This window comes from Stegodyphus dumicola, chromosome 5 (genome assembly GCF_044657685.1).
Source record: "Stegodyphus dumicola isolate Sdum_Otavi_A_Nest chromosome 5, ASM4465768v1".
Lineage (NCBI taxonomy): Eukaryota > Metazoa > Arthropoda > Arachnida > Araneae > Eresidae > Stegodyphus > Stegodyphus dumicola.
Genome location: NC_140772.1, coordinates 171187832 through 171718111, shown reverse-complemented (window position 1 = coordinate 171718111; position 530280 = coordinate 171187832). Strand labels below are relative to the sequence as shown.

The window sequence follows — 530280 nt, the reverse complement described above, 5'->3', positions numbered from 1 at the left end:
AAAACAACAGTACCTAGAGCCATCAAATTTTGAATAACATACTCCTCCTGAGAATATGGACATCTGGAAGCCCAAATTTAATTTATTATTGGTTTCATATTTTGTTACATTTTAACAAATTTTTTATTAAAAAAACTCAACGATTTCAAAACGAGCAATGGCAACGTTGTACAGGAAAAAACATTTTTCCTCTCTAACGTGCGAGACTGTGTATTGGAAGTTCTAAAGGTATGCTCGTTTTAAAATTATTTTGCGATATTGCTCTTGAACTGAATTTTATGGTTTAAGTGTGAAAAACATAATATTTAATAAATAAAGATAACACACAAAATGTTAAAAAAAAAGTGCCCCTTTAGACGTAATTTAAAATCTGAAACCTTTCAGATTGTTTTTTTTAATTATTTATTTATTTGATTGATGCATTTGCCATATGAGCATATTCAAAGTGTGCTCTGTCATGTTAAGTTTGGAGAGCCAGATAGCCATGAAAGGATATTAAATCTTCAAAACATTTTTAACCCTTTCTGGACGCGTATTCTATGATCACTGGATCTGTCTACAACTTGAGCGAACAATATTGACTAAAAAAACCGGTATGGACAGCCATCACAACTTACCGGAGAAAGCCATTCTGTGGTCCTCAGTTGGTGGGCGGGTGAGTCCATTTGACTTTACTGAAAGGGGACAAAGCTTCAAGGAGCTTTAGACCAATCGCAGTACAGACGAGTGACGAAATTTATAGCGCGCGCTGGCTGAACTTCTAGGAATATTCTCCAATTATTTCACTAACTCACACGCTGCATTTGTAGTTCGAAAAAAATTGCACAAAACAGTAATATGACCAACACGCAGCAGAATATGCTGCTGTGTTATGTGAAGGAATTTAGAGCTAAGAAATAAAGAGTGATATGGGATACCACGAAAGCAATGGTTAATAGATAAGAGTAAATGAATTAAGCTTACTTCAAATCCTTTTAGAAATAAAAAAATTTAATCATTTAAATTTATAATATGATTAATTTGCATTACAATCTAATAGCAAACTAAGGGTTTCCCCCCCCCCATGCTTATATTAAAACTGTTTTTCCGCAATTTACAGTTACTATTGGAAAAATATTTCTTTAAATAAGAAATTACAAAGAAAATATTTCTTCCCTTTTTATATTTTCTTTTTCTATGAAAATTATTTCTTTCAGGAAAAGAAATAAAATTCATTCGCTATGGCCGATTGCTGCTGCATTAGACTATCACACACCATCAAAATGCTTTATTTTAAATAATTTATTCTATAATTAACACGAAAGAAAATATTTTTTCAATATAAAATATATAACCAAAATTAAACTGATCTATCCTGTATGTGTGATTAATTTGTCTTGCAATTTTTGTCACACAATTATTAATACCTTTTTTTTAATATTACATTGCTGTTATTTTAATTTTTTATATATATAATAACTGCTTGGTTTAAATATTCTTCCTTCTCAAAAGATTTTATTCTGTGAAAATAATTAAAAGATAGTAATATTTTCACAATGCAAGTACTAAAGTCTGCAGTTGAAGTCCTTGTCAAACCAGCGTTTCGACATATTTTAAATAGAAAACTAATAATAATCAATATCTTTTTTACAATATAAAAATGAGAATTCTATAAACAATATTTTTTTTTTTTTTTTTTTTTTTTTTAAGTTTGCAAAGAAACAATGATTTTTTAACACTATAATAGGTTACAAAAGTACTATTCCATGAAGAAGAAGAAGATTAGGGCATTCCCCGTATCGAGAACTCAATCTCATTCCAGGTCCACCCCCCCTTTGGGCACGTCGTGGTGGTTCAACCTCCACTATTACCCTCCAGGAGAGCAGCGCACCACCTGGGGACGCACCCCAGGCAGCACCGGTCGTCAAATGCTCCTACCAGTCGCTTGGGCGAGCCCGTCGCAGCGGGACATTACCCAGCGACCCCGGGGAAAACCCCGGGTTACTAGTACCACGCCGCGCTAGGACGTGCCAGACTCCGGGGCCGACCAATAAGTGACCTTTCCCAGAGCCTTCAGAACCGCCAAGTTCATAAATTTTATACCCCCGTGGCCGAGACTGCCTAGGTACAGATCCTAGCCAGTAGCTTCGCAGAGTTCTCTACGTCGACCCCGGGGGGGACTATTCCATGAACAAACCCTCAGTCTTATAGCATAATACAATAATAATGCAGTATAATTCTGCTAACAAGCCTACCAGCCGCCGAGCGGTAGAGTCGCTGAACGCAGGCAGTTTGGTCCGAGGTTCAAATCCCGCGAACGAGCTGGTCGGCGTTTTCGTGGCTTTCCCCGTGTGTAACGTGTATACGAGCCAGTTTTCCTTAGAAAGACCTCACTTAGAAACTAGTTTTAAAACAATAAAATTACACACACACAAAAAAAAATCTGAAAGCCTTTAGATTTTATATTACTTCCAAAGGGCTATTTTTTTAACGTTTTGCGTGTTACCTTTATTTATTAAATATCATGTTTTTCTCACTTAAACCATAAAATTCAATTCAACAGCAATATCATATAATTTAAAAAAAGCATATCTTTAGAATTTCCGATACATAGTCTCAAGCGCTAGAGATGAAAATGTTTTTTTCCGTACAATGTTGCCATTGCTCGCTTTGAAATCGTTGGGTTTCTTAATCAAAAACTCATAAATGCTTTACAAAATATGAAATAGATAATAAAACAAATTCTCAGTTTCAAATTTGGGCCTCCAGATGCCTGTATTAGGATGGAGGATTACGTTATTCAGAATTTCATGGCTCTAGGTACCGTTGTTTTATCACAGTGCGAGAAACATTCATACATTCTGCAGATTCCTCATTATTTAATTTCTTTAAATATAATAGAGTGCTATAATACTTGGTGGCAACAATTTGAAAAGTGAAACTCCATTTATTGTGAAAAGCCACAAAATGGCAAAAAGGAATTAATAGGCACTCTAGGCTAAAACTTATTTTTAAAAGTATCACACTAGTAGTAGTACAGCTACTGAAAAAAATATTATAAAGCCATTTTATAGTTTTATATATATATATATATATATTTAATTTTGTTTTACAGTAGTGTGAATTTCGCGTAATAAGGAACGATATTCCTTTTTCTGTTCACGGTATTACACGTAAGGTATTCAACTGTTAGATTTTAAAGTAAACGTAATTCTTGCTGCACATAAATCGAGTAGAAGCTTATCGGATGTCTATATTTGTATTAAATGAAGAAGGTTTATGTGCTTGATAAACTTATTATCTTCTATATTTTTAAAGCATACAATTACAGTTTATATCTATAATTTCAGGAATAGTATAACCTTTCTTTCAGTAGAAATTGCGTTCTTGTTTTCTGAATGTGGCTCCAAATACTCTCTCAGTTCGTCGCAAATTAAAATAACTATAAATTTTCGCAAACTGAAATGCGCAATGAAAACATTTTTTGGCAGAGCAAAAGCATCAACATATTTTCTATAAATTCGCCACCGATTCAGAGATCTACGACCGTATTCTTCGTATAAATATGAAAAAATCAGCAGCGAAAACACATACAAAGCCATTGTCTACTTAGTACGTCAACTGCACAACCCTGATTGACGACGCGGCAACACTTTTTCACGCGCTTTCGACAACTTCTGTACTCAGAGAATATAGGATGTCGGGCAGACCTGTTTTTTACTAGCAGCGACATCTGGCGGCCCACAACTTGCTGTCGACTCTCGTAGCGTAGAATAACCGTCCTGGACGACACCGGACTCTCGTACCTTGTCGCTATGAGACGGAGCACTGAGTTTCCTTGATGTCTCCACTGACGATGGGTGCTCACTTGCTAAGTCTAATTTTGCCAAAAAATACATTTTTATTTTAATTAACTAGGTTTTTTTTTTTTTTTTTTTTTTTTTTTTTTTTTAATATTACAGAAAATGCATTTACCTTTATGCTTGCTGAATTATAAAATGAAACACATGTAACTTTTGTAGCTATAATCATATGTAAAAACAATGAAAGAGGAATTTGAAAACAAACTATCAGCATTTGTAAAACTACAATTAATATATTTAATACAAAGCAATAAAACTTCACAGAGCACATCCACACATACATATATACATCTACAATGAAATTTAAAAATTGTTTGTGCGATAATTGGTCCACGCCAGTGGCGGCTCGTGGCTAAATTTAGTGGGGGTGCTGTTCCAAAAAAATTTAACCTTTGTTTTAAAATTGTGTAAAAGGAAACAAACATGTATAAAAAAAATTTATTTTGAAACTTTATGAAATCTTACAAGAAAAAAAAATTAAACATTTCTTAATTACTTTAACCAAAATTGTTTAGGTTGTCTATTCATTTAAAAATAAAAATCCATTCTTCTTGTTTTAATTTGCACGAAAAGATCAATAATTTTCTCCTTGATCTCTGGATGACAACTGAGAAATTTTTTCTTTATTGAAAGCAATGCAAGCGCATTTAGTCTTTCGGAGTTCCTAGTGCTTCTTAGAAAAGTTTCCATTCTTTTCAATGTTGAAAAGCAGCGTTCTGCCTCTGATGTAGTCATGGGAACTCTCAAGAGAATTTTTATCAGTTTCGTAATTTCACTAAGAACATCATCTAGATTATTTTCGAAGATAAATTTCGGTAGCTCAAATAATTTGCAGTATTCATGGATATCAGACCTACAATAGAATACTTTTAGTTCAGGTTCAAGCTTTTCTTTGTCAATCCTTGGATATGCTTCAAAGGTCAGTAGAATTTTCATAGTCATTTTCTTCTCTAGAATGTTCATCCCTAAAACTAAGAATTTCTTCTTAAACAATTTAGCAGCTGCTAAGTATTTAGTGGAAGAATATCTATGCATTATATCAATACATAGTATAAAGTCACATATTTCCTTAGCTTCTGCCATCAGTGTCTTTGAAAAATTATCACAGTACTTTTTGAGTTTCTTAATTCTAAAATAGCAGTTTTGAAATTTGTTATATATTCATTAACTTTAAACACACTAATTTCTCTGGATTGCATTTAGTTGTAGTATATTATCTCAACATGAGGCATCTTGATAAAAAAAGCTTTAACCAAAACTTGAAATTATCATCATTTAGATATTTTAACATTCCTGTTGCTTTTGCAATAGTTTGATGTTGACTGAATTTCAGTAAGGCAATTTTTTAAAAGTAGCAAATTTTCATGAACTCTGTTTACAATCCGTATGATGAAGTTCCACCTTGTGAAGGCAGTGGCGTAGCAAGCATAAATGGCGCCCCCCCCCCACACACACAAAAAAAAATTGCAGTAATATAATGTATAGAATATATTCGTAATAAGAAAATAATGCAAATAATAATAAAATGCTGAATCTGCCATAAAATACTCAAAAATATATTAAGAATAATCACTACTTAACTGCACTAGCCTTAGATTCGGAAATGCATCTGTGTCGGCGGAAAATTCAGACATACGATGATCTAGAATTAGTTAAAAAGGTGTTATTTATTTTACATATAAGTGTTTTTAAACAGTTAAAAGTTTAATATACATTATAGATAAATAGATATGGGGCAACTTGCCTACTACAACTCAACACTGCCAGTCTGGTAACCCATAGCAACCAAAAACAAAAATAATATTTATTCCATTCAATTGTTATAATTATTTAACAATCTGTCTCAAAAAATTATTCTACCATAATTGGTGACACGTATTTATTACAAATAGCAACCTTCAATGTTGCACAAATATGGAGTTTATATGTCTAAATTCTGAGCAGCAGTAAGTTATCCAGTGTGATGAGATGCAAGTAAGACATTTTACCTGTCATTTCAAGCGTTGTGCCGCATTCCGATGAATCAATATATTTCTGTCATAATTTCAGCGGATATATGTATCGTCGCTGCATTTGAGCCTCAATTTCCCTGATTTCAAGTACCAAGAAACCGTGTCACTATATACATATTGATTATTTTTCTATACATATTATTATTGTGTATATTTGATAGATCCAAACTGGTTGACAATGATGCTGCTTCGCAATTGGCGAGAGTGGCAGTTAAGCCACTGCCTTTTTTCTCGCCGAGGCCCATCACTATGGTTCATTCAATTGAATGCGCAGTTGAGTCACATTACTGCCGACGAAACTCAATTTTATACAGCGATCGCCGCGTTAGAATCAGAGGTACTGCAATCAGCTCATGAAATAATTTTGAATCCACCGGCGACGGACAAATACAAATCTTTAAAAAAAAATTAATTTCTGTTTATGAAGAATCCGAGACAGTTAAAATCGAGCAGCTGTTGCACGATTTACGGTTGGGTGATATGAGGCCTTCTCACTTGCTGTCTAAAATGTCAGACTTAGCCGCCGGTAACCTAACGGATAACATTCTTAAAACATTATGGATGAATAGACTCCCATCTAACATGCGACCAGTAGCGATACACTTAAAAATCTTCTCGAAATCGCTGATAAAATTCACGAGCTGGACATTCCAGCGCAAATAAACAGTGCAGGCTCCAGGTCCAGGTATTGTGGCGTTACAAGCTTATATTGATGATTTGTCCAAACAGGTTGCTCAGTTAATAGTCATCCAAGCTGAACCTTTTCAGCGCAACCGTTCCACATCACGTGGTCGAAATACACGCCGTAGTCAACTGAGGAAACATTATAAAAGCCCTCCTCCGGGTATTTGTTATTACCAGTTCGTCGTATCCCTCGTGAGAGTAGCACGTCGCTTGCGAGTGCTCGTTCCACCAGATCCGGTTCTTCGATTTCATCATCCTGTCCTAGGCCTAATCGCCGCGCTTGCGTGGCCACGTGCCCAGAGATTTCGAGTTTTGACTATCGTACATGTAAGACGTACATCTGCTCGCTCCTGATTTTGTGATATTAGAACTCTTCTTTTATTATACCTGATCAGAGTGCATGCCGCTGTAACAGTAGGTCGGCATTGCAATAGACTCTGGTTGCTTTCTCCGCTGCTTCATTTTCTGCCATCCGCTTCACCATGGATCGAATGATTGATTTTATTGCCTCTGAGATTACCAACTTAGAATGCATCAAAGAAGCTGATGGATCTCTCTCATCTAAGGACGCACGAGACCTTAAATTCCTTCGACGCCTCAAACTTTTCATTGACAGAGAACTGAACGCTGATCGTTCTTCTACTTCTCTTCCCAAACCAAACATCCCTGCTCCTAAGGTTAATGACAGTGATTCTTCAATAACTGGAATCAACAAAACTAATGTCAGACGAGCCAGCAGCCCTGCGCGCTCAGATGAAGAGCAGTCGAAAAAATATAAAGCACTGAATGAAGACAGCTCCGACACGGACTCAGGTCCTAAAGGAGATTTTACTAGAAGACTAAGAAAATCCTCTCGAAAGTCTACTCTGACGGATTCCTCTGTTTTGTCAGAAGTTTCGACAGCTGAGCCGACCACGGAAATAACTTATGATAATATGGATACAGCCCCAGACGTGGATAATATGGATACAGCCCACGCTAATGTGGCGCCATCTAGTGAGATCCCCGAAAAGCCGGCTGCGAGTACGTCTCAGACGGAAAGCATGGTGCGGCCTATCGGTGCTGCAGATGAGGTCACGTGCCCGGCTGGGCTAATAGGTGATGCTCATGGTCATGAAACTGGTACCAATTCTGCCGAAAATAATGAGCAGGATGTGGATAAATTCATACATCCAAATAAAGTGAGCAATAAAGCTCCCCCGATTATTATACAGGATGGTAAATACTCCTGGTCAAAATATAAGGAAATGTTTAAAGATGCAGGAATTAAGCTAAAATCAGGTATAATGAAAGCTCAAGACCACTATGAGCTAAAAGTTGACAGTATAGAAACTCATAAGAGTTTAACTGCATTACTTAATGCCAAAGGAGTGAAATATCACTCATTTATTTTACCCGAAAACAAGAAGGTTAAAGTTGTTATACGCAGCTTACCGATCGACACGCCAACCTCAGAGATAGCTGATGAACTGATAGATAGAGGTTTCCCAGTTGAACGAGTCTCGCAATTAGTAAGACGCAGAAATGGAGAAAAATTTAATCTGCCCCTCTTTCTAGTTATTTTGAAGAGGAATGAGAAAGCGAGAGGGATACATAATATAACTAAATTATGTTTGCTGAATGTTAAAGTAGAAGCTTACAAAGGAAGGAAAGGGCCGGTACAATGCTTTCGGTGTCAAGCATTTCGTCATGCCCAGGCAGGATGTATGCATGACCCGAAATGCATGAAATGCGCTGGCGATCATTATTCAAAAGACTGGCCCAAGCCAAGAGAAGATAAACCTAAGTGTATAAATTTCCAATTAGATCATACAAGCAACTACAGGGCTATTAAGGCTTCCGGCATTCTACAAGTAAATTTAGCTCCTAGCGCAAATGCTAGTAGTTTCAACGCGGTCAATAATGAACCCAATCATGGATAGGAAAGATAATAATTTTAGGCCAATCAAGATGTTAGTGTGGAACGCTAACAACATGAGAGGAAAGAAAGGTGAGTTGGAGGACTTTATGTATGAGAACGACATTGATATTTGCCTGATCTCCGAGACGCACATCACCCCAGGAGACAGAGTTAGCATCAAAAATTATAGAACCTACCGATGTGATAGGTTACATCACAGAGGAGGTGGAGCACTCATCTACGTTCATTGTAAATATTCATCTTGTTTAATTTCGACTGAAAGAGACAAGGGCTATGAAATTGTGATTGCCTCTATTAGCTTGCCTAAGATTGGAGATACCTTATTTGCGGCAATCTACAACCCCCCTACTAATAGGCTAACTGAGGAAATGTTACAAAATATTATTCCGGATTCCTCAATAATGATTGTTGGTGGCGACCTCAATAGTAAGCATAAAGATTGGGGCTGCCGCAGCACCAATCACAATGGTAAAGTACTGAGAGAGTATATCAGTAACCACCCAGTTGGTATATTTGCGCCTGACGTACCGACGTTCAGGCCCAGCAACATCAGGTACACTCCTGATATTCTAGATATCATCTTGACTAATACAGGAATTAATATGGTGCTGGAGGTTCGAGACGACTTAAGCTCTGATCATACTCCTGTGATTGCTACACTAGGGGTCACCAGTATTAATTATACGAATGTTAAGACCCATACCGACTGGAGAATGTACCACAATGTTGTGAAAGTGAGGCTCCCTAAATTAGGTGCTATGAAAAGCCCTTCTGATATTGACAAGGAGATTGATAAGTTTACTACATGTCTTAATGACTCTTACTATGAGGCCACCAAGGTTACTCAAAGGTCTTGTAAAATCGCTAAGATTCCAAGGTACGTCAAATCTCTCATAGCCGAAAGAAACAGGTATAATATCACCTGGGACCCAATTATTAAAACGGAGTTAAATAGGATCAGTAAGCATATTAAGCTTGAAATGCATAAATTAAAGTGTGAGGCTTGGAATGTTAAAATGGAGGAGTTAAACTTAGACAGTGATGCCTTCTGGCAGTTTACAAAAATGTTAAAGAGGACGCATCAGTGTGATAGGCCAATTATTGCCAACGGCGTGACTGCTTATTCAGATACTGACAAATGTCAGATTTTCGCTTCACATCTTGAAAAGCTGTTTTCTCCCAATCAGACACCTCGTAATATTCACTTTGAGACCCAAGTCAGAATGAAAGTAGAAGAATGACTAGGTGCTCCCACGGCTCTAAATGCCGATGGTTTAACTAATCCAAGAGAAGTTACGGATATTATCTCCAAATTGAACCCCAAGAAAGCCCCAGGTATTGATGGAGTTACAAATTTAATGATCAGGAACCTCCCGCGCGGTGGAATCACAAGACTTTCCAGCATTTTTAATATATGCATTACGTTATGCTACTTCCCGGACTGCTGGAAGTACACAAAAGTTTTCCTACTACCGAAGCCTGCAAAAGACATCACTAAGGCGGAGAATCACAGGCCCATAAGCTTGCTCTCTAATATAGGCAAGATCTTTGAACGAATAATTTTAAGGAAATTCCAGCCTTATTTACAGGTACTTCCGGAAGATCAGTACGGATTTAGGAGCGAACTTTGCACATCTAAACAACTGATTAGGCTTGTGGAATTTATCGGCTCTGCTCTGCATCATAAGAGTTGTACTGCAGTGCTCATGCTGGACTTGGCCAAAGCATTTGACCGTGTCTGGCATGAGGGCTTAATATATAAATTGATAACGATGAATTTGCCTAGAGAACTGATCTTACTCACCAGATCTTATATTGCAAATCGTTACTTTACTGTTAGCTGCAAGCAAAGTCATTCTGGATACAAAACTATCGCTGCAGGCGTCCCCCAGGGGTCCTGTCTTGCCCCAGTACTCTATCTTTTCTATGCGGCTGATTTCCCGCGGGATAAACTCAACAGAAATACATTGCTGGCCTGCTATGCGGATGACACCGCTGTAGCGGTCAGATCTATTCAGCCTAACAGGGCAATTTCTGTTATGCAGGATATAATTATGGACATTGAGGAGTGGTGCTCCAGGTGGAAGATTTCCATCAATGCGACTAAATCACAGCTACTTCTTGTTAGAAGGAAGAAAATACTGGTCTCAGTTCAGCCACTTTACCTATTCGGCCAACGTGTCCCGATGGTAAACAAGGCCAAGTATTTAGGTGTTTACTTGAATCGAAGACTCACGTGGAGTACGCATGTCAATTACATTGCAAACAAGACCAGAGGAATTGCTCAACAATTATAAGTACTGCTAGGGCGCAGCTCGCAGTTAGATCTGAGAAGGAAAAGACAGATTTATATTTCCATTTTAAGACCAATTATGTGTTATGCGTCCCCTGTCTGGGCGACTGCTACGAGCTCAGATATCAACAAATTGCAGGTGACTCAAAACACAATCTTACACACCATGACAGGAGCGCATTTTTACATCCGTAACAAACTCCTGCACGATGATTTACAAGTTGAATATATTGACAAATATCTGCAAAAACTTAACAGCAAGTTCTTTGACAAAGGCTTGAATTGCAGTAAAGGAAACTTTAATGCTGTACTGAACTATGTCTGCATTCCTGAGGACTACAATATCAGGCCTTTCACGGCTCACAGAATGAGGGATCACAATTTTGTCACTTAGCCCACTCGTTTTCAAATATGTAAATAACACATTTTTATGCGTACATTACTTCACTTTCATTTGCTTATTACATGTTCAACACTGTATCCTATGCACATTTCATGTATTTTCATTTCTTTTGCATCTTCATAGCTCCATACACGTGATTATTACTCTTGTCTCAGGGGTAAGAGTTAAGTTACTTTGATGATTGGACTTTGTCACTATGGCCGATGGGCCCTCTTTTCCTTACCCGCTCCGATTTCCTGGCTGGGAACTAGCTGATAGTTGACATTCTGATTGTCCTTAGGGGATTAGATCAATATAGCTTATTAAAGCCCAACTGGGCTATTATAAGCATAAGCAATTAGCATTTAAGCATTAGGATTGTTATTACCACCACAAATTTGGAAGCAAGGCAAACAAATGCCCCCCCCCACCGTGTCGTTATAACGACCAGTGAAACGAGAGGTGCCATTGCTCGAAGTTGTGAACGACAGCGGCCGGAATTTTGCACGCCTTTTTGTCATCGAAAAGAATTCGGGCTTAAGGTTTCTTGTAGTTCTTGTCTTTTGATGTTTTTGTCATTCCACCACGTTTTCACGAACAAAATCGCCTTACCAAGTTACAACTTTATGTAGCAAATGGAACTCCTCTTCAAACATTTGGTGAACGCCTAATATCTGTTGATTGAGGATTGCACCGCAACTTCCAATGGCCATTCATTATTGCTACTGTTTCAAGTCCTATTATTGGCGCTGACTTTTCTCAAAAATTTTCTTTGCTTGTCGATCTTAAGAATCGCCGTTTGATAGATTCCACAACCACCTTAACTTATTCGGAAGTAATTCGCAATAGTCAAGATTTGAGCATTAAACTGATTTCGGGTAACTGCCCATGGCATCAACTTCTCAGAGAATTTCCTACAAACTTGCGCTCAATTATGGGTATTTCCGAACCCAAGCACGATGTATTACATTATATTGAAACTACCGAACCTCCGATTACCGCTAAATCAAGACGCTTACCTCCGGACAAGCTTAAAGCCGCTAAAGAGAAATTTCAATACATGATGGAACAGGAAATTTGCCGTTCAAAAAGTTCATGCGCCAGTCCGCTCCGCTTATTTCCAAACCCTACCCCACTTTTCGAATTTTTGACGTCACGGAAATATCGACTAGTTTCACCTGGCAAGATGCCTACCCCACTTTTGACTACTACGGCGCGCTTTCGAAAGAATTGTGCTGCTGAATAGTGTGTTTAGGTGGTAATTGTGAGATTTTCGCAATTTAAATTATTATGAGTGAGAATTTACGCAAAATCTTTAGTGAATGGTTATTGTTTATCGCCGTAGTGTATTTGAGGAAAGAGGAGAATAAATCACTGCTGATGTATACATTAACAGTATGAAAAATCTGGAAGGTGACACTCGGCAATAAATGTGCTGCATTTCATCGCAAAATTCAGCGCCGCCAGTAAAACAAACGAAAGTGTTCGAAAAACTTATCCACATCTGAAGCCACTATACAAAAATTGTATGATGTGTGCCAATACAGCAATTTAAAAAAAAAAAAAAATTGCAGAAAACTTCAGATCAAGGAATAAGAAAGAATTGCAGTGCCTCTATGTGCTTAAAAACTACGAAGCATTCTGCAGACTTTCGTGCCAAAATCAAGGTTGACAAATAGATTAATACATTTTATTGTTTCTTTTATTGTATATATATTTCAAAATTATTAAATTAACTTGAACAGTTGTTTATTTGCTTAAAACAGCAATAAAGTTCATTTATAAAGATATACAAGGAACTTTATAATTGATTGCTTTGGTGAACAACTGAAATTTACTAAATTACCTAACTTTATAACATTAAATATCTTCGTAACTGTTGTATTATGCTCTGTTTTATAAAAGCTTAACTACTTTATTCATTTGTTATACATTAAAATATTTTCTGATTTATTTACTAAATGCGTAATCAATTATCAGGATTACTAAATGTATTAAGAATTTCCATACATGCTTGTGCAGTGTGAATGCATGTTTGTGTAATGAACTTTGATTTTCATGAACGAAAAAGAAATACAATCTCCGAATAAGTACTTTTTTGTTTTCCAGTTGCTGTGTTTAGCTGTAAAAGTAAATTCACTTCAAGTATGTGTCTGTGCATTTGTGACGATGTAAATGCTGAAATGTATGTATAGTAAAAACTCAACCAAAAAAATATCCGTAAAGTTCTTGAAGTTTTGGATAGCCGGGCATATAAAAAATGAAATATTGTAATAAGTGAATGGAAGAATAAACTACTAGTCTAAAATCATAAAAACAATTCATCTTATTTGTATCAACTTGACTATCAAAAGCCAATATTTAATATTATGCACAATTTTGAAAAGAATGTATGCTGCTGATCTTTGGAATATGATAATGGGTGATTTTTACAATGGTTGTTAAGTGGATTAAGACTGCAAGTTGAAACTTTAAATATGAATAATAGTAATCTGAAAATTTGAAGTAGTAATTTTATATCCAACAATCTCTGCCAAATAACTTCCATGTTTTAAGTAATTAAAAAATATATTTTTAACCACTTATTATTAATTTTATAAAGTGCATTCTATAATTTAAATTTTATTTACTTTCATCTATTTTTAATGTTTGCCATTATAAATTTCATACTATGTACTTTTTTAAGATTTCATAGTTGCTAATTAAACTTCCTTTACAATTTATTTAGTTATTCTATACATACATTTATATTTTATGTAAGAAAGGGATTTATGTGCAACAGATATACAGTGAAAAATCATTTAACATAAAACTGAGGGGACTGAAATATTTTTTCCTGATAAAGAATATTGAAAAGAAAAAAAAAAGCATATATTCAACAAAATTAAGCTTATTAGAGTACATTTTATTTACATAGATATGTATATATGCATGTATTTAATAAAAACCAATGAAACTAAAACATCCACAAGAACTTGATGGAATTTAATACAAAATTTTCAAGTTTTTGAAAAACAAAACATTTATTGAGTTTTGGGAAAATAATCTGATATTTTTCTTTGCATTCTCTTTTTTAGCATCAAATTGTTCAATGTCAAACATTTTGTTATTCATTTCACCATTGGATTGTGCGTCTGAATAACTGTCCATACTTTTTATGATGTTCCTCATTTCGAATGAGGTGGGAACAGGAACTGCATTTTTCACTTTATTTTCGTCATCAGAATCTGCATCAATGATAATTTTTTAGCTTTGAACAAACTCCAAAATAACTTTGTCTGCCATAATTGAGGCCTGTACACACATTATCATAAACTACTGCAACGAATTCTTCCGATAGTTCAGTAGACAGTTCATTAATAAACTTTCTCAAACATTTCATTAAGTGTCAGCTCAGTTTCAATATCCTACCTCTCCATTTCTTTCGGCGCCGAAGAATCTGATACTTTTCAGAATTGTGTGTAATGAAAATAATTTTCATTCATCCTTGGAGTCGCTGAATTCTATGCAGTGCAACATATGAGCCAAACTCTCTAATTTTTACTCACACTGCCATGTATTCATCACTGAATTCCAAAGCTAACTGATGAGAGATGAGATATTTGTGTGGCGTTTGTAGAGGTGGAAGGCGAAAGTAGCGTAGATAAACAAAACTGGCTCGTGTCACAGGCTATTCCAAGGGTATTTCAAAGCCAAATTAGCTTCTTTTCTACGAAACATGTCAAACCACCTCTCTTTCATTTCACACGCCGCTTAAATCTTGCCAGCGATGCCAGTGTTTTCTGTATTTTGTTCATTTCCAGAAAGGATATCTTTTCATGTTAAGCAATTTTTGTTTAGTGTTAAGAGAAACAAATTGCATGAAAATACATAGTAGTTTGTTGGGACCGTTGCATTATTTCGTGTTAACCGATATTTCGCCTTAAGCGTTTTCACGTTAAACGTATTCCACTATATACAGATGTGTTTGGACTATGTATATACAAATAATTTTTTAAAAGGAAAATTTATAATCCTTCCAAAAATTTTTGTGCATTATGCTGCTAAAAATTGATCAGTTAATATATAAAGAAAGAAATTTAGAACCAATTTTTCAGAAAGAATAAAAATTGAAATTCAAATTAACTTGATAAAATCCTGTTTAGACTAGTAAAATCTTTTTAAATTGGAAGATATTTTAAATGATTTTACTCCCCCCTCCCATTTTCCTTTGCTACTGCTGTTTGATAAGAGGTTCTAGTGAAGTTTTGTGTTAAAATTATTTTGAACTTTCAAAGATTTTCCACTGCAGGATTTTAATTTTTTCTACATTTTTAAGGGCATGTTTTCTTTCGTTTTCGATTCTTTTTAGACTAGAAAAATATTTTTAAATCGAAAGATATTTTCAATGATTTTCCTTCGCTTTGAGGAGGACTTGAATTTTTTGGTGAACTATTAAGATAAAAAATATATTGAAATGGTTCATCAGCTGATTCTGGATACAGAAAAGCAAGGATTTTGTTTTAGAAGGGGAAATGTAATTAAATTCGACATACCTCCTCTTGACGATATTATGTTAAAGTTGGTTGGATTCCTCACCTTTCTTGTTCTTTTATACTACTTTTTGGTTTTCCTTGTGATGGTTTATTTTAACACGTTGACTGCCGTGGGGATCACCGGTGACCTGCACTCGACTTGGCTACAGCGCCGGGGGTGCCACTGGCAATGCGACCAATAGTAAAATACATAATTAAAATAAATATTGATACTGATAAATTTTTAAATAGTACCATTGTTACTATAATGGTTTGAAGAATAATAAATCGTAAAAATTTAAATTATAAATCACAAAAATGGTCTACAGATGTTTGGAGGTCGCTGGTGACCCCCAGCATGAAGCACAATTATATAACATTATGTTCTGTAGATAATATTTCAACATTATATCGCATAATAAAAATTTCAAGTTGGCGTCATGCGCAAATCACATAAAATGCACGCAGCAGTCAACGCGTTAATTTTTACATTTTAAATTATTCTTGTTCCACGTTTATAGGATTTGATGAAGATCATTTGAACTTCAATTTTTTAGTCTTTGTGAGAAGTTGTTTCTAAATTTCTTTACATACTATATATAAGAACTACACTCCTAGAAAAAACTAATTTATATATTTATTTATCCCAAATTTTCATTTTGAAACATTTTAGTACATGCTTTTCCTCAATATTTTAAAAGTTGATTTTTTGTTGATCTGAAATATGTAATATGGAAAAATTCTATCAAAAAACATAACTCAGAAACAAAACTGTTAAATAAATCGATGTCATATGAAGAAGCAAGTCGAAAAATAAGAAACTTATCTTTTCACATTTTTTATTGAAACTTAACAACACGTGCACAACATTACTTCGGCATCCATAGCTCGCACACAGAGAAGAGAACTTGGTGTTGCCAATACGGTAAATATAAATGTACCAATCTAACACGCCTCCTTACATTTATATTTACTAATTACAAACAAACATAGATATAAGCAATCTTTTCATCTTTACCATTTACAATTAAGCATAGATATAAACAATAACATTCAACACTTAACACAAATTATTTTTAAAAAAGTTTCTTTCATTAACTTAAATGTTAAAATCAAAGTTAAACACAATTTAGTTTACATAAGGACATTACCAAAATCTATTTCATTTCAAGCAAATATATTTAAATAAACATCACTCAAACAGTACACAAAATTTATTTCAATTTCAAACCTTCCCTAAATTTCATAAATTTAATCTTTCTTAAAGACTTAGTAAAGATATTTGCAATATTTGATTCTGAATCAATCTTTACAATTTCAATTACTCCATTTTGAACATTTTCATGAACATAGTGATATTGAACTTCTATGTGTTTTGAATTTTTAGTGAAGTTCCCATAATTAGCAACGGCCAAAGCTCCTGAATTATCTTCATAAATTTTAATGGGGTGAGTTATATCAGCAAAAACATCATTCACAACATTTTTCAAGAAATTAATTTCTGTCACAGCCTCAGATAGAGCAATGTATTCGGCAAAAGTGGAAGATTTTGTCACACAATTTTGCTTTTTGGATTTCCAGTAAATTGGATTACCAAATAATTCAATAACAAACCCAGTAGTTGACTTTCTGTCAACAATATCACCTGCCCAATCAGCAGCAACATAACAATTCATAATATCAGTTTTAAGATTTTTACTATAGGTTAATTTTAGATGTTTTGTTAAGTACAAATACTTTAAAACTCTCAAAGCATATTTGAAATGTGTCTCATCATAACAATTTTGAAATCTACGTAAATAATTTACGCTGAAAGATATGTCTGGTCTAGTACCATGACTAATATACAAGAGTGCTCCTATTAGATTTCTATATTTGACATTTTGATTTAAATTAGATTGGCTTAGTTTAAGATTAGTCTCCATTGGTGTATCATAAAGCTTTGAATTTTTAATACCATACAGTTTAGCTAAAGATTCAATATAATTTTCCTGACTCAGTGTTAAGATATTACTTTTCTCATTATCATATTCAATATCAATTCCAATGTAGCTTTTTACTTTATTTAAATCCTTCATTTTAAATTTTTTATGTAGTTGTTCCTTAATATCATTAATTACCCGAGTATCTCTGCAACATATCAACAAATAAAAGAATATATACAAATACATCATTTTCAGATTTTACATAAAGACAAAAATCATATTTACTTCTACGAAATCCTAGACTCTCAATATACTCGTTAAAACACTCATACCAAGCATGAGGGCTTTCTTTCAACCCATATAGTGCTTTCTTTAATTTATACACTCTATTCGAATTATCATTATAGCCTTGTGGTTGTTTAACATAAACCTCAGACACAACATAACCATTTAAAAAGGCAGTCTCAACATCCATTTGATGAATATTTAAATTATACTGACAGGAATATGAAAGTAACAATTTTAAGGTTTGCATCTTGATGACAGGGGAGTAAGTGTCCTCAATACTATCTTTTTGCTGAAAACCTCGAACCACTAATCTAGCTTTAAAAACATTACCTGGTTTTCTTTTGAATACCCACTTCACATCCAGAATTGCTTTATCCTCTGGTTTAGTCACTAGTGTCCAAGTGTTATTTTTAACAAGACTGTTCATTTCACTGTCCATTGCCTCTTTCCAATGTCCAGCCTCACTGCATGTTGTCACCTCCTCAAAGTTACCTGGAACTGTAGCATCACAAAAATTTGCACTAACACAGTAGTACCCGAATTCTTCATGAAATCGAACTGGTGGTTTGATTTGCCTTCTTGGTCTCATTCCACATTTTGTTTCATCTTCATTTATCACACTGTCCTTGGAGTTATCATTACTCGATTCACACGACACTTCTTGAGGTTCATTCTTCTTATTTGTATCATCATTTTTATCTTCATCATCACAACCTACACACATTATGTCTTCTTCAATAATATCAACATGTCTGGTAACTATTATTCTGTTATTCATCAAAACTCTATATCCAACTTCTGTATACCCAAGTAAAATTCCAAATTCAGCCTTTTTATCCCACTTCGACTTTCTCTTTTCTTCTGGTATTCTTACATACACTCTACTTCCGTATAATTTCAATTCATTAGCAGATGGTTTCCTATTGAAAAATATTTCATATGGTGTCTTCTTTACAATAGTATTTGTTAATGTCCTGTTTTTCAAATAAGCAGCAGCTTTAATTACTTCAGGCCAGTAACGTCTGTCAACTTTTGCTTCGGCTGAAAGACATCTTGCCATATCCATTATAGTTCTGTTGTAACGTTCAGCAGTACCATTTAATTCGTGTACATATGGTGGGCATGACTTTATCTTGAAACCTTTTTCTCTTGCAAATTTGTATATCTTGCTATTCATATATTCACTACCACTATCACATCTTAGTTCTTTGATAGTCTTCCCTGTTAAATTTTGAACTTCATTTACATATTCAATTAAGCAATCAGAGACTTGATCCTTAGATTTGATACAATAAATTTTTGCCAACTTGCTATAATCATCAATAAAACAAAGTATTTCTCACCATTACATCCAATTGTTCTGTGAGGTCCATTTACATCTGTATGTATAATCTCCAGAATATCTTCTGCTTTTCTATTATTCTTGAATGGTAAATTGTACATTTTATTTTCAATACATATGGCACACTTCATATATTCAGTTTCTATTTCTTTAGGGATTCCTTCTAATAGCTGATCTTTGCACATAATATCCAGATATTTAAAATTTACATGTCCAAATGAACGGTGCAATTTTTCTTTTAACGTTAACTTATTGTTGGTCAAATTAGTAAATATTTTACCATTTTTAACATAACTCTTTACTTTATATAATCTTTCTTCACTACTACTACTAATGAACCATTGACATCATATATTTTAGAAAACTTTTCTTTTGAAACTATTTTATGATTATCAGTAATCTTTGAATAACTTAATAAATTTGCTTTCATTTCTTTTACATAAAATACATTCTTCAATGTTACAATAGATTCAGAGTTATATACAGGAAAAGAAACTATTATATTGCCAACCTTTGTAGCTTTCAAAATCCTTCCCTCACCGACTTTCACTTGAATAGGATCCTTCAAAGTGACTTGCTCTTTGAAATATTCATCACTGTTTATAATGTGGTCTGTGCATCCGCTATCCAGTAACCAATCGATTTCATTTTTATTCGTCACAGTATTTGCACTGGAACTTGTCATGTTACTTTCAATAACAGTGGTGTGAAAACTATTGCCTTGATGAGTGTTTATTCTCTGGTTAGAGTATGCTCCACGTTCACGATGTCCACTAAAAGCACGACTACGTCCTCGATTGTTTGAAGAACTTCGACCGCGATAATTAGTGGAGCCATTACAACGATAGTTCCTTTGATGATCATGCCAACAATTCTTTTTAATGTGACCAGGTTTTCCACAATTATAACAGACATTCCCTTGTGGACCCGATTTACTTGTTTCGATTTTGAACACATTTGATTTTTCTGCTGGTGCACGATCTTCATAATCATTTTTCTCTTCAAGTAATTTTGATTTGATTTTGCTCTTTAGGTAATCGACTGTTCTGTCCTCTGGTAATACATCTACTAAGTCACCAATGTGACTGTAATTTGAAGGTAATGCTCTTAGCATATAGTTCAATTTTTCTTGTTCCGTCACGGTGGCGCCGGCACGTTTCAGTTCGTTCACATACTTCTCAAAATCATCGAAAAATATATTTACATCAGGATAATTTTTCAGTTTCACACATTCTAAGTTATTTCGACAAAAAATTTGTAGAGATGTTGAAGTTTTTAAATACATTGCATCAAATTTCGTAATTATATCAAATGCAGTCTCACACTCGTGAATGTATTCCAATTGCTTGTTTGTTATGGCGCCGTAAATGTAATTTGTAGCTTGTATATCCTTTTCTTCCCATTTTTCCACGTCATCATTTTCACTGACTTTTCGCTGAACCACATCTTTACACTTTTTAAATTGAAGAAATTTCATCATACGCACTTTCCAATTAAAATAGTCCGAACCATCAGATAGCGGTATGCCGATATCGCTGCTTCTTGTACATGCCATTTTTACGCTAGTACCGGTAACTTTTAAAACAAATTATAACTACTAAATTCTTCATTCATATTCACAAACCACGAGAACTGCTACCATGTTAAATAAATCGATGTCATATGAAGAAGCAAGTCGAAAAATAAGAAACGTATCTTTTCACATTTTTTATTGAAACTTAACAACACGTGCACAACATTACTTCAGCATCCATAGCTCGCACACAGTAAGAGAACTTGGTGTTGCCAATACGGTAAATATAAATGTACCAAACTAACAAAAACAGGAGATAAATAGAGATAATAATAATGTGGGATATTTGATTCTCTTCCCCTAATAGTCATTTGAAACATTTTAGCGTGTTTTTCCATTCAGCTGAAACGGTAAAAATATAGAAAAATTCCCACAGAAACATTATTCGGCTGAGAAACAAAACAGGCAAAAAAATGGGTTGGCGTCAGGAAACTGATTGGTCTAAAACAGGCCTTCTTTTCAGTCGTGACCCTTTTTTATCATAGATTTTTTTCCACGACCCAAAATATTTATGAAAATTTTGTGAGACCCCATAAGCATTGCAAAAATCTGACACGCGCGAGTGAAACTGTCAATTTTTCCACTTGTATTGTAAGATAGTATTGCAGTTTTAGGTCATTATCTTGAATTTCTCATTTTAAGACATAGAACAATGTGAAAATTTTAATCAAGTAACAGACGAAATGACAGCGTCACGTGCAAAGCAAGTAAAATGAACATTTATGTTATAAACAGAATGCGTTGAAACATTTTTGTTTTTCTCTTTGTCTGTATTGTCTTATCTTTATATATTTTCAGATACATTGTGTAAAAGTATTGGGTAATTGTAAAATTATTATATTAAGTTTAAGAAATACCAAAACTACTAAAATTTTTTGCGACCCCCTGCTGTAGATGGGGGTTGCGATCTACAGTTTAAGAAAGTCTGGTCTAAAGTAACGTTACAATATTTGATTTTGTTGGAACATTGGATAACTGAGGCCACAGCCAGTGCAGTTATGGCAGGTGTGCGAATTTTGGAATTTACAGAAATATCAAGTAACAAAATTTTTGGAATTAAGGAGTGAAAAGTTTTTAGAATTTAAGACCCACAGAGATTGAATAGCATAACAAAATGTACCTGCTGAAGCTAGGACTCCAGTGCATGGTTATATTCTTATAAGGAGTATATGCCTGAATGCAAAGAGGCATTTTGAGTCATCATCGCTAGGTCACCAGCCTACACAGCATTGTGTGATACATCATTCATGTAAATAAGAAATAAAATTGACTGCATTTTAGTTAAATAACCAATTTTATTCCTTGTAAGTATTATGCAAGAGTATTGTAATTGTTGAATAAGAATACAACACTTGCTTTCTGTTCATCTGAAATGAGATAGATATTCTAGCAGTTATTCCAGCAGAAGTTTTCAAGAACGGATCATTCTGTATTTAGTTAGATAATCAAAATATACAAGCTATGAACATAACATATTAAACCGTAATTCACTTTTCATATTAGACAGCCAATGTTTATAAATTTTCACATAAGTCGTACTTTCTCGTAAATTTGAAAATACTCTATTGTATGCTGTTCTGTTGAAGACAAGCCTGAAATATTTTTTTTTTCAAAATGCAATTGATACTTGTTTTTTTACAAAATTTTAACCTGGGAGTCATGAACAAATTTGTGGGGGGTCACCAAATTCAAAGAAATTTATTTGACAATAAAAGATATACAGAATTTGAAGAGAATTTTGGATGTTTTTTAACATTTGCCAGGAATTTTAAATTAAACATTTCCATATTTTAATTCTTATTTTATTGCTTTCACTTGATTTATGCGTTATGTTCGATGATTTCCAAACAACTCGAATCAAATTTCAAAGCAACTGCATACGCGCAGCTAAGATTTAGTTTTTTCGGCTATCTTGGTAGCGTCTTGCATGCAATTTCTAATTGTAATACACATCATTTATAAACTATGTTTCTTATTTCTAATCAAATTTGTTGTCAAGTAAGCACATAACATTTCCTAAGCATTGGAAAATTCAGTAGTGTCTCAAAGGATAATAAAAACAATTTTGTTTTCGTTGCAATTTTGTTCATGATGGTTAAATGGCCCAAAATCTCTTGTAAGAGAAATGGGATGGATGCACCAACATCAAATAAACTGAGAAACTATTAATGAAAAACTATTAATGAAAATGCAAACAAAAATTTAACCATTGGATCTCTTTCTACTTCTAAAAAAAAAAAAAAAAAGAGTAAATATCAAGAGTTTATTTTATACTGTTTTACATGTTGCATTATCAATGGAAAAAGAATATCCATTGTGTGTTAAAAGCAGTGAAAACTTGGCAAATGGAAAGCATGAAACCTGCGAAATTAAAAATACATTTAGAAACGGTACTTTTCCTATTTTGCCGCCGCAAACAATAAAGTCGCCAACAACGGTGCTACTGATGCCAAACGGAATATCTTCACTGCCAACGTTTTCCGCCTCATTTTCGAAACAAGTCGCAGCCATTTCTTATCAGATTGTTTCTTTCAATACTGGCATACAACTACATAGATTTTTTACAAGATAATTAAAATTTATGCCCCAAGACCATTCACGGTAATTAAGACAATTAGACTGCAATCACACCACTTACCCGAAGGCAAAATGAAGGGTTAAATTCATCAATTCTAATGAGAATGCAGTAGTGAAGCAAAGCATTGCGGTTTTACATAATTTCTGAGTAAGCTATTTGTACGAATTGAAATATTTCTTGCATTTAAACTTGTATTCCAAATTAAGATTTAACTTGAAATTAATGTAGATAATTACTGAGAGAATTAGATTTTTGTAGCGTATTTTACGTGAGATGAGATCACGTGGTGTTATGTGATATGAACCGGCGATTCAGGATGTTGAACCATGAAAACATAGTAAATTCTTAATGTCTTTTTACAAATTTATTATCTTTATTTATTGGCCTTTTTCAAAATTTTAAAAGATATTAAAATATTTGTGCCTTCAAAATAAAAAATTCTTAGAACTAACGTTTGTTAACATTTTTATGTGTATACTGTATGTCGTCAACAAAGTCTGCTTGGCGAGATTTGCGTCAGTGAAACTGAAAAGTACCTCAGAAACTAAACATAAAGATTAAGTAAATAAATCTGAAGAATTTTTTTAAGGAATGAGCTGAGAGCATGAAAAATTAAAATGTATTTTTGAAAAAATATACAACAGTTCCTGAGAAAGATTTACAGGCATCCTTAAAAGTTTCATATTTAATTGCAAAAAATTTAAAGCCTCATACAATTGGAGAATCGACCATTCTTCCTTCAGCAATTAAATTGACATCATTTATGCACGCAGAAAAATATAGTAACGATTTAAAAACAATAGCACAAAAAGAAAGATACTGTTTCTTACCAAAGTTTTGTCATATCAGACACTAGAGAATACAAAATCCAGTCTTTACTATAAAACTTGATGAAACTACCGACATTACTAAAATGTTTCATTTCATCGTTTATGTGAGATATGTTTTTGAAAACGACGCAGTAGAATATTTTTTATGTTGTAATATTTGGGAAGGAAAAGCAACTGGAGAGAAAATATTTGAAATTATTAACAGACATTTTGAAACAAATAATCTTACCTAGACACACTGTGTCGCAGTTTGTATTAATGTAAGCTTTTAAAACTAAGCCAATACTTTGGCAAGGAGAATTGAACAAACAAACAAACAAACAAAAAAAAAAAATCTGAAATGTTTCAGATTTTAAATTACGTCCAAAGGGGCGTTTTTTAACATTTTGTGTGTTACCTTTCTTTATTAAATATCATGTTCCTCGCACTTAAACCATAAGATCCAGTGCAACAGCAATATCGTAAAATAGTTTTAAAACGAGCATATCTTTAGAATTTCCGATACAGAGACTCACGCGCTGGAGATAAAAATGTTATTTCTGCACAACGTTGCCATTGCTCGCTTTGAAATCCTTGAGTTTGTTAATCAAAAATTCGTCAAAGTTTTAAAAAATAGGAAATCGATCATAAAACAAATTTCAAATTTCAAATTTGGTCTTCCACATGCTCATATTCGTTGGAGGATTACGTTATTCAAAATTCGATGACTCTATGTACCGTTGTTTTATCACAATACGAGAAATATACATACATTTATGCAGATTTTTCATTATTTAATTTCTTCAAATATAATTGAGGACTCTAACATTTTGTGGCAACAGTTTGAAAAGTGAACCGACATTTATAAGTCCGACGCAAAATGCCAAAACGAAACTAATAGTCCTTCGAGATTCAAATCCCTTTGGACTAAAAAAAAAAAAAAAAACAGAAACATGCTTTTTCACAATTTACTAAAGAAAATAATACAGATTTCTTGTTTAAAACAACATATGATAAAATTGACAGAAATTTTTTTGAAAAATTTCCAAATAAGGAATTAGGCTGGATCTGTGACCCATTTTGCCTTTGGTATTTTCAATTCCAATGTATCTCTAAATGAAAAAGAACAATTAATTGATATTTTAAGTGACGGAATACTGTGTGTTAAGTCTCTAAATTGCCAAAAATTTTAGTTGATTGGAAACTAATATGCCGATTTAAAAGGAATGAAAGTAAATTAAAATTTTACAAACAAAAACATAAAATTGTACAAATTAAACCTTTAGCTTATATTTAAAACTTCTAAAATGCTTAGCTTACATTTGTCTGTTATTTAAGCATTAAAAGTGGATTTCTCACTGAAATAGAAATAATTTTGCTATTGAATTAACATGGAGAACTTTTTTATTGAAATAATTTTTCTCCGTGACATTAGTTGCATCTACTACAAAATAAAGATTAAAGAATGGTTTTTAAAACATTTGGAATTCGTTGTCATATTGATCTATGAAGCACTAGATTAGTGAATTTTTATAACATTATTGACATAGTTTTTAAACGATCAAAAAATTTTCAGCGGAGATAATTACTTGCCAAATATGAATATGTTTCCAAAGAGGAAATAAATAATAAGTGACAAAAAGAAAATTCAGTTAGAACATTCACATCTCTAACAAAGTAATTTGCTTTGATTTAATCTTTATTATACAATATATTTTAAAATGATACGGCAAAATCCAATGTGAAAGGTTATGCGAAGATTACGATAGTACCTAGAGTATTCACCGTTAAAATAAATTTTATCTGAATGAAGTTTTCTTATTACAGAAACAGTAAAATTATGCATTTACATAAACGAATACACTTTCAGAAAATATACTTAATACTGTTTAGAAGAGAAAGCCAAAGTTCTGTTTATGTTACTTCTCGCCCTTCAGCGCATGCTCAAGAATTACCATCCAAGCGAAACTAGTCGATTTGTCCATGACGTCAAAAATTCGAAAAGTGGGGTAGGGTTTGGAAATACGCGTCCGCTCCATCTAGTTCGGAAACGAAATGGTAAGTGACGATTATCGCTGGTTAAATGCAGCTACAATTCCTGATCGTTACCCAGTCCCTCACATTCAAGACTGTATGCAAGTTTTAGAGTGAAAAGCTATTTTTACAACCATTGATCTTGAGTGGGCGTATCACCAAGTGCCCGTTAACCCAGTTGATATTCCAAAAACTGCGGTTATTACGCCTTTTGGACTATTTCAGTTTCCGGTCATGACTTTCGGCTTATGCAATGCTGCTCAAACGTTCCTAAGCTTCATGAATCAGGTGTTAAACGGCCTCGACTTTTGTTTGCTTTATTTTGATGACGTCTTAATCGCCTCCTCTTCAGAGGAAGAACACCTATCACATTTGAGAACAGTTTTTGAACGTTTTCAAAGAAACGGTGTCAGTCTTAATTATTCCAAATCCGCTTTTGGCCAACCAAGAGTATCCTTTCTTCGTCATGAAATTTCCTCTGATGGCGCTCGACCCCTTCCAGATAGAGTCACCGCTATCCGCCATATGCCCGAACCATCTACAGTGGAAGACTTAAGAAGATTTCTTGCTATGCTCAATTTTTATCGACGTTTCTTTCTTCATGCATCAACCATACAAAGACCTCTAAATTCGTTTTTGGTTGGAATCAAGAAAAACGATAAACGTGTTATAACCTGGACCACAGAATCTCGCGAAGCGTTCCAAAAATGCAAAAATGATTTAACCCCTTAAGTGCTTAAGACGTGTTTAAACGTTTTTGAAATTTCTTTAAAAATGCTTAAGACGTCTTTACACGAATTTCAAATCGCACGAAAAATGCTTAAGACGTCTTTACACGAATTTCAAATCGCACGAAAAATGCTTAAGACGTGTATAACACGAAGCCCGAATTTCGCGAAGATTGCTTAAGACGTGTTTAGACGACGCGATCTGGTCTTCCTTCCCCTACCTTTCTGCAGGCGGCTGTCAGTTGACACGAAGGTCTTAATAGGGTGTGAAGTCTCTTTGAAAGCAGCACTTGAGGAAAAAGTCCTTAGAGTGAAGTATCTTTGTCAGACAGCAGGTATGTATTATCTGTGTGCCGATTAAAAGTTTGCGAAAGAAGATAAATCGCTTTACAACTGTTTGCCTTGTGGTACTTTATACAAATGAAAGTGAAACAGGATCCGAAGTTGTTATAGTACATTGCCGAATTTTAGTAGAAACAAGAAAAAATAAGAATTGTAACGGAGGACGCCTTTATGCCTTTATGTTATAGAATCAAATACTCTATTTTTGTATTGAAAAATGATTACAATTTCTGATTCGTCAGGAAAAAATATAAAATGTTGCAAACAGCTTTCTTGTTTGCCTTCGTATTTCAAATGCGCGTTATTATAATGGTATATTCTTTTTACATTCTTAAATGTTAAAACTGTGCTTTCAGCATGTCTGAGTTTTGTACTCGTATGTGTGGCTCTATGCTCCGTAGAAATGGCGAACTGACATATAAAAATTATATGAATGTTGAAAGGAAGATATTCTACTCGAAACTACAACTAAATGGAATAAATGAATACGCCAAAAGAATTTCTAGAAATATTTCTTTTAAAAATTTTATTATTAAGATTTTAAATCCAAAATGTTTTGGAATCTAAAGAAAAAATATGTAATCCTTGAAACATTTTTGGAAAGAAATCTATCGATATAAAATCTCTTAGAATTAATGGAGTGTAAATGAATTAAAACATTTAGTGTACGGAAAGGTTAGATATACTCCGCACAAAAAATTACAGTCAGAAGATCAGTTATTTAAAGATATGAATTAATTACATTAAAAGAATTTAAAATAAATTAACATCTGTCCAAATGTCAATGCTAACAGCAATAGCACGAATGAAAGTTATTCTTTAAATTCCGAACTTAATTCATCCGTCGGTACGCAATGATTGTGTCTTTCCGATTACTTTTCTTATAGATACTACAAAAGGCCGCCAACGAAGTAGCGGTACAATCGTTGAATACTAATAGTTTGAAGTGGGTTCAAATCCTGACGAATGGATTGCCTGCATACCAGTTTTAGCGAATTTTTGCTGCCATGTTTAATGTGAATATGAGCCAATTTTAGTTAGCTTTTCATGATGACGTGCCTTGACTACGAGTCCTCGCCCGGGTTGTGTTTGGTTTGACTTGTTAGATTATTAAGCACGTGAAGGCGATCTGTCTAAGGGAAGGTATGCTTTCGTGACAGATTTTCTAAGGGAAACAATCTCGCACTACAAAAAGTTAAAACCATAAAAACGCCCATGCAATCAGCTTGTTCACGGGGGTTTGAATGCAGGTTAAACTACCAGTATGTTAAGAGAAGCGATTTCAAGAATGTTTAATTATTTTATTTAGTTTGTCATAAGCTAAATAAAATAATTAAACATTCTTGAAATCTCTTCACATTACTGAAATGGCAATAACTTCGAATTATACTATGCTAGCACTTTTCCTCTAATATGAAATTTTGAACTTTTCCGTTATCGGACAGCCCACCAGCGACTGAGCGGAGTCTAACTGAACAACTGGTGGTTCTGTCCGGGGTTCGAATCCCGACAAACGGGCTGGTTGCCAGGATGATATTCTTAGTTTTCCATATGTGTAACATGTATGCAAGCCAATTTCCGTTAGGCAGTCCTCGAATGAAAGCATCCTTCACCTTAGTCAAATAACCATCGAGTACTTTGGCATAATCAAATAAACCTTTATCCATAACATGCTTCAAATATTTTTATGTTGAAAAGTTTATGCGCCAAAGTTGGCCCCCTTTGAATGAAGTATGTTGTTTATTTTTTCTTTGTTTTTTTTAACAACAATGTTCTTGTTTTCAGAATCTGAATTATCAATAAAATTCTTTTAATAATATGCGATTCTATTTTGTTTTTTGTTTAATGAAAAATTAATTTAAGCGACAAATCTCTTTTATTTAGAAAAATTTTCGATTTTCGAAACAAGTTGCTGTCAAAAGCGCATCTTCTCGTTGCTGCATATATTTATTTAAAGGAAACTGCTTGGCGCGTGTGCTTTTATATTTGAAAAGATTCAGAGAATTTTCAACAGGGAAATAAAGTTATTAATTTTACTGAATTTTGTGGATTCTTTGTGTTTTGAGGTAAAAGTCAAACCATCAGATATGTGACAACCTTAAAATAAGGGTATATATAATCAGGATTTTGCGGCCAGACATTCCCAGCGAAATACATTACAAAAAATTATCTATGTAGAATTAATGTATATTCCGTTTAGTATTTTAATTTATCAGTGTTATTACACATCAGTTTATCAGTGTAAGTTATATCGAGTTTTAGTTGTGTTCGATATAAGAATTTTATTTGGTTTATATAAATCCGATTCGTTTAATAATATTATATTTATTAAATGCTATTTATTAGGTTTCCAAATCTGTCAAACCCAATCAATGGCCTCCTGGCTACTGGGTGAAAGTTTATTTTGTTTTACATATATAAGGAAACTGCATGTAAAGCAAAATAATTCAAGGCACCCATTGTATGTTAATCATTGTACGTCCCCTCAGCTCTTCGGTTGGGTATTAAGAAAAGAAATTCCTATACTGCTTTTGTATTACTTGTATAGTGAAAAATTTGAAAAAAATAGCTTCATATGAAAAGTTTTTCTCCGATGAACGAATACAGCTGAAACATGTTTCTGTCTTCAAGTATATCCACAAAACATGAAATAGTATTTTACTCTTTTGTATTCTATTGCATTTTTATATTACTTCGTGGTAAATTTTTTTATTCTTAAATTTCTCTCTCTCTTTTCTTATAATACACAAGTACTCTTTCAAATATGGCTGACCTATGAACCTAAATTTTTATACTATAACATTTTATATAAAAACAGCCGTAATCATTAGGCACAGCTTTGTGTATATTATATTCTTGAATACATGCTTGCAATTAATACTAAGATGATACTATTGATAAAATTCGTGATATAATTAATAATGAAAATACTGTTTAAGCTAAAAACCGATTTGAATCTTTTTTTCATTATAGGGTAACATGAGCCAAACAATTTTCGTTAGAAATATACAATTATGCTAACTTGATATATCAAATAGAAAATATTTTATCGTCATCATCGGCTATGATAAAAGATTTATACGCTTAAGATTTTGGATTATGATAAAGCACACAGGACCTATTTGTCTAAGGGAAAGAAAGTCTTCAGGGTAGATTTTTTTTTTTTTTTTTTGGGAAACAAACTTAATTCACAATCAATTGTACTTCTGAAAAACTCCTAAGCCTCTCATGCAGCCGCTAGAATTTACCGGTGCTCAGCTATCTTACCGCTTAGAGACTAGTTGGCTTTCTGAACTTAGGCAATATCTATCTGAATTTGAATATTTGCATAAAAAACGAGCAAAATAAAATGACACACTGTAAATAGTACATTTTACTGAAATCAAACTTTCTTTGAAAAAGGAAAAATAATTGTAAGGAATAAGATGGATGCATTTAATTAAACGGCGCGCAATAACAGCGCTGATCATATGTTTCGTATAGAAAATCATTTTCTTCGTGTTATTGTATAACGGAAAATATCCACAGATTATATTTTACAGTTTTTAAGAAGTCATGGGTTATCTGCTTTAAGAGAACACCTTCGTGGGCAATTTTCTAAATAAAATTAGCTTGAATTCACGTTACGCATCGGGAAAATCATAAAGACCACAAGCAGCTAAACTGTTCGGTTGCCAACAACAAACTACCAACATCCAGCAATCTTATTCACTCAACTATAGTGAACTTAAACTAATGTTTGTATATTATTAGTAGTATTAAAATAACGAAAATATTTATTCTAATAAAAATTTTTGTTTGAATATCCTCCCTAGTAAGGTATTTCCTTTGGTTGGAGATTTGTCACCAATAAATGCTATGTTCAAACAAGACATTTATTTAGAGCATAATGCTTCAAAAATGTATGCTGGGTTCCCTAGAAAAAAATATTGCCGGAAAATATATCTCCGAAAAAATATTTAATTATTCATATTCTTATGATTAATTATTAAATAATTAATAACTTTTATAATTATTAAATGAAATGCTTATTTTTACTTTACCAAATGTACAGCAACACTCTTTCTTTACAAAAATACCATATTGAATAAATTATATTGTAAGCTAATAAGTAACAACATTGCTTTGTTTCATTAAGATACAATAACAAGCCGAACAAACATTAAATTGGAAGTCAAACAACAAAAATCAGCGTTATATTTTCAAATTTTCACAATCTAATTTTCATTATATCTTATCTCGTTCATTTGCGCTTTTGCAGCTGAAGATGATGGTTCGGTAAAACCATCGAAACTAGTCCTGTGAAAATTTGAAAATATAACGCTGATTTTTGTTCTTTGACTTCCAAATTAATTGCTTTGTTTGTTATTAATATGTCTCATCTTTCCTATTTCAGATAAAATTTATTAGTGTTTCTTGGACAGGAAAGCAAGAATTTTTAATTTGAATCAATAAATTTATGATACACTGAAAACGGTTTCAAGTTATAATTCCCTTTCTGAATATCTTGAATGTACATGAAAAAGTAAAATGCAAATTTAATATTAATATTATCACCCTTAAAAAACACCCAAATGTTTCGCTTATTACTCTCTTAAAACTACGTAATAATTAAGGAAAAAAAGTAATTATTTAAAATAATTATTAGTTGCATGCAGTTGAAGAATATAGGAAAATGCTGAAGGTTTTACAGATTTTTAATTAATGACAAAAATACAGAAAATCGGAAATAATACGAAATGTTTCAGCAATATCTCAGAAGGAATGAAAGTTGCACCAGATATTTGTCAGAATATAATTTTAGTGATAGCAGTTTAATCAGTCTGCATTGAAATTCCGGTGATAATCAGTGACATACAGATTTAGGTTACTTAGGTTAAAAATGCGTAATAATTTAAAATATAACCGGGTAAATTTTAAAACCAATTTATTTGAAAACTAGCAGCTTCGCTGCGAGCCTTCGTCTGACTTTTAAATGTACCGGAAAAATGGCTGAAGGGAACTCCAAACGTTAAATTTAAAAACTGCGTAGGATTTTACTCTGCAGAACAACTTCATATAAAAAGTTATTACGTATAACAAAATTACAATGAAATAAGCAATATCCCTTAGTACAAATATTAATTATCCAAATAAATAAATTAACCAAATTCCCTTTGCAAAATCTTAAGAACTCAAATGGTATAAAGGAGGTTAAGAACTTTGTTTCCTAAAAAAATCAGTCAAAACTTTTCAATATCTTAAAAACAGTGAAATGAGCAATAAATAAAATAAAGGAATGCAAAAAACAAAACATTCTGAAAAGCAAAGTATAATTAATGATATTTTATCTTATGTTTTCAAGGGAAAAAATTACAATGAAATAAGCTATATCTCTTAATACAAATATTAATTATCCTAATTAAAAAATTAACCAACTTTCCGTAGAACAAAAATCATGCAAAACTTTTCAATATCTTATAAACAGGGAAATAAGCAAAAAATAACATGAAAGCAACTCAAAAAACATAAAATTCCGCGCAGAATTTTACTCCACAAAACAACTTTATCAAATAAATAAATAAATAAAGAAATAAAAATATATTATATTCATACAAAAATGAAAATGAAATATACCAATCTCTTAAAAACAATGACATAAGAAATACGATGAAAAATTGTTGCCAAACCCATATTTCTAAAAGAATGAAACTATTCAAAATGATGCGATTTCATCAAAAATCTATCAACAACAATAAGACAGGAAAATTGTTGCCAAAATCACATTTTTAAAGATGTGAGATGTGAGAAGTGTACTCACTCGGAAGCTTCATTAAAAAAATCTTTTAAAAATACAAAATATTATCATTTTTCCAAAATTCTTTTTGTAAAAGCATTCGCAAGGATGAAAGTTTAACGTGTCCAAAAATCAAAGAAAAATAAACTGTACATTTTTAAAAATAAACTTTTTTAGAAAAAATCCCATTGAAAAAGTGTTACAAGTTCCCTTTGTTAAATAAATTCGTATTTAATCGATTTATTGAAACATGAAATTTATTTTAAGTTCGTAAAATAGCTAAGTGCCTACGTTTCATGACGATGTAAAAATGGAGTGTGTAGAGTAAAATCTCGCTTTCCTATAGCCCATTATGTTTCAAAATGACACGATTTCGTCACAAAACATGAAATAAAAAAAAATTCGACTTCGAATTTCGAAAAAATCGCTTCGAAGTGCACTGGCTCTTATGTAGATGTACACTGCTAAAAAAAAAAAAAAATGGGACAGTCCTATATCTCCCGATCTACTGGGCCGATTGACAAAATTCAAACTGCGTTCTTCATGTCTCGAAAGCGCGACTTACGATATATATTAGATTTATATATAGCACTATTCTAACATAGGTATTTTGACACAAAATCGGACTTTTTCTGAAATAACATACCAATTGTTTTACACATTTCGATTCTACGACTCAAATTATGCCAGAATACCAAGTTTTGTAAAAATCGTACGAGTAGTTTTTGCAATATTAGCTCTCAAAATTTTAGCTCCTCAATGTTAATTGAATTTGGCAAATATTTATTTATATCTCTTTTTTTTATTAAACTTTTTTGATTTTTTCTTTCACATTTCGAAATTTAGGTTCATTCCAAATAAAATTTACTCATTTTTTTGTGTTTTATTTTTTAAATTTCTAATTTTAAATAATTTTTATACATTTTTCGAAAAAAATTTTGAATTATAACCTATAAAATTTTTACCATCATCTTAAAGTAGGTGTATTTTTAAGCATATCTGTAAAAAATTAGACTTTTTTATTCAAAATTTTCTAAGATATACACAAATTTTCATATTTTCGCGTTTTGAAATTTGGCATCTTTTTTTTGAGCGATAATAACGCCAATTGTGGTTTATGGATTTTTGTTACACTGTATTGCCACAGCTATTTTTAACCTTAAATTTCAAGTAAAATTTTAGGGAGAATTAATTATATGACATTTTTTCCTTCAATGATGCGTAATAAATATTTATTAATACTGTATGAAAAGCTATTTTTTTAAATAAATTTTTTAATATTTTTTTTAATTTCGCTCTCTATTTTTTTTTTTTTTTTTTTTTTTTTTTTTTAAATAAGAGTACATTTTTGTAAGAGTAAATTACCTTCGGCGTTTTATCGTCTGCTACTTTACTTCGTTTAAATCGAATTGTCTAAAACTGAGAATTTTCGTTTGATGTTTATTTGAATTTTATGACATTAACTGCACTATTTATTTCTAAACAAAGTGATGCTTTTGAAGTGGCTGAAAGAGCGGCTGGTACTATCATCCATATTTTTAAAGCACATTATATTTTTATAGAAGCATAAGATTTAGAATAATCATTTTTATAAAAGTCAAACTAGGATATAAATATACAACCCTCTAGAGACTGAATTAATGGAAGTTCAATGGTTATGTAGAAATGATCTGCAGCTACTTAATCGCTGGATAAGTCAGCAGATTCCGTGGACAAGTAAGAATAATTATATAAACGACACCCAACATTCTGAATTCAATTAACAATGAGGATACGATGTTTATTAAATGAATTCAAGAAGTTTTAAAACAAAAAATCAACTCATTTTTATCCTAAAATGTATTTTGGTGCGTAGTGTATTTTCATTATTCTAATTTAAAATTCTAATAATTCTTAAAATTCTAATTTAGAATGTAATTGTCAAGAACTGATTCCTAATCATCAGTAATATAATAAGTAATTATTACGGTTATTAATAAATCCTTCTTATAAAGTAATTGCAAATATTTCAAAAAACTTTCTGTCTGAATGCAAATATTTTTCTGTGCAAATATTTTTAATTTTATATTAATGAAGATTGCACACGATATTATTTATTTGCACTTCAATTCTTAACGTCAGTTCTAGTAGAAGTTACAAATCAATTATATTTAATTAAGGATTGGATTGGATTATTTAATTATGGCAAAGGACACGAGGGCTATTTGCCTAAAGGGAGGGATGCCTTCGTGGAGGACTTTCTAAGGGAAACTGGCTCGTAAACACGTTACACATCGGGAAAACCACGAAAACACCCATGCAACCAGCCCGTTCGCGGGATTCGAACCTCGAACCGAACTACCAGTGATCAGCGTCTTTACCGCTCGGCCGTTTGTGGGCTTTATGAAATGGAAGGCGATAACTTTATTTAAAATGATTGTCAGAAATACCAAAATGTTTCGAAAAGTTGGATACTTTTTAATATACTTTCAGAATGCTTAAAGAAAAAGAGAAGAAAAATAAATTTTTTCGTAAAATTTAGTATTTGTATTTTTTTTAATTTAAAACTTTTCAATGTTATGATATTTATTCTTGCGATTTCAAAAATAAAATATTTGACTAAAATATGAATAACATTTTAAGAAACCAAATATAGGATAAAATTGTGTAAAGCAATGGGCACAATGATAAAACTGTTTAAAGCAGTGTATGCAAGTCATCCTAAGTTAAAATATCGGTTATACATCTCTCTTATTTATATATATCTTTTCTGAACGGAACATTGAAAGGCGTGTAAAACTGTGCTTTACTGTATTTTCTCTTTTAATACAGTATGCAGTTTTCAAACTCATCGTAGTCTGGGTTACAAAGTATTCTTCCGAAAGAAACGCAGTTCAAATAAATAAAATCAAATTCTGGAAAATTGATATTAATAAATATATTTAAAATGCTCAGTTCGAAGGAATAAATAGAAAATTTTAAAACAATTATCTGAAGAGACAATGTAACACAAACAATTAAAATAAAAGTATAAAAATTTAAAAATTACCTAAAATAATAACTATGACAAAAAATATATATGAAGAAAACTATTTGGAAAAAAAAAATAAACGCTGCACCTTTATTTACGCAGTTCGAATAGGTAAATAGAAATTTTTAAAACAGTTATTCGAAAAAAAAAAAAAAAAAGAAAAACATGCAACTTAAACAATTAAAATGAAATTCGAAAAAGAAAAAATTACTTAAAATAATAAGTTATAATTAAAAATATAATATAAAGAATATTATTTGGAAAAAAGGAACGATGGTGACTTTTTCTCCTCTCACGGGAAAGGAAACTAGGTTGCCATATATTAAGAAGTTCGCCAAGTGAAGTAGCCTTGGCGCAAACTGACAAAAAAGTGCCAACATAAATTTGTGAATTTCTCCTTAAATTTCGCTCCAAATTTTACAAAATTTCATATTTAGGCGTAATTTGAGTCGTAGAATCGAAATATGTGAAAAAAATAGTATGTTATTTCAGAAAAAGTCCGATTTTGTGTCAAAATACCTATGTTAGAATAGTGCTATATATAAATCTAATATATATCCTAAGTCGCGCTTTCGAGACATGAAGAACGCAATTTGAATTTTATCAGTAGATCGGGAAATATAGGACTGTCCCTTTTTTTTTTTTTTTTTTTTGAGCAGTGTACCTATGTACCAAATTTCGTAGCCGTGGGTCTATTAGCTTACGCGCAGCGCGAACGAAAGGCACACACACAGACAGACTCTTTCTTTTATTATATGTAGAGAAGATATGTAGAGATAAGATTGTTTAAGGGAAGGAAACTTTTAAGTTTCGCAGCTTTACCCTGACCCTTAAGACGGTCATCACGGAGAGTCTATCCTTTTGCAATTCTCTTGAGAGCTCACACCTACCGAGCAATATCTAGTGTAATCAATCTCACTTAGCGGAATCATTGAAGTAAAATTCTGGGAGGGATGGGAAATAACAAAAGAACTGCTTGACAATTTTCAGAGTTTTAGGGTTATTTTCGCGACATTTTACGGGAAGTTCGGTCCAAAACTAGCGACAGTTTTAAAGGGATTCGCAGAAAATCACTCGACAGTCTAAGGGTTAATTTCGGCAATAAATTTGCAGTATCCTTCCGCATCTAAACCATTATCACTCTACGTTTATAAGGTATTTCTCCCGCTTTCCTTGCGTGCCTTCGTGGTGTAGTGGTTCTGCACGCTAGGCCGGTACTCCAGAAGTCCGTGGTTCGATTCCCGGCGAAGGCGTTTGCTAATTTTTCAATCTCTCTTGCTTCCAAATATCCTAATGTCTCTACAGTGAGGCCGAAATAAAAGCGTTGTGGAATGAGGATTCTCCACACCCAGGATTTGACGATTGGGTCCCCTAAAATCCCCAGTTGCCCTTTAGAAAGGGGAGTATATAAGGTATTTCTCCCGCTTTCCTAGCGTGCCTTCGTGTTGTAGTGGTTCTGCACGCTGGGGGGCCAGTACTCCACAGTTCCGCGGTTCGATTCCCGGCGAAGACGTTGCATATTTTTCATCTCTTCTGCTTCCAAAAAATAACCTAATATCTCTACACGTTGACGCATCAACAACAGGTATAGGAGCAGTTTTAAAACAGAAAGATCAAGAATTAACGAAACCACTTTCATATTTTTCTAAAAAACTCTTACCAGCACAAACCAGATGCAGCACTTACGATCCCGAATTATTAGAAATTTATGAAGTTGTCAAATATTTTCGGCATATGCTAGAGGAACGCGTTTTCATGATCTTTACAGAACACAAACCCTTAACATATGCTTTTCAACAGCGTTCGGATAAAACTTCTCCTCGTCAAATGAGACACCTAGACTTCATAGGCCAATTTTCAACAGATATCCGTTATATTGCGAGTTCGCAGAATATTGTAGCAGACATCTTGTCTCGTATTGAAAAACTAGCCATTCCTTCGCTAATAAACTTTGCTGCCCTTGCGGATGAACAAACAACACCAGGATTCAGAACTACAAACCCTCTTGAAAAGCAAATCATCCACCAATCTCAACTTGCAACCTATGCAGCTGTCACCTGGAAAATCACTTTATTGTGATGTTCAGGATTCAAGATTTCGACCTTATGTTCCCTCCGGGTTTTGTCATGCCATTTTTAGTCAGTTACATCGTCTGTCACATCCTGGCATCAAGGCTTAGAGGAAACTGATATAGTAACATTTCGTATGGCCTAGCATGCAAAAGGACATAGCCAACAGGACACGTTCGTGCTTGGAGTGCCAAAGATCTAAAATTGTCAGACACACCACCAGCCAACTTAAAAATTTTAATTTGTCCTCATCTCGCTTCAATGTTGGTTATTTAAGATTGTCATATATATATAACATTCTCAAAAGAATCATCCACTTCTAACAAAAATACATTATGGCAATATACAAAAAGAAAACTTTATTAAAGAAAATCAGACATAAGAAATCTTACCACATTCTACCAAACCATAATAATGAAAAAAACTATCTCTTCCAGATACATTTTTAACTCCTTCTTTTTACAATTTAATTTCAATGTTGCCAAAATATTAAACTTAATATTAACTTAAAATTATGCTTTATAAACAAATACTATCAATTCCCCCTTTATTTGTATTTAAAGATATAATTTTAATCAGTCAGTCATGTCCATACTTTAATAGTTCATCTTTTAATTTCACCCTAGGTAGATACTTTGTTAAAATATCCGCTTCTTGATTTTGTGAACACACAAACTGAGGAATGATTTGATTCATTTCATATTCATCCTTAACAAAGAAATATTTTCTGTTAATGTGCCTTGAACTGCTACTTTGTTTTGGTTTTTTAATCCAATCTCTTAATGCTTGACAGTCTGTTTTAATTCCTATTGGTTTGTCAATTAGATCATCTTGACCCAATTCTTCAAGTAAAAAGATGTACCATTTAACTTCACATGCACATTCGCAGAATGCTAAAAGTTCAGCTTCCATTGTAGATAGAGCAACTATTCTTTGTTTGTTGCACTTCCAATTTATGAAATTTTTGCCTAATTTAAGGAAATAACCTCCAAATGATTTTCCATCTTCAGTGGTACACCAACTTGCATCTGATGTAGCATTTAATTTCCCATTGTCTGAAGTATACACTAAACAAGTATTTTGTGTTCCTTTAATATATCTAAATATCCTCTTTACAGCTTTCCAGTGTTTCTCTCTGAGATCTTGATTATATCTTGACAAATTTCTTACTGCAAAAGCTAAGTCTGGCCTTGTGCCTAAGTACATCAATGAACCTAATGCTTCTTGATATTTTGTCTTCGACACAGGTGGTGAAGATGCTATGTCATCAAGATTTTCACCCAATATTCCTGGAGTCTTGATAGGTTTACATTCATCCATTTCAAAGTTTTTAAGATTTTAGTTATATAGTTTTGTTGACTGAGTATAAGTTTTCCAGATTCTTGCCGGATGTCTATTCTTAAAATTTTTGTGTTTGAGTGACTTCTCGTAATGTGAACGATTTAAATAGTTGAGAGATGATGTCATTTATCTCAGAATTTGAATTTCCAATCACCATTGTTGGATGCATATTTAATATTTGCATTTCTTTTTTTCTTTGTATATTTTATTTCCTCACTGCTTAATTTTATGTTATGATTTTTGCAATAATCTTGTTACTGGCAACGTGCTTTATTTTACTATAAAGTTTGTGTGAATGGCAACAGTTGTTCATGTTTATGTTTCAGTAGAATAGCGTTCTTAGCCGCACTGCGCTGCAGGCAATTTTTCTCTTAAAGAATTTTATGTTTTAGAATAGCAATAAAGTTTATTATACAAAGCTGATGTTTTTTTAGTTCAAGGCAACTATTTGGTTCCCCATGTGAAGAATTTAATGCTATTTAGTGTGTTATTATTATATGCTTTAGAACTGTGTTTAACGAACTTTTAAGTACTGGTACTGCGAATCGTCTACGTGACGTCAGAAAGATAAGCGGAAATATTTTTTGCTGCTTAAGTATCTTGTTGAAGTTATTTGTGATTATTAATCATTATTCATTGTAATAATGACAGAATTAAGTGAATCTGATCTTAAAAGATTAAGAGGACGAACGAAATCTACCCTAACGCGGCTTCACAATAGTTTCAGTAATCAGTTAAGTTTAACGGAATTAAAAGCACGATTAGAAAGAATTGAACAAATATTTAAAGAATTTGATCAATATGATGCTGCTTTACCCGAAGAAGCTTCTGAAATTGCTGAATTCGAAGCTAAATATTTTGAAACGAAAGTAATGTATCAATCCGCCAATGAATCCGTAACGGCCAGAAATGTTTTGATTTCAAATCCCACTGCAGTTGAGGCTAGCTTTAAACTTCCGCGTTTAAACATTCCGAGTTTCAATGGTAAATATACTGATTGGCTTAATTTTAAAGATCTGTACATGGCGACAGTTCATACCAATCAGTTATTAGCGAAAATTCAGAAATTCCAATATTTGATAGGACTTTTAAAAGACGAACCAGCTGCTATTATTAAGCACATTCCGATTTCCGAAACTACATACGATGAGGCTTGGGACAAATTGATGAATCGTTATGATAGAAAAAATCAAATTGTAATGTCGTTTGTCAGAACATTTCTTGAGCAACCCAAAATTACTAGCGCTGATTCTGTTAATCTAAGAAAACTATCTGATACATCTGATGAAGTTATCCGTGGATTAAAATCTCTTGGCGAAAAGGCTTCGTCTAGAGATGTTTGGCTAATTTATTTTTTGCTGCAAAAGGTCGATCCGGAAACGCGCCATTTATGGTCACAAAAAAACGGTGAAGAAGAATTTCCTACCTTAGAATGTTTTTTGGAATTCTTAAACTCAAGATGTGTTTCACTTGAAATGTTAAACACTCATAATAATGAAAAGCGAGTATCGCATAAATATCAGTGCTCTGTTTCGAAGAATGTTTCACATAATAATAAAAATTCTGTTCTAAAATGTCAGCATTGCAATGGTTCTCATTTTTTATAAAAGTTTTATAAATTTAAGGGTGCAGATATTACGACTAGGAAAAATATCATTCGCAAGAATTTATTATGCTTCAATTGTCTCGGAAATCATCAATTAAAATTTTGTTCATCGCAGAATGTGTGTTCTATTTGCAAAGCAAAACACCATACTTTACTGCATGAAGATATTAAGAGTAATAACGTAGTTGTGTCAAATTCATCTCCATCTGATGAACAAATTTCTAATTCAGACGAACAAAATAATATTTCGAGTTTTTCTATTCAGGGTCAGAGTACTTCATTTTCACCAACGGCGGCAGTAATAATTTACGATTCTGCTGGTCAAGGTCACGAATGTATCATTCTTTTTGACAGTGGAAATGAAGCTTCTTTCATCAGTGAATCATTTATTCGACTATTAAATATACGCAGACAAAATGCTCGTATTTGCGTAAAGGAACTTGGTGATTCTGAAGCAGCTTTGACTCGTGGTTATGTAAACGTAAAATTGTTTCCAAAATCTGAGTTGAAAAAAATGATGTTTTAATACAAGCATATATTCTTAAAAAATTAACTTCGCATTTGCCTTCAGTAAAGATTGACAGCAGCAAGGACCTTGATTATTTGAATTCAATTAATCTTGCAGATCCGAATTTCAGTACGCCCAAACAAATAGACATGATAATTGGAGCTGACAATTTCTTTTCTCTGCTTCAGCCAGGGCAGATTGTTGGCTATAAAAATGTAATTGCGCAAAATACTATTTTTGGTTGGGTTGTATCAGGCAGAATTAAAACAGAAGGCAATACTCCGCATCCCATTAGTGTTAATCGCATTAGTTTACATATTGAGGATAACGTCGATGCAACACTTAAGCGTTTTTGGGAGTTGGAAGAATTAACGTTCTAAAATCAGAAATCAACGATTGAAGAAGAGTTTTGTGAGAAGCATTTTAAAGAAAATTATCGAGTAAACGGAAATGGCAGATTTGTTGTCCGACTGCCCATTTTCAGTAATGCTGAAGAGTTAGGCGACTCCAAACCTTTGGCTATTTCTCGTCTTCTATCCATGGAAAGAAAATTTGATTTAGATAAAGAACTTGGTAGGCAATACAAGGAGTTCATGCAAGAATACGAAACTTTAAATCATATGGTTCCAGTTGTTGAGAATGAAGAAAATAAGCAAGTATATTATCTACCACATCATGCTGTTGTTAAACCAAGTAGCTCTACCACTAAACTTCGTGTAGTATTTGACGGTTCATGTAAACCTAAAAATTCAGTTTCTTTGAACTTTGTTTTAGGGGTAGGTGCAACACTACAACGAGATATATTTTCAATATTGCTCAACTTTTGTATACATAAAATAGCTTTTTCTGCTGACATAGAAAAAATGTACCGCCAGATTTTAGTAGATAATGAGGATCAACATTTACAAAGAATTGTTTGGAGAGAATCTGTTAATTCAAAAATGCAGACATATAAATTATGTACAGTTACATATGGCACTGCATCTGCACCATTTTTAGCAACACGCTGTTTGTGGCAAATTGCTTTGGATGCAGAACAGGATCATCCTCATGTATTTTCCGTTCTTAGAAATGATATCTATGTAGATGATTGTTTATCTGGAGCAAACAATTTAGAGGAAGCAGTTGACCTATGTTCTAAGCTTTCACAGCTATTAGAGAAACGTGGATTTAATTTAAGGAAATGGAGATCAAACTGCTCAAAGCTTCTCGAAAATTTATCCATTGATAATCATGAAGAAGATGACCTGGAAGTTCACTCAGATGAATGTGCCAAGACTTTAGGGCTGTTTTGGAACTCTACAGAAGACGTATTTTTATTTAACATTTCTATGGATTTTGGGACTGAAATTACTAAAAGAAGGTTCATTTCTCAATCTTCTAAAATCTTTGATCCTCTTGGCTTGCTATCACCATGTACAGTCAAGTTGAAAATGTTTTATCAGCAATTGTGGTTTTTAAAACTTGACTGGGATGCCCCACTGCCTAAAGAATGGGAAGAGAAGTTGCAGCGACTTCAAGAAGATCTTAAGGCTCTCAAAAATGTTAAAATTTCAAGGTGGCTTCAAACTACGTCTAACCACATCTATCTGCATGGTTTTTGTGACTCGTCAGAATCTGCTTACGCTGCTGTTATCTACTGTGTTCAACCAACATCTCACGACAGAAATGAAGTCAATTTGGTGGTTGCTAAAACCAAAGTTGCTCCCATTAAACAAGTGTCCATACCTAGACTGGAACTCCTAGGTGCATTGCTCCTTGCCAGATTAATCAAAGCTGTCCGTAAAGCCTTCTCCAGTACTGAAATTTCCTTTCACGCTTGGACTGACTCTAAGGTTGTTCTCTGTTGGTTAGCAGCTCTTCCTCAAAAATGGAAGCCTTTTGTGGCAAACAGGACTTCAGAAATATTAGATGCTATTCCCTATCAACAGTGGAGCTATATTTCGTCGAAACAGAATCCTGCCGATCTTCCTTCTAGAGGAATCGATCCTAAAGTTCTACCGAACATATCCCTATGGTGGCATGGGCCATCATTCTTAGCGTTTGACAGTTCAAAGTGGCCTCTACAATGTTCTGTCAGTAATGAGACTAACAGTGATGCAACTGTCTTAACTGAACAAAGGACAAAATCAATTTTTTGTACAACAGCTTATTTGACTAATGACACTCTGGACAATTTATTTCAGAACTGTTCTTCTTTATCTAAAATAGTTAATGTAATTTCCTTTTGTTTAAGATTTATTTCAAGGTGCAAAGAACGGGTCTTTGGTTCTGAAGATAATAGGTTAAAAAGTCCTGCAGTAGTACCTTCATCTAATGAAAGGCAAGCAGCTATGAAGTTGATCATTAAATGGATCCAGTTTGTGCACTTCCATAAAGATATAAAGGATCTCAAAAATAATTCATCTTTAAGTCCTAAAAGTGTTTTAAGCTCACTTTTTCCTTTTCTAGATGATGATGGTGTTTTGTGGGAGGTAGGCTGCAAAATTCTGACTTGTCATTCAATGCTAAGCATCCCATAATTATACCAGGTCAACACAGGATTGCTTTGTTGCTTGTTAAACAATATCATGTAACTTATATGCATGCAGGGCCCAGTTTACTAGCTAACATTTTAAAGCAAAGCTATTGGATTGTAAATGGTAAGAAACTTATTCAGTCTTTTATCCATAAATGTATTGTTTGTCACAGATATAAATTGTCATCTAATAATCAGTTAATGGGAAACTTGCCAAAACAAAGAGTAACACTTGAGAGACCATTTTTTAGCACAGGTATTGATTATGCCGGTCCTGTAATTTTGAAATGTTACAAAAGTCGTTGCTTTAAGACCACTAAAGGTTATATAGCTTTGTTTGTATGTCTAGCTACCAAAGCTTACCATATTGAGGTAGTTAGCGACTTAACTGCAGATTCTTTCATTGCTGCTCTTAGGCGATTTGTATCGAGGCGTGGTACACCTCGATACTTATTTTCGGATAATGGTACGAACTTTGTTGGTGCAAAAAGAAAATTGTCCGAATTGCAAACTCTGCTACTTTCACTTAACAGCAATGAATTGATTTTAAATTATTTGGCTGAAAATACTCTGGAATGGAAAATGATTCCACCTGCTTCTCCCCACTTTGGTGGTTTGTGGGCATCAGGGATAATAAAATTTCGTTTGAAAAGAATGATAGGAGAGACAAAGTTAACATTTGAAGAATTAACTACTTTACTAACTCAAATTGAAGCTGTGTTAAATTCACGCCCCTTATCTAAAACTAATCACAATGATGTAGGTAATTTAGATGCTTTGACTCCATCACATTTTTTTAACTGGGGATGTTCTTACTAGCATCCCAGAACAGGATTTTTCTAATATTCCCAAACCCACTTTATTAAAACGATGGGAATTATTACAGCAAATGAAACAAGGCTTTTGGAAGAGATATTATAAGGAGTATTTAAATTCCTTACAACAAAGATACAAATGGAAGCAACAACTTCCAAATTTGTCTGTAGGTGATATTGTATTAATTAAGGAGGACAACATGCCTTCTGGTGTTTGGCCTTTAGGTCGCATTGTTGAAATCCATCCAGGAAAGGATGGCAATGTTAGAGTTGTTACAGTAAAAACTGTTCATGGTTATTTTAAAAGACCTATAGTAAAACTTTTATCATTGCCATTGCATCGGGAATGATCTATTGTTAATGCAATGGCAAGGGTGGGAGTTAATGTTGGATGCATATTTAATATTTGCATTTCTTTTTTCTTTGTATATTTTATTTCCTCACTGCTTAATTTTATGTTATGATTTTTGCAATAATCTTGTTACTGGCAACGTGCTTTATTTTACTATAAAGTTTGTGTGAATGGCAACAGTTGTTCATGTTTATGTTTCAGTAGAATAGCGTTCTTAGCCGCACTGCGCTGCAGGCAATTTTTCTCTTAAAGAATTTTATGTTTTAGAATAGCAATAAAGTTTATTATACAAAGCTGATGTTTTTTAGTTCAAGGCAACTAACCATTAAGTCATCCACATATACTGCTATGATAAAATATTTGATCTTATCTTTATAAATATAAACACACGGATCTGACTTTAGTCTAGTTAAATTCTTTTCTTTAAGAACTTTACATAATTCATCATACCAGCATTTTCCTGATTGTGGTAATCCATATATACTTTTGTTTACAAGATATACTTTGTTCGGATCTGATATAAAGCCAGGTGGTTGTTCCATGTAAATTGGTTTATCCAAGTATCCATTTAAATATGCAGTTTTTACATCGAAAAATCTTATTTTGTAGTTTTTGTAAACTGCAATCGATAGTAATGTTCTAAAGGTTGCAAGTCTCATTACTGGGCTAAATCCATCTTCATAATCAATTCCTTTTCTTTGATTAAATTCGGTCGCTACTAGTCTTGCTTTGTAAATTGTTTCTAAATTACCCTTTTCATCCCTTTTTGAGAATATCCAGCGGTTTTTAATAACTTTCTTATCGATGGGTCTTTCAATTAATTCCCAGACTTTATTAGCCTCCATTGAACCCAATTCTTCTGTCATTGCTTGTAGCCAGAATTCACTTTCAGCAGATTCTATAGCTTCATCATACGTCTTAGGTAATCCTTCATTTGTATTGTATACTACATAATCTTTTAATTTTTCTGGGGGCTTCGTAATTCGCGCTGGTCTTTTCTGTACAGGATTTCCATGATTATCATTTCCAGGTTCATTTATTTGCGGATACTCGGTTGGCTTTTCCAATGAATTGTTATCATCGGGTTCATCATCACTATTGGATGGCAAAATTTTCTCAGCTTCTTCATCTGTTGTATTATCTTCTCTATAGTATCTGTTAGTTATTTCTGAATTATTTCCATTTCCATTAGTTTGTTCCTTATAAAAAATAATAAGTTCTAATATTTGATTTTTATCGAAATTTAAATAATTTTCTTTTAGTAAAGGTGATCCAAGTTTCTGTTCATCAAATTTTACATCTCTCACTTCTTGAATTTTATTTAGTTCAGGGATATAAATTTTGTACGCTTTTCTCTTCATGCTATAGCCTATCATAATTCCTTTTTTAGCTTTTAGATCCATCTTTCTACGTTTTTCTCGTCTTATATGAACATATGCTTCACATCCAAATCTTTTAAGATAAGTAATGTTAGGCTTGCATCCTTTATATAGTTCATATGGTGTAAACCTTTTATCATTTTTGTGACTCCTGTTATTCACATGTACAGCTACTTTAACGCTTTCAGACCAAAATTTTATCGGTAATTCTGCATCAATTAACATAGTTCTAGCAGATTCAATTACAGTGCAGTTAAAACGTTCAGCTTTTCCATTACTTTCCGGAGTATAAGGGGTTGTAAGTTCATGTTTAATTCCCATTTTTTCAAAAAATTCTTTTATATTTTTAGCTAAAAACTCACTACCATTATCACTACGAATTCTATTTAGTTTCTTTCCTGTTTGTCTGTCTTCTTGAATGATAAGTTTGATTAGAGCTTCTGAAGTTTCACTCTTTTTCTCAATTGTTATCACAAATATGAAATTACTGTAATCATCTACCACTGTTAAAAAATAACAACTTCCATCTATCGATTTCTCAATTGGTCCAACTAAATCTATGTGCCATAATTCTAAATTATCTTCAGATTGCTTAAATTTCACACTTTTATAAGATGTTCGTGTTATTTTACCTAATGTACAAGGTTCACAATTGTTTTCAGAAATTTTTACATTTTCTAATCCAATGACCGATGAGTGTTTCTTCATTTCTATGAGCCTTTGATAATTTATATGACCTAGTCTCTGATGCCATAGTACATCATTAACATAACTAATTTTAGCTTCTTCAACAATATTTCCTTCAACTTCAAATTTATTTACATTTCTGTTAGCTATATATAGAATGTTTCCCTGTTTATTGATCACTTCTGCTTTATTTTTGGTAAAAATTACTTTTAAATCATGATCTACAATTTTTGATACTGACAGCAGATTTTCACTTAAATTCGGTACTTGCAGAACATTTTCTACTCTCAAGATGTTCTTATTTCTACCAGTTTGCATTTTAATGTTACCAATACCAACTGATTTGATCATGGCCCCTTTTTCAGCCGTCAATATTTGTCGTTCTTCATCTTTAAAATTAGTAAATATTTCTTTATTAGTTGCCATGTGAGATGTGGCTCCTGAATCAATAATCCATTTAATTTTTCTATTCTCTTGTTTATTTATTTTATTCTTTCCATCATTTCTATCTTGATTAAGATATGAGCTTTCTATTTTCTTAGATACTTCAAATAAGCATGTAGCTGATTCATATTCTCTTTCCTTGCTTGACATTCTATAAGTTTTATTTGTTACATTTCTCTGCTGTCGGTGTTCTTGTTTAGTTTTCATTTTACATTCAGTTGATTTGTGGCCGAATTTTCCACAGCAAAAGCACTTTATACTATTATTATTATTTCGACATTCTTTTATTAAATGTCCTAATTTAATTAAAGCATCTTCTTTCATATTTTGATTTTATCCAGTTTTCTTTTGCCTTAGAACTTACTTCTATTTCTTTTCCTCTTTGTTTATTTTTTCCTTCTGTTTCTTTTAAAGCTTGTATAATTGAAGCTAGATCTTTCTCTTTATTGCTTTTAATAATTTTAACATCAAATTCAAATTCTTTTCTAAGTCCTTCTAGTATGAAGTAAATTAATTCTTTATCTCTTATTTCATCTCCAACTTGAATACTTTTACTTTTCAGAATAACAGCTCTATTCATATATTCATCTACTGATTCATTTTGACTCATTTTCAGTTGAGCTAATTCTATTCTGCATTTGATTTGAATACCTTCTGTTCTTGCCGCCATTTCATTTTTGATTTTCTCCCATAATTTCTTTGCGTTCTTTTCATTCGCATATTTTAACGCTTGTGGAGCTGTCATAGTTTGATTCATTATATTTCTTGCTATCGCGTTATTATCATCCCATATTTCCCAAGCTTTTATTTCATTTTCGAAATTAACATCATCCTTTTTATATGGTTTGGTGGTTCATCAGCTTCTATCACACTTATCCATATCTTTAAACTTCTTAATTCACTTTCAACTCTATTGGCCCAAATAAGATGATTATCGTCACTTAATTTTTCTATATGACTCAATTTATCATATTATATGCCATATTTTCTAATTTATATTCACTAATTACAATACAAGTCTAATTTATCTCTTAGAGAAATTGGCTATTTTGTTAAGCCTAAACAACATCAATGTTCTATCTGAAAGTTTATTAACAGAGGGGGCAACCACGCTCTGCTACCAAATGTTGGTTATTTAAGATTGGCATATATATATAACATTCTCAAAAGAATCATCCACTTCTAACAAAAATACATTATGGCAATATACAAAAAGAAAACTTTATTAAAGAAAATCAGACATAAGAAATCTTACCACATTCTACCAAACCATAATAATGAAAAAAACTATCTCTTCCAGATACATTTTTAACTCGTTGTTTTTACAATTTAATTTCAATGTTGCCAAAATATTAAACTTAATATTAACTTAAAATTATGCTTTATAAACAAATACTATCATTCAATCACGTGCACCTCGACTTGGTCGGATGCTTATATTTATTAATAATAATATAGTACATGAATAAAATTAGTTATTATGTATACATTTTTCTTACCTTGGATGAAGCAAATTTATCATTTACTTCATCAAAGTCAATACTTTCAAATTTTTCTCTTTCCACACTTAAAAATGCTAGATGACTTAGGGGATCTTGTCCCATCGTTGATTGTAAATATGAGAAAATTTATTTTAATTTGATGAACGAACGTTCACAACTAGCATTTGATAATGAAATAGTAAGTAGTGTTTGAAGTGCGACTCTTAGGGGCGAATTCAAGTGCAACGCTTGTCATGGTAATCGCACTTGCATTGCAAAATCGGATTCAAGTGCAACGCTTTTCGGACACGCCTACTGAAAATACGTCACTACCATAGAGGAATTTTGCGGCTACTCCTGACCTGCCGCAAACTTTTAACAGCGACTGTAAACAAGATGGCTGAGGTGATTTTGCTCAGACGTTTAAGATATCGGAAAAATGCTGATCAAATTCCTTGGCATTTAAGAGACAGTCGTAATGCTTTTGAAATGTCGGAGCGTGAATTCATCAGTTGATTCAGATTAAATCGGTTTGCTTCAATGAATTGAAACCTTTTCTGAAGGCAACTGCCAATGGTTATTCTCTGCAAAAGCAGGTTTGTTTTTACTTTAGATTATGAAAACTGAAATACTTCTGGAAATGTTTCCGAATCAAAGACTATGCTTAAATGACCTATTTGAGAATATTATATATTTTTATACGTAAACACACAAATTTTTAATGTTATTGTATCAGGATTCTTTCTTTTTCATCCCATTTTTTTCGTAGTAATGATCGAAATCGTTAATTACTGCGAATTTTGGAATGCAGTAATAATATCACCATTAATTTTTCGTTTTAATTACTCTAAAACGTAATCTCGGAGAAACTGTTTCTCTAACAGAAATTATGCATATGCCTGTCTTTGAGATATATATATATGTATATATTAGGGATTAGTTTTTTGGAATATAATATATTTTTTCATGGTTTTAGATACGTGCATTTAATTTACATATGCTCTCAGAATTTCAATGATATAGTAAATTAATTCGCAGCAATAATTAATCTTTGATATGTATGCAATTAAAATTTCATAATTTAAATTAACTTTATATGAAGAGAGAATATTTGTTAAATTCAAATTTAATTCTTTGCAGCAATGGCGCATGAGAATTATTTAAATTTAACTTTACTTTTTATTCTTATGAAACAATGTATATATATATTCTGTAACTGTAGGGGAAAAAGCATGACTTTTTCTCAGCTGTTTAAACAGTTCCCATGTGTAAAATAGTATTTCATCCCCCAAAATATTAGTTAATTTTCTCCTAATGTATAATGATTTGCCTGTTCGTACAGTGTGATTAATGTCATGGTAATTTTGGATACTTTCTATAGATCTTGCATAATAACTACACATGTAAGTTATATACACATTCGTAAATCTCTTATGATATGAAAAGTTATTGCAGACTTTCACATAAATATTTATAACTTGATATTCTCGTAACAGGTGACTTACCTTACTTCCGTAGACCATGAGCAGAATTAAATAAACTTATAAGGTTATCATACTAAATTACACGGAAAGCAGCATGACATAAATAAATGCAAAGAAATTAAATGTATTTATTGTACTAATAGATTATTATATTACACGACATTGGTTTTGCCCATGTATAATGGGAATGAAAGCCAGTTTTCCATAGAAAGTCCTCTACAGAGGCATCTGTTTTCTTAAGCAGATTGCTTTTACCACATTTCAGTGACCTTGATTTAAGTATGAAACTGGATAATATTTTCTTTCTGCATGAAATGTGTTAACTGAGTTTTAGAAATGTAAGCCATCTTGCAGTTACTGTGATAATACTAATTTTTGGTACCTCCATATTATACCATCAACCATGAAAGTTGTGCCAATTGCTGCTGTGGAATTCTGAGCCAGACATTTGTATACAGCAGTTACAACAAACCATACATCAGTCTCTCTGCAGAATACATGAAATAGCCCTACTGTGAAAGTATTGGACCCACTTCGTGAAAAAACATTCGTTCATTACTACTGTTTTATTTGCGGTCAAATTTTACCAAAAACTCATTTTAGAATGCTATGAATACAAGTTGTCTACAGGTAATTGTTCTAATTTCTTACTGTTTCGTTCGCTATTTCCACATACAGTAGATGTTAATTCTCTCGACCAGCTGTAAAAGAACTGGAGTGCAATCACAAATGTGATTCTACCTAGCTTACCAAGAATTATTTTGGGTTACATTCAAATGAAACCGCAGATGTTGCGAGTGTGGTGTGATATTAATTTTTGTTTTGTCTTCATTAACCGGAAAAATAAATTTTCCATTAATGGTGAAAAGGTAAGAAATATATGATAATAAGTATAATATTATAGTCATTTCAAATTACTGCAAGAATGTTTTATTATTATTATTATTCAAATAATAATAACAAAAGCTATCTATACTATAATTATAGTGAAGTATTGATATTAAATAATACAAAAGCTTTTAGAATCACCTATTTACTACAATTTAATGAAAAAAGGGTAGCTATAATGTTTTTTTTTTTTTTTTTTTTTTTGGTTGTTGTTTGTTTTAACATTTTATTGCATATTTTTAATAATGAAAAAACAGTGACATATTTTTGTTAAAAATGGAAAGTAAACTCCTTAAAAAGACTGATTTATTAATATATCAACTATATTCAATGTTAAAAATCTGTGTATTAAAATTTCAGATGAAACTTTCTTTTGACTTAGGATTTATGTTTTTCTAGGTATGGGATGCTGGTCTGAGAGTTCTCTATGCTGTAGGACAATGGCCAGGCACTACTCATGATGCATTTATATGGAGTTTGAGTGGACTCTAACAATATCTAGATAGTATTTTGTCGCATCGTGCATATCTTTGGGAGATAGTGGATTATAATCCCATTTTATCATGGGAATATCTCTATAATGAGAAGCACAGAAAAGTTCCTGCAGCTATAGAGATCAAATCAAGATTTAGGGTACTGTATGTTACTGGTGGAACACTATTGTATTCACAAAGCAAAATATGTAAAATGGTCATATCTGGTGGCCATTTTACATAATATATGCTTAAGGTATTGTGTTGAAAATCCTGAGATTGATGTGTTTGAAGATGATGAGTTGGTACCTTCAGAAAGTTTTCAGTCAGTGCATGTTGAAATTGCATTGCACAATGAATTAATTTTAAATTTTGAAACTCGATAATAAAAACCCAAAGTGGGCAACAATGAACCTCTGGCAAAGGTGAAACCCCCTTCATGGATAATAAAGAATGTTATGAAAAAATTACTTTCATAATATATTCTTGGGGACCCACAAGCCATGGTTTATATTTGAACCTGTAACTAAATTCACAACTCTGATTTTAATTGATAATAATAATCCTAAATAATTTTATTTGTCCTGGTTTCAAATGCATACTGACAAATTTTATCATTATTGTTCTTCCCTCTGAATTTCTCGTTTCCATCATTTATGTTTAAAAACTCTTGACTACCAGAAATAACTTAATAGACTCGATATATATATATATTTCAGTGTTGGTATGCCAGTCATGATTTACAATAGTAAGTCACTATGAATTAGCATTGCACTTAATTTATCTCAAACTTAGCAATAAGATTTACTGCATCAAAATTCAGTTTCTTCCAAAAAGTCAAATGTTTCCCTTCCGTGAGACAAGATAGAAAATTTCCATATGACAATACACATTTAATAGCATAAGAACTTCATGCTTATTTATTATAGTACAAGTTAAAGCTGACATATTCTGTCAAAGATATTTAAATGCATTTCCTAAAAACAATTATTTCACTCTATACTGTTTATGTATACCCAGGCTTCTTGGTGGTGGGCAAAACAAATATTGGACAGTTCAATTTTCCTCCACCATTCCTGTGAGCGTATTCTTCGATTAAGCAGGGTTTTGCTGCAATTCCTGATTAGCATAATATGTAAAGAATAAACAGCCTATGATTCATGCCTCCATATCCTCTTGTATTATTTAAAGAACATACATTTTTCCTTTAATTCTAGATTTTAAAACATTAAAGTAAGGGAGAGATTGTTTGCTCAATTTAGATTTATATCATCATTACGCATTCACTATAATAACTTACTGCATACTTACCTCAGTGGGTTTGCCATTAAAAGAAATACATTTAAATAAAATCATGAGTGTATAATAAATTGTTTTTCAGCCAAAAAAAGAGAAGGGGAAAATAATTCAGTCTGATTCACTTAACATTGTTATTGTAAACTAGACATTAGCCATACTTTAATAGTTGTCATCTTTAAGTTACTCTGTATTTTTAGAACTTCGAAATTAGAATGCCAATTTTATCTGCCATTGTTATGGAGCTGCAGGATATCGAATGTTATTTCTTCAATGATAAAAAGAAATGAAATTTTTAATACCACATCTCATTCATATAACTTATTAACATAATTGAAAAACAATTTAATTCATTTCATGTTATATCTGAAAATTAAAATTTGTAATACATTGACTAGATTCATACAGGTCTTATTCCCATTTCCTCCAGGAAAAAGATAATTGCTGTGTAAAATGCATAAATATTTTCACGAGACTTATAATAGTGGTATTAAAATTATTATAATGTTTATGTCATATAATGGATCTGTGAATTTCTTTTAAATAATTTTCATAATCACAAAATTTAATAAAAAAATTAAGAAAGTAGTAAATTTTACAATTAAAATATGAATTCCGCACTGCAGAAATATATACAAGAATGAAAACACTGTAATATTTGAAATGCATGATTTATTTTTTTAATAAATTAATAATTATATTTTGATTTTCTATGACAGCAGTCTGATTTGCAACTGATTGCTTATATAAGTCACATATTTCACACAGTACATTAATATATTCTTCTGCATTTCAATTATTTCCTTTTCTGCAGCTGTAATATCATCTCTCTTCCTTTTTTCTTTTCGGTCTCCTGCTTCAAATAGTTGAGCTTCTATCTGAGGGAAAATTTAATATTCATTCAAATTCAAATATTTTTAATTTTTATATTTCATAATGTAAAACACTTTTTATAATTAATTAAACAATGAAACTTCTCTAAAAAGGAACAATTCATAATAGTGATTTCTTTAACTTTCAATTTTTTTCCCTTTATAATTTTTAAGACTGTTTATAGATCAAGAGGATTTAATGATTATTATTTTAAATTCTTAAAATCTTGTTCTTAATAATAGACATACTCTGTATATAATGTTCACAATAAAAGAATTGAAATAACTCTTTTGTATGAGAAATATTAATTTACATCTGTTATAATTAATTTATACCAGCGGTTCTTAGCCGGTGGTACGCAAAGAAACAAAGTATTTTTAACTATTAAATTCAAAAATCTCATAAAGAAAAGAATAGTTAATAGAAATTTCCTTTGATCGAAATTGACTCGAAAATTTGAATGACACACTTGTTAACTTTTGGCTGAACCGAAAAAAAGAATTTAAAGGCATTTCAAATAAAGCTATCAAATTTGTATCGTCTTTTCGCACAACTGTTTGTGTGAAAAATGATTTTTTCCATGTTAAATTTGAAATATAAATACTCACCAAAATAAAAAGTGGATCCTAATTTACCATTAAATGAAATAATAGGAGACATAAAGAAATTAAATATTAAAGTATTATAACTGAAATTTTGAAAATCAAGTGAATAATTAATTTAATTTTGATAATTAAGTAATCATCAGTTTTTAATCTAATAGTTTTTTATGTGTACATATTTAATACAAAGAGTGTGCAAATGGCAATATATATATATGTTTTTAATATTTCTATTGAGGAATTGAAAAATAATCATTGTAAAATTAGTGGTGGTATTAATGTTTTTCAGTTTTTGCTTAGATGGTATACTATAAGTCAAAAGGTTGAAAACCACTGATTTATACCATTAAAGTTTTCCTGTTGGGAAGAAAAAGAAAAGAAGAATCCAGAAAACATTAGATTTTATGTAATAGATACAAACTTGTCATTCCTAAATGTCATCCTCGTGATAAAAGTGTGGAATTTTCTAATGTAAAAAAGAAAAAAAGCATAAAATAAGCACAATTTACTCAACAATCTTGACTGAAATATACATGTTTTCAGAGATAGCATAAAGTAAGAAAAGTTTACTCAACAATCTTGATTGAAATATACATGCTTTCAGAGATAGCATAAAGTCAGAAAAGTTTACTCAACAATCTTGATTGAAATATGCATGCTTTCAGAGATAGCATAAAAGAAGCACAATTAACCTCAACAATCTTGATTGAAATATACATGCTTTCAGAAATAATATACAAAACATACTGCATAATGAAAGTTATGAGTTTATATACTACGAGATACTATACATGTTTATAATATACCATGTTCCTGTACACCTAACACCTTGTCCACAATTTTCTATACAATTCATTAAAGATAGTTCCTGAAACATAACTGACTTAAGAGAAACATGCATACTTCTAATTTATGCACAATAATTTGACAAGCATTGATTTCAGGTAAAGAGCTATATGTATTATATCAAAGAAAGAATGAATAAGTGTAACTTGCCTTTATCCTACAAATACTTAAAAACATTTGCATTAAAAAAAAAAAATGAATTATACGTAATCGTAGCAAATTTTTAATGAAAAACAAAACAAGAGTTGAAAACTTAATGCAGTTTTTGTCAATATTTTACTCTCTTAAAATTTATATAAATGTATAGAAACTTGAAATGCATACCGCATTTGGCTGGAAAACTTGTGATATTGTACTGCACTCTAGGGAAAGGGGAAAAGTATACAATGAAGCAATCATAAGAATAAAAGATATTTGCATATTATTGAAACCATCTTAATAAAAGTTACCAAATTTTCAAAAATGTGCCAAACTCTGGCAATGATTATGCATCAAAATTTTTCAGGTAACATGCTCATGACAATTTTTCATTCAAGCAATGTCACCATTTTCATATGTGTTCCTTATGTTGTATTTTAAGTTCCAATGGTTTTTAGATACGAATAGTTGTTTTAGATTAATTTCAGATTTAAAATACTGCTTGTGGAGCTTACCATCAAAAGAAGAAGCTGTGTTAAAAGTTCTGCAGGAATAGAATATTTTAGTACAAAAATTTCTAATGGAAACAACTATGAGATGAATTTGGTACATAGACAAGGCATGCAGTATCAAGTTTATGTAATTCTCTGATTTTTTTTTTTTTTTTTTTAGTGAAAACTGATCACTTGGCACAAGCAGTGAAGAACAGTGCTAAAAAATTAGACAAAAAATTTGTGTAAAATGTTATTTTTTTTTAAATTATCATATAATTTTTATTTAATAATTCAAATTAGTATTTTAAAATTTGTTAAATGTTTTTTTCCTTTGATATGTTTGCCAACTTAGATAAATATTGATAGTTTGGTTATGCTAAAAGCAAGCTGCAAAAACAACGTACTTCTCCTGATAAGTATTTTTCTCTTTTCATTTATAAAGACCACCAAACTGATCCAGGTATTTGTGTTAATATGTAAGTACCAAAAAATATTGAAGAATGCACAATGAAAGATGGCAACCAGTATGGTAAAAGATATAATTAATATATGAAATGAAAGAAATCTTCTTAAAAGACGACTTTCATTATCAGCAGAGAAGCATGACACAGTTACAGTAAAGAAATTAAGCTTTTGTTTCTGCACTTGTAGCTTTTAATAGCAAAAAATTGTTTTTTGAAATTTTATGAAATAAATAAATCTGAACATAACTGATATCAAACGAGAATGGGTCCAAACTTTCACTTAAGAAGCAGAAGTGTACTGTAAATGCACAATATAATGAGCAGAACACAAAGCATAATTTATAAGTTAAACCTTTACTCTGGATGTATATATTACATTAATATCACATTAGAACTAGCATCAATTCAAAGTTTCATATAATTTTTATTTATTGTATTATATTGAAATACCTTTAATTTCATTTTTATATTTTCCCAACGATGTACAATATAAACCTTAAAATTGCTCTTAACCGTTGCATCACATAATGAATGTCTAAGGGAAGGAATGCCTGCATGGAAAACTAAGGAAAACTTAGTATTCATGTTATACATTGAAAAAATGAAGAGAACACTCATGCAGCTAGTTTTTTTCACCTGGATTTTAAGAGAGACTGGGATAGCAGTGTTCAGCAGGCTTATCTGCTTGCACATAGATGGGCTTATTAATTACTATATAATTCAAGAACTAGTTAAATTTCATATGGTAAACATGCCTACTGTCACTGAAGAATCATGCATCTGAATTGAACAATAAAAATATAACACAAATTTGAATTTTAAACTAAACTTACTATTAGAAGAATAAAAACCAAATGCTGTAATTTGAAAATGGGAAAAATTGTGGTTTATATTTAAAAAAGCAAGTATTTTTGTCTGAAAAGTAAAATATATTTTACACACACCTGTTGCTCTAGATTACTTTGGAGGGAATCTATAGGATAAAGTAAATAAAGTTGTACACATTACATTACATGTCTGTATATTTCCTTTTTTCAGGACTGAAACACTTCGTTACACCACACTACAACGCAGTAAACACTTCACCATAAGCTCAGAAGAATCATGGGAACTGATGTTTTTTGTTTACATCGACACGCAGTCTCATTGGATATTGATGTAGTTTATCGGACAAGCTCTCCTGGCACGAGAGCAAACCAGCTCCCCATTGCAATTTTGACGTCATCAGTTACCAGAGCGGTAAAGCGTTACAAGCGTCTACGGAGAGAAGGCAACTTTTGGGATCATGAATTTGATCCTCCCGTCTTACGCGCATCTCAGTTCGCGCATCATGTGACGTTAACAGATACGTCAAAAATGTGTCTGTTTACATTTTGCATAACTTCGTGCGTTTTATGCTTCGTTAGTATGTGAATTTTGCTTTCACATATTTATAATGAACTGAAGAATCTCTCAATAAAAGACCCTTCTCACGGCCAAATACTTAGGAATATTGTGAGGATTCTGCTTCAGAATATTAGAATATATAGCACCAATTTAAATGAGCTGGGTGGTGATATCAATGATCATTCAAGACAATAGATCTGAAATTCACATTTCCGCTTTGATTACGATTGGTAACATCTTTCAGAAAACTGTAATTTCAAAATCTTACAACTGTTCTATTTTCAAAAAGTGTTTTTCAAATGCCAGCAATTTATAGCATCATTTGAAGAACATACATTCCAATAAAAAGCATATTTCTACTGCTGAAATATTTAATTCCAATTCAGATCATGCATTTTATAAAGTCGTCAATGGTAATTCGATTTCATATACTTTTGCTTCAAAATCCAGTATAACTTCAAAAAAGTTTTAGCTGCCCTGATTCCAAAAAAATGTTTCTCAAGTAACAGCAATCTAAAATGTCACTGCATGAAATTGCATATATCACAACAAACAACATTACTCAAAGCAAGTAAAAATAAAGTTTTCCAATTTAAATGCAGTTTATATAGTCGTCAGTTCAACAATAATAAAAATTTATTATTTTCACAATCAGATAGTGCATTTACTGCCCTTGAGTGTTCATCATTAAAAAATTATATAAATGCACATTATGTAATGAAGGTTTTCCAAAGGAAAACTTTTCATTACATTTGCAAATGGAACATGAAATAGTCATTGAAAAAGAAGAGAGAGATTTCTCTGTGTTTAATGATTTCATGTTGTGAAAGGAGAATTTTGAAATGGAAACATAATCTAAATTTTTTTAACTTACAAAGAAACATGACCCATTATATGTAAAAGATATTTATTTTGTATGCCATCATTCAGGACATTATTTTATATTAGTGCAAGGCATGGGACATTTAAAAATACAAGGGAGTAACAAAATTAATGCTTATTGCCCAGTAAGCCAGTTTAATAATGGAAAATGTACTGCTTATATAGAAAAACCCATTGTAAGTCATAGAAAGGGTATAGGGCATCTGTCTCTTACAAAATTAGAACGGCAGTTATACCATTCTAATGTTAATTTATGTAACTTAAATTGCTGGAAAAGTATCTTTTGATGAAATTTTAGATAAAATTCAAGATTCTGTATATGATACTGCATCTTTTGACAAAGAATGATTTATGGAATATTGAAAATTCGGTACTCTTCCGTTATCAGAAATGTATGCATGTATGGCTGGATGGATGTGTTCATGTATGCATATATATGTGTACATATGAATGTATACATTTCTGAATCTGGTCCCAGTAACAGAAGTGTACCGAAAATTCTTATAATCCACAATCAAATGCTGTAAGGCATAAAAATGATTGTATAAATGTTAATGAAATGCCTGGGGTTAATGAAATTACTAGTGAGGATAACAACTCTATTTTATTTTATAAGCCTTAAAATAGAATTTTAGAAAGTTATCCTGAATTTTAAAATGATGATTTCACATTAATGAAAATGAATGACTCCCAGAGGCACTTTCTTCAAAAGTTGGGATCAGACTATATATGTATAAATGGTACACATAGGTTGAACGGTTACAGAATTGAATTAATCACTCTGCTTTTACTTGATGCTTTGCTTCACGGCTTTCCCTGTGCATTTATTATTACAAACAGAAGTGAGCAGGAAGTTTTGTCTGTTTTCTTTGCACATCTGAAAGATAAAGTATGTCAGTTAACACCTGAAGTATTTATGAATATGAATACAAGCTAGTTTTGGCTCACCAGCGGCCGAGCGGTAAAGTCACTGAACGCTGGTAGTTTGGTCCGAGGTTCAAGTCCCTCAAACGGGCTGTCTGCATGGGCATTTCCATGTTTTTCCCCATGTGTAATGTGTATACAAGCCAGTTTCCCTTAGAATGTCCTCCACAAAGGCATCCCTCCCCTTAGGCAGATGGCCATCAAGTGCTTTGCCATAATAAAATAAACCAAACCAACAAACTAGTTTTGATTAAAAAGTCTTCCATGAAGGTATTTCCTCCCCCACATGATCTTTGCCATATTCCAGTTCCAACAATCAAATCAACACATTGTTATTTAACTACTTAATTTGAAGATTTTTGGGCCCACCAGCGGCCGAGCGAGCGATAAAGTCGCTGAACACTAGTAGTTTGGTCTGAAGTTCGAATCCCGTGAACGGGCTGGCTGCATGGGCGTTTTCGTGGTTTTCCCCATGTGTAACGTGTATAGGAGCCAGTTTTCCGTAGAAAGTCCTCCACGAAGGCATCCCTCCTCTTAGGCAGATAGCCCTCGAGGCTTTGCCATAATCACACGCACACATTTTGAAGATTTTATAGCAGATTATGAAATATACAATATTATATTGATGCAAAAATATATTTTTTACTCAATTCTGGAGGAGGGGGCAAGTGTTCATTTTCCCATTTCCTGCAGATTCCTACAGTCTAGCATTTTCAAACCTAAAACATGATAACCCTAAGTAACATATCACCATCATTGGTACGCATTAGAGCAAACAGATCACTAGAATTTGCATATCTTCTATGTCTATTTGCTTCAATATTAACCCCTTAACTGCCGTGGGCGTATATATACGCCTTGCTTAGCCGATGCGTTAACTGCCCCAGATGCGCAGCCGATGCGTTAACTTTGCGAATAATTTTAGGTGTAGCAGCACAAAGCAAATGATAGCAGTTTGGAAGGACGTATATATACGCCTGGGGCAGTTAACGCATCGACTGAGCAAGGCGTATATATACGCCCGCAGCAGTTAAGGGGTTAAATCAAAGTCTGTAATAGTTAATGTGAAAGGCTTGAAATAAAGCAGTATGCATGATTGTTTAGAGCTCATATTAGCAATATCATTATTGTTTAGAGCCTGTTCTCTGGAAGTAATTTACAGACTTGCTGGGAATTTTATTAAAAATGATATACTTTTCTGTAGTTGCTGCATAAAAAGTAAAAGCCGTGTGTTGGCCATCCCTGGTGTAGGACGGTAAGGATAAAAATTGCCTTTCTCTCGACATGTTGCAATGCAGTGAATATAACTGAGCTTTAACTTCAAATATCTTGAGTTAGACTTTGTGCAGCAAATGAATGACATATGTGTTATCCCTGTTTCATTCTTACTTTTAAGCAATTCTACTGCAGAATGTAGCTTGAGAGTTATACACCAGAAATATGAAATACTTGTCAGCTGGACTAACACCACAGATTTACACCAGTGGACAGGGCCGTCCCTAGGCCATTGGCTGCCTGTGTACTTTCCTAAGAATACAGTGCCCAAATTTAAAAAAAAAATTCTTAATGATTAGTTGAATTTTTATTTCATACTCACTAAGTACTTATATGTGACAAATTGTATAAAAAGTATTTACATGTGACAAGTACAATGAATTAAAAATATTTAGTCATAGTATCGGGAGTGTTCAGCTGTTGCATAATTTTACAGCTGCACCGCGCTAGGAACGGCCCCGACAGTGGAAGATAACCATGTTCAAATCATGACAAAATTAATTTGGCAACAACACAATCAACTGGCTATTAAATTGCTGGTGAAGGTTACTTATCAAGTTCCTATAATTAATAAATATCCTTATTCAGGACTTAATTTCTAAACTTAGAAGTGCCAGAACCCTATGCTAAACTGTCAGCAAAGGGGAAGAAAAGTAAATAAATAAATAAAATGACTGTTACAATCATTAATAATTTAAAAATTAAATAGTTAATTAATACCAAATTAATTCATTATTTTTTAATTAATATTAATAAGTATCAATTATTTTTAATTAATGATTGTTATTTAATTAAATAAATTATTAAAGTAATTAAAATTAAGTAAAATGTAAAGAGATAAATTAAAGTTTAATAAGCGATTTGTAATACAGTTTTACTGCAAAAAATTAAATGTTTGAGATCAAATTTTTGTTCAGTTGCATAAAAGAAGTGCCGGAGCCTTCTTATTTAGGCTATATTTATGATTTATTCCAAAAACTAAGAAGTACCGGAGCCAGGCTCCGGTGCAATTTAAGCTCTGTCTCTATTAACTTTTTAATAAACTTACACATTTAGTCATTATGAATATCTTAAACTTCCATTAAGTTATAAGGTTATTCTTGGTCTAATAATGGAATTTTAGTCTTATAACCCTAATATAATTATCACTTGAGATATTATGACAAAGCTTTATGAAAGATTTTAAAACAACCTTTTTATTTAAACTGAACTTTTAACAAAACAGAGCATGGCCTGAACTTAAAGCATAACCACGGCTAGTGGCGATGCAAATAAATGCGAACAATCAAATAAATGAAAAATGTTGATCAGTAGTCTAAGACTACATAGTTAATTATTAAGCTAGCCACTAATTTACTGGCACATCAGATTAAAGTATCGGTGGCATGAGAACACAAAGCTGATACTTTTAATTATACTAGAGCTGGAAGAATCTGACCATCCAACACAGATGCCAGCAACACTCTCTAAAGATCCAAAATCCTCAATTTAAATAATGGAGGTAGAAATAAGAGGAGAGGTCGTAACTGGTTTTCCTCGTGTACTGCCCTGAAGCAGTAGTGCACCTCTCGTGGAAACCAAACTATTCAGTGACTATCCATTAAGATCAATAGGTTTTAACATAATCGGCGGTAAACATTTTGTAATTACATCGTAAATATACATATAAATATATATATTTTCTTTTTCCGTAATACTTTAAAGTCATAAGTATGTAAAAAGAAAATATTTTAAAACAATGTTTTATTCTGAGCGGAATTAAATGCTATACTTTCCCAGAAAAGTTTAATTTGAATGAAATATTTTCACAAGTTCTTGTTAATTACATTACAAAGAAATTTTAAGTTAATTTGATTTTATTTGGTTAATGATTACAAAAATTAAGATCAAAGTTTATTATAATACTAAAATCAAAATTATGCATTATTTCTTTCCTATTTACAGAGCTTCTTCCTGAAATACCTTCTCAAATGCAGAATGATTTTTTAGCTTCTGAGGCATCCTTTAAAAATCAGAGTTACTTTATAATTAATGCTCAGTTCGGTTAATTTCAAATTAGAGCAGCTGTTATTTCCATAGTAAAATACGTTAAATATTGCTACTGATTTCCATGTACTTAACTTTCTATGAGTATTTTTGAAATGGATTAAAAAAGTTTATTTTTAATATTGTTTAAAACTTGTAACTGATTTATTACAAAATGTAAGGAAAGAATTCTTTTGATACTTACAGTCAAAAGTCTTTAATCTGGACGTCCATAATCCGGAATGATCTATAATCCGGACCTCAAAGCTACAAACTTTCTGCGCATGCGTCAACACAGAAATTATGGTTTCATATTTTTAATTGTCTAATTTCTGCATGCCATCTTACCAGATTTAAATTTATGATCTATAATCTGGAAAAACCCCTAATCCGGAATCACTGAAGTCCCGACGAGTCCAGATTAAAGACTTTTAACTGTATTATATTTTTTTATATCCTTAATTTCAACAATGCATATTCTAAAAATTATTTTTTACTAATTCCTTAAGTACACATCTGTCTACCTCACTTTTATGTACTTTGTGTGTTTCTGGACAAGTCATGGACACTGCTCATCTGGACATGTGCTCTGCACTTTAATGGTCAATAGCCAGGCATTTGATAGATAAAATTAAGTACACATCTTGTAGACTGTGCTTTACAGCACTTTTTAACAGATTGCTTTCCAGTATGAATAATTGTTGCTGAAATAGCAAATAAAAAATTCCTGCTAAAAAATTTCAATTTATGTTTACAATTAAATGTTAAGGTTATTATATATTTAAATAATATTTATAATCATTATAAATTTAGATATATTTAATAACTAGATTTCTTCACAATAACGTTAACAGGGGTTTATGAAAGAATAAATCCTTCATTTCCAAATACATTTATAATAATTTAATAAATATTTATGTATTTTATGCTTTTTACAAGGATAACGTATACTCATATATTTAATATTTTTCGAAATGTGCAAATCTTAAATTTCTGTGTATTTACTATATTTTTCAAGTAAAGTAATTAACAGTAATGTAGCATACATCAGAATTTTTTACATATGAAATATGTATAAATTGAATGAAAATTAGATGTATTATTTTTTAATATGCACTCAAACGTCAGTTTTGCCTTGAAATTCCTCCATGAAGGCATATTTTCCTTTAGGCATATAGCTCTTGCATTCCTTACCTTATTTAAAAAGATTAACCTGACCTATGTGCCTAATTACAAAGTATTTAAACATCCATAATTTTATATTTACACTCAGCCATCAAGTTTCAAACTTTTGACTCAAAACATGTGTTTGGATACATTCATTATGAAACTCAAATTTTTTAGTAAACATATTTTCACGTAGCATTCAATACCTTCCTTGGCGATTATGCCCAGTTTAATAATTCTCTGATAATATAATAAATAACAACTTTCCATTTCACATTTAAACATTAATCTCATTGTCATCGGATCACAATCTTGATTTCCTTACTCTGCATAATATTGCTTCATTTTTTAAAACAGTTAAAACAACTAATTGATCTGAATTCACAAGTGCATACATTATACAAGTAATTAAAAATATATAAATTATACAAATTTTCACACTTAATACTATTTAGATGTAAGGAAACTGAGGTTTAAAGAGTGTTATATTTTTCCGAAATTTTGACATTTTAAATGTATCTTAAGGTATTTTTCATTTTTTACGCATAACATGAACATTTTGCTAAAATCTATATTTTTGTTATCCAGTAGCTTAGAATTTCCTAAAACAAATTTATAATCAAAATCACTGTTGCAAGTTATTGAAAAATAACCAACACATAATTTTTACATAAATGCCACCAAACTGTACAAAGTACTATCATCCATCCAACAATTGAATGTTTCTTTTATGTAGAAGTGTCCCCCGTTTTCGATTTGTGTTGAACTGTCATGTGTGGAAAAAACACTATCAAAGAGCTCTGGATGTAAAAACAAAAAATACTGCCTCTGGAGACAGTAAGTGAAAATACATGCAAGATCGAAGTACTGTAGGCAGTTCAGGTAGAATGTTATAGCTAACATTCAACCTGAAATGGTCTTTACTAATATCTCAACTATGAACTAGCAATAAAAATGTTGCAAATTTACTAACTGTAGTCTACTACTATACTGTTATGTTACATAATCCTTAGCCATTGAAAGGCTCCTCAATGATAAAATCACGAATATCTGAATTATTAAGTAAACTGCAGCTATGGCTCTTACAGTTATTTTAAAATTAGATACTTCTATTTAAGCTTCATGTCTATTAATTTCATTTTAAAATCCAGGTTGATGTATGTTTTTTAAGACAAAACACAGAGCATCAATGATAATTCTGAGCACCTTGTTCTCCAGCTGTTACACAGACAGTCGATTCATTGGCAGCAACCATCCAGTAAGATGATGTACATAAAAACACGTTATTCATGGATTGATAAACCTCTTTATTTTAGTACTGAGTAGTGAATCATGTTTAGTTACAGAAAGAATTCTTATACTTTCTTTGTCAACCTTGTCCTTGACATATAATATACCTCTTTTAAAATGATAAATTATCACAAATAATACTTAGGTATTATTAGCTTGACATTGTAAATATATTGAGAATAACATGATGAATATGAATGTCTAAAGTATTTATTTTTTCCAAAAAGTAACAGTTTTTTCAAAGAAATTGACTTTAATTTTCTTGTTTTCACACTATTGTAATAACAATTTAATGCATTTGTCTCACATGCACGACTTAATGATATAATTAAAATACAGTACAGTCAGGATATATGGAAAAACAGTGCACTTCATTGCTCTTGTACAGATGATGAAATGTCAATAGTTTAATTCATAGTTGAAATGCCAGATGTAACACCAACTTATCACATAGCTGATGCAACAGAATGTGCTCATATGTGTCGTAAATAAGCTTTTTAATACACTTTAACGCATAAGCTTAGTATAAGCAATAAAGAAATTTCAGGAACAAATAATAGACACTCTCCATCATGGTCCTGTGATTACCTGCTAAGAAATAAACTAGCATAACGTATATTTCCTCATTATTTGCACATGTTTTAGCAATAATTTACAGAAGATAGGCATGCTTAATTAACAACAATCATTAATATTTCATTATTATTTAATGTATATAATTAATTTAATGTATAAAAAGAAATAAACTTTTTTAATGAAAAGTGCACTACTTAATAACTTTCATTAGCAAAAATTTTATTTTTTTATCTCCAAGCATAAATTAATTTTTTTAACAAACACCGATTTATTAATTGAACTGTATTTCACTGTAGATCAAATACAGATGTAATACAATTTCATCCATTCTCAACACATGACGCAAATTTCAAAACCACAAAGTACTTCACGTAAATAAACAAAATTTCACGAAGTGCACGGCAGCATATGCGCAAATTGAGATGCGCACAGGAGGATCAGATCACGATCCCAAAAGTTGCCTTCTCTCCATAGACGCTAGTTAAAGCGTTGCACTTGAATTCGACTTTAGCAGCCGATAGCAGGAACGCCTCTTGCGTGCTAACATTTGCAATTTATCAGAGCGTTGCACTTGAATTCGCCCCTTAGATGTGGAAAAACATTTTCTCTATAGATCTGTAGCAGAGTTTTAGGTTCTATTTCTTTTCTACTGCGGAGTAACGTCATGCAGTTGTGTTGTATTTTATATGTGTTGGGTACTGCTCAGTTATGATTACAAGATGTACACAAACATCGTTTATTCTACATTACTCATCTACTATTCTATATTACAGTTATAGTTAAGATAATAATAGATACAGTTACAGTTACATATATAACATCTCCCTTTTTTATAAAAAATAATAATAGTAGTAAAATTAAACATATTCTTTTAAATAATAAGGTTTCTTAACAGTCCTACCAGATCGAGTGACGTAGTTATGTCCATTTGAAAAATTTGATGATACTATACCTCTTTTGCTATTTGGTGACACAACACTTCTGTTAGATTTTGAAGGACTTACAGGCACATCTAAATTTGAAGTGCTCCGACTATTTTCATGTATCTCGGGCTCATCTATAACTTCATTCTCATAGTTGTTTTGTATTGCAAACTCTTCCTGATTAGTTCCTTTAAGAAGGTCTCTTCTGTTCCTTTCTACAATTCTTCCATCTGTTCTTATAATCCTATATGAACGTGGTCTTTCTGCTTCTTCTATAATTTTCCCTCTTTCATTTAGTTTTTTCCCTTTCTCTTTTATGTAAACATGATCTCCTGTTTTCAGTCGTTTTAATGGTCCTTTTAATTCCTATCATAATAACTTTTTTGTAAGATTTGTCTCTTCAGTAAATGTTGTTTATGGTCTTCATATCGTTTAGCTTGGACAAAATTCTCTTTTATAGGCATCAATCCATTTACTTTTCTTCCAAACATCAATTCTGAAGGTGACTTAATTTCATCTGAAATAGGAGAGTTACGATATTCCAGTAAAACTAAATATGGATCCTTGTTGTCAACTACAGCTTTTTCTAACATTCGCTTGACAGTTTGAATATGTCTTTCAACCATTCCATTAGACTGTGGGTATTTTGGACTTGAAGTTCTGGTTTCAAAATTCCATCTTCTTGCAAAATCTTTATATTTCCTGCAATTATATTGTGGACCATTATCCGAATATACTATTTTCGGAATACCATGTCTTGCAAAAATTGATTTCAATTGCTTTATCACTGCTACACTTGACAAATCTTCCAAATGTCCAATTTCAACATATTTGCTAAAATAATCTATAACTATTAGATAATCCCTTCCTTGAAAGTAAAAGAGGTCTGTTCCCAATACTTCCCATGGACCATTAGGTATTTCTTTAGATATCATTGGTTCTTTAGTATTAGCTTTTTGTAAACTTAAACATGTTTGACAATTCAGTACCAAATCTTCAATTTCTTTGGACATTCCTGGCCAATATAATATTTCTCTTGCTTTGATCTTGCATTTTACTACTCCTAAATGACCATAATGAATTCTGCTTAACATATCTTTTCGTAAACTTCTTGGTACAACAACACAGGAATTTTTAAATATTAATCCATTTGCTTCTGATAGTTCTTCTCTGAAGTTAAAATATGGTTTTGCCAGTTCTGGAACCATACATTTTTCATCTGGCCATCCAGTTTTAATTAATTTTCTTAAAACTTGTAGTTCTTCATCTTTTTCTGTTTCCAGTTGAAAAACTTCCATTTTACCATTAGACATTGGTATACATTCTACAACTAATCCAACATGAGCTTCTATTTCTCCTTCAAAGAAATCAGATCCTTTATCAGTGAATGATCTTGATAATGCATCCGCTATAAAAAGTTCTTTTCCTGGTTTATATTTTATCTCAAACTGATATGGCTGTAATCTTATACGCATTCTTTGTAGTCTTACAGGGCATTTATTTAATGGCTTTTTAAAAATTGATTCCAGTGGTTTATGATCACTTTCCACAGTAATATTTTTTCCAAATATATACTGGTGAAATTTCTCACACGCAAATACAATAGCTAAAGTTTCCTTTTCAATTTGAGCATAATTCTTCTGTGTATCTGTTAATGCCTTAGATGCATATGCCACTGGTATTTTATTCTGCAGTAAGACTGCTCCTAGTCCTTCTTGAGATGCATCTACAGATAAAACTACTGGCATGTTTATATCATAATACTGTAAAACTGGTTTATTTACCAAGACATCTTTTAGTCTTCTAAATGCTTTTTCATGTGTTGCATTCCAGTTCCAGATAACTTGTTTTTTCAACAAATCTCTTAAACATGATGTCAATTCTGATACATTAGGTATAAATCTAGAAACATATGTAATCATTCCTAGGAAAGTTTGTAATTCTTTCACATTTTTGGGTGGTTTTATATCTAGAATAGCCTTAATTTTGTCTTCATCTGGTTTTAAACCATCTTTACAAAATATATGTCCCATATATTTCACTTCATTCAGCCCAAATTTACATTTATTTAAATTAAATTTAACATTCTTTTCTCTGGCTCTGTCCAAAATTTTCTTTAATCTTGAATCATGTTCTTTTTTATCTTTACCCCAAACTAATAAGTCATCTATATATATTTGAACTCCTTCTAAATCACTAAAAATTTCAGAAAAACTTCTGTGGAAAACTTCTGGTGATGAACTCAGTCCATATGGCAACCTTAAAAAACAATATCTACCAAACGGAGTGTTAAATGTAGTAAATTCACAACTTGAATCTGACAGTTTAATTTGCCAAAATGCTTTGTTTGCATCTAAAATACTAAAGACCTTTGCATTTGTCATTTGAGATGAAATTTCTTCAAAGGTTGGTATGTGATAATGTTCTCTCAGTATATTTTGGTTAAGGTGCTGAGGATCTAAACACACTCTTAAATTTCCATCCTTTTTCCTTACTACCACTAATGAATTCACGAATTCTGTTGGTTGGTTAACTTTCTTTATAATACCATCTTTTTCCATTCTTGCTAATTCCTTTTTTAATGGATTTAATAAGCTAAGTGGAATTTTCCTACAGGGTTCTATTTTACCAACAGCTCTTGGTTTTAATTTAATATGATATGTATATCCAGTTAAATTCCCAGTTCCTTTAAACAAATCTTGATATCCTTTTAAAAGTTCTGGTAACTTTTTATTAGAATCAGGATTTACTGTACAAATCCTTTGTATTAGGTTTAATTTTTGCAATGTAGGTAACCCTAAAATAGCTGGAACATTTTTATCACATGCTACGACTTGAAATTCTATTTCATCCTTGTTCCCTTTTGATGTTTCACATAATAATTTACATTTTCCAACTACATCAATTGTAGTACCATTGTAATTATTTAAAGTGACTTTTGATTTAGTCAAACATTTCTCTCTTAAATTTAATTGTTTAAATTTAGGCAATGGTAGCACATTACACTGAGCTCCAGTATCCAACGTAACAAATAAATATTTAGATATGTTTACTTTTAGTTTTTCAAACCATTCGGTTTTATTTTTAGAAAATGGATTTATATCTTCTACTGACCCTAAAATATATTCATTACCATTATTATGTAACTCATGCTCTAAATTATTCTGTACAACATTAACATTTTTAAAAGTGCACATTTTAGAAAAGTGATTTTTCTTTTTACAGTACAAGCAAATCTTATTATAAGCAGGACAGTTGTATAACTTATGAAAAGTTCCACATTTTCTACATGGTTTTGGATTATTGTACTTATTTCCTTGATAGTTTGAAGAAGATTTAGTACTTTGTTTTACATGATAGTCTTTCTTACAAGGCTGACTTTTTTCTTCTGAAGGTCGAAATTTATTACGTTTGATAGCTTCTATTTTATTTTCTTCAGTTAAAGTTTTCAGCTGAAGTTCTGCTAATTCAGAAGCTTTACACATTTTAATACATTTTTCCAATGTTAACTGATCTTCCCTTAATAATCTGTCTTTGAGATTTTTATTTAGAATTCCACTTACTATTCTATCCCTTATTAAACTATCTTTTAATTCTGCAAATCCACAGTTGCTACTTAATTTCTTTAAATCGGTTAAGAAATCATCAAACGATTCACCTACATGTTGTGTTCGACAGAAAAATATATGTCTATCAACAGTTTCGTTTGCTTTCGGTATGCAAAAATGTTCGAAAGCTTCAATTACTTTGTCAACATCCTTCTTATCTTCTTCACTTAAATTAAAAGTATTAAATTTTTCAAGTGCTTCTTCACCAATTATATGCAATAAAATAGCTACTTTAATTTCAGGTGATTTAGTAATACCACCAGACGCTAACATATAAATTTGGAATTTTTGTTTCCATTTCTTCCAATTTTCGCTTAAATTTCCTTCGAAACTTAGATTACTTGGTGGCTTTAATCCATCCATATTTAATTTAGGACATTAAATAGTCTATATATACGTATTTTTAGCCACTTCCAATAAAAATAAACAACTCACTTACCAGCGATATAAGTTTCGATTTCACAGTAAACAACTTCCCATGATGTTTTTGTTTAGAACATCTTTACCGAGGCTGCATGGTTCTTGAAAAAAGATTTTCTTTTTTTTTAATCAACCACGGGCTGCGCCATGTGTTGTATTTTATATGTGTTGGGTACTGCTCAGTTATGATTACAAGATGTACACAAACATCGTTTATTCTACATTACTCATCTACTACTCTATATTACAGTTATAGTTAAGATAATAATAGATACAGTTACAGTTACATATATAACAGCAGTCACATTCGCATATTTTCAAACCCTACCCCACTTTTCGAATTTTTGACGTCACGGAAATATCGACTAGTTTCACCTGGCAAGACGGCGTACCCCACTTTTGACTACTACGGCGCGCTTTTGAAAGAATTGTGGTGCTGAATAGAGTGTTTAGGTGGTAATTGTGAGATTTTCGCAATTTAAATTATTATGAGTGGAAATTTACGCAAAATCTTTAGTGAATGGTTATTGTTTATCGCCGTAGTATATCTGAGGAAAGAGGAGAATAATTCACTTCTAATGTATACATTAACAGTATGAAAAATTTGGAAGGTGATACTCGGCAATATATGTGATGCATTCATCTCAAAATTCAGCTACGCCAGTAAAACAAACGAGAGTGTTCGAAAAATTTATCCACATCTGAAGTCACTATAAAAAAATTGTATGTGTGCCAACACAGATATTTTAATAATAATTATAATAAACACTTGCAGAAAACTTCAAATCAAGGAATAAGAATTGCAGTGCCTCTGTGTGCTTGAAAACTACGAAGCATTCTGCAGACTTTTATGCCAAAATCAAGGTTGACAAATATATTAATAAATTTTAATGTTTCTTTTAGTGTATATATTTCAAAAGTATTAAAATAACTTGGACAGTTGTTTAATTGATTAAAACAGCAAAAAAGTTCTTTTATAAAGATATACAAGGAACTTCATAATTATCAAAATATTTCATTGCTTTGGTGAAAAACTGAAATTTACTAAATTAACTAACTTTTATAACATTAAATTTTTTCGTAACTGTAGTATTATGCTCTGTTTTAAAAAAGCTTAAATACTTTATTCATTATACTTTAAAATATTTTCTTATTTATTTATTAATGTGTTAAGAATTTCCATACATGCTTGTGCAGTGTGATTGCATGTTTGTGTAATAAACTTTGATTTTCATGAACGAAAAAGAAATACAATCTCCGAATAAGTACTTTTTCGTTTTCCAGTTCCTGTGTTTAGCTGTAAAAGTAAATTCACTTCAAGTATGTGTCTATGCAATTTTGACAATGTAAATACTGAAATGATTGTACAGTAAAAACAACTAAAAAATATCCGGAAAGCTCTTGAAATTTTGGATAGTCAAGCATATAAAAAATGAAATACTGTAATAAGTGAATGGAAGAATAAACTACTAGTCTGAACTCATAAAAACAGTTCATCTTATTTGTATCAACTTGACTATTTAATATTATGCACGATTTTGAAAAAAATGTATGCTGCTGATCTTTGGAATATGATAACGGGTGATTTTTTACCATGGTTGTTATGTGGATTAAGACTGCAAGTTGAGACTTTAAATATGAATAGTAATCTGAAAATTTGTAGTAGTAACTTTATATCCAACAATCTCTGCCTAATAACTTCCATATTTTAAGCAATTAAAAATATATATTTTTAACCACTTGTTATTAATTTTATAAAGTACATTCTATAATTTAAATTTTATTTACTTTCATCTATTTTAATGTTAGCCATTATAAATTTTATACTACTTTTTTAAGATTTCATAGTTGCTAATTAAACTTCCTTTACAATTTATTTAGGTATTTTATACATACATTTATATTTTATGTAAGAAAGGGATTTATTTGCAATAGATATACAGTGAAAATCATTTAACCAAAACTGAGGGGACTGAAATATTTTTCGTGTTAAAGGATATTAATATATATATATATATATATATATATACGTTCTACAAAATTAAGCTTATTAGAGTACATTTTATTTACATAGATATGTGTATATGCATGTATTTAATAAAAATCAATGAAAAAAAAAACATCCACAAGAACTTGATAGAATTTAATACAAAATTTTCAAGTTTTTTGAAAAACAAAACATTTATTGAGTTTTGGGAAAATAATCTGATATTTTTCTTTGCATTGTCTTTTTTTTAGCATCAAATTGTTCAATGTCAAACATTTTGTTATTCATTTCACCATTGGAATGTGCGTCTGAATAACTGTCCATACTTTTTATGATGTTCCTCATTTCGGATGACGTGGGAACAGGAACTGCATTATTCATTTTATTTTCGTCATCAGAATCTGCATCAATGATATTTTTTTAGCTTTAAACAAACTCCAAAATAACTTTGTCCGCCATAATTTAGGCTGTACACACATTATCATAAATTACTGCAACGAATTCATCTGATAGTACAGTACAACAGTTCATTAATACAGAAACTTTCTCAAACATTTTATTAAGTGTCAGCTCAGTTTCACTATCCTACTTCTCTATTTCTTTTGGCGCCAAAGAATCTGATACTTTTGAGAATTGTGTGTAATGAAAATAATTTCCATTCATCCTTGGAGTTGCTGAATTCCATGCAGTGCAACATATGAGTCAAACTCACTAATTTTTACTCGCACTGCCATGTACTCGTCACCGAATTCCAAAGCTAACTGATGAGAGATGAGATGTTTGTGTGGCGTTTGTAGAGGTGGAAGGCGAAAGTAGCGTAGATAAACAAAACTGGCTCGTGTCGCAGGCTATTCCGAGGGTATTTCAAAGCCAAATTAGCCTCTTTTCTACGAAATATGTGAAACCACCTCTCTTTTATTTCACATCCCGCTTAAATCTCATCTGCAGTGCCAGTGTTTTCTGTATTTTGTTCATTTCCAGAAAGGATATCTTTTCGTGTTAAGAGAAACAAAATGCATGAAAATACATAGTATTTTGTTGGGACCGTTGCATTATTTCGTGTTAACCGATATTTCGCCTTAAGTGATTTCACGTTAAACGTATTCCATCATATATAGATGCGTTTGGACTATGTATATACAAATAATTTTTTAAAAGGAAAATTTATAATCCTTCCAAAATTTTTCGTGCATTATGCTGTTAAAAATTGATTAGTAAATATATAAAGAAAGAAATTTAGAACAAATTTTTCAGAAAGAATAAAAATTGAAATTCAAATTAACTTGATAAAATCCTATAAAAGTCAAATATCAAATATTATTTTTAGACTAGTAAAATTTTTTTAAATTGTAAGATAATTTTAATGGTTTTATTCCCCCCCCCCCATTTTTCTTTGCTACTGCTGTTTGATAAGAGGTTCTAGTAAAGTTTTGAGTTAAGATTATTTTGAACTTTCAAAGATTTTCCATTGCAGGATTTTAATTTTTTCTACATTTTTAAGGGCATGTTTCCATTTTTTTTTAAGATTCTTTTTAGATTAGAAAAATATTTTTAAATTGGAAGATATTTTTAATGATTTTCCTTCGCTTTGAGGACTAGAATTTTCGGGTGAACTATTAAGATAAAAAATATATTGAAATGGTTTATCAACTGATTCTGGACACAGAAAAGCAAGGATTTTGTTTTAGAAGGGGAAATGTAATTACCGTATTTGACGGCATATAAGACGCCCCTTTTCCCTAAATTTGATCTAAAAAAAGTTACCTGCGTCTTATACGTGAAGGACACAGGTTAACCTTCAATACTGAATGCTATTTTTAGCCCGGATAAAGGTCTAGACACGCATAACTTTTTCTACATCTACATGTGTGTGGCCTTCTAAATAAGGGTGTGTCTTATATGCCGTAAAATACGGTAAATTTGACATACCTTGTCTTGACGATATTATGTTGAAGTTGGTTGGATTCCTTGCCTTTCTTGTTCTTTTATACTATTTTTTCGTTTTTCTTGTGATGGTGTATTTTAACACGTTGACTGCCGTGGGGGGCCACCGGTGACCAGCACTCAACTTGGCTACAGCGCCATGGGTGATACCGGCAATGCGACCAATAGTAAAATCGATATTTATTCTAATTATAATTAGAATAAATATCGATACTGATAAATTTTTAAATAGTACCATTGTTACTATAATAATTTGAAGAATAATAAATTGTAAAAATTTAAATTATAAATCGCAAAAATGGTCTACAGATGTTTGGGGGTCTTCGGAGACAACCAGCATGAAAAATGCATTAAGCACGATTATATATAACAATGTTCTGCAAATAATATTTCAACATAATATATATCACATAATAAAAATTTCAAGTCGGCGTCATAGGCAAATCACGTAAAATGCACGCTGCAGTCAACGTGTTAATTTTTACATTTTAAAGTATTTTATGAAGATCATTTGAACTTCAATTCTTTAGTCTTTGTGAAAAGTTGGTTCTAAATTTCTTTATATATATATATATATATATATATATATATATATATAAGAACTCCTATGCTCCTAGAAAAAAGTAATTTATATACAGTACAAAGTCTTTAATTCGGACTCGTCGGGACTTCGGCGATTCCGGATTATAGATCATCAATTTAAATCTGGTAAGATGGCGTGCAGAAATTATAAAATTAAAAATATGAAACCGTAATTTATGAAATAAAGAGCAATTATGATCTAAAGGGTATCAAAATTTACAACAAAAAAGCTTAATATTTATTTATTTACTTTATTAAACATTTCTTTCAATGTAAGTTGTTTAAGTTGCTTCGTTTTATGTGCTAATACTTTCTCTTTAATTCTATAAACAGACATAATTTCTTGTTCAGTTACAAAGTTTCGCTGTTCAAGTCCTGTAATTGCTGTGCCGAGATTACCGACTAACTTGTCAGTCGAAATTTTTTCTTTTTCACTAACCTCTCTGTCACTTTCTTCATGCCTTTATCCATTTTTTGCAACAATTCCACTTTTTGTTTGATGGACATCGAAACAGGCTTTCGCTTTGTAGATCCCTCCAGAATCGGAAAGTCTTTTTGACATAATCGAAAGTTCAAGCTTACTTTTTATAAAATTGCTCCAACAGCCTGCAAAAAATAATATGCCTGATTCAGTTAGAAGATTAAGGAACAACGCAATCTGCAACTTTAACTGAAATAGATAATTAGATAATTTTAACCTAGCCTATACCGTCTGTTATACATTAAATGCACGCATGTGCAGAAAGTTTGTAGCTTTGAGGTCCGGATTATAGATCATTCCAGATTATGGACGTCCGGATTAATGACTTTATTTATTTATCCCACACTTTCATTTTGACACATTTTAGTACATGCTTTTCCTCAATATTTTAAAAGTTGACTTTTTGTTGAACTGAAATATGTAATATGGAAAAATTCAATCAAAAAACATAATTCAACTCAGAATTGAAACAGGAGATAAATAAGAGATAATAATGTGGGGTATTTGATCCTCTTTCCCTAATAGTCATTTGAAACATTTTAGCGTGTTTTTCCATTCAGCTGAAACAGTAAAAATATAGAAAAATTCCCACAAAAACATAATTCGGTTGAGAAACAAAACAGGAAAAAAAAAAAAAAAAAATGGGTTCCCGTCAGGAAAGTAATTGGTTTAAAACAGGGCTTCTTAAACTTTTTTTCAGTTGTGACCTTTTTTTATCTTGGTTTTTTTTTAACGACCCCAAAATATTTATGAAAATTTTGTGGGACCCCATAAGCATTGTGAAAATCCGACACGCACGTGAGTGAAACTGTCAATTTTTTCACTTGTACTGTTAAGATAATATGGCAACTTTAGGTCATTATCTTTAATTTCTCATTTTAAGACATAAAACAATGTGAAAATTTTAATTAAGTAACAGATGAAATGACAGCGTCATGTGCAAAGCAAGTAAAAAATGCATTAAGCACGATTATATATAACATAATGTTCTGCAGATAATATTTCAACATAATATATATCACATAATAAAAATTTCAAGTCGGCGTCATAGGCAAATCACGTAAAATGCACGCTGCAGTCAATGTGTTAATTTTTACATTTTAAAGTATTTTATGAAGATCATTTGAACTTCAATTCTTTAGTCTTTGTGAAAAGTTGGTTCTAAATTTCTTTATATATATATAAGAACTCCTATGCTCCTAGAAAAAAGTAATTTATATACAGTACAAAGTCTTTAATTCGGACTCGTCGGGACTTCGGCGATTCCGGATTATAGATCATCAATTTAAATCTGGTAAGATGGCATGCAGAAATTATAAAATTAAAAATATGAAACCGTAATTTATGAAATAAAGAGCAATTATGATCTAAAGGGTATCAAAATTTACAACAAAAAAAGCTTAATATTTATTTATTTACTTTATTAAACATTTCTTTCAATGTAAGTTGTTTAAGTTGCTTCGTTTTATGTGCTAATACTTTCTCTTTAATTCTATAAACAGACATAATTTCTTGTTCAGTTACAAAGTTTCGCTGTTCAAGTCCTGTCCTAAATGAAAATTTATATTATAAAAAGAATGCGTTGAAACATTTTTGTTTTTCTCTTTGTCTGTATTGTCTTATCTTCATCTGTTTTCAGATACATTGTGTAAAAATATTCGGTAATTGTAAAATTATTATATTAAGTTTAAGAAATACCAAAACTAATAAAAATTTTTGCGACTTCCTGCTGTAGATGGGGGTTGCGATCTACAGTTTAAGAAAGTCTGGTCTAAAGTAACGTTACAATATTTGATTTTGTTGGAACATTGGATAACTGAGGCCACAGCCATTGCGGTTATGGCAGGTGTGCAAAATTTTGGAATTTACAGAAATATCAAGTAGCAAAATTTTTGGAATTTAGGGGTGGAAAAGTTTTTAGAATTTAGGACCCACAGAGATAGCATAGCACAACAAAATGTACCTGTTGAAGCTAGGACTCCAGTGCATGGTTATATTCTTGTCAGGAATGTATGCCTGACTGCAGAGATGCATTTTGAGTCATCATCGCTAGGTCACCAGCCTACACAGCATTGTGCAATACATCATTCATGTAAATACGGAATAAAATTGATTGCACTAACCTAATTCATGTAAAGACGGAATACAATTACTGTAATTTTTTAATAAGAATAAAACACTTGCTTTCTGTTCATCTGAAATGGGATAGATTTTCTAGCAGTTATTCCAGCAGAAATTTGAAGAAACGGATCATTCTGTATTCAGTTAGATAAACAAATACACAGGCTATGAACATAAAATATTAAACCGTAATTAACTTTTCACATTGGACAGCCAATGTTTATCAATTTTCATCAGGTGAAAATTGATAAATATTGGCTTTGCCGTAAGTACTCTCGTACTTACGGTTGTAGTACGTTTAGTAAGTGTCGTACTTTCCCATAATTTTGAAAATACTCTATTGCATGGTGTTCAGTTGAAGACAAGCCCGAAATCTTTTTTTTTTTTCCAAAATGCAATTGATAACTTGTATTGTTTTTTTACAAAATTTAAACCTGGGAGTCATGAACAAATTTGTGGGGGGGGGGGTCACCAAATCCAAAGATATTTATTTAACAATAAAAGGTATATGGAATTTGAAGAGAACTTTAGATGTTTTTTAACATTTCCATATTTAAATTTTGATTTTATTGCTTTCCACTTGATTTGTGTGTTATGCTTGATGATTTCCAAACAGGTTGAATCGAATTTCAATGCAATTGCATACGCGTAGCTAAGATGTAGTTTTTTCGACTATGTTAGTAGTGTCTTGCATGTAATTGTAATATGCATCATTTATAAACTATGTTTCTCAATTCTAATCAAATTTGTTGTCAAGTAAGCACATAACACTTCCTAAGTATTGGAAAATTCAGTAGTGTCTCAAAGGATAATAAAAACAATTTTGTTTTAGCTGCAATTTTGTTCATGATGGTTAAATGGCCCAAAATAGATACCCAATGTTCACAAGAGAAATGGGATGGATAGACCAACATCAAATAAATTTAGAGAAAAACTATTAATGAAAATGCAAATAATAATGAATCCAATGGCTCTCTTTCTACTTCTAAAAAAAATGAGTAAATATCAAGAAGAGTTTATTTTATACTGTTTTACATGTCGCATTATTAACGGAAAATGAATATCCATTGTGTGTTCAATGCAGTGAAAACTTGGCACATGGAAAGTATGAAACCTGCGAAATTAAAAACACATTTAGAAACGGTACTTTTCCGTTTTGCCGGTACAAACGATAAAGCTGCCAACAATGGTACAACTGATGCCAAACAGAATACCTTCACTGCAACCTTTTACGCCTCATTTTCAAAACAAGTTGCAGCCATTTCTTATCAGATTGACTGTACTGGCATACAATTACATAGAATTTGTACAAGATAGTTAAATTTTATGCTCTAAGACCATTCATGGTAATTAAGTCAATTAGAATGCAATCACACCGCTCATCCGAAGGCGAAAATATAGAAAAGACAAAATCACGGGTCAAATTCATCAATTCTAATGAGAATGGACTAGCGAAGTAAAGCACTGTGGTTTTACGTAATTTCTGAATAAACTATTCGTACGAATTGAAATAATTCTTGCATTTAAATTTGCATTCCAAATAAGGATTTAATTTGTCATTAATATAGATAATTACTGAGAGAATTAGATTTTTGTAGCGTAGTTTACGTGAGATGAGATCACGTGATGCGAACCGACAAATCAGGATGTTGAAACATGCAAACATAGTAAATTCTTAATGTCTTTTCACAAATTTATTGTCTTTATTTATTGGCTTTTTTACAAAATTTTAAAAGGTATTAAAATGTTTATGCCTTCAAAATAAAAAATTCTTAAAACTAACGTTTGTTAAAATTTTTTATGTGTATATTGTATGTTGTCGACAACAAAGTCTGCTTGGCGAAATTTGCGCCAGTGAAACAGAAAAGTACCTCAGAAACTAAACATAAAGATTAAGTAAATAAATCTGAAGAATGTTTTTAAGGAATGAGCTAAGAGCATGAAAAATTAAAATGTATTTTTGAAAAAATATACAACAGTTCCTGAGAAGGATTTACAGGCATCTTAAAAGTTTCATATTTAATTGCAAAAAATTTAAAAACCTCATACAATTGGAGAATCGCTCATTCTTCCTTCAGCAATTAAAATGACATCATTTATGCATACAGAAAAATATATTAATGATTTAAAAACAATAGCATTAAAAAAGAGATACCGTTTCTCACCAAATTTCTGTCATATCAGACACTATAGAATACAAAATCCAGTCTTTACTATAAAACTTGATGACACTACCGACATTATAAAAATGTCTCAATTGATCATTTATCTGAGATACGATTTTGAAGATGATGCAGTAGAATATTTTTTATGTTGTAATATTAGGAAAGGAAAAGCAACTGGAGAGAAAATATTTCAAATTATTGACAGACATTTTGAAACAAATAATCTTACCTAGACACTCTGTGTCGCAGTTTGTACCAATGATGCTGCAGCATTAACAGGTAATTATAAAGGACTAAGAGGGTTAATAATGAAAATTGCTCCCCATATAATATTCCATCACTGTATGACACATACAAAATATCTTGTTGCCAACTGATGAAGAATTGGACATGATATTGCAGGGTTATTACTGCAATTAATTACATTAAAAGGCAAAATCCTAAACAGCTGTCTCTTTTTAATGCAATTTAATTAGATAAGTTCTGTATATGAGACATTATTACCAAAGTCAGTTGGCTTTCACACAGAAAAATAGCAAGACATATTTTCGATTTGAGAAATACAGTTTACATATTTTCGGAAGAAAAGAAACATACATCAGCAAGTTCATTCATTAATAATGATTAATTAGGAAAACTCAGTTACATAGTAGACATTTTCTAAAAACCTAAGCATTTTAATAATGAGCACCAGTATTGAAGCTTTTAAAACTAAGCTAATACTTTGGCAAGGAGAATTGAACTAAAACAACAGAAACATGTTTTTCAGAATTTACTAAAGAAAATAATACAGATTTCTTGTTTAAAACAACATATGATAAAACTGACAGAAATTTTGTGACCCATTTTGCCTTTGGTATTTTCAATTCGGTACTTACCTATTATCGCAACCAGGTTGGCGCGATTTGTAAGTTTGAGTAAAAAAGTATGAATAATAAGAAAATGTACATTTATTAATTACAGCTAATTTTAATACAGTTTTTTATATTATTTTGTTTTAAAATATAAAATAGCAATTAAACCCTTCCGGTTTCGAATTTGAATAAGTTGCAGAATTATTTTTTCGGCGGAAATCTTTTGGCTATTGCTTTTAGCACTGATTGAAAACCGTCTTCGCCATTAACAGCTTGAGCTTGGCGCCATATAAATTCGATAAGGTATGAGTCAAGATGATGACGGGCTGTTCCTCTCTGTTTTTTTGTTGCGCCATTTGGCTGAGCCCCACATGCGCTCTACATGTTGTGTGTGAACGCCCGTGTTGGGATCCACAAAATTATATTTGTGATTAACAGTTCCATACAGAAATCCAGCATTTTCGAACTCACTTGTATTGTATCCTTTCCAGCAATCCATATAAATGCTTCCTTCCTTGATATTTTCGCAAATTTTTTCCATGAGGGTAACGGCGCTTCTGTTAGGTACAGTAACCGAAAAAGTAATTCTGCAAAAAAGTAATTAAAGTATTTCAGGGCATTCAATCTAACCAGTAAGAAAAATAATTTCTTTACGAAAAACTACATATAACACGTAGGGTTGCCGTAAGTAGGGTCGCCAAATTTGGGGATTTATGCGAATTTTGGCCTGGTTGCGTTAATACGTAAGTACCTTCAATTCCAATGTATCTCTCAATGAAAAAGAACAATTAATTCATATTTTAAGTGATGGAACTCTGTGTTAAAGTTAAGTCTGTAACTTGTCAAAAATTTCAGTTATCTATTGGAAACAAATATGCCGATTTAAAAGGATCGAAAGTATATTATTACGTTTCTTACATAAAATTGTATAGCAAACCTTTAGCTTATATTTAAAATTTCTAAAATGCTTACGTAACATTTTTCTGTTATATAAGCATTGAAAGTGGATTTCTCACTGAAATAGAAATAGTTTTGCTATTGAATTAACATGGAGAACTTTTTTATTGAAATATTTTTTCTCTGTGACATTATTTGCATCTACTACAAACTAAAGATTAAAGAACTGTTTTTAAAACATTTCGAATTCGTTGTCATATTGATCTATGAAGCACTAGATTAGTGAGTTTTTATTACATTATTGACAAATATAGTTTTTAAACAATCAAAAAATTTTCAGAGGAGATAATTATTTGTCAAATATGAATGTGTTTTCAAAGCGAAAATAAATAAGTGATAAAAAGAAAATTAAGTTAGAACATTCACATTTCTAACAAAGTAATTTAATCTTTATAATACAATATATTTTAGAATGATAACGCAAAATACAATGTGAAAGGTTATGCGAAGATTATGATAGTACCAAGAGTATTAAGCATTTCGTATAATCCTATTACCAGATAATAATAACATTAAAATAAATTTTATCTGAATGAAGTTTTCTTATTACAGAAACAGTCAAATTATGCAATTACATAAACGAATGCACTTTCAGACAATATACTTAATACTGTTTACAAGTGCAAGCCAAAGTTCTGTTTATGTTACTTCTCGCCCTTCAGCGCATGCTCAAGAATTACCATCCAGGCGAAACTAGTCGATTTGTCCATGACGTCAAAAATTCGAAAAGTGTGGTAGGGTTTGGAAATACGCGTCACATTCACTGCTCAAAACAATTAGGGGATATAGTGGGTTCGGTATGAAATAACCATATAATCGATAACCTTTTTGAACAAAAGAAAATAGAAGAGATTATAAAGGAAAATTATAACGTTTACAAAGTTGGGAATATGCTAATTTAGTCTGTGACGTCGAAAACGCATAGTTTTCGTTAAGGAGTAAGGAGCGACCTGCAGTATTCCTTTTGTAATAGAAGATTAAAAACAATTCAGTGCTTCTTAGCAGTGAATATACGATGTCTCAGCAAGATGACTTAGTTAAATCGGTAGCCAGGAAGGCCATCAGTCGTTTACAGGAGAGTCAAACGCAATCCATTGTAGCGGAAGCGTTACGAATTTCCCAAAATGTCATTTCCAGATTTTGAAATCGGATTTTGGAAACTGGATATATTTGAGAAATTCGGGACAAGGTCGTGTTATCGTTTTAAAATAAAAGAGGGAGATATACAAGCATTTCGTTTAAATATATATCTCTACATTTTAGCAATAAAGTGGTCAGAAAGAACGCTTTGGTTGATGTACTGCAAACATTTTATTACACATTTTATCAGACAAATCAAGAAAATAAATAATTAATTTTATTACAATAGTTATTATTTTTAAATATATTTTCCAGAAATCGATCAAAAAACTGAAATTTTCGGGGAAATCTTGTTTGGAGACCATTTGGCGCCCCTCTACGAGCGGCGCGCGGGGCATCATGCACCCCCCTTGCTACGCCACTGTGTGGAGGAATACCACACGCGCGGAGTAAAAAGAAATCACGTTTTCAAAACAATATGCCAGAATTTCGGCACTGCAAGAGCGACAGTGCTCCTTACTAAGGCTCCTGTAAACCAGGCTGAATCACCAACGTTTCTCTCTTGGCGAGGGAGTGAACGCGCTGCCAATTTTGGCGCGTTTATCGCACACGCTGGCTGAATGTCTGCTGTTTTTTTAAAGATTTATTTTATAGACGCGCGGTATTCAGCGCATATAAACTTTTCGGATAATTTATTAATTCTCGAATAGTATATAGACGTTTTCACTTAAATAAAAATTTCGCGTATATTTTGTAAACATATTCAAAATAACTTATTCTTTAGATGTTTCAGTTTCGTTAGCAGACTATAATAAATAAGATATGAATAAAAACTTTCAATAGTGTCAAATGGGGAAATAGTTAAAGCGTAGAGTGTGCAAATAAATTTATCTTAATGACATTTTAACAAAAATTTCCATAAAAACACTGTAAATTCATACTAAAAAAATAACTTAAGAATATGTTGTCATTTAAGTCTGAGGTACATGGAAATAATTGTGCAAGATTCTGAAGAAACACTTTCTTTTAAATGTGTGAAATATTTCATAACATAATATGGAAGAAGAAAGTACAGCATTCTGTGTTTTAGATGCTTTTCATCAAATGTAATATAAATACGAACTAGAAACCGTAATAAAAAGTCCTTCCTCTTCAATCAGATCACCTTTGTGTTGCATTGTATTTGTAATACTTCTAAAAATCCAGTTTTTACCTAAATTAAAAAAACAGTTATTCCATAAAAGATAATAACTTTGAACGTATATAGAATGAATTTTGTAATTTGAGTTATGTTACAAAATAATTCATAGTTTATATATTTTATACTAATAATTTAGATAAAACCTGTCCAATTTAAGAATGTGTGTTAACCACATTCTTAAATTGTAAAAGGACGACTTAACCACATGTAATTCATTTCAAAGCATAAAAGAAAGCTTATTTTTTATTTTACACAGCAACAGCATTTTCATGCAGTCAAGTTTTTTTAACTGCTAGTTATTATACATAATACTTAATTTTAAACCCATTCTTATTAGAAAGCATAACTAAGAAACTTCTTTTTAAAGCACCACAGTGATTGCAAAGAATGTCGTTAAATTTACAAAAGTATTGAAGATATATTGAACAGCATTATAACAAGAAAGTACTGTACAAAATATGTAAATTTAGCATAACTTCTTTTTTAATATTTGCATAGTTTCCTCCAAATGAACCTTAATGGGAAGTTATCTTGCGAAAATTTAAAAGTATTAAAATGGCCTCTATTTAAGATGTAACTGCATTTATAATTATTTTGTAATTGCGAATAGATTATATTATTGCAATTAGATTATGCACTTACAACATAATTGCATAAAGTAATGAAATTAAGAGTTCACAGATACAATGTAATATAATTACAATGCGATTACCTAAATTGTAATTATAATCACTTATTTCATACCACAATATTATTACAATCACAATGTAATTTAAATTGGGTACTATATTTGCATACCCTCCACTCAAAAGGAGGTACTGATAAGCCTGGAAGTTATTATCAACAAAAAGCCTGTTCAGGACAGTTTGATGACAATTTCCACCGGGCGAAAAGTACATTCTTAAGCCCAGGCAAATCATGACAATAAAAATCATTTAGTCTTATGATTCACTATATTTTAAACCCTAAATTTGAATTCTGCACCAAATTATTTACCTATATTTTAACATACTTTATGAATTATTAGAAGCGATATGGCAAATATCTTCTAAAAATAACTGTAAAATATTTGTATCCATTAATTGATTCAGATACACACTTTTATTATTTAAGTATATCAAAATAACAGTTTCATGTTCCTGAAATACAGAAATTATGGAAAAAGTTAAAGTAATATTCTTAGAAGCATATGATATTAGTCACCAGATGCAAAATTATAGTTAATTTTTTGCCCTAAATACAATTTTATTACACAGTAGTCAAATGTGTAACTTAATAACATGTTATATAAAAAATTAATGATAATAAGTTTATCAGAAATGAATTAATTCTGCAAATAAACTTTCTGCACTTGAAAATTTTCTACACCTGAGGGGAGGGAGAGATCTAGTAAAATTAGATTTATTATAACTTCAGTTGGACCAAACACCTTCTCTCTCTATATATGCATCACTAAAGAAATAAATAAAATTATCATGCTTAAAAAACAGATATACCATACCAGTTTTTTTTCCCCTTGTTACACTTTACATTGAGAAATAACAAACCGTACAACACTGAAAAATACTATCCTTGAAATTTTGTTTAAATGAAGAAACACACACCATCTTTTTATTTAAGCATTACACTTCAAAAACAGATACACATACCAATTTATTTTCACTAGCCTTTATACTGATAACATGCCATATAAAAATGAAAAGAATTATCCTTGAAATTTAGATAATATGAAGTAACACAATGGGAAAATTTATGCACACGGACATCTTTTTTCTATTGCATGTTGTCTGACATGATCCACAAGTGCCTAAAAATGTACCCAAAGAAACGCATTTCAATATTAACAAAAAATTGTTTACAGATTAAAATTCATTCATTTCATACCAGTATTATAAAGATCATGCATGAAACAAATCTGCTTTCCCATACTTTTAAGTAAAACTTTTATACTGGAAAATAGACTATATTTCTATAATTAGAAACAAGAAAATACTAATTTGAATTTTTGCATTCATTTCTAAATCTTTACTCCATTGCCAAATTGTATAATACTGTGATTATAAATAAACTTGCACAATCCTTGCAATTATTGAAGTCAGATTATATATATTTTGTCTCACACTATTCAATTTATTCTATTGACTTCAGATGTCAATGTCAAAATTCTGGAAGTTATTTTAACCAAGAAACAGTAGTGGGCACCGTGCATAAACAACTCATCTAACTTTTTAACAATAGTGATTATAAAATAAAGAAAAAATTATATATCATTCCAACGATATTGCAACTATAGTATAATGTTACATATATCTTTAGCAAACATTCAGATTTTATCTTGACTTTCCAAATTATTATTTATTTTTTAATAAATTTCAATATGCTAATGATTTTCATGTTACATTAGTATAAATTCCACAATTAGCACAGGAAAACAAAATCCGCGCTTTATATTAGAAGAGAAATTTCTTTTCCATATTCAAAACATCTACATTGGCGATGTTTGGCGACGGGTACATTAACCCTAGACTAATTTAATTATAGCTATTATTACAGAAATTAGCAGATACTCAGGTTATTGTACACAAGAATTTCACTTTACTTGCACATTATAAACATCAGAGAAGATATAAACTCTAAATGAAGGCGTAATTAACATTATACTTACTAAGCAAAGTTCAGCGCCTGGACCAGGTTTCCAATTGTCTCTTCGGCAATTATTTACCCATATTTTTCTTCTTTCTTCATTTTTAGGAAATTTTACCAATGTATGACCTTTCCGTGAATGATTTGAACAATTAATAGCTGTACATCCGCCCATTTTACACAAAAAAAACACAAAAAATTGTTGCACCTTAACCACTCAGCCGCCATTAAATCTCCCACTTGGGAGCGCGAATGCCTGATGATTCAGCCTGGTTTATAGGAGCCTTACTCCTTACCATACCCGGCTCGCGTGCTGCTTTCTGTCTGCGCATGCGCAGAACAGCCTAACACCACGTCGCTGGAACTGTGAAGCGCGCAGTTCCAAATAAAGACTTTCGTATCTTTTTCGCAAAGTGGGGGATGGCTACTGACATTAAGGATTATGTATTGTAAATGTATAAAGAAAGAATTAAAGACTAAAGGGCACATTATATTAAATATTAAAAATAATAATGAGTGGGAATAGGGAGTGCTGCAGTTCCACAATGCTTATTACGAGCCGCCACTGCTCCACGCAGAATCCTACATTACAATCATTGCACTGAAAGAAGATATTTCTTCTGAAGTTCACTTCCTCAATGTAGTTTGTGAGCAAACAATTTTATTCTGATTTTCTCTTTCTTCCTATTTAAAATTAGAGATGTAAAATGCCTTTCTGAAATGCGAAAGGGCATTGGTGCAGCTAATGCCCGAAGTTCACTTTCCATTCTTGACAAAACCCTTTCTGTAATTTGTTCAATTACTTTGAATCGAAACTGAAGTAATGATCTTTTCATCCATATTTGCATCATATAAAACATGAGCATTATATATCTTAATATCGAGGAGCCCAAAAATAATTTCTTATACCATTTGAAAGATTTTCTGTAAGATGGATTGTGAGTACTGATTGCATCTCTAAAATCCACTCTTCCCTTACTTTTGTTGTACGATGGTATACTTTTTGTTTTCCCAATACTTTCTCCCGTTTTGTAATTTTGTTTACTGCTAAAGCCACTGACATGACTGTTACTCAGATCTTCGTGTAATAAAGCTATTAAGTTAGCTTACAATAAATATCGCCTTCTTTTTTACATCTTAAAACAAAAAGAAATTTACTTTCACACTAAAGAAAAAACACTCTGCTCTATATATAAAAAGAAGAAACTAACTTAAAACTGCACTAATGTGATATATCCCTTCTGTAGAAAGCCAATTTAAAGAAACATAAATGAATGTGCACATGCATACCCAACACGCTCTTTTTACATTACTGAATCTCGCTATCTATCCTTCAGAATCAAATGAAGCAACCCAAGGTCGAAGTTTAGGGATCACATTCTCATTTTTTGGTTGTATGGCACCATCTGTTAGAACTAATATTTACATTTCATTCCATGTGATTATCATGTAATGTTGCATCCGTCTAGTTATATACTAATAGTATTTGGTTCATCTATGGGAGGTGTCTACCCCTCCATAAATGAACCAAATACTACTGGCTGGCTCGTACAATGCAGCTGTCTAGAAAGGGTTAAGAAAGTTTTATAGTATACAGCAGCGTTTCCCAAAGTGTGGGTCGTGACACGGGCACGGGTCGCAGAAAAATTCAGCTGGGTCGTGGCAAAAATTGTAAAAACACAAAAAATCTCTAACATTTTGCTCTAAATTTAATATTTTTGGAAACTTTTTCAAGTACTGCAGGTGGCAACTCTTTACCACCGCTTCCTACCGGACCGTTTGACCTGGATTATCTTGTTCTTTTATACAAGCTCCTAAACAGTTTGTCCCCTAATATTGTCATTTTAAAGATCCCCTTGGAAACGGACAGGCCCATGTTTTTGTTAGATACGTCAAGAACGGCTAGCCCGGATTTTTGTCTTACGTTCACCCCCAAATGCCTAAGGGGACAAGCATCCCTCCAACCCTGATGAATGACCCTCAATAGCGTGGGAAGTTTTACGATCAAAAACTCTTCTTGATGTTTTACGATAAGGGCGACCTTACACTGGTTCTAAAGAAACAAGAAATTTGTAACCAGTTAGAAAGTTAATAGAAGAAGAAATAAGAATTTCTGTTTTAGACATTGTAAAACAAAATTTTAAAACATTTTTATAGAATAAGCTTTTATAACTGAAATGATTAATAAATTAAAAAAAGAAAAGTAATTTAGCTATTGTTCTGTTATTAGAAGGGATTCAGGAATGTTGTATGCATGTCATGTGCACGTGTCTGTGTATATATATGTGTATGTTCGTATGTACATATACGCGCATACATGATCATACATACGTTTTTTAATCCGATACCGATAACAAAAGAGTACCGTAATTTATTATATAGATCAATAGGAATAAGAGATTAAATAATATTCTTTACAAAATTCATTTACAAATTCATATCATGAATAATAAAAAAAAATGTGGCGCCCTTGATATATTTTTGACATTGGAATTCAATTGTTTGATTTCGTTATTTAATTGTCTGCACTTCTATAATCCGTGATATAAATTGCACATGAATATTGTAAATAAGCTTAATTAATCTCTTGTTCCCATTAAAATATGCCATAACCCATAAATTAGTTTTTGCCTTTGGCTTATTAAGAATTTTATAAGTTTTGAATACAAGCTTATGTTATAACAATTTTTTTAAAATTTTTAACTTCTTAGTCTTAACACATTTTCAATGAAATTTTTCAACAATGAACAATATTTTTTTACTACCAATAAATGCTTTAAATAATCGAAAACATTTTCTGACTTTCAATAATTCACCCAGAAATCAGAAGTTACGTTAAAAATATCATGCAAATTTCAATTAAAAGAATATTTGACGTCAGTGCAAACGTTTAAGTTTTGACTTTTGTAGTTTGTCTTGCAAATGAAAATATGTGCAAAACTTGTGTCAACATTAAATTTAAAATAATTCTAATAGAATTTTATAAACCTTGTTTTACCATATTGTATTATCATCTGCAATCAATATGTTTACAAAATTTAAACTCGATAGCTTATCAGGAAGCAGTTTAAAAATTTTGACGGCCCTCTGTTCATAGCAGCAAATATCATGAACGTATATGTGCTACTTCTTTGCAGAAATATTATTCTATTTAAAAGAGGTTATCAGAAGAATTTTCGCATATTTTTAATTACTTATCTAACTACTTAAGCCTCGTTTCCACTACTGCGTACGAACGCGTTCCGTCAATTGAAGACACGCCTACGGCATCCGTACAAGCCTTTCCACTGCCGCGTATCCGTAGAATATTTTCATTTTCCGCCGCTACTGTAATATTTTGGCGCCAAACAAGCAGTTCGCGAGTTACGACGCTGAAAATCTGAATTTTTCCCGCTTAAGCGAGTATTGTTTGTTTTGGATTTGATATGGATCCTGACAAAAAACGCAGAAAAGTTTTGTTTACTAAATTCCATCTTATTGGAAATTTTTATTTCTGTTTATGAACTGCGAAACTAAAGTACGCTAGCAATTTTTAGATAAGTAAGGTTATAATGCATATTATGAACATCACTAATTCCATAGAAGCTGAAGTAAATTTTTAAAAAAGTTTTGCGTTTTTAGAAGCCTTAAATATTAATGAAATAATATATATAATTATTAAAACTAAAATGTACTGTTAGTGAAAAAATAAACAAATAAATAAATAGAATAAAAAAGTTAAAGGAATTAAAAATAGTTGGTACTTTAAAAATACAGAGCAACAAAGAAAGGTTCACAATATTTACACAAAATTTGCTAAGCTTGTATACCGCTGACTTCAGGGTCATAGCTGGATAATTTATTAGAAATCTCGTTTGTTTTAAAATGCACTATGGGCAGTTATATTTTATGCATAATCCATAATATATTATTTTTAATTTAAACATTTTTAATTCATATCTCTTTTTATAGAAGAAGTTATAAAAATAAGATTTTTCTCTTTATATATACACACAGGTAAAGAAAATGGAAATATTTAATTAATTAATTCCTGCGCTTTTGCTGGAGAGGACTGAATTTAAAAGCAATTCTTATAGTGTTCGATGTTATGCAAATTGTATTTCTTTCTTTGTACCGAGGAGCGGCGCAGACGCAAATTTGTTAGGTTTTTAAAGCTCGAGTTTAGAGCTTTGAGGTTGCTGTGAATTACTGGAGTTTCAACTAAGCAGAGGTTCTTCTGAGTTTGTGTTTGGTAAGCCGCCACTGAAGTCGGAGTTTGTGTGGTCTTCGCCGTTCCTCAACTAACTTACTATTTGAAAGTCAATAAAGAAGTTTCGGTCAACGTTATGACTCTGAGGTTTTTTGGGTTCTATACTGAAGTAATATCAAGTCAATTTACAGTCCACTATTTTTAAACAACGGAACGTACTCGTTTTTTGGTCCATCGGCTACGGAGTCGCAGTAAATTTGGTGAGTCAGTGTGTTTTTTTATCTTTCTTATTAGATAATGGAATTTATAACGCTTAAGACTAAAAAGCGTGTAGCTAAAGCTAAGTTAAGTAAACTGAAAGAGAAAATTACAGTAACTTACGATTCTGCTGATGTTGATCAGTTAGAACTATTTAAATCTAGATTAAATAATTTAATGACCGAACTTTCGGATATTTTTAGCAACATACTTGTAGTGTGTGAAGAAAAAGATATTGATGTATTTATAGAAGAACAACAGGTCATACAAGATACTGTTGATGAGTTAATTTTAATGCTAACCAGAGTTAAGAATGTTAAAGACATTAGTGTGGAAACTAAATCTTGTGAAATAGCGAGTATACGCCAACGAGATATTATACTGGTAGAGAGCGTATTGCAACCTTCAACCGGTTCCAACATTAGTGTCACGTGACTGCTGCGCGAATTCCGAAAGTCCGGAAATACTTTACATTGCTTTCTATGGAACGAAAGACTGCTGCTCTGCTTGGTCACATAAAATTTAAGTAAAAATGGTTATTCGCTGCAGCGCCTACGGATGTAAAGAAAGTATCGTGAAAGGAGGACTTGTAACCTTTCATAGGTAAGTTAAAACTGCATGATTTATTATTTTATTTTCAGTATTTTTGTCATTTTACTATCTCTGTTGAATTGGTTGGAAAGTTTCAGCCATATTGTATAAGAAAATTGCCGCTGTATATGACATATTCAGCATGTATTATTAGCATCAAAATGTATTAAATACTGTGACACTATTTACTGGAATCACCCTTTACAAATAATTGAATTTTATATGTTTTTTCCGTGTATTCCGTTGAAATAGAAAGCTGTGCCCATTGGCGTTAACCTTTTTTCGCCAAGTCGTACGCGTTTTGATTTCATAAACAATTACTGCCTGCGATAAAAAAAGAAAAATGCTATTATTAGCATTAAATTATTGAGAAAAGATTGTGCGATATGTTTACTTTGTTAAAAAAAAAAAAAAGCTGAAGATCTTGATTCATGCAACATTGAACATAAACAGTTAAACAGCATTATTTTAAAAATCAGATTACTTTTATAAAGCTCAATGCTTTATCATTATTTTCTATAAAATCAATTAAAATAAAAATAATCTGGATTATAATTCTGTCTCATCTACGATGCTGTTAGAAATTTATTATAATTGAAAAAATGTGATGTGAAAAACTTATCATATTTTAAATAGTATTTAAAAAAAAAGGAGAGTGAGAGAATTTTTAACTGTAATATCGTTTTGATCCTAATAGTAAATACTGAGTTGAAGTTTGTTACCGTTTGATACATATTCAATATAAAATATTTGTCATAGTTAATAAGATGTATTGATCCCCGCCATGACATACACATGAGTGTGGAAATCAGTAATTAAGATTGCACTATTTTGTCCCAGTAATATAATCTCAAGAAAAGAGACTGCATTATTTTGTTCCAGTTATATAATCTCAAGAAAAGAGAGGCAATCAATGGCATAAATACATATAATACAATGTGATTTTCTTTTTCTCTTTAGGATGCAATGCATTAAAATTAAACGAGATTTCTTTTACCTTCTCAAATATTATAACAGTAGTGCAATTAATTTTTTAACGTTATTCAAAATTAAAGTTTCCATCTCAATTTTTTATTATTTATTTTAGATTTTCTTCCTAAAATTATTTAACCTAAACATCTTAAAGAATGGTGCAAATAATTTAAAGCGATTATTAAAGATATAGATAAAATATTCAGGAAAAAAGGGGTTAAGTTATATCTAAATATAATTGTAAAAAATAGAACAACCTAATTCGAGGCCGTTGTCTGCTGACTGCTAGCAGACGGAAATAAAAAGCACTACCTGCCATATCAAAAGCGGGCCAAACTGGCGATGAACAGCCTAAGCTATCACTCCCCAAGAGCATTAGTCACGTGGTATATGTTGGAGACACCCTAGCAGACGAATTCTCTGTGGGTGAGCCAAGGAGGTTAGAATAGAAGGAGGGAGAGTTCGCAGTTTCCTCCACTATCGGGGAATGAAACTCCATGGAACAAGCGGCGTCCATGTTTGTAACTTCAAAACATTGCATTACGGCAGTGAAACGTACGTTAAGCTGCTCCGTGCATGTATTTTCCACTAAAAATATGTAAAATTTATAATGAAATACTTCGCTATTGTTAGTTTTTTGTTTTAAAGTTACAAAGATGTATATCCGTAATTTATTACATACAGAAAATCATTAAGAAATATTTCGAAATCTAAATGCATGTGCATAACATTAAAGCCTTTAAAAATAATGTTTCTGCATATTTAAAGAATTTGTTTAGGTTTTATTAGCAACCTGTTGGGTGTACTTTCCAGTTTTTTCCTTTAAGAAGTGATATTTCTGATTTATTCACAATATTATAATTTATTAAAGAATCATTTAAAATATATTTAACCTGAAATTAATAGCAGATAATTAGTCTAAAAAATTAGTCACAGGTTGCATTTTTTTTTAATGAAAGTTTTAAATAGATTGTTTTCACAACCAACAACCTTATAACAACAAGAATATAAATATTAATAAAATAAAACAGATTTATGTGAATTCAGTGATTTCAGCTTATGCGCGTTTCATATTTATGAATCTCAAAGAAATTGTCTTGCATTAAGCTGAATTACAGAAATATGTCTATACCTATATTTTTGGACACATCTTTCCACATGTTCAGTTGTGTAAATATTTTACTTACTTTTATCGCTATATTGCCCACAAATTTGTAAATTTATGCAAAAAAAATTTGAACAACAGAAAAGTTAGTTTATCTTGATCAAATGCACAAATTATATTCTTAACAGTTCAAAAAACTTAAAAATGAATATTAAGTAATACATAAAGAAAAGTATTACTTTATTTAACACCTTTATAATTCATAAAAATAGTAACAATTGGTATCCTACTTTTCATGAAAATTATCAAACGAATTACCTAAAACGTTCAAATTATACAGTTTAAATCCTAGCATACATCATTGTATATTAAGGAACAAAGATACCAGCTATAAACAGAAACATTAAAATGTATTTAACATATTTTGATTATTTTTAAGTCCTTTTTTTTACATCTGAAAAGAAAACAGCATGACATTGTGATATTTTTTACCATAGTTATCAAATTACACACACACACAAAAAAAAAAAAAAAAAAAAAAAAATCAATACTTACGCGTGATAAGTAATCCAGGGAATCATTTTCGAAAATCTATTTGTGCATCCAAATACAACACAAACTAACATGCTTCAAAAAGAAAAGAAAAAAATATTGCAATTACAGACTTCCTTGCACAAGTCACAGCGATAACAGGAACATGGCCGCCAAGCTTCACCGTTTGAGTTGAACCTTCCCTCCTTCTATTCTAACCTCCTTGGGGTGAGCCGTCTACCTGTTATATGAAGTCGTTGGTATACGCTTACCTAAGCTAACTCTTCCTGTATTTAGTGGCAGTACTGAAGAATGGTTATGTTAGAGCAACATTCATTTTACTATCTCACCACCAGATGGCTGCACTATGCAGGAAGTAGTCTATTCACAGTTTTGAATATGGCTTGCCTGCTAGCATGAAATTGTGGGAAATAATAATAATAAATTATAAAATAATGATTAATTAGAAAGGAAAAATACTGGTTGATCGTAGATATTGCAAACTGATTTTTTAAAGTGTTTTTTGTAATTTTTGTTATTGTTTATTTGATTGCCTAAGTTCCTAATTTTTCTCTTGTGTTTTTTTTAACTGCAATTCAACTGTAACCTGATGTACTGATAACCATGTGCTCGACCGGCGTGTGTTTTGTTCACGTGCTGTCTTTGATGAAATTATTATTATTCAAATGGGCTAAGTAATATCTTATTTTTTTTTTATTCTCAATCCGTGGACATGTGAGCAAACGACGTGATATGCCCAAACATATTGTTTTCCATAGCACTTGTGGGAAAAGCTGATACTTTCCAGAATGAGCTGAACGCGTGTAACTGTATGTGGTGACCCTTAGGACTCTCTTCTGGAACATTTCGTTCATCATGCCTGACGTACAGCCTTCCATGGTCGAGGATAAGGCCGAGGCTAACAGAGTTAGCGTAAAGATACCTCCTTTCTGGGTTGACAAACCAGAAATCTGGTTCTACCAAGTTGAAGCCCAGTTCGCCATTAGCGGAATAACCAGCGAGGAGACGAAGTTCAACTACCTCGTGGCCCAGCTCGAACCACGATTTATTGCAAATATTTGGGACATAATAAAGGATGCTGGAACCAATAAATATTCTGCTGCTAAAGCGCGTTTGATGCAGATTTAAAGAAAGTGAAAATCTTAAAATCAAACGTCTCCTTACGGGGTTAGAACTGGGTGATATGAAACCCAGCCAACTACTGCGCAGAATGAGATCGCTCGGTGACACGGATGATATTTCCGACAAAGTGCTACGAACTGTTTGGCTTGAAAAAATGCCCGATGTCGTGAAACATGTGCTGATTGTAAGTGATGAGAACTTGGAAAAATTAGCTACGATGGCAGACAAAATATTAGAAATGCAACCACGAGCGGAACTTGCCAGTGTTAACAAGAATACCGTTCCTGTGGACGAGCTGTTAAATAAGATTTCTGCTTTAGAACTTCAAATAGCGAATATGACTGCTCGTAACTCCCGATCACGATATCGGAGTCCCAGTGGAAATCTCAGTACGAGTCGCAACAGATCTAAAAAAAGGTTCAGCCCAAATGGTAAATACTGCTATTATCACTTCAAGTTTGGCGAGAAGTGCTTCCCAGAAAAGTGCAAAGAACCGTGCAGCTGGAAACAATCGGAAAACATGAACCAGCAGTAGAATCGGCGGCAAGTCCTGCTGCAATGAGTCCCGATTGCCACAAATTCCGATTATTTGTGAAGGACAGAAAAACGAGTTTAAGGTTTTTAGTAGATAGCGGTGCTGACGTATCTCTCATTCCAGCAAATTTAAAAGCTGAAAAACCTTGCTCCTACACATTGTACGCAGCTAATGGAACTGAAATTCCAACTTTTGGATTAAAAACTTTAACTCTCGATCTAGGACTACGACGGCAGTTCCAGTGGCCTTTTGTGGTAGCCAAGGTAAGTAAAGGGATTATTGGTGCTGACTTTTTAAATAGATTTCACCTTCTAATTGATATTCACAAAAGAAAATTGATTGATGGTATTACCCGGTTATATGTCAATAGTGATATTTTGTCTATAACTGATGAGCACTGCATTAGCACTTTTGATCAGTCTTCAGAATTTTCTGATTTACTTAAATTATATCCAGATATCACAAAACCTAATATTTTGAGTACCACTGTTAAGCATGGTGTCCAGCATTACATTACTACCAAAGGACCACCTGTTCACTCTCGTGCACGACAACTAGATCCTGCAAAATTGGCATTAGCCAAGCAGGAATTCCAATTTATGTTGGACAATAATATAATTCGACCATCAAAATCTCAGTGGGCTAGTCCACTGCACCTAGTTAACAAGAAAGATGGCACGCTACGTCCCTGTGGTGATTATCGGCGATTAAACGAGCAAACTATTCCTGATCGATATCCCATCCCTCGAATAGAGGATTTCAACCTGATCTTGCAAAATAAAGTTATCTTTTCTAAAATTGATCTTGTCAAGGCTTATTATCAAATACCTATCACGGAAGAAGATAAGCCCAAAACTGCCATCATTACGCCATTTGGTTTATATGAATTCAATGTTATGAGTTTTGGCCTACGAAATGCCCCATCTACATTTCAACGTTTTATAAATGAGGTTTTTCATGGCCTGAACTTTTTATTTCCATATTTAGATGATGTGCTAGTGGCTTCCTCATCAAAAGAAGAACACAAAGAGCACCTTAAGTTAGTTTTTGAGAGGCTGAATACTTATGGTCTTCGTATTAACGTAGCAAAATCCATAATGGGTGTTGACCAAATAGAATTCTTGGGATACCTCATCACAGCCAAAGGATCACAACCTCTCCCTCGAAAGTTCAAGTGATCTTGGATTACAAGTTACCAAAAACCTTGCATGACCTACGTACATTTCTAGGCATGTTGAATTTTTACCGCAGGTATTTGAAAGATGCTGCAAAAACACAAGCACTGCTACATGAAATGCTGAAAGGTGCCAAAAAGAAAGACAGGAGGCCAGTTCCTTGGACAGATGATGCCATTAAACAATTTGAACAATGCAAAAGAGATCTAGCTGATGCTGCACTTCTGAGTTTCCCAACACCTGGACTTCCATTATCTTTGTACACAGATGCTTCAGATTGGACTGTAGACTCAGTATTACAGCAATATGAAGCTGGAAGTTGGAAGCCAATAGCCTTCTATTCCAAAAAATTAAACGAAACTCAAAAAGCGTACAGCACATATGATCTTGAGCTGTTAGGTGTGTACCTGTCCGTGAAACATTTTAAGTATATGTTGGAAGGCAGAGAATTTGTTATCCTGACAGATCACAAACCTTTAACATTTGCATTCAAACAGAAGAATGAAAAAGCTTCTCCAAGACAGCTACGTCAGCTTCAGTACATATCTCAATTCACCACAGACATCAAGCATGTTAGTGGGAAGGATAACACTGTCGCTGATGCTTTATCAAGAATCGAAGTAGTTTCTGCCATTGATTACGAGCAAATAGCTCAGGAACAGTGTACGGATAATGAATTTAAAGAATTGTGTACCAATAATACCTCATTGCATTTTAAGCCATATATCCTTTGGATATATGGCTTAAAATGCAAATATATGGAAAAACTTTATGGTGTGATGTGTCACAAAATAAAATTCGACCATACATCCCGCATAAGTTTCGAAGGATGATTTTCAATCAAATCCACAACTTGTCACATCCTGGCATAAAATCTACTGTCAAACAGGTAGCTGCCAGGTTTACGTGGCCAGGAATAAACAAACAAGTTAAGGAATGGGCTCAAGCATGTATAAATTGCCAAAAGGCTAAAGTGATTAGACACACTAAATCCAAATTTGCACAGCTTGAGGAACCAGATGTTAGATTTAGCGTCATACACATTGACATTGTTCGACAACTTCCACCATCAAATGGTCAAATGTATTGCTTAACCTGCATTGATAGGTTTACTTGTTGGATGGAAGCCATCCCTCTGCCAGACATTACTGCAGAAACAGTGAGCAAGGCCTTTTACGTAAACTGGATATGTAGATTTGGTGTACCAAGCAAAATAATCACAGACCAAGGGAGGCAGTTTGAATCCGAATTATTTCAGAATCTGGCCATAATATGTGGAGCCAAAGTTTTTCATACAACTCCTTACCACACCCAGAGCAATGGAAAAGTCGAACGTTTCCACAGAACACTAAAAGCAGCTATTAAAGCTCATAACAGTGTAAAATGGACTGATGTCATACCAACGGTGCTTTTGGGATTGAGATCAGCGATAAGGGAGGATACAAACCATTCCATAGCACAAATGGTTTATGGGACAAACATTCGACTTCCTGGTGAGTTCTTTCATGTACCTACTTTAAAAATTGAACCTGATACCTTTGCAAGCAGGCTTCAGGGATAGATGGACAGGTTGAAACCAATGAAAGTTCAGCATACAACAAAGCAGACTATCTTTGTTCATAAAGACCTCAGCTCCTGCTCTCATGTGTTCGTACGAATAGACAGAGTTAAAAAACCCCTGGAACCACCGTACGATGGACCTTTTCTTGTAGTGCAGAGACACGAAAAATATTTTGGTGTGTCAATTAAGGGAAAGCAAGTCAACATCTCAATTGACAGGCTTAAGCCTGCCTACTTGTTGAGTACAAATATCAATTATGATAATACACCTGCAATGTCAGTGGGCGACAAAAATACTGAAAGCTCAAAGTCACAAATCCCTCAGGTCATAACTAATGATAATAAACAAACAATGACTAGTCGCTGTGGTAGAAAAATAAAGCTACCTGTACGGTTCCAAGATTAAGATATGTATATATATATCATTGAAAAGTAATCACTTTATTTTTTAAATTTAGAATAATGCTTTGAAAATTATTTTCATGAATAGGTAAACATGTTCTCAAAGCTTAAAGTATTTTTATTACTGTACCTTATTGATATTGCATTTTATACCAGTAATATGTAAACATCTCAATGGTTAAAGTATTTTCTATTGTATGTCATTGATATTGAATTCTTTACTAGGAGATTTTTAGAAACAAAGTTATTCTGATAATTTTTATTAATTTTAGTGATTTGTCATGTTTGCAAAAGTTAAACCATATAGTATTGACTTCAGAATACACTTGACAGTTCTTTTACTGTTAGCAAACAAGATGTCAAATGTTGTTCTATTTAATGCATTTTTTTTCAGTTTCTCTTAAACACTTATTGTGTGAAAAAGGGCAAGACTTTAGTTTCCCTTCATAATTTATGGTTTAATAAGTTATCGGCATATGTTCTATGTATTACAAATGAAAATTGAGCACTTTTTTTTAAATAATTGATAAATTCTATATTTATCTGTTTCTATATTATATCAAAGTAATAGTTTTCATCACATTATATATTAGATAATTACCATATGATAGATAAAATAGTGATGTGTATTTATCATTTGCTATATGACTGTAATTGTTATATTCTATGCCTTATGAAGTATCGTAACTTATAGTTACTGGTGAGGGAGTGATGTTATATTAACATTCACTTTACTATCTCACCACCAGATGGCTGCACTATGCAGGAAGTAGTCTATTCACAGTTTTGAATATGGCTTGCCTGCTAGCATGAAATTGTGGGAAATAATAATAATAAATTATAAAATAATGATTAATTAGAAAGGAAAAATACTGGTTGATCGTAGATATTGCAAACTGATTTTTTAAAGTGTTTTTTGTAATTTTTGTTATTGTTTATTTGATTGCCTAAGTTCCTAATTTTTCTCTTGTGTTTTTTTTAACTGCAATTCAACTGTAACCTGATGTACTGATAACCATGTGCTCGACCGGCGTGTGTTTTGTTCACGTGCTGTCTTTGATGAAATTATTATTATTCAAATGGGCTGAGTAATATCTTATTTTTTTTTTATTCTCAATCCATGGACATGTGAGCAAACGACGTGATATGCCCAAACATATTATTTTCCATAGCACTTGTGGGAAAAGCTGATACTTTCCAGAATGAGCTGAACGCGTGTAACTATAGTTATCATTTTTTTTTATTTATTTAAAACGGCGATAGTGGATAATGACCGTTTATCAGGTGCACAAGAGCTACAATATTTAAAGGATTCTTTAAAAGGAGATGCTTTGCGGATTGTTCAAGCTTTAACTATTTGTGACAGGAATTTCGAAATAGCGTGGCATTTATTGTGTCAAAGATTTTCACATAAGAGAGAATTACTTTCATCGTTATTAAAGAAAATCTTGTATTTATCAAATTTACAATCTGAAATTCCTAGTCAGATATTAGCGTTAGTAGACACTGTAAGAGAGTGTGTATGTTCGTTTGAAAATCTAGGATTCAAAGTGGAGCAATTCGCGGATACTATTTTAATGTTAATAGTACAGTTTAAATTGGATTCTTCGACGAGAGGATGGTGGGAAAGAACATTAAAGAGTGAGGAAATACCAACACTTAATAATCTGCTAGAGTTCTTGAAATCTCATGCCAGAACCTTGCAAGCAGGTAAACCGCAAGGTGTTAAAAAACAAGTTACAAAAGACAAATTAACTTCATTGGCTTCAGAGATTCGCGCGCAGTGTACGTATTGTAACGCCGGTCATTCAGTTTTTAAATGTAATAAGTTTTTAAATTGGAATGTTCAGGAACGCGTTAATTTTATCAAGAGAAATAATGTTTGTTTTAATTGTTTGGTTTCAAATCATAAAGCTTTCGAGTGTAGAAGTACACATAAATGTAAAAAGTGCTTTAAAAATCATCACACACTACTGCATTTCGAAAAAGTTCAAAATGAACCAAAGGCACGTAAAGGAGTTGCGAACAGTTCGAATGAATTATCAGTGACGGCTAAGCCATTTTTCCCTGGGCCAGAACCTCGCGCTCAATCGGCTGGGTCACGGGAGAATATCGCAAGTTCTAGTCCAGTAATTAAATCTAGTGTTTCAGACTTTAATTTTCAGAGTGAAGTTTTATTATGTACGGCTGTTATTAAAGTGTTAGATTCATCGGGTGAATACCAATTGTGTAGAGCCCTCCTTGACCCTGGCAGTCAAGCAAGCCTGATTTCAGAAGATTGTGTACAAAGGCTAGGGTTAGCAAGAAGAAATGCCAAAGTTTTTATTTCATGTTTAGGGTCTTTGGATACGAAAACTGATGGAATTACGGAAATAAACTTCGTTCCGCATTTTCCGGCGAAAGTGTCATTTAAAACACCAGTATTTATCATCAATAGAATTATTGGAACTTTGCCGCATTTTACATTGGATAAGAAGTACGTTGAGGAATATAATGATTTAATGTTAGCAGATCCAACATTTTACAAAAGTGGGCCTGTTGATATACTTTTAGGCGTAGATATTGCCTTACCTCTTTTAAAGGGAGAAATAATTAAATGCGAAGAAGGTAAACCGGTAGCGTAATGGCAGACCGCACATTGAGTTGGACAATGTTAAGCAAATTTCGCTTACTGCGCATGCTTGATGGTGTACCTTTGGCGCGGGGAGAAATATTGGCGACTAGGCAACCCTACGCTAGCTTATTCGTGATCACCATGGCTGTCGAGTGTGTTCGAATGATGTTTACAACTGTAATGTTGTGGAACTTTGCTTATTAGTTATTTTAACGTCCATACCGATTGCACTTGCTTATTTTTCTAATATATATTTCATGGTAATTTGTCAATAACAGTGCATTTAATATTTGTTAACATATGTTCGTAATAATTCGTTATTTAAATGTAATTTGTTTACATGTTATAATTCAGTAATTGTAAACTGGAGTATTTCGCTTAGTTTGTTAGCGTATATTCGCGCTTTTATTTTCTCATTTCAAAGAATTTAATAACTAGCATTAAGGAATTGTAAAATTTCTTCAGTGTTATTTGCAAGCACTTGTTATATTCCTCAGTGTTTCTTTATGTATGTACGAATGGAACGTACGGTAAATCCTGAATTGTTTTTATTGCTTAAAAGTATAATGAATAAATTTTAAACTAATATATCCTAAATTTCAGTCTTTTTCTGAACGAAAATTTGTACAGTTCCAAAGGAATGTGCAGAATTTCATAGGTATTATATTTTACATTTTGAATGCAAACACTCCTTCACATTACTTCGCAATAATTTCAGCTTTCTAGTTGTTTGAGCAGTACAACAAAAAATATTATTTTAACACAGTAATTAATTTACATTATACTCTACGAAGATTTAAACGCCAGATTTGTTTACAATCAGATGGCGGTACATCTAGCATATACCGTATTTATCTTCTTTTCAAATCGCGCCAACACAGTAATTACGGCAAATTGTTTTCTGGGCATGCGCAGTATGCGACATTCGTTTAACACTGTTCAACTCAATGTGCGGTCTGCCATTACGCAAACCGGTAGCTTCTCGTTCTGAACTAGGATGGATTATTTCAGGTAGTGTGAATAATTCAACAGAAATTAATCGTACTATCTATGTTAATAATATACAAGTGGAAACTGATCAGATGCTGTCTGACTTTTGGAAATTGGATGCTGTACCTACGTTTGACATGCTTACTAAATCGGAGAGAGCATGTGAAGATTATTTCAAATCTACATATACGAGAGAGGAAAGTGGGGTATATACTGTGAAATTACCGTTTCACTGTCCGCCTTCTCAGCTTGGAGATTCCAGACAATTAGCTATGCGTAGATTCCAATCTTTAGAAAATTCACTTCTAAAAAGGCCTCAGATATATGAACAGTATAAGGATTTCATGAGGGAATACCTTGAGCTGAGACATATGGAGGGAGTGCCTGAGGGAGAGATTCGTATTGACTCTACGTATTACATGCCTCATCATGCCGTATTAAAGGAATCAAGTACTACGACTAAACTGAGAGTTGTTTTCGATGCTTCAGCTAAAACGACATCGGGTCTTTCATTGAATGATAATTTGATGGTTGGGCCAAGAGTTCAGCAAGAGCTGTTTCCAATTCTTCTACGGTTTAGAACTCACAAAATTGCAGTATGTGCCGATGTAGAGAAGATGTTCAGACAAGTTCGTGTCCACCCAGAAGATACAAATTGGCAACGAATGCTTTGGAGGGATAGTCCTAGTGAGTCCTTGAGTACATTTAGATTAGTGACAGTTACATATGGGACTGCCTGTGCGCCATATTTGTCTACTAGAGTAATGAAACAACTTGCATTAGATGAACAAGTGAGATTTCCTTTAGCATCAAAAATTGCCCTTCGTGATTTTTATGTTGATGATTTGCTTTCAGGGTATTAAGTGAAGAGGAAGCGAATGTTCTAGTTCAGCAGTTGAATGAAATAATGAAAAGGGGTGGATTTCGCTTAAGGAAGTGGATTTCAAACAGTTCAGCTATTTTAGAGAATATTCCCGAGTGCTTACGAGAATCCAGTATTTCTCTTGTAATAAACAGTGACAAGAAAGTAAAAGTATTGGGAATTAATTGGAACAACTCTAGTGATACGTTTCATTTTTCGGTATGCATAGGTGATAAAGAGTTTACTAAGAGTACTATTTTATCAGAAGTAGTCAAAATCTTTGATCCAATGGGATGGTTAGCGCCAACAATAATATACTCGAAAATATTATTACAAGAGTTATGGAACTTACAGCTGGGTTGGGATGAACTCGTTGATAAGAGAATAAGTAGAAAATGGAAGCGTTTCTATCTAGAATTGCCCTTACTTTCAAGCTTACAATTTCCGAGGTATGTCTTGAGTCCGAAGGCAGTAGTTATAGATATCCATGCTTTCTGCGACGCTTCAGAAAAGGCTTATTGTGCAGTTATCTATCTCCGAACAATCAACCTTGATTCGTCAGTCAAAGTCAGCCTTCTGACATCGAAACCAGAGTAGCGCCCTTAAAAACCCAGTCTCTTCCGAGACTAGAGTTGTGTGCTGCGTTACTTTTAACCAACCTCTTACATGCAGTATTATTATGCATAGAACTGCCTATTAACAATATTTACGCATGGACAGACTCGCGGGTTACATTGGCATTGGTTTCGTCCGAACCTCGCCGTTGGCTACCTTTTGTGGCAAATCGAGTTTCAAAAATCCAGGAAGCTGTTCCAGGTATTCAATGGAAGTATGTTGCTGGGAAAGAAAATCCTGCAGACTGTGGGACCAGAGGTTTTATTCCATCAGAATTCTTACAATGTGAGTTATGGATGAAGGGACCGCAGTGGTTAAACGAATCCCTAATTCATGTACAGCAAAATTCAAGTGTAGAATTAGAGGGTGAGGTTATGTTGAAGGAATTGAAAAAGAATTTCAGTTCAAATGTTTCCAAATTTGAAGAGCCTAGTGTGTTTTCAAGATTTTCATCATGGTTAAAGTTATGCCGAGTGTTAGCGTGGTGTTTAAGATTCAGAAATAATTGTAGTAAGTTACCTACAGAGCGTATAAAGGGTTATTTATCTACTGAAGAATTCTGTGAAGTTACTTCTATGATTGTTAGGATTGTGCAGAGAGCCGAATTTCCAGAAGAATTATTCTGTTTAGACTCTGGTAAACCCTTGAAGACATCAAGTAAATTACTGTCTTTAAGTCCTTTCTTGGATTCCGCGGGAGTAATGCGTGTAGGCGGAAGGCTCAGAAACTACAGTTTCAAATAATCAGAAACATCCTATGATTTTACCTAAGAATCACAATATTACGCGTTTAATTATTAAGCATTATCATGACATGTATCTTCACGCAGGTACGCAGCTACTCACTTCTGTCATATGACATAGATTTTGGATTGTGAATGCTAGAGATATTATAAGAAAGTGTATAAACCAATGTGTTATCTGCCATAGAGTTAGAGCGCAAACTGCAACTCAGCTAATGGCAGATTTACCCGCTTCAAGAGTTACTCAAAGTAGAGCTTTTTCTCGTGTAGGAATTGATTTAGCAGGACCATTTAACGTTAAATATCGTCCGTCCTGGTAGAAGAGTCAAAATCTTTAAGTGTTACGTATGTCTATTTATTTGTTTTACTACAAGAGCAATACACTTAGAATTAGTTGGAGATCTTTCAACAAAATCATTCCTCGCGACACTTAAGCGGTTTATAGCTCGTAGAGGCAAACCGTGTGAAATTCACAGTGATTGTGCAACGAATTTAATAGGAGCTAATAAAGAATTAAGAAAAGCCTTTTTTATTGTTCAACGTGATGAACAGCTACAGGGTTATATTTCTTCAGAATATATTAAATGGTTATTTAATCCTCCCTCTGCCCCTCATTTTGGAGGGCTTTGGGAAGCGGGTATCAAGTCTATGAAACATCACTTAAAAGGATGTTTAGGAACACTTATTTTAACATACGAGGAATTTTTGACATTAATAACCCAAATTGAATCCTGTCTTAATTCTAGGCCTTTGGTACCAGCTTCAAGTGATTGTAGTGACTTGGAGGCGATAACACCAGGACACTTTTTAACCAGAGCGGCCTTAAGCGCTATTCCAGAATCTAACCAAATTCAAGAAACCATGAGCTGCAGTGACCGTTGGAGGAACGTGCAAAGGTTATTTCAACATTTCTGGAATAGATGGAGCAGTGAGTATTTATCTAGATTGCAGCAGAGACCCAAGTGGTGCAAGTTACAACAAGATCTGAAGATTGGTGATATGGTTCTTATTAAGAACGAAAATCTACCTCCGCTACGTTGGAAATTATGTAGAATTATTAAAGTGTATCCTGGTCTGGATGATAAAGTGGTGAGTTCGAGTGGTGAGTTTACGCACGTCTAATGGTGAAATAAAACGACCTATAGCAAAGCTATGTGCTTTGCCATTTAATTCCTGATTTAGAGACTTTAATTTTTATTTTTCAGGTTTATGCAGTTCAACAGTTTAAATTTATTGTTTGAACCCCCTTGGGACTTCAAGGCTGGGGGTATGTTCGATGTTATGCAAATTGTATTTCTTTTTTTGTACCGAGGAGCGGCGCAGACGCAAATTTGTTAGGTTTTTAAAGCTCGCGTTTAGAGCTTTGAGGTTGCTGTGAATTACTGGAGTTTCAACTAAGCAGAGGTTCTTCTGAGTTTGTGTTTGGTAAGCCGCCACTGAAGTCGGAGTTTGTGTGGTCTTCGCCGTTCCTCAACTAACTTACTATTTGAAAGTCAATAAAAAAGTTTCGGTCAACGTTATGACTCTGAGGTTTTTTGGGTTCTATACTGAAGTAATATCAAGTCAATTTACAGTCCACTATTTTTAAACAACGGAACGTACATATAGTAATTTTTTGTTAAAAAATGTTTAGGGCATTAATACTGTCTCATGTTAATTGGAATGAAAATTTAGAGTGTTAAACATTCCAAAGTCTGAAAAGCACATAAAAGTTAAAAGAACACATAAAAGTAATCAGAGCACATAAAAGTTAAAAGAAAATATATATATATATATATCTACAGGGTTTGAAAATAAATTAAATTTAAATAATTCTCTTGCGCCGTTGCTGCAAGGAATGAAATTTGAATTTGACAAACATTTTCTATTCGTAAAAAGTAAAGTTAATTAAATTTAAATGAAATTTAATGCAAACAAATAAATGATTAATTATTGCTGCGAACTAATATATAATATCATTTAAATTCTGAGAGCATATGTAAATCAAAGCAAGTATCAAAATCCATGAATAAATATATAATTCCAAAAATTTATTTAGCCTATCATGATTTTAAGGTATATTTTGAGAAAACTATAAATAACACATTGCCGTGATCGTGCCGATTCGTATTACTGTGTCGAATAATCGTATTTCCTGCTGCAATGAAGAAAACGTATCAAGATCCGGAACAAGTAGCAAGTTATGGAGGTTTGGATGCCTTATATCGTGCTGCGCAAGGCAAAATATCGAAGAAAACGATCCAGAAATGGTTGGAAAGTGTAGATGCTTACACACTTCACAAACCCCTTCGCCACAGATTTCCCACGAATCGCGTCATAGTTTATAGTAAAGATAGCGAATGGCAAGCTGACTTAGTGGATGTGTCGCATTTACATAAGCATAATGATGGTTTCCGATACATTTTAACATGTATAGACATTTTATCAAAATTTGCTTGCGCGATTCCGCTCAAACAGAAGCGAGGAGAAGATGTGATAAAGGCTTTTACTGAAATTTTCACGGACCGTAAACTGAAAATGTTGCAAACAGATCAGGGAACAGAATTTAAAAATTTGAGATTTCAAAGATTTTTGAAAGAACATAATGTACGATTTTTCACAACGTTTAATTCTACAAAAGCTTCTGTAGTGGAAAGATTTAACCGCACTTTAAAAACTAAAATGTGGAAGTACTTTACAAGTCACAATACTTTCAAATATATCGATGTGTTAGATAAATTAATGAAAAGTTATAACACTTATCATTCGAGTATTAAAAGAGCTCCTGCAGAGGTGAATGATGAAAATGAGTCAGAGGTATGGTTTACATTGTACAAAAACTTAGAAGAAGCGAAATCCGCACACTGTGTTTTCAATGTAAAAGATGTTGTTCGCGTCTCGAAACGTAAATTATTATTTGAGAAAGGGTATGAAACTAACTGGACTGAAGAACTGTTTATAGTGACGGAATGTATTAAAAGACGAAATCCATTTGTTCATAAAATTAAAGATTTATTAGGAGAACCGATACAAGGTACGTTTTATGCTCAAGAACTTCAAAAAGTGAAACTTAAAGAGAAATTTCCCGTGGAGAAAATTTTAAAGAAGCGTACGCGGAGAGGTTATATAGAGTATTTAGTTAAATTTCGCGGCTATCCGTCTAAATTTGATGATTGGCTCCCTGCATCTAACTTATTCCCAATATAAAAAGCGAAAGCCTGTGTATATCCCACTCAGTTTCCGCCATGAGTTTCTATGTGACGTTGCCGAGCGATAGCTCTATGAGTTATTTTCCTGAAAACAAAATATCTCATTATATTACTCGCTTGCCTGTACCCATTGAATTGCAGGGAGAGTGGGAAGTTTCTGTAGTTGAATTCCTTTACCCTCACACTTGGTATAATATAAATGCCAGTAATAATTTAATTGGATTTGATTTAAATGACGGTAAAATAATCGGGAGAAGGATCCCTCCAGGTTTTTATGACAATGTAGAAGACATTTTAAAGGCGATTCAAATTGATGAAATGCTTAATAAAATTTCATTTACTTTCAATACTGTAACAAAGCATGTTAGTGTAAGAGCTAAAAATGGAGCTCGCCTACTATTACAGGATGGATTATGTCAAATGCTAGGTTTTGAGCCTATGGTCATTTCTTATACGGAAGTGGATACTGATGTAACGGTAGTTAGTCCTTACATAGCTGACCCATGTTGTACTTACCGCGTTTTGTTTCTTTATACAGATGTTGTGAAACCACAGATCGTGGGTGATGTTTTAGCCCCTCTCCTTCGAATCGTCAAAGTCACAGGAAATGATGGAGAAGTCGTCTGTGAACAATATGATAGACATCACTACTTACCTGTTAACCGAAAAATTATAGAGACGATTGAAATTGTTATAAGAACGCACATAGGCGAATTGACGCCATTTGAGCGCGGACGTTCATACGTGAAACTTCACTTTCGCCAAAAGTACTTGTCATAATGTATGTACCGTACCAGTGTTGTCAGAAATCTTTTGAGGATTACTACTTGCAGCAAACAGGAGATGGACTTAATTTTTACCAAGGTGTACCTCACCAGAAGGGATATGGTTTGGGCGGCTTATTTAGATCATATTTTCGAGCAGCAGTTCCTCTTTTCAAGTCGGGCGCTAAAGCAGTTGGTAAACAAATGCTACAAACAGGACTAAACGTATTAAATGATGTATCTCAGGGAAATAATGTGAAACATTCGGTCAATAAACGTTTCAAAGAAGCGGGGCGCGAACATACCGACAAAGCCGCTCTAAAAGTAAAAAACATGACTGGTTCTGGAAGAAATAAAAAGAGAAGACCTGCTAGAAAATCAGTCATTTCACGTCGAACAAACAAGGTGAGAGCATCACCCGATATTTTTTCTTAAGATGACTTCGTTTATTCGTAAAGATTCTCCAGCTTGTGTGAAATCAGAATTGGATTTGTTTCTAATACCTCCTACACAAACGGCTATCGAAAAAGGACAGTATGTTGAATATCACCTTCTCTCGAATATACGTGACGGTGGTCCAGTCGAATTTAACATTTCGGGTACTGGCGAAGACTATCTTGACTTAAGTTCATCGTATATTTATGTTAAAGTTAAAATCGTGAAAGCAAATGAATCTACCTTAACAATCAAGGATTATGTATCCCCTGTGAATTTATTTTTACATGCATTATTCTCACAAGTAGATGTGAGTTTGAACGAAAGAATCATATCAGCTTCTACGAATACGTATCCTTACCGTGCTTACATTGAAACATTACTGAACTATGGAGAAGATGCCAAGAAACGTTTACTCACCTGTGAATGCTTCTACAAAGATACCTGTCTCACCGAAGTGAATCCATTGGAGGATAAACCGAACGAAGGTCTGAAAAAACGATTAGAACTCATCAAAGGCAGTAACACTCTGGATATGATTGGTCAACTTCACTGTGATATTTTTCAGCAAAACAGACTTTTACTCAATTTAGTAGATGTCAAGATCATCTTACAACGCAACAAAGCACCCTTCCGTTTAGTGTCACCCGAAGAAAAAGCAGATGATAATGTTATTCTCGAACATGCTTCCATGTTTATTAGAAAAGTGAAAGTGAGTCCAGGGGTCTCTCTAGGCCATGCGAAAGCACTAGAAAAAAGTACTGCCAAATATCCCATTGACCGAATCTTATGTAAAACATATTCCGTTTCACAAGGAAGTTGGTCATTTCTTCAAGATAATGTTTTCTTGGGTGTTATGCCGAAACGTGTGATCATCACCTGTCTCTACAATGCAGCTATGAACGGACAGTACAAATCCAATCCATTCGTATTTCATCATTATAACGTGACCTTTTTATCCGTGTATATCGACGGACACCCTATACCGGGCAAACCACTGGAGCTGGATTTTGATTCGAACAATTACATAAGAGCTTATCATAGTCTGTTTTCAAGATTTAATCGAGACAAAGGGATTTATTTATCAAGAGATGATTTTTCTGCGGGTTATGCCTTATATGCATTTGATTTGACACTAGATTGTGCAACGATTCTCATCTGAACCTACAGCAACAAGGCAATTTACGAGTAGAATTAAAGTTTTCGAAAGCTCTGACTGAAACTATTTCGGTACTTATTTATGCTGAATTTGAAAACGTGATTGAGATAAACAAATCTCGGCACGTATTATGTGATTTCACAAATTAAATATGAATACAATTCAACTGCATCGCATCCTGTTCTCGAATATTTTTACGCGAGATGCCTTTTTAGGGGTGTTTCCGAGCGATCACTTACCTCATATTGTGATTGAGAACTATCCATCGTGTTTCATCGCTAATGTGGATTCGACAGAAGAACCTGGAAGTCATTGGTTGGCCTTCTATATTCCATCACCCCTGCAAATGGAGTTTTTCGATTCTTATGGTCACCCTCCCTCAACATTTTTAGGAGAAATTTCGGATTTCGCCTCGAGATATGCTCAAGTGGAATATAACCCCATACTTAAGACACAATAACACGCCGAATAAATACTGATTCAGAAGTCAAACAACAAAAATCAGCGTTAATTCACAAAATTTTCACAGGACTAGTTTCGATGGTTTTACCGAACCATCATCTTCAGCTGCAAAACCGCAAATGAACAAGATAGGAAATAATGTTTAGATAAGATAAGAAAGCCTGGACAAGAATAAGCAAGTGGCGCCATCTGTTGGCGAAACCAGAACTAAAACATAATTTCTCTAAAAGCCGAAGGCAAATTTGGATTGGAATTAGGATCGTTAACTAGAACAGAAAGATTTTTATGAATGTGAAATGCCTCTAGAAAATCCAGTTCTCCAATGGAAGATGTTTTTTGAATAATTTTGGCAGCAGAAAAATTGAAAGTGTGATTTTCGGACCAACAATGTTGAGCAACAGAAGACTTCTGTGTTTCCTTTTTTCTAACATATGCCTCATGTTCTTTGACGCGAAATTTTAAGGCTCTCTTAGTTTGGCCAATGTAAATTAAACTGCACTGGCAAGGAATCCTATAAATACCCCAGGAATTCATATCCGGAATGGGGTCCTTGAGTATAGAAGTTGGAATTTTATTGATGGGAGAGTAAACAACCCGAAAGTTAAATTTCTGCAAAATATGTGCAACTTTATAGCTAATTGATGGAAAGAAGAGAATGACAACAGAATTTTTATAATCTCCTAAAATAAGAGTGTGGCTTTTAGTGTGTTGAGATGAGAATTTTTTAACTGCTTGATTAATAATCTTGTTCAATCTTGTTCATTTGCGGTTTTGCAGCTGAAGATGATGGTTCGGTAAAACCATCGAAACTAGTCCTGTGAAAATTTTGTGAATTAACGCTGATTTTTGTTGTTTGACTTCTGAATCAATAACCCCATACCTTTACAAAGTGACGGAACAGCCGTATGTGGACATTATTGTATCTATTTCCTATATTCCAGATGTCGCAGATATTCAATGACGAATGTATTACATCATTTTATTCCTAAAAATATATGTAACGATAGAAAAGTTTATGATTTTATAACCAATCATTTTCGTGTACGCACTCCATTCCTTCAATAAAAATGCATTTAAATGATTATTCATGTGTCATCATTTACCATGGAGTTTCCAAAACTGCAGCATCCTTTTACTATGGTCATCGCAGGACCCACAGGTTGTGGGAAAACATTTTTTGTGAGGGATCTGATTAAATATAAGAAGGATATGTTTTCGAGCGTGCCCGATAAAATTGTCTGGATCTATGGGATCCACCAACCTCTTTACGAAGAAATGGAAGATAATATTACATTCGTAGAAGGACTACCCAAGAACTTTCGCGAATTTTTAGGTGTGCATACTTTATTCATATTAGATGACTTGATGCAAGAAGGAACAAAAGATAATCGTTTAACTCAGCTGTTTAGTAGAGGAAGTCATCACTTAAACTTAAGTATTATTTTTATAACGCAAAATTTTTTTCATAAAGGTAAAGAAATGCGAGATGTGACTTTAAATGCACACTATTTAATACTTTGTAAAAATCGCAGAGATATGAGTCAGATATCTCACTTGGGAAAACAACTCTTTCCTAGAAACTTAAAATTTTTTCAAGAAACTTATGAAGATGCATCTAAGAAACCCTATACTTATTTGCTCATTGATCTGCGCGCCGATACACCGGAAGAATTACGTTTACGTCACAAATATTTTACCTCATCAAACGCAATACGTATATCAACCTAAGCATTATTAAACAGAGTTCATTTAAAAAGATGACAGTGACGGAAGAGCATCAAAGACAGCTGAAATTACTTCAAATTTGTCCTAAAAAATTATTGAAAGAAGTCCTGAAACGTGTCCCCTCTTCGTGTATAAAAGCCATATGTGAATGCTGCCTGAATACTTTAAAAGGAAACGTACCTCTTTCAAAGCATCAAAAAAGACACCTTCGGAAGCATAAACAGACCTTAAGAAAATTAGCGTATGAAAAATCTCCTATTCGAGAAAAACGCAAGTGGATTGTACAAAAAGGTGGTTTTCTCAACGTATTGATTCCTGCAGCTTTAAGTGCCATTACTGTAGTATTAAATGGAACACGTTAAAAAGTACGTTTTAATACCCGAAGGGTCCGTGACCAAACCTTCCGAAAAACATGCCAATGAATTAGATCGCGAAATGTCACGCTTGGATTATCGGTAAAAAGAAATTTGATGAAGAAATGAAAAAAGAAATGCAATCTTCCTCTGAGAAACGTCAAAATAAAAGCTATGAAGATATTGTGATGAATAGTGTTCCTACAAATTTACGGAAATATGGAAACAATATTCTCGACATTTTCAAGAAATATCCCGAAGTTATCAGATGGAATGAACTGGGCGAAATATTCTACTGAGACAAAGTAGTGGAAAATTCTAATATTGTGGACTTGATGGCTATACTTTGTAGGGTTTATATTTATTTTTACTAACATTTATTTTAAGTTTAAACTACCTTTCCTGTCAAGCCTTACTTTCCCCTGGAACTGCCAATGCCAGAGTATGTAAATTTTAGTAGAACGCGCAAGGATTCAAATTATCATCGGAAGTATTCTGAGTTAAATAGAAAGGAAACGAGTTCAAGGTGTGCTGTTCTTACTTCACGAGCGCGGAGGTAGTTAACCAGAAATTGAAGAACCCCGCGTTTCGGCCTGTGTGCTTGCCTGGAAGTATTGTTAATCGTTCAACGTGATCTTCAAGTTTGCTGAATTAGCAGCGGTATTGTAAAACGCGGTGAGGTTAGTTACTTTTAGAGAGCCTCGTAGTTAGAGTCTTGTCTTTAGTTTCTTTTCAGGTTATTATTTTTATTTGACCGCCGAGTTGGTGCAGTTTGTGAGCGTCAAGAGCACGCACTTGTAATTTATTACGTTGAATAAAAAGGGACTTAAACCCTTAACAAGACTCTGTCTTTTATCCAGTTTTCACAGTCACTTCTTGGTTGCGTGCAAGTTGGAGACGCGCAACGCTACATTGGCGCCCGAACACTTATCGAACTGAAATGGCCGAAAATTGGATGGAAGCCGCTGGACAACACCAAGAAATGACAAGCCAATTGGAAGGATTTGGATACCTGGTCCAGACTTTGAGAGCGTCAATCAAGCCAAACGTCCATTTCGACGGAAAAAATTCGGTGGCGTATTTCTAGAAGGTCTAGAAAACCACTTTCAGTTCTACCCTGTTCCTGAAAGACAAAAAGTTGCCATCGCCACATCCGCACTAAGAGGACAGGCCGCGCTATGGTGGAAAATTATAGGCAAATTTTTATTAGGGGAATTTGGAAGCCAGACATATACATTTGAAAATTTCAAAAAATCGTTAGTAAAGGCCTTCCCCATAGTGAAATATCGAGCAAGGCTGGAAGCCGAACTATATAGTTTCTATCAACGGGATATAGAAGATTTGACGGACTTTATTCTACGAAAAATTAAGCTGACGGATATGCTGTATGGGAAGAAACCCGAGGCGGAGATTATTGAAATAATCTTACCAAGATTGTTACCCGCTGTTCAAGACTACTTCGAAATTAGAAACCCAAGCACATTGCAGGAGCTCTTCGAATTGGCGGTGAAGTTTCAAAATCGCAGAATAGCGGAAAAAGCTAGAGGGGCAACGTATTCTCAAAGTACCCGAAGGAAATCTTCAAATGAGGAAACCAGAAATGGAAATCGCTCTTATGGGAGAAAGAGCTATCAAGCTAACTCATCGAAACTCGAAGATCAAGGCCCAAAAAGAAAATTGGAAAATAAACATCCGCGTACCCAGAAGGCACAGGTTGAAAGGAAAGCTTTAAACGAGTAGAGGGACCTGTGAAAGGGAGGGTCCAGACCCCGGAAGTTTTAAAAATACCCTCAAAAAGACATTTAAATACGGTCATTGTAAAAAACTCACATCTACCAATTATACAAGTCCTGGTTGGCGATGTACCAGTAGAAGCCCTCATCGATACTGGAGCAGAAGGAAATTTTATGAGCGAAAATTTCTTCAAAAAGCATTTTTATAGGGTACGATTATTTAAAACCAAAAATACAGAAATTATAGCGGCGCAAGGAAAAACATGTCACTGCATCGGGAAATTATCATTAAACATACAGGTAAAAGAGGAAAGCCTCAAAGTATTAATTTTTATAGTGAAAAATCTGCAAAATTCTCTTATTTCAGGTATGGAGTTTTTAAGGGCCGCGAGAGCCAAATTGAATTTTCAAGACAGTTCCGTGGTACTGGAGATGGACCAGAGGGTGGTGGAACCTGTGGAGACACCGCAAGTGGACCTTAGCCATCTGAATGACCATGAAAGGCAAGCAATACAGCAAGTGGTGAGTAATTTTTCTAATTTGTTTTCAGAAAAACCGGGAAAATGTCAGATAGTTACGCATAAGATACAAGTAACTGCCGAAAAACCTTGTAGGACTAAACCTTATTGGTACGACAAACAAAAAGACGTAATCATCGAAGAACATATTCAGGAGATGTTAAAGAATAAAATAATAACGCCCATAGATAGTGAGTACGCGAGTCCAGTCGTACTATGTAGGAAAAAGAACGAGTTTCCTCCTTCGGATAAAAGGGCTTGGAGGTTTGCTATCGATTACAGAAAACTAAATAGTATTACTAAATTTCCAGTTTACCCTTTGCCGGTTATAGAGGAAATCATTAGACAGATCAAATCGACAAGATACATGTCTACTTTGGACTTAACGTCTGGCTACTATCAAATAGCTATGAGACCCAAAGACATACGTAAAACCGCGTTTATAACAAAATCGGGCACTTATGCATTTTTATGCATGCCCTTTGGGTTGTGTGGGGCCCCATCAACATTCCAGAGAGCTATTGACATTGTTCTAAAGCCTGTCCTAGGAAAATCGACTTTAATCTATCTAGATGATATAATTATAACGAGTAGTACGTTGGAACAACATATTAAAGACTTAGAAGAGGTTTTTAAATTATTAAAAGAGGTCGGTCTTACAATTAACGCCTCAAAATGCAAGTTCGCAACTAAAGAACTTAAATATCTGGGATATAAAATTTCGCAAAAGGGTATAGAAACTCAAGATTCAAAAATAAAAGCAATCAAGAATTTCCCACCTCCCAACACCGCCAAGAAACTTTCTTCTTTCCTTGGGTTATGTTCTTACTATCGGTCTTTCATAAAAGATTTCGCTAATATTGTTGAACCACTCTTAGTAATCAAAAGAAAGAAAGGTAAATTTACGTGAACAGCGGAAGCAAACACAGCTTTTGAAAGATTAAAAGAAGCGCTCATCAATGCCCCTGTTTTAAAATTCCCGGAGGGGGACGAAAACCTGGAAATTGCAGCAGATGCGTCAGACTATGCTGTGGGTGCGGTTCTTATGCAAAATAGCCATCCTCTGGCATTTTTTAGTAAAACGTTGAATCAGACACAAAGGAATTATACAGCTACAGAAAGAGAAACATTAGCCGTATTAATGGCTGTACACAAATTTCAAGTTTATTTCGGCAAAGCACCAGTAACAGTCTTTTCGGATCATGCGGCTGTTGGTAGACTTTACTCGGAGAAAAACCTAACGCCCAGGTTAATAAGATGGGCTTTAAAACTCCAAGAATATAATATCAGAATAAAATATAAACCGGGTAAGGAAAACAATGTAGCTGACGCACTTTCTCGTATAAAACTGGACGATGAAGGAAATGAACTTAAATGCGCTGTGTTGACTTCAAAAATTTTAGATTCTAGAGATACGATTATCACTCAACTGAAAGCTGATCCTGAATTTGGAAATATCTATGCATATTTGAAAGACCCCGAAAGCTTTGAGCACACAGATATCGGTGCGATAAGAAATAGAGAAGAAAACTATGAAGTAATAGATAATTTATTATTTTATACGAAAACAACAAACGAAAATCTTGAGTACAAACCAGTCATCCCAGCCTCGCTTCGATTAAGCATTTTGAGGAATTACACGACGCGAAAACAGCGGGTCATTTAGGGGTCAGAAAGACTTTAAAAAGGGTACGCGAGGCGGTATATTTCCCGCAACTATACAAAATAGTAACGGCGTATGTCAGGTCCTGAAATCAATGTCAGTTAATAAATGATATTAATTACAGCCCGGCCGGGTACTTAAATAGCATTCGCGCTACATTTCCGAATGAAATTTTAGGCATAGATCTTCTTGGCCCCTTCCCCCAGAGCGAGTTAAATAAAAATCGTTTTCTTTTAGTAATAATAGATCATTTTTCAAAATGGACAGAAATTGTTCCACTTAAACGCGCGTCAGCCAAAACAGTCGCAGATGCATTCTTACACAGATACATTTTTAAATACGGTGCACCGATAAAAGTCATTAGCGATAACGGAAAACAATTCATTAGTCAAATATTTGAAAACATATGCACTGGACTTGGCATACGCCATATCAAAATGGTTCCGTATAGACCACAGGCAAACATAGCAGAAAGAGTGAATAAAAACATAGTAAAAATAATTCGCAGTTACGTGAGCACAGATCACAAGCGCTGGGATGGCTACATAAATGAATTAGCTTATGCTTTAAGAACGGCAAATCACGATACTACGGGAAAAACCCCAGCAGAATTATTTTTAGGCAGAAAGTTAATTACGCCTTTAGATAAATTATTCTTTGTGCAACAAAGAGAGCAAGAGTTTAAGCAGAAAGATGTGCAAAAACTTATTGATCGGGCGCTTAAAAGCTCGAATACGGCAAGAAATAAGCAAAAAGCATATTATAATAGAAAACGCCGTGAAGCAGATTTTAAAGTTGGGGATAAAGTATTGAAGCGGAAATTTTCTTTATCAAGTGCCCCAGACAATTTTACGGCAAAGCTAGCTCCAAAATTTGAAGGCCCCTATGTAATTCAGGAAATCAAAGGTGTCGTATTATATCTTAAGAACGAGAGAGGGGAGATCTGTAAAGCAAGTCCCGACCAGGTGAAAAAATACTATATTCCAAATGATTTTGAAATCCTTAAAAGTTTCTTGCAGGACTCAAGTCTAAACGAAGTAGAAGGTCCAGAGATAACAACAACTGTTCCACCACCCAAGAAGCAGAGAACTGAAGAGAGACCTAGCCCTTCTACAACCCGGACGACGGTATCAAAAAGAAAAAATAAAAAATTTCTAACTCCAGCATTTAAGAAAAACAAGAATACAGATGCACCGCGTAAAGAAACCCTGGTAAAGAGCAAAACACCATCTACAACGGATCGCAGGAGAAATTATACATCAAGGAGAACGCGCCCAGGGCCAGAGAGTCATGTGCCAGCAAGGCCGCCGTTCCGGAAACTGAAACGGCAACAGGAGGAACAAAAATACCAGGAACAGAAGAAATTCAAGAAGGACTCCAGGCCGGAGGACGTCAAGACCAGCCGTCCCATGGAAAAAACGGAAACCACAACAGCCCGACGATTACTCCGCCAAGAGGCCAGCATGTAGAGGACGCAAAAGAAAAACTAATGTGGACGACACTCGGAGGTCAGTAAGAAGAAGATTGACGTCCATGAACCCTATAACTTGGGAACAATATTGCCACAAAAGAATGACGGAGTTTCAAGCATAAAAAAACTCAAAGATAAGTTAAAATCTTCTATAAAATTTTTTTCTCTTTTGTTCCGAAATGTTATGCATAAGTACGAAGTTCTATGTTTTGACGAAAGTCAATATGTCTCGGTTGAGACTTAGTTTTGTTTTACTTTATTTAGCTAAGTCAAAGGTATTATTTTCTTTAAGTATAAAATCTAAGAACAAGCAGTTTCTGTTGGTCGAAAGACTAATTCTGTTATGTTAAAGCCAAAATTTGGCCGAAGATAAAAATAACTTCGTATTCTTGTATTAATAAGAATTTTAGTTTCAGTGCCGCCAGCTTGGCGAAGAATGAGTAAAGTAAAAATTTATTTCTCTTATTCATTTTATGGTAAATTGTAAAATTCATATGTATTAAAACTTTGTAAATGTACGTAAATACTTGAATGTTATGTAAAAGTAGAATTTAGTCTAGAAGCATAAAATTTTAGATGCTAAAAGTAAAATGCTCAAAAGGAATGAATTCAAAATTTAAGTATTAAACTGTAGATAAAGTCATGCTTTAGAGCGAAAGCCTGCATGTTTAATGATGAATGAGGGGGAAGTTAGAATGAATGTGTTTTGTAGGGTTCTCCACATACATTTGAATTTTTAAGAATGTTAAAGTAGCTCATTGAGTTGTAGAATGTCGAGTAAGGTGTGCCTATTTGGTCGTTGAATTCTAACAAATCATGGTGGTTAGGGGAAGTGTTGCAAGACTAAAACACGAATATTCCCGTTTGACACCACACATGGTGGAGAGCCAGGGTAAAGTTAAATTAGTGCTTGAAATTTGAATGAATGTGAATTAAGCAATAACTAAGGAAAACGAATCGTTTAAAAACAAAAATTTATTGTGTCAAGAAAGTGTAAATTATAATGTATTTAGAAAGATACTGATACTTATTCCTTCCAGATGCTGGAAGGAAAAGACCAAGATTGATTGAAGAAGTCCAGGAAAAGTTGCTGTAAGTTATAAGTATACACAGAATTTTAGAATACAATTTGTTACATAAGATTTTTTTTGTGTAAACGAGGTTCTCGAGAGTTAGTTCAGAATTATAGAAACTTACAACAGGTCGTTTGTAGGACCTGCTTCCAAGTTTTCCAAATTCTGGCAGCGGCAAATGTAGGGTTTATATTTATTTTTACTAACATTTATTTTAAGTTTAAACTACCTTTCCTGTCAAGCCTTACTTTCCCCTGGAACTGCCAATGCCAGAGTATGTAAATTTTAGTAGAACGCGCAAGGATTCAAATTATCAGCGGAAGTATTCTGAGTTAAATAGAAAGGAAACGAGTTCAAGGTGTGCTGTTCTTACTTCACGAGCGCGGAGGTAGTTAACCAGAAATTGAAGAACCCCGCGTTTCAGCCTGTGTGCTTGCCTGGAAGTATTGTTAATCGTTCAACGTGATCTTCAAGTTTGCTGAATTAGCAGCGGTATTGTAAAACGCGGTGAGGTTAGTTACTTTTAGAGAGCCTCGTAGTTAGAGTCTTGTCTTCAGTTTCTTTTCAGGTTATTATTTTTATTTGACCGCCGAGTTGGCGCAGTTTGTGAGCGTCAAGAGCACGCACTTGTAATTTATTACGTTGAATAAAAAGGGACTTAAACCCTTAACAAGACTGTCTTTTATCCAGTTTTCACAGTCACCTCTTGGTTGCGTGCAAGTTGGAGGCGCGCAATGCTACAACTTTTAACAAACTCAAAAAAATCTCCGAAAGGAAAAGATAAATTTTTAACAGCTAACGAGAATTTAAATATACCATCTCATTATAGTAAAAATAAAAATCTGTATGACGTGAAAAATGTAAAAATGGTATCCGAAGATACTTTAACGGATGTTTCTGATGTTAAAGAATGGTTATCTTTGGAATAAACAAATGACTTTAACTTTTGTGTGTCTCATACTTTTCAAACACAACACTCATTCGATTGACCGTTTACTATCCTACCATAGTAATGAATGTTTAATGTTATCTGTTTACTATCCTACCATAGTAATGAATGTTTCCTGTTATCTGTTTACTATCCTACCATAGTAATGAATGTTTCCTGTTATCTGTTTACAAAGATGATTTATCTGTTGATTAGGATACTTTTGATAATATATAGTAATCCATAAACTAACATTTCCCTAATCCCATGTTTACTATTGCTTTATCTGTTTAACTTGAATTCACTCATTTCGATCAGAGGTTAGATTGATATCACTCGTTAGTATCAAAATCTGATGATTCATGAACAAGGGTCACACGATGGTATTGAAATCAGATGATTATCGAAATCATGTGACAAATGTTCTAGAATGTTCCAAATTAAATCATTAGCATTTGATTGGTTAGAGAAAAATTACCCATAATTCCTGCGATGTGTATATAAAGTCCAGCATGCTCAGACAATCTCATATTGCATCTTGATTTGGTATTATCTATCAAGTATTTCAACTTTTAAATTAAAAAATGGAAAACTTCTATAACGATGTTGCTGCTGACCATGTCATCAGTTTGGTTCCTGAACATGTAAGTTTTTTTTTTTTTTTTATTTTTTTTATTTTGTGAAAATTACTTTAGGGTGGATCACCCTTTTAAGACTTTTTATGTGAGGGAAAATTTTTTTTCATGTAAAATATAAAATTAAATATTACTCATAATTTTTTTCAGTAATTTGCTGGGAATACTAAATGCTTCATATAAATTACGTAATGAATTTTTAGTATTGGTATATGTTTGAGCGTTTGAATTTTTAGTGTCGGTGTATGTTTTGAGTGTCTATTAGGAAAGTTTAAAGTAAACGTAATTTAAAAATGTTTCATATATTTTTGCATTTAAAATGTTTCAGGCATAAATTTGATAATTTTAAAGCTTGAGTGTATCTGTGAGGGAAAAATTTTTAAATGTAAAATATAAAATTAAATATTACTTATAAAGTTTTTCAGTATTTTGTTTTGTTTTGTAAACATGTTTTAGGTATGTTTCATATAAAGTCGGTGTTTAACATTTTTTTAGTAAAGTTTGAGTGTTTGAATTTTTAGAATCTGTTAGGAAAGTTTAAACTTAGAACATCAATTCTTTGTATTAAAGCGAGAATGTAAATTTTAGAAAATGAACTTAGGTAACGCTGAACTTAATGGGTTAAATTTATATTTTGAATATTATTGAATGTGTGTTCAATGTCAAAGGATTAAACTGTGTAAAAGTAATTTATTTCGTTACTGATATTTAATTACATTTGTATAGTTGTTATTTTGCGTTTTAAAAAAGGTAACGGTACGGTATCAGAAAATGTTAACGATAAAAATCGTGATAAGCCTTCTCCGTTTAGCATAGGAGAATTCACAGTTGACATTTGTATAGCTAGTTAAAAGCTATGAGACGAGTTTTAAAAGCATACAATAGCTTACCCCCTCTTTGTTTCTTTCTCAGGTGTGCCACTTGTGGTAAAGGGTTCACGTTGAAACGGAACTTGATTCGTCACCTTAAAACTCATTCAGGGGAAACATCCTTTCTTTGTGATATGTGTGAAAAGTCATTCACTCGCGGCAGTGATTTGGATCGGCATAAGAAAACCCATGAAAGTAATTCTCTGAATTGTGCAACTTGTTCGATGAAATTTACACGAGCTGATAATTTGAGACGTCACGAATTGTCTCATTTGAGATCTTTTGTCTGTGCAGAGTGCTCTCAAATATTTAATAGACATAGCGATCTGTTACACCACATTCGTGTAGAACACAGTGTTACACGAACCCATGAAAAACGCCGTAATACGGATCCTTCTGCCAGCGCTTCGAAACGGATCAAAACGACCCGTGTTCGAGATATTTTCTCGACAGAAACCATATTCCCCAACGCAGAACACAGTCAAGATGTAGACGTATTTTTCGGACATTTGAGACCTCTGTTAAATGAAACATTGCAACAAAATTTAAGTGCCCATCGCAGCTTAAAATGGTACGGGATCATCAATGTTTGATGAGTCGTGATAATGGGGATGGTGAGAAAGAATACGCTAGCCCCTACTTTCGAAGTAAATGTGCGCGCCTCTTAAATACACATGATGTCGAGCCTCAAGTCGAAGAGGCTTTTGAAAAAATAAAAAATAACTTTGAAGAATTTTTGAAAAACGGATCAGGGTGGGTCTTGGAGAAAATTAACAAATTTGAATTAAATGTGGCTCGTTATGAGGTCTTTCCGGGTAGCAGTTACATCCCTCTGCCTAAGAAACTGGCCGATAAAAAGGCCATCTTAAATATTCAAAATTATGAGGACGATAAATGCTTTATGTGGTGTTTAATCGCCCACAAAATGAATATTTCACGAGAAAATCAACCCCATCGCCTTTCTCACTACAAGCCTCACGAATCGAGCATTCAGTTGGGGAACGTCACTTGCCTTGTTCCTCTGCATAAAATTGCGTGTTTGGAAAAGCTAAATAATCTGCGAATAAATGTGTTCGGCTATGAAGACGAATAAGTGTTCCCCCTGCACGTATCTAAACATACGAATGAGGACTGTATTAATTTGCTCCTGATCAGCGAAGAAGATAAGCAGCATTACTGCCTGATTCGGAACATGTCGCGTCTTCTAGGAGACGTCAATAAACATCGTATTTCTTATCATATCTGCTATCGCTGCCTCCACCGCTTTCAGAAGGAAGAGACGTTAAAGGAGCATTTAAAATATTGCGCCGAGCATTCTGTTCAACATGTGAAAATGCCGGAAGAAGGAGAAAATATACTTTCCTTCACAAACATTCAGTTTCAACATCGCGTCCCCTTTATTGTGTATGCGGATTTTGAATCTATAATTGTGCCGATGGACAGTGCGCAGCAGTGTGAAAGTGTTTCCTTTACCAACAAAATTGCACAACACCAGCCGTGTGGCTATGCTTATGTACTGATTGGCCCTGACAGCACCGTTTTGAAACCAGCGAATGTATATCGAGGTGAAAATGCCGCAGAACATTTTGTGCAATCCCTCATTCAAGTGAAAAAAGAACTGGTCGGGCAGCTGACGCACGTCGCTTCCACGATCTTCACTGACAAAGACAAACAAAACTTTCTCTCAGCGATTCATTGTTACATTTGCAAAAACGCGTTGGGGAAAGATAGAGTGAGAGATCACTGCCATATTATTGGGCAATACCGAGGGGTTCTGCACTCCAACTGCAATTTACAATACCAATTGAAAAAGTCCATCCCTGTGATTTTTCATAATTTGAAGAATTACGATGCCCATCATATCCTTCAAGGGCTAAAAAAACGTGAAAGATCACGAAGTAAAAGTAATCGCAACGAGTATGGAAAAATATATTTCCTTCTCGTTAGCCAATAGGGAGGATAAAGTAAGTCTATAATTTGTAGATAGTTTCCAATTTTTGAATACTTCCTTGCAAAAGCTGGTGAACAACATGAAGGACGAAAATTTTCATATTTTAACAAAACATTTTGGAAAGGAAGAATGTCAACTGCTACGCCGCAAGGGCGTTTATCCTTATGAGTATATGTCATCCTTCAAAAAATTTGAAGAAACATGTTTACCACCGAAAGAGGAATTTTACAGTGTTCTCGGGGAGGAACACATTTCTGATGAAGATTACTCCCATGCATTAAATGTATGGGAGACTTTTAAACTCCGTACTTTAGGAGACTATCACAATTTGTATGTTAAATCGGATGTTCTTTTAGCAGATGTGTTTGAAAACTTTCGAAATTTATGTATGAAAAATTATGAGCTGGACTGTGCTCACGTTATGACGTCACCGGGGCTAGCATGGCAGGCGTGTTTAAAAATGACTAAAATTCAATTAGAGCTTCTGACAGATCTGGACATGCACCTGTTCATCGAAAGAGGTATTCGTGGAGGTATTTCCATGATATCTCACCGATGAGCAGAAGCTAACAACAAATATTTACCCCATTATGATCCAGGCAAACCATCCAGTTACATTATATATCTGGATGCAAATAATTTATATGGATGGACTATGTCTCAACCCTTTCCTTATGGAGGATTTCAATGGATCTCACCCCCTGCCATTGATATAGAAGCCATTTTATCATCCCCTGAAGATGGAGCTGTCGGCTATATTTTAGAAGTGGATATGGCATACCCTCAGGAACTGCATGACTTACACAATGATTATCCTTTAGCTCCGGAGAAGCGCTGTATAACCACTGAAGAGTTATCCCCCTATTCAGTCTCTTTATTGCAGAAGGATGGACGCAAAAACCCAGGAAAAATACAGAAATTAGTGACTAATTTGGAAAAAAAGCAAAATTATGTGCTTCATTATAGAAATTTGAAATATTATTTGGAAAAAGGTTTAAAATTAACCAAAGTGCATAAAATCTTAAAATTTTTACAGAAGCCTTGGTTATCGCAATATATTGAATTTAATACCGAAGAAAGGAAAAAAAAGTAAATACCACATTTGAAAATTTTTTTTTCAAATTGATGAATAATTCAGTGTATGGCAAAACAATGGAAAACGTACGAAATAGGGTGGATATCCAAATTGTTAATAATGTAAGAAAGGCACAAAGACTCGTCTCGGCTCCATCTTCAGGGGCGTAGCTAGTTTCCAACGCCTGGGGCAACTGAAGAATTTGCGTCCCTTTCTGTGTGCCAAGAATGGAAAACATTTCATTAAAAAATTTCGTAGCATCAATTTGGCGCCCCTTGGATGCTGCGCCCGGGGACAGATGTCCCCCCTTGTCCCACCCTAGCTACGCCACTGTCCATCTTTCAAGGAATTTAGAATCTTTGATGAAGACTTTGTAGGCATTCAACGTATGAAAAATGTCATTACATTGAATCGGCCTATTTATGTGGGTTTTGCTATTTTGGAACTGAGCAAGCTGCACATGTATAAGTTTCATTACGAACACATGAAGCAAAACTACGGATCAAAAGCTCAACCAAAGAATCTTCTTTGGATCAATTCTTTGGCTCAACTCCTTTTCACTGACACAGATTCATTGACATATTCTGTGCAAACAGAGGACATTTATAAGGATATGAGTCGACATTTAGATTTGTATAATACGCCCGAGTATCCGAAGGAGAACCCCCTCTACAGCGAGAAAAATAAAAAGAGAATTGGCTGCTTTAAAGACGAATTGAATGGAGCACTTGTTTACGAGTTCGTCGGACTAAAAGCTAAAATGTATTCTTTGCTGACTCCCTATGGAGAGAAGAATACGGCGAAAGGGGTGAGCAGAACGGTGTTAAGAAAGCATATAAAGCATATAAACTACAAAGAATGTCTGTTCAATGAGACACGATCACGAGATATGCAGTATCTAATTGGTAGTGAAAGTCAGAGACTATTCACTATGGAAGTCAACAAAGCTTATCGCCCTATGACGCTTATCGCCCTATGACGATAAGCGCTATCTATTAGATAGTGTGAATAGCTATGCTTATGGGCATTATGCTATTTAATTTTTTTATGTATTTAATCTATTACATTTAATTTTCTTCTTCGTAATTTGAGATTATTTAGAGTAGTTCATGTAAAGTTTAATGATATTTGGCATATTTAACTTGTATATATTAAATTTAAGGTATTTTAATGATTTTTCTTAATTTTTACTTTTGTATGTATCTAATTGTCTTTCATATTTAATGCAATTTATGTATTCAGTTTTAACGTATTTGTTCATTAAGTTTTCATAATTTTTTACATTAAATGGAGTTCTGTGTATATAATCTTTTTTTATTTAATGCTTAACGATATTAAGTACATTTAGTTTATAAATACTTTTTTTCTTTAATTTTAAGTTTTCATAACACTATAGGTATTTTAGTATAGTGTTACATTTCGGCCTCTTGAAAAACTTATGGAAAGCTTACATAAAGTTATGCATAAGTTTTTCTGTTCTAAATTGTCGAGGTGCAATTAACTGCACCGGGTGGTGGTGGGGACAATCCTAAAAAAATATAATTTATTTTTAATCTTTTTCTTGCCAATAAGCGACTAGAGATCATAGGCTAGTAGTGTGAAACGGGGGGGATTCAGCAACAGGAGGCGGAGCAAGCTCGCAGGCGGATTGCGGATGAGGCGGTGCAAATTCAAAGGCGGTGCAAGCGGAGGCGCAGCAGATGAGTAGGAATGTTTCGGGATAAAACCGGGATTCGAACCTGTAACAAAAGGAGTTCACAGGGTAGTACTATGATTGACTGCTTTAGAGCACTACCCTATGATCTCTAGTCGCTTATTGGCAAGAAAAAGATTAAAAATAAATTATATTTTTTTAGGATTGTCCCCACCACCACTCTGTGCAGTTAATTGCACCTCGACAATCCCGAAAATTTAGAACAGAAAAACTTATGCATAACTTTATGTGAGCTTTCCATAAGTTTTTCAAGAGGCCGAAATGTAACAAGAGGCTGAGAAAGTTGCAAAAAGCGTATAGGATTCGAACTCACGACCCCCAAAAGTAAACATTATTACCGCCAGCTTTACCACTAAGCTAGCATCACACGGGAATCATATGCATATTTTTGCTTATATACATCATCAAGTAAATCAATTCTTAAAACTAATTTTTTTTTTCCTATTTCAGTGTGCTATCGTCAGAAAAATTCACCAGAGTTTGTTCTTCAGCTTCTAGTACAATTTTTACAAAAAACATTATCTTTTAAAGTGGCGTTCCGATTGAAGTTAAACGGGCTGGTAAAAATATATTTCATGTGCTTACAAAAATATGTTAGCCAAAAAGATATATTTATAAACGGAAATACAAATTTAACATATTCTTTAATGCAGTGGAACATTTAAAAGGCTATCATTTAATTAAAATTAAATTTGATAGTCTCTTAAATGTTAAATAAATACCGTTACTAGTTTTCACCTGTTTCAAAAGAAAAATATATCAAATCTTTTAATCGGTAAAAGTATAGTTTAGGGTACCTCTTGGCGAAACTTGGCGATTTTTGGCTTGCGAAGGGCCGATTTTTGCGCCAAAAATCGCCGCTACGCAAAGCCAAAATAACAAGACAAACAATTGCACAAACTCGGTATCCATGTACACATCAACTTATTTTCACTTAAAAAAAATCCCCGAATTGCATAAAAATGGCATTGCGCATCCCTTTGACTTTATCCATGTACACGTCGACCTATTTTTACTTAAAAAAAATCCCAGAATTGCACAAACTTGCATTGCACACTCTCTTTACTTTGTTCATGTACACATCGATATATTTTCACTTAAAAAGTAAAAGGAGCACCAAATTCTACAAAATAAGCAAACAAAAAATACATAATCTCAATAAAATACATTTTAAAATAAACAATAAAATAACACAAAAAAGGAAAAACATGTTATACATTTAAGCACTACCAAAAGGAAATATTCACTTACCATGATTTTCGAATTCGCTTCGTACACTCAGAGTCACGTAAAAATCAAAATATCAATTATACTCAAATGACTTTTTTCAAATCAGATACTCTTTCTGATCGAACGCTTCACATAGTGACCATCTGAACCTTTCTTCCTACAAACCCATTCAAATCCATCTAAACGGTTTTTACGTTCGACTAGACGCATATCCTTCCTACATACAGGACACTTATAATGGCTACTAAGTAAACCTTCATTTACACACCAGTCAATTATAGCTCTTTTCCCCTTTCGCCCCAAATCGTACTATATTCGGCCATTCTACCGTCTAAAGAATCAAACCAACACACACCACAAAAACGCTTACAAAACATCCCATGATTCAAAATTTCCCAGAATCATGCACCCAGTTACGTCACAATAGGGTTTCCATAACATTCAATACTAGGCTACTAATACTTAGGCTACCATAAATGAAACAACAACTTGGCGATAAATCAAACAACAACTTCGCCATAATACAAGGGGTACCTTAAAGTCTACTCTACCCCTTTTAATCATATCTAATTTGCTATAGCAGTTTGATATAGTCAGATATTCATTTTCATTTAAGCTAAATGAGTATGCAGAACTAGGAAATAATTGTCAGGACAAATTTTGCTATTTCATGGACTTGGAATTATAATTTTTGCCGCTGATTTTCTTGAACTGAATTTATGAACGCCTGATTTTATCTGCGAACAAGTACTGTAGTTGCAGTTATCTTATTTTTCTTATCTTTTTTAACTAAATTCAGCTGATTGCTGTCTTTTTCAGCACGTAGATTTCTCGCTATAATGCTAATTCAGAAATAAGTATTTTTTTAGCAAAATATTCTTTCCCTAAGCGAGCGTTCATCGCTACTTCTGCCGCCATTAATTTTTGGTGACTACACCTGATTGCTCCTTTTTTACCACGTGACACGTTATTTCATGGAACCAAAGGATCCAAATAAGAGTTTGCTTTTGACGAAAGAATGGATACACAAATGTCAAAGAGAAGCTTCTATTAATGTGAAGAGCGGAAAAATCTGCAGCGAACATTTTCTATGCAGTGTTTATGAAGATGATATGAAAAATCGCTTGTTTGAATAGCCACAAAAAGAAACTGTTGAAATGGAATTCTGTGCCGAAAGTAAATTATGATGACAATAATAAATCGAAATTGATGATGACAATAATAAATCAAAATTTAATGATTTTGAAATAAAACTCATAAATGGAAATGAAGATCATCCTGAATGTTTAAGGATAAACAAGAATGCATTGATAATTTGAAGAACAAAATAATATCCTTAGAAAATTGTATTAAATTGTATTAAAGTATTGAAAAATAGAGAAAAGAAAAATTTTAGATTGTTTGTTCAGCGACAAAGAAGGTGGACGACATCTAGACAGAAATTGGTATCAGAAATTAAAATCTCAAATAACGAAATTTGGGGGGGGGAAGCACAAATCGGAGAATTTGGAAAAATGTCTAAAGCCTATTTTTATAAAGACGCAGATTAAAGAACAAAATAATAACGCCCATAACTGGACTTAACGTCTGGCTACTATCAAATAGCTATGAGACCCAAAGACATACATAAAACCACGTTTATAACAAAATCCGGCACTTATGCATTTTTATGCATGCCCTTTGGGTTGTGTGGGGCCCCATCAACATTCCAGAGAGCTATTGACATTGTTCTAAAGCCTGTCCTAGGAAAATCGACTTTAATCTATCTAGATGATATAATTATAACGAGTAATACGTTGGAACAACATATTAAAGATCTAAAAGAAGTTTTTAAATTATTAAAAGAGGCCGGTCTTACAATTAACGCCTCAAAATGCAAGTTCGCAACTAAAGAACTTAAATATCTGGGTTATAAAATTTCGCAAAAGGGTATAGAAACACATTCAAAAATAAAAGCAATCAAGAATTTCCCACCTCCCAACACCGCCAAGAAACTTTCTTCTTTCCTTGGGTTATGTTCTTATTATCGGTCATTCATAAAAGATTTCGCTAATATTGTTGAACCCTTGTTAGTAATTAAAAGAAAGAAAAGTAAATTCACGTGGACAGCGGAGGCAAATACCGCATTTGAAAGATTAAAAGAAGCGCTCATCAATGCCTCTGTTTTGAAATTCCCGGAGGGGGACGAAAACCTGGAAATTGCAGCAGATGCGTTGGACTATGCTGTGGGTGCGGTTCTTATGCAAAATAGCCATCCTCTGGCATTTTTTAGTAAAACGTTGAATCATACACAAAGGAATTATACAGCTACAGAGAGAGAAACATTAACCGTATTAATGGCTGTACACAAATTTCGAGTTTATTTCGGCAAAGCGCCAGTAACAGACTTTTCGGATCATGCGGCTGTTGGTAGACTTTACTCGGGGAAAAACCTAACGCCCAGGTTAATAAGATGGGCTTTAAAACTCCAAGAATATACTCTAATAATCAAATATAAACCGGGTAAGGAAAGAAATGTAGCTGACGCAATTTCTCGTATAAAACTGGACGATGAAGGTAATGAACTTAAATGCGCTGTGTTGACTTCAAAAATTTTAGATTCTAGAGATACAATTATCGCTGAACTGAAAGCTGATCCTGAATTTGGAAGTATCTATGCATATTTGAAAGACCCCGAAAGCTTTGAGCACACAGATATCGATGCGATAAGAAATAGAGCAGAAAACTATGAAATAATAGATAATTTATTATTTTATACGAAAACAACGAACGAAAATCTCGAGTAGACACCAGTCATTCCAGCCTCGCTTCGATTAAGCATTTTGAAGGAATTACACGACGCGAAAACAGCGGGTCATTTAGGGGTCAGAAAGAGTTTAAAAAGGGTACGCGAGGCGGTATATTTCCGGCAACTATACAAAATAGTAACGGCGTATGTCAGGTCCTGCAATCAATGTCAGTTAATAAATGATATTAATTACAGCCCGGCCAGGTACTTAAATAGCATTCGTGCTACATTTCCGAATGAAATTTTAGACATAGATCTTCTTGGCCCTTTCCAACAGAGTGAGTTAAATAAAAATTGTTTTATTTTTAGTAATTGTAGATCATTTTTCAAAATGGACAGAAATTGTTCCACTTAAACGCGCGCCAGCCAAAACAGTCGCAGATGCATTCTTACACAGATACATTTTAAAATACGGTGGACCGATAAAAGTCATTAGCGATAACGGTAAACAATTCATTAGTCAAATATTTGAAAACATATGCACTGGACTTGGCATACGCCATAGCAAAATGGTTCCGTATAGACCACAGGCAAACATAGCAGAAAGAGTTAATAAAAACATTGTAAAAATAATTCGCAGTTACGTTAGCACACATCACAAGCGCTGGGATGGCTACATAAATGAGTTAGCTTATGCTTTAAGAACGGCAAAGCACGATACTACGGGAAAAACCCCAGCAGAATTATTTTTAGGCCGAAAGTTAATTACGCCTTTAGATAAATTATTCTTTGTGCAACAAAGAGAGCAAGAATTTAAACAGAAAGACGTGCAAACGCTTATTGACCAGGCGATTAAAAGCTCGGATACGGCAAGAAATAGGCAAAAAGTGTATTATGATAGAAAACGCCGGGAAGCAGATTTTAAAGTTGGGGATAAAGTGTTGAAGCGAAAATTTTCTTTATCAAGTGCCCCAGACAATTTTACTGCAAAGTTAGCTCCAAAATTTGAAGGCCCCTATGTAATTCAGGAAATCAAAAGAGTCGTATTGTACCTTAAGAACGAGAGAGGGGAAATCTGTAAAGCAAGTCCCGACCAGGTGAAAAAATACTATAATCGAAATGATTTTGAAATCTTTAAAAGTTTCTTGCAGGACTCAAGCGTAAAAGAAGTAGAAGGTCCAGAAGTAACGTCACCCGGTCCACCACCCAAGAAGCAGAGAAGTAAAGAGAAACCTAGCCCTTCCAGAACCCATGCGACGGTACCGAAAAGAAGAAACGAAAACGTTCAGACTCCAGCATTTAAAAAAAACAAGAAAGCAAAGCCGCCGCGTAAAGAAACCTTGGTAAAGAGGAAAACAACACTTACAACGTATCGCAGTAGAAATTATACATCAAGGAGAACGCTCCCAGGGCCAGAGAGTCAGGTGCAAACAAGGCCGCCGTTCCCGAAAATAAAAAGACAGCAGGAGGAACGAAAAGACCACCACCAACAGAAGAAATTCAAGCATTACTTCAGACCGGAGGACGTCAAGGCCAGCCGTCCAGGGGAAAAACGGAAAAGACAGCAACCCGACGACTACCACTCCAAGAGGCCAGCATGCAGAGGGCGAAAAAGAAAAACTAACGTGGACGACACTCGGAGGTCATTAAGGAGAAGACTGACTTCCATGAAACCTATAACGTGGGAGCAGTTCTGCCAGAAAAGAATGACGGAGTTCCAATCATCGCAAACTCAAAGATAAGTTAAAATCTTCTATAAAAATTTTTTTCTTTTGTTCCGAAATGTTATGCATAAATACGAAGTTCTATGTTTTGACGGAAGTCAATGTGTCTCGGTTGAGACTTAGTTTTGTTTTACTTTATTTAGCTAAGGCAAAGGTATTATTTTCTTTAAGTATAAAATCTAAGAACAAGCAGTTTCTGTTGGTCGAAAGACTAATTCTGTTATGTTAAAGCCAAAATTTGGCCGAAGATAAAAATAACTTCGTATTCTTGTATTAAGAAGAACTTTAGTTTCAGTGCCGCCAGCTTAGCGAAGTATGAGTAAAGTAAAAATTTATTTTTCTCTTATTCATTTTATGGTAAATTGTAAAAATCATATGTATTAGAATTTTGTAAATATACGTAAATACTTCAATGTTATGTAAAAGTAGAATTTAGTCTAGAAACATAAAATTTTAGATGCTAAAAGCAAATGCTCAAAAGCAATGAATTCAAATTTAAGTATTAAACTGAAGATAAAATCATGCTTTAGAGCGAAAGCCTACATGTCTAAAGATGAATGAGGGGGAAGTTTGAATGAATGTGTTTTGTAGGGTTCTCCACCTACACTTGAATTTTAAGAATGTTGAAGTAGCTCATCGAGTTGTAGAATGTCGAGTAAGGTGTGTCTATTTGGTCGTTGAATTCTAACAAATCATTGTGGTTAGGGGAAGTGTTGCAATCCTAAAACACGAATATTACCGTTTGATACCACACATGGTGGAGAGCCAGGGTAAAGTTAAATTCATGTTTGAATACTTGAATGAATGTGAATTAAGCAGTAACTAATGAAAACAAATCGTTTAAAAACAAAAACTTAGTCAGTGTGAAGAAAGTGTAAATTATAATGTATTTAGAAAGATACTGATACTTATTCCTTCCAGATGCTGGAAGGAAGAGAACAGATTGATTGATGAAGTCCAGGAAAAGTTGCTGTAAGAAGAGAGATTTAAATAAGTATACACAGAAATTTATTATAACTTTTGTGAGATAAGATTTTTTTTATGTAAATGAGGCTCTTAAAATTTAGTTTAGAATTGTAGAAACTTTTCAACAGGTCGTTTGTGGGACCTGCTTCTAAGTTTTCCAAATTCTGGCAGCGGGAAATGTAGGGTTTATATTTATTTTAAGTAACATTTATTTTAAGTTAAAACTATCTTTCCTGTCAAGCCTTACCTTCCCCTGGAATTGCCAATGCCAGAGTATGTAAATTTAGTAGAACGCGCAAGGATTCAAATTATCAGCGGAAGTATTCTGAGTTAAATAGAAAGGAAACGAGTTCGAAAGTGTGCTTTCTTGCTTCACGAGTGTGGAGGTGGCTAGTTAGAAATTGAAGAACCACGCGTTTTGGCCTGTGTGCTTGCCTCGGCAAATTGTTAATCTTTCAACGTAATATTCAGAGTTTGCTGAATTATCAGAGGTATTTTAGAACGCGGTGAGGTTAGTTACGTTTAGAGAGCCTCGTAGTTAGTCACTTGTTATTATCTCTTTTTAGTTTCTTATTTTTATTTTACCGCCGGGTCGGCGTAGTTTGTAAGCGTCAAGAGCACGCATTTGTAACTTTTAAAGCTGAATAAAAGGGATTTAAACCCTTCTCAAGACTTTGGTCTATTTCCAGCTCTCAGCAGTCACCACTTTGTTGCGTGCAGGTTGGAAGCGCGCAACTTTACACGCTTAAGACATGAATGAATCTTAAATTCCGAAATAACTATGTTTCTCAGTACTTGAAATGCAACGTAAATCCATGTATACATTAAATGTTAGAAAAGGAAAAAATATCGGTAGTTAGTTAAATATTTTAGATGCACACTTTCTATTGAAAATATATTCTTGTTTTGGGGTAGACGAATTCTATTTATATTTTAAGTAACGATACAATTGGCAATCTTGCTTTGTGACTTAAAACAGCTTTGTACACGTGACCCTTTTGCGAAGAGTTTCTACCTGATCATTATCAGCGATCGTTTCCGTATTTGTAAAGATTCTCACTTAACTGCTCGCTTTCAGGGTATTATTCGCTTCATGTTTTTCCGTATCTTTGAGTTGAATGCGAAAGGATTTAAATCTTGAGGAAACTATGTTTAGTATATCTGTTATGTTTAAGCATGTTGTATTATGTTTAAGCGCGTTATGTGAAATAGTTGGGGTAGATGAGAAATTTTTATTACACTTTGCGTGACGTATATTTATATAATATGTGACATACACCTTGAAAATGTGTATACTTATAGGGTTCCCCTTTAATTTTCCTAGGTCTGTACCATCTGTTCTAAATTCTTTACATGCAAGGAGAGTTTAACCAGACATATGAAAACTCATACCGGAGAAAAAAGTTTTACTTGCGATGTTTGTCAGAAAGCATTTGCAAGAGTTGAAGCGTCATGCTTTGACCCATATCAAGCCTTCTAAAGAACACTCTTGTAATATTTGCGACCAACCGTTTACTCAAGAGTGAATTGCTACAACATGTGCGCACGGCTCATCACGCTAAAAGGAAGGTCGATGCGCTCTGTCGTCCCGTGAAAAAAATGAGGAAAGAAGGTGCTTTAAACGTATTTGGTGTACATACGTTTACACCCTCTGAGGAAAATGCGTCCGACTTTTTGTTATGTTTTGAAGAGATGCGCCCCCAAATTACATCAAAATTACAAGAAGAATTAGCCGACAAATCCGCTATTAAATGGTATGTCGTGGCAAAAGTTCATCTAACTCGCACAACACGGAATGGGGAATTAGATGCTATTGCCCCCCATTTCCGATCTAAATGTGCTATTGAATTAATGGAGGAAACCGTAGAAGGTCTTGTGGAAGAGGGATTTCAAAAAATCCTAAAGTCCTTCGAAGCATTTACTCAGCGGGGATCGGGATGGATTCTCGATAAAATAAATCAATTAGATTTATGTGTGGCAAAATATCATCCGCTCGCCCCGATTAGTTACATCCCCCTTCCCAAAAAGCTGGCTGATAAAAAAGCCATCTTAAATATCCAGAACATGGACTTAAAATGCTTCATATGGTGCCTACTAGCACATAAAATGAAGATTCACTGGAAAAATGCCCCTGAACGTGTCAGTCATTACATGCCCCATGAAGCAGATATTAAATTAGGCAAGATCCAGTGCCCCGTTCCAGTCACGAAAATACCAGTCATTGAAAGACTGAATAATATCCGTATTAACATCTTCGGATATGAAGATGATGAAGTGTTCCCCCTCTATGTATCCCCTCAAGAAAATGAGGACTGTATTAATTTGCTCTACATTTCTAATGAAGGAGGCAGTCATTATTGCCTCATTAGAAAATTTTCGCGGTTAATGGGAGATTTAACACGTCGTAAGGCATGCACCTTTTACTGCTATCGCTGTCTCCACAGATTTTCGGAAGAGCGAAATTTAAAAAATCATATGACGTTCTGCAAAGAACACTCACCGCAGCATATTAAAATGCCCTCGGAGGAAGATAAATTTCTTTCATTTAGAAATCAACTTTTCCAACATCCAATTCCGTATATCATATATGCTGACTTTGAGGCTATCGTCAAAAAAGTGCATACGTCGGAACCGAGTCATGCTACCTCATACACACAACCCATTATGAAGCATGAAGCTTGCGGGTACGCTTACATCATAATAGGTCCCGATGGCAAGAGTTTAAAACCTGCTCACGTGTATCTAGGATCAGATGCCGTAGATAATTTTCTGCAAAATATCATCCGTGAAAAAGATGAACTTGCGGAAACATTAACTCACATCGTTCCATTAATTATGACACCACAACAAAAGCAGGACTTTTTAACGGCTACGATTTGTAATCTGTGTAAGAAGCCTCTTTATAAGGATAGCGTTCGCGATCACGATCACTTGACGGGACATTACAGAGGAGCATTACACAGTTTATGCAATCTGAAATATCGCTTGCAGAAAAAGATACCGGTGGTCTTCCATAATTTGAAGCATTATGACGCTCACCATATAATGCAGGGACTGGGAAAGATCGAAGACCATCAAACTGAAGTCATCGCTACGAATATGGAAAAATATATCACTTTTGCCTTTAGCAAGAAACACAATAAGATCAAAGTTTCTTTACAATTCATCGACAGTTTCCAGTTTTTGAATACGTCTCTGGGAAAACTGGTGCAAAATCTGCCTGTAGAAAAATTCAACATTTTAAAGGAAAATGTAAGAGAAGGGGATCTTTCTCTTCTCTTGAAAAAGGGCATTTACCCTTACGATTACATCCAGTCCTTTGAGATGTTTGAAGAGACGGCGTTACCACCTCCTGCCGCCTTTCACAATAGTTTAACGGACGAGGAGATTTCAGCGTCAGATTACGAACATGCACAGGCAGTATGGAACAGTTTCAAGATCCGTACAATGGGGGAACATCACGACTTGTACGTGAAATCAGACGTTTTACAACTGGCAGATGTATTCGAAAATTTTAGGAAATTGTGTTTGTAATTTTATGAAATCGATTGTGCTCATGTAATGACATCACCCGGTCTGACCTGGCAAGCGTGTTTAAAAATGATTGAGCAGCCTCTAGAACTTTTAACCGATGTAGATATGCATCTCTTCATTGAACAGGAGATACGAGGGGGAATTTCAGTGATTACAAAGCGGTGGGCGCAGGCAAATAATCATTATATGCCAAATTACGATTCAACAAAACTAGAGAGCTATATCATGTATCTAGATGCAAATAACCTGTATGGATGGGCGATGTCGCAAGCATTACCCTATGGCGAATTTGAATGGATTTCTGCGGAAGCTGTGACCCCTGAATGGATTCTTTCCATTAGTGAAAATTCAACAGAAGGTTATATTTTAGAAGTTGATTTGGAGTATCCTCCTGAACTACATGACGCTCATAATTTACTGAAAAGTTAAAAATTAATTTAGAAGATCTTTCTCCTTTCTCTCAGAACATCCTCCCCTATCAAAATTTCAATAGCCAAATTAAATTAATCCCCAATTTGAAGCATAAACAAAATTATATTGTGTTTTATAAGAACTTACAATTTTATTTAAAGGAAGGTTTGAGATTGACTGCCGTACATAGGATTTTGAAATTTAAGCAGAAGGCCTGGCTAAAACCATATATTGATTTTAATCCAGAACAAATCAAAATCTCAAAATCTGCTTTTGAGAAAGATTTCTTTAAATTACTGAATAATTCCATCTATGGTAAAACTATGGAAAATATAAGAAACCATGTTAACGTGCAACTTGTGAATGAACGGAAAAAGGCAGAAAAATTGGTAGCATGTCCCACTTTTAAACGATTCCAAATTTTCAGTGAGAATCTTGTTGCAGTGGAGAGACTGAAAAACACCCTCACTTTGAATCGACCAATCTATGTAGGTTTTGTGATTTTGGAATTAAGTAAAATTCTGATGTACAACTTCCATTACAATATTATAAAGAAAAAGTACGGAGAAAATGCGTCATTGTTATTCACTGACACAGATTCTCTCACATATGAAATTCGTACGAAGGATGTATATGAGGATATGAAACATCGCAGCGACATTTACAATACATCAGACTATCCCCCTAATCATCCTCTTTACAGTCAGAAAAACATGACAAAAATTGGATGTATGAAAGATGAATTTTCGTCTTAATTGGTTTATGAATTTGTGGGTCTGCGAGCAAAAATATATTCCTTTTTATCGGAGACGGAGGAGGAGGAGACGGCAAAGGGCATTTCACGTCACGTCGTGCGAAGTAAAATCCTGCATGAGAATTGCAAGCACTGCCTTCAAAACCTGCAGTCTAGACGTGAAATTCAATATAGAATTACAAGTGAAGAACATCATCTTTACACTCTTCGCCAGAATAAATTAAGTCTCTCCCCATTCGACGATAAAAGGTACATTTTGGAGGATGGCATCCATACACTGGCGTACGGTCATTATAAAATAGAGGCTGATAAAGAAAAAGTAAATTAATATTTTTTTAATGTCATCATTGGTCAATGACTTCACAGTGGAGTTGTGGGAAGGGGCTGGCACCTGGGAATTCAAAAAAACCCCATGACTGTGAAACTGTGAAGAGAGACCATCAGGTGTCAGAAAGCTGAGGCTTTCGATAAAAGCCCATGTGTGTCTGTGTGTGTGTGTGTGAAATTTTAATAAGTATTATGTTATTCTTTCCAATATTTTTTAACAGTTATTTCTTTGCAGAAAAGCAGATATTTTGTTTCAGGGTTCGATCCTATATTTTGAATAATAGAACATTTTTTTAATAAAAGAAACTTCTAAATAAATTATTTTCTTTTTTCGTCCCTAGAGGACGCCATGAGCATATATCTAAAAAAAATCCCCGTTGCCAATTTAAAAAAACTAACTTTAAATGAAAAGCAGGAGGTCTACAACTCAATCAGCAGTCTACCAACACCTCAACTCGATTCGTGACCACGTCTCCTAGTGTGATGACGTTGCCTTTGACCCCGCCCTCTGTGTGACGTCATTGACCACGCCCACACCGCACACCGCGTGTGGGTGAACCCCCATTTTTATACTACTTCTATTGCTTCGTAAATCGATATGACAACGAATTCAAAATATTTTAAAAACAGTTCTTTAATTTTTAGATTCTAGTAGATGCAAAAAAAAATATTTCTATAAAAAATTCTCCACGTTAATCCAATAACAAAATTATTTCTATCCCAGTGAGAAATCCACTTTCCATGCTTATATAACAAAGAAATGCATAATAAGCATTTTGGAAGCTTTAAAATATAAGCTAAAAGTTGTACTATACAATTTTATGTAAGAAACGTGATAATTTACTTTCATTCCTTTTAAATCGGCATATTCGTTTCCAATAGATAACCAAAGTTTTTGGCAAGTTAGAGACTTAACTTTAACATACAGTATTCTGTCACTTAAAATATCAATTAATTGTTCTTTTTCATTTAGAGATACATTGGAATTGAAAATACCAAAGGAAAATGGGTCACAGATCCAACCTAATTCCTTATTTGGAAATTTTTCAAAAAGTTTTTTTATTAGTTTTATCATATGTTGCTTTAAACAAGAAATCTGTATTATTTTCTTTAGTAAATTCTCAAAAACATGTTTCTATTGTTTTTGCTAACCAATCATTAATGAATGAACTTGCTGATGTATGTTTCTTTTCTTCCTAAAATATGTAAACTGTATTTCTCAAATCAAAAATATGTCGCAGTATTTTTCTGTGTGAAAGCCAACTGACTTTGATAATAATGTCTCATACACACAACTTATCTCATTACAGTGTATTAAAAAGAGACAACTGTTTAGGATCCTGTTAATTGCAATATGTTGTGCAATTCTTCATCAATGTCTTTTACAACAAGAGCTTGTCTATGTCATACAATGTTTCAATATTATATGGGGAGCAGTTTCATTATTAACCCTCTTAGTCCTTTATAATTACCTGTTAATGCTGCAGCATCATCAGTACAAACTGCGACACAGTGTGTCAAGATAAGATTATTCGTTTCAAAATATCTGTTAGAATTTCAAATATTTTCTCTAAAGTTGCTTTTCCTTCCCCAATATTACAACCTAAAAAATATTCTACTGCGTCGTCTTCAAAAACGTTTCTCAGATAAACAATAAATTAAGACATTTTAGTAAGTTAGTTGGTAGTTTCATCAAGTCGTATAGTAAAGACAGGATTTTGTATTCTATAGTGTCTGATATGACATTAAGGAAGAATGAGCGATTCTCCAATTGTACGAGGTTTTAAATTTTTTGCAATTAAATATGAAACTTTTAAGGATGCCTTTAAAGCCTTCTCAGGAACTGTTGTATATTTATGCAAAAATACATTTTAATTTTTAATGCTCTCAGCTCATTTCTTAAAAAAAATTCTTCAGATTTATTTATTAAATCTTTATGTTTAATTTCGCAGGTTTCATGCTTTCCATGTGTCAAGTTTTCACTGCATTTAACAGAAATTGGATATTCATTTTCTATTGATAATGCAACATGTAAATCAGTATAAAATAAACTCTTCTTGATATTTACTCAATTTTTTATTATAAAGAGAGCCAGTGGATTCATTTTTGTTTGCATTTTCATCAATAGTTTTTCTTTAAGTTTATTTGATGTTGGTCCATCCATCAAGTTTCTCTTGTGAATATTGGGTATCTATTTTGGCCCATTTAACCATCATGAGCAAAATTGCAACTAAAACAAAATTGTTTTTATTATCCTTCGACATGCTACTGAATTTTGCAATACTTAGGTAATGTGCTTACTTGACAACAAATATGATTAGAAATAAGAAGCATAGTTCATAAACGATGCGTATTACAATTACAAATTGCATGCAAGACGCTACTAAAGCCCCGTTCACATGCAACGCTCCTTTGCACAGCTGCCGTTAGCAAGGGGAGAAAAAGGAGACAGGAAAGAGTTTCGTCTTTTGGACCCGTTCAGAAAACCACTATCTTCCTCCCCCTTTACACCTAAAGCCTCTGTGAACAATCACGTCTCCGAATTGGCAGATTTCTAATACTGTTTACACATTTTTAACGTGGTTTACTGTTGTTAATTTTGTAATCTGTACTTTCGCAACTGGTACCTGAACTTTCGTAATGGTTCCTGAAAAATATATGCTTTTTAATTATTATTATTATTTTATAAGCTGTTATTTAGTTCACTCTTGGTGCTTGTCGCTATGGTTAAAAGATGGTAATGGATTTTTAAACTGCTTCCCGATAAAATATAGAACTTAAACTTTGTACATACACTGCTTGTGAATGTGGTGTCACGCTTTTGATTTTTAGAGGATTAGATTTTTTTCAAATTTAAAGTTGAAACGACTTTTGCAAATATTAACAAATAAACTGAGAATCTCAGAATATTATAGATTGTACTATAACACACTGTGGAAGAAAAAAAAATTAAAAGAAATTTTTAGCGCAGTTTTTTTTTTAATATTTTGGGAGAATTTTTGAAAATCGTTCATATTTTTAGACTTTTTGAAGCTCAGTAATTTTAAAATTTCATATCTAAAAATATATCGGTTACAAACTTCCGACATTTTCACAGCTTATAAAACAAACTTTTCGCATTTAAAAAAAAAGGACAAAGGAAATTAATCTGATGATTTTTTTACTTTTCTGAAAGATATGCAATAAAGCAGAATGGGAAATATTGATTCTTCTTGGGCATCAATTCGAAACATCGGTTTCAAAGTAATAATCTCATTATACCACACTATTTTTATGACATTATTTATGCTATATAAGTTGTTATTATTACCAGTTGTTAGTTCAGCGTGAGATTGGAGATATTTCTGAGTTAACTTTCTCTTAAGATGCGTTTTGCATTCCGTTGTGTTTAACGTTCTTATTAGATTGAAGCATAACTACTGATTATACTTAGTGATTTTATAAACACTTGTACGAGTATTTCTGTGGAAAATTCCAGAACTTTGAAGTGTTTATGTTGATAAAATAAATTTTATTAAGCTATCGTCAGATTTGAGTGAAATGACAATCATTTACGAACTATTATCAATCTATTACAAGCCCGTACGCACGCAACAATATTATAATTTTTAAAGTATGTTAATAAAAATAATAATAATATAATATATAGCTTAGATAAGTTCTGGCAACAGTGAGTGTTGTCGTCATCAGGAGATCGTGCTTCGCGATACTGTCGTTCAAAAATAGCTATAGTTTGTAATTCCAATAAAAAGCATCGTATTTTTGCTCTGCTGTTTGTTTTCTCTCTATTTTTAGAAATACCTTTTTAGGTTATGTATTTTTTATGAAATACTTTTTGATAATTAATTAATGTATTAAAGTTGTTTTGAACGTGTTTTAAAAAACAAAAACAGGTAAAGAAAAATTCTGCTTGCGTTTTATGAGTTTTTGCAATTTTTCTGGCCCCATAAGGTTTTAAAAAAAGGTTTGTAATTTATGTTTATATTTACCAATTGAATAAACAGCACTAGGTTTGATTTATATACATATGTGTGTATCGAAATTCAGTAATAAAATTTTAAAGATATGAAATGATTAAATATCAAAATTAGACAGTTTGTATTCTTTAAACTGCAAATGCAAACTGAGAAACCTTTTGCACTTTTTTCAATAAATCCTTTTACTTAAAGTCCTAAAACATATACAGGTATGGACTAAATTTTTTATTATTTTTACTGCTTATATAAAATTATATACTTTATAGAAACAAGAATGGATTTTGCAAAATACTGAAAGGAAAAAATTATTTGAAATAAAAATGTGACTGAGATCATATTTGTTTTAAAGATTTTAGATAAAAGTGTATTTTTTTCTCAGAAACTAATTCATTAATTGCAAAATCATTCCTTGAAGTTATTAAGAACACTCTAATAAATACAATAAAAAACTGGGGGGGCATTGAAAATTGTAGGAGAAGAAAGACATTTTAATCGTAAAATTTTTCTTCAAAAATTTAAATTAAAAAAATACTAGCAAAAGCGTTTTTTTCAGCTTAAAATTATTTTGTCTCACAAACCATTTAATAATATTCATAAAAAGTAGATGAAAATGCTTAATTTTTTTTAAAAAATCATTCAAAAGATACTGAGTCCCTTTTCGCGTTGAAGCCGATATGCACTTGTCTTAACTTTAGCTTTAATTTGAACGATATTTCTGGAATACCTAGCATCAGATAACCTTGACTGTATTTGTCTATAATTTCCGTATCTTGTACAGTTCTATTTAATTTTTGGGGGATGCTATCACATCCCCAGACATCTATCAGCACGATTATTTCGCTAACAGTCCAGCGAGCAGTAACTAAAATTAAGTGAACCGCGCAGTATAGTACGGGAAATCTCCCTATTTGCCCTGCTCCCGAGAAGTAAGGAACATTCAACCAAGTTCTACCTCCAATTCGGCGAGGCAGTTAATGCTTGTCCCATGTGAACGGGACACGTTGGAAGAACCGGTTTTCGCTACCGGTCGAATCTGCTCTCGTGAACGGGGCTTAAGATAGCTGAAAAAACTACATCTTAGCTGAAAGTATACAATTGCTTTGAAATTCGATTCCAGCTGTTTGGAAATCATCAAGCATAACACACAAATCAAGTGGAAAACAAATCAAAATATGAAAATGTTTAATTTAAAATTCCTGTCAAATGTTAAAAAACACCCGAAATTCTCTTAAACATCTGTATATCTTTTATTGTCAAATAAATTTCGGGGAAAGTGCAGAATCGCCCACTGCTTGGCACGTTTTTAAGAATTTCACATGCTCTGTATCCATGTACACATTGACCTATTTTTACTTTAAAAAAAATTCCCATAATTGCACAAAAATGGCACTGTGCACTCTCTTTATCTATATGCACATCGACCTATTTTCACTTAAAAAGTAAAGGAAAATTGACAAAAATCCAATTGTTTTTACCCTTGTAAAAAGCGGCAAACAAATAAGTGGGCGGTTCTGCACTATACCGTAATTTTTTTTTTTTTTTTAATTTGGTGACTCCCCACAAATTTTTTCATGACTCCAAGGTTTAAATTTTGTAGAAAACCATACAAGTTATCAATTGCATACTGGAAAAAAAAATTATTTCAGACTTGTCTTCAACAAAACAACATGCAACAGAGTATTTTCAAAATTACGGGAAAGTACGACTTATATGAAAATGGATAAACATTGGCTGTCCAATGAGAAAAGTGAATTACGGTTTAATATGTTATGTCCATAGCTTGTGTATTTTGATTATGTAACTACATACAGAACGATCCGTTCCTACAAACTTCTGCCGAAATAACTGCTAGAAGATCTATCCCATTTCAGATGAACAGAAACTAAGTGTTGTATTCTTATTCAACAATTATTGTACTGTCATATAATACTTACAAGGAATGAGTTAGCTTACTTAACTAATGTGCGATCAATTTTATTCCTTATTTACATGAATGACACATCACACTATGCTGTGTAGGCTGGTGACCTAGCGATCATGACTCAAAATGCATCTCTGTGTTTAGGCATGCACTCCTTACAAGAATATAACCATGCACTGGAGTCCTAGCTTCAGGTACATTTTGCTGTGCTATGCAATCTCTGTGGGTCCTAAATTGTAAAAACGTTTCCTCTATTAAATTCCAAAAATTTTACTACTTGATATTTCTGTAAATTCCAAAACTTTGCATACCTGCCATAACCACACTGGCTGTGGCCTCAGTTATCCAATGTTTTAACAAAGTCAAAAATTGTAACGTTATTTTAGACCAGAGTTTCTTAAACTGTGGATCGCGACCCCCATATACGGCAGGGGGTCAAAAAATTTTAGCAGTTTTGGTATTTCCTTAACTTAATATAACAATTTTACAATTACCAAATATTTTTACACAATGTATCTGAAAATAGATAAAGATAAGACAATACAAAGAGAAAAACATAAACGCTTTGACGCATTCTTTTCATAACACAGTAGAAAGTCTTTAATCTGGGCCTCAAAGCTACAAATTTTCTGCGCATGCATAACATTTACGCATGCGCATAATACCTTTACGCATGCGCGTTTAATGTATAACGAACGGTATAAGCTAGGCTATCTACTAATTCTCTATTTCAGTTAATGTTGCAGATTGTGTTGTTAATTAATCTTCTAATTGTATCCGGCTTATTATTTTTTGCAGACTGTTAGAGCAATTTTATAAAAAGTAAGCTTGAACTTTCGATTATGTCAAAAAGAGTTTCCGATTCTGGAGCTGCCAAAGGATCTATAAAGAGAAAGCATGTTTCGATGTCCATCAAACAAAAAGTGAAATTGCTGCAAAAAATGGATAAAAGCATATCCTTGGTTTCTCTAACCATTCCGAATTCTGTGTATCAATTTCACGCTGCTCTGTGAGGGGGATGTCGCGCAATGAATTGGAAGTTGAACTGTCAGCACTATCCTCATCTTCAGGGCAGATGTTTTTATTTTATTCGGCTTATAATTCCATACTAAATGTAGTATTTCATCTCGATGTGCTCCATCTTTGATATGATTTAAATCAAATTCCTCGTCATTATAAATATCACGAATACACATCAAATAGTTTTCTGGTTGCAATTTTCTCATTTTGACTATGCGTAATGACTTTTAATTTTGACTTTACGCATGCATGCGTTAAAAGAAATGTTTGATAAAATAATAATAAAAAAAAATATTAAGTTTTTTTTTTTGTAAATTTTGATACCCTTTAGATCAGAATTACTCTTTAATTCATAAATTACGGTTTCATATTTTTAATTTTATAATTCTTGAATGCCATCTTACCAGATTTAAATTGATGATCTATAATCCAGAAAAACCCCTAATGCGGAATTACTGAAGTCCCGACAAGTCCGGATTAATGACTTTGTACTGTATAAATGTTAGTTTTACTTACTGTATAAATGTTAAATGCATGCATATATACATATCTATGTAAATAAAATGTAACCTAATAAACTTAATTTTTTGAATTTCGCAATATCCTTTAACACGAAAAAATATTTCAGTCTTGTCAGTTTCGTGTTAAACGATTTTCATTGTATTTTAAAATGTAAAAATGAAAATAAACCATCACAGGAAAAACCAAAAAAAAAAAAAAAAAAAAAAAAAAAAAAAAAAAAAAAAAAAAAGAGTATAAAAGAACAAGAAAGACTAGGAATCCAACCAACTTCGTCAAGAGGAGATATGTCAAATTTAATTACATTTCCCCTTCTAAAACAAATTCCTTTTCTGTATCCAGAATCAGGTGTTGAACCATTTCATCATATTTTTTATCTTAATAGTTCACCCGAAAATTCTGGTCCTCCTCAAAGCGAAGGAAAATGGCAAAAATACAAAGTAAAATCATTAAAAATATCTTCCAATTTAAAAATAAATTTCTAATCTAAAAAGAATTATAGAAAAATGAAAACATGCTTTTAAAAATGTATAAAAAATCCTACAGTGAAAAATCTTTCAAAGTTCAAAATAATCTTAACACAAAACTTTGCTAGAACCTCTTATCAAACACCAGTAGCAAAGGAAAATGGAAAAAAAAGTCAAATCATTAAAAATATCTTCCAATTTTAGAAGATTTTACTAGTCTAAAAAGAATATTTGATATTCTACATTTTTTAGTTTTTACAAAAAAATTGGTTCTAAACTTCTTTCTTTATATATTTACTGATAAATTTTTAGCAGCATAATGCACGAAAATTCTTGGAAAGATTATAAATTTTCCTTTTAAAAAATTAATTGTATATACAGTCCAAACACATCTGTATATATCTATTGTACATAAATCCCTTTCTTACATAAAATATATATGTATGCATAAAATAACTAAATAAATTGCAAAAGAAGTCAGGATAAAAAATATCCTGTTTTGTTTGCTTAATTAGCAACAATAAATCTTAAAAAAGTGGTATAAAATTTATAATGGCAAACATTAAAACAGATGAAAATAAATAAAATTTAAATTATAGAATGTACTTTATAAAATTAATAACAAATAGTTAAAAATATATATTTTAATTACTTAAACCATAGAAGTTATTTGGCAGAGATTGTTGGATATAAGATTACTACTTCAAATTTTTAAATTACTATTGTTCATATTTAAAGTCTCAACTTGCAATCTGAATCCACATAACCATTGTAAAAATCACCCATGATCATATTCCAAAGATCAGCAGCATACATTTTTTTTCAAAATCTTGCATAATATTAAATATTGGCTTTTGATAGTCAAGTTGATCAAATAAGATGAACTGTTTTTTGATTTTAGACTAGTAGTTTTTTCTTCCATTCACTTACTTTTCTACAGTATTTCATTTTTTTATATGCTCGACTATCCAAAACTTCAAGAGATTTCTGGATATTTTTTGAAGTTGAGTTTTTACTGTACACAAATTTCAGTATTTACATTGTCAAAAGTGCACAGACATATACTTGATGTGAATTTACTTTTGCAGCTAAACACAGGAACAGGAAAACAAAAAAGTGCTTTTTTGGAGATTGTATTTCATTTCGTTCTTGAAAATCAAAGTTCATTACACAAACATGCAATGATACTGCACAAGGATGTATGGAAATTCTTAACACATTTAGTAATCGTGATAATTATGTTAAATAAATCAGAAAATATTTTAATGCATAAGAAATGAATAAAGAAAGTAGTTAAGCTTTTATCAAACAAAAGATACGAAGATATTTAATGTTATAAAGTTAGGTAACTAAGTAAATTTCACTTTTTCACCAAAGCAATGAAGTATTTTGATAATAGTTCCTTGTATATCTTTATAAATGAACTTTATTGCTGTTTTAAGCAATTAAACAACTGTACAAGTTATTTTAATAATTTTGAAATATATACACTTAAAATGTATTAATCTATTTGTCACCTTTGATTTTGGCACAAAAGTATGCAGAATGCTTCGTAGTTTTTAAGCACACAGAGGCACTGCAATTCTTATTCCTTGATTTGAAGTTTTCTGCAAGTGTTTTTTTTATTAAAATTGCTGTATTGTCACACATACAATTTTTTATAGTGAATTTAGATCTGGATAAGTTTTTCGAACAATCTCGTTTATTTCACTGGCGTCGCTGTATTTTGCGATGAATGCATCACATTTATTGATTTCATACGAGATTTTTCATACTCGTATTTTCGAGATTTTTCATATTTTAAATGTATACATCAACAGTGAATTAATCTCCTCTTTCCTCAAGTACACGCCGAATAAACAATAACCATTCACTAAAGATTTTGCGTAAATTTCGATTCATAATTTAAATTCTGAAAATGTCACATTTAGCACCTAAACACACTATTCAGCACCACAATTTTTCGAAAGCGCGCCGTAGTAGTCAAAAGTGGGGTATGCCGTCTTCTATTTGCCAGACGAAACTAGTCGATATTTTCGTGACGTCAAAAATTCTAAAAATGGGGTGGGGTTTGGAAATACGCATTACAGAACCTAGGTATGTGGAATGATTGCAGTTCCATACGCGATGGTTTGCGTTGAAGTCTCCGCCTATTATTATTTTTCTATTGAGTTGGAATAGCGCTTCGAAGTCACGCGCAGTATTCGCTTGTGATCTTTTTTGCTTGGGATATAGGCGGAGATAACTGTAAGTGAGTGTGAAGTGAGTGTAGTGACTGTAATAGCTAGGGCCTCAACGGCTAAAAGCTGTGGTAGTGTTGTAAGGTGGTGGGTGATGGAGCGTTTAATGAGGATGATGAGCCCTCCTCCAGGATGACTGATACCTGTACGCTCTCGATCATATCTGTAGAGGCAGTAGTTTGCAATCTGGAAAGTAAGTTGTAAACTAAGCTTGTGTTCTTGTAGGTTAAGTTAGGTTATTTTTAAATTACGGCAAAGCCTCGAGGGCTATCTGCCTAAAGGGGAGGGATACTTTCGTGGAAACTGTCTCGTATACACGTTACACATGAAGAAAACTACGAAAACGCCCATGCAGCCTACCCGTTCGCGGGATTCGAACCTCGGACCGAGCTACCAGTGTTCAGCGACTTTACCGCTCGGCCGCTGGTGGGCTGTTCTTGTAGGAGTAAAATATCAGGGCAATACTCATTTACAAAGATACGTAATTCGTCTAGTCTATGGCGTAACACGTTTGCGTTCCATGTTACAATTACAAATTTATTATCCATAAATTAAACATTATTAGCTAACCCGTGTATTTCTTCAAGAATAATATGCAGAACTTGATTTTTATCTAATTTGTTTTCACATTTGCGAAATCCAGGTAGCTTACTTTCGTAAATATAAATAATTTGGCTGATATTACATCCAAATATGCTTTCAACCTCTTTCATGATTTTAATTAACTCAAATATATCATTTGTACTATTTTTTGACAGAATTTGAATTAATAGGGGGTAATTCTTGACTTTTAACATTTGCAAAAATACTATTACTCTTATTAACAGGAATATGAGAAGATTTTCTTGGTACATTTTGCGTAGTAGCGTTATCCGCATCCGCAAAGCCGAGTCGTAGCTAGGGTTTTCAGCGCCCAGGGACAACTGAAGATTTCGCGCCCCCTACTGCTTACCAAGGATGGAAAACATTTAATTCTTAAATGTCGTAACATCAGTTTGGCGCCCCTTGGATTCTGCGCCCGGGGACAGATGCCCCCATGTCCCCCTCTAGCTACGCCCCTGCCGCAGAGACATTAGTGTCAGGGGCTTTGCTAGAGTTTGTTGTAGGTTTAATTACTTGGGCATAACTAATCCCTAGCTTGACATTAGATGATTTAATAGACTTTTTATAGTGGGGTACCTAGGGCACCCCCTATAGGACGCGACGAGAGGCTTAAGGCAATTTACACAGACGGGGTTGTCAATTCTGCCAGGTTTGTCACATTTCCAGTTTTATGAAAACCGGCACATTTGACGCACATGTGTGCGACATGGCAATTTTCTGACGAATGGTGCCACTTCTAGCAATTGTGACATTGTGGCACCTGGTTCTTAGATACATATTTCTATAATGACATTAAAGTACATGAGATGTTTAACTATGTAAATTTCCTCAATGTTCTTATCAGGAAATATCTGTGCCTGAAAAAGTGGCATTAAGGCTTTAGTGCGGTATCTCGTTAATTGAACAACTGTGTTTACATTGTAATTTAACTCGCGCAAGGCCTCTGTAATTGTGCTAATTTCAGCATCTATTGGTAAGCCTCTAATGAAGACTTTGATTGGTTTTTTGGAATTTTGGTCAGACACTTCCCGCATCCCGTTGAAAAAACATCGGCACCCATGTGACTGTGACATCCTACCCACATAAGAATTACAACCTTAATTGACTCATTCACGCTAAATTGACTCTGCGGTCTGTCACCCATTGCTACATCTTGTAACGACACTGACACCCCTCATTCGATCAACACCGACTCTACTAGTAGAGTCGGTGTTGATTCGATGCCTGACTCTTTCCCCCCCACTCCTACTACACTACTCTTCTTTCTTTTCCTTCCAGATTGCTATCAGAAGTCGAGTAAAAAGATGTTTTTACATCCTTACACTCTAGAATATACGATGTGTGAAACCAAAGACGTTAGAATAGGCTATTTTAACCACATTGATTGAAACTAATTCCATGAGAAAGCTGTTAGGAAGAACCATCAAGTTTGTGTTACTGCGGCTAGTGTAAAAAGGTCATGCTATGAATATAATTTCTATTTGTCATTAATTTACATATTATCATTACTATAAATATTAAATACATATATACGTTCCTATCAAAGTTTTTATCTCCTTTGGTTAATATCTTCTCCCTTTTCCCATTTTTTCAGACGTAATTCCCCGTTTCTCTGTGAAAGGAATTGAACTGAAGAGCTGTAACTTATCTCTTCTGCTGTTAAAGTTTTTGTTTCTGGATCATGTCTTCGAGAGAAGAGGTGTACAATTTTTAAAAACATATGTTTTTCGTATTTTAAGGTTGCAGAATCACTGCTCCTTTTTCCTTCATCTGAAAGTAGTAACTCAAAGCATAGCACATGATTAATTCGTTTTGGAATATTTGTAGCACTTGTCCGATGCCCAGAGAGGAGAAGGTTTGTGTTATACAGTAAATATTTCGTTTCGTCGTATATTTTAATTTTCATTTTATTAGTAATTTTTAATGACTGATGCTATGATGATTTGATATCTAAATTCATTTTAGTAATTCATCATTCACAAAAAAAAAAAAAAAAAAAAAAAAAAAAAGTCTGTTTATATGTTCTTTTTTTGTAAAGTTCATCAAATTATTGGTTTAGTAAAGTCTTTTTTATACTGAAAAAAATTTTATAGCTCTTAATTTTAGTTACGCCATGTAACGGTTTTATAAAAACTATTTTTTTTTTTAAATTTTTAATTGTGAATTATCTTATACTTTATGGAAACAAACAATTTTAGAAAATGATTGAATGAGAAAAATTCTTTTCATTTTGTACCTTATTTGGTTGTATTATTTCAAAAGATTAATGTTTGGTGCAATAACATATCTGCATATATGTATTTATGCAAATAATTTCCGTTGCTGGAATATGACTACTGTAAGCATACAGAATTATATGATTCAAAATTTTGTTATGTGGAAGAACTTTTGGGAAAAGTGCAGAATCGCCCACTGCTTTCCGCGTTTTTAAGAATTGCACATACACGGTATCATCCATGTACATGTCGACCTATTTTCACTTAAAAAAACATCCCAGAATTGCACAAAAATAGCATTGCGCAAACTCTTGACTTTATCCATTTACACTGCTAAAGTCCTAGCTAGTAACCTTTATCGCCTTATGAAAATGTCGCCAAACTACCTGTTACCATATTCCAAAGATTAGCCAAAATGTCAGGTAACTCTTCCTACAGAATTTTGTTTCATTTTTCTCTTTGTCTTTTAGTGTAATTTGACTCTGTGAGACTTACTCGTTTTTTTTTTTTTTTTTTTTTTTTTTTTTTTTTACTATCAGGATGATAGTGTAATAAGAAAACTTTGCATTTATCCCATTTTTGAAAACATTTCTCAAATCAAAGAGGCACAGTATCATTTTTTCTTTTTCTCTCTTTCTTTGAAGATTTTTCCCCCCTTGTTATCTTTTTTTTTTTTTTTTTGTTCAATTGAAGTTATATTTCTTGTTTAGCTCATTTTTATGGTTCTTTTATAACAGTTCACTGTGTTTATTCTTAATTTTTAAGTCCACAGTTTTGCTTAGAGACATAGAACCATAAATAACTAGGTATGTGCTAGGTCAAAGTCTTTGCCTGCAGCAGTCTGAGAGTAGAATTCTTCAGGCCAAATTCATGGTTTTGTAAGTCATTTGTTGACTGAGAGTTAAATAACAGAAAATATTGAAATTCTATTGATAGTATTAATTTTAAGGCGAAAGTTATCTCAAAACACTTTTGATAATAATTTATTGCGAATTTGAGTGTTCGTAACTTAAAACACGTATGCCATTGAAGTATTTTTTGAAATATTTTTGAAGTAATATTTATTTTGTAGTTATTTTAAAGTATTTTTTGTTAATTCTATTTGTTTTATTTATTTGTGTAATTTAATAATTTGTTAGTAATGAGAGGCATTTATGATTTGAAATTACACTTAGTTTTTTGCAGCTGAAGAAGAGGTACACTTGTCTCTTTCCATTGAAAATTTATAGAGTTTTTCTGTAAAACTGTCATCAGTCTATGTTTAATTCTGTCTAATTTTGAAATTTTGCTACAGATCTGTTCATCAGATGGTCAAAAGTGTAAAGTGGTGGTACAGTCAAAAGTCATTGCGATTCCGGATTATCGATTTTTCCGGATTATAGATCATCAGTTTAAATCTGGTCAGATGGCATGCAGAAATTATAAAATTAAAAATATGAAACCGTAATTTATGAAATAAAGAAAAATTATGATCTAAAGGGTATCAAAATTTACAAAAAAAAAAAAAAAAAAAAAAAAAAAAAAGCTTTATATTTATTTGTTTACTTTATTAAACATTTCTTTCAATCTAAGTTGTTTAAATTGCTTTGTTTTTTATGTGATAATACATTCTCTTTAATTCTATAAACAGACATAATTTCTTGTTCAGTTACAAAGTCCCGCTGTTCAAGTCCTATAATTGCTGTGTCGAGAATACCCACTAATTTGTCAATCGAAATGTTTTCGTTTTCAATAAACTCTCTGTCACTTTCTTCACTATCAGAAGCGAATTATAATGACGAGGAACTCTATTTAAATCATATCAAAGACGGAGTACATCAAGATGAAATACATTTAGTAAGGAATTATAAGCAAAATAAAATAAAAACATCTGCCCTGAAGATAAGGATAGTGCTGACAGATCAACTTCCAATTCATTGCACACCGCGGTGTTAAAGATAAACAAATGTTTAAGTTTAGATAAACAAAGGATATGCCTTTATCCATTTTTTGCAGCAATTCCACTTTTTGTTTAATGAACTTTGAAACATACTTTCGCTTTGTAGATCCTTTACATATTAATAAATATATATCAGAAATTCTATTTGACATAATCGAAAGTTCAAGCTTACTTTTATAAAATTGCTCTAAGAGTCTGCAAAAAATAATAAGCCGGATCCAATTCGAAGATTAAGGAACAACGCAATCTGCAACATTAACTGAAATAGATAATTGGATAATTTTAGCTTACCTTATACCGTCTGTTGTACATTAAACGTGCTCTCGTAAACGTATTTTGCGCGCGCGCACAAGCATATTCGCAGCCGTAAATGTCTTACGCGCATATGTCAATGTGGCGCATGCGCAGAAAGTTTTTAGCTTTGAGGTCCGGATTATAGATCATTCCGGATTATGGGTGTCCGAATTAACGACTTTTGACTGTAGTAATTTTTCATACTTTATATGATGTGGACTTCATAGAAGTCCTGTCTGAAACCAGAATTGATTGGATCTGGTGATTCTGATTTAAATTTTATTTTAAATTTTTTTGAAGAATTTTAAGCACTTATATCAAGGAAAAACATTTATGAAAATAGCTGTTTTAGTTTTGCTATGTAAAATAATCAAAGGACATAATTTTTAATAGTATGCAGTTTTGATACAAAATGTATAAAATTCTTAAATAATGTTTCACTTTAGATGGAATTCTTAAAGTCATTCAGTTCAGGTAGTTTTAATGTGTTATTAATAATTTTTACTAATTAAAATGGAAATAAATTAGGATGAATTATTTTTCTTTTCTCCTTTCCTCTATGCTTCTTAAATTGTAAAATTTCTAAAATGTCTTGCTTCTTTCGAGTATAATAAATATAACAATCCATTATTAATTTTATAGGTGATAACTCTGTGAGAAATACAAATGTTTGGTTTAAAAAATAAAGTTTGAGCTTTTCTTAATATTCCTGGATTCTGCCTTCATAATGGCATTAAAAATTATGCATAACAGATAATTTTTTGCATAAAATTGATTCATATACTAAGCATGTTAATTTACTAAACTGTCTCCAAATATTGCAGAGGCCAGATAATTTTATCTTCCATGGATATAGTCATTTTAGACAATATGACTACCAATTATGCTGATTTTTGATATTCCTGATAGATTTCATCTATTCAAGACATTGAGGTGTGTTAAAAAGTGCTGAAATAGAATTTCTGTCTTGGTTTATTAATAGTGCAATATTAAATTATGAATTAATTACAAACATATGTAGCAAATAATAATTAATAATAAGTTTCAGAAATTGAGAAAAATAGCTTATATTTAGTAGTTTTTGAGATATATTTAGTAAGTAATATTTTAAAACATAGCTAATAGATCTTCTATCTATCTTTGGACTTTACACAGTACAAAGTCCAAAATCCGGACATCCATTATTCAGAATGATCTAAACTCTGGACCTCAAAACCACCAATAATGTTTTTCTGGTAGGCTTTATGCATGTGCATTTAATTTCCCCCCCTCCACACACACATAATAAAACATCTGGAGAGTCCGGATTCTTAATTTCACTTCAACACTAAATAAAGTACCTTGTTATTGAAGAAACAATCATTTTTGCATAAAATTGTACGATCAGTAATTTGGCTCCATTGCTGCATATCTCAAATCGAAACATTCTATATAGATACGTTGTTGATCTGACGCCAACCTGGCAAATCATTATTTATTATACTTTCCTTTTATCACCGCATGTTTATCAAAATATGACAACTTGAGTAATAACTCATGTAGCAATGCTTACACAATTTTGTTATGTTAGTAATTGAATAATAAAGGAGTATGGTAAGCTTTTATGTTAACATTACGCTTGGTGATGATTACAGATTTAAGTTAAATGCGCTAAAAAATGTTGATGAAGAAAAATTACCAAAGATTTCTTTCCATATGCTAAAAATAGATTTTGTTGATAAAGATTACATTTAGGGCTATTTGTATTAAGAATAACTGATTTGTTATTCACATAAACCCAGAACCACTGCCAGCGCTTGTATGGCTGCAGAATTTAGGACGCACAGAGACTGCATCAGGCAGTAAGATATCTAGCATCAGGCAGTAAGATATCTAGCATCATCCTTCAATAAGGCTTAAGTATATGTGGGAATTTATTTATTCAGAACTCTGATAAGCCTTAAGCATGTGCAAGAAATAGACTTAAGTGTAATAAATAACTAAACTAATACAATTCAGGCTTAATTGTCTCAGTGCACGATAAAAACAAGATAAAATTTAACGGAACAATTTGTCGTTAGTCGCCGAGCTGATGATGCATAGCCAAATATATTTATGTATAGTGAAGGATAGCTAAATTTGATGATGATAACCGCTAGTTTTAAAGGTTTTCGGATACCTCAAAGCAAAGATAAAATTTTCCAAATAACGTAATTTTGTAAAGAAATGTGGAGAAGCGGTAATAAATGAAGATGATATAAAAAGTTTTTCATTGTGATGACAGTGCTTTGCAATCATCAATCAATTAATGAATGGCGAAATCTATAGTATGGTTGTAAATCCAGAAAATACTGCTACCAGATAGTAAAGAATATGACAGAGAGGTTATCGAAAGGTGAGAAAAATTCGATTCACAAATTAGTCGGAATTCTTGAAATAGCAGTTACAGGACTTCAGCAATATAACTGAACAAGAGATGTCTATCTGTCTACAGAACTAAGGAGAAAGTATTAGCACAAAAAACGAAGCAACTTAAACAACTTACATTAAAAGAAATGCTTAATAAGGTAAAGATTTTTTTTTGTAAATTTTGATACCCTTTAGATCATAATTGTTCTTTATTTCATAAATTATGATTTCATATTTTTAATTTTATAATTTCGACATGCTATCTTACTAGATTTAAACTAATGATTATCTGGAAAAATCCCAAATCCAGAATCCCGACGAAATCTGAAGTCCCGACGAGTACGGATTTCGGACTTTGTATTGTATTCAGCCTGCTTTCAAGGTCTCAATTTCCACAAGAGAAATACTTGATAAAATTTCTGTTTAAAAATGTTGGCTTCTTACCAGAGCAAATATCAAAATGATACAGATATTTCTGTTCCTGGAAATCGAACCCACAATGCAATTAAGAACTTTCAATCTTCAGTCTTCAGCTTCCAGCGAACAGGCTGCTGCAGTGAAGGTTTCATTTTGTCCTCATGTGTGATGTGGATAAAGCATTCCTTTCCTTTGGCAGATAGCCTTCAAGTGTGTAGCCCAAATATTCCAATCCAGTTTAGTCTCACTCAGGCATCATTTGTTACGCAACTAGTGAATTAATGCTTTGTAAAATGAATTGAGCAAGAAATGCATAAAAGGTTAGATTATGTGAATAAAGCACATGAGGGCTATCTGCTAAGGCTAGGGAATGCCCTTATAGAGGACTTCTAAGGAAACCTGACGTGTATTCAAGTTATGCATGAGGTAAACCATGAAAACTAATCTGTAGCTAGCCCATTTACTTGGGATTAAGTGGTCTTACCACTAGAAATGCTTAAATGGATTTGATTCTAATATGCTATATGTTTAATTTCACTTGTCACTACAATATACAGGGTGTATCAGTACAGCAGTGACAAACTTTCAGGAGATATAGAGTACACCTAGGCGATAGAAAATCACATAGGAATGCATGGTCAGAAATGCTTTCCTGGCACAGTAGTGACGACACAAAAAAGTCAAGAAAGAAAGTACATGAACAGGGTGAGAAAACATGTTTATTATTTGGAGTATAACAAAAATAAAGAAAAACAACATAAAGAGGCAACGATCATCATCAAAGAATGTGTTTGAAATTACAACCCAGAACGGGATGCATGAACTGTGCATCATGCATCTTCCAGTCGTGATGCAGATCTTCTATGTGGAGATGTGAGACCTGCATCACAGTCTGAGGTCATAATTTTGAACACCTTCTTTAATGATGATTTTTGTGTGTTTTTGTTCTTATTTGTAGGTTTCTGCTGTGCTAAACATAAAACTTGTTTTGTCTCACTGTTGTGTCCTTCCTTTTTTGCATATTGTGTCATCACTACTGCTCCAGGAAAGCATTTCCAACCAAGCATTCCTATGTAATTTTGCGTAAAACCCTTAAGAACTGTTAACTCTGTCGAAGTGCTTCTATTAAGTAGGCAATTTTGTCTGATTTATCTGGAGATAAATAAGAGAGAGTTGTATGCATAATAGCTTTTGTGATTTTCATTCATTGTAAATGAAATAAAACCAATATGTCTTTAGACCCTCTTTTAGGATCACATCTCCCAAAAAGGTATTTAAATATCATTAAAGCTCATGTAACTTCTAAATTGAATCAAAACATCAGTTACTTTGCATAAAATTTTGGCCACTTTTATTTGCTGAAATTCTTGTAATCCTCAAGTGATAAAGGGAATTCAAACAAGTTAATAAAAATTTACCTTTAAAAAGAGGAATGTTATTTTGTCTGTAATAAGGTGTATGTCAACTTACTATTTAATGTATGAGAATTAGGATTGGATTATGGAAAAGCACCTGAATGCTATCTGCTTAAGGGGGTCGATGCTTTTGTGTAAACCTTTTTAAGAGAAAATTGTTCGCATTTACTTTCCTGATGGAAAATTCCACATGTAATCAATCCGTTCTTTGGATTTGATTTAATTAATTTTGTTCACTTACTGAATTACATCAAAGCACACAACAATTTATAAAGGGAGGGATGCCTTTGCAGAGGACTTTGAGGCGGACTGTCTTGTATTTACGTTACACATAGTGAAAACTATGAATCCAACCCTTTAGACTGGATTCAAACCCAAGCAAGGTACAAGTGTTCAGCCGCCTTTACCCCTCTACTGAAGGCCCGTAAAAAATTGATAAAAAAAAGTATTGAAATAACCAGTTTAATTTAAACATTTTCTTAATTTTGCTTTGAAAATATTCCAGGATAATCATTTTCATTACTGGAAGAAATATGAAAAACATTACTGCATTGTAAGTGTAAACACCCAGTATGCCCTTATTCTCTTGAAAACGTGAAAGGTTACTCTTTATAAACTAAATTAGAAAATATGTTATGTGCAAATAGAATGTTCGTTGAAAATCAAATAGACTTCAACCTTTGGATATAATGATGGTTTTAGACCAAATTTCTGCCTATGAAAGGAAATTGACATATACAGTCAAAAGTCTAGACGTCCATGATTCGAAATAATCTATAATGCGGACCTCAAAGCTACAAACTTTCTGCGTGTGTGTCAACGCATAATAGTATGTTAATGCATCCACATATGCATCTACGCAAGCGTGCTTAATGTATAACGGATGGTATAAGCTAAACTAAAATTATCTAAATATCTATTTCAGTTTTAATGTTGCAGATTTCGTTATTCCTTAATCTTCTAATTGGATCCTGCTTGTTATTTTTTGCAGACTGTTAGAGCAATTTATAAAAGTAAGCTTGAACTTTCGATTAAATCTAAAAGAATTTCTGATTCTGGAGCTGCCAAAGGAAACTACAAAGCAAAAGCATGTTTCGATGTCCATCAAACAAAAAGTGGAATTGCTGCAAAAAATGGCTGAAGGCATGTCCTTTCTTTCTCTAACCATTCCGAAATCTGTTTATCAATTTCACCCTGCTCTGCGGGGGGGGGGGGGGGAAGACGCGGCACGCAATGAACTGGAAGTTGATCTGTCAGCACTATCCTTACCTTCAGGGCAGATGTTTTTATTTTATTTGGCTTATAATTCCTTACTAAATGTGGTGTTTCTTCTTGATGTAATCCATCTTTGATATGATTTAAATCAAATTCCTCGTCATTATAAATATCAAGAATACACATCAAATAGTTTTCTGGTTGCAATTTTCTAATTTTGATTATGCTTAATGTATGCTTTACACATGCGCGCATTGAAAAAAAATGGTTAATAAAGTAAACAAATAAATATTAAACTTCTTTTTTTGTAAATTTTGATACCTTTTAGATCATAATTGCTCTTTATTTCATAAATTATGGTGTCATATTTTTAATTTTATAATTTCTGCATGCCATCTTACCAGATTTAAACTGATGATCTATAATCCGGAAAAACCGATAATCCGGAAACGACGCGTCCAGATCAAAGACTTTTAACTGTAATTCTTTATAAACATTTAAAGCTGTTCTGAAAAATACTTTTTATGATTGCTAGTATAGGTCGCAGATTTTGTTTTCTCTGCTAACATAAACAAAAGCCAATTTTACAAAGAAAATTCTCTTTAAAGATATACATCCTTTGACTGATAGTCCAATGTAATATTTGTTAAAGTTAAGTGATGAAATGCCACCAATGTATCTCTGATTTTCTTTTTTGTATTATAATAACAAAATTATGGAATAAAGCAGGTTTAAAGCTTTGTTATTGTTATTTAAAGCTTTATTATTGTTATTTAAAGCTTTATTATTACAGAAAATTCATCTAAAAATCTAATTGTAGTGAATCTCATTCTAAACATCTAATAGTAAAAAATATTATTAATGAATTTATTATTATCATTTCTTTAAATTATTCATTACCATTATTTTGTTAATGAAAAAGGTTAAAAGAAAAATCCTAGTTTGTGCGCTGAAAAGCCGCTGAAATACTGTGGTTCCGTGAAAACATTAACATAAGCAAAATAAGTAAAATAAGTTGCAATGAAATGTGTTACAAGAGGGAAAAAAAAAAAAAACTTTTACTTACTTTAAATTTTAAGTAAAAGTATTTACTTACTTTAAATTGTAAGTCTTTTTACTTTAAATTGTATTTTGTTAATGGAAATGTATTATTAAAAATCGCATTCCAACCTGCAGACCTACAAAGCTAGTTCATATTTATTATATTTTGTAAAGCTTTGTTCTCGTTTTTCTAATTTCTAATAAGAAAATAAGCGAATATAACTGAAGTATGAAAACAAAGTTATAAAATTCACAAATTATTGCTGAGATTGATCAGAAATAGTAAATGAAATATAAACATTGCATTTATTTAGAACTTCATTTAAATGAAAGCAAAATAAATATTAAAAAAGTTTCAAATCTAGCAACCCATTCTAGACTATGGAACAGTGTCCGACAAACATGTAAATTTTACTGCATCCATGAAGGGGACAAATGGCCACTCTAACGACTTTTCTCATTAGGAAAAATTCAAAGAGGAGGCAAAAGTGTTTTGGATTGTGCTGGTCTGAAGGCTGTATTATGATAATTTCGGCCAGGTTTTAGAAGGTTAATATATGGCCTACCGGAAAGTTCTGTCCATTTTTTGAATAAAACAAAACACAAATTTTGCTTACCATCAATAAACTTTACTAAATAATATAATTGCCATTACTATAAATGACTTCTTGCCTGCGTGAGGGCAATTTGTATATTCCATTTTTGAAAAATGTTTTATCTTTTGATGCGAAAAATTCAATAAGTGCTAGTTTGATATCTCTTTATTTTTGAATTTTTTTGCCCTCCAAAAAACGAGAAAAACAAGTGATAGTCAGAGGGTGCTAGGTCTGGAGAATATGGTGGATATGACAGGATTTCCCAAGCCTAGTTCTGCAATTTTTTGACGAGTCCCCAAAGCAGCATATGGCGTGGCATTATCACGATGCAGTATGATGTCCTTCCTATTGAACATCGCCAGTTTCTTTTTTTTGGACTGCTGTCTTTAAATTATCCAGTTGCTGATAATACTTCTCCGAATTGAGCTTTTCGTTCAGTTTTTAAAGCTCATAGTGTATTTGACCTTGAATGTCCCACCATATACACAACATTCTCTTATTCAGAGTCAGATTTGGTGTTAGAGGTCAAAGGGCTATGTTTTCCGGTTTCACAAGATGCCCTTTTCTTTATGATGTTTTCATAGGTAATCCACTTTTCATCCCCAGTTATCATCTGGTTCAAGAAGGGCTCGATTTTGTTCCGAGCAAGCAGAGATGTGCATATGATGACTTAAACATCCAAATTCTTTTGACTTAGTTCATGTGGAACCCATCTTGAATATTTTGACACCAATCCTATCTTCCGAATACGGTCCGAAATGATTTGTTGATCTGAATTAAGCCTTTGTACGATCTCCGATGTTGTCAGAAAAGGATCTTGCTCTAACATGCTTTTAACAACAGCGTCGTCGATCAAAGATGGTCTCCCAGAACGTGGCTTATCAGAAAGGTCGAAATCACCTGTTTCAAATTTTTCAAACCATCTTCTGAATGTTTTATCAGAAACTGTACCTTCACCAAACACTTTCAATAAATTTCTACGTGCTTCTGTAACATTTCTTCCTTGTTGAAATTTGTATAAAGTACAGTGACATAAATGATCTTTATCAGTAGCCATGGCTACACTATCGCTTCACACTTAATCCTAACGTGAATCAGCTTTGCTTTAGTTAATTTGCTACTTCAGTATGTATATGTTAAGCGATAAAAATGGAGAGCCGTACATGTGCCAAATAAGCATGCTTACACGTCCAAAATTGTTGCCATAGAAACGAACAGAACTTTCCGGTAGACCTTATATTAGATAATACATTTTTTAGTGTTAAAGAAGGGCTCATATTTATTTTGATTCTCTTTTCTAAAAATTTTTGAATAATTCATATTTGTGATCAAAGTAAATTATGGTGTACTATTAACATGATTGCTTTTTGTATGTTTACCTATTATTCTGCCTATCTGCTAGTCTATAACGTAACTAGTCATTTATTCATTTCTTAAAAATAATAATAATTATGATAAGGAAACCTTAGATCTTTATTGCTAATTTTGTATAAAATTCAAAATAAATTTTATATGAAGTCTGCTAATATAGGGCTTCTTTCTTTAACCTATATCTTATATGTTTCTTTTTATTCTTTGTTTTACATGGCATGCTTCTTTTCTATATAGATTTATTTATTTGTTCCCTATATGTGCCCAAATGAAACGAAAATCTCATGAAAGTCATATTCCCCAAAACAGGACATCTAGATTACAAACTAACTGATGCCAGAAGTGTCTTAATTTTTTCTTGCAAAATATCCTATATGCTCATGCTTATATTGATTAATAGTACTGGGGAACAGCAGTTTCATTGTCTTAGATCTGTTACTTATTTTTGATTAACTTTTGGCCTCTGAATCGAAGAAAAAATTCTGTTTTTATCTATTAACAAAGGAATAAAATGAAGCTAACTTTTGTTTAATTGGACAGCATGATTTGGTGGAAGGCAAACCGATGAAGGTTTATGGTAAAAAGTAGTACTGAAGTTGGATGTGTTACGTCTGACCAAAATGTCGAGGAATAGAAGAGAATTGCATGTCTTAAGTTCAAAAGTGAACTGAATAGCAGGATCAGTAGAATTCATTATGGAAAGAACTTTATTTAAATCATCTTTATTATTGTCAGACAGGCTAAAAGTATCGTCTTTGTAGCAGAACTATACTGGGAAGTTTAAAGTTTCAAATAATTTTTATTCATAATAATGTATGTAGATATCAGCCAGGATGAGACTAAGAGGGCTTCCCATGGCTAATCCCTCAGTTTGCTTGTAATATTTATTTTTGAAAACAAAATGCGTCCGTTTCAAACAGAATTGAGTAAGGGAAATTAGCTCATCAGTTTCTATGCAGGAGAAATGAAATTTGCGAAGTCTGGCTTCTAGACATCTAAATGCACCCTCCATTGGAACACTGGTGAATAATGATTTTACATTTAAAAAAAACCATGAGTAAATTTCTAGGAGAAATGCTTTTAACCTTTTTTACAAACTCTATTGAATTTTTATGGTGTAAATAAGAAATTATTTAATAGAGTTGAAAATCTAGAAATTAAATATTTAGGTAATGGGTACAAGGCAGTGTCTAGGTTTGATACTATAGGGTGGAAAGGAATACCACCTTTATGAATTTTGGGAAGAGTATATAATGTGGCTTAATTTGCAACAGATGGGATGAGCGACTGTTTTTAAGTTGGTCGAAAGGATTTGTGAAGATTTGATTGTAGTTTTTATTTTTAAGATTTCCAAAGGTGAATGGGTCTTTAGCAATTGGATTATGCGGTCCTTCATTTAAGAGTTTAGTGATGGCATCGATGTAAGTGTTCTTGTCCATGACGAACTATCTGGCCACGTTTGTCGGCCTTTGAAATGGTAATGTCTGGGTTAGAATGAATTTTGCACATTGTAGCTCTCTCTCTGGTATTTAGATTTGGTTTCAAAGGCTTATTGTTGAATTTCTATTATGGGCAATAAGATGCCTAATCATTTCAAAGGCTGACAAAGGTGGCCAGATAGTTGTCATGGACAAGAACACTTATATACTTGATGGTGTCACTAAACTCTTAAATGAAGAACCATATAATCCGATCCTTTTAACTTTATCCTAATCATGATTGAACATTCATTTACGTAACATAAATAATCCTAATTTAACTTTTGGGTCGTTTCTTCTGCTATCAATAAAATTCTGAGTTTCATACTTAAGGACCCCATTCCGAATATGAATTTCTGGGATTTTTACAGGATTCCTTGCCAGTGTGGTTTAATTTATATTGGTTAAACTAAGACAGCCTTAAAATTGCGCGTTAAGGAACATGAGGCATTTATTAGGAAAAAGGAAACACGGAAGTCCTCAGTTGCCCAGTATTGTTGGTCCGAAAATCACACTTTCCATTTTTCTGCCACCAAAATTATTCAAAAAACATCTTCCATTGGTGAATTAGATTTTCTAGAGGCATTGCACATTCAAAAAAAAAAAAAAAAAAATATGTTTCTATTAATGACCCTAATTCCAATCCATCTTTACTTTCAGCCTTTAAGGAAATTATGTTTTACTTTTCTGGTTTCATTAATAGATGGCACCAGTAGCTTAATTCCTGTCCAGCCAATCTAATCTTATCACTATATCTTACCTCATTCATTTGTACTTTGGCAGCTGAGGCTGATAGTTCGGTAAAACCATTGAAACTATGTGAAGTGAAAATCTGCAAATATAAGGTTTATAAAATTTTGTTATATAAAATTGCTATATAAAACTTGTTTGACTTCTAAATTAATATTTGTTCGGTGTGTTGTTTTTCCTTACTTGTAAATGCTTATGTTAGTAGCCCATGTTTTCATATAAATGTCTGTCAATTATTATTCTTGCCAATTTAAAACAAAATAGTTTAATAGTAAACTAGATATAATTTTATTGGACTTCTGCACATTGCAAATTTTAAGGCATGGGTTAGCAGTGACAACATTTTGATTAAGGTGACCTGAGTTCTAGCAAAACTGCTAATGGTAATAAATTTGTTTATTTGTGCTAATTTTTTATTTAATGTACTTTGTTTGTTTTCTTTTATGATTGATGATGAATAAAATTGATTTAGTTATAGAGGGAATTTTGTGCAAGATGTTACTTTTTAATCTGTGTATCTGATATACAGAGCGCTAGGAGAAAGGGGCACCCAGACCTGGCTTTCTCAGGGCTGCCTTACACAGTTAATCATCGTAACCCCTAGAAGCGATCCAAGGAGGCACAGCTCCCCCCTGTCAGTGTTCCTACAGAATTCTGAAGAAACTAATGTTTCTTTGATTAATAAATAAACAGTATTCAACTCACTTTGTAAAAAAGCTTTTATCAGTTTCTGCTATTTTGTTTTAAGCTGTCCAATTTTACCAGAAGTTCTGCTTAGAACATTATGAGTACAGACTTCCCTCAGGTAAATATTACAGTCTGCTACTGTTTTGTTGGCATATTCAGCTGACCATAGCATCTCCATTAACATACACTTTTTTTATGGTAAAAACCAATAATTTTGAAATTAATTAACTGCTTGCTGTTATAGGTCCCAAATTTCAATCATTTTTTGGCCATGTTCAATTGACCATATTATATTCATTAATTCACATTTTTTTGAAGGTAGATTTTCATAACTTTGAAATGATTCACTGCTCTCTGTTTTGTTGAAGGCAGTTCCAAATTTGAGTATTTTATTTTTTTTCAAAATGCAAGGGCAAAAGGTGGCTCATTGAGAATATACTGAGCTACATCAAACGAAAACACAAATGATATGGTATGAGCATGTTATGTCATGTGTATCCTTAATTAGCATTAAATCATGCTGGTTAGTTTCATGGTCAATCCGATAACACAAAACACTGTATATAAAACTGAAAATAGTTTCATTTAAATTTACAATAAAAATACATGTAAATTTTTAATTATTATATTTAATAATTGCATATTATTGGTATATTTTTAACATAAATATAAATGAAGAAATGTTTCTGTTGATTTTACTATATTTACATGAGGCTTATGTTTAACTTTTTCTGTGTTTCGGTTATGTAATTTCAACTGCAGCATAGTTATCTCTCTTAAAAGCCTTTTATTATGGTTTTCAGTATACCAACAGAAGGTAAAATATGTTTGAAATGTTTTAGAGCTCCTGAGCTGTACTATTTTATTCTGCATATGCATTTGTCCTCATATCTGCATATACAATATTTATGGATTCAGTATTATGTGATTTACCAGCCCCATGGAATTTTGAATGAAAATTGAAAAAAAAAATGAATAAATAAATAAATAAATAAAATAAAGCCCTTTTTTCCAGTTATAAAAATGTGAGCTGAGGAAGAACTGAAACATTGAGGTATAGGTATGCACTGTATATATATATATGTGATGTACCAGCTTTTGTCCGGAATAAATAGAATGCTGAAGAATCATAAATGTAGTTGTAGCTTAAATAATCAGACGATAAGTTTAAAAAACAGGATCCATTATTTATTATTCAGGAGAAAATAGTAGTTACAAAAATCAGATATCCGGAGTAAATAAAAGAATTTCTAATAACTTTTTGTATGAAGTTTACTGCATCCTGACATTTAAGAAAAAGCCCCGATATTCCTTTTGCGAGTCATTTTATGGCCTCTGGAAAGGCAGAGCATCCAAGAAATGACGTCAGCCTCGTCAGCCAATCCATTTCGCTTTAAATATTTCCAGAACATTTTATAACTGTACATGTAGAAAAGGCGGGAAAAACAACAGGGCTGTGGATTTAATTCCACGTACTTTCAAATAAGAGAATGTCGCCATTAAAAATGAAAAGAACATACAGTTAGAATTTTAAGTGTATTCTTGATTCTGGAATTTTATTATTACAAATATATATATATATATTTTGCAGTTTCATCTAAAAGCATAAATATGCATCCATTATTCAAATTGTTTTCTTAATAGCTTATGCATTGTTTGGTAAGTAGGATTTTGATTGTTCTGTGTCCTGATGGTGAAATGCAAAATCTCCTGTCTGATTATGGGAGAAAAAGGATGAATAATATAAATATGCAATATAGTGTAAGCTATTACTTTGTTAGTTTTCAGTTGATATTCTCTTATTATGTATAATTTATCTTCAAAACTTTACCATATTTATGTTATATAACACACTATACAGTGTAGAGACATCAGACATTTTTTTGGAAGCAGAAGTGATAAATGAGCAATGTCTTCACCGGAAATCAAACCATGGACCTCTGGAATACGCGCCCAAGCATGCTAAGAAGGCGTGAGAAATACCTTATATACTCCCCCTCTTGAAGGGCTACTGGGGTTTTAGGGAATCCAATCACCAAATACTGGGCGTAGAGAATCATCATCCACCACCCTTTTAGTTCGAAAGCCACTGTAGAGACATTAGGATTTTTTTGGAAGCAAGAGAAATTGAAAAATGAGCAATGCCTTTTGCTGGGAATCAAACCACGAACCTCTGGAATACGTGCCCAGTGTGCAGACCACCACACCAGGAAGGCATGTTAAGAAGGTGGGAGAAATACCTTATAACAGTATTATCCATGATTTTATATAATCTTCATATCTCTAAACATGCTATCCACAAATATAGAGATGCTATTATGATTTGCTTCTGATTGCTTGTGCTGACGTCAGGAAGTTTTAACATAATATTTTAAGGGAGGAAGAAAAGGAAGGGAAACAAATTCCCAAGATAAACTGAGTAAAAGTACTTGGATAGGAGAAATTAAAATTTAAATCATTAATTAAAATATAAATTTTGATTAAGTGTTCATGAAAATGTAGTTGAACAGATGAATATTTTTAATTTATTTCACCAAGATAATTTAATATTTATAATCAAGCATTTAAGAAGAAAAAGAAATTAAGGAGCAGAATGTAAATTATTATAAACCTCTAAAATACAAGTAGTGAACTGATATTAAAAAAATAGAAAATAAACCTTACTTGAATACATCTTCTTTATTTTGTATTTTATTTATATTTTATTATATATATTATATTTGTATTTTATTATATATTAAAAGGTAAATTCAAATTTTTCAAATTATGTTAACATAACTGGGTTATATCAGAGCTTTCAGAAATAATCTATCTTTTCAGTTGGAAATAAGTTTCAGCTAATGTACTCTGCATGTCATCTGCAAAAACTCCAAGAGAACTGAATATGCTAACGTAATTTTAAACACACAAATTTAATATTCAGTATCGAATATTGTATTTATACTACATGTGTACAGTCAATAATCTTCAAGTTACTGTACTTTTACTTGTATTTATTCATGTGACATTACAATAAATACAGATGTGAGCAAGGGTAAGTTCCATGTTTGAAAACATGAAGGTGTTAATCAAAATATAATGTTATGGATTTTGTTACTGAAAAGTAAATTTAATATTTATTAAGAATTTCATAAAATTATGTATTATCAATTCTCATTCCCTCACTTGTACATATATGTTGTTTAAAAACTTAAGTAAAAAATGACGATATACTCATCATATCAAAATTTTAGTTGTTTGAATACAAGCCAGCTAATAACATATTTCTGTGAATTCTAAAAATAATATTTTTCCTAAATATTTATTTTAAATTTTGTCTTTTATTACATATGTATATATTTTTTTAGTTAAAATTACTTTGCATGCCAGTTATTTTGCATGTATACAGTTTCTTTTATGCATTTTGTGTTATTTATTTTAGATTCTCTAAAGTGGAAGGAGATGTTTTTTACACTATATCGGGATGATTTTTTTCATAAATCTAAAGACTTCTGCTTTTAATAAATAATTGTAATATAAGGTAGGAATTCTCGAAAGTATATTTATATTTTTTCTTGATTTTATATTTTTTGTGTTTCTTCTTATTTTGTTCTGTGCATTGTTTTGAATTATGTTTCAGATTTTTCTTGATTCTTCAAATTTTTTGAAGTTGTGATTTGCATACATTTTAATGATTAATTTTAATATTTTTTTCTGTTCCATACTGTGTAATTCTTCATTATTATTTTTAATATTATTCTACATAATATCTTTTGTAAAGGACTTAAAAAAATTTATTTTCTTTAATAGCAGAATTTTTAAAATAATAAACATTTCATTAAAATAGTCTTAAAATGTATCTTTGTATCATACTGCAGAAGTGTAGTTAAAGGAGTTGTACATTATTATTTTTATAAAGACTTATTTGTGTTTCTATTAAATGGTTTTACTTGAATGCTCATAGCAAATTAATTTTAGGATAGTTATGGAAGACATATAAATCTTTAGTTAAGTATATTTTGCATGACAGATGTGTATTTGTTGGTGAATAATTGGAATGTGGGAGTTTTGGCTTGTAATTGGATTGGAATGTGGGAGTTTTGGCTTAAGTGGTGTCGTCATTAATAATATAATTGGAATGTGGGAGTTTTGGCTTGTAATAGGTTTAGGGCTGAAAATTTGGCGTTCATTACGGTATCTTTCAAAGTGACAAGATGTCCCAGATCATATGGGATAAACCCCCATCTCAGTATTCTTATTCGCTATTAAGTGGTGTCGTCAGTGTCAGAAATCTGCACATTGGAAAACCTCATGCCATTGCACTATCTCATGTGCAAAGTGCTCACAGGTTGGCTATGAGAGCAATAATTGTAATAATACACCTTCTTTGAATAACTGCAAAGAACATGATCCAGCATGGAAAGCAGAAAAAGAAATCTAGTGTGTCCAAGCAACCAGAAATCTACCATAACTGAATCCAAAAAAAGATATAATAACTCAGCAGAAAACGAAAAATGAAAACATCTTTAAATCTGGAAAAACTCTGAAGCAAATTAAACAAACCTTGAGGTATCAGTGGAAGCTTCTTTAAAAGCATGTTATCCAATGAATTAGACTCTGAGAATATGGAAATTGAAGAAGAATTGGAATTACTCTGAATAATTCTTCCTTATCCAACTAAGCAGCAGCATTGGCAGACAGGCATCATGATGCCTACCCTAATATCATGGAACTGCCATAGTTTGCCCCAAAGTCTCAGTATTATCCAGAACTTGATTGATGTCAATCATCTTGCTTCCTTGGCTGTGGAAGGAACTTTCTTAAAACTTGATCAGAAAGTTAAACTTTGAAGGTTGGTGAGAAATGATGGCATGAATAATGCAGATCTTTCTAATGGTATTTCATGGCCTGTTAACAGCTTGCGAATATCCTTCAGATGTCTTATAGCCATGCAATTTGCCTGCAAATAGTTGCTGTTAAGGTAGACATAAGCATGTTAATTACAGTTTGTTCATTGTTCTACAGTCAAAAGTCTGTTTAATCCGGACATCCATAATCCAGACCTCAAAGCTACAAACTTTCTGCGCAGCATTTACGCTTGCGCATAATACGTTTACACATGTGCGTTTAATGTATAACGGACGGTATAAGTTAAGTTAAAATTATCTAATTATCTATTTCGATTAATGTTGCAGATTGCGTTGTTCCTTAATCTTCGAATTGGATCCGGCTTATTATTTTTTGCAGACTGTTAGAGCAATTTTATAAAAGTAAGCTTGAACTTTCGATTATGTCAAAGAGAATTTCTGATTCTGGAGCTGCCGAGGTATCTACAAAGCAAAAGCATGTTTCGATGTCCATCAAACAAAAAGTGGAATTGCTGCAAAAAATGGATAAAGGCATATCCTTTGTTTCTCTAACCATTCCGAAATCTCTTTACCAATTTCACCCTGCTCTGTGGGGGGGGGGGACGTCGCGGCACGCAATGAACTGGAAGTTGATCTATCAGCACTATCCTTATCTTCAGGGCAGATGTTTTTATTTTATTCGGCTTATAATTCCTTATTAAATGTAGTATTTCATCTCGATGTACTCCATCTTTGATATGATTTAAATCAAATTCCTCGTCATTATAAATATCACGAATACACATCAGATAGTTTTCTGGTTGCAATTTTCTAATTTTGACTATGCATAATGTATACTTTACGCATGTGCATGTTGAAAGAAATGTTTAATATAAAGTAAACAAATAAATATTAAGCTTTTTTTTTTTTTTTTTTTTTTTTTTGTAAATTTTGATACTCTTTAGATCATAGTTGCTCTTTATTTCATAAATTATGGTTTTATATTTTTAATTTTATAATTTCTGCATGCCATCTTACCAGATTTAAATTGATTATCTATAATCCGGAAAAACCGATAATCCGGAATCGCCAAAGTCCCGACGAGCCCAGATTAAAGACTTTTGACTGTAGTTGCCAAATGAAAGCATCAATTAAAGTGATTTTTTTGAACAGCTGCCTTCATTCTTGGTGATTTTAATGAGCATAATCCTCTTTGGAGTAATAGAGACTTAAAGGCCTGTGGAAAGCAAATAGAACAGCTTTAAAAAATCAATGTCTCATTTTACTAAATAATGGTGACAGTATCTTTTACACCAGAATACAAGAACTTTCCACAGCATTCATCTTGCCATTTGCTCTCTGTCCTTTCAGCTGCTCTGTACTTTTAGTGTGGGAATTGACCCATATTTAATTGATCACATCCCCCTCTTCATTAGAGATTTCTAATAGATCTTGCAGACTGGGATCTCTGTGCTTTCCTTGTCTTGTTAACTGAAGAAGTGAGTGATAACCTGATTGATGAAGCAATTACCAATGTCACAAATACTGTAATCCAAGCAGCAGAATGCTTTATTCCAAAGTCATCTAACAGGCTACCTGAGTATCCAAAACTTTGTTGGAACTGCAAATGAAAGAATGCTCACAGACAACAAAGAGGGAGCAAGGAATAAATTTTCACATTATTCTACCATGACCAAGCTTTTGGCCTTCAAAAGCTAAAGCATAGAATAGAGAGTGTGGCAGCCAGGGGAATTTGTAGGTATCTTGTGTCTTTTTAATATCATCTACACCAAGCAAATGCATATGGGAGAGAGTCAGAGAACCAGCAGGTATGCATAATGACTACTCACTTTGTATCCTAGAAAATGATGGTAGAATAATTAGCAACATAAGAGAAATTGCCAGTAGCACTGCAGAGGCTTTTGTTGCTGTGCCCAATGCCAGAAACTACTCCCAGACATTCATTTCCTGTAAATGTAAAGCTGAAAAAAGCTTTAAATTTCTTTGACGCTTCCAACTCCAAAAGCAATAATGTGGATTTCACCATGCTTGAGTTAAAGAGTGTTCTGTCATCATAGACATGTAAGACTAGTCTGAATTCTGATTACATTCACTATCGAATGATTAAGCATTTGCACATTTAAGTCCATGGTGATTCTTCTTACCCTTTATAACAGGTTGTGGAAGAAGCATATTTTCCAATAGCCTGGAGAAAAGCATTTTGTTGCTTAATAAATAACTTACAGGTTCAAAAAAAAAAAAAAAAAAAAAAAACTGAGACGACACATTTTAAAACACCAACACTTTATTGTTCAAACTTACTATGTACAAATTTACAACACAACTAAGAAAATAAATGCCACTGAAATGCATCTGCACATGCATGCCATGATGATTTCTCCTTTTCATCTGCTAAGTCTCTACAAGGGGGGCAAGATCACTCTCCTCGCAAAGAGGGGTTGCCATCTGTTTGCCACATTTCTCCCACCTTTTGAGTTAGTGGATACACACTCAAAACATAAATTTTACATCAGTATAAATCAGGGCTGTATTTAATACTTAAATAATATTACTTGAAAACAAAATTAATACTGAGGAGTTATAATGCAACAATAACAACAGCACAACATAATAAATCATAATAACTCAATATTTGTTTTACAGTTTGTATTAAACGCTCCGACATCCGCCCCACCAAGCGGCGGATGGAGGATTAAATGTCTATTGTATTTATTTTCTTTTCAGCAGTTTTAGAGCAGAGGTAGTCCCAGTCGATGGTTGGCAGAACTCTCTCTGCACTCACAAAATTTGTCCCATTATCAGAATATGTGGTGGGACTCGCGATAAAATGCCTCAAAGCCTGAAAAAAATGATTCAATTGTTAATGAGGTAATCAATTCCATATGGATAGCACGATAAACCGCACAGGTGAAGAGCAGAATATATGATTTTCGTCCATCCTTTAAATGCAAGAGTCCTGTAAGATCATACCCTACGATTTCAAAAATGGCTGAATCACGAACTCTATCATTTGGTAAAATACCTGGGACTGTCTCACCTCTTTTAGCCTTAAATCTCTGACATGTTACACATTTTCTTATACAGTTTCATATAGTTTTACGTGATTTTAAGATCCAGTATCTTTCTCTTAAATGCAACATCAACAATGTAGTACTTGCATTAATATCAATAATTTGACTACTGGGTGCTCAGAAGGTAATATGATGTGTAACTTAAAGCTGCTACAGTTGTCACAATCAGCAACATTGGACTTAGCTCTTATGAGACCCTGACTATCCACAAATGGTCTGAGTCGTCTTAGGTAATCATCTGTTTCACCATTAAATAACTCTTTTTTAATATTAAAATTATTTCTCCCCTTTCTATTTCAGATACAGTCAAATCCGTAGAATGGTTGTTATTATTAATCTTATTTACATTATTATAAAGTCTGAATATCCATAATAATATTCTTATAATTTTCTTAAATGGTGAGAAATACTTATAGTACCAGTCAATGCAATTATCATTCTTTAACAACGTAACAATAACTGTCTTACGTATTTCTGAATTAACTAAATCCTCATCTGGTTCATCATTAGATTTAGGCCAATTTGCCTCATCTTCTAGCAACCAGTCAGGTCCCTCTTACCATTTTCTTTCTATTAATTGATCTGCATAACAACCTCTAGAAAGTATGTTACCAGGATTGAGACTACCAGGGACATGTCACCATATAGTGGGGAAGGTCAAAGATCTGATTTCCTGTACACGATTTAAAATGAATGCTCTCCAACGTTGATTTCACTATATCCAACTTAAAGCCATCAAGGAGTCAGTCCAACAGTGAATACAAACTTCATGTAGGCCAATATAATTAATAACTGAAGACAATGACATAGAACCAATATTACAAGGAAGAAGGAATCATAATAGGTTTTAAAGGCTCTACTCTCGATCTTGAGTATACCAAACTAACCTTTACCTTCTTGCCACTCTGTACTCTTAAAAAGTCGCATGCACCATATGTACTTTTACTACTGTCACAAAAGAGATGTATACTCACAGCTTCATTAATAGATTTAAGACCTACCCATCTAGGTATTTGAATATTGGATAGCAAGTACAACTTTTTAAGCCAAAACCTAAATTTTTTGGTGAATTTATCAGGAAGAACATCGCCCCATTTAAGCCTTAAACTCCAAGTTTGCTGTAAAACTAATTTTGGAATTAACATTCAAGGAGCCGTATGTCTTATAATGTCAAACACTTGGTGAGCTACTGCTAAAACTAGTCTTTTAGTAACTGGGCCATCCAATTTTATATCTTGACCTATTTTGCAAGATAAAGTATCTGTATGCCATATAAGGCCCAAAACACACACTCTCCTTCCGTGAAGGAATCTTCTTCTGGCACGGCAATTCTTATATTGGATTTCCAGAACCTTAAATTAAAATGACCTGAAGCCATAATTATTTGATTCATTTACAAACTTTCTCATTTCTACTTCCGAATCCATACTAGCCACACAGTTATCTATGTAAAAGGATGTTTTCAAAATCTCTACTGTATAACTTAAGTTCTCAGGAACTACACTCAAATGATGTTGTATTCTAGTGACCAATAAAATACGGACTACACATAATACCAAAAACTACCCTTCTATGCCGATAAAGTTCAACTTGTTCTTGAGTATCCATATTGAACCATATAAATCTAAAAAAGTCTCGAGCTTTTTCCCTTATAGATATTTGCTTGAACATTTTTTCTATATCTGAAGTGACACCAACGTAATTCTTGCGAAACCAATTAAGAATTGAAGGTATAATTTCAATTAAATTTGGTTCTGTAGATAAACAATCGTTCAATGATGGGTAACCAGGCGAATGAGAACTTGCATTAAACACTGGTCTTATACTTGTGCTACTATTTTCTTTTACAAACACTCTATGAGGCAAATAATGAACACCCTAATATTTATTTTTATCTGGTACTTGTTCAATTATGCCGAATTCTAACCATAAGGTTCTGGAAAATGTCTCCATAAGCGTCAAAATTTTCCATAGTAATTAATTTTCTTTTAGTACTTACAAGGCACTTTTCTGCCATCACTTTGTTTTCGGGTAAAAGCGAGCTATCTGACACCCAAGGTAATGCTACTTCGTACCTTCCGTCTGAATTTACCGTAAGAGTCTCTTCAAAATATTTATGCGTATTTTCCTGTAACAAAGTTTTGAGCCTAACTGCATATGCACTGTGCTGATGCCACACGTAAGGGGAATCATTTTTTCAATTAGCAACTTATCAGCAAAATCCTAACCAATTAATAATTTTATATCTTTATTGACATTACATGTACCATTTTCTGAATCACTTAATTTGATACCATGTGACTTAAGTTCACGTAACCACGAACCAGATGGAAGTTGTTTCATTTCAGAACATATTTTGTTTTGACCAAGTACCTCTAATTTACACTTATATTTCCTATATATATTGCTTACCTCAATAACATAGTTTTTATACACATTCTCTGAAGTCTCAACTCCACCAAACAGAAATTGCTTAATTTTTTAGTCACCAATACACTTACAATTTAATTTCTGAGCAACGTCATAACACAAATATGATTTCACAGAACCATTATTATAAATTGCTTGTACAAACATTTCTTTAGAACCATTCTGAATTTTTACAATTAAAGTTTGAAGATATACATCTGATATCTTAACATAGTTATTAATAATGCCTGGTTTGTTTTCGTCATTCTATAACTTTGTGACATTTTTTGTTTTGTTCGAAGACTAATCAGGACACATAATCACAAAATGTCGGTTTTTCATAAGGTACACCTATGTTTAGCTTTACACTGATTTGCTCTATGGCTTTTCTTAAAATACATAAAACAAACATCCTTTTTCTTAATAATATCTTTCTTACATTCTAAACTCATTAAACATGCATCCTTACAATTTTCAGACAAATGGGATTTTTCACAAAAAATACAAGTATCAAACTTTTTATACTTTTCAAAATTTTCATTACACTTACTTTTACTACTATTTTTACTAATTAATTTACATGCAGTTGGAACAACAGGTTTTTGAGTAAAAAAAAATATTTTTCTTATTACTTACTTTATCAGAACCTAAAACATCATGGAGTAAGTTTAACCACTAAATTCAGCTTCTACTCCCCTTTTTTGAAAATCAATTAATGAATCCAAATCACTCTTACCTATGGTTTCTGTAAACATACCTCTTTGTCTTTCTCAAATTTGTATTACATCAGCAGGAAGTGCTGATTCCACTAAAGGAAATAAAAAACTGCAAATTTATCTTTAGTTAAACATTTAAGTTTTGAGTGATTCCAATGTATGTAGTTGAGTTTGCAACTTGTCATAAAGAATTAATAAGTCTGCCTTTTGTTTGTCATTGATTACCACTTTTAATAGTTCTCTAACATAAATTTGAATTAAAACATTTTCATTTTCAAATTGTGCTTTGAGGTATTCCACAGGTTTTCCATAATTTTTTTCCGTAACTGGAAAACTCTCCACTATTGCTCTTGGTGCTGACTCAGGTTTCGTAGACTGGAGTAGATAATGAAACTTGTCTCTATTTTTGATGCGAGTATCTTCATGTATCTTACTTTACCTTTTTTCTGTAGAAGTTCCAAAAAAGAGTCATCTGTATTTCTTAAAGTTTTATACTTCTCCGAAATTTGATCTAAACATATTTCTAAATCACCCAAATCTAGAGAATCTAATCGTATCAGGTCTTCCAACTTATTAGCTGTTTTCATAAATGCACTCCTAATTGCTTTCCTCTTCTGTTTTACTATTTCCAAATCTTCCATGTTTGCAGTAGGAACTTCTCAATTATTTTCGTAAATTATCTAAATAATCAAGCGTCGAATTTAATGTCACTCTGTGATATTCATCCTGGCAGGCTTACCAATTATGTTGCTTAATAAATAAGTTACAGGTTAAAAAAACTGAGACGACAGGTTTTAAAACACCAGTTATTGTTCACACCTACTATGTACAAATTTACAATGCAACTGTAAGAAAATTAAGGTGCAGCTGAAATGCATCTGCACATGCGTGCTGTGATGATTTCTCCTTTTTGTCTGTCAAATCTCTAGGAGAGGGCAAGAACACTCTCCTCGCAAAGGGAGGTTGCCATCTGTTTGTTATCTCTATATTAAAGCAAGATAAGGACCTAAACAATCCCACTAGTTATTACCCAATTGCTCTTACCAGCTACCTGTGCAAAGTTCTTGAAGAAATACGTAACTGCCTCCTTAAGTACAATCTAGAGCAAAATGATCTAGAAGAAGTCTATCAACTGTTAATAACATCTTAGTTTTGGAGACAGCTATTCGCAGTCCTTTTTTTAGAAAGGAACCACAGTTTCCATTTTTTTATATGGAAGAAGCTCATGGTAAGACTTAGAGGTATTGTATACTCAAGATCTGCGTGACAGCTTACCAGTTTTTGTACAGAATGTTGCTTAGGAACAGAATTTTCAAAGTAAAGTTAGACATTCTGATGTCTGCTAATTTCATTCAAGAATAGGGTGTGCCACAGGGACATGTGCTGAATGTTGCATTTTTTAGCCTCAAAATGAATTTGTCTCAACAAAAAGTGAACGTTATACATTGATAACTGCTGTATAAGCTTCCAAGGGACGTATATGTGTTGCATTAAAAGCCAGTTGTATCTGTAAAAGAAATCTGCATTCTGGTCCAGAGCTCTGCCTGGAGAGATGCCTGATCCCGGAAGAAAAAATTTTTACCTTTGGTTTGTGAATTTGCTCATGTCTTGAAATGTATTCACTGAATGATTTGAAATCTAAAACTATAAAGGGTTACATTATTTCTCTATCGGAAAAAGTGAAAATAAAACTCTTGAATATTTTCCCTCCTTCCAACAAGAGAAACCACAAATGAAATTATATATAGACAAATCTCCTGTGAGCATAAAAATACAATATACTTCTTTATTTACTGATGGCTTAAAGTGTAATGATCATGTCCTATTGCAAAACCATTATTGAGGGATTCCAATTGCACAAAGCTTGCTCTATTTTTTTTCTCCAGAAGTTACTGCTATTCGTCAAGTGCTTCTATTCATTTGAAAACAATGGAAATATTCTATTGTCTGACTGAGTGCATTCAAATCATTAAAATCTGGAGGTCATTCAGGAAGTCCTCTGCTGACCTATGCTGTCTCTCCTCAACTGAAAATGTTTTAAACTCATTAATCTCCAATTAGATCTTTTAAGAGCTGTGATATTTGATACTGTTGTATATCTGGCCACATTGGTATAAGAGACAATGAGCTTACAACATTGCTAAATCTAATGATACACTTTAGGTACCTGATACCCCTTATACAGACATCACAAAATTTGTAAAGCAGCAAATTTTTAAAAAATGGTAGTGCCATTTTAGATGTCAAATAAATAACAAGCTATGGCTTGTGAAACCTGAAATCAAGTACTGGGACATGAGGAAGAATTGAAAAGATGTCCTTCTGATATGATTGGTCACTCCTGGATCACCCAACAGCACCTGCTAAAAGTGGAAATATTCCAGTTTGTGCAAACTTGAATGCTACATTATCTGTGGTTCATATTTTAGTGTACTGTCTAAACCTTAAACTTCTTAGATTGAAACATTTTAGCTCGTTCAACACATCTCTTTCTCAATTAATTGGAATCAGTTCTCAATTTAATCTATTCCACTTTTTGAAAGATACTGGCTTTTAATAATAAACCGTAAAACTTTAAATGATAATTATATTTTTAACCCAGAGTCAAGCATTTTTTAACATATTGTATAAATTCTATACTTGTACAAATTTTTTTAATTTATTATACCAGGATATTTGAGTTTAAGCACATTTTGTGCTGTAAGATACCATGATGACTGTATCATTTACATTAGTGCCAGTGTAAAAATTTCTTGATACAACATCTTGCAAATTTTATCCTGAGAATTATCTGATATTCCCAGCTTTGTAAGCCCCAGAATTGTTTGTACGTAATTTAGTATTTGGGTTATTTTTTCTATTTTAGATCCCTTTAATGGTGTCCCAAAAATTATTTGCTGCTATTAAAATGTGAATACCTACATTTGAGTCCTTCCATGCATCATTTAAATTAAATCCTTTTGCTTAATAATATTCTGAATGTTTAAACTGGGTATTGCAGTGAGTAATCATTTATAACTGAGTCGTTACATTTCAGTAGCTAACGTATAACTGACATTTACATTTCAGTAGCTAACGTATAACATACGTATAACTGAGTCGTTACATTTCAGTAGCTAATGCTTTCATCACATAATATTGCCTAGGGTTGTTCCTGTGCCTCAGTGTTAATTTAATTACACTGTAAATTTTATTTATGGCTTTTATGGACCCAAAAGCATAAAAGCATCTTTCCTTTCAAATAGTTTTAAATCTAAGGGCATCTTCCAAAGATTTCTAAACTTTCAAACTTCTTACTTCAAAACTTTCTTAATTTCTTTCTTCCAAAGTTTCCATTAGCACTGAGCATAGCTTATATTTTCCATTTGAACAAGGCAGGATCATATAAGTTTGCAATAAAGCACTGTCCTTTGATTGCACTCAGATGAACCACACTGAGTCGTTACATTTGAATTCTCTTTGGCAACTTCCTGTATAGTTGATTCAGTAATGTTTTCACATAGCAAGCAGTGATGAGCTAAGCTATTGTAGTTCTTACATGTTACATTTACAGAACTGCCTAAAATGGAATTTTGAGAAACAGCAAAAACGTTGGTTATCTTATTTTAATTTACTTTTTCTTTTTGTGACACTTTCAAATTCACAAAATTTATGGTTTTTACTGTTACAAAAGTATATGATAGTTTCTTTTAACATTTGTAATATAACTCATAGTTAATATATTCTGATAAATACTAAGCTTTTTATTTTCAAATTATCTGGAATTACTTTAGATTCATAACTAAAATTCTAATAACTTTCACTCTTACTACTAAATAGGTATATTCTTTCCCTAGATTGTATCTTTTTGTTTATAAAGGTAAATAAAATTACACTCACTATCTGGATATGTTTTACTGAATTCTAGAGCAGAATCTTTCAGAATTTTTTCCAATTAAATGAAAACCAATAAAATACTCAAAGATTTCGTTTTAATCCTTAATGACTTTCTAATTTGTGCATTGGATTTATCAAACAACCTTCTCAACCCAGTTAAATCATTTATGCTTCTAACAATAATCTGTAACTTCTAACAACTGTAAAGTAACTGATTTAGATGGACTTGTATAAGCATATTTTTGTTTTCAAACCTGCTTTTTAATGTCTCCAAAGCTTTTTTTTTTTGTCACTGTAACAGTTATGTAGTTTAATAAAAATTAAATTCATTTTAAAGGTTTTCATTAAATATGCTATTTTATCTTTTGTACATTTAAAGTTTTAAGACAGTAAAATAATACAGTAAACATTTGTGTGTGTGTGTATATATACACATATCCATGTATATATTCATGGAATAATATTGTTGCATTTTTCTTTTCCTTGACGTTCGTATGGGGTTCATGTGGATTTGGAGTGAATAACGACGATAGCACTTGTTGGAATATCGAAACACACTTTATTTACCAATATTAATCAGGACAGCTCCAAAACACTTTTACAGTCGTCGAAGATCTACTATAAACTCACTGGAACAATAAGCGACACAGCCTTCACACTGTCAGGCAATAACGGTGGAGACAGCATCCCTATAAAGCACCAGAGTACAGTTCCGGACTCTGCTCGGTCATTCTCGGAACTCCACATACTCTCGAGACTCTCCATGCTACAACTCGCTGTTCACTCAACGATACACAAGAGTACAGCTGTCGACTCGGTTCAATCGTTCCTGGAGCTCAGCGCACTCTAAGACAAAACTGGATGATGCACTAACTCATGATACACTGAAGACTCTCTCGAAGCACTCGACGAACAACTCGGTGCTAGACTTGATACACTCGTTCAATGACTGACTATCAGCTCGCTAGACGAGGCACTAACTCGATACTAACTAACTCTCCACATACCAGCAGGGTTTATATAGCTTTTGACTGGTGTTCGAGAACATTCTGGGCAAAACCGGTAGGAATTCGTTCCAGAAGGTTCTCCATCCATCCATGGCATGCTGCCAAATGTCACCAAATGGAAGATTTTTTGCCAAATGTGGCAACCCGGTCTTCCCTTGTCATTTTATGGCAACCTTAAAACTGCTTTGTGCGGAAGCTATCTCAACACACCGGTACATTTTGTAACAATATATATGTATATAGATCTATGGAATAATATATATTTAATTTCTCTATCCATATACAGTCAAAAGTTTTTAATCCGGACTCGTCGGGACTACAGCGATTCCGGATTATCGGTTTTTCCCAATTATAGATCATCAATTTAAATCTGGTAAGATGGCATGCAGAAATTATAAAATTAAAAATATAAAACCGTAATTTATGAAATAAAGAGCAATAATGATGTAAAGAGAATCAAAATTTACAAAAAAAAGCTTAATATTTATTTATTAACTTTATTAAACATTTCTTCCAATGCGCACATGCATAAAGCATACATTACGCATAGTCAAAATTATAAAAATGCATCCAGAAAACTATTTGATGTGTATTCATGATATTTATACTGACGAGGAATTTGATTTAAATCATATCAAAGACGGAGTACATTGAGATGAAATACTATATTTAGTAAGGAATTATAAGCTGAATAAAATAAAAACATCTGCCCTGAAGATAAGGATAGTGTTGACAGATCAACTTCCAGTTCATTGCGCGCCACAACATCCCCCCCCCCGCACAGAGCAGTGTGAAATTGATAAACAGATTTCGGAATGGTTAGAGAAACAAAGGATATGCCTTTATCTATTTTTTGCAGCAATTCCACTTTTTGTTTGATGGACATCGAAACATACTTTTGCTTTGTAGATCCTTTGGCAGCTCCAGCATCGGAAATTCTGTTTGACATAATTGAAAGTTCAAGCTTACTTTTATAAAATTGCTCTAACAGTCTGCAAAAATAATAAGCCGGATCCAATTCAAAGATTAAGGAACAACGCAATGTGCAACATTAACTGAAATAGATAATTAGATAATGTTAGCTTAACTTATACCATCTGTTGTACATTAAACGTGCATGTGTAAACGTATTATGTGCATGCGCAAACGTATTATGTGTTGACGCATGCGTAGAAAGTTTGTAGCTTTGAGGTCCGGATTATAGATCATTCCGGATTATGGACGTCCAGATTAAAGACTTTTGACTGTATATATAAATAAAATCAAGAGATAATTAAAGTAATTAAAAATATTTAAATCAATAAAAATAGCAAACGTACTAGCAGCAGGAAGAATATTTAAAATAAATCAAAATTGAAACAAATTAAAAATAATCAAAATGATAAAACAATAAATAGTTGAAAATTCTTTGCTCTGTTCAAGGAGCAGTGAAAAAATTTTCAACGGAGCATTTTTGAATTATGTCTAAATAATAATCATAATAAATTCATGAAATAAATTAGAAATTAAGTAAAATTTAAGATGAAACGTGACGATTAATTTAAGATGAATATTTTTAGGTCATTAAAATGCCAATAAAATGACGATTAATTTAAGATGAATATTTTTAGGTCATTAAAAGGCCAATAAAATGCCAATAAGGAATCAATATTAAAAATTTTTGAATTAATAATCAAAATATGAATTGCTCATACATGACCCTAAATAAATTATTTAATATTATATAATAAAAATTATCGATTAAAGTCTTCTTAATTACTCCCTGTTAATTTTTCTGATTTATTTTTAAAATTTATTTTGATTATCATCCGGATATTATTCAGAAACATGATGCTGTTGAAAATTTTCAGCTGCTGCGTGGAAAAGTTCCAGAGAATTTGTGGTAGTTCTTTGTTATAGGAGACCAACCATGTTTGGCAATTTTAGATTTACCCCAAGTTCTCAGATGTAATTTCGCCTAGCTTATGAATCGCGAATGTAGAAATAAACAACACAAGATATAATAATAACAACAATACTTACATGTCATTTCCTAAGAATATTTTAAAAAAATCTTTATTTTTATTATTTTACTGCATATAATTTTTCTAGTCAATTTCAGCACTTTCATCCATATTAAGCTATTTGTTACACCATTTCGTGGATGTTAACTCCTCTGCTCAAGAATATGTAAATTTAATAGCAGTGTTGAATGATATACTGGAACTACTGAACCAATTTGTTGCATCTCATTTGATTGGCAGTTCAATTTTGCGACTCTGATATAACAAAGTAGAACTTAAATTTCTATTATTTGTTATTTTATTATTTTGTCTTGTTTTTGTTTTAATATTGATTTATTTTAAATATTCTTCCTGTTAGAAAGTTTGTCATTTTTGTAGGTTTAATTATTTTTAGTTATTTTAATTATCTCTTATTTAATTAATACTGAATCATACTGTGGGACTTTAATAATAATTAATCTTAAGTTTATAATTTCTTAACTTTGTATATGTATATATGTAAAATATAAAATCTAGCTTTCAAATAATAAATTGATAGCCTGTCTTCATTCTAAAAATAACAGAGCAATAATTTTGCTAACTAAACTCCCTACAATTCTGATGCGCACTTATCCATAAAATCTGAACCCAACATCTGGACATTAAATTATCATGTGATCTGAAATGGTATAAAAGGTTAATTGCGTCCTAACTGTCTTTCTTCTTTGCTCTTCTGCCTTCCAATTTGCTTCCAGATGCTTGTGTTGCCTTGCTGCAGAATTTACTTTTTCTAATTTTCATCTTTCAAGAAGATATAATCTGTACAAAATTGGGGGTGCATTATCCAGAAATAAAATTATTTGGGGAATTTAGGCCATGTCTGCAAGTTTTTTTTTTTTTTTTTTTGTTTTTTTTGTTTATGCATCCATCATTCTAACTACACAATCAAGTTATGATGTTAACACAGTCAAGTTATGTTTATTCAAACTGCACAATCAAGTCTTCAAGTTATGATGCAAGGAACCATTGTCAGTCCGTTGCATTTTACTTGTACCAAGTGATCTTATAGTTTTATTACACACACACACACACACACACACACATATATATATATATATATACAGCACAAGGTCCAAGATCCGTAATTGACGGCCATTCCTGATTTTGAAAATTTCTGGATGTCAGATCATTAGCTTAAATCTGGTAGTTGTCAAAATTGGAGCTTTGCTTGTTGTTTAGGTCATATAAAAGAACATTAGCTCCCCCAAGAGCTGGTCTGGCCACACGGTGTTAAAAAAAAATTTTAGTATTTAGGAGAGGCATTGGGCAGCAGAATTTAGAGGCAAGAAAATATTTTCAATTTAGGCAGGTCCCAGGCACCAAAATTTAGGACCTGCAGAGATTGCATTGGGAGGCAAAATTCATAGTACCAACCCCCACAGCCACTCAAGGGCCGAATGTGTGATACTGGTTACAGTACAACGTTAATCAATGCATTGATGAACAACAACATTAATAAGTGCATCTGGTGAATATCAATACAGTGCCAATCAACGAATTGTTATTAGCTATGCAGGTATTTGAAAGTGACATGTAGAAATCGGAGTTAGGTCAGGGGAAAATTGCATTTGCATAGCATCTGCTTCTGTTTATTTAGTATTAAATTTTTCATTCCTGTATTTTGTAGGGGTTATTTATTTATTTTATGGCTAGATCATTCTGGATATTGAACTTCCAGATTTCGGACATTCTACTGTATAATAAATACATATATATGTAAGATATAAAATCTATGCTATTAAATATGAAATTAAAATACTAATTATAATTTAGCAATAATATTTTTAATTCCTTATTTTTATTTGGGTATGTTTTTTCCTTTCTTAAAATTACTAATTTTTTATATTACATGAATTTAGTATGTGTCATCTGAAAATCAATCCCCTTAATCCCTTCTTATGTAAAAAACATTGCAGAATCAACAAAATATCTAACTGTACAAATATTGCTTTGCTAAACTGTGCACTTCCTTTTCTACTCTCCCTTACTGTGTTTAGCATGTGTCTTTTTCTTCTGTGTATTGTCCATTGTTTAAAGATGTGATAACATGTATAAAATTGTAGGGGGAGCTTATCACACTGGAAATGAGTGATTAAGAATATGTAATGCAAGAATTAAGTGTCCAGAAATAAACTACACTGGTGTGCAAAAATTAAGGACGAGACGATTTTTTCAATATAACTTTGTACAAAAGCTTTCCAAATCAACACATTTAATACCGTAAGATCCCCAATACGTAAGGACATTAGTAATGTAAGCAACACTTACTAAAAGAGGAATCAGAGGGATAAAAAGAGCTTTATTGAAAAAGTAGCAGGGAGCGCAGTGTGACTGAAGGCCGAAACATCCCTGTGATGGGTGTCCAGCAAGAAACATCCTATCTTTAATAGGGGATATGATCTTCCCTGACTGCTAGGCAGGTTTCACAGCATCTGCCCATACTGAGAATGAGGGTGTCAATGAGTTGTTGAGGCATTGCTGCCCATTCGTCTTGCAGCGCCAATCGAAGGTCCGGAATCGTTACTGGTGGTAAGGTACGAGCTGCCAAGCGTCTGCCTAGAAAATCCCATACATGCTCGATGAGATTGAGATCTGGAGATCGTGCCGGCCAATCCATACGTTCAACATCCTCACTCTCTAAGAGCTGTTCGGCAGCTACTGTGCGATGACATGGTGCATTGTCATCCATGATAGGAACTGCGGACCCATAGCGCCTCTAAAAAGACGCACATATGGAAGAAGAATCTCGTTACAATAACGGGTCCCGTTGACTGAACCTAAGTCAAAGATGTGAAGGTCTGTACGACTACCAAGCATGATGCCTCCCCAAACGAGAACACCGCCACCTCCATACCTGTCCCTTTCAATGATGTTCAAGGGATGATTGTGGCTTCCCCGCTCTCTCCAGATGAGTATGCGATGAGAATCGCTACTCAGACTGAATCTGCTCTCATTTGTAAAGAGTACTCGTCCCCATTCATTGTCTCTCCAATTCCGGTGTTCCCGGCACCACAGAGAACGCCTTCTCCGATGGGCAGGCGTTAGAGGTACACACCGTACAGGGCGTCGTGCAAACAGACCACCACCGTGCAGTCTTCTGGCCACGGTAAAACGCGATATCGGTCGTCCAGTCGCCTGTGTCGTGTGTCTAGTGATTTCTCCCGCTGTCTGCCGCCTGTTTCTTCTGGCCTGTAAGGCAATATACCGGTCATCTGCGGGTGTGGTTCCTCGTGGACGACCACTACTAAACCCCCGGATAGCTGTTCCTGTAGTTTGAAATTGTCTCCAAAGTCGTGAACCGATGCTGTGAGCAATTCCGAACTCTGCAGCCACACGTGTCACACTGCGGCCTTTCTCCAACTTCCCAATGATTCGACCTCGGGTAAAAGCATCCAGATGTCGTCTAACAGATTGATTATTCGCCATTTCTCGCTGAGGCAGCAACTCGGTGTGATTTTAACTGCTAAACGGCGTGCAATCTCTGCCAGAAATACTGATCTTACACTGACAACATGCTTTATACTACTCAGACACTCCCCCATTACGTCTACCTGCATATCTGCGCATGTGCTACCGTACATCACCTTACTTAATCTCCTGATTGGTCTTTCTGTCCGCTCTGCCTCTTCGTTCAGCTGATATGCTAATTTTTCGACTTCGTCCTTAATTTTTGCACACTAGTGTATGTCTGGTTATCTTCAGCCACATCTGCTAAGTTTTTTCTTCTCTTTTATGCATTTTAGAAATCTATGTAGCTCTGTCAATCTCTGTGTACAGTAAAGCATCTCAAATTACCTACAAAGAAATATATGTATCAAGGGTAACTTAATTTTTTATCTATGTGAAATCTCCATGTAAGAGACTGGAAAAAATACAAAGTGCAGTACAATTGCACGAAAAAATTAATCTCCTTTGTTTAAAAGCTTCAAACAGAACCTGTCAAAGGAGAAGTACTTTGAAGTCTTAAACTCAGGTGTGAGTATGGGTGGGGCAATCTTGAGGTATATTAGCCCTTCAGGGGATCATTATCTTGGTGAGACGGGTGTCGTGGGATCTGGAGCCCCAGTGATCTACCCTCTTTTCTGTCTCCTCTCCTCTGAGCTAAAACTTTTTTCCCTTCCGTTCTCCCTTGTGGTTTTACTTTTCGGAGGTTGGGGCTAGTCATGAGAATCTTGAAGAGCCCTTGTCTTTAGTTTTTGATTGGCGAGGAAACTGCCCATGTGTTTGCTGTTTGTGGAGACCTTACCACTGGAAAGGAGGGTCCTGGTAGTTGAGAAGCGATGTACTGGCTCTAACACTCTGCTTTGGCCTCAGCTTCAGCTAAACAGGAGGCTCCTTGTCATCTTCTCAGTATTCAGTTGGCTGGTCACTAGTCTTTGTGCCAGTGTCTTGGGGATAAGCTTGGGAGTACCTGCTTTCGGGAAGGATGACTGTGGAACTTCAGTTTGCGTATAGGTTTGGCTAGCCCTAACACAGGAATCTGTGTTTCCTTGTTGGGCCCTGTGGTGGGTGGGGCGGTCGGATCCGAATCTCTTCTTTCTTCAATATGGCTAACTCTCACATATATTTAATTAAAGACTTTTAAGGTCAGTCACGTTGCTTCGAGCACCAGTTCTTTTGAAATGTCTACTGTTAAAAAAGTATGTACTGTTGGTTGCAAATGCGAATAATCCTAAGTTACCTCTATTTTCTTGTTGGCTCTAGTCTGCTGGTGAGCTGCAAAAGATATCTCCTTTCGTAATAAATTAGTACATTCATTCTTGTATTAGTGAGCCAAGAAATATAAAGTGTCTCCGCTCTGGAGACTTGCTTATTGATACAACATCGGCCACCCAGTTTGCTTCCTTACTTCAAATAACCAAACTTGAGCAAGCAAGTGTCACTGTACCAGTGCATAAGACATTGACTAACTATCACAGTGTAATCTCGGAAATTGACCTTGTGTCAGTTCCTGAAGAAGAGATCATATCCGAGCTATTTGACCAAAATATCTGTGGTGCTAAGTGAATCAAGATGTGTAAGGAAGGTCAGTTGATTGACATGAAACACATGATCCTGACCTTCAGCTTGCCTGATCTGCCTAAGAATATTAAGGCATGATACCTAACTTATTATGTAAGACCTTATATTCCAAACACTATGTGATGCTTCCAATGTCAGCGCTTCATCCATTCTAAGATGTTCTGTCATGTCAGCCTCACATGCACCCGATGCTCACAGATTGGTCACGATTGTGATAATTGTACCTGTGTGCCTTTGTGTATAAATTGCAAGAGTGAACACCCAGCATTTTCTCACTTGTGTCCAAAACGGAAATCAGAAAATAAAGTGCAGACTGCGAAAGTTACTAGGAACATCTCGTGTGCTGAAGCCAAAACGATTAGTCCAAAGCACACAGCTTCAGCAAAATACATCTTACACCAATGCTGTTAAATCATCTTGTAAAATTGCCACTCAAACTTCGATTGGTACAGAGACTCTACCAAATAAAACCCAACAGATTACAAGCAACAAGAAAAAGGAAAATCTAACCCATGTAATACAAAATAAAAAAGTAGTAATTCCAAGCAAACCAAAAATTGTCCCGCCAAAAGTAGTTAACAAAAATAGAAGTCCTAGCAATAGCTCTCTTGATGGGATGAATTCTGAATCTGTGGATTCAAACAGTATAGAAGTAGAGGAGGGACTGGAAGTTTCCAAACATCTGCTTCCATGCAAAACTAAGAAGCAGTACTGAAGGATCAAACGTCATAATGACCACCTTCATCTCATGGAACTGTCCTGGTTTCCACCGAAATTTCCTTGACATCAAAGCTATGATTAATGCATATCGTCCTGTATGCTTGGCAATACAGGAGACAAATCTGAAACCAGAACAACATGAAAAACTTTGAAAGTTTTCTTTTGCCAGGAAGGATAACCTTGCAGGTGAGCATGCTAGTGGAGGTGTAGGTCTCCTCAGCTCACTGCACTATCCATCAAATGCCCTTCCTTTGATGGCATCCCTCCAAGTTGTCACTATAGAACCAAATTTTCATATTGCGGTTTCAGTCATTTCTCTGTATTTGCCTCCAAATGAGCACATTGATCAATGGGATTTAAATGACTTTGTGGCACAGCTGCCTGAGAATTTATCATAATTGGAGATTTTAACTGCCATAGTCCACTGTGGGGAAGCAAAGACACTAATTCACAAGCAAGACAATTTGAGCAGATGATTGAAAATCATTGCCTTTGTCTCCTGAATAATGGGCAGGACACATACTTCCATGAACCTACAAGGACATTCCACACTCTTGATCTAGCCATCTGTTCACCATCTCTGTTGCCATTTTACAATTTTAGCATTGGAAGGGATCTTTACAACAGCGATCATTATCCCATTTTTGTATATCTTGCACGAAGAAGAGCAAACCCCATGTTGAGACCCCCTCAGTTTATACTTGATAGGGCAAACTGGGAACTCTTCTCTTTTCTCTGCAAAGATCACAGAGAACATGGTAGAAGATGAGCGTGTCGATGATGCAGTGAAAGCAGTTACAAATGCTGTTATTTCAGGCTGCTACACTCTCAATTACTAGAACATCAGGAATAATGCTGAAATCAATATTTAATGCTAAAATCATATAATCAGAAATAAAAGGTTCCCTGTATGTTCCCAGACATACAGGAATAAAAGGCAACGTACAGGAATAAAAGGTAACATCACAGTGAAATCTGTTGTTGAACTATCTTGTCGCCTCATCCGTTTGAGAGATATCAGTTGTATCATCAAACAAAAGATCCTAAAAAAATGGCTGTGACTTTGGGACTTCCAATCTTGTTACAAGCTGAGAAGGGTGAAGCCTAGAATACAGCAGTGGGATTCTACTAGAAATAATAAAGAGGAAGTTCTTTTGACTCGCCTTAGAATTTGTCACGCTAGAGTGACACATAACTACCTTCTGAAAGCTGAGAATGAGCCTGTTTGTTCAAATTGTTTGTCTGTCAACCCCTCACATTTTAATCCAGTGTCCATATTTTATTTTAATAGTATTCGTCACAAGTATTTTAATAGCTGTGACTAGCCTCTCGACCGTTTAATCGGAAGAGATGTCAATACCAATTTGTATCACTACCTGAAAGAAACAGGTCTCTATTATTTAATTTGATTTTGCATAGAGATTTTATGTTAGAATTTTAATGCTATGCATTTTAATGAATTAGATGTTTTATGATTTTACGTGTATACTGCATATATCATTATCTTAATCTTAATCAGCAGTTCATCCCACCATTTTTGTAATTTTACTATTGGTATTGATTTTATAAGCATGGTATTGTTTTTAAACTTTTTTTTTATCTAACATATGTACTATAGTTTTTGTGTTAAATTATGAATCCTCTGTTTGGTGCATATGGCCTTTAGAGTTTTGCGTCAGAAATCCATTACCATCACCACCTTAAGTTGATTAATAAGTTTCGAATACATTCTGTTCCTATGAACTTTCTGAGACTCTGTATCGCTTATTCAATTCATTAATCATAAATTTTAAAATGATATTTCGAATGAGTCTCCATTGCGTTTAGATCTTTTTCCTACATGCATTCATACTCAAAACAAATATACATAAAAATAAACAGAAGATAGATGTAAAATTGTAGTATAAACTACTATTTAAAAATTACAAAATCTAAGTGATACAACTAATGGCAAACTAAATCAAAAAGGACAAATACAGTCAAAAGTCATTAATCCGGACTCGTCGGGACTTCGGCGATTCCGGATTATAGATCATCAGTTTAAATCTGGTAAGATGGCATGCAGAAATTATAAAATTAAAAATATCAAACCGTAATTTATGAAACAAAGAACAATTATAATCTAAAGGGTATCAAAATTTACAAGAAAAAAAAAAAAAAAAAAAAAAAAAACTTAATATTTATTTGTTTACTTTATTAAACATTTCTTTCAATGTAAGTTGTTTAAGTTGCTTCTTTTTATGTGATAATACTTTCTCTTTAATTCTATAAACAGACATAATTTCTTGTTCAGTTACAAAGTTCCGCTGTTCAAGTCCTATAATTGCTGTGTCGAGAATACCGACTAATTTGTCAATTGAAATTTTTTCGTTTTCAATAACCTTTGTGTCACTTTCTTCACTATCGGAAGCGAATTACAATGACGAGGAATTTGATTTAAATCATATCAAAGTCGGAGTATATCGAGATGAAATACTACATTTAGTAAGGAATTATAAGCCAAATAAAATAAAAACGTCTGCCCTGAAGATAAGGATAGTGCTGACAGATCAACTTCTAATTCATTGTGCGCTGCGGCGTTCCCCCCCCCCCCCCCGGCCGCAGAGCAGCGTGAAATTGATAAACAGCTTTCGGAATGGTTAGAGAAACAAAGAATTATGCCTTTATCCATTTTTTGCAGCAATTCCACTTTTTGTTTAATGGACTTCGAAACATACTTTCGCTTTGTAGATCCTTTAAATATTACTAAATATATATTGGAAATTTTGTTTGATATAATCGAAAGTTCAAGCTTACTTTTATAAAATTGCTCTAGCAGTCTGCAAAAAATAATAAGCCGGATCCAATTCGAAGATTAAGGAACAACGCAATCTGCAACATTAACTGAATTAGATAATTTTAGCTTAGCTTATACCATCCGTTCTACATTAAACGCGCATGCCTAAACATATTATGCGCATGCACACACGCATATTCGCAGCCGTAAAGGTTTTACGCGCATGCTTCAACGCGACGCATGTGCAGAAAGTTTGTAGCTTTGATGTCCATATTATAGATCATTCCGGATTATGGGTGTCCGAATTAACGACTTTTGACTGTAGTTATTAAGCAAAAAGCTTCTACAACTAGGTATTTGAACAACAACAAAAAAAAAAAAAAAAAAAAAAAAAAAAAAAAGACAAAATTGTCAACTGTCGAAGTACAAGGCACAGAGCAGGGCTGGTTCAATTAACCTAAAGAACAATGTTCTTTTTTTTGTGAAAAACTATGTGGAACTGCTAAAAGGTGAATCAAATAAAATTAAGTTACTGAACTAACATTGTCTAAAACAAAGAATCTTTCCTGCTGCATAATATTCTTCATAACTGAAGAAAAATCAAGTGCTGAAAAAAGCAGTTAGAAACAACGCTCCCAAAAAAAGGGTTGCCAAAAATTTTCGAACCCCAGCTTGGGCTTGTACCAGAAAGTGAGAAAAGGGGCTCCCAAATCGGAATCGTAACAGTGGTTGACAAATAGAAATGAACAAAAAACAATCAAATTAGCTGGCACTTTCTAGGCTATTTTTGATTGAAATTTGGAAAGGGGATGTAAAGTGTGAAAACTCTGCAGAATAGCAGAGTTGAATGAGAAAATGGCATCTTATTTTAAGGGTCAAATTTGAAACCTAACAACTAAAGATGGTTATTCCACCCTACATAATCTTAAATGTAAATTCAGGCTAAAAATGCAGGAAAACGAAAATGGCGTTAAGAAAAAGATTAAAGTCTTCACATAATTGAGCTACAAAATGTCTTAGAAATCTAAAAAGCTCTTTTTGTTAATGAAAGTAAGCCAGAATTTAATTAAATGTACATAAAGAGTAGTACATTTATTAAAGCCTATTTACGTAGAGAAAAGATGTCTTTTAATTACATATTCATATTAAATCACTTGTCACAGCCATCCAACTATTACCTTTTTTTCAGGTTTGGATAATAATTATCATATCACCGTAAACAAGTAATTAAAAATATTAAGCTAACAACAGCTTTTTTTAATGTGTATGATAGTATTATGAATTTGGTTATTTGATTTTCTAATAGAAGATGTATATAGTAATTCTTCTTGAAGGTAATCTATTTCATTGCAAACCTTTTTGACTCTTAAGAATTTTTACATAAATAGTATTAAGTATAACGTTCTTGGAGATGTTGGAGTTCCAATTTATGAGTTTAATTATATGAAAACTTTTTCTATTATCATAAATTTGAAGTCCTTTGTGGTTTAAAATCCGCAAATCAAGGTAGTTAGTATCATTTTGTTGTAAGCTAGTTTTGTTGAGGCAAGTAGGGTAAATATAAGCTTCTTCTGTTTTATTAAAGGTATTGAATGCAATGATGTCATTGGCATATCTGTAAATGTTGGAAAAATAATTACATTGCTCATTTGTAAGGGAACATTGAAACTGATATTCTTTTGTGGAGAGGAACAAATTACAAATTCCCGAAGAGGTGCTCAAATCCATAGGAATGCCCTTGACTTGTTTAAAAAATGCATTATTAAAATTTGTGTAATTATGAAACAAAACACTTTGCAAGTAGATATTTCATTCTTCTTTCGAAACTATTCTAGATAAGAAATAGGTAAATCAAAATTATAATTTAAATTCGAAACATCCCTTTAATTTCTTCTTGTAATTTTGGTACTTCCTCTCTTTATTCTAAAAATAATGGCAACTTTTTATAGGCTGCATCATTTCTAGATTAATTCGCCATGTGACTTTTACATAACTGATGATGTAGCTAATTTGGAACTTGAACTGAAACCTGTTTTTAATAAGCTGGCATACTGGATAACTATGCACATTACTTCCGCCCCTCAATGAAAGTAGACTGCTTGCTGCTTTCTTACTATCACAACAGTATCAAAAATGTAAATAATCTGGAAATAGGCACAATTAGTGTGCCAAGTGAATTGTGGCCACAGTTGAAATAATAAAATTGAATATTTAATCTGTGTAGGCTAAAGTGACCACATTTTCATTGAGACAAAGCAGGACAAATGGAATGAAATGAAAATTCTAATTTAGTTATGAAAGCAGACCAATAATTAAAAAAAATTTTTTTTATTGTATACATTCATATATTTTTCTATAAATGTACAAAAATATATTTATTATTAACTATTGGTAACTATAAAAATATTTGTAAAACCTATAATTTGAATATTATGTTTTTAATTAATTAAAAATTTTATTAAAAAAATTATGATTTTCTTTCACGGTCATATTTTTTATCCAAGTGAATACTTTGCAATAGATTCGGATCATTTATTAAAATGTTGTGAAATTTCTTTTATGAATTGGTCAAATTATATTTTATGCTTAATACAGATTTTAAAGTTTTAATGTTCAACTGGCATTTTTTTAATAGTCCATATTTTATTTGATACCAGAAAAACACGTTCTGTTGCTGCATTTGTTCCTGGAAGGAAGAGCTCATGTTCTATATTTTCAAAATATTTTCATAAGGAATGTTTTATTATGTTTAAAATGAAGGAATAACTCCATCCATTTTTTGTGTGTTTCCACATTTGCAGACAACCAACATTTAATTTTTTCTTAAGCAATGTATCTTTTTACCAATGACACCTCATCAAAAAGATCATTTTCGCAAATATTATTTTTCGGAAAATGGTTACTAATATATTAAACAGATTTTTCCACATATTCCCATAAAATCTCCTTTTTTATTGTCACCCAATGAAAATTTTGAATATCCTTGAATTGAGTTGTCTGTTCTTTAAGATAGTCCAAGCAGTTATTATAAAAATTTTTGACTTTCAGAAAATCAGGTCGTTTAATGGCACCTTGTTCTTCCAACTTAGTGATGTTCTTTCAAGTAATCGTTATCAATTCTTTTCCGCAATATTGTTTTTAAATTATTGATTTCGTTTGACACTTCTGTAATTGAAATTTTGTCTCCTTCAATAATTTTCACAGCATTGTGAAATAATGTAGCTTGGTTGTGGATGAACTGAAGCCAAATTTGTGATGTGTCATTTTCAAAAAAGAGCTGGAATATTCTTGGACATTTATCTTGTGATAAAAAGTGTCATTTTAATGTTTCGTATATTTTAAAAATATTTTCTACAGCTGGTAAAAGAGCTACCCATCGTGTTTTGCTGTAATCAATAATTCTTTTATATTCGATTTCTGCGCTTTCACAAAAATCTTTCCAACTTTCAACACGCACAGTATATATATATATATATAAATACGAATAAATTTTTGCAATAATATTTTCAAGATCCACTGGAATTAAGTCAGATGCTGTTTGAATAGTACTCTGTAGAATGTGCGCTGCACAACCTACTCCAGTAATTTTTTTTGTTCAAATGTTCGTTCAGTTTCGTAAAAACGTTATTGGTGCTTCTAGCTTTTCCACCAAAATTTGCGTTAGTGTATTCCTCATAATAGGCAACAATTTTATTGTTCATTACTCTTTTTTAATATAGTACTTATTAAATAAAAAATTATTTATGAAGTTTCACCTAGCAATGAAACAAAATCTAATATTCTAATTTTAATTCCTGTTTCTGGATCAAAAAGTCAAACAATTGTTAGAAATAATTTTAAATCTTTGTGCTTGAAACCATCATAATATATGGATATAAATGTGCATTTATTTAATTCTTTCTGCAATTGTGAAAACGAATGTAGTGAAAAACATTACAAATAATCGCTTCGACTTTTGTCCTTGTTTATGCAAAAAATCGTACAATGTTTTGATTTAAAAAGCGTACAATGTTTTGATCATTTGCGATGTACAATCAATTGATCTGAAACTTTGATTGTGTTTTATGGTATGGAAAGCAAAAAGCCCTTCAGCTAATGCTAGCTGTTCTTCCGTTAACAATATATATTCCTTGAAGAGACGTAACCGAAAATTATAGAACACCACGAGTAAATCTAACTCGTTACATTGCCTAATTTAGTTTACTCTGCATCCATTTTATATGTATTTTTTATATTTGCTATAATAGTTAATAAATAATAGGTAATATATTTTTACAGTACATTTAAAACAAGAAATGTAGATGTTTTCTAAAAAGCGGGACATTTTTAAAAATTGGCGAGACGCGGGACAGTCCTCTAAAAAGCGGAACTATTCCGCCGAAATCAGGACGTATGGTCACTTTAGCCTAGGCCAGGGGTCGGCAACCTATTGAAACGGAAGAGCCAAACGTTACAGTTTAAAAAATTTCCCAGTTTTTAAAGAGCCACTAAAAAGTTTCGTTTCCGTATTATAGTTTTGCTTATATATATTTGATTTTTGACTTTAAATAAACGGCTTTAAATACGTAATAATATACATGTATACATATATATTAATAAACACAAATATAGATAGTTAAACATCAATGGGAACATTGGCTTTGCATGCCTTTTGAATGATTGATTAAATCTGGCTTATTGATTTAAGTTTCAAGCACGACTCAAGATTTTTATTCGTTAGTTGACTTCAAACTTTACTTTTTATTATATTCATGCAAGAGAACGCTTGCTCGCACGAATATATCGACCCGAAGATCGTCAGTACTCCATATGCCAACTTCTTCACCTCACTGTATTATTCTGGAAGACTATTCCATGCGTCGAATATGAGGGCCTCAACTTGCGGAATTTCGTTTAGAGCTGTCCACTTGTGTTGCTTGATGTGCATGCATTTCTGGACCTCCAACTCTTCCAACTTGCTCTTGAGTTCTGTGAACTTACCATTCTACAAGTCTTTGGTTTTCAAATATAGCAGTTGCATTTGCAGCGATCCAGCATCAATTCCAAAAGTCTCATTGTTGATATCATTTGTATTTGCGTTGAGATGATTTAGTATCAGTGGCGTAGCTAGAGTGGGGCAAGGGGGGACATCCGTCCCCGGGCGCAGTATCCAAGGGGCGCCAAATTGATGCTACGGAATTTTTTAATGAAATTTTTTCCATTCTTGGCGCATAGAAAGGGGCGCAAATTCTTCAGTTGTCCCCGGGCGCTGGAAACTCTAGCTACGCCCCTGTTTAGTATGAACGCAAGAGTATTTTTGTTTGTTTTGAATTGCTCGAATCTCTCAGCAAATCCATCCTTCATGTTTTCTAAAGCTATGTTGAAGTAATTCGTATCAGTAGTTGCATTGGTCTCATTGCGATATACTTCAGATTTTTAAAATTAATTAATTTGTCGCTCGCACTGTCTTCAACAAAAATAAGTAATTTGTTTTCGAAGCAAACTACTTCTTCAAGCAAGGCGTAAGCTGGGTTTTCCTTTCCTTGCAATTTTATATTTAGTTCATTTAGTTTTATTGTGGTGAGGTCCGGTGGCGCAGTGGCTAGCGCATCGCGCAGCAGCACCACAGGTCCGGGGTTTGATTCCCGAGCTGGGCAAGGCCGACTCAGCCCTTCATCCCTTGAAAGGCTGAGTCGACTACCATGAAGTAGAATTTTTGCAGCCGTTTGTCTTCTTCCGATTCGGGATGGCCAGTGCTTTTTGTCATTGATGAATGTTTTTATTTCACTCAAACACAAAGCAAAACGTTGCAATACGTTACCTCTGGAAAGCCATCACACTTTATTGTGCAGAAGTAGGCTATCTATCAAGAAAATCTTCAAACTGGTGATGGTAGTGTGCTTTTGCAAAATGTTGTTAATAAACTTAATTACCAAGTTCATGACCTCAACTATTTCGGCCGGAAATGTTTGGGCACAAAGCGCTTCATGGTGAATTATGCAGTGAAAGATAGAATTTCATGGTTTAATTTTTTCTGAAGAATTGATTCTGAAGGGCTTTATATCAATTTCATTGTCTTCGAGGCATTTTTGCCCAAACATTTGCTATATTTTATCCACGAGTTTGCCCTGAGGGCGATAGCAATCCTACAGTTCTTCCTTTGGACCTTGGAATAACATATACCCTACGAAAAGGATAACTTGTGCCGTGTCTTTTATGTCACAAGGCTCATATATAACAAGTGATAAGGCAGAAGCCAGCTGAATGTCATCCACTTGCATGTGTGTTACATCTTAGCATTTCTGTCTTGTACTGTTTTTGCAGATAATGGCAAATCTTTGATTTTTTTCATGATTTCTGCTTTGATTTTACGAAACAGTGATCATGAAACAGTTATTCAGATGCACATATAAAACAATCTTTAACATTTTCACCATCTGTAAATGGTTTTACTCTTTTTGAAATTTCTAATGATACTGCAGAACTTGGCAGATTTATATTATTAGAAGATTGTGCCAGTTACTTAGCATGGAACTTGACTGTTGTTGTTTTCTTTTTGAAGCTCTTCAAGAGCTTTTTTTCAAGAGCTTTGAAGCTCTTCAAGAGCTCCCCGGTTGGATATTTACCAGCAAACTGGGTATGTTTTGTAGTGAAGTGTCTTTTTAAATTCGGCTTCTTATTGTGTGCGAGTTTTTGGTGGCAAATGAGACAAGTCGGATCTGTGTTGCATATGAATGCAAACGACTCCGACCAAACCTGATTGAATTCTCTGTTTTCTTTTTCAGTTCTCTTTTTTACTAGATGCCATGCTGACGGCTGAGCTGAAAAAATAAGCAATAGTTCAAATTAACAGTACAGTAACAATGGTTCAAATTTATCTCATTATGGTCATGTTAAGCATAGCTATTTGAAACAAACGATTATGAAAATAGAAGCTATTGAGAAAAATATATTTTCTTATTTTTTAATGGTTTTGATAATAAATTATTAATTTTTCCGTATGGAACTAGAGAGCCGCAACTTTACATCAAAAGAGCAGCACGCGGCTCACGAGCCGCAGATTGCCGACCCCTGGCCTAGGCTGCTAAATTTGATATTCATTATGAATCAAAATCTGTTCAATCAATATTTCTATTTATATATATATATAAATATAAAACATTTTTTTAAAAAACAAAACAAACATGCCTAGTATTTTCATGCATTAAGCTGCTGAAAAATTATCAGTAAAGACATAAAGAAATTTAGAACTAATTTTTCACAAAGACCAAAAATTGAAATTGAAATTAATAAACTTCAAATAATCCATTAAATGTTACAAAGAATTTAAAAATGTTAAAACCAAAACTTTTCAAACAAGCAATACCCCAATTAAAAAAATTAATGAAATTTAAAGAAAAATAAACATAACAGAAGAGTAATTCAATGAACATCAATGTCATATCATCAGAGGGGAGGAACACTAAAATCGATTGAAATCTCTCTTCTACAATTTCTCTTCTACTGCTCTCTCTTTATATATATACATACATACACATAAATTCACTTAGTGCGAAATAGAGTTATTCTGCTACTTAAAGATATATATATAATGATATTGCAAAAGTACTAATAGTGTAGATATTGATCCATAATGGACAGCAAACTTGGTAGCCAAGGCAAATATTAATTTTTATTTCAGTTGATATTTTTGTTTACAATTAATTTGATACTCTAATCGTGCTATTTCAAAACATCAAAATTTTTTGTGTTGTTGCGATAGGAAGAAAACAGCACCTCTTAATAGCAAGAGAAGCAGAAACCATGTGCAATTTCAATCTGGAAGCTTGCTAACAGAAAAGGTTTCGGTTTACTTATATGTATTGCTGTAAGAATAATGATAGCTTAGATATAGAAGATGTTAATCCGTAATGACTAGGAAACTTGACACCTGTGGCAAATTAAATATTATTTCTTTATTTCAGTTGACATTTGTGGTCACAGTTTGCTTTCTAATAATACCTTTTACAAAATATTTAGATTTTTAATTTCTTGTACGAAGTAAAAAGGAAGTATTGTGATCGCAAAAAGTTTCAGGCAGCATATTTCAACGAAAATATCCATTTTGACCCCTATCAAATGCAATTTAACGATGTTTTTGTGTGATATCTGTACGTAAGGTCAGAATAAAAGACTCGTTTCCTCCAAAAAAATTATAAAACTGCTTTAAAATTAATTCTGAAGAGAATTTTTCGTGGCGTCTGGATGAACGTATGTACGTACGTATCTCGCATAACTCAAAAACGAGTAGCCTCAGAACGTTGAAATTTTGTATATAGGACTGCTATAACATGTAGATGTGCACCTCGTATTTGGTTGCAATCGGCCGCACCAAACGTATATAAATATATTTATATATATATCCACTCTGGTACCCGGCTCAGCGATCTCAGTTTCTTTACTCGTATATGTTTGTAAATTGTACATTTTTTGCTTTAAAAATGATTGAATAATGTTGTTTTTATCTTCCGGTTAAGATTTTTATGCCTTTAGTAAATCTGTATGCAATATTTTTAGAATTATCAACAATTTTAAAGTTGTTTAAGTGCCGCTAAGCCTTTTTTTTTATGGCGGCCATTGATTGTTTACATTTGAAACAGTAGACTAGTGGATTTGTTGCCAATCTAAAGAAACGTAGCTTCGCAACAACAAAGATAACGCCTTCATTTATTATTGCCAATTAAATCATGCGTAATCCTTTCTGGAATTTTTTCGAGGAAATAAGTGTTTAAGATTTATTTCGTAATTTTTAATATAGATATTTTGAGTTTTTATGTAATTTTGCCCTCTCGTGAAGTGAGAACTGAATTAATTGAATGAGAAATACTCAATCGTTTGTGAAAAACTGTTTCTTTTTTGTTTTGTTTGCTTAATTTCTTTTATACATCATTCTCACTTTATTATAGTATTTGAATAGAACATGTGGCAACGATTAGATAATTCTATTCTTTAAATGATATAAATTTTTTGCATTCTGAGTTATAATATGAACAAAATATAATACTGTTAAGTAAATCTAGCGCCAGAGTGTCGCTATGGTAAACAAATACTAGAGTGAATTTTAAAGAATGCATATATTCTATTGTGGTTTATGCGCTGTCGGCGAAGTAGATTTAATTCAATTCAATAAGTTTAAATGAAACGCAAGAAAAAATGCATATAATTTAATATTTCAAAGAAGGAAGCCATGTGGTGTACACATCAGATTTTTTATATTGTTGCGATAGGAAGGAAACAACGCAACAACTTCTTAATGGCAAGAGAAGCAGAAGCAAGATGCACAGCTATTTCAGTGTGAAAGGTTATTAAGGGGAAAGATTTCGGTTTATGTTCCAAATTAGTTATGTCATCATCAAATGTAAAAGTTCATATAATGTGATTATTCTAGAAATAACAGACCAGAAAAAAGTTATTACTGTTTTTAGAACAGAGTGGGAAAATAACAAATTAAAATGAGGAATTAGAAGGTTATTGCTAATTTAAGTTATAATTTTGATTTACGTATTTTGATCTTATACATGTACACATATATTGATTATCTAAATGAGGGCGTGCAATGCAGTTATCAAGAATCAACAAAACTTCCTTTTTTTAATGTTGTCATTTTATGTCCCAACTGGGACAGTTCCAAAAATTTTCAGAAGTCATCTTTGAATTACTGTTGGCATAGTACTATATACATAAATATTAATTTATTATTGATTTTATTTTTATTTTTGTACTTTTTTAACATTTGATTTATGAATCATGTATTTAAATTTTTTATTCAGTATATAAAATAAGTGAGATTAATTCATATTTCAATTCATTTTATTCAGTCAACTACAGTAGAATACCTCATAACTGGCAGAAACAGGACTGCGCCAACTCTGTATAAGAGTTTTTCTGAATGATTGAACACATACTTAATTTCTAGAATGTATTTTTCTAGAACATCCATTGGTAGTGTTTTTTGATCTAGCAACTAAATTTAAATAAATAATATTGGAAATTGTACAGATTATTTAAAATTCAAACACATAACATGATATAATATTTCAGAAAAACAAAATTAAACAGTGTTTTAAAATTACCATATTTATTATTACATGAAAATTATTAATTTCTTAGTATGGTGGCATATAACTTTGAATGTCTGCTTGCTTGTAAGATTGTAGGCATAGTTTTAAGAACTCATCTTGTATACAGTGGAGCTTTATAACATCATGTACTATTGTTGACGAACATTTTTCAGGAAATCTTATAAAATTCTGCAGTACTTTGTCAACATCTTTCAACTTTCTTACTCTGAGGTGTTGTCTTTGTCTTCATACTGCCCCCTCCATTTCATCATCTTTCTTCTTTCCCAGTACATGCCCTATTGCTACGTCGTCATCTTGACAATAGTAGAGTATGCGATAGGAACAGAATTGTCTACATACATCCAACCCTACTCAATCTTTTCACTAACACTAATTTTCTCCAAATATATAAGTCCAGTATGTTTGACAGGGGCACCAGACATGTGCTAAAACCAAGAGAATCTTTGTCATCTATGAACATGATCATAGGATATAATTTAATAGATAACAATGTAAAGTAATGTCTGTTATATCTTTCTAGGAAAGAGACAGAAAAATATTGCAACCATCAGTGCAAAGTCTAAAAATCGTGGACTCACACATGGACATATAAAAAGGGATCAGTAGTTCATCTTTATATTGTGGATATTTCCTTGATTAACTAGTTGGATAAAGTTTGATACATTGGGTAACAAAACACAATAAGAATGTTTCCCTCATTTAAGCTCTATATGTAGATGATTTACAGATTAGCTGTCGAGGGGCAGACATGAGATACGTAGAGAGGCAATTGCAGATGGCTCTGAATAAGATCCAAGAGTGGTTAGACAAACAGGGATATACATTTTCGAAACAGAAAACTGTGTGTGTGCACTTTTGTAGGAAGCGAGGTCTAGATCCTGAGCCTGAGTTATATCTGAATGGTAAAATTATTCCAATTCCATTTGTTTCAGTGTGCAGATGCAGAAATGTAGTTTTTGCATTCTACTGAAACTGTATTTTGAAAAATTTATTTTTTGATTACAGTTTAGAAATACTTTTTTAAAGCTTGTTCATGTAGATGCTTTATCATTTGAATATTATGTACAGTCAAAACTCGTTAATCCGGACTCGTCGGGACTTCGGCGATTCCGGATTATCGATTTTTCCGGATTACAGATCATCAGTTTAAATCTCGTAAGATAGCATGCAGAAATTCTAAAATTAAAAATATGAAACCGTAATTTATGAAATAAAAAACAATTATGATCTAAAGGGTATCAAAATTTACAAAAAAAAAGCTTAATATTTATTTGTTTACTTTATTAAACATTTCTTTCAATGTAAGTTGTTTAAGTTGCTTCGTTTTATGTGATAATACTTTCTCTTTAATTTTATAAACAGACATAATTTCTTGTTCAGTTACAAAGTTCCGCTGTTCAAGTCCCGTTAATTGCTGTGCCGAGAATACGGACTAACTTGTCAATCGAAATTTTTTCGTTTTCACTAACCTCTCTGTCACATTCTTCATGTCTTTATCCATTTTTTGCAGCAATTTCAGTTTTTATTTGATGGACATCAAAACATACTTTCGTTTTGTACGATCCTTTGGGAGCTCCAGAATCGGAAATTCTATTTGACATAATCGAAAGTTCAAGTTTACTTTTATAGTATTAGTCTTACAGTCTGCAAAAAATAATAAGCCGGATCCAATTCGAAAATTAAGGAACAACGCAATCATCAACATTAACTGAAATAGATAATTAGATAATTTTAGCTTATACCGTCCGTTATACATAAAACGCGCACGCGAAAACGTATTCTGCACTTGTGCACACGCATATGCGCAGACGTAAAAGGTCTTACGCGCACGCGTACACGCCTATGCGCATGTGTCAACGCGGCGCATGCGCAGAAAGTTTTTAGCTTTGAGGTCCGGATTATAGATCATTCCGGATTATGGGTGTCCGAATTAACGACTTTTGACTGTACTAATAAATTTGAGCATACCTTACTTAAAAATGATCTTGCATGATTCAATTTTGAATTTTTCGACTAATGTGATGTGGCCGAGCAAAAAGAATGTTTTTTTTATGTTTTAAAAAATGTACTAATTATATTTCGCGAGCAAAAAAGGTAAGTTTTATTAATGAAATAAACATTGAAGTATTTAATGTGTTTATTACTTATTGAATGGGGTAGACAAGACATACAAGCTTAAGGAATCTTTATTCCACTACTAAAATTATGTGAAAATTTAGATGATCATAGTAGCTTACATTGTTTTTCCTTTTTGGTCTATTTTTCTTTACAAGTATGAGACTAGAACCACATTTTTACATTAAATATTTTGTGCTATTTTGTTAAAACACATATAATCATTTTTATGCATACTTTAATTTTCATTATTATTAGTTTGATGAAGAAAATTTCAAATGTGTTTTTCATAAATTGCTTTTGAAATAGAAATAGATTTGTGAATAAGATTTATGTAATATTAAATGTACTAGTCTTGGGAGTATAAAAAGTGAATTATTTATTTGAAAAAAATTACATTAAGTTGAAACCTCATATAGTGGTTATTTTCTTAAATGACCACCTCTGATAATGGCACATTTGTCAGTACAATAATTAAATAACAGGACTTAAAAATCATTCATAGTTTTGTCAGGCTACAGGAAACTGGCATTATCTCGAATTGTGGAGTTGATTGTTTAAGGAACGTTTTGCTGTATAATCAATTGACTTCGGTGTACAGTCAAAAGTCGTTAATTCGGACACCCTTAATCCGGAATGATCTATAATCCGGACCTCAAAGCTAAAATCTTTCTGCGCATGCGCATAGGCGTTTTACTCGTGCGCGCAAGACATTTACGACTGCGCATATGCATCTGCGCAAGTGCAGAATACGTTTTCGCGTGCGCGTTTAATGTATGACGGACGGTATAAGCTAAAATTATCTATTTCAGTTAATGTTGATAATTGCGTTGTTCCTTAATCTTCAAATTGGATCCGGCTTATTATTTTTTGCAGACTGTAAGAGCAATTTTCTAAAAGTAAGCTTGAACTTTCGATTATGTCAAATAGAATTTCCGATGCTGGAGCTCCCAAAGGATCTAGAAAACGAAAGTATGTTTCGGTGTCCATCAAACAAAAAACGAATTACTACAAAAAATGGATAAAAGCATATCCTTTGTATATCTAACCGTTCCGAAAACTGTTTATCAATTTCACGCTGCTCTGCGCGGGGGGGGGGGCACGTCGCGGCGCGCAATGAACTGGAAGTTGATCTGTCAACACTATCGTTATCTTCAGGGCAGATGTTTTTATTTTAGTCGGCTTATAATTCCTTACTAAATGTAGTATTTAATTTTGATGTACTCCGTCTTTGATATGATTTAAATCAAATTCCTCGTCATTATAAATATCACGAATACAAATCACATAGTTTTCTGGTTGCAATTTTCTAATTTCGGCTATGAGTAAGGTATGCTTTACGCATCCGCGCGTGAAAAGAAATGTTTAATAAAGTAAACAAATAAATATTAGGCTTCTTTTTTGGTAAATTTGGATACCCTTTAGATCATAATTGCTCATTATTTTATAAATTACGGTTTCATATTTTTAGTTTTATAATTTCTGCATGCCATCTTACCAGATTTAAACTGATGATCGTTAATCCGGAATCGCCGAAGTCCCGACGAGTCCGGATTAAAGACTTTTGACTGTAGTAATTTTTACGTGGGTATGAATTTTGCAGAAGTAATTGAAAGTTTTTACAAGACATTTAAAACCAAAGCTCTTCGGATCTTGAGTCTTATAAGGGCACAGTTATAGCATTGCTTTCAAATATAGTTAGAGTAATATTTAAACATTATTTTCGGAAGCACTTCCACAGGGAATCCGGTTGTTCTCTGCGGATGAAAACCCATATAAATAAATCTTCTGTACAGCCTTATACAAATGCAGTTAAAATTACTGTCATTACAATTAAGCGAATATAGCCACATTTGTTTACAAAAAGTTATTATTGCTAAATACTGCACTATATCAATTTCATTTAGCATTGTAATTTCAGAAAATGCTCGGCATGAGGTATTTTTATATTATATAATCTACTGTCAAAAACAATAGCTACCTTTTCAGTACATTAAATTTTACTATTGAGAATTTTTATGGTTCAAAATAATATTTCTATACATTATTTCAAGTATTCTTTCTACAATAGAAATCTAAATAACTTGCACGTAAAACACTGACTCAAATTTATTCCAATAATGCATCGCTTTAATTAAATTTATGTTCCTTTGAGATGATATATGAAAAACCTTGTGTAATAATAAATTATTAATATATATAGGTAAATGGTATTTTTATATATTTTTTGGGTAAAGTGCAGAATTGCCCACTTATTTATTTGGCACTTTGTACAAAAGTAAAAGGAATTGGATTTTTGTCAATTTTCTTTTGACTTTTTAAGTGAAAATAGGTTGATGTGTACATGAATAAAGTCAAAGGAGTGCACAATGGCATTTTTGTGCAATTCTGAGATGTTTTTTTAAGTGAAAATAGGTCGATGCGTACATGGATACCGAGTATGTGCAATTCTTAAAAACACGCCAAGCAGTGGGCGATTCTACACTTTCCCCATTTTTCTATAGGAATTTAGTTTCATTAAATTAGTTATTTAGTATAATTATGTGTATATGAGTATATTCATACTTATTCACATAGATGGAATTTTTACAGTACAAAAGTTGATCTTTTTTACATCAAGAACTACATATACTATAAATACCGATTATGTTGTAGATTTTATTTATATAAAATCTGTGGAAGATTATATAGCACTAAAAGTGAGATACATAATAAAACATTATACGCTATGAGATATTTTCTTAATTCCCGAACTGTGCGTTGAGAATTGGTATTTGTTGAAACTTGTAAATTTTTTTAAATTCATTTTGTTACAATATAATTTATTGTATTTTGGGTACTATTAAGTTTATTATATGTTATCTTCATGTTTCATTTATCTTTTGAGAGATACAGGTAACATTCAAAGTATTGTAATAAGGGGTCGACACAGTGTTTGTATATTATTATTTCTTCACTACATTATATTCTTGGATTCATCCTTTCTTCCACGCAAAACATCTATGTGTATGCATGTCATAATAAGCTGCAGGGTGTTACTATCATTGGTAAGCGAGCTTTAAGGGGATAGCAAGTATGCTAAATTTGAACTCTATGTTAAGTTTCTAATTTGCAAGTCCCGTATTCTTTTTGCTTGCTTGTTAATAATGTTTCTCTTCCTGAAAATTGGGTTTCTTCTAGTTTTTTTTTTTTTTTTTTTTTTTTTTAATTTGGTTTAGTGCATTGTAGGTAACTTAAAATTTAAACAGATGCTAGAAAGTACCATCCTTTGGCAATACATTTCTCATTAGGTATCAAATTGTTAAACAAGCTGATGTGATTAAATACAATTGTTTAATTTCCCAATTAAAGAACTGAAATACAAATATATGCAGTGAGGTACAGTACTATATGTATATATTTATAATGAAATCAATAATATATATACATTCAAAATAATGATTCACAACCATCAAATGAAATGATATTATATATATATGTAATAGATTCTGTAGTCGAATACAAGCAGCTGAATCCGTAATGAACAGCAAGAATTTTGATGGCTTAGAGATGTTGAAACTCCAATCCACAATGAATAAGAAATTTGGCAGTCGAGGTAGATTTAATTCAACTTTTCTTTCAGCAAATATGTTGCAGCCACAAACAAGTTGGCACATTATTTATGCCTATTCCAAAAATTAACATTTTTGATAAATGTGTAGTAAGAAACAAGGAGCAGACAGACTGCAATCCAGCTAATACAAAGCGTAAAAAGCAAATGTGTTATGTTAAGGGTGAAATCTTAATTCAGACCGAGTTAATTTTGGTTCTCGATGCATTTTTACTCGTCTTTGATAGTTAATACTGCTGTAAAATTACTATTGGCTGTTTGAGTTTTAGTTTCTTTTACAACATCAAATTATGTAAGAGTCATATGACATGAATTAATCTCCAAATGATGCAGTGTAGAAAGATTACTGTTTTTAGAATAGAGACGGAAAATTATTTTATGCTGCTAATTTAATCTTTTACATATTCCTTATTTTTCTTACATATGTATATGTACATTTATCATTCGATGGTTGTGAATCATGACTTTGGTTATTATCTTTCTATTCATTTTATTTTCAGAATTATATAAAGGTAGTTTAAAATTTTGTAAAGAGAATTTATACAAATATTTTGTAATATGTTTATAGATATTGACGTGCATTAAGAAGGACGGGCTCGTAGGCTTCTAGATATTTTAAAATTTTTATTTATTCACATTGAGTTTTATTTAAAATTACTTTACATGCTTTCTCCGCAATTTAATTCTGTACATTTCATCAGTGCTAATTATGTACTTCTGCTGGTTTATATTTTTATGGAAATTTGATTTACAGTTCTATTTTTGTGTATTGTTTTTTATAGGGATTCTGTATATGGATACCCATTCTATGCACGATTCTATGTATGGATACTCCACTATGGTATAATGCTATTGGTTCTGTTTATGGGTTTTGTGCAGCGATTTTTCCAAGAGGTACCTTTATTGGTCTGTGGATTTTTGTGTAGTGGTTTTTACAGGATTTGGCGTATGGGTGCCTGTATAGGTGTACATGCTTTTGTTTACTGGTTTTTACAAAGCATTACTCTACGGAATATCCATTTTTTTTAATGGAAATTTGGCCAATGGCTATGCATATAAAGTTTTGATTTTTGGCTATGGGTTTTTACTGGGATTTTGTTTATAGTGCCTACAGTTCTACAGAGATTTGGCCTACTCGTAACCATACAGTCGTACTGGTTTCCGTTTACAGGTTTTTTACAGGTATTTCGCCTACAGGTACCTATACAGCCGTGCAGGTTTCTTTCTATGGGTTTTTACGGGTATACGGCCTATGGGTACCTGTACAATCGTACGGGTTTCTTTTTATGGGTTTTTATGGGAATTTGGCCTACGGGTACCCGTACAAGCGTACGGGTTTCTTTCTATGGGTTTTTACGGGGATTTGGCCTACTGGTACCCGTACAACCATATGGGTTTCTTTCTATGGGTTTTTATGGGGATTTGGCCTATGGGTACACGTACAACCATACGGGTTTCTTTCTATGGGTTTTTACGGAGATTTGGCGTACGGGTACCCGTACAGTTGTACGGGTTTCTGTCTGTGGGTTTTTATGGGGATTTGGCCTACGGGTACCCACAGAGCTGTACGGGTACCCGTAGGCCAATTCCCCGTAAAAAAATTTTATGGGTTTCTACGGGGCATTTTTAGCAGGGGCCGTTACTCAAGTAACCGTTACTTTTAAGAGTTCCGAAAACCGATTTCAAGTACCGAGTTCTCAAGTAATGGTTTGCTGTACCGGAGTACCCTAGTAACGATTTGGAGTAGCGAAGTACCCTAGTAACGATTTGGAGTACCGAAGTGCCCTAGTAACGATTTGGAGTACCGAAATACACAGCTAACGATTTTGCGCGCTGAAGGAACTCTGCCACGTCACCACGTGTTTAATTTTATCTGTACGGAGTAAGATTTTGAATATCAGAAAACATGTCAACTACGGAAGTGTCTGAGGAGCAGGAGAGCGCGGCGGGTTGTTTCTGGTGTTGGGTTTGTGTAGAGTGTCTTTGATGGCCAGTGGGGGTTGGGAGGCTTGGCGCGGGAAGTGGATGGATGGAAACATTTTCGCTTTCGGTTTTGTCTTGTGTGCAGGTGCAGCAAAATCGATGGGTGCTCTATGAATTTCTTGAAAGGGGTCGTCCATAAATGATGTCACGCTTGGAGGGGAGTTAGTGAAATTGTGACAGTTTGTGACGAGGCGGGGCAGGGGGTAACAAGAAGTGTGACATCATATTTTGATTAAAATAAAAATGTTTAAAATCAGCAGATTGAATTTTGTAAAATTACCAAAATTTGAAGGTATTTCCTTAATTGGGGCGAAAGCAACTTTCATGTGATTTTTTTTTACTACATTCCTTTCTTTCAAAAAAAAAAAAAAAAAAAAAAAAAGGATTCTGAGTAGGTTTTGAGAATAGGGTAGCGGCAGAAATTGTAATTCTATTGCTATTGTGTATTAATTATGTTTTTGCTGTAAACTTTTCTCTTATTTCATACAAAATAAGTGCACGAATCATTATTATTGTTATATTTACAGATGTCATTAAAACATATAGTTTAAATTTAAAAATAAAATCTGAAATATGATCTATAACGTAGTGCTACGTTTTTGAACTGCAAGTATAAGTTTACGTAATATTGCGTGACATGTGACAAAAGGGGGGGAGGGGTTATGTTGAATTGTGACACTTTGTGACAAAGAGGGGGAGGGGGTCCAAAATGTTGCAGAAAAGTGTGACATCATTTATGGACAGCCCCAAATGAGCATAGTTGCGTACTTGAAAAACGTCGGAAGATTTTCTTTGTATGATATTTAAGGAAGGTAGAGTACAGTATGTTTTTTTCGGCTGTGTTGTGTTGTTGGAGGGAAACAAAGGAAAAAAAATCGGAAAATAGAAATTTTTGATGCAACACTATACTATGAGTAAAAATGTCGCAGTAAATTTAAAATAGAAAATTAACTATAACTAGCTGTGTAGCAACCCGATAGGATGCAGTTTCCTATGTAAATACCAGAAATTTAATGATCAATCTGTTTTAACATGATATTTTTTATTTATACGGATAAATAACATACCACAGAAGTCGTTTAATACCTTCAATTCAGTAGTAAAGGGCATAGAGGTGCGTAGGGTCTAGAAATTAAAATAATTACAAACCTTTATGCCACTTATAGATAAGATAATGACCTTCAGTAGCACTGCGAAATAAAACTTTTTCAAGCTACCAAATTTTAAAAAAGATAAATCTCTTATTCTCTACTCTCCCCTATATATATTAAAAATTCTGAATAAAAAAGTAAAATAATTTAAACATTAAATATAACATAAATGACGCTGTGTGTTTAATTGTACAATACTGGCATAAAATAAAATTTACACATTTATTCATATACACATGGTTGAAGAGCTTTTCCACAAAAAAGTTTATACTGCTCCTTTTTAAATTACATTTAGGTTTATTTTGGGTTAAATTTCTACTTTTGAAGATTTGGCACCGTACAATAAACAGCAAAATGATTAGAATTTTTTTTAAAAACAAAAAATATGATTTTAAAAAATGCATAAACATATATTTGATTTAAACATTTTGAATTACCAAAAGCACTAGAAAATGAGGTATGTTTTGAAAAGTGAGATAATGTAATATATTTGGATGTACCACAGTAATAAGTAAATTTCAGCAAAATGGTTAAAAATATTTTTAAAAACGCACAATATGATTTTAAAAGGCACATTCAATATAACAATTTTGAATTGAAGATTATCAAAAAACACTAGAAAATAAGATAGCAAAGGGTTTAAAACTGTGAGAGTGCAATACCTGGATGCAGTAACTGCTGTAAACACAAAAATGCAACAAAATGGTAAAAAATATTTTTAAAACTCAAATTACAGCCAAAGCGCATTTTAACAAACACGTATAAAAGTAAAAAAGCAAATTTAAAGCCAAAATAAAGAAAAAAATTTTTTAAAATGTGCAAACATATAAAAAGATTTAATTCTCGAACTAATCTACAATATCATTTAAATTCAGAAGCATAAGCAAATCAAGTGCAATAAATGAAAATAAATTCACTAATTTAGCAAATCAAAATTAAACCAAACAATTTTTTTAAAAATGCATAAGTGAATGACCGTTGAGTAGGCAGGAGACAGACTTATCAAGGGGAAGTTGCCTCCAAACCTAACTCTCCAATCATTCATTTACTTGCTTTAAGTATTTTTAAAAATTTTTTATGTAGTATTTAAGTATTTTCTAAATATGAAATTATATTTTTAAGTATATATATATTTTTTTAAAATTGTGAATTAGTTCTTTTTGTTTCTTATTGGTTTATATGGATTATGTCTAGTTCTTTTTTAGTTTCTTTTTATTTATGTGCATATTCGTGTCGGGGAGGTTTCTGTAGACAAGGGTTTCTAAAATACTTTGGTTTCTAGATTATTTTTTATTTTATAAAAAATTATTATTTTTTTTAATTTAATTTTTTTTTTTTAAAGTTTAATTTAATACTTGACTTTACTTGCTTGTTTCTCAAAAGACTTCATTAGTATTTTCCTTTTAGAACTTTTATTCTTAAATGCTATTTCTAAGGGTACCACTTTATTGGTATTTCTTTTTACTTTTGGTTTTGACTTTTACCCTTGCCTGCATGAATGACGAAACACGAATTGAATGATTGGAGAGTTAGGTTTGGAGGTCTAATTGATAAGTCTGTCTTCTGCCTACTCAACAGTAATTCATTATGCATTTAAAAAAAAAAAAATGTTTGGTTTAATTTTAATTTGCTAAGTTAGTGAATTTATTTTCATTTATTGCACTTGATTTGCTTATGCTTCTGAAATTAAATGATATTGTAGATTAGTTCGAGAATTAAATTTGTTTTAAGAATTCTTTTCTTTATTTTGGCTTTATATTTGCTTTTTTACTTTTATATGTGTTTGTTAAAATTTAAATTAAAATTTGTTTAAAAGAAAATAAGATAACATGCTTTCAACTATATGAGAACTTAACATATGTGAGTACAGCTAAGTAAATATTAGAACTGTAGAACTTTATATTATATTAATAATCTAAATACAATTTCAAAATAATATTTTTTTAAGAAATCGACATTTGAATGAAGTATTATTTCATTTAACTAAAACAAATAAAACTTTGATAGGCTGTGCAAAACGTTATAAAAGTATCAATTTTTTTTAACTTTTTTAATTAATGAAAATTTTAGGCATTTAATTCCTTCTATTTTTTTTATAAAGACCACTTAAAATATGTAACGAAAACTTAAGCATAAAAAAATTGACACCCGGAAACAGTTTTGAAAATAATGCAGCGAAAATAAACATAGAAATAAACATTTTAAGCTGAACTTAGGTTGGAATTTTAAGAAGGTCAACAAATGATTAAATATTATAATTGTAATGTAAGGAAATTAGTTGTTTCAACTTTTGTCCACTCAAACGGTTTCGCCGATCATTCAGTATTAATCCAGCTTTAGAGAACACCCTTTCGCATGGCACTGAAGTAGCCACAAGGCCTAATTTTTTCCGTGATAATTCATACAAATTAGGAAAACATTTTTATTCTTTTAGCACCACTCCAGTGGATCAGATTTCCTGGAAAGAATGGGCTCTTGCAGGTATCTTTTCACTTCTGCCGCAGCTTTGTCGATCGCCGCGTCTGCTGCGGGAGCTGATGAAGTTCGAGAGTCTTTACTCTCAAACCAAACCGATGATTCGTCTATCTCTTCATCATCCCCTTCCACATCCTCAACAAGATTACGGGTAGTTTGTACAACTGCCAATAACTCACAGATAATATCATTTTCAATTTTTTTGGCGACATCACATTTGAGCCCCAATTTTTTTATTCGGGGGTCAAGGAAAGCGGCTTGAGCAATGTCTTCTCTTGAATCGATAGTTGTAAATCTATTACCTAATTCACGTTGTAGTACTAGTACCACATTTTGTACTTGTTCATTAACACTTTTACTAAGCAGATTTTCACAGATTTTTTGAAATCCGCCGATTAACACATGCGCCATAGACGCTGACAAGTATTTTTCCGAACTCAACTCGCAAGTCACCTTTTCAAAAGGTTTCAAAACGTCACAAAGATGTTGGACACTTTCCCATTCTGGCACATCAAGAGCCTCTTAAGGGTCGTTCATCAAACCCATTGTATAACGAATAGTGTCTTTCAGTTCAAGGAAACGTTTTGCCATATAAAACGTGCTGTTCCAACAAGTCTTCACATCTAAGATGACTTTTAAGTCTTTTCTCTCCTCGCTAGAGCACAGATATTTTCGCAGATTTTTTGCAGCGATATTACTTCTCCAGTAAACTATCACAATATCCCTAATTTTCGTTAGAAGGTCGTTAACCTCGTTTAGAGAATTTGTGACAGCCAAATCGAGAGAGTGTGCAATGCATCCTAAATGTTTTAACTTTAGTTCGCTGTCGACAGCGTTAATCATATTTTTGGCATTGTTAGTCACTATTAAAGACACTTTTTCCATCGGAAAATATGGTTGGCAAATGTGTATGATATTTTCTGCAATATTTTTGGCTGAATAACGTTCATCAAAAATTGAGTAGTCAATCAGTACCGTTTTCCTTTGCATGTGTTCGTCAATAAAATAGCCTGTCACGGCCATGTAACTTTCAGCCTTTTGGTTGCTCCAACAGTCTACAGTCAAACAGATATTTTGTACAGCACTAAGAACGTTTTTTAAACCATTCTTTTTCTCTTCATAAGCAGCAGGAAGCAAGGATTTAGAAACCGTTTTCCGTGAAGGTAAGGAATAGGTTGGATTCAAAGCCTTTGAATATTCTCGGAATCCCTCATTTTCTACGATACTTATTGGTTGTAAATCCTTATATACCATTTTGATCAGTACGCGATCGATTACTTTTTTTTTTTATGTACATCCATCATATTTCTCTGGACAAACTGCATTATGCTGGACTGGGATTTTTGTGAAAATACACCAACAATATCACAAGCACTGTTGTCTACCGTAAGTTGTGTAGTCTGCTGGGATGTGCATGGTTGCCCACCATCTGCAGGGCTAGTGACGATAAAACGGGTTGGAGCGGCATCAATATCATCAACATCTTGATTCGGCAAAGCGCGTTTCTCGTGCAGATTTACACAAGGATGCTTTCTTTGCAAATGTTTTTTAAAATTTCCTGTTGAACCACCATTGATGTATAAAAAGTCTTTACAAATGTCACACATAACCTTTTCGTCTTCATTAGTATAGAAAAAGTGCAGCCAAACCAAGCTGAGTTTCCTTTTCTTACTAGACATTTTGTAATTCGATTTTTTTTTTTGAGGCGTAAGAAACTGTTAGAGACTAAGCAATTCTATAACGTATCGATACTCACCAATACGAGACAAGAATGAATCTTATGGAAAAAGTGACGAAGTTGGAAGATGGTCATCAGCATCGTCAGATAAGCATAAAAAAAATTCTATTAACGACTTCCGCTGTTCACTCCGGCTGCAAATTCTAAAATCAGCACTACGCTGTGAAAATGGTAAGTGCAATATCGCCTAATGATTCTATTAATCAGGCATGAAAGAGCAAAAAATGCAAAGGAAAAAAAGGGAGGGACATGTATGTTTACATAAACATGTCCGGATAATTTCCGGTGTTCCATTCGATAGTTTTTCCCCACCTCAAGTAAGGTCCAGACTGAGTAAAAAAAAAAAAAAAAAATCGGACTGCCAGGTCAAAGTTCACCTCTCTTCCTATCGGAGGAGCGTCGTCACGTCGTGGGGGGTTAAGCAGGTGTTGACAATCCTGCGTTAGGCACGTGAACTGGGTTTAGTTTTTGGCGAGATGAAAATCTGTTTTTAGAAGGGGGAAGAATTATCATAAGTGGGTCAGTTTTCTTTGTTCTTTCATTAGAAAAGTTTAAAATTGCGTCTGTATTTTATGTTGATTGGCTTAGTGATCCACTAGATGCTGTGACATTTTCTGAAGTAGGTACAGCGGGATAAAAAAGGATCATATTTATTTAAAAAGGATCATATGATTTACTTTGCTCTATTAAGCAAGGAAACGAAAAATATTTTTCATGATTTATACTAAAAATATAATGAGGAAAAGGAAGTAATCTAGTTGGTAGTTGATTCCATTCACCAATCCAACAACAGCAACTTACCAAATCAATCATTTCAGATCCTCGCAGTTTTTCTTCTACAAACGATGAAAAATTAAAACATGCACAATTCGGATTGCAAATCATCTACCGCTCCCCTCCCTTTCCCTAATGACTATACCGACTCCAATCACAAGCGAGCAATGTCGGCGACAGTGACTCCAACTGCCACTGTTCCCCCCCACACAAAACGAACGGCCTTTCGAAAAATTTCCACTATTTCACACTCGTCCTCCCGCGCACACAAGGGCAATTAATTATACTACCTCAAACTCTAGTCTCCGTGACGAACGGAACGGAAGTTCCCCCCTTTCAAGTTTGCCATTCCATGCCCTATTTCAAGGTCATTCATGGACACAAGGAGCGAATATCACCATTTCGCAAATACAACCAGATACTACTGTCCTCGTACCAAAACCGAAGTGAGCTGAACCCTCATCGATCCTCCAGTAACGAATACCGAGAAGAGACACATATTTTCGTTACAAAGTAACGAATACCGAAAAGTACCCGTTTCGGTACAGAAGTAACCGAAAAGTACCCGTTTCAGTACAGAAGTAACGAATACCGAAAAGTACCCGTTTCGGTACAGAAGTAACAAATACCGAAAAGTGCCCGTTTCGGTACAGAAGTAACGCATACCGAAAAGTACCCGTTTCGGTACAGAAGTAACGAATACCGAAAAGTACCGATTTCGATGCTGAAGTAACGGGTACTTGGATGTACCGATTTTCAGTACCCGTTACAACTAAGTACCCGTTACAAAATACCCGGTTCGGTAGTACCGACTCATCACTAATTACGGCGCACGTATTGCGCAAACATGTTTGCGATATTTTGCAGAGATAATTAATTTTGATGTTCGGCTTGAGATTTGTTTATGAAGTGTCTGGTATACAAATATAGGAAAATAACACTTCTCTGACTCCAAAGGAAACAATATTTTATTCCTTACGAAGTTATAGATTCTTATTCATGAAATTTATTTACATTTTACATGCACTTTGAATCACGTGACAGAAAACCGAACTTTGTTTAGTTCCTTCTTCGCGGAGACTAAAAAGTGTTGCTTTTCCGCTTTAACTAAATTTAATTAGAAACTTAACGGAACTGAAGCGACACTACACACCCCCTCCTAGTGACAGCGATTATGGAAGGTAGTCTTTAAAGTGACTGGGGAACTTCACATGTCTGCCGGTTCTAGTAGTCTTGGTTTCATGATGAGTTTCTGAATTTTCTTCAGTGTTCTTGAGTGCAGGTGTTTCCACAAGTTCCGCTTTCTTGGAATGGGAGTTTTGAGAAGGAATATCAGAATCTTGCATTAGGAAAATGGCTTTAGTCTGTCTATTGAAACTCTTTTACCTTTTCCTTGGATTTCAATATCGAAATACTTATCCTTTCTTGCTCTTACAGGATAAATAAAAGTATACAGGCTGTAGTGAAGAATTATTATTGTTGTTGTATAGGAATACACGAGAACAGTTGGAAAGATGTTTAGAAACAAAGACTGTCCTATTTCCATGGGTGGTAGTAGAACTTGGCTTCATATCTCTTATTTTCTTCTAAAGATTTTGAGAAAATTCTGACTGTTTCATATGAGATACGGTTAAAAAGAATTCACCAGGTAATGTTAAAGGGGTTCCGTATACAAGTTCTGCGGATGAGCAACTTAAGTCTTCCTTGATGGCAGATCTTATGCCTAAAAGAACGAAAGGCAATGCTACGCAGTTGTAGTGTTTGTATGAAAACCAAGATATTTTCCTAAAGCTTGAAAAAGTTGGCTATCAAATTGCCGACCTTGGTCAGATGTTATGCGATTCGGAATTCCAAAGCTTGAAAACCAAGTATAAATCAAAGCTTTAGCAATAGATTATTCTGCTGATTGATCTTCTAACGGTACCGCTTCGATCCATCGTGTATAACGATCGATGATGGTTAGAAGATATTTGAATCCTTTACAAGGAGGTAGCGGACCCACCAGATGTATGTTTAAATGCTGGAATCTATGTGGAGGTACTTTGAATTCTCCCAAAGATGACTGTGTATGTCTGTGAACTTTAAATCTTTGGCAAGATAGGCATGCTCTAGTCCATAGTTGGCAGTCTTTATTCATATTGGGCCATATGAAATGTCGTGTTATCAATTTTATTGTGGATCTTATTCCAGAATGAGATAAATTATGGATTGAAGAAAATATTTTCTCTCGAAACATTGCTGGGATGTATGGTCGATTATAATTTGTAGAAGTATCACAGTAAATTTTCTTGTCGCTGTCCGGTATAGGGATCTGTAGAATTTTTAAGTTTGGGTTGTTTTTAAGTATCTGCAAGTCGTCATCTTCTTGACAGTTTACTATAGTTTGTAAGTCTATTGCAGATGGTACAGAAATGGTGTCTATGCGAGAGAGAGCGTCAGCGACGGAATTTTCATGCTCTTGTATGAATCGGATATCGGTTGAGAACTGGCCTATATGTGATAGTTGTCTAGCTTGTCGTGGCGAAGCTTTTTGCAAATTTTGTTGGAAGGCAAATGTTAGTGGTTTGTGATTCGTGTATATTGCAAAAGGTCGCCCTTCTAAGATGTATTTGAAATGTTTTACTTCTGTATAGATGGCTAAGAGTTCTCTGTCGTAGGCACTATATTTTTGTTGTGCTGGTGTCAAATTTCGGGAAAAGAAACTTAAGGGTTGTTTTTCATTGTTCACAATCAGATGTAAAACGGCTCCAATGGCAGTATCGGAAGCGTCAGTTGTTAGCGATATTTCAGCCTTTCCGAATGGGTGAGTTAAGTTTGTGGCATGAATAAGTGCATCTTTTAAGATCTGGAAGGCGTTTCTTGTTTCTGCCGTCCAGGTTATTTCTTTTCTGTAGTTCTTTTTAATACCACTGAGCAGTGTTGTTAAAGGTTGTTGCAATTTCGCACAATTTGGTATGAATGTGTGATAAAAATTCACCATACCTAAAAATCGTCTTAAACTAGTAAATGACTTTGGTTCTGGGAAATTTTTGACGGCGTCAACTTTAATTGAAAGAGGTTTAAGTCCTTCAGCTGACACTTCGTATCCCAGGAATGCAAGTTTTGTTTGACCGAATTTACACTTTGCCGCATTTATACAACACGAATCCTAGTCCATTCAACACACTGTTCATGAAACGTTGGAACGTTTGGGCCGCATTTCGTAGGCCGACCGTCATGAATGGGAACTCGAATAAGCCAAAGGGAGTGCGAATGGCCGTTTTCGGTATATTTTTTTCGCGAACTGGAATTTGTTGGTACGCTCTTATGAGGTCTATGGATGAGAAAACGCTTTTTCCAGCTAAAATGGAACTGCAGTCTGTTAAAAATGGGAGAGGGTATCTATCAGGAATCGTGACGTTGTTTAACGCTCGATAGTCTCCATAAGGTCTCCAATCACCTGATTTCTTCATAGCGAGATGTAGTGGGCTCGATCAGTTACATTTGGATGGCCTGCATAAACCCATTTGGACCATAAATTAAAACTCCTCTTTAGCCGCTTTGAGTTTCTCAGCTGATAGTCTTCTGGCTTTAGCGAAAACTGGTGGATCTCTGGTTTTGATATAACGTTCGATGTTATGATTTTTAACTTTATTATTAACTAAATTCAGTTTTAACAAATCCGGAAAGTCGTTAATGATACGTTTATATGGATCATTTACGGCATTTAAAATCGGAATATTATTATTGTTATTTTGAAAACAAGGAGTTCCATTGGTTGTTAAGAATGTAGTACCATCAATCAACTTGCGATTTTTAGAATCTACCAAAAGGTTAAAATTTGCAACAAAATCCATCCCTATTATCGGTTTGTTTACCTCCGCAATTACAAAAGGCCATGTGAATGATCGTCTGAGTCCAAGATCAAGCTTGAGTAATTTTTGGCCATATGTTTTGATTTTCGTGCCATTTGCAGCAAAGAGTTCTAATTTTGAGATGTTTATTTATCTGCAGGTAAGGGAGGAATGACAGAAATTTCTGCTATATATTAAAAATTGGGTAGCCGATTCTTTGTCGCTGATGAAAAGATGACTCAGGTGCAGCCTTTGTCCCTCCGTCGTCAATGAGAGACGGGGAGCTGGTTTTCCGGACTATTTGTCTGTGATTTTGATGAGTAGTTGCAGGCTTGTTTACACTTAAATGACTTATCACCGAATTTTTTATGATAGTAATAAATATCACTAGATCTGTTACCACTGTAACTCCTATCTCTTGATTTGGATCGGTCACGGCAATAGGGACGACTGTGGCGTTGCTTGTTTGAAGCACAAACTTGTAAGCTAAGTTCACTAACCTGTTTTTGTGAACTTTCAATCACTTCCGTTTTTACCGTTATGGATGATGCAGCAGCTATTTGGGGAGTAACAAGGTTTAATTCTCAAATCTTATTGGCCATTGTAGCCACTTTTGACAAATCTTCACTACTAACAGATATAATGCTACGCATATTAACGGGTAAACGTTGTAGCCACAATGTTTTTAGGAAAGTATCTGTTACTTTATTGCCTTCCAAATTACGCATCTCACACAGCAATTGAGATGGCTTTTTGTCACCCAGTTCTAATTCACTCAGTAATTTTTGGGTTTTTTGAGTCTCTGAATCAGCATATAATGAAATTAGTCTATTTTTAATTGCCTCATATTTATTATCTTGTGGTGGACTTAGCAAAATATCAGATACCTGTGACAAAATATCGTGTTCAATGGAACTTATAACATAATCATATTTTGTTTGATCTGCATTTATTTTTGCATTTCTAAATTGTGCTTCTAGTTGAATAAACCATATTTTAGGGTCTGGCTTCCAAAAAGGAGGAACTTTAACGCTTATCTTGGCGACAGATTAAAGGTTTGCTTTAATTTCGGTTTCCTCTTCGTCAGCCATTGTAGAATTCAATCACGTCCGGGTCACCAGTGAAGTGTCTGGCATGCAAATATTGGAAAATAACACTTCTCTGACTCCAGTGGAACCAATATTTTATTCCTTACCAAGTTATAGATTCTTATTCATGAAATTTATTTACATTTTACATGCACGTTGAATCGCGTGAGAGAAAACCGAACTTTGTTTAGTTCGTTCTTCGCGGAGACTAAAAAGTGTTGCCATTCCGCTTTAACTAAATTTAATTAAAAACTTGACGAAACTGAAGCGACACTACAGTATATGAACACTTAAAAAAGTTTTACTGTGCTTGGAAAGCAGAATATTTTTCTGTTCCGTTGGTTTGTTTTTATATGATGCACATATCGAAATGTCAAAAGCATTTATTTAGCGGAAAAATCTAAATAACGGCTACAGTCTATCACCCACCTCCGCTCCTCTTTTTGAAGTTACGCTCGACTGTCCGAATATTCGCCAATTTTCAAGTATGCGGGTAGTTAAGCTTTTACTGTTAAAGGATGACTGCATGAAGCATATTTCTGTCTTCTGATTTCAGAAATGTTCCTCTTTTTTACTTAAATTACTTTGCTTTTGTTAAGGGAAAACTGATATATGATGAAAATTTAGAAAATGTTCAGAATTTAAATTTAAATTAGTTAAATATCAATATGAGTGGAAAAATAAATTGTATTTATTATTAAGCTCCAAGCGAATAGAATAAATATGCCTTATTATTATTTATTTCCTCTATTTTGAACTGAAATTTCATCATTAAATCTTGTAATATAGTTTAGTTCTGCATAGTTTTTTTTTTCCTCTCATTGTAAACTAGTTCTGTAAATTGAACTCTTATTTAAAATTTAAAAAAAGGTAATTATTTTCCATGGTTGAGGTAATGCTTATTCTCTCTTAATAAGTACCGCATTTCTCATATTTTAAATTACGAGTCTAATTTTTAAGGTTATGCAGTTGTGTAATTATAGTGTAATTAGACAGGTGCTTATTTTTTTTTCTTAAAATGTGCTTGAAAAGTGCTTATAGGTGCTTATTTTTTTAACTAAAATGTGGTTATGAACCCTGTCAGATAATTTCAATAGCATTTTGAATATTGTAGTTTTTCCAAAATGTGATCAAAGATGGGGCATTTTCATGAGAGTTGTCTCGATCGCCTGTTAAAGCATCTGTCTCAAATAAAAAGGCCTCAAATATTGAAATAATCCCTTGATCCATGGGTTTTAGTATGGAGGTAGTATTTGGAGAAAGAAAATTAATTCTGACATTATTGGAAAAATTAGAATAGTCCAGTTGGATGAACCTAACGCGTTATCTAATAACAGTAATTAATGCTTTAAAAACTGAATTTTGTTTTTCACAGTAACTTTAAATGAAGAAACAAAAATAGTTTTTAAACCAACTTTCAGACACTGCATTAGTAGCCCAACTTTCTTATTAGAATGTCAAAACACAGAATGAGTTGTTACCACATCCCTTTAAAGTATGAGGACTTTCGGCATGATACGCAAGCATGGGCTTCAATTTGACATCAGATTCATTTCCTCCTAACAGTAAGATAATTCGATCCTTTGATGCTTTATAGCCATAGTGAGATCGCTCTGTTTTTGACAAGTAAGTCAGCTTCTTCCAGTATAACCCAGTTTTGTCCACGTTAAAAATTTGTTCATTAAGGTAGCCTTCTTCAATAATTTGTTTTGTTTCTTCTGGGAATTTTGATGCTGCTTCTTTATCTGCACTTGTACCCACAATGCAAGTATTATGAATCCCTGACGCTTTTTTAAAACAAAAGAACTATCCATGGCTTGCTTGAAAATCTTCATCAGTTTTGTTTTCAGACTGTTTTTCTTTTAAGTGTAGGAAAAAAGACTTGATGCTTTTTCTAGAGTTGAGTTAAGGCAATTTTTTTGTGGTTACAGTCGTCAAACCAAAATGAAAGAAATCGTTCCATATTTAACATCAGAGGACTTGTTTGTTTTACAAATTTCTTGGAAGCAAGAGTTTGTAGATATTCTGTACTCCTAATATTTCTCTTAATCTTTCAAATTCGAGACTCGCTTATTTTTTATTCTCTCGAAATATGGGCATATGATGTACCGTCCTCACTGTTAATAATTTCTTATTTTTCTTGTACATTCAATAATTTATGCTTATTTGGTTTATGAAATTAATATCAGATTTTCGTTTCACATTCATTATAAATGAGTTTAGGAATAAATTATAAATAAAAATTAAAAAGAGTGAATCAGATGGTTAGAATGACAACTGATTATGCAATATGGCTATTGTAGAGACTGAGGGTATGCTCCTTCCATGAGTCTGGCATGTCTGTAGGCAAACACGCATGCACCCATGACCAATCAGCACCATTCATTTTGGCAGTACATATTTTAGCAGGCATGTTTAGGCTGTGTTATTTCTACGCACAATTTTTTAGAATTGCGCAATAATGAATCGATCAGTATGGAATGAAATTTATTACTCAAATTATTAACCGTACTGTAGCAGGGTCAGCACTAAGTGAAGCCGCATTATGGGAGGTATTCTTGTAGTTAGAAAATCTTAAAAATACCTCACAAACATATATACATATACCATATATACATGTGATAAAAACAAACTAAGTAATGATTAGTAGGAATTTTATAGCGTAGAAGTGTTAATCTATAATGAATAGGAAATTGGAGGCGAAGGCAGATTTAATTAATTTTTAAACATGTGGCGGCCACAATTAAGTTGGCAGACTAATTTTGCCTATTCCAAAAAGCTTACATTTTAGATAAATTTGCAGTAAGATACAAGGAGCAGAGAGGCAGTAGTCCATAAAATTGATTTAGTTATAGAGGGAATTTTGTTCAAGATGTTACTTTTTAATCTGTGTGTCTGATATACAGAGCGCTAGGAGAAAGGGGCACCCAGACCTGGCTTTCTCGGGGCTGCCTTACACAGTTAATCGTCGTAACCCCCCCTAGAAGCGATCCAAGGAGGCACAGCTCCCCCTGTCAGTGTCCCTACTGAATTCTGAAGAAACTAATGTTTCTTTGATTAATAAATAATCAGTATTCAACTCACTTTGTAAAAAAGCTTTTCTCAGTTTCTGCTATTTTGTTTCAAGCTGTCCAATTTTACCAGAAGTTCTGCTGAGAACATTATAAGTACAGACTTCCCTCAGGTAGCAGTCGAGCTAGGCCAAAGCGTTGAAAGCAAATGCGTATGTAAATCTTAATTCAGACTGAGTTAGTTTGGGTTTTCAATACATTTTGACTAGATAGTTAATATTACTATAAAATTACAGTTGGCTGTTTTAGTTCCATTTACGTCATCAGAATTATGTAAGAGTCATATGACATGGATTAATATAGAAATGACGCAGTGCAAAGAGAGGTTACTATTTTTAGAATTGAGAAGGGAAATTTACGTTGCTAATTTAATCTTTTACATATTCTTTATTTTTCGTACATACATATGATTCAATTGTTTAGCTGTTTGTCCTATCCTATCCTGATCATAAATGTACATTTTGTAGTGTTGATATGCAAATAATGTATTTTTGATCTTTTGCTCTGCACTTTTATTAAAATTTTCATGACATCGACTAACTGGCAAATGTCTGAATTAAAAGGAATTTAAATGTTAAGATTAAATAATTTATACTTTTCCATAGAGAACAAAAATATATCATAAAGTTTATAACAGGTTTAAGATGACTGAACTAATGCGTTTGTTTTAATAAAAATTCATCATCAGTTATAGATGATGTAAGAAGAAATAAGGTAAAATCGAACAGATCAATGTTGAGTAACTGAAAATGTTACTTATTAAGTTAACATTAATTTTTTAATTTTAAGTTTGCAAAATTCTACTGCATATGTACACTGCGAAAAAAAGGGGAGGGGACAGTTCTATATCTCTCGTTCTATTGTGCCGATTGACAAAATTCAAATTGCGTTTTTCACGTCTCGAAAGCGCGACTTAAGATATATATTAGATTTATATACAGTGGTGGCCAAAATTGTGGAAACTTTTGGAAATTTTTATGTTTTTGAACTTTGTATGCTTATAGAAAATGTTACGTTTCGCAAAATGCAAACTTGTATATATCATTTTAAAGAGAATTTATTACTGAATTCAATACAAAACACAAAATTCAATTATTTGCAATAGAAAAAAAAGTTATATGTACTTTAATATAAATAAAAAAAACACAGTTATGAAGTGTTTTGTAATGTCTAGCTTTCCTGGCCAATCACTGTTCTTGTTCTGAGAACCAATCAAATGTTAATAACTGCAAGTAGAAGCCGACATCATGTTTACACTTGAAACAATTCATTATTTTACTTTGTTCTGTAGAAGGAGGACCTGTTTTTTATACACTGCAATTACAAGTAGAAATTTTTAATATTTAGTCAAGAACAATGACATTAAATAAAAGAGTAGATTGGACACCTAGAAAGAGATGTAATATTATTGTGTTACGAGAAAGTGGTCTTTCCTATGCTGAAATTGCAAGACAGGTGGGTGTTTCAGTGACTACATCTGGAGTCCGAAAGTTTTGTTTACGATATCAGGAGACAAATTCAATAAAAAACAAAGAGGAAAAGGCCGAAAAAGGTGCACCACATCTAGTGATGACAGAAGAATAAAAAGACTATGTCTCCAAGATAGAAAAATGTCATCAGCGGCCATCAGAAGTGATCTGAATGATGCTGGTGTTTCTGTCAGTTCAAGGACAGACACACCAGGCGAAGAACCTTCATCCCTGGTCCTCATTATACGGGACCCATTCAGAGTTTGAAATATCCAACGCCCGTGGGACCTCGTTCTCGCAGGCGGAACCCCCGCAGTCCCCGTCCGGCTTTTACTAAGCATTGGGCAGAACGAAAACGTTGCCAGTTTGATACGCTGTCACCTTGCCTCCGGGCACCACTCCATCTGCAAAACCACATTGTACAAAGGTGCTCTGTCCGCTTTGTGAGTCCCCGCCACGAGAACTGAATGGTGTCAAACCCCCGGGAACTCAGTCGACAAATGTACTCAGTCATCAGTTCAAGGACAATCAGGAGATGTTGGACTGAGAGGTAGAATTCCACGCAAAAATCCTTATCTTAATTTTCAGCAACGAGGAAAAAAAAAAAAAAAAAAGACTACAGTGGGCAAAGGAACACATTAATTGGACAGATGATCAGTGGTCACGAGTTATATGGAGTGATGAAACTAAGATATCGTTATTCGGTAGTGATGGGCGAAAATATGTAAGACGTAGAATAGGAGAAGAGCTACATCCTGACTGCATTCAAGCAACTGTGAAGAACCCAGTTAGTGTTATGATTTGGTCATGCATGTCAGCAGATGGTATTGGTGGCCTTCATGTCATCGATGGGACATTGAATGCCAGAAAATACATTGACACTATTCTAGAACCAAAACTTCTACCTTCCATCAGAGATCTCTTTCCCAACAGTGCTTCGTTTATTTTTCAGCAGGGTTCTGCTCCTTGCCACACGGCCAAAATATCGAAAGAGTGGTTTCGTACAAAGAGCATTAAATTGTCAGGAAACAGTCCTGACCTCAATCCTATCGAAAATTTGTGGCACCGTTTGAAAACTCTAGTCCGAATGAGGCGCCCATCATATAAAAGGGAACTAATTGAGGCTATAATTGTTTCCTGGCATCATGTAATAACGAAAGAAGAGCTTAAAACTCTTGTCAGCTCAATGAAACGTCGATGTGAAGCTATAATAAAAAATAAAGGGTACTCTACTAAGTACTGATAACTCACTGCAATCATCACTATCTAATGTACATCGATAACTATTATCGTTTAACTTTTTTTGTATTGCAAATAATTGAATTTTGTGTTTTGTATTGAATTCAGTAATAAATTCTCTTTAAAATGATATATACAAGTTTGCATTTTGTGAAACGTAACGTTTTCTATAAGCATACAAAGTTCAAAAACATACAAATTTCCAAAAGTGTTCACAATTTTGGTCACCACAGTATAGCACTATTCTAACATAGGTATCTTGACACAAAATCGGACTTTTTCTGAAATAACATACGAATTTTTTACATATTTCGATTCTACGGCTCAAATTATGCCTAAATATTAAATTTTGTAAAATTTGTTGCGAAATTTACGGAGAAATTCAACAATTTATATTGGCGCTTTTTTTTTTTTCAGTTTGTGCCAGGAATAGTTCATTTGGCGAACTTCTTAATATATGGCAACTTATTTTCCTTTCCATTTTTACATTGTGCGTGACAGAAAAAAAGTCTTCATTCTTTCTTTCAAATAATGTTCTTTATATTATATTTTTAATTATAATTATTATTATTTTTTTCTTTTCCGAAGGACTCATTCGAACTGCGTAGTTTAAATAAAAGATGCATCGTTTATTACTATTACAGTCAAAAGTCTTTAATTCGGACACCCATAATCCGGACCTCAAAGCTACAAACTTTCTGCGCATGCGTCGCCTTTACGCATGCGCACAGGCGTTTACGAGAGCGCGTAAGACTCTTACGGCTGCGAATATGTTTGTGCGCATGCGCGTTTAATGTGTAACGAAGTAATACACTAAGCTAAAGTTATCTAATTCAGTTAATGTTGCAGATTGCGTTGTTCCTTAATCTTCGAATTGGATCCGGCTTATTATTTTTTGCAGACTGTTAGAGCAATTTTATAAAAGTAAGCTTGAACTTTCGATTATGTCAAATTGAATTTCCAATATATATTTACTACAAAGCGAAAGTATGTTTTGAAACCCGAAATCTGTTTATCAATTTCACGCTGCTCTGCGGCAGAGGGGGGGGCAGAAACGTCATTATTAAATTATGATAGATTAGAAAGATTATGTCAAATAGAATTTCCGATATATATTTACTAATATGTAATTTGTATCTACAAAGCGAAAGTATGTTTTGAAATCCGAAATCTGTTTATCAATTTCACGCCGCGGATTGGAAGTTGATCTGTCAGCACTATCCTTATCTTCAGGGCAGATGTTTTTATTTTATTTGGTTTATAATTCCGTACTAAGTGTAGTATTTTATCTCCGTCTTTGATATGATTTAAATCAAGTTCCTCGTCATTATAATTCGCTTCCGATAGTGAAGAAAGTGACCCAGAGGTTATTGAAAACGAAAACATTTCGATTGACAAATTAGTCGGTATTCTCAACACAGCAATTATAGGACTTGGACAGCGGAACTTTGTAACTAAACAAGAAATTATTTCTGTTTAATAGAATTAAAGAGAAAGTATTATCACATGAAACGAAGCAACTTACGTTGAAGGAAATGTTTAATAAAGTAAACAAATAAATATTAAGCTTTTTCTTTTTGTAAATTTTGATACCCTTTAGTTCATAATTGTTCTTTATTTCATAAATTACGGTTTTATATTTTTAATTTTGTAATTTCTGCATGCCATCTTACCAGATTTAAACTGATGATCTATAATCCGGAATCGCCGAAGTCCCGACGAGTCCGGATTAACGACTTTTGACTGTATTATTTTTTTTTCAAATAGTTTTCTTTATACTACATTTTTTGTCGTAGTTATTATTTTAGGTAATTTTTAAATTTTTAGACTTTTATTTTAATTGTGTTGCATTGTCTCTTCAGATAATTGTTTTAAAATTTTATGTTCATTCATTCGAACTGAGCATTTTAAATATGTTTATTAATATAAATGTTCCAGAATTTGATTTTATTTATTTGGATTGCGTTTCTTTTGGAAGAGTAATTTGGGACCCAGACAACGATGCATTTAAAAACTGCATATATTAAAAGAGAAAATACAGTAAAGCACAGTTAACATGCCTTTCAATGTTCTGTTTAGAAAAAATATATAAATAAAAGGGATGTATATCCAACATTTTAATTTAGGATGAGTTGCATACATTGCTTTAAACAGTTTTAACATTGTACCCATTGCTTTATACAATTTTATCATCCTACGTTTAATTTCTTAAAGTGTTATTCATATTTTAGACAAATATTTTATTTTTGAAATCGCAAGTATCAAATATCATACAATTTAAAAAAATACTAAATTTTAAGCAAAAATTTATTTTTTCTTGTTAATGCTAATGCCTTGTTCTTTTTTTTCAGGCATTCTGCTAGTACATTAAAAGCATCCAACATTTCGAAACATCTTGATATTTCTGATATTAATTTTAAATAAAGTTATCGCCTTCCATTTCAAATGGGCCCACAAACGGCCGTGCGGTTAAGTCGCTGAACTCTGGTAGTTCGCTCTGAGGTTCGAATCCTAGCGAACGGGCTGGTTGCATAGGCATTTTTATGGCTTTTCTCTTGTGTAACGTGTATACGAGCTGGTTTCGCTTAGAAAGTTCTTCATGAAGGTACCCTTCCTTTTAGGCAGATATCCCCACTTTGCCATAATTTAATAATCCAATTCAATCCATTTCATCATTATTTAGTCAGAGCCTTTATCAGTATTTAGAGGCTAGACATTTTGAAGGCATGAGATGAAAGGAAAGACTGGTTTCATCAAGAAGGAAAACATCTTTATATGATATCCATATACGCCATATATCCATATATTTGGTGGTGTACACGTCCAAGTGTTTTCTCTTTGATCACCCAACTACCTTGAAGTAGATTCCTCTTTAAATTTTTGCTTTTTCCCCCCTAATTTCCTTCCTTCAACACATTTGTTTTCAGTGCTAACACAAGAAAATTAAGATTTATTGACTTAATTTTCTGTCTTGATTTAAAACTTCCATAAATTTTGCATTCTGGTGAAATTTTTTAAAATATCAGTTGCATCAAATGCATTTGGGCTGAAGACAGATTTTCATTTTCTAGACATTTTAACTATAAATAAAGTTTAAAGCAAAGTCCAAAGGATAAATATTTGAATTAAAAAAATTTTTGTCAAATGAAAAAGAAATAAACCACTCCAGCAGCGCTTATCCTGTACCACCGAATGACCGGATTCTTATATCCGGTGCAAAGAATCTAAATCATATTATTTAGAATTTTTAAGCCTAATAATTTCTATATTAAATGAAGTTAAAGTAAAGTAGCAGATGACAGATAATACAGCGAAGGTAAAAATTTACTCTTACAAACATTTAAAAAAAGGAAGAAATTAAATTTAAAAAAAAAAGTAAAAAATTTGAATAATATCATCTGTAATTTAAAAAAAAAAATAGCTTTTCACATAGTATTAATAAATATTTATTATGCATCATTGACGGAAAAAATTTCATATAATTAATTCACCCTAAAAATTTATTTGAAATCTAAGGTTAAAAATAGCTGTGGCGTTATTATCACTCAAGAAAAAGATGCCAAATTTCAAAATGCGCAAATATATAAATTCTTGTACATCTTAGAAAATTTTGAATAAAAACTCTAATTTTTTGCAGATATGCTTAGAACTAACTACACCTACTTTAACATGATGGTAAATATTTTATAGGTTATAATTCAAAAATTTTTTCGAAAAATTTATAAAAACTATTTAAAAATATAAATTATTAAAATAAAACACAAAAAATAGGTGAATTTTATTTGGAATGAACCTAAATTCCGAAATGTGAAAGAAAAAAATAAAAATGTTTAGTAAAATAAGAGATATTAATAAATATATGTCAAATTCAATAAACATTGAGAAGCTAAAATTTTGAGGGGTAATTTTTTAAAAACTACTTGTACGATTTTTACAAAACTTGGCAGTGTGGCATAATTTGAGTCATAGTCTCGAAATATGGAAAAAAATTCGTATGTTATTTAAAAGTCCGATTTTGTGTCAAAATACTTATGTTGGAATAGTGTAATATATAAATCTAATATATATCCTATGTCGCACTTTCGAGACACGAAAAACACAATTTGAATTTTGTCAATTGGTTCAGTAGAACGAGAGATATAGAACTGCCCCCCCTTTTTTTGCATAGTGTACATAAGTTAGCATTCTACCTTTGCAGGTTCTCAGCACTTGAAGATTTTTGGTACCCCCTAGTGTGCGAAACTTAAGCAACAAATGTATTTTTCAACATACAGCTGTTGGCATGCAAAACACAAGGAGTCAGTGCATGCAGTGCAAGATATCTTAAAAAAAAGAAAGACATATTTCCAGTCATTCTTCTGCAAGTAAACGTGAGATTGAACATGCAGTTTTGGCTACATAAAAGCATCATCATGCCTTTACGCATGGTATAATGAATGCTGCCTATATGCGGTCAAGTCATAAATTTCGAACCACTTTTTTCATGGGAGAAGCTGAAAAAGAGGGGATAATCCTGCTCGGAGTCGTGAGAAAATGTGGGCATTGTTTAAACATCTAACTTCTCTGCATTCAGTTTTATACAAAGGAATATGAAAATATAAATTGTATTCTTCAAATGAATGCAATTTTGTGCAATGAAAATGTATTATTGAACGATAAACTGTAATGTAAATAACATCTTTTTTTTTTTTTTTTTTTTAAAGTCATTATAGTAGAAAGATAGATATTTATTACGAGGTATATTAAATATTGGTCGTTTGTCCCAGATTCATAGTTGGATAGGTTGGCTACATGAAGATTTTCTGATTTCCTCATGTATAATTTAAAGATGAGCTTTTTTCCCTTAGCAAGTCCTCAACTAAAATTATCCTTTCCCTTTGGCAGATAACTCTAAGGTGCCTTACAGTAATTAAATTATATGATTAATTTATTTGAAGAAACATGAACATTGCTAATCAGTGTGAATAGCCTGTTCCAAAATACAGGTTCTGTGTTGAAAGTAATGAGACTGATTCCATAAAATTTGTTTATTTGTTTGTAATTTTACACACTCTTAACGTTCTTCAAAATAGCCTCCTCCTGCATTAATACACTGTTGCCAATGTCTGTTGATACATGCCTGGAAGTCATCAACTGGAGTGCTCCTCAGAACGTGCATTATGTTTTTCTACAAAGTCTTCGGATTGTCAAAATGATGTCCTTTTAAGATGGATTTTTAACCTAGGGAGTAAAAAAAAGTCTGGCGGCATATCAGGGCTATACGATGATTAGGGTATCATTGCAATATTTTTTTGCAGGGAATTGAGACACTTTAAAGGATATATGGATCGAAACATTATCATGATGCTGAATTAAATTGTTTGTAAGCTCTGGGTGGACGAATGCGATTTGCTTTCTCAATCTTTGAAGCACTTCCTTGTAAAAATCTGCATTAACTTTCTGTCCAGGTGGCACAAACGCTTTGTGCAGTATTCTCTTGGTGTAAGAAAAGGCAATAAGCATGGACTTTTCATTTTCACAAATTTTTCATTTGTTCACTTGAGCCCTCTTTTGAGGATTAGATTGGGGCATGTGCCAATCTGCGTCTTTGTTTCAAGATTATATTGAAAAACCAATGTTTTATCACCAGTAATCATTCGCTTCAAGAAAATTAGGTTCACTTATTACACTCTTCAACAATTCATGTGAAATCAGCTCATGGTTTTCTGTCCGTTGGTCAAAATGCTTGGAACCGGCTTGGCACAAATTTTCCACATTTGAAGTTTTTTCTTGAACGCTTTCATGCACAATCAATTTTGACGACGAAATCCTAATGACTTCTTAATCATTCAGACACTCACCCGATGATCAGAGACCAAAAGCGCTTTAATTTTAGCCACAGTGTTTGAAGTTCGAAAACTTGATGAATGCACAGCATGTTGTTCGTTATTGACGTCTCTTTTCCATCGGTATCTAAGGCACTTGAGCGCGTATCCAAGGTTTTCTAACATGGTCCAAGGTTTCGAAACATGACAGGTGTCTCAGTAGTCGATTTGTTTAATTTTACACAAGACTTTGGGGCATATTGCTGTTTGGCACTCTGCTGCATTCTGAAAACCAACGCGATTTTCAAATGCATGTCTGCTTTACGAGCTGTTCGTGCGCTGCAAAAGCTCAAGGCCAACTGACTATCACCAGACTCTCTAGCTGACAGTCCTCATCACCCATACTGCCCAAAACACCATCTTTCGAGCTTTCTCCTTGATGTGAAAAATTGAATCTCATTACTTTCTGGACAGACCCTGTAACTTTTAAAATTCTTGCTTTTATTTTGAATAATATGTCCGAGTTTTTTTGAGTATTCTTATGGCATTTGATAGAGTTTTATTATTTGCCATACTGTCAGCATTCATTATTATATTTTATTGTTTTTCATACTGTCAGCAATTTATATTAAATTTCCATTTTTAAAAACTATCTTTGTAGCTGAATTCTGAGTACAAAAGGAATTATGTTTGGCATCCCCAGTACAAACCTTTGGCACAAGATGTCATTAGTTGTGCTCCACAGCCAGGTAAGTTTAGCACTTTTTTTTAAATAACTGTTAAAATGACTAATTTTTGTAATAGTTTTTTCCACATTATTTTCAAAACTTTGGTTCTAATTGAAAGCACTGCTCTGATGTTCTCCAATAATGGTACGAAGCAACAATAATAATTTTAAAGCATATAAAATACATGAAAGTACTGAGGAAGTAATGATGATACCTTTCACTTAAACTGTTTTTAGCTGTAACAGACCACATTCATCACACATCGGTTGCTTTGAGTTAAGTGATATAAAAGTCACATATGTATTGGCAGCACCAGATGAGATTGTCAGCCTCAAAGTAAATTATCTTAATCTCTGAATAAAGAATTTTCTTTCTTCAAAGATATTGAAAAGGAAGTACATAAAAATTGCAACTAATTTAAAGGAAAATTTTCAGACTATATGCTATCTTTTTCTTAGCTCAAAGGAGGTTAGCCCAGAAGGGTTATTAATTTCGTTTTGGCATTTTGCATTGAAAACATTAAATGTCCATTTCACTTTCCAAATTGTTGCCACCAAATATTATCGCCCTGTGTTATATTTAAAGAAATTAAATAATGAAGAATCTCTTTTATTATAAGTAATGAAGAATTTGTTTTATTATCGATTTTGTATTTTGTAACACTTCAATGAATTTTTGATTTACAAATTCAACACTTTTAAAGCGACCAATGGCAACGCTGTATAGAAAAATATATATATATATATATATCTAGCACATGCAACTAAAGATATGCTGTTTAGCTGTTTTTAAATGTTTTGTGTTGTGATATGGCTGTTGAATTGAATTTTATTTTGTTTAAGTGCGAAGAACATGTTATTTAATAAATAAAGGTAACTTGCAAAATGTTAAAAAAATGCCCTTTTTAAGTGTAATATAAAATCTGAAATTCAGATTTTTTTTGGGGGGGGGCATGATAAAAAGTATTTTCGTATCTAACTTGAAAATGGTGATCAGTTGGCAGAAACTTAATGCATATTTTTGGAACAAGTGAACAAAATGATTTTTTCCACCTAACAAGTTCCCACTGCATATTAGAACTGATTCTTCACAAGTACAATCAATTAAGTGTGATCAATCAATTGTGTATGATGTGGTAGTGATATAGTCCTTTGTGACTGTTTTAAGCAGTAATGGAAGAAACTGAATCAATTAGCTTATGAAAGTGAAGTATTAATTTGACAGTTGCAGTGACAGTATTGGAAATTAACAGGGCTGTGGAGTTGGTAGGGAAAATGGCCGTCTCCAACTCCTAAGATTTTAAAGACTCCGATTCCCTCATATATATATATATATATACAGTCAAAAGTTGTTAATCCGGACCTCAAAGCTGCAAACTTTCTGCGCATGCGTCGCATTGACGCATGCGCGTAAGACCTTTACTGCTACGAATTTGCGTGTGCGCGTGCGCAAAATACGTTTACGAATGCGCGTTTAATGTATAACGGACGGTATAAGCTAAGCTAAAATTATCTAATTATCTATTTCAGTTAATGTTGCAGATTACGTTGTTCCTTAATCTTCGAATTGGATCCAGCTTATTATTTTTTGCAGACTGTTAGAGCAGTTTTATAAAAGAAAGCTTGAACTTTCGATTATGTCAAATAGAATTTCCGATTTATATTTACTAATATGTAAAGGATCTACAAAGCGAAAGTATGTTTTGGAGTCCATTAAACAAAAAGTGGAATTGCTGCAAAAAATGGATAAAGGCATATCCTTTGTTTATCCAAACGTTAACGTTTGTTTATCTAAACTTTGTTTATCTTTAACGCCGCGGCGCCCAATGAATTGGAAGTTGATCTGTCAGAACTATCCTTATCTTCAGGGCAGATGTTTTTATTTTATTTGGCTTATAATTGCATACGAAATGTAGTATTTCATCTCGATGTACTCCGTCTTTGATATGATTTAAATCAAATGCCTCGTCATTATAATTCGCTTCCGATAGCGAAGAAAGTGACGGAGGTTATTGAAAACGAAAAAATTTCGATTGACAAATTAGTCGGTATTCTCGACACAGCAATTATAGGACTTGAACAGCGGAACTTTGTAACTGAACAAGAAATTATGTCTGTTTATAGAATTAAAGAGAAAGTATTATCACATAAAAAACGAAGCAACTTAAACAACTTACATTGAAAGAAATGTTTAATAAAGTAAACAAATAAATATTAAGCTTTTTTTTTTTTTTTTTTGTAAATTTTGATACACTTTAGATCATAATTGTTCTTTATTTCGTAAATTACGGTTTCATATTTTTAATTTTATAATTTCTGTATGCCATTTTACCAGATTTAAACTGATGATCTATAATCTGGAAAAATCGATAATCCGGAATCGCCGAAGTCCCGACGAGTCCAGATTAATGACTTTTGACTGTATATAATGTAAACATTACACATGGATTACTGTTTATTTTTTTTAATATTAAAGAAGTAATAGATGCTACAGAAAAAAATTGATGGCATAGTAAATTATTTATATTAATTAGCATTTAATATGAAATGGAAAAACTAGTATTAGTTATTTCTAAGAAATAGTATAGTTCCGACAAGATCTTCTTTGTTAGAGGGCCATAGATCTGATTTGATACACTTCAGAGTTGAGAAGAGTCTTTCCACACTAACTTCAGCAGGAGGAAGAGTTGTTACTGTTAGGGCTACTTCTTTTAACTTTTCAGGATAGATTTTTATATGTTCTAAAAGAGGTGTCTTGCAAGCGCAAGCATATTTCTCTATTTCTTAAAAGGCCGTGTAGAAATCTTGTTTGTATTTTTTCATTTTTATATTTAAAGGCACTTGGCTCTGTTGGTTTGAGCAATAGCACTGAAGGCGTAATCAGTAAGTTTCCTCAAGCACAGTTTTCATTAAAGAATCATAAGTCAAAAATTTAACTACTAAATCTTTATTTAATAAAATAGGAGAATTTTGCTTGACTTAAGCATAACAAAAAGTAATAATCTTCATAGACATTAAAACACTGAATTATCGAAAAGGAGATAACAGATTACATAGAATCATCATCAGTAAAAGGAGATTACATAGTCCTAATATCATCATCATCAGTCCTAAATATCATCAGTCTTACCTATTTAGGAAATAAGAAAAAACAGAAACATATGTTGACACAATACCTGAAAGAGATAGCACTAACTGAATTAGACCTTTGGCCCAGGTGCAAATAGCTTATAAGGTGAGAATCAAATGCACTCCACGTAGCTAAGGTGAAAGTCAAATATACTGCATTGCACGTGAACTTTACTTTCTCTCGCCGATATATATCTTGGTGCATGTTCGTTTCGTATGTCTTTCGAGTTTCATTATGCAAAATACCTAAATTTATGCTAACATTGCCCCTGTTTTGCTAATGAAACTCATACCAATTTCAATTAATTCCTGCAAAACTGAAATTTAGCTTTAGGAATTGGTTTAGTCATAATATCAGCAACCATTTGCTCTGTTGAAAGATAAGCAAGTTTTACTATTCCTTTGTTATTCAAGTCGCATATGTGATGAACTTTTGTATCAATATGTTTTGTGCGCGAACTGAATTTTTCAGATTCTACAAGTCTTATAGTAGACTGATTATCTTCAAATACCTTTATCGGTAGAGTTTGGGGTAGATTGAAATCTTCTGTTAATTTTAATAGCCATAATAGTTCTTGTGTAGCTTGCGATGGTGCAACATATTCAGCTTCTGCTGAGGATAAAGAAACACAAGTTTGTTTTCTTGAAAACCACGAAATACAGTTTTTTCCTAATAAAATAACACTTACTGATGTAGATTTTCTATCTTCAATATCTTGTCTCCAATCAGCATCTGAATAAACTGTAACATTAGGTTCTTCACTCGACGAAATTTGTAAGGATAGATTCTTTGTTGTGTTTAAGTATCTAATGATTCTTTTAACAGCATTCCAGTCCTTTTGACGTGAATTATTATACCTTCTGCTAAGTATGTGAGTTGAAGCTGTGATATCTGGTCTTGTGATAGACAATATATACAAAAGACTTCCAATAGCTTGGCGAAATTTATCATTTGAAGTTAGGAGATTTTCTTCCTTGTTTAGGTTATAATAGTTTGTTTCCATAGGTGTACTGGCGGGTTTCGCTTCTTCAAGTTGAAATTGCTTGACAAGTTGATTTATTTTATTTTTCTGTGATAAGAGATAACTTCCATCTTCCTTGTGATTTATTTCCATGCCTAAGAAATATTTAGCTTCACCAAGATGCGTTATTTGGTAACGTTTCTTTAAATCATTAATTGTTTGAAGAATTAGTCCTTCTTCTGTAGAACTTATTAGGATGTCATCAACATGCACTATTAAATTAATTCTTTTATCACGAACCACTTTTGTGAAAAGACACGGATCTGCTTTGCTTTGACTGAACCCAAGATTCTTCAATGTGTTTTCAATTTCTGCATTCCAGCACCTAGTTGCTTGTTTGAGACCATATATCGACTTCTGTAATTTACAAACTTTATGTCTTTCTTCTGGAACCACGAATCCTTCTGGTTGTTCCATATATAGTTCTTTACTTAAGTTGCCATAAAAAAAAGTTGTTATAACATCTAGTTGATGTACCTTGGCATTATTATACGCTGCCCATGCTAAGAAAACTCTTATCGTAGTGTGTTTCACTACTGGTGAAAACGTTTCATCATAATCACTGCCGTATTTTTGAGTAAATCCTTTGGCTACTAAGCGTGCTTTGTATTTTATATTTTTACCAGTTTCATCATATTTTGTCTTAAACACCCATTTGCTGCCTACTGCATGTTTTCCTGGTGGTAATTCTGTAAGTGTATAGGTTTCATTTTTATTTAGAGAATGTATTTCTTCTTGCATAGCCTTGATCCAAACTTCTTGTTCACGTTTTGGTAAGTTTAGAATTTCTTCAAAGCTTTCTGGATCTTTATTTTTAGGTAAGATTGATTCTTCGTCTTCTGCTTTATAAGAGAATCTTTTCGGTGGGACTCCTTTGGTTGACCTGCTAGAAACCCTTCTTTCTACATTTTCTTCACATTTAATTAACTCTTCAGAACTTTTTGAATCTTCTGTAAAATCATCACCAAGAGATGTTTCTTCATTATTTTCTTCATCTTCTTGCGAGTTATTGAAGTGAATTAATTCTAAATCTCCAGCATTATTTTCTGCATGTTTGTCAGATAAAGACGCGTTTTCTGAAAATTTAACAGTTCTACTTACTATTATTTTACTTCCACATACATAAATCCTGTATCCCTTACTTTGTAAATCGTATCCTACGAATATTCCTTCTTCAGCTTTGTTTTCGAATTTAAGCCGTTTTTGTTTGTTCACATAATAAAATGCTTTACAGCCAAATACTCGTAAGTGACTTAAGTTTGGTTTTCTACATTCCACAATTCATATGGTGTTCTATCTGTGGCTTTAGTTGGTAACCTATTTTGAAAATATGCAGCAGTAGCTGCTGCTTCAGCCCAGAATCCTTTCGGTAATTTAGAGTTTATTAGCATAGCTTTTGTCATTTCTATTAAAGAGCGATTTTTCCTTTCTGCAACGCCGTTCTGTTCCGGACAACAAGGAACCAAAGTTTGATTAAAAATACCAAGTTTCTTTAAATAATTTTCAGTAGTTTTGTTACAGTATTCTGTACCGTTGTCGGATCTCAGAACCTTTATTTTCTTTCTAAATTTATTTGTTGTCGATGCAACATACTGTTTAAGTTTTCGAATACTTCATCTTTTGAAGTAATAAAATAAATTTGAGTATAACGCGAATAGTCATCAATGAAAGTTATGAAATATCTTTTCCCTCCTAAGCTGTTGACTTCAATTGGCCCGCACACATGTGTGTGCACTAAATCCAGTAGATTTTTAGATCTAAAACTAGTTTTGGGATAAGATTTTTCAGTTAGTTTCGTTTTTACACAAGTAGAACATTCCACACTATGAGTGCATTTGTCAAGTTTAATGCCGTCTGCGAAATCATTTTTCTCAAGTGTTTTTATGGCATCTATATTTCTGTGGCCTAATCTTCGATGCCATTTTAGTATACAGTTCATATTAGAACATGAAACATCATTAGCTAAATATGCTTTCTCGTCAATTGAGTTTACGGTCAATTTGTATAAACCTTGCTGAGCATTGCCGTCGGCTACGAGTATATTGTTACGCTTTATGTAACACTTATTACTATCAAATGTAACAATGCAACCTTTATTCGTAACAGATTGAACAGAAAGTAAATTACTGTCTAAACCTGGTATACACAATACATTTTCTAATTTTATTTGTGTAACCTGACCCTTTAAGTTTTGAACTTTAAAATAGCCTTCACCAATACCATAAGAATTTAATTTAGCACCATTGGCTACAGTTACTATTTGTTTGTTAGAGTCATTTAACTGAGAGAAAAAATTCTTATCACTCGTCATATGAGTTGAGGCTCCTGAGTCGATAACCAATTCTCGCGTTTGCGTGTTTTCATATTTATTTTCCACTTTTAGAACTTGATTAAACTGAATCTGCGAATTTTCAGTTTCAATACTTTTAAGATACTTATTTTCTTCAATATTTGTTATGTTTTCTACACTTTGCGTATTTGCTATTTGGCATGCATTACTTTTATAATTTTGAGAATAATTTCTTACTTTACGGTTATTTACATCTGTTTTGGGGGAAGTTCTAGCTTTGCATTTTAAATGAAAACAGTCATTTATTGTATGGTTATTTCTCTTACAATAAGTACAATATCGTGTAACATACTTTGATTTATTTTCGTTTTTACTTTTTAAAGCAACTGAATCGTATTTTTGAACTTACTTAGTTTAAACACGTCTACAATACTCATCTATTAGTTTGTTTTTAACATATTCTAGCGACAATTCAGCTTCCGATTTACTTTCTATTGCAGTTATTAAGGAGTTGTATGAATTTGGTAAAGAACATAGTAATATTGCTATTAAGTTATTTTCTTTAATTTCTTCACCTATACTACGCAGCTTTTCAGCCAATTCTAGTACTCCTTTGATATGTTCCTGCATTTTAGAACTTTCATTATATCTAATGGAATATAGTTTTCTAAGAAGAAATAACTTGTTTTTTAAATTTACACGTTCATGGACACATTTTAACTTCTGCCAAACTTCTTTTGCAGATTTGCCAAAGGTCTAACTGAATTAGACCTTTGGCCCAGGTGCAAATAGCTTATAAGGTGAGAATCGAATGCACTGCACATAGTTAAGGTGAAAGTCAAATATACTGCATTGCACATGATCTTTACTTTCTCTTGCCAATATATATCTTAGCGCACGTTTGTTTCGTATGCCTTTCGAGTTTCATTATGCAAAATACCTAAATTTATGCTAACAGGCTCTTTATTTCCATTTGCTTTGCCTTAGCCATTTCTATATTATCCAAAAATATTTCTCAAAATCTAATTCATCAATGGAAGAGGATGATAGAGACTCAATTGCAATGTCTGCAGTTTGACTGTCCTGTTCGAATTCTCCAATTATTCTGAGAATAATTTCATTCTTAATGAAACTTCACAGATGTGTTAGTTTGGTACATTTATATTTACCATGTTGGCAACACCAAGTTTCTCTCTGCTTGCGAGCTATGCATGCCGTTGTAATGTTGTGCACGTGCTGTTAAGTTTCAATAAAAAATGTGAAAAGATATTCTTATTTTTCAACTTGCTTCTTCATATGATATTTATTTATTTAACATGGTAGCAGAGCTCCGTGGTGTGTGACTATGAATGAAGAATTTAGTAGTTATAATTTGGTTTAAAAGGTACCGGTACTAGTGTAAAAATGGCATGTACAAGAAGCAGCGATATCGGCATACCGCTATTTGATGGTTCGGACTATTTTAATTGGAAAGTGCGTATGATGAAATTTCTTCAATTTAAAAAGTGTAAAGATGTGGTTCAGCAAAAAGTCAGTAAAAACGATGACGTGGAAAAATGAGAAGAAAAGGATATCCAAGCTACAAATTACATTTACGGCGGCATAACAAACAAGCAATTGGAATATATTCACGAGTGTGAGACCGCATTTGATATAATTACGAAATTTGATGCAATGTATTTAAAAACTTCAACATCTCTACAAATTATTTGTTGAAATAACTTAGAATGTGTGAAACTGAAAAATTATCCTGATGTAAATATATTTTTCGATGATTTTGAGAAGTATGTGAACGAACTGAAACATGCCGGCGCCACCGTGACGGAACAAGTAAAATTGTACTATATGCTAAGAGCATTACCTTCAAATTACAGTCACATTGGTGACTTAATAGATGTATTACCAGAGAAGGACAGAACAGTCGATTACCTAAAGAGCAAAATCAAATCAAAATTACTTGAAAAGAAAAATGATTATGAAGATCATGCACCAGCAGAAAAATCCAATGCGTTCAAAATTGAAACAAGCAAATCGTGTCCTTAAGGGAATGTCTGTTATAATTGTGGAAAACCTGGTCACATTAAAAAGAATTGTTGGCATGTCCATCAAAGGAACTATCGTGGTAATGGCTCCACTAATTATCGTGGTCGAAGTTCTTCAAACAATCGAGGACGTAGTTGTGCTTTTAGTGGACCTTGTGAATGTGGAGCATACACTAACCATAGAATAAACAGTCATCAAGGCAATAGTTTTCACACCACTGTTATCGAAAGTAACATGACAAGTTCCAGTGCAAATACTGTGACGAATAAAAATGAAATCAATTGGTTACTGGATAGCAAGCAGATGCACAGACCACATTATAAACAGTCATGAATGTTTTAAAGAGCAAGTCACTTTGAAGGATCCTATTCAAGTGAAAGTCGGTGACAGAAGGATTTTGAAAGCTACAAAGGTTGGCAATATAATAGTTTCTTTTCCTGTATATAACTCTGAATCTATCGTAACATTGAAGAATGTATTTTATGTAAAAGAAATGAAAGCAAATTTATTAAGTTATTCGAAGATTATTGATAATCATAAAATAGTTTCAAAAAAAAAGTTCTCTAAAATATATGATGTCAATGGTTTATTAGTAGCAATAGCGAAGAAAGATTATACTATAAAGTAAAGAGTTATTTTAAAAATAGTAAAATATTTGCAAATTTGACCAACAGTAAGTTAACGTTAAAAGAAAAATTGCACCGTTCATTTGGACATGTAAATTTTAAATATCTGGATATTATGTGCAAAGATCAGCTATTAGAAGGAATCCCTAAAGAAATAGAAACCGAATATATGAAGTGTGCCATATGTATTGAAAATAAAATGCACAATTTACCATTCAAAAATAATAGAAGAAAAGCAGAAGATATTCTGGAGATTATACATACAAATGTAAATGGACCTCACAGAACAAGTGGATGTAATGGTGAGAAATACTTTGTGAGTTTTATTGATGATTATAGCAAGTTGGCAAAAATTTATTGTATCAAATCTAAGGTTCAAGTCTCTGATTGCTTAATTGAATATGTAAAAGAAATTCAAAATTTAACAGGGAAGACTATCAAAGAACTAAGATGTGATAATGGTAGTGAATATATGAATAGCAAGGTATACAAATTTGCAAGAGAAAAAGGTTTCAAGATAAAGTCATGTCCACCATATCTACATGAATTAAATGGTACTGCTGAGCGTTACAACAGAACTATAATGGATATGGCAAGATGTCTTTTAGCCGAAGCAAAAGTTGACAGATGTTACTGGCCTGAAGTAATTAAAGCTGTTGCTTATTTGAAAAACAGGACATTAACAAATACTGTTGTACAGAAGACGCAATATGAAATATTTTTCAATAGGAAACCATCTGCTAATGAATTGAAATTATACGGAAGTAGAGTGTATGTAAGAATACCAGAAGAAAAGAGAAAGTCGAAGTGGGATAAAAAGGCTGAATTTGGAATTTTACTTGGGTATACAGAAGTTGGATATAGAGTTTTGATGAATAACAGAATAATAGTTGCCAGGCATGTTGATATTATTGAAGAAGACATAATGTGTGTAGGTTGTGATGATGAAGATAAGAATGATGATACAAATAAGAATAAATCTCAAGAAGTGTCATGTGAATCGAGAAATGATAACTCCAAGGACAGTGTGATAAATGAAGAGGAAGCAAAAAGTGGAATGAGACCAAGAAGGCAAATCAAACCACCAGTTCGATTTCATGAAGAATTCGGGTACTACTGTGTTAGTGCAAATTTTTGTAATGCTACAGTTCCAGGTAACTTTGAGGTGGCGACAATATGCAGTGAGGCTGGACATTGGAAAGAGGCAATGGACAGTGAAATGAACAGTCTTGTTAAAAATAACACTTGGACACTAGTGACTAAACCAGAGGATAAAGCAATTCTAGATGTGAAGTGGGTATTCAAAAGTAAACCAGGTAATGTTTTTAAAGCTAGATTAGTGGTTCAAGGTTTCCAGCAAAAACATAGTATTGAGGATACTTACTCCCCTGTCATTAAGATGCAAACTTTAAAATTGTTACTTCATATTCTTGTCAGTATAATTTAAATATTCATCAAATGGATGTTGAGACTGCCTTTTTAAATGGTTATGTTGTGTCTAAGGTTTATGTTAAACAACCACAAGGCTATAATGATAATTCGAATAGAGTGTATAAATTAAAGAAAACACTATATGGGTTGAAAGAAAGGGCCTCGTGCTTGGTATGAGTGTTTTAACGAGTATATTGACAGTCTAGGATTTCGTAGAAGTAAATATGATTATTGTCTTTATGTAAAATCTGAAAATGATGTATTTGTATTTATTCTTTTATTTGTTGATAATTTGTTGATATGTTGCAAAGATACTCAGGTAATTAATGATATTAAGGAACAACTACATAATAAATTTAAAATGAAGGATTTAAATAAAGTAAAAAGCTACATTGGAATTGATATTGAATATGATAATGAGAAAAGTAATATCTTAACACTGAGTCAGGAAAATTATATTGAATCTTTAGCTAAACTGTATAGTATTGAAAATTCAAAGCTTTATGATACACCTATGAAGATTAATCTTAAACTAAGCCAATCTAATTTAAATTAAAATGTCAAATATAGAAATCTAATAAGAGCACTCTTGTATATTAGTCATGGTACTAGACCAGACATATCTTTCAGCGTAAATTATTTAAGTAGATTTCAAAATTGTTATGATGAGACACATTTCAAATATGCTTTGAGAGTTTTAAAGTATTTGTACTTAACAAAACATCTAAAATTAACCTATAGTAAAAATCTTAAAACTGATATTATGAATTGTTATGTTGCTGCTGATTGGGCAGGTGATATTGTTGACAGAAAGTCAACTACTGGGTTTGTTATTGAATTATTTGGTAATCCAATTTACTGGAAATCCAAAAAGCAAAATTGTGTGACAAAATCTTCCACTTTTGCCGAATACATTGCTCTATCTGAGGCTGTGACAGAAATTAATTTCTTGAAAAATGTTGTGAATGATGTTTTTGCTGATATAACTCACCCCATTAAAATTTATGAAGATAATTCAGGAGCTTTGGCCGTTGCTAATTATGGGAACTTCACTAAAAATTCAAAACACATAGAAGTTCAATATCACTATGTTCACGAAAATGTTCAAAATGGAGTAATTGAAATTGTAAAGATTGATTCAGAATCAAATATTGCAAATATCTTTACTAAGTCTTTAAGAAAGATTAAATTTATGAAATTTAGGGAAGGTTTGAAATTGAAATAAATTTTGTGTACTGTTTATTTGAGTGATGTTTATTTAAATATATTTGCTTGAAATGAAATAGATTTTGGTAATGTCCTTATGTAAACTAAATTGTGTTTAACTTTGATTTTAACATTTAAGTTAATGAAAGAAACTTTTTTAAAAATAATTTGTGTTAAGTGTTGAATGTTATTGTTTATATCTCTGCTTAATTGTAAATGGTAAAGATGAAAAGGTTGCTTATATCTATGTTTGTTTGTAATTAGTAAATATAAATAAATGTGAGGAGGCGTGTTAGTTTGGTACATTTATATTTACCATGTTGGCAACACCAAGTTTCTCTCTGCTTGCAAGCTATGCATGCCGTTGTAATGTTGTGCACGTGTTGTTAAGTTTCAATAAAAAATGTGAAAAGGTACGTTTCTTATTTTTTGACTTGCTTCTTCATATGATATCGATTTATTTAACAAGATGTCTTTCTTTGCCTTTTTAATTTGTTCATCATCCAAGAAAATTCAGTGTTTCGGATCTACGTATATTCAATTCAGCAAGATCTCATTGTCTAGCAAACTCGTTTCTCTTTTCTTCATTGAAGAAATGATTCCTTCTGCAATAAACCCTCCATTTCAGAAAGAACAAGCATCCCATTGTTCCATTCTCGCCTCCTGTCAATTCTTCAGATTGCTGCTTTTTTGTGGCTATATACAGTGTAGAAAGAAGAGTTTCCAATTCTGCAAGAACATTCCACAGTCTTTCTATTAGTGAAACATTAGGGTTTATGTACATCTTCTAAAAAAGTTCTTAATTCTAAAAATCTCTTTATCATCAAATATATATTTCCTTATCGCGCTGCTTGATCAATAATTGCTCCTTTTTCTGCTCGCTTCTTAAGAATGGCATCAATTTCGGGAGTTCTTGCTGCTTAACTAAATTTATTAGTGAGATTTGTTACTAACTGAATCAGTTTAATCACTAATGGCAAATATCACATCCATCCCCCTCCCTTATATTTATTTATTAATATGTCAATAAAATAGAAAATAACTATTTGTTAATATATATACAGTCCATAACTAAAAATAATAACTCAGCTTATCATTAATTTTTTTCAATTCATTTTAATATCATTTTAAATTCAATCTATCCTACAAAAACTGGAGTCTGAGTCAACTTGTTTTTAGCGACTCTAGCTCTGACTCCTTTTACCTTAAATCTTACCTAATCTGACCGACTCTGATTCCAACTTCATGACTGACTCTGCACAAATATTCAGTAACCAATCAGAGAGCTGATTACATCACGCATAGAATTAAAATTATTTAAATAATCATTCATAATAAAATCATTTTTAAAATAAATACAAAATTAAATTGTATTTTAATACTTAACAGCCATAAATAATGTTTAAAACTTTAGATTAAATTTATAGATATTAATAAAACCAATTACTTTTTAAGTAAGGTGACGTCATTGATTACATCATCCACAGCATAAAATTATATAAAATATTATAAACAACAAAATTTTTATTTCAAATAAAATTGCAAAATTAAATTGATTTTTAATATTTAGAAGCCATAAATAATATTTAAAACACTGAATTTATGCATAATAAAATGCATTATTTTTTAAATAAAATGACAACAAAGTATCGGTTATCATAAGTAACTTATCCAGCAATGGGTTTACCGACGGGCGGCTAAAACCCGCCAAGAACTGGAGAAATTCAACCAATCAGAGACAACTGTTGCGCCAGGAACTTTTGGCGTCATTTTCCGATTGCCAAACGCAATTTTTGTGCAAAACTGGTATACAAGAAAGCAGTTGTTAATGTTATGGTAACTTGTTCGTATTTCTTGGGTAGAAGTAGTTCATTTGTTTTGGTTATTTTGTGTTGCCCTGATATGATTTAATATTTAATTTACTGTAGAAGCGATAAGTGAAGTATGTAAATCTCAATTTCGAAAACAAATACAACTTTATATTCCACTCAATTGGCTAACTCGATGGGTGAAAATAATAATTGATAAAAATTACTTACTGTGAAATTTCTGGACTCTTTGTGTATTTGAAAATGCTTGTTGATATCTAGGTTCATATTATTTCACGTACTCTAAACATCGTGAAATTCAATAAAGAAAAATATTTTAAGAATGTGTCTTTTTTTTTTTTTAAACTACTTTTAAAACTTTTAGAAATTTCTCTTTTGTATATTTTTCCGTAGGCAAAAATCACATTAACAAAAGCTCCTACTGAAATATAGAAAATACAATGATTATTCAGAGAATCTGTATATTAAAATGCTGATGTGGGATAACTCATAAAATAACCCAGGTAACCCAGTAACTCCCAAAAGAAAAAAAATAATTGAAAAAATTAACATGAAACTTGTTTATGCATTATTCTCCATCAAAATAATTCTGTTTCATTTCATTGTGTTATGTAAAAATAAAGATGTAATTTTTAAAGTCTTGGAACATTAGCACAATCAAGTAATTTTTATTCATGATGAATCTGTGGGGTATTTTACACTTTATATTACACCGTATGTGTTACTATGTACATTCTTTTCTTTCATTGCCAAGACTTTTCTGAATAATATGCAGTAATTTATCACCTTCATTAGTCTCCAGAGTTTGTAATTATATTTTAGGAAATCACACAGTCTTTAAGCTGCAATTTTAATTCCACTTGCTTATGATTTCAGATGTCATGTATTAATCCCTAGCAGAAATTCTGTATAAGTTTTCTTGAAATCCAAAGCATTTTCTTTTTCTGTACAAATAAAATATTCCAACAACAGCTATCACCATTGGATGCCTCTAATTTTTATTTTGTAAAGAGCAACAAATTGTATATTGTAGTCTACACATCTGCTGCCTATGTTCCTATAATTTGCTATCATTTCTGATTGTGGAATTGTGGTGAATTTTCACAATTCTGTATTATGCATATTAGAGCATGCATAAAAATATTTCAATTGGTAAGAGATTGTATAAGTGTTTTCTTTCTTTTTTTTTAAAAAAGTTCTGTATCAATGGTAGTAATTTATTTAATTCATTATTGCAAAGCAGGAAAACAGTATCTTCTTAAGGGTAGAAGACTTTCATGAAGTATATGTTTAAAAGAATATGACTTCTGTTCATGCGGCACAAGAGAAATATCCCATGCAGCTAGCCTGTCCACCAGTGTTCAAACTATTAGTGCTTCTTAGTCTTATCCACTCGACTGCTGATGAATACTAATTATGGAAGATAGTAATAATTTTTCTCAGTGTGAAAATTTTGTGACCATTTTATAGAAAGTTTCTCACTGTAGTCTGCTCCAGAATCTTCGGATGAAGTTATCATTACATGATATATCATAATTTATTCTTTATATTGAAACTGATTGGGGAACTTTTTTTTTTCATCTGGAATAATTGTTCTTAGTAGCAGAATAACTGCACACAAAGGACTCTGTTTATAATTGTTATTCTCCAAGCAGATTTAATAAATTAACATCATTCAGTTTATTATACCAGGGTTGTATAAGAATCAAAAACGACTTTAAGACAAATGGGTGGTATCTGAGTATAAGTGTGCATTTAGTTACAATAATTAGTAATAATCATTTGTTGTTTTACAATGGTTTACATTAATGTTATGTTTTCCTAATATCTAACATGTTAAATAACAATTCTATTTTGCTTGGTTTAAGGTTGGTTCCTAGGGACCAATGCTATATTTAATATGTTAAGAAATGACTGATGAAGTGTTAAATTGATAAAAACAACTTACTTATACATAGAAAACAAACACTTGAAATTTTGAACTTCAAGTTATATTTTGTGATTATCCATATGATCCATGCGCAAAAAATATTTTAAAATATAGTATTAAAAAAGAAAATTTACAGAGTTTAAAAATTTATTAAAAAATATTCATATTATGCTACATAATCTGATATTTTCAGCAATATATATTAAATTGTAATTTATCAACCTAGATAAAATTTTGATTAAAATATCTAGTGGTGAGCTATTAAAATATTAACAAAGAGCACACACTTTATTTTATAAAATTCAAAATACCAAATTATGTTTAATTTTTACAAAAACGGAAAACAAATAGTAACTGTGCATGAAAAAAAATTAAATAAGAAATATCATGGAAAATACATAAAATAGCAAATAAATTTCATGATGTGCACAATTTGTGCCAGAAGTTGCCCCTCACTTTTTTTCTCACATCAGTTGATCATTTGTAAGGTTTTAAGAACCAGCAGAGATTTTTCAAAAATTTTCTATTCTGCTAAAGGTTTCCCCATTTAGCATTGTCTTTAAATCTAAAACTTCATGTGAGTCAAAGAAGGTCTTATTGTGGAAACACTTTTCGTTAAGCTTAAAGCCTGCTTAGCTTCACCTCTATTAATACTAATAGTCTTTATAATAACTATACCTTCCTTTACACTATTAGGAATTCCATTATGCAGTTTTTATGTTAAAACCATCTCGATGGAAATCCTAAAATAATTTATTTATATTTCATGTTTTAATGTAAAATTTAATGTATGTTAAAGTACGGTTACAACATGCAAGACGTTTTTCCCTGGAATAAGTAATAAGCAAACAAAAAGAACAAAGGACAAATTGAGCAAAGGACGCGTGCAAACTTCGTACATCTCATCACTGAAGATATCATAATGGACTTTTTGTACCCCATTTAATGTTGAAAACACCTAATATTACTGATAATAAGAATAGGCTAAATAGATTTCACTTGTATATATATCAAAGCTATATTTGCAGACATCTTTAGAAATTTCAAGACACTTTCAACTCAGACTAATTGCCAAGCAGGCTCATTTCCATTGTAGAACTGATGGTAATGAAAAAGCTGATTTCCTCACACAGAAAATACAAATTTACTGAGTGCATTAGATTTCACTTTCTAAAGCTTTTGACGAATTTAATTTGTAAATTTTTCATGCAGAGTCATTTTGAGCATGTAATCGAAGAACTTGGAATGCTGTTCGAACAAATCCACCTGTAGTCCCAGGTTCTCAAAAATATATAGTTGTCACAAAACTTGTCAGGTCATGAATTTCAAGATTAAAATAAATCAAGAAGGCTTAGAATGATGCAGAATTTGTATAATTCTTATTAATTTTGAGTGTTATCTGATATCTGTTCTTCAAAAGGCCAGGAATAAAAACCTTTTTTTATTTTTATTGAAGAAGAGGGCCCTACGTCAGTTATTTCTTAAAACTGACACAAGATTTTATGTTAAGCTGCTATTTTTGCCTTACTTTAATTTTATATGTTTTTGTCAGTTAAGTATGACTTTTATCTGCTCTTGAATGTCAGAAACATTAATTTTTCTAAACCATGGGTTGTATCAAAATAAAGTACTTTGGAAGTAGATTTAAGCAAAATAAGTATGTTTCAGAGAAGACTCATAAGTATTAAAGAAATATAAATTATAATTGTATTGGAAGCCTATAACTTTAAAATACATAATTACAAATGTTTGATATGTACATATTTAGTTATATGGTACCTGTCCCCATACTGCTTGATAAGAGTACTCTAGCTGATGTATTTTGTGTAATATCTACATGACACATATATTTCACTGGCATGTCGGTTTCCGCAGCCACAGTAATCTTGTTTGCAGATCAGACTTAATGTTGGGTACAAATACTTTGTTTTTCTTTTACCATTTTATACAGATCATCAGACCAGATAAGCTAAGCAAAAGGTGTCCAAATATATAGTTAGGATATAAACCTAACTATCAGTGTTCAGCAGTCTTACCATTCATGGGCTCTTTTTCAGATGATTATCAACTGCATTATATTACATTATAAAGATCTTCCCATTTTACACTCCTCATGTTATGCTAATGACAATTTTTCTAAAAATCTATTTGTTACACACATTAATCCTTCACACATCCTTCTTTTGAAATTGGGAAAGAATTCCAGATTTTATTAGATAAACAAAACAATTTAATAAAATTTCATATTAACTTTTCAAAAATACAGTACATTTGAGATTTTTACTATCAATTTATTCAACATGCTACATTTCTTAAAAATCAAATATCACACAAAAACGTAATGAGAAAAAGTTCAATCAAATTATTTATTATTATTTAGGAATCTTCTAATATATATATATATATGTTCTGCATGTGGCTTTGTTGGCTAAATTTGAGTACCTAATAAATACTTATATATATATATATATATATATATATATATATTAAGAAAGAAAAAAGCAACACATCTTCTGCACAGGCCAAATTAATAAGCCTTTTACATGTGCATTTTTTTTTCTTGATGATCAAAAAATAAATTCTTTCTGTAATTTTCAGTGCCACAAAATAAAGTGAAATGTACAATTTAGCATAAAACTTTTGCGATACAACACCATACACCTTTTTTTGCGGGAACAGGCTAGAAGTTTTATTACACATTTCACGTGATAATCCACCGAATTTTCCGTATTCACTACATTGTCTTTTATAGCAATAAAAGTTAGAAAACTATTATAAATTAATGCGAAAAAGACGTAATCAAAAGATACGAAAAGAGGAATATGAGCGGAAAATAAATCCAAAACAAACACTTCAATTGCTGGCATAAAAATTGGTCGCCAAAAACAGTCTCCTGCGGTAGCTTATTCTCATTGGTTGAATTTCTTCAGTTCCCGGCGGATTTTAGCCGCCCGTGGTTTACCGTAAGTCGTATTACTCGCCAAACGAAAAATCGGCAAAATACGTGCAACCGTCTACCCCCCCCCCCCGCCCCCAAGAAAAAAAAAAAAAAAAAAAAAATCAAAAATAATAATAAAATGAAATATGCCAATCTCTTAAAAACAGTGACATAAGAAATACGATGAAAAATTGTTGCCAAACCCATATTTCTAAAAGAATGAAACTATTCAAAATAATGCGATTTCATCAAAAATCTATCAACAACAATAAGGAAAACTGTTGCCAAAATCACATTTTTAAAGATGTGAGATGTGAAAAGTGTACTACTCGGAAGCTTCATTTAAAATTTTTTTTAAAAATACAAAATATTATCATTTTTCCAAAATTCTTTTTGTGTAAGCAGTCGCAAGAATGAAAGTTTAACGTGTCCAAAAATCAAAGAAAAATAAACTGTACATTTTTAAACATAAACGTTTTTAGGAAAAACCCCGTTGAAAAGGTGTTAAGCTCACTTTGTTAAATAAATTCGTATTTAATCGATTTATTGAAACACGAAATTTATTTTAAGTTCGTAAAATAGTAGCTAAGTGCCTACGTTTCATGACGATGTGAAAATGGAGTGCGTAGAGTAAAATCTCGCTTTCCTATAGCCCATTATGTCTCAAAATGAAGTGATTTCGTCACAAAACAGAAAATAAAAAAAAATTCGAATTCGAATTTGCACGAACAAAAGACACACACACACACAGACAGACTCTTTGTTTTATTATATGTAGAGATTATTGGGCCTTTCTATTTCATTCTTCTAGATGAAAATGAAGGTAGACCTTCATTTTCATCTAGAAGAATGAAATTTTTCATACTTCTATATCAGGAATTCCTAAACTTTTTCTTGCATCAACCCTTTTTAAAGGAACAGTTTTTCTTAATTGAACCCCTCACATTTTTCTCTAGCATGTACAACATAATCATAATACAAATAGTAATTGTATAGAATATAAAGAAAAATTTTGAAAAAATGTTACATTAGATTTATGTTTTATCATCATTATTTTTAATTTCACAGATTTTCATTAACAAAATTGCAAATTCTAAATGCACAACAGTTTGATTTTAATGAATGTGATGACTGTACTTGATGTATTGATGTGATTTGTTAAATATTTGGCCTCAAATTACATAACTTCATTCTTGAATCACCTCATTCAAAAATATTCAGCTTGTTTTCTGTCATAAATTAGTGAAGTCTTCTTCTAGTAGGTAAGAAAAGTCAGTAATTTTGTTCAGTAACAAATTTGATTTTCGTATATTTCTCTTGGATGTCTTTTAAATTTTAAAATTTTAGCATGCACATCAGTGGCGTAAATAAGGGTATGCAAGGAATGCCGTCGCATAGGGGCCCGAAGGTTTAGGGGGCCCTTAAATGTCCTGCTGAACTACATTTACATATTTAAACTTAAAAGTATTTTTTTTTCGCTTTTCATTTTTTATTTTTAGAGTTTGTACTACTATGAATTCTTATTTTAATATAATAGAATTCGTCTTTTTTTAAGTTTTTAAGGGCCCTCTTCCTATATGGTGCAGTAACGCATTTCCGTATAAGACGCAGAAAAGGGGCCCTTGGAATCACATGAAACAGTTAAATTCAGTGTTTGCAAAAGTTAATATTCCATCATTCGACTATGAAATAACAACTTCGTGACCTACCTCAGTTCAGGCATAGGAGTCAGCAGAAAATAGGAAAAGTTCCTTTGTATTTCTTAGTTTCTTACCTGAAAATTTTTAAAGGCGACCCCCTGAAGGAAAGGTTTCTCCCTTTGCAATCCCAATTCAACAGGGGATGGAAGTGGAAATTAATTGTAACTATTTATTATAATATAATTATTTTGTATATTAATTTATTTCTATATACTTTGTTATTATGATCGAATAATTAATAGACACATTTTTTAAGTATAAATAAAATCTGAAGGCATAGAACTCGTAAATTGATTTGCTTTAGGAAAGAGAACAGCTGTGGTGTTTCTTAGCCTGTAAATTACTCAGCTACCAAAAATTCACACTAATCTGTAAAAGATAATTCTGAAGATATTAAATTTGTTTTGAAAGAAATATTTTAATTTCCCTTCGTTTGAAAATATATAATAAATTACAATTCATTTTAACAACGTGAAACATTTAAGCCTAGAATTCAGTAATGCGCAATAATTTGTACCGTAATTTCCGGAAGAAACGCCGCGGCATTTACGTGTTTAAAACTTAAATTTTCAGCGGGTGCGGCGTTTCTACCCATGCGGCGTTTAGGTGCACTAAAAATAAAATATTTCCTATGATGGTCATTGTACATAGTTTGGATGGCCTTGTCATTGTGCATAGATTGGTGCTGTTCCCACACAAAAGACCACTCAGTTGCTTTTTGCTAACGTTATTTTGTTTACGTTCTTTCCCTTGAATGGACCTACATGCCTTATTCACCCTAAACGAGATCTCAGAACAATAACATTCTTCCCCCTTTCAAATCAACATTCTCATCAGTTTGAATAGTCTCTCTCCTCTGCCATTCGATGAATCTTCCAGGACCCATCCTCTTTCCACCCCTTTCCTTTTCTGCAATTTTTTTCAAAGGCGGACATGACTCCACCTGCCTCGCAATAATGAACTCTGACGTATTTCTCCTTCAGCATGACTGGATTTTTCTTGGCATTCTGCCAAATACAGATCCCATCAGTTAGGGTACGAGTACTTGTTGGATAGTTTTTAATTAGGGAGCGGAAAATTTTTGAAAATGTCTCTAAACGGCACAGAAGCTATACATTTCTTACCTTTAATTTATTTTTGAGTTACAGTTTCATTTCATGCCTTTTTCTTATCTGGTATGTCATATATCAGGACTTAGGTTGAGTTTTTGCATCTATACGACCCACGACGGTGTCACGCGCAATTTAATCTATTGCGGCGTTTACGCTGATGCGGCGTTTCTGTGTAATTTTAATTTTTTTCCCGCCATTTTTCTCGAGTGCGTCGTTTACGCTGATGCGGCCTTTCTTCCGGAAATTATGGTATATTATTTAAACTGAACTGAATTTAATTATTATATAATAATAAAGCACTCGAGGAATATTTGCCCAAGGGGAAGAACGCCTTCGTTGAGTACTTTCTAATCATTATTTGAAATTAAAAAGTGTGTGCGTGTCTGTTAAAAAGTTAGTGCGTGATTGTAGCAAAGTCTCAAGGGCTATCTGCCTAAGGGAAGGAATGCCTTCGTGGAGAACTTTCTAAGGGAAACTGGCTCGTATACACATTACGCATGGGGAAAACCACGAAAACGCCCATACAGCCAGTCCGTTTGCGGGATTCGAACCTCGGACCAAACTACCAGTGTTCAGCGACTTTACCGCTCAGCCGATAGTGGGCTGTTATTTGAAATGAAACTTTAAAATTTACACTTTTGCTTTTAATTTATTTTAATTTTTATTCTACTTTTACTTTTCACAGAGCATTCAGTACGTGAAATCATCAATAATAATATAATAATGATAATAAAAATGACATCATATAACTAAAAGTATATACTACTTCGTAAATTTCGATAAATTAATTACTGAAAATATTAAGCATATCAATGGCAGCGTTGGACCTAATAGTTTTAAGTTGCATTTCAACATCTGAAAGAACACGAATTACAATACAATTTTCCCTACACAGACGAATGGAAAAGAATTCTCCCACTTTTATTGCAATATTTCAATAATTTTCGCAGTTAAAAAAAAATTGTTAAAACGTTTTAGTGGAAAATGATGCGATTTTCACTCATAAAATCTCTTTTCGCATTATTCTCTTTCATTTTGGCACCACAGCGTAGCTTTTCTAAGACATAAATAGGTTCCGTTAATATATGTTCCCATACATTATACGTATTTTTCATATTTTTGTCATTAATAAATTAATGTTTAAGATAAAAATGATACGGCTTAATTTATAAGCAATGTAAAAACTGGAAATCTGAGGTAATTAATTTCTGAGCCAGAAATAGTTGTTTTAAGACGTAAATAAAAAAGGTAACAATAATCAAAAATATTAATGCTCCTAAAATATATCGTGATTTTTGCTTTCCTAACTGATTTTTGCTTTTTGATCCATCTGGGGTAAAAAAAAAAATCTATTTTCATTAAATGATGTTTTTCGCATTTCTCTAAGAAGTGCGCAAAACTTGTTTCATACAACTTTATTTTTAGTAATTATGAAGAAACTTTATACTTGTTTACTAAACAAGTATTTATTTATGCTAATTTTAGAATCTATGCGACAGAGTACTCATCTTCAAATATACTTTAGTGTCAATAAGTTTAACTACAAATTATTAAACATTTCTGGGAACTTGAAACTTGGAAGGTTTAATTTTAAAATTTCCATTTCACACATTACACAGTCATCTTGAAAGCTCTTTGGATACAGGTCAATAAAATTTGTTTATTATTTCATCCTAAACTCGTGGAAGAATTTCCTAAATTATTCGAATATCCATAATTTTTACTGTTAAATATTTAATAATTATACATTAACTGAAATACATTTATAGTACAGAGGAAATGCTAAAAGATATTGCAGGTCATTATTATGTGTCATTGGAATATGACAATAATAATAGTAGAATTTGACTGAAAAAAAAAAAAAAAAAAAAAAAAAAAAAAAAAAAAAAACTGGATGTTTCAGCTTTTTAGAAAGGAAAGTGGACATCTTTACAGTAAAATCTTAGATGAAAGTTTTACTGTGACTCAACTTGGGAAGACACTGGAAATTTATGGTGGAGATTTTCAGTGCTAAACTGAAAACCCTTTCTTTGCTAAACAGCTGCGTTGAAGTGTGAAATGCTATCTTCAGTATACTTGTAATTGGCTGATGACTCAGAACAGTAAACTAAACTTCTCGTATTCTAATGACATTTCTCTAGTCTACATCACTACATCGAGAGCATAAAGAAGTTTTCTTTAAAATTAAATTTGAAAGGGATCTCAAATATAATTCTTCATTATAAAGGTAAGTTATTGATTTGTAATATTACATAAACTAAATTCTTATAATTTTAAATTTACTAAAAATTCAATTTAACTAAACTTTTAATCCATTTACCTAAAAATCCAAACTTATCACCATTAACAATGCAAATGTCTTCCAATATTAATAACGTATTGTTATATTAACATGAAATATTTTTATGATAAATATGAAATATAAATATATGTTTCCATACATTAAGAAACATAATGACAGGCTAACAATAAAAAAACAAATTTTTTTAAACTTGTCCTGCGCTATAGCTGCAGGATTGAAGTAAAATAAACTTAAAGCATCTAAAGTTAAAATTAAAGTGGAATCAAAGGAAGGCAATCCTTGACGCTATAAATAACTGCAACCCTGTATAAAGGTTTAACACAATACCTAAACAAATTTAAAATAAGAATTCATAGTAGCACAAACTCGAAAAATAAAAATGCAAAAGGGAAAACATACAAAATTATAAAAATTATTCTCCTTTTACTGAAACTTCTAATTCAGAACTCATCAGGAGAAAATGAATTAAAGCTTCATAATAGTCGATTAATACGTTTTGAAATCATATTTCGTTGTCCTAATTCATTTGAGATCTAAAACCGTAAAAAGAATCAATTAAATTTTCATTTCGTTTAACAAACGAAATAAGTGCCTAAAATTATTGAAAACTTTATTTATATTAATGCTTTTCGTGTTTTATTGCATACATTTAAAATATTTTTGAAACATTCTTATTTGAGAATTTAATTATACGTCTTAGAAACAATGAAAACTATACTGCACTTAAATTGTAATTGACAGGAAAGTAATGCAATACATTAATATTAAGATTATTATTAATTGTCAATTTTTGTGCTTATGTATGTTTAAATATCTGTAATTCCATTATCTTCGGTTTTTATAGCTGTAATTCTGCCTAAAATACAAATTTTTCTTATGTCCTTTCATTCTTTTATTGCCCACCAACGGCCGAGTGGTAAAGACGCTGAACACTGGTAGTTCGGTCCGAGGTTCGAATCCCGCAAACCGGCTGGCTGCATGGGCGTTTTCGTGGTTTTCCCCATGTGTAACGTGTATACGAGCCAGTTTCCCTTAAAACGTCCTCTACGAAGGCATCCCTTCCTTTAGGCAGATAGCCCTCGTGTGCTTTGCCATAATTAAATAATCCAATCCAATCCATCCTTTTATCATTAAATTAAAGTGTTTATTTCTGTATACTCTAAATATGCATTATCCTTGAATTTTAAAATGATGCGAAAAACTAAACTCTAAATATTAAGCAATATTAAATTCGATAACAGGCGTAAAAGTCAACAAAATATAAATTCTAAATTGCCCGAGATATGTTTTTGCTTGTATATGTGTGTATATTATGTAAATGTGTGTATTTGCATGTATATGTGTGCATTCAATATCTTCCTTTCTTTTGTCTTTTGCATCCTATCTTACTAATTTTCTTACTTTTCATTTGTTTCAATATTCATATAAGTTTTACGATTTGCTTATTATTTCTTTATATACCATAAGTTTTAAAATTAAAACATACCTTTTAATTTTACATTTTATTTGATTTTAATTATTCCTTGTTTTATTTGTTTAATTTATAATCATTTTTCATTCCCTGTTCTTGATGGCTTACAGTAGGACTCTGACACCTTTAGTTCCTAAATTAAGCCCAGGTTTAATAAATATCAATGTGCATAATTTTAACCTCTAAGTACTTGTATGTTTTTTCGGATTATCTCGGCAAAGATTAATCACACAGAAACTACATACATTACAGAAGCTAGTTAATCAGAAACTTATTATAATGAATTTTTACATTAATCCTTCCAGATTTTAGTTCAGAAAATTAATATAATAAAAACATTTAAAAAATAAAATGAGTTAAAAAATTAATACAGCATTAATGAGATAAAAATCTGAAAGGTTTCACATTTTAAATTAGGTTTAAAGGGGCGTTTTTTTAACGTTTTGTGAGTTACCTTTATTTATTAAATATCATGTTTTTTACACTTAAACCATAAAATTCAGTTTAACAGCAGTGTCGCAATATAATTTTAAAATCAGCATATCTTTAGAATTTCCGATACACAGTTCCGCGCGATTTTTTTTTTTTTCCCCCCCCTCGTAGAGTGTTGTCACTGCTCACTTTTAAATTGGTGAGTTTGTTAATCAAAAATTCGTTAAAGTTTTACACAATATGAAATAGATAATAAAACAAATTCCAAATTTGGGCTTCCAGATGCCCATATTTAGGTGGAAACGTACGTTATTCAAAATTGAATGGCTCTAGGTACCGTTGTTTTATCCCAATGCAATAAATATAGATACATTTAGGCAGATTCTTCCTTATTTAATTTCATTAAATATAACACAGGGCGATAATATTGGGTGGCAACAATATGAAAAGTGAATCGGACATTTATGGTGAACCAACGCAAAATGCCGAAACGAAAATAATAGTCCGACAGAGAAAATTCCACCTTTTTTGGACTAAAAAATTAATTTATTTTGCTTAATTTTTATTCGTTAAATATTTATACTGGTTGTAATAATCTTTTTCACTTTTTTTTTCACATTACTCTCTCCTGATAGTATAAACAATAAATTGTAAAAATTAAAATTTGATCAATCTTAGCTACATTTGCGCTAGATTTTTCACACTGAAAGTTCTAAATTTTTAGCCCAAAAAGGCTATTAATTTCGTTTTGGCATTTTGCGTTGGTTCACTATAAATATCGTGTCACTTTTCAAATTGTTGCCACTAAATATTACAGTCCTATGTTATATTTAAAGAAATTAAATAATGAAAAATCTGCATAAACGTATCTATATTTCTCGCATTGGGGTAAAACAACTGAAGAAATAAATGGGCCTAAATAGATTGTAATATCAATGAACATTTTTAATGACAGAGATTAACTTAAACGTAGTTGCGTACAGCAGAGAAAAAGGGCGAAGAAGTAAGTAAGAAAGATATACATATACATACATACGTAATAAAAAGTTACGTCATCATCACCGAGCGTATAAACGCGAACGGCGCATGCGTCAGGAGAAGCTCTCTTAAGCTAAACGTCGTATTATAATTTATGATACAACAATCCCCCTTTCGACGTTTGGCGGCTGAAAAAAAAAATAAACATTAATCATTTACAGTTATTCCAATTAATTTACAGCACTTAGAATGTTTCGAAGCAGTCAATGTTTTTGTCAGTACATCAGCAGGCATTTTCTCTGTTGGCACATATTTAACGTCTATTTCATTTCTTTCATAAATTTCACGAATGAAATGATGTCTAATATCTATGTGTTTAGTGCGTGAGTGATAAACAGCATTTTTCATAAGCTTCTGTGCACCTTGATTATCAATGGTTGGATAATCAGCAGTAAAATTTAATTCTTTAAGGAAACGACGTAAATAAACTGCTTCTTTGGCACTTTCTGAAAGACTGATGTACTTTGCTTCAGTACTTGCAACACTTTGTTGCTTTCGTGATTCCCATGTTATCGGATTTCCAACTAGCTTGAATAGGTAACCTGTATACTATTTTCTAGTATTAACATCAGACGCCCAGTCGGCATCGGTATATCCAATAAGTGCTTTTCCAGTCTTTCGAAATTTTAAACAACAATTTTTAGTTCCTTTTAAGTATCGAAGAACGCGCTTTGCAGCCAACCAGTGTAATTTTCCAGGATTGTTATTAAATTGGCTCAGGTGACTGACGGCATATATAATATCCGGCCTAGTAAACACAGAAAGATACATAAGCGAACCAATTAGACGGCGATAAGGTAAATTGTTCATTTCTTCCTTTTCAGTTTCAGAAGGACACATTTCTTTACTTAATTTTACACTAGTATCTAAAGGAGTTGCTACTGGTTTTGCATCTTGCATATTAAACCTTCGTAGAATATTATCAACATATTTCTGCTGAGATAAACTAATAGAATTATTATTTACATCTTGATTAAATTCTATTCCAAGACAATAATGAAGTTTGCCTAAATCTTTAACATGAAATTCTTTAGAAAGATAACCTTTAAGTTCAGCATATAAATCACAGCTATTTGTTGCTATTATTAAGTCATCAACATATAAAATTAGAATTAACTCACATCGAGATGTTTTCATCCTGTATACACACTTATCTGATTGTAATGGTTGTAATCCAAAGTTTGTAAGTTTTTTGTCTAATTTTTCATACCACTGTCTTCCACTTTGTTTCAAACCATAAAGAGACTTTTGCAAAGCATAAACATAATCAGGATTATTTGGGTCTTCAAAACCTTTAGCTTGTTCCATGAAAATTTCTTCTTTTAAATCTCCGTTAACATAAGCCATAACAAAATCTAGTTGATATAACATAAGGTCTTGTTCAGCACTGTATGCAATCACAGTTCTTATAGAACTTGCTCTGGCTACTGGAGCAACGGTTTCATTGAAATCAATTCCAGGTTCCTGTGCAAATCCTCTAGCAACCAATCGAGCTTTTCTCTTTTGAACTGCATCATTTCCATCTGCATTATATTTCGTTCTAAGAACCCAGCGACATCCTATTACCTTTTTGTTCTGTGGTCGCTTTACTAATTTCCATGCACCATTTTTAACAAGTGCTTCATACTCAATTTGCATAGCCTTATGCCATTTTTCAGCATAACTTCCATTTAATGCTTCTTCTAATATCGGATTTGTATCTTCTTCAGCAATTTGTGCTTCTTCCTTTTCTATGTTTATATTGTGGTACTCCTTTTTTGGTCTTCCTGGCTTCCCAGTCTTGACTTTCTTTGGACGACCTGGCCCCCTTTTAATCTGCATTTCAGGTAGTGCTTCGGAATCAGAATCTTCATTATCAGATGATTCTGCCATATTTGAGGGGTCTTCTGTTATTTCATCAGCCGATATTTGCTTTACATTCAGAGGTTCTTCCTTCTTTTTATCAGGAATATTTTCGAAAAATAAAACTTCTAAATCTTTATCATAATTAGTAGAGTTTTCAAATTCATCAATGAATCTAACATCTCGGCTTATAACGATTTTTCTGGAATTTTTATTCCACAGCCTGTATACTTTCGATTCATTTCAGTATTCTACAAATATATGTTCTTCTGATCGAGGATTGAATTTCCCTTTAGACCTTTTATTAAGTACAAAACATTTCTGTCCGAATACTTTGAAGTGAGATACAGTTGGCTTGATGCCAAAAAATAACTCATAAGGTGTTTTGTTTACTCCCAGGCTTCGATTCGGGCAACGATTACGAATATAAACAGCACAGTTCAAGGTTTCAACCCAAAAGGATTGGGGAAGATTACTTTGTAGGAACAAACATCTGGCCATTTCAGTTAAAGTGCGGTTCATGCGTTCAGCTCTCGAATTCTGTTGAGGAGTCATTGGTGCAGAGAATTCTCGTTTAATCCCGCATTCTTGAATATATTTATTAAATTCTCCGCGATATTCGAGACCGTTATCAGTCCGAAGGATTTTTATTTTCTTTCCTAGACGATTTTCGACCGCAGCTTTGTATTTAATGAATGCATTTTTCACTTCATCTTTAGTTTTAAGAAAACTGACTTCGACATAACGCGATTTGTCGTGTATGAAAGTAACAAAATAACGCAAACCAACATGGGATGGGACTCTCATAGGTCCACACAAATCTGAATGAATCAAGTTCAGTAATTCATCACTTTGAAATTTTGATTCTTTTTGAAAAGATTGCACAGTTTGTTTACCTCGGATACAGACTTTGCAGTATTTTAGAGATTCAGTGTTATTAAAATTTAAATTTCTAACCATGTTATCAGACTTAAGTCTTTTCAAATCAGACTCATTTAAATGACCTAATTTAAGATGCCACTTTACAAAATCACTTACCTGTGCTATTGCAGCTGTTTCAGTGCTTGGATGTATATAATAAAGATCACCATGACGAATAGCCTGCACTAGTATAGATCCATTTGGTTCTATTATTCTAGCATGTCGTTCTGTAAAAATCACTGAACGATTATTTGCAGTAGCTTTAGATGTTGACAGCAAATTACATTTTAATTCCGGAACACATAACACATTTTTGAGCGTAAGTTTAATTGTCTTATTTCCGTTAGGTACTGTTATAAGGACAGTTCCAATTCCTGTAACTTTGCTGTTTTGTCAACTGCTAACTTTATGGCTGAATTCGTTCGAGGGTGAAATTCTGAAAATAACCTTCTGTCATTGCACATGTGAGATGTACAGCCACTATCTAAGCAGCATGAGGAGGTCTTCTGATAAGCATTGTTTACTGCTAAACTAATCTGCTCTTCAGAAGTCAAACAACAAAAATCAGCGTTATACCTACAAAATTTTCACAGGACTAGTTTCGACATTTTGCGGTTTTGTAGCTGAAGATGATGGTTCGGTAAAACCATCGAAACTAGTCCTGTGAAAATTTTGTAGGTATAACGCTGATTTTTGTTGTTTGACTTCTGAATTAGTATTTATTCGGCGTGTTATTGTGTCTTAATTAATCTGCTCTTCATAATCAGAAGCCATCATAGAACCTTGATTTGCCTTGATTGCGCATATTTTTTATCAGCTATTTTCTTTCTGCATTCAGATGCCTTGTGCCCAATTTTCGAACAGTAATTACACTTTAAGTTTCGAAAATTTCTTTCAGCAGGAAAATTTTTGTTTGAATTTACCTTCCATTTTTCATTTTTCTTCTGTTCTTGATTTCTTCTTTTATAATCAGTATAGTATGCATTTTGTGAATCTTGAGACGATTTCCCTTTTCTTGCTTCCCATTCTTCTAACATTTTGATTTTCAAAGATTCGGGACTAGGTAACTGATCTCTTCATTCGATGGCGCATCTAAAATTTTATGCTTTATATGGCTTTTTTTTTTTTTTTTTTTTTTTTGTCTTCGGTTCCTTCAGCAGGTTTTAGCGCTTTACCGGTTGCATAATCCCAGTGGTCGTTTTTAATCATTACTGCTTCTATTTGTAATTTCCAACTGTCAAAATTATCTTTTCCGAGCTTTTCTATAGTAGTCAAATGCGACATAATGTAATACAGTCTCTCACAGAAAAAAAAAAAAAAAAAAAAAAGGTTGAGCGCTATAAAAATAGGCTTAACTGAACGCTGATCAGTTCTTACCGTTGATTAGACGTAACAGTTCTTGCACTGAATTAGGCTTAAGAGTTCAATGCTCGAAAACTTCAAAATGTTCATTTTGAAATAAGTATTTTGCTAATTAAGCACAGTTGAAACGTTCCTGGGCCCATAACCACTGAAGAAATAAATGGGCCTAAATAGATTGTGTAATATCAATGAACATTTTTAATGGCAGAGAACATAGTTGACTAAACATAGTTGCGTACAGCAGAGAAAAAGGACGAAGAAGTAGGAAAGATATACATATACATACATACGTAATAAAAAGTTACGTCATCATCACCGAGCGGATAAACGCGAACGGCGCATGCGTCAGGAGAAGCTCTCTTAAGCTAAACGTCGTATTATAATTTATGACACAACAAAAACGGTACCTAGAGCCATCCAATTTTGAATCATGTAATTTTGCACCAAATATGGGCATCTGGAAGCCCGAACTTGGAATTTTTGTAACTCTTTAACGTGTTTTTGATTAAGAAACACAACAATTTCAAAGGAAGCAATGAAAATTTTGTACGGGAAAAAAAAAAAAAAAAAAAATGTTCGCTAGTGCGCGAGACTGTGTATCGGAAATTCTAAAGATATGCTCATGCGATATTGCTGTTGAATTTAATTTAATGGTTTAAGCGGGAAGAACATGATATTTAATAAATAAAAGTAGCACACGAAACTAAAAAAATGCCCCTTTGGGTCTAACGTAAAACCTGAAGGCTTTCAGATTTTTTTGTAAATTTCGTATGAACTAAATTTGCCCCTCTAGCCGTTTACTTCCAGTAAGTTTCTCACTGGCTTTACACTTGTCTCGTTTCTGGCTTGATTATTCATTTTCTTTTCATTATTTATTTATTTCATGGATAACTTATATAGCGCTTCCTCCCCCGAATCATAGCACAGAAGCAGAATATTTTGTCTGTTTGGTTAATTAAGTAGAAATTTTTTAAGTTAATTGCTCTTATTCTTTTATTTTCATGTTATTCAGTGTTTTATTGCCAATAAAATAACGTTACAGAAAGAGCTAATTTTTACAAATTCTGAAAAATTGTAAAGTTGCGCGCTTCCAACTTGCACGCAACAAAGTGGTGACTGCTGAGAACTGGAAATAGACCAAAGTCTTGAGAAGGTTTAAAATCCCTTTTTATTCAACTTTAGAAATTACAAATGCGTGCTCTTGACGCTCACAAACTACGCCGACCCGGCGGTAAAATAAAAATAAGAAACTAAGAAAAGAATAGTAACAAGTGACTAACTACGAGGCTCTCTAAACGTAACTACCCTCGCCGCGTTCTAAAATACCGCTGATAGTTCAGCAAACTTCTGAATATTACGTTGAAAGATTAACAATATGCCGAGGCAAGCACACAGGCCGAAACGCGTGGTTCTTCAATTTCTAACTAGCCACTTCCACACTCGTAAAGCAAGAAAGCACTCTTTCGAACTCGTTTCCTTTCTATTTAACTCAGAATACTTCCGCTGATAATTTGAATCCTTGCGCGTTCTACTAAAATTTACATACTCTGGCATTGCCAATTCCAGGGGAAAGTAAGGCTTGACAGGAAAAATAGTTTAAACTTAAAATAAATGTTAGTTAAAATAAATATAAACCCAACATTTGCCGCTGCCAGAATTTGGAAAACTTGGAAGCAGGTCCTACAAACGACCTGTTGAAAAGTTTCTACAATTCTGAACTAAATTTTAAGTCTCGTTTACACATAAAAAAAAAAAAAAAAAAAAAAAAAAAAACTGTTATCTCACAAAAGGAATAATAAATTTCTGTGTATACTTATATTTAATTCTCTCTTCTTACAGCAACTTTTCCTGAACTTCAGCAATCAATCTGTTCTCTTCCTTCCAGCATCTGGAAGGAATAAGTATCAGTATCTTTCTAAATACATTATAATTTACACTTTCTTGACACTGAATAAGTTTTTGTTTTTGAACGATTTATTTTCATTAGTTACTGCTTAATTCACATTCATTCAAGTATTCAAACATGAATTTAACTTTACCCTGGCTCTCCACCCTGTGTGGTGTCAAACGGGAATATTCGTGTTTTAGTATTGCAACACTTCCCCTAACCACAATGATTTGTTAGAATTCAACGACCAAATAGACACACCTTACTCGACATTCTACAACTCGATCAGCTACTTTAACATTCTTAAAATTCAAGTGTAGGTGGAGAACCCTACAAAACACATTCATTCTAACTTCCCCCTCATTCATCTTTGGACATGCAGGCTTTCGCTCTAAAGCATGATTTTATCTACAGTTTAATACTTAAATTTGAATTCATTGCTTTTGAGCATTTACTTTTAGCATCTAAAATTTTATGCTTCTAGACTAAATTCTACTTTTACATAACTTTGAAGTATTTACGTATATTTACAAAATTCTAATACATATGATTTTTACAGTTTACCATAAAATGAATAAGAGAAGAATAAATTTTTACTTTACTCATTCTTCGCCAAGCTGGCGGCACTGAAACTAAAGTTCTTATTAATACAAGAATACGAAGTTATTTTTATCTTCGGCCAAATTTTGGCTTTAACATAACAGAATTAGTCTTTCGACCAACAGAAACTGCTTGTTCTTAGATTTTATACTTAAAGAAAATAATACTTTTGCCTTAGCTAAATAAAGTAAAACAAAACTAAGTCTCAACCGAGACACATTGACTTCCGTCAAAACATAGAACTTCATTTACTCATAACATTTTGGAACAAAAGAAAAATTTTTTTATAGATTTTAACTTCTTTGAGTTTTCAATGATTGGAACTCCGACATTCTTTTCTGGCAGAACTGCTCCCATGTTATAGGTTTCATGGACGTCAGTCTTCTCCTTAATGTCCTCCGAGTGTCGTCCACATTACTTTTCCTTTTTCGCCCTCTGCATGCTGGCCTCTTGGAGTGGTAGTCGTCGAGTTGCTGTCTTTTCCGTTTTTCCCCTGGATGGCTGGTCTTGGCGCCCTCTGGTCTGGAGTCATGCTTGAATTTCTTCTGTTGGTGGTGGTCTTTTCGTTCCTCCTGCTGTCTTTTCATTTTCGGGAACGGCGGCCTTGTTTGCACTTGACTTTCTGGCCCTGGGAGCGTTCTCCTTGATGTAGAATTTTTACTGCGATACGTTGTAAGTGGTGTTTTCCTCTTTATCAAGGTTTCTTTATGCGGCGGCTTTGCTTTCTTGTTTTTCTTAAATGCTGGATTCTGAAAGTTTTCGTTTCTTCTTTTCGGTACCGTCGCATGGGTTGTAGAAGGGCTAGGTTTCTCTTTACTTCTCTGCTTCTTGGGTGGTGGAACGGGTGACGTTACCTCTGGACCTTCTACTTCTATTATGCTTGAGTCCTGCAAGAAACTTTTAAGGATTTCAAAATCATTTTGATTATAATATTTTTTTCACCTGGTCGGGACTTGCTTTACAGATTTCCTCTCTCTCGTTCTTACAGTACAATACGACTCCTTTGATTTCCTGAATTTCATAGGGGCCTTCATATTTTGGAGCTAACTTTGCAGTAAAATTGTCTGGGGCACTTGATAAAGAAAATTTCCGCTTCAACACTTTATCCCCAACTTTAAAATCTGCTTCACGGCGTTTTCTATCATAATATACTTTTTTCTTATTTCTTGCCGTATCCGAGCTTTTAACCGCCTGGTCAATAAGTGTTTGCACGTCTTTCTGTTTAAATTCTTCCTCTCTTTGTTGCACAAAGAATAATTTATCTAATGGCGTAATTAACTTTCGTCCTAAAAATAATTCTGCTGGGGTTTTTCCCGTAGTATCGTGCTTTGCCGTTCTTAAAGCATAAGCTAATTCATTTATGTAGCCATCCCAGCGCTTGGGATGTGTGCTAACATAACTTCTAATTATTTTTACAATGTTTTTATTAACTCTTTCTGCTATGTTTGCCTGTGGTCTATACGGAACCATTTTGATATGGCGTATGCCAAGTCCAGTGCATTTGTTTTCAAACATTTGACTAACGCATATTTTACCGTTATCGCTAATGACTTTTATCGGTACACCGTATTTTAAAATGAATCTGTGTAAGAATGCATCTGCGACTGTTTTGGCTGACGCGCGTTTAAGTGGAACAATTTCTGTCCATTTTGAAAAATGATCTACAATTACTAAAAATAAAACAATTTTTATTTAACTCACTCTATGGGAAAGGACCAAGAATATATATGCCTAAAATTTCATTCGGAAATGTAGCGCGAATGCTATTTAAGTACCCGACCGGGCTGTAATTAATATCATTTATTAATTGACATTGATTGCAGGACCTGACATACGCAGTTACTATTTTGTATTATTGCGGGAAATATACCGCTTCGCGTACCCTTTTTAAAGTCTTTCTGACCCCTAAATGACCTGCTGTTTTCGCCTCGTGTAATTCCTTCAAAATGCTTAATCGAAGCGAGGCTGGGATGACTGGTTTGTACTCGAGATTTTCGTTTGTTGTTTTCGTATAAAATAATAAATTATCTATTATTTCGTATAAAATAATAAATTATCTATATTATCTATTATTCATACTAGTTTTCTGCTCTATTTCTTATCGCATCGATATCTGTGTGCTCAAAGCTTTCGGGGTCTTTCAAATATGCATAGATACTTCCAAATTCAGGATCAGCTTTCAGTTCAGCGATAATTGTATCTCTAGAATCTAAAATTTTTGAAGTCAACACAGCGCATTTAAGTTCATTGCCTTCGTCGTCCACTTTTATACGAGAAAGTGCGTCAGCTACATTGTTTTCCTTACCCGGTTTATATTTGATTATTAGATTATATTCTTGGAGTTTTAGAGCTCATCTTATTAACCTGGGCGTTAGGTTTTTCCCCGAGTAAAGTCTACCAACAGCCACATGATCCGAAAAGACTGTTACTGGCGCTTTGCCGAAATAAACTCGAAATTTGTGTACAGCCATTAATACGGCTAATGTTTCTCTCTCTCTGTAGCTGTATAATTCGTTTGTGTATGATTCAACGTTTTACTAAAAAATGCCAAAGGATGGCTATTTTGCATAAGAACCGCACCCACAGCATAGTCCGACGCATCTGCTGCAATTTCCAGGTTTTCGTCCCCCTCCAGGAATTTCAAAACGGGCATTGATAAGCGCTTCTTTTAACCTTTCGAAAGCGGTATTTGCTTCCGCTGTCCACGTGAATTTACTTTTCTTTCTTTTAATTACTAACAAGGGTTCAACAATATTAGCAAAATCTTTTATGAATGACCGATAGTAAGAACATAACCCAAGGAAAGAAGAAAGTTTCTTGGCGGTGTTGGCAGGTGGGAAATTCTTGATTGCTTTTATTTTTGTATCTTGAGTTTCTATATCCTTTTGCGAAATTTTATAACCCAGATATTTAAGTTCTTTAGTTGCGAACTTGCATTTTGAGGCGTTAATTGTAAGACCGGCCTCTTTTAATAATTTAAAAATTTCTTCTAGATCTTTAATATGTTGTTCCAACGTACTACTCGTTATAATTATATCATCTAGATAGATTAAAGTCGATTTTCCTAGGACAGGCTTTAGAACAATGTCCATAGCTCTCTGGAATGTTGATGGGGCCCCACACAACCCAAAGGGCATGCGTGAAAATGCATAAGTGCCCGATTTTGTTATAAACGCGGTTTTATGTATGTCATAGCTATTTGATAGTAGCCAGACGTTAAGTCCAAAGTAGTTATGTATCTAGTAGATTTAATCTTTCTAATAATTTCCTCGATAACCGGCAAGGTGTAAACTGGGAATTTAGTAATACTATTCAGTTTTCTGAAATCGATAGCAAACCTCCAAGCCCTTTTATCCGAAGGAGGAAACTCGTTCTTCTTCCTACATAGTACGACTGGACTCGCGTACTCACTATTTATGGGCGTTAATATTTTGTTCTTTAACATTTCCTGAATATGTTCTTCTATGATTAGGTCTTTCTGTTTATCATAGCGATAAGGTTTAGTCCTACAGGGTTTGTCGGCAGTTAACTGTATCTCATGCGTAACTATTTTACAGCTACCAGCCCGTTCTGAAAACAAGTTTGAAAAAGTACTCACCACTTGCTGGATGGCTTGACTTTCATGGTCATTCAAATGGCTAAGGTCAACTTGCGGTTGTTCCACTGGTTCCACCACCCTTCGGTCCATCTCCAGCACAATAGAATTTTCCTGAAAATTCAGTTTGGCCCTCACGGCCCTTAAAAACTCCATACCTAAAATAAGTGGATTTTGCAAATTTTTTACTACAAAAATTAATACTTTGAGGCTTTCATCTTTTACCTGTATGTTTAATGATAATTTCCCGATGCATTGACTGGTTTTTCCTTGCGCCGCTATAATTTCTGTGTTTTTATTTTTAAATAATCGTAACCTATTAAAATTCTTCTTGAAAAATGTATCACTCATAAAATTACCTTCTGCCCCTGTATCAATGAGGGCTTCTACTGGTACATCGCCAACCAGGACTTGTATAATTGGTAGATGAGGGTTTTTTACGATGACCGTATTTAAGTGTCTTTTTGATGGTTTTTTAAAACTTCCGGGGTCTGGACCCTCGCTTTCACAGGCCCCTCTACTCGTTTAAAGCTTACCTTTCAACTTCTGCCTTCTGGGTACGCGGACGTTTGTTTCCGAATTTCCTTTTTGGGCTTTGACCTTCGAGCTTCGATGAGTTAGCTTGATAGCTCTTTCCCCCATAAGAGCGGTTTGCATTTCTGGTCTGCTCATTGGAAGATTGCCTTCGGATACTTTGAGAAGACGATGCCCCTCTAGCTTTTTCCGCTATTCTGCGATTTTGAAACTTCACCGCCAATTCGAAGAGCTCCTGCAATGTGCTTGGGTTTCTAATTTCGAAGTAGTCTTGAACAGCAGGTAACAATCTTGGTAAGATTATTTCAATAATCTCCGCGTCGGGTTTCTTCCCATACAGCATATCCGTCAGCTTAATTTTTCGCAGAATAAAGTCCGTCAACTCTTCTATATCCCGTTGATAAAAACTATTATTGTTCGGCTTCTAGCCTTGCTCGATCTTTCACTATGGGGAAGGCCTTTAATAACGATTTTTTGAAATTTTCAAATGTATATGTCTGGCCTCCGAATTCTCCTAATGAAAATTTGCCTATATTCTTCCACCATAGCGCGGCCTGTCCTCTTAGTGCAGAAGTGGCGATGGCAACTTTTTGTCTTTTAGGCACAGGGTAGAGCTGGAAGTGATTGTCGAGGCTTTCTAGAAATATCGCCACGGAATTTTTTCCGTCGAAATTGACAATTGGCTTGATTGACGCTCTCAACGTCTGGACCAGGTATCCAAATCCTTGCAATTGGCTTGCTATTTCTTGTTGTTGTCCCGCAGCTTCCATCCAATTTTCGGCCATTTCAGTTCGACAAGTGTTCGGGCGCCAAGGTAAAGTTGCGCGCTTCCAACTTGCACGCAACAAAGTGGTGACTGCTGAGAACTGGAAATAGACCAAAGTCTTGAGAAGGGTTTAAATCCCTTTTTATTAAACTTTAGAAATTACAAATGCGTGCTCTTGACGCTCACAAACTACGCCGACCCGGCGGTAAAATAAAAATAAGAAACTAAGAAAAGAATAGTACAAGTGACTAACTACGAGGCTCTCTAAACGTAACTACCCTCACCGCGTTCTAAAATACCGCTGATAGTTCAGCAAACTTCTGAATATTACGTTGAAAGATTAACAATATGCCGAGGCAAGCACACAGGCCGAAACGCGTGGTTCTTCAATTTCTAACTAGCCATCTCCACACTCGTGAAGCAAGAAAGCACTCTTTCGAACTCGTTTCCTTTCTACTTAACTCAGAATACTTCCGCTGATAATTTGAATCCTTGCGCGTTCTACTAAAATTTACATACTCTAGCATTGGCAATTCCAGGTGAAAGTAAGGCTTGACAGGAAAGATAGTTTAAACTTAAAATAAATGTTAGTTAAAATAAATATAAACCTTACAAAATTTTTTAAAGGTATTAACAAAAAGTAAATAAAAATTAACACAAATCATTGTTTACATTTTAATTTTTTTTATTTGTGAAGGAAATTTATTCTGTACTATTATAGCTTGCTAAAAATATTTATTCTAGTTTCTTATGGCATTCGGCGTCATCCTTGCAGACAAAATTTAAAATTTCTCGTGTCAGTTGCTATTTGGCATGATATTCATGTAAACCACGCGAGTAAATTTTGCAAAGTATAAAGACGAATCTGCAGTCAGCTGTCGGAGCTCTGCAGAATGAGAAAACATATTTAGAAAGTTGTAGAAGTAATAATAACAATTTAAATAATAATTTAATAGATTTCATCTCCGAAGAAAATTAAATGGCAGAAACGTTAGGAATCTACCCTTCCTTTAGCCAGTCCATCATACCCTAAGGCGACGTAGATTGTTTGGGTACGAGGCTTCATGTGAAAACATACTAAGTGTTGGAAGAGGAATTTAAAGTAGAACTGTATTTCTACACGTTAGACATTGCTATTCGTTCTGTAGAAGAAAGATTTGAACTTACTCGGAATACGGAGCATATTACGGTACAGTTTCCTGTACGACGTAGGAACCCTCAAACATCTTTCAGAGAACTTTTGAATAGACGCAAAGACTAGAAATTGAAACTCACAAATAAACATTCGAGTAATCTGAACGCTTCGGAACTTTGTGATGAACTGGAAGATCTGTCAAAATACATCGTTCCTGGAGCGGAGCCCTTTGTCATTTTAGAATATGTATAAAATCTTGAATGTTTTCCAAATATACTGGAGTGGAACTTCGAATTTTGCTGTCCTTTCCTATAACAGTTGCAAGTGGAGAGAGATATTTTTCAAAATTAAAATACATACAAACTTGTTTAAGATCTTCTATGACGGAGACTAGGCTGACAAATCTTGCTCTAATTTCTATAGAGCAAGATACACCTAAAGAAATTGATCTTTCTGACTATGTTCGAGAGTTTTCGGAAATGAAGGCAAGGAGCTTTCATAAAATTAAAGCTAATATTATAAAATAAAAGTTGTTACCCTAGTAAAAAAAAATCATTCAAAAATAAATATTTACTCATATTTTGGCGTAATTGAAAAATATGACTATTCTTCAGTCATAGATTTCTTTACTTCTGACGAAGAGGGACCTAAACCTGCTTGCCCTAGAAATTGTTTGAGATCTTAACATAAATCTACACCAAACTTAAGGTTATTGTGTTACTAATTTCGGCGTGTTTCTCTTCTATTTTCACAGAATATATTGTTTTCAATGTTTTATAATATAACCAGTTATTTAAGTTTGCTAAATTAAGGGGAAAACTTAGATTGGTGCAGATTTTATATAAAAATTCAAAACATATTTGTATGTAAAACCTCTTGGATTTTATATAAAAATCTCCGTAAAACTAAGCTTTCTTACTTTTCTTAATGTTATACTTTACGTGACATGTTCCCCCCTTTTTTTTATATAGACTTGTTCATTTATTATCAGTATATATCTCAGTGAAGGGAGGGAAAAGTCTGTCTCTCGCACGCACACAAAAAGTCTTAAATAACTGATTAAAATCATCTGATATCAAATAACCAGACTAAAGCAAATTTCACAGTTGATCAAGGGAAAATATTTTCTTTTTTATTCTTTTTTCATGTTACAAACCTTTCAACTGGTTCCCTAAGGATGTGCTTTTATTTTTTAACAAATAATCCAGATGTAATAAAATTCACCATAAAAACACTGGCTCGTGAAATCCTTAATTTTTTTTAACTTTTTAAAAATTTTAATTTTAATTTTTATTTTAAAGCACATTAAATTTATTGAGGGGGGGGCCCAGGAAAAATTTTTGCATAGAGGTCCAAGAGTTGTAGTTACGCCACTGATGCACATATGTTTTGAATAAAACTTGGGTAGGATGCAATCAAGTCTTCTTGCATCTTAATATCAAGATAGAATATGTTGCAGTTCAGTGGTTTTATTAGGCATGCTGATACATTCAAATTTTCAGTCTTTAGGAAGCAAATGTTAAAATTTAAAAAAAAAAAAAAAAAAAAAAAAAATTGTAAGTGGCGTATATGTAACAGAGTACTTTCTGAAGAAGTTTTGCTTTAATAATTTTTAAATTGTTTTTCTTGGTTTTCTGCTTTTAACCTTTCTATATATCGCTTTTTACATAAAAAATTTTCTTATTTAGAAAAAGTATTGATTCAAAAAATATATTAAACTTTGTATATTTTCCCCTTATATTTATTTTTTATATAATTACTTCCTTACTATATGCTATATCTTTATACTAGTAGACAATTAATTATAAATTATATATATATATATATATATATATATATTATTAATATATATATATATATTTGTGATTCATGGAATCTGGATTATTCCGATTAATTGCCAGTGCATATTCACCTTTGAACCCTAAATGACTGCCTTATTATCATTGAGCCTTTCTAAAATTTCATTGATTTCCAGGGAGTTTATATCGATGCCGCTAGGAATTTCTATTCTAGATCGTTCATTATGCTTTTGATATAGTGGTTCTTTTCAACCTTCTAGATGGACAGACAGGTGGATTTAAAGACTGAAAAGTGGTAATTTCTTGAAGTTTCAAATCTTGAATGGACTGGTTGCATGAGTATTTTTATGGTTTCCCTATGTAGAATGTAAACCTAAGTCCCCATTAAATCATATCTTCTCTGCCTTTGAATACTAAGACATCATGTTCTTTCAAAACAGTGATGTTTTGTAACAAGCCCTAGGAGAAAGTGAATTGTATAACATTTGCATTTTTCTTACCTTATTTTACATCTGATCTTTTTGCTTGACTTGTTACTGCAGAAACTTTTAGTGCCTATGGAAAAGAAAATATTGCGATCTTGTAAAGTTACCTGTAACAATCTAGAGGGCAGCTATGCCGTGAAGAAAATTTCTCCTATGAAGATTGAAAATTTTGTGAAAAAAATTTGCCCATGAATCTTTTTCATTCCCCTTACTCTTGTGATACATAGTACTTAAATTTTGGTTCTGAAACATGGTATTTCAGAGATGAGTACAAGCCAATAAGGACAATAGTTAAATATTAAAGGGTTGTTAATGGTAAGGCTAAAAGAAATGTGGCACGTGTAAGAGTAAAATTCTGTTATAAGGAATAATGAAGACCAGAAACAAAATTTATCAATTAACCAGGAGAAAAAAAAAGTAAAATTGGTGATGGTAACTTTTATGGCTAATGTGGTTGTCAGTTATTACTTTTCAGATAATTTAATCTCTTAAGGTGTTACCTAATCATTATGAAATGAGACTACTCACAGGTTTTCCGATATATTTTGATGATGGGTGATGATGACTTGCAGGAGAAGTGGAATCTGAATTGTTTAATAATAATAATAAAATAACACTGTAGATTCAAGTGGATGAACCTTGGAAATTTATTAATGAATTAAGAATTATAAATCCCACATCATTTACTAATATCTTCAATATCTGTTTGAAATGAGGTTGATTTTGATTCCCTGGGTTTTGAATGGTAGACAGTTTAGTATTGGAAAGAACTGAAAAGATCCAGCAGTGTACCATATGCCTTTTAGCAGTGTGGGGAAAAGTTTGTGATAAAATGATAAATAAAAAACTAATGCTCATTTTATCTCCAATAACTTGAGATACTGCACTTTAAATTTGTTTCAGGCAAAAGTGCTGTCGACTTAGTGAAGTATGTGGCGTTAGAGTTCATAAAAATAAAGAACCAAATTATGGTACTACATACTACTGTTGCACGTGGTTGCGGCTGTGTGCAACAACAAACTATGCATATTGGAATTTGCCTGTGCTTTTAAGGATGAATTCATAACATGCCATAAGAGCCAATTTTTGATAACAAAAACATTTAATCACATCACAATATTAAAACTTAATTACCACAGTCGACAGACAATCATGTTGGAGGAAAGCGAGCGACCAACCGCACCGACGACGAGACGTGACTGTGTGTCGCCGAAATCACCTTCGGTTACAGTGAGTGATAACGGCGCACGGTTGGCGAGTACAACACATGTTTACAGAGTCGCCACACTACTCCCCCTCCAGTGGCAACGAATTAAAGGTACAGAGGGTTAAATCGGACTCTACGTCCGGAACGTGTATACTGAGGAGCACTTGTTTTCTGGGATCCAGGCACAGGAACTGACGTAGTAGCAGATGTTGGTATAGACCCAATAGATGAAGGTGCCTTCGAAGGAGGTGGGACTGATGTACCAGTCTCGACAGTTTGTGGTGCTAAGATAAAGGCTGGTTTGAGACGATCAAGGCTCACCACTGTCTCTTTGTGGCCAATTAGTATTCGATAGTTCTTGGATGTGCGACTTAGAACTAGGTGTGGGCCTGTATAGGTAGGCTCCAAGGACTTTTTTGATGCTTCACAGCGTAAGAACACGTGAGGATGTAGGGAGTTCTTTAGGAACAAACACAGGTCTTGAAGAATGTATGCTTGTGGGCTTAGGGTATAATGCAGCCATGGTTTCACGCAATTGTTTGAGGAATGCGTGGGGCTGGACATTGGGTGAGTTTTTTGCGGGATTTATAAAATCTCCGGGTAAACGTAAGTTGGTACCCTAAACCATTTCAGCACTTGAAGAACCCAGGTCCTGAAGTCACCATTTGTTGCACGTGGTTGCGGCTGTGTGCAACAACAAACTATGCGTATTGGAATTTGCCAGTGCTTTTAAGGATGAATTCATAACATGCCATAAGAGCCAATTTTTGATAACAAAAACATTTAATCACATCACAATATTAAAACTTAATTACTACAGTCGACAGACAATCATGTTGGAGGAAAGCGAGCGACCAACCCCACCGACGACGAGACGTGACTGTGTGTCGCCGAAATCACCTTCGGTTACAGTGAGTGATAACGGCGTGCGGTTGGCGAGTACAACACATGTTTACAGAGATGCCACACTACTATACTATCATTGGATGCCAAGGCAGTTTTTAATTATTTATGGTGCTCATCTGTATTGTGAAAATTAAAAGCATTAAATTGTTCAAACAATATGTATGGATTTATTAAACATACTTTTTCTGATCTTACTATACAGTATCACAAAGGAAATATATCTCTTCTTAGAAGATAGGAGAGAGAAGTACCATAAGGGGCATATCTTGGACTAACATTATGCAATATTATTATGGATTTTGCTTTAGAAATTTGAAAAAAGGCCATACAGACTTATACTGATGACTTTTTAATTGTGTCTGATGAGTATGGTATTAATATTCAAGATGAAGCTAAGGTAGCTGCGAAACAGATTCACACTTGAAGTCATTTTGTAGAGACATTAGGATTTTTTGGAAGCAGGCAAGATGAAAAATTAGCAACGCCTTCGCCGGGAATCGAATCACGGACTTCTGGAATACCAACGTGCAGAACGACTACACCACGAAGGCACGCTAGGGAAGTGGGAGAAATACCTTACTCCTTTTTTTAAAGGGCGACTGGGGTTTTTAGAGGACTCAATCCAAAAATCCTGGGTGTACAGAAACCTCATCCAACACCCTTTCAGTTCGGACACCTTCTGTAGAGACATTCGAATTTTTTGGAAGCAGGCAAGATGAAAAATTAGCAACGCCTTCACCGGGAATCGAACTATGGACCTCTGGAATACCGGCCCAGCGTGCAGAGCCACTACACCACAAAGGCACGCTAGGGAAGTGGGAGAAATACCTTATAATTTATATAAGAATATTATTTTAATTAAGGCTCTTCTAACTTTTTATAAAGGGGTGGATGATATGAATACCAGGATTAATGTAAATATAATAAACAATGTAAATAACCAGGAGTATATGGAGATGATATTTTTATTAGAAACTGTAATGTTATAAAATATTTAGTCTTTAAGTGTACATAAGTGTCACATTTAATAACAAAATAGAAGAAAGTTTAAAAAATAAATTGAACAGACTATGCCAAAATGGGTAAAATTTGAAAGAACCAACTTTTAAGCAATAAGTTTTAGAAGTGTAGAAAGAATGATATTATATGGTTTTCTTGTTTGTTATACTGGAAACATCATAGTAATTAGAAGAATAACACAAGTAAACAGATGCCAGACTTCATGTCAATAAAAGCCACATATTAGAATTCAGAATGTTTAAAATGCTGCTGCCAGATATTTATATTGCTTTCCAAGTAGTAAACTGTTCGTGACTAGAAAGTAGCTTTAAAATTAGGTAAAAGAGGTACCTTATTTTGTCATAATCTGATAATAAATATATAATAATTTGAATGTATAATATTTTTTTTTATCAATTTCAAGGGCAATTAGGCACAAATCCCTCTTGTTCATGGGCAATTTTTTTGTGGGGCTTCTGGATAGGCATGTTTATCTTCCACTAGAATGAAACATTTTAAATAAATTTATTTGAATTAATATGGTTATTTACAAACAAATAAATGTTGTTGCTGTTGCTCTATATTCAGGAAGATATATTCTCAAAATAAACAAATTAAAAATTTTTCTACACTGCAATTAAAATACTTTTCTTGAATAGAAAATAAAAAATTTTGCTGTGGTTTCCACCCCCAAATTATCAGGATACTTTTTATTACAAGTAAATTGAATCTTCTCTGATTTGCATGGTTTTTTGAAGTTGCTTAAAACACCTGAATTTAAACAACATTCACTAGTTAAATGCATGTAATTACTTATTTTAGTGCCTATTTTCATAAACTTCCATTCATTAAGATGATATTTACATCATTAAAGAGAGCAAAAATGTGTTAAGCTAATATACAGAGTATTATATACCTGTATACCAAGTGACAAAAAAATATCATGACCTGGTAAAGGCTGTCATGCCACTCAGAGGATTAAATAAAATACGAGTATAATCATCTTTACAAAAATGTAAAATGCTTATAATTGAAGTGAAGACTCTGAAAATTAGAACCAGAGATTTTAGAGTACTTGCTTTCAACAGCAGCTTTGGTGAGAATGTAGATTGAGTGCTGTTCTGTGTTGGAAAGAAATAATGGTTACTGATTTGTCCATGTGCGAGAAATGAACGTAATTACACTCTGTTAATATAGTGGTTTTTCCCTGCAAAACACTCATGTTTGCTATTATCAAATGAAATCGTAAATTTTGATGTTTCATCAGCTGCTGAGGGGCAAAGTTGCTGAACACTTGTAGTTCCGATCTGAGTTCGAATCTAGGTGAATGCACTGATACATAGGCGTTTTTGTTGTTTTCGCTATGTGCAATATGTATATGAGCCAGTTTTCTTTAGAAAGTTGCCTACGAAGGCATCCCTTCCCTAAAGCAGAAAGCTTTAGTGTGTTTTGCTATAATTTCAGTAACCTAAACCAACCATAAATTTTAAGTATTTAAGTGTAATTAATTAAGTATAATTAAAGTATTTAATTTATTATAGTGTGCAGTTTTTTTAGCAGTTCATTAAAAAAAAACTTATATACTGGAAAATGCGTTTTTTACATACTCTTTATGTTTGCCTCGTATGGTACTTTTACATACTCTTTATGGTGCCTCAGTTGCTACTTATTATGAATCAAATATAATATCATGGCTGACTTCGTGCCTGAACATGAACTCTGCTAAGTAGAACTTATGATGATGACAAACTGTACTATGTGCTTCTTGTTTCACTTATCCTCACAGTGCCATAAGAAAGGATATTAGTGATCAACTAATTCACTTCTTTGCACGAAAACTTTTCTTTATATCTGCTGACATTGCATCATCAAATAATATATTTTCTGGCATATAATTGCATATTATGCTCATTTTTACAGATTCTTTCTTTTTGGTAAAATACCTTTTTCGTGTAATAAACGATATCTCTTTATCAATTGATGGTAGATTGAAAATATCAACCACGATAAATATATTACAGTGAAAAACCACCCCAAATTTATTGCAAAAACTTTCATCAATCGAAGAAACATGAACTATGAGCACACACACACACACACAAAAAAAAAAAAAAAAAAAAAAAAAAAACCATTATATTTTAAAACTGAAGTTAGAAGAAATGCATATGCACAAATCGGTAACCATCGAAAAATTACTATATTTTAAAAGCGAAAACTTTTTTCAGCCAAATAAACATAAAATAATCATAAATGTTTGTTTTGGGGCAATGCAGAAGTGCACCAAATTAACATTCTCGCCGAGGCCGCTGCAACAGACAAGTGCCAATTCACAATCAGTAGATTTTTCTCTTGAAACAGGGTTCGTATGGTCCTTAAAAGTCCTTAGGTTTTTTGGAATAAATTTTTGTTCCATGAAAGTCTAATTTTGACCAAATTCAGCAGGAGGTCCTTAATTTTAAATCATCTGAATTTTCTGTCTGTTTTTTACGACTGCCATTTTGGATGAATATTTTTGGCGATTCATTGATAAATATAGTTATCTTTTGGATGGGTGAATAGATTATTATTTGTTCCTATTTCTAATATAAACAGTGGGACACTCAAATTTCGGAGCAAGAAGTGAAACATAAGCATTTCGAAATTATTTCATTTTTTCTAATGAATAGCTCTTAAACAACATTTCGCTTTTGAGAATGTTCGCTGTATTATAAAGTGACGTTACTTTCCATTTTGGCGACTTACTTATGCAATATTTTGAATAAATATGAATGTAATAAATGCTTAATTTATGCATTAGCACAGTTTATGAGACAATTCTTAGCAAAAGCAAAATAGCTATGTAATTAATTAAAAATGCCTTCGTTTTAATTTTTTCATAGTCTCAGTAGACATCAGTTTTCTCTATAAAATAAATTTTGTACTTTTTTGTCTAATTTTTTTTCAACATATTTCTGGCTTTTTGCTGTTACAGAATTGGTAGGGTAATTTTTCTTTAGGATTTTAGACATTGCAACTTGAAAAGTTTAGAAGGTTCTGAAGGTAAGAGTTATAGGCCCACGAATCTAGAAGATTCCAGAAAAATGTTATCAGGTTATTAACATGTAATGGATGTATTTTACAGAAAATTTGAGATGAACTTTTATTTTTTGGAGAATTTTTTGAAGAACAATGAAAACATAATATGTGAATGTTTTACTTCTGTTACTAGAAGTCTTTTTCTTAACATGTTTACCTTTCCATTGTTTTCTCTACTTTTCATTAGACACAAGAATAGAAAATACCAGAAATACTTCTAGTCTTATAACATGGACAAGCTTTTATAGAAAGGCATTTTGATATTAATAAAGAAATTGAAAACTGATAATTTAAACAATTCATCTTGTATGTCTCAATGCATCATCAGTGGCGTAGATAGGTTGGAGCAATGGGGGACATCTGATACTGATGCATTTAGACATATAAGATGGATCTTTTAAATTGTGAGTTTTCAGTTTCTTTATTAATAGAAAAATTCCTTTCTGTAAATGCCTGTCCATGAAAGAAAATAAAGTAAGCTTGTGTCTAGTGACATCCGTTACCTATTAATACCATGTTCATTTGTCCTCGGGCGCTGAAAACTCTAGCTACAGCTCTGTGCATCATACACAGGGCTGGCGCTATGCATTTTCCTACCTGTTGCAATCTCTGTAGGTCCTAAATTCTGCTGCCTAGTGCCTTCCTAAATTATAAAATTTTGCTGTTTCTTGGTTTTGTTGCTCAGTGTGTCACTAAATTCTAAAAATTCTACTACATCGGCTCTGTAGCCCTTATCATTTCATATTTATGCTGAATGTTCATATTATTAGCACCTTTTCCCATACAGTCTAAATGCATTTAGTTTTTTAGAATAACAGAAATCTTTAATTAATTCCAGAAATTCTAAAATTAAGAGGAAACATATTGAAGAAAGAAACCGAATACATAAAGAGAAAGAAAATTATAGATATGTACAGTTATTATTATGTGAATTAAGCAGTTATTTATAATTTCGGCCTTTGCTGTAATTTTCTCTTTCTGTTTTCTCACGAGAAGGAAAATGACTTAGATAGGTTTTAAACTAAGGTTTTGGGGTTGTAAGACAGAATTATTTTCTGGCTTCTGTTTGCCCGCTGCATTAGTTCCTAAAAGCTCTGTTAATTTGTCATTATTCGTCTTTGCATTATCACTGCTGATATTTGAATTTGTTACGCATTACGACAAGTTAAGAGTTTGTTATGACTCGTTACTGATCAGCATAGATTAAAATTAAATTAATTAAACAACATTTCGCTTTTGAGAATGTTTAAACAACATTTCGCTTTTGAGAATGTTCGCTGTATTATAAAGTGACGTTACTTTCCATATGTTAAACGTTTACTTTTCCTTTGTGTAATCTTTGATTACCAGTCCTCATTTTTAGTTTAAATTTGACTGTTCCTGTTTTAGACCACCATAAACTGTAGTTGATTTTGCTAGCATAAGAACATGCTTAAGGTCCTTTTTAAATAAGAGGTTTATTTAAATCTTTATCTGACTTTGTAGTTACTTTCAGACATAGCGATAATTTGCTTCATGTCTGTCAGGGGTTTTGGACTATTTAACTTTTACTTTTTAATTATTAAGTAAAACCCTATAGTTACATAATTGAGAGATTGACAAGTTAGGAGATAAAACACACAGAAACTAGTGGGAGTATTGTTTTGCATATTGAAACAAATTTTTAGTTGTTAGAAAAGATGCTTAAAGAGAAGGAAATTGATATAAATTAGCCAGAATGTCTGGAGCGGCTTCATCTATCAAGAACAACTCTCTGAGGCCAAGAAAGTCTTCGCTGATCTTGCGGAATTGGTGACCGTCATCAAAAGCGCAGGCTTCCAAATTACCCAACAGGTTAAACAGTTATCACAAATAAGCCAAGAGAATATTCCCTCCAAAACTGCTAATAATGGGGAAAAATAGGAATTTAAAAGCGCCTTTACACGTGATGATATGGAATGCTCGTAGCATTCATGGAAAATTATTGGAGCTCACTGGTTTTATTCAAAACAACAATGTCGACATTGCTACGATAACAGAGACACATGCCAATCCCAGTGTTAGTGTTAACATAATGAATTTCAAATGCTATCGCACTGATAGACTCAGTCACCGTGGCGGGGTGGTGGTAGCGATTTATGTAAAGAATTCTCTCCAGTCATGCATGATTAAGCAGTACAGAAATAATGGACAAGAATATGTCACTGCCTCTATGTTTCTTCTAGGTTATTGGAACACGTATTTCACGGCCTTCTATAACTCACCCAGATACCCATTAGAAGCAGAATTATTAAAGGATATCTTGTTCATAAATCTACCTGTTATATTAGCAGGAGATTTTAATGCGAAACGTGAAGAATGGAATTGTCGTAAAACAAACCCAAACGGAGAACAACTTTTTGACTTTATAAACAATGAACCTGTTTATTTCTTTGCACTTGAGGAATACACTTATCTTGCACACGACTCAAATAGAGGGGAAATCCTACATCTACTTTTTACCTCAGCTCCAATTCCAGTATATCTTGAAGTTGTCAATGATCTAAGATCGGATCATTTGCCTGTACTGGCTACAATTGGAATCTTAAAAGACAAGATGACACAAGAGAAAAAGATTACAGACTGGAAGCAGTATAATCTGATTTTAAGTAATAATGTTTTCCTGAACACAGCTTTACGAACCAAGCAGGACATAGATCTAGCTGTGCACCTGTTTACTAACAGTATCATTAATGCAGTTAATACTGCCACCAAGAATATTCCCGTTAAACAGACATCTGGAAGACTCCCCCCCCCCACATCAAAGACAAAATCAGAGAAAGAAATAGATTAAGGAAAGCCTGGAATCGAACGTAGAACCCGAATACAAAAACGAAAATAAATAGACTGACTAGAGACATTAAACAATCAATTCTTCAGCTCAGAAATGACCTTTGGGATGAGAAAATCATGAACTTTAATGAGCCAGACAATGCGTTCTGGTCATTTGTCAGAAATTTAAAAAGAAAGGCTGTAGCGAATAAACCACTACACTTCAATAATAGCATGGCTCTCACTAATAGAGATAAAGCAAATGCCTTTGCAGAACATTTTGAAAATCAGTTTAAACCGAATGAGAGTCCTTGTGACATAGACTTCGCTTATGATGTAAGATACTGCATTAATGACTGGTTTACCTCACAGGATGACTTAGAAAGCAATCTGGAACTCACCTCTCCACATGAAATCCAAGAAATCACAAGGAAACTGAAAAACAGGAAGGCACCAGGCTACGATGCAATAACCAACTTAGCGATCAAGAATTTACCGAAAAATTACGTTGCAAGGTATGCCAGTATTTGAAATGCTTGCTTAACCAACAGATAATTTCCGCTTCCCTGGAAAAGAGCCAAAATGATTGTCCTACCTAAAGCCGGCAAGGATACCCATCGCCCAGAAGGATTTAGACTTATTAGTCTGCTTTCCATTTTGGGGAAAATATTTGAATGTATCATTTATCATAGAATGCAACCATACTTGGAGAAATTCCCAGAAGAACAGTTTGGTTTCCGAAAAACACTTTCCACCACGAAACAACTGGTCAGACTTTCTGAGTACATCGGCAGTGCACTACATAACAGACAAAATGTGGCTTTACTCATGCTAGATGTGGCCAAAGCATTCGACAGCGTCTGGCATGAGGGTCTAATATTCAAGCTCCGCTCCCTTGGATTCACCAAAACTTTAACGTGTCTCATCTACTCATTCGTGAAAGGCAGAAGTTTTCATGTTTCTATTGGAAATGAGATTTCTGAAGTCAAAAGAATTTACGCCGGCGTCCCGCAAGGGTCAATTTTAGGTCCGATTTTATATCTTTTCTTTCTGTTGACTTCCCTAAAACAGGTTTAAACTACAATTATTTCATTGGCTGCTACGGCCCACCAGTGGCCGAGCGGTAAAGTCGCTGAACACTGGTAGCTCGGTCCGAGGTTCGAATCCCGCGAACGAGCTGGCTGCATGGGCGTTTTCGTGGTTTTCCCCATGTGTAACGTGTATACGAGCCAGTTTCCCTTAGAAAGTCCTCCACGAAAGGCATCCCTCCCCTTAGGCAGATAGCCCTAGTGTGCTTTGCCATAATTAAATACACACACACACACACACATTGGCTGCTACGCTGATGATACGGCACTTGCTGTCAAATCTATGTGCCCTAATCTATCTGTCAGGAAACTTCAGCAAGTCATGCCACAAATAGAATTCTGGTGTACCAAATGGCGCATTTCAATTAACGCAGATATCCAAGCTACTCATTATAAGAAAGAAAAACTCTGCTACTGAAATCACAGAAAAGCTGAAGCTATTTGACACAGAAGTTCCTAGAGTACGCAAGGCGAATTACCTTGGCGTTGTTATTAATGATAAATTCTCCTGGAAGGATCATCTGACTCATGTAAGGGGAAAAACAGTAGGAGTTATTCAGAGTCGTAACCCAATTATTAACGAGCACTCTAAACTGGACTTAAGAAGAAAGCAGTACTTATACATCTCTGTTATATGGCCAATCTTCACGTATGCATCCCCTGTGTGGGCATCAATCAGAGACAGGGATATATCTAAATTACAAATTACACAGAACAAGCCGCTGCGAACCTTCACGAATGCGCATTATTTTGTATCAAATAAGACAATTACACAAGGATTTGAAAATTGAAACTGTCATAGAGCATCTTCATCGTTTAAACTCCAGCTCTTTCCAGAAAGCAGTTACATGCCCTCGCATGATAAAATTAAAAGTATTTGATTACATTCCGCTACCTGAAGATAAAGAGTTATGCCCGCTTGCAGCCCACCTAGCTAGAGATCTGAACTTTCCTACATAAAGTAGAATCTTCCTGTATATAGTTGTGTATATTGTACATAGCATTTATTAATACTTTTCTCATTATTTTATCGAAACTTCTTTAATTATATCTAATTTTACAAATTGCATTTTTGTCACTGTAACTTTATATTAATAAATGTATGCTTCTGAGAGTTTGTATTCTCTACAAACTCGTTATGTCATGTTTTATGCTTTCACAGTATCTCAACATAATAACTCATGATTGCTTTACCTTGTACTGCTCTGTCTGCGGCGCGTCTTCTTGTCTGGTCTAATTCCTAAGCTTGCGGCATCTTGCTCGCCCCCCTTCTACCATCACCTCATTCTCACAACTCTACCACGTCAGACTTACTACTGTCATGTGCCTTTTGGCATCTCTTCAAGAGCTGGAAACAGCGCGCCTCGCGCACTACCCCAGCAATAATTGTTCGGATCGGATCGGAGCGGCTTCATATTAAAAAGATGCACAAATATTGTTCAAGAATCAATGTCATAAATTACTTGTATTTTAAACTGTGACATGTTAATAGATTGTGATTTTAATTGCGCTTTTTTAACAAACATTTTTAAACAATAAATTTAATAGTGGCTTATAATGACTAAGGGTTACTAGCTAATTTAATCATTTGTTAACTAATTGAGTACTCTTAAAAGTTATCTGTGAGTGTTAAAGTGACTTTTTGCCTTTCATTAATATTTACCATGATCAAAAGATACAGCACAAAAATGTAAAACTTAATTCTTTGCATCTAGTGAGACTTAAAATAATACAAAACAACTTATCATGTCTGTTGCTTTAGTGGCTTATTGGAATCTTAAAATATATTCACTAGGTTACAACCCCATCAACGAAGTTCTGACACTAACTGCATCAAACAGAGCACAACTAACTTTCAAAACTTGCCAACCGTGCCTACATCAGGTTTTCAGTTTGTTCTGATCAGCAGGCCTCTCTCTAGGTAAGCAGCAGCGGTGGCAACAGCCAGTCTTCTGTAACGAATCATGCTGATCAAGACTTTAGTTCTCATTTTAACTTATGCCGTTGATATAAAAACTACCTACTATTTACCAAACCTCTAAACTGAGTAAGTACGTGACAAAATAAGACATAAAAGAAAAAATCAACTTGGTAAAACATAAATAAAATGTCACTAATCTTCTTTCAAATATGTCCTACTTTTAAAAGGGTAAAATATTTAATGCTACATGATAAGTTTTATAAAGTTGATTGTATTCTCAAATTTGTTTTATAATTATGTTTATTAAATTATTTTTAATAATAATGCATTCTACTTGTGGATCTATTTTATTCTTAGGATGGTATCGCAAAAATGAAGTTCAGGCATAGCTAATATCTTTAATTGAATTCGTTCAGTTCCCATTTGTTGATAGGTACTTAATTTTTTTCATAAGTGATCCTTAAAAGTACAGTGACAATCGTTTAACACGAAACTGAGGCGACTGAAATATTTTTTCGTGTTAAAGGATATTAAGGGAAAAAAACATATATTCAACAATGTCTAAGTTTATTAGAATACACACACACATATATATATATATTAGTAGAATGTATCAAAATGAGGGAACCCATACTTAGGAAGTTTAATTCCGAAAATTGTTTTTTAAAGAAACTTGAATGTAAATCATGAAAAAAAAAATTTTAAGGGGACTTGAATTTAAATCATGAATGACGAATAACTTTCTACGAAACATGTGAAACCGCCTCTCTTTCATTTCACATCCCCTCTTAAATCTCGCCTGCGAGGGTGGTGTTTTCTGTATTTTGTTCATTCCCAGAAAGGAAATCTTTTCATGTCAAAGCGATATTTGTTTCGTGTTAAGAGAAACAAAATGCATGAAAATACATAGTAGTTTGTTGGAACCATTGTATTATTTCGTGTTAACTGATATTTCATCTTGAGCATTTTCGCGTTAAACATATTTCACTGAACTTAATTTCCATCTGTACAAACCCTGTTGAAAAGAATAAAAACAAAGTAAATTTATAGAAATTTTGAAAATTAAAATAAACTGCCAATTTACAAGGACTTTTGCATAAAAGATATTTAGTTTTCCACATACAAGTAATGTGTGGATCAGTGTAAAGAAATACATCTACCTAATTATTTGATTCAACTAGTTAATGAATGAATTAAATGATTCAATTCATTAGTGCCTCAGTGATTATGCCTTGTATATCTAGCATGTGTTCCTGTCCAGTTATTATTAGCTATTCGTTGTTTCTCCCTGTGCAAACAGGATGAATGATTATCCTAGTGCAATGTGCTTTGAAATAATTTGCTTTTTGCATATTGCATGAAAAAAATTAATCATATCAATTGACTGAAATAAATTATATTAATTTTATGATTATGACTAATAAGAAAATAATTTTCATACTAATCTATTCAGAAAATAATATTGGATTTTTTTTAAACATGAACATTTTTTTCATAATTGAAAAATATAAATTTTTTATGTACTTGTATTTTGAGGTATTATGTCAAATTAGTTTTTAAACTAAAAGTTTTGTCTCCTACCAAATCAAGTTATTGATGACAAAGTTTACATTTTACTAATTTTCTTGAGAGGCTCTTAAGCCTTCATCTGACTTGAAAAAAATAATGTCATATAAATATATTTAACATATATATATATATATGATGCTATATAATATACATATATAATATTGATGATATTTATATATTAATTAATTTAGTAGTTTTAAAACTATATTAAACAGAATTTTCAATGATATGTTCATATTTTCTTTTTTTTAATCTCTTTAAAAGTTTTTGTATTATTAAGCAAATTTGAATCTCATATTGTTTTTGTAGTTTTGAATAAAGTAAAAAAAAAATATATGTAATGTTTTTTAGCTTCTAAAGATGTTGCAATGCAAAGGAGGAAGCAGTACCCAGATCTTGCATACCGAAGTAATGAGGTGATACAGCATGATGGAGGACATCATACTAAAGATGCAACTGATCTAAGGGCTAGGGTATTATGATTTTCGTTTTTAATGCCTCTTCTAAATAAATTTAGTATATAAAATATTTCAAACACAAAGCATTTTATATAATGATTTTTCTTATAAATTCTATCCATGTATTTTGGGATATATGTAATTTGTCTAGAAAAATTTTCACAAATTTAATAGAAACTAATAAAGACATCAGTGTTAACTAAAATGCCATGCAGAAAGCAAATGCTGACGGTACTAAAGCAACAAGAATCAGCACAAGAAGGCACTTTCTAACCATTTTAGGTCAGGGATTTCACTCCTGTAAGATCCTTAAAAAGATGGATTTTTTTTTTGGTACCTTATGCTTTTCTCCTCATAAGAAGTCCCTTGCTGTTGTCAACATTGGCACTTTTATGTAATTTGATTCATCCTGAAATAGAGACTTTACAAAAGAAAGGGAAATGTAGGGATTACTATCTTAATTGTTTTCCTTATGAATGGAAAATTTAAAGGTGCATCTGATTCCAAATCAGATTACTCAGTGATACACTGAGAGAAATGTAATATATATATATATACAGGGTGTTTCATAGATCATGGGACAAACTTGGAGGAGGTGTGGAGCATACTAAAACATGCATTTATAGGAAACATTTTATAGGAATGTAGGGTCTAAAGTGACAGGTTAAGGCAGTAACACAAAAAAAAAAAAAAAAAAAAAAACGACAATGAGAGGAAAATGTGTTTATGTGCAAAATCAACGCAAAGTGCTTCTTTGTAGCAATACAGTATTCGCAATAAATGTTCAAAATTGCGACCACCAGCAGTAATACATGCTTGGTAACATTGCAGAAGAGATTGATGAACATTTTGAAAAATGACAAGAATTTCGCTCACGTTTGCAGTCGCAATGTATAGTTGTGCAACAAGGTCCTCCAGTGAGTCAATGGTAGTCTCATAAACGATGCTCTTCAGATGGCCCCATAAAAAAAATCCAAGCTGGATAAATTTGGTGAACGGGTCCACCACGGCCAATCCAACGGCCTGGAAATGTCCCATCCAAGTAATTGTGGACCTGCTGTAATAACTTACTCAGTATTCCATATGCGGCATTGGTAGATCTTGATATGTTATGATAGCAAATAAAGACACTTTCATTTAACTAAAGCTATTTATGAATCAAAGACTATGTACAAGTATTATATACAGATTACAGGATATCTAGTTCCTACCACTCTCAATCACTCTCATCAACCTCTCAACTCTCTCTCATGAAAACTTTTAATTAGCTACACATACGGGCGGCGCAGCACCTTCTATCTCATTTTCTACGTCACTCCCCACCTGTACTCTTTAATAAGAGTACATAAACTTACCTACATAACAATATTAACATTAATTAATAATGAATTAATACTAAATAATATGACATATATAAATGAATAATATAAAAGAATAATTTATATTAGTATATATCAAAACCACAAATGAACATAATAATATAATAAAAACTCTATCAAAAGTTCTAAATTAAATCTCGAAAGGATATAACATCTGGATTGATCTTCAGAATTGTCCTCTGGGTGTGCGAACGAGGCACGTTCGAACATTTCCATCTCTTCCTATAATCACGTTTTCAATTACACCCATGTCTCAAAGTAGTTCTGATTGTTTTGCTCCTTCTACCAACACAACGTCTCCAGTCTTAAGATTCCACTCAGTTTTAGGATTAGCAAAGTTATGTGCATTTATAAGATGGAGTAAATATTGCTCTTTCCACTTGATCCATGTTAATTTTAAGAGCCTAGATTGGTAAAACTTCCTCCTACTTAAAGTCTCTTTGTCGAACACCTTGTTAAAAATTTCCAAGAAATGCTCGGGAAAGTTAAATGTATCACGTCCTGGCTATAAAAACTGTGAAGGTGTGAGTGGGCGAGGTTCACTCAACTTGTTGCTCTCATACATTAAAGGTCTATTTTTTAACACACACTCGAGTTCAGTAAATATTGTAGATAGCTCTTTGAAAGTCAGTAATGCTCTCCCTAAGATTTTCTTCAGAGGTTCCTTGATGCTTCTCATCAGATGCTCCCAGAACCCTCCCCACCATGGGGAAAGCTCAGGTATGAATTTCCATGTTATCTTTTTGGATGTCAAAAAATCTCTTACACTTGGCTCTACTCTGACTCTTTTAAATCCTTTAATTATTTCGCATGTGCTGTGGAAATTTTTGGCATTATATGAATAAATCACTTTGCAGCTCCCTCTTCTTGCTAAAAAACGTCATAATGAAAAAATGAAAATTTTTGCTGATATATCTGAAACCACGCCAATGTGTACAGCACGAGTGATGGCTCATGTTAATAAGGCTATGTACACCTTTTTGTGGATATCTGCTTTTTCTGTAATAGTAACTGCTCCTGTTAAGTCAATGCCTGCAACTGTGAAAGTTGTACGTTGTACGTTGGACTACTGGATCTCTTGGTAACTGACCCGTTAATTGTTTCGCGGGCTTCACGGCGAACTTTTTGCACACCAGGCAAGAGTTAATAACTTTCTTTACTACTTGTCTTCCTTTAGATATCCAAAATTTATTCCTGACTTTGGACAATGTTGCCATGACTCTGAATGGAATACTTTTATGTGTTCACTAAATATCACTAGTTCGTTGAACTTCATTTTCGGCAGAATAATGGGATGCTTTTCGTCATCTATTAATTCTTCTTGTTCCAAACACCCTCTGACATGCAAAATACCTCTACTGTCCAGATGTGGTGCTAAACTGTAAAGCTTCGAATCTGATGTTATTAGATTATTCCTCTCTAGTTGTTGAATATCCGAAAAATAATTCTCTCTCTGGACTTGTTTTATCCAGTACCCCTCAGCTTCTTGGATCTCCAATACAGTAAGGGAACCTTCTTCACAGATATGTTTTCTTAGCTTGGTGACAAACCACTGTACCCAAGATGTAACTCTCAATAACTTTTCCAGACAGCTGAATTTGGTTATGTTTAACGAAGTTTCTCCTTCTGGAATCGTCACCTGAACATAAGTGCTTAAACATTCCAAATTCTGAGTATCAGTTTCTACTTTAAATTTCTGCTCAGGCCATTGATCTTCAGAATCTTTCAATTATAATGGACCATGCTACCAATTATTATCCTTCACCAATGCATTTGTGTTTCACCACGAGTTAATTTATCTGCTGGTTGTTCCGATCCTGGACAATATTTCCATTTATCAGGCGAGGTACAGTGTTGTATTTCTGCAACTCTATTCGACATGAACTGCTTCCACTCACATGCTGACCCCTTCATCCACCACAAGCAAATTTCTGAGTTCGTCCACAGAACTAACCTACCTACCGAATCCTGAAACATTTTCAATAAATATTTCCCTAACCTAGCTGCAACTACAGCCCCCATCAATTCCAACCTAGGGAGGGACAACTTTTTTAATGAAGCTGTACTCTTCGACATTATAAACAATGTACATACCTCTCCTCTCTCATTCTTATATCTAAAATATGCCACCGCTTTGTTTGCCACTACTGACACATCACTGAAAATATGAATTTCAACCGAATGACCTTTTCTTAGAACTTCTTTAAAGTAGTATCTCTCTATTTTCAATGCGTTTAATTCCTCAATTTCAGTGCACCACTCTATCCATTTGCACCTTAACTTCTTTGGCAACTCTGAATCCCACTCCAAACCTCTCTCCCATATTTCCTGCGTAAGTCTCTTAATTCACACCTCAAATGGAGAAATAAATCTGACTGGGTCAAACACCTTAACTGCTGTGCTTAACACCGTTCTTTTACTATTTCTCGACGATTCTAAACTACTTAACAATGATGTAACGTCTACTCTCAAACCATCCTCTTCTATGTTCCACACCAAGCCTAACACTTTCAACTTACTAACTTTCTCAAACGTACTTTCTTCACACAACCCTTTCTGAAGCCACAAGTCATACAGCTCTCTAGAATTAGTGTTTAGCTTTCTCAAATTAAAACTTGCATCTCTCAAAATAGATACTTCCTCTGATGAAAGATTGAAAGCTGATTCTACACTTTCTCCTCCATAACACAAATTGTCTGCATACAGTGAGCTATTTAACATCTCGACGCAGTGTTTGTTTATTTCTGTGTATTTCTTTAAATGATATTTGATTTTGAGTATAATATCATTTAATACTCAATAAAAATGGTGAAAAATTACATCCAAATAATACTCGGTTCATTTGCATAATTTTAAAATCCTCACTGTCATTATCAGGATGCCACAGAAATTTTAAATATTGCCTATCTTCCCTTGCTATCCCAATCATTAAAAATGCCTTTTCTATGTCATCGCAGAATCCAATTTTAAATTTTCGAAAAGCAAGAATGATATCCAAAATATTCGGATTTAGGTTTGGTCCTTTTTCTAAGCAATCATTTAGCAATAGCTTTCCTCTTTTGCAACTGCTGCAATTAAATACCATTCAAACTTGAGTGCTTTTTAATCTTTACGGACCACTGCTCGGAATGGCATAGAGTAACCCTCTGTCGTATCCTCACACTTTTGAATAATGTTGTTTTGTGTCTGAAATTTAATTCTTTCCATAAACTGTTTCCTCACAAAGCTGTTACTTTTTAACTCTCGCTGCACCCTTTTGAACTGCCTTTTTGCTAAACCAAAATTATTTTCTAAATGCTCTGGACTCCTATTCCACAACAAGCGAGCCTCATACCTCCCGTCTGCATATTTCAAATCCTCTTCAAATTGTTTAATTATTAGCTTATCAGCAGTGCTCCTTTCGGATGTGCACTCAGAAATTCCTAGACTTTCAATCTCCCACAGCTGACGAATCTGTTCCGATATTCTTAATTCATCTTCTGAATCGATGTGTATAAACAAACCGGTGGAGTCTGACCCTGAACTTAGCTTCTTACTCTCTCCCCTCACTCTAGCTTTCAACGTCCAACCGAATATGCTTTCATGCAATACTAAATAGTCTGTTAAACGATGTGTTTTCCCCGTTAAAATGCAGTTCAAATAATCATTCCCAATTAAAATCTGTACCTCTGCCACTTCACTATCGCAGCTGTCAGATAAGTCAAATCCTTTTTGGCGAAGCTTGTGTATGATCTCTGCAGACTGCCTGGGTAATGCATTGGAACATATGGTTTTTACTTTGAGTGCTTCGATGATTAGAGTGAACCCGGTCTTATTTTTTAAAGAAAGTCTTTTCCTTTTAAACTCTCGTACTGGCGGATTCGAAGATGCAAAAGTATGAATTCTTAATCTTCCTCTACCAATAGTTGGTAAACTTGCTTTTCTGGAAATAGACTGACAAACGTAAGATCTTTCGGAAGCAGAATCACATAACAACCTAAGATTAAATATGGAATTATTTCCGACCAGTTGGCCTCTCAATGTCTGATAATAAATCACGCCATTAGGAATTTGCTTACTCAGTGTTTCGAGGAATAGTGAACTAATGCTTGTCTCTTTTGCTGTGCTCGCAGTATTTTTATGGATTTATTTTCTTGCACATTTGCATCACACAGGCTGTCTAAAAGCGACATAGATTTGCAAATATTACATTTAACCCACTTCGCTTTACAAAATGTTTTTTGTGACCTTTTTTTAACAGCACTTGCAATTAAATTGATTATATAAAGTTTTGTGTTTCTCTGATGTACTTAAGTCGCAGTCTTGAGAGGTGAGATTTAAGACAAAAGTCGCACATATAATTTTTGACTGATGTATTAAGCGTCACCGCTGATACCATTTTCTTTTTAATTGGAGCAACACGCTTACAATAGTTATCGCTATTTCTTTTGCTTGATTTCGAAAGTGTTTGTTGACAGGGTTCGTAGTGGTCCTTACAAGTGCTTATAAGTCCTTATATTTGAAAATAAAATATAAAGGCCCTTATAGGTGCTTACTTTTTCTTTAAAGCCCCTTTTTTTGTTTTTTAGTACTTATTTTTTGCTTTTAGTGCTTTTTTTTAATACTTTTTTTTTAATGAACGCGCTTTTTTTCCCCGTACCAAATCCGAAACTAAATAAACAACTTTTCTTCTTTATATGCAACGTCAGATGGTGAATAGTACTCCCGGAAATTGCTTTCTCCCCTTTCTCTGCATTAACGTAACCTATGGTGCGCGCGAGAGTATAGACAGGTGCACGTCATTCTATTGGTCAAAGAATTGCGAAAGCGGTAGAAAATTCCGGTACATTCGGTATTCTTTTCTTCCCACCCAAATACTACACACGTTTGAATTTCTATCAAGATTTTAATAATTTGCATTCTCGTTCCGCGTGGTCAGTTCATATTCGTGTTTGTTATGATCGTTATGCTTATATTATGAGCATACGCATGAATATTTATAATGTAGTTGCAGTAACTGCTGAAGTATAGATAAACTTCCAAAAATGGGTGTGTTTGTACACAGATTAGCTTTCTAAGGAATAATATTCGGAATGGCTTAAATAAAAGGAAAGTAATGGAATAGTCAAAATAATTTCATTTTTTTTCCCTAATACGTTATACAGTACGGAGGTTGAGAGGTTCTCCTCTTTCTCTGCAAGATCTCTAATATTGAAGCAGCGGACTTTTTTTTGTCACTGTCCAATCTGGATTGAATAGGACTAAACGTTTTTGCGGTCTACCGAACCCAAGCGAAGGTTGATTCTATTTAATCTGTCTAATCTGGAAATTTAACACAGTCTGTTGAAAATTAGAATCAGAAATACCCCAGATGAGTAAGTCTCTTTCTTTTCCTTTATTTAGTTCTTTATTCTCCGAATACCGGCATCTGTTGATTCCGATTGCGTAATATCACATGTGGAAGAATTACGCCGCACGTAATGCGCAATAACGTTTGCAGTATTTTGCAGAGATAATTAATTTTGATGTTCAGTCTGAGATTTGTTTATGAACACTTAAAAGAGTTTTACTGTGCTTTCTAAGCAAAATATTTCTTAGTTCCGTTGGTGTATTTTTATATGGTGCACATATTGAAATGTCAAAATCATTTATTTAGCCGAGAAATCTAAAGAACGGCTACAATATCCCCCACTCCTCTTTTTCCAGTTATTATCCGGAATATTCGGCAATTTCCGAGTATGCGGGTTAGTTAAGCTTTTACTTTTAAAGGATGATTGCATGAAGCAATTTCCCATCTTCTGATTTCAGAAATGTGCCTCTTTTTTACTTAAATTACTTTGCTTGGAATATATGTTAAGGGAAAACTGTTTTGCAATGAAAATTTAGAAAATTTTCAGAATTTTGATTTTAAGTTAAATTATTCAAATATTAATATGAGTGGAAAAATAAATTGTATTTATTATTTGGTGCCAAACAAATACAATTAATATGGCTTATTATTATTTATTTTCTATATTTTGAACTGAAATTTCATCATTAAATTTTGTAATATAGTTTAGTTCTGCATAGTTTTTTTTCCTCTCATTGTAAACTAATTCTGTAAATTGAACTGTAATTTAAAATTTAAAAAAAAAGTTAATTGTTTTCCATGGTTGAGGTAATGCTCATTCTCTTAATAAATATTGCATTGCTCATATTTTAAATTACAAGTGTAATTTTTAAGGTTATGCAGTTGTGTATAATGTAATTAGACAGGTGCTTATTTTTTCCTTAAAATGTGCTTATAGGCGCTTATTTTTTTAACTAAAATGTGGCTACGAACCCTGGTTGATTAAAACCCAGAGTTAATGACTTTTCGCACGCTTCTGCTTCTCTCTTTAGAAACAACAATAAATCTGACACTGTTTGACTCTGTGCCGACCTTTTGCTCCCTCCTAAACTGTAAAACTAAATCTTGCAGTATAGACTTATATAAAATAGGCAGTAATAGATTTCCATAAGAATTAAAATTAATATCTAATGTCTCTAGACTTCTTGTTTGAACCATTATTTCATCATATAGTTTTCTTAAACTGGATACATCACTTGAACGACGTACTGGCTCCAAAGCTATAGTTCTCCTATAGGAGAACGTTCATATGCGCGCTAACTAATATTTCTTTTTCCACAAATCTGTCAGTTAAAATTTTGACGGCCTTTTGATAGTTTTCTCCTATTAATGGCAACTCGCTTATAGTCTTTGCAGCTGAACCGGTGAGTAAAGATCTCAAATAGTTAAATTTCTCAACATCTTGAAGCGTATTGTTTTTGTGAATGGCAGCTTTATACTGAGCCCAAAATTCAGTAAATTTACATAAATCGCCGCTGAAAGTTTCTAAGGTAATGCGAGGTAATTTAGTATTATAACTAGTTTTGATTTCCGAAACTTGTGAAGTTGTTTCGGTTTTACCCACATTTTGAATATATCTATTGACTTTCAATTTACATCTAATGATGGATTCGCTGTATTCTAAACAATGTTCTACCTCTGTCTCTAATTCCTGAACAGTGCTATAAGCATTAATAACTTCATCATATTTTAACTAGCTAGTTTCTCTCTCGATTAACACTGAAAGTGATTCCTGCAACACTTCTAGGTTCGGAATCTCGTTTTGCAATTCCTCCTCCAATTTCCTTATTAATTTTGTTACACTTGTGCGAACCGAAACTCTAATTTTTCTATTTCTCTCGACAGTTGCTTCAAAACTCATTTTCAGAGATAAATTGCATGCAGATAAAATTAAATGACTCACCTTCCGGCCTGATGCTACCAAAAACTTTAAGTATGTAATAGCTTACTCAATATTCCATATGCGGCATCAGTGGATCTTGATATGTTCCCTACTAAAAATGCCCCATAGAAACCAGTAAAACTTTTTATGGGTACCCATAAGATTTTATGAGTTTTTATTGACTTTTACTGGTTTCTGTTGGTCTCTGTGGGTTTTTTTTACTGGTTTCAAAATGACCCATAGAAACCAGTAAAACTTTCTACTGGTACCTATAGAATTTTTGATGGTCTCTATTGACTTTTACTGGTTTCTATTGATCTCTGTGGGTTTTTCTTACTGGTATCAATTGACACCCATACAACCAACATTCAATGGCAGAACTTTGTACTGGTTTGTATAGGTTTATATTGACTTTTGCTGGTTTTCTTACTGGTATCAATACAATAATAAATCTTCTGTTGGTTTATATGGGTTTGTGCTATTTTTTTATCTGACGTTAATATACTTCTTGTAAACAATAAAATTATGAAAATATGATCTTTTTAAGACCACCAGAGTAACCTGTAAACGCAGGTGGTCGTTTTAGAGAGGGTTTTTACTAAATATGCTATTTTTTTATTTAAATTTTTTTTCGGAAACAATAACAGTAATCATATACACCACACACAACGAGGTCTCTCCAAGGCGACCAGCCGCAAATAAAAATTCATCTTTGCATGTGGTCGCCTTAGAGAGTTGATACTCAATACCAATAGATACTCACGTTCTCAGAGATACGTTTATCTTTTAGAGGTGGTCGTCTTAGGGAGATTGCATCTACGGAATGAATCTCTCTAAGGCGACCAGACACACTTGCAGAATTTTCTTTGTGAATGGTCGCCTTACAGAGGGAATATTCAATACCAAAGTATACTTATGTTTTCAGAAATACTGGTCTCTTTCAGAGGCGGTCGTCTTAGGGAGGTGGTTTTTGCTACGAGGTGGTTCTCTGAATACACACACATAAGCACTTACATTTCTGAATTACAAATAAATACCGGTATCAACCAACATCTCTTTAACGCGAACAAGTTCATTCACAATCGCAGAACTTTTCTCCCTGTTAACGCTGGCAATAACGCTTGTTTGTTTCCCAAACAAGCAATATGGCGCCGCTCTAGTTATTGTTGTGCGATGGTGGTGTTATTTTGTTCGTGGTTGTAGTAATGCAATATATTATTTACTCTATGTTTTACTGTTTAGAAATTAGTAATAAATAATAAAATACCAGCACTGACTATGAATATACCACTAAAGCCATGCACGTGTAATCGTGTCTAATGTTTGAGAGAACGTTGCTGATAACTGACTATTTGTGAAATGGAGTTTCTGAGCGTGAAATTGATATTCCATCTTTACTTTTATTCTAAAAAACAATGTGCTTAAAGACTGAAAAGTGATAATTTCAGGCTTGATAATTTGTTTCAGTGTGCAGATGCAGAAATGTAGTTTTTGCATTCTACTGAAACTGTATTTTGGAAAATTTATTTTTTTGATTACAGTTTAGAAATACTTTTTAAAGTTTGTTCATGTAGATGCTTTATCATTTGAATATTATGTACTAATAAATTTGAGCATACCTTACTTAAAAATGATCTTGCATGATTCAATTTTGAATTTTTCGACTAATGTGATGTGGCCGAGCAAAAAGAATGCTTTTTATGTTTTAAAAAATGTACTAATTATATTTCGCAAGCAAAAAAGGTAAGTTTTATTAATGAAATAAACATTGAAGTATTTAATGTGTTTATTACTTATTGAATGGGGTAGACAAGACATACAAGCTTAAGGAATCTTTTTTCCACTACTAAAATTATGTGAAAATTTAGATGATCATAGTAGCTTACATTGTTTTTTCTTTTTGGTCTATTTTTCTTTACAAGTATGAGACTAGAACCACATTTTTACATTAAATATTTTGTGCTATTTTGTTAAAACACATATAATCATTTTTATGCATACTTTAATTTTCATTATTATTAGTTTGATGAAGAAAATTTCAAATGTGTTTTTCATAAATTGCTTTTGAAATAGAAGTAGATTTGTGAATAAGATTTATGTAATATTAAATGTACTAGTCTTGGGAGTATAAAAAGTGAATTATTTATTTGAAAAAAATTACATTTAGTTGAAACCTCATATAGTGGTTATTTTCTTAAATGACCACCTCTGATAATGGCACATTTGTCAGGACAATAATTAAATAACAGGACTTAAAAATCATTCATAGTTTTGTCAGGCTACAGGAAACTCGCATTATCTCGAATTGTGGAGTTGATTGTTTTAGGAACGTTTTGCTGTATAATCAGTTGACTTCGGTGTAGTAATTTTTACGTGGGTATAAATTTTGCAGAACTAATTGAAAGTTTTTACGAGACATTTAAAACCAAAGCTTTTCAGATCATGAGTCTTATAAGGGCACTGTTATAGCATTGCTTTCAAATATAGTTAGAGTAATATTTAAACATTTATTTTTGGAATCACTTCCACAGGGAATCCGGTTGTTCTCTGCGGATGAAAACCCATATAAATAAATCTTCTGTACAGCCTTATACAAATGCAGTTAAAATTACTGTCATTACAATTAAGCGAATATAGCCACATTTGTTTACAAAAAGTTATTATTGCTAAATACTGCACTATATCAATTTCATTTAGCATTGTAATTTCAGAAAATGCTCAGCATGAGGTAATTTTATAATATATAATCTACTGTCAAAAACAATAGCTACCTTTTCAGTACCTTAAATTTTACTATTGAGAATTTTTATGGTTCAAAATAATATTTCTATACATTATTTCAAGTATTCTTTCTACAATAGAAATCTAAATAACGTGCACCTAAAACACTGACTCAAATTTATTCCTATAATGCATCGCTTTAATTAAATTTATGTTCCCTTGAGATGATATATGAAAAACCTTGTGTAATAATAAATTATTAATATATATAGGTAAATAGTATTTTTATATATTTTTTCGGGTAAAGTGCAGAATCGCCCACTTATTTATTTGGCACGTTGTACAAAAGTAAAAGGAATTGGATTTTTGTCAATTTTCTTTTGACTTTTAAAGTGAAAATAGGTTGATGTGTACCTGAATAAAGTCAAAGGAGTGCACAATGGCATTTTTGTGCAATTCTGAGATGTTTTTTTAAGTGAAAATAGGTCAATGTGTACATGGATACTGAGTATGTGCAATTCTTAAAAACACGCCAAGCAGTGGGCGATTCTACACTTTCCCCATTTTTCTATAGGAATTTAGTTTCATTAAATTAGTTATTTAGCATAATTATGTGTATATGAGTATATTCATACTTATTCACATAGATGGAATTTTTACAGTACGAAAGTTTATCTTTTTTACATCAAGAACTACATATACTATAAATACCCATTATGTTATAGATTTTATTTATATAAAATCTGTGGAAGATTATATAGCACTAAAAGTGAGATACGGAATAAAACATTATACGCTATGAGATATTTTCTTAATTCCCGAACTGTGCGTTGAGAATTGGTATTTGTTGAAACTTGTAAATTTTTTTTAATTCATTTTGTTACAATATAATTTATTGTATTTTGGGTACTATTAAGTTTATTATATGTTATCTTCATGTTTCATTTATCTTTTGAGAGATACAGGTAACATTCAAAGTATTGTAATAAGGGGTCGACACAGTGTTTGTATATTATTATTTCTTCACTACATTATATTCTTGGATTCATCCTTTCTTCCACGCAAAACATCTATGTGTATGCATGTCATAATAAGTTGCAGGGTGTTACTATCATCGGTAAGTGAGCTTTAAGGGGATAGCAAGTATGCTAAATTTGAACTCTATGTTAAGTTTCTAATTTGCAAGTCCCGTATTCTTTTTGCTTGCTTGTTAATAATGTTTCTCTTCCTGAAAATTGGGTTTCTTCTAGTTTTTTTTTTTTTTTTTTTAATTTGGTTTAGTGCATTGTAGGTAACTTAAAATTTAAACAGATGCTAGAAAGTACCATCCTTTGGCAATACATTTCTCATTAGGTATCAAATTGTTAAACAAGCTGATGTGATTAAATACAATTGTTTAATTTCCCAATTAAAGAACTGAAATACAAATATATGCAGTGAGGTACAGTACTATATGTATATATTTATAATGAAATCAATAATATATATACATTCAAAATAATGATTCACAACCATCAAATGAAATGATATTATATATATATGTAATAGATTCTGTAGTCGAATACAAGCAGCTGAATCCGTAATGAACAGCAAGAATTTTGATGGCTTAGAGATGTTGAAACTCCAATCCACAATGAATAAGAAATTTGGCAGTCGAGGTAGATTTAATTCAACTTTTCTTTCAGCAAATATGTTGCAGCCACAAACAAGTTGGCACATTATTTATGCCTATTCCAAAAATTAACATTTTTGATAAATGTGTAGTAAGAAACAAGGAGCAGACAGACTGCAATCCAGCTAATACAAAGCGTAAAAAGCAAATGCGTTACGTTAAGGGTGAAATCTTATTTCAGATCGAGTTAATTTTGGTTCTCGATGCATTTTTACTCGTCTTTGATAGTTAATACTGCTGTAAAATTACTATTGGCTGTTTGAGTTTTAGTTTCTTTTACAACATCAAATTATGTAAGAGTCATATGACATGAATTAATCTCCAAATGATGCAGTGTAGAAAGATTACTGTTTTTAGAATAGAGACGGAAAATTATTTTATGCTGCTAATTTAATCTTTTACATATTCCTTATTTTTCTTACATATGTATATGTACATTTATCATTCGATGGTTGTGAATCATGACTTTGGTTATTATCTTTCTATTCATTTTATTTTCAGAATTATATAAAGGTAGTTTAAAATTTTGTAAAGAGAATTTATACAAATATTTTGTAATATGTTTATAGATATTGACGTGCATTAAGCAGGACGGGCTCGTAGGCTTCTAGATATTTTAAAATTTTTATTTATTCGCATTGAGTTTTATTTAAAATTACTTTACATGCTTTCTCCGCAATTTAGTTCTGTACATTTCATCAGTGGTAATTATGTGCTTCTGCTGGTTTATGTTTTTATGGAAATTTGATTTACAGTTCTATTTTTGTGTATTGTTTTTTATAGGGATTCTGTATATGGATACCCGTTCTATGTACGATTCTATGTATGGATACTCCACTATGGTATAATGCTATTGGATCTGTTTATGGGTTTTGTGCGGCGATTTTTCCAAGAGGTACCTTTATTGGACTGTGGATTTTTGTGTAGTGGTTTTTACAGGATTTGGCGTATGGGTGCCTGTATAGGTGTACATGCTTTTGTTTACTGATTTTTACAAGGCATAGACCTACGGAATATCCATTTTTTTAATAGAAATTTGGCCAATGGATATGCATGTAAAGTTTTGATTTTTGGCTATGGGTTTTTACTGGGATTTTGTTTATAGTGCCTACAGTTCTGCAGAGATTTGGCCTACTCGTAACCGTACAGTCGTACGGGTGTCCGTTTACAGGTTTTTTACGGGTATTTCGCCTACAGGTACCTCTACAGCCGTGCAGGTTTCTTTCTATGGGTTTTTACGGGTATTCCTCCTATGGGTACCCGTACAAACGTACAGGTTTCTTTTAATGGGTTTTTACGGGTATTTGGCCTATGGGTACCCGTACAAACGTACGGGTTTCTTTCTATGGGTTTTTACGGGTATTTGGCCTACGGGTACCCGTACAATCGTACGGGTTTCTTTCTATGGGTTTTTACTGGGATTTGGCCTACGGGTACCCGTACAAGTGTACGGGTTTCTTTCTATGGGTTTTTACGGGGATGTGGCCTACGGGTACCCGTACAACCGTACGGGTTTCTTTCTATGGGTTTTTACGGGGATTTGGCCTACGGGTACCCGTACAATTGTACGGGTTTCTGTCTGTGGGTTTTTACGGGGATTTGGCCTACGGGTACCCGCAGAGCTGTACGGGTACCCGTAGGCCAATTCCCCTTAAAATATTTTATGGGTTTCTACGGGGCATTTTTAGCAGGGTTATGATAGCAAATAAAAACACTTTCCTTTAACTAAAGCTATCTATGAATCAAAGACTATGTACAATTATTATATACAGATTACAGGATATCTATTTCCTACCACTCTCAACCACTCTCATCAACCTCTCAATTCTCTCTTGTGAAAACTTTTAATTAGCTACAGATACGGGCGCTAGAGTGCCCTCTATCTCTTTTTCTACACCCGCACATGGTTATGGGCTGGTGCACCATCATGCTGGAACCACATGTGATCGTGAATGACAGCTGAAACATCCTGCAGCAATTCCTGTAGCACCTCTTGCAGAAAAATATGGTAACATAAGCCATTTGTACGTGCAGGTAAAAGGTATGGGCCTGTGAGGTAGTCATTAACAATACCCGCCCACACATTCATGGAGAAGCGGGTTTGGAATGCATGTGGACGTGTGCTGTGTGAATTATGAGTTGCTCACTCGTGCATGTTGTGGCTATCAAAGATGCTGTCCTGTGAGAAAATTGCCTCGTCCGTGACTAGCACATCCGATGGGAAATCTGCCTGCGCCACACACTGCTGCAAGAACCAATGACAGAAATGAACTCGAAGAGGGTAATCTGTCTCTTGCAAGGCTTGGACTCTCTGCAAATGGTATGGATGCAAACCATTTTCATGCAATACTCTCCAAATGGTGGAATGACTCAGCTGCAGACGATGTGCAATAGCTGTTGTACTTGTCTGAGGTGATTCATGCACAATGTTCAAGATGGAGTCTTCAATGCGAGGTTGTTGTGCATTTCTTCCACTCCTACTGTCAGAGGTAGCCTCAAATGACCCGTTTTCACATAGAGACCAAAGCAACCTCTCAAACATTGTTTGCTTCGGCATATGCCTGTTTGGAAATCGTTTCTAGTACAACCATAGTGCTGCTCTGCCGTTCCTATTAGCAGCACCATACATGAGATGCATGTCAGCTTTTTCCCCGTGTGTTAACTCCTACCCATCATGCTCGACTGTCAATGATCCTCTGATGCATCGGATTGTGGTTTGTCCGGCTCACTACTGCCACATTGCCAGCCAATCACAGCTGTAGTTCCTATTACTATTAATGTTCCCTTTTTTGAACATTTATTGTGAATACTGTGTTGCCGCAAAGAAGCATTTTGCGTTGCTTTTGTACATAAACAAGTTTTTCTCTCCTGCCGTTTTTTTTTTTCGTTCTGCCTTAATCCATCACTTTAGACCCTACATTCCTATACAAAAAAATGCATGTTTTAATACGCTCCACTACCCCTCTAAGTTTGTCCCTTGATCTATGAAACACCCTGTATATACAGTACAAAATCCGAAATCTGAACTCGTCGCAATTTCGGCGATTCCGAATTTGGGATTTTAACTGATATTAGATCATAAATTTAAATCTGGTAAAATGGCATGCAGAAATTATACAATTAAAAATATGAAATCATAATTTATGAAATAAAGAACAATTATGTATTAAAGAATATCAAAATTAACAAAAAAAAAAGCTTAATATTTATTTGTTTACTTTATTAAACATATCATTCAATGTAAGTTGTTTAAGTTGCTTCCCCAAAAAATTAAAAGAGTTCCTTTTTCTATTTTCTTATGTCATATACAGTTGACTTTCCAATCCATACTCCTCGCATAATTTTGAGACGGATACGCCTTTATCCATTTTTTGCAGCAATTCCACTTTTTGTTTAATAAACATTGAAACATCGTTTCGCTTTGTAGATCCTTTGGCAGCTTCAGAACTGGAAACTCTTTTCGACATAATGGAAAGTTCAAGCTTAGTTTTTATAAAATTGCCGTAATAATAACAGCCTGCAAAAAGTAATAAGTTGGATTAAATTAGAAGATTAGGTAGCAGCGCAGCTTACATTAACTGAAATGCCATAGAATCAGTCAAGATAATTTTAGCCTAGCTTAATAGCATCTGTTATACATTATTGGCTGTGTATCACAAGATTGGCGACGAAAGCCAAGTTGTTTCGCTAAATTTTGTCTTCCTCCTATTGCGTACTGAATTAAGCCTGAATTGTATTAGTTTAGTTATTTACTATACCTACGTTTATTTCTTGCACATGCTTAAAACTAATCTGAGTGAAGTGTCTGGTGTGCAAATGCAGGAAAATAACACTTCTCTGACTCCTATGGAACCAATATTTTATTCCTTACGATGTTATAGATTATTATTCATAAGATTTATTTACATTTTACATGCATGTAGCATCGCGTGACAAAAACTCGAAGTTTGTTTTCTTCGTTCTTCGCGGAGACTAGAAGGTGTTGCCATTCCGCTTTAACTAAATTTATTTAGAAACTTGACGGAACTGAAGCGACACTACACACCCCCTTCCTAGTGACAGCGATTATGGAAGATAATCTTTAAGGTGACTGGGGAACTTCACATGTCTGCCGGTTCTAGTAGTCTTAGTTTCATGATGAGTTTCTGAATTTTCTTCAGTGTTCTTGAGTGCAGGTGTTTCCCCAAGTTCCGCTTTCTTGGAATGGGAGTTTTGGAAAGGAATATCAGAATCTTGCACTAGGAAAAATGGCTTTAGTCTGTCTATAGAAACTCTTTTAACTTTTCCTTGGATTTCAATATCGAAGTACTTATCCTTTCTTGCTCTTACAGGATACGGTCCAAGATAGACAGGCTGTAGCGACGAATTATTAATGTTGTTGTATAGGAATACGTGAGAACAGTTGGAAAGATATTTAGAAACAAAGACTGTTCTATTTCCATGGGTGGTGGTAGAACTCGGCTTCATATCTCTTATTTTCTTCTAAAGATTTTGAGAAAATTCAGACTGTTTCATATGAGATACGGTTGAAAAGAATTCACCAGGTAATGTTAAAGGGGTTCCGTATACAAGTTCTGCGGATGAGCAACTTAAGTCTTCCTTGATGGCAGATCTTATGCCTAAAAGAACGAAAGGCAATGCTACGCAGTTGTAGTGTTTGTATGAAAACCAAGATATTTTCCTAAAGCTTGAAAAAGTTGGCTATCAAATTGCCGACCTTGGTCAGATGTTATGCGATTCGGAATTCCAAAGCGTGAAAACCAAGTATAAATCAAAGCTTTAGCAATAAATTCTGCTGATTGATCTTCTAACGGTACCGCTTCGATCCATCGTGTATAACGATCGATGATGGTTAGAAGATATTTGAATCCTTTGCAAGGAGGTAGCGGACCCACCAGATCTATGTTTAAATGCTGGAACCTGTGTGGAGGTACTTTGAATTCTCCCAAAGATGACTGTGTATGTCTGTGAACTTTAGATCTTTGGCAAGATAAACATGCTCTAGTCCATAGTTGGCAGTCTTTATTCATATTGGGCCATATGAAACGTCGTATTATCAATTTTATCGTGGATCTTATTCCAGGATGAGATAAATTATGGATTGAAGAAAATATTTTCTGCCGAAACTTTGCAGGGATGTATGGTCGATTATAATTTGTAGAAGTATCACAGTAAATTTTCTTGTCGCTGTCCGGTATAGGGATCTGCAGGATTTTTAAGTTTGGGTTGTTTTTAAGTATCTCTAAGTCGTCATCTTCTTGACAGTCTACTATAGTTTGTAAGTCTATTGCAGATGGTACAGAAATGGTGTCTATGCGAGAGAGAGCGTCAGCGACGGTATTTTCATTCCCTTGTATGAATCGGATATCGGTTGAGAACTGGCCTATATATCATAGTTGCCTAGCTTGTTGTGGCGACGCTTTTTCCAAATTTTGTTGGAAGGCAAATGTTAGTGGTTTGTGATCTGTGTATATTGCAAAAGTTCGCCCTTCTAAGATGTATTTGAAATGTTTTACTGCTGTATAGATGGATAAGAGTTCTCTGTCGTAGGCACTATATTTTTGTTGTGCTGATGTCAAATTTCGGGAAAAGAAACTTAAGGGTTGTTTTTCATTATTCACAATCTGATGTAAAACGGCTCCAATGGCAGTATCGGAAGCATCAGTTGTTAGCGATATTTCAGCCTTTTCGTATGGGTGAGTTAAGTTTGTGGCATGAATAAGTGCCTCTTTTAAGATCTGGAAGGCGTTTCTTGTTTCTGCCGTCCAGGTTATTTCTTTTCTGCAGTTCTTTTTAATACCACTGAGCAATGTTGTTAAAGGTTGTTGCAGTTTTGCACAATTTGGTATGAATCTGTGATAAAAATTCACCATACCTAAAAATCGTCTTAAACTAGTAAATGACTTTGGTTCTTGGAAATTTTTGATGGCATCAACTTTAATTGAAAGAGGTTTAAGTCCTTCAGCTGACACTTCGTATCCCAGGAATGCAAGTTTTGTTTGACCGAATTTACACTTTGCCGCATTTATACAACACGAATCCTAGTCCATTCAACACACTGTTCATGAAACGTTGGAACGTTTGGGCCGCATTTCGTAGGCCGACCGTCATGAATGGGAACTCGAATAAGCCAAAGGGAGTGCGAATGGCCGTTTTCGGTATATTTTTTTCGCGAACTGGAATTTGTTGGTACGCTCTTATGAGGTCTATGGATGAGAAAACGCTTTTTCCAGCTAAAATGGAACTGCAGTCTGTTAAAAATGGGAGAGGGTATCTATCAGGAATCGTGACGTTGTTTAACGCTCGATAGTCTCCATAAGGTCTCCAATCACCTGATTTCTTCATAGCGAGATGTAGTGGGCTCGATCAGTTACATTTGGATGGCCTGCATAAACCCATTTGGACCATAAATTAAAACTCCTCTTTAGCCGTTTTAAGTTTCTCAGCTGATAGTCTCCTGGCTTTAGCGAAAACTGGTGGACCTCTGGTTTCGATATAATGTTCGATGTTATGATTTTTAACTTTATTATTAACTACATTCAGTTTTAACAAATCCGGAAAATCATTAATGATACATTTATATGGATCATTTACGGCATTTAAAATCGGAATATTATTATTGTTATTTTGAAAACAAGGAGTTCCATTGGTTGTTAAGAATGTAGTACCATCAATCAACTTGCGATTTTTAGAATCTACCAAAAGGTTAAAATTTGCAAGAAAATCCATGCCTATTATCGGTTTGTTTACGTCCGCAATTACAAAAGGCCATGTGAATGATCGTCTGAGTCCAAGATCAAGCTTGAGTAATTTTTGGCCATATGTTTTGATTTTCGTGCCATTTGCAGCAAAGAGTTCTAATTTTGAGATGTTTATTTATCTGCAGGTAAGGGAGGAATGACAGAAATTTCTGCTATATATTAAAAATTGGGTAGCCGATTCTTTGTCGCTGATGAAAAGATGACTCAGGTGCACCCTTTGTCCCTCCGTCGTCAATGAGAGACGGGGAGCTGGTTTTCCGGACTATTTGTCTGTGATTTTGATGAGTAGTTGCAGGCTTGTTTACACTTAAATGACTTATCACCGAATTTTTTATGATAGTAATAAATATCACTAGATCTGTTACCACTGTAACTCCTATCTCTTGATTTGGATCGGTCACGGCAATAGGGACGACTGTGGCGTTGCTTGTTTGAAGCACAAACTTGTAAGCTAAGTTCACTAACCTGTTTTTGTGAACTTTCAATCACTTCCGTTTTTACCGTTATGGATGATGCAGCAGCTATTTGGGGAGTAACAAGGTTTAATTCTCAAATCTTATTGGCCATTGTAGCCACTTTTGACAAATCTTCACTACTAACAGATATAATGCTACGCATATTAACGGGTAAACGTTGTAGCCACAATGTTTTTAGGAAAGTATCTGTTACTTTATTGCCTTCCAAATTACGCATCTCACACAGCAATTGAGATGGCTTTTTGTCACCCAGTTCTATCTAATTCACTCAGTAATTTTTGGGTTTTTTGAGTCTCTGAATCAGCATATAATGAAATTAGTCTATTTTTAATTGCCTCATATTTATTATCTTGTGGTTGACTTAGCAAAATATCAGATACCTGTGACAAAATATCGTGTTCAATGGAACTTATAACATAATCATATTTTGTTTGATCTGCATTTATTTTTGCATTTCTAAATTGTGCTTCTAGTTGAATAAACCATATTTTAGGATCTGGCTTCCAAAAAGGAGGAACTTTAACGCTTACCTTGGCGACAGATTAAAGGTTTGCTTTAATTTCGGTTTCCTCTTCGTCAGCCATTGTAGAATTCGATCACGTCCGGGTCACCAGTGAAGTGTCTGGTGTGCAAATGCAGGAAAATAACGCTTCTCTGACTCCTATGGAACCAATATTATATTCCTTACGATGTTATAGATTATTATTCATAAGATTTATTTACATTTTACATGCATGTAGCATCGCGTGACAAAAACTCGAAGTTTGTTTTCTTCGTTCTTCGCGGAGACTAGAAAGTGTTGCCATTCCGCTTTAACTAAATTTATTTAGAAACTTGACGGAACTGAAGCGACACTACACTGATTCTGAATAAATAACCTCCCACATATACTTAAGGCTTTATCTAGGGCTGACGCTAGATACCACCTGATGCAGTCTCTACAGGTCCTAAATTCTGCTGCAAAGGGCCTTCCTAAGTTCTAACTTTTCACCGCGCCTAAACTTTGGATCAAAGTTCTTTCCCTAAATCATAAAAAACTTCTCATATCTTAATTTTGGCGCTCGGTTCTTCCCCAAATTCTAAAAATTTCATCTTCCCTAAATTCTGCGGTCCGGTACCGACATATTCTGCCGCTGCTTTTGAGATTATGGTGAATAACATATCAGTTATTCTTAATTAAAATAGCACTAAATGTAATCTTTTGGCCTATTGGCCTTTCATTAACAAAATCTATTTTTATCATATAAAAGAAATTTTTGTTGAATTTTTCCTCGTCAACATTTCTTAGAGCATTTAAAAATCTATAATCATTGCTAAGCGTAATGTTAGCATAAACGTTTGCCATACTCTCTTTATTCAATTCCTAATATAAATTAGACATTGCTGCATGAGTTATTACTGAAGCTGTCATGTTTTGATAATCATGCGGTGATGAAAGCAAAATATAATAAATAATGACTTGCTGTGTGGGCGTCAGGGATATAAAATAGGTGAATGTTTCGGTTTGAGACGAATGGCAAGCAAATACTCAGCTACGGAGCCAAATTATTAATCTTGCAAATTTATGCTTACATGATTGTTTTTCCATAACGAGGTATTTTATTTAGTGCATAAGTGAAATTAATGATGCAAAAGCAAAGTTTAAAGTTATAGAAAACATTTAGCAGAAAGAATTATCGCAATAGAAGCTCCATAACATTACGTACTGTGCAGACATAGATGATTAAACTTAACTAATTTATTAACAATATATATAAATAAATAAAAATACAGTAAATAAATTTGATCAATAGCAGAAAAAGTTAAGAGTGTAACATAATTATTGTCAAAAATTACACCTAGTTAACTATTCATTAAATCCCAAGGGTTTTTCCTTTAAAGAATATTACATTATTAATGATACAATAAATATATTACCTGTTCTATGAACACTGGCATTCAATATCTCGTGAAAAACATATCACAGAACAAAACTGATTAATTTGAATTTCACTTGACTAAATAGGTCTATGGTTTTGGCCAAGAAGGCACCTGAAAGAAATTGAACCTTGAATGTACTTGAATTGGTAAATGCCGCTCACTGCATTTGCTCACGGGAAATCACAGCTTGGAAAGACATCGCTGCTAGACCTGAATAACCCTGGTGTTAATGATGCCGCCTTCAGCAGTTGTTAACCGGAAACCACAACTTGAGATTTATCGCTGTTTAACCATGGAACAGGATGCCGCCCATGGCAGTTGATCACCAGGAACCACAACTTGGGATTCGACGCCGCTTAACCTTGGAAAAACCAACATGGCCCGGAACCACGGCACTTATCACTGGACGACACACATCGCAAGAATGTCTCTGAATGAGAGCTGCAGCACACGAGGAGCAATGAAAACAGGAACAAAAAGGACTAAGCCATGTCTATGTCTATGTCTTATCACTTAGTAAGAGGCAATCGACCATTAACGGCCTTTACCAATATATGATACTTGACTTTTAAATGCTTGAAGAATCGAGTAAGATATATCCAATAATATGGAAGTACTTGTACACATGCTGTGCTAGAACTCAGAAATTACTAGCGACGGAGGCTCCTGTGCCGCCGTCCGTAGAATAAGTAAACTTTGAACAAATGAGGTATGTTGGAAAATATGACCTATTGTAACCCTTTTTCTGCATCATCTCTCCTCTTTGAAAAAATTCTAACTTTAACATAAGGCTTAATTCTTATTTTAGAGGGATATAGTAGTTACTTCTACTTCGTTTTTCACTGCCACTGTTTGTATTAAGAACGGACTGTTCCAGCCTAATTAAGATGCAAAAACGAAGCTTGATGTTACATCATCTGGAAAGCTGAGTCGTGCTGATTGCTGATTGATTGCCGTGAGATGACCTCATGTCTACTTCAGGTATAAGTATCTCGTGTCGCTCTGGCTTATTCCTATTCGGATTTCGAGTTTTGACTGTCGTACATGTAAGACGTACATCTGCTCGCTCCTGATTTTGTGATATTGGAACTCTTCTTTTATTATACCTGATCAGAGTGCATGCCGCTGTAACAGTAGGCCGGCATTGCAATAGACTCTGGTTGCTTTCTCCGCTGCTTCATTTTCTGCCATCCGCTCCACCATGGATCGAATGATTGATTTTATTGCCTCTGAGATTACCAACTTAGAATGCATCAAAGAAGCTGATGGATCTCTCTCATCTAAGGACGCACGATACCTTAAATTCCTTCGACGCCTCAAACTTTTCATCGACAGAGAATTGAACGCTGATCGTTCTTCTACTTCTCTTCCCAAACCAAACATTCCTGCTTCTAATTAATAAGGTTAATGACAGTGATTCTTCAATAACTGGAATCAACAAAACTAATGTCAGACGAGCCAGCAGCCGTGCGCGCTCAGATGAAGAGCAGTCGAAAAAATATAAAGCACTGGATGAAGACAGCTCCGACACGGACTCAGGTCCTAAAGGAGATATTACAAGAAGACTAAGAAAACCCTCTCGAAAGCCTACTCTGACGGATTCCTCTGTTTTGTCAGAAGTTTCGACAGGTGACAGGTGACGGAGGACGAGGGCGCCTGATGTTTAACATAGGTAAACAGGCATATGCCCCGCGTCCTCCACTATCTAGTGGCAACAACTCCCTGGAGCCTCATCAGGCTGCCTCGGGAGTATATTTGAATCTTAATGAGAAAGTTACATGGCCATACAAGGGCGGTTGACATAGTCTACATTACAAGTGATGTGTATGACATTTGAAAGTTTTAGGATTACAGTGGTTGTTACAGGAAATCTAAAAAAAAAAAAAAAAGGGGGTGGGTGGAGGTGGCATAAAAATGTAAGACATAATACACATAACAACACACTTAAAATACACAGAACATACTCACAGACTGCTAAGTAGAGTACTAATAATGCATTCATGTGATGCTGTTAGAACATATAATGCTGGGCAGATGTAATACTATGTGACATATAAAAACGTGTAATAAAACTGGTAAGATCACAGGATGCAGAGCAGAGATAAAGCTGCGATACTAGTGAAAACACATGGTGCATGCCAGATATAAAGCACGCGTGTAACATTGCCAGATATAAAGCACGCGCGTATACTAATTAAAACACATGATGCAGGGCAGTTTTAAGACAGATAATAACATAAGTTGCAAATAATTATTAGCAATGAACTTTTGGTTTACATATGAAACAGATGGTGGTATATGAGTAATAATACTTATGGGGAGACAATTCATAGTGCATGAACCTAGGCTAACACATGATAGGAGTACATGATGCAGAGCAAATATGTTAATAGTATATACACATTATACAGAGCAAATATAGAGCTAAATAAAAGACATGATTCAGGACAACTATAATACTGTTAAAAACACATGACTTTGGGCAGAGATGATGCTATTTAAAAGCACATGATGCAGGACAGAGATAATAGTAATGAGAAACACATGATGCAAGTATAAATATGATACACATGGTACAGGGCATATGTTATACTAATAGAAACTCATGATGCAAAGCAGATATAATACAAATAGGAGCATATGATACAAATAAATATTAGGGTACTTTATGCAGAGCAGGTATGATGCTGGTATATACACATGATGCAGAGCAAATCTAGAGCTAATTAAAAACGTGACATAGGGCAGATATGATACTAATAGAAATACATGAAAATACATTATGCAGTGCAGTTTATGTTCTAATGAACACGTATGATGCAAATCAGATATGAGAAAAAAAAAGGGCCACATGCCGCTGAGCAGGTATAGTACGATTAAAATCATTTGATGCAGGACAGATATGATACTAATGAATATACATGATGCAGAACAGATAAATAGCTTATAGGCTCATATGGTACAGAGCATATGTTGTACTAATAGGAACGCATGATGTAAAGTAGATGTAATACAAATGAAAATATTTAATGCAGATAAATATTTGGGGTAAACAGTTGGTGTTTCATATAATGCATATGATAGTATATGTGAAAAAAAAAAAAAAAAAAAAAAAACTTATGATTAGACAACTCATAGTGCACGAACTTAGGCTGTCATACGATTGAAACACATAATGCAGTGCAAATATGATATTAATGTATATACATGATGCAGAACAAATATAGAGCTAATTAAATGACATGGTGCTGAGTAGATGCAGTACAGGTGAAGAACGAGTAAATACACTTGGTACAAAGTAAATATGATGCCAATAAATATACATGGTGCAGAGCTGATATGATACTAATAGCAAAGCAGATATAATACGAATAAAACACATTGTGCAAATAAATATTAAGGTAGACAAAGATACATATGATAGTATATGAGTAATAAGTGCTAATAGAAACATATGATACGGAGAGCTGATATGATGCTTATAGGAAGGCATGCTACAGAGTCGTTATAATATTTTTTCGACAGTGAGCCGACCACGGATACAACTTCTGATAATATGGATACAGCCCCAGACGTGGATAATATGGATACAGCCCGCGCTAATGTGGCGCCATCTAGTGAGATCCCCGAGAAGCCGGCTGCGAGTACGTCTCAGACAGAAAGCATGGTGCGGCCTATCGGTGCTGCAGATGAGGTCACGTGCCCGGCTGGGCTAATAGGTGATGCTCATGATCATGAAACTGGTACCAATTCTGCCGAAAATAATGAGCAGGATGTGGATAAATTCAAACATCCAAATAAAGTGAGCAATAAAGCTCCCCCGATTATTATACAGGATGGTAAATACTTCTGGTCAAAATATAAGGAAATGTTTAAAGATGCAGGAATTAAGCTAAAATCAGGCATAATGAAAGCTCAAGACCACTATGAGCTAAAAGTTGACAGTATAGAAACTCATAAGAGTTTAACTGCATTACTTAATGCCAAAGCAGTGAAATATCACTCATTTATTTTACCCGAAAACAAGAAGGTTAAAGTTGTTATACGCAGCTTACCGATCGACACGCCAACCTCAGAGATAGCTGATGAACTGATAGATAGAGGTTTCCCAGTTGAACGAGTCTCGCAATTAGTAAGACGCAGAAATGGAGAAAAATTTAATCTGCCCCTGTTTCTAGTTATTTTGAAGAGGAATGAAAAAGCGAGAGGGATACATAATATAACTAAATTATGTTTGCTGAATGTTAAAGTAGAAGCTTACAAAGGAAGGAAAGGGCCGGTACAATGCTTTCGGTGTCAGGCATTTCATCATGCCCAGGCAGGATGTATGCATGACCCGAAATGCATGAAATGCGCTGGCGATCATTATTCAAAAGACTGCCCCAAACCAAGAGAAGATAAACCTAAGTGTATAAATTTCCAATTAGATCATACAAGCAACTATAGGGGTTGCCCGAATTTTCCCAAAATAAATACTCAAAATCCGCCTTTGAAGAATATCAGTGATTGAGTAATTATCAATAAATCTTATGCCGTCGCTGTTGGCGAGCAAACAATGAATACTCTAGATGAAGCTAAAAGTATTTTTGAAGGGCTTAAAAACCTTGTTGAGGCTATTAAGGCTTCCGGCATTCTACAAGTAAATTTAGCTTCTAGCGCAAATGCTAGTAGTTTCAACACGGTCAATAATGAACCCAATCATGGATAGGACAGATAATAATTTTAGGCCAATCAAGATGTTAGTGTGGAACGCTAACAACATGAGAGGAAAGAAAGGTGAGTTGGAGGACTTTATGTATGAGAACGACATTGATATTTGCCTGATCTCCGCGACGCACATCATCCCAGGAGACAGAGTTAGCATCAAAAATTATAGAACCTACCGATGTGATAGGTTACATCACAGAGGAGGTGGAGCACTCATCTACGTTCATTGTAAATATTCATCTTGTTTAATTTCGACTGAAAGAGACAAGGGCTATGAAATTGTGATTGCCTCTATTAGCTTGCCTAAGATTGGAGATACCTTATTTGCGGCAATCTACAACCCCCTACTAATAGGCTAACTGAGGAAATTTTACAAAATATTATTCCGGATTCCTCAATAATGATTGTTGGTGGCGACCTCAATAGTAAGCATAAAGATTGGGGCTGCCGCAGCACCAATCACAATGGTAAAGTATTGAGAGAGTATATCAGTAACCACCCAGTTGGTATATTTGCGCCTGACGTGCCGACGTTCAGGCCCAGCAACATCAGGTACACTCCTGATATTCTAGATATCATTCTGTCTAATACAGGAATTAATATGGTGCTGGAGGTTCAAGACGACTTAAGCTCTGATCATACTCCTGTGATTGCTACACTAGGGGTCACCAGTATTAATTATACGAATGTTAAGACCCATACCGACTGGAGAATGTACCACAATGTTGTGAAAGTGAGGCTCCCTAAATTAGGTGCTATGAATAGCCCTTCTGATATTGACAAGGAGATTAATAAGTTTACTACATGTCTTAATGACTCTTACTATGAGGCTACCAAGGTTACTCAAAGGTCTTGTAAAATCGCTAAGATTCCAAGGTACATCAAATCTCTCATAGCCGAAAGAAACTGGCGGCGAAGGAGGTATAATATCACCTGGGACCCAATTATTAAAACGGAGTTAAATAGGATCAGTAAGCATATTAAGCTTGAAATGCATAAATTAAAGTGTGAGGCTTGGAATGATAAAATGGAGGAGTTAAACTTAGACAGTGATGCCTTTTGGCAGTTTACAAAAATGTTAAAGAGGACGCATCAGTGTGATAGGCCAATTATTGCCAACGGCGTGATTGCTTATTCAGATACTGACAAATGTCAGATTTTTGCTTCACATCTTCAAAAGCAGTTTTCTCCCAATCAGACACCTCGTAATATTCACTTTGAGACCCGAGTCAGAATGAAAGTAGAAGAATGGCTAGGTGCTCCCACGGTTCTAAATGCCGATGGTTTAACTAATCCAAGAGAAGTTACGGATATTATCTCCAAATTGAACCCCAAGAAAGCCCTAGGTATTGATGGAGTTACAAATTTAATGATCAGGAACCTCCCGCGCGGTGGAATCACAAGACTTTCCAGCATTTTTAATATATGCATTACGTTATGCTACTTCCCGGACTGCTGGAAGCACGCAAAAGTTTTCCTACTACCGAAGCCTGCAAAAGACATCACTAAGGCGGAGAATCACAGGCCCATAAGCTTGCTCTCTAATATAGGCAAGATCTTTGAACGAATAGTTTTAAGGAAATTCCAGCCTTATTTGCTGGTACTTCCGGAAGATCAGTACGGATTTAGGAGCGAACTTTGCACATCTATACAACTGATTAGGCTTGTGGAATTTATCGGCTATGCTCTGCATCATAAGAGTTGTACTGCAGTGCTCATGCTGGACGTGGCCAAAGCATTTGACCGTGTCTGGCATGAGGGCTTAATATATAAATTGATAATGATGAATTTGCCTAGAGAACTGATCTTACTCACCAGATCTTATATTGCAAATCGTTACTTTACTGTTAGCTGCAAGCAAAGTCATTCTAGATACAAAACTATCGCTGCAGGCGTCCCCCAGTGGTCCTGTCTTGGCCCAGTACTGTATCTTTTCTATGCGGCTGATTTCCCGCGGTATAAACTCAACAGAAATACATTGCTGGCCTGCTATGCGGATGACACCGCTGTAGCGGTCAGATCTATTCAGCCTAACAGGGCAATTTCTGTTATGCAGGATATAACTATGGACATTGAGGAGTGGTGCTCCAGGTGGAAGATTTCTATCAATGCGACTAAATCACAGCTACTTCTTGTTAGAAGGAAGAAAATACTGGTCTCTGTTCAGCCACTTTACCTATTCGGCCAACGTGTCCCGATGGTAAACAAGACCAAGTATTTAGGTGTTTACTTGAATCGAAGACTCACGTGGAGTACGCATGTCAATTACATTGCAAACAAGACCAGAGGAATTGCTCAACAATTACAAGTACTGCTAAGGCGCAGCTCGCAGTTAGATCTGAGAAGGAAAAGACAGATTTATATTTCCATTTTAAGACCAATTATGTGTTATGCGTCCCCTGTCTGGGCGACTGCTACGAGCTCAGATATCAACAAATTGCAGGTGACTCAAAACACAATCTTACGCACCATGACAGGAGCGCATTTTTACATCCGTAACAAACTTCTGCACGATGATTTACAAGTTGAATATATTGACAAATATCTGCAAAAACTTAACAGCAAGTTCTTTGACAGAGGTTTGAATTGCAGTAAAGGAAACTTTAATGCTGTACTGAACTATGTCTGCATTCCTGATCAATATCAGATATCAGGCCTTTCACGGCTCACAGAATGAGGGATCACAATTTTGTCACTTAGCCCACTCGTTTTTAAATATGTAAATAACACATTTTTATGCGTACATTACTTCACTTTCATTTGTTTATTACATGTTCAACACTGTATCCTATGCACATTTCATGTATTTTCATTTCTTTTGCATCTTCATAGCTCCATACACGTGATTATTACTCTTGTCTCAGGGGTAAGAGTTGAGTTACTTTGATGATGGACTTTGTCACTATGGCCGATGGGCCTTCTTTTCCTTACCCGCTCCGATTTCCCGACTGGGAACTAGCTGATAGTTGACATTCTGATTGTCCTTAGGGGATTAGATCAATATAGCTTATTAAAGCCCATCTGGGCTAATATAAGCATAAGCAATTAGGATTTAAGCAGGCTTATTCCTTCTGGTTCTTGTTTCTTTGCTCCGTGGTGTGCCGTTCCAGTCCCCATTGTAAGACGATATTGAGATGCGTGCCGTCTAGTGATAAGTGCCGTGGTTCCAGTCTACATGATAACTTTTCCTGGATTCTCAAAAGAGGCTACGATGTGAGCGACTGCCGTGGCATCCTGTTTTCATGAAGGCGGCATCTTCAACACAAGTGTTTTTCCAGAATTAGCGGTGATGTTGCACATGCTGTGATTTCTCGTGTGTAACTACAGTGAGCAGCTTTGTGCCGGTTATAAGTGCTCAAGGATTTAGTTCAATTTTTCAATCAACGCTAAAAAGGGTGTTAAGAGTCGTATGTATAGGAGCGACTTCGGATTGGGAGAATTATCTACCATCAGTTCTTTTTGCTCTCAGAACAGTCACACACGAAAGCACTGGTTTTACACCAGCAGAATTAGTTCATGGCAAAAACCTACGAACGCCAGTCACTTTACTTTATGAGCAGTGGCTAGAACCGATTGAAGAAAGTAATAATGTTGTCAGTTACGTTTTCGAACTTATTAATCGAATGAAGAAATGCCAAGAACTTGCCGTGGAAAACGTGAAAGAAGCTCAACAACGGAGGAAAACATGGTACGATCGAAACGCAGTGAAAAGAGAATTTGCTAGAGGAGATTTAGTTCTTGTTTTATCAACGAATCGTCAAAATAAACTAGAAGTACAGTGGAAAGGACCTGGAAAAATAGAGCAGAAAATTTCAGAAACCAATTGTATTGTAAGTTTCGAGGAACAAAATGAGCCAAATCAAGTATATCACATTAACATGCTTAAACCATATTACAAAAGACCAGAAATGATTAATATGATAACTGAAGTGGAAGGAGACTTAGAAATGGACATTCCTCGTTTACCTTCCAATCCAAGTATATTAAATTTTTCGGACACCATAGAGGAGAATGAACTCGAGAAAAGGTTGAAATCCGAGCAAATAGAAGATTTACAAAAGATTTTATGGAAATATTCTGATTGTTTTTCAAATAATTCTGGACTAACAAACTTAGTTTGTCTCGATATTGAGCTATTAAATAACGAACCAATACAAATAAAGCCATACAGACTGTCACCCCGACAGACTGAAATTCTCAAAAGGGAAATACAGAAAATGCTCGATCTTAAAATTATAGAGCCGGGAGAATCGGACTATACATCTCCCATGATTTTGATAGAATCTTCATCAAAGGATCCTCGGCCTTGTATTGATTATCGTAAACTCAATGCTGTTACTAAAACTGAATACTATCCTTTGCCTAATATTGAAGAACGTATCGAAACTGTAGCAAAAGCAAAATATATTACCCTATTAGATTTATCTAGAGGCTACTGACAAATTCCGTTAACAGAAAGAGCCCAAAGATATGCAACATTTGTAACTAGTTTTGGAAGTTTCAGGCCTCTACGTTTACCCTTTGGATTAAAAAATGCCCCATATTTTTTTAGCAAAGTTATGACTATATTTGTTTAAAATATTTATAATAAATATAAATATTTATAATAAATATAAATAAATATAAATATTTGTTTAAAACTTAAAATTTTTGGCCTGAAAATTTGGAAACTTATGAGAGAAGTTATCTTTTCTCTTTAAGCAATTGAGCAAGCCGAGCTTATAAACTTTCGAAATTTACAGAACTTTTCCCTTCGGTAAAAGTCTCTCCGTTGGGGGAGAGGTTTGTAACAGATTTAAATAATATTAAAATCGTGTAGTTTAAATAATTTAAATAGATGAACATTAAGGTATTTGTGAATGGCAATATTTGAAATCAGACTCGAGTGCCTCGTGCGACTCTCGCACGAAGAATGTAATTTATTTTTAAATGATAGAATATGTTTTCTCTTTTTGTTTGTATGTCGCCATTTTGAGTGTTAAATAAAGTTTTTTTTCTGTGTTCCATCATTGGAGTTGCTTCATATTGCCAAAGAAGTATCACAGCAGCATTTATCAGTATTTAGTTTGATTTTCCAGTCTTGACAAAATTTGTTAATAATGTTGACTTGGAGCTGAAGTTTCTCTAAAGCATTATTTAGACTTCGTGAACTGGTGAGGATAACTGTGTCGTCGGCATATTTGAGTATATTAGAATGAAAAGGTAGAGGCATATCATTTATGAATATTGTAAAAAGCTTCGGTCCTAAAACACTGCCTTGAGCTACTCCACTGTAAATCTTTTTTTTTTTTTTTTTTTTTGAAGAGATTGCTTCACCACAGCGCACTTGAAAAGTACGATGTTTAAAATAAGAATAAGCTTGATAAAGCTGTTTGGTAAAAGGAAGTTAGATAGCTTATGAAGTAAGCCAGCATGCCACACTCGATCGAAAGTAAGACTAAGCCAGAGCGATGAGTAGGCGCTCAATCCCGGAACAAATTCTATTGTTTGCTTGAAGAGTCCAAGATTTGTAGGTATGGTACGTGAAAGTAGGGATGAGCTAAGAGGAAAAAGGAAAAGGGATTTTGAGTATAGGGAATTTCAGTCGTTCCGGGATTGAGCGCCTACTATGAACGGGCTTCTGCTTTTGTGAGGGTAGCTAGCGCTTCGTTAGTAAGTGTATTATTTATTATTCTTATAGATTTTCTGCCCTTTTTTTACAGTTACAATTTTCTACAATACCTTAAGTAAATAAAAACTTTACAGTTACGTATTGTAACTTCATGTAATACTCTCTTACTTTACCGTAATAAGAGTTCTAATAAATATTAAATTTCGTTGGAATAAACAAAATTATGTAATTTCGCCAAAACGTTATGCCTTTAAGCAAATTTTAAATAAGCATACAATTTTACATTGCAAACACGTATTTCTCTACGAAATATTTTGTTTTGTTTCATAAATTGATAAAAATTAATCTGTTCTTAAACAAACTATTCAATAAAACATGAGCATAAAAATAAGCTGTGAAACTCCTTCCACGGTTCGGGAATAAGTCAGCGAGCATATCCCTTTTTTCCCTGGTACCCACTGAAAGCCATTCCACGATCTAATTATTTCCGTTGGAAACCATTCCGGAACCTTTCCTTTCTATTCCTCTCACCTGCGTGTATTGAACTCGCCCAGCTAACAATAGCAGGCGTTCCGAGATTGACGGTCTAGTATGTCTATGTCTTATCACTTAGTAAGAGGCATTCGACCATTAACGGCCTTTACCAATATATGATACTTGACTTTTAAATGCTTGAAGAATCGAGTAAGTTGTATCCAATAATATGGAAGTACTTGTACACATGCTGTGCGAGAACTCAGAGATTACTAGCGACGGGGGCTCCTGTGTCGCCGTCCGTAGAATAAGTAAACTTTGAACAAAAGATGTGCTCGTGTGGCGCCATCTATTAGTAGTGATCAAAAGCATTTTAGTTGACTGGAGCCCTGGTTGCGCCATCTCTTGCAGGATGTATTGTAAGGCATTTTTAAAATTTCGTAAAAATTATTCTTTTGATAAACAATAATTGGCAAGTAAAATGATGAAAAACACTATTTGCAGTACATTGAAACGTTTCACAAGAGTAAAAACTATTTACACACAAAGTCTACCTGCTTTGGCAGAAACAAAGTCCATAGTGCTTTGTAATTTGATAAGTAAATCTATAAGTAAAGAAAATGAAGTAAAATCTTGGCTAACTAAGAAAACGAAAATATATACATTACCACCGACTATTATGACGGTTTAGTAGAGCGATGCGAGATACTTATACCTGAAGTAGACATGAGATCATCTCACGGCAATCAATCAGCTATCAGCACGACTCAGCTTTCCAGATGATGTAACATCAAGCTTTTTTTTGCATCTTAATTAGGATGGAACAGTCCGTTCTTAATACAAACAGTGGCAGTGAAAAACGAAGTAGAAGTAACTACTATATCCGTTTAAAATAAGAACTAAGCCTTATGTAAAAATTAGAATTTTTTCAAGGAGGAGAGATGATGCAGAAAAGGTGTTACAATAGGTCATATTTTCAACAATTAAGAATCGGAATTATTAAGTGAAAATCTCCACGTTTTATTATAGAAGGAAAAATCAAATGCGCATGCGTAAAGCATTAATTAAAAAATGTTTGTGGCTTTGATGTCCGGATTTTAGATCATTCCAGATAATGGACGTCCAGATTTCAGACTTTGTACTGTATATATGTAAGATATAACAAAAATATCATAGCTGCTTTAAAAATAAAATAAACTCAATAGCTCAAACAGCCCTAATAGGCCAAGGCCTGTGGTGCCCCGAAATCTGCTTTCTTGACAGTGGGCGCCGGGGTGCATAAACATATGCCCTGAACAAGTGGTCAGCTTGAAGCAGGACCCCCAGTGTTTAGTCCCCAAGCGAACTTGGTACTCATTTTATGACCCAAGGGATGGAAATCAAGGGATGAAAGGGTGAGTTTCCTTGCCCAGCCCGGTGTTCGAACCCCTGACCTGTGGTGCTGCTGCGCGATGCGCTAGCCCCTTAACCACCGGGCCTCTTAAAAAAAATAAAAAATAATAATTAAAAATAATTGGCGACCTCAAAATTAATTATTCTAGATTTGGTGCTCTCTCTCTAAATTCATCTGTTCTCCCAAATTACATAACACTGCTTGAAAAAAAATAACTAAAACCAAAATCAACCAATCATGACTTAGCTTTACAAAAAGCACTTACATAGGATAAATACGGCTTCGTGAGGAACTACATTCCTTTTTTTACTGAATTCTGCTATGCAAACATCTCCACGCATACTTTAAAATACATACGTCATACTTTTAAAATCAGTCTACATAAAAATTTATTATATTCAACGATGATTGAAAAATAATTTGTCTGCCAAAGAGATGATTTGAGATGTGTAATTATGGGTGACTGTATGTTAAGTATAGAGAGTATGTTGAAGGAGTACTGGTGCTGAAACAGAAGCCTGTTATTACTGTGATATCTGGCGACTGTTTGGCGATCAACAGAGCATGCTTGGCGCAGGTAGCTCTTCTTCGAGAAGGGTTAATGTATTTATTAGGAGTTGCATGTTAGCCTCGGAAGAGGAAGGTAGTAGAATGTACTATGCGGTAGGAGCGACGTACTGCTCTGAGTAACTATTATATTATTATTTGAATTATATATTTAATAAATGTTTGTTTCGTCTTGCTAAATGGTGCCTTATTAAACCATGAAGTCATCACAACACGCTCTCTTACGAGAACCAGAGAGGTTAGAAGCTTAGAGCGTTGAAAACGGAAGAGGCGTAAAGTTAAGCCTAACTAACGAAAGAAGTGTTCATTTGCAAAAGAGAGTAAAAACGTGATAATTATTTAATCGAGAGTTTGAAAGGCTTGATTCTAAAGGAAAATAGAAGAAAATGTTCAAAAACGCAAAGAAAGAGGATTTAGTAACAGTTCTATTGGAAATTGGCGAAGAAGCATCCCCAGATTTGAAGCTGGTAGAACTGAAACACAAACTCCAGAATAGCAAGGAATACATCGAAGATGCTGATTTCGTGAAAGAAATTCTGATTACTACAGTGGAGAATAGAAAAAGAAAAGAAGAAATGGAAAGAATGCAAATGGAAGAAGAAAGAATAAGAACAGAAAGAGAACACGAAATAGAACTAGCGAAGATTCGAGCAACTCAAAATGAAGGAAGTAGAAGTCCAACACCTTTAATCCAAAACACAGAACGAGAAACCGAAATTTCCCTGGACAAGCTGATCAAAGGAGTAGAAACACTGACTATACCAGTACCGAAGAGAGCAGAAGAATGGAATATATTTTTCGATTCTATCGAAAGAGCATTTAAGCACAAGAAGGTTCCTGAAGAATACAAATCAGAAATATTATTGAAATTAATTGGAGAAAAAGCTTCAAATGTTCTTGTTTATATAAAGGAGGAAGATCTGCAAAATTACGAAAAAGTGAAAACTCTTGTTCTGAAGGAATATCAACCTACTCCTCAAACCTGTTTAGAAAACTTCAGAAAAACTAAACGTTATTCCGGCGAAACGCATATCCATTTCGCTTCAAGACTAACAGCTACATGGGGCTATTACTGCAAGTCAAGAGAAGTAAAGGATTTCGAAACACTCAAGGAGTTAATTATTTCCGATAAATTATTCCAAGCATTAGATGAAGAAACAGCTGCACACGTCGCAATACGCCAAGGAAATAAATGGCTGAAGCCTCAAGAATTAGCTACAGAATGTGATATTTATTTCACGGCCAAAGGAAAATCTTTCGACGAAGTTCGAAATGGAATTAAGCGATCACCGAGATTCCTGGATACAACATGTGCACACGACAAATATATTCCACCACCCATGAGAAAAGAATATCCAAAACACGAAAGATTTCACGCGAGAAGAAAAGAATGTTATATTTGTGGAAATTATCAACACATCGCGAGAGATTGTCCAGACAAAAGAAGAAAGAACGAAACTGCAGTAAATAAGAAGGGAAAGGATGATTCCAAAACTCAAAAAAATTCAAACAGAACATCAAAAGAAGAAGCCATCGTAGCTAAAGTAGACTCATCACATCTACGATCTGAATTCGCAGAACGCATCGTTCAACCACTGCAAAAAGTAGATATTTTTATTAACTCTGAGAAAATCGAAGCTATCGTAGACTCTGGAACGCAGATAACGATCGTACATTCATCGCTCATTCCAAATTTAGAGGAGAGAGAAGGAGGTAAAATATTGCTAACACCTGCTTTCGGACAACCAATTGAAGCAAACGTTTGCCGTGTACCTATTTACCATAAAGATCATGGAAGCAATATATTTAATTTTGTGGATACATTAATTGCAGTGACTGATAAGCTAAATGTGCCTTGCCTAATAACTCCAGAAATATACGAACTGTTGATTAATCCTGCGGCAGAAGAACCAAACGCAGAAAGAAATAATTACGGAAGCGAAAACTTACAAACTTTATTCGCCAATGCACAGTCAAACGACAGAGTCGATTCCCCCCCCCCCGCTAATGCTTATGGAGGAGAAAAACGAAGAGGAGGAAGGGAAGAAGGCGAGTGTTTATGTAAACACAGACTTATCGTCTGCTGAACGCCTACGCGAAGAGCAAGTTAACTGTCCCTCGCTGAGAGAAGCATGGAAGCTAGCAATAGAAAAAAAGGAAATTATTTATTTATTGATCATCTTTTACATCACCAAGAAAAAATATTAGGACAGAATGTTTTTCAGTTAGTGCTTCCACTTAGTAAAAGAGCACAAGTGTTGGAATTAGCACATAGTTCCATTTTCGGTGCACATCTTGGGATAAGAAAAACAAAGGAGCGAATACGATATTCATTTTATTGGCCTGGATTAGCACAAGATGTTGAAACCTTTTGTAAAACGTGCAAAGATTGTCAGTTGAAAAGTCCAGAAAAGCGATCTGACAAGATTCCCATCACACCGGTCAGAAGGCCAGGATTACCTTTCGAAACAGTTAACATCGACATTATTGGACCTATTGAACCTCCCTCTGCTAGGAAACATAAATATGTGTTATGTCTGGTAGATCAACATTCCCGATGGCCAGAAGCCATTCCACTGAGAAGCTTGACAGCAAAAGCCACTTGCGACGCGCTTTTGGAGATTTTCATGAGAACAGGAATCCCTAATACAATAGCTAGTGACAACGGAAGTAACTTCGTTTCAAAATTAACTAAAGAATTCCAGAAAAGACTAGGTTCTCACCCTAGGTTCTCTACACCTGCTTACAGTGCTTCAAAAGGATTAGTAGAAAGATGGAACAAGTCCTTCAAGCAAATGTTACATCATGTCATCAGGACTGATCCTTCGAATTGGGATAAGCACATCCCATACCTGCTCTTTGCATACAGAGAAGTACCAAACTGCACCACGGGTGTCTCACCATTTCAGCTGATGTATGGAAGACAACCAAGAGGTCCTTTAGCAGTACTGAAGTCTTCATGGTCAGGAGAAATACCTATACCACCTAATCTAAGTGAATCGGCAGTGGATTACTTACAACTTTTAAAAATAAGGTTAGAACAAGCAGCCGAACAAGCCAATTTAATTGCAAGTGATAAACAACAAAAATATGCTGAGTACTTTAATCGGAGATCAATACCAAAAAATTTCAAAATCGGAGAACAAGTTTATTTACTCATACCAGATTCAAATAACAAACTCTATGCACGATGGACTGGTCCAGGAGAAATCGTGAATCATTGCCCACCTCATTCCTATAAAGTAAAACTACCTGATGGAAAGATCAAACATGTTCATGCAAATAAAATTAGAAAATTCCAAGCTAGTGTCAATGCAGTTGGAGTGATATTTGAAAATGAAGAAGAATTTGGAGAAATTATAACTTTACCAGGAAAAGATCTCTCGACTCCCCTGGAAGATTTTAAAATAGATGCAAATCTGAATTTAGAAAATTTGAATCCGCAGCAGAGAAGAAAATTGATAGCTCTTATCAACAAACACCGAGCACTATTCACCGGAAAGCTGAAAATAGCTAAAGTTGAAGCTCATAAAATTAGATTAATACCCAATATGGAGAGGAAGAAACCTTACATTTATAGGATTCCTGAAGCATTGAAACCCAAGGTCGATGAAGAAGTAGAAGAATTATTGAAATCGGGACTAATAGAAGAAAGTAATGCAGAAATAGCTCATCCAGTAGTTTGTGTAAGCAAAAAAAAAAAAAAAATGGAGATATCAGATTGTGCTTAGATTATCGAGCTTTGAATGCAGTGACGAAGCCAGATGACTTTCCTATGCAAAATGCCATTGATTTAATGTACAGTATAGGAAGAGCCAACGTCATAACAACTTTAGATTTGCTGAAAGGATATTGGGCAATTCCCATGGAGGAACAAAGTAAAGAGTACACATCGTTCAAAACTCATCGAGGTCAATATCAGTTTAAAGTGCTACCCTTTGGATTAAGGAACGCAGCAGCAACTTTTCAGAGAGTAATGAATAACGCACTGAAAGAATTTCAACAATTTTCAAGAGCCTATATTGATGACATAGCTATATTTTCCACGGATTTCGACACTCATCTCCGACATCTGGATAAAGTTTTTACCAAACTAGAGTCACTTGGATTTACTATCATTTCGAAGAAATGTTCGTTTGCAAAACCTCAAATTAAATATTTAGGACACATCATTGGATCAGGAAAACATCAACCAGATCCCGAGAAAATAGAGGCAATCAAGAAGCTGGAAACGCCGAAAACGAAAAGAGATCTTAAAAGTCTGTTAGGACTATGTAATTATTATCGCGATTATATCCCAGGGTATGCAGAGATCGCCTACCCACTCACAGAACTCGCGAAAAATAAACAACCGGAAATACTCGAATGGAAAGAAATTCATGAGTCAACATTTCAACAACTGAAGGAACGATTAGCGATGTCAACGGAGCTGATCACCCCAACACTGCAGGATCCGTTTGTCATTCATTCTGATGCATCCCAAATCGGAATAGGTGCATGTTTGTCACAGCAAAGGGGAGAGAAGCAATTTCCCATCTGCTACGCGAGCAAGAAATTATCGAAACCTCAACAGAGCTGGCCGACTATAGAGCGTGAAGCTTATGCTATAGTATGGGCATTGAAGAAGTTTGAACCTTGGATATTCGGTTCATCGGTGAAAATTGTGACTGATCATAATCCTCTAGCCTTTATAGTGAGAAATGCTCCGCAATCGTCCAAATTACAACGATGGGCCATAGCTTTGCAGAAATATAATCTCGAAATAGAACATTGCCCTGGAAAAAAACTGTCAAACGCGGATGCATTATCCAGACTTCCCACTTGTGAACTTTGAACATTAATTTACTGTTCATCTTCATGAACATTTTGTATAGTTAATAATTAGATAGTTTCTTTGCTTTCCATAATCATTTTACAATTTTGTGCAAATAAGATGTTTATGTAATTTGAAATAGATAGAGAAATTATTGGATAACAAATATTCGAGGTAAGTGGTAAATTTAGATATTTGTCTCCCAAGGATTTAAATCATGCTGCAGCATCATTAATTGAAGGGAATGTTAAGAATATAATTTTATATATATATAAGAAACTTAATAATTTTACTGTCATCATTGGAATAATACTAGGGTATATTTTAACATGTTTATAAAAGAAAATATCAACTTGGTTTCTTTGAATTAAGAATTGATAAATTGTTACAATAATAATAAGGTTCGGAACAAGTGAAGTTAAAAATGATTTATCTATGTTTATATATAAAAATGTGTTATCTATGTTTATGTAGTAAATTGAGGTATGTCTATAGTAATTGAGATTTGAAAATTAGGAGAGAATGTATAAAAGTATATGTAGTTTTTTTTTCTTTTTCACGTTGATCGCAAACAGTTGCTAGATTTTAGTTTCCAGATTGCTGATTGATTTGTAAATAATATTAACAACAATCTTACGACGGGGGTGTGATATCTGGCGACTGTTTGGCGATCAACAGAGCATGCTTGGCGCAGGTAACTCTTCTTCGAGAAGGGTTAATGTATTTATTAGGAGTTGCATGTTAGCCTCGGAAGAGGAAGGTAGTAGAATGTACTATGCGGTAGGAGCGACGTACTGCTCTGAGTAACTATTATATTATTATTTGAATTATATATTTAATAAATGTTTGTTTCGTCTTGCTAAATGGTGCCTTATTAAACCATGAAGTCATCACAATTACCTTTGTATGGTTGTTTCTTTTACCCAAGGTAACATTGAAGGCTCTAATTTTATGATTGAGTGTAATTTTTTATATATTATTATACTTTTTTTATTGTGGAATGTATTAGTGCCGTTTACGAAGGCCAGATATATTTTGCAAAGAACAGAGGCCTTTACAAGTGACTTCCTAGGCATCGCTGAGCCACTAGTGCAGAAGAACACACTGGTTAGCGACCTCAAAATTAACTATTTTAGATTTGGTGCTCTCCCCCTAAATTCATCTGTCCTTCTAAATATGAAATCATTCCAAATTATGTAACACTGCTTGAGAAAAGTCACTAAAACCAAAATTAAACAATCACGGCTTAGCGTAAGAAAGCACCTACGTAGTATAAATACGGCTTTGCAAGGAACTATGTTCCTTTTTCCTGATTTCTGCCATATGCACAAACATCTCCACGCTACTTTTGCTTTCCTGCTTGCATCGTATTTTTACAGTCAGTCTAGAAAAAAATGTATTATATTCAATAAGGATTGAAAAATACCGTATTTGACTGCATGTATAAGACGCACTGGCATATAAGACGCACCCTTATTTAGAAGGCCACACAGATGTAGATGTAGATGTAGAAAAAGTTATGTGTCTTTATCTGGGATAAAAATAGCATTCAGTATTGAAAGTTAACCTGTGTCCTTCACGTATAAGACGCAGGTAACTTTTTTGAGACCAAATTTAGGAAAAAAAGTGCGTCTTATATGCCGTCAAATACGATAATTTGTCTGCCAAAGAGATGATTTGACATGTGTAAAAATAAAGACTGTGATTCTTCAATTCAGTTTTGTTATCTGCTTCATCAAGCCTTCACCCTCAGCCATGACTGTCTTTTCAGCCATGTGTACAGCCAGAATGTGAAGTACTGGATTCACGACTATGCACTTAAAATATTACACACACACACACATATATGTATATCTAAGATAAAAAATATGAAAGCAAACTTCTAAATTTAATTGGCTATAACCTCTTTTATTTTTTATTTAATTTGGTGCTTCATCTCTTTGTCTTAAAAATAACCCTATAGCACCTACATAGACAACCTATAGGTCTAAACCTATAGGTACCTAGACAACCTATAGGTCTAAAGTGCATAATTCAAATTAATAATGTGATCCTACATAATGTTTAATGCAGATACCTCTTGCCCAATCAAATAATTGTAAACCAAAACTTTTTAACTTCGAACTGAAACTTTTTGACTCCCTCCCTTCTTTTGAATCGCTATGCCCTTTTTGGCTTACGCTTTCCTGTTGGCAAGACGCTTCTCATCCACGCTGCTGCTTATTTGCCTATGATGACACCATACTTTAAAACTCGTGTACATGGAAATTATTGCATTCAACTATGATTGAAAAATATCTTATCTACAGAAAGATGATCCGATGTGAATTATCCTGCAATAAAATTATATTTCAAAACGGCCATATCTGGAAGGTTTTAGTTTATGCATTCATCCTTCCAACTGCACAATAAAGTATCTTTGGAGGCCAGAAATTAAAGTACTGTATTCCTTCATCTACACATTAAAACATGACTACTAATTTTTGAAAATAAAGCTGCTTTAAAAATAATTGGCAACCTCAAAATTAACGATTCTATATTTGGTGCTTTCTCCCTAAATTAATTTGTTCTCCCAAATTCGAGATCCTTATATGTTATGTAACAACTTAAGATTAACCTAAGATTAAGTTCCAGTGTTTTCAACTATGCATTAAATGTATACAGTACAAAGTCTGTAATCCGGAATGATCGATAATTCGGACCTCAAAGCTACAAACTTTATGCGCATGCGTAAACGCGTATTGTATTTACACATACACGTTTAATGTATAACTGACGGTAAAAGCTAGGCTAAAATTATCCAAGTCATTTCAGTTAATGTTGCAGATTGCGCTGTTTCTTAATCTTCTAAATCGATCTGGCTTATTATTTTTTGCAGACTGGTAGAACACATTTATAAAAATTAAGCTTGAACTTTCGATTATGTCAAAAAGAGTTTCCAATTCTGGAGCTGCCAAATGATCTACAAAGCAAAAGCATGTTTCGATGTCCATTAAACAAAAAGTGAAATTGCTGCAAAAAATGGCTAAAGGCTTATCCGTCTCAAAATTATGCGAGAAGTATGGCATTGGAAAGTCCACTATATATGACACAAGAAAAAGGAACTTTTTGAATTTTCTGTGGAAGCATCTTAAACAACTTCCATTGAAAGAAATGTTTAATAAAGTAAACAAATAAATATTAAGCTTTTTTTGTAAATTTTGATACCTTTAAATCATAATTGTTCTTTATTTTATAAATTACGATTTCATATTTTTAATTGTATAATTTCTGCATGCCAACTTACCAGATTTAAATTGATGATCTATAATCCGGAATCGCCGAAGTCCCGACGAGTCCGGATTACGGACTTTGTACTGTATATATATATATATATATATATATATATAGTGGGGAAATTGAAGATGCTAAATAACAATTACAACGTGTTTTCCACACCACAGAACATTTAATAAAGAAAATCAGCAGAAGGTATAGATTGAATTAAATACAAGTGCTGTTGGATACAAACAGGATTCTGTATAGCTTTTACCAGTCTTATCATATAACCGTTTAGTGCCTACTCGCACTTGCTGATGTATTATACAGTCAATTTATCACCTTCGCGTGGAAAACTACAGTTGCTTATTCTACACCTACACGTTAGACATCTCACCACCTTCGCATGGGATAGGAGAAGAAAGTCTTTGTCATATTCCTCTTTCACCTCGCTCTCGCTGCTGGCGCATCGGTGAGGCCCTCTGGTGGTTGTGTCACTCTTACAGATACTACAGCTCGTCCGTCCTGACACTTTTTTGTCCTTGAAAACACGGATCAGCAACACTGGCTCATCAAGACAGCACCTAAAAAAATAAAAAAAAAGTGCGGAAGAACCACACATAGTTCTATGTAGTAGAAGTCCATGTCTTCATGTGATCAGCTGCTGTAGTGGTACATTCAGGACCTTCATGGTGTTCCACTTTTTACACCTGGTAACGATCTTTACCTTTTCTCGCTGTTAGACGGTATGGACCGAAGAACTTTGGTCTTAACTTTACACCACCTCCATACTGCGTTCTTTGTATGGCAACTAAGTCGTTCACATTGTATACCTGTGCCTCTTTTCTCTTGTATATTTTTCTATTCTCTTCCTGAATTTTTAGAATGTTTTTTCTTGCTTCCTCTCTCATATCTTCTCGATCTTTCATCATAATATGTTTTTCTTCCTCTTCAAGAATTTCCATAATCTTTAAGTCCGCTCGATTTCTCATTTTAACACCAGTGTGAAGCTCAAATGGAGAATTCTTTGTGCTTCTGCTCTTAGTGCTGTTTAAGATCCTTTGTACATCTCCAACATATTTGTACCACTTGGTTGGATCATCTATGGATAATTTGGATAGGACTGGAATCAGAGTGAGATGAATAATTTCCACTTGTCCATTTCCTCTAGTTAGCCTGTAGTTGTAAATATGTGCTGGATCTTCTCTTGACTACAGTAATCTTCAAAGTTTTAGAAGTAAACGCTGTACATTTATCGCTTATAATTCTCAAAGGATTACCGAAAGTTGATTGTTGCAGTTTCAGGTTCTGCAATGCCTCTTGAGCTGATGTAGACTTTACTGGATAGAGCTACACGAACTTTGTGAATGCATCAACCACGGTTAGATGTGATTGTAGTTCTTATTTGTCGAAGGTAATGGTTCTATAAAATCGATATGAAAAGTGCTCAATGGGATACTATCTTTTGGTATGGGATTCAGCAACCCTTCGCACAAAAATACATTCTACACAATTTGAAATAACTTGTTCAATTCGTTTTCTAAAGTTAGGAATATAAAAGTCAGTTTTTAGCAGATCTTCTGTTTTAGATACTGCGAAAGTCCCTTGTTGTGAATACTACGCATGATTTCCAGCTCTAATGCTTTGGATACCACAATTAACTCACAACCACTGTCGAACTTGTATAATGCTCCATTTATCACTAGAAAACCTTTCTTTAGTTCTTGCTCGACTAAGGATTTTAGCAACTGGAAACGCTCATCACTTCTTTGCGCAGCTGCAATTTTGGCTGTAATTTCTCCCTGAGAACAAGTAACCATCATAACAGCCTTTCTACTTAATGAATCCACGTGCTTCATATGTTGCCGAGATCTGTGAACAATTTCATAGTCAAATTCTTCTGAAATTAACGCCCATCTCGCCATTTTAGGACTTAGATCTTCCTTAAACATGGTCTTCTGGAAAGCATCACAATCCGTAATTATCCTGACCTTAGATCCTAAAAGGTAATTCCTGAATTTCTTTAGAGCTTCTACTATAGCTAAAATTTCAAGCTCATAACTAGATAGCTTCTCTTGTTGGAGACTAGTTTTTTTACTCATGAAGTAAATGGGGTGTAACTATCCATCATCTGATTTTTGTAGCAATACAGCGCCCAAACCATGACTGCTTGCGTCTGTATGCAATTCTAATGGTGCTCCTTGTTTAAAAATATGAAAAACCGTTCTTGTGGATAAAAGTTCTTTCAATTTATTAAATGCAACCTTTTGTTCAGGCCCAAATTTGAATTCTGCTCCATCACGAAGAAGCTCACTTAGTGGTTTCGCTATTTTTGAATAGTTGGCAATAAATTTCCTAAAATACCCAGTAAGACCCAAGAAACTTTGAATCTGCTTAAGGTTTTTGGCTTCCGGGAAATTTTGAACAGCCCTGGTTTTTTCAGTAGAGGGGCGAATTGTACCATCCTCAATAACATACCGGAGAAATTCCGTTTATCTTTTCAAAAATAGGCATTTCTTAAAATTAATCTCCAAACCATATTCTTTGGCTACTTCTAAAACCCGTTTCAACTTTTCTAAACCTTCTTTCTCGTTTCGTGCTGGACTAATAAAATCGTCCATGTAAGTAACAACAGTGTCATCCCGAATTAAATCTCTAAACACATTATAAATAAATCTTTGGAATATACTAGGGGACGTGCACAAACCAAAAGGTGCTTTTAGAAATTCGTACAAGCCTGCATGAGTAATAAATGCCAAATATTTAGTGCAGTTTTCCTCAACTGGAACATGAAAAAAACCATTCTTTAAGTCTAACGTCGAAAAAACCTTTGCTTCACCCAAACGATCTAAAACCTCTTCTACTTGTGCTATGGGAAAAGAATCCTTAACTATTTTTTTATTCAACTGCCTGAAGTCAACACAAATTCGTGTCTTGCCCGATTTTTTTCCTACACAAAATAATCGGCGAAGCATGTTCTGAACACGATGGCTTTATAATCCCATCCTTTAACCATTCATCTATTTGATTATTAACAATTTTTTGATGAGCAAAAGGAATTCTTCTCGAACGCTGAGAAATCGGAATTTCATCTTTTAATATTACTTTCATTTTTAAGTCTGTACTGCGCGGCATTTCTAACGGCTTATACTCATTAATAAGAGTGGAAACAGTATTGCGTAATTCTTCATCTTTAATATGCCATAAATCTGTTCCGCTGTCTGCCTCAATGGCTGCAAAAATAAAAGACAAAAAATTCCTTTCCGACGCGATGGGATTATTTCCATATTACGTAAACATCACTCCCTCAGAAGAGATGCGAGCTACACTCGAAGGCGGTATAATGCATTCCGTTATTAGGTCAGAGACCATTGTTGCTTCTATCTCTTTTTGTTTTTTGCTTTCGCATAAAGAAAAAAACAAACTTCGCCGTTTCCGCCGTGGTTAAACATGACCAAACGAACTTTTGAGTTCTATACATCCACATGATATTTTATTCAGAAAAAGAGATTTCTTTACAACTATCAATTCACTTCCAGAATCTATTAAACATTTTATTGTCTTACCATCAATCAACAGTTCAATAAATTCTAACTTATTTCTAGCTGCATTATCCGATAAAATCTCTAACCCAGATACCTTTTTTTGATACAAACTTTCCTCCTTTTTTACCCGTTTGGGATAGTTTCTCGCAAAATGAAATAATTCCCCTTTACTCCCATATACATAGCAAATACGTTCTGTTTTACTACTATTCTGATTTACAAGCTTCCCTGAATCCTTGAAATTGTTCTGAGCTTTTCTAATATTGTTTTTTGAAAAATTAAGCTTTTTATTTTCTGGAGTTTCAATTCGCGTGTTACTGCTATCAGCTAAAGTTTTACCCCTGGATGAATAAAATAAATCACATTCTCTTCCCAACTGATTAGGTGGGAACCAACTTTGGCCCTCCCGAACACTAATATGTTCCTTTGTTGTAGAATCAAGAGTTTCATACAACCTATCAGATACTGAGATCACACAATTTCTTAAAGTCATCTACCTCTCTTAACTTGCAATAATAATTGAAAGTTGCACTGAGTCGAGACGTGAACTGAACATGCGATTCATATGAATGTCTCTGTGCATTTTTAAAATTGTTCAGACATTCACGAGGTGTTGGCTGAAATTCTTTCAAGATTAGAGTTTTTAATTTATCATAATCCGCGCTTTCTTGTTCAGAAACATACGTTAAAACATTATTACATTTATCACCTAATATATTAATCAACACTTCTGATTTTAACTCCACTTGTACACTTAGTAGTAAAAGCTTTCTCAAGTGACTGAAAAAACAAATGCATAGCATCCGGTTTCTGGGGTACAGCTGTAGTTAGTGTTTTGATGCTTTTAATGATTTCTTCAACACTAGTCTGCGCGTTTCTTCTATCACTTGATAATGATTGTGATTTTAAACTTTCTAGCTCAATCTGCTTCTCAGTTTGAGCTAATTTAAGACGTTCGATCTCTAACAGATCGTGTTCATTACTTGTTTTAGGCATCCTATCCTCTGCGGTCAATTTGACGACGCCACGAACAAATTCAACGTTCGTTTTGAAAACATCAGAGTTTTCGATAATTTTTCTGTCAGCTTTTTTAGCATTTTCTGGAACAGCACTTTTCTTTAAATTATTTAAGAAACTCATTTTAAAAACGAAACAAAAGTATCACAATCTTCAAGAAAGAAATAAAGCAAAGTTTTCACAGTACCTTCTCTTAAGTATCCAAATATCGCGGACAGGCCCCCAGATTTTCTGTAGTGGGAGAGTTGAAGATGCTAAATAACAATTCCAACTTGTTTTCCACACCACAGAACAATTAATCAAGAAAATCAGAAGAAGGTATAGATTGAATTAAATACAAGTGCTGTTGAATACAAACAGGATTCTGTATAGCTTATAGTGGTGTGGTGATTATGTGCTTGGTGTATATCCTTGAATTGACATGACTCCTTTTCTTTAAACATAACTTTTATTCACACACACCATAACTTTAAACACAACTGAAATAACAGAACGAATCACAAAAACCACTAAACTAAAATTCAAACATCCTATGCTCCAGCTAAGGGCAAAGTACGTGAGTTTACTGCCGGGCTAGCAGTTTTTACATAAAGCACATGACGTGGATTGGCTGCGCATGCAGTCGAATGTCAGATTGCCACAGAGTATCCCTTCCAGTGACACAGTCACGACACAAAAGGGGTTTGGCTGTAAATTTCCAATTTAAGATATGCACGTTCAAATAACAGTTATACTTTAAAATTGTATGTAGAAAAAGAAATACAAATATATGAATAGTAATAATACATTTACAATTCTGATTGGAATATATACCCGTACAATGCATAACTTAGTTAAACAAAAATATTGAAAAGTTAATAAGCATTTTATGTAACTCTCAATACATATGCAAAATAAATAAATAAATAAATAAATAAATCAAATATCTATACACTGTAACATTTGCAGCAAACCACAGGAGAAAACTTTAATCATATTACAGTAATTAGTTTTTAGGAAAATGAGCACGACGTCCACTTCGGGTAACTACTTGTTTTGGAACAATTTTTGAGTCTTCGCAGATTTCCTGTGGAAACTGAGGAATTACAGGTGAATTTATACATTCTAACAACATATATGCTGGTTTCAAACGATCAATTGTAACTGTAATCTTTTTGTTATTTACCTCAATAATAAAATTTTTATCCATTTGTTTAACCACGGTATGAGGAGCAGTGTAAGGTGGAGTTAGAGGTGATTTAACAGAATCGATACGCAGAAATACATGAGAACAGGTTTGAAGTGCTGGATGTACATAAATTGGTGATTGAATATGCCTAGAGGTTGGAATAGGTCTAATTAAATGCATGACTGATCGAAGTTGTGACGCATAAGATTAAGTAGGCGATACAATATTTGTAGCATTCAGCATATCTGACGGTAATCTAAGTGTAGTACCGTAGACAAGTTCAGCGCAAGTAGCATTTATATCTTTCTTAATGGCAGATCTAATACCCAACAGAACAAGAGGCAGAATTTCAGTCCATTTTGGGTTGTTGTGAGCCATTGTTGAACTTTTAAGTTGCCTATGAAATCTCTCAATCAGTCAATTGGACTGAGGATTATAAGCAGTAGTTCTAATGCGATGTGTACCCAAAATTTTCATTAAATCCTTAAATAAGTGAGATTCAAAATTTCGGCCTTGATCAGTTGTTATTGATACCGGGCAGCCAAATCTTGCTATCCAGTTATGCACTAACACTTTATAAGTCGTCTGAGCTCACACGTCAGCAGTAGGTACGACTTCTGGCCATCTGGTTAACCTGTCAATAATTGTCATGCAATAGCGGTTACCTTCAGATGGTGGAAGAGGACCTATGAAATCAATATGGATATGTGCAAATCTTGCATCAGGCAAGGAAAAGGTACCCAACGGTGATTTCGTATGCCTATGAATTTTAGAACGTTGGCACTGTAGACATGATTGAACTGCAGTTTTAATAAATTTCTTCATATTAGGCCAAAAATAGCGCTTAGTAATTAATTTTGTTGAAGTTGAAATACCAGCATGAGAAAGACAGTGAATCTTCGGAAGTATTTTAGAGCGAAAAGATTCAGGTATGAACGGTCGAGGTATACCTGTGTCCATATTACAGTAAAGAGTAACATCTTCTAAAGGAAAGTAATGTTTCTCAAGTTTAAAAACTGGCGGAGATAAGGAATTTTAAATTTCAGAGTCCTGAATTTGTGCTTCGAATAACTTTTTATAATCAATGTATTGATTATCAGATACTGCATCTATTTCTACCCTAGATAAGGCATCAGCAACGATATTGTCACGACCTTTGATGTATCGTATGTCAGTGGAAAATTGGCCAATAAAATCAAGATAACGAAGTTGTCGTGGAGAACACTTTTCGGGCTTCTGCTTAAAAGCATATATTAAAGGCTTTTGGTCAGTGTAGATTGTAAAGACACTGCCTTCAAGCATGTGCCGAAACTTCCTAATAGACAAATAAATTGCCAATAGTTCTCGATCATAAGTTGACTATTTCCTTTGACTTTTGCCGAGTTTAACGGATAGAAACGCAGTGGGTTCCCAAACTGAATTATGCAATTGCATTAATGAGCTACCAACCGCAACGTCCGATGCATCAGTACAAAGTTTCAAAGTCGCACTAGGAATTGGATGTTAGAGAAGGGTTGCCTCAGCAATTACCTTTTTTGCATTTTCGAATGCTTTCTTGGCTTCGTCGTCCCATTCGAGAGGATGTTCTTTTGTTTTGCTTGGTTGTGAAGGTTTCCTTTTATTAATGCGGCCTTCCAGTAACCTATTCAAGGGAGCTAAAACATGTGAAGCTCTTGGGACAAAACGTCTGTACAAATTAAATATGCTAAGAAATTTCCTTAACTGAGTTAATGTGTTTGGTTTAGGAAATTTTTGAATAGCTTCTACCCTCTTGGGTAAAAGTTTTAAACCCTGTTCAGATACATGAAAACCCAAAAATTCCAAAGAAGTTAAACCAAAACTGCATTTAGATACATTAAGTCTTAACCCATAATTGCTTAATCTTTCAAAAAGGGCTTTTAAGTGTATCAAATGCTCATTTTCGTCTTTTGACGCTATCAATATATCGTCGACAAAAGCAAATACTTCTGGCAGCTCATGAGTTACTTCATCAATAAAGCTTTGAAAGGTTGCAGCTGCATTGCATAACCCAAATTGCATTTTTGTGCTCTCAAAAAGTCCAAAAGGAGTGGCAATAGCCGTTTTATGGATATCAGATGGATTAATTGGAATTTGGTGATATGCTTTAACCAAATCTAATCGAGAAAATACCTTTGTTCCATGTAACTCCGCTGCAAAATCGCAAATATTGGGAATAAGGTACTTATCCTTCACTGTCTGAGCGTTTAACCTCCGAAAATCTCCCACAGGTCTCAATTCGTTTGTGCTCTTTTTTGACACCATGTGAAGAAGAGAGGAGTAATTACTTTTGGAGGGTCGCATGTGACCTAAATTGATAATTTTATGAATTTCATGCTTAGCAATTTTTAATCTATCTGGAGCTAATCTCCTTGGCTTACATGAAACAGGAGGATTAATGGTTTCAATGAAATGCATAGTATGTATTATGCTTAACAGTCTCATTGAGATCAGGAAGCTTTGACAGCGAAGGATAGTTAGACAGTAATTTATCATAAATACAATTTGTAATAATTGTTTTAACAGAATATAAATGTGTGTTAATTACACTGCAGTTAATTTTTATGTTAATTACACTGCAGTTAATTTTTAAATTTTAATTTTTAAATCAACAAGTTTTTTGTTCCTTAAATCAGGTAATAAATCAAAATAATGCAAGAAATCAGATCCAATAATATTTGTTGACACTTTACACTTAAATATGCTTCACTTAAATATATAAAAATAAAAAGTAAAATTAAAATTACAACGAAGTCCAAGGTCAGTACTTAACGCTTTTTGTCCATAAACTGAAATAGGGGTACCATTTGCTGCAGAAAACATCATAATAGGTGTTTGACGTGCTTCCTGTCTGGTTGCTGAAAGAAGACTGACGTCTCTGAGTCAGTGTCGCACAAAAATATTCTATTCGATTTCCTGTCTCTAGTGAAAAGGCGACGAGACTCAGAGGGTAAAGCGCATGTCTCCGCTACACTTTCCCTGGTACGTTTCCCTGGAATGTACATGGTGGAACACACTTTTTAGCTTTGTCACCAAATTTATGATGATACCAACAATAGGAACAGTACAAAGCAGCTTTAGCTGAAGGGCTTTGCTTCCTGTTATAGCGATTTTTGGAAATACTGCGTGATCGTCGTAGAGACAAAACCTTGCTATGCAATTCGCACACTTCCCCCAGCAGGGAATCCAATTTAGAATTCTCAGAGACATTGAAAGATACACGAGAAGAAACTTCGCTTACCTGAGCGGTGTAACTTCCAATATTCTATCCGCGATACTGGCAGCTTTCGATAAATCGAGCGGCTCAACCGACGCTAGAATAGACTGAACATTTGGCGGCATCTGGTGCATGAATAATTCCAGTAACAAACAGTCAGGCACATTGTATTTTTCAGCCCGCCTAGACATTACACGAAGAAGTTTTGATGGCTTTCTATCTCCAAGTTGCTCGCCGGTGAATAATTTCCGTATTTCACTCGTACTGCTTTCACCACAGCATTCCGTAATAGCAGCTTTGAGGTCTTCGTAAGAAGCATCTGTACGTTCCTGGAGAATGATATCTCTAACCAACGCAGCAATTTCCGGCGGCAAATGAGCGATGCAGTAGTTAAATTTGGTCTTCGAATCCGTAATCGGAAGGATGTGTGTTCAAATCACATCCGGGTCACTATTTTATAATGGCGGGGTGGTTATGTGCTTGGTGTATATCCTTGAATTGACATGACTTCTTTTCTTTACACATAACTTTTATTCACACACACCATAACTTTAAACACAACTGAAATAACAGAACGAATAACAAAAACCACTAAACTAAAATTCAAACATCCTATGCTCCAGCTAAGGGTGAAGTGAGTGAGTTCACTGCTGCGCTAGCAGTTTTTACATAAACCACATGACGTGGATTGGCTGAGCACGCAGTCGAACGTCAGATTGCCACAAGCTTTTGCCAGTCTTATCATATAACCAATGAGTGCCTACTCGCACTTGCTGATGTATTATGCAGTCAATTAACCACCTTCGCGTGGAAAACTACAGTTCTTTATTCTACACCTACACGTGTAGACATCACATTAACGAGCAAGGAAGTTAGTACAATACCGTAAGACCTATTTGGTCTAAATAATTTTTTTTGCGCAATATGCTGCAAAATTAAAGATAAGAGAAATTGTAGAAAGCTCGCCAAAAAGTTACCAGGAGCTGTGGCTCCAAGAAAAGTTCAACACATTAAAAAAAAACAATGTCATTGAAGGGTGAAAAATTATGCTACACGTTAAATTAAACACAGTAAAATACTAATCTTTGGAAACTAGTAACGGCAAAAAATACAGTAAATACCAATCGATGTGACAAGTGTAAAGTTAAAACATAGAAAAACCAATCGATGGTACAAGTAAAACATAAAACAAACATAAACATATAAAAAATAAAAATACAAAGCGGAAAAGGGTAAATTAGCTTAACCCGAAGTTCAACCTGGCTTTTCAAGGGAAATTTCTAGCTGAACGTCGAATTAAGCTAACTCCATTACGCGTTTTGCCAAAACAGACAATTGAAACTTTTGCGTTACAAATTTTAATTAAATAGACGCATTGTCTTAGAAAATTTATTAGTCTCAACTCTCTGTTCCAATTTCCCGACGCGTTTGCACAAAATGACACATTAAGGTGTTAAAAGATGTAAAAACAATTCCGATTTACAAGAATTAAGAAAAAAATAAAAATAAATAGCTGTCTGCTATTAGTCAAAAAATACAATAACTTACGGGCTGGACCTGCTAGCTTAAATATTTACACCTTTATAAATTTTAGAAAACATAAATTAAATTTAAACGAAAACAAACACAGTGGGTCTTGCTAAGACCAAGAAAAAAAATTTTTGGTAAAAGAAACTGAAAAAACAGACCTGTGGTTATGTAGAGTTCTCCATCATGTAACAAGTTGAAAAGGGGTTGCAATTCCCCTCAGTGTCCTTTATCGCCATCCCACTCGTCGTGTGACGTAAGTAGGGGGGAAACAATATCACTGGGCAATAACCAATGCGGTTAGACTGTCCGTTGGCTGTAACTCGTCCCTAATTTTCAAAGGGGGGGAGTCGGGAGACTCAGAAAGACGTAGAAAGATTTCAAAATGGCGTCAGTCAAGTTGTTTGAAGAAAAAACTGCTTCTAAAAGTGAAAATGGCTAATTCAGCTAGAATTACTCAACATGGCCACAAAAGTAAGAGTAAAAAGGGAAAAACAGTCATTTGTTAATAAAAGTTGTAATTCTTCAAGGGGCGATCAAGCTACAATGAAAAACGAAAAGGCCCGATTTGTTAATAAAAGTAGTAATTTTGGCCATTAAAGTAATTTAAAACTACAGTCAAAAGTCTTTAATCCGGACTCGTCGGGACTTCGGCGATTCCGGATTATCGATTTCAGTTTAAATCTGGTAAGATGGCATGCAGAAATTATAAAATTAAAAATATGGAACCGTAATTTATAAAATAATGAGCAATTTTGATCTAAAACGTATCAAAATTTACAAAAAAAAAAAAAAAAAAAAAAAAAAAAAGCTTAATATTTATTTGTTTACTTTATTAAACAGTTCTTTCAACGCGCGCATGTGTTAAGCATACCTTACGTATAGCCGAAATTAGAAAATTGCAACCAGAAAACTATTTGATTTGTATTCGTGATATTTATAATGACGAGAAATTTGATTTAAATCATATCAAAGACGGAGTACGTCGAGATTAAATACTACATTTAGTAAGGAATTATAAGCCGAATAAAATAAAAACATCTGCCGTGAAGATAATGATAGTGCTGACAGATCAACTTCCAGTTCATTGCTCGCCACGGCGTACCCAAGCCCCCGCGCAGAGCAGCGTGAAATTGATAAACAGATTTCGGAACGGTTAGATAAACAAAGGATATGCCTTTATCCATTTTTTGTAGCAATTCGTTTTTTGTTTGATGGACATCGAAACATACTTTCGTTTTCTAGATCCTTTGGCAGCTCCAGCATCGGAAATTCTATTTGACATAATCGAAAGTCCAAGCTTACTTTTATAAAATTGCTCTTACAGTCTGCAAAAAATAATAAGCCGGATCCAATTCGAAGATTAAGGAACAACGCAATCATCAACATTAACCGAAATAGATAATTAGATAATTTTAGCTTATACTGTCCGTTATACATTAAACGCGCACGCGAAAACGTATTCTGCGCTTGCGCACACGCAAAAGCGCAGTTGTAAATGTCTTGCGCGCACGCGTAAAACGCCTAGGCGCAGGCGTCAACGCGGCGCATGCGCAGAAAGATTTTAGCTTTGAGGTCCGGATTATAGATCATTCCGAATTATGGATGTCCGAATTAACGACTTTTGACTGTATTTAAACAACAGTACTAAAAGTATTGTGCCAAAATTTTTTGGAGGAAACAAAATGTAGTGACAAGAATTATCAGTACTTTATACCGTCCCATTGGGCTTTAAGCATAAAATATCACTATCTAACTCAAAAAATCTAAAAATTGGTAAGGCTAATGGCAGCTTTTTTTAATGTATTTTTAATTATTTTATGAAAAATTCGGTTATTTTTCAAGATAGTTACGAAGTATAGTATTTCTTCTTGAAGGTGTTTTGTAGTATTGCAGATTCTTTTTATTCTGAGTAGCTGTGAATAAATTGTGTTAAGGATGACTTAAAATACATTCCCAGAAATATAACAACGTATGTTGTTATACATATATATAATGTATATATAATTTATTTACTAAAGAAATATTGTTTATATTATCTCCTAAGATTAATGTTAGTAGAAATATCTAAAAAGAGTGAATCCATAGTTAGTAAGTTTAATTCCGAAAATTTTTTTAAAATAACTTGAATGTAAATTGCTTAACGGGGATATATATAATGTCATTCTATTTCTCCATATTGTAGCTCATACCTTTCCTAAAAATGTGTATGTGATTTTAAGTAATTCTTTTAATTTATCTTACCAAATTAAGTACCTTTATAAAGAGATAAAAAAAGTTAATTCTATTATATTTTGAAGTTATGTTATAAAATTTCTCCATATCTGTTATTTTACAGATATTTTTAGTTTTTTTTTATTTATCAGGTCTCAATCTAATTTTTTGATGCATCTAAATTTTTTTTTTTTAGATTTCATGAACATATTTCCTTTAATCTACAAACATTCATGGCTTTTTGAACAAAGAAACATCTTGCAAATGTTTCAGTCTCTTATTTAAAGAGACACTAAACAAAAATTGTGCAGTTAAATGTATATATATTATATATACACACACTTAACTATGCACTTTGTACTGTATATATATACATATATATACACACACACACACACATATATAGTTACACAAAATTTTTATTTAAAAACATAATTATTCAAAGTATTTTCATACAATATGCTGCTGAAAATTGATCAGTAAAGACGAAAAGTAAGTAACTTCGAATCTATTATACACAAAGGTCCAAAAATGTGAAATTCAATACTAATAAATTTCAAAATATTCTATAAATAAGAATTAAAGAAATGGGAAATTAAACCTAAAAATTATATAAAAACTTGAAAATATGTAACAAAACCAGAAAAATAAATAAAGAAGATGAACGTGATTAAATTGGATACAATTTTATCAAGAGGAGGGAGGTTACATGGGACTCAATTACAATGCCCCTTCCACTGAAAATTCTTGTGTTTCTGTATTCAAAATTATCTGGTGAACTATCTAAAGTTTTTTTATTAATAACACTTCATCTGGAAGTTTTCACCTCGACATAAGGTAAATTCAGTGTCAAATCAAGTAAAAGGATTTTTGCTGAATTTAAAATTGAAATAAAAAATAAACCATTAACATGAATGAAAACTTACTTGGGGATATCGTAGTAATCAGTTGCTGAAAAATAGTAAACACAATCAATTGAAGGAAATGCCAAATTTGAATAAATTTAATAATTAAGCAATTTTTGCACTATGTAAGATTAAAATTTAAAAAAAATTGAATTAAAATGTAAAAATAGAAATAGAATCTACAAGAAATGAAGAAAGAAAAGAACTACAAGAAAGAAAAGAACACCGTAATCCCACTCTGAGAACCAGCTCGGGGTTGAAACTACCTTACTGCAGGAGTGAGATTGACTGCCACAGGAACTCTTCAACTGCCTTCTGTCCAGTAAGCTTTTAAGCTGTGCAACCTTATCTGGTTGTGAGAGGGGACTATACCTCATATTAGGATCATTTTCAGTTCAATATCACAACTTAAGATTTTGAAAATCTCTGTGCTAAGAACTTTACTGATAATCATGCATACTTCATTCATGCATGCTTTGAATGGTTCACTCTGTCTCTGTTATAAATATATATACCAAATTCCATGCAAATCTGTCCATTGAAAATCGTGCCCACTTAAATTTTCAGTTCTATGCACACTTAAATGAGGAATATAGTAAAAATCACATTTAGATTTTTACTGATATGTATCCTACTTCATAGTATGGCATATACTAGCCACTGTAGTTCCAAAAGTTAATATCTGACTGATAGATTAGTTACTATGTTTTAATTACTTAAAAGGAAGAAAATTTCATATTTATATTTAGAAAATTATCAAAGATATTAATGAATTAAATTACAGATTTTTATGTTATTCTTCCTTCTACTACTGACTGAAATTTATGACTTAAAAGAAAATGTACAGAGAGTAGTTGCAGGAGAAAAAATCATTTGGATTAGTGGTTAAAGATAAGTTTTGCATCATATAGTGAACAGTTTTTATGAAGATTGAATTATACATGTAACGTTATGTTTTATGTTTTATATATCTAATACATACAGTCAAAAGTCGTTAATTCGGACACCCATAATCCGGAATGATCTATAATCTGGACCTCAAAGCTAAAAACTTTCTGCGCATGCGCCGCGTTAACACATGCGCATAGGCGTTTGCGCGTGCGCGTAAGACCATATGCATGTGCGCAAGCGCAGAATACGTTTACGCGTGAGCGTTTAATGTATAACGAACGGTATAAGCTAAAACTATCTAATTATCTATTTCAGTTAATGTTGATGATTGCGTTGTTCTTTAATCTTCGAATTGGATGCGGCTTATTATTTTTTGCAGACTGTAAGAGCAATTTTATAAAAGCAAATTTGAACTTTCGATTATGTCAAATAGAATTTCCGATGCTGGAGATCCCAAAGGATCTACAAAACGAAAGTATGTTTCGATGTCCGTCAAACAAAAAGTGGAATTGCTGCAAAAAATGGATAATGACATGAAGAAGGTGACAGAGAGGTTAGTGAAAACGAAAAAATTTCGATTGACAAGTTAGTCGGTATTCTCGGCACAGCAATTACGGGACTTGAACAGCGGAACTTTGTAACTGAACAAGAAATTATGTCTGTTTATAGAATTAAAGAGAAAGTATTATCACATAAAACGAAGCACTAAGCTTTTTTTTTTTTTTTTTTTTTTTTTTTTTTTTTTTTTTTTTTTGTAAATTTTGATACCCTTTAGATCATAATTGTTCTTTATTTCATAAATTACGGTTTCATATTTTTAATTTTAGAATTTCTGCATGCCATCTTACGAGATTTAAAGTGATGATCTATAATCCGGAAAAATCGATAATCCGGAATCGCCGAAGTTCCGACGAGTCCGGTTTAACGACTTTTGACTGTATTAATATTTTATGAATTGGAAATTTTATTGTGTGGTGACTGGTAATTTTTTTATATAGGATTCTTCACTCTTATAGTGAAGAATACTGTTTTCATTAAATTCTGTGTCAATTAGAATTGTAATTATATATATAAAAGTCATGATGCATCCATTATTTTTATAGCTGTTAGTTAGGCAACTTTCAAGAATAAAATTCTTTTAAGTGGTGCAAATGGGATTTCGAAATTAAAAATTATTGTAAAAATTATGAAATCTCATGAGAGTTAAATTTTCTGATTTTTTACAAAATTTTGAAATCTTAATAGTAATTAATTTTAACTTTATAATGGTTCTGCGGTCCTTATTGTAGTAAATGCTTATATTAAAAAAAGCTTTAAAAAGTTTGACTCCCTTTTGACAAAAATTAGCCAAAATATATAATTTCAAAATTTGAGATTATCATCTTTTTTTATGCTTTTGTTGAGAGATCAGTTAAAAATAAATTTCTATTACTTCAGTATTATTCACATAGTTTTATTACTTTAGAATCATAATATCATAATTTAAAGAAAAACTTGTTAAATTAGAAATATGTTTTGTTTTGCATATAATGTTAAGTGTTGGCTATGTACCAATAATGAAGCCTACCACTGATTAATAAGCCTGCCATATTATAATATTCTCTGAAAAAGATCTGCTTTTTGAAATATATATATTGATCATTATTTTTCATGACAGTTTGAATAACAATACTCACAACTTAATCTGTAAATATCAGACACCTTATTCAAAATTTATCTTTAATTTTAGGTACATATGAATGCAATTATTTCATTTTGTAATTTTTGTATCTGAACAGGATCTCAAACTGTTAAATTAAATATCTTAGTTACTATATGAGAGTCAGATTCTTTTGTGTTTTATTTTTTAGAATGAGTATATTTTCCTTATTTAAAGTATTTTTCTAATTTGATATAAATGACCAATAATTGCGAAAATAAAGATTGCGAAAGAGCTTTTATGGACACAATGTTTGTAACATTTAACAAAATGAAATCCATAGCCACTTTCTTTGTCTTTTATAAATTTAAACATTTGAAAGAGTGTATGAGTACATGCTATTTTGCATTGGAATATGCTTTTTAAAAAATTATATGAGTAGAAAACATCTTTTTATCTCATTTTCTTCATATCATAATTTTTTAATTTTGTGCATTAACTATATCATTTTTAAGAGTGAAGAGCGTGACTTTGGTACAACTTCTAAATCAGGACCAAGAAGTCGATCAGCTGAACCAGGAATGAATCATAACCAGCAGAAACTGGTATGTAAACCATGCATCCTTTATTTTTATCCTTTTAAGTTATATGAGATGAAGAGTGTAAGAGTTTTAAGCTTATTTTGTGCAAATAATAATTTAACCCTTTCACCGTAAGAGTCTTTTTTTAGAGTTCACAGTTGTTAAAAAATTGTCTCGCAATTTTTAACCCTCTTATAAAAGTTTTCTTTTTAAGATATCCCAGTTTTCTGCAGTACAGTTCTGTTAATTTTTGGTGCTAATCAGTTACAGTTGAGAAAAAATTGCTATATGCTTGTAATTCCTTTGTTTCTTGTTGGTGGAGTCAGCAAAATTTTGGTATACACTGCTTGTCAAAATTAAAGGATCTTGACAGAAATAGAAGTACTACATGTTACTTATTGAAAAATGACTGAAAATAGTTTGCATGGAAACATTATTTAACATAAATTGATATATTTTTCAGTTGATTAATCTCAAAATATTAAAATCATAGTGTATTGGAATTTTAAAAAAGAGGAAAAATGTGTTTCCCCATTTTGCAACAGATCTGTTTTTAATATGGTCATGTCTGACAGAAATGCAAACCTCACATCTTGATTTTGTAGTATTTACCAGAAGTTTTGATTAAGTCTTGTGGAACTGCAGACTACTGCTCTAAAAATTCACTTTTCGGACCATGGAGGGTCAGGAGCGTTCGGTAGCCTGAAGCCAAATTTGGCAGCCTAAGGCATCCCACTCATGCTGAATTGTTTTTAAGTATGGTGAGTGAATTGACCAAATGATTGCTTCCAAGACCTCTGACACCAGATGTGACACAAGCATTTATCATCCATTAGCAAAATACCTGAGTCAGCATCCTTCCTAAACAGCCTTACATGACATGGAATTCCCAGACTTCATCTACATATTTGTGATTGGTTACATAGCCTCCATTAAAGATATACAGCTCACTGAAGCCATTTTTGATGATTCCACTCTAAAGCATGAAATTTGCTTCTGTTAAAATGGGGATGTTGTATGAATAAAGGAAGGTAAGGTTGCATGACCTTCATTCCATCCAGATTGAAACTTGTTTAGACTCACAGTTCAAGCTTTATCTGGCCTTGTCAGCAAACAGTGCATGATCCCATTTCTCCTGCCTCCACTGAACATGGTGATGGACTCGCTTTGGAAATTTCCAAAGACTAAATGGAGCCTGTAGGAAGGTGAAGTTAATAGGCCACAAACCATTGGTTTCTGTCATAAACTTCAAACTTTTGAATCTTTCATGCAAGTTTAGAATGGCTGATTTGAGTTCCTATGCCATTTGGAAGGTTTTAAGCCAACTCTATTGTAATTGCTTTGTGTTTTCTTCAAGCTGACAATAAGAGAATGCAGTCTTCAAATGCAGTTCTTGTTCTTGGTCTGATCTTGAAAAGGCTATATATTAATTGATTCGTTGCTAAAACAGTTCCAAATTCTTGATATGATGCTGAGGAATATTTAAACCTGATATGATGCTTAGGATGGCCTCCATTTCTATTTGCTTGTGCTCAAATCTACCAATTAACTGCTTCTTTTGCCTTTCAATTAAATGATAGCTTTGAATCATAACTAATGAATGCTGATCACTCTTAGAAACCATATTAACTTTAAACGACACTAGACACCCAAACTGCAGCATGCATCCCTTGCACAGCAAGTTGTCAGTTTTCTAATTTGCATATTTGATGAATTAGCTTATATGCAAAAAACCAGTTTTTCATTTAGCTGCATATAAATATACTATTAGACATTAGTTGAAAATTTTAATCAGTGAGTGTATATTTTGAGAATATCCTTTAATTTTGATAAGCAGTGTACATTATCTCATGTCCCTAGAGCACAGCCAATGGAGTAAAAGGAGTTAAATTCTTTAAATTAAGAATAGTAGCTACACATTTTTCTTATGTTCTAATTATGACAAAAGAAATATTTAGCAGTAAATGTAGATCTTGAAACTATGCATTTCTGGTTGTATCTTCTATGCATACAAGTTTTAGCTAGTTTTCTATATGTATTTTTAGTGATTACAGAATGTAAGATTCTTTTGGATTCACAAGTCATTGTTTTAAAAATAAGAATAATTTTTTTTGGCCAGAGGAATGAATTTTTTCCTTTTACATGAAAACAGAGCCTATAAAATCAAAAATGTTGATATTAAATTGATATTTTAGTAGGTATGAATAGAGTTGCAGTGCATTAAAAGCTGAAAAATACCATATTTTTCTTTTATTTTTTTCGTACAAATTATCTTGAAGTTAGAGTAGATGTTCTCTTACCTGGCCTTTGGTTTAACCAGCTGCTAAGCTGAGGAAGTGACTCATATTAGCATCAACTGTGACATTTTTGTCTCTTGTCTCCTGTTTTTTTTTTTTTTGGGGGGGGGAGGGTTAAATGTTCTGTTTAATTGGGCAGTGTCCATAATGTTGTAAGATGTTATTGTTTTCCTTGAGCAAAGCATATGGTTATTTATACTGAATGACTGTAATTAAGGTGGTGAAAGAAGTTTTATTGGCAAAAATGAATGAAAACACAGTCTAGCAATGATGCAAGAAAAATTAAATGATTTAGAATGTTTAGGCAAAAGTGAACTAATGAAACATATTTGTGATGAACTTCATACAGTAAAGAATATGGGGAATTCATTCAAGATTTTTTTAGACATATTGAATCAACAATCCAGTGAATGAACTGGTTGATGATGCTTTGTGGTTATGGCATTAGATAGGGCATGGGAATGAATGGTACTTCAGTAATGATCAATTTTGAAAGAGAAGGCATTTATGCCGTAAATGGCTAAGTAGATTGCTGGATCATTAATTACAGCTGATTAGCCTATCGTGGCTCCTTAAATGTGAATTTCTTGCGCCAACAGTGGTGTTAATTACAGTTCAAACTGTTAATTTGATATCTTAAATTATAATATGTGTATAATAATTTAATCCATCATATGCTAATCATCAGGGTAACATGCACAATGAGAAAATTCTGGGTATTGCTCATACGGCCATGTGCTTTTTAGAATAGCTAATCACCATGTGGTCAGCACACACATACGCCAAGGTTTGTATAGTCCTTTAAAGTACTTAAAATTCTTAGGTTTTTCGGAAATGATTTTTGGTCCTTAAAAGTCCTTAATTTTGGCCAAAATTGGTTAAAAAATCCTTAATTTTACTTATTTAACATTTCTGCCCCCCCTTTTTTTTTGACGACTGCCACTTTGAGTGTGAATTATCATTTTGGAGAAATATTTTTTGACATTGCATTGATAAATATGTATTTGATGGGGTTAATGTTTGATTTCTTTCCCACTTCTGAATGTAAATGGTGTGATACTGGGCACAAGACCCTACATCAATTAAAGCATAAACATTTTGAAATAATTTCTTTTAAGCAAATGAGAAGTTCATAAAATATTACATCAAACATAATTTTTCCCTTTTAAGGATATGAGTTCTTTTATTATGGTGCACTAAATTTGGCGACTTATCAATATTTTGGCGATTTCAAGATCAGTTTGTATACAACTGATTTGTATACAAACTGAGATTTGCAAAATGTTTTATAAATATAATAACATTGATAAATATCGTAAAACTTTTTAAAATTTACATAGTTCATTTATGATAATTGGCACTACTTTTCTGATACAGGTTTATTGATGTTTACTGTAACTTCAGTAAGGCAAAGTCTCAGGCTTGATTCAAATAAAGCACTTTCAGTGTGATTTCTCATTTTTGATTTAATTTGCTTCAGAGCAGATATCGCACTATCACACTCATATGTACTGCCAAACAGCGTAACATTTGCAGAGAGAATTTAAGCAGTTTGGGCAAACGTTCTCTAGAAATCAGTTTCCAGAAATTTTAGTTTGGTAGAATTCTGCTTAAAGATCACAAATTTTCATTTGAAGGTTGCAAGGCATCTCATTCACTTCACTCCATGAGCTTGTTTAACAGTGCAAGTTTTGCACAGTTAACAATGTGTTAGGGAGTCAAAATCCTGGAATCTGGAACTCTTTCTGTGCAATTTGCATTACATCAGTTGTTTTGAGGAAGCTCGCCATTTAGTTTTTTGTTTAAAGCATTTAGATAAGCCATTAAGTCTATCAGAAGGACAAGATTATTTAAAAACTGGATTTCATTCATTTTTTTTTAGTACTCATACCCAATGTTTTCTTTTGTGGGATAGGAAGAATTTCATTCCTCAACCCAAAAACTGTTGTAGGCAATTTTCAGCACTTAGCCAGTTCACAGTACAAAGAAATACAGTACCATACTCAGTTTTCAAATTGACCAGGAATGCAATATGTGCTTTGTATCTTTGAGCTTTATTGCCTCCCCTTATTAAATTTACAGTATTTAAACAGTTTTCATTGTCTCACTGAACATTAATTTTTTTCGAACGAGAACCTCCTGGCGGATAAGGCAGTGGAAAAACAAACAATGCATGCCTTTTACTTTATGCACTTCATCTGTTGCAATGTCAGAACTCTTCCCCAAACCTCCATATTTCAAAATTACATTATCCAATGTATTGAATATGTCAGTACTACTGGTGCTTGTTTCCAATGATTTTAATTCTACAGTCCTTCTTGAATTTCAAATTCTTTGTTTATTGTTGTGACAAAGATAAGGATCTAGTTGATGTCAACTATATCTTTGCTCTCGTCTAGAGCTAGAGAGTAAGATCCACACTTTTCCAAAATGCCTTTGAGAATACCCAAAACTTCACTACCCTTTTCATTAGTTCTTCTTCTTACTGTCTGATGTGGCAAGGACACTGTTTCAAAATTTTTAGCTACCTTATTATCTCCAGATGGAGATGCAATTTTTTACAGTACATCTTTTGATGAGCACACCATTCTTAAAAGACTTCTTACTTTTAGCTAGCACTAAACATACCTCATATTGCCTTCAGCAGTGTTTGATGTTGCTGAAAGATATTCTTCTGTCTAGTTAGTTGCAGCTCCAAATCATTATTCCACAACTCCTAGCACTTTTCTGATACTGATGTGTATTTTGATTTATGCAAACTAGTACAGTGTCTACTCACATTATACTTTTCCAAAACACTTAAGACTTGAGAACGAATAACAAACTGTAGATTTCCATTATGTTCAACAAAAATGTAACTCTCCTGCTACTTGGATTGAAATTGTCGTTTCTCATCTTCAACATGCCATTTCATTAGTTCTGCCATTTTAGGTAGTACCGAATGTAAGTGAAAGTTGAAGCATGCATGCCACTGACTATTATTGTCAAAAAGTAAAGGTTATTATTAAAATCGCCAGCATTGCCAATGTCAATGCTTTCCCATTACATTTTAGGCAGAAAGCCTTCATATGCTTTACCGTAACCAAAATAATCCAGTCCAAAGTAATGTTTAAAAGCTATAGAAAAAAAAAAAAAAAAAGAGTTTCTATTAATAATGCCAGAGTTTTATTTGGAATAACATTAATGAAGTTTAAAATATTATTTTGGAACTATTACAAATTGCTCCTGTTAACTTTATTAAGCCACTATATATTTTATGTGTTATATATGTTTATATATGTTATGTTTTATATATATATGTTTTCATCCTTCAACGCATTATCATCAATTACTCCAAATCCACGTACCATAAAACACAATATCTTAATAAAATTGATGATAATATATCAAAATACTCTTCACACGTATTTACATCTAATACGTACAGGGACAAGTTGAAATGATCATTGAAATTTAGGTAACCATACTTACCTAGGTAAAGATCTTTCATCTGCTTTATCTTTTAGTTGTTATTTGATGATTTACAAACAAAAAGCTGACAAAGCAAGCAAAATACCTGCAAAGTAAAGTTATTATTCTTTGCTTGAATTCTTCCACAAGACTCACTTTATTATGGAGCAAATTATCGCAAATTTCAAGGACTTTTTGTAATTTTACAACATAAAAAAAATCTGATGTGTACACCACATGACTTCCTTGTATTGGAATATTAAATTGGAATATTAAATTATACGCATTTTTTCTTGCATTTCATTTAAACTTATTGGATTGAATTAAATCTACTTCGTCGACAGCGCATAAACCACAATAGAATAAATGCATTCTTTAAAATTCACTCTAGTATTTGATTACCATAGCGACACTCTGGCGCTAGTTTCACTTAACAGTATTAATAATTATATAACAGTTAACTTATATAATAATTTTATAATGGAAACTAAGTTAACTGTTATATAAAGAAATAATTATATAACAGTTAACTTATATATTTCGTTCATATTATAACTCATAATGCAGAAAATTTATATCATTTAAAGAATAGGATTATCTAATCGTTGCCACATGTTCTATTCAAATACTATAATAAAGCTAGAATGATGTATAAAAAAAATTAAGCAAACAAAACAAAAACGAAACAGTTTTTCACAGATGATTGAGTATTTCTCATTTAATTAATTCAGTTCTCACTTTGCGAGAAGGCAAAAATACATAAAAACTCAAAATATCTGTATTAAAAATTACGAAGTAAATCTTAAACGCTTATTTCCTCGAAAAAATTCCAGAAAGGATTAAGCATGATATAAATAATAAATGAAGGCGTTATCTTTGTTGTTACGAAGCTAAGTTTCTCTAGATTGGCAACAAATCCACTAGTCTCCTGTTTCAAATGTAAACATCAATGGCTGCCATTAAAACAGGCTTAGCAACAATTAAACAACTTTAAAATTGCTGATAATTCTAAAAATATTGCACACAGATTTACTAAAGGCATAAAATCCTTAACCGGAAGATAAAAACAGCATTATTCAATCATTTTTAAAGCAAAAAATTTACAATTTACCAACATATAAGAGTAAAGAAACTGAGATCACTGAGCCGGGTAACAGAGTGGATATATACATAAATATATTTATATATGTTTGGTGTGGCCGATTGCAACCAAAATACGAGGTGCACATCTACATGTTATAGCAGTCCTATATACAAAATTTCAACGTTCTAAGGCTCCTCGTTTTTGAGTTATGCAAGATACATACATACGTTCGTACAGACGCCACGAAAAATTCTCTTCAGAATTAATTTTAAAGCAGTTTTATAATTTTTTTGAAGGAAAAGAGTATTTTACCCTGTCCTTACATACAGATATCACGCAAAAACATTGTTAAATTGCATTCGATAGCGGTCAAAATGGATATTTTCATTGAAATATGCTGCCTGAAACTTTTCGTGATTACAATACTTCCTTTTTACTTCGTACAAGGAAGTAAAAACATGAATTTTTCTGATTTCTATTGAAGTTTTGAGACAGTTACCCATGTTTAATTGCTTTTAATATTTGCCATCATCTTAAACAACCCATTTTCGAATACAAACCATGTTTGATGACAACAGATTAGCTCACCAACGGTCGAGCACTGCCGGTGGGCCATCTGCTAGCACTGAATACTGGTAGCTCAACCAGGGTTCGAATAGCAGCGAATGGGCTGGTTGCATGGATGATTTCATGATTTTCCCAATGCATAGCATGGTGCAAGCCAGTTTCATTTAGAAACTCCTCAATGAAAGCATCCCTCCATTTACGCAGACAGCCCTTCTGTGCTTTGCCATAATTAAGTCAATAACAAAATCAACCATGATAGCAGATACCAAATTAAAAAAATCTCTGTGATGTATTAAGTTATACTATCAGCTTAAATCAAGATCTTGATCTCTTGTAACGGTTCTGTTAACACTGGCAAAGCTTGACTGTTTGAAAATAAATATAACTTAGTATGTCGTTATCTAACAGGTTCTTTGAAAAAAAGTGTAAATGAAAATCCTCAGCTGCGAAATATTCGCTAAATTTTGCAATTTATCCTTTGAGATATTCCTTAATTTCAAATTATGCTATCCTTCTTGCAATGAAATAACTTATACTGTGTGATGCACAAAATAATATTGAATTATGCAACAAAAAGGCGTCATGTTGTAAGAATTATTGAAGAGGCAATATTTACTTTAACGAATCTTTATAGAAAACAACACATTATCCCTACTATTTGAAGACTATTTTAAATTTGTTTTAGTTATACTTAATTTCAACGTATTCAATGAAGTGCTGAGCAAATATATAATCAAATTATTCAGAAAATATAAGTATAATTTAAACACATTCTATATGATTAAGTTTTATTAATTACCTCAAAGTAAATATCAGTTCAGCATGAAAGATTTTTTGTAAAATGGTTCAAAATTTATAAGAGGCAGTTGTATCCTTACGCTCTCTGAAAAAATATCGAATGATCATTCCACGTTCTTGCATAACCTTTAGTTGAATATTTATTAATAGTGTTAGTCAAATAATTTATCATTTGAATGATATTTAGCAGAGAGCCAAACATTGAGCTTGAAAAATTTTTCGTTGAATGCACTGACTCGTTAGCTGAAGGACCTAGGAAGAAAATATTCGCACTGGTTTCCAGACTCTACAGATGGCTGTTGAAAGCAAAGCTGTGTGTATAGCAGATTCTTGAAGCAGCTTTGATTGAAAGCATTCAACATTTTGTCCTAAATTGCATGGGGTATCTACATTCAAAACCTGTTCATCTCTGCTGACAATCGACAAAGGCGTAAAAAAATTCGCCAAGTTTCCTGTTTGGCGAAAGATGCAATGACATTACTGAAACCTTTAGGTTTGCCAATTATTTGAATATAATCGATGTATATGCACATTTTGTGCTGTAGAAATAACATATTGATGAAGGAATTGTGTCATGGTGAGCCTGTAAATGTTATTTTGTTTCCTGAGGTTAAAAAAATTAACCATTTTAATACAGAAAAATTAAATGTTTCCTCAAAATGAAAACTGACCATCAGCCCAAATGGAGTTGTAGTGCCCTCTATTTTTCAATATTGATACTAATCGAAAAAGCGCTAAAAATAAAAAGTGATATTAAGCAAATATTTATTAATATTATGATAAAGTATGCCCTTTTTTAAATTCAGCAGAATTTTGAGGATGTATAGCAGCAGACTTTTGCAGTACTTCACTGCATTTTTTTTTATGCGATAATATACTGCTAAATTTTCTTATGTTGAAAACATAGGCAGACATTTGTCAGAAAACTACCTTAAGAAGGTGTGAATGAGATTAATTAAATGAAGTTCATAATGAAATTCTTAAATTTTTAGATTCGTTTTATAAATATAATTTAATAAATTTATATATGAGTAATAGTTCAGGTTTCAATTAGCAGTTCGAAATTTAGTATCCATTGCTAAATATTTCCACTGATGAACAGCTGTAGTTGTTGGGATGATACTAGAGGGGAAAAATGCATTCTCAATCGTTTGCATATTTTGTGATCATGATGTCATTTATTTTTGTTGGAGAAATATTTATTTTTCCCCACTTGCTTTATCTGAGTTAGAATCAGTGTTTTGATTTGCGATGTTCTTTTGTTAGTATTAATACAAGCATATGTATATATTATTAAACCTATCTTTGAGTATGACCTGAGAAACTGAGTTTTATTGTGAAATGAATGAGATACTGAGAAGATTTATGATGTTCTTACCATAAATAGCCAAATATATATAATTTTTATGCTATAGTTTCGTATCATAATTGAGTACATATCAGTCCTGAAATTCTTCTGTTCTCCTATCTGCTGATTATCATGACAGACAGTCTGAATTTAATGAATTGTTACAAACATTAAAGACCTATTACTAGTATGTTTATCTATGCCCAGAGTTATCAAGATGATCTGAGAATTAATTTCAAGAATTTTTGAGAAGCATAGGGTATAGGTTACTCAAAATTTTCTTTAAAATTCTCTGGAAGTTATACTAAAATATTCATCCTAATCTGACAAAATTTTTAAAATAGTAATGCAGTTTTCAATGCATGGAACTACAGGGCTGTCACAAGGCAAATTTGGTAATTTAGATACCACTTAGCTTTCAGCCGTTATGTTCTTTGTTGAACACACATTCCTGCTGGTAATCATTAAGACTGATCTTTCTAATATTTTGAGTTAAAATGTATAGCAGTTTCTTAGTCTAGGACCTGAAGTTTTCAGATCCTAAAACAGTGCTCGATTTGAAATTTAGGATGTCAAACCTTTTTGAAGATTTGAGTATTTATCTTTAAAAAAATAAATAAAATGAAATGTAACTGGGGAGGAGGAGAAAATCTGGAAGGACTCTGATTTTAACATTGCACCACAGTGTTCAGGGCTTAATTTCTAAGATTAGAAGTGCGGGAGCCCTATGGAAGACCGTTAGCAAAGAGGAACAAGAGTAAATAAATAAATAAAAGGACTGTTAAACTCATTAATAATTTTAAATAGTTAAATAGTTAATTATTATCAAATTAATTAATAGCTATTTAATTAGTGTTTATAAATTTATTCAATCAATAATTATTATATAACTAATTACAACTTAATTGATAATTATTAGATAATTAACTATTATTTATTGAAATAATTAAAGATTGAACTAACTAAATAATAACTTAACAATCTTTAATTATTATAATAATTATTATATAACTAATTACAACTTAATTGATAATTATTATATAATTAACTATTATTTATTGAAATAATTAAAGATTGAAGTAACTAAATAATTAAAATTAAATAAAATGTAAAGAGATAAACTGAAATTTAATAAGCGATTTTTAATATAATTTTATTGTTAAAATAAAATTTTCGAGATAAAATTTCTACTGAAATTCAATTGCATAAAAGAAGTGCCACAGCCTTCTTATTTAGGGCTCCGGTGTGTTCCGGATAGAATTATGATTTATTAAAAAAATTAAGAAGCACTGGAGCCGAGATCCAGTGGGCTCCGGCCCAATTTAATCTCTGTTTGTAAGGGGGTGAAAAAGTTCTTTTATCATCACAAAAATTAAATATACTTAAAGTACAGCTGATGAAAATTCCAGGGCGAAACAGAATGAGGGTGTGAGGGGTGGAAGCAAAAAATGAGGGGAATCTTGGTGAGAGAGAACGTTCTCTTTGACCGCGGCTCTCTGCTGATATAATTATAGCCATCAAGCAGATGTATATCAGGGGTAAAATGAGTCCTGAATCTGATTCCTAAGGATGAATTTAAAGTTGCTGTTTATGCTTACCCCCACATTAGTGGATACTGTGGGAAGACAATGTATAGGACGTGCTTGAGCAGTTTATTTCAGTATTTCACTCTTATTGTACTCGCTGTCACTTAACGCACATTGAAGAACACAGATTTTCCTTCCTGTGAGGATAACTAACCATCAATAACAGTACACTAGATACAATGGCATGGCGAGAAATTTACGCATTCCTGAAGAAACTTCCCCAGATTTATTGCCCTTCTTAAAGGGAAAGGTTTCTGCATGTGAGTAAAGGGACTTTACTTGAACGTCTCATGTTCTCATGAGATCGTATTTTAGGGAAATAGAGTATTGCAAGGTCTGCTTATTGTTAAACTAAAACGTTAGGAATTCTAAATTTTTTCCCCTTTAAATTGTGGTTCAGTTTTATAAAGAGAAGTACTGGAGCTCATCTTATTTAGGGCTCTGGTGCACTCAGGCTAAAATTGTAATTTATCTTTAAAATTGAAAAGTACCGGAGCCGGTTTCCGGCGCAATTTAAGCACTGGTTACATTTTTTATGCTCTTGTTAAGATTGTAGTTTATCTATCTGCTCTTGAACTCATTCATGCTGACAGAATATTTTGTGTCTTTTCAACTGTAGTGTTAAACATCGCTATCATCACATTTACACCACAGAAAGTTCAACAACAAAATCGTATAATTTTTTAAAACGGTATATCTTTGCCCAGGAGGGCTAATATTCTCAAATTTCAATTTTGCATTGAATCATTTCTGTTGTCTATTTCACTTTTCAAACAATATCCCCTTGCACAGCCAGCTGCCTAAAGTAATTATTATTAAAAGGAAAAAAATATATAATGTTTTAAATTGGGAGGGCAGACTTTTCCAGGATACGAACTTCTAATTTTTCAAGCTGTTGCAGTCCACCCAGTGGTGTAGGTATGGTGAGCTAAAAAAAGATCTACAATATTTATTATAACTTAATAATAAATATGGGATATGTATTTATCTACCTAAAAAACTTACTCTTTTAAAACCACGTTTAAAGCAAAGTGCAAGATGCAAACATAATAAGAATAACCACAAATATAATAATTCCAAATGATGCATTTCTTATGAAACAATTCAAAATACATTAAAAAATAAATCATTTTCATCTAAAGTTAGTTCTTGTATTTATAGTTAGTAGAAAACTTAGTCCGCATACTGTCCGCCAATCTTGAATGTCTCTGTATATAATTATTAACTGCTAATCTTGCACTGGATTCTAGGAGGTCGTCTGTGAGATGGAAAAGATATGTGGTGCTAATTACATTCATTGTTGGAAATGCAGATTCACATAGTTAGGTAGAGCCAAAGAATAATATTAAAAGAAATGCACCTTTTTTAAAATTAGGATACTTTACTTTGTCCATTTGATTCCAAAATTTATTCTTAGGTCCAGAACTGTGTGCTTTTAAAATTATGCCATTTTGAAGGAGAAAAACTTGGTTTTCCTCAAGAGATAAAGGGAATATATACTTTATATTTTCAGTTATTTCTTTCACATCAACGTTACTAAATGGGTAACACATGAATGTAAAAATTCATTCTAGTCTAGTAAAGTCTTGAAAGCATCTCAATTTGGAGTGAAGTTTTATTATTTCTTCATAATATTTCTCTTTGTTTAATGTACCTCCATTTTTAAACAACTCGTCACATGAATTGAATAATTGAAGAGTTAGGTTTGGAGGCAACTTCCCCTTGATAAGTCTGTCACTTACTCACTTATGCCTGCTCAACAATTACTTATGCATTTTTATAAATTTTTTAGGATTAAAAATATTTTTTGAATTATATATTTATTCATGGATTTTGATACTTGCACTTGATTTACATATGCTCTCAGAATTTAAATGATATTGTAGAGTAGTTCGCAGCAATAATTAAATTTATTTGTTTGCTATTAAATTTCATTATTTAAAATTTCATTATTTAAATCTGCTTTTTAAGAATAGAGAATGTTTGTTAAATATGTATATATATATAATTCTTTTTAACTACAACTAACAAATTCACAAATTCTGTAGGTTGATTAACTTCCTTTATGATACTATCTTTTTCTAATCTTGTCAGTTCCTTTTTTAGTGGATTTAATAAACAAAGTGGAATTTTCCTATAGGATCCTATTCTGCTAACAGCTTCTGGTTTTAATTTAATATGATAGTTATAATCTGGTAAATATTCTGTTTCCCTAAATATTTCATGATAGTTATTTAAAGAGTCTGGTAACTTTTCACTAGATTCAAGATTTATTGTGCACTGCAGGAGGGGGAAGAGAGAGAGGGGGGTAGTTCTATATCTCCCGTTCTACTGGCGCAATTGACAAAATGTAAAATGCGTTTTTCATATCTCGAAAGCGCGACTTGGGATATATATTAGATTTATATATAGCATTGTTATAACATAGGTATTTTGACACAAAATTGGACTTTTTCTGAAATATCATACCAATTTTTTTTTCCATATTTCAATTCTACGACTCAAATTATGCCAAGATATCAAATTCTGTAAAATCTGGTGCGAAATTTACGGAGAAATTCAAAAATTTATCTTGGCGAAATTTTTTTTCAGTTTGCGCCAGGAATAATTTTGGTGAACTTCTTAATATGTTTCAACCAATTTTCCTTTCCCATCCATTATGCCGGAGCGGAAAGAAAGGCACCTCCTTCGTACTTTACATTGTGCATGAGTAGGAAAAAAAGCCACATCGTTCCTACTTTCAAATAATTTTAGCGAAGTGTATACCACATATGATGTTTTATCGCTTTCAACAAAATGCCAAATTTCAAAACGGGCCAATATATAAATTCACGTATATCTTCGGAAATTTTGAATAAAAAACTGTATTTTTTTTTTGCAGGTATGCTTAGAAATACGTCTGTTTTAAGATGATGGTAAAATGTTTATCGATTATAATTAAAAAAGTTTTTGAAAAGTTTATAAAAATCATTTAAAAATACAAATTTTTAAAATAAATCATTAAAAATGGGGGAATTTTATTTGGAATGAACCTAAATTTCGAAATGTAAAAGGAAGAATCGAATAAGTTTAATAAAAAAAGAGATTAATAAATATATACCAAACTCGAATAACATTGAGGGGCTAAAAGTTTGAGAGCTAATTTTTTAAAAACTACTCGTGCGATTTTTACAGAACTTCGTAGTTTAGCATAATTTGAATCGTAGAATTAAAATATAGGAAAAAAATTTGGTATGTTATTTCAGAAAAGGTCCGATTTTGTGTCAAAATACCTATATTAGAACATGCTATATATAAATGTAATACATCCTAATTCGCGCTTTCGAGACATGAAAAATGCAAGTTGAATTTTGTTAACCCTTTGCGGCACCAGTGTGTCCAGACCGGACACAATTTCCTAAAAATTTCCTTCTGTACGCACAGAAAAATTGAATGAAAAAGGATTTATAGGTTACTCTGAACCTTCTTTATTTATAGTATATGGCAACTCAACAGAAACCAATCCATATATTTTAGATATGTTTAGTTTTTTAAGACCTTCATTTTTCAAACAGGGTTCGTACGGTCCTTGAGAGTCCTTAAGTTTTTTGGAATCGATTTTTGGTCCTTAAAAGTCCTTAATTTCGGCCAAAATCGGCAGAAGGTCCTTAATTTTAATGATCAGAAATTTCTGTCTGTTTTTTTCCATTGCCATTTTGAGTGGGAATTAGCATTTTGGAGGAATATTTTTCGAAATTCGCTGACAAATATCGTTATCTTTTGAATGGGTAAATGCGTTTATGGATTATAAATTGTTCCTATTTCTAATATAAATGGTGGGATAGACTTTCTGAGCAAGAAGTGCAACACAAGCATTTCGAAATTATTTAATTTTTTCTAGTGAAGAGCTCTTAAACAACTTTTCGCTTTTGGAGATATGAATTCTTTTATTAAATTGCTCTAAATTTGGTGACTTAGCAACATTTTGGCGATTTTAAGATAAGTTTCTATGGAAAATTTTTAATTCCGAGAACTGGAAATTTTTCGACGATTTTTTTAGAACATTGTAACATTGATAAATTTCATTAAAATAATGGTAATATATTGTAATTAAATTAAGAAATAACATTAGAGTAAAGCATTTTTATTTTTTGCTGTTGTATTATAAAGTTCCATTTTGGCCACTTATACAATATTTTGAATCTGAAAAATAAGCAAGGTCACTAGACACAAGCATAAAATATCAGAAATGTTTCTTATCTTATCATATGGACAGGCATTATAGAAAAGAATTTTTTTATTAATAAAGAAATTTAAAACTGACAATTTAAACTATTCCTGTAATATGTCTTAATGCATCATACACAGGGATGGCACTAGGCATTTTCACACCTGATACAATCTCTCTGGATCCTAAAATCTGCTGCCTTTCTAAATTCTGCTTCCAATGCCTGTTCTAGAGAGACAGTTCAAGATGGCGGATAAAGAGCTTGACGCGTTTTACATGTCTCTTGAAAAACATTATGATACTATCAACACAGCACTTGCATCTAAATGTAATATGAATGGTGAGCTGCGTGAACATGCTAGGATGGCTTTGGGTGAGTTAAAATCTCTTATAATTAAAAATTTTGAAAGATTACAATCTGCTAATTATCGCGAAGCTTGTGTGGCAAGTTTGAAGACCTCTGTTATGAGACCTTCTTATGCTGAGGTGGTATCGCCATCTAGGGGAGAAAATGTAAACAAACAGTCAAATGATTGTAATTTGCTTGTTTCGGCAGCTGCTGGATTGGAAAACTTTACATCCCTTGATGTTAAAAAACTTTTGAAGGAAAAAATTAATCCGACAGAAAAGAAATTAGGTATAAAAAATATTAGGACGATTTCGAATAACAGAATTTTAGTGCAATGCTCTTCCTCAACTGATCGTGATAAACTAAAAGATGAAATCAACAACAAACCTGAACTAATTTCTTCTCTTCCAAGACAGAAAAATCCTGCTCTACTTATTAAAAATGTGCCAAATGAAATTGATGATAAAGATGTATTAACTGTTCTCTTTGATCAAAATCCTGACATTTTTTATGGTAATGAATGTATTAATGACATGAAATTCTGTTTTACTCTTAAAAAATTCCAAAACTCAAAGCATATCGTTGTCGAAATGAAACCCGAGCTATACAGAAAATGCCTACCTTTGGGGTATTTGCATTTTGAGTGGTCGGCTTGTAAAGTAGAGGAGTTTATCATAATAAATAGATGCTTTAAATGCCTTGGCTATAATCACAAAGGAGCTAACTGCAGAAATTCTGTTGCTTGCTTTAAATGTGCAAAAGAACATAAAAGTGAGCACTGCCAAACTCAAGAAACCCAAGCTTGTGTAAATTGCATTCGTTATAATAGCAAAATCAAGGATGTTGGCAAGAAAGTTGATGTCAAGCATAAGCCTTTCTCGGAAAATTGTCCTTCTCACATTTTTATGAAGAATAGAATAATTTCTCAAATTAATTATGGCTAACTTTCCCTTTTCTGTTCTTAAAATTATTCAACTTAATCTTCATCGTTCGAAAATGGCTACTCAGCAGCTTGTTTTAAATATGGAAAATTCTAACATTGATATCGCTCTTGTTCAGGAGCCTCACTCTTATAAATGCTCTCTTCCCAACTTGCCTTCCTCTTACCGGGTTTACTTTGATGCTAATAGTGATACCATTAAAGCTGCTATTATTGTACGAAATCAAAAGCTGTCTACTCTGCTTGATATTAATAATCTTGATTATAATATGGTGTTTATTTATGTTACTCTCAATACTCAAGATTTTATCTTTTTTTCCTATTATTTTGAACCTAATAGAAATATCGACTTGGATCTGCATAAAATTAATGTAGCATTAGCTTCAAAAAATTTTAATAGATTGATTTGGGCTATGGATGCCAACAGCAAATCTGAAATTAGTCCAGTTTCAGATTCTCGAGGGGTTAAACTTTGTGAATTTTTAAGTATGAATAATTTGTTCGTTCTAAACGAAGACTGTGGTCCTACTTTCTGTAGTATTCAAGGTTCAAGCTATATTGACATTACGGTTGTGGGATCTGATCTTCTTGCAGATATTTTGTGTTGGTGTCAACCAGACTATGAATCCCTTTCTGATCACTGTGCGATTGAGTTTGAACTTTCTGTAGCTTCTAATAACACTTTCTATGACAGAAAAAACAGCAAAACTGTCTTCAGTGTAAAGAAAGCTAACTGGAATATTTTTTACAATACATGTAAGCAGTCGATTGATGAGTTTTCGCAGTTTATTGAGTGCTGTACGGATAAGCATGCATTAAACTCTCGACTAGAAAATTTTGTCTCGATTCTCTATAACGCATCTAAGGCTTCCATGCCTCTAAAAAAGTCACGGGTTCATAAGGTACCTTGGTGGACTACTGAAATCGATTGTATGAGAAAACAGGTTAACGCTGCTAGACGTAGGTTTCAACGAAATCGTAACCCTACTCTTAGAGAGTTATATAAACAAAAATATCTTCACTTAAGGCATAGTTACAGTTTAAAGCTCCAGGATGCAAAGCTTAAGTCTTGGAGAGAATTCCTAATGAGTATAAATGAAAGGAATGTTTGGGAAAAAAATATATACGAATGGTATAAAGAAAAATTTTATGAAAGGAATTGAAGTCAGTGGAATTTATCTCCCATCTGGTAATTGTACAAAGTCGCTTGAAGAAACTGTTAATGAGGTTCTTAACAGAAGCTTTCCCACGGACCATTTTAGCACGGATAATTCGTTTCATAGAATGATTAGGGCTGAAGCTTCGTTAAATTATGTTGCTAATCCAGATCCTCCATTTACTATGTCAGAAATTAATAGTGTTATAGAAAAACTTAAATGCAATAAAGCCCCTGGTCTTGATTCCATTTCAAACGAAATTTTGAAGCAAGTTCATAGAATGTTTCCAAATTTATTCTCCAAAATCTTCAATACTTGTCTGAGGCTTGGTTCATTTCCTCGTTGCTGGAAAACAGCGAATGTCGTTTTAATCCCTAAGAATAGTGGTCCTCGTATCCCGCATTTAGATAACTTGAGATGCATTAGTCTTCTTCCCAGTTTAGGAAAATGCCTAGAAAAGCTGTTTGTTAATAGAATTACCTGGTTCTTGCATAATAAAAAACTGCTAAATAAAGCACAGTTTGGTTTTACCCCTCATAAGAGTTGTGAAGAGGCTCTTTTGTACTTAAAAGACATAGTGGACGAAGGTAAGAAGAGAAATTTACACACAGTTTTAGTGTTTCTTGATATCAAAGGTGCTTTCGACCACGCCTGGTGTCCTGGGATACTTGTTTTTTTAAGGAAAGCTGGTGTTCCGTGTAATATTTACCACCTTATTAAAGATTTTCTGCATGACAGATCTGCATTGCTCTCCCTTGGCCACGTTTCTTCCTCCCGCATTTTGGAAAGAGGTTGCCCTCAAGGCTCGGTTTCCGGACCTTTATTGTGGAATTTAATTATGAATGATCTACTCAATAGACTCTCACATTGTCCGAGTTGTAAAACAATTGCTTTTGCTGATGATCTACTAATTTGCTTTCAAGAGAAGTGTCCCATTACTCTTTTTAATACGGCTCAAAACACCCTTACTATTATTTCCAATTGGTCCAGAGAACAGAAATTGGAATTCAATCCTAATAAATCTAAAATTATGATAATTAAAAGAAAGCATGTCAGCTATACAAACCAACAACTGTACTTGGATAATACCTTACTCGAAACGGTGAATGAAATTAAATATTTAGGCGTTATTCTTGATCATAAGTTTTGTTGGAAAAATCATATTATGTATTTATCCAATAAGTGTGAAAATATACTTAGAGGACTTAATCGTGTCTCTTGCAGTACTTTTGGTTTAAAAGTTAATGTTATTGATATGATTTATAAGCAGGGTATTGTCCCCTTTATTTGCTATGCTTCTAGAGTGTGGGGAACAGCTTTAGAAAAGAAGATTAATTCCCGTATACTTCGCAGAATTCAAAGAAGAATTTTACTAAGAGTTGTGCGTGGCTACAGAACAATTAGCTATGAAGCCTGTTTCGCAATTTCAGGATTTCCTCCGATTGATCTTCATGTTTTGAATGACAAAAAGTTTAAAGATACCATCAGCAAATTTATGTTCGATGCCAAGGTGTTGTTTGAAGATCTTCCTCATCCTGCCAATCGTTTGCCAATTCAAACTATCATTTATGACAATTCTGTTGATGATAATTTCCCTGTTGTGTGTTATACAGATGGCAGTAAAATTAATAATCGAGTTGGATTAGCTTATGTCGTTTTCCATAATGGATCTGAACTGGAATACAAACTCTTTAGAATTCCCAATGAATGCAGTGTTTTCCAAGCCGAATTACTGTGCATTAGTGAGTCAATTAAGTGGATATCTAACAACTGTTCGCTAAGTGCTAAATTTCTTATTCGCACTGATTCTCTTTCATCCTTATTTTCTCTTAGGAATATCTTCTCATATAATAAATTAATTGTGACTTCCCATGCTCTTCTTAAAGACCTTAATAATAAAGGTGTTGATGTTATCTTTTCTCATGTATGTGGCCACACTGGCAATCTAGGAAATGAACGGGCTGATTGGTTGGCAAAACAAGCTACACATCTTCAAGTAATTACTCCAATGATACTTCCTAAGTCATTTTACAAGAACAAAAGTAGGGATGATACAATACTCGAGTGGAATGAACTGTACAGGAATTCTACTACTGCCTCTTTGACTAAACTATATTTTCCTTCCATTCCTCACAGACTGAATAATAAACACTTTTTCTGCAATTTTGAAGTTACTCAATTTCTAACTGGACATGGTAAATTCAATTCATATCTGAAGAGATTTAGATTATCTAGTACAGACTTGTGTTCATGCAGTTTCGGGGGAGTGCAAAATGTCGAACATTTGTTGTTCTATTGTTCAAAGCTCAAGGAAGGACGAAAGGAACTCATTTCTAAGTTAAACTCTGTGAATATTTCATTTCCTCCCCCTCTTCATGTTTTTGTTCAACATAAAATGGCTTTCTCTTTTTTCTGTAAATTTATCTCTTACGTATCATCTGTGAATTTGTAAGTTTATTTTATTTTGTGTTGTGTTGTTGTATTTGTTTGTTTTTTTTTTTACTTACCTCTGTAAGCCTTGTGTAATACTATGTGGTGCACAAGGATTTAAAATTTTCAATAAAAAAAAAAAAAAAAAATGCCTGTTCTAAATTCTAAAATTTTTACATTTCTAGGTTTTTGTTGCTCGATGTGTTATTAAATTCTAAAAATTCTGTCACAATAGCTTTGTAACTGGACCTTACCATATATATTTCATATTTCTTCTGAATAATCATAGTACTAAAGAAATAAAATTAGCAGCTTTCTCTATACATTCTAAATGCATTTAGAATAACAGAAATTTTTAATTAAATCCAAAAATTTTAAAATGGAAAGGAAACGTGGAAGAAAGAAACTGAATACATTAAGAGAAAGGGAAATTATTCTTCAAAGATATGTTCAGATATTATTATGTAAATTACCCAGTTGTTTAAAATTTATTATAATTTTCCATTTCTGTTTTCTCACCAGAATGCAAATCACTTAGTTTTTAAACTGAGGTTTTTGGAGTGTAAGACAAGAGTGTATTTCTGACCTCCACTTGCTCCCTGCATTAGTTCCTGCCACCTCTGATAATTTGTAATTACTTGTCTTTACATTACCGTTGCCAATATTTGAATTTATTATGACGATAAAGTTACTGAGCTTGAAATGTTACAGCTTAAAATGAAATTAAACTGTTATAGTCTTTGATCACTAGTCCGTATTTTTAGTTTGAATTTGATTATTCTTGTTTAATTACATCATCACGAGCTGTAATTGATTTATTTAGCATTATAACATGCTCTTTTGTTCTGAGTTCTTTTTAAATAAGAAGCTTATTTAAATCTTTGTAGCTACTTTCAGACATAGCGATAATTTGCTTCACATCTGTCCAGAGGGTTTTGGATTATTTAACTTTTACCAGATCAAGTAAACCCTCATATGTACATTTTGGAGAGGTTGACAGGTTAGGAGCTAAAACACAAAGAAACTAGTGAGAACATTGTGTTTTGTGCATTGAGACAAAGTTCTAACTGTTAGAAAGGCTGTTAGAATGTCTGGGAAGGCTTCAAATTAAAAAGACTCATAAATGTTTTGTTGAGTGTTGTTGCTACAAAACGTAAATATTTTGTAGCTTTTAATGTATAATTATCCTAATATCGTTTAAGATTCAATGCCATAAACTACATGTATTTTAAACTGTGAAATTTTATTCGATTGTGATTTAATAGGGCTTTTTTAGCAAATATTGTTAAAAAATAAATAAAATTTAATAGTGCCCATGTAAATCCATAATGACTGAGGTTATCTAATACGTAATTTAATTATAACCAGGGCTGTGGAATCAATAGGGAAAATGACCAACTCCGACTCTGACTCAGACTCCTGAAATTTTAATAACTCCGACTCCTTCATATATATGTGAACATATACACATGGGTACATTATTTTTTTATTATAAAAGAAGTAATAGATCCTACAGAAAAAAAATTGATGCATATCAAATTTTTTATATTAATTAGCATTTATTATGAAATGGAAAAACTGGCATTAGTAATTTCTAAGAAACACTAAAACTTAAACTATATTAACTGAGTTACAACCCCTGGAACTCTACAAGAAACTATGACCCTAACTGCGTCAGACAGACCCCAGCTAACTTTCAAAACTTGCAAACCAGGCTTACATCAGGTCTTTTAGGTTTGTTCTGATCAGCAGATCTCTAGCAGGAGCGGTGACAACAGCCAGTCTTTTGTTTTGAATTATGCTGATTGTGATTTTACTTCTCACTTTATGCTGCTTGACATAAAATATACTTACTAAATCCCTAGACTGAGCAAGTATGTGATAAAATGAGACATTAACAAAAATCAACGTAAAGCTAACTGTTAGAAAACCTAAATAAAATGTCACTTTTCTTCTTTCAAATATATCCAATTATTATGAGTGTAAAATATTTAATGCTACTTAATAAATTTCACAAAATTTATTTTATTCTCAAACTTATTAATAATTATGTTAATTATGTTTAATAATAATGCATCTGACTTATGGATCTGTTTTATTTTTAGAATGATATTACAAGTGAAGTTCAGCATAGATAATATTTTTAATTGAATTTATTCAGTTCCCAATTGCTTATAGGTCCTTGATTTTTTCATTAATGGTCCTTAAAAGTCCTTAAAAGTACTTTAATTTCCGTGTGCAGAAATGTGTACGAACCCTGTCAAAGAAATCTTCCAGATTTTTTTTTTTTTTTAGGGTATAAAAGGAATTGTTTGAAAAGAAATTTCTATGTTATTTTTTTGGCTGAATGCTAATCTCTTTATTCTATATTAGTTTTAAATTTTTACCTTGAAATCTTCCCTTAAATCAAACGGCGAACCCTAGGTGTGCCTAGACCAGGCTCACCGATAAGTGCCGTCTTCACAAAATTTTACTTGTGTACTCCTCTAGGTCTAATTAGATTGCCTACTTTTTTTTAAATCAAAACTCAGACTTTAAAAGGTAGTGTGCCGGAAAGGGTTAATCGTCCCAGTAGAACGGGAGATATAGAATTGTCGCATTTTTTTTCGCAGTGTACATAACCTTTGCATTAAATTAATTTTCATAATAAAGGCAATGCTAAAATATTTGGAACAGTTTTATTGCTTGCGACTACTTGATATTGTACTTCATCTTTACACCTAATAAGGATTTTGTTTTGCACAAGGATTTGTATTTTCCAGCTACATCAGTTTTAGAAACATTAAAATTATATAAAGGTTTTTTTGATTAATTATTTAGTCCTTAAATTTAATTGTTTAAATTTACACAATGGCAATTTATTACACTGAACACCAGTATCCAACCTAACATGTAAGTATTTAAATATGTTTACTTTTAGTTTTTCAAACAATTCTGCTGTACTTCTAGAAAATGGATTCTTATCTTCTGTGGATCTAAAATGTATTCATCATTATTATATAATCCATGCTTTGAATTATTCTGTGCAATGTCAATATTTTTATTAGTGCATATTTTAGCAAAGTGATTTTACAGTATAAACAGCAGCACAATATGAGCAGGACAATTGCGTAACTTAAAAAGTTCCACTTCCATTGCGTAACTACATGGTTTTGAATACTGCCTTTGTGTAACATTTTGTGGCTTCTCTGTAACATGGTATATTCTGATTGTTTTCTTCTAAATGTGAAATTTTATTCCACTCTATAACTTTTTTTTTTTTTTTTTTTTTTTTTTTTATTTTCTTCAGTTTTTAACTCAAGCTCTGCTAATTCAGCAGCTTTACACAATTTAATACATTTCTCCAATGTTAACTGATCTTTTCTTAATAGTCTGTCTTTAAGATTTTTATTTAATATTCTACCTCAAATTAAATTATCTTTTAACTTTGCTGATCCAGAATTACTAATTAATTTTTTTAAAAGCTTCAATTACTTCAACATCTTGTGTTTTTTTTTTTAACCTTTTTCATTATAATTAAAAGTATGAAACTTCTAGCACTTCTTGACAATTTAGTAGTACCACTTAACACTAGCATGCCAATGTGGAGTTTTTTGTTTCCATCTTGTCCAGTTTTTCACGTATGTTTCCTTCATACTTTTTTGATGCCTCTAATCCCTCCATGTTTAATTTAGGACTTTAAATAGTCTAAAGATATGTATTTTTAGCTATTCCAAATTACGTTTTGCATATATCTGGTTAACCTTCAACAATTTTTAATTATCTACTCCATGTAATATTACTGATAAGGATTACACCAGTTTAGCTGAACATTGTTTATCCTAAACTTCAGTTATTCTGTATAACAGATATGGTTATATATGTGGTGTTATCATTGTTATATTGTCATATTATCATATAATTCTCATTATATTATCATAAAAATTCTCATCATATAATTGTTATAAATTCACAAACACTCTTGCCTCGGAAAGAACTGTGAGTATTCCATATTAATATAATTTTTTTCTCAAAATAATGTTAATCCTCCAACAGGCAGAGGATTTTGCTAAGAAATCCCAAACTTCCACAAACTGTCGTGAAAAGGTATTTTCTTGATTTTAATGCTAAAATGCCTTTGCCACTATACCTGGATTTATGTACTTTTACTGTATTGTCTCAATCTCTCGGATGTATTTCAAGATATACACCTTGTACAAAAAAAGGATGGGGAGAATTCTATACTTCCCTCTATTATACTGTTTGTCAAAATTTTACTTGCGCTTTCCATGTCTTGAAAGCGCAACTTAGGATATATACTAGATTCATATACAGCATTGTTCTAATATAGGTATTTTGACACAAAATGGAACTTTTTGTGAAATAACATGCTAATTTTTTCCCATACTTCGATTCTACGATTCAAATTATGCCAAAGTGCCAAGTTTTATAAAAATTGCTCAAGTAGTTTAAAAAAAAAAATCTGATGTGTACACCACATGACTTCCTTGCACGGAATATTAAATTATATACATTTTTTCTTGCATTTTATTTAAACTTATTAGATTGAATTAAACCTACTTTGCCGGCAGCGCATAAACCACAATAGAATAAATGCATTCTTTAAAATTCACTTTGTTTACCATAGCGACACTCTGGCACTAGGTTTACTTAACAGTATTATATTTCGTTCATATTATAACTCAGAATACACAAAATTTATATCATTTAAAGAATTATCTAATCGTTGCCACTTGTTCTATTCAAATACTATAATAAAGCTAGAACTATGTATAAAAGAAATTAAGCAAACAAAACAAAAAAGAAACAGTTTTTCACAGACGATTGAGTATTTCTCATTCAATTAATTCATTTTTCACTTCGCGACAAGGCAAAAATACATAAAAACTCAAAATATCTGTATTAAAAATTACGAAGTAAATCTTAAACGCTTATTTTCCCGATAAAATTCCAGAAAGGATTAAGCATGATTTAAATAATAAATGAAGGCGTTATCTTTGTTGTTGCGAAGCTAAGTTTCTCTAGATTGGCAACAAATCCGCTACTCAGCTGTTTCAGATGTAAACAAGAGCAATGACCGCAATCGAATTAGGCTTAGCGGCACTTAAACAATTTTAAAATTTTTGATAATTCTAAAAATATTGCATACAGATTTACTAAAGGCATAAAATCCTTAACCGGAAGATAAAAACAACGTAATTAAATCATTTTTAAAGCAAAAAATGTACAATTTACAAACATATTAGAGTAAAGAAACTGAGATCACTGAGCCAGGTAACAGAGTGAATATATTTATAAATATATTTATATACGTTTGGCGCGGCCGATTGAAACCAAAATATGAGGTGCACATCTACATGTTATAGTAGTCTTATATACAAAATTTCAACGTTCTGAGGCTACTCGTTTTTGAGTAATGCGAGATACGTACGTACGTATGTTTGTACAGACGCCATGAAAAATTCTCTTCAGAATTCATTTTAAAGCACTTTTTTAGTTTTTTTGGAGGTAAAGAGTCTTTTATTCTGTCCTTAGGTACAGATATCACGCAAAAACATCGTTAAATTGCATTCGAAAGCAGTCAAAGTGGATATTTTCGTTGAAATATGCTGTCTGAAGCTTTTTGCTATTACAATACTTCCTTTTTACTTCGTACAAGGAAGTAAAAAGCTCTTCAAAATTTTAGCTGCTTCTTGTTAATTGAATTTGGTATATATTTAATATCTTTTTTTTTTTATTAAACTTATTTGGTTTTTCCTTTCACATTTCGAAGTTTAGGTTCATTCCAAATAAAATTTGCCCATTTTTTATAACCGATAGAATTTTTACCATCATCTTAAAATTGATCTATTTCTAAGCAAACCTGCAAAAAATTAGAGTTTTTGTTCAAAGAGATATATGTGGGAAGTAGAACAGTACTACATCTAACTACAACTTGTGAACAGTAGTACATTCAACTTCAATACTATTGTTTACCATCATTTAACTTTTATCATTTAACTTTCATCAATTTGCCTTCCACCACACTTTAAATCATTTCATCTGACTAAACAAAAATTAGCTTCATTTTATTCCTTTGTTTTCTGTGCATTTCAAGTCTGCTCCTCTAAATTGGCTGTTGATCAAGAACTAAATTATTTAAAAGGAGTAACTATTGACAGCAGCTTTTAACCAAGCAGTTAAAAATTCTCATCTCAACACACCAGAAGGTACACTTTGTTTTAGGAAATTATACAAATTCTGTTGTCATCCCTTTTCCATCAATTTGCTATAAAATTTCAAGTATTTTACAGAAATTAAACTTTCAGGTCGTTTATTCTCCTATCAATAAAATTCCGAGTTCCATACATAAGAAGCGAATTCCGGCTATGAATTCCTGGAGTATTTACCGGACTCCTTGCCGGTAAATATTATGGTTTTATTTACTAAAATAGCTTTAAAATTTCGTGTTAAAGAACATAAGGCATATGTTAGGAAAAAGGAAACACAGATGTTTTTTGTTACCCAGTATTTGTTGATCCAAAAATCATTCTTTCCATTTTTCTGCAGCCAAAATTATTCAAAAGAAAATCCCCCATTGGTGAATTCGATTTCTAAAGGCATTTCACATTTATTTATTTTTTTTTCCTGTTCTAGTTAACAATCCCAATTCCAATCCATTTTCACCTTCAGCTTTTGTAAGGAAATTATGTTTTAGTTTTCGTGTTTCATCAATAGATGGCACCAGTAGCATAACTCCTGTCCAACCATTCTTATTTTATCTTTTCACTGTATCTTATAACGTTCATTTGCACTTTAGCAGATGAGGTTGATAGTTTGGTAAAATCATCGAAACTAGTCCTGTGAAAATTTGAAAATACAACGCTGATTTTTGAAGTTTGACTTCTAAATTAATATTTATTCAGCATGTTATTTTAACCTAAATTAAGATAAATCTTTATTAGATAAATAATATTCATTTGTTCTTCACATTTATGCAAAACTCTTGTTTGTGCAATGTTATTTTCCATTAGTCTTACACAGGTAACTGAACAAGAATTTCAGCAGTCTGTTTACAACATATCTTAAATGAATAAAAAGAATTACATTCTTGACATTTAGTTATTGTACCTACATTTTGAGAAATAAATGAGCCATTTCAGTATTTCAGTATTCAGTTGTTATTTAGTCTCTTCCTATAAGCCAAACGTCTAAAGATTACATGAATTTGGTGATTCTATCACAGAATAATGCTCACAGGAAAAAAGCCCACACAGAAATATGCCCACACAGTAAAAAGCTCAGATGGAAAAATGCTCACTTAGAAATATGCTCACACTGAAAAAAGCTCACATATATATATGCTCACATGGAAATAAGCCCACTGTTAAATAAAATATGTAGAAATACCCTTACATTAATCAATCAATAATTAATTGATCTGAACATCGTACACCTACTTAATTTTTAAAAGAAAAATTATTTAATCATTTGAAAAAATTATTGGACAAATGCCCACATTAACCTTTTCAGGGGCGGTATATAAAAGAATGAAAACTATAATAAAATTTTTCATGTACTATAATATTTTATACCATTGCCCCTGTACAACATTTTTATTCTTGTAAATGCCAATAGTTTTTTTTTTTTTTTTTTTTTTAAAACTATTTTTGCGTACTTTTGATGTGTATCTACAAGAATTGATGTTTGAATGTAGTTATTTAAGTTTGGAGCCAAAAAAGTTTTAGCAGACCACAGTTTCCAATTAAAGTGAGGAATCATTATGAAGCAGCTTTCGAAAAACCTTCTAAAACCACAAATCGGTATGAAGGCTTTCATAAGGTACTAAATTCATTATTTAATTGCAGCCATCCCACTATGTGGTTTTTATTTGACAGACTGAAAAAAGATTTAGCCTGTCAACGTTTATTAATAGCTATTGCAAATACAGGGTTTGCTGAAGTTAAAAAAAAAAATAAATAAAAAAAAGGAAATATGTAAACTTACATTTGGTAACCGCGGATCATATAAGAGAAACTATGATGAAATCGATGATAAAATTAGATATTTATAAATATTATTTACATAAATTAGATATTACATATATTTACATAATTTAGATATTACATAATATCTACATATATTCAGTAATTTTATGTGTTTATAACTTCTTGAAATATATATTTATGACTTATATATAATAAGGTATTTTAAATAAAATAATTATTTATATTTACTTATTCTTCTAAATGTTTAGATTATAAAATATGTATTAGTTTATTTTTTTTTAACAATTAAAATTGTAATATTTTTTTACTGTATATTCTGTTTAATTTTTCTTCCTTCTCTCCTTTTCATAATCCAAAACGGTCCATTTGTTAATCTTATATAGCAACTGAATCTACACATAAGTTATACAGTTTTTTATATATATATATCATAGATGTTTTGGTAATTTAAATATTTTTTCGTTGAAAAACTCAAGTAGGTGTACGATGTTCAAATCGATTAATTATTGATTGATTAATGTAAGGATATTTCTATATATTTTATTTACCAGTGGGCTTTTTTTCATGTGAGCATATTTCTAAGTGAGCATTTTTCCATGTGAGCTTTTTTCTATGTGGCCATATTTCTGTGTGAGCTTTTTGTCTGGGAGCATTTATAACTGTAAGCATTATTCTGTGAGCATTTTTTTCTGTGGGCGTTTTTCCTGTCGGCATTTTTCCAGTCACCGAATTTGGTATGGCAAAATTTGCATTCGGTGAGTTAGGTAAGGCGATTAATAACGAGTTATCTCATAGCGAGTAAACTCATTTGACCAAATGCGAGTACTCTACTAGATGGTAGTAAACATGTTAAATGAAGATAATATCATTCAGGTAGTTATCAGCGAAGGTAAATGAAAAGAAAAAGAAATCCTGAAAGAAAAAGAACCAGAATTAGCCAAGTAGCAATGGAGTTGACTACATAGTACATTGAGTAGCAGAAAGACTATATTGCAGTTGAGTTCCTGAAAGAAATGTATAATTTCAGTAATAATTGATAAATAACAGGATAAAAAAAAGGCAAAAGAAAATTAATGAAAATTATTGATTTCTTTTGAAGTGTAATATTTTCCTTCTTTAAATATGTATTTTTAAAAGCATATTCAGTGAAACAGAATAATACAGTTTCGTCAGTTTGTTTTTCTACTCATCTTGTAATGTTTTGCTGGATTGTATATAAGCCATTTCATTATCCACTCAAAGACTTGGTACAGTGGTGATTGGTTAAGAGGGTACCTACAATATTTTAACGAGTATTATAAATAGAACTATGAAGGAGATTTTAAAATTTTATGTAGATTATTTTGCTTCTTTAGTTATGTTAACTTGTTCATCATCATAATTTTATTCAATAAAATTATTCACTAAAGCTCATCTAGTGCATTTTTATGTTTATGATTTTTTGTACACTACATTTTTTTGAATATAGATTATGATTCAAAGTTTTCCTCCAATTTCTTCTGGTTGTGTTTCTGTGTTACCAAAGACTGATGAATTTCCAAATATTACTGAGCCTTCTTGTGAAACTACTGAATATAAATCACAATTTGCATGGCCTCGGAAGCCTCAAACTGATGTCCCATGCATGGCTCGAAAATCTGTTTCAATGGGTGTAATAAAAGGATCAGAGGAAACAGGTATTATGCTTATTACTTAAGTTTGCACATTAATATTTTCATTTACAATCTCCGATTTGTTTTAAAATGCAACAATGTACAGTATCAAGTTAAGTAGCTGTTGCATCTGGCAACTGCTAGGATCCTGATCATGAATCCATAATCATTTAGAAATACAAGCTTTATATAATCAAAGAACAATAATTAATCAAAATTTTTTATTACAATAAGCTCAGTTAACCATCCATCCGTTTCATTGAAACATTCCAAATCAAGGAAGATTCAGACATTTTAAATTTTGTCACATTCTCATATCTACTGGTCTTTTTCTATTCTTTGAAATTATTTACTGAAATGTTCTGAAATCATCTGTAAATCCAAGTAATTTAGCTCTCCCATGGACATAATCACCTTAGAGAAAATGACTATCATTGATGTGCTTAATTTGTTCATCATGCTCGCAGTTTCAGATATTATGGAAATAGCTATTGTGCAAAGGTTTTAAATGTTTTGAAAGACTGACTCTTTCTCTATTTGCTAAACTGTGAGTATACACATTTATAATAATGTTTAAAAATTTTCCTCAAATGAGATAGCATATCACTTTAATTAAAAGTTAAAATATTATGATATTATGAAGATTAATTACAGTTAAAAATTTGCCACATTTTGCAAATAAGTAAATGCTCCCCATTTCTAAAATTTAAGTCTTCTTTCAATTAAATTTTGAGTAATGATACTTGAAATATTTTCTGGTGTTATTATTTTCCTGTTTGCATAAAACTGAATCTGAGATAAAAGAATAAATTTGTTGCCTAGTTATTCTTTGTAATATCTTTCACTTATTTTTCATGTTACAATAGTGTAATTCTTTCCAAAATGACCCATACAGAAACAATATTTGTTTCTCAATAATATTTTGCAATAAGGTTATTAACATTTATGCTTTTAATATAGTTAATAAATGATGTTTCAGAAGGTATATATTATACATCTCTCCTGCAAACTCTCTTCTGAATATTTCACTTATCTAAAAACTAACGATTATGTTCTGTAATATTTGGTCATTATCTACTTCGGATCCTCTATGTTTTGAACGACATAATGGAACTGCTTAAGTGCTTTTAAAATATATATATATTATAAGTAAGGTTGTAAGAACAAAACTAAAAAGACCAATTTAGGTCAAAATTTTGCGCATTGTGCTGCAAAATTAAGGAAATTAGAAGATAAATTTTAGTAAGCTCGCCAAAAAGTTACCAAGAGCTGTGGCTCCAAGAAAACTCCAACATAAGCATATTTAGTTGCTATGAAAAGTGTGAAAATGTGAAAATATTTGTATATTTACAAGTTAAATTAAAAAAAGCTATATGCTAAACATTTTAGGAAATTTTAATGCAGTAAAAAAACAAATCAATTGAATGAGGTAAAATAATAGGCTATATGCTAAATAAAAAGTAAATTATAAATCACAGTAAAATACTAATCGATTTAACAAGGTAAAATGCAAAAAATATTAAAATTAAGAAGCGGAAAATGGTTAATTAGCCCAATTCGAAGTTCATTTTGGCTTTTCAAGGGAAATTTGTTTTTAAATGAATTTCAAACCAAGCTAAGCCCATTACGTGTTTCGCCGAAACAGACAATTGAAACTTTGCGCTACAAATTTTTAATGAATTAAATAAACTATGTCTAAAAAACTTTAGTCTCAATTCTCTCTCTCTCTCTCTCTATATATATATAAAGAATACTAAAGAATTCATTTTAGGAGAGAAATTTTTGTGGTTCTGGATCAAAAAATCAAAATCAGATGGATCAAATGTGTCCGGAAAATTTAAATTGTAATTTTATCTTTTTTTGTATGGCACATACATTTGACCTATAGATGTGCCTATGAGAACCCTAAATGGCATAATTTTGATCTTACTAAATTATGATGGTATTACTCACATATGTGTTTTATGTTAAAAAGCACATAAAATACGAATATACATTTTAATAAGCTCAGTTTTCCCAATTTTGTCCCATCTGATAAGACCTTAGTTGACCTTAGTTGATTAGTTTTGCAGGTTGTTTCTTAGCACTTTTGAGAAGACAATAGTGCTGTTGCATAGAATAAATATAAGATGGTACTTCACGAATATTGAAGCATTTTGGTACACATTGCATGCATACAGTTAAATAACTTGACTGTAGTATTTTTCTGGCTGCTAGATATAAAAGTAAATATTTTAATCTAAATGTGTAAGAGTGTTTTTCAAACTTTTGGAATTGGTGGACTATCATTTTGGCAATAACTGATTTATGTATTTTTTTCTTTTTTTAAGTACATATAACAATAAGAAATTGGTTTTATTAAATGGGTGAATTTAATTTTTTAAAAGAGAAAAGAAATATTTGAATGATTTTCATGTCAGTTTGTATTTTAATGGAGTTAATTGCTAAGAATTCAGAATCTTTGTAAAACTTTCTAAGTAATCATATTATGCATATGCACCAGCTTAATATGTATTCTTTATACAAAATTACATATTTACCTTTTTGTTTACTTTGTGTGTATAACAAAGGTACATTTCTATACGAAATTATGGCAGTATTAAATAGGATATTTTGATCGACTTATTCCACTTTATCCATGTGTGATAACTAAAATTCATACATAAAAAATTAAAGACATAAGAAAATAGTTTTTTTTTTTTTTTTTTTTTTTTTTTTTTTTTTTTTTTTTTTTTTTGTGTGTGTGTGTGTGTGGAAGAGGAATGAAATGATATTCATTAGGAGCAGCCCCCCCCCTCAAAAAAAAGTCGAAGAAATTTCTGAAGAGTAGAAAAATCCTATTTGGAGATTTTTCATTGTCAATAAAGGAGAAGCAGCCCACATCAGCATTATCTTCTAATTCCATTGAAGAACTACAGTAGGACATATGGATAATGGGAATCTGATAAGCTTATAATTAGAAATTAATAAAAATAAAATTTTGAAATTGTAGCAAAACAGTTATGGTTTCAAAAAATCCAAAAGTAATTCAAGAGAATTTACACAAAATAATTTACAGTATTAAGCCAGTTTTTTCTATATACAGTGGTGGCCAAAATTGTGGAACCTTTTATAATTTTTTATGATTTTGAACTTTGTATGCTTATAGAAAACGTTACGTTTCACAAAATGCAAACTTGTATATATCATTTTAAAGAGAATTTATTACTGAATTCAATACAAAACACAAAATTCAATTATTTGCAATACAAAAAAAGTTAAATGATAATAGTTATCGATGTACATTAGATAGTGATGATTGCACTGAGTTATCAGTACTTAGTAGGGTACCTTTTATTTTTTATTATAGCTTCACATCGACGTTTCATTGAGCTGACAATAGTTTTAAGCTCTTCTTTCGTTATTACATGATGCCAGGAAACAAATATAGCCTCATTTAGTTCCCTTTTATTTGATGGGCGCCTCATTCGGACAAGAGTTTTCAAACGGTGCCACAAATTTTCAATAGGATTGAGGTCAGGACTGTTTCCTGACAACAATTTAATGCTCTTTGTACGAAACCACTCTTTCGATACTTTAGCCGTGTGGCGAGGAGCAGAATACTGCTGAAAAATAAACGAAGCATTGTTGGGAAAGAGATCTCTGATGGAAGGTAGAAGTTTTGGCTCTAGAATAGTGTCAATGTATTTTCTGGCATTCAGTGTCCCATCGATGACATGAAGGCCACCAATACCATCTGCTGACATGCATGACCAAATCATAACACTAACTGGGTTCTTCACAGTTGCTTGAATGCAGTCAGGATGTAGCTCTTCTCCTATTCTACGTCTTACATATTTTCGCCCATCAGTACCGAATAACGATATCTTTGTTTCATCACTCCATATAACTTGTGACCACTGATCATCTGTCCAATTAATGTGTTCCTTTGCCCACTGTAGCCTTTTTTTCCATTGCTGAAAATTAAGATAAGGCTTTTTTTGTGGAATTCTACCTCTCAGTCCAACATCTGTTAATCTTGTCCTGATTGTTCTTGAACTGACAGAAACACCAGCATCATTCAGATCACTTTTGATGGCCACTGATGACATTTTTCTATCTTGGAGACATAGTCTTTTTATTCTTCTGTCATCAGTAGATGTGGTGCACCTTTTTTGTCCTTTTCCTTCTTTGTTTTTTTATTGAATTTGTCACCTGATATCGCAAACAAAACTTTCGGACTCCAGATGTAGTCACTGAACCATCCACCTGTCTTGCAATTTCAGCATAGGAAATACCACTTTCTCGTAACACAATAATATTACATCTCTTTCTAGGTGTCCAATCTACTCTTTTATTTGATGTCATTGCTTCTTGACTAAATATTAAAAATTTTTACAAAAATTCCTACTTGTAATTGCAGTGTATAAGAAACAGGTCCTCCTTCTACAGAACAAAGCAAAATAATGAATTGCTTCAAGTGTAAAACATGATGTCAGCTTCTACTGGCAGTTACTAACATTTGATTGGTTGTCAGAACAAGAACAGTGATTGGCCAGGAAAGCTAGACATTACAAACCACTTCATAACTGTGTTTTTTATTTATATTAAAGTACATATAACTTTTTTGTATTGCAAATAATTGAATTTTGTGTTTTGTATTGAATTCAGTAATACATTCTCTTTAAAATGATATATACAAGTTTGCATTTTGCGAACCGTAACATTTTCTATAAGCATACAAAGTTCAAAAACATAAAAATATCCAAAAGTGGCCACAATTTTGGCCACCACTGTATATTTTCTGTTTAAAACTTAAAATCTCCTCTTTCTGCAGAAAAATTAGGATTTAGGTTTAGGGTTCTTTGCATCCATTTTAAATGCTTGTTTGTGCATGCAGTTTTATAGGAAATTATATTCATAAGTAATTATCAGGTTATAATGAAAGTTTCTCGCCACTACAAATATCGTCAGTGCAAACAGTTCACATTGGCGTGTTTAATCATACTTTGTCAAACGATTTTTGGCACTTGAAGGAAAGAGACTTGCTTTAGAACACTGTGTTGTGAAATTTGTAAAAATGTACTGTTATCATTAAGTACAACTGAAATGGAACTGTAACGCTACCGGATTAGATCCATCATTTACTTCCAATTCTGTTGCAAAAAGTCAGCTACAGAGAGTTACCAAATCATATGTACAGCTTTAGATACTAATGTTGTATCATATGACATTGTGAAGGTTTAGTACCAAAAGTTTGACATTCAAGCAGCAGAGCATTCTGGCTGACCTACTGATGTTGATGAGGCCCACCTGCAAGAACTTGTGGAACAAAATTATTATGTAACCACTTGACAGCTTGCTAAGCAGTTGATGTTAATGCCGTGTCCATTAATCTCGTAATGCATTGTATAAACTTGACTTATCAGTTCAATCGCTGGATGCTGCATGAGCTGACTCAAGCAGATAAGGACATGTTTAGGCCTGCACTAATCTACTCGAATATCAATGCAAGAACAAAATTCTGGACCCAATCGTCATTTGTGATGAAAAGTGGATTCACTTCAACAACAAGCCGGAAAGGGTTTTTTTTTGCCACTTAGTCAAAAATAACTGTACCCTGTAAGCCTGTCGGTAGCGTAGCAAAGTGCAATTTGACTAGCAAGGAGATCATGCTTTGTATCTTGTGGGATTGCTGTGGTGTTATCCACAAAGAGTATCTAGAAAAAGGTAAAACTCTTGACTGGTATACAGATAAGGTGTACAGCAAGATGCTAGTCTGTGTTGACGCTACTATCAAGAAAAAATGTTGAACTGAGTTCTGGCACGAAAAGGTAATGTTCCATCAAGATAGCATGTGTCTGCATTCACCGGCTAGACTCCATATGGACTTGAGTGGGATCTTTTGGCACACCCTTCCAATAGCCCTGACATCGCTCTTTCGGACATGTACCTTTTTTACATCTGCAGCTACATCCTGTTCATACTATCTTCCATTCTGTGCAGGATGTCCGAAATGAGGTTGATATGTTATTGGACTTGGGGCCGCCAAGTCTCTGGGGTGAAGGCTTTGGAAAACTACCAAAACATTGGCAGAATATCATAGATTTGGGTGGTAATTACTACTTGCACTAAAGGTACTGCTTTCATATTTTTTTCTAACTTTATTAAGATCGTTTTTTGGTGGAAAACTTTCGTTACAACCAGATGTAAACAAATTAGTTTGAAATTGAAATATTTCAAAATTGAAGTGTGAAAGCATTTATCTTGTTTTCGAAAGAAAAGTATATTTAATTCAAATGAAATCTTCATCAAAAAGAGTTTTGTTAATTCAAGGATGATCAAACTGACATCTTTTAACTAATGCCTTTGATTATTACTGAGAACTCCAAATTGGTACAACTGTCTAAAACATCTTTTAATATTCATTTTTTTTATGGAGAATTCATTTAAATTCTGCAGACCTCATATTTATTAATTTTTGCCATTTTGTCAAACATAACTGTTTTTCTCCTCGTGTTAATTTTTTTGGATACTAATTCATTAACTTACATGGTTTCATATTATTTCAAGAAATTACCATTGATATAAACGTTAATAAAAAAAAATAGGATTTCATTTTATATTTGATTTTTAAATTGCAATTAATGAACTTTTTTTTTAAACCTGGAATGGCTTAAATACAGCATTTGTTGTCATTGACAGCATATTATCACTTTGAGACTATATTGAATAAAGAATTTTAAAATGAGATTGTTAAGAATTTAAATAGCATATGAAAAAAATATGGTGCTTCATATGTATAATTAATTTCTCTTATGACAATTAAATGTCATAAGAGAAATTAATTATTATTGTGACAATTAAATGTCATAATAATAATTGAACTTTATACAGTACAAAGTCCGTTATCCGGATGCTCATTATCCAGAATGATCTATAATCCGGACCTCAAAGCCACAAACTTTTTTTTTTTTTATGCTTTAAGCATGTGCATGCGCATTGGGAGGATGTCTCTAGATATGTTAAAAAATGCTTGGCATAATTTATGGCCAACTACCATATTTCATAGTGAGGACGATGAAGATGATAGCTGTGTCTTTGAAGGTTTCGGACATCGCAAACTAATGGTGAAATTTTTCAGTTATTGAATTTTGTAAAGAAATGTGGAGAAGTGGTAATAAATGAAGATGATATAACAAAAGTTTTTCATTGCAACCACAATGCCTCAATCATCAATCAATTAACGGACGGCGAAAGCTGTAGTATGGTTCTAAATCCAGAAAATACCATTTACGATAGGTGGAACTTTGTAACTGAACAAGAAATTATGTATGTTTATAGAATTAAAGAGAAAATATAAGAACAAAAAACGAATCAACTTAAACAACTTACATTGAAACAAATGTTTAATGTAGTAAACAAATAAATATTAAGTTTTTTTTTTTTTTTTTAATTTTGATACCCTTTAGATCATAATTTTTCTTTATTTCATAAATTACTGTTTCATATTTTTAATTTTATAATTTCTGCATGCCATCTTACCAGATTTAAACTGATGATCTATAATCCGGAAAAATCGATAATTCGGAATTGCCGAAGTCCCGACGAGTCCGGATTAACGACTTTTGACTGTATTTATAATGACAAGGAATTTGATTTAAATCATATCAAAGATGGAGTACATTGAGATGAAATACTACATTTAGTAAGGAATTATAAGCGGAATAAAATAAAAACATCTGCTCTGGATATGAGGATAGTGCTGACGGATCAACTTCCAGTTCATTGCGTGCCACTACGTCCCCCCCCCCTGCAACGCAGCGTGAAATTGATAAACAGATTTCAGAATGGTTAGAGAAACAAAGGATATGCCTTTAGCCATTTTTTGCAGCAATTCCGTTTTTTGTTTGATGGACATCGAAACATGCTTTCGCTTTGTAGATCCTTTGACAGCTCCAGAATCGGAAACTCTTTTTGACATAATCGAAAGTTCAAGCTTACTTTTTATAAAATTGCTCTAACAGTCTGCAAAAAATAATAAGCCGGATCCAATTAGAAGATTAAGGAACAATGCAATCTGCAACATTAACTGAAATAGATAATTAGATAATTTTAGCCTAGCTTATGCCGTTCGTTATACATTAAACGCACATGCGTAAATGCATATGTGCATGCGTAAAGGTATTATGCGTTTACGCATGCGCAGAAAGTTTGTTGCTTTGAGGTCCGGATTATGGATGTCCGGACTAAAGACTTTATCCGGACTAAAGACTTAGACTTACTGTATTTAGGTTCTTATTAATGAAGAAGTTTACTGAGTTCCTGTGTGGAATAATTGAGACTTTTAAAAAATTTGTAAAACTTGGTAACCAATTTTTTTAAAACTTATTTTAAACTTTAAAAGAGTTATGAAGCTTTGCCATAAATTTTTAAATTCTTAGTGTCTTTGAATTGTTATTTGCTATATTTACATATTTATTTCTAAATGAATTGTTTTGTAGATTAATTTATCTTATTGCTTAGATGCATCTGTGCCAAAGTCAAAATTAGCACCTATTCATAGACCATGTGTAAAGCAAAAAGAAGTAAAGAATTTAGAGAAAACTGTGCAAGAGGTTAAAAAGTGAGTTCTGTTTCTAGTTTTAAAGCTATGTATATGGAGAAAATTATTATATTGGGTCAGTTCATAAATTCGTATGCATTTTTTGGTAAATTTTTTAATAATATAAAAATCATGATTTAACATTTTAATCAATTATATATTTTCCTCCATTATCTACAATGTCTCGCTATCCTACAGACAGCTTTTTTATGCCACTGCTGTAGAAGGGCTCTGGTTTTGATGCAAAAAACTTGAAAGTTTATTGTGTACATCCTGTTTGGAATTTAATTTTTTCCACAGTAAAAAATTTTGTAAGGCATAAGATAAGTGAAAATCACTTGGGGCAATATCTGGGAAGTAAGCAGGATGTGGCAAAAGCTCTCAATTAAATTGATTAATTTTTTGCAGCGTTGGTCGAGCAGTATGCAGTCTAGCGTTATCATGATGAAACAACACTTTCTTGATATTGACCAATCGTGGGCATTTTTTGATCAATTCTGAGTTTAGACGGCAAAGTTGTTCATTATAAAGTTCTGAATGATTAATCATTTGATTTGGTTCTAATAGTTCAAAACGTCCTGAACGGGGTTCATCATCAATGCTGCTTTTTCCAACTTTAAATTTTTAAACCATTTCTGGGCAGTCCTTACACTAATAGTGTGTTCACCATGTACACTATTAATTTTTGTCACTGCAAACCTCGCAGATTCACCACATGAAAATAAAAAATGTAGCACAGCACGTTTGTACTGATTATCTATATTCATTTTCTATGGGTACTAAAATGCTTTCGATATTTACGAAAGTTGGTGATGAACTGAATAATATGTTAGTCAAACAATGACAAGTTTCAACAGGTCGAAAATTGTATTGTTTTAGTAAATGCGTCATAGTGAATTCCACGCATACTCTTAATGCGCATGAACTTATGGACTGACCTGATATATATATAATATATATACACACACACACCAGTGCTTAAATTGCGCCGGAGCCCAGCTCTGATACTTCTCAGTTTTTAAGATAAATTACAATTCTAGCCGGAATGACCTAAATAAGATGAGCTCCGGTACTTCTTTTTTAAAACTGAACCACGATTTCAAGGGGAAAAAATTATAATTCCTAACATTTTAGTTTAACAATAAGCAGACCTTGCAATACTCTATTTCCCTTGAAATACGAACTCATGAGAACATGAGACATTCAAGTAAAGTCTCCTCACTCACATCATGAAACCTTTCCCTTTAGATTGCGACGTTGTACTACTTCAAAATAGTTGTCATATAAAACATACCTATTCACTGTTAACTTATTTGTCGATTACATGGAAGTGGTGAATTTTTCGCCAGTCCTTAATTATGTTTTCAGGTAGGGGTTTATTCCATTCCAGTTTTAACATTCATTTTATTCCAGTCTTTGAATGAAAATCTTACCCTTGGTTAGGCCTGGTATGAGTAATCTTAAAGGATCATAAATGCGAGCAATATCTGAAAGAACTGTTCTTTTCGTGTACATGACTGGTTCCTTGACAGATGACTTGAAATGAACGCAATCTAATCTTGTGTTCCACCTCAAGCCTAACATTTTGATGTTCAAATCTTCATCTGTAGTGTGAAATGAATATTCGGTATTATCCCCTGAGCAAGGCAAGAGTTCTGGTTGATTAGTGTGCCACTTGTGTAATTGAAAACCACTGTGTGCAAATAATTCAGAGCAAGGCAAGAGTTCTGGGTGATTAGTGTGCGACTTGTGTAATTGAAAACCATCGTGTGCAAATAATTCAATCAACTGTGATCGTAGGGCTCTGAGCCTCCATTAAGATGTAAGCTCCTGTCAAAACATCATCGACATAAAAATCTGAAATCCTGAAATTATCTGTAGAACGAGTAAACACATTAGTATGTGGCGAAAGATGTTTGCTCAAATTAGGGTTTACATTCTACGAATTCGATGCATGGTGATTTTGCAATCTTCCCTTTCTAGATGCAATAATGTATGGTGTTATTTATGGCAATTTTTGCATACGTTAATGCCTTTACAATTATTAAATGTATGAAGTGATGATAAAAAATTAAAGAACCGTTTTTTTAACCGATAAATTCAGAAACTGATTACATATTAACAATATGTGATCACCTTTGCAGTAAGAACAAATTTTTGAATTTTCACAAAGAGATGTCAGTGCTTTTGAATTAAAGGAATGCTTCGTGATTTAGAGGTTTGTTATGGTGCAAAATGCACGAGTTTTCTTTTAAAAAGAATGTTAACTGTTCTAGTGTTCCTATTTCATCCTTCTCCAGCGATCTTTCCCACCAGCATCTTGTACTTTTGTCAAGCTTTTCAACTAATACATAGAGAATTAGCATATTGCTGAAACCATGCTCATTTTGTTCTAACACTTTCAAAGATCTTATACATTCATTTATATTGTCAACAAATTTTAAAAGCGAAGGGGCTGAATCACATGTCTGTGGTAACCTTTTAATTACTGAATTTATCAGATCTTTTTTTTTTTTTTTTTTTTGATTTGAGTAGCATTCAACTAATAAATTTGACACCATATTGTAATTTGCGTCGCAAATGGATATAGAATGAATAATGTCTAAGGCATCTGATTTACAAGAACTTTTCAAATATAGCAATTTTTGCGCATTAGTCAAAATTTTGTTCTTATGAACTGCTGCAGAAAATAAATCTTCGAAATCGTTCCATTCTTCAATTTTTCCACTAAATGTGTGATGTGATAACTTTGGAAATTTTACTCCAGAAACAGAAATGGCTTTAAACGAAATGTTCTCGTTGGTATTAGTTTTTACAGAACTTCTTTTAATTATCAAATTAATTTCGTCTAAATTGTCCAGTATAATTTCTTTCTCTGTTGTGAATGCATCAATGTCTTTAGCATCACAATGCGAGAATATAGAATCAAAAACTTGTTTTACTTCTGTTTGAAAATATGAAATTTTAGATTCATGTAACTGTAGCAAGGCTGTATCTCTTTCTTCAATAGTTGAATTAACTTTTTCTTTAAACCTTGATATATTAGATTTTACTGTTTTTTATTTGTTTTAGGAGATCTTAATTCAGCCATATTGATAAGTAAGTCAAGAGTTTACTTACCAACCTTTCGAACGTGCGGATTGTGTTAATCCAACATGCGGTAGTAATCCATAGGTTTTCAAATAATATATCATCTGGCTTGATGGACCATAAATGATGTGTGTGCGACAGGGCTGTGCAGTCGGAGTCGGAGCTGGGGTCGCTAAAAACTCCGACTTCAGTTTTTGTTGGACTGTTTGAAATGAAATTTAAATGAATTGAAAAAAAAGTAATGACAAGCTGAGTTATTGTTTTTATTTATGGACTGTATACATTAATAAATAGTTATTTTCTATTTTATTGACATATTAATTGTTGAAGGTATTTTTTGTTACAAAAGAAAAAACAAGGTATTTTAATTTTTTATTTTATATATTTGTTTGGCAACATATCAGATATTTTTCCTCTGCATTTCAGAGTAATTCAATTTGTAAACTATGATTAGTTCATTTTATCTTTCAATTTTTGCTAGGAAGTTCAGTCTAGTTTTTACATTTATTTCATACATATTTAAGTCAAATGATATTTATTTCACATATGTATTAGGAATTTTAATAGCACTTTGCCTACTTTTATATTAAGATTTCAGATTGTTAAAGATTGACTGGTGCTGATTTGTTCAAAAATAAAAAACTAATCATAAGCATTTTTTATTTTATTCAAAAAAAAAAAAAGTTTATTTAACATGTAGAGTTCCATAAGAAAAAATCATGTATAAAAACTATAAAATATGCAAATACAAACATTATTTTGTATTATAAAATATACAAGACATGCAAGTTATAGAATATACAAGTTATGCAATATTTCTATCATTAAATAATCAGGTTATCTCAGTTCATGAAAATTTTGTGTGCATGAAAAGTAATTTATTCAATAGTAAAATTCTAATTTACTATAAGCATTGCACAAATGATAGATATATGTAACTACTAGTTAGCTGATAACATAATATTATTTTATAAAAAATAACAGGATATAACTACATAAGTTTTCAAGGAAGAAATATCTGTGTCGTTAATGAAGCTACAATAATTTATAGAAATGATAAAGTGAATTGCATAGAAACTTCAAATTACATATATAAATAAAACAAATAAAAGTATGGTATATTACATCATAACTTCAATTAATGAGCAGTTCATTCAAGACATAACAAGCTCTGTTTGTGAAACAGAATGCAGACAAATTCCATCTGAATATAAAAACTGTAAATTACTCAAAGAAAATCTCAATGCAGTTGGTAATTTGCTTACTGCCCTTTAAACAATACCAGTTTTGTGAATTTCTGTCGTATTTTCTGTTTGTGTAGAAAAAGGGTGTTCTGTTTTGCTTCATAATGAAGCCGTATATTTATGTAATGCATAGCAATACATTTGACTAAATAGAATAGATGATTATGCTCGGGTTCAGTATCCAGAGCATGATTTTTTAAACTTTCAAAGATGTTTACATCAAGACATTTAATTAAAACATCTGTAATTATAGTTTCGACTTTAGAAGTATTAATTTCTGACAGAGGATACATATTCAAATATCTTCTGAAAAGTATCTCAGTCTCTTTACATATTTTAATGGTATCCCAAGAAGGAAATATAAGTCCTCCGCTAGATTTTATATCTAACAATTTCCAATTTTTTTCTGATGAATAAAGCGCTTCAATGCATTCAGAGCAGAAAATTGTTTGTTCTGTTTTCCGAACAATAAAACCCGCAATATATGCAATAGTTTCTTCTAAATATTCACTAGGCCGGAAATATAAAGAAAGACAGTAATCATGTTCAGCCAATATATTATCATTATGAGTTGTTTCTTCATTTTCTAATATGAAATTTCTTCAGCTACTTTTATTTATGCCTTCTGTTGGATTTTTGTGTGAAGAACATACAAGGATTTTATAGTTTTCTATTGCCGAACAATTTCCATTTTTATTAATTTCTAGTTCTTGATAAACAAGAATTTTTTTTAAAGCAGAAATGAATTGCCTGCAAGTTGGATTATTATTGCAGCCAAATTTTGATCTTATATACCCAAACAGAAGCTCTATGTTATCTTGATTAAATTTGTACAATGGTATATACTTCAGTTCTTCTTTCTTTACTAATTTTTCGAACACTCCCTTGCTACTTTCAATACAGATTAAAAATCCTAAAAAACCTGTTTTTCTGTTGCTAAGTACTAGAGGTGTTTTCTCTCTTCCAGAAAGGTTTTCAATGTAAAACTTTGCTTCGCTGAAGAATTGTAAAATTGTGGAATAATTTTCAGTGCACATTGCTTTTTTATAGGAAGCCTGGTGAATACTTCTGGAATTTAAAATATCGAATAGCCTATTAAATAATTTGATGAATCGTATTGTGCCTGATGCATCTTGAAAGCCAGGAATTTCTTTTTCTAAACAAAACTGCAGAGCATCACCTACTGAATCACTAAAAAGTTGTGCAGCTAAATTTACTTTCATTGGTTGTTTTTTCCAAAATACATGGTGCCGTTTCAATTTATTTGCCAAATGAAGGCCCTCTTCTTCTTGTAATTTATTTAAATTAACTATGTGTTCCCACTGAATTATTTTATGTTCATAGTCAATTAGAACACCTTTGTCCCCAAAAGTATTTCTTACCAATTTTAAAGCATGGCAAGGATCCAGGAAGAAATATATGGGTTGCTGTGTTGTGGGATGGAGGAAGAAAGTTTTAAAATCGTCCAATTCAAAACTGCAGCCTAGATTTTTCATCATTGAGAAATTTGAAATGGCACCATCACATGTCAGACTAACAATATTAACATTTGCTTCACTTAACCATCTTAAGCAATTAAGAATAACTGATGCACGCTGCTCTCCACTTAATCCAGCTGTAAAAAAGTAGCCTACTGGAAGCTTCCAGTTACTATTAATACAATTTACCAATAGTACAAAAACTTCTTTTGCAACAGACCTTTCGTCACCATCTAAATGTGTTCCAATATCAATATATCCAACATACTGTTCACCATTCCATTCTACATGTTGTCGAATTGCCATTTCGTCAACAATTAATGAACAGAATACTGGATACTGACTTGTTGAACTTTTTGCTTTCAAAGCTGCTAAAGCTTCTTTGCAGAATCCTGGTGATGCATCTAAACTTTCATACCATTTAGAAATGGTACGTGGATGTGGCAACCCAGTGTCAAATTGCTTTCTGACATAACAGTATGCTTTGGGAGACAAGAAATTTAAAGTTAATGCAAAAGAACGGATGTTGGGGGGAGTATTTGTTATGTTTTTTCTTAAGACGTAAATTAATTTCTTTGGAAATTTCTGGAATGTTATTCAAAAGTTCATAGTACTCATCTATAATTAAATTTTTATTTTTCAATTCGAGTAGAATATTTTTATACGAAAGCAAACACTTTTGTAAGCGTCGTTTTGTTTGTTGCAGCCCTTTAACTTGAATTTTTGCCTTCTTGAGTTGCAAAGAAGTTTTCGTCAGTTTTACTTTCAACGTTTTTTTTACAGGAGAATCTTCTGTATTACTGCATGTTTCATCATCAGCTATGAATTCTCTAGTTTCTGAGTTGGCAGGAGCAGGTCTCTTAAATGGAACTTTATTAGTCTGTGGAAAAAAAAAAAAAAAAAAAAAAAAAAATTAGCGCTGAAATACTTACGTACATTAGAACAGCTTATTTAACATCTTATTGATCTAAATATATACAGTGAATCCTCTCTTGAGATAATTAATAATCACAGTGGAGGTGATGTTCTACATTTATGTTCTTATATTCGCAGAAGTAATGATTGCGCTAATTGCTACGACAAAGCGCTTAAAGCTAATGCCTTAACAATTTCTGTAATTTTAATATTTTTTTATTTGTAACATACATTATTCCTTTTGCAGTATAAAGAGGGAAATCTACAAATATTAAGTATTAAAAAATATATATGTTCATTTATCAGTTACACAGTAGGACATTGATTATTTGAATGGAGTTTTAAAAAATTTTTGGCCTCTCAAAAATTAAATTATTTTTAAAAATCTTTTTAAAAAGCAAGGTTTAATAACATAGAGTTTCACACTGATTTAAAAAAAAAAAATCTGAATGCATGCATTCAGAGAGAAATATATTAATAAAAATTAGTTGCTACAATAAATTAAAACATTTTGCTAAATACGAAGTTTTGGATTACCAAAATATATCAGCCATTGAGGGACTCGTCACCAGAAATGCTTTTCAATGTTAGAGCGGGGAACTGATTTTACATCCAAGAGAATGGGGAAGACACATCTCAATTTTGAAGGAGAACACCCCGGGAAATGAATCAAAGAGTCTTCTTTTGTAAAATTAATGAATTATGATAATTTTATTTTAAAATTAAACATGAGGGAAAAACCTTTTGCAATAAAATATATTTTAAATGCATATTTTATCCACTAATTTAATCTCGTATTCTTTCGAAAAAGTCTCTGAAGAGCACACTTCTAAGATAAAGAAAGAAGAGTAAACTTATTTTATAAAAAATTGAAAGGTAAAAGCAGTTTACTGGAATAGAGAACAAACATATACTATTGAAAGTGTTTGAAACTGAGGGGGGTAGGACAGTAATGGTGATGACAGATGAAGAATCAAAATTTATGTACAGAAACTGGGATATGGCATGACAATTTCAATGCAAACAAAATAATAAACCACAGCAACCTATAGATGTAAGAACTGTGTGTGTGTGATTATGGCAAAGCCTCGAGGGCTATCTGCCTAAGGAGAGGGATGTCTTCGTGGAGGACTTTCTAAGGGAAACTGGCTTGTACACACATTACACATGGGGAAAACCACAAAAACGCCTATCCAGCCAGCCCATTCGTGGGATTCGAACCTCGGACTGAACTACCACTATTCAGCGACTTTACCGCTCGGCCGCTGGTGGGCACAGAGTCATAGCTAGGCTTTTGCGCCCAAGGACAACTGAAGATTTCGCGCCCCCTACTGCTTGCCAAGGATGGAAAACATTTAATTCTAAAATGTCGTAACATCGGTTTAGCACCCCTTGGATTCTGTGCCCGGGGATAGATGTCCCCCCTTTCCCCCCTCTAGCTACGCCCCTGGGTGGGCAACAGATGTAAGAATAAATAAGCTTGTAATCTTGAATAGCTATCAAATGAATATTATATGTCGACTTTAGTATTTAAAAGAAATTTTACAAACTTGTAACAGATTATTAATTCCTCCCTGCCTTCCATATCTCGCAATGCACAAAGAAAGTAAAAATTAAAAATTCCTCAAAGGTTTTATTTCTGAATTTGCAAGCAGATATGAGAAACCGTAGCACTAGCCTTACCAGTGGTAGACAGTTATTTAATTAGAAGAGGACTGTTCATAATATATCACTAAATCATATACAAACATTCTTTAATATTAATTTAGAATTTAAATAACAAAAATCAGTGATTTGTTTGAATTCTAAATTAATACTTGATTGGTGTGTTTAAGTTAATTATGCTTTAATATTATTAAAAAATAAAACACATCCTTATATACCTTTTGAACTTTCTGCAAATAAGATGGAAATTCTTTAAAGATGCTCGGAACAACACCCTTTTTAAGCGTTACAAGGTGGCTAGCGTATCTTTTATTGAAATCCTCTTCTTTAAAATGTTCAGAACAGAGAAATGCATTTGCAGAAGGATTCCAATCTTTACGCCGTATTGCCTGAATCCATGCTTCTCTTAATGTTGGATCTTTAGGAATTCTGAAAAAGAAAAATCCATATATTGAAGAAGTATAAAAATAAATGTTTTAAAACAATCTAAAATCCAATTTTTAGTATAGTACATGATAGATTAGTATAGTACATGATGCAATACAGAAATGGCATATAAAATTACCAAATAATTTTAGTGCATCAATAAATTAAAATTTTTGATTAATTAATGCAAAGCATACACAGCTATTTGCTTATGAGACAGATGCCTTTGTGGAAGGCCCTTTTTATGGTACGTGATTCATATTCATGCAGTATGTGAGATGTTGAGTTTTAAATCTTGGCGTAAGTACAACAATTATCACTGAGCCAATGGTGAGCAATAGTAGCTTTAGGAGGGGTGAAATATAGCCCCACGACAAAAAATCATTCGAACAGCAATCTTTGGTGAAACATTCTAAATACAGTAAAGCAAACCATGTTGGTGAGTATCATAAATTCAATCATGATCTAAAACCTGTAAGAGGGAAAAAATTTTCAACATTCTGAAAATTAAGATAGTCAAATTCTTAAAGATTGATTCTTTTGAAATATTGATAATTTTACAAAATGTTTAATGCTAACTTCTCACAAAATTCAACATAATTTAAACTTAACATCTCACATAGTATATGAATATGAATCAGTTACTCTAAGAAGGCCTACAAACTACAAACGCATCTGTCTCCTAAGCAAATAGCAGTGTATGTGCATTAATTACTCAACAATTTTTAATTAACATTTCTGTCAGGATGGAGATGTACTAAAGGGAACCCGAAGAGAGTGGTTCTTTTATATGGTACATAAAAATATTTATGGTACACAAGTGCAAGAACCAGTTATAATTATTGTACTATACCCTCAGTTATTTTGGTCATATGCAGACAAAGTACTGTTTCCACTTAACTATGATTTATTTATAGGTTTCAAATAATAATTTAATATTATAAAATCATACAAACTATATTTTAAAGTTCTAGGAAAACCGATTTATTATGAAATGTATGAACAAGGTTACATTCTTTTTTGTTATTTATTTCAAAAATTGGATTTTTTAAAATAAATAATTTAGAAATTATGAGCAAATTAACTATAACTCATATTTATATTTCGGTCATGTAAGGCAACTATAGCCACATAGCTTCCCCGCATTAAATTACTGGATTCTGTAAAAGTACTAATATATAAAAAAAGGTAAAAGTTAGAAGCATAAATTTATTACCAAATAACATACTTTGAATTTTGTCAGAAAAATGCATATATAAATGCTTAATCATTACTAGCGGGAAGTTATAATGCTTCTATATATGACTGTTTGCATATAGGTGCAGAGAAAAACATAACATTCATTTTACAGTATAAAGGTAATTAAAGAGCATTGCTCATATCCTGATAATCATTAGAATTGATACAATTATCAGCACTTGCAGCCGTTTCCTTGGATATGTTTTAAACATGCACAGCAAATTTTTATCTAACTTTGAGCAAAGTATAATTAAATAAATGATAGTATATATGTTAAAAGAATATTTACCTGTGAAATGTAATACCGGATCCTGCTATTCTTCTATTTGTACAGCCGAAAGCAACGCAGGAATTTACCATTCTGGCAGGAATAAAAATTGCTTCTCGGAACAATATTGCAGCCGTCTACAAGATGATAGAAAATGTAGAAATAAAATGAAATGGCGGGAAGAAGTGAAGGAAAAAGTGCGCAAAGAATCCACGGTCTTTAATTTACGAAACTGGGTGTGGCTAGGTTCTGCCTCATTGGCTGAAGAGCTCGTCAATCTTTCTAAAGCCACGACTACTAAGGGCATGCTTTCCCCCCTTTTTGGCTTCACTTGGACTGCGCGCAGGGCATCTCCATGTATTCTAACCTCCTTGGTTGAGCGATTTGTTGTTGACTTTGTCATATAACTTAACTTGCATTAACAGCATGGATTAGAACAACATTTAGTAAGATTCTTCTTCAGTTTTAGCATATGTAATCTTAAAATGCAATAGGTTATGGGTTTTATGCATGCTACATGCACAAAAATGATAGTAGACTTTTATTTTTTAAGCACAAGTTTTTATAATGTTAATCGCGCGCGCTGGGTCCAGTGGACCCGCCCGATTAAAGAAACCGTTCTGGAAATGCCCCTATTTTCCCCAAGTGGTTATAATTCAGTGTAGTCTCCTCCAAGGCCATCCTCTTTATATTTCCGAAGTTTTTTTGCCAGAAATTTTATTCGAAGTTTTGTTTTAACCAGATCGGGTCTTTCAGACCCAGCATGCCTATTCACATTGCTGTAAGGTAGTTCATTTGTGGTAGCACAAAAACTGCAAAAATGTCGTGTAATTTATCCTATAAGGAAGAAATGTTACGTTTGCAAAAATTATTTGATGTATCAACTGTTGAAGACTCCACTGAAGAAACTGATGATGAAATTTATAATGAATTTTTTAGTTCTCATGACCCTGATTCAGAAATCAAGATGCATTTTGAAAAAGAAAATGAGAATGACATTTATTGCTTTATTGGAAAAGACAAAAAACCCAATGGTAAAAAGAAAGTCTAAAGCTGATGTTAAAACTCCTGCTCATAATATTATTAAATTGCCTGGAAGCATCAGTAAGGCAAAATATGTATAGACTCCAAATGAATCGTGGTAACTTTTACTAAGTGAACAAATGTTCTGAAAGTTGTCAGTTACACAAATATTTATATTGCATCTATTTCTGACAGCTTTCAAAGAGAGAAAGATGCTCATAACGCAACTCTAACTGAAATTCGCATTTGTATAGGTCTTTTATATATTTTTGTGACATAAGTCATCTCATGTAAATGTGCGGGATTTGCTGGCAATAGACGGAACCGGCTTGGAAATTTTCCACAAAACTATGTCCTACAAATGTTTTCTTTTTTTATAAAGATGTTTGCATTTTGATGACATAGAAATTCGCGTCGTCAAGAACGAATCAGATAAACTTGCACCTATAAGAGTTTTTTGAAGATTTTGTGAATAATTGCCACAAATATTACACTGTCAGTGAGTTCATAACAATTAATGAAAACCTTTGAAGCCTTACGAGGAAAATGTTCTCTCAAGCAGTGTATTCCTGATAAACCTGAATAATAATTCCTGAATAACCTGAATAATAAATGAATTCCTAATAAATTCTATATTAATATAATACATTTTCTATTCCTTTAAAAAATTATTTCATAGAAATTGGAATTAAAATTATAAGTTTTATAGTTTGCATATTTTTTAAGTTTGATCATAAAATTTTGGCATAAATGTAACAGTTTTTTCTTCAAAAAACAGGAGCCAGGTCTTTTGGACCCAGGGCGCGCGCTCGCGTAACCCAAAAGAGCGTACGCACTCCCGGGTTAAGAGAATAGCGTTAACCCTAACCAAGCGATCGGGAAGAATGGCAAAGTTTTTTCTTCTCATTATTCAAGTCCTGAAATCAGATTTTGTTTAAAGAAAGCCCTAAAGGGAAGTATTTGATTGAAGTGGACTAAATATTCAAGTGTTTATCGTTTTTTTCATTAAAGGTAAAGAACGGTACAGAAACGCTAAGAGTAAATAATGGAGGTAGGAAAGTTTCAGTTGAAGCCATTGAGTGGAGAATTGGATTGGCTGATATGGAAGTATAGAATCAAGTTCGTTTTAAACTACTATAACAACTCCTTGGAAGTTGTTGAAGGAAAAATAGTTAAACCAGATCAGCCACTTGAAGGAGCTGTTGAAGAAATACTCAGATGATCTTTCATGATATAAAATGGCCAACACTTGTGCCATGATGATACTGACAAACTCTATGACAGAAGAAACCATGCAGAAAATTATGAGGTTTGATACTGCTAGAGAGGTATGGCTAGAACTTCATAAACTTTTTGAAGCAACATCTGACAATCAGTTATATAATATTTGTCTACAATTTTTCCAGTGTAAGTGGACAATGAATGATAGTATGGTTGCCTATCTATCAAAGCTGAAGAATCTTTGAAATGAATAAAATTTAGGTCTTCAAAGAAAGCAAGAAACCCAACTGCCTCAGATGTTATTAATTAGCAAACCTACCTCAAGAGTACCATTCTTTTAAGTCAAGTTGGCTGCTTCTTAATGAAGAAAAAAGAACAATTGATGAGTTAACTACTCAATTATGCCCTCAAGAAACAGAATATAAAGAAGAAAAATCAAAAGGGTATGTCCAAAATCAAGATGCATTACAGCTAAAGCAAGCAAAATAAAAAGAAATTTCAAAGGTAAAAAAGCAGATAGGAAAATGCAACTATTGCCACCAGAGTGGACATTGGATTAAATTTTGTCGAAAATGGATAGAAGATGGAAGACCACTGAAACCCAGTCAAAATGATAAAGTCTCAAGAAAAGATGAATGTTATAGCAAATATGTCCTTATTAGCTCTAGACGAAGAAGCTTTCTCATCTGAAAAGAGTTGTTATGACTGGTTTGCGGATAATGGTGCTTCAAAGTACATTACCAATAATGGTGATTACTTCACAGAATTTGAAAAATTTGAAACACCACATGGAATTACTGCTGCGAATGGCAAAATACTACCAGCTGTAGGTAAAGGAACTTTCAAGCTTATGACAACGATAAAAGGAGAAAAACAATTCAAAGAACTTAAAGAATTTTGGTTTGTTCCAGGTATTAGTAAGAACTTATTCTCCGTACTGGCTGCTCAAGATAAAAACAAAAGTAGTAGATTTGAATCAACTACAGAAGAATGTTGGTTGAAAATCAACAATGAAGTTGTACAAGAAGCATAAGTGGTTGTCTGTATAAAATTCATATGGAAGTATTTGTTCCGAATAACCCATTAGAGGTCAACATAGCTGTCACAAGTGATTCAACTCTGCAGTTATACCATGAGCGCTGGGGTTACCAGGACAAACGTCATATTAAGAATGTCCTTGAAGAACAGATAGGTATATCAGGGTTAAACTAGACAGTCAGCTATGTGAACCCTGTATACATGGGAAAACACATCGTCTAAAATTTGGCAACAGAGAGAAGAAAACAAAGCCCGGAGAACTTATCTCAACGGATGTTTGCAGACCGTTTGACGAATCCTTCAAGAGGTATCATTATTTTGTACTCTTCAAGGATCATTTCACCAACTTTAGGTATGTGTTTTTCCTTCGCCATAAATCAGAAGTTGCAGAAGCAGTTGAAAATATGCTACCACATGCAAAAAATGTAGGACATACTATCAAAAAGTTGTTAAGCGACAATGGTGGTGAGTTTGATAATGAAAATGTTAGGCTTATTTTAAGACAAAATGGAATTCTTCAAAGATTAACTGCCCTCTATACCCCACAGCAAAATGGTGGGAATAAGCAAGAAAACAGAACCTTGGTAGAAATGGCAAGAACTTTGAAGAATTCTAATTCTGAAGTTAATTTTCCCTCATCATCATGGGCTGAATTTATTAGTACATCTGTCTATATTTTAAACAGAACAGGGAAAAGTTCATTATCGAATATAAGTCTTACGAATTTTGGATGGGACAAAAACTTAGAATAAGACATATGTGTATAGTTGGATCCACTTGTTTTGCTTACATACCAGATCAGAGATGCAGAAAAATGGATAAGAAAGCCGTAAAGGGCTACCTACTAGGATATGATGGAAATGAACGATATCGCATCTGGATATAAGACACCAGTACTGTTATCTTCTCACGAGAGGTAGTATTTCAAGAAAAAACTCTGAAAGATTGCAAAGATCCAGTAGAAATACCTCTGCCTGAACCTAAAATACAGTTACCTGAAGCTGAAAATGAGGGGAAGCAAGATTCAGAAGATCAAACAAGTTCTGAAAGTGAAAATAAAGATGAAAAAGAATCACCTGCTATGAACTTAAGAAAGCGCAGTGCAATAAAAAGGCCTAAATCTTTTGAAGATTATGTGATGGCATCTGATTTTTTTTATGTGTGGTGTGTATGAACCACAGTCATACACAGATGCCATTAATTGTAAAGAAACAGGATTTGTGGAAAAAGGCCATGGATTTTGAAATTAGCTCCTTGAAGGAAAATGACACCTGGACATTAGAAACTCTTCCAGATGAATCAAAAGCTCTTCCTTGCAAATGGGTCTTCCGAACCAAGAAAAATCCAGATTACACCATGGATAAGCACAAAGCAAGACTTGAGATTAAAGGCCTCAATCAGAGACAAGGTATTGATTATAACCAGACCTTCAGTCCAGTCACAAAGCTAGGAACTGTGCGTTCACTCATAAGCATTGCAGCTAGTGAGAGTATGCATCTTATGCAATTTGATGTTTCGACTGCCTTCTTGTACGGTGATCTAGAGGGACCCATCTATATGAATCAGCCTGAAGGATATAGCGATGGTACCGATAAAGTATGCAGACTCAAGAAAAGCTTGTATGGGCTAAAACAAGCTCCTTGATGCTGGCATAAATGTTTCAGAAAATTCCTGATGGACCTTGGGTTTAAGGTCAGTGAAGCAGACCCCTGTCTATTCATTTGAGAAGAAAACGCTAAGAAGCTACTCATAGCACTCTACATGGATGATGGACTGATCGCTGCTACTGATGAAGAAGATTCCAGGAACTTTATAGACTAGTTGAAGTTAAAGTTTAAAATCACCATCAACCCAGCTTCATATTTCTTAGGACTAGAAATACAGCATCTTGAAGATGGAAGTATTAAGATAGGGCAAGAAGCATATGCCACAAAGATCCTCATCCAAGGTTTGGCATGAGTGACTGCAGACCAGTTCATACACCCATTTTGAAAGATAAAGTAGCTTACACAGAAGAAGTTAATGAAATAGATACCCCTTACCGTGAAGCTGTGGGAGCATTGATGTATTTGATGATGGGGATAAGATCTGACTTGGCATACTCTAATAGTGTTTTGTTATGTAAATTAGAAAATCCCTCTAAAGAAGACTGGATCAAGGTTAAGCGTGTATTTAGATACATTGCAAACTCCAAGCAAAAATGCATCATTTATAAATCAGGCTATAAACCAGAAATTTCAGAATGTTTTAGTGATGCTGACTTTGTTGGATGTATTCAAACAGGCAGATCAACCAGTGAAGTAATATGTTTGTATGCAGGTGGAACAATATCTTGGTTGAGCCAATGCCAAGGCCATGGTTGCAACATCAACTACAGAAGCTGAGATAGTTGCAGCAAATGAAGCTGCAAAAGAGGTCATTTGGCTGAACAGACTGATTACTGCTGTTTCTTTCCTTGAAATAGGTGCCAACCATCTATGTAGACAACAGTGCTGCAGTAAGACTTGCTCAGAACCCTGAGTTTCATTGCAGGACCAAGCACATAAGCCTGAAAAATTTTTTCATATGTGAGAAAGTTCTGGAAGGTAAAATCCATATGCAGCAGATTTCAACAAAAGTGCAAGTTGCAGATTTGTTGACCAAGCCCTTGCACAAACCAAGACTCTTAATGCTATGTGAAAACATTGGACTAGTATAGTCAAAAGTCGTTAATTCGGACACCCATAATCCGGACGTCAAAGCTAAAAACTTTCTGCGCATGCGCCGCGTTGACACAGGCGCATAGGCATTTACACGTGCGCGTAAGACTCTTACGACTGCGCATTTGCGTGTGCGCAAGCGCAGAATATGTTTTCACGTGCGAGTTTTATGTATAACGAACGGTATAATCTAAAATTATCTAATTATCTATTTCAGTTAATGTTGATGATTGCATTGTTCCTTAATCTTCGAATTGGATCCGGCTTATGATTTTTTGCAGACTGTAAGAGCAATTTTATAAAAGTAAACTTGAACTTTCGATTATGTCAAATAGAATTTCCGAATCTGGAGCTCGCAAAGGATCGTACAAAATGAAAGTATGTTTCGATGTTCATCACACAAAAAGTGGAATTGCTGCAAAAAATGGATAAAGACATGGAGAATGTGACAGAGAGGTTAGTGAAAACGAAAAAATTTCGATTGACAAGTTAGTCGATATTCTCGGCACAGCAATTAACGGGACTTGAACAGCGGAACTTTGTAACTGAACAAAAAATTATGTCTGTTTATAGAATTAAAGAGAATGTATTATCACATAAAGAAACGAAGCAACTTAAACAACTGACATTGAAAGAAATGTTTAATAAAGTAAACAAATAAATATTAAGCTTTTTTTTGTAAATTTTGATACCCTTTAGATCATAATTGTTTTATATTTCATAAATTACGGTTTCATATTTTTAATTTTAGAATTTCTGCATGCCATCTTACGTGATTTAAACTGATGATCTATAATCCGGAAAAATCGATAAACCGGAATCGCCGAAGTCCCGACGAGTTCGGATTAACGACTTTTGACTGTAATATTTGTGTCAATCATTGCTTGATTTAATTTCAAACAAGAAGTCAATCTTTTCAAATGTCTTACAGATGGCATCTTGACCAAATTACTTGCAAGAACTGCTTCGTAACATGATGTAGATTTCCTATATAAAGAGTATGCAAATGCCGTCAGATAACTGCTGTATCTTTTTCCTCTGCTAGATTTTTCGAACAGTTTCATTTGCTCTAGAATAAACTGGCCATCATTATATTCCTGTACATCATCCTCTTTCTGTATTAAAGCTCTCCAGTATTTAACAGCTGTCTCAAAATTATTTTCAGGAATATCATTATTATTTGTCAAATTTTCAACAAAAGTTAAAATGTTCTGAACTTCACTCCACAGTGTGATCTTTGGCACTTCATTCAATATGTGCTTTACTTTATCCAAATAAACAGGCTTATTATTATAAAATAATTCAGCATTTATTTCTTTATCTATTTTTAAGCACTTTTGAATGAATGGAGCTGGACAAAAACATAAAAATAAAACAAAAAGTTCACCAGAATTTTTATAGACAACGAATTTTGTATTTTTCTTCAGAATTTCTCTGATTTTTATATCAGCATATGTTAGCAATTTATCAAATCCATTAATTTTGTCATTTTCTGTGAAACGTGTGAATATTCCTCTTTTTCCATTCTACTTCTCCTGACTGCTGGCGGCTTTTCGGTCATATACATTAGACAGCCGTTAAATATGCATGGATATGCACCATCTTTTAGCATTGGCCGTTTTCTTGGAATTCTTGAAATCACTCCATTTTTATCCGTGTATACATCCTCACGTACAATCATATCTTCGCGAAAATGTTTTTCACAAACAACACTTCGTTTAGATGGTGTGAAATTCGCACGAGGAATCTTACAGCCCCAAAGCTGCTTGTTTGCTTCATCCATTGGAAATTTGTACACACTCACGTAATTTTCAGTTCCAGCATAATTTGAATTAGGTACACAACAATGGTCAGGCATGAACGGAAAGCATGAGTCATCTCTGACTTGTTCAACGAGTGTCACGGCCTTCTCCCTCTCGAAGGTCACGGCCAGATCCAATTAGAAGATTAAGGAGCAATGCAATCTGCAACATTAACTGAAATAGATAATTAGATAATTTTAGCCTAGCTTGTATCGTCCATTATACATTAAATGCGCATGCGTAAATGCTACACATGTGCAGAAAGGTTGTAGCTTTGAGGTCCGGATTATAGATCATTCCGGATTGTGGACGTCCGGATTAAAGACTTTGTACTGTATACTTTTTATGGAAGATTTTTCACAAGACTGCAAGAATTTGCCAGCCACCTCAAGAACTTTTACAAATTTATATTTTAGTGACTTTCAAATTAGAGATTAAATTTAATTTACAGAAACATATTTTGTTTTAGTATTTCTAAATTACTTCTTGAAGCTATTCATTTGTTTCCTCATTGAAATTATAGGCAGATAGCCCTCATGTGCTTTGCCATAATTGAATAATCCAGTCCAATCCTCATTGAAATTGTGAGTATTCTACAAAATTTCTCTTCCTGTGCTAACACATTAATGCATTTTACTCAAAAGTCTTCTCTGTCACCAAGCTTTTTTCTCCTTGAAGAGGGAAAACTTCTTCAAGCTGTCCGCAATTTCTTTGCAGTATCCGCATTGATGTAAATTGCACAGTCACTTTCCAGAACTAAAACAAAGAATTTCCCAATTTGTAAATAGTACTGCAACTAACTGTGTATCCCCTTTTGCTGCCTACACTTGCTAGCTGAAAGATGGCTCTTGCTTGACTGCTTCTATTCATTGTTAAAAATATAATACAGCATAATCAAAATTGCGGGGTGCAGACTGTAGATTGTCCCCATATGTGCCATGCCATAGAGTAACCAACAAGTAATAAAGATATGTTCAGATTATCAAGTGATTTTGTAATTCTTCAAAAACGTTCCTACTGTCTTCTATCGCATAATCAACATTTCAGTGATTTTCTAACTTCAGTCCACTCATGACTACAGAATAATTGGTGTGTTTGCTACTGAGGCTCTTATCGAATATCAAATAACATCTACATAATCTGCAACGAAATAATCCTCAACAAATAATCTGCAACGAATCATAAATAATCTGCAACGAAATACATTATCATCACCCCACACACAATTACAATTATATATTTTTTTTAAACATGAATTTATATATACTCTAGAAAATATGATTTAATTTATGCATCTAAAGTTAAATAGTATTTTCCATTTGTCACATTTAATTTGTTTATAGTTAACAATGCTGATAAAGGTACCGTAATTTCCGGAAGAAAGGCCGCATCAGCGTAAACGCCGCACTTGAGAAAAATGGCGGGAAAAAAATTAAAATTACACAGAAACGCCGCAATAGATTAAATTGCGCGTGACATCGTCGTGGGCTGTATAGATGCAACCTAAGTCCTGATATATGACATACCAGTTAAGAAAAATGCATGAAATGAAACCATAACTCAAAAATAAATTAAAGGTAAGAAATGTATAGCTTCCTTGCCGTTTAGAGACATTTTCAAAAATTTTTCGCTCCCTAATTAAAAACTATCCAACAAGTACTTGTACCCTAACTGATGGGATCTGTATTTGGCAGAATGCCAAGAAAAATCCATTTATGCTGAAGGAGAAATACGTCAGAGTTCATTATTGCGAGGCAGGTGGAGTCGTGTCCGCCTTTGAAAAAAATTGCAGAAAAGGAAAGGGGTGGAAAGAGGATGGGTCCTGGAAGATTCATCGAATGGCAGAGGAGAGAGACTATTCAAACTGATGAGAATGTTGATTTGAAAGGGGGAAGAATGTTATTGTTCTGAGATCTCGTTTAGGGTGAATAAGGCATGTAGGTCCGTTCAAGGGAAAGAACGTAAACAAAATAACGTTAGCAAAAAGCAACTGAGTGGTCTTTTGTGTGGGAACAGCACCAACCTATGCACAATGACAAGGCCATCCAAACTATGTACAATGACCATCATAGGAAATATTTTATTTTTAGTGCACCTAAACGCCGCATGGGTAGAAACGCCGCACCCGCTGAAAATTTAAGTTTTAAACACGTAAACGCCGCGGCGTTTCTTCCGGAAATTACAGTAATCTACAGTAATTGTTGTTGACATTGATTTTTTTAAGCTTAAAAAGCATTTAGGATAAATATTAGTGGTTTAAATTATTTCGTAATTATTAAAGATGAATAAACCATCATTGCGTGAATGTGAATTCTTGGATGATAATTTCATTAAAATATGCTTTTTCAAATTGTGTTAAAATTGTTAATTTTATCAGTGGTGTAGTTATTATAAGATTTTTTCATTTTGTATTTCAATTTTGAAAATTTCTTTCTTAATTAGCTTGGTATCTTATCTTTCCATTTAATAAACATATAAATAGCAAATCTAAATTTGATTTAGGTTTTAATAATGGCCTGGTTTAAACTAGTATTAATGTTATCCATACCTTTTTCAATGCTAATTTTGAATGTAAGACATAATTTAACTGAAAATTTCATTCTTCTTCTTACTTTTAATTCTTTTATAGTATCTAAATTCCCTGTAATAACATACTTATAATGCTTTTGACAAATTTATGAAAATGTTTTTTGAAAAACACAAATGCTAAATTTAATAAATTTGTCAACAGTCATCTTAAGCACATTGTATTGAAAAATGAGTTGGTCAGGATTAAGATGATTGTTGTTAGATTATTAGTTAAGCTACGAAGGGCTAAATTTGTTAGAATTACAAAGTGTCTGCCTCTTTGTTGCCTCGTTTCTCTTTCCTTTCTTTTTCTTCTTTTATTTTTGCAAATTTCACTATGGAAAATTACAGAAACGACTAATTTTTTTCACATGGGTCTGTAAAAATAAATTTTTCTGGAGAGCTGAATTTAATTGAATTGGTTGAAAAATATCAATTTAAAAGATTCATATTACATATCTCAATGCATATTGTGTCATTTCATAAAAGTTTCTGCATTTATTTGCAATACTGAAATTATAAAGAAATGAAATTAGTATTTTCTGCATGTTCTAAATGCATACAGTTTTTTAGAACAGTAAAAATACTGAAGATTCAAAGGAGACAACAAAAATTATTGAGAAAGAAATAGAATACTTAAAGCTAAAGAACGTTCTTTTTCAAAGGAATATATTTGTTTAAGATATTGTGTTTAATAGTAATGCATCTTACATACTTCTGTTTTATTATTGGAATGATATCACAAAACCAAAATCAGTTGTATAGATAATTGAATTTGACTTTTCACTTCCCATTTACTGAATAGTTCCTTATTTTTTTTTTTTTTTTTCATTGATTGATCTTGAAAAATCCTTAATTTCCATGTACATAAATTTGTATAAACTCTGCAAAGTTTCATTACTTGAGTTAAACTAGCCTCATCAGTTGATAAATTACAGTGAAGCTTGTCACATCTCTAAGAATGTACCTACTTTAGCTACTAACATTAATTTTAATTTGATTTTCGTTAGAGTTTTCAAAATTTTTATAGCTTGGAGTTTCATATTTTGTTATTCTTTTTCTCAGATTCTTTTATTTTCATTAATTCTTTTTTGCGATGCGTATTGATTTCTTTTATGTATTTAATTGCTTGCTTTTCCTGACTAGGGCCCAAAAATGAAAAGGAGGTTTCCTTCTGAATAATAGAGACCTGTATCAATCTTATTCACATCAATGTAATTTTATTAAAAATCTACAACAGTATAAGGCTTGGCTTATTTTTGACATTGTCGAACCTCCCCAGTTAGATTGAGAAAAATACCAAAATATGTGAGTAAAATATAGTAGTTGCTTTGGCATATGGAACAGAACTACAGGTATGTTTACAAAAAGAAAAATTAAGAGTTTGTATAATTTCTGTTTTTATTTTGATGTTTTAAGAGATGAATCCCTCATTTTGGTAAAAGCGTAATGAAGTTTTCTATAATATTGCTGGTATCAATCCTGTGGCACACAATGTCAGAACCATTGGTTAAAATAGTGCTGTTATAGTTTTGTGGTATATGTTATTTGTGTAACATTTGAGTTTTTCCGGGGGGGGGGAAGTGTTATGACATTTATGTAATTGTAAGTAAAGAAATATTTTGTTGTAACTTTTAATTTATATTAAATATATATTTTAATTATAGAAAAGTAAAAACTGAATATAAAGCTAAATACAAGCCCTTTACATCGTATGTGTATGTGGATGGGCAGTGGAAGAAGACATCAAGGCTTTTAAAAGTATGCAGTGATTTTTTTTAATGTCCATATGTAATTAAATTTAATATTGATTTATATGCCATTCATGGAATGATTTTTATTTTATTTTCAACATTTTGATACAAAACTAAAAAATTTTTTCCTGAAATGATATACTATTTTCCCCATAGTTTGATTCTGTACGTCGAATTATGGCTAAATATCAAATTAAAAAAAATCATTTATTTATGTTGAAATCTACATTATGTTGAAATTTGGCACTAGTTTTCAGTTCGACACCAAAAGTAAATGTACTAGTCTGTGAACATATACTAGTCTGTGTTCTTTATTTAGTTATGTAAACTCTTAAGAACTGCTTTATTAGTTGTTGGTTGGAAAATAAAATTTGATGGTAAAAAACAAAAATAATTAGTAAACTTCTAATTTGCACTAATTTTGAATTAAAAAAAAATTCTCTAAATGACCACATGATAAATTTTTGGCATATTAATTTTGAATTTTAATTTGAATCCATAAGTTAAAAATATTTAAGATGTTAAAGAAATATTTAAAAGATTTTTTAGAAAACAAATTCCTTTAGAATTTTAGCAGTGGTGTAGCTATATAGATAGGGCTGGATTAGGCAATGCCTAAGAACCCACTGTTTTTTAATTTTTCAATATTCAAGAAGTAATAATAAATTTATTGACGAATCCATATTTGATGTTTTATGTGTACAGATTTAATTTAAAATTTTGTGAATAAATTCTGTTATTTATTATAGAAGAATTTATATCATTTGTCTGAGTGTATAATAATTAGAAATAAAATTGAATGCCACAGTAGCTTATCTTGTTTGTTGTTAGTTTCAGTGCTGTGGAATGAATTCTTTTGTTTACAGGTTTGGCCTTTCTGTAGTGTTTCTATAGTAGCATTGTCATCAAATACGCATATGCAATCTAACAAACACTAGCCTGTTTTGTTTGTGTTAATCATTTTGTATTTATTTTTACTATGTTATTTTTTATGTTCACGCATAAGAAGGTAATAAAGCATAGCAAAATTATTGCTATCACAAACCAAATAGGCTAGTTACGGTTAGATTATGCATCTGCATTCAGTGAAAAGAGTGACCAGAACAGTTAAGTGCCCATGTACTTTATGTACTATTATTACATGTGTGCTTTATTTAGTTATGCAAACTCTTTAAGAACTGCTTTATTAGTTGTTGGTAGAAAAATAAAATTTGAAGGTAAGGGGAAAAAAAAAAAGAATTATAACACTTAAACAATATAGCTACTCAAAATATATTAGAAAAATGGTAGTTAAAATAATGAAGGAAAAAGCAAAGGAGTCTGAAATTAGACAACTTAGTTACTAAGATATCATGCCCAGAAAAAGATTCTTCAGTAAATATTAATCTCTTCCAGTAAGGTTGAGCAGCCTGAACAAAAAAACTATAGTAGCAGCTGAAGTTGCCTGAGGTAGTAATGCTGACAATAAACATTATAAGGTATTTCTTCCTCCTTTAGCCTTTTCGTGGTGTAGTGGTCAGCACATTCAGCACATATTCGAGAGGTCTGTTGTTCGAGTCCTAGCAGGGCATTGCTCATTTTTCATCTCTCTTGCCTTTGAAAAAATACCTAATGTCTCTACAGTGGCACACAAACTAGAAAAGGTGGTGAATGATGATTCTCCACAATTAAGATTTGGCGATTCTGTCCCCTAATCCCCAGTAACCCTTAAAAGGGGGAATATATAAGGTATTTCTCCCACCTTCTTAGCATACCTTTGTGGTGTAATGGCCAGCACACTTGGCGCATGTTCGAGAGGTCCGAGTCCAGGTGAGGGCATTGCTCATTTTTCTTGTCTCCTGCTTTGTAATAAACTAATATCTCTACAAAAAATGTATGTGCTTATCAGCAGATATAGGCAGTTATGCAGGTTCAAATATTATTAATGATATGAGGATATTTCTAATGAATTGTGATGAAAATGAAAAAAAAAAAAGTATGGGTCTATTTCCAAAAGATATTAAAAAAAATACGGATTTTCAAGTGTCATATTATACACTCATGATGAAATATGAACAAATACTGCAACATTAATTATGTTATTGGAAATTACTGGATGCTTCATATTGCAAACCTTGTTGGTTTTTTTTTTAACTCTGATGATAGCTGCCGTTTAGGTATTAGAGATTGAAAACATTTTATGGTATGAATTAAAACCCGCAGTTCTTCCAAATTACATGTGGAAGCAAGCACCAGGTATGAAACTTGGCAAAAAAATATTTTACCCTTGATATAGATTTCGAAAAACAAATTTGATACGAAGCAAATTCTTGGAAATTGTTTTTGTAGCAGCTATTTAACATTAGATTTAGGCTGTCAAAAAATGCATTAGCATTTCATGGGCATGGTGAGGATATAAATACTAGTTATGATGGGAATTTTTTATTGCAAGTTAAATTATTAAGTAAATATGACAATGTTGACAAACAAGTTTTTGAAATGCTAGTAAGAAATGTGTGATATTTGAGATCTACCATATGAAATGAATTAATTCAATGTGCTGGTCATATTTTGGAACAAATTTTGGGGAACCAGATAAATGCTTCTTCCTTTTATTCCTGATTTTTAAACTCTACTGAAGATATATCAAAAACGGTTCAAATGAGTGTTGTTTTAAGACATATTCATAATGCAAGAGATGATAATTCAGAATCCTTAAGTTTTATAATTAAAAATACATTTCTCAGATTTTATGCAGTAAAAGATGATTCTTCCAAAGGACTGCAAGAACTCATGCTGTTTCTTAAACAAAAATGAAATTTCAATTAAAAAGTGTTATGAACCAAGAATATGATGGCACTTACGTTATGAGTTCTGACTTTTGGCCTCCAGCAGAAAGATATAAAAACTGTTCAGCCAAATGCAGAATATGTACAATGCTCATCTCACAACTTAAATTTCATCAGGAATGATGTTGTAAGTGGGTTTAAAGAAATTACATCATTTTCTGATATATTACAAAATATATATTTATCCTATGGGAAATGTATAAACCATTGGAATTGTTAATAACCCTTATCGCTGCATCTTTTAAGACTGACTCGCTGTTCAAGTAGGATCATCTCAATAAATGTTGTGAAATTACATTATGGTGACATTGTGGAGGTTTTAACTGAAATTCACCTTAAATGCAACAAAAAAGAGGAACAAGAAAAAGTGCTGTAGATTAAAAAAAAGTAATAAAATAATTATTTTTTGTATATTTATGTATAAAGAATTAAATGCAATAAACTATGTTTAAAAAATATTACAGAAAACTAATGTACATCTAAATAAAGCTATGCAATATAAACACTTGCGCAGATAAAAAGAGCTTTATTTTTTATCTTGTAAACCATTTTTAAATAACTATTAACTAACCATACCACAATGTCTGAAACTTGTTCTTAGCAGAATAAGATGAGTGTACAGTGGTATATTCAAAATTTTAGACATGAATGGTTAGAAAATTTGAATTAAAAGATGAATTTAATGAAAAAGGTGTATTTTGCAATATTTGCTGTGAAGTGAAATTAAAGAATACTAATAAATTGATGTTACATACAAAAATATTGTTAAACATAAGTAAAGTGCAAATATAGCTAAGACAATTTCAACATCAGATATGTTCTTCACAAAAAATAAATCCCCAGAAAAAGAAGAAATAGCAAATGCAGAGTTAACAATTGCTGCATTCATTTCTGAATATAAAATTCCGTTTACACTATGTGCTCATCCTATAGAAGCATATAAAAAGTACAAGGTAACCAGAGTCGTAGCTAGGGTCTTCAGCGCCCAGGGACAACTGAAGATTTTGCGCCTTCTACTGCTTGCCAAGGATAGAAAACATTTAATTCTAAAATGTCATAACGTCAGTTTGGTGCCCCTTGGAATCTGCGCCCGAGGACGGATGCCCCCCCTTACCCCCCTCTAGCTACGCCCCTGAAGGTAACCAAAAAAGATCTTTCCATTTTGGACAGTCGAAAAGAAAAAGTCATAAAGCAAATAATAATGACCGCTAATCCTCAAAGTAATCACAATCGGCATCCAATGCCTTTTGCCAACGAGTGACTGGCTGTGCGATGCCATCATGGTAAAACTCAGAATGATATAAAGAAGTCCGTGAAGGTCTTTTCGAGGTCTGGCCAGTTGTTGAAGTATTTCCCATGAAGATAGTTGTTCAGGGAATGGAACAGGTGGTAGTTTGTTGGCGCGAGGTCTGAGGAGTATGGTGGATTGGGTAGCGTCGCTCATCCCAGTCGCTGGATGGTGTCCCTGGCCACCCGAGCCACATGTGGCCTCGTATTGTCATGGAGGAGGAGTGCACTCTTCTGACTCATAATGCTGGCACTTTATGCATCAGTGCCTGATGTACACATTCCAACTACTGCGAGTATATGCTTGCTGTGATGGTTTGGCCCACTGGCAGGAGCTCATAATGCACCACTTGGCGACTTGTCCACCAGATACAGAGCATGTTCTTTCGTGGGTCGAGAGAAGATCTTGAAGTATGAGGCACAGGGGGCCTGTGGTGACAACCAATTTCTGGAATGCCCGGGTGTGTCATACTGGACTCACTTTTCATAGCTGGTGAGTACTCGATCAAATATGGATGCACTGCTGTTCTGAGTAAGCAGTGACAAAGAGGCAAGGACACACACACTTATTTGCATCGGACAGTGAATGAGGTACCTACCTGCTCAGCTTGTATGCCTTTCCTATGTAGTGCAAATGGAGTCTGATAAATTCATCAGATACCTGGAAGTCTGCAATGAGCTCACCACATGTTTGGCTACTGTCACTCTCTATGGCTGGTCTCAGGGCCTGATCATCCAGCGCTTGTGGCCGACCACTGCATTGTGCATCACTAAAGAGACATATCCTCTGACCTGAACTTCTGGATCTATTGCCTAGCAATTCTTTTGTTAACAACATCATCCTCAAAGGCCTGGCAAATTTGACGACTTGATTCTGTTGCTGACAGGCCCACCTTAAAATCATACAGCAAAGAACCCCAAATGAGCGCCTTTGATGCATCCATTTCAATCAGTCACTGTGTGAGTTATGTTTGAAGTACCGATACAGCACACTATATATATACTTTTGGTCAATGTCCGGACTCCCATCCTAATCTCTTCATCACCAGGTTTGGTAATTATTTTTATCTTGGGGTTCACTTATCCAATAACGTATCAGAAACGGCAAGAACGTTTTTGGTTACCTTGTATTTCATGATATTAGTGATGCAAAACAAGTACTGTGATTGAGAAACACATTCAGATGAAGTGGATTAAAGTATCTTGCCTTATACAAGATGGCATAGTCTGACATAAAACATTTCCAACATTACAGAAACAAATTTCTATGATAATAGATGAAAGTATATATGTATCTGTATTACAAGTATGTACAGTTGATGTTAGATATTTTAAATTTCAAAAACTTGACGTTGTAGATGTGTTACTTGACATTGTTAGTGTCAAAAATGATACTTTGAAAGGGCATTTGTCAAGTTGTAGAGGATCTTTTCATGGGGAAAAAAAGAAAAAAGTAATCTTTTTGGCTTTGGGATAAATAATTGTGCCACTATGGTATGTACTAAGAGTGAGTACATTGCAAAAAAAGATGTACTATTAGCATTTAACATTGGATGTGTCTTTCTTTCGCATTATGTACTAATCGTCTCTCAAGATACTACCATCTAGAAATATCAGATTTTAACGAATGTTTCCCACCACTGCAAATATCATCTGCACAAACAGTTTGTGTTGGCTTGTTTAATAATATTTTGTCAAATGATTTTTTACATTTGAAAGAAAGAGACTTACTTTAGAACACTTTGTTGTGAAATTTGTAAAAATATAGCATTATCAATAAGTACAAGGTGTCTGAAATGGAACAAAAAGACTATAACATTAAAGAAGCAGAGTGCTCTGGCTGGCCTATTGATGTTCATGAGGTCCATCTGCGAGAACTTGTAAAAGAAGATCAGTATGCAACCACCTGAGATCTTGCTAAGGAGTTAGACATTAGTGCCATGTCCATTAGTTGCATTATGCATCGCATAATCTGTAAGTACGACACTGACGTGCAAGTTCAGACATAGAGTACTGCATGAGCTGACTCAAGCAGATAAGGACTGACATGTTCGGGCCTGCAACTAATCTGCTTGAATATCAGTGCAAGGACAAAATTTTAGACCAGATTATCACTTGTCATGAAAAGTGAATTTTCTTCAACAACAGAGGTCAAAAAGGGGATTAGTCTGCACACAGTGAGCTCGTCGGCAGTATCACAAACTGCAATTTGACTAACAAAAAGATTATACTTTGTATCAGGTGGAATTGCCATGTTGTTATCCACAAAGAATATCCAGAAAAAGGTAAGACCTTCAACAGTAAGGTGCACAGTGAGATGCTAGTCTGTGTTGATGCTGTTATAAAGGTAAAACGTCGAACTGAGTTCAGTTACAAAAAGGTAATGTTCCCTCAAGATAATGAAAGACCACATGTATACATTTTCACTGTCTGGACTCCGTATGAGCTTGAATGGGATCTTTTGCCACAACCACCCTATAGCCCCAGCATTGCTCCTTCAGACTTGTACCTTTTTTCACACCTGGAGCTACATCTTGCTGGTACTATCTTCCATTCTGCACAGGATGTCCGAAATGAAGTTGATCTGTTTTTGGACTCATGGCCACCAAGTTTCTGTGGCGAAGGCTTTGAAAAACTACTAAAATGTTGACTGAATATCATAGATTTGGGTGGTGTAACTGCACTAAATAAAATAAAACTTGGGTGGTGTAACTGCTTTCATGTTTTTTTCCCCCCTAACTTTATTAAGAACGTTTTTGGTGGAAAACTTTCGTTACAAGTGTGGAAGCATTTGTCTTATTCTAGAAAGAAAAGGATATTTAATTCTAATGAAATCTTCTTAAAAAAGATTGACATTGGCTATTCCATGGTTTGGTTTAATAGATTGTGGCAAAGCATGTTAGGGCTGTGTGCCTAAGGAGAGTAATACTTAAGAGAAACTAGCTCTTATCCTCATTACACATACAAAAAACCATGAAAATGCCCATGCAGTGAGCTATTCACCTGGAATTGAACCCAGGTCAAACTACAAGTGTTCAGTGATATTACTGCTCTGTCATTAGTGGGCATCTCATGACTATGTAATGGGATGCATTAATTCTTTATTTTCAGTATCGATCAAAAATGAACATAATGGTTGATAGAGGTCATATTTACCAAAGGAATTAAGTACATGTTGCTGTTTTTTGGGTAGTTACTGGAAAAAATAAGCTAGCTGAATACTGAATTTCAGTTACAGGATTTCAGACTGCACATCAGTGGTTTCAATCAAATATAAAAATATTTTTTGGTTTTTCATAAAAGATGAAGTCATTACATCATGTGAATGGTTCAAATTGATTCACGCAATGCAATAAGTTATACACATCTGAATAAAATACATTTGGAAGGCTGTTGTAAGTTGTTGAAGGGTCTTAATAAATTCAACAACAAGTTTAAAGATGGTTGTTTGAAACTTCTTGTTGAACTTAGTATGCAAATTTAAAAGAGATTTCCTCTAAATGATGATGGAAGTATTGCCAGTTTTAGTGTTTGTGACCCACTAGTGATACATGATCATGCCATATTGTTTCACATTCAGTTTTACGTGTAGTAAGGCAGTTTTCTTACTTTGTTTCTGAAGACAAATTGGTGTCCGCCGATAAAATCGCGGACGAAAACGTCGCGGAGAAAACAACGCAAGGCGAAAACATCATGCTACAAAACATCGTTGTAGAAAACGTTGCAGTTCTAAAACATCGTGGTACAAAATATCGTCGTCGAAAATAAAGCGGTTCAAAAACTTCGCAGTTTAAAAATATCGCGGTAAAAAATAAAGTATCCACAAATCATTGCAGGACGATAACATCGCAGACCTGCTTTTTTTCAGGCTTTAATAATTGTAAATGGATATTTCCATAATGGTTTGTAAGCGCGAGATGGAAAGAAAGATAATTTTTACTTTCATATTTTTTATTAACTAATAAATTTTTGTTGAAAAAAGTAAGAAGGAAACTTAATATTTAAGAATAAACTGAAGCAGATCAAGAAATAATTTTCATTATAAGAGTATTAGATTGACAAAAGGGAAGAAAATAATCTCATAATTAGCAATTTTTTATAAATAAGGTCATGCAGTTACGTAGCTTCCTTTTTCTAAAGTTTTTTAGATTGTACTTTTAATGAAAAATTACCAGTAAAAACTTTATAAAAAATGATTTATTAATGACCTTTGTTAGTTAACTATGTCGGTTTAAAATTCTATTAAGTGCTATAAGTTGCCTTAATTTTCTATGCTTAAATTCCCTTCTAATTTTTTCAGCAAAAATTTATTAATTTAAAAATATGAAAGTAAAGATAATCCTTCTTTCCATCTTGCGCTCACAGATCATTATGAAAATATCCATTTACAATTATTAAAGCCTGAGAAAGCCTGTCTGAGACATTATCGACATACGATGATTTCTACATACTTTATTTTTTACCACGATATTTTCGACGACGATGAAACTGCGAAATTTTTGAACCGCTTTATTTTGGATGATGATATTTTGTTTCACGATGTTTTAGAACTGCAACGTTTTGTATCATGACGTTTTCGCCTTGCGTTGTTTTCTCCGCAACGTTTTCATCCGCGATGTTTTTGGCTGTAACTAGACAAATTAGATATAGATAATGAATGAAGATCATTTCATATAAATTAAGATTTAGACATCCTCTACAAAAAGAAAACTAAGTTTTGTTATGTGATACATAATATGAAAGATGGCCTTTATAATTCTCAGAATGTATTTTCATTTACCTTTATGACCAGTAAGACTATTTTACTTTTCTCTTCGGCTAAGGTAGAAGTAATCTTCTCTCAAGCAAGCCATATAAAGATAAAAGTAACAGAACTTCACTGAAACTGGGAACTGTGAAAGACAAACTAATAGCAAATTATGCAATACATAGATCCAACTTTGTACGAAAACATAAATTAAACTTGGTAAAAGTAGTCACATAAGGAACTTCTCATAAAAGATAAGAAGAATGTCTGGGAAAAAATGCAAGGATTTTAAAAAACTTGAGTGGAGGTGTAAAAATTTAAAAAAGGTGAATCAGAGGCCGATGATAATTAAGTAGAGACTTTATTAAATGATGGAATTTCATGCACATGGAACAGCACGATTCTACATATCACACCATGACCAAGAACTACTACAACTGTTGCCAGATCAACCTAAGCAGAAGTATAAAACAGTTACGGTTAAAATACATGACATCAAATCAGGAATGGGGAATATGTGTGATTATTCTCAACACCCTCCCTTAATCACATATTATTTTACATTTATCTCTTAAATAGCATAATCTTGGTTTAGGCAAGTATTTTGTAAACAAATCAGCTAACTGATTTTTACTAGAAACATATACAATATTTATATCATACAATTTTACAATATCCCTAATATACTTTAATTTAATGTCCAAATGTTTTAGTCTAGCACAATTACTTTCATTTAATACTGTTTTAATTACAGACTGATTATCCTCATAAACTGAAACTTTAATGTTGTCGACTCTTAAAATTTCTTTAGATACATTATAAAATACAGTTAGGTCTTGAATAGCTTTTGCTAAAGCCAAAATTTCTGCCTCAGTAGAGGACAGAACAATAGATGTTTGCTTTTTAACAGACCAAGTTACAGGACAATCATTAAAGAAAATAATGTACCCTAAAATAGATTTTCTATCATTTGTATCTGACCCCCCAATCAGCATCAACATAAACATTTAACATAATATCAACACTATTAGATTTACAAAATAATAATTTCAGTTCAGATGTCCCTTTTAAATATCGAAGAATTTGCTTCAGACTAGCCCAAGCACGGTTAGTGGGTTGTTCTTGTATCTGACTCAGACAGTTCACAGAAAACAGAATATCAGGACGAGTTGTCATAGATAGGTACAGCAAAGCACCTACAAGTTCACAATAAGGGCCATGAAATCTTTCACCATTCACAAAATTTGATGAAGTTGACTTAGGCACTAGAGGAGTATCAGGTGGCTTACAATCTAACATTTTAAATCTATTTAACAATTTTTCAACATAAGACTTTTGGCTTAAAGTAAGTTTGTTCTGTGAATATTCAAAACTTATTCCTAGAAATTCATTTGCAACTTCAGCCTTGGACATCTCAAATTCATTTCTAAGTAGTTCAATCACAATTCTTACCTCTGAATCATTAGAACCAGCAATTAACAAGTCATCCACATACAGCACAATAAATATTTCACTCTGTTTAGTTCTTCTCACAAAAGTACATGCTTCACAGTTTAGTTGTTGGAAGTTTAACTGAATTATAAAATCAGTAAATATCTTGAACCACTGCCTTGGTGCTTGCTTAAGTCCATAAAGACTCTTATGAAGCTTGCACACACGACTACTGTTGTCACTGTAGCCCATTGGTTGTTCCATGTAGATTGTTTCTTGGAGATCACCATTCAGAAATGCAGTCTTTACATCTAATGCATAGATTTCTAGATTCTTTTGAACAATGATAGCCAGCACAAGTCGAAGTGATGATGTACTAATTACAGGAGCATAGGTCTCAAAGTAATCAATACCTGGCTTCTGTTCAAAGCCACGAGCAACCAATCTAGCTTTGTAAACATTGTTTTGTTTGATGCGCAACACCCATTTACAGGATTTGTTTTGTTTGATGCGCAACACCCATTTACAGGATATTGGCTTTTCATCCTTTGGCAAGTTGAGTAACTTCCCCACTTCATTTTTATTAAGAGAAGCTATTTCCTCATCCATGGCTTTCCTCCATAGGACTTGCTCTTCTTTTGGCAATGATGTTATATCCTCATATGCTACTGGATCAAGAGTTGCCACATTAGCTTCATACACAAAGTAATCATTCAACTTTACAGGTAATTTTATATTTCTTCTTTGCCTAGTAATTTCTTCATAACTTTCTTCAAGATTTCTGGATATCACTTGAATCATATACTACTTCATCTTTAGCAGGATCTTTACTTTCTATGGAAAGATCATCTTGAACTGAGATACATTTCGAGAAACCACAACATGATTTGTGACTGGGTCCAGTAAACGATAACCCATGGTAGAGTATCCAATAAAAATAATCTTTTTTGATTTTGGATCCAATTTCTTTCTTAAGTTATCAGGAACTGTCATGTATGCATCAGATCCAAACACCTTAATAATATTCAAATCAGGCGGCTTCCCATATTTGAGCTCATAAGGTACATTTTCAACAGTCTGATGTGGAATTCTATTCTTAAGATAAGCAGCTGTCTGTACAGCATAACCCCAGAAGGATTTAGAAAGCTTTGCTTCACATATTAGAGCTCAGGCCTTCTCTAAAAGATATCTGTTGGCTCTCTCAGCCACACCATTTAAAGGAGGTGAATATGGAGGAGCAGGATCTATCATAATACCATTTTTCTTGCAATAACCAGCTAGTTCACAAGACACGTATTTCTTGGCATTATCACACCAGATTTTGTAGAGATCAGGATTCTGCTTTAGGAACAATTGAAACACTTCATTTATATCACTCTTGTGCTTTAAGAGATGCACTTCAGTAAATCTAGAAAAATCGTCTATGATTATAGCAAAATACTTTTCACCTTCTCTAGTGGGTGGATCAATGGGACCACATATGTCAGTGTGTACCATTCTCATCGGCACATGCTCTCTGCTTCTAGGGCCTTTCTTCATAGGAAATTTGGAATGTTTTGCTAATATGCACTCTTCACAAAAGCTTGAAGGTGACTCAGATACTGGCAAACCCATTTCTTTTATTATTTTATCAGATGAGTGCCCCATGCGCCTGTGCCATAATTCTGCACTATGATTTGCAATGTATGTTGAAGCTTTAACTAGTTCAAATTGACTCACATACTGTCCTTTCTCATTGAGTTTAGCAAACTCAAATTTTTCATTCCTCTTTTCAATAACAGCTACATCATTCTTAAAAATTATACTGTAACCTGCTTTTTGAATATTCTTCACAGATATTAATTGACCATTCAACTCAGGCACATGTAACACATCTTTAAGTAATATTTCTGTTCCATTTAATGTTCCAGGTACTGTACCAATACCTTCTACCTTTAAAACATCATTTTTCGAAGCACATGCAACAGTTCCAGAAAAAGGTTTAATTTCTTCAAACCACTCACCTTTATTGCACATGTGTGTAGATGCTCCAGAATCCAGAATGAAATTTCCAACAAGCTCGCCAACCATGAATGTTACTGCAGCCGATTCTCTATAATCTGATTTATGCTTAAATCTGCAATCCTTCCAGTAATGCCTTGGGCGTCCACATCCAAAATAAACTAATTTTTTCTTGCAAAGCTTGGCAATATGACCTTTACTTTTAAATTTGTGGCAGATGATATCACGCTTATCAGCGTTAAAAGCTACGTTATCACTTGAGCCAGAAACACGAGAATGGTAAGAATTTCTCTCACCTTGCAATTCTTCAGCATTCAAGAGCCTTTGCATAACAAAGTCCAGCGTAAGCATTTCATTTGGCTGGTTCTCAATTTTCGATTTAATAATGTCATACTCAGAAGGTAGCGACATCAACAAATAAATAATCACATCCATATCTTTGACTTCAGCACCCGAGAGCCGCAGTTCATTTACGATCACCAACAGTTCGTTAATATGTGACTGCATACTGCAATCTCGGCGTTTCTTCAGTGTCGATAATTTCTTTCGTACTAATATTTGACTAACTGCACTCACCTTATGGTATTTATTCTTTAAACTGCTCCAAATTTCACATGCAGAAGATTCACTCAACATGGTCGCCAATATGGCATCATCTAGAAGCGTAAGCCTTTTTTGCATCTTTGATTTCAGCAGCTTTCGTTTCATATGCTTCAACGCCTAAATATTTATCAAGTTCTTTGGCTACAAACACAGCTTCAACATGGTGCTTAAACAGAGAAAAGTTTTTACTGTTAAACGGCTCAACACAATACTTTAATTTTTATCCTGGCTTATCTTGGTGTTCTCATCATGTGCTGCCATTTCAAATTTCACTTAACGCGCGATTCCGTTCCAAACAAATAAGTTCCACAAAACAAATATAAATGCTTTGCCTCTAGCGTATTCAATATCAGAACCACGCTCTGCTCTAAAGATTTAAAAAAGGTGAATCAGAGGCTGATGATAATTAAGTAGAGGCTTTATTAAATGATGGAATTTCACGCACATGGAACAGCACGTTTCTACATATCACACGATGACCAAGAACTCAACCTAAGCAGAAGTATAAAACAGTTACGGTTAAAATATATGACATCAAATCAGGAACGGGGAGTACGTGTGATTATTCTCAACAGGAGGGAAACTGAATGGGATGAAAATTTTAATTACAATTTAGTGAAGTATATTTATAGATAAGTTTTATCTTATTAGTGTTGCTGTACTCTATAATAAACACTAGGTTTTTAGAAGTTTATTTAAGTTGCTGTCTAATTTTTTTTTTAAATGTGCAAGATGGAGTCCTGACAGAAATATGTTGAAAAGCATGCTTTGCTTTTTTTCAGAAATAGGAGCACAGGAACATATCTAAAAACAGTAACTAACATTTATTTCACTTTTAAAATAGACTAAGCTGCAGAAGTAGGCCTTTACCTAAAAGCTAAAGCTAAAAAACAGAAATGTGTGCAAGGTCAACTGATTCTATGATTTGTACACTCTATACATTCTCGAAAACACATCATCGGCGAGTCGGTCAAAAACACATCATTGACCTGTCAGCAGCAATCAGACATCAGTTTCCTAGCAATTGGCCTCTGAAAAATTTGCATAAGGTAAAACTATAGGAAAAAACATATTTTTGTAGAAAAATCAAAAAGGCTCGGTTGGATTTGAACTGACAGTCTGATAGTCAATGCAAGATTTTACTCTTTGTAAATGTGCCTTGTGATTGAGTCAGCTTTTCTTGTTTGTCAGACTTCTCGGAACATAACAATAAATAATGGCGTTAAGCAAGAAAAAATTATAATGTTGTTGCTAAATTTGTAGTTCCTTGGCAGCTAGAATACATATGAACTGTGTAACGAATTACTGCTGAGTTCACATGGAAAAGACAAGTCCAGAGAAGGGTTAAATTACCTTTTAATTCAACTCAGTAATGATTCACAGATGGCCCCTCTCGGGCATACAGAAAGCGCCCACATAAGATAGAAAATAAGAAACTCATCTAATGCTAACTTAACTAAAAGCAGCAGAAGCTGCACAGAATTAACTAATGGAGTTGGTCCTTATTTAAAGCTCACTAGCGAATCCTAGCAGGTACATAACAATATGGCAAAATGTAGTAAGATTAGGCTTAAAGCAATAACTTGGCCAGAAGGCAGTACATGCTCTACTAAGAACTTCTAAGCTGTTCTACTTAAGTGACGTATACTTCAACTTAAATATTGGTTCTACCTCATTAAGGTAAAATGCAATCCTAAAAACTCATTCTGGTAGGGAATCATAGGTGGAAAATAAGGAATTAAAGGAAAGCATGCTTAAAAACAAAAATAACTATTAGGAAATTAAAATAAACCCCTACAACTCCTTTAAAATTATTTAAATGTCTTACTGGCATGAAGTTTGACCACGCTTAGTAGTATATAGCATTTTGAACTACTGGGCAGGTAGATTTTTTTCAAAAATTTTGAATAAAATGCTATACTATATATTATTTACTGGAAAATTTTGTGGATTAATTTGTATTTGAAACTAAGTTATATAAAGCAGAGCATGTTTGATATCCTTACCGTGAACACGTATATTTTAAATGCAATGTGATGAACTTTTTTTTGAATTGTCCAAGAGCTCCTGTGGGCTTCCTTGAGATGAAGCAGAAGTTTAAATACATCTGTGCCCCATTTCACTAATGAATGAGGTAAAAGAATACACTGGTTTTAGCTCACTGTAGTAAATCACTGATATCAAGGTGCAAAAAATATTACATCATTTATAAACAATTGGGAATTTTGATCTGAGATAAATATTGCATCGTAAATTTTAATAAAATTATAACAAACGTTCAAAATAATTCTTAGCATATGTTACTTAGTAAGCAAAATGCTGACTCGGTCGCCATCATTGCTTCAGACACATGTATTCCATATGCAATTTCATTGGTTGTTAACAAATAAATCTCCAGCAACCTTGTATCCTGTCATTCTTAATGAACACAACTTCTTGCACAGGTGCTGCATATACATATTTGATTCTCCAGTGATATACTATTTCCCCATGTATATGGACTGAACCTGTCAGTCTAACAGAAGTTAACAGTTTACAGAGGGATACTTGTTCAGAGATTTTTCTCATGGGATTGGGCTTTATTGGCCATAATAATATTGTAGCTCTCATTATGAGTATTTCTTTCATTTGAATATATGAACATGCTGAAACAAATTTAAGAGAAGAACTAAGTTTTATATTATAGAATAAAATATTTTAAAATAATTTTTCTGAAAGAAATAGGTTTAAAAAATTTCCCCCCTTCTCATACCATTATCATCAGATTTTGATTGGAATCAATGTTTAGTAAACAAACTTAAATGGAATTCTAAATTAAGTTAGTTCTGTGTTAGATGAGCACCTTTTGGAATAAACATGTGCATCTAAATGTAGTGTAATATAATTTTAATGTAAAAATTTTTCATATTATTTTCCTGAAAGGAATGTACTTTAAAAATATATTTTTGTTTTGCCCTTACTATCATTACTACATTTTATACTGCTATGGAATTGTTCCTTAGTAAACGTACTTAAATTTTAAATAAATTAATTCTTATTTGGGATAAACACCAATGAAGTGTATGTGTACTCAGTGATGTTGAAATGTAATTTTGGGACAAAATATGTTAAAATTGTTTTTTCTGGAAGAAATGCACTTGAAAAACAATTTTTCATGTTATACCATTACTAGTAAGTCTCTTATTCTCTCACAAATTTAATGATAGTAAGCTCTCGATTAATTAACAAATTAATGAATTGATTTCACTACTAATGCTAGAAGTAATAACTAAACAATAAAATAGTTAAATAATTCTCTAAAATTCATTCATCTAAAACCAACCTCAAGCTATCGCAGAATGCAGATCCTAAAATTAGATCATAATAATAAGGCTAACAGTCTGTTGACTGTATTATTGATATCTTAAAATTTACAATTTTAAATGTATGCTTTACAGATTGTTACCATCCACAGTTTCAAAACAAAAAATAACTAAGTTAAGCATTTTTTTATATTTTTTAATGTTTTCATGTACTGAGTTAGTATTTTTGTGCATTAACAGTTCACATAAACTTTGTGAGTAAACATGCTAGAAGAGAAAAAAAAAATCCAAAAATTTGGAAACTTTTTTATAACTCCAAACAGTAACATCCAATATTTATAGGTGAAGATATCTGGAGCAAATCATTTGCATACTTTCATCAATTTACATTTCAAACACATACATATAGTATAGCGAGTGTAAAGGAAAGAATGGTAAAACTTAACACTTTGTAAATGTGAATCTTGATCAGCTGACTGCATCCACAGCACACATACATATTCGTCTTTTCCAATATAAGATCATTAGATCTTATACTGGAGTGGAATTATTGTTTAATTAAAAGGCTTAAATGAATTTAGTTATATTTGTGGTGAGCACCACTCAAAACAAGTGCATATTTAGATATATCATAATAACAATTTTCATATTTAACTATGCTCATTTTAATATAAATTAGGTACCAGAAAAAGAAGTGGAAGTTAATCAAGAACCATGGTTTGTAGAAGTTGTGGAAAGGTTACAAAAAGCAAATGAATATCGCTGGAGAGGCCGTGGCCATCCTGTATATGGTGAACTATTACCTGATATTTACAAGCAGCCACCTGATAGACCTGTATCCCGTTCTAAACCACCTGAACTTCAAATTAATCAGCCCAAGTATGATTTCAGTTTTTGAAACTTTTTAAAATATACTTTTTGTTTGTATTTATGAACTATATATATAAATCCTATACACTTAGAAAGAGTTTTTTTAGTATTTTCTATAGAAGTCCAGAAGACTTTTTCTGAAAGCATATAAGTGATATGTTTTTGCTGAAAGAAATGAATATGAACAGAGAGATCAGTGCTCAAATGTAATGTAAATGATGGCATGAAATAATAATGAAACTATGAAATAATACTTCAAAATGCTAAGCTGTGTTATTCTTTCATTATCACGTAATATAAAATGTCTATACATTTTTATTGTTTTTCATGATATTTTCAAACATATCAGAATATGCATCAGTTTTCCCTATAAAACTATTTTTACAGTTTTTCTCTCCTTTTTTTTTTTCCAAAATATTTCTGGCTTTTTATTGTTATAAACGTTATAAACTGGTATTGATAATTTTTCTTTAGGATTTTAGTCATTGCAGCTTGGAAGGTTTAGAAGGATTTGAAGGGAAGATTTATAGACCCACGATTCCAGAAGATGCCACAGATATGTCACAAAATAAAAAATGTCTCCATATTATTAACATGCAATGGATGTTTTTTACAGAAAGTTTGCGATGAATTTCTTACTTTTTGGATAACGTCTGGAAGAACAATGAAAACATAATATTTGAATGTTTTTACTTTTGATACTAGAATCTTTTTCTTAACATGTTTATCTTCTTTTTATTTTCTCTACTTTTCATTAGACACAAGTATGGAAAAGATCAAAAAGGCTTATAATCTTATCACATGGGCAGGCGTTATAGAAGGAAATATTTTTATTAATAAAAAAAATTGAAAACTTACGCTTTTAAAAGATTCATCTAACATGTCTTAATGCATCATACCCCGAGCTGGCACTGAGTGTTTTCCCTCCTGATGCAATCTCTGTGCAACCTTTCTGCTGCCTAGTGCCTTTCTAAATTCTGCTTCCAACGTCTGCTCTAAATTCTAAAAGTTTCGCCACACCAGCTCTGTAACCGACCCTTACCATATATATTTCATATTTCTTCTGAATGTTCATATTACTAAAGTAATAAAATTAGCCGCTTTTTCTACACATTCTAAATGCGATTTTTTTAAAAATTTTATTTTCGAGTAACAGAAATCCTTAACTAAATCCAAAAATTCTAAAATGAAAAGGAAACCTGTTGAAGAAAGCAACTGAATACACGAAGAAAATTATTCTTCAAAGATATGTACAATTATTATGTAAATTACCCAGTTGTTAATGATTTCAGCCTTTACTATAATTTCCTGTTTTTATTTTCTCATATGATAGAGTTACTGAGCCAGCTTAAATTAAAATTAAATTGTATAATCTTTGACCACTAATAGTTTGAATTTGACTGTTCTCGTTTAATAATGTCACTAGGAACTGTAATTGATTTTGGTAGCATTAGAACATGCCTTTATGTTCTAAGTTCTTTGTAAATAAGAGGTAAGATGTTAGTTAGAGAGTTCTTTTTTTTAATCCTTTGTCTAATATTATAGTTACTTTCAGACGTAGCAATAATTTGCTTCAAGTCTGTCGGGGGGAGGGGTTGGAACTAATTAACTTTAATTAATTAGTTCATTTGGAATTAATTACCAGATCAAGTAAACCCTCATAGGTATATTGTGGAGAGGTTGACAAATTAGCAGATAAAGCATGCAGAAACTAGTCAGAACATTGGTTTGTGTATTGAGACAAATTTCTGATTGTTAGAAAAGGTGCTTAAAGAGAAGGAAATCAATAAAAATTAGATAGATTAGATCCAAAATGTCTGGGAAGGCTTCAAATTAAAATGATGTATAAATATTTTGTTGAGTGTTGTTGTTACAAGACATAAATGTTTTGCAGCTTTTAATGTGTAATTATCCTAATATTGTGCAAGAATCAATGTCATAATTTACATACATATATTTTAAACTGTAAAATTTTATTAGATTTTTATTTTAATATGGTTTTTTTTTAACAAATATTGTTAAAAAAGAAATAAAATTTAATAGTGATCATGCAAATCCATAATGATGAAGGTTATCTAACTACTTAATTTAATTATTTAGAACCATCTGCTTACCCTTAAAAATTATCTCTGCATATTAAAGTGAGTTACTGCCTTTCATTAATCCTCACCGTGGTTGCAAAATAAAACACAAAAATTCAAGTAAAACTTATTCTTTGCATTTAGTGAGACTTAAAATAATACAAAACAATATATCACCTCTGCTGCTTTAATGGCTTATTAGAACCATAAAGTTTATTAGCTGGGTTACAACCCCTGAAACTCTACACGAAGCTACAACACTAACTGCATCAAACAAAGCCCAACCTAACTTTCAAAACTTGCCAACTGTGCCTACAACAGGCCTTTCAGGTTTGTTCTAATCAGCATGTCTCTCTCTAGACAAGCAGCAGCAGTGACAACATTCAGTCTTTTGTTGTGAATCATGCTGATTATGATCTTGCTTTTCATTTTAATATATGACACTTGACATAAAATCTACCTGCTATTTACTAAATGTCTAGACTGAACAAGTATGTGACAAAATGAGACATAAAAAAAATCAACATAAAGCTACCTGTTAGTAAAATGTAAATGTCACTTATCTTCTTTCAAACATGTCCAACTATTATTAGTGTAAAATATATAATGCTAATTGATAAATTGCATAAAGTTTATTTTATTCTCAAACTTTAATTAATCTCAAACTTTCATTGTTAATTAATTCATGCTTAATAATAATGTGTGATACTTAGGGATCTATTTTATTTTTAGAATGGTATTACAAAAATGAAATTCAGGCATAGATAACATTTTTAATTGAATTTATTCAGTTCTCATTTGCTCATAGGCCCTTAATTTTTTTCATCAATGGCCCTTAATTTCTGTGTGGAGAAATGTATATGAACCCTCTTTATGGGATCATGTGAGACTTTTGTATTCCTCCCCTTTTTACTTCCTTGTACAAAGTAAAAATGAAGTATTGTAATCGCAACAAGTTTCGGGCAGCATATTTCAACAAAAATATCCATTTTAACCACCATCAAATGCAATTTAATGATGTTTTTGCATGACATCTGTACATAAAGACAGAATAAAAGACTCTTTTCCTACCAAAAAAAAAATTATAAAAGTGCTTTAAAATGAATTCTGAAGAGAATTTTTTGTGGTGTCTGTACGTACGTACGAAAACTCTTATATGTTTGTAAATTGTACATTTTTTGCTTTAAAAAGGATTGAATTATGTTGTTCTTATCCTCCGGTAAAGGTTTTTATGCCTTGAGTGAATCTGTATGCAATATTTTTAGAATTATCTGATAAAGTTCGAGTTATTCATGGGTTAAAGAAATGACATAGTCCAGGTTGAACAATAAAAAATATATTGGGAATATTAGGTTACATGGGAACAAGCAATCACATCAATGCACACCAGACAGGGACTGAAGGACAACAAAAAAACTGTTGCCAATTTTCATAAAGTCAATATTGGGATTGGCACATATACACATATTTTTAACACGCCCCCTTGCCAGTCACACTATTTGCAAGATATTTACATACTTCCACAAAAATTAATCACGCTGTGGTTGTACACATTTACAGAAAAACAATGTAGCTGCTATTAAATGCATAAACACTATCGACCTCTACTTATGAAGAAGAGAAGTTTCATTGTTCCATGGCTTTCAACCACATGTCAGCTTCGAGTGATTTCAGGACATCTTTTAGAGTTACTGGATCCTTTTCTTCAGATTGTTGTATCTCTTGGGCATCGTACAGATAAAAATCTTCGAAATGTTTAGGAATTTTGGTTTTTCTTTTTTCACCTCTCTCACTCCCATGGGTAGGGTTTCTGGCTGCTGCCTCGACTTCAGTGTCTAGGTTGTTAGCAACGTCTTATATCTCTGTAACTGATTGGCCTTCATCTTCGTAATCTGGAGTATTTCCAAGCTGTATGTCTGGGCATCTTTCGAAATTTTGGTCAATAGGATCTGTATTTAGATATTCGGTTTCATCCCAGTCATTATATGTGTCTTTTTTGTCATTATATGTCAGCATTATGTGTCTTTTTTAGTTTCCATCTTTCAGTAGATTTTCATTTTTATGGCAATTTGGTCCTCTAATCCCCACTCGCCTTTTGAAAGGGGGAATATATAAGGTATTTTCTCCCTTCTTTCTGAATGCCTTTATGGTGTAATGGTAGCACACTCGAGTGTATTTGAGAGGTCCATGTTCAAGTCTGAGCGAGGGCATTGCTCATGTTTTGTTTCCTGCTTCAAAAATCCTAATAAGTATACAATATTACAAAGACATCAAATACTATATTGTTTGTTCCTTTTGGCTACAATTCACAGAACATACCATTGTTGAATAAGAATAAAAAATAATGGTAAGTAGAATAAATATGTTACTTGTACGGTTTATACACATTAAAAAAAAGGGGGTAACAATGTGGCAAAGATGTATTAATAAAGTAGCACACTGAATCCAGTAGTATCCATCTGTAAGATCACTTATGCATCATGGAAAAATATAGCAAGTCTTTTTCACATGACATCTGAGCATTCTGTTTAGGAACAGTCAAAATAAAATTATACCTTTTAATTTTGCTTTTTCTAATGATCATTAAGATTCTGGGAAAAAAAAAAAAAAAAGAATGATTTTAAATCGATAAAAACAGTATAAACTGCTGTGAGATGATTTTAAGTGCAGATTTTTTTTAACGAATTGAGAACTATCATATAATTGTAAATATGCCAGCTAATTGCCAGTAATTTCTGTCAAAACCTCTCTAGTGAAATTATCTTATATATACCTTAGAATTTTATTTGTGACCAAGAGGTATAAATCTGGAAAAAGTTTTGACATCCATTGCTGCTTTGTGGAATGTTACGTTGTAAAGAGCTCCAAGATTTTTTAAATGAAATAAAATTATTACTTACTAGTTGGAGTACTGTTCTTCAGCACCAACAAATCCTTGGCATTGCCATCATTTGGGAAGGGGAAAAAAATGTAATGTAGAAGTTTTGAAATTTTCAAGAACGTGAAGCACATTTTTTTTTTCCTGTTAAGATGTACTTCATATCAGTTATTCTCTTTCTAGATTATCAAAAGCGTTTTGTCAGAATTAAGCAGGAAAAATTCCATGCGTGATGTCAGTAATTTTGCTGCAAAAGCAATGAGTGTTATAATATGTTGGTTACTTTTATTATTAATGATTCAAGATACATAAAGCTAACCAAATTCATCTCAAATTATATACCGGGTGGCCATAATTAAACTGACAGTGCTCACAGTGTTCTGTAGCGCGATCTATTTGCGAGAATGATGCCACATTTTGTAGGAAGATTAAACAAGACGGGGGACGAAGGATTCCGCGGAAAAAAAAATTAGTTCCAAAAGTCACTGCTAGGGGAATATTTGGCGCTGTGTAATAGAAAATAGAGTGTTAACAAATGCAAATTAATACGGAATAAAATTACCTTTTATTATGGATATGCCTTATGGAATATGGATATGCCTTACAGTACGGTATGGAAAATCTTACGAAAGATTATCAACTTCTATCCGTACAGGATTAGCCCTGTACAGGAGTTACTGTATCCCGTCCATGATAAGCGATTGACTTTTGCTCTCACATTTCTTACCAGAATGGAGGTGGACAATGCTTGGCCGTGGAAAATCTTATGGGGAGACGAGGCCCACTTTTACTTGAATGGAACTGTGAATACCCAGAACTGCTGAATTTGGGATGACAAATCACCACATGCAGTCACAGCAATTCCCTTACATTCACCAAAGGTAACTGTTTGGTGTGGGTTCACAGCATAATTTATCTTAGGTCCATTTTTGTATGAGAACATTATCCTGACAGGACTGGAAATCTGTACTGTTACCGGAGAGAAATATTGCCACATGTTGAACAGCTTTGTCATTCCGGCACTTCAGCAAAGACTATGCCTGGTTAAAATCATTTTCATGCAAGATGGAGCCCTTCCACATGTTGCTGTACGTGTGCAACAGATGCTACGACAGAAATTGACAACAGAAAGAGTCATTAGCCGCTACTTTCCAACTGCATGGTCACCTCGGCCACCTGATCTTACCCCATGTGTGTGATCTTACCCCATGCTATGGGGTTACCTTAAGTCCAAAGTCTATCAAGGAGTGGTCCAGGACCTGGCTACCTTGAAGGATAACATATCACGGATTGTACGGGAGATTCCTGCAGACATGTTACTTTCTGCTGTTGTGCATACTGTGCACAGAATGCAATATGTGGTTCACAACAACGGCAGCCACATTGAACCTAATTTGAATGCAAAATAAAAGGTAATTTCCATATTGATTTGCATTTGTTAACACTCTATTTTCTTTTACACAGCGCCAAATATTCCCCTAGCGGTGACTTCTGGAACTAACTTTTTTTTTTCGGGGAATCCTTCGTCCCCCGTCTTGTTTAATCTTCCTACAAAATGTGGCGTCATTCTCGCAAATAGATCGCACTACAGAACACTGTGAGCACTGTCAGTTTAATTATGGCCACCCGTTATATTGCATTTGAACTCACATATCAGCAAATTCTAATAAATATTATCTTTCAAAATTAAAACACTAGCCTGCCTGCTACATATTTGGAAAACATATTTTATTTTTTCTCATAAACTGAAAGTGAATTATTGACATTATCTGACCAGCAGTTTGAATGGACAAAATATATAATTTCTTTATTGAGAATTTAAGGTCTTCAGTTGTTTAAATTAACCATGGTTTTTATATATGCAGTATATAAAAACTATGGGAAGTCATTATGCATACATTAATATCATAATTTCCAATATTTTGATAGTGTAGAAAATATATGTGAAAAATGCAATATTTCACTTTGTGTATGATAAAGCATATAAAAATAATCATACTATATGTAGTTACTTACAAATTATTTTAGTATATTATAATCAAACTATGTGTAGGTAGTTACAAATTATTTCAGTATATAATCAAATTCAGCCAGATAATATGTACACTGCTGGCCTTTAAAAGTTTAACACCAGGAAGGAATGATCTGATGAATGTCAAAATCACATGAAAAGAAGAAGAGGTTGGGATATGCAAATGATTAGTATTTCAGCATATTTAGACAACACAGAAGGGAGAAATAACACCTGAGGCACTGCATAAAAGAAAAGTTGTTAGTGGATTTCTCATTCAGAAAGCACTTTGTAAGGTTGGAGTTTGCTCAGAATATTGTATTATGCCTCAAATAATAAGAAGAAATGCTTACAAGAAAGTCAGAATTCGATAGAGGCAGAACTGTTGCCTATCAAGAGTGTGGATTATTGTTCCGTGATATCGCTTGTAGCACTGGTTGATTTCAAACCACTGTCATGCAGATATGAAATCAGTGGGTTGCTGAGAGTCATACTGAACAGCATGCAGGATCTCAATGCCCTCCATTACTATCTCCCGAGAGGATAGACATATTGTGAGGTCACCTTGCAAAACCGTATAACCACATAATGGACCATTAGCTAGGAAATGGGCATGTTTTCAGCATGCTTAGTATCCACTTGTATCGTGCATCAATGTTTAAGCAGCGTAGAACATCAACACGGCGACCATTCCTTTGGCTTTCCTTAACAATGCAGCATAGAGAGAGAGATGGTGACTCCGGTGCACCGAATGAGAAGCTGGATACAGGCACAATGTCATCTATACAGATGAGTCCTTGTTCTGTGTGCAGTATTTTGATTGCCATATATGTGTCTGAAGGCACTGAGGAGACCGCACGTCACTTGCTTGCATTCAGTGTCAGCATAGGGGCCCTGCACCTGGTGTGATGGTTTGGGCAGCCATTAGGTACACAACATGCATATCTCTAGTTCGGATATCATCAATGGTAATTTCAATGCAGATCGGTACATTTCTGACATCTTATGTCCAGTTGTTGTGTCCCATCTTCAAGGCCTGCCAAAGGCCATCTTCCAACAAGATAATGCAAGAACACATATTGCACACAGTGTTCTAACCTTCCTCGAAACACAGAGTATCCAATTGCTGCCCTGGCCTGTACGGTCTCCAGATCTGTCACCCATTCAAAACATCCAGTCATGGGTTGCTGAGAGATTTATTAAATTTGAAAACTTAATAAATCACTGAATAATGTAGATAGAGAGGTAAAAATTGACACACATACTTAGAATGACATGGGGTTTTATTAGAACCAAAAAAAAAAGTTCAAAGGTACTGTTATCGGGCCTTTTTTCTTCGAGGAAATGCGTGATTCTGGTTTTGTAACTGCTACCGTGATGGGTGAGAGGTATACCGACATGTTACAGAATCGCATCGTCCCCAGCCTGGCTGATAAACACCTGCTGGAACGTACGATTTTTATGCAGGATGGTAATCCACCCCATATTGCTAGACGCGTGAAAGATCTTTTGCGCGCGTCGTTTGGTGATGATCGTGTGCTCAGCTGCCACTTTCGTCATGCTTGGCCTCCCAGGTCCCCAGACCTCACTCCGTGCGATTATTGGCTTTGGGGTTACCTGAAATTGCAAGTGTATCGTGATCGACCGACATCTCTAGGGATGCTGAAAGACAACATCCGACGCCAATGCCTCACCATAACTCCGGACATGCTTTACAGTGCTGTTCACAACATTATTCCTCGACTACAGCTATTGTTGAGGAATGATGGTGAACATATTGAACATTTCCTGTAAAGAACATCATCTTTGCTTTGTCTTAATTTATTATGCTAATTATTGCTTTTCTGATCAGATTATTGCTTTTCTAATAAAACCCCATGCCATTCTGTATGTGTGTCAATTTTTACCTCTCTATCTACATTATTCCATGATTTATTAAGTGTTCAAATTTATACTGACTTTTTGATCACCCGGTATATATAAGAAATTATAAATAATAACATTTGAAATGATAAATCCTGCACATAGAAATAGCTTTCTATATCTTCTAAGAAGTAGATGTGGCAAAATTTCCAATTAAGATACCATAATTATCTATAAAAGGAGAATAGTCCATAATAATAGTTCATTCATTACATACAGAATGCTGACTAATAAAAAGTAATAACCAAATGTTTTTTTTATATACAAAACATACTTTTTATTATTGTATGATTTAAAAGGCAAGTTTTGATGATTTCTACCCAGACACAGAAATAAGCACTGTACATCATAATATTAAATTAATAAGGGCAGCAAAATTGATTTTGCACTTGAGCAGTCGACGGCTCAAGAATGGTCTCAAATAAAAATATGCAGCACATACGGAACGCTTTAATCAATATCTTTTTGGTATAGAATGAAACTTTGTCATATTTTATACTTGTAACATAACTATTACATCATATTTGTAATATTTGGTAATATATGTGGATATAGAGCCGTGTTATACAGTCAAAAGTCTTTAATCCGGACTCGTCGGGACTTCGGCGATTCCGGATTATAGATCATCAGTTTAAATCTGGTAAGATGGCATGCAGAAATTATAAAATTAAAAATATGAAACAGTAATTTATAAAATAATGAGCAATTATGATCTAAAGAGAATCAAAATTTACAAAAAAAAGCTTAATATTTATTTATTAACTTTATTAAACATTTCTTCCAATGCGCACATGCATAAAGCATACATTACGCATAGTCGAAATTATAAAAATGCATCCAGAAAACTATTTGATGTGTATTCATGATATTTATACTGACGAGGAATTTGATTTAAATCATATCAAAGACGGAGTACATTGAGATGAAATACTATATTTAGTAAGGAATTATAAGCTGAATAAAATAAAAACATCTGCCCTGAAGATAAGGATAGTGTTGACAAATCAACTTCCAGTTCATTGCGTGCCGCGACGTCCCCCCCCCGCGCAGAGCAGCGTGAAATTGATAAACAGATTTCGGAACGGTTAGATAAACAAAGAATATGCCTTTATCCATTTTTTGTAGCAATTCGTTTTTTGTTTGATGGACATCGAAACATACTTTCGTTTTCTAGATCCTTTGGGAGCTCCAGCATCGGAAATTCTATTTGACATAATCGAAAGTTCAAGCTTACTTTTAGAAAATTGCTCTTACATTCTGCAAAAAATAATAAGCCGGATCCAATTCGAAGATTAAAGAACAACGCAATCATCAACATTAACTGAAATAGATAATTAGATAATTTTAGCTTATACCGTCCGTTATATATTAAACGCGCACGCGAAAACGTATTCTGCACTTGCGCAGACGCATATGCGCAGTCGTAAATATCTTGCGCGCACGAGTAAAACGCCTATGCGCATGCGTCAATGCGGCGCATGCGCAGAAAGATTTTAGCTTTGAGGTCCGGATTATAGATCATTCCCGATTATGGGTGTCCGAATTAACGACTTTTGACTGTACTCTAAAATTAGAAATTATTTGACATTACATATATTTCTTTAAATATTTGAAATTAGATGCAGTATCTAGATTTAGCACAGAATTATTAGATGAAATCATTTAAGCATGCAACAGATAATGTAAAATTCATAGCTTGTATTTAATTATTTATTTTCATTCAATTGTTCATTAACCTTTTTTCAAATAAAAATGATTACACAGAAAATAAATTCATGCATACTTAATTCAGAGATGACTGGATTTATTTTCCACTCTTTTCAAATAACTCCTCTGATTTTGGCATCAGCATGAAGTTCATGTAGAATATTGGATTTAAGGGGAAAAAATCTCGATTTTAATATTAAAAGTAAACTTTTAATATAAAATTTACTTATCATCACTTGAACATATGGTTCTGTCATATTCTTGGCTCACTACTTCTTCAATGTAGGTAATTCCAACTGGCATACGTGTTTCCAGATATGCATGTTATACTTTTTTCAGATTTAATTCAAATTGTAAGCAACATATTGAAACAGAAACTTTTTTGAATGCAGTTAAAGGTTAGTATAAATGTGTCTGTATTAAAAGAATTTTCATTGGTTTCTTTAGGATCTACAAAACTTCTGATTACATGATAGTCTTGTAAACTGCGTGAAATGATCTCTGTTAACCCTGACCGGTATAAATGATTAAGAGTGTTTCAACTGAATATGAAAACTCAATCATTTTATCACAATTTTTGCGATTCCTTGTGTTTCAATTGAATGAGGCCTTAATACAGTTTTCATACATGATAGGGGGGGCAAGATGTCCCATTATTAATGATGAAAGTTTAATGGATTAAATGAAGAAAAACCAAGGGAAAATGAAAGAAAACATGGAAAGAAACTAATGTTTGATGGAGTTTACTATCAAGCCAAAACTGTGAAAATCTAAAATACCAGAATATAGCACTGAAAATGTGTGGTATGGTTTTATTGCATAAGTGCCAGTTTTTTTCTTTGTTAGTAAGAAGATCTGCTTAGGAAACGTTTTGTTGCTATGATCAGTTCAACAATGAATATGACAAATTTTTGTTTCTTTCGGAAAGAATTTATTTTATGAACAGTTGTAAATATTAAAAATATTAGATCCTAAATTAAGGAAATAATAAAGGTGTATATTATTTTTGTAAATTTATATTTTACAAATAGTTGGATTAATAATAGTTTTAGAATACAGAATTCTAGGCTTTAAAGACCTTCTTAATCAGTAAAGTTGTAGCCAGATTGAATTTTATATTTTTTGTAATTTTAAAATAATGACAGTGGCATTTTGATAGACTATGCTGCTAATTTATCTATGAAGTATAGTGATTATTATGAGAAATAATATTATGTTTCTAAACATGGATTATTGTAGTCACTGATTTGAAATTTTAGTGAGCAGCTTATTAAATAATACTTTTGATAATGCTTATTGATATGTATTGTTCATGAAAAATATTAGATTTGTTAATTTAGTGTTTCAATTTAGTAAATATTCATTTGCTACTTCATTGTTTTCCTTCTTCTTAGATGTCATTTATTACCTTCAAAGAAAACAGACAGTAAAAAAAAAGAAGTGCATCATGATGCAATACCTGAGAGGAAGAGAGAAAAAGATGCAAAAACAGCCCCATTACTAAGTATGTTTATATTGTATGTACATATTGTGTGTGTGATTAAAGTTGTTATTTTTAAAAACTATATTTAGTAAATTATTTAATCAAATTATGTGTAGAGAGACCTAAGTCTGCAGAACCTGCAAAAGTGAAAGAGCCTATTAAGCACAGGCGTCCTGCTACAACACCTCCTGCAAAATCAACTACTCGAGCCTTACCTTCTAAGAAACGATTGGCTAAGGATGAAGACATTTTAAAACCAGTTAAAGGTATTACAGTTTCTGTGGCATATGTTATTTCATAATTGATTTTAATCATTTTTCCATAAAAATACTTTGTTCAATTAATTGATATCAGATGGTGATTTAACTTCTGGGATTTATTTCACTAAAATTGCAGTGATCATAGTATGGCTGCTTTGCTAATTTTTCTATTATTTTTACTGAAGCCAAGCCCATGCCGACATAATATATGCATATACCGAGTTTATTATGTTAAATTATAATCACATTTTGTGCCTTTATATTTATTGTTCTATCATCATGACTATAATTTTAATTTGAAAACAAACACGGATGGGTATTAGGAGGGAATCAAATTTAGAAGAATTAATTGAAACAGGCAGTGAATGAATAAATCCTATAGGTTGTAAACATAATTATGTCAGATCACTAATACATTGATAGTAATGGAATTATAATTAATCACAGATGATAGTTGCATTTTTAGATGCACTTATTTCATTACAGAATGTTGCAGAGACATTAGGTTATTTCAAAATAAACAATGGGCAATGCCTTCACCGGGACTCGAACCACAGCCTCTCGAATGCGTGCTGACCTCTACTTTACGAAGGCATGCTAAGAATGTGGGAGAAATACCTTATATATTCCCTCTTTTAAAGGGCGACCAGGATTAGGTGACCAAATTGCCAAATCCGGGTGGTGAAGAATCATCATTCACCAACCTTTAATTTGGGTTCAGCTGTAGAGTCATTAGGATTTTTTGAAGTAGGAAAGATGAAAAATGAGCAATGCCCTCGCTGGGAATCGAACCACGGACCTCATAAATACATGCAAAGTGTGCTGACCACTACATCACGAAGGCATGCTAAGGAGGTGGAAGAAATACCTTATAATATTAAAAACGTAGGCATACTTTGTTTCAAATATTTGATAATTTTTCTTTGATATGGTTAGGTTTTGTATATTTGTTTAATTTAATTTTTAATTCTTTTTAGTTTAGATATTTCACTTTTTGTTAGTTCCAAAATGACTTTTAAAATTTCAAATAACTTTAAGTGAAGCTCTTGGCTTTAATTATTGTACATTCTTTGTGCTGTCTTTTTATATTCAGATATATGTATATGAAATACATCTATTTGGTTTGCATTTTTAATGCATCACAAGTTAGTAAATTTTTATGAAAAAGCTCCTGTTTCAAGGAACTTAAAGAGTAGGAAATGCAGAAACTATGAATTAATATTCTGAAATTCTTTTGTTTTTAACACAGAATATTTGATCCAATGAAACAGTATTTTTACCTTGTTTATTAGAAGATTTAAAAAACAACACTAATGAAATAGTTCCAGATGCTTCTGAGAGAATGCTGCGAAAGATTTTGGTAATATATAATGTTGCGTGCATACGGGTTCGTTATGAAATGAATGCACAAGTCTGATGAAAAATGAACAAAAAATTTATTATGATCACAACAAAAATGCTTACATTTCCTCAAATTATCATGCAGTATTACAATACCTCACAGTAGTTATCTTCTAACTACTCAAATGTCCAATAGAACTTAATTCAAAACAGCTAAAGAAAGCTAATCTGCGAATTCGCTACAATCAACAAGAGCAGTTTTCTAAACAACAACAAACTAAATAACTACTACAAACTGAGAGGTTTTCCTCCTTTTATCAGATTTTAAAATCGGAAAGGATTGTGTACGGACCATCCCAAAATGACTGTAATTTCGGACAAAGTCCTTTCTGTCGAGTTGGATTTCACAACCACACCTTGTCTCCTTCGTGGAATTGATGTTCAGTATCTCTTGTGTCGTATCGGGACTTCATCTTCTCTGTCGCCAAGTTGACTCGCTCTCGTGCAAAGTTGTGCATCACTTCAAACCGGGCCTGGAGATCTTGAGTATATTCCTCAGGCGATGAAGAAGGATCCGGAGGGCGACCAAACAAGAGATCACAAGGCAGACGAAGGTCACAACCGAAGAGCATCTGTGATGGGGAATAGCTGGTAGTCTTGCATTTCTTTTTGGCCCTAGCACGATTTCGGCAGCTTCCTGAGCTGGGTCTTTCGTACAAGGCGTCGGCATTTCCAGGTGAGGATCCCTTCTGAGGATGGATAGTCATGTCCTCAGATGCTGAAAGCTGTTTGTTGTTTTTGAAGTCTAAGGAAAAATTGTATTTCCTTAAAAAGTCCAATCCAAGTATGCATGGATATGTGATATCCGCCACATAAGCAGTATGATGGTAGATGGCATTTCCAAACGTGATGCTCACATTTAACTTCAAAGCTATGGAGATTTCTTGGTCAGACGCAGTCTGGAGGGTAACACAGAATGGCATCCAAATCAATTTACCTTTAAATTGTTGAGCTAAATCTTTCTGAATGATTGTAACATTAGCTCCTGTGTCAATGATCATATTGCAAGGAAATCCATCGATATGCCCCTTGATGGACAGTCCGTTGCTGTTGCCACTCACTGTAGAAACCTTGAGCGCTTTAAAACAAGGTTTTTCATTCTCTGGCAACCTCCGTTCCTCGTAATGCTCATTCATTTGTTTCCTCCATCGTTGCTGGGAAATGGTCTCAATTTACGTGCTTCAGGGTGTTCTGCAGTTCCTTCGTATGTGGCCTTCAGTTCCACAGTTCCAGCATTTTGGTTTCTTGTCATTCCTTTTTCGTCCGATGGCATTTAATTGTCTGTTCAACTCGTCTGTCTTATTTTCCATGCTCTGGGGAGTTCTGCAGTTCCTTCGCACGTAGCCTTCAACACAGCAGTTCAGCACTTTAGAACTGGTTTCTTTTCACTTCTGTTCCATCTCAAGCCACTGACTTGTCTGGTAAAATCATCTGTTTTATTTTCCGTACCTCGGGGTGTTCTGCAATTCCGTCGTAGGTTACCTTCACTACCACATCTCCAACACCTTAGAGCCACTTTGTTCTCACTCCTACTTCGTATCAAATCGTCGACTTGTCTGGATAAATCATCTAAACGAGCCATCAATTGATCCACTGGCTCGTGGACTCGCACAGCTCTGACTGGGTAGCGATATCTGCGAGTTGCTTGCTGGGCTGCCTCGAACTTCATTCCGTACAACAGAGCGCTTTTTATGTCCTTAACATCCGCCATTCGCAGTGCTTTCTGTGTTTCAGGGTCCTGGATGCCATCAATGAAATATTGCAGCGAGAGGATTTCTCTTGTTTCTCTCGGGCACTCCGACAAGGCGTGATGTGACATCCTTTCTACATCCGTGGCGAGTTCCTGAAGTGTTTTGGTGGGCTTCTGTTGACGGGATTTTAATTGAAGCCTGCTGTAGTCTTTTAAACATTTCTCGCCAAAGCGCAGTTCCAAGGTGCTGGATAGAGCTTCGAAATCTAACCTTTTGTTTTCGGGAAGATTCTGAAGGATATCCGCTGCATCGGCTCTTAAAGAAGCGGCAAGATGACAGGCCTTAGCTTGGGAATCCCATCCATTCGCATCCTCAACGATAGAAAATTGTGTCTTATACACCTGCCAAGAGGTCTTCCCATCATATATCGATAGCTTCAGAGAGGGACAAGCAGGCATGGGTAGAAATTTAAAACCTTCAGAATTGTTTCCTGCCATCACTATGCACTTCTTTAGGCTGTCATCTTCTTTGGCGACGGCAGCAGAAACCCTCTCATCAATTTGGGATTTGATTTGTTGTTGAACAGAACAAACTCTTCCTTCTATTTCTTCTTTGACAGAATCAACTCTGTAACCTATTTGTTGTTCCACGGCCAAAACTCTGTCTTCTGTTTGCTCTTTCACAGAAAAGACTTTTTCTTCAATTTGTCCAACTTTAATTTCAACCGCATCTGTTCTGCCTCCCATAACTTCAAATTTATTTTCTATTAATCAGGTAATTTTTTCTTTTCATCTCTTCTTGTCTTGCTTCAATCTTTTCCTGTCCTGCTTCAATCTTTTCCTGATTAGATTTCATTTCTTTGTTAACTGCTTTCATCTCGTTTTTAACAGATTCTTCTATTTTTTCCTGTCCTGACTTCATTTCTCTTTAACAGAGTCTTTCATCTCTTCTTTAAATGCAGCAAAGGCTGCCATGAATTAATTTTTTTAACTGTTCTTCCATCGCTCTTGTGATTGGCATTCAAGATCCCACTTCTGGTTGCGTGCGTACGGCTTCGTTATGAAATAAATGCACAAGTCCAATGAAAAATGAACAAAAAATTTATTATGATCACAACAAAAAGGCTTAAATTTCCTCAAATTATCATGCAGTATTACAATACCTCACAGTAGTTATCTTCTAACTACTCAAATGTCCAATAGAACGTAATTCAAAACAGCTAAGGAAAGCTAATCTGCGAATTCGCTACAATCAACAAGAGCAGTTTTCTAAACAACAGCAAACTAAGTAACTACTGCGAACTGAGAGGTTTTCCTCCTTTTATCAGATTTTAAAATCGCGCACGAGAATTTTCTAGTACTTTCTCGAAATCAAAAAGATATATTTATTTATTTAATGTTAAATGCACACACTCTTGTATTTTCAATTTTTCGGCTTAGCTTTCTTTTAATATTCGTCACGCGCTGCGCTGCGCGGAAAATAAAACCATTTAATTTATAGTTGTACTAACATTAGCTTTTTAAATACCAAATTAGTAACATTTCGTAACATTATTCTGAAATTCTTTTGTTTTTAACACAGAGTATTTGATCCAATGAAACAGTATTTTTGACTTATTTATTAGAAGACTTAAAAAACAACACTAATGAAATAGTTAAGGATCCTTCTGAGAAAATGCTGCAAAAGATTTTGGTAATATATAATATTGAGTTTGTGTGCATTTAGTAAAGGCTGTTTCTGGCATATTTTGTGACTTGCCTTCCCATGTTTCATGGTATGTTTATTTTGTACTATAAAAAAGGTAAAAACACTTCAAAAACATGCCGAAAAATTTGTGAAGTATATGGTGAGAATGCTCTGAGTGAACAAAGAACTCAGCATTTGTTTTCTTGATTCCATTCCTGAAATTTTGATGTTGAGATTGGAAGGGAATTGCCCATTATGAGCTGGTGCAACCTGGCGAAACCATCAATTCGGCCTTGTACTGTACACAAGTCGACCGTTTGAACAAAGCAGTCCAGAAAGGACGACCAGACTTGGCCAACAAAAAGGGACTTGTGTAACATCATGAGAATGCGCGGCTACACACATTTTTGGTGACTCGAAATGGAAGTGACAGAAATAGGTTGGGAAGTTTTGATGTGTCTACCATATAGCCCGGACTACCATTTGTTCTGGTTTCTGCAAAACTCTCTTAATGGTATAAAATTGGCTGACTAAAGCGCCGCTGAAAATCACTTGGCCAAATTTTTCGACAATAAACCACAGAAGTTCTACACCGATGGAATTGTGAAGCTACCTGAAAAATGGCCAAAGTTCATATATAATAATGGCCAACATGTAGTTGATTAAAACTGATTTTCAATAAAGAAAATTTTTGTTCAAATATGTACCAAAAAAGCACAGAGACTTTTTATATGATCCAATATTATATTTCTACGTGGCTGATAATACCTGTAAGACATTCTTTAGGATGTGATGGAGTAGGCATGAAACAGTATTTTTATAGTTTCTGCCATGCTGTTTCAAACCAATCAGATTAACTTAATTTTTCATTAAGTAATGTCTTTTGGATTGGTTTTTAGTTTGGTACATTTTTCAGCTTGCTTTGCTACTGAATATTGATTAATTAAATTTTAATAAATTACTAAATCAGTATTGTAATTTCATATATTTAATAATTTTCCTGCTTTCTACAGCTAAGCCACCACCACTACCACCACCATCATCAGTTTCTAAGAAAACAAAAGAAGATACTGTTAAATCATCATCATCAAATAGAAAATCTCCAATTCCCTCTTCCCAGAGCTCTGGTGGGAAGGTCTGGCTGCAGGCCGGGCAACCTGCTTCTGAACCTAAAGGGGATGATTCTAGTTTTAGGGAACACTCGGATGCTGTGAGGCCTTCCTCCTTGTCACCAATATCTGCTTCTTCTGTTCCAGCATCAGAACCGAGTCAAAAAGAATATAATAATTTTGAGGCTGAATCAGGTATGCATGTATAAGGTCTATCAGAAAATTCTCTCCACTTGGGAAGTGAAAGAAAATAATAACATTTTTCATACCTTGAATAATATTTATTGTACAGTATAATTTCGATATTACTTATGATCTATGGCATTATGATAATTTGTAAACACCAATTTAAAAAAATGTTCTGTCCTTAGAAAACAAGCAGTTCTTGGCTGAGATTTGCTTCAGTTTTGAATTTTTTCTTTCAAAAAATTTTGCAATGAAAGAAACAAGTAATAATGGGAGGGTATGGTGCATGTGGCGGAATTTCCCGCTTTGAGACTTTCTGAAAAGTCACCAAAGCAGCATGTGGTCTGCCATTTATCATCATGCAGTATTATATACTTCCTATTGAACATTGCCCACCTCTTTTTATTGTTTAAATTGCCCATTTGCTGACAGGATATCTCCGAATTGAGCTTTTGTTCAAGTTTTAAAAACTCGTAACGTAGTAGTCCAAAGACCAGTACATTACATCATATTCAAAACATTCTCTTATTCAGGCTCAGACTCAGTTTAGAGGTGGAGATTTCAGATTGTCTGGGCTCAAAGTATACTCTTTTTCTAACAGTGTTTTCAAATGACTTTTCATCCTTAGTTATCATCCATTCCAAAAGGGTTCGTTTTTGATTTGAGCAAGCAGAGATGTGCATATGATGGCTTGGTCATGAATTTTTCTCACTTAACACATGAGGTACCTATCAGGAACATTTATATCAATCCTGTGCGCCTATTCTATGCTCTGAGAGTTGGCTGCAGTTTGTGCGCTTCTAGATGTCACCGCTAGTGAAAAACAGGTCTGCCCAACATCCCGTATTCTGTGGAATACGGGATGAATATAGAAGTAGTGGAAAGCTTGGAGGAAAAAGTTGCTGCTTCATCAATCAGGCTTGTGCTATTGACGTTCCAAGTAGATCATGATTTTGTATGTATTTTTACCAGCAATTTTTTCTTATTTAAATGAAGAATACGGTCATAGATCGGTGGCGAATTTATAGAAAACATGATGATGTTTTTGCTCTTGCAGAAGATGTTTTCATAGCCTATTTTAGACTGCCAAAATTTATAGTTCTTTTAATTTGCGATGAACTGAGAGAGTATTTGGAGCCACATTCAGAAAATAAGAACATAATTTGTGCTGAAAGAAGGATTATTTATACTTTTCCTGAAATTATATGTAGATTGTAATTATATAGTTTATAAATATACAAGATAATAAATATTTATCTAGCACATAATCTTTCTTCAGTTAATAAAAATATAAACATCTGAGAAGAGTCTACTTGCTTTATGTACAGCAAGAATTAAGTTTATTTTAAAATATAACAGTGGAATACCTTATAAACAGTATCGCGAACACAACAAGGAATGCCGTTCATTATTACGCGAAATTCACTCCACTGTAAATTAAAAATAATTTTAAAAAATTATAAAAACTATTAAGCAGTTTTATGATACTTAGTAGTAGTACTACTACAAGTGTGATAATTTTACAACTTATTTTTATTTGTGTAATTTTATTACGATTTAAAATTAGTTGTTAATAATAAATATATTTTATTCAAAATGAAATATTGGTCACATATTTAAATTAAAGCCTTTAATAATTTTTTTTTTTTTTTTACTTATTACATGCTCCACTTTTAGACACTACATGGTAAGGGAGGGATGGCCTGTGGAGGTCTTTTTAAGGGATACTGGCTCATATCTATTTTACATATGGGGAAAACCATGAAAACGTCCATGCAGCCTGTTTAGCGGGACGCAAACCCTGAACTGAACTATCAGTGTCCAGTGGCTTTTCCCCGCTCGGCCGCTGGTGGGCCAGCCCTTCATAATTGTTTTAAGGAATGGTGCATAATTCCTTATTTTTACAAAGTAAAAAAAGGAAATTATTAAAATTTTAACAGTGAGATAGGCATGATTTTTAAAAATCCATTGTGATTATTTGACATATAATAAATATAATCTACTAACAGAAATGATAGAAATCAGTAAATTTTAAACTTTTTTACTTGTATTATTTAATTTTTTTGAAATCAAATATGGCTACTAAATGTTTTTATGCACAATTTATAACTGTGTAACTTTTGTTAGGTACTAAAATGTATTAGCAGAATGATACTGCATTATTATTATTATATTGTGTTATAAAGTAGCAATGCTATAAGACTGAGGGTTTCTTAATGATTGGCGTTAAAAAATAATTGTTTCTTCTCAAACTTAAAATAAAACTTAAAAAAAAACTGTATATAGCAGAGTTATCAATTTTATATTGTTAAAGAGATATTGTTTATTATTGCAGTTTTCTATTTAATATTTCAAAGTGTTAAAATTCTGGTTTGAATAGGAACTTCTTCAGCTGTAGAAGGTTATTTTAGTGTTTCCATTGTGAAAATATTATTATCTTTTAATTACTTTCACAGAATAAAATCGTTTGAGAAGGAAGAATATATAAGAAATTAAAGTAACAAATACATAATATTAAAAAAAGTATTACTAATATATCTGTGACAAAAATTGCAATACGAATTAATCCCACATACAAAATAAATTATTATAATTTTGGTTATATATTTTATATTAAAAAATTTTCTATCATGTTAATTATAGGATAAATTATTAAAAAAAATTTGGTTGCATGTGTGATAGCTGAATGCAACAGCAATTGGTCATATGTAATCAGGGTTCATACGGTCCTTATATTTTTTGGAATCGATTTTTGGTCCTAAAAAGCCGTTAATTTTGGCCAAATTGGAAAAAGGTCTTTAACTTTAATCATCTGAAATTTCTGTCCATTTTTACAACTGCAGTTTTGAGTGTGAATTAGCATTTTGGAGGAATATTTGTGGCGATTAACTGATAAATATGGTTAGATAATGATAGTATTAAAAATGATAATTTTATAGACCCATGATTCTAGAAGATTCCAGAAAAATATCGTCATGGTATAAACATGTAATGGACATATTTTATAGAAAATTTGTATTGAATTTCTTACTTTTTGGAGAACGTCTAGAAGAACAATGAACACATACTATTTGAATGTTTTACTCCTTTTACTAGAAACTTTTTCTTAACATGTTTATCTTCCCTTTATTTTCTCTACTTTTTACTAGACACAAGCATGGAAAGTATCAAAAGTGCTTCTAATCACATGGACAGGCATTATAGAAAGGATTTTTTTTTATTAATAAAGAAAATGAAAACTGACAATTTAAAAGATTAATCTAATGTGTCTTAATGCGCCATATACAGGGTTGACGTTAGGCATTTTCGCACCTGATGCAATGTCTGTGGATCCTAAATTTCGCTGCCTAGTGCCTTTCTAAATTCTGCTTCCAGTGCCTGCTCTAAATTCTAAAAGTTTTGCCATTTCTAGATTTTGTTGCTTGGTGTGCCACTAAATGCTAAAAATTTTGCCACCCCAGCTCTGTAACCAGAAGCTCTGTAATCAGCTCTGTTCATCAGAAGAAACTGAGGATCAATAGCAGTGGCATATGAGCAGACATATCGATCAGCTATCTTATCTCGATATATCACACCAGTCAGCCTTCCGGCATGGAATACATGCAAGTCAGTGTGACCACGAGAGAGATCCCAGCCCAAACCATTATTCCACCACCTCTGTAACTGTGTCTTTCCACAATGTGGGATTGGTTTTATCTGGTACCTTGTTCCCTCCAGATCAGCTGACAATCTATTATTATTATTATCATATTGTGTTATCAAGTAACAATGCTATAAGACTGATGGTTTCTTAATGAAATAGTACTTTTGTTATCTATTGGTGTAAAAAATAATTGTTTCATCGCAAACTTTAAAAAAAAAAAAAAAAAAAAAAAAAACCTGTATATAGCCCATTGTTGATAGATGATAACAGATGCCCATTGTTGACTGGTCCAGGAGACGTGTTTCTCTTGCTCAACATAAACAGGCACTGCTGTGTCCTTGGATCAAGCAGATGCAAACAACTGGTATGTTGAATACAGACCTGTATTATTAAGGCCTTTGCACACTGTAGTAGCTGAGCTTCTTGTTCCTGTTGCCACTAAATAATCTGTCATGAGCTGAGGCACAGTAATGTTACTCCTTCTTCAGGCCAAAAGAGCTAAATAATGGTCTCTTGCAGGTGTTGTAACTCTGGATCTGCCTGGAACATGTCTTCTCAACGTGGAATCCTCAGATTCAAACTGATTCCATAGTCAGTGGACTACACTGTGAGAGAAAGTGAGACATATAGCAGCATCAGCTTGTGACATTCCCATTTCCATCCATCCGATCACCTGCCACCTTAATGAATCGGGCAAATGCTGTTTCCTGGACATTGATAGACTCTCCTGGATATTGTCTATGAAACTGTAATAACAACTAAGATCAACACCGTGAACAAAAATTACATTTTTTCGATGTAACTATTCATTTGTATAATGTAAAAGTGGTTACTCTTATGCCTATGAACTGTGAATTTATACGTTACTGACATTTTTGTAATGGTGAGCTTTGAAAAATATGCTGTTCCTTAACTTTTGGAGGGCAGTGTAGTTTGTTGAATTGAGTTAAGCTTCTTAACAATATCTAGTGGCGTCAAAAAAGCCTCTTGCGTATCATAGTCTTGACAATATCATCATCAGCCAAAGATGGCCTCCCAGAGCATGGCGTATCGTTAAGGTTGAAATAACCTGCTCCAAATTTTTTTAACCATCTTCTGCATGTTCTCTCTGAAACTGTGTCTATGAAACCTGTATATAGCCCATTGTTGTAATTCATACAAAATTCAGTTTCATAATTGAACGTTATTGGTAGACATGTTTATGATCATGTCTCATTTAATAATGAGACACTTTTGTTGTTGTTGCTAATCCTCAAGTCCAGCTTCTGTTAAACGAGATTCATGAGTTAATTCACCTTCAAAAAGTCGTATAGTAGCATAGGAAACTTAATTAAGTCGTCATAGGACAAACCCAGACACATAAGAGTGTATGCCGGAGAAACATGCTCATTGTTACATTTAGGATAAATTGGGTGTGTTTTTTTACCTGTCTGGATGGCAAGACTTTTTAAACGGCCACTAAGAAAGCAGGAGTGCATCTGTCACAGTTCATAGCAAGGGATCCACCAGGGAATTCAACCTGGTACAAAGAGTGTGCCAGAGAGACAAGCCAAGTCATTTTATCAGTATATTTTCTGGCAGAATACAGCTCAAGGTAAGTCCGACAATTAGAAGTAGCCAGAGCTTTCTCGGCCAGCATCCTTCTTTGCCAGGGCGTCTGCCTTTTTATGTGAAGCCACATGTGAAGTGTGTGCCACATGTGAAGGAGTCCATTGAATGTGCACATCACAAGAGGATGAGACTTATTTTAATTTAGTGAGAATTGAAGTTCCAATTTTGTCACCAACATTACACCAGTTTAAGAAATATTGGATGGCACTACGATTATCAGTCATAATCCAGGTGGCTTTAGGGTCTAAAAATGACATTCTATAGCTCAGTCCCTCATCGATAGCAAAGAGTTCCCTTTTAAAAACTGAGCTAAAGTCAGAAATTCTTTTCTTTATTTTGGCAATTCCATTGGGATCTCTGATACAAACTCCACTGCCAGTGTGGGTCCTAATTTCTTCCTACCATCAGTATACATAAGTGTAGTGCCGTTTGGAAAGTTATTTATAATTTCAAGGGCAAATTGACGCATCATTTTTCTTTGTGACCCTTGACAGTAGTTCAGTATGGAAACTGACTCCTGGAAGACCGCTGAGGGGTCGATGCATTGCTTCAAGAAGCATTGTTCTACCGTAAGGTCAAGTAAGTTGTTGGACTCAATCTGACTAAATGGACTGTGTTTCTTAAGTCTTTTGTTATTATGCCAATTCTGTAATAAGTCCGAGGTTTGATACAGGGAACTGTAGCTGTAAAGTTTATTGTAATACTAGGTTCGAGTTCCTTCTGAGACTCAGAGGCTGAAGGTCCGCCTCAAACAACCCAATATCATTTGGGCAGCTATTACATAAGCCAGTTATAACACGAGAGGCACCAAGTTGCACTCTCTCTAATTTCTAGAGGTCAGTTCTAGATGCACAACAATAAATAGGAAGGCCGTATTCCAAGATGGGATGGATAATAGCCAAATAAGTAGCTCACTTTTGTTTCAGTTAATTGAGAAGAGTGGGTATTTATAAATAGAGGGATGAAGAGAGAGCTGTACATGTCTCAAATCAACACCTATGTGTGTGTTGAAACTTGAAATAACATTATCAGACAGAACTCTTTGGCAGACCTTATAATATATTGGCTGAGAGATTGAGTATGCTTAATATTTTAAATATAGTTTACATTTATTTACATACTGATATAATTATGCAGTGAAACAAAAATGATACCTATGATATTTGTCTTCTATACAGTGTTATTGAAAATATGTAAAGAAAGTTCAGATTGTTGAAGGAATGTTTCATTTCTTTGTTTATTATCTAAACACAGATTACCAACAGAAAGCAAATATTAAAGTAGAATGGAAGTCTCTTATCTTAACAATGGATAATTTTGATAATTAATAATGGATAAGATACTAAAAAATATCTGCTGATTGTACAAATCCATTTTCAATGGTAGTTCTAATAGTCTCCCACTCAATGAGCTGTTCCATTCGAAGTGAGACTGGCTCTTTCAACTAAAGTTCCAGTTGTAGTCTAGGCAAATGCTTTATGACCATGTCTGCATACATCATTTTGCTGTTGCAGTGTTGTAATTTAACAATTCCTTGGTTTTGTAAATCACAGATGTAGTGTTATTTTACATTGATGTGAAGAAAAATGCAGCAGTTATTGCTGCCTTTTTCTTTTCTAGACAGATTTATACAGAATATATTGTCCTTGAGTATAATGTTAGCTTCCTGTTGAATGAAACATAAGTCTTCCATCTGTTATTGCATCCATTATAACTCCTGCAGAGTTAAAGGTGGAGAGATGCATTCGGTATATGTTGAAGATAAGACAAAAAAATCTTGTTTCTTGTCTATGATTTCTGTTTGAAATATATATATACACCAGTGTGGATTTTGTGTTCGGAGTATCTCCTGCCCAGTTAATGCCACTATTGCTTCTTCTATCAAGTGTAGCATTTCCTGTTTGGTATTATTTAGTCCTTCGTTTTGCAGTTTGTTTTATAAATTTCAGACCCCAGTTTTGTTTGGAATGTGGTGATCAAGAAATTACTGGTCTAAGCTACGCAGCATTTAATTTATGTTATAGAAATATTGAATGTTGTTATTAATCATTAAGATGTACAGATCATTTGATCATTATGTTAAACCATACATGTAAATTGTCTCATTAATCTTTGTATATTTGTGAAGTGAAAATAAATCAGATATTAAACGAAATTGCGTTTTTTTAAGTCAAAACAGAAGTGTTGTCTATTTTAAGATGGTGTGTTTCATATTAAGCAGTGAACCAGTCTCTAGTGCGTGAGATTATGTATCCGAAATTGTAAAGATGTGCTCTTTTTAAATTACTGTGTGATATTGCTGTTGAATTAAATTTTATGGTTAAAGTGCAGAGAACATAATATTTAATATATAAAGTTAACACACAAAAAGTTTTTTTTAAAAAAAGGCCCCTTTGGGTGTAATATAAAACCTGAAAGCTTTCAGATTATTTTACTTTTATATATATATATATATATATATATATATATATATATATATATATATTGAAATTTAAATGTTAAAAACATATATTTTCTTTCTGAAACCATTTTGAGAATGTGAATAATAATTTGCATTGATAAATCTCTTTGTATGATAACTTTGATTATGTGAATTATTTATTTTTTAATTGCCCCATAGTATTAAAACCAGATACTAGCATATAGTACAAATTATATTCATGAAATAGTTGTATTAAAATTTTATAGTAAAAATATTTTAGAACATTTTAATATGATGCATGCGTAAGAAATTTTGTCAAAACATTATTTTAGAATTAAAAAAAATAGATTGGGAGAATCTTTTCTCCCCCTTTTTTAAAAGCCATAATGACATTTTTTCTCTTTAATTCATTCATTGCATCTTACTAACATGTAGAGGGAATGGAAAACGTAAGAATTAAATTTTTAACTCGTGCAGTTTTCAGAAATTGTAAATGCTATTTTATTTTAGTCATTTACAATAGTAGTTTTAACTGTGATTATAAACCTGAATTTATCTTAAAATGCATGACTAGTCACAACTTTGATATTTTGTTATTATTTAAATACTCTTAGGCTTGTACTGCAAATTAAAAAGAATTTGTATTTATAATTTTTGAAACATTTGGCTGCATATGATTAAGTAAATTTCATTTTTAAAGGTAAGAAGCAGTTTTCTGATGAAATCAAATCAGCTACACCACATTCATCAGTTGTTCCTCTCACTCATGTTCGTACCCCTGAAGAAGTTACAGGAGTGAAAAGTCCAGATCCTGAAAATTGGACTGTTCCTATTGAAAGTAGTGAAAAGCTTGAGTGGAGTGGAGTGAACACACCAGGTATTATCAGTTTGCTTTTGCAATGGTAGTAACAGAGGAGTGAATCTAGGTTAAATCAAAACACCAAAAATTTCATTTGTAATCTATTTTTTAAATTTATTACAAGGATTCCATTATTTTAAATTTTACTACAATTCTCTTACAAAGGATTTTTTTCAACAGTTAATTTCAAATCATTGATTCAGTGTCTACCAATTAATCTTTAAATATGAACATATTTGTACCTATATTGGTCATAAATTTAGTTTTAGAAATGTTTGAACAAGAAATATATAACTGTTGAACAGAAATTTTTGCAGAGCTCCTGCAGATAAATAGATATTCTATGTTTATGGTTTTTAAAGGGAAGTGAACACTTCTCTGGCCTAATGTCAAGATTATATGGAGGTTCACAATAATAAAATTGTACATTGGGTCATTAAAGTCTCCAATTGTGCCATCTATTCAATAAAAAATATGTGAAGAAATTATGTGCAGTTTCATGAATATTTGCTTCATAATAGTAATTAGTAAACCCATTCCTTTCAATTAAACACATTAAAAGTATAATGAAACCTTAGGCTGCAAACTTGATCTGCAAGTGGTTTGAGCAAAATTTGTAATAAATTTTAACTTGATAAATGGATGAGGTCCTGAAATATGAGCAGTTTATATGTGTGTCAAGTGTCATGTGCTTTGTGTGTCAAGTGTCATGTGATCATAACTGAGTAAATGATTTTTCTTTCTATTAGTGTAATATTGTGGGTATTGTCTTCCATGCTTGACTTCAATAGACATGTCTTGTTTGTATAGCAAGTGACCATTTTAGCATATGTTGTTTAATATAGCTTTGTGATCACATATGTCTGCATAAAGCGATTTTTAAATTTTGTGTTTTAAGTATAGAGACTGTCCTTTGATAATTCTACTGCAACAGTAGCCCTTCATGAAGAAGAAGGTTGGAGAAGAAGGCAGTTAGAAAGAGATAATCACAGTAGTAGCTAAAAAGGAGATAATCAAGAAGCACAGATAAGATATGCAAGTGATTTCTTGATGTGAGTTGTTTCTTCTGTTGTGAGTAGCCACAAGATTTCGTAACAAGTGTATGGAGGCAATTTGCACAGTATCAAAAAAGAAAAAAGATACAAGGGAGCGAAAAGAGTCACAAGAGTGTAAAGGAAGTTCTGGAAGATGTAGAAACCATGCTTCTCATGTGGACAAAGGAGCAGTTAGTAGTTGATACTATAATCAAGAGATTCTTCTGCAAGAAAGTAAAGGCCTTGTATGCTAATTTCATATTTTACATTGAGATACATTGACAGAAAATGAAGAAAGCTGCTTCATGACGAGCAGGGAATGGTTTAATAATTTTAATAAAAGTGACATTCATGGTATTGTGAGGCCAGGAGAAACTGAAAGTTCAGACTTTTAGGCAGATGTGTTCGCTGCTGAGTTCCAGAAGTTCATGGTTTCCAGATGTTGCCCATTGCAAGGAGGTTTTCTAACTGCGATAAGATGGGACTTCTTTTGGGAAAAGGTATCAAAGATGATGTACATTACAGCAGAAGACAATACAATGCCTGGTCATGAAAGGCCATCTCATTTTATTTCTATTAATGCAGATGAGAATTTCAAAATCAAGCTAATGCTTCTGTGTAATTCTGAAAGTTCTTGAGCCTTCAAGAAGTACAAGGTTCAGAGCAGTAGTGAACCCTTTGAAGGTCAAAACACCTGGGACTGCCTTTCATTCAAATGAGCACAACCACCCAAAATGGACGAGATTGCATTGTTGTATTCTACCCTCCCCCTAAGGTATGCAGTATCAGGTGCAGTTTCTTGAAAGGCATTGTATCAGTTTATTGCAGACAGCTTGTCCTAAAAGGCTAATGGAAGCTTCTTTGTTAGGAAGTAGAAAGGATGTCATTTGAAATCTTCACTCCTCTTTGTGCATTAATGGATGGGGAGGGAAGGGGTCATGAACGGGGTAGGGTGTTTGGTATTTTAAGCATACAGGTTAGCAAAGGCTTCAGTTTTCTAAGGGTTAAACATCATGTGGAAGTTTAATAGCAAAGTTTGGGTTTCTTGAATCTTGATTTTTGAGTATCAATGATGTCTTCAGTCATGCAGTGAAGAAACATCTTTTAGAAATGAATCTGTCACTGAGAGTTTTGCTGGTTCTGATAAATGCTCCTACTCATCTTCCAGACCTTTAGCATGACTTAGTAAATAATTTTGAGTTCATCAAGTTCCTTTCTTATACCACTACTCCACTAGTAAGACTGCTTATGCCGAAGTGTTATTTCAGCAGTGCTTTCAGGCAACCACGTACAAGAAGTTTTGGAAAAATCATTTCTGCATTATAAACATGATTGAAGCCTGGAATGTGGTCACCACTGATACTGCTTGGGAATAAGTGTGGTCTAATTCCATTCTTGAGTATAACTTAAAGGAAAACTGCCTAAAATGTTGCAAAATGCCTTTGAAGAGAGTTTTTCAAAAACAAGAGTTTTAGAGCATTGTAAAGATGCTTAAAGAAGTCAGGGAATGCATTGAAAGAGGACTATTCTCTGATAGACTCTCCAACTAAAAAGCAACGTATTTTCTAAAATTTCCTATTTCTAAACATCAAATATTTCTAAAATAAACATAGAAAAGAAACAGGTGAAAACAATTTTATTACAAAGCATTCATCACAGCCTGAACATCTTATAAATGAAAACATTCTCAACTGATACCAGACACATGAAATTCGCTACTCTTTTAGAAATAAATAACATCACTGTAGTCAAATATTGAAAACTAAATTAGTCTTTCTTAAATAAATACCATCAATTCCTCCCTTAGTTGTGTTAAAAGATTTAATTTTATCAGTTAGTGCTGTCCATATTTTAAAAAATTCACATCTCAGGTAGATACATATATAAAATATTGGCTTCTTTATTTTAAGAACATGTGCATTGAAGGATGATCTGCTTCAATCCATATTCATTATTTACAAGGAAATACTTTTGATTAATATATCTTGAGCTGCTACTTTGTTTTGAGTTTTTTATTCAGTCTATTAATATTTGATAGTTTAAATTTCTATAGGTTTTGTTGGTTAGATCATCTTGTCTTAATTCTTCAGGTAAGTTGATGTGCTATTTAATTCCACATGCATTTTGCAAATTGCAATAGTTTCTGTGGTAGAGAGAGTAATTATTATTTGTTTGTTGCGAAATTTTTATGTAATTTAATAAAATAACTTCTAAATGATTTCCCTATTAATTGGTACACCAGCTTTTATCTGAAATAGCATTTAATTTCCCATTGTGTGAACTATATATTAAATATGCAGATTGTGCTTTAATGCATGTAAATAGCCTTTTTGCTGTTTTTCAATGTTTCTGTTTAGAATTTTTATTACATGATGATGCTTCTTGTTATTCCTGATGGAAGCTGATGCTTCCTGACATTTTATTTTTGATACAAATGGAGAAAATATTAGATCATCAAGATTTGTATGCAATATTCTTAGAATCTTAACAAGTTTACATTAATTCATTTCAAAGTTTTTAAAAATTTTTAGTTATAAAGTTTTCTTAGAATACGTTTTCCAGATTCTTGTTAGGTGCCACTTGTCAAAAATATTTGTATTTTATTGACTTGTAAGGTGAATGATTTAGAAAGTTGAGAAGTCATCTGTTTCAGAACTAAATTTCCATTAACAATAAAATCATCTACATAGAGTGCTATGATAAAATATATGAGTTTATAGTTACATGGATTTGATTTTAATCATGTTGAATTCTTTTTTAAGGACTTTTTCCCATACCATCATCTTCCTGACTGTGGTAATCCATATATACTTTTGTTTATGAGATGTATTACATTTCTGGGATTCGAGATAAAATCAGGTGTTGTTTCATGTAAACTGGGGAACAGCTTGCATATAGGATCCCATCTGGGATTTTTTTGGCTTGGTAATAAAGAAAAGTCTCCAAGTTGTGGAAAATCATGTTTTCAAAGCCAAGAAACATGTTTTTAAATAGTAAAATTGAAAATATCAGGTTTTAAGTCCCCTGCCACTGCAAATATCATCTGCGTAAACAGTGTGCTTTGGTGTATTGAATCATATTTTATCAAATGATTTTTGGCATTTGAAGGAAAGAGGCTTTAGAACACTGTGTTGTGAAATTTGTAAGAAAATATCGTTATCATTAAGTACAAGGTGTCTGAAATGGAACTATCGTGCTACCAGATTAGAATCATCATTTACTTCCAGTTCTGTTGCAAAAAGTCAGCTACAGAATATCACCAAATCATGTGTCTAGCTTTAGGTACTAATGTTGTATCATATGACACTGTGAAGGTTTAGTACCAAAAGTTCAGAAACAAGGACTATGACATTCAAGTAGCAGAGCACTCAGGCCAACATACTGTTGTTGAGGCCAGTGGCGTAACTAGAGCTCTAGGGCCTCTATGCAAAAAAAATTCTTGCCCCCCTAATAAATTTACAGTACTTACCTCCCCGCCCCCCCAAAAAAATCGAGGTTTCCAAGAACCAACATTTTGATAACGATTTTTATAAGATTAGTATTAATAGTTAAAAGTCTGATATGGACACACATTACTTCCTTGTATCTCTTATTAAATTATACACACTTTTTGCTGCATTTCATTTAAAGTTATTTCCTCGAATGAATTTATCTTAATTATTCAATCCATCAAGGCAAGTTGAAAATGACATCAAAAATCACAAATTTTCAATTAATTTTCAATTAATCAAAATTCAGTTTTTGTCGCACAGGAGTCAAACTTCTTATAATTAATTTTTTCATAACGAGTACAAAACTTTCCCAAGTGTAAGGATAGGAACCGGCAGACCGAATGAAAAGTTAAATTTTGTTATTTGACAAAAATTATGTTTTTTTAAAAATTTAAAAATTTTTTTTTTTTTATTTGACATAGCCAAAACATTTTTCATCATTTAAAACAGTGGTGCGCAAACTAGGGGTGTGAGGGTCGCCAGAAGTTTTTTGGGGATCGCCAAATTTTTATGAAATGCATTATGCCTGCATGTTGCATACCATACAGTGTACATATAAAGAGTGAAGCGCTGTCACTCACTGTTTAATTGCAATTCATGCTGTCCGCTCTTTCTTTGGCCATAATGCGTAATGTATGTAAAGTGTAATGACGCAAGTTTTTTACTTTGGTAGATAGTGCCCTCTTCGCGGTAATTCGCCAGTTTTACTGAAAAGCGCCTATTTGACGAGACGTTAACCGCAGAGAAAGGGGAAAAATTCGCTTCCATGATCAGTCAATTGATTGGCGCTGCGATCACGAAAGCTGGAGGCAGTGTCTAAACGTAGCTCCGAAATTTTTAAATAAGTGTTTCTGTAAATGTTTTCCAACTCCCTAAAAAAAGTTTAATACACCTTTCCTATGTAATGTCTCATTCATCAAATTGAAAAAGGAAACTTCGCTTCTTCGAACCTTCAAATTTCTTGTTAGCTGTTCACTATCAATACGAGAAATCCAAAAGAAACCCTGACACGGAATATTCAGATAAGTAACATTTTGTTCTCTTTACAATATCTTATTCTCTATCACTAAAGTGCCATTAAATTTCTTTATTTATTATTTTCATAAGATTCTAGCATTATACAATAGTTAGTAATAGTAGCAAGTCATGTGGTTCTTTTCTTCGTAACTATTCCGTAGAGACGCCACATTCCTTATCAGTGAGTGAGTGAGTGAGTGGGGTTTTTGGCGCAAAACCAAAGATGATTATGACGTGCCAAACACAAGGTGAGATGATCAAAATTTATGAAATTAAAATACAATAAATAAAAAACAGGTTGACAAATGTACCAAATCCAGAGGATGAAGTCATATACAAAACAAGGTAAAATCACATGTTAAAATCAGAGATATAATCTTCAAAACAAATTACATTAGGTAGTAAGAACCAGACTCTTTTAAGTAATAAAATAAATTACAATTGACCTCCCTTCCGATTAAACGGTCGAGAGGTAAGTCACAGCTATTAAAATATTTCTGACGAAGACTATTAAAACACGGACACTCAATTAAAATATGACGGACAGATAGACCATTCCTTATCAGTAGTCCGTTCTTATCAGCAATTCACACCCTTCGGAGACCCCCTTTTCGTGCTTAGGAATTTCTTGAGAGGGAAAAATGGGGATCTTTTGACCATCGATGAGTATAGATTGTGATTTTTGTAACTAAGATCCCCGACTTTTTTTTTTTCAGGTCTCAAACTTAGAATTATGAGCAAATATAAATACAGTGTGACGGAATTTGTTAAACTTGTACTATAATAAATTACAATGGTTAAATTAATAAATTTATTTTTTTATTTAACTAATATTTAAGAAAAATAAACTGTAAAATTTATTTTTGCTGAAATGCACTCACACTGTGTATGGATTTATGATTTTGTCAATTACTGTTTTTCTGAAATATACATGATTTTTTTTGGGAACAGTAATAGTTAATGTTACTTTAGTTAAAATATTATGTACATCTCTGTGATGATATATGTCTTTTCTAGTTAGGTCTCAAGATAAGGGCATACACATTAGCATGTAGGAATTCATTTATTTTTATTTTTTGTTTTAACTTAGCTAAAGTTTGCTTATTAAAGACACTAATTTTTGCAAATGAACTCCTTTTAACTACACTCATAGACACAATCGTATTTTAGGATATTTTCTACTTCTTTTCCTTTTCTTTCTATAGGCCCTTTTTTTCCCCCTCTATTATTTTTGGGCCATTTATTTTAAATTTTATTTTGTCCCATCTCTTCTTTCTGGCCTTTTGAACTCGTACAAAGTACAAAGTTCCTTTTTACTTTCCTCAAATACGAAATTGCCCCTCCCCTTTCTATATACCTTTCCTTCGCACCTATGCTTGATTTTTCGCCCATTGGTGCAGAAAGACTTGGTGGGTGCAAAACAAGACATCTGTCTACTTTGTCAGTCTGTCTGATCAGTCAACCTTTCCTTCGCACCTATGCTTGATTTTTCGCCCATTGGTGCAGAAAGACTTAGCGGGTGCTAAACAAGACATCTGTCTACTTTGTCAGTCTGTCTGATCAGTCAATCAGATGGCGAGGTACGCGGTGTATCTGATAGTCAGAGTGAAGACGTGAAGTGTTCGCATGAAGTTGTAGCATGTAGCAGTTGGCCTGCAATTGTTTTAGTTTATCCTCGAGTTTTATCATGTGACGTTGTGTAATTATGATTTTTTATATTTTTATCGGGCTTTGCTACTCTTTGTTATCAGGTATGTACTATCATTAGAGAAAGATCTCTGTTAATTTTATTGAATTTCTCGGAAAAAAATGATAAAATTTTATATATTATTTGTATTAGTTTAAATAATTTAACCCCTAACTTCATAATGGATAAATGGGTAATATGTACACCAGGTACATCTTCAGCTAACAAATGAACAAATACTGATGAGGAGTCGCAAAATACTGAACTAAATGCCCGATCTAAAAAAATAGGAAAATACAATGAGGAATTTATTAAGTATGGTTTTACATTTTGTGTTGTTGATGATGAAATTAAAAAGGCACCTGGAAACTAAACATAAAGAACTTCAAAATAAACATGCCGATTTTTTTCGAAGATGAGCTGAAAATCTGAAAATTCAAAGTGCACATTTAAAGAAATTTACAACAATACCTCAGAAAGCATTAGGAGCTTCTTTAGAAGTTTCTTATCTAATAGGAAAAACAATGAAACCCCAATTGGAGAATCCCTTATCCTTCCTGCAGCAACTAAGATGACATCAATTATGCATGGCGATAAATATGGAAATGAACTAAAAACAATACCATTATCAAGAGATAACGTGTCTAGGCAGATTTCTGAAATGTTACGAAATATCGAATCAGAAGTCATAAAACGCATACAAAATTCATCTGTATTTGCTTTACAACTGGACGAGCCTACCGATATTACTAAAATGTCACAACTAATTATTTACGTTAGGTTTATTTTTAATGAAGATATAACAGAAACGTTTTTATGTTGCAAAAAAAAGGAACTTTTTGGAAGGAAAAACAACTGGAGAAAGAATATTCGAAGTAATAAATAAATATTTTGAAACAAAGTCCCTTACCTGGGCAAACTGTGTTGCAGTTTGTACTGATGGTGCTGCAGCATTAACAGGTTCGAATAAAGAGCTCAGAGGTATAATTCAGAAGGTGGCGTCTCATATGGTCTTTAATCACTGTATGATTCATCGGCAAGCTCTTGTTGCAAAAGATATGGATGAAGAGTTGCACAACTTATTACAAGATGTTGTTAGTTCAATTAACTACATTAAATGCAACAGCCACAACAGCCATCTCTTTTCAATACTTTGCAATGAGATGGGCTCAACGTATGAGAGATTACTATTAGACACCGAAGTCAGATGGCTTTCACGTGGGAAAATACTACGACGGATATTTGATTTGAGAAATGAAGTGTACATGTTTTTAATCAAAAAGAAACATAGATTGGCAAGTTATTACTATATCAATGAAGTTTGGCTAGGGAAGCTGAGCTATTTAGTCGATATTTTCGAAAAACTTAACGATTTAAATTTGAGCTTGCAGGGTGAGAATTCAACTATCATAACTTCAGCCAGTAAAATTCAAGCTTTTAAGAATAAGCTTAGTCTCTGGCAAACTGAACAACACCGACATGTTCCCCTGCTTTAACGATTTCATTAAGGAAAATAATATAGATATATTTACATTTAAAAACATCATTTCCAATCACATTGAAAAGTTAAAGGAAAATATTTCGAGAAGATTCGAGGATTTTCCTGAAAACGATCTTGGTTGGATTCGTGATCCATTTTCCTTTGACATATGTAGTTCAACTCTTTAAATTAGTGAGAAAAAGCAATTGATAGATCTAATTAGTGATTATACTCTTCGAAATCAAGTTAAGACTCAGCCTTGCCAAAAATTTTGGCTATCCGTGGAAAAACAATATCCCGTTTTATGCAAGAATGCCATCAGAGTGTTAATACAATTTGCATCAACGTATTTATGTGAAACTGGATTTAGCAAACTAGTTTCAATAAAAACTAAATACCGCTCACGTTTAAACCCTGAAGATGATATGCGAATTGCAATTAGCAATATACATCCAAACATCGATGAGATAATTAGAAACTTGCAGCCACATACATCTCATTAAAGGGCAATTTATTGATTGTGTTATACAAAAAGTATTTTCTTAAAATTATAAATAAAATTAATATGAGTCAGATATGATGATGTTTTTATTCAATGAAATGAAAGAAATGCGCGAAATATACATCGTATTTGTGAACATTTATCTCTAGGGGTCGCCAAAAATTTTCTCTCTACAAAAGGGGTCGCAGTCGAAAAACGTTTGTGCACCACTGATTTAAAACACTTCTGTAAGGGACAGATATGACTATGACCCACGATTGTGAAAATAAAGGCCCGGGTAAAGGGGTGATACATATGTAGATGTGCACTGCCAATTGCAATAAAAAAAGAAGTTCACAAATGGATATTATAACAGCCCCATATACAAAATTTTAATTCCCTACGGCTAATCGTTTTTGAGTTAGGTGATGCATATATATACATATATGTGCACACATACTTACATACATGCGAACATAAAGTATCGAGGAAAAATCTCTTTTGAATCCATTTTGGAAAAAAAGATTATTTTGTCTGTACGTACAGATGTAACGCCCCCCCACCCAAATGGATTCGATTTGGTTTATGCGATTACAGCAAAGCCTCGAGGGGTACCTTCCTATTAGAAGGGATGCTGTCTTGGATTTCTTTCTAAGGGAAACTGGTTCGTATACACGCTACACATGGGGAAAACTATGAAGGCCCATGCAGGTAGGTCGTTCGTACAGAGAAATAAAAACGAACGCGCCCGAACTAAAATGGTGGTGGATGATGATTATCCACTACCAGCACTTGGTGATTGGGTCCTCTAACTTCCAGTTGCTCCTTAAAAGGGGGTATGTCTCCCGCCTTCTTGGCATGCCAGCATGGTGTAGTGATCAGCATGCTCAGCGCGTATTCGAGAGGTCCCTAGTTCGAGTTCCGGCAAGGGCTTTTCTCATTTCTCCTGCTTTCAAAAAACACCTAATGTCTTTACAACGTCATATTCTTCCAATAATTTGACATCAGGTAAAAAATTAGCTATGTATGTAACCATTGCTGCTTTAACTTATTTGGATTTAATCTCTCTTAAACTAACTGAAATTAATTTTATCTTTTACAGATTTCTCCCATATTTGAGCAATACAGTCATTTGCTTCCCAATTTTTCTTTCCAATACAGCTTGCGATATGATGAGAACTCCTCTCACACTTTGTTTTTTCTTATGAGTAATGTTTGCCAGTGCTGTATTCCTTTTGACCACATCTGTCCTTATTTGAAATTAGCCAACATGGTTCACAATAGTCTTTGTTAAGTTCAAGTGAATAACAAAGCAAAATCTGTCTCTGAAGCGTTAACTAAAGTTATTAATCACTGTATAATGTGTGTGTGTGATTATGGCAAAGCCTCGAGGGCTATCTGCCTAAGGGGAGGGGTGCCTTCGTGGAAGACTTTCTAAGGGAAACTGGCTCATATTACATGTTTCACATGGGGCAAACCATGAAAACGCCCATGCAGCCAGCCCGTATGCGGGATGCGAATCTCGGACCGAACTACCAGTGTTCAGCGACTTTACCGCTCGGCCACCGGTGGGCCCCACTGTATAATGAACAGAAAGAAAATGATCTGCTCTCTTATTTTGGGGAAAATCGATATCTTTTGGCCTACAAAGGCCAAATTTTAGAATAAATCCTTTCTTAGCCTTTGTAAGAATTTCGGGATAATGACCAAAATCGGATGAATATCCTTCATTTTTTAAATCTCTAAAAGCAGTTGGAATATTTTCTGACCTTTCATCACATATTTTCTCCTAGTTTGCCTTCTTCAGTGATTTCAGGCCCAAATATTTTCTGGTACATTTTTAATTCTTATGTTCCGAAGGTCTTCCATTCTGCCAAACCACGTGAGAGGACTTTCGGCTTGCCACACATTTAGACTGCCACCATATTGCACCGACACTACAAACATCCATGCCTTCCCATCTCTGGAATTCGAGACCGGACCCTTCGGCACGGCAGCCAGCGACACTAACCACTATACCGTTTGGGCAGCAAAATCTCTCCTCTAGAAGGGAATCAAAATAAAAGCATATAGCTTTTCATTATTCAGTTGAAGTATATATTTATATACAGTAGTTGAAGTATATAATATATATTTTTTTTGGCAGTCTGGCACATGAATGAAGCATGGCAGTGAAATGATGGCACAGAAGGCTTTAAATTTACAGCTCCATATATTTATTCCATTCAAACAGCAGATTATTATTCTTTTAGATTAAATTCTCCAAAATTACATATTCGATAGTGATTTGCTAAATAAGATTAACTTTAAATTCACTGCATCATAATACAAACAAAGAAAGGCAGAAGAGCAGCAGAGGAAGAAAGCGATCTCTCTGACGCAAAATGGCGCCAGTTCTCTATTTATAGAAGTGTTTACGTAATAGGCTCAAATGTTCTTGAAAGTACTGGTCTGGGGGGGGAGATCCTGAAATTGTGGAAAGTTAATTAGAGGTTGCTTGTTTGCATAGAGCAAAGCCGCCCTATTTTTTATATTTTACATATATACAGTATTTATAAAAGAATCCATTGTCTTTTATGTTTAAACTTATAAATGTAATGTTTAAACTTATAAATGTAGTTCAGCAGGACATTCAAAGGGGCCTTAAGCCTTTGGCCCTTATGCGACGGCATTCTTTGTGTACCCTTATTTACACCACTGGTTGAGGCCTGCCTGCAAGAACTTCTGGAAGAAGATCAATATGCAACCACTCAAGAGCTTGCTAAAGAATTAAGACATTAGTGCCATGTCCATTAGTCACGCTGTGCATTATATAAACCACATGAACTGACTCAAGCAGATAAAGACAGATATATTTAGGCCCACACTAATCTACTTGAATATCTATGCAAGGACAAAATTCTCGACTGGATCGTCACTTGTGATGAAGAGTGAATTTACTTCAATAAGATAGTCCAAAAAAGGGTTTTGTCTCTGCCTAGCAAGCTTGTCAGCAGCACAGCAAAGTGCAATTTGACTAACAAAAAGGTCATACTTTCTATCTGGTGGCATTACCGTGATATTATCCACAAAGAGTATCTGAAAAAAAGTAAAAACCCTTAACAGTAAGGTGTATAGTGAGATGCTAGTCTGTGTTAAAACTGCTATAAAAAAAAGTCAAACTGATTTCCAGCTCAAGAAAGTAATGTTTCATCAAGATAATGAAAGACCAGATGTATCTGCGTTCACCAGCTGCCTTCTGTATTGACTTGAATGGGATCTCTTGGCACACCCAGCATATAGCCCCAACATTACCTCTTCGGACTTGTACCTTTTTTCACACCTGCAGCTATATCTTGCTGGTGCTATCTTCCATTCTGTACTAGACGTCTGAAATGGGGTTGACCTATTTCTGGACAAGTTTCTGAAGTGAAGGGTTTGGAAGACTACCAAAATGTTGGCAGAATAGCATAGATTTGGGTGGTGGTTACTACCTGCACTGAAGGTACTGCTTTCATGTTTTCTTTCTTAACTTCCTTAATGTTTTTGGCAGAAAACTTTCATTACAATCAGATATAAGTTAGAAAATTTTTTTAGGCATAAAATGGAAAACACAAGTTTAAAAATATGTTTTAAGTAGTAATATTGCAAATACAAGTGTAGAATGTACATTTAATAATAGTAGTAGTAAAGTGCAATTTGTGCACTTTACTACTACTATTATTAAATGTATTTATATAATTGTATTAATATAAACTATTTCCCTTTAGTGGCCAGCGCGCTCGCCTGATTTAGCCCTGTGTGATTTCTTTTTGTGAAGCTCTCTGAAATCTCTAACTCCAAAGACCCTGGCTCAACTAAAGAAAATATTCAAGCCGCTATCGACAACATACTCATTAATATTCTGGTAAAAGTGGAAAGAAACTTCAAAACTCGACTTTTATAATTTATTTAATAGCATAGATTTGGGAAGTTTTATAATTAATGTTTAAAAATATGTTTTAAGTAGTAATATTGCAAATACAAGTGTAGAATATATATTTAATAATAGTAGTAGTAATGAAAATAGTGATATTAATAATAATAATAAAACAGAGAAGAGATGTTGATAATTGAAAAAAATTAAATTACAAAGAAATTTTGAATTCTGCCCAGCTATAATTTTTAGAAACTTGTTGAAGCCAATTCTTATTGAATCAATTATTAAATCTTGCAAAGAGAAAAATTAACATTTTGTTCCTTGTAAGGTTTAGTGAAAATGTGAAAGGCCAAATAAAATTTTAAATCTGTTTTAAATTTTTTAAATTTTAAGTGTTAACAAGGAGCTTTTTACCTACTTCTACATTCTCTCTGGTGTGACTATACAGCATCCTGTATCTGAATCAACAAAGTTCAAGCTATGATTTGCCTTTAAATGCTCAAAACCTGCTTACTTGAGCACTTTTAGTATTTCCAACTGTCCAAATAAATTGTAGTTTTTGGCTGAATCAACTCTTTAGTAATTCCCTACTAATGTGCTTTAACTCCTATCGTGAACTGCTACCAAAAACAGCTTGCTGGATTCTCTCCAGAAACCCTTTGCCCTTCAACTACATGCTCCTTATTGTATTTACTCTTTCCAAACTTAATTCATCTATTTCAACTATTCTTCCCAGTATTACCAAATTATTAATAATTCTTATATTAATAACTCTATATAATCTAAAGTAGTTTTGTCAATAAACTGCCTTCAAGCCACTGATGTATTCAAAAGCCAAAAATACTCTTCTTGAATAGTGCCCAGTTTTGTTTCTGAGACCATTTCTTATGTTAAGAACAATATTTCATCCATCATCAACTTACTATTAAGAAACAATGACCCACACCAACTTGACATTTGAGTTCCACATTCCTTCTCTACCGCAATTTTTATACAAACCCATATAAAATTAGAAAACTTATTAAACTTAAATTTCATTTCAGAATTACACTTCTCACATACAAGTTCCCCTTTATTAATCCTATTTCTTTTAAAAAATCCATAAACAATGGCTGATTCTTGCATAGACTGAAAATAAACAACTTGTTTGCTACCCTTTGTTATTGTAATCTTCTTATTTGAAAATTAATACTTTAAATTCCCCTCTAAGATTTCCTGAAACTTCTAACTACTCTTAAAACAGAAGGCATGTTAACAGAAAATATACGAAATCCAAAATAAAATGATATAAAAGAAATCCGTGTGACCGGTTAATGTCCAGCAGAGAAGAAAGTTTTTAATTCTGCTGTATGCTGCTTCAATGAAAAAAAAAAAAGTGGTATCTTTCAGTTTAAAACACATGGGACTGCAACATGGTTGCAAAATGGAGTATTCTAGAATTTACTTGGTTACTAGAAAGACAACTATTTGAAAAGTATGCTAAGTGAAAAATCGCCATTGGGATCCTATACTCAAGCTGTAACTGAGGTTGTTTTTCTAAGTGCCTGTTGAAATATGCAATTTTTGCATCAAAAATTCTTATTTTGTAGTTTTGGCAAACTACAATTGATAACATAGTCTGAAAGTTTTAAGTCTCACTACTTAGACTCAGTAGTCTAAATCCATCTTCCTAATCTTTTTTTTTTTTTTTTTTTCTTTGGTTAGATCCTCTTGCAACTAGTTTTGCTTTGTAAGTTATTTCTAAATTATCTTTTCAGTGAATATCCAATGGCCTATTTATCCATAGGTCATTGAACTAACACCAAAACTTTATTAGCATCCACTAAAGTATATTCTTTTGTTATTGCATGTAGCCAAAACTGATTTTCAGCAAACTTCACAGATTCAAGATATGTCTTAAGTAATTCTTAATTTGTGTTGTTCATTACACTGGCTTTTTAATAAATTGGCAGTAAATTGAAAAATCTTGATAAATTGGGTAAAAGTAGGTCAAAATTCATAAAATCTGGATATGTTACAAATAAAAGTGAGCTGCATTGAGTAGCTTTAAAAGAATGGCACTGCCGATGCTTTACCTAAATGCAATACAGCTCAAAACCAGCTGTTTAGTAGGAAATTACAATTCAATGAACAACAGTGTATTAAACAGTCTTGAGATAGTTAATAGATAGATAAGTGTAAAAATGAGTTTAAGGCAGCATTTGAAGCAGAATTGTGCCATAGTGTGATTAGGAGCAAGTGGACGACCGTTTGACATGGAAAATATTGACTGTTCCATGGTAAGTTGGTTGTTGAACTGCTTTCTAACTACTTGTTCAGCCTTTCAAAGATGTAACAAATATAGGCCAAGAGTTACCACTTTTACAGATGACAGGTATATGTGACTTAATGTACATCACAATAGAACTGCAATTCCATCTCAGCTTATGTCTATGTTTATTTCTGCTACAGGAAGGTCAGTATGAGCCTTGGCAAAAAGAAGAAGGCTGCATGAGAGGCTACTGGCATTGTACATCCCCCTTTATTAACCACCACTGGAGGGAGTGTTTTACTTAAGCACATAGTGATGCAAAGTGGACTAAAAATCAGTGGAGGTCATCATTGTACAGGGTGCAGCAGGGAAACTACCTTATTTTAAAAATGAGTAACATAAATAGTATAAGCGAAATCAGTGTAATTTTTCCCGAGTTATAGAGAGATACTTAAGATTTTTTTTTATTATTATTACGGTTTAAAAATAATATCATTAAGTTGGCCTCCATTCTGCTCAATGCATTGAGATAGTCGAGTTTTGAAGTTTCTTTCCACTTTTACCAGCATATTAATGAGTTTGTTGTCGATAGCGGCTTGAATATTGTTCTTTAGTTGAGCCAGGGTCTTTGGAGTTAGAGATTTTAGAGAGCTCCACAAAAAGAAATCACACGAGGCTAAATCAGGCAAGCGCGCTGGCCACTAAAGGGAAATACAAATTTAACATATTCTTTAATGCAGTGGAATATTTAAAAGGCTATCAAATTTAATTTTATAATTAACGTTTTTAGTTTTTACCTGTTTCAAAAGAAAAAAAATAACAAATCTTTTAATCATATCTAATTTGCTATAGCAGTTTGATATAGTCAGACATTCATTTTCATTAAAGGTAAATGAGTATGCAGAACTAGGAAATAATTGTCAGGAAAAATTTTGCTATTTCATGGACTTGGAATTATAATTTTTGCCGCTGATTTCCTTGAACTGAATTTCTTGGCCGCCTGATTTTATCTGCGAACAATTACTGTAGTTGCAGTTATCTTATTTTTCTTATCTTTTTTTAACTAAATTCAGCTGATTGCTGTCTTTTTCAGTACGTAAATTTCTCGCTATAATGTTAATTCAGCTATAATGTATTTTTTAGCAAAACATTCTTTCCCTAAGCCAGCGCTCATCGCTACTTCTAACGCCATTAATTTTTGGTGACAACACCTGATTTCTCCTTTTTTACTACGTGACCACTACGCATCCGAAGACATACGGATAGAAGTTGAACATTGTTAAACTCCATCCGTATGTCATCCGTCACCGCACATTGACCGGATTGCAGATGTCAATCAAAGTGAATTTGCTTGCTGATTGGAGAAACGCATAAACACAGCAGTGGAAATGTGCCTTTAGTCGTCCTCACGAGTGTCAATCGGCTGGTCACTAGTCCTTGTGTCAGTGGCTTGAGGATAAGCTTTCGGGATTACCTGCTTTCGGGAAAGCCGACTAATGGGCTTTAGTTTGCGTATAGGTCCGGCTAGCCCTAACACAGGAATCTGTGTTCCCTTGTTGGGCTCCGTGGTGGGCGAGGCCGTCGGACCCGAATCTTTTTTCCTTCAATATGGCTAACTCACACATTTACCTAATTAAAGACTTCGAAAGTCACTCAAGTCACTCAAAGTTCTAGTTGCAAAAAATCTACTGGAAAAAAAAAAAAAAAAAAAACTTACAGATGCAAATGCAAGTAATCCTAATAGTAGTCCCCGTTTCCTTGTTATTACTAGTCCTTCTGGCGAGCTGCAAAAGATGTCATCTTTTGTAATAAATAAGTACATTCATTCCTGTATTGGTGAGCCCAGAAATATAAAGCGTCTCCGCTCTGGAGGCTTGCTTATTGATACAAATTCAGCCACCCAGTCTGCTTCTTTACTTCAAGTAACCAAACTTGGGCAAGCGAGTGTCACTGTGACAGCCCATAAGACCTTAAATTACTGTCGTGGTGTAATCTCGGAATTCGACCTTCTGTGTGTTCCCGAAGAAGAGATCGCATCCGAGCTATCTAACCAAAATGTCTGTAGTGCAAAGCGGATCAAGATGCGTAAAGAAGGTAAGTTGATCATACGAAACACGTGATCCTTACCTTCAACACGCCTGATCTGCCTAAGAATATTAAGGTCGTATACTTAAATTGTCCTGTAAGACCTTATATTCCAAACCCTATGCGATGCTTCCAATGCCAGCGCTTCGGCCATTCTAAGATGTCTTGTCGTGGCAGCCTCACATGCGCCGGATGCTCACAGATTGGCCATGATTCTGAAAATTGTACTGCTGTGCTGTTGTCCATAAATTGCAAGGGTGATCACCCAGCATTTTCTCGCTTGTGCCCAAAATGGAAATTCGAAAAAGAAGTAGAGACAGCAAAAGTCACTAGGAACATCACATATGCTGAAGCCAGAAGATTAGTCCAAAGCAAACAGGTTAGACCAAATACATCTTACGCCAGTGCTCTTAAAATATCTCGTACAGTTGCCACCCAAACTTCAGTTGGTAAGCAGACCCCACAAAACAAAACTCAACAGATTACAAGCAACAAGAAAAACGAAAATGCAACCCATATAGTACAGAAAAAGAAAGAGTAATTCAAGGCAAACCTAAAATTGTGACTCGGAAAATAATAAATAAAAGTAGAAGCCCCAGCAATAGCTCTTTTGATGAGATGATATCTGAATCAATTGATTCAGATAGTATGGAAGTAGAAGAGGGTCTAGAAGTTCCCAGGCATTTACTTCCGCACAAAACTAAAAAGCAGCACAGAAGAAACAAAAACCATTCATAATGGCCACCCTCGTCTCATGGAACTGTCGCGGTTTCCACCGAAATTTGCTCGACATCAAAGCTATAATCAATGCTTATCATCCTGTATGCTTCGCAATACAGGAAACAAATCTGAAACCAGAACAACAGGCAAAAGTTCGGAGGTTTTCTTTCGTCAGGAAGGATAACCTTGCAGGTGAGCGTGCCACTTGAGGTGTAGGTCTCTTCAACCTCACTGGACTATCCATCAAGTTCCTTTCCTTTGATGACAACCCTCCAAGTTGTCGCTACTCAAACAAATTTTGATATTGTTGTTTCAGTTGTTTCTCTGTATTTGCCTCCAAATGAGCACATTGATCAGCAAGATTTAAATGGTCTTATAGAGCAGTTGCCTGAGCCATTTATCGTATTAGGAGATTTTAACGGGCATAGTCCGCTCTGGGGTAGTAAAGATACAAATTGAGCAGATGATCGAAGATCATAGCCTTTGTCTCCTGAATAATGGGCAGGATACGTACTTCCATGAGCCTTCAAGGACATTCCACGCTCTCGACCTTGCAATCGTTTCACCATCTCTGTTGCCATTTTGCACTTTTAGTGTGGGTAATGATCTTTATAACAGCAATCACTATTCCATTTTTATATCTCTTGCACTAAGAGGAGCAAATCCCATATCGAGATCCCGTCGGTTCATACTCGATAGGGCGAACTCGGAACTCTTCTCTTCCGTTGCAGAACTCACAGAGGAAATGGTAGAAGATGTGCATATCGATGACGCTGTTGAAGCTGTTACTAATACTATTTGTCAGGCAGCTATGCTTTCCATTCCTACAACATCAAGAAAAATACTAAAATATACGAAACCATGGTAGAATCGCGACTGTCATGAAGCACTGAAAAAACAGAAAAAAGCATGGGGAATTTTTCGTAGATATCCTACTCTGCGAAACCTCATAATATTTAAAAAAGCCAAAGCAAATGCACGAAAAGTAAGAAGGCAGAGCCAGAGGGATTCCTGGATTTCATATGTGTCATCAATAACATCCTCTACGCCTAGTAAGTGGGTTTGGGAAAGAGTTTGAAAAGCATGCGGAATATATAAAGACCACTGACTTTCCTTTTTGGAAAAAGATGGCCGAGTGATTAGCTCCATAGAAGAAATTCCGAATACTACTGGTAAGACATTTGCTGCCGTTTCTTCCAGCAGAAACTATTCACGTGCATTTCTCTCTATCAAGCAGCACTCTGAGATAAATCCCATCACATTCATCTCTTCCAAATTTGAGCCTTACAATAGAGACTTTACTATGCTTGAATGAAGGACAGCTTTGTTGCAGACACATAGGTCTTCTCCGGGTCTTGATGGCGTAAATTACGAAATGCTAAAACATCTGTCCTATAAGTCAGTGAATGCCCTTCTCACTCTTTACAATAGAGTGTGGAAGGAGCGTACTTTTCCCAGTGCATGGTGGAGAGCTGTTGTAATTCCTATTTCTAAGCCAGGGAAAGATCCAAGGAATCCCTCCAACTATCGGCCAATTGCCCTTACGAGTTGCCTATGCAAGCTGTTTGAAAAAATGGTAAACAGCCGCCTAGTCTACTTCTTGGAAAAGAATAATATTATATCACCTTATCAAAGTGGTTTTCGAAAGGGGAGAACTACCGTAGATAATATGCTCCTTTTAGAGACATACATTCGAAAAGTTTTTGTAAGAAGAAGTCACCTTGTCTCAGTTTTCTTTGATATTGAGAAAGCTTATGATAAGGCATGGAGATACGGTATACTTCGGGATCTTCACGAGAGTGGCTTGCCCGGCAACCTACCAATTTTCATTCAGAATTTCTTGAACACTAGAACTTTTCAAGTAAGGATTGGCTCTGTTTTGTCGGAAGTTTTCAAACTGGAAGAGGGTGTGCCTCAAGGCTGTGTGCTTAATGTAACTCTGTTCATCCTAAACATAAATTATGTATTAAAACAATTTCCTCCCACCATTTCAGAATCTTTATATGTTGATGACCTACAAATTAGCTGTCGAAGTGCGGATGCGAGACATGTAGAGAGGCAGCTCCAGATCGCTTTGAACAGGATCCAGGAATGGGCAAAAAGACAAGGATTTACATTTTCAAAACAGAAGACCGTGTGTGTTGTACATCTCAAGGCTCAGCCACAAAAAGTTTATAGTTTATACAGACTCTTATAGTGTGCTTAAATCATTAGAAGCTTTTTCTAACACTCAAAATCCAGTAATAATGGATGTTCTCAAGATACATATAAACTTAACGAGTCGTGGATATGAAATCCTGTACTGCTGGGTTCCCGGCCATGTGGGAATAAAAGGGAATGAGTTGGCAGATATCACAGCGAAATGTGCTGTTGGCAGATATCACAGCGAACTGTCCATTCGCCTCATCCCTTTTGGAGACATCTGTTGTATTGTCAAAGAGAAGATCCGAAAAAAATGGCAGCAACTTTGGGATATTCAGCTTCAAAACAAGTTAAGACATGTAAAGCCTAGAATTGAGCATTGGGAATTTACTAGAAATCTTAAGGAGGAAGTTCTTTTGACCCGCCTCAGAATTGGTCACACTAGAGTGACACGCAACTACCTTTTAAAAACTGAGGATGAGCCTGTTTGTTCAAATTGTAATGTTTGTCTATCTGTCCATCATATTTTAATTGGGTGTCCATGTTTGAAAAGTCTTTGTCAGAAATATTTTAATAGCTGTGACTTACCTCTCGACCGTTAAATAGGAAGAGAGGTCAATTGTAATTTATTTTGTTACTTAAAAGAGACTGGCTTTTATATCTTAATGTAATCTGTTCAGCAGATTGTGTATTGTATTTTAATGTGTGCTTTTACCTGGTTTTTTATATGACTTCATCCTCTGAATTCGGTACATGTATCTTTTTTTAAATTTTTTATTAATAAGTATTTGATTCCATTAAATTAAGTCATTCCACCTTTTGTTTGGCGCATCATAATCATCTTTGGTTTTTGTGCCAAAAAACTCAGTCACTCTTATATAAGGAGGACAGATGGACATTCAGACCTGTATGTGTTGCCATATGCAACTCTCAGTGCTTACAGGTACAGAAATGACATACTGGATCCTACTGTATGTTCATATGCTGTCGCAATTGAGAGTACCATCATTTTGCAAGCAGATAATACCAGTCCTCCCACTGCTTACTTCGTGCACCTTTTTTTTTTTTTTTTTTTTTTTTTTTTTAAGAATATTCTTAGCTCGAATGAAATGGCTACCACACTTTCCTGACCTTAATCCCATTGAACATGTGTGGGACACTCCCATGAAGCATGTTATGGGCCTCCAAACCTAGAGCTTAGAACTACTTTACATGATCAGAAGGCATTGGTACATGTGCAGCTGATTGACAACATCATAAATAGCATGAGACATTGCTGTCAGGCTTGTATTATTGTTCAGTGATCATACTCAATATTGAGAAATATTTTGTATTTAATTTGTGTTTATATTTAGAATATTCTATGTTTCTGTTGATATCACAGAATATAAATACTCTGTACACAATTTTCGTGTTTTTGTAAGTTATTGCTGTAATAAATATTATCATGAAGTTTTGTTTAATTTGCTTGCATACCTCTTGTGTTAACAGTTTTCCATTTGTTGTTTAACTTCTGGAAATCAGTGTATCCCTATTTATATATTACTTTCCTTTCCTTGTTAAATGAATTTGAAATATTGTATTTTGTAAAAAAAAGATTGCAAAAGTTGAAAAAAATTAAATTTTTTGGAATTAAAAGTTTAGTAATTTTTTTTTTTTTTTTTTCCATTTTTAGAGACATCTGAAAATATAAAACCTCAGGAAGAAATAAGTGAAAAACTTTCTAAGCTTTCTCTTAATGATGAATCAGGTAACTTTTCTTTAATTCACATTTACATACTTATGAGATGAAATGCGTGCATTTGGATAGAGCAGATAATATTTTTTTTTCAGTCCAACATTTAAAAAAATAAAGTAGAAACTTTGTCAAGGGCTGTCAATGAATTGTTATGATGCTTTAAATAGCGATTTATAGGATATCTGTTTTAAAACATATGCTGTATGTATCAACTGTTAAATTAAGTTACATAAAGAGCATCTTAAAGAAGGTTAATTCATTACAATCTCTTTACTGATTTTTTTTTACAAGTGGAAGATAATATTAATAGCAAAATAGTAAGTACAAGTATTATTTTAGTTAAATTATATGTATATGTTTAATACTTTTTATATTAAAAGGTTGATATTTTATTAAAATGTAGTTTTTTTTTTTTTTTAAGGTAGCGCATGCGCATTTAGTTTTTGTGTAGTTTTGTGTCAGCGCGTTGTTCAGCTTTTTTTGCCAGCTTGCACTTTCATGCCTGCTCAATAATTTTAACAAAGTGCGAAAAACCACATTTTTTTTATTATCGCTTTCAACAAATTTGCCAAATTTCAAAATGTGCCAATATATAAATTCACGTATATCTTTGGAAATTTTAAAGGTTATGATTAAAAATTTTTTTGAAAAATGTAGAAGAATTATTTAAAAAAAAATTTAAAAAAAAGAATTAAAAATAAATCTTAAAAAATGGGTGAATTTTATTTGGAATGAACCTAAATTTCGTAATGTGTAAGATGGAATCAAATAAGTTTAATAAAAAAAAGAGATATTAATGAATACATACCAGATTGAATTAACATTGAGGAGCTAAAATTTTTAAAAAACTACTTGTGCGATTTTTATAAAACTTGGTAGTTTGTTGTAATTTGAGTCGTAGAATCATAATATGGAAAAAAAATTGGCATGTCGTTTCAGAAAAAGTCCAATTTTGTGTCAAAATACCTAGTTATAACAATGTTATATATAAATCTAAATACATATCTTAAGTCGCACTTTCGAGACTTGAAAAAGGCAAGTTGAATTTCGTCAGTCGGCCCAGTAGAACGGGAGACACAGAATTGTGCCCCCCTTTTTTTGCACAGTATAGTTTCAAATACAACAATTTGAAAAGTACTCTGATTCGTTCTGTAAGCAGCGGTATATTTTAGACTAATGGAATTGAACAAATAGTTCTTCTATATGTAGCATTACTTTAAGAAGATATTTCAAGATTCCTAAGAAAGATATTTCGGGAACGCCAAAAACACATTTCGAAGCGTTTATTGTCAATCCGTATGTCGTTAATCTTTCAAAAACAGTACGTAAGTGAGATTTATGATCATCTTCTGTATCACTAAATATCAAAATATCATCTAAGCAGACATAGGCAAATTTTAGATCTCCATGAATTTCGTTCATAAACCTTTGAAAGGTTTGAGCTGCTCCGCACAGTCCGAAATTTAAAAACGGAAATTCAAAAAGACCAAATGGGGTGCAAACTGCAGTTATTGGTATATGATCTGGATGAACTGGTATATGATGATATGCCCAAACAATATGAATTTTTGAAAAAATTTTCTTTCCGTTAAGTGTATTATTAAAGTCTTGCAAATGCGGGATAGGATATCTATCAGGTTCGGTGCATGAGTTTAATTTTCGGTAGTCTCCTACTGGCCGTATATCGCCCGAACTTTTAGAAACTACATGGAGAGGTGATGACCATGCCGATTTTGATGGCCTACAAATACCTTGATCCATCATAAATTGAAATTCTTTTTTTACTGCTTCGTATAACTTAGGGCTTAACCTACGCCGTTTACTATGCATGGGAGGACCGTTTGTTTCTATGTAATGAACCATACTATGTTTTACTCTGCCCAAATCAGATTTTAACTTCAGTAAATCCAGAAAGTCTTTCAAAATTCTGTGATACGGTGAATCACCCGATATTAGCTTTACCGAAAAATAATTTTCAGAATCGGAAAGACAACCAATTTGAGTTAATTTCGTAGTTTTATTGATAAGCCTACCTTGTTTTAAATCGATTAAAAGACCAAAATGTCTTAAAAAATCGGCTCCTATTATAGGCACTGGTACATCGGCGATTAAAAACTTCGAAGAAAAGTTTCGTTTACTCATTTCGTTGAGTCTATGGGCAAGTCCATTTGTGTTCCATGTAATGATATTTAAACAGATATTTACAACAGACATAATTACACATTGCTAGTTGAAATAAAAATTTCTTCGAACATTGAGAACAGTACAAATAACTTATCAATAGCATGTTCTACACTTTGCAGTTCTGGCATTTTGCAGAAATCTTTTTAAAAATATTCTTAACAGAGAATCCTTTAAATATATCACAAACCTCCTTAATCATTTTATAAATGTCAGTTAATGCATTAAAAGAGAATTCAGAACTTTTACCATTATTTAGTGAATTACCCTGGCCAACGGGTTTATCCGGTTGGCCTTTAACTACATTTGCATAATTTATATCAGGTGTTACATTAGTTGTATTCATAAAATTTTTTACAGTTGATTTAAACTGGCTATTAGCATCATTAGAAGGTTTAGCACTATTGACATCATTAACATTTTTTAGGTTAGAATTTTTGTACACTTTAGGAAATTTCGGACATCCACGATAATTCGAGGTATGTCCCGACTGGAGGCAGTTGCAACACATAATTTTCTAGTCGTTTTGCAGAGCAATTTTGAGTTTTGTGCAACCCCGCACACTTAACACAGCGGGGCTTAAATTTGCATTGATCAGATGAGTGGTGGAAGTGTTGGCAGTTATGACACTGCACAACACTTCCACTTGACTTATACACAGAAATTTCAACATGAAAACACAAAAGTAAAAAAAAATTAAGTCATAAATTGCATCAACAGCTGGAATATTTTCAAACTGCAATTGGAACAGTGGCATGACGCATCCTATGCATTTGCGTGACCTTACGTATCCTATAACCCAATGTTTCTAACTCCTCTTTTATTTCATTGACAGGGCAGTCTATCGGGAGACCTCATATTACTGCTTTTATAGGCCGCTCTAATTTAGTGGAATTATATAGTGATCAATTTCTTTTTCTTCTAAATATCTAGTAATTATCCTATGATTCTTCTCTGAACAATGGAACACCTTTAAAAATTCACCATTAATTTTAACTGAGAATTCAGTCTTAGTATCATCTTTTAATGTTTTAGCAAAATCTGAAAACTTAACATTTCGTTTAACCATTACTGGCTTAATTTTGGGGGAGGGGTTACTGCAATCACCTCTGATTCCCCTGGCATTTCAACATCATTAACATTCTTTTCATTGTCATTACTCAAACTTTCAAACTTATTTTTAACTTCTATGCTAGTATTACACTTAACAAGTTTCGCTGGTCTGGCCACGTTACGCGGCTGAATAAAGGCATCAGAGTCCTGTAACTCAGTAACTGTACGTTTTCCTTTTTTTGAACCCCTTTTGGGTTTAGACTTTTCAGAACATACACCAGGATTAGTTTTACATACATCGATTATAGAAATATCATCGACATTTTTCTCGCAATTCTTACACATTGAACCATAAGGATTACTAAGCAAAGATTTGGCATTATTTGACACATTTTCATTAACACTACTAGACAAGGATTTTACATTGTTTGATCCATTTTCCTCAATAACATTAACAGCATTTTCATTAAAATACATAGGATTTTGCACACGGAAAGTCTTGCACTTACCTAGGAACAGCTGGTTGAGTCTTTCAGCGCAGGCTATGTAACACAGAAACTTCGCGAGGATAGCATCCTTCTCCGGTTCCGAACTAGCATGATCGGTTTCTGCATTTAGCTGCATTACAAATGCCCTCTGAGAACATTGTACCAGCTTAATTTGATCCAATAATATACGATAGTCTTGTATCGTAACACAGTCCATATCCAGTAGACTTGAACAATTTTCAGTCAGAACAGCATCACCAAAAGTACGAATATCATCTGGCATAACTGCCACATTTGGAAAAACTAACTCAGCAACGGTGACCAGGGGGACTTCATTTCCCTCTATGGCACATGGAAAACAGAGTCACTATATCAGGATGAATTCAAACACTAAGCATTAACGTTAGGATAAACAAGCAGTCCACAAAAATAATCACATCACAGTCCACCAAATAATAAATCCGGATACGAAATGGAGAGTCAAAACGGTAGCACAGTAATAAAAGCACATGTCACTTAATCGGAGCTCAACATGAACGTGTCCAAGGCACACTTCAATTTTATAATAAATATGTGCATAATATATACAAAATTTAAGAACAGATTTTATATATATATATATTTACAAATTCATTTTTCAAAATCGTAGTTTTTTTTCCCCCAAAGAGGCGCTAGGACAGATGGGCTACTAGTCTCAAAACGGCATTTTATAGCGTTTCACTATAAACGGCGATTCAACTTTTCAGTTGTTGCCACCAAATATTATCGTCCTATTATTAAAAAAATTAAATTATTTAGAATCTTCATGAATATATGTTTTGCATTAATAAAAATACAGTACCTAAAGCCATCAAATTAAGAATAACGTAATTCTCCACTCGAATATGCACACTGGAAACTGGAATTTTTAAGTTTGAATTTGTTTTATTATCTCTTTCATATTTTGTAAAACTTTGACGAATTTTTTATTAGGAAACTCAACAGTTTCAAAACAAGGAGTGGTAACACTGTAATGAATAAAATATTTTTATCTACAGCGTACAACACTGTTTATCGGAAATTCTAAAGATATGCTGTTTTTTAATATTTTATGATATTGCTATTGAATTGGAATTTATGTGCTTTAATTGTGAAGAACATGGTATTTAATAAATAAAGGTAACACATAAAGCGTCAAAACAGTCCCTTTGGGCGTGAGTATCACGTGCCTACAAAAGTATAGATAACCTTACCTAGAAAAATAGCAATCTTAATTGAGATAGGCATTTAACATTAAGAATTAGATTTAATAAGGAGAAGTAATATAGATACATAATAATGGTTTAGGGAAGCGTACAGTCCCAATACAGATCACAGTTACATATCATGTGGAAGGCACAAGACGAATTGTTTCACAGACGCACACACACAGACTGAAGTTGTTACCCAGAACTGCCGGGGAAAATTCTTCTCTTCTCGTCAGCCTGTAGGGTTGTCAAGCAGGTTTACTGTTTCGCCAATTGGCGCTTTTCTCCAGAGTTTTTGAGTCTGTATCGCCTGTTTGGTGTTGCCGCTACAGGCATAATATAAAATCTGAAAGCTTCTGGGTCTTATTTTAATGTTTTTAATTTTACAGAGGCTGTTCACACATTTTTAGACGATGTACACACACACAAAACTAAATTACATAAAATGCTTGTGTTTTAAATGTTCTATTTGACATCCCTCATTCTGAACTATCTTTCGACACCACAATTTCCAGGATAATAATGCCTTTTGAAGTGGCAGAAGAGATAGTCTATCCCATTCCTCCCGAACACCTTTCCAGAATCCTGTTAGGGTTATGGGACAACGTTTGGATAATGCAGTTTTTAAAAGTCCGAAAGCACAAAAATCCATAGGTGACACAACGGGAGATTTAGTAGGGATATCAGTGAAGGGTATGGCCTTGATACCAGTTTTTTGTTCCATTTCTTTTAGGAAATTTACAGTGGATTTTGATGTGTGACTGCTAGCTTTGTCCTGATGGAGTCTCACAGATTGATGGCACTGTGGGTAAAGCGATAGTATTTCATTCAGAAAAATTGGCGATAAAATATGTTCCTGATAGTATTTGGAGTTAATCTTGACACTTTTTTGCACTCTCTTTATTTTTAACTTGCCATTATAAGAAAAACCAGCAACAATCATGAATCCCATAGAAAAACTTTCTTTCGATTCTTTGAACCATGTACTTAAATTTTTTCTCCCCTTTTATGGTACTAAATGGCTCTTTTTTTGTTACAATCATTTAAATACACCCAATCTTCATCTACTGTGACAATTGTTTTCCATTTTTCTTTGGATGAGTGTTTCTCATATAGAATTCTGCAGCGTGTCCTGCGTTCAGCGATACGCTTTGGAAGGAGACGATGCACATTGCGCTTTTTCGCTTTCTTAAGATTTATATCAACGTTTATCATTTTGTTTACAGTGGACACTGAGCATTTTAATAATTTTGCAACTGTGCTTTGACTAGGGGGATTTTCTTTTAACATTAAACAACGTACCTTTGCAATAGTCGAAGATCTCTGTTTTTTCCTTGGATACTTGTTTGGAATTTTTGTCCCACTTGAGGCTCCAATTTGACATTTTTTTTCCTTTCTTGTTGATGATATTACCTATCGATGCTTTAGATATCACAAAACCATGACTCTCAGATCATTTTTGGATAACGGAGTATGCATATTTCTCTTCGGAAAGAGCATAAATGTAGCCTTCGAATTACTGCTTTGTTAAATTCGCCATTTTGAATAAAAACAAAACTTTCAAGCCACAGACAATAATTTTGACTTAAAAAAACATAGTACAATTGGAATTACTTATTTTTCAGCAAACGATTTTTTTATTACCGCTTACCAAAATCGTCTAAAAAATGTGCGAACAGCCTCTATATAATTCCTTTTTAACCAAATGAGTTTCAAGTCCAAATCAGTGTTAGTACAGAAGGACTATTAGTTTCGAAATGCCATTTTGCGTCGAATCACTTTAAATGCCCGAATCACTTTTCAAACTGTTGCCACCAAATATTGTCGCCCTGTATTTATTTAAAGAAACTAAATAATGAGAACCTACATGAATGTATGTATGTTTTTCCGTTCCTAGAGTCATCACATTTTGGATCACATAGTCCTCCACCCGAACAAGGACACTTGGAAGCCCGAATTTAGAATCTGAAATATCTTTTTATTGCCTATTTCATATTCTGTAAAACATTAACGGATTTTTGATTAAAAAACTCAACAGTTTCAAACCGAGCAATGGCAACACTGTAAGAAATAAAACATTTTTGTCTACAGCGTGCGAGCCTGTGTATCGGAAATTCTAATGATATGCTGTTTCTAAATATTTTTAGCCCAAAGTGGTGTTAACCCAAATGCTCTCGAAACATGTATGTGTCTGTAAATGAAAAAAAGAATGCCTGTTTGGATCTAATATAAAATCTGTTTTCATTTTTTTATTTATTATTTTGGGTACTGAATCCAGTTTTACATAACTTTTCAACCAAATATTTTGCGCTAGCATTATTTTCTTATTTTTTATAAAACATTTTAGAAAAGTATTTAAAATAAATGGATCATATATCAAGTTAAAGAAAGTGCATAACTGTCATAAGAAAAACTGAAGCAAGGAGAATAAAAAGTTTCACAGGTCGTATTTTTAAAGTAATCTAATTAGCTTATTATAAGATAAAGACTGTTATTATTTTTTTGCGATGATAACAATAAAAAAATAATGAGAATAAAGATGCCTGCAGATTTCTTTATGTAGAGTAATATATTTATATTAAAATTAATTTCATAATCCTTAATTTTAATAAAACAGAATTATATTTGCATGAGGTTTTCATATTTCATAAAAAGCATGTGCATATTTGTATCCTACAAAATAATTTGTTAAAATTCCACAGGGTATTTGAATGGGCTCCAGACATTCTATTTCATAAAATAACAAGCAAATATTTATATTATATACAACAATGCCTTTAATACGTCAATTCACCAAATGCCCATGATATATATATATGTTGTGATGATGCATTATAATGTTGTGCTGCCGTTATTTACTTTCTTATACAACTGAATGAATTTTAAAATATTTATTCATCTTCTTGAAATAAAATCTAATAATTCTTATTGAAATCTAAAGCAATACTGAAATAAAATATTAAAAGATATTAAAACATAAAGTAAATGGTAACAAATGACCCAGATATAAAAGAATTTTGCTTTTTTATAATACTTATTTCATCAATTCTTTTTTATTTGTCTCCAAATTGATTTCTTTCTCAATGTATTTTTGCTCCGAAAGTGAATACCAAATCATACGATTGGTATCATTGACAGTGACAAGAATAATATTACCACATTTGTATTAATTACAGAAATATGAGCCAGTTCTGCTTTAAAAGTCCTCAGTTGAAGCTTTACTGCTCTTAGGCACAGAGTGAAGAGTATTAATTACGAGATTAACATCACTGGAAATGTAAATCACAACAGTAAGCATTGATTGTTATTGATGCCTATTAAAACACATAATATTATGATAATTATCTCAAAAGGTGATACGCTCACCAATGGCCAAGCAGTAAAATTGCTGAACACGGGTAGTTCGGTTCGAATCCCAGCGAACGGGCTGTATGGACGTTTTCGTGATTTTTCCATTGTTTAAGATGTATAGAAGCCATTTTCTCTTAGACAGTTCTGCATGAAGGCATCCCTCCTTTGGAAGATAGCCTTCAAGCACTTTTTCAAGTAAACCAAACCAAAAAGAAATATTTCAAACGAAGCATAGATATTAAATTTTAAATAGTTCTATTTTGTTCTTAGGCTGTGAAATTATTTGAGTGGACGTGAAGGAAGGATGCCATAAAAACAGCACATAAAATGTTAATAAGATGTGAAAACTGATTTCAAGAAATACATGCATATATTGGTCTTTTTAATAAAACCCCAATCATAAGTATTAACTAATGAATTTTAAAATAAATGGTAATCCGTACCTAATTTAACATAGCTCATCAGTCCTTAGTCATAAATAATGTCCACTAGCGGCCGAGGAGTAACATCACTGAACACTAGTAGTTTGATCTGGAATTGAGTTTTCCCACTTGTAACATGAATACGAGACAGTTTTCTTTAAAAAGTCTTCCAAGAGGGCATCCCTTCCCATACAGAGCCAGCCCTCCTTTGTTTTAATTAACCGTAGTTGTAAATAACAAATTGTTTTCCCATCCCAAAGTCCTCCATGAAAGTTAAAGTTGTCTATCTTTATTTGAGCAAATTGTGTCATTTCAAATCTTGATATAGACAAATAATCAGAAATTCTTATTTCCTTTTTTGAAATTTTTTGCATCTCCCAGATCACTATCATATTTTTCCACCTTCGTATAATGCTTATGACGATTTTATAAAAAGGTATTTACATTTCTTTTCTACTAACTATTTTTCATAAATATTTACTCTTTATGTCCCAACCGTGTTGAAATTTGGAAATAAACACATCTTCATAACAGTAAAATATTCATAATCAAATATCGTTCGGACCTTTTTATTCGATAACACATTAAGTAAAACGGAAGAATTTTGCTTAGGGTAAAAAATGCATCATACAATTTCATGTACTTTCAGTACTTTATTTTATCAACGCCAAAAAGCGATTTAATCAAATGCAATATTATTTGCGAATGATTTTTATATCATGCCAAGGAAGGTTCTCAGTTAGTTCATTTTAGACGAGAAATCAGAAGAATAAAACAAATTTTTCTTTAAGGAAACGCACCTTGTCCTCATATTTCAATAATAAAATGTCCATACTTCACATTCACACAACTAAATGAATTTTGATACAAACATATAAATGACACATTAGTTTGAAATGGAATTACAAGATTTGAACTCTTTCAAAAATCTCATTTTTATTTCAGAACAATTATACAAAATATATACAGTCAAAAGTCGTTAATTCGGACACCCATAATCCGGACCTCAAAGCTACAAACTTTCTGCACATGCGTCGCGTTCACGCATGCGCACAGGCGTTTACGAGAGCGCGTAAGACCCTTACGGCTGCGAATATGTTTGTGCGCATGCGCGTTTAATGTGTAACGGAGTTATACGCTAAAGTTATCTAATTCAGTTAATGTTGCAGATTGCGTTGTTCCTTAATCTTCGAATTGGATCCGGCTTATTATTTTTTGCAGACTGTTAGAGCAATTTTATAAAAGTAAGCTTGAACTTCCGATTATGTCAAATAGAATTTCCGATATATATTTACTACAAAGCGAAAGTATGTTTTGAAATCCGAAATCTGTTTATCAATTTCACGCTGCTCTGCGGTAGAGGGGGGGGGCAGAAACGTCATTATTAGATTATGATAGATTAGAAAGATTATGTCAAATAGAATTTCCGATATATATTTACTAATATGTAATTTGTATCTACAAAGCGAAAGTATGTTTTGAAATCCGAAATCTGTTTATCAATTTCACGCGGCGGATTGGAAGTTAATCTGTCAGCACTATCCTTATCTTCAGGGCAGATGTTTTTATTTTATTTGGTTTATAGTCTTTGATATGATTTAAATCAAGTTCCTCGTCATTATAATTCCCTTCCGATAGTGACCCAGAGGTTATTGAAAACGAAAACATTTCGATTGACAAATTAGTCGGTATTCTCAACACAGCAATTATAGGACTTGAACAGCGGAACTTTGTAACTAAACAAGAAATTATGTCTGTTTAATAGAATTAAAGAGAAAGTATTATCACATGAAAAAGCAACTTACATTGAAGGAAATGTTTAATAAAGTAAACAAATAAATATTAAGCTTTTTCTTTTTGTAAATTTTGATACCCTTTAGATCATAATTGTTCTTTATTTCATAAATTAAGGTTTCATATTTTTAATTTTGTAATTTTTGCATGCCATCTTACCAGATTTAAACTGATGATCTATAATCCGGAAAAATCGATAATCCGGAATCGCCGAAGTCCCGAGGAGTCCGGATTAACGACTTTTGACTGTATTGAAGTAACTCTTTTTGTAAACTGTTATAATAATTTTAAAAAATGCAGTATGTTTAATCAATGCGCACAGCGAAAACAAAAATTATATGAAATTTCTCTGTTTCTACAGTCATTGTAAGATACCTGTTTAAGTATTTATTCTATGCTAAAAAAATTATTTGTAAATTAGGTGATGCTGAATTCTTTAAAAGTTATTCATGGGTTCTGTGCAAATTACATTTACTTTTGCAGAAGAAATTTTGTTTCGCAAATTTTTCACATACAGAAAGGTTTGCATTGAAGGCTTTCCAGTATTTTCCAGTTTCGGCACGAAAATCGCCCTCAGGTTTGCAGATGGTACCGCTGTATTTGATGTTTTTATTTATGAACCTCCCATTGTAACATCTTTCTCTAACAATCGCTGTTTCCCCACTACCAATTAAGCGCGACAGGAGGTCGGAGGGAATGACAGTACAGAATATTTCGTCCTCAACGATTTCGAGGCGGAAAATGTAAGGCAGGAAAAATCGTTTCAAATGCTTTTGGATTCATCAAAAGCTGGCAAAATAATCCATGTGTGAGGATTTGGAAAGCCATCTTTCAATACGGAAAAATCCGTTCGTAACGCTGAGAGGGTTAAAGGGTGAAGGGAAGAAATTAATAATTCTAAAATTAGGCTAAAAAGAAAAATGAAAAGGTACATTAAAAAATTTGGAAGTTCAGTCCAGCTAATAAAAATTTAAAAAAAATGAATAATTAAAATAAACTAGAAATTAGCATGTAAAAACAAGCAAAAGATTTTGAAGTAAACTAGCAATTGTCATGAAAAAACAAGTAAAAGATTTTAAAATCTTTTTCATATTAATTACAGATTTAATTTAGTTATTGCCAACTTAACCTTGTGTGATTTAAAGAATTTTAAGGGATATAAGTGTTTATATAATAACTATTTATTAAATTATCTAATTTAAAATATTTATTGGTATTCTGCAGTGCTTGAATATGAAATTATCTGAGTACAAAACCAAGATAATGTTAACTGTTGAATATTACCTAAATACAGTCAAAAGTCGTTAATTCGGACACCCATAATCCGGAATGATCTATAATCCGGACCTCAAAGCTACAAACTTTCTGCGCATGCGTCGCGTTCACGCATGCGCACAGGCGTTTACGAGAGCGGGTAAGACCCTTACGGCTGCGAATATGTTTGTGCGCATGCGCGTTTAATGTGTAACGGAGTTATGCGCTAAGCTAAAGTTATCTAATTCAGTTAATGTTGCAGATTGCGTTGTTCCTTAATCTTCGAATTGGATCCGGCTTATTATTTTTTGCAGACTGCTAGAGCAATTTTATAAAAGTAAGCTTGAACTTTCGATTATGTCAAATAGAATTTCCGATATATATTTACTACAAAGCGAAAGTATGTTTTCAAATCCGAAATCTGTTTATCAATTTCACGCTGCTCTGCGGCAGAGGGGGGGGGCAGAACCGTCATTATTAGATTGAGATAGATTAGAAAGATTATGTCAAATAGAATTTCCAATATATATTTACTAATATCTAATTTGTATCTACAAAGCGAAAGTATGTTTTGAAATCCGAAATCTGTTTATCAATTTCACACCGCGCATTGGAAGTTGATCTGTCAACACTATCCTTATCTTCAGAGCAGATGTTTTTATTTTATTTGGATTTATTTCATCTCGAGTCTTTGATATGATTTAAATCAAGTTCCTCGTCATTATAATTCGCTTCCCATAGTGAAGAAAGTGACCCAGAGGTTATTGAAAACGAAAACATTTCGATTGACAAATTAGTCGGTATTCTCAACACAGCAATTATAGGACTTGAACAGCGGAACTTTGTAACTAAACAAGAAATTATGTCTGTTTAATAGAATTAAAGAGAAAGTATTATCACATGAAAAAGCAACTTACATTGAAGGAAATGTTTAATAAAGTAAACAAATAAATATTAAGCTTTTTCTTTTTGTAAATTTTGATACCCTTTAGATCATAATTGTTCTTTATTTCATAAATTAAGGTTTCATATTTTTAATTTTGTAATTTTTGCATGCCATCTTACCAGATTTAAACTGATGATCTATAATCCGGAATCGCCGAAGTCCCGACGAGTCCGGATTAACGACTTTTGACTGTATTAATTTTTTTACCTTTCATGCTTTCTTCATATCAAGACTGAAAATCTAATTTATTTTATTTTTATTGAAGATGGAAAAAATATTTCCTGCTTCTCATAAGTTATCTTTTCATAAAATATGTCAGGTTTGGTTTTTATTTACTGCTTCCAGGAAAAACTAAATTAGAAAACAAAAAATATTCTTTTGAAAGTGAAAGCCCATGTGATATGTTTAAATGATGTTAATTTAATTCTAAAATGAAGTTTCTGAAATTAGAGAGTTTCCTTTTTTTACATCTGTGCAAAGTACATGTTGAAAAAAAAAAAAAATATTTTTTGACAGTGCTTAGTTATTACTTGTGTTGAGTTTAGTTAATACATTGTAAAATTTTATTATTTTGTTTTAGTGCCTAGTGTAATGCCATCTGAAGTAACAGCTACTACTGCTCCTGGTTCAAGTAAATCAACACCAACAAATGTTTTAGATAGAGCTCGAAGCAGGCTTGATCAATTCTGGGGCAAAAATAAATGATCCGAAGCTTCTAAAGATAGTTATGCAAATTTATATGAACTATTAAAGTATGATACTCAACACATGATGGTATCTGCCTGTTTTTTGTTGATAAACATGTATTTACCCAACTTTCAAATTTTATTTCTTTTATTCTTACTCGTGTACTTTTTATAAATGAATTAAAAATGCATACCAGATAAAATATCAAAAAGGGAAAATGTAATATATTTTCTAGATGCATACGTTCTAGAACAGCGATTCTCAAGCTTTTCCGTGTTAGGAGCTATTTTATTGATGATTACTCGAAACAAGAAACATTCACAGCCCTTGAATTAAAAACACAAAATGAATGCAGTGAAAGTTTTCTATGATGATTGACGATTTTGATCTTCTGAGATGTGATCCTCATGTAAGATGTTATAAAATGATGTTTAATGCTCGTGTTCTAAGAGAAGTATTCATCGGTTTCAGAAGTGGTTATCTACAGAAGATAATTGCCATAGGAAGTCTTCACCATAATATATCTTTCTTTACTTCTTAAAACTCCTTCTTGGAAGGGAACAAATACACGAAGTAATCTGACAAAATACAAAAAGAAAAATATTTGTGAGGAGGATGTTTTGTCTGTTAAATTTGTTTCAACTATGTAGTGGTTAATTTTACTTATTGTAATACCAGTAATGTTTAATGTCTGCCTAAAATAAAAATACAATTAATATTAACATATATACTTATACATTCTTCTCTTGCAATATTTGTTCTATTTTTCTTCGAAATTTTTACCATAAAGGAGGAAAATTAAATCTTCAAAACAATTATGTAGGTTATTTTCTTTCTCTTCTGGAAAATATTGCATTTGCAAATGATACACATTTGCAAAATATTGATAAAGTATATTAATTATCATATGTTTGGGACCATAGACATTTTCATGTGTGAAAGCTGGAATTTTGCTATGAATTACCAAATATATAGTTTGCTTCATTTGCCAAGACAGACATTTCATTCATATTTTTATAAAAGTTTGTGTCGGTAATCATCCGAGCTTGACTATTGTAATTCAAGATAAATTTGTGATCTGTCTGTAACTTATTCTGTTTTCATTAAGCATATTAGTACTTTTTTTTTTCAAAATAGTGTACTTTTTTATCTAGCAGTAGTGTTTTTGTGACTTTTATTTCATCATAAAAGATATGAAAACATATTCTATGCATCATATATGATACAAAAATTGCATAAATTTTATGCATAAAATAAAGGCTGTATATGCTACAATTCCTAATCATTAAAACCAAGTAGAGAGGCAGCTTTAGATTTGCATAGATTTTATCTACAACTGCATCATTTTTGAGAACATCTGACATAGATTCCCCTTCTTTAGAAGGAAAATAATCTAATAAGTAAAAAAAAGATCTGTCATTAAAGAGAAATCATTGCTCGACAATAAAGACCATGGAGAAGTAAGCCATCAGGATTTTCCATGTGAGATTATCAATATTTAGCTGGATTTAACATAATTCCATGAGCCCATTTTTGGTTAATTCTTACTGGTACTGCTAATCTGAATTGTAGTTCACATATAAATTAAGTTGCATTATAATGAAAACTTTTGGATCACAGCTCTCCCTGAAGGAAGCTTTGAGAAACGTTGTTTGTTTTTATTTGAATGTTTTTAATGATGGTATAATCTGTGTACTTATCACAGGTAGAATCGTTAGTGTATTACTTTGCTATAATAAGCACTGCTTTTTTTTATTATTATTACAAATCACAGTCATGTTTTTAAAACTTGAGAATAATATTTAAAATGACAAAAATATGAGATATTTGTTTAATAGCTTAATACTGAATTTATGTGTATAAAGGAAGGGTGATATTTAAATTATTACATAATATATTTGCTTAATAATGCTAAATTTATTATGGAATATAAAAGAAGAAACTGAAATACTTGAGATTAATTGAACTGAATATATCAAACCAAATTTTTTTTCCTTGGACCTTGAGCAACTGAATACATCTATCTTTCTATCTGATAATTACTATTTTTAATTTATATTAACTGTATATTTATTAAGCAAACTTTAATAAACATAAATGCTACATAATATGTATTTTGAAGTAGATATATGAAAATATTTTTGTCTTGATAGAGCACTAAAAATTATTTGTATGATGTGGTGAAATCTTATCTTTATACTGAAGCTAAAATTTATGTATGTTAATATGAAGGAATTAACAGCTACTATACATTTAATAATATGGATCAGCAATATTATTTTTCAGAATTGACTGTTAAAATTTACGCTTAAGAGTGTCATTAAATTTATATTTATGCAAGATATGTATATATTAAATGTGTTTAATGTAATATCATTTTATAAGTAATCCTTTAAAAATTTATTTTCGTAGTGTAATTTTTTGCGACTTGAAATTTTTATTGCAAACATTGGATTTTTGAAAAATATTTGGATAGCTGCCATGTAGATACCTCACAAGTTTCTTGAAAATTTTAATTCTCAAGACACATTCTTTTTATTTGCTTATTTTTAACAGAGTTTGGTATAGACAATGTTAAATCATGGTAAATGCTGATATGATATGATTAAGCTATATAGTATTGATATATACTTAGAATACCTAATTAAAATTTTTTTATGAACAAATAATATTATTATATTGCTTCAGTTGTTGATAACAGAGGAAAGTCAAAGCTAGAATTTACGCAATCCAAAAATAATCTAGAATTCCAGTTTTTGTATGCTTACATTTTTAGATAATATTGTAATCTATACATAAAAATAGAATTTTTTAAGCTATTAGTATTAAACATTGATATCTCAACAGGTTCTGTTTGCTGATGTTACAGTATTAATATACTAATTAATTTGTATTATTATATAATCAAAATGTAACACAAAAATAGTTTTAGTATTGATATTTTGTAAGTTTTTGTTTTTTGTAGCATAATTAAACCTTTTGTAATCAAGAAGTAACTTTCTTCTGTGTACTTACAGGAAGCTAACTGAGAGTGTCACCATGAATATAAAAGATGAACTGATAAAAAATTGTAATATTTATTATTCCTACAGTTATTCTGTTTTACTTTATTAATTTTTTCTTCAACTCTTTCAATCATGTAATTTTTATTGTAACATGATTAATAGTTAAAAGTATGGTATTTAATTAGCTTTTGTTTATGTTCCTACAATTATGACAGTTATTTTATTGTTGTCAACACCAAAATACATTACCAAATGCATATAACTGTAGCATTTTACTTTCTAATTTAAAATTTTTAACTCTGTATAATTGATTTTGTAATCCTATTACATAACTAGGATCTGTTTGTTACTTCCATTATCTAAGTTTGAAAAGGTTTATCAATTCATACTAAAAGAAATGAAAGTGTGAAAATAAAAACAACAACCAATCTTAAATCTAAGAATTTTGTACTAGTGAATAATTTTCAGATTATTCATTAAAAAGAGAAGAAAAATTTGCTGAATTTATATGATGAATAAAATATATAATCAGTAAAATTGCCATTATGTGATTAAAAAAAAAAGAAGTTTTTTTTGGGGGGGGGGACCGGGGGTGTTAGAAACAATAAGAAAATATGCCTGAACTGTATTTTATTATATATGAATTACATTTATTAAATGTGAATGAGATATATGCACAGTTTATATATTTATAATGAATGCACTATGATTTTTATTGTGTTATTACTGTCATAATCATATTAGTATGACAGAGGTTCTCACCACACCATCTTTTGTAAAATTGTTATTCAATATCTTTTTGTGCTGTAAATATAACCCAAATAAGCAACAAACTGTGTCTGTAATGGTAGATGATCACTTCATCATATGAGAGTTGCAAATGATTCTTTGGTAAAGATATGTTAATAAAAAAAAGTAGAGGGTGAATTTTCTAACAGTTTAATATTAAATGGCTATTAAATAATGAGGTGATTAGATTATTTCAATTAAAAAAATAAAATATTATTTTGAAGTGATTATGAAAAATATATAAGAATAAATTAACATCTTTATTAAATATACTTTAAGATAGAAAAAAAATTTTTTTTTCATTTATTTCTTTTATTATTCTATATTTTCAAAGCTTTTAAAAATCTTTTAAAGAAAGGCTGCTTTAATAACTATGAAGTGATTAAGAACTTTAATTATGTGATGTAGAAGTGTTTCTGAGAACAAATAATAAGGAAATATGTGATGGTGGGTTCTTTAATCTAAGAATAAAAAAAACCCTTTAATACAGAATATTAAATAATTTGTTTTAAGTTTCGTTTCATGAAAAATTTTTGCAAATGCTTATTTACAATAATGGTAAATCATTCTGTGAAAGAGCAATCTGTTTACAACAGAAGAAATGTGGAAGCTGTTTAAATTTTATTTCTTGATGTAAAATCCAATATGTACATGAAAATAATAACATCCTTATGTTCTAGGATAAATTTTAAGATATAAAAAAATAGGCAAATATTTATTTTCTATTTCAGTAATTCTGAGAATAGCAGTAGCTTTGCATACACATATATATGTGTGTGGTTTATTTATTATTTGAAACAACATAATTATTGTGCATAGTCAGATAATCAGCACATTCGCGGCCAAAGCTGAAATAGTGCATCTATTGAATTGCGCCAAAATCCTGAGTTTTTATACTTTTAAATTATTTTTTATTGTTTTATTATTTAATTAGAGATATAACAGATTATTTTTATAAGTAAATAAACACAAGCATACTTAGGGTTAATATATGAAATAATATTTTTGTTCCTTGCACCAAATATGAGATAACTCAGAATTACATAAACAATACCGACCTCTGTGCATCCATACAGTATTCCTTCACATGTGTGATACATGATTATTTTCAATTAGTCTTACATTGTAATAACATCACAGACATGCATTTTCAGGCTTTAAAAATTTGCATATTACCATAATGATTTGTGAGTACAAGAAGGCATGAGGAATATTTTTTACTTTTATATTTCACATTTTCAAATTAGCTTATAAATTTTTGATTAAAAAATAATTCACTGAACAAGAAGTATTTTGGCAGATCATTCATAAAATTTCTCAAATAAATCCCCTCCCCCCAAAAGGGTGCATTTGCATTCTTAACATTTATTTACTGTAATTTCATTTTGAGAACCACCTAAACATTGCATGCATTTGCTATGGCAATAATCATACTTGGTGATTTCAGTTAGGCAATCAGTAATGAGTTATCTCATAGCTGGCAAGTAATCTCGATTTTCCAAATATGAATATTCTCGTAAAGGTATCTGCAAGAAACATTATGGAGAAAATAATGCAAGGCAAAAATATTGGGTGGAAAAGAAAAAGCTAGGAGAAAACATAACAGTTCTAAGATATCATCATAAAAAATAAAGCGGTTCAAAAACATTGCAGTTTTAAAACACTGTCGTAAAAAATAAAGTACCTAAAAATCATCATATGACAATAACATCGCAGACATGCATTTTCAGGCTTTAAAAATTTGCATATTAGCATAATGATGTGAGTGCAAGAAGGCATGAGGAATATGTTTACTTTTATATTTCATATTTTTGAATTAACTAATAAAGTTTCGATTAAAAACTGTGAAGGAAATTTATACATTTAGAAACTGTAAATGAGTAGAAAAATAATGTTAGATATAGCAAATAATATAATTTTAAATTTATAGAGTTAACTAGATCATTTAATTAATTAAATTAATCTATTTCATAAAGTTTGAATGGTAATTTTTCGTGGAAAGTATAGTCTAAAAAAAAAGAGATTAGTAAAAGAAGGATGAGTAACTAACTACATTGGTTATCTCTATTAAAATTGTTTAATTAAATATCAAATTTTAAAATTCTGACAGCTGCTATATATAGCATTAATTTTTCACTCATTTTTAGTTTTTGATTGCTTAAGTTTTCTACTTCTTTTTCTAGTTTCCCCCAAAAATTGATTGAAAAATATGAAATATAGAAGTAAAAATATTCTTCATTCCTACTTATGCTCACAAATAAGTATGCAAATATCATCTTGCGATGATTTGTAGGTCATACTTGCCAACCTATGACACTCAAAAATCAGGAGATTTTTCACAATGTTAAAAAGACTTTAAATGATGAAAATATAGTTTTTAATAATGAATTAATTTCAAATAGTAACTAATTCTTAAATGCAAGCAACACAAAAATACCTTACACATAAAAAACATTTTTATTACTTGCAATCGTTTAAGAAAATGAAAAATAAAACTTTAATCAGTTTTCGTAAAAATGTTATAAACAGTGGCAGATTTTGCTTTCTTTAAGAAAGAAACGTCATAATTTTGTTCATAGCAATTGCCACGTAGGCCTGCTTTCGCTAATAGTTTTTCTAATGTGTCATCACGAATATTAGATGTAAATTTAGTCCTCGTTTTCGCAACAACACTGAAAATCCTCTCACACTCTGTATTACTACGGGGAACTGTCAAGATGGCCAACATAATTCTAGACAGTTCACTATATTTCAAAATTCCATCAGCATCTTTCAGTTTTCTACTTAAACTCCACTGGGTGTCAATCTTAGCTGATTTTATAACTTCATCCAAGTTCTCTAATTGTAAACTGCTGTTGGAACTGTTTCAATTTTTCCTTCTTTTTAGAACTCCTTTCAAGATAATAATAAATATCAACAATGTGTTCATCCACATTTATTGGTAAAGAAGCTTCCCTTTTTTCAGCTGCTAAATTTAAGGGGTGACAGGTGCACCTCATAATCTGCAAATCTGAATTTTCCTAAGATGCCTGCAACACCAGCATTCAAGCCTACCAATACTGGTGTATTATCAGCACCAAGTGCTAAGCAATTATCCAGAGGAACTACATTTTCCTTTAAAGTTTTAATAATTAGCTGTGGTATATTAAAGCCTGTCAAATGTCCTTCTAAAGTGGGGACTGCACTCAATTTCTGAAGACTCTGGATTATAAAAAGAAACAACAATTGGATACAGTTTTGAATTGGTATTATTGCTTCCATCCATAGAGAGGCAGAACGGAGCTGTTTTATTGCAATCAATAACTCATGATTTATTTTTCAAACCCATTTCTTTAACAATTGCACCTGTTTTGGTTCTTGCACTTGAATATTTCTTAGCGATCTCACTATCGGGAAACATTTTTCTAAATAAAGCTGCAGCGTGATCCGATGCATTCAGTGGCAGGTTGTACTCCAGCAAAAAAGCAGAGAACAGACATTCTGCATTAATAACTTTTTGGTCCTCTGTTTCTGAAGAAAAATTTAATTTTCCGTTTTTTTTTCAAAACAACTCATGTTGTCCTTGTGTTTTTGTGTACGCAGATGTTTGAGAACATCTGCCCTTCCACCATGCGAAATAAAAAAATCGCAACGACAGGCGGTACACATTGCAAATTTATTACATTTCCTTGAGGAAATAATGGAAGGAAAGTCAACTGTGTAGGATTTTTGAAACGTACACGAGTATTTCACCTTTCTCACAGACAACAAAAGATGATAATTTCTAAAACTATTTCCCGAAGGCATGTGTACTCACACAACTCAGGACAAAATGACCGAAATAACTAAAGAACATCCAAATAACAGTTTGCTTTGTCCTCATTGGCTAACATATGCCAGATGACAGCAGTGGAGCACGATGCCCATTGGAGAACTGGAGAACGACCTTTCTGGATACATAAATGCTCTCACTCATAAAGCAGAAGTTATCTAATTCGCAAGGTTTTGTTTTAGATATAAGCTAGAGAAAATTCAACTGCTTTCAGACGTCCAAAATCACTTTTTTTTTTTTTTGTTCATATAAAAAAGCATTAAGCCAAGTTCCATAAAAATCGTGAGAAATTTTAAGAATAAGAAAAAGTCGGGAGAAATATATTGTAAATCGGGTTGGCGGGAGAGCGGTCGAAAATCGGGAGAGTTGGCAACTTTGGTAGGTGCTTTATTTTTTACCATGATATATTTATGACGTTTTTGAACTGCTTTATTTTCAACCACAATGTTTTATATTACAATATTTTAGGACTGTTACTACTGTTATTGCAAAGGTGAAGCCCCAAGCAGATGATTCAGCCACAAAGCTTTTAGAGGCCAGCACAACAAAAGAGAAACGAACTGGGGAAAAAAAAAAAAAAAAAAAATACTAATAAACAGTTGAAACGTAATAAAATCACACGTAAAGAAAAGAAAACAGATACACATCATTCACACATCTACTCCAGCCAAGTATCTGTGCGTTGATAATATTCATTATTTGCTTGGAATAAAGCAACATTTTACTGTAATCCTGTAGATGTCTTGGAAATTCGATTTCCATTTTATCTCTAATACTAGCAGTCAGGCCACAGGTTTCAACGAAGTGAACATTATCACTTGTTACTCTACACAGCCGACAAAAATTGTCTTCCTGCAAGGCAAACCTATTCAAGTACATGGGAAAACATCCATGTTTCATCAAAATCTGATTCAGATCTATATCAGTATAGCACTTTCTTTCCTTACAAATCTGTATAGTACACACTTAATTTTTCTCTGAAGATTTTCAATTGTTTTTACATTTTTCATATATACTATAGTATAAAAATTCACTTGTCCTGCAGTTGCCAAGTGTGGCCTCTTTTGCTAGTGTGTCAGCCCGCTCATTACCATGGAAACTTACATGTGCCTTAATCCGATGTATCTTAATATTTATTTTGTACGTATATTTCATTTTAATATTAACAATAAGTTTATTGTCAAACCCAAGGCCGATAGTGTATCTGTAAATATATGGGCACACTGATCAGCAGATAATTTATTTTCAATCCAGGTCAAAGCCTCTAGTATTGCATATAATTCAGCCTGGTACACTGTATTCGTGAAAAGAATATTTTGTGGCAAATCTCAGATCCATAATAATACACTACAGATGCGCAACCAACATTTCCTCATAGGCCCGAGCCATCAGTATAAATATCACATTCATTTACAGTACATAATAATCGATCATAATTTAGTCCAAATTTATCTGTAGGGTGAATCAATTCAAGACATTCTTCAAAGGCATCACTTTTTAATTCTATATGAGAGATTTCTAATGATGTAATATATTTGTTTTTCATTAAAAACTTGTTATAGAAAAAGCCATATTGATATGACAGGAGGGAACACAAGCCACCTCTGTTGAAATGGTCCGGAAAGCACGAGTAGCTGCAAACATTCAGCCTCTGTATTGTATTTAATTTATCTAATTCTCACAAGTTTCCCCACCCAACAGCCCCAATGCCATACATAACAATTGGAATTACTACTTTTTTAAAAATAAGCAAGGTAGAGCTCTTCTTTGCAAGAGTTTTTGCAATAAAAGTATTACAATAATATTTCAAAATACGATCAGTTTTTTTTATTGTACATCCTTAACATGATCCAAAAAATTTAATTTTGTATCGATAATAACACTGAGGTATTTCATCTTTTCAATGAACTTTAATCCTTCAGCATTATATTTTAGGACTGTGATGTCTTCCATGATGTTTTCACCTTGTGTTGTTCTCTCCCCCTCATTCTGCAGTTTTGTTTATCAAAAGTCCCAGTTATAAGACCCTACCAGATTTTGGAACAAATATATAGCTAGAGAAAAGGTGGTCATATTATCGAGTAAATATGGTATTTTACTTTACTGAGAAGGAAAACTTAACAGTTCCTGATGCACTATTTTTTAACAAATGTGAATTATAATTTTTTTCTTTGTTTGTGGCATAATTTATCTCCAAATCATTTTAACACATTTTTCAGTGTTTGAATTTTTCTATTGAAATTCTTTACTAGTTTAGACACTTTAGATATTTTTATATACAATCATCAGTTTGTATTTTACTGGTTTACCACTTTTATCCCTTCTTTCTGAAAATTCTGTATACCTTTCAGAATTCCAGATTGTTCTATTTAATAATATTGCTAAATAGAGGAAATATATTTAGCAGAAAAACGTTTTACTTCTTATAATACAGACCTACATTCATTAAAAGATTCAAGAGTCAAATTTATCTCTTATTCCTGAAAACTCAAATTTTTGAAGAGCAGTTTTGTCTCATTACTTAATAGCCATTTTCCATAAATCAGAAAAAAATATATAATAAAGAATTGATTTAAGTATAATTTTGCATTCATTTTCAAGAACATTTTCTGAATGCTTCTGAATCTTTCTTGTGCATTACAAGATGATAAATAGTGATTAATATGATTTAAACTGTGCACTGAATATATGGTCAGTTTGCTAGTTGAGTTAGATTACTGACTACAATTTTTTTGAGTGCATGTGTGTGTACGTAAAAATTGCATTTTACACACAATGAATTTCTAACATTTAATGTATTCAAAATATATTAATTTTCTGCATACAACAGAAGTGTTTTTATGAAATTCAAATTTGTATTTAGATCAAGAGTTACTTTTTTAAGATTATGTATATAGAATATTTCAGTGACATGAGATTACCATTTTATATATGCAGATGTAATCTTGTTCTTGGATTGTTACCAGTATTCTGAAAAATTTAGCTTCTTTACATCTTTTAATCAGCTAAAGATAAAAGAATAGTAATTTATTTAATGGAATATCTCATGTTGTTTTCTGAAATGGGAATGGAAAATTGTTTATGTTAAAAATATTCTGTTTATAATAATACTTTTTGCTTTTGATATGAAAAACGTTGTCTTGGTATCTATTATAATAATAAGTCATTATGTGGCAGTTATTTGCTGGCATGATATAGTAAAATATTCTAATGCTAAAACAATTTCAGAGTTTCTGATTAGTGATTTTCTTGAAATGTATGCGTGTAAAGAAAAATTGTTTTCAAAGCTTTGTACTTATTTATTTAACAGTAAACTTGTTTCAAAGAAAATTTTGCATTTACTATAATTTAATACTTTAACTACTATGAATTACTGAGCAGTAAACAAGAGAAAAGTACATTGTAATAGTTAAAGAAATTGCATGAAATGTGTGTATGTGAATACACATGATGAATTTATTTTCCATATAGTGTGAATTACTTTTTATGTAGCATTTAAAGAGTAAAAATTAAAAAATAACTTAATAAACACATTAAATATGCTAAAATTTAAGCATTTGTGACAGATTCTCAAGAGTTAAAATTTTATTTAAAACTGTGTCTGCATTTTTCACATGCAAACTAGGGATCATGATTAATGCAGAATTTCTTTTTTATAGTTTTAGCAGTAGCTAAATGCTTTTATAAGTGGCTAAGTATCATGCAACAAATTGTAATGGTTTATTTATTTATTTTCATTTTGTCCTTTGCAAGCCGTGAAGGATTTATAAAAAGAAAGTTTCAGTTTACTTGCTATGTATATATAGTATTTATTGCAGTTGGTAGCAGCACACTTCAGAAATCAGTAAGGTAATTTCTTCAATTTTTTAAAGTTTTAGATTTCTTCAATGAGTCATTAAGTACTGGGTTGATGATTTTGCATACCGAGATTTTTTTCCTTACAGTTGTCAGATTATCAGTATTAATGTCTTAGTTTACAAGGAAAATATACCATAAAATTTTTAGTTTCATTTAATGTATAAAGAACTGACTGACGCAAATTTTGGCTTTTTCGTATGAAGTGCTGCTTGGCCAAGTCATGAGTCATTTATCGGAACAAGTGGAAGTCGGAAGGAGCAATGTCTGCTGAATAGGGCGGGTGGGGTAGGACATTCCATTGAAGTGCCTTCAAAGTTTCCTTGACAACTGTTGCAGCATGTGGGTGAGTATTGTCGAGCTGAAAGATCACTTTGTCATGTCTTTTGGCATATTGGGGGGAGCATTTGAGCTTCAATGCTCGGCTCAGTTGCATCAACTGTTTCTAACGTTCCCCAGTGATGGGGCATGAATTATAGTCCAATAACCCCTCCAACTCAGGGTCTTCAAACTTAGTGGCTTTCCTTTGCATTCTTTGTCGTTGGCGTCCAAATCACCATTTTCAAAGTGCCCGAACCAGTACTCGCATGCTCTCTATATGCTTCACACAGTGAGCGATGTCCATCAGCTGCAATTTTCTTCAAATTAAAACAAAAAAAGAAGCGCTACTCGCAAATTTTGTTTTGTTGGTAGAAAGACTGACATGAGTTGAGTACAAAGTTTGTTATTTCCATTTCATGAAGATGATGGCACTTTAACATGAGTATAGTTATAACTGTCTGATAGGATTTGATACTAGTAATGCCATCTTATGTAAATCCCTCAAAACTTACTTGTAAACCCAATATATAAGTACAGAAATAACTTTTCCCTAATTTAGATTAGCTTGAGTTCTATTATCAACCTTGTCACTCGCAGCATATCATATATGATAAGCTTAATTTTCCTCTGTGGAGAAACAGAATCAAACATAATATGGGAATACAGTGTCAATTGTGACTCACCATATCATATTTGATATACTGAAATGGACTGTTCGAAATGTTAAATGCAATAAGTGATGTCAGAAAGCATAAAGCTAAATTAAATGAAATTAACCTCGTTATTATTATTTTGTGAATTAAATGAGAAGTTTACAAAAATTAGAATTTAGAAATGTTTCATACAATGCAAGCAGCTTAAATTTTTGTGTTTTAAGTATGCTAGTAGGATATTATAGGTAGTGATATTTAAATTAAATTTTTGACATCATTATTATATGGAAATAATAATAAATATGTAAATATAATCCTTATTACTAATACTGAATGTTAATTGTTTATTGTAAATATTATGATTTTCTATTTATATTAAAAATAAATATATGCAATAATTGAAATATATTATAATAAAAAGCAGTTTTGATAGGAATTATTTTTGAATGTTAATTGCAAGACACGCTTGGATGTACAAGTGTGCTCAGCATTTCAGCGTCATGGGTCCAACCAAGGCTGAACTTTGTCCTCCCAGGGTCAGGAGCAAAGAGATTAAAGCAGAGCACGCTTGTTACAGGGAAATGCCTCATGGCAGACTTTCTAAGAGAACTGTTTCACATTTTTAATGTATCCAAAATAATATCCATAATCCAAGCCACTCTTTTCATTATATGAGGAAAACCATTAAAATTTCATGCAATCTATTTACTCAACTACATAGAATATAACCTAGGTCAAACTATGATTCTTCTATGGCCACTCATTCAGTGGTCAGTACCTTGAATACTGAAATTAAATGATAAAAGGCTATATATATATATATATATCTGTCATGCATTTTACCGTTTTTGAACTTTCTTAAAATATTTTTGAATTACAATTTATTTTTCTCAATCCCACTATAAAATAGAGATCATAAAATGCTGATAGGTTTTGTTCTGCTGTTTATAGGCAGAAGTACTATTACTGTATTAACGTCATTTAGATTTTTGCAATGAAACTATGTAGAATTTCTGTGCACATGTACATTATTTATTGAAAAGCTTTGGTGAATGACAGGAAAAATAATATATTATACTATACTTACAGATCATCTCAAATCATGCAGAATCTCAGTCTGATTTTAGATAATTGGTTTCTCTTATGTATTACATCGAAATGCTACTAAAGGTAATTTCAAAACATACTAATATATACATGATCCATTTCAATTATTGAAACTAATGTAAAACAATACAGGTTACTGGTTGGGGGGGAGCCTTTTTATTGAGGTGTTTTCAGGCAATATTAAGGGTAGTGTTGGTATTATGGAAAATTATGTTTACGATTGTAGTAATCTTTTTAATTTGAAATACTTTAATTAATAATTCTACATTTGAATATTATCACCCACAAATAAATACATAAAACAATAATAACAGCCTAACAATTTGAAACTCTAAATGCTTTTAGTGGTAAACGTTTTTTTACTAATAAATTTTGGAAATAGGGGGGAGGTCATAAAAATATTTTACTTTTCATCTTAAATTAAAATATTTACTGTTGCCAAATGATAAATATATACAGTTTATGAAAAGTAAAAAAAAAATAACTTGAATAGAACTTCAATTCTTAAACCTCTAGTATTTGTTTCTGCTCTTGTTTTCGAATGCTGAATGGCATAAACAGAGAAATACTAAAAAGTGTATGTTATGACTTGCAATCTGTATGTGATGAGAAAATTTTATCATAATCATATGCTTTTATTTGGGTTGACAATACTGAACATGAGAAGGAAAGTTAGAAATTTTCCAATTGACCTTATTAAGATATAAGAAACCTATTCCCTCGTATAACACGATAGATAGGTTCCTAGAAAATGTCGTGTTGTACGAGATCTGGAGCCAGTATAAAAAGGGGGGTTATGTTCCGAAAACTTATTAAAAATAAATATTTTTTTAAATTCTATATAACCAACTTAATTTTTATTAAACATATATATATGTGTACAACACAAAAAAATATTACATATTTTAAATTACCGTAAATTTAGTTTAACAAATTTCTACACTGTCAGTATAATCAAATGAGACAATTTTTTGGTGGAATGAGATCACTTTCATTTTCAGAATTTCTTTCTTCATTTAAAGTTCTGGCATTTTATCCCCTTTTTAAAAAACCTGTAATTTTACTTTGCTTACTAGTTCTTACCAGGTCAATGTAAATTTCTCAATATGGAGCTAGACAGTTTTGCAACTCACTTTTGAATTTTCGGCTTATGTCAGCGGAAGGTTCTGCAGTCAAGAAAAATGATTCGAGATTTTCAACTAAGCTTAGGTCTTTTAATTTTTTTTAATGCTAAATTATTAACTGCATAAGCTTCATAAGTGCTAGTGTCCTCAGAATCGATTTGATTTATGGCTTTGGATGCCATTTTCATCAAATCTGCTTTGTCAATTTCTCCTTCCGCTAATAAATCTTGAACGTCCTCAATAGCCATATCAACAAAACCTTCGTCTCCGATTGATTTAGCAAGTTCTATTATTTTTTATCCTGCCAGTCCATTGGTAATTGTTGCCCGACTGTTGTTCTAATACGCACAGAAATACTTTTTCTTTTCATAAATCTGCTACACCAGTAAGGCCCTCCTTTGAAATCATTTATGTTCATTTGTTTTGCTATAAATTTTGCTTGTAAGCGAATTTTACAGTCAAAATTGCCATTCCCATTCCTCGTTGCTTCTTTATCTAGTTTGCCAGGTCGTCCTCTAGATTCGGCCACCTTACAGTACCACTTCTTTTAGCTCGTTTCTGTTGTGGCATATTTTTAAGTTTTTCTTTTTCAGTTCTCCAATGTCGAATACATCTCTTGTTCACTTCAAACTCTTGAAGTGCTGCTGTATTTCGAATTTGTTCAGCATGTGAAATTACATTAAGCTTAAAACCAGCAGTATAGCTTCTGTGCCATTTTGAAACATTTTTCACTCCCTTCTTACTTAAAACTATACAACAAGTAATTGTACCCAAACTGATGGGATCTGTATCTGGCAGAATGCCAAGAAAAATTGATTCAAGCTGAAGAGAAAATACGTCAGAGTTCGTTATTGCGAGGCAGGTGGAGTCGTGTCCGCCTTTGAAAAAAATTGCAGAAAAGGCAGGGGTGGGGAGAGGATGGGTCCTGGAAGATTCATCGAATGGCAGAGGAGAGAGACTATTGAAACTGATGAGAATGTTGATTTGAAAGGAGGAATAATGTTATTGTTCTGAGATCCCGTTTAGGGTGAATAAGGCATGTAGGTCCGTTCAAGGGAAAGAATGAAAACAAAATAACGTTCGCAAAAAGCAACTGAGTGGTCTTTCGTGTGGGAACAGAACCAGTCTATGTACAATGACAAGGTTATTCAAACTGCGTACAATGACCATCATAGGAAATTTTATTTTTACTGCACCTAAACGCCGCATGGGTAGAAACGTCACACCCACTGAAAATTTAAGTTTTAAACACGTAAGCGCCATGGCGTTTCTTCCGGAAATTACGGTAATTGCAAATTATCAGAGCTTGCAAGCCAAAGCCAGAAGCAAGCACACTCTATTTTACAATACAAAAAACTCAGTTTAGAAACTAACTAATTTTGCATTCTGGCAATGAAAAGGAAAGGGAAAATTATAGTAAAGAATGAAATTATAAACAACTGATTAATTTATATAATAATAACTGTATATATCTTAAGAACAATTTTCTTTCTTTTTATGTATTCGTAGGCCCATCAGCGGCCGAACGGTAAAGTCGCTGAACACTGGTAGTTTGGTCCGAGGTTCGAATCCGCGAACGGGCTGGTTGCATGGGTGTTTTCATGGTTTTCTCCATGTGTAATGTGTATGGTCCGAGGTTCGAATCCACGAACGGGCTGGTTGCATGGGTGTTTTCATGGTTTTCTCCATGTGTAATGTGTATATGGGCCAGTTTCCCTTAGAAAATCCTCCACAAAGGCATCCCTTCCCTTAGGCAGATAGCCCTCAAGGCTTTGCCATAATCACACACACACAAACTCTATGTATTCACTTTCTTTCTTCAATACATTTCCTTTTCATTTTAGAATTTCTGGATTTAATTAATGATTTCTGTTATTCTAAAAACTAAATGCACAGAAAAAGCTGCTAATATCTTTAGTAATATGAACATTCGGAATAAATATGAAATGATACATGGTAAGGCCCACTTCTGGAACCAATGTGGCCGAATTTTTAAAATTTATTGACCCACTGAGCAAAAAAAATCTAGAAATAGCGAAACATTTAGAATTTAGGACAGGCACTGAACTTAGTATCTACAGAGATTTCATCATGTAGGAGAATGCCTAGTGCCATCCCTGTGTATGATGAGTTGAGACATATAAGATGAATCTTTTAAATTGTCAGTTTTCAATTTCTTTATAAATAGAAAAATTTCTTTGTATAAATGTCTGTCTATATAAGATTGCAAGCATTTTTAATATATCCCATGCATTTGTCTAGAGAAAAGTACAGAAAACAGAGGAAAGAAAAACATGTTAAAAAAAGACTTCTAGTGTCAGAAGTAAAACATTCAAACATTATGTTTTCATTGTTCTCTACAAATTCTCCAAAAAGTAAGAAATTCACCACAAACTTTCCGTAAAATACACCCATTCCATGTTAATACCATGAAGACATTTTTCATTTTGTCACATTTTTCTGGAATATCCTAGAATCTTGGGTCTGTAAATCTTGCCTTCTAAACTTTCCAAGTTGCAATGCCAAAAATCCTAAAGAAAAATTTCCTGTAACAGCAAAATGTCAGAAATAATTTGAGGGAAGAAAAAAAAAAGAGGAAGAACATGTAAAATCATTTTATACACAAAAATGATGCATATTCTGAGATATATGAAATGATGCATATTCAGAAAAATGATGCATACTCTAACAATGAAAAAATTAAAAAAAAGACATTTTTAATGAATTATATAGCTATTTTGCCTTTGCTAAGAATTATTTTGTTAATTGTGCTTTATTACCTTGTTTATTTTTCAGATTCAAAATATTGCATAATAAGTTGCCAAATTGGAAAGTAATATTGAAGCGAAAAATAAAAATGTTTCATTTTAATGTTATTTCTTCAAAATAATTTCAATATGCTATCATTATCTTAGTAATATTCAACGTTAAAAAAAATCGCTGAAAAATTCCTAGATCCGTAAAAAATTTTATTTATAGAATCTGATCTTAAAATCGCCAAAATGTTGATAAGTTGCCAATTTTAGAACCGTTTAATACAAGGATTCACATCACCAAAAGCGAGACGTTGTGTATGAGTTCTTCTTTAGAAAAAATGAAATAAATTCGAAATGCTTATGTTTCACCTTTTGCCCAGAATCTCGAGTATCCCAACGCTTATATTAGAAGCAGGAACAAATTATAACCCATTCACCCATTTAAAAAAATAACTATATTTATCAATAAATTGTCAAAAATATTCCTCCAAAATATCAGTTGTAAAAAACAGGCAGAAATTTCAGATGATTAAAATTAAGGACCTTTTGCCGAAATTATGGACTTTAAGGACCAAAATTCGATTCTGAAAAAAACCTAGACTTTTAAGGACCGTACAAACCCTGTTTAAAATATATTATTTTTTAACGCCTTTTTCCCTTTAGTCAATAAACATCTTTAAAGAAGGAATATGCTTTTATTTTGTCCTTGGTTGGCACCAGGATGGAAAGCAGAGACTTTCCTTGCATTCTGGTGCAGCTGTTGTTCAGTCATAACATCGGCGCCAGCAATCCATTCGGCAGACACAATAATAAATGAAGGCAGTCCAAACAGGTTTTCACTACATTGGCTTCCAGGAAATACTGTTTTGTAACAAAATTACTCTCTCCTTCTTTCTCCCTGGAGCATTCACATATTTCAAGCTTTCTCTTTTCATTCATAGTATCATTTGGAATTTGTGGTAGTTAGCAAGAAAGGTGATTGAAATGGGAAAGTACAGCTTGTTTATAAAAAAAAAAAAAAAAAAACAGTGGTTTTTAAACTGCGAAATGGATACAGTGGCTTTTAAACTGAAAGTTGTAGAATTTGTGCAGAAAATGCAAAAAGAGTTGCAGCAAGAGTATATAAGGTAAATGAAAAGTGTGCGCACAATTAGAGCAAGCAGCGTGATCAACTGGCGGAAATGATCAAAACAAGACATGCGTTTCATGGTTTGAAATCCAAGTTTCTGAACTTAGAAAAAAAAAAAGGAGTTGCATATGCGTGCTCAAGGGTACGTAGTAGTATGGGAAATGTGTCAAATAAGAGCGCCTACTGCAGAGCGCAAGAAGACATTCCTACATTGCAATTCAAGACGAGTGAAGGTTAGCTGCGGCGAATGATGAAACAAAATGGATTTTCATTTCGCCAGCATATGCCAAATATGTTGAAAAATGCCCAGTGACTATAAAGATAAGTTGATGTCCTTTCATCGCTTCATTATCGCAAAGCGAATCATTATTTAGCTTCACAAATTGTGAATGCCAATCGGAAGCCAGTTTATTTTGACGCTCCAGACAATTACACCATAAATGAATTGGGTGCAAGATCTGTACCAATAACGAACATGTGGATATGAAAAACAAAAAGCAACTGTTATGTTAGCAGTTACTGCTAATGGCAAAAAACTTCCACTGTACGTGGTTTTTAAGCAAAACACAATGCCGAATAAAAATTGTCACCAGTAATAATGATACAAGTTCAAGAGAAAGGGTGGATGGATAACGCTTTTTGTTCAAGACTGACTACAGAGTGTATGGTATAAACGACCTGCAGATCTGTTGCAGCTACCTTCTCTTCTCGTGTTGGACAGCTTCAAAGGGCATCTCACAGATGCAGTGAAACAAAATCTTGAAACCTCAAGAAGTGACCTTGCTGTGATTCCAGGAAGTCTAACTTCCATTCTTCAGCCACTTGCTTTTTGTATAAACAAGCCATTTAAAATGGCACTCAAATGGAGCTACCGTAATTGGATGACTTCTGGGAGTGGGGGGACCACGGCAGATGGATGTCTGAGAAGCGCATCCATCTCAATCGTGTGTGCATGGATTATTGCTGCGTGGAAAAGCACATCCGAAGTAACTGGTATATCAAATGCTACGGATAGAACAGAAGATTATCACCTTTGGAAGAATAACGTGAATGAGGAAAACAAGAATGATAACATGAATGAAGAAAATGAGGAAGATGTGAGTGAGAAGAGGGATGACGATGGTAAGTACTGGTACAATGTGTGTGTTGAAAATTGTTCGTGATAAGTTTTTTTAAACTGCTTAGAATTTGAATTTTAATATTTAATGAGTACGCATTGTGTTTGTGTTAATAATTAGTGTGTGCTGATGCAATTGGAAATGATATGCAAGGAAGAAATAAAGGTGAGATAAAAAAACATGTTCACTGATTAATTTATTTGCACTCATATACTGAGTATTGTTCACAATGCTTTTTTTTTTTTTTTCTTTCTTGCGGTAGCTTGAAATTAGAAATAATACCGCTCACCAATACTCCACTATGTGTCTGCCATCTTGTGTATTTTTATACTACTGTTTGCAGCAGAAAGATTTTACATTCGCACATGCAGACATAACAACCAAAATTTCATAAATTGCGTCAGAACAGATTTTTTAAAAAATAATTGTGCAAGATATTAAAAGAACAAAGATTTATTTAATTTGTGTAAAAGTAAATATTAAAACTGGAAGTATTGGCTAATTTGTGTGTCTATATTGTGCTCCTGTGCAAAATAATATGTGTCAAATGTTGATAACATGAACAGAGTAATCTTTATATATACATATATATAAGCGGCTTAAGTTTGTCGCCAATAGTTTGTTGTTGCCACTTGGAAAAATGATCACAGAAATGAACATTTCTGCAGTTTTTAATTAATATCTCGGCCGCTTAAAGTTGTACGAAGATGAGAACAGTATCGATGGATTCGGAGAATTTTTTGGAATCCGAGGATACGCGTCTTGAATTTCAACTCGCCGCTGTTCTGTAGATATTCGAGAAAAAATAATTTGGCACGTAGACAAATCCCACTAATAGGAAAAACCCAAGGGAAAAAAGTGGAAAATGTAGGGAAAAAGTAGGGGAAAATTAGTTTAGTTTTTAATTAATATCTCAACTAATTAAAGTACCACGAAGACGCGAATGGTCAAAATGGTGTGCCACGTACCTGCGGAATCTAACGGTGTGCTTCGCTAAGCCCGGGAGCCAGCCGTTTCAGAGGAGACAATGTTACTTCACCACATATATATATATATATATATATGGCTTAAGTGTCTGTTTGTCGCCGATAGTTTATTGGTTGCTTGCATAACTGTACTAGCCAATGGGGTGAAGTTGCCACAGAACAGGGTTGACATTTCAATTGAGACGTAGACAATTTCCCGTAAAACTTGCCTTTGCTATTACCATCAATAAGTCTCAGGGCAAACGCTTAAGCGTGTTAGTATTTTTTACCTGAGACTGCATTTGTACATGGTCAACTTTATGTTGCCTGTTCAAGAGTTTGTGAAAGAACGGACGTAAAATTATAAATAATTAATGGTCTCCGCAAGGCGAGCTTAAAAATGATGGAAAGATCCACACAAGAAATGTTGTGTACAAAGAAATTTTTGACATGTGAATTAACATTTTATTATTTAAATCATCTTTATTTATTGAGCTACCAGCAGCTTTTAAGAAATGTACCGCCAGTGGTTTCCTTCATCCCACTGTTCTTTAAGCAAGTAGAAGGGGGAAACCTGTGGGGCAGTAAGGAAAGGGGCGTCCTTGCCAGGAAAATCATGACATTTAAACGACCCGTGTAATGTCCTGATGTAATTTCAGTAAAAAATGTGAGGACATTACGTGAAGATATATGGTACACAGTGCAAGGTCTGCTGTACAGAATCATTGCAACTCTGTTGATCTCAAAAATTTCTTAATTATGGATGATTTTTAAAATCTAACGAGATCATATATAGAACCATTAAATTGAAAACATGAAATGGTAGTTTGTGACAGAGTGAAGCATTTACAACTTAAAATTTGATTTTGGTTTTCATGAATATTGCAAAGGACACAAAAGCTACACAATGCTTAAGAGAAGGAATGCGTTTCTAAAGGAAACTGCCTCATATTTATGTTACATACAGGGAAAATGCCCTTGCAACCAGCCTATTTGCCCTGATTTTTTTTACCTTAAGTGAACCAAAATTCAAAAAGAACGTTCACTGTTAACATTTAATTTGTCTTATCAACATGATGTTTATGCAATTTTGCTGTATTAATAATTTCTCTTTAATTTTAGAGAAAAGTATAATTTTTTGTTCAGAGTTTCACTGTTCAAGTTACTGGGTTGAGATAATACAACAATTGGAATCTTTTCATTCTCAACAACCTCCTTATTGCTTTCTTTACTGCTGGTGGCAGTATTTTTTTAATATAGATTTTGCCATCCATTAACTGATAGATGATTGAGCCATTGTCATCACAATTAATACCTCACATTTATCATTATTTAAATTTTTTTTACATATTCTGTTAATCAAGTCAGAACATTTTGCATTTCTTTTCTGTTGAAGTCATATCACTTGGCATATATATTCAGTACCAAGCATCACTAGTTTGATTTAGCTTCTTTACTGATTTGTGACAGAAACATGTTTTTCATATAATCGTAGATAGTATATATATATATAAATACCGAAGTGAAACAAATTTATGCACCCCCCCAAAAAAAACAGTGTTTGAAGACTCACTTATTTTTTTAATACTCACCTCATGAAAATAAAATGCGATTTTAAGTGGCAATATTATCTGCCTGGGGCACAGTTATCACAATAGAAGTCTTCAGTTATTTTAATTTAGCATTTTTAACATATTCCATTAAATAGAAAATTTTGCCTTTTATTTCTGATATTTTCCAAAATTCTTAAAATTTATGGCTATCATCATCATTATAAAATACAATACAGTAGATGGTTACAAAATATGCTAAGCATTTTTAAAAATAGCTCCAGACCTAACCACTCATTTACCTTCCCTCCAGCAGATTTTATATTAAAATATTTTACGAATTCTTGGGTGGTCTAACTAACCTGTTGCATATTTTAAAAGGGTAACGTTATATCCATATTTCAGTGCATACGAATTTCTCTATATCCCTTAGTTGATTGATAGACCCTGGGAAGCATAAAACTTTTATTTTGATAAGATGGAAATAATAATAATAATAGGCTGAACAAAATAATAAGCTAGAACTAATTAGAAAAAAAAGAGTGCAGTTTGTAGGACAAGCTGAGTTTGACTTAGTAAGTACTGAGTTAGACTTAGTGACCGTACGTCCCGAATTTTCAGTCTCTGTTCTGATTTTTTATAACTTGTTTTTTGGTCCCTTATTTATAGCATTTGTCACGAAAAACAGTAGTGTGAGAATGTAAAATTTTGAATGCATACATTTATTTAAGAAGTGTAGATTGCATATTCAGAATATAAGCACAAGTTAAGAGACGTGCCCTATGCCGGTCGCATAAACACCCCAATTAGTCTCAAGTAGCATTCACCTCAGAAAAATTGTAGTGAAGGTGTTCCATTTTTCATTCCTGTATTTCTTTTACCAGCCCCCCAACATATGCAGAATTTTTGCTCACAGTTGCAGTTCAGACTTTCACTTAAACACAGCACTGCAGTTTTTAATTGATATACTAATGCAGTTGTGATTTGAATCTATAATATATCCATATATTTTTTAATTATCAACAGTGCATTACAAACATTACGTAATCTTAGACATTATTTCACAGCATCTAAAAATAATTCTTTTGTCATTTACTCAATTTCACTGCACATAAATCCATCTAAAGTCATCTTTCATTTGTCACGTTTAGATTGTAAAATTTTTACTCCGTCATTTTGATTTTGCGTAAGGGTTAAAAGAATTTTTTAAAATCTGCCGAAATGATAACGTTTCCCATTTGACTACAACATATATTATTTTTTTTTATCAATGGTGCATTACAAACATGCTACAGGTATGTTTTATTGCAGTTTAATTTATTATTTAATTTTACCATTGAGTTTTTAAGTGTACATCTATCGAAGACCTACAGAAGGAATACCCATTAATTGAAAAAACTATAAGCGATTCAGATGAAGACATGTTCTTCAAAATTTTCAGTAAGCTATGGTTGACGTACAGATATTAAATTTCATAGTAAATAATAATTCAAAAAAGTAGTAATAAACATAAAATATCAAACTCTGCAGTTGCATCTAGCTCGTCATTAAAGATTTTCTTACGCCAGGAGAAAATAGGTGATAAGGAAGAAGAATTAGCTAGAAGGTACTTCTGCATACCATATTCTTTGTTTGCCACATCAATAGCTTTAGGTTTATGGATTGCCGTCCAAGCTGCTTCAAGTGGTATTTGAGCCTAAATTTATATACGCGCAAACCACGGCCAAAGCAATAACACTAAATGTTTTCATCCCTTATGCTTTAAGAACTTTGCACAATGATTTGGAAAAATGTTCATTTGTTTCAATCTTAACTGATGCGTTCAATCACAAGGAAATAAAACTTTTTCCAATACTTGTTAGATTTATGGAGTTAGAGTAAAAACTTAAGAATTTAAATCCTTACATGGTGAAACATCCAATATTGTCAGCAACTATTTAACTATATATCTTGAAGAAAATAATTTAAAAGAAAACGTTATTGGTCTTTGTGCCGATAATATGAATTCTAACTTTGAAGGAGCTGATAGACATGGAGAAAATAATGTGTTTGTTAAACTGAAACTTTAACCATGGTTTAATTGGAGTTGGATGTGCAGCGTATATAATATAATAGATAACACTATAAGAACATCAGCCGAAGTTTTGCTAGTGGAATATAGAAATGATTATTTCTAAGATATATTTTAAATCTTATACTGCTAGAGTAGAAACATCGAAAAATTTCTGCAACTTCACAGAAACCAATTTTTCAATAATAGTATGGTATTTACAAACAAGATAATTAGCATTATTTCCTGCCATTGAAAGGGTACATTGGCACTGAAGAACACTGAAGATTTATTTTCAATCTCAAGAAGAGAGTCTCATGCTTATTCTTTGAAAATACAGTGGCAGAAGCATTGCTATTTTGATTAATACTCAGGTTCCAATATTTCATTATAAAATATATTCAATGTTTCATTATAAAGTTATTATAACAACTGAAAATCAAACTGTATCTGTATTTGATATAATTGCTTCAGATGCTTTGAAAGCTTAAATACTGAGCAAGATAGAAGATAACTTTATTCTAATAAATGTTACAAAACCTCAAGACAAATCTGAAGAGAATGGTGATGTGTCACAATACTAAGTTATTGAATTTCGAGAAGCTACTGATTCATTTTACCAGACTGCTCTTGCTTATTTGGAGAAATGGATAAAAAAAATTTCAGCAGATGGAAATGTACAGCTGGATCATATTAAATCAATTGAAACAGCCTTATTCTTAATTCATAAAATGATACCAAATTAAATCATTGTATTAATCATAAATTATTAGAAACTGATATATGTGAGGAATATGTTTACCTTAAACAATATATCACAGAAGAAAAATATTGAAATTGTAAAAAAATAACATGTGCCCAGTAAGGTGGATGTTTTGGTTTGGTTTATTGGACTGGCACAGTCCTTGAGGGCTATCTGTCTAAGGGAAGGGATGCCTCCTTGGAGGACTTTTTAAGGAAAACTGGCTAGTATATGCGTTACACAAGGGAAAGCAATGAAAATGCCCATGCAGCCAACTCATTTGCGGGATTCAAACCTCAAATCAAACTACGAGTGTTCAGCAACTTTACCGCTCGGCCACTGGTGGGCCACTCACAGGTGAATGGAAATAATTGCAGATTTTAATAAGAACCAGATTCCCCGTTCAAATGTTTTAAAATTGCCAGAGTTCCTCTTTTGTCTTCATGGTACTAATGCAGCAAGTAAGCGAGTATTTCGCATTATTAACAGTTTTTTGTAAGACACAGCTTAAAGAGAGCGCTTTGAAGGATATGTTAATCACCAACTAAATTTTGATGAAAATTGCTGCTCAAAGAAATACTCATGCTTCAGAGAAATATAAGGCTTTGTCATCAAAATAAATTAGAAAGGTTACAAATTTATTATTTTGTTTAAAAATGAATACTAACTTTTGATTTATTGTTTATTTATTTAAAATATTATATATCACTATTAAAAAATGAAACAAAAATTATTTATTTTGATTTATATATATAGCGACTTGTACACCATCTCCACCATACTAACATTAATAATAAAATAATTTATTTGTTAAAAAATATATTTAAAAATTATACATATAGAATTCTGACTTTTGAACTTTGAAACCTAGACAACTTAGTGAATTGGAATTTAACTTTTTTTTTTATCCCTTTTCCCTGCTATGCCAGTAAAATAAACAGTATATGCAATATTACATTCCAAATAAACAGTGACCTTTCAAATTCACTTGATGTTTACAGCATTAGATAAGATAGAAAAATGCTGTTCCCCTGCAACAACTTGAGGATCAAAAATGAAAACGTGGTTTACTACCACTACCAGGCTGACAGCTGTTAACATTTGGAAGAACATGCGGGATGATTGTCAGAAAAAGAAATCTCAGTTAATTGAAAAATAGGTACTACTATACACCTGACTTGCTTTCTCTTGAGTATTATATTTTGTAATCCTATACTATGAAAAAAGAATTTTTTTTTTTTTTTTTTTTTTTTTTTTTTTTAAGTTTAATGGAAGGTCTGTATTTTGGAATTTGCTATATGTTCCTATCAACATGTCATTGGTACTTCCTTATTATATGCTCTTTTTTTTTTAAACCACTAACATTATCAATTAATTGGTAATGCAAATAAATCACCTTCAAATGGCCACCAATCTAATAATCATCATTTATAATTTGTTCATCATGAAATATGTTCCAAATAAACAGGGTGGAATATTTTTCTTTTTACAAATGATAACAATTCATAATCACTCATTGTTGCTAGGAAAAGAGTTCTGATTAGTCCATGGGCTAGCGTTATTATTATTACTTTTTTTTTTTCAAAAAAATTTTAAAATTTTTGATTTACTGAAATGTATGCCAAGAAATTGTGAATTCTTTCTCACTTAGAATCTGAATGCAGAAGCAACCACATATTTGGCAAAAATTGTCAACTATGTGTAACAGTGATCGATGATTTATTCATATTATTGGCTAACATATAAAAAAAAAGGAACTGGAGAAAGCAGGGTTAAGAGACATTTACTATGATCCATAAATTTCATTTTGTTGATCCAAAAAGCCTGCTCATGCACAGAATGTTGGAAGACTACCATGCTCCACTGGCTGGTAAAATAAAAATCATGATTCAGCATCAGCATGAGTTGCACTTTCTAGAATTCATATGACAAAAATCCTTGATATGAGAAAATGTTTCCTGATGCCATATTAAAAGAAACAATGGAAACACGGTAGCCACAAAGCACATGTAAGGAATAAACCTGAAAAGTGGCAATAATTCTGGTGCCAATCTGGAATTTAAAAAATGGAAACTATAATAATAAGGAAGTATCATGCCTTCTTAAATGTTTTGATTATCTTTATGGTTACTCTGAGCAGTAGACAGGAAAACACAAAGAAAGAAAGTGTTCTTATGGCACTGTTTCATAGCCTCTTCTCCCCCCACATCAAAGAAAAACACTTTTGTGCAACTGCAGTTAAAATGCACAATTTTACACAGAAAACATTATGAATAAATGTTAGAAATTTGAGACAGAGAATCTTAAAAAGCACAAAAAAGAATCTATTAATGTTAATACCGCTTTTGCATACTCAACATTACAATAACAGTTCATGAAGCTCTTTTTCCAAACAAATTATCTTCTGTTTCCCACCCCCAAACCTATACAGGAATAATTTAATGTTGCGAAACTCTCAGAATTATTTGCTGGCCTACAATAGCAAAATTCATTCATCGAATACTTTTGAGATTAACTGAAATGCTAGTTGCGAGTTACATTATACAGCCTAGAATGATTTCACAAATACAGTAAGACCCCGCTTAACGCTGTTTCGTTTAGCGCTGTTTCAGTTTAACGCTCTTTTATTTCAACCTGGGGACTCCCCAAAATTGCTCGCAGCATTACGGGTATTCCCCGAAATTGTGCGCAGCGCTAGGTTTCCAAATAACATATCCGAAACAGTATAGTTGTGTTTCTTGTTTGGTGCGGTGCTGTACGGACGCATTTTTATCATTTGAAACATTTGTTGACATGATTCTAAGTATAAATTTATATAATACTATAACGATTAATACAGTGACAAATATTATGATCTTTAGTTTTTATCATAGGTGATAATAAAAAACAAGAAAAGAAAGAAACCAGAAGAAGCATTTCACTGGACACTAAAATGCAAGTGATTAGATGATTAGTTTCTGGTGAACGTCAATCTCAAATTAGTACTGTATTGAATTTGACAACTTCAACAATAAGGACAATTCTTAAGAATAAAGAAAAAATACTGTCATCGGTAACTGCAACTACGTCAAGCTCTGCAACTAGAATTACCAGTTCTAGAAATAACATTATAGAGGAAATGGAAAAACGACTGTCTATATGGATTGACGACGAAATTGAACGCAATATGCCATTAAGCCAATCTATCATAATGCCTTCTTGACAAAAAGGCAGAAAATTGGAAACACAGAGACTGAATGATCTGACTGACTGAGAATTTTATTTGTTTTTATGAGTATATTCGTTTACATCATTTTCATTTTTGTAAGAAACAATGTTTGGTTTTATTTTTATTAAAAAAAAAAAAAATTATTAAATTTAATACCTAACCAATTTTCTTATCCATCTTCCCCTAACCCCATTATTTACATATTAAGATAGCCTCGTTTAGCGCTGTTTCGCATTACGCTCTACTTTGATGGAACGTATCCCCCGCGTTAAGCGGGGTCTTACTGTACCTCTGTGAAAGGATTAATAACAGTCTTCATAGCAATGCATCAGTGTCTAGTAGAAAACTTCTGCAGCAAAGCAAATAACATAATACCAAGATGGCTTCTGTTATAGAAACTATATATAAATACCTAAAATACTTTTGATAAGATAACTGTAAATATATTTCTAGTTGAAATTTTAATATATATCACATAACCAATTAGTTTCACTTGGAACTTGAGATGAAAATAAATGATTCTGTTGACCTTTAGCTGAGAAAATCACTCAAAAAGAACTGTGAAATGAAACTTTCATGGAGAATTTTTCTATCAGCAGTATTATGATTGTAGTACGAATATAGCAATTTTACCATACTGCTTATAAAACAAAAATGTCATAAAAATATACTTTTAAATAACACTGTGAAAGTGAGAAATCATATAAGAAATCTTTAATCTAACTTAAATCTAGAAAACTGGCAGCCTAATTAGGTAAACTGAACTCATGTTTGTTAGCATAGATCTGATAAAGTTTCCTTTACCATAATTTTAATTTAGCATTTATTAGATGTTCTAAAAGCCTTTTGTGAAGTATATCCTCTAACAGAAACACTCTCATATTGCTGTTACTTATAGAAAAATTCTCATATTAATCATGCAGAAGGTGTTTCTACATTTTTTGAATAATTTCGATAAAAAGTAAAAAAAGCAAATGTTTTGGAATAAAAATTTCTGACAACAGCTTGTAATTTCAAATGAGAAATACTGTCTGCTACTTTTAAATTTATTTTTCTTTCAAAATACTGCATGTAAATGAGCTGTGGATTGAAGGATTTGATTCTGCACTTTCCGAAGGGAAATATTCCTATTCCATAGTTTACGAACATTGTAGAATGCATGGTATTAAAATTTCTAAGTCATTACTTCTACATGGAAAGAAAGAAACTTCAAACAATACCCGTAAAGTTAGACAATGCAAACAATGATACAGGATGAAAGCACAGATTACTGTTGAGTGTTTGTTGAAATAATGTCTACAGCAGCCAAATCAAACTCACTCTTTTGCTGTGAAATACCTATATTTATGCTTTTTCACATTTTAAGCACACAAACACAATCAAATATTATTTTAAAAGGTTTTTTTTTTACTGCTCTGTTTTGTTGCACATTTAGACGCAATATTAGCCATTGCCTTATCAACTCTACAGAGGCAGTTTATATTTTATACATGGCAAAACTTCACTTGCTTTAGCAGAATTGACTTTTAAGTTTGTTTCACAATTTTTTTTTTTTTTTTTTCTTCATTTTCAGAACCATGTTCATCAGTTTATATATTTTAATTAGTGAATCCCAGTTAATGTAAAAGTAATTAGGAATAAGATGCTCTTTTAGTCGACTGTAATGTTCTTTATTAAAAATAACATTTTAAAATAGTAGAAATGAATGACATAGTAGACAGGACATCACAACATTTTTAGATGCAGATTTCAGTCAAAAGCACAGTAATAAAAAGAATAGAAAACATACATACATACTTCGCAGGCTCGTTACCATAGCAACCATAAATGAATCATAAGGCGGTAGCGCCATCTACTGTCATCAAGACACACTAGAAATGTGCTTGGTAACAAAATATACTTAACATAGCCCCAGGCCTTGAAGCCTTCTAAGGGTTCAAAAAAGACAAATAGTTAAAGCACACATAATAAACATTAACAAAATGCTAATTAAAAATTCAACAAAAATTAAAGTTCAATAATATGAGAAAAGTCATTAGATTCTAGTTCACATTTAGTCATTACTAGGAATAAGACACAGTTTATTCACTGCTCTCTTAAAATCACCAGTGGCTGTGTGCACTGTAGCGACTTGAACTTTTTTGTCACTGCCTGGGTGAATTAAGGCAATTTTTGCAATTTTCTATTGGTTTGGAGGCAATTGTTTATTTTTGATCAGAACTAAGTCATCACATTTTACATTTGGAAACACACAAAACCACTTAGCACGTTGTTGAAGAGTTGTTAAATACTCTGCACACCACAGATTCCAAAAATGTTACACAGTTTGTTGAACTAGAGACCAACGTTTAAGTCTTCAAGATTTAAGGGGACTCATACACCTTAAAACCCATAAGATCTTCGAATATGTGCCTGTTGCAAAAAATGGATTGTATTTGGATTATTTAATTATGGCAAAGCACACGAGGGCTATCTGCCTAAAGGGAGGGATGCCTTTGTGGAGGACTTTCTGAGGGGAACTGGCTCGTATACATGTTACACATGGGGAAAACCACGAAAACGCCAATGCAGCCAGCCCGTTCGTGGGATTCGAATCTTGGACCGAACTACAGCGTCTTTACCACTCGGCCGCTGGTCGGCTGCAAGAATTGGGATAACTTATTTATTTTAAAAGCAATAACTTCCAACATTTTACAGCTGACTATATAATATAGCTGCTTTCTGAAATAGTAATCAGAAAGTTTGTGTTGCCACAAATATTTTTATAATTTAATACGCTTTGTGACAAAACTTTTCATCATGTTTCCACCTTGCGCGCACAGTTTAAAACATTTTGTTGCATAATTTAATTTCATATTTTAATTTATATATAATTCCATGTAGCTTTTATAACATTTGGAAACTACTGTGAACCAAAAATTCTAAGAATTTCATGTTAAATGTTTATTTTATTTGGAGTTGAGTTTATAAAATGCATTTTATTAAACAAATCTGTAACATTTTCGTGCATAAAAGTTTTCAATATTAAAACATTCATCAGATTTTGGGTTCAGTTAGAAGATAGTGCCCATATAAAGAATTCCATCAAATTTCAAGTATTAGCCATTTTTAAAATATCATGCGCGTAAGGTGGAAACATGACAAAAATTTTTGTCACAAAGCGGATTAAATTACAAAAATATTTGTGGCAACACAAACTTTCTGGTTACTAGTTCCCAAAGCAGCTATATTATGTAGTCAGTTGTAAAAGGTTGGAGTTAATTGCTTTTAAAATAAATAAAATATCCCAATTCTTGCAACAGTCACATATTTGAAGATCATAAGGGGTTTAAGGTGTATGAGCCCCCTTAACACCACTCAAGTCAGATTCAGGAATGGCAAGCAAAGGGGCTTCAATCAGAAAATGACCTGGATCTAACGCATTAAGGTCATTTTGATCACTTGATATCACACACAGAGGACGGGAATTCATACATGCTTTCACTTGTGTAAGCACTGTTAAAAATCCTTTGTAAGTTAGAAGTACGGTTCCTAACACTCATTTAAGATAAAATTTCATGGACTTCACATTAGATTCCCACAAACCACCAAAGTGAGGGAATGTTGGAGCATTAAATAGCCAAGTTATACCTTCTGAGGTAATGTTGCTTTTCTTGATGCGAGCTGCATTTTTATAAATCTCCTTCAGTTCCTTACTAGCACCATTGAAGTTAGTCACACAGTCACTCGAAATTTCAGATGGTTTGCCCCATCGGGCGATAAATCTTTTTTAGAATTGTTAAAAACGTTGAAGTTGATAGATCACAGACTAACTGCAAGTATACAGCTTTTGTTGAGAAACACACAAAAATGGATACGTAACACTTGAAAGTTTCAGCTCTTCTCCCAACTTGGGACTTAATCGAATATGGACAAGCATAATCAACATTGGTAATTGCAAAAGATCTTGAAGGTTGAACTTTAGGTGAGGGTAAATCACCCATTATCTAGGTAACAGTCTTGCCTCGATTTCTAATACAAGGAATACATATGTGGATTTTCTTTCTCACTAACCACACTTCTTATGGAAAGAATCCAAAACTGCATCTGTAAAATGCTTATTAATAACTCTTGACTAGCATGCAAATAATTGATATGGTAATGAGTTATGATGAAATTAATGACATGTCCTTCCTTTGAAAGCAAAATAGGATGTTTGCTATTTTCACGAATGTTTGCATTTTTTAAGCGACCACATACTCGAATGACGTCTTTTTCATCAAGCAGGGGTGTTAATTGCATTACTTGACTACGCACACTTTTCAATTCTCTCGACATTTTTAAACAAGAGAGCTCTTGAGAAAATAAGATTCTTGGACATTTTTTATCACTGTTTTTGTAGCTAATCTAAGCTCATCTGTTGTCAGAAAACCTTTCGAATGATTATTGGTGGAGTTTTGACAGTTGTAAATGAATCTAAGGCATAAAGCAACTATATGACATAATTTTGTCCAAGACGAATACCATTTAAAAATGTCATTTTCCTTAACTGTACAAGATACTGAAATGCACGTTTTTCGTTCTTCTCTACGAACTCTCTCAAAATCTACATCAGCACAAAGATTGCCACTGTCAGGATATGTTTTGAAATCTTGTGAATATAACCAAGTAGGCCCCAGGAACCATTGCTCACTATTCAGAAATTCAGCTGGGAACTTTCCTTTTCAACCTGAATCAGCTGGGTTCAGCTTTCCATTGATATGGTTCCACCTTACATCAGGACTTGAGTTCTGTATTTTGGCAACACAGTGTGAGACAAAAGGATCCCAACAATACGGTTCTAAAGAAATCCAGGAAAGTACAACAGTTGAATCTGTCCATGCCAAAACATTACGTATAGGAAACTCTAAATGTTCTTACACAGATTTAAGTACACTAAGTCCACTAACGAAACTGCAGCACATAACTCTAATCGAGGTAATGATTACACCTTCAAAACAGCAACTCTTGTTTTTGATGTTAAGAGTGAAATTTTGATATCCAAATTACGTGACACTGAATGTAACTAAAGTACTGCACAGCAATCTTTCTCAGAGGCATCAAAAAAAGCACAAATGCCAATATAGTATCAGGAATCGAAACAAATCTCAGTACTTTTAATTGTTGAATAAGATGTAAATTCTTTCGAAAACTCTTCCATTAGTTAGCAGTTTCATCACTAACAGGCTCATCCCATGATAAATGGAGTTGCCACATGTCTTGTATCAAGATTTTGACATAAATAATACAAGGAGCAAGCCAACCCAATGGGTCAAATATTCATGGGGGTTCTAATTAAATCCTAAAATTTTGATTGAGCTATTGTCTTAAATTTTCATTGGCTCAGAATCATTTCTCAACTCCTTGGGTATACTCTGTAATACCGACAAGTCATTTGATGACCATTTGCATAGAAGAAATTCTCCACGTTCTAACATTTGTAAGTGTTGATTTACTAAGGGTTTGCACTCTTCAGTGTTTTGAGCACCCACCAAACAATCATCTACAAAAATTTTTTGAAAGTACACCCTTCGCAGCTAAAGGATAGTTATTCTGCTCATCGTAGGCAAGTTGGTATAAAGAGCGAGTAGCCAAATATGGAGTGGAAGCAGTGGCATTTGTGAGAGTATTATGTGGAAATTATTGAATAAGCTCATTTGAATTGTCCTGCCAACATATTCTTTGAAAGTCTCTTATCCTCTTCATTAACTAAAATTTGTCTAAACATGTTCAAATCAGCTGTGACTACTGGGCAACATCTGAATTTGATCAAAAGTGGAAACAGTTCTTGTATTATAGGACCTGTCATTAAGAGATATTCCTGAGGAAGACTTACTAGTAGCATTAAAAACCATAAGTATTTTGCTTGTAGAGCTAGATTCCTTAATTACTGCATGGTGTGGCATGTAGTATGCCTGACTTGGGGATTCTGTACTACAAACTGGTTCCATGTGGCCGAGATCCAAGTATTCCTTGATGAATTATTTATATATCTTGTTTTTATCAGATCTCAAGAGATTTCTCTCCAAAGATTTTAATCTTTGTAAAGCAAGATCCTTTGAACTACCCAACTTTGAAGGGTTATTTTTAAATGGAAGTTTCATGACATAAAGACCATTTTGATCATGGAAGTGTGTTGTTTTAAAGAATTCTTCACATTCTTGATCTTCACTAGAGATACTTCAGCAATAGAGTCTAAAGACCAAAATTTTTCAACTAATTTATTTGTACTCAGCTGAAGATTATTCTCTGTATAAATGGTAGTGAGACTTGAATCATCAGTAAGAGTGTTCCCGGATATGATCCAACTCAGCTGACAACAAATTGCACAGGGTAATGATTGTCCTCTCTTTATGATGTCTCCTTTAAGCATAGTAAAAAATACATATACATCCATCAAAATGTCAATTTTAGAAGGAATCGAAACATTAGGTATACCTGAAGTTATCTTTGGAATCCCGAACATGTCATAAGGAATCTAGAGTTTGACTCAAAATGTGGGGTAAAGTTCAATTCTACTTCTCCATATGTTACAATATTGAACAAACCAAGACACAAGACTTCAATTTTTTTGTTAAGTCTACCAAACTTGGTAATATTAGTTTTTTGGCACACTCTTCACTTATGAAGCTGGATTCACTGCCACAGTCTAGTAAAGCCCTGCAAGGGATGGCTTTACCAGTGGAATTGCTAAATTTGATGACAGAGGTACACAACAAAACTTGTTTTGTTTCACCTTTAGAATAAATAAATTGCCATGTACCAGGGTTCGTACACATTTCCTTACATGAAAATTAAGGACTTTTAAGGACCATCAAAGAAAAAATTAAGGACCTATCAGCAAAAAAAAAAAAAAAAAAAAAAAAAGAATAGAATAAAGCAATTACCAAATACAACAGACTTCATGCTTGTAATTTCACTTTAAGAAACTAACAGAAGTGTGTATTATGTACTATTATTAAATTCAATTTAATACTTACCATAAAACAATTTTGAAAATTAAACTAACTCCCTACAAGTTATGAAGTAGATAACATTAAATTAGAAACATAATTTCTTGAAAAACATGTATAAGTGTATATTACACTAATAACGGTCACTATTTTAGAGATTTACACGATTATTATTTAACTTATTTGATATTTATTGAAACACAGTCAACTACTATTATAATCACAATGTAAGAATATTTTGCAGATTAAAATAACTGATTTTCCTTGGTTTTTTTGAAAGATACTAGAATAATAAACTGTACAATAAAAGATACAAAACATTTGTGCTTTTTTTTTAATCTGAAATCTTTTCAGCTATTTTAACATCTAATTTATTTATGTCTATTTCCTTTTCTTTAACTATTCTTCTAAGTTCATTTGCTTTGATAAACAAATCAATGTTCCTGCTGGTCTCAGCTTCATCTGCTAAAGCATCTACTTCTTCATTAATACCTTTAATGTCCCTTTGAAGAAATTTTTTCTTCTGCTTCATATAATCAATTTCTTCCTCAATAATATTTCTTTTCCTCTTTGAATTTTCAAATTTAGTTAAAGATTTTTGTTCTTCTAAATACTGCATACATTTAGACCTTGCAGAAGCTGCTGCTGATCTCATTTCTTTATTAATTTCGATATTAAGAACACCTCCAGAAAATTTTATGTAATCAAATACTGTGCGTTGAAAAATGTATGATGTGTCACTTAAATTTTCAATTTCAATTGCTTTGTTTACAGAGAAGCCCCTTTCCACAGAGGTTTGTCCATGTGACCAGATAAGAAAAAGTCCGAGATCCAGACATCCATTATCTGGAATGATCTAAAATCCGGACCTCAAAGTCACCACCAACCAATTTTTTAGGGCTTTTTTGGAGGGAAGGAGTATGCTTTACGCATGCGCATTAGATTTTTTTCCTCATCATAAAAAAACATGCCGGAAATCCGGATTCTTAATCTCAGTTTGGCGCTAAATAAAATATCTCATTATTGAAGAAATAATTATTTTAGCATAAATTTGTGTGATTAGTAACTTGACTCCATAGCTGCGTATCTGCTTGGCATAATCTCAAACCGAAACATTTGTTAATTTTACACCAACTAATATTTTATATCCTTGATGCCGAAATCGCGAATCATTATTTATTGTATTTTGCTTTTATCACCGCATGTTTATCAACGGATGACAACTTGAGTGATGACTCATGCAGCGACGCCAAATAATAGAGTATTATCCGATTACAGATTTAAGTTTAATGCGCTAAAATGTTGACAAGGGGAGATTTAACAGAAATTTCTTTCCTTATGCTAAAAATAGATTTTGTTAATGATACTCTTAGGACAAACGATTATATTTAGTGCTATTTGAATTAAGAATAACTGATTTGTTATTCACATAAAGCCAGAACCAGCGCCAGAGCTCGCATGGCCGCAGAATTTAGGGAAGTTAAACAGAAGTTTTTCATTGCGATGACAATGCCCCAATCATCAATCAATTGACGGAGGGCGAAATCTGTAGTATGGTTCTAAATCCAGAAAATACAGCTACCGATAGTGAAGAAAGTAACAGAGAGGTTACTGAACGAGAAAAATTTTGATTGACAAGTTATTCGGAATTCTCGACACAGCAATTACAGGACTTGAACAATGGAACTTAATAACTGAACAAGAAATTACATGTCTATAGTATTAGTCTAAAGTATTAGCAGAGAAAACAAATCAAACAACTCATATTGAAAGAAATGTTTAATAAAGTAAACATATAAATATTAAGCTCTTTTCTTTTGTAAATTTTGATACCCTTTAAATCATAAATGCTTCATTATACAACATTTTATATATAATAAGGAATGTATATTTTCAGTTAAACTTCTACCCAATAACTTTAGTAATTCATGAAAGTTCATTTTGCATCTAGTTTATTCAGGAAAATTAGTTTCAATTAGTTGTTTTCAGCTTTAAAAATATTAAAAATTTTTTAATTAGTTGTTTTCAACTAATAATTGTATCGCCATTAGCAAAAATAATGCATTACTATCAACAGCATAGGATTAAACCAAATACTTAATTGTTTACTGAAGCTTCAAAATGTATTTCCGAACTTCACTTTTTCTCGGCTAGCGTTACCGAATTTGCCCTTGGCGACCTAAAATCGAAATGGAGCCAACACATTTCCCGCGAAATCGATAACAGACCCTCTGCAGAAATAAACTCATAATCCCGATATCCCATACATATAGTATGTGCAAAAGAGAATAAACTCCGTAGAAGGTGATAAAAAATTAATTTATGGCTTAATTGAAACAAACGCAGAAATTAAGCTAAGCAAAACCGTGTAAAAACAAATTGAAATGATAAAACGAAACTTAATTTTCATTTGAATTTTCAGCGCTGAAATCTAGAATTTCAGTTTGTTTCAGACAAAGACCACATTTAGCATTATAAGGATTGTCATCCATCAATATCCAGTCTTTGTAGTCAGCTTGATGAAGCCACAGTTTATTGAAAATGCACTTTCCAGGCATCTCGTTCCTATTGGCGTCGGAAGGGTTGTGGCCTTAGAGGTTGGAATTGCTCTAATTTTGGCAAATATTTTCAGAATCCCCCCCTTTTTTTTCTCGAGCACCTTCATCATCACTTTCGCCTCTTAAAGAACTTCCAGCTTCACGCTTTCGTCACAATCTGCCTAAATTTATGGATAACACCTGTTTCGAAAGGTTGGGTGAATAGCCAATCAGACACCGATACTTTCGTTCGGGTAGCTAATTTTTTTTTTTTTTTTTTTTTTTTTTTCCGTTTGCAACGCAAATCCGCCAACAGATTGGTTAAGACCCGTGTAATTTTAATTCCATATTCATGAGAAATGCAAGTCACACTTAGAATGGCAATCATTAGAAATGATTAGAAATGTCAAATGAGCAAAATTAAGGACCGTTTATTCATTTTGGCCAAAATTAAGGACTTTTAAGGACCAAAAATCATTTTTGAAAAAATTAAGGACTTTTAAGGACCGTACGAACCCTGTGTACATGTTGTGGCATTTGTAACAACTTCATTCTTTGGTAAGAACACTTAAGCACTGGGGGAGAGTGAGGATGTTTGTTCCGAGTTCTCATTTTCACTAATTTTGGGATTTCGATCAAAATGAAGAACAGTATGATGGGGCACCTTACACTTCATACATTTATATAAACTATGACAAAGTTTCAATGTGATATCATAATTAGCATCAGAAATTGGAATAGACTAAAAAACAGAGGCCTTTTTATTTTTTTACAAGAAGCCTTTAAATATTGCAACTTCTGACATTTATAAATATTTGGGTTGTTATCTACATTCGCCATAAAAGGATTATAAAAGCTAATCCACTCTTTTATATTTTCTCCTGTAAAGAAAGAAAGTTCGATTAATCTTTACAGTTCTGCTTGGCGAATTATTTATTTTTTTTTTATGTCAACACCCGCACGTTGGTGCCGATCGTTTTTGATGCCAACATAGACACCAATTTTAAGATGGTGCTGATCCTTCCACCCCCAACAAAAAATTAGAACAAGAAATCAAACACTTAGACAAACTCGATGTCCATGTACACAACGGCCTATTTTAACTTAAAAAAAATCAGAGAATTGCACAAACTAGGCATTGCGCACTAATTTAACTTTATCCATGTATACATCGATCTATTTTCACTTAAACAAAATTAGAAAGTTAAAACGATCATGTTAGCCAAAAAATGTTGCTGCTGGCTTAACACACATACATGAACAAATAACCAAAAATACACAAACACAGAATAATAAATAAACAAAAATACATATTTCCTAACATAAAAACATTAAACAACAAATGTTTTAACAAAAATTAACACACAGACACCAATAAATAAATAAAATGCCAATTCTTTAACATACCTTTTTTTCATGTGCATACGTTAAAGCCTCCCACCAACATCTCGTCCATGTAAGCAATTCAATTATATACCTGATCATTTCGGCTTATCCACTGTTAATAGTGGATAAATAGGTATAATAGTGTCCAAGAAAGCCATAAATCCATTCCTTCTATGTACTCCACCCAGTAGTCAGAAATTATAGTCGTATCCCGAATAATATACTCATTTATAACACTAAGAAAACATCAGGCAAGTGCAACACAACACAGCAATTCAAAATCTCCGGTCTATAAGGGTTACTATTACAAAAAATAGCCAAAATCTCAACTTATCACAACACATTTGGCAATATTTGCAATTTTCCCCACACAGCGAGCTTCCAGATTTCATGAACAATCAATACTACTTGGCAATTTTTTCAGACAGAAACCAAGCGGAACCATACAGTAAATTTCAACCAACCATCCGACGAATTTACTTTTGCTACACTACTTGTTTCGATAATAGAATCACTGAAATGTTTCTGTAACTTTTTATTTATAGTTATCCATAAATCATCTAAAATTTCTTTTATTGTAATGAATGTATCACAATCTTTTCCAGCACACAATAAAAAAAATTTCCTCAAAGATAGAGTGAAGTTCACTGTTAAAACATTTAGTTTCATTTCAAACTGTTTTACTTCTAAAATTTCTGCTTGTTCTAAATTCGAATTTACTTTGCCTTTAACTACTTTTTAAAACCTTCCTTTTAGTTAAAATGGGTTTCAAATCAGCCATTATTAATAACAATAAATACTAACAACTTTTAGCAAAAAAACAGGGAATAACTGGAAGGTACTCATCACAATGCTGAGGTTTCTACATTATGCTACATGCATATTCCTCAAATCTAAAGTGATTTCACTAGAGATTTATTTCACTTCTTCGAAGAAGGACCAGAAATAATTAGGAATAAGATGCTCTTTTAGTGTGCTGTAATGTTCTTTACTAACAATAACACTTTAAAATAGTAGAAATGCCATCCACATGATGACACAGCATTTTTAGACACACATTTCACTCAACAGCACAATAGTAATAATAAAAAGAATAGAACACATATACTTCAGAGGCTTGTTACCATCATGAATTACAAGAATCATGAGGTCGTAGCGCCATCTATTGTCATCAAAACACACTAAAAACTTGTTTGGTAATAAAAAATATTAAACATAAAGTCTTTTGGAAGAACATTTTACCACATGATTAAACCGGAAGCACTTCCACAGAGAACCCGGTAAATGTAAACATCGCCAACTTTGGCGATAATAGTTCAAACCTGGTAACCCAGCGGATTTATTGTATTCGCTTGTTCGAAGTTTGCAAGCATTTCTCTTGCGTTCATTTTGTTGAAATATGTTGTTCGCATTTGCAGATTTACATTATTCTTCTCTTATTTATTATTATTTTTTCTGAAATTTTTAACAACGAATAGATAGAAATATTTTCGTAGATAGAGGCCAGTTCTCGGTTCGGGATGAAAGGAAGAAAATACGGCGGGAGGGGTGAATGCTAATTTGTAACACGGCTGTTCACGTTGTGTGTTCTTAATTATTAACAGCTCTAAGAACAATGAGGTTTCCAACCTCTAAAATAATTTGTTTCCGTAGGCCGCAAAAATATGCATGTGCATTTTAAATAATTAAAAAATGCTTTTATTTTTATTATTGGTTATTGTCATCTAAAATTATGAGAATAAATGAATTTTTATGGCGTAAAATTTTAACAAGATAATATATTGTTAATGCTTTTCTAACAATAACCATTCAGAGGATGATAGGTGTGACATAAATAGATGATTAAATTGAAATAAAAAATATTATTGATTATCTAACATGACAGAATAGTTTGATGCATCACCATGGTCATCAAAATTAGCAAACCACTGCTGATGTAAGGAATATATTATTTTCTGTGTTAATTGGAATTTAAGACAAATTTTTTTCATTTCTCACGTTTAACTGGTTAATTTCAATACATTAATACTAATTTATAATTTTAAATGAATTTTTATTTCCGTTATAAATGCTTATATATTGTTGTTCTTGCCGAAGATAGCTCAAACTTATTTAATGATACTTAACTTCAGTAAGTGGACTGTAATATTAACAATAACAAATTTATTTTAACAAAAACAACATTATTGAATACTAGCACACGCATGTGCTTATAGTTACCTATGTAACTTAGCTAAGAGCGAGCAACCATATGCTCTTACATCAAGTCAGAAATCATTCATACTAATAAAGCAAAAACGAAATAACTTTGGGGTTACACTAAAGCCAAACTCTGCTTGGCGTAAAACAATGCTGCCAAACAATACTCTTTCAGACACCGAACATCCCGCCCGGCGTTGAAATATTAATTTCAATACAATAAGTAAAATTCAAAAAAGTAATAAATGTTCATACAATACAAAATGATACAATGTAAATTAATGCACAAATTATAATACAAGTAATTACACTGTGAAAAGAACAAATATGATGGA

At 33.0% G+C, this 530280-nt stretch overlaps 2 protein-coding genes and 3 long non-coding RNA genes across 6 annotated transcripts; 2 read left to right on the top strand and 3 right to left on the bottom strand.

Annotated features, from left to right (window-relative positions):
* Positions 1 to 54049: 54049 nt before the first annotated feature.
* Positions 54050 to 58459, bottom strand: LOC146997331 (uncharacterized). Its single transcript, XR_015041338.1, has 2 exons — positions 57756 to 58459; positions 54050 to 54272 (listed from the first exon to the last, which is right to left on the bottom strand). It is a non-coding gene; the product is annotated as an uncharacterized LOC146997331 (long non-coding RNA).
* A 17567-nt stretch (positions 58460 to 76026) lies between these two features.
* Positions 76027 to 83104, bottom strand: LOC146997330 (uncharacterized). Its single transcript, XR_015041337.1, has 2 exons — positions 82997 to 83104; positions 76027 to 76406 (listed from the first exon to the last, which is right to left on the bottom strand). It is a non-coding gene; the product is annotated as an uncharacterized LOC146997330 (long non-coding RNA).
* Positions 83105 to 85732: 2628 nt separating this feature from the next.
* On the bottom strand, positions 85733 to 87586 carry LOC146997329 (uncharacterized). The gene is made up of 2 exons (XR_015041020.1): positions 87325 to 87586; positions 85733 to 86466 (listed from the first exon to the last, which is right to left on the bottom strand). It is a non-coding gene; the product is annotated as an uncharacterized LOC146997329 (long non-coding RNA).
* A 22388-nt stretch (positions 87587 to 109974) lies between these two features.
* On the top strand, positions 109975 to 111135 carry LOC146997328 (uncharacterized protein F54H12.2-like). The gene has a single exon (XM_085817846.1). The coding sequence runs from the start codon at positions 109975 to 109977 to the stop codon at positions 111133 to 111135; it is 1161 nt and encodes a 386-aa protein (XP_085673972.1).
* Positions 111136 to 151361: 40226 nt separating this feature from the next.
* Positions 151362 to 501539, top strand: LOC118179363 (uncharacterized). Of its 2 annotated transcripts, XM_085817377.1 has the most exons (15): positions 151362 to 151578; positions 168952 to 169050; positions 233128 to 233215; positions 288526 to 288647; positions 348291 to 348380; positions 378026 to 378233; positions 386715 to 386814; positions 409137 to 409230; positions 426102 to 426301; positions 438287 to 438396; positions 438492 to 438641; positions 444427 to 444717; positions 453085 to 453261; positions 475205 to 475279; positions 488563 to 501539. In XM_085817377.1, exons 4-15 carry the CDS (start codon positions 288543 to 288545, stop codon positions 488685 to 488687), a joined length of 1725 nt encoding a protein of 574 aa, XP_085673503.1. In that variant the 5' UTR covers positions 151362 to 151578; positions 168952 to 169050; positions 233128 to 233215; positions 288526 to 288542; the 3' UTR covers positions 488688 to 501539. The 2 variants fall into 2 exon arrangements, with proteins under 2 accessions (XP_085673503.1, XP_085673502.1); XM_085817376.1 differs by lacking the exon at positions 168952 to 169050.
* The last annotated feature ends 28741 nt before the right edge of the window (positions 501540 to 530280 follow it).

Excerpts from the sequence above, each read along its gene's own strand:
- LOC146997328 (XM_085817846.1), top strand. The coding sequence starts at position 109,975 with ATGACTTCGTTTATTCGTAAAGATTCTCCAGCTTGTGTGAAATCAGAA.
- LOC118179363 (XM_085817376.1), top strand. The coding sequence starts at position 151,522 with ATGATTAATTCGTTTTGGAATATTTGTAGCACTTGTCCGATGCCCAGA. Across the intron at positions 233,216-288,525 it reads TAGTTGTGCTCCACAGCCAG|CTTCTAAAGATGTTGCAATG; the intron begins GTAAGTTTAGCA and ends AATGTTTTTTAG. Across the intron at positions 444,718-453,084 it reads TAATTTTGAGGCTGAATCAG|GTAAGAAGCAGTTTTCTGAT; the intron begins GTATGCATGTAT and ends TCATTTTTAAAG.